The 576,716-nt window shown below is 47.6% G+C and overlaps 1 protein-coding gene across 2 annotated transcripts; it reads left to right on the plus strand.

The window, feature by feature from the left end:
• Positions 1–70,244: 70,244 nt before the first annotated feature.
• Positions 70,245–360,461, plus strand: RRP8 (ribosomal RNA processing 8). Of its 2 annotated transcripts, XM_069640471.1 has the most exons (9): positions 70,310–70,543; positions 117,093–117,191; positions 121,305–121,457; positions 169,173–169,482; positions 203,182–203,986; positions 244,351–244,480; positions 244,834–244,940; positions 310,855–310,951; positions 359,730–360,461. In XM_069640471.1, exons 3-9 carry the CDS (start codon positions 121,338–121,340, stop codon positions 359,841–359,843), a joined length of 1,683 nt encoding a protein of 560 aa, XP_069496572.1. In that variant the 5' UTR covers positions 70,310–70,543; positions 117,093–117,191; positions 121,305–121,337; the 3' UTR covers positions 359,844–360,461. The 2 variants fall into 2 exon arrangements, with proteins under 2 accessions (XP_069496573.1, XP_069496572.1); XM_069640472.1 differs by lacking the exon at positions 117,093–117,191 and having other exon boundaries at positions 70,245–70,543.
• The last annotated feature ends 216,255 nt before the right edge of the window (positions 360,462–576,716 follow it).

Raw genomic sequence — 576,716 nt, forward strand, 5'->3', positions numbered from 1 at the left:
CAAACTAAGACTCTCAAAGTTGTACATTCCTGTCATTTGGTTACAATAAATTATCACTGTTTCAATAAAATATATATTTGTTGCAATTCAACTCCCCCAAGTGTTTGGGTCCGCCTCCAGGAGTCTGGGTGGGTCAGTGATCACATGTCTCTCCTTGCTGGCAGAGGGCTGTTGACAGGAAACACTCAAAATTAACATACCCCATTCAACAGAAAGGGGCTATTGTCTCTCTCCTCCAGGCTGAAGGGGAAACCCCCTCCCTCTCACTCAGAAGGGCCATGTGATATCCTGCCTCCTGTGGTGAGTCTCTGGGGTGTTAAGAGTTCTCAGCCTCTTGGCCTCTGGGAAATGCAGGTGGCTAGATTTTCAATTAACCAACAAGCTTTGAAGTCCCTGCCCCTCTTGCAACTCCTAAATACAGTTTCCCTGTCAGAGTTTAGACAGCTAGCACCACCTTGGGGAATTTGTCGGTACTGCATCCATTTTTGAGTTGTCTTGATTTACAGCATTTCAATAGAGTGGTCTTTTGCTTGATAGTATAGGACCCTTGCTCAACATTGTTTTGATAGCATCCTTACAGTAGAGTGGTGATGTGGAACCCCCCACAAGAAGGTTGTATCTTTGGAGTGGTCTCGTGCCAACTGCGCAGTTCTCCTATTCTGACGTGAATGTGGGCGGCGATAGCTCATCCCCACATCCACCCAGTCTATTGATTTAGTTTGTTCTGGGATAGAATAATGGGCGGCGACAGCTCATCCCCACATCTACCCAGTCTATTGATTTAACATGGGTCAAAACCCTTGACACATCTCACCCTCTCTACCCCTCAGGCCAAGCCAACTCCAGCACTGCCACCTACCTTCTCGGTCATCCGACCCATGAAGCGTGTGTCAGTTGAGGCTTTCGCCGCCACTTTCTCATCCCCCTGTGGCTGACTCACACCCTGACACAGCCCTTTCCATTCTCCACTCTGCTATATCTGATACTCTTGATGTTCTTGCTTCTGTTATGAGGATTTGCTTGAAGCCCAAAGCTAAGTGCAACTCCTGGTACGACTCAGACCTCGTCACCCTTAAACACAAGTGCATGGAGGCTGAGACAAAATGGCTTGCTTCCGGTACATCCTCTGACAAACTGGCCTGCCGCCTGCTCCAAAGCCAATACAGGCTCTCTGTCCGCACCAAGAAGAGAGCCCACATTCAAGCCTGTGTCTCTGCGGCATCCAACAACTTGGCCGAACTCTTTAAAATCACAAGTGTTACCTTTACAGGTTTGTCTGGCTTGATTGGCCAGCTCATTGCGTGGGAGATATTGCCGTCTGAGACCGGGAAAGTTTGCAGTCCTGGGAGAGCCTGAATGTGAGTATGCTGTTAGAGAATGGACGGGTCTAGAATACGAAAACGGACATGGAGATACACCTACCCGGTGCGTCTGAAGTGAGTGCGGTATGTGTGATGGCTGGGGCTGTGTCCTGATGGAACCAACAGCAGCCCTCGGTTCCAGGGAAGCTCTGCGGGAGAACGTAGGCTCAGAAGGTACTGCAGTTTGTGCATGTGTGGCTATATGAGATGTGAATGCTGAGAGAAAAAAGGACATCAGGTTAGAAAATGACCTATAGAAGTTATAGTAAATCGGGCAGAGGGATACGGTGCTCGTACCAGAGTGGGCGTAACCACGGGATTCCGTAACCTTGATAACAGCAAGACACGGGCAGGGAGTGAGATCCAGGGCTATAAAGGGAACAAGGGAAGATGAGATACAGAGACTAAACAAGGGAATGGTGTGTAAGACAAGATTTGTTCTAAGCGTACTTACGAAGAGCTGGCCATAAGGAGTAGCAACGCAGCACTGCTCTGTTCGTGGTTCCTGAAATCCTTCACCTGCTCTAGGGGGCAGAGTCAGCCACAAGAGAGAGCTGACAATGGGTGGAGCGCTGCAACAGCTACGGGACGCCATCTTGGGGGAACACAAACATGCTGCACCAATCCGCTTCCTTCTGTGCCACGGAGACCAGCGTAACCTATTACCCATGACAATACCACATTGACACCCTGGCTCCTGCTCTGGCTGACTTCTGCAACCATTCCTTTGCCACTGGAGTCTTCCCTTCCCCGTTGAAGCACTCCCTTGTGCACCCTCTTCTTAGGAAACCCTCAGCCGACCCCTCCTGCCTGGCTAACAACCGCCCGATCTCCATCACTCCTTTCCTGGGCATACTCCTGGAAAAGCTGGCCATCTCCCAGCTTAATCTTCCCACAGTCTGACTTCAGAGCTGCCAAAAGCACGGAAACTCCTCTCCTGAACATCCGTGAAGACCTGCACTCAAACCTCGATTCCAATACCCCCTGTGTCCTCATCTTACTTGATCTCTCTTCTGCCTTTTACACAGCCAACCACGCCATCCTGCTCAATCGTCTTCATGATAACCTGGGTATCACTGATCAGTCCCTGGCTTGGCTGACCTCTTTCCTCTCCGATCGACCCACCCAGGTCCAACTTTGGCCCTTCCTCTCCTCCATCTCTCTCTCTCTACCTGTGGTGTTCGCCAGGGGTCTAACCTCTCTCCCTGGCTTTTCAACCAATATCTGGCACTTCTTGCCCACCGCATTGCTGCTCTCTGCCCCAACTTTCAGTTCTATGCGAATGACACTCAGCTCATTTTCAGGCTTTCTTCGGCCACCTCTTCTCCTTCTCTCATTTCTGACTGTCTGTCTGCTATCCAGGAGTGGTGTGCAGCCTGTTAGGCAGAATCACATGCAGTACCCTTTGGGAACACTACACACAATTAAGACTACAAGTGTCAGTACAATTTCACCTTTGGTACAAGCCTGTACTACTCAGTAATGTGGTAGCAGTGGCTGAGCAGCCAGGCTTATCTCAAGAGTAAAGTGAGCAGTACAAGAGGTTACACAAAGGACTAGCAATCACAGTGATTCAAGCAAACACTAACTCAAGGTTTCTTAAAAGAATATACATTTATTTACAAAGTCAGTTGGAAAACATTCCACTAGCAAGAGCAGCTCAATATCACAATCTAATATACTACAATACACAACCAATCAGTTTCTGAACAAATTCAGCTCCCCTGAAGTGGGAGCAAAATGGCACTTCAGTTACTTTAGAAAGCGGTAAAAAGACAAGGTTATAAGAATCAAAAGCACAGATACTTTCAGAGGTTGGGCAGAAAGTTTCAGTTCACTACAACCAGCAATTCAATTCAATAGGCCTGGACCAAAGTCAATGGTTCAGAGTCTTGGATAGGATAGCAAGTCTTTGCCACGGTTTTTAGAAGTAGTTGGTCAGACGAAAAGTTAAGTGTTGGTTTAGAGAAAGACAAGCCTTCAAAGTCGGGAAAGTTTCACTAACTTTCACCACGGCCGAACAGAATTCTGAACCGCTCTTGCACAGTACCTTAACAATGAAGAAGAGCTGTAGCTGAGGCAGTTGTTCCTGGCAGTTCCTGCAGATCTCGCTGTTCCTGAGCTTCAGTCATGGGGACAAGAAGGAGGATGTCGGGAGGTTCCTGCACTGCCCAGGGAAGAGGATACAAGCTTGGCAAAATGTAGGTTAACGTGTGAGTGCCTTAAAGACCACAAACTGGTATCCTTCCCACTGGCTATCCGGTTTTCAACAGCACTCTGAAAATAATTCGACCAGTATAGGGACGGTGTCCAGGTGACTTGCGAGTTGGTTGTTCCCACCAAACTCAAGGGAAGAAGTCGTCCTTGAAGGGCTTCTCTGTCGAGGGAGTTTCAGGCAATTCAGACCTGCAGCAGGGCTTCACTGGTGGACCAGGAGTTGCAGCAGTCGTCTTCCTTCAGCTCGCCTTCAGTTCTCTCGTTCCAGTGGTCGACTCTGCTTTCCAAGTCCCAGAGGCCTGCTTTTAAACAGTTTTCCCCCATTCATTCCAGCCTGGCTGTCCTTCACAGAGCAGGGTGGCAGTCCTTGCCAGATAGCCAGCTGGCCAATCACGCCAGAGTGCATTCAGGTCTCCTAGGAGACTAAGCACGGGGAGCTTCGGGGACCTCCCTCACATCCTGTCCACCCCACACACTCAGGCGCCAGAGGAGGGCTTCAGCACTGAAGCCCGCCAAAGGCCAACGAACAAAGGGACCAAACCTGGTTTGGCGCGCAGAGTTAAACATAAGAAGGACCTTTTCTAAAAGAAACAGCGAAAAAAGTTGACCACAATCTGTTTTTACAGATAGGTCTTGGGCACCATATTGGAAAACATGGCTGACCCGATTTTTAGCTATCAGTGTTCGCAGTGGGTAGAAATCATGGTAGTTTGTTAAATACCACTGCCACCAGCCATTTCAAGTAGAAAAGGGTAACATTTGACTGTTACATGAGTGTTTAGACTCAGGGGATGCTAGGAAACCCCTCCAGCACTCTATAGGAAGATAGTGTGTGGTGGATCGGTAAATTTAAAAAGACTAGTAAAGTCAATTTAACTTTACATGCTCTGGGAGACAGTAGTCAGTCCCAGAGAAGGTATTTAACCCTTGGGGAGTCTAAAAGACACCCCTAGAAATGCAGCAAAGTTGCCGGGGGTCTCAAAAGGTAAGGGAAATTAGCACATTCTTGAGAATTCTCCCTAACACCGCCAATGATCTCTACCTTGATGTCAGTAAGACTGAGATTCTCCTCATCGGCACACCTGCTCCCTCCTTTCCTGTCCCTCTCTGGCCGGCATATCTTTGCCCTCTCCCTGCTCCCACCTGTGAGGCTAAAAACCTGGGGGTCATCTTCAACTCCACACTCTCCTTCTCTCCTCGGTTCGGTATCCTTTCGTCGCGGGATGTTTTTTCGCAGGGTTTTTTAACGTGATTTCTTTTTCGAAAAAAACCATCACATTTTTTAGAAAATCGAGGGGTTTCGGGGGAGGGAACCCCCCTCCCAAAAAAAATAGATGGGTGTTTTCGAAAAACAAATCGCGGTAAAAAACCCAGTGAAAAAACATCCCGCGATGAAATGGCATGGAACCCTCTCCTCACATCTCTGATGTCTCTAAGAAGTCACACTACCAGCTGCACCTCCTCGGAAGTATTCTTCCTTTCCTCTCCTTCCCCCAGAAGCTCACTGTCTCCAGAGCTCTGGTTCTCTCGAGGCTAGACTACTGCAACAGCCTCTTTCTAAATCTGCCTGCCTTTTCTCTCCGCCCTCTGCAACTCATCCAAAACAAGCCTGCAAGACTTGTCCGTGGCCTCGAACCCAGGGATCGTATCTCTCCAGGACTGAAATCCCGGCACTGGCACCCAGGGGCTGCGAGGATTAAATTCAAAACCTTCTGCACTGTCCACAAGGTCTTCTGGGGCCTGGGGCCTCTATATCTTCAACTCTCTCTTCACAAATATCTTCCTTCTCGAGCTCTTTGCTCATCCGCCTCCAACTCCCTCATGGTCAGTCGCTGCTCAAATAAGCGTGTTATAAATGCCATATATCATATCATCGCACAGCTACAGGAAGATATAGATGTCTTCTGGGAATCCAACCTCACTCCGGGATATTCTGCTTATAAGTGCTGGGACGCTTTCAAAGCCTTGCTTAGAGGCCAATGCATATCTCGCTGGTCGTACAAACTTAAGGCTTGGGGAAAGAATGAAGCCCAACTGATGGAAAAACTACAAAAATTTGAAAGACGTCACAAACAGATCCGAGACAGACAACTCCAACCCCAGCTCAGGAGATTGAGAGCAGAGATCAAACAACTTCCTGCCGCAAGGGCACAGAAATTCTTCACGGGTTGGTCACAGGCATACTATCTGGAAAGTGATTGACCGATGCATATGATGGTGCTAGCATTAAAATAGAGACAGGCTACACAAATGATTGCCTCCATTAGGGATGCTGGTGGCCATCTAATGGTCGGAGACGACAATATCAATGCCCGAATCGCAGAATACAACAATATCAATGCCCGAATCATAGAATACTATCAAGAACTGTATAGGTCCTCCGACTCCTGCTCAACTCAGAACATGACGGCTTTCCTTGACTCTGTGACCATACCACAGATACCCATAGATCAGGTGGTCGACCTTGATGCCCGCATTACAGCCTTAGAAATTATGTGTGCGATCTCCTCGCTCTCCCCAGGGAAGGCGTCGGGACCGGACGGGATCCCCATTGATTTTTATAAAACTATGAGCAAAGTGAAAGTACCCAAACTAGAGGCGGTATTCGAGGAGGCAAAGGACCAAGGGCAATTACCAAGATCAATGTTGTCAGCAAATATAGTAGTCTTCCATAAAGGTGGCCGAGACCCAGAGGTTTGCAGCTCGTATCGACCAATATCGCTGATCAACTGATACGCCAAGATTCTAGCGATATGCTTGGCACAGCGGATAGAAATGGCCCACCCATATGTGATCCATAAAGACCAAACTGGTTTTATTTTCAATAGGCATTCAAGCCATAACATAGATAGACTGTTCCATGTATTGGCCGGGGATAGAGATCCGGAGGACTTAATTCTCGCTGTAGGCACAGAGAAAATTTTTGATAAAGTACAATGGGAATTCATGTTTCTCGCTCTATCCAGATATGTCTTTCACACACACCTCCTACGGCTGATCAAACGGCTGTATACCGGTCCCACGGCCTAAGTAGTCACCAACCGTATTGCCTCTCCCCCCGTTTAATCTTCAATCTTGAATGCGTTAGTGATGTCCATTGTTGCCCCTTTTATATGCGCTCTCCATAGAACCAATTGCTACCAAATTACGCACTGATCTCGGATAGATGGACATTTACCACAGTACGTAAGAACACTGCATCTCCGTTTATGAGGACTATCTGCCATTATATATAAGCAAAGGTCCTACATCCCTACGATACTACGGACCCTACTACAGGAATTTGGTCTAATGGTGGGCTATAAATTGGAGCAAATCCGAGGTCCTACACCTAAGGCAGGATATTCCCTCGGACCCTGGAGGGGTTGCCCCATTCACACTCCAAATGCATCATATCAAATACTTGGGGATTAACATCGGCACTTCCCTCAGCAAGTTCTGGGACTTGAACTACCCACAGGTTCTAGACAAGATCAGCTCAGATCTGGGAAGGTGGGATACCTTAGCTCTCTCCTTGACCGGTACGATCAATGCTCTGAAGATGAACTGAGTATAACTGGTATACATCGCTATGATGTTGACTATCAGTCCCTCACCCAAAATGTTCAAGGAACTGGACAAGGCTATCGTTAAGTTTATATGGAGGGGAAAAAAGGCACAGGTTCGCCTCCTTGTACTGCAGAAGGCTAAACCGGACGGCGGATTGGCAGCACCATCGTTAAAAGCCTACTACCAGGCAACTTAGGTCTACTAGGTAAAACGCTGGCTAGATACAAGTGATAACCCGAGTTGGAGGACCGTGGAATTGGCCCTGATGACCCCGCTGTCCGCTGTAGAAATTAAGGCCACCCCACCAACCAAACTCCCATCAGAACTCAAGCTACACCTGATCTTAGGTCCAACGATTAGACAATGGCACTGGCTACGATTCACACAAGGAGCACCAGTACAGAAGGAGCCATCGTGTTCAAGCATTCGAGCGGTGCTGTCACATGGACATAAGCAAAAAATACACCCTAAACAAGATGTGTAATGGGCAAATATGAGGATTATGGACATCAGTGAGGGGGAGACTCTAATACAGTTTCAAGCAGCACGCCACAATTTGGGCATGGAATGGGGTGACTGGCTTCGCTACCACACAATCTCCACACATTTTACAATATGTCGACTCCCAAAAATACGAATATGAACCACGTCTTAGCGACGGCATGGACAGAAGATTTAGGTATTTTGATTGACACTGCATATATACATAATTACTTTACTGCTATCCCGACAGTATCCCTGAACATCAAAAATAGGGAAATCCAATTCAAAATAATACAATGCATATACTACACCCCGACAAAGCTCTTTAGAATGGGCCTTTCCCCACAGCGTCATGCTGGAGAGGCTGTAACAGTATAGGCACCCTGGGTCATATGATGTGGTCGTGCCTTGCTCTTACCCCATTCTGGAACATGATACACGAGCAGATCTCGAACATAGACAGGGCTGATATTACGTGTACACCTGCCACTATGCTATTTGGTGTAGATGAAAATGAATGGCATTCAGTTGCACTTGCGCGTAAACTCATGAGACTGATGCTCTCTACAGCGCGCAAACTACTGATTATTCACTGGAAGACGAATTCCCCACCTACCACTGCAGAGTGGGCTGCACTTCTCTCAAAAACATGTCTACTAGAATGCACCGCCTACAAACGGCAACCAATGATATACGCTGCAAAGGGAGAGCGTTACTGGGAACTTTTAGAACCATACACATGAGCGACCTCTCCTATCCTCCCCCCCCCTCCTCTTTCTTTCCCTCGTCTTTCCTTCTCCTTTCCCTCTTTACAGGGATGAACTAGTATCAGCGGACTGGGGGGAACTAACTGCGGCTGGTGGGACTAATCAGTACTGATGGTGAAGAATATCACCATCCGGCTCCCATACTAAGTCAATGCGAATTGACATAACCTACTTACTACAAATACCATGAAGGGTTGGTGACAAAAAGGCTTATCGATATCAATGACACCTGAGCACATCAGGGGGAGTGGAGAGGGGAGGGAGGTGGCCAGTCTAACCACAATGTTTACTGGGGAGGGTTTGATGTTTAGAATTGTTAAAACTTGTAAAGTCTGGAAAACGGGGCTCGCCCCAATACTGTAAAATACTACAAGATTCATGTATGTCTGTGAGAAATTTCAAAATAAAAAACTGTTTTTACAAAAACAAAAGTTAACTGTAAACCACCTGCCTTTAATCTCAGATACTAAGAAAGATTTGTACCGAAAGGGGCCTGTCGGCAACTGTTACTAAATCCGAAATCTAAAGCCCTCCTATGATAGTGCCAGAGGTTCTGGGGCTGTCCCAAGTACCAGTAATGCAATGACTAGTGCTACTGTAGAGAGAAGCAATGATGATGATGTGCCCCTTGTTTCGCTGGATGGCTCTGGAGCCGAGGCCATGCTGGAATTCAAGCAGCAAGAGCTGCTGTTTCAGCAGAAGGAGCTGCTTGAATTTGGCATGGCTAAGCTGTATCTGGAGAGGTCAGAGAAGCAGAAGGACAGGGACCACCAATTGGAGCTGGCTAGATTGCAAAGCAACATTGGTCCCACTAGAGGGTCTAGTAATGGGGCTGGCCCCTCCTCTCATCCAAGATTTCCAAAAGATCCTCTTAGTGTATATGATGACAAGAATGACATTATGGACTGGTTGACTGCATTTGCGTGTGCATGTGAGGTACAAGTCAGTCGACTACCCTATTCTGGCTGCAGTGCTATTATGGATATGTCAAAGGCTGACAGAAAAGACCTAGCAAAATTAAAGCAAAATCTGGTCTTAAAATTTGGGAAGACTCCTTCGCAATACTTGAGAGGATTCAAAGAATACAAAATGAAAGAAGGTAATATTTGAGTTTCGTATGTTGCTGATTCTTTTAAAAACTTGACTGGCACAAGTGATCACAGTTCAAGGGTGTTTATTAAACTGTATAGGTAGGGCGGAAAAACGCCTAATCTAAACCTAAATCTAAGATGGGGCAAGCTGCGATCATCAAAACAAAATAAGGCAGTCCTGGTGGTGTCATGTCAAAATAAAAGGGCCTATACTAAAAGAAACTATTGCCAGTCATTACAACTAAATACCAAAAGGAGTGTGGGATGGGATTCACAAGAAAGAAAGAAGTGTGCACAAATAATGAGTCAGGATGTGATAGCTGGGGGAGGGGGGTCTCCCTTTCCCACGTTTTGAGCAAGGGACAAGGTGGGACTTCCGAGCACAGCACACACTCAAGCTTTCCCAGCACGAGATGACAGTTCTGCTTCATGTATCAGGGCCGTCAGTGGTTAAGTCTCTTTTCTACCAAAAGTCTCTTGCCCCCGAGGACCTGATGGGCTCCAAAATAACAAACAAAAAGTTCATTTGAAATGTATACTTGGATCCCAAAACAATTTCTATTGATATCACGACCTTTGGGGTGCTAGTTCCGTGCTACTGAGGGCCTATGTTATGACTTACTGCCTAAATGGTTCCAAGGAATCTGGTACACTCCAGGATACTTGGATATTGAGGGCTGGACTGTTCGTACTTCGCTAGTCGAGGATGAAATCTTTCTATCAACGTATCCCTATGATGAGCTTATAGAACAGGCAGAGGAATTAATTAACTGAAAGATACTGGAACCCGCAATAGGAAACACCACCAGCTGTAATACGGAAATGACAGCGATTAGCAACACATACTGATTTTCCTCTGATAAGAAGAGAGCAGATGGAGAAGCTAACCTCTATGGTGGTAGCTGCCTCGTCAAAGTGAAGCAGCAATGTGTGTGTTTGTGGTGCAGCGGGAGTCCCTTGTGTTCCCAAGTTGGCATAGATTATCTAAGGTAACTGGTAAGGTAGTTAAGACTAAGTACTATTGGAAACGGAAGAGAAAGTTGGACTGAGGTAGAAATCTTGCCAGGAGTATTTCAGCGGTGCAACAGGGAAAGATGCCGATCCAAATAATCCAAGAATTGTACGTGCGCAAGGGAGAGGAATGGTTAGTGGGACCTACCCCGACAGCACAAGGACATCTGAACCGCACGGGTTGGTGCAAGCACAGCAGAAAGTCTCTAGTCCATTTACAGTTTGTGGTGACGAGCAGAGTAGAATTTCAAAAAGACACAAGGGTAAGTCAGGGGTAATAAGCAGAGCGTCTCTTAAGGAATGCCTTGAGGAAAGCAGCAGTACATCAATCCGGGGACAGAAGCGGTTGGCAACAGGCTGGCAGTAGAACAAATCAGAAATGGTAAGTGATGCAAAATATAGGGGCATAGCAGTTGGTGCTGGCAGCGAGGAGCAGGAATCGTGAGAGAAAAGCAATCCGTAAGCAGTCCGGGTCAAAAGCCCAGATCAATCAATACCAGGGATGAAACAGGGGGCAGAGATCAGTTAACAGAAACAGGTCAGCAACGAAGAATCAACAAGGTAGCAAGGAGTGTGTAGAGTCAAGAAACACCTCTAATCAGAAGCGCCGGATTACTGGCGGAAGCAATAGTTATTCCGTGATGTACGCAACGTACAGCGTGTCACTTGATCGCGAGGGCCAATCCTTCCTTTGGTTGCCGTATACACAGCTGCGTGATGTCGTGAATGCAGAGGCTTCCAATGTCGCCATGGCAACCTCCATGGCAGAATTGTACGGGCTTGTAATACGCCAGTAGAATGCCTGGCAGAAAGAGAAACTGGCTGAGAAACCTTGTACAGAGGTCTGTTCCCTGGATAGGGAGAAACAGCAGGAGGTGTGCGTGAAATCCTGGGCCTACTTTTAGGGGGAATCCTGACAGGATCCTCTCCCAAAGGCCCACCACACCTTGGGAAGCATGGAATCTATGCAGGAGCAGAGGAGAGTTGATGTTAGCCAGGGGCTCACAGGTCCTGTCATCCAGATCATATTCCTTCCAATCAATGACATAGTGAGGAACCCCGCTACAGGTCTTGAAGTCAAGGATAGCATTAACCTCATAGACGTCTGAACCAGAGACAGGCTCGGGAGATGGACGGAAAAAGAGGCGAGTACCAGGAAGACAAGGCTCGACCAATGAAATGTGAAAAACAGGGTGTATTTTCAATGTGATGGCGGAGCCAGGCGTACGGCCAAGGGATTAATGACCTCATAGATCACATAAGGACCAACAAAACGAGGCAGCAGGGCCTTACGACCCAGTATCTGGAGGTTCTTAGTAGAGAGCCAGACCCACATCCCAACTTGGTATTCCGGGGCAGGCGCACGATGTTGGTCTGCGAAGCTCTTGGAGCGCTCTTGAGCATCCACCAGATGTTGTTTAATCTCCAGATGCAGCGCAGTCAAGTCTCTGACACAAGCACGAGCAGCCGGGCTGTCAACAGGAAGAAATGAATCCAGGGGAAAAGCACGAGCGTGCTGTCCATAAAGAGCAACAAAGGGTGAACCAGTGGAAGTATGCACAAAATTGTTATAAGTGAATTCTGCCGACCCCAACAGGGACAACCATGTCTCCTGATGTTGTAGGATGAGGCATCGAAGGTACTGCTTGAGTGTGGCATTCAGCTGCTCTGTCTGGCCGTCCGTCTGAGGGTGGTAAGCACTAGAATACCTCTCATCAATGCCAAAAGAGGACATGAGTGCTCTCCAGAAGTGGGACGTGAATTGCAAGCCCCTATCTGTGATAATGATGGCCAAGAGCCCAAAGAATCGAAACACATGTTTTAGAAATAAATCAGCGAGCACAGGTGCAGAGTGCAGGCCGGACATGGTATGAAGAGAGCCATCTTTGTAAAATAATCAACAATGACCCAGATGGTATTATATTCTTGAACAGTGGGGAGTTCCACTATAAAATCCATGGGCAACATATACCAAGGTTTTTGAGGAATCGGAAGTGGTCGTAGCAGGCCCATAGGTTTTGCCAAAGTGGTTTTGCATAGCGCACAGACAGCACAGGACGAGATGCATGCCACCACATCCCTGTGCATGGAAGGCCACCAGCACCATCTTTTTAACAGTTCTAGAGTTTTCCTCCTGCCTGGGTGATCAGCGAGTTTCGAGTCATGACACCACTGCAATGCAGTGTGCTGGGAGTCCCTGTCAGCAACATAAATCCAACCCTGTATGTATGGGAGTGAATGCACAATGTCCATGTTGTACTCGGATAGTTCAGGTGGTTGTACAGAGACCCATTCTTGAATGGAGGAACGGAAAGAGGATTGAGGCGTACAGCCACAGACCAACTGATTAGGGAGCAGGAGGGATCCCTGGGATGCATTTGACAACGAGGTGCAATGTAGGCGGGAAAGAGCTTCAACTTTAGAGTGTAGATGCCATGGATGGTAAGTGATGACGAAGTCGAACATAGAAAAGAGTTTGTGCGACCTGGCATGTCGGGCTGTTAAACATTTGATGGATTTAAGCGCTAAGAAATTGTGATGGTCAGTATACACTGTTTTTTTTTCAACAGGACTTTTTGTTGGCATTTATAAACAATACATGCTTCATACAGTATTCGTGTCAACATGTAGGCAGAAAACACTGAACTTAAATCGGAACAACCTCAACTGAGGTAAACTTGTCTGGGGCCTGGGGGGTGTATCTGAAGGTGAGCCAGGGGAGGGGCTGCTGAGGACTTGGGATAATGTTTCGGGGAACAGGCTATAGGGATGGCAGCGGGTCAGGCTGCTGCAGGGTCTAGTTGAATTGTTCCAGCCAACGGAGGGATGGTGGCTGCTGGCTATTCCGGGGACTTTCTGCACGTAGTGTAAGAAGGAGGACCAAATGCTGTAAAATGTGCTCCTGTTGCCAAAACAAAGGGCAGTGATCTTCTCAGCTGCAGCAATTTCCCAAAACTTTGCCCACCACATTGGGATCGCTGGGCACCTCTGGGAGTTTCCACAGCCTAGCTATTGAAATTTTGGCTGCTGTAAGTAGGTGCATGCAGAGGTCTGCCAGCCTACCCGACATCAGAAATTTTCCCTCGCCTGTGTTGCCCAGCAAGACAATGCCCGGTTCCCACGGAATTGTTAGGCCGGTGATAAGTCTGATCTGCTCCAAGACTTCCCTCCAGAATCGGACCGACTTCGGGCATGTCCACAGGAGGTGGTACAGCGTTCCAGTGTCAGCACAGCCTCTCCAGCAGTGTGGGGTCAGTATACACTTTTACGGAATGAGTTGCGCCCAACAGATGGTGCCTCCATTCCATGAAGGCATTGCGTACCGCCAATAGTTCCCATTCTGTGATGGTGTTGTTTCTTTTGTAGGGAGTACGTTATCTGGAATAGAAGGTAACAGGATGTTAAACACTGCTATCTGGACATTATTGGAACAAGATAGCACCCACTTCTACACCACAAGCATCCGTCTCCACTATAAAGGGCAAGTCAGGATTTGGGTGCTGCAGAATGGATGCAGTGGTAAAGGCTGCTTTACGTGCGTCTAACGCATTTTGGGTTTTCTGTGTTCCATTAAAACAATGTTTTGTTGCTGGTAAAGGCGTCAGGGGTGCTACCATTGAGGAGAAAGATTAAATGAACCTCCTATAGAAATTGGCGAAACCAACAAATGACTGTAACGCTTTCAGGGTGGTTGGAGTAGGCCATTTGAGTACGGCCTTAACCTTGAACCTGTTCATCCGAACTCCTGTATTGGCCAGCTCAAGGAATTCCACCTCCGTGGCATGGAAGATGCACTTCTCAGCCTTGGCGTACAGGCTAGTCTCCCTGCGATGTTGTAGGACCGCTGAGACGTGTAGGACGTGTTGTTCGTAGGAGGGAGAATAAATCAGTATCTCATCCAGGTATATTATTACAAACTGATCCAGCATGTCTCGAAACACATCATTCATGAAATACTGGAAAGTTGCTGTGGCATTGCATAGCCCAAAGGGCATTGCACAGTATTCAAATAGACCATAGCGGGTTTTGAAAGCGGTCTTCCACTCGTCCCCTTCACGGACTCGAACGAGATTATAGGCCCTCGGAGATCCAATTTCATTAATAGGATGGAAGATCCCAACTGATCAAGTAAAACAGATATCAGAGGCAATGGATACTGGTTGCGGGCTGTGTTTGCGTTAAGATCCCTATAGTTGATACAAGGACTTAAATCTCCCTCTTTCTTTGGGACAAAGAACAAAGTCGAGGCAGCGGGAGAATGTGAGGGACGGATAAAACCCATACACAATGCTTTGTCTATGTACACTTTCAAAATTGCATTTTCCTTCTGGGTAACAGAATACACCTGACCGGTGGGTATTTCTGCTCCAGGTCTATTGGACAGTCATAAGGCCTATGAGGCGGTAACTGTTCTGCCATCCCTTTATCAAAAACATTGTTAAAAGTCTTATACTCCTTAGGAAGGTTTGTGGTTGGTGTGACTGACACGGCCCCCACGACTGAGGCTGTATCAAGAAAAGGATGACAAGGACCTGTGTTTTGGGCTATGATGGAACCAAAACATTGAGTGTCGCAATAGTCTGAATGAAAATTGACTTCTTTGCTTTGCCAGTCTATGGAATGATTGTGCTGAAATAGCCAGTGAAGGCCCAGGATCACCTTGAATTATGGGGCAGCAATCAGATCAAAAGACAGGGATTCAGTATGCCCACATTCAGTAGACATATCGAACTCGGTAGTATGTTCTTTCACTAGGCCAGAAAGCAGAACAGTCCCATCCACTGCATTTACTACTTCGGGTGAGGGTTTGGTGACGACCGGAATCCCCATTTCATGGGCATATTGTAAGTCAAGGTAATTACCCATAGCGCCTGAGTCTATAACTGCCAAGGTCTTCCAGGGCTTGCTGGAGGAAAACGAGAAGAGAACCGGAACTGCGAATGGGGTCAGAATACTATCTGACAGGGAGTCCGTAGGCAAGGCACTCGACAATCGGACTCCCTCTATTGTTGAGCTTTGGAGCTTCCCGATTCCTTAGCTGGTCTTTTGGGACAAGACCGCAAAAAATGCTCTGAAGAACCACAATATAAACAGAGGTTGTTATTCCTGGTTCCATGTGTTAATATCCCAGCAAAAATATTGCCAGACAAAAATATCGCCATATTTCTGCTGCGATATTTAGGCTATGGAAGCTGCGGGGGACACTGCCTCAACCCCATATTTTTTAAAAGGGAGCGGGGGACACCCCTGCATCCCCCGGTCCCATTTAGCCCATAAATTAGCCCCAGCAGTAATATCGCCTATGGCCTTAGCCCACAACAATATATATGGCGATATGATTGGTGGGGGTAATATTACCTGATACCGTTCTTCCTTCTGTTTTCCTTTTCAGCTGGTGTTAGCGGACCACGCACAGCACCAGTTTGCATGGGGTCTGCGTCCGTGCTTGAGGAGAATTCAGCATGTGGGGGAACCTGTAAAACCAGTCTTTTTTCTCCTTTCCTTTCAGCCTTTCTGGCATCAATCTGAAGCACAAGGTCTAGCAACTCAGGGAAGGCCGTAGGAACCACAGGAACAGAAGCCAGAATGTCTTTTAATGAATCAGAAAGACCCTCATAGAATATAGCAGCCTTTTTATCCCCGGGCCATCCTGTTTCGGCTACCAGCTGGTTGGACCTAGCTAGATAAGCTAGTAGACGTGTGTCACCCTTTTGGAGATTCAATAGTTCTAGATCAGTGGCCTGAGATTTATATTGTGTGTCAAAGACATGAGTCATGACTGTGATCAGAGTGTCACAATCATACAGCATAGTATCAGGTTTGTCTAACACTTCCTGGTCGTCACTTAATCCAGTATCACACTCCTCCTCCTCGCCTGTGTCTTCAGGCGAAGTCTAATGCTGTTTTCCCTTCTTCTGCTTATCCTTTCGTTTTTTACAGAAGAGGTACGGCCTTCCTCGGGTGGAAGCCACCCTGTCGCCTTTCGAGTGAAGGCAGGCAAGGGACCCCCTCCCGAGAGTGCCAACGAGAGGAAAAAGTCCAGCGGCAGAAAAAACCTCTTGAGGATGGAGTTCTGATGAGGCAGTCTGGTTGATGGCGGAGTAATGGCAGCCTCCTCGATGCTGGCTCAGGTACAATAACAGGTGATGCAAAAGTAAGGTTCTTTGGTGTAGACTCCAACAGGGATTGCCAAGAGGAAGTTCAGGAATGGCAGTAAAAGTCTATAGGAGAGAGAGGGAGCCGTGAAGGCTAAGGAGCTGCAGAAAGATGACGGAGGCAATAGCAGTGCAGAGCAGACCACTCCGCTGAATAAGGCTAACAACGATGTAAGCCGCAAGGCGGTTCAGGAAAAGACAGGCAGGCCGATTCATGGAATAAATGTGCGCCGAAAATTCCGGCGCAGAGGGGCCTATACGTGCGCTGCGCCGAAAAATAGCGAAAAGCGCAGGGAAACCAGCGCACGTCGATTCATGGAAGTCCGTGCGTAAGAAAAGCATAGGACGTGCGCTGAAAAAGTGCGCGGCGCACGCCGGCGCACAGGTCAACCAACGGCGTGCGCCACGGCCACTGCGCTATCACTCCGAGCGCAGCGCACAGCTCTAAAGTAGGCGGAACACAGGGCGGGACACTCGGAATGGGGAATAAAATGGGGCACAACACTCGGAATGGGGAAGAATGTGGGCGGCACGGGGAAGTACAGGAGGCAAGTGCGCGGAACGCCCACACGCTCTCCGGCAACACGTATTCATGGATTCGAACAGGGCAAAACAGCGCTCGATCAAACCAGCGCACAGGCCCAAAAACGTACGCCACAAGTAAGCAGGCGGTAGCGTCCCGACGCACTTAACGAAAGTGCGCCAAAACCTGCGCCAACAAATACCACCCACATACAGCAATGGGCCATACCGTGACCCCAAAGGACAAATGAGGTGCAAAGGTGTACGCCATTAACACGGACACCCACTGTTCAACAATTTGCGCGTGTGTGTACAACGGGTTGCGCGAGAAGTCACTCGCGCGATTGCCCTGGGTACGTGTATCCCGGGGTGCGGGGAAGTCCCACACGCGATTGCCCTGGCCACGTCGATATCAGGGGTGCGTGTGAAGTTCCACACGCGAAAAGCCAGGGTACGTCAATTACAGGGGTGCGCGGGAAGTTTCACACGCGAAAAGCTAGGCTACGGGAATTCCAGGGGTGCGCGTGAAATCCTACACGCGAAAAACTAGGGTACGTCATTTACAGGGGTGCGCGGGAAGTTTCACACGCGAATAGGCTGGGCGCGTGTATTACAGGGGTGCGCGGGAAGTCCCACACGCGATTACAGCAGGGTACGTGTATTTCAGGGGTGCGCGGGAATTTCCACACGCGAATAGGCTGGGCGCGTGTATTTCAGGGGTGCGCGGGAAGTCCCACACGCGATTACAGCAGGGTACGTGTATTTCAGGGGTGCGCGGGAATTTCCACACGCGAATAGCCTGGGCGCGTGTATTTCAGGGGTGCGCGGGAAGTCCCACACGCGATTACAGCAGGTTACGTGTATTTCAGGGGTGCGCGGGAATTTCCACACGCGAATAGGCTGGGCGCGTGTATTTCAGGGGTGCGCGGGAATTATCACACGCGATTTGGCTTGGTACGTGTATTACAGGGGTGCGTGCAAAGTTACACACGCAATTAGGCTGGGTGGGTCCTGTCACCCTCGACGGCCCCTGCAGGCAGCCCACAAAACAGGGGACTACCCTGCACACCTGCTCATGTCTCCCACCACCCCCACCCCCCACCATCCAGGGGCACCCTCCACCAGGCCCCCACTCATGTCTCCCACCACCCCCACCCCCCACCATCCAGGGGCACCCTCCACCAGGCCCCCACTCATGTCACCCACCACCCCCACCCCCAGCAGTGCAGGGGCACCCTCCACCAGGCCCCCACTCATGTCTCCCACCACCCCCACCCCCCCGCCACCAGGGGCACCCTCCACCAGGCCCCCACTCATGTCTCCCACCACCCCCACCCCCCCGCCACCAGGGGCAGCCTCCACCAGGCCCCCACCCATGTCTCCCACCACCCCCACCCCCCAGCAGTGCAGGGGCACCCTCCACCAGGCCCCCACTCATGTCTCCCACCACCCCCACCCCCCCGCCACCAGGGGCAGCCTCCACCAGGCCCCCACCCATGTCTCCCACCACCCCCACCCCCCAGCAGTGCAGGGGCACCCTCCACCAGGCCCCCACTCATGTCTCCCACCACCCCCACCCCCCAGCAGTGCAGGGTCAACCTCCACCAGGCCCCCACTCATGTCCCCCTGCACCCCCACCCCCCAGCAGTGCAGGGGCACCTTCCACCAGGCCCCCACTCATGTCACCCACCACCCCCACCCCCCCAGTCACCATGTGCACCCTCCACCAGGCCCCCACTCATGTCTCCCACCACCCCCACCCCCCCGCCACCAGGGGCACCCTCCACCAGGCCCCCACCCATGTCCCCTATCACCCCCACCCCCCAGCAGTGCAGGGGCAGCCTCCACCAGGCCCCCACTCATGTCTCCCACCACCCCCACCCCCCCGCCACCAGCGGCACCCTCCACCAGGCCCCCACTCATGTCTCCCACCACCCCCACCCCCCCGCCACCAGGGGCAGCCTCCACCAGGCCCCCACCCATGTCTCCCACCACCCCCACCCCCCAGCAGTGCAGGGGCACCCTCCACCAGGCCCCCACTCATGTCTCCCACCACCCCCACCCCCCGCCACCAGGGGCAGCCTCCACCAGGCCCCCACCCATGTCTCCCACCACCCCCACCCCCCAGCAGTGCAGGGGCACCCTCCACCAGGCCCCCACTCATGTCTCCCACCACCCCCACCCCCCAGCAGTGCAGGGTCAACCTCCACCAGGCCCCCACTCATGTCCCCCTGCACCCCCACCCCCCAGCAGTGCAGGGGCACCCTCCACCAGGCCCCCACTCATGTCACCCACCACCCCTACCCCCCCAGTCACCATGTGCACCCTCCACCAGGCCCCCACTCATGTCTCCCACCACCCCCACCCCCCCGCCACCAGGGGCACCCTCCACCAGGCCCCCACCCATGTCCCCTATCACCCCCACCCCCCAGCAGTGCAGGGGCAGCCTCCACCAGGCCCCCACTCATGTCCCCTATCACCCCCACCCCCCCCGCCACCAGGGGCACCCTCCACCAGGCCCCCACTCATGTCTCCCACCAACCCCACCCCCCAGCAGTCATGGGGCACCCTCCACCAGGCCCCCACCCATGTCCCACTCATGCCTCCCACCACCCCCACCCCCCAGCACTGTGGGGCACCTGCCAGCAGGCCCCCACTTATGTCCCACTCATGCCTCCCACCACACCCACCCCCCAGCACAATGGGGCACCTGCCAGCAGGCCCCCACCCATGTCCCACTCATGCCTCCCACCACCCCCACCCCCCAGCACTGTGGGGCACCTGCCAGCAGGCCCCCACCCATGTCCCACTCATGCCTCCCACCACCCCCACCCCCCAGCACTGTGGGGCACCTGCCAGCAGGCCCCCACTTATGTCCCACTCATGTCTCCCACCACACCCACCCCCCAGCACTGTGGGGCACCTGCCAGCAGGCCCCTACTTATGTCCCACTCATGCCTCCCACCACCCCCACCCCCCAGCACTGTGGGGCACCTGCCAGCAGGCCCCCACTTATGTCCCACTCATGCCTCCCACCACACCCACCCCCCAGCAGTCATGGGGCACCCTCCACCAGGCCCCCACTTATGTCCCACTCATGCCTCCCACCACCCCCACCCCCCAGCACTGTGGGGCACCTGCCAGCAGGCCCCCACCCATGTCCCACTCATGCCTCCCACCACACCCACCCCCCAGCACTGTGGGGCACCTGCCAGCAGGCCCCCACTTATGTCCCACTCATGTCTCCCACCACACCCACCCCCCAGCACTGTGGGGCACCTGCCAGCAGGCCCCCACTTATGTCCCACTCATGTCTCCCACCACCCCCACCCCCCAGTCACCATGTGCACCCTCCACCAGGCCCCCACTCATGTCTCCCACCACCCCCACCCCCCCGCCACCAGGGGCACCCTCCACCAGGCCCCCACCCATGTCCCCTATCACCCCCACCCCCCAGCAGTGCAGGGGCAGCCTCCACCAGGCCCCCACTCATGTCCCCTATCACCCCCACCCCCCCGCCACCAGGGGCACCCTCCACCAGGCCCCCACTCATGTCTCCCACCAACCCCACCCCCCAGCAGTCATGGAGCACCCTCCACCAGGCCCCCACCCATGTCCCACTCATGCCTCCCACCACCCCCACCCCCCAGCACTGTGGGGCACCTGCCAGCAGGCCCCCACTTATGTCCCACTCATGCCTCCCACCACACCCACCCCCCAGCACTGTGGGGCACCTGCCAGCAGGCCCCCACCCATGTCCCACTCATGCCTCCCACCACCCCCACCCCCCAGCACTGTGGGGCACCTGCCAGCAGGCCCCCACCCATGTCCCACTCATGCCTCCCACCACCCCCACCCCCCAGCACTGTGGGGCACCTGCCAGCAGGCCCCCACTTATGTCCCACTCATGTCTCCCACCACACCCACCCCCCAGCACTGTGGGGCACCTGCCAGCAGGCCCCCACTTATGTCCCATTCATGCCTCCCACCACCCCCACCCCCCAGCACTGTGGGGCACCTGCCAGCAGGCCCCCACTTATGTCCCACTCATGCCTCCCACCACACCCACCCCCCAGCAGTCATGGGGCACCCTCCACCAGGCCCCCACTTATGTCCCACTCATGCCTCCCACCACCCCCACCCCCCAGCACTGTGGGGCACCTGCCAGCAGGCCCCCACCCATGTCCCACTCATGCCTCCCACCACACCCACCCCCCAGCACTGTGGGGCACCTGCCAGCAGGCCCCCACTTATGTCCCACTCATGTCTCCCACCACACCCACCCCCCAGCACTGTGGGGCACCTGCCAGGAGGCCCCCACTTATGTCCCACTCATGTCTCCCACCACCCCCACCCCCCCAGTCACCATGTGCACCCTCCACCAGGCCCCCACTCATGTCTCCCACCACCCCCACCCCCCCGCCACCAGGGGCACCCTCCACCAGGCCCCCACCCATGTCCCCTATCACCCCCACCCCCCAGCAGTGCAGGGGCAGCCTCCACCAGGCCCCCACTCATGTCCCCTATCACCCCCACCCCCCCGCCACCAGGGGCACCCTCCACCAGGCCCCCACTCATGTCTCCCACCAACCCCACCCCCCAGCAGTCATGGGGCACCCTCCACCAGGCCCCCACCCATGTCCCACTCATGCCTCCCACCACCCCCACCCCCCAGCACTGTGGGGCACCTGCCAGCAGGCCCCCACTTATGTCCCACTCATGCCTCCCACCACACCCACCCCCCAGCACTGTGGGGCACCTGCCAGCAGGCCCCCACCCATGTCCCACTCATGCCTCCCACCACCCCCACCCCCCAGCACTGTGGGGCACCTGCCAGCAGGCCCCCACCCATGTCCCACTCATGCCTCCCACCACCCCCACCCCCCAGCACTGTGGGGCACCTGCCAGCAGGCCCCCACTTATGTCCCACTCATGTCTCCCACCACACCCACCCCCCAGCACTGTGGGGCACCTGCCAGCAGGCCCCCACTTATGTCCCACTCATGCCTCCCACCACCCCCACCCCCCAGCACTGTGGGGCACCTGCCAGCAGGCCCCCACTTATGTCCCACTCATGCCTCCCACCACACCCACTCCCCAGCAGTCATGCGGCACCCTCCACCAGGCCCCCACTTATGTCCCACTCATGCCTCCCACCACCCCCACCCCCCAGCACTGTGGGGCACCTGCCAGCAGGCCCCCACCCATGTCCCACTCATGCCTCCCACCACACCCACCCCCCAGCACTGTGGGGCACCTGCCAGCAGGCCCCCACTTATGTCCCACTCATGTCTCCCACCACACCCACCCCCCAGCACTGTGGGGCACCTGCCAGCAGGCCCCCACTTATGTCCCACTCATGTCTCCCACCAACCCCACCCCCCAGCAGTCATGGGGCACCCTCCACCAGGCCCACACAGATGTTCCCCTGCCAATAGGAAATCACAATACAGATCCCAGGATCCCATGGGCAACCACATCCCACCCCATGTCACCCCAGTCCATACACACATCCAAGGTACACATCCATTCAAAAATCAAATACCCATTACATGATACATAACCAATGAGCAGTATGCGCATGAGTCCAAGTCCGTCAGACTCACACAATGGCAACACATGACTGTAAAAACCCAGATTGTGACAGTCAACAAACCAATGAGAGAAGTCCACACAATAGAATCAAAAGAACAATGTATTAAAATGTAAGAAGGAAAAAAAAGAAACACCTAAATGAATACACAAAGTAACAGGTAAAAAACAAAAAAAATCTAATGAAAGGTGAAATACAAAAGAACGGGTGCAAAGTCAATCAAAATGGAAATCAAAATCAAACACATTGCCCCATGGTCCAAATAATAAAATCGAAAATATCCACAAACTATGTACAAAGATGATTGTCCGGGTCCAATATCCCTAAAAACCATAAAATGAAACCTACCCAAAACCTAACTAATGCTAACTATATACAAAAAACGTGGGCCATTGTCCAATCAACCCAAATAATAAATAAAAATAAAGGAAACCTACTATCTACATAACTATATACAAAGGCGGCGGGCCAGTCCTGCGGCTCACTGAGAGATGTTATGGGCCAGGGCATCATCGAACTCCCTTTCTATCTCCCCGAGGCGTTCATCCTCAATGGCCCCGAGGGCCCGCAGGGCTGACGCAGTGTCCACCTCCAAGCCCCTGCGGATCTCCTCGAGGCACTCGGCACGCCTCAGGGCCCTCTGCATGAAGTCCACCGCCCTGACCATAGCGAGCCGCCCCTCTTCTGCCCGCCGCCTCTCCGCATCTATTGCGTGGCCTAACCGCTGCCACACGGAAGACACATTCTGTCCAGGGCCCTCCTGCCCTCCAGCCGATGGCTGCCCCTCCGATGTTGATGGCCCCGAGCCATGACGCCTCCCACGTCGCTGCCGCTGCCTCTGCAGCCACTGCCTCTGCCAGCACGACGGCATCCAGGCTGATGGTATCCACCGACGCCGTCGTGCACGTGCCCTGCCTGATGATGCCGGCACATCCTCCACCTGCAGGGGTCCAGTTGCCATGGTGTCCACACCAGCTGGACCACCGACTCCCGACTGTGGCAGGAATGGGATCCCCACTGAGCCGGCTGCATTGGTCGGGGCAGGTCCACAGGGGGCCCTGGTGTCAACTGGGCCGGAAGACGGCAAGGAGAACGACCGGCGCATACTTTCCACAGAGGAGGAGATGCCCGACACATTGGCCATCACCTGCAGAAAACCCGCGGCAATGGCAGATCCCAACTGGGCCACGTCGGCACGGTGCTCTTCGTGATGATGTGCGTGCTCCTCCCGGGAAGCACGCACGTCATCACGAATGACCCCCGTGCGCAACGCGACCCCAATCAGGACCTTTTCCATGCGCCCACGGGTCCCCTCGTCCGCAGGTGGAGGGGAGTCAGATGACATAGACACCCCCTCCACCTGCAGACGGGCCTGGGACGGGGCATCCATGCTGGTGCATGGTGGTGCACTCACAGGGTCAGGGACAGCGACATGAACAGGCACCTCCACGGCGACCTGTGCTGCCTCCTGCCCCTGGACTGCACCACTTGCACCAGCAGGGATGCCCCCACCAGGCCTCAGGTGTGCCTCAGTCTCGGCCGCCTCCTCCTCTGTAGAAACCACCAACCTGGATGGCTCCTTGCCCTCTTCCGCTGTAGCTGGCCCCTGTGGGGGCTCACCCACCCCTTCCGCCGCAGCCGTGGGGGCATCCCCGCCGTCTACCTCCACAGCGCCGTCTCCGCCCTCTCCATCACTAGCCGCTGCATAGAGGGAGACATAGAACACAAGCATCAGGGCACTGTACAATGGTCCCCTACACAGGAAGCAATATCAGATGACTGGCAATGGTAAAGTACACTTCTATCATGTCCCTCCACAACACATGGGTCAGGCAATACACACACGCAACACCCATGGTCCATGGCATGCACATCAACATACATGTCCACTGCACTCTTCTAAAGTACGATGTCATGGAACTCACATGCATCATTGGTCATGCAAATCACACGCACACACTTCACCTCTGTCACATCCATGTGGCCTCGTACATCACAAACACAGTGGATACAAGGATGATTAGGCAGCATCAGTGAATCTGTACAGTGTCACAGACATGTGTCATGCATCCATGCCATTCAAAAGTCACAGACATGCAGGTCAAGCACACCGACCTCGACACCATACATGTACCTGGCATCAGCATCCATCCCTCACCCACACCCATGTCCACGAACATACACTTGCATGCTCACATGTGTCCAATCTGCATAGGCCTCCTCAGGTTGCATAGCAACACATACAACAACCATGTGATCCACAAATTACTGGTCGCACATGCATCGCCATGACAACACTGCACACATACATGCCTACAAGGCCCATTCCACACATACAGCATCACACAACCAGCACACTGCAACATGCACTGTCTCACACAGCAATGCCTGCACACTTACCGCTCAACTCCAGACGGGTCTCCCTCTCAAGGACCTGGGAGTGGAGCGCTGGGTGTATGCGTGCCAGGACCCTCATTTGGATCGAACTCATGTGGCCCCGGCCCCCCTCCACGAGGCGCCGGGCCTTTGAGAGGGTCCTGGACCTGCAGTCCTCCCAACGCTTCCTGACATGTCGGTTGTCGCGGACTGCCACCCCCTCCGCGTTGATGGCAGTCACGATGTCGTCCCAGATCCGAGTCCGTCCTTCATAGTTGGCGCGGCTACTTCCGAAGAGGGCATCATACTGCCCCAGGACTCGCTCCACCAGGACCCCAACCTCGGTGACACTGAAGCTGGGGCCCCTCTGCCTCTCTGGCTGGGGGTTGCCAGTGGTGCCAGATGTTTCAGTGCCCGACATGGCAACCCCAGAGGCAGGAGTGGGTGGGCAACTTGGTCCTGGGGCTGGGCTGTGGAGTGGTGTTCTTCCAGTCGGGAGTCTTCAGTTCCAGCAGGGGTGGACACAGCAACTGTACGCCTGCAGATGGCTGATGTGCAGGCACCAAATGGCAGGGCACGGTGGCAGCAGGCAGGCAGGCAGCAGCAGATGGCACGTGGGAGGCTGCTCGGGGCACTGGGGGGCAGTAACTCGGCCTTCTGGGCAGGAGCGTGGTCTTCCGTGTGTGAACGCGTGGCCAGCTTGATACGGAGTGAATTGGCACGTGAAAATCATGCACGTCTGCGTGGAATCCGAGGAAAGGCCCTCAGCGCGTAAGCACGTCAGCACGCGTACGCGATTTCATTGGTCCAAAGGGCCAGGCGCATAAGCGCGCCTATGACGCACGGGTGTTTCCCAACCCACGTGAAAAAAATACACGTGCCGCGCGAGCGCGTCAGCACGCGTACCCGATTTCATTGGTCCAAAGGGCCAGGCGCGTAAGCGCGCCTATGACGCACGGGTGTTTCCCAACCCACGTGAAAAAAATACACGTGCCGCGCGAGCGCGTCAGCATGCGTACCCGATTTCATTGGTCCAAAGGGCCAGGCGCGTAAGCGCGCCTATGACGCACGGGTGTTTCCCAACCCACGTGAAAAAAATACACGTGCCGCTCGAGCGCGTCAGCACGCGTACCCGATTTCATTGGTCCAAAGGGCTAGGCGCGTAAGCGCGCCTATGACGCACGGGTGTTTCCCAACCCACGTGAAAAAAATACACGTGCCGCGCGAGCGCGTCAGCACGCGTACCCGATTTCATTGGTCCAAAGGGCCAGGCGTGTAAGCGCGCCTATGACGCACAGGTTTTTCCCAACCCACGTGAAAAAAATACACGTGCCGCGCGAGCGCGTCAGCACGCGTACCCGATTTCATTGGTCCAAAGGCACACAGCGAGTAATCGCATATTCAACAGCGCGCGTGAAAAACGCCCGGTTACCATTTACATCTGAATACAATTACAATATTAATAACGTACATTTAACCTGGTAAACCTCGAGCATGTAGTCACACACGCTCGGCCACGACACGTGCAAAATTACAACAGGCAAAACGGAAAGACGTACGCCTGCAGGAAGCAGGCGTACGTGACCCGGCACGTCTAAATATTCACGTGAAAACATCCTACAAGCTCAGTGCAAAGATGAACATACCGTTCCTAGCAGCAGTGGCTGTGGGTTACCAAAGGAGGAGGAGGAGGAGAGTCAGGGCCAGAATTTTCTCACCCAGAACCAGCCTATTCGGGATGCCTGATGACCAGGTGTATGGGAGGTACAGGTTTCCAGCACACATCATACTGGACCTGGTCAGTGAGTGGGAGGATGACCTCACATCACCCACCCTCTGCTCCCAAGCACTCAGCCCCCTGCAGAAGGTCCTGAATGTACTGCACTTCTTGGGCACTGGATCTTTTCAGCGGACAAGTGCCATAGTGGGTGGTGTGTCACAGGCCACGCAGTCACGCTGTCTACACCAGGTCTTGAACATCATCACTGCACGGCCATCAGTCCGCAGGCACATATATCTCCCCAGGACTCCTGCAGAAAGGCGGGCGTGCATCCAGGAATTCTATGGTGTGGCTCAATTCCCCAAAGTGCTTGGTGCAATTGACTGCACCCATGTGGCTCTACGTCCCCCCAGGGCAACAGAGCACATCTATAGAAACCGCAAGCACTGGCATTCCATCAACGTGCAAGTTGTATACAATGCCAAGGGAATCATCACATCAGTATATGCCAACTATCCCGGGTCCACCCACGACAGCTTCATCTACAGAATGTCTACCCTAAGCCGGGACCTAGAGGCTGGCCGGCATGGAGATACATGGCTGCTTGGTGAGCATGAATGCCACTGCACATGCATGCATGTCAGATACAGGGTCATGTCACAACACCACTAATGATACCCATCACCACCGCCGCAGGGGACAGTGCCTACCCTATCAGCCCCCACATGATGACCCCAATCCAGAACCCCACCACGCCACCCGAGGTAAGGTACAACACAGCCCACATTGCAACACGGGGCATAGTGGAGCGCACATTCGGAGTGCTGAAGTCACGCTTTCGCTCCCTTGACCGTTCTGGCGGGCAGCTGTTATATGCTCCCCCACTAGTGTGCAGGATCATAGTGGCAGCATGTGTCCTGCACAACGTTGCAACACGCCGGGGCCTGCCCGTGGACATGGTGGTGCCCCCACATCCACAACCACATGCACGCCCGCTGCGCATGGGAGGGGAAAGGGCACGGGGGAGGCAGCCCGTACGCAACTGGTGGCCAACCTCTTCACCTAGGAATCACAGTGCTGGCTAGTGCACATTGCTCTGGCACATACCATCTGACGATCAATGATGACACTACCTGACAATGTCACAAAATTTCTTGACAATAAACTGTCAGAAACACATCAGCCTGAGATTGTTAACATGGAAGTGTCACTATGTGTGCACCCCTACCTACACATACACCAGCAATGCTTAACTATGAAAAGACACAACTCCATTCATCAAATATGCATTGGCACAGGCGAATTGCTACATGACAACATTGCCATGTCACCCAATCCCTTCACAGTCCCGCCACAGAGGACACCATGTCATGGTATGTGAGAGCAAACAAACTGACCCTCACAACATGACACCGGTGTCACAAATTGCAGTGCCCCAAATGGAACATAGCCGCACTTGAACAGCTAACCGTGATGGAGGCACTACTACACACCTGTGTAAGAGTCATTTCAATCAAATTACACACCAACCCACCCTGAAGCCCACCAAAACAAGACACAATGCATGTAATCAATGGTAGTCTCAATACCTGATTGTGCTGGTATGTCCACACCGTCCAGATGTACAGTGATGGCGCCACGCAAAAGTGTCACTGCACATCTACCGACATGTAGTCTGACTCCAGAGAGTATGCCCGTGTGAAGAACTGTGTGAAATACCTGCAAAACATGAGTAACATATGTAAGTTGAGGCACATATCAAACCATCATGCATAGTTAGGTGCAACAACAATGTACACTATGAATGTCTACACAGTATTGACTATGGACTGCCCAACAGCTCATGGGAGTCCAATGTCACCGTGTAATTTGCTGTCACTTGGGCACACCCTTTGCAAGCCCATGGAAACGGAAGCAGGAGGGGTGTGGATGTCAGGTACCCAAGCATCGAAACCAAACTCAGGACAAGCCTGCATGTGCCCAGCCACAATACAGTGTATGCCCAGGTACCCACACAAGGCAACACACTTGAAAAAGAAAAATATGATAAGAAAAAATGGCCATGAAAGGGCCGGCGGGGAGGGGGGGGCCACCTAGGAGGTCCGAGGACAGGATGCACGCCACAATCCACCTGTGTGGATCATGGGAAATAAAAACACCCCATAGGCTCGTGGCCCACACGGCTACTCTGTTGTGGGAGATGAGTCGCTATCGCTCTGGCCAGACCCTGCAGCTGACTCAGGAGGTGGGGGAGCTGCCTCAGAAGATGGTGTGACAATGGGAGGCAGCCCACGCAAAGCCCGAGTTTTCTCCTCCATGGCTGCAAGCAGGCGGGTCTGGAAGGTCTGGTTCTGGATTATAATCATGCGGAGGTCCCCATGCAGTAACTTCCGGGATGACCTGACCTCCGCACGAGTTGCCTGCATCTCGGCCGAGAGCGTCCGTGTCAGACGCTCCAGCTGCTCCTCTGTCCTTCTATGGGATGAAGCCTCAAGCTCCAACAGGGTCGACCTGAGGTGATGGAATTCTTCCCTCAGGCCTTCCCTGTGGCGCTGGGACTCCATGGAAAGTGATTCCCGCAGAGTCGCCAGTCCCGCCCGCCTGTCCATGTTGGACGCCAACATGTCCTCCCTGTGTGCCTGGCAGATGGACTCTGTAGCCTGCTCCAGTCGCTCCATCAGCCTTTCTGGGGGGACAATGGAAGTGGCCACCCTATCCATGGCCTGTGCAATCATCTCGGATGATGCTGCCTGTTGGGTGGCCATACCGTAGATGGATTGCTCCCAAGCGGTATTGCCAGGTGGCATACGGCCACCACGTTGGCGGGCACCACACCTGCCTGGGGCAAGGCGGACTGCGCCTTGCTGTGCCGGCAAAGCCTCAGGCTGCAGGACTGCATTCCCTCTCTGATCTGCAGCCCCAGGAACAGGATCAGAGATTGTGTGGTGTGGCCCTGCATCCGTAACCACCGGAGGCTGAGCTGCCGACACTGACATCCCCATTGAGGGCAATAACCCGGCTGCAGGTGGGTCGGACAGAGGAGATTCTCTCCCAAGAACACTCACCTGCGACTGCACATAGGTGTCATCCTCCGAGTCTACACCTGAATACTGCTCGGGGGAGGAACCCCCAGAGACACCCCTCGACAGCACGACCTGCAGCACTTGTGGGTTTTCACCCACAAACACACCACGTCCCTCACTTGTGGAAGGTCGGCCCGGGTTGCCCTCCTGGGACGGCTCCACCACCACATCCCCAGCATCAACAAGTGCGTCGTCCCCTGCAAAGACATGAAAGAGAGAAATGGAAACAGGCATTAGCACCATGGCATACAACAAGGGCTGATGAACAACAGAGCCAGTAGTTCAATGACACATGTCCCACATGACTGGGAAACCTCCTATGCATTCACCATCACTGGGTCTGGAGGGGAGGCTCAGGGCACACAATGATGACACAGAGAATGGAGAGCAACGCCTGCTCCCCATGCTGCCTAGCACTGGCATCACACATTGGCCGGTGATTGCCATGTCAAATGCACATGCCATCACACACATGGCATGTGACATAGCCACCAAGTGAAGAGGGAGAGGAGGGCAACTAATTTGGATTTTGGCCACTCTGGTCCTGACATTGCTTCATCACATCAAGAAGTTAACATGTTGGACATGGATCTGCTAGTCCCAATTGGCCACGATGCACAGTGCCTTGTCAACATTAACAAAATGCAGTAAACAATGAGATTCCACCTCCCCATCACCTGTAATGGATTCATATAGCATTCGTGAAGCACCTGTACAGAAATGTATGAAGGTACAGCGGAGCACTGAGGGGTGGTGGGGCAGAAGGGGATGCCATTCAACAATCCTACTGGTGCTGGTGTCATTCATGTAACGCAAGTGCAGAGGTGGGTGGCACAATGAAGTGCAAGGGGAAGTTGCGGCTGGAAGTGCTGTACAAGGTAAGTAGGACTTAACGTCGAGGGCAGATGGTGGTAGGCGCAGACAAGTGCTGGGGGGGTGGCCTATAGGGGTACAGAGACAGTCATGCAGTGCTGTGGGCTCGGAGGGGACAGGGGAGGTACACACTGCATCTGGCTCGGCAAGGTCCTTGCAGATTTCAATGTGTCCTGCAGAGTTGTCAGATGCCGCAGATATGTGCCCTTGGATTGGGGCTCTCATCTTGGTGAGAAGGGTGAGACGCTATTGCCTTTGGAGCAGGCGGCAGGCCAGTTTGCCAGAGGATGAGCATGATGCAGGCCATTTCCTCTCTGCCACCCGGCACCTGTGTTTTGGGTTCACAAGATCCGAGTCATGCCAGGAGTCAGCATTGGCATGGGGCTTCAGGCGGATTGTCATGACCGTGGCAAAGACATCCAGTGTACCTGACATGGAGTGGGCCCTGTCAGGATGGGAGTGAGCCTAAGGGGGAGCTGGATGGGGGGGAGATTTTGGCAGCATAAGCCTCGACTGACACACACTTCATGGGTTGGAATACCAAGAAGGTGTGTGACAATGGTGAGGGTGAGGTGGGAGGAGAGGAGAAAGTGATCACTCCAGGAGAGAGGAGTGCAGAGAGGGATGGAGAGGGGAAGGTCAGATGAGATCAGAGCATCAAGAGTGTGCCCTGCAGAATGAGTAGGGACAGACGGGAGTTTAGAGGGTGATAGGGAGTTGCTGAGGTCACGGAAAAGTCACGTGGGGGGGACAACAAGCATGCAGGTGGATGCGTACATCACCAAGGAAGAGGATTTCAGTGTCTGGGGACATGAGTGAGGAGGAGAGGTGAGGCCACTCGGAAAGGAAGTAGTACATTTGACCAGTTTTCCGATACACAGTACGCACAGTTTGTGAATGTCGAGGTGAGATGCAGGAATACCCTCAGGGAAGGCAAGGGCACACCCCCCCCCCTGCACAGTAGTGCCGGGCCAAGGAGAGGATCTCCTGAACGTCAGGTAGGAGTGTGTCAAAGATGCAGACAGAGCTGGCCGTCAGACATGTTTCCATGAGACCAAGGATGTCAAGGTGCATTACCTCATGTAAGTGACATATATTGGAGGAATGCCTGATGCAGCGGCAGAGTAAGGAGTGTAAATGTGGAGGAGGTTGACAGCCTTGTAGGACTTACGGGGAGTGCTACAGATCAGAGGTGCAGCATGTGTAGGAGTTGGAGTGGGAGGCGGAGAAGGATCATGGGAGGGTGCAGGGAGGCAGTGCAGGATAGATGAGGAGAGAGGAGGGGGGACAGCAGGAGAGGAAAGGAAGTTGATGAGATGTGGGTAGCATTTGTCAAGGAGAATAAGGTTGGCCTGAGGGCCTTGGACTGAGATGCTCCCATTACCATACACATCAATTGTGGCCTCTGAGGATTGGAAGGAGGCCAAGAGTACACCCCAACGGGTCACACCATTGATGGTAGAAGAGGAGCAAGGAGAGAGGACTGGGACCATGTGAAGGGTCCATGGGACAGGCAAAGGCATGTATGAGCAGATGTCAGTGAGAGTTAACCTTGAGTAGGCTCAGATGTACTTGTCAGCAATAGGGTGGGTCGCATTGGAGGGCAGGGTGCCCTCATTTGACTGTTTGCAAGCAGGTGTCGTGAGTAGGGCACGATGGTCTGAACAGTAGAAGTCAGGGAAGATAGACCATGAAGAGCAGCATGGAGTGTGAGGGAATGGGGCTTGAAACCAGACGGAACAAGAGCACACAGGTAGGAGGTGGGTGTCAAGACAAATTCCAGAGTATGACAGCATGTTGAGTGCCATGTATATACAGAGGACGCATTAGCATGTGGTATCATTGCATGTCAGGCATGTGACGATGGAACTTGAATGGCTGGGGGAAAGTGTAGGAATGGTATGTAAGACATAAGATGAATAGACAGGGGAGAATGAGCAACAATGTCGTGACAAAATGACAATTCAAGGGGAACTTCCATGGTGTAGGGCCATATGTGCACTGTTGGCAGTAGGGATAGTGCTGTGGGCACATGGTGTTGCACTGAACATACTGGATGAGGCACATGGGTGACACTATCAACTCTGCCACACACCCCCTTGACAGGCACCCAACATGAAGGCTTCGGACACACACCATGCACATGGATATAACACACATGCATGTGCACTCACCGGATGATGCCTCGTAATCAGGGAGATCTCCCACACCTTGGAGTTGTCCCTCGGTGACGTAGGATCCAGCTACGGACTCGTGTGGTGTGAGTTCTATTTCCTGTGCTGCGGACCCACCTCCAGTCACCAAGGTTGCGGCATGACTTGAGGCCAGTTTATCCTTTGCCCTGCGCTTAAGGTCATTCCAGCGCTTCTGGCAATCACTAGCTGTGCGCCTCACTACTCCAAGGGCACTTATTTTGTCAGCAATGGTCTGCCAGTGTGCCTGGCGTCTGGCATGTGTGGTCTTGGACCCTGCAACGATGACCATTTCCCTATCATGGTCTGACACATACTGAACAAGTGCATTCAGTTCGGCGTCTGTGAAGCTGGGCTTCCTTGATGGGCCGGACTGTGCAGCCGTGCCTGGGGCATCAGCCTGTGCCGGACGTGCACTCTTCCTCTTCCGCTTGGAAGGGGGTGGGGATCCAGAGTGTCCTACGCCGCTGTGGACACTAGGGGCAGGAGCCGTGGTGGACTCAGTACTGGGTGTGTGGGATTGCACACTCAGCATGGGAGTAGGTGCAGGCATTGGGGGTAGAGGGATAGGGTCAGGCCTGATCTGAGGTGCATGAACTAGGACCGACACAGTCTTGGCAGGGTGTATGAGAGGTGGGGTGGATGGAGCCACACCCTGCCCACAGGGGGCAGCAGATGACCTATCTGGCATAGATGCGCGTGTCCTGATGACACCAATGTGCACCGGTGCACGTGCAGTGGACCTGCTGACCTGGATGTCAGCGATGGAGTCACCCTCGGACAGGTCTGGTGCCACAATGGGCTGGTCCAACAAGGGCTGATCAGGGTTGGTATCAGCCACATGACCCTCAACCTGGGGGGGAGGGGGGGGCATGGGTGTCCCTGACTGGTCCTCCAGACTGGGGGGGACAGGGGCACCCTGCAAGTCACAACCACGTCCCCTAGTGGATCCTCCACGGCCACCACGTGTGGCTCGGCCACCTTTGCCACCCTTACGGCTTGCACGCCTCCCAACCATGGCACTGATGTTATTGTGCGTATGGGAGTGGGTGTGCACAATTGTCCTGGGCAATTGGGTGTCAAAGGGGTTGGGTACCAGATGGTATTCGTACCCTAGTGCAGTGGCAAGGCTATATGACACCCCTGGGGAAAGATGACGGGTCACGCAACGCACAGGCACCCCAAAAAAGTTAAGGAACGTGCACGATACCCCTCCTAGACCACGTGTGCGTATAAAAAACCCTGCACTACGCTGTGGCATCCAGTAACACAAGAATGAACGTATGCGTGTCACACGCAGCCTAGATTGACCTCTGAAGAGGTACGTGACACACGGGGCAAGCACAGATGATAGATGCATGCGCAACTCACCGTCTGCCAGGGAGAAATGCGTCAAAAAGACGCGCGTGTGCGCGTTGGCAACACCCCCGCCAAAAGAAGAATGGGACGCTGTCTGAGGAGACAGGACAACAGTAGAAGGGAACGCTGTGTGAGGAAACAGGCCCAGGAAAAAGAGCAAAAGAGAAAAAGCTGTCAGAGGTAACAGGGAGTACGACCTTTGAACGCCGTGAAGTAAATCGCGTGTCAACTGACAAGAAGTACAGAATACACCAACTCGCTCTCCACGAAAAGCACGTACAAGGAAATGGCGTTCTACATGTACCTTTTATGCAGGCCCACAGGTCCTGCGTCACTTCCGCGTGTAGGCGCTGAAGGGCCAGCCTCCAATCACACGCATTGACACTGGCTTGTGTTTCTTTCACGCGGGATGGGAAACGGCCGTGCGTTATAGACGCGCTTACGCGCCTGGCCCTTTGGACCAATCACGCGGGTTGGGAAACAGCCGTGCGTTATAGACGCGCTTACGCGCCTGGCCCTTTGGACCAATGAGATCGCGTACGCGTGCTGACGCGCTTGCGCGGGAGGTTTATTTTTTCACGCGGGTTGGGAAACGGCCGTGCGTTGTAGACGCGCTTACGCGCCTGGCCCTTTGGACCAATCACGCGGGTTGGGAAACGGCCGTGCGTTATAGACGCGCTTACGCGCCTGGCCCTTTGGACCAATGAGATCGCGTACGCGTGCTGACGCGCTCGCGCGGGAGGTTTATTTCTTCACGCGGGTTGGGAAACGGCCGTGCGTTATAGACGCGCTTACGCGCCTGGCCCTTTGGACCAATCACGCGGGTTGGGAAACGGCCGTGCGTTATAGACGCGCTTACGCGCCTGGCCCTTTGGACCAATGAGATCGCGTACGCGTGCTGACGCGCTCGCGCGGGAGGTTTATTTCTTCACGCGGGTTGGGAAACGGCCGTGCGTTATAGACGCGCTTACGCGCCTGGCCCTTTGGACCAATCACGCGGGTTGGGAAACGGCCGTGCGTTATAGACGCGCTTACGCGCCTGGCCCTTTGGACCAATGAAATCGCGTACGCGTGCTGACGTGCTTACGCGGCCTTTCCTCGGATTCCACGCAGACGTGCATGATTTTCACGTGCCAATTCACTCCGTATCAAGCTGGCCATGCGTTCACACACGGAAGACCACGCTCCTGCCCTGAAGGCCGGAATCCTGCCCCCCAGAGCCCCGAGCACGCTCCCACCTGCCATCTGCTGCTGCCTGACTGCCTGCTGCCCACGTGCCCTGCTGTTTGCTGCCTGCACATCAGCCAGGGGTGCAGTTGCTGTGACCACCCCTGCTGGAACCAAAGACTCCCGACAGCCGTACCATCGCTCCACAGCCCAGCCCCAGGACCCAGTTGCCCACCCACTCCTGCCTCTGGGGTTGCCATGTCAGGGAGCACAACATCTGGCACGACTGGCAACCCCCGGCCAGGGAGGCAGAGGGGCACCAGCTTCAGTGCCACCGAAGTTGGTGTCCTGGTGGAGCGAGTCCTGGGGCAGTATGATGCCCTCTACGGACGGATGCGCCTCGACAAGGAAGAACGGACCAGGATCTGGACGGACATTGTGACTGCCATCAACGCAGAGGGGGTGGCAGTCCGAGAATTCCATCAAGTCAAGAAGCGCTGGGAGGACTACAGGTCCAGGACCCTGAACAAGGCCCGGCGCCTCGTGAAGGCAGTGGATGCCAAGGGGCGGCGGGGCCACTTGTCGCAAGATGAACTTCGGGTCCTGGAACGCATATCCCCAGCGCTCCATGTCCAGGTCCTTGGGAGGCAGACCCGTCTGGAGTCGAGCGGTGAGTGTACATGCATACTGATTGTAAGCTGTGTGTGTGGTGGTGTGCCAGGAGTGTGCATGTTGCACATGTCTTTGTGTGGCCATGTATAAATGTGTGTGTGCAGGGCTGTGAGACAAGCACATGTGTGCCTGTGATGTGTGAGACAAGGATGGTGCATGTGTGTGTGTGTGTGCTTGCAGTGCAAATGCTTGTGTGTGGGCACATGTGTTTGACTGTGCATGTGAGTTGGCATGCTTGTGGTGTGACACATGGATGTTGATTCCAGGTGCATTAGTCTGCAGCGTGTGCGTGTGTGTAGTTGTGAATGGTGCAACAGTGTTGCTACATGGATGCAGGTGACACTGTCATGTTGGAGAGTGAATTGCAAATGTGACATGGATGTTCATCTCATGACTGACAGTTTGCGGAGTGGTACACATGCTTGGATGTGTGCTTTGCATGTGTGCATGTGTATTTGAGTCCGTGTGTATCATGTGATGTGTGGCTCACCTTTGTCTGCTCATGCTGCTGTATGTGAATGTATGTAGCGGGCTGTAGCAATATGGCTGTTGAATGACTCATGTGTGTGCGTTGAGGAGACAAGTGTGTTGGGGATTGTGATGCCAGGTCTGGAGTATGACAATGCCACTCTTGTACAACTGTTATGTGTGTGAGTCAATTGTACAGTGTCCTGATGCCTGTCTCCTGTCTCTCCCTGCCTGCAGCGTCATCTGATGTGGAGGGCGGAGAAGGTGCTGTGGAGCACAGCGGCAGGGATGCCACCGCCAGCCGGAGACGCAAGGCCCGGCTCCCCTCCCCTGTTGTCATCTCGTCGGGGAGTGAGGAGTCCGGTGCTGTGTCCCAGGTCGCAGCTGCCGAGGGGAGGTCCAGGAGGCGCAGGAGGAAGTTGGACTCCTCGGCAGCAGAAGGGGCAGCTGAGACCCCACAGGGTTCCGCGGCGGAAGATGGCAGGGAGTCATCCAGGTTGGTGGTGGGTTTGGTGGAGGAGGAGGCCGTGCAAGGGACTGAGATGGGGTCTGGAGGTGGGCATTCCAATGGTGCTAGTGGTGCAGCACAGGGGCAGGGACAGGAGGCAGCACAGGCCGCCACGGAGGTGCCTGTGTGTAATCCTGTCCCCGGTCCTGTGTCTGCATCATCTTGCACCAGCAGGGTTGCCCACGTCCGGACCCATTCTCAGGGAGACCAGGCTGTGTTCCTCCATACACTGGGCCTTGTTCCGACCCCCTCCTCACCTGAACCCCCTATGCGCCAGTCGTCCTCCGTGCCATCTTCCTACCCACCTGTCACCTGGGTGCCCTGTGGAGCTGCCTCTGACGATGGGGCCAGGCTGGTGGAGGACACATCCCTGCCCCAGTCGGGAGTCGTGAGTCCAGCAGGGGTGGCCACCGCAACAACAGCACCCCAAACAATGGAGGATGTGCAGGCAGCAGGTGTCAGGGCACCGGCACCAGCACGTCAGCAGCAGGAGGAAGAAGGTGGGAGCCTTGATGGCTCGGGGCCATCACCATCAGAGGGGCAGGCATCAGCCGGAGGGCAGGAGGACCCTGGACGTCAAGTGGCTTCCGTGTGGCAGTGGTTGGGCCATGCCATAGATGCGGAGCGGCGGCGGGCGGAAGAGGCGCGGCTCGCTATGGTCAGGGCGGAGAACTCCATGCGGAGGGCCCTGAGGCGGGCCGAGTGCCTCGAGGCCATCCGCAGGGAGTTGGAGGTGGGTACATCGGCGTCCCTGCGGACCCTCGGGGCTGTGGAACGGGGCCGCCTCCGGGACATCGAGCGGGAGTTCGATGATGCCCTGGCCCGGAACAACAATCAGTGAGCCGCAGGACTTGCCCGCCGCCTTTGTATATAGTTCTGTAGTTTAGTTGTAGTTAGGTTTCCTTTGTTTTAATGTTATTATTTGGTTGCCAAAGGACAATGCACCACATTTTTGTATATAGACATTTTCTTACTTAGTGTAAATAGTTAGGTTTCATTTATTAGGGCTCATGGACCCGGATCATCATGTTGATAGTTTGAGGGATGTTAATATTTGTTTTAATTTTTCACATGAGGCAATGTGTTTCTTCTTTCATTTGTACTTGGATTTAATTTTGGACTTTGACTTTGGACCCCTATTTTACTTTATTTTTGTTAATTAGTGTTCCTGATTTTTTTGGTTGTACTTTTTTATTATTTAGTTTGCATTGCATGTTTATTGTTATTTTTTATTTTTACCATCCTTGTTTATTTTTAATACATTTTCATTTGATCCTTCAATGTGTTGTATCATCTCATTGCTTTCATGCATGACATGTGGGGTGTTTGGACATTCACTTGCAACATCTGTGTGTGACAGACATGTGTTCATTCATATGATTTACAATGGGTGTGTCACATGTCATTGTGTTTGATATGTGGGTGGATGGGATAGTTGTTTGGGAATTCTTGCAGGGCAGACTGTCCATTACGGTCATGATTGTGTGGGGTTGTGACCCAGGTGAAGGTGGACATGGATGGTACATGGGTGGGGGCCTTCTGGTAGGTGCCCCTGACTGCGGGGGGGGGGTGGGGGTGGTGGTAGACATGGGTGGGGGCCTTCTGGCAGGTGCCCCTGACTGCGGGGGGGTGGGGGTGGTGGTAGACATGGGTGGGGGCCTGCTGGAAGGTGCCCCTGACTGCTGGGGGGGTGGGAGGCATGGGTGGGGGCCTGGTGGAGGCTGCCCCTGCACTGCTGGGGGGTGGGGGTGGTGGGTGACATGAGTGGGGGCCTGGTGGAGGGTGCCCCTGGTGGCGGGGGGGTGGGGGTGATAGGGGACATGAGTGGGGGCCTGGTGGAGGCTGCCCCTGGTGGTGGGAGGGTGGGGGTGGTGGGAGACATGAGTGGGGGCCTGGTGGAGGCTGCCCCTGGTGGCGGGGGGGTGGGGGTGGTGGGGGGCATGGGTGGGGGCCTGGTGGAGGCTGCCCCTGGTGGCGGGGGGGTGGGGGTGGTGGGAGACATGAGTGGGGGCCTGGTGGAGGGTGCCCCTGGTGGTGGGGGGGTGGGGGTGATAGGGGACATGAGTGGGGGCCTGGTGGAGGCTGCCCCTGGTGGCGGGAGGGTGGGGGTGGTGGGAGACATGAGTGGGGGCCTGGTGGAGGCTGCCCCTGGTGGCGTGGGGTGGGGGTGGTGGGGGGCATGGGTGGGGGCCTGGTGGAGGCTGCCCTTGGTGGCGGGGGGGTGGGGGTGGTGGGAGACATGAGTGGGGGCCTGGTGGAGGGTGCCCCTGCACTGCTGGGGGGTGGGGGTGCAGGGGGACATGAGTGGGGGCCTGGTGGAGGGTGCCCCTGGTGGCGGGGGGGTGGGGGTGGTGGGTGACATGAGTGGGGGCCTGGTGGAGGGTGCCCCTGGTGGCGGGGGGGTGGGGGTGGTGGTAGACATGGGTGGGGGCCTTCTGGCAGGTGCCCCTGACTGCGGGGGGGGGGTGGGGGTGGTGGTAGACATGGGTGGGGGCCTGCTGGAAGGTGCCCCTGACTGCTGGGGGGGTGGGGGTGGTGGGAGACATGAGTGGGGGCCTGGTGGAGGGTGCCCCTGCACTGCTGGGGGGTGGGGGTGCAGGGGGACATGAGTGGGGGCCTGGTGGAGGGTGCCCCTGGTGGCGGGGGGGTGGGGGTGGTGGGTGACATGAGTGGGGGCCTGGTGGAGGGTGCCCCTGGTGGCGGGGGGGTGGGGGTGGTGGGAGACATGAGTGGGGGCATGGTGGAGGGTGCACATGGTGACTGGGGGGGTGGGGGTGGTGGGTGACATGAGTGGGGGCCTGGTGGAGGGTGCCCCTGCACTGCTGGGGGGTGGGGGTGCAGGGGGACATGAGTGGGGGCCTGGTGGAGGTTGACCCTGCACTGCTGGGGGGTGGGGGTGGTGGGAGACATGAGTGGGGGCCTGGTGGAGGGTGCCCCTGCACTGCTGGGGGGTGGGGGTGGTGGGAGACATGGGTAGGGGCCTGGTGGAGGGTGCCCCATGACTGCTGGGGGGTGGGGTTGGTGGGAGACATGAGTGGGACATAAGTGGGGGCCTGCTGGCAGGTGCCCCACAGTGCTGGGGGTTGGGGGTGGTGGGAGGCATGAGTGGGACATGGGTGGGGGCCTGCTGGCAGGTGCCCCACAGTGCTGGGGGGTGGGGGTGGTGGGAGGCATGAGTGGGACATAAGTGGGGGCCTGGTGGAGGGTGCCCCATGACTGCTGGGGGGTGGGTGTGGTGGGAGGCATGAGTGGGACATAAGTGGGGGCCTGCTGGCAGGTGCCCCACAGTGCTGGGGGGTGGGGGTGGTGGGAGGCATGAGTGGGACATGGGTGGGGGCCTGGTGGAGGGTGCCCCATGACTGCTGGGGGGTGGGAGTCATGAGCAGGTGTGCAGGGTAATCCCCTGTGGTGTGGACTGCATGCAGGGGACATGGAGGCTGTACAGGGAAGACCTGTGAAGACCCAACGATCGGAGTAGCGTGTTCAACTATCCACGCCCCCCTGAAATGGACGTAGCCTGGGATTTCGCGTGTGAAACGTTCCCGCGCACCCCTGAAATGGAAGTAGCCTGGGATTTCGCGTGTGAAACTTCCCCGCGCACCCCTGTAATGGATGTACCCTGGCTTTTCGCGTGTGGGACTTCCCGCGCACCCCTGGAATTCCCGTAGCCTAGCTTTTCGCGTGTGAAACTTCCCGCGCACCCCTGTAATGGACGTACCCTGGCTTTTCGCGTGTGGGACTTCCCGCGCACCCCTGGTATTCCCGTAGCCTAGCTTTTCGCGTGTGAAACTTCCCGCGAACCCCTGGCTTTTCGCGTGTGGGACTTCCCGCGCACCCCTGGTATTCCCGTAGCCTAGCTTTTCGCGTGTGAAACTTCCCGCGCACCCCTGTAATGGACGTACCCTGGCTTTTCGCGTGTGGGACTTCCCGCGCACCCCTGCAATTCCCGTAGCCTAGCTTTTCGCGTGTGAAACTTCACGCGCACCCCTGTAATGGACATACCCTCGCTTTTCGCGTGTGGGACTTCCCGCGCACCCCTGGAATTCCCGTAGCCTAGCTTTTCGCGTGTGAAACTTCCCGCGCACCCCTGTAATGGACGTACCCTGGCTTTTCGCGTGTGGGACTTCCCGCGCACCCCTGGTATTCCCGTAGCCTAGCTTTTCGCGTGTGAAACTTCCCGCGCACCCCTGTAATGGACGTACCCTGGCTTTTCGCGTGTGGGACTTCCCGCGCACCCCTGCAATTCCCATAGCCTAGCTTTTCGCGTGTGAAACTTCCCGCGCACCCCTGTAATGGACGTACCCTGGCTTTTCGCGTGTGGGACTTCCCGCGCACCCCTGGTATTCCCGTAGCCTAGCTTTTCGCGTGTGAAACTTCCCGCGAACCCCTGTAATGGACGTACCCTGGCTTTTCGCGTGTGGGACTTCCCGCGCACCCCTGGTATTCCCGTAGCCTAGCTTTTCGCGTGTGAAACTTCCCGCGCACCCCTGTAATGGACGTACCCTGGCTTTTCGCGTGTGGGACTTCCCGCGCACCCCTGGTATTCCCGTAGCCTAGCTTTTCGCGTGTGAAACTTCACGCGCACCCCTGTAATGGACGTACCCTGGCTTTTCGCGTGTGGGACGTCCCGCGCACCCCTGGAATTCCCGTAGCCTAGCTTTTCGCGTGTGAAACTTCCCGCGCACCCCTGTAATGGACGTACCCTGGCTTTTCGCGTGTGTGACTTCCCGCGCACCCCTGCAATTCCCGTAGCCTAGCTTTTCGCGTGTGAAACTTCCCGCGCACCCCTGAAATGGACGTAGCCTGGGATTTCACGTGTGAAACTTCCCGCGCACCCTTGAAAATCGCATGGGCCGCTTGCCGTGATGGTCCAGGGTTAGCGCAGCCCCTTGCGCTGGTTTGGGATTTTTATGAGATTTCCCAGCGCAAGGGGCGTTCCTGGGGGCGTAACTGGCGCTGCAGCGAGTCGCTGCGCCACTGTGCGCCACGGCTGCCTGGGGAAGCTAAAATCCATGAATACGCTGTGCGCCGGATTCGGTTTTGGCGCACGCGGCTGGCGCAGACTATCGCACGCGCACGCTGTGCGCCAGCCGCGTGCGCTACTTGTGCGCTGAATTCTATGAATTACCCTGAGGATTGGCAGCAATAGAGAGGAAGAAAGCCAGACCAAAGGACAGTAAGAGAGGAAAAAGTAATAGGAGTAGAGCGGAGGCAGGAAGGGTCCCAAAAACAGGCAGATCAGACACAGAAAGGCAGCGGATGATGGCGACAGTGCGAGACCCGTGTGAGGTGCTGCTTGACCGCGGCAGTCTGATAGAGCAGAGACACGTACCAAACTGCAACGGAAGGGCGGAGAGGGTAAAGGAGAGATAAGAGAGAGAAAGGAAAGCAAAAGAAGTGCAACAGATGAAACTCAGAGTAGCCGGAACGCAAGAGAGCAAAAACACAAGCGTGTAGACCCAGGAGCGAAAGCGAAAGGGTTGCAACGCACCATTGCCAAGGAAGGGTGTGGCTATAAGAGCAAAGCAAGGAAGCAGACAGAAAAGACTAGACCTGCACTAAAGGATACGGAGGAAGCGTAGTGAAACCCACTAATGGCGATGTAGTTTCCATGAGTTCCGTAAGCACCATGAGGGCAGGCGCGTGACACATATAGCTGTTGTTTTCCAGGAGTGGATTTGCCCAGGTGGGGGCTATTCCTCCCAGGTAGGACAAAACAAAGGCTGCCTTTGTGGTAGAGTCATGGAAAGAGGCAGGACGACAGATGAAATGGAGTTTACACTGGTTAAGTGAAACTCTCCGGAGGGGCCAAAGGAAATTGAGCAAACATAAGAACGGGACTGGATCGTGTCGAGGTAATGGACAAGCAGACCCAGAAGGCACAGCCGAGGTGGTGGCCTCAGCCCGGGGTGGGTGCATCTGCAACTCATCTATACGACGATGGGTGGCTTCATGAGCCGCCGTCATGTCTGCCGGAATTCAGAGACCATTTGATGAGACCATGGTGGCCAAATTATCAGAAGTGTCCATTTTATAGGCTTCTGATTCCGTTATGACTCACCGCCTAGATGGTTCCAAGGAATCTGGGACACTCCAGGATGTCGAAGGCTGGACTTTTCGTACTTCACTAGTTGATGACCTAATCTTTTTATGAATGTATCATGTATGTGTCAATATCCCCGCAAAAATATCGCCACACACAAATATCTGCATATTTTTGCAGCAATATTAAGGCATGGAACAAAAGGGTGACACCCCCACAACCCTTGCATTATTTTTAAAGGAGCGGGGGAGACCCCTGCAACCCCTACTACCAAAACCCCCCAAAATTGTCCCCCCCAAAAATTTCACCTATGGCCGTACCCAACGACCATATATATGGCAAGATTTTTGGTGGGGATAATATGTAGCGACACCGAACAGGCAGAGGAATTAATTAACTGAAAGATACTGGAACACGCACCACGAAACACCACCAGCTGTAATATGGAAAGGACCGCGATTAGCAACAAATACTGATTTTCCTCTGATAAGAAGAGAGCAGATGGAGAAGCTAACCTCTATGGTGGGAGCTGTCTAGTCAAAGGGAAGCAGCAATGTGTGTTTTTGTGGTGCAGTGGGAGTCCCTTGTATTCCCAAATCGGCAGAGATTATCTAAGGAAACAGGTAGTTAAGACTAAGTACTAGTGGAAATGGAAGAGAAAGTTGGACACAGGTAGAAATCTTACCAGGAGGATTTCAACGGTGCAACAGGGAAAGATGCAGATCCAAATAATCCAAGAATTGTACGTGCGCAAGGGAGAGGAATGGTTAGTGGGACCTGTCCCAACAGGACAAGGACATCTGAACCGCACGGATTGGTGGAGGCACAGCAGAAGGTCTCTAGTCCCGTGGTGACAAGCAGAGTAGAATTTCAAAAAAGTCAGGGGTAATCAGCAGAGTTTCTCTTAAGGAATGCCTTGAGGAAAGCAACAGTACATCAATCCAGGGGACAGAAGCGGTTGGCAACAGGCTGGCAGTAGAAGAAATCAGAAACGGTAAGCAATGCAAATCCAGGGGCGTAGCACTGGTCGGTGTGGTGCTGGCAGCGAGGAGGTTGTGTAGCCTGCAGGGCATCAATGAGACGGTGCGTGGTATCATGCGCGGCTGTCATGTCAGCACATACTTCAGATACTATTTGAACCAATTTGTCAAGGGCATCAGCTGTGTCCATTTTAGCAGGCTTCTGATTCTGTCAAGAATCATGGCCACTAGCACCTTATAGTGCAGAAGAGGCACTGACTGCGGACCCGGAACACAGTCGCTGAAGAATTCATCCTACAACTGCAACCCTCTGTTGTGCAAAAAGACAACCAGAAGGATCAAGTAGTTGGAAGATAGGACACAGACCCACGATACGCCGGCTGTGGAGGCAAGAACATGAAATGAGAGCTTGCTGATGAAATAGCAAGGAATCCCCAAACAGAAAACAATAGAAGTAGCCCCACCTCACTATTAAGAGGACTATCCATGTATGAGGCCTGGTAATGCAGTGGATAGATGACAGGTGTCCTTTAAATCCCCCCAACTGATGGTACCTGAAGGAAAATGCCAACCCACCATAAGCTAAGGAATGAATGGTAATGCTTGATAACAATACAATACCCTAAACCAGTCTTACCAGGGCAGGATCCACTTTGAGAGTGTCCAGAGGTTGGCAGAGTCAATATAGCGATGGAGAAATTCCAGGGGAAAAAAACACCTATCCCGACAGCACGAGGACGCCTAAGGATGCAGCACAATCAGGAAGCATCTCTAATTCGTGTGCTGTGGACGTGACTGTATACAATCCAGTCCACGATGTCCTGAAGGTATAGGTATGCCACGTGTGTCTTAGAGATGGTACTCCATGCGCAGACAGAACAGGCATCCAAAACAGAACGGGCTGAGCTGAACAGTCAATTGAACAATCCAATTTTGTTAACAGGCGGGCAAAAACACTGACAAGACTTAAAGCAAGGGATTAAGTTAGGCGGTCCGTAGTCGGTAACGTGCGAGCAGGATAACGTTCAAGACTTGAAGCAAAGCAGTCCGTGTGGAAAAGCAAGGTCGTATCTGGCGGGTAAGTAGCAGGACCAGGGATGAAGAGTAAATCCTAATCCAAGAAACGAAGCAGGGTCAAAAGTTTACATCAAAGAACAAGAACGAGTGAACAACAATACAAGTCCAAGAGCTCTAATCAGAAGCACTGCTGCGTTTCCAGAGGCAGACTTTATTTCCTTGAATGATGCGCAATGGAGCGCTGCGAGACCACGTGACTTGTTGACGTGTGCGTTGTTCGCATTTGGTTGCTTGCAATGAACGACTTCACTCGTTGCTGTGGCAATGGCGCCTTATATGTTGAGTGCTCAAATTTCTTGAGTGGCACTGTAATATCCCTCACTGTGTTCTTAGCAGAGGGTTTCCTGACAGACACTGGTTGCCTGAACAGAAGAATTGCTTTCTTGCTTGACCTTTTTCTAACAAAAAAACAACAGAGTTCCTTTTTACAGTAGAACTCTAGGGCCTCATTATAACCTTGGCGGAATGGGTTAACGGGTGCCGCAAATGGAGGCGGACCCGTTAAAACCATTCTGCCTGATTACAAGGTCCCCTCGCGGGATCCGGTAACGACGCCTGGTAGAACCAGGCGTCGTTACCGGATCCCGCGAGGGGACCAGGGAGCTAACAACGGGCCAGTCGTAATCGGCCCGTTGTTAGCTCCCTGCACCCATTCCCATTGAGCCCTATTGGGGCTGAAATGGGAATGGGGATGGTCCGGGCCCGGGTTCCCTGTAGGGGTAATTACCGGGCCCTCCAAACTCGGAATGGCCCAGTAATTCCCCATTCAGGGAACCCGGACCTGGTTTTGGTGGCAGCCATGCTGCCAATAGCGGCATGGCTACCACCAAAGCCGTAATAAGGCCCTAGGACTTGGCTGCAGTCTCTTGGGATACCCTGGTTCTCAGGGTTTGGTAATAAGGGTGGAGCTGAGGGAACCGCATATCAATCCTCATACGCCCAGGGATAGTTCCTTAAGACTTCTTCCTCGGAGGTCTGTCTCTCCTCTAAGATGAAGAGAAAAATGCTCTCAGTCCTTCTTCACTGTTTGCCTGATATAGGGGCTGGTGTAGTTGTGGCCAATCAGGGCCCTGATACTGGGCCTGGCAATATAATCCCTCCCAGGGCCGCCCCCTTTTCCCCGGGAAGTGGCTTGCCATGATGCCTCGCTGTCTGGGCCGGTCGGGCTAGATTGAGCCCTGGTATCCATTACAGGACATCACGTGCCGATTTCCATGAGGCGTTCCAGCTGGGTAAGCCGTGACTTTGTGTGATTCCGTGCGGCGGCAAGGGTAGGACCGGCAGTTCCATGGCCTCACTGCAATCCGCCTCACTGACATGGCGGGTTCCGTGTCAGGTGAGGTCCCATGGCCTCCGTGGGATATGCCGTGCCCGGCTTGGTGATCAAACGGAGCCGTAATGCTCTTCCCGGACTCCTTCTTCCCCACTGACCTGACCCCCACATTGCGGCCACTGACAGCGTATTTCGGGCTATGCCTGGTGGGGTTGCGACTGCCAGGGCCCTCATGCACCGTACAGTTCCGTGCATGCTCCCATGACCGCCCCACCCCCAAAGCATCGAGCCGTTCGAACCGATCCAAGCTACGCTACAAGTAGTCAGGGACCACCTGGAAAGAAGATGGCCTGTGAACGGTCTGGAATTGGTAGGGCTGGAGAGTGAGACACCAATGCAAGACGCGCGGGTTAGAGTCCTTCTGAATGGGCAATCACTGTAGGGGCACGTGGTCACTAAAAACCGTAAAGAGACGGCCCAAAACATAGTAAAGTAAAGACTCCACTGCCCACTTGATGGCAAGACATTCCTTCTCTATCGTCGAATAGGCCAGTTCGTGAGGTAGGAGTTTGCGGCTTATGAACGCCACTGGGTAAAGGTCGTCCCCAAGTCCTTGTGACAACACTGCTCCCAAACCCGAACCCGAGGCATCGGCCTGTAAGAAGAAGTGTTTCGTAAAGTCGTTACACCGTAGGATGGGTAAGGCTGAGATGACCGTTTTCATGTGATGAAAGGCCTGCCCTGCCGCTGGGTCCACTAATAAATCACCCCAATAGGAGGACTTCAGGGCAACTGTGAGCGGGGCAGCTATGGAGGAATACAACAGAATAAACTATCTGTAGTATCCTACAAAGCCCAGGAAAGCCTTCACCTGTTTCTTGTTCCCTGGAAGGGGTAACCGGAGGATGGCCTCTACTTTATCTAATTGTGGTCTGATGATCCCCCCCACCCGACCAGGTAACTTAAATATCGGGTCTTCTTAGGGTTTATACCTAATCCGTCCGAGTCAATGGCAGCAATCACTTTTCCTAGGTGTTCCAGATGCTCGTCCCAACTGTTGCTGAACACGGTGATATCATCGAGGTATGCTGAGCTATTGTCAGGTTTCGATCTGGTCCCGTGTTTATTCATTCTTTTCCTCAAGGAAATAAACATCAGAGCATGAAACAACGCTTTCGCCATACCCAAATCCACAGATACAGTGGATACGGGTTGCCATGGCGACTCTGGCGTCCATTAAGTCCTCTGCACAATATACAACGTTAAGGGCGTGATTTCCATGGCAACCTATATAAACTCTTCCGGGTTGCTCAGTCCTCGCTTCTGATTTTGTAATCAGCCGCGACTATGTCTTGTTTGTATCTTGCATCCTGTGTTCTATTGTCTGGCCCCTGTTCCCCTCTCCATTACCTTGTGATCCTTTGTGACCTGGGCCGATTACCAACCATACTTTGCCTGCTGAATTGGATATGTTTGTCTTCTCATGCACCAAACCCGGACCGTTATCAACTGCTCTCTTGCCTGCCGAATTGGATTTGTTTGTCTTCTCGTGCACCGAACCCGGACCATTATCAATTTCTCCTTGCCTGCTGAATTGATTCTGATTGCCTGCTCTTCCCTACATTGAACCAGCCTGTTTTAACACCACGCACTTGCCTGACGATTTGGATTATCCGACGTAAATAACAATTCTTCACTGGTTATTCTTCCAGAATGCTCTGTGACACACCTACTCACCGAACTGATCAGGAACGTGGTTTCTTCATTCATCTCAATAAGGAATACCTCCAACCATTCGTATTACATCAGTATGTGTCCTGAAAACTTACCACCTACACCCTAGTGTACACAGAAGAGAAGTGCTGAACTTGAGACTGCCAACCTCTGCGCTTAGTCGTTAGGCGTCCTCGTGCTGGCGGGATAGGGTTTGGACTAGAGACTGTCTCATTCCGATTAGGCATCCTTGTGCCGTCGGTTTAGGTACTAGTACACTGGGTGTTCACTTGGTACTACAATATCATCAGGACAAGTGGTAAGTCTCCCACTTCCCTGCATCCTACTGTTCTTGAATCCTTTTTTCTAGTCAAATATCATTTCTTCTGTTTTCATAGAACGCATCTTGACCCAGTCTTGCCTATACATTGACCAGAGCACTTTGGAATCCTTGTCTCGTCTGGTCAGTTTCTTGTTGACTATTTCTTCTTATCTAGCATATTATTGTTTGACTCCATATCTAAGCTGTTCATCTTGCTTCCCTGCAGAACCTGGTCGTTCGTGTGGTGTTCCTTATCTTTCAACTAATTGATCCCTCTGCATTTACCTTGTGTGTTCAGAGGGTTACATTTGTAGAAAGAATTCTCCGGCTACACTACGGGTTCAAGCTTGGCTCCAACATTACGGATTCTGAGAGTTTTGACAGCTATAAGCGCCATGAGATGACAGTATGAGATCCATGAGCGACTGAAAGGTAGCTGGCGCTTAATGCAGTCCAAATGGCAGAACCGTGAACTGATAGAGGCCGGATGGAGTAGAAAAGGCAGTCTTTTTCCGGTCCTCCTTATGAAGAGGGATCTGCCAGTACCCTTTTGTTAGGTCGATAGTACTCAAATATACTGCTGAACCTAATCTTTCCAGGAGCTCATCGATGCTAGGTATGGGGTAGGCCTTATAGCTTGAGATGGAGTTCAGTTGGTGGAAGTCCATGCAAAATCTGGTAGAGCCATCAGGTTTTGGTACAAGTACTATTGGTGAGGACCAGTGACTGGAGGACGGTTCTACATGCATTTACTCCACCTCATCCTGTATGGCAGCCCGTTTTGCTTCTGGAATACAATAGGGTCGGACCTTTATTGTACAATTGGGTACAGTGTCTATCAAGTGTTCTACCAATGTGGTTCGTCCTAGGTAGCATGAAAAGACGTGGGCCAGTGGTTTCAGGGTGGCCCGTAGTTCCCCCCTTCTTGTTCTCTGGTATGTTGGCACCCCACTGTTCAGACTGCAGGCCTGACAGATCTGCGCGTGGTTCTAGGACATCCATGATGTTATTACCCACCTCTTTAAAAGATTGACATGATAGTTCGCCCCTTTTCCTGTCGGTCTGGTTGTTGGATCAGGTAGTTCACTGGCCCTAAGACTGCTGACACTGTGTACGGGCCTCTCCACTGTGCCAGTATTTTGTTATGGCTAGTGGGTAGCAGTACAAGCAACTTTTCCCCTACTTGGAATGTACGAGTGCAACTATTCTGGTTGTAATATTTCTCTTGGGTTTGTTGGGTTCTCCCCAGGTTTTCCAACGCCATCTCCCTCAGTTCCGTTAGGTGTGCTCTCAAGTCCATGACATAGTCCGTGAGGTTTTTTCTTCTTCCTGACCCTGACCCATTCACTGTGTACTACATCGAGGACAGTGCAAGGTTTATGGCCAAACAATAGTTCGAATGGGGAGAATCGGTTGACGACTGTGGTGTATCCCTTAAAATCATGAGAACCCAAGGAACAACACAATCCCAATTTTGCGCCCGTGGGAGCGGTAACCCTTTTCAACAGCTGCTTCAGGGTTTTATTATAGCATTCAACTAAGCCATCTGTTTGTGGGTGGTACACAGAGGTTCTGATTTGTTTGATCTGTAGTTGTTGACAGACGGACTTCATGACAGAGGAGATAAAGTTTCAGCCCTGGTCCGTGACTATCTCACTTGGAATGCCCACTCTAGCAAAGTATGGTATCACCTGGTTGCTGTTGCACTGGTTCCCCATAGTGGAAAAGCCTCGGGATAGCGTGTTGCATAGTCAACCACAACAAGTAGATATTTGTAGCCATGACTGGTGGGCTCCAAAGGCCCCACAATGTCCATACCGATTCTACAGAAGGGTTCCTTGATGAGGGGCATGGGTTGCAATGGGGCTCGGAGAGGTAGTCTTGGGTTTGTCTTCTGACATATGGGGCACCCCTCACAGTATTTACTGACGTCTCTGTAAACCCCTGGCCAGTAAAACCGTTTCAGGACCTTTTCTTTTGTTTTCTCTCAGGCCATGTGTCCGCCAGCTGATTCATCTTGGGCCAGTCGGAGGACCACCTGGCGGAACACATGTGGTACTAACAGCTGTTCTGTTTCGTGCTTTGCTTGATCCAGGGTCATGCGGTACAGCAGTCCCCTTCTGAACTTAATCCAAGGATAGACGTACCCCCAGCTGGATCATCCACGGCCTGTTCTCTTGCCCCTTTTAACATTGGATCTGTGAAGGTTTCACTCCTAAAGGTCAGTTGTTTATCATCCGGTAACCAGTCGATAAGACAGCTGGTCTGCTGGCTCTCGCCCCATTTTCTTTTTTATTTTCTCACTTCCTCTCGGCTCTTTTTCTGGTGTCGTTGAGTGGCGGTTAGTTAGTTCAACTTGCGAGAAGTTGGGCCCTTCCTAGCCAATCGGGGTCCCCCACACATTCCTGGAGGCATGGATGGTCTGTCACTAACAATACCGGGAAAGGCAGTGTAGGCATTATGGCAGCCCTGAGGTTAGCGCTGGTCCCCTTTGCCTCCACGGTCATTCGTTTGGATGTATATTCCTTAATGTCACCATGTACATACTTGATGGGAATATAGGGTCCCCCCATGTCCCCTGCCCCACTTACTTCGGGTCTGACGGTGGTCTGTTGGCTCCCGCTGTCGTGAAGTCCTTGGCAGGTTTTCCGTCTACGAGGACATCAACCAGATAGCCATCCTAGTGTCTTTGGTACTCACAGCCTTGCAGATAGCCGATCTCCATGGGTTCTTGTTTGGGTTTACTATGGCAAAATCAGGCGATGTGCCCCCACTCTCCACATTCAAAGCACTGTGGTTGGCGGGTTGAACTAGGCCAGGTGGGTCCCCGAACTTCAGGTCGGGCAGGTTGGGGCTCAAGGACCACCGGACTGCGAGTGGCTCCGACCTTGGGTAAGTCATTACTCAGCATTCTTGCAGTGCCAGCCTTTTGGAAAGCGGAGGCGATGTCAATGGCCTCATCACAATGGCCTCTGTGATGCTGCCAGACCCAGCCTTGCATGGGTCCCAGGAGGGCTTCAATGAACTGCTCCAGCTTGACCTTCTCTTTTATGTCTACCACGCTGCTGCTGGTAGGCTTCAGCCACTTGTCTGTTAGCTCCTGAATTCGATAATAAAGTTGCCTTGGGGTTTCTCTGGCCCTCACTTTAGTGTCTCTTAGGCATTGTCTGTTGGCCTCATCATCCATTCCCAATTACTCTGAAATCACAGAAAAATATTGGTATTTGTGGGGTAAGGGGCAAAAATGGGGTCGGGAGGGGTTTGGGATAGGCGTACATGCCAACATTCCGACGCATCTGGGAGGAAGATTTCTTCAGAGAAATCTGGAGACAATTTCTCCATAGGAATGCATTGGGAAAAGAATTATTTTAGGCGGGACAACGAGAAAAATAGCAGTATATTTCACTGAAGAATCGTGAGTCTCCCGCCTAAATCGGGAGGACTGACATGTATGGGTAGATGCAGTAATGAAGGGGAAGGAAGGGTATGGGGAAAACACCCACATTTAAAAAAAAAAGAAAATTAAAAGAAAGATGTCGAAGTAATTACCTTGTGGTAAATTACCACAAAGTAATTCCTGTCTGCGAAATTACATGGAACCACTATTTGCCAGAACTGGTTGGTATGATATGATATGATATGATATGATATGATATGACATTTATAACACGCCTATACACAAGTGTTTCAAGGCGCGACAAGGCAGGGGGGGACAAGGGGAGACAGACAACGATCCTACTAGGCCAAGTGTCATTCAAATCGCGCAAGTGCAAGGGTAGAGGGGAGGGGAAAAAGTGCAAGGGGGAAAGGGAGAGGGGAAGTGCAGTATAAGGTTAGTAGAATAGCAAAAGATAAATAATAAGGGCCAGCTGGTGGAAAGTGCAAGGTAAGTGCAGACAAGTGCTGGGAAGGGGGGCTGTAGGGTTACAGAGACAGTCCCACAGTGCAGGGGTTGCCAGGGAGGCAGTGCAGGGGAGAGTGGCTGGGCCAAGGGCCAAGGATCAAGTTCGGTGGGTGGCCCAGTAGCAGATTCAGTGCAGTTTCAGTAGTTTTAGCACGGGTGAGGAGGAGAGAAAGCAGAGGCAAAGAGGAAGGTTTTGAGGTGCTTCCGGAACCGGAGATGGTTCTCCTCAAGTTTCAGGGAGACAGGAAGGCTGTTCCAGAGGGAGGCCCCTGCTGCGGAGAGAGATCTACCCCCAACTCGTTGCTTGGAGAGGCGGCACCAAGCAAAGCATGGTGGGATTGGACATGCATGGTGCTCTTAGTTTTTTGCCGTCCACAGCCACAGCACTTTCACGTTATGTCATATTTTCTGAGAAATATACGGCTCTCTGCAGCCTACACTTTTAGAAGACATTTATGTAGTGCTGGCTCTGGTTTCACTGCTGGCCCTTCCACGTTGTGCTCCCTCCTACAATATTTTACTGGCCCTATAGCTCTTTCCTCCCCTTTCTGCCTAATCACTGGCCCCATATCTGCACCACGTATTGCATACCTCTCAACCTTTTTAGTCTTCTGGGCGGGTGCTGTCAGAAACCTGAAGGTGTCTCACCTGCTAGTCCCCGGGAATCTGTCATCCAGGTGGACAGGACAAGGCCATGGCTTTTGGATCCAGTTCCTGGGGGTGGACCAGTGTTGGAAGATACTCCGGATGGGGGGGGGGGTCTTCTGGCAGTGGAAGGGGGACACTGGACAGCGAGACGCAGTATCCCCTTCCCTTTAACACCTTTACCCCATCCTACCCGGTAGGATACGTAGGGTCTCAATTCCCCCCTTTTTTGCCACAAACACTTTCTCACGGACAATTCACTGTGAGGGAAAACAGACTAACACTGAGTCGTATGCATGACATGTCCCACTAAAATGGTCAGGGAGGGTCAAGCAATTACTGTTCATTACACACACCTGACTTCCGTCTCCGGTGCATATGTGGTTGGTTCCCTTGCTGGCCACTTCTACTGGTGGGCTGTACTTGGACCCTGTCACTTGATCCTTGAGGGGGAGCTTTATCTTCACCAGATCCCCTTAATTGACCTCTGTTCTCATGGTCGCTCTGCGGGCATCACTAAGGACCTTCATCTGATCTTTGTTCTTTGTCCTCTACCCCAACTCTTTCATGTCGATCGTGTCATCTTGCCTCACGTTTTTTCTTTTTTTTCTTTTCTATTTCTTTATTTTTTATTAAACATAATGCAAGTACAACAAAACATTTCAACATGAATCGCTTATGCTACAACTATGGAGATTGTCATCGCTGGCCTCTTATGTCCTTCTCATATTCATGCGACTCGCACACGAGTCTGTGTCACAGAACCACCGAATAATATTGTCTCACCTTTGATAACCATGGAGCGACTAGGGTAGATGTAGCCCTCCTCCCCTTCAGCATTTGAAACAGTGACACATTTGTGATGGCGGTTGGGGTCATTCGATGCGCTGCAATGGCTTCTCTGGCTGTTCTGTAGGGGTCCATTCTTGAGGCTGCTGCCAATTGCAGAGCGCCGTTGATAAATCTATTTGTCCTTTCCACAAGCCTGTTGACTTGTGGATGGTAAAGGCATGCTTTGATCTGCTTGATGTTGTGCTTGTGCAGGAACAACTTCATCTCTCTGGACACAAGCTGAATGCCATTGTCCATGACCAACTCCTTGGGCAGGCTGTGAGAAACCTGAAGGTGTCCCACCCACTAGTCCCCGGGGATTTGTCATCCAGGTGGCCAAGACACAGCCATCACTTTTGGATCCAGTTCCTGTGGGTGGACCAGTGCGGGAGGATCACCTGGATGAAGGGTCTTCGGGGAGCGGAAGTGGGACAACAGAGGCCGAGATGCGGTATGCCCTTCCCTGTAACACCTTTTCCCAATCCTACCAGGTAGGATACCTAGGAACTCGACCCCCCTTTCCCAACACAAACACTTTCTCATGGACAGTTCACCATGAGCGACAATGGACTAACACCAGAGCTGTATACCTAACATGTCCCAACCCCATGGTCAGACAAGGTCAAGCAAGGTCAGGCAATTATGGATCATTACACACACCTGATTGCCATCACACTTCCCCATAAAGATAAAGGTGGAGTACAAAAGCACACTCTGAGCGAGGCACAACACACGGGGAAACAGCAGTTCCAAAATGGCCGCTTTACACAAGGAGAAAGACGGTGAGACCGGAGAGGGTTGCAAGGAGGGAAGCACCCTTGACCTATAAAGACCATTACTTTCGAGAACCTTGGAAAGTAAGAAACTGAAGACCAGGAACTAAGGCTGATTAAACTTGCACAGTGTGTCGGAGGTACCCGGAGCTCTCGAACATCGATATCCAATGCGTGTAGGAGCGATTGCACTGTGGTACTGTCCTTGGGTCTTACAACAAAGCGACGTCTGAAAAGACAACACAGCCGGTGAGTCGGAGAGACTGATAGCAAACCAGCTTGTGTATTGAACCATGGTTGCAAGCGGCAACATTGTATAAAGAGAACAGTGTGTGAAGCATTTGGAATGAGCTACGCAAATGCAATTGGAAGCGAAAAGGAATAGTTGAACTTTGTAACTGAACTTAAAAGATACAATACACAGAGTGGTCCGGCACCATGTGGGTGCTAATTCGAAAGGCTCTGTTAGGTATCCAAACTGATGCTGAGTGTTTGGCATCCCCTTTTTTCTGCATCAACATGAATGCTAAACCATACGCACTGGCATGTGCCGTTATGTAGCTGTCCCATTCGGGGTTGACAGGCCTTAGGTACGAAGCATTCACAGTTCTTCCGTTGATCTCATCAAACGCTGTTTTCTGCTCTGGGCCCCACTCGTACACACCATTCCTCCGCAATCCTCGCAGTGGAGCTGTGGTTTCTGAGAATCGAGGTACAAACTTTGCATAATTCTCCGCTAGTCCAAGGAACGAGCGTAGTTCATCTCTTGTCTCTGGTGCGGGGACTTGTACTATAGACTGGAGAAGGTCCTTTTTGGGGCTGAAGCCGTCTTTTGAAATTTTATACCAGAGGTGCTCCAATTCTTCAGCTCTTAATACACACTTCTCGTATCTGAGGCGTACGCCAGCTTCTTGAAGTTTCTTCAAGACCTCCTCAATGTTCTGTCATGCATCTCCGCATTACCGGTATAGATAAGGATGTCATCTTAGAAATATGACATGTTTCTCACCCCTCAGAGTAGGGAATCCACCATCCTCTGGCAGGCAGAGGCTGCCAACGACAATCCAAACGTCCTCCGTGTGTACCCAATGGTGTAATGAATGCCGTCAGGGGTAGTGTGGAGGCTGATTTTGTGGTATGCATCGTGCATGTCCAACTTGGAAAAATATTTGGCTTCCTTCATCATAAGGATTAATTTGTTTATTCTGGGCAGCGGGTAACTGTCTGTTATCACCTCTAGGTTTAAGCTGCACAGGTTGATGCACACCCTGATATCATTGGAGCGTTGTTTTTTGATCAACAGAGCTGGGCTGAGCAATTCAGAGGATTCCACACTCTCGATAGTCCCCTCTTTGATCATCTTCGTCAACTGATTATTTAAAGCTCCTTTTGCAGTCACTGGCGTGGGCCTCACTTTGTGCTGGACTGGGGCTACACTGGCTCTCAGCCTGATTTTGCGTACATAGTTTTTTATCTTCCCTGGAATCTCTGAGAAAAGTGAGGGGAACTCCTCATTCAGGTTGGCCATATAATTGATAGTTTCATTGTCTGCACTGGGGTCCAATCTTATGTTCCGTTAGGGCTGGTCATCCCAGCCCAATACTGCTGGGCCGTGTTTGTTGAAATAGACCCTGGTGCTGGTACGCCTTCCTTTGAATTCAACGCATGCGTTGATGTACTCCAGCAGGTCTACCGACGCTCCTTCAAACATCGCAGGGCTCTGTTTGATCCTTCTCACTTCAATTTCTTGACGTGCAACCATGTCTTTGTACGTTTGGAGGGGTACTATGGTGAGATCAGATCCTGACTCTGCCATCAGATATGATATGATATGACATGATATGGCATTTGTAACGCGCCTATAAACCAGTGTTTCAAGGCACGACGAAGCAGGGAGGGGGGAAAACAAGGGGAAGACAGACAACGATCCTACTAGGCCAGGTGTCATTCAGATCGCGCAAGTGCAGGGGTAGAGGGAAGGGAAAAGTGCAAGGGGAAGGGGAGGGGGGAAGTGCAGTACAAGTAAGTAGAATAAAATAAATAAATAAATAAATAGGGCCATCTGGTGGCAAGTGCAAAGTAAGTGCAGACAAGTGCTGGGAAGGGGGGGCTGTAGGGATACAGAGACAGTCCCGCAGTGCAGAGGTTGCCCGGGAGGCAGAGGTCGGGGAGAGTGGCCCAGTTGCAGATTCAGTGCAGTTTCAGTGAAGGATTTAGCAGGGGAGAGGGAGAGAGAAAGCAGAGGCAAAGAGGAAGGTTTTGAGGTGCTTCCAGAACCGGAGATGGTTCTCCTCAAGTTTCAGGGAGGCAGGAACGCTGTTCCAGAGGGAGGCCCCTGCCGCGGAGAGAGATCTACCCCCAGCTCGTTGCTTCGAGAAGCGGCTAACCCTGAGGGAGTTGGAGACGGATGAGGGAAGGGCTCGGGAAGGAAGATATTTAGGAAGAGAGAGTTGAAGGTATTTAGGCCCCAGGCCCCAGAAGGCCTTGTGGACAATGCAGAGGGTTTTGAACTTAATCCTCGCAGCCACTGGGAGCCAGTGTAGAGATTTCAGTCCTGGAGAGATACGGTCCCTGGGCTTGAGGCCAAGGACAAGTCTCGCAGTTCTGTTCTGGATGAGTTGCAGAGGGCGGAGAGTGGAAGCAGGCAGATTAAGATAGAGGCTGTTACAGTAGTCCAGCTTCGAGAGACCCAGGGCTCGGGAGACAGTGAGCTTCTGGGGGAAGGAGAGGAAGGGAAGAATACCTCTGAGGAGGTGCAGCTGGTAGTGTGACTTCTTAGAGACGTCAGATATATGAGGAGAGAAGGAGAGTGTGGAGTCGAAGATGACCCTGAGGATTTTTGCCTTGCAGGTAGGAGCAGGAAGAGGGCCAAGAGAGGCTGGCCAGAGAGCTGCAGGGAAGGAGGGAGTGGGTGTGCCGATGAGTAGAATCTCAGTCTTACTGGCATTAAGGCAGAGGGAGGTCATTGGCGGCACACCATTCCTGGATAGCAGACAGACAGTCAGAGATGAGGGAAGGAGAGGAGGAGGCCGAGGGTAGCCTGAAAATGAGCTGGGTATCGTCCGCATAGCACTGAAAGTTGGGACAGAGAGCGGCGATGCGGTGGGCAAGGAGTGCCAGATACTGGTTGAACAGCCAGGGAGAGAGATTAGATCCCTGGGGGACACCACAGGTGGAGAAAAAGATGTCAGAGAGGAAGGACCCCGGTTGGACCTGGGAGAGTCGATTGGAAAGGAAAGAGGTCAGCCACGCCAGAGCCTGACCAGTGATACCCAGGTTATCACGGAGACGGTTGAGCAGGATGGCATGGTTGACAGTGTCAAAGGCAGAAGAGAGATCGAGCAGAATGAGAACACACGGAGTGTTGGAGTCGAGGTTCAAGAGCAGGTCCTCACGGATGTTCAGGAGAGCAGTTTCCGTGCTTCTGGCAGCTCTGAAGCCAGATTGATGGTCATGAAGACTACCAACAGATTCAGCATAGAGGTTAAGCTGGGAGATGGCCAGTTTCTCCAGGGGCTTGCCCAGGAAGGGAGTGATGGAGATTGGGCGATAGTTAGCCGGGCAGAGGGTGCACAAGGGAGTGCTTGAGGGGGGAAGGGAAGACTCCAGAGGTGAAGGAGTGGTTGCAAAAGTCAGCCAGGGCAGGAGCCAGGGAGTCGATGGGGTCCTTGATAGTTTTGGAGGAACAGGGGTGAACCTGTTTAGACAAGACTCTCATAGATCGGACTTGTCTGGAAACCTCGTCAGCAGAAAAAAGGGGAAAGGCAGAGAAGGAGGGAGGAGGGGTGGCTGCAGAAGGGCCAGAGGAAGAGCCGGGAAGAGAGGGAGGGAGGTGATAGGAGGAGAGTGAGGACAGGATGTCCTGAGATTTAGAGATGAAGTGAGAGGCCAGTGCAGTGCAGAGGGCCTGGGAGGGGACAGGAGAGGTAGAGACTGCAGCAGGGTTGGCAAGCTCCTTGCAGATTTTAAAGAGTTCGGCCGAGTTGTTAGATGCTGCAGAGATGCGGGCTTGGATAAGGGCTCTCTTCTTGGTGAGAACGGAGAGACGGTATTGCCTTTGGAGCAGGCGGCAGGCCAGTTTGTCAGAGGATGAACACAAAGCACGACATTTCCTCTCAGCCACCCTGCACTTGCGTTTTAGGGTGACGTGATCCGAGTCATACCAGGAGTTACATTTGGCTTTGGGCTTCAGGCGGATTCTCATGACGGGGGCAAGGACATCAAGAGTGTCAGATATAGCAGAGTGGAGCATGGAGAGGGCTGTGTCAGGGTGGGAGTCAGCCGAAGGGGGAGGAGGGGCGAGAAGGTGGCAGCGAAAGCCTCAACTGACACGCGCTTCATGGGTCGGATGACCGAGAAGGTGGGTGGCAGTGATGAGGGTGGCTTTGCCTGTGGGGTAGGGAGGGTGAGGTGGGAGGATAGGAGAACGTGATCACTCCAGGAGAGAGGAGTGGAGAGAGGGACGGAGAGGGGAAGGTCAGAAGAGATCAGAGCATCAAGAGTGTGCCCTGCAGAATGAGTAGGCCCAGAAGGGAGAATAGAGAGTGAGAGAGAGTCGCATAGGTCACGAAAGAGTCCAGTGGGGGGACAGGAGGCATCCAGGTGGATGTTGAAGTCACCAAGAAAGAGGAGTTGAGTGGTTGAGAACAGGAGTGAGGAGGAGAGGTCAGCCCACTCAGAGAGGAAGGAGGAAATTTGACCAGGTGGCCGATAGATAGTAGCCACGGTAAGGGAATGGCTAGGAGAGAGAGAGAGTCGGCAGACAAGACATTCAAAAGAGGAGTAGGTCTGCGTAAGAGTGACAGTGGCAGGAATCCACTCAGGGAAGATAAGGGCAACGTCCCCCCTGCATGGTTGGGCCTGGGCACGGAGAGAATCTTGTAACTGTCAGGTAGGAGTGTGTCAAAGGTGGTGACAGAGCTGGCCGTGAACCATGTCTCAGTGAGACTGAGGACGTCAAGGTCCAGTTCCTCAAGAAGGCGACAGATATCAGAGGAATGCTTGATGGCAGAGCGAGAGTTAAGAGTGGCAATGTGGAGAAGGTTGCCATCCTTGAAGGACTTCCGGGGAGGGGTACAGATCAGAGGTATGCCCCGCGGAGGTGTAGAAGAAGGAGGTGAAGAAGGAGCACGAGAGGGGGCAGGGAGGAAGGGTAGAGGCAAGGTAGCCGAGGACAGAGGAGAGGGACAGCAGGAGAGGAAAGGAAGTTGATGAGGCGTGGGAAGCGTCTATCAAAGAGGTGGAGGTTGGCCTGAGGGCCTTGGACCAAGACGGTCCCATTAGCATAGACATTAATGATGGCTTTAGAGGAGTGAAAGGAGGCCAAGAGGACATCCCAACGGGTGCCACCATTAATGGGAGAAGAGGAGAAAGGAGAGAGCACAGAGACCATATGAAGGGTCCATAGGTCAGGCGAAGGCACGAAAAAGAGGATGTCAGTGAGAGTTTCCTTGGAGAAGGCACTAGTGTAGGTGTCAGCGATAAGAAGGAGGCCTGGGTTGGAGACCAGGATGTCCTTTTTAAACTTTTTCCTACCAGATTTAGTGAGGAGAGCAGGATAGTCAATAGAGAAGCAGTTAGAGAAGATAGGCGAGATAGAGAGCACCATGGAGTAGGAGGGAGTGAGGGGGGGAAGACAGACGATACGAGAGCACGCAGACAGGAAGTGAGCGGCAAGCCCAAGTTTGCCACATTTCAGAAAAACAACAGTAAATGCGTGTTAGGTACACAGTGGAGAGGCCACCTTAGTTTGAGAATCCTGCGAGGGGAGAAAAACCCTAGTTTACCACATTTCAGAAAAACAACAGTAAATGCGTGTTAGGTACACAGTGGAGAGGCCACCTAAGTTTGAGAATCTTGCGAGGGGAGAAAAACCCTAGTTTACCACAACTGTGGAACACAGTGAGGTGAAGACACCATGCGAAAGAAGTGACCAGGTGTAGGTGGGGTGGGCCGGGAGAAGGTGGAGAAAGCAAGTGAAACTGGCGCCAAGCATCCCCTGCGGACACCTGCAGACACAGTGGGAGCCGCAGCTGTAGGAGCCGCCCTTTGCCTGAGGGGCCCTTAGCCGTGGGGGCTGCCGGGCAGTGGGGCTGCCCAGGAGGGTCAGAAGATAAGGGGGGGTGGGCGGGCAAGGAGGCGGGCTGGAGGAGGGCACCAGGAAGAGGCTGCAAGGGGAGGGGGGAGGGAGAACACACCAACCACGCGCTCAGAGCGCAACAAAGTTAAAAAAAACAAAGAAACAAGATTTTCTCACTTTTGGGCCAGATGGACTGGCAGGAATTCAATCCTGCAGCTGGGCTGCCCGGCGAGCTGCTCACACCCCAGGAACTGGGCAAAGAGGCGAGCGGGGGAGAGCAGCCGTCAGGTAGTCCAGAGGGACTACAAGAAGGAGCCAATCAGAGGGGGGGCGGGCAGGGAGGCAGGCTGGAGGAGTGCACCAGGAAGAGGCTGCAAGGGGAGGTGGGAGGGAGAACACACCAACCACGCGCTCGGAGCGCAACAAAGTTAAAAAAAAAAACAAAGAAACAAGATTTTCTCACCATTTTCTCACCAAGATTTTCTCGAGTATGACCGCCACTGGACATGCAATTGAGAACTCACTGGCACAGCACACAGTCACCTGGGCCCATCCCGACCGGCACGGACCTGTGGAGAAAGACACTAACGTGCAGGTAGATCTATGGCCCCAGCTCCAATGGCCACAATGGTTCCTCCTCGATAATGACAATCATATTTAGACTACTGTTTTTATGACACAGTGCAGCTTCTCTCTTCTCCCTTTTGGGCTGATCACCATTATCATCAGTTTCTTTGTCCTTGTTCGTGTGTTCCTCACCTTCAATGTAAGTAATTTTCTTTCCTCTCCATCTTCAAGCTATTGCGGTATGGCTGAACTTAATGCAGTTTGAACACTCCTTATTCCTCGTCGGGTATGCTCAGTGGTTGGCTACGTGTCGTGTGCTGGTGCACCTGTGACACTTCAAAGGCTCTTTCTTCCTCCCTCCTTTCTCTTCAACAACATCCCGCCTGGGTTTGTCACGTTGACCTCTCCATTGTACTCTGTGCACATCAGTTACCGCCCGGGCCCACTCCATTTCTTTTCTCCTGTTAGCGGTTTCTTCCTCTGCCCTGGCAATCTGCAGAGCTCTGTCCAAGTTTTGTTACTTTTCTACAATTAATTTGTCTTGAACCTTCCTTCAATTTGTATGCACTAACAGCATGTCACAAATCATGTTTTCAGCATTCTCGCCAAAACTGCACAGCGCAGCCAGCTCGTGCATGCAAGTGATTTAGTCGTCTACTGGTTCTGTACTCTCCTACTTTCTTGTATAGAATTTCAGACGGTGCAACACAGTGTTTTCTCTGCTGGCAAACCGTTTCACTATTCTGCACACAGCCTCTTTAAATACGTCATTGTCCTCTCCATTTGCCTGCTCAGGCTTCAGGCCTGCGAAAATCCTATGCTCTTGTACTCCCATCGCATCACCTTATTCCCCCCTACAGCACAGCCCAAACCACCTACCGTCTCCAGATATGTACTAAACAAGGGTTCCCATTGCAGCACGGGATCGCTGGACTACCTGGATATTGTAGGAATGGAGGTGGCGGCTGCATTGCTCCTAGCATGATGAAATCGCCTTGTTGTGTCCTATATCCTTGTCGACAAATATGTACTGGCCTTGAAGGAAACTCTGCGCAGGAGGAGGTGTAAACGGTTTTATTTTTTTATGTAAAACAGATGCAACTGGACCAATAAATGAACATTTCCAATGGGAACATTGTAGTCTTGCAGTGGGATGCTGCTGTGGGCATTGTCATTGAGGATGGTAGGGGTGTCCCCAAGCATGTAGCTCTCAGCAGGAGAGCAGTGGCAAGCTCCCACTCTCTTCGGCGGTCTCTGTTGCAGTCCCCGCTTTGCGCGCCCTGTGCGTGCAACTACGTGTAGTCTCGCCAGATCTCGTGATGCCGAGAGCTTGCGAGGCTAGGGCTCTACAACAAACTTCTTTCCTCCTCACCCTCTCATGTTTGTCCCCTAGTAAGTTGTCCGTCTGAGACACACCTAAAATACCCTCATACAAACACTCACAAAACATCAAATGTCAATCAACTAAAACCATGCCAGCACATAGTGACCGTTTTTCCCAAACTGAAGCTAGTACCAACAGCACATCAAAACTGTCTTGCACTTTTCCCTCTGGACCCTACTAGCGAAACACCCTAAGCCCCTTCCTTTCAGATCTGGCTGAGTGCCTGGAGACCATGAAAAATGGCAGTGGTGCGCGGTACGGATCACAATAACATAAAACTCCCATGTTTACCTGGCCCCTATAGTCTGCTGCTACCGATCTCACTTGTGCGTCCGACTGACTCACGCACACCCATAGTCAATGAGAGGTCTGCCGTGGGTAAGCTACCTATCTTTTGTCAACTGTGAACAAGTTCTACTAGCTCTGGCACATCTACTTGCACAATTGACACTTGCGCTGAGCGCAAGACACTATCTCGGCCATGCTATGTGATTGCACGCCTGCACGAACATTGCAAAATGTTACTATGTTATTAGGCACACTCCGCAAGACAATATTGCCTGGCTAGATATTCAGTGGCCTCCACGGCTAACAAAGAAATAGACTGTACTATCGTACCTTTGCCAGTTGTGATGACCATGTGAAATTGTGCTGACTGCCTCACACATTGCCCACAGGCTTAACTAGCAAACTGTATTCACATGCTATAGCAGTGCCCATGCACACATTTGTAAATAACTTTTATTATTATAACTGTCTACTATTCTATACGTTCGAAATCAATCAGGAAATGCAAATACCTACAATTCCTAAACTAGCCAGTAGTGTTGTATGGTCCACTAGCTCCTAGGCTTGTTATCCCTAGCATAACGTCATAGCCACTTGATGTTATGTTAATGCTTATGATAACTTACATTAACCACTAACTAAATCCTACGTCTAGTCCACAAGTGAATGCTTCCGGTTACTTATAGTACCCAGCCTCATTTTATGCGAAGGTAACACCGTTATGGTCAAGCCACTGCACCTCATATTGCAAGCCTTACTAATACAATATGTACCGACAGCCTAATCTAGTCTACCTGGGTGCCATTCTCATGCTAATGGGACTCTACATAATGTCGACACCAACTAGGATAGCAGATATACTGGACAATAATACCTTGTCTCCCCAACTGTCCAGGCATAAGTCCAACGTACCTCTCCCAACGACCCCTTGCAACACTCTGCTTAGAAATTCTAGACTCCAAGCACGGTTACCTAGAATATTTGACCCGCTCATCAGACATGAGGTTATCTCTAACTTCCAGAGTAAAATACTGTTCAAACACCCATCTAAGCTCAGTCACACTACTAATGTACCACCAACAAGTCCCACACAATAAGAACTAGAACCTACATCAGATTAGCAGCTCTAGACAGCATTACCCCACCGCCCACAGATAAATCCACACCTAACCTTAAAGGAGCCCTAATTAATGCAAGATTGTTAATCGCTCATGCCACAGAAATAGCTGAAGCCATCCTTACAGAAGATTATGACTTTATCACAGTCACTGAATCCTGGCTCCACGAGGCAGCAGGCCCTGCACTGTCCCTAGCTGTACCAAATAATTACACCATCCTTAGAGTTGACAGAGGCGAAGGCAGAGGTGGGGGACTAGCTATTATTGCCAAAACCAATCTCTCTATGAGAATCTCACCCTAGCCTAACATTAACTCTTGTGAAGTTATGTCAATTAAAATAACCACAGCCAACTCGCAAATGCTGAACATTCACCTTATATAGAGACCCCCTGGCCCCATTAACACTCACCTTATATATAGACCCCCTGGTCCCCATTAACACTTTCATTGAAGACCTTTCCATGATTCTATCGGAAAATCTAAAGGATACCTCCCAAACGCTACTGTTAGGAGACCTTAACTTAGGCTTTAATGATAGCAATGATCAACATGCCACTGCAGCAGCCAACAGTAACCCCAAGACTGCTGTAAAGGAAACAGTGAATTAGCACAAGCAATCACAGTGGTATTAACCTGTCTAGCGGGAGGATGCTTCGTAACAAAGCTTACCTATGTGTAGTAGAGGAGTTGCTGCTAACCACACAGGGCCTGGGAATGTTGCGGGGGCCGCGTGAGTAGCACTGTCAGTTGCTGGAAGTACGGATCAGAATAATCCGGGATGAAACACCAGCCAATGAACACACCTGATTAGTTCTTGATGAGGAAATTGCCAAAGTCTTAGAGCAAGGTACGTAAATGCAGGTAAGTGCTTGAGCAAGGTAAACAAATCCTGAGCAGGTCAAAAGAAGTCTGTTGAGAAGTCCGGAGGTCGAGTAGCCAGGTAATCACAAGCAGAGGCGCCAAATCCAGAGGGAGTATCCAAAGCAGTCCATAGTGCAAGGTCTGAGTCGATATGAGCCAAGAATCCTGATCAAAAAACAAACGCCGAACAGTGTCGTGGTGAACAGCTGTGAAGCAATGAGAGTCTGCGAGGACGCTGTTTTTATCCTGACTGCTTCCTCATCACGTGACCGAGAACAGGGCCACGTGATCGGGATTTCCTCATCACGTTATCGGAAAACAGCCGGAACCGCCTGACTCTGCCTGACCTTATTCGCTACGGCAGTTGCCAGTGCAAAAATGGATACCAATGGGTCCGCACACGACCTCCGCTTCGATTCACGGACCCGTAACTTGATCGAGGACTTCGGGTCTCAGGCTGGTCACGCGACACCCAACCTGCATGTGCCCTGAAACTGGTAGTGTATGAATGGAAGGAGCTGCAGGGACCCTAGATGTGCGTGTATGAATGGAAGGAGCTGCAGGGACCCTAGATGTGTGTGTATGAATGGAAGGAGCTGCGGGGATCGTAACGGGAGCGGGGAGGTGCATGACAGAGCCCCCCCAAAGCCATGACCCCATGGGCAGGACGGGTGCTCAAGGTGAAAATGAGAAACAAGACGCCTGGGTCCCCAGCAGGGACCCAGGAACGCTCCTCCGTAGCAAAACCAAGCCAATCCACCAGGTATTGAAACCTCCCCCTAAAAAATGAGAACGCAGAATCTCAGAGACTTCATACACATCCGGGCCGTCCACGGAAACAGGAGCAGGAGAGGAACGGAGGCGCGTAGGGCCAGAACAAGGCTTGAGAAGAGAGGTGTGAAAAACGGGGTGAACCCGTCAGGAGGCAGGAACCGAGAGGCGGTAGCCAACCAGATTAATGACCTTAGATACCACATAGGGCCCAACAAACCGGGGCAAAAGCTTGCGACAGACCGGGAAACGGAGGTGTCGAGTGGCCAACCACACCCTACTCCCCACAGAATACGTAGGAGCGACAGCACGCCTCCGATCAGCCACATATTTCAGAGAAGCCTGTGCCTCACGCAGATGAGCAAGAGTGCGATAATGGACAGCGAACAGATCCCGGACACAGACGACAGCAGCCGGGTTACCAGAAAGGGAAAGATCCGGGACAGGCAACATGCGAGGATGCTGACCGTACAGGGCATAGAAAGGGGAAAAGCCAGTAGAGGAATGCACAGCGTTATTGTAAGCAAACTCAGCGAGGTGGGGGACGCGGAACCAGGATTGTTGATGCTGCAAGGTCAAGCAGCGCAGATATTGCTATATAGTCTGATTTACCCACTCAGTTTGACTGTCCGTTTCCGGATGATAGGCTGAGGAGTAGCGAGCGTCAACACCAAGCAGTTTCGTTAGAGCACGCCAGAAACAGGACGTGAATTGAGAGCCCCTATCAGAGACAATAATGGTGGGTAACCCGAAGGAACAAAATATGGATCTAAAGAAAAGCCCAGCCAACACAGGAGCAGAAGGGATGCCAGCACATGGTATGAAACGGGCCATTTTGGTGAACAAATCTACCACCACCCATATCGTGTCACATCCCTGAACACGAGGTAGATCAGTCACAAAGTCCATGGTAAGGGTGTGCCACGGTCTAGGGGGTACGGGTAATGGCTGTAGTAGACCTACAGGGCGCCCTCCACGGTGTTTGCACTGGGTGCACACTGAACACGTATTCACATAACAGTTGATGTCCCGTTTCACAGACGGCCACCAACACCAGGGTTTCAACAGTGCCAGTGTCCGTCTCTGACCGGGATGTCCATTGATGCCGATGTCATGGGACCACTCCAATGCGAGGTTTCGTGTGTCGGTCGTGGATAGAACCAACCTATTCTGCACAAAGGGTAATCTGTCATGATACACGGGCTCCCACTCGGACAATTGTCAGGGTGCAGAGCCACTCAAGTACGGATAGAGGACAATAGAGACAGAGGAGGGGTACAAAGGCAAATGACATTCTTCTGTTCCAGCAAGGTCTCAGGAAATATGGGTAATGAAACACCCCCAGGGGAATGTGACAATGCGTCTGCCTTCCCATGTGTCAGGCCGGACCGGTGTTTGATCTGGAAGTCATAGGTGGCAAAAAACAGATGCCAACGCACCTGTCGGCTATTTACACATTTGAGAGAAGCCAGATCCTGGAGATTGCAGTGATCCGTAAAAACAGTAACCTGATGTTTCGCCCCCAGAAGATGGTGTCGCCACACCTGGAACGCATCTTTGACTGCCATTAATTCCTTTTCTGTGACCGTATAATGGACTTCTGTAGGGGTAAATTTGCAGGAGTGGAATGCCACGGGATGCAGATGACCAGAAGTAGGGCAGGCTTGGGACAGGATAGCTCTGAGAGCAAAAGAAGAAGCATCCGCCTCCACCACGTAAGGCACTCCAGGATCTGGATGTTGCAGGACTGGAGCAGTGGTAAAGGCGGTTTTCAATGAGTCGAAGGCGTTCTGTTGTGCTTCTGACCAGAGAAACGGGACATGAGGGCTCGTTAGGGCTGTGAGAGGGGCTACAATAGATGAGAACCCATAGATGAACTGCCTGTAGAAGTTGGCAAAGCCTAAGAAAGACTGTAGGGCTTTGAGATTAGCAGGTGTTGGCCAATCCAACACTGCCCGTACTTTTTATTGGTTCATGGTTACCCCTCCTGGGGTGATATGGAAACCCAAGAAATCCAAAGCCCAAATAGACAAATTAAGAGAAAATGGAAAGCTTTCTTTACTCCTCCTCCTGGACCGGTCGGCGGCTTTTGCCCTGGTGGACCACAACATCGTATGTAGCCACCTGGACCCAGCTACCCACTTCTCCAGCGAGGCTATAGCGTGGATACAATCCTTCCTCAGTGAACGAACCATGAGAGTCTTCTCACTGTCTGCAGCCGCGGACTCCATCCCCATCACCTGCGGGGTGCCCCAGGGCTCATGTGTTTCTCCAACCCTGTATAATATATTCACCAAGCCCCTGTTTGACGAGTTGGACCATCTGGGTATCACCTACACTAATTATGCAGATGATACCCAGATCCTCCAACCACTTACCGGGGACTACTGCAAGGATTCAGCATTGATGAATAGAATTTACAGCATTGTTCAGGCATGGATGGCCACTCATGGCCTCTGTCTGAACGATGACAAAACAGAGCTTCTCATCCTGGGATCCGCATCCTTTCTTAATGGACTTGGCATGAACTACTCATCATTCATCATTAATGGGAACCTTATCAAGGTTGCCAAGGAAGTAAAAACATTAGGTTTTTACTTAGACTCCACTTCAACATTCAGTAAACAGGTAAACTCCCTAGCCTCCTCGACAGCATACACATGTAAACTAATTAGAGCTGGCAAACACTTCCTCTCACCTAACAGCTGCATGACCCTAGCTAGAGCTCTCATTATATCCAGACTAGACTACTGTAACGCTCTATACATTGGAGCGAATAAATATATTACCAATAAAATACAGATACTCCAAAACAATTGGCCTCATTACATGGATGGCGGTAAGGATTTACCGGTACCGGTAAAATACCAGTACCGGTAAATCCTTACCGCCTTACTACGAGGTCCCTTTGCGGGTTGGGGGATTTAACGCCTGCTTTTTGCAGGTGTTAAAAACCAACCCGCAAAGGGACCCAGGGAGCTAATTACGGTACCGCAATTTGCGGTACCGTTATTAGCGCCTTCCCCATTCCCATTGAGCCCTATGGGGTAAAAATGGGAATGGGGAAGGGCAATGGTGGAAGGGGGAATTACCGCCCCACCAACCTTGGAATGGGGCAGTAATTCCCCTTTCCGCCAAGGTGGTGCCGGTATTTTACCGGCATGAACCATGGCGCTAAGAGCGCCATGGTTCTCCGCCATCCGTGTAATGAGGCCCAATGTCCTTAGAGCTGCACTCCGATACTAGAAGAAAATACAAGCGGCTATCCACACTGGAGAAAATCAAACTAAAAACAGCCTCCCTCATCCACAAAAGCCTGAACAACAAAGCCCCATGATATCTAACAGAAAGATTTGCAAGAAAAACATCTACTAGACCACGAGGCTAGTCAACTCTAGCTGCCTTCAGGTGCCCTGCTTCAAATTATCCACGATTGGGGGTACCAGTTTCCCAGTTAAAGCAGCTCAACTATGGAACTCAGTACCCACCATACTCAGAATGGACCAAACCTTTTCCAAATTTAGACAAAAGCTGATCACATGGCTCTTAGAGAATGCTGATAAATGCACTTGCAGAATTCGTCCACACGTGTAAATAACTGTACATTTCTTCTGTATATTGACTGTTTATATTTTTCCTACCACTGCCTACTCCATGTACCATACACCAATAATTTACTAGACTAGATGTTTTGCCATTATTTGTAACCATTATAACCTATTTGCAACCGTGTACTAAGCTGTATGACTTCTTGCTGCTTGAGCCATGATACCTTTGGGTCTGGCGCGCATAATAAATATTAAACAAACAAACAAACAAACTAACAAACCGCCCGTTTCCTATAACCTCCTCTCCCCGACCCTTCTGCGTCCACATTCGCAGACCAAGGTCTGATGACACCCTGGTGGTGGGTCACAATATGACATTTTCTCAGACAAGGTTTAGACGCTCTAAATCCACTAAGTTGGTGGTGGACGCAGTATAAAATATCTAGTAGCATAAAATAAATAGCTGCCAAGTTGCAATGCGTCAGTCATGTGTAGCACCTCCATCCAGTCCTGAGTTTTCATTTCCTTTATTGCCATGACTAAACCTGCCAAAGCTCAATTATACATACTATACATATTTCTTACCATATATCCATATGGGTTTCCATATATGGTCTAGCCTACCTGCCAAGTTTCCCAGTTCCAGGTGTGACACATCGGGCTAGTCCTGGCTTTTGCTTCCAATTGCATTCTGGAACTTGTCGTTTTGTTTTTCTGCATTGGAAGGCTGCGCCTACAATTCCCAACATGCAGTTCAGAAAAAAAAAACAGGCCTCCCTAGAAGAGTCCCGCACGGAACTGTGAAACTTGGCAGCTGCGTGTGAAAGAAATAATAATGAAGCCATTTGCTGAATTTCTTGGTATTGGTTTTGTGGAGTCCTCCCGCCCGCAGGTGGCGCTGTGCAGGGACGCTTCTCTGCTTGTGGGGACACTCTGGCCAATGGCCGCGCTCGCTGGTCTCCATGCTTTCCGTGTTGCTGTGGCTCTGCCTGGGGATAGTGGGGGGTGGGCAGTGACATGGCAGGAGGGAGACCGCTCTTCGCACCTTAGGAATCCGGGATGAACACAGCGAGACCGAGAGCGCGTGTCCAGGCTTAGGGGAGGGGGCGCCATAGACCCGCAGGTGAAGCACACACGCTAGGGCACACTGACGTCCACACGGAGCCCCTGCCACCTGACGAGACCCACGCACATCAAGGTGAGCTGACTGCGAAGGAGCATCATCTGGGCACTCGCCTCCACCTGGCCCCTTTACTGCTGCCTGCCTTTTTTCGGCTATGTTGGGCGCAATTAACAGTAAATGTAGTACAGAAGCACTGACACTTGTAGGCAGCCATTAAAGCGTGCAGCACTTCGGCTAAACGGGCTGCCTGCTGGGTGTTTGGCTCTTTACTCAGAAGTGGGTTACCCCGGCCTTCCTTCTGTTTCTGAGTAAAGAGCCAACACTGAGCAGGCAGCCCTTTCACTGATGGCTACAGTGTGGTTAAAGGGTTGCCCGCAGGAGTCAGTGACACCTGTGCAGCCCTTTGACCTCGCTGCTCCTTGAATTTTAAAGGATATTTGTACCGCGCGCTATCACCACTGTAGTGGTCCCCTGGCGGCTCGGAAAAAGGGAGGGGTGAGATAGTGGGAGTAAGCTGGAAAAGTGCAAGAGAGCAGTGATGTGCTGTTGGTGGCCTCAACCTGGAATTCAGTTGGCTGGGCTTGGCTCTCCTGCAATTAAAAGGCTCCCACGCCCCTGTAGGCATTGGGGGTGGGAGTATAGTTAGGGATGTGCCTAACTGCACCCACCAGTATTTAGACCACCCCCCACTGACTAGAGCCCCCCATTTAGCCTCTCACTTAAAGCACTATATATTGCATGCAGATAATTTATTATAGAATGAGTCTTCCATACGCAAAGGTATCATGGGAATTTAAAAATACATTGCCATGAATAAGGCAGGAGACAGACTGTGCTGTTCAGTATGTGAATTGTCACTTTTAATAGTTAGCTATGTGGCCATATCAGGAGTGGGTCTTTTTTTTAAGGTAGCACACGGTGTGTGTTGAATACCTTTTTATATAGACTTTTAATTTTGGCATATAAGGCATAGAGAGATAAAAGAATTTTCCTTGGAGCATACACTTTGGGTAAGTGGAGAAGCCGAGATTTGAGACCAGCAAACATATCTCTTCCCAGATGTTATTGGTAGGAATATTGTTTACAAAGGTATTGTTTGAAAACACCATTGTAATGTGGATGGCATTGCCAATATATGGTGATTGGGTTTTGCTAATTAAAAAGAACTGCTTTTTTAGGCAGAAGTTTCCCAACTGTTTTTATTTTTATTGTGTATATATTTGCCCATATTGTCCATACTATACTAGCGATATGCTTTTGTTTCAAAAGCTACATATAAGGTTTATTTCGGCTGTCTAAAGAAAGAAACTAAGCAGTTTCCAAGGATGTCATGTCAGGGCACAGGCTGTCATTGGGGTATATAGGGCAGGTTGCATCTACTGCAGAATTTCCTTATAGTATTTCCCTGGGAGGTCTTGAGTCAGTGATGTAATCAATTCTGTGGGTCTTCAAATGTTAACAAAATGATACAGGACTCAAGCTCTAGAAAAAAGTAGAACTGGGAGGGCTCAATAATAAATGCATAGGAGCTGAGTACAAGGGAGCATAGTTGCATCCGTTCTTCTTGCTGTGCTCATCTAAATCGCTGGTTGTGGCAGCGTTTCTGTCTCCTCGTGCCGGATTTAGGCTTGGTGACGTGTTGGCATGCATCTTGCAAAATTAGCAAGTGGTGCTCGCTTCAAAATGGGAAGAGAAGCTTGTGAATGGACCACCTGGCCTTTGGATGTGGGTGGGAGGGCGGATTAGTACGCCAAATCTGTTGTCAGGATTAGCCATGGGAAGTAGAGTATCCTATAGCAGAATCCTGCAAAGACAACTTTGCAAGTTAGGTGACTGCTGCTGAGATGTTATATGCTTAGACCTGCCTTTAAATCATGTGTTTTGTTTCCTATTCCTGTTGTAAAATGTGTTGCTTCGACGTGGGGGTTATATAATAAATTGTTCTTTTAAAACGTGCTTAATACCAGAGATTGGTTTCTAAGCACGGGATCGGATTTGAACCTGTGTTGTGCTGCATTGTCTTGCTTCCAAGACACATAGGCTGCCCCTAAACTACCCCCCCACGCCAGTACCAGAGATGGGTACAGCTCCCTTGTGCCACTCAGTGTGGGAATCTCAGCCCCATAGTGAAAATCAAATGCTGTCACCAAGGAATATACCTACAATGAGGAATTCTTATAGTGAAATATACACATTTAGTTCAATTGACCTTCCCCTTAGAAGAATGTGCACAAGACAAATGAGCATTGGCCTTTCAATACCAGAAAAATAACCAGAGAGAGGAGACTTTAAAATAACTAGGCCTGTAAATTATAAAAGGTGCCCACCTTTTTAAACCAAACAATTTATGATAAAATAGTCCCTGGAAAACAGAATCCAAATGTGAGACTTATGCTTTGATGCTTTTATGTGGGCTCTTGGATAAGCACTGGAGAAATCACAACCTGGGGTTGAATCCTAGTAGCCGAACGCTTGAGCAGGCAAACATTTTTTGAATGCTGGCCTCAAAAAACACACGATTGGGGTTGTCCACAACAGTGCACAGGGCCAGAACCAGGGCTTGAAAAATACCCCCCCCCCGTCACCTGACCTCATCCACCCCATCCTGGGGAATATTCATAACTCACTTGCCCTCTTCTCCTTTCCCTTCTTACGCCCACGTTTTGGCTTTCAACAATCCTCTATTTTATAAAGAAGACTTTTTTTAAAAAAAGTACACACACCATAGAAAAGTACTCCTGCAAATATATAAATCCTTATAGAAATATGCTGGGCAAAAAGTGTACAATTGTGGCATTATTTCCCCATCACCACCTCCTTCAATGCAAGACTACAAATACCAGAATGCAACTTTGCAGCAGGCACATGTGGATTTTGAAAAATGTACTTTCAAGACTTAGTCCTAGCAAAAGGTAATGTGTGAAAAGTCACGCTGCATACATAATGTGAGGAAAATGTTACATTCTACCTAAAATAAACTCTTTTTGGTGTTAGTCTGAACATGCGAAACTAAGGCAGAAGTTTAAAACTGTTTTTTGCATGAAATGTAATGGTCCTGGAGGAGGGAATAGATTTAGGCAGTTAACTGGTGCTTTGTACGTGCTTTCAACACGAAAATGCCCCTTCGCAGTTCTGGACACGTAAATATTAAGCACGTCTTGTCGAAAAGAGTGGTCTCTTAAATGAGCCATCACTTGTAAATCGCTCCCACTTTAAATGCTCTGCTTGAAGAAAGTGATGAGCAGGGCCCACCGAGGCTGATTGGCCGCTGGGAGAGGTGTATTTGTCTCTTGGGCGTCACAGGAGTTTGGGAGGTGACATGTTGCCTCACTGGGACAAACAATAAAATGAGCATTGGCAAAGCCAAGAGTTTGGGCTTTTGTGTAGGCATGGGAAAGGCACTTGGTACTTACTCTCAATATCAAACTATAACCAGGTATGCTCACTATGTAGCGGTTCATTTCACCCCTTACCTCTAAAACATTTCGTAATAGAGACTAATGGTCTAAAACAACTTCATTTTTTACATTGCACCCGTTTCATTTGTCAATCCTGTTTTTACTCTTCTAACACAGCTGAATTTATGGCGATTGACCATTGTGGAAACCCATTCATATGTCTCACTATTTATTGTTTGGGGGATGCATGATAACCACTTATAACATGCATTGATTCTTTGGTTAGTCTTTTTCGGGTTATTGCCATTTCATAGACCTACTTCACTCGGGATCACATAACGTGCCCTGTAATATGGTTGAACAGACTGGCCATTCATTATTGCTTTAAATACTTACTTGGAGTAAGGGCTCTAATACAGGCACTATACCCATATAACTAGTGCACAATGAGTATATTGTTTATTTCAGCTTAAATTATGGAATTGTACCATGATTTAAGAATGAAATGTACTGATGGCTTATTTTTGTATACACGTGTAAGCGTCTACCCCCATCTTCCTGACCTGAACTGTGACACTGATTGTATGATTTTTTTTTTCTTTTCTTTTCTTTTTTAATCTTGTAACGGTCTACGGTTTTTATTCAATGTATGCTATTTTTGGCAGTGGTGGCATGGTTTCCTTCTTTGATTTACTTTTTGATCGTGTATGGCTCATGTTAAGTTCATACATTTTTGTATTTTCCTGTTCTCTTTTTTTCTTTATGTAACTAATATAATATATTTTTTCATTCAACACTCATGCCAACTGTTTTAACAGCCTTGATAACGACCACATGGTCGAACACGTGTCGGCTGTCCATCACCAATAATTTTTTTTGATGAATCTTGTATGGACAATAGTACCATTATTGTATCTGTAATTTTGGATTACATTACTCTTATCTGTGGGTTGGGCGCAAGTTACCTTTCCAGAACCCTGTATATACTGTATTCCCTTTCACAGACCCTGTGGGTGGTTTGTGGGACTGGTGAGCTTGCTGCCATCCAATACTGCCTTTTTTCTTTATCTTGTGAATTTAAAGGGCACAGAGAATGGTCATTAGCGCACGGTGGTTTGATCAAACCCACACATTTATCTTATCGCTTGCCAAACGCTGTTGTGGTATTAACTGGCTATTAATGGTAGCATGTGCAAACTGGTGTGAGTGACTTGGTCTCTAATAGCAGTGCATAGCAAATGCCTAATGTTAGGGAGAATTCTCTGTTTAGGCTGAATTTCCTAACCTAGTGAGTCCCCCAGCAGCTTTGCTGGATTTCTGGAGTTTTTTTTTCCATCCTGCCAAGAGTGAGACTCTTTTCCTCCCACTCTTGGACATGAATGTGGTTGATTTCTTTGAATGTCAATGTGTTCTATGGGCTATGGAGTCTTTTACTCCATAGGGCCTCATGTGTTTTGCTATGTGTGTTACACTGCACCCTCCGTGCCGTAACACTGGGGTGTCCTAGAGGATCCCCACCACAGACTCCATACCCTGGGACTGACTACTGTCTCCCAGGGCATGTAGAGTTACCATTGGCTTTACTAGACCTACATTTACTAACAGAACTAGTACAAACCATCCTATTGTGGACGTACTGGTAGGGATCATTCGATTACCCCTGGGTCTGTTGTTCGAGGGGGCACTGTCCCATCCCCCTCGTCGAGTTTTGGCTGGTGGCAGTGGATACTACTTTTTATATTCGACCGCAAATATATTCCTATGGGATTCTTCCCATTGTTGGAGGCTAATACTTTTTCACATTAGTCTCTAACATACCGCCGGTTTATTTGTCTTAAATAAATCCACCGGTTGGTATTTTCTGCCAGAGCTCGGTTTTTAAAAATGGCGTATGTGTTCGCCTCTGTAACTCCGAACCAAAGGTTGAGCCATTTGTTCCACTTTTGGCGGGCTTCTGCACAGAAGCCCTCCAGAGTGGTGCCATTCTGTCTGGGTACCACAGGGGGTGTGTGAGGGAGTTTAGGCACCCTGGACTGAGTTGCCTTGCCAACTCAGGTCGCACTCTTGTGTGATTGGCCCGAGTGGTGAGCCGCCCCGCTCACCACTTAGCATGTTTGATTGACAGCTAGGCTGAAGGAACGGGGGTTTTCTGCATAAAAGCAGGGCTTTTCGGACTGGAACTTCAGAAGTCGCCACAGGACCTAAGAATCCGATGAGGGTAAAGCTGAGCTGACCTGCAACGACGACAACTCCGGTTGAGCCCTGCCACTTCCCAACGACAGAGGAGATCTCCCTGCTGGAGAGTCTTCTTCCCCTGACTGGTGGGAACAACCAGTCCCTTGCTTTTTCTTCGCTTCCAGGACGTCTAGTGGTCGAATTGCCCGTGCTGAGCACCCCGGCAAACGGATAGCCACTAACCACTGTACCGCGACCAAAAGGTGGTGCCTTGTGACGGAGCACTCCGCTGCTGGTCTCTTCCCTGGTGGTGCAAAGATCTTCAACTTAAAGATCATCTCATCTTCTGGCAAAGCCCCGACTTGCTTCCACCACCAGGAACAACTGCCCCCGCCGGAGCTGGCTCTTCACTTTCATGGTACTGTGTCCGCCTGGCTTCCCTTGTGACGGTTAGCGTGAGGTGTCTTAAATCCTTACCTTTCCATTGGGTCGCCTCCAGACCTTAACTTTTTGTTCTAAAACTGGTCCAACCTTTCTGTGACATTTTGCTACAAAGACTTGAAGTGCATTTCCACTGTGATACTTTAGGGTCATACAGCCTTGCCTCTCTCCGAGTGGGCCTGGCCTCTGAACTTTGTGATTTACAGTAGACCCTGCCTTGCTCACCTTGCATTTGTTTCGTAAAAGTGTTGGTACTGAGTTGGTTTCCTACCCTGCCTTTTTCTCTCCCTTTCTAACGAATACTAGAGTGCCATCCAGGTTAAAGCATTCACCTCTGTCTGCAAATAAGTGGTCCCTTTGAACCTAGACTTGTCGAAATATTGTTATGGGATTGATATATACTTATAGTAACTGTGATTGAAGTTGTTTGCCATATTAGTGCCAGTGTGTTTTCCATAGATGTGTTTTTAAATAAATAATTATAAATCTTTACACCCAAGCTCTGATCCGTGTCTGCTTGTTCTACTGTGTGAATTGCCCTATCTTGTATACTCCAAATACGGCCTAACTCTTCTTGAGAGAAGTCTGACTGCTCAGCCACAGCTACCAGGTAAATCTGGGTGGTACAGAATGCTACCAATTGGGTTTACTGCTAACTCCTGTAGACTTAAACTTTTTGCAGTGGTCCCAGAGGGAACTTTTTTGCAGTGGTCCCAGAGGGAACTGCACAGGTTTCTGCCTAACACCTAATACTTGCACACAAGCAAAAACTGTTGGCTTTGCCAATGTTTGATTTTAACAGAAGTTCACTGAAGCACAAGCATAGTGCCTATAATTTGAGGGGCTCAAGGCAGACGTGGTAAGAGGTTTGTATTACACCAGTGGTGGGTTTACAACTCCAGAGTTCGTTGACCTCATTACACGTTTGGCGGTAGCCTTGCCGGTAAAACTGGTAAAATTTTTCTGGCAACCGCGAATGGGCAATTACTGGGTCATTACGGCCCCGCCGGACCCGGTAATTGCCCATTCGCGGGCGCCAGAAAATATTCTTCCCCATTCCCATGGGGAAGCCGGATGCACCGGCACTATTCGTGAATGGTGCCGGTGCATCCGACATGCTCTGCTTACGGGTGCCGGTACGCCCGCCAGGCCAGTCCTGGTGAGCGGGAAGGCACCCGCGAGTATAATTCGTAGTTTGCCGGTCTGGTAACTACGGTACCGGCAAGCTTACCAGTACTGTAGTTACCGGACTGGCAAACTTGTAATGAGGCCCATTAACTCTTAGAATACTCGAGTCATACATTTGTTTTCAACAATTAATTAGCAGAGTTTGCTTATTAAAATGTGCTTGATTAGCAAATAAACCCATTTGTTTAGCAATGTTGTACTCATATTTTTCATGTCACCAGAACATATTTGTACCCAAGACATAATATGATCAGAAATACAGCATTTGTGTGTACCACTGAAGAAAAACATCCGTGATAATGATTCAGGCGTTGAAAATTAAACATTCCGTTAGACCTGTAGGTCGAGTAACTTAATTTACCTACTCATTCTAAAAGAAATACACTCAACATATGGCAACGGATGACAAAAATGTAAATGCGCTTTCTGTAAAATGGTGCGTGCTGCCATAAACCCACTTTGTTTGGCACACTGCTGCTACCACAAGGCGAGCCATGCACAGTGAAACCTTTATTTGACATTTACTGCAAAGAAAGTAAATGCTAAATAAAAGTTTCAAACATCCCCTCCAAATGGTACTTGCCCTTCAGAAAAACTCGACTATGCGAGTGAGTGAATAAACTTTGCAAACCCTTCATGAGTGTCTGTAAAATGTAGCTGCATGAATGAACACACATAAATAGATATAACAGGCTCTGAAAACGGTTTGGCCTGCTCCCTCAAGCGGTGTCTAAGGGATCAAGAGTAATACTTGGACACAGTAACAAGTTTCAATATGAAATGGGACCTTTTTATTGTCACAATAATCAGAGGGGTTAGGGAAATCCTACCTGTCCCAATGCCTATGAGGGGTTTCCCTTCCTCAGCAGAACTTATAACGTCTGTTTCAGGATGTTAAACCAAAGAGCGTCCTCTGTCTTTTGTCCAAAAACTCTAAACTGACTCTTAGACGCTAAACTTAAAACAATGTGTACAATGGGATTTCTTTAAACTATGCACTTGTAGCTTTCTTTCAGAGTTCCAAACATAAAGTTCTAAGGTGCCGAAAGCAGAAGTAATTAAAGTTCCACAAGAGGAAGGGCTCCTCCCTTCCCCTATGTTTCATCTGGTCTTCCACTGTCTGGTCTTCCACTGTCTGTCTGGTAAAAAAGAAGGGATAGGGATTAACAATTTTTCAATTTTGTAGTGACTAACTCTTCCTCCATACTACTGTTCATTCCTGAAAAAATTGACCCAGTAGACACAAACTAAAATCTCATATTACATTTTATTTCATTAATTACCCGTATTCATCATAGTAAAAATCTAAAACATAACTGTAAAAAACAGTAAAAAAAATATCACCCACAGAACGAATTTTAAATGCAAAATGCAGAATACAAAATACATCTACACATAACTTACACTACACTCTTAAAAAGACATTGTACAAAGATGCAATAGGACAAACAGTTGCATATTGATCCAATTCACGTATCCGTATTTGAAGAACCCAACATGTTTCTGTCCCTAGTACCAAATTGATTGGACATTCATCAGAGGCTACCCTCTGTATATCCTTAATAAGTTTCCGATTCTTGTATCTTGGGTGAGGTTTACAAAGTAAACTTGTGATGGTCACATACAACCACTCCAAGGAGGTAAGAAGGGAAGAGAGAGAAAAAAAATAAACGGACGTGACCAGTCAATTAATTTATGCTATCAATTCATAAATGACAGCGCTCAAAACCATTAATGTTTTTATCATTTTGTAAGTTTGTGAAAACACAAACATAAAAGGCAAGGGTACGTGCTCTTTATGCACAGTAAACACCCATGTAGTAGAATAATTAACTCGACTATACGGCTTAATAGGAGCCACACTTCATTAAAGTCTCCAATCAGCCTCTGAGATACACTGCATTCTTTTATCTAATACCAGCGGTACCACCCGGCGTTGCACAGGTCTGTAGCTGACATGCACGTAGGCTCTGCTATAGCCTTGTGTATGTTTTATTGTCTCATAACTTCCTATTTTTGGACAATCGTCAATCTCCTGAAATCGCCTATACTGATAGCATGGGCCGGACCCCGGCCTGTGCAGGGCAAATGGGTGGGGTTGGTCAAATTTCACTATCGCCAGTACACCCCAGACTGTTATATCGACCTTGGGCCAAAATGTCAACCTTTCAACTGTTATGAGGCTGGAGCCAACCTCGAACATATAAACAACCTTTCACATGTTTATATAGATTTCACTTCACAGTTTCAAGGGGGACGACCTTTCCCTTGAGTTTCTCCACTTATGCTTCCACAGTTTAAGGAAAATAACTCTTCCCTTTGTTCCTTCTGTTTTCCACCATCCAATATATTCCAGGGGGAAAACGCCTTCCCTCGAGTCTCTTTTAAACACATAGTTTTCTTGAATCTTCAGTTTAACTCCATTAACCTTAAAGGGGTATGGTTCTTCCCTTTTCCTGTTCCTCTTCTGCCAGGGTATTGTGACTTTATTACTGATCCTTAAAAAGGGGCATCAGTCTTCCTTTTTGTATTAGTTCTCACTGTTCACAGTTTCTGGTTTATTCTCCTCTCCTGCCAGGATATCACAATTCTGTTTCTTGGGTGGAGGTTCCAGACTTGCACAGTGCCTGGTTTACTCTCCTAGCAAAACAAAAGAGTTGATGGCTGGTTTAGAATAAATCTTGACCTCTGGCATTGCTCTGGGCAACCCTCCAGACCATCGTTCTTCGCCTGCCAAGCCATTACAAAAGGGGGAAAAAACCATATGCAAATCAGGCTTGGTCCCACCCCCAAAGGGGTAGTCCAGCCCGAACTGCTAGGTCACATCCCTTTTGCACGAGACCACAAGCATCCCCAGACATGTTTCAGCCTTGTTGGGCGTCATCAGTGAGGAGTAGCTTGGGTCTCTAGGCCCAGCAGGCAAGGGACCCACGTCTGGGCATACCCTTCCCACTCGGGGTGACAATAGCAAAACAAAAGAGTTGATGGCCGGAAGGTTTAGAATAAATCTTGACCTCTGGCATTGCTCTGGGCAACCCTCCAGACCATCGTTCTTCGCCTGCCAAGCCATTACAAAAGGGGAAACACCCTCCTGTCAGGGCTTTATATCCTTTCATGGGTGTGAGTCCCAGACTCACTGTTTGCCTGGTTCACTATCCTACCAGGGCTTTTCCGTTCTCTGCTCACTCTTTCATCCAAGAAATAATGCTTTTCCAGTATTGGCTCACCAACCCTTTCTCAGCAAGGTTCTTATTGGTTTTAACTCCTCTTTTCAAATATTGGGTCACCAACCCTTTAACACTCTTCGTATTCGTTCCAACCTCTCTCTCCAAGTATTGGGTCAGCAACCCTTTCTTAACACTGTTTGTATTTGTATCAATCTTTCTTTCCAATATTTGGGCCTAGCATCCAGCCCTGTACTACACTGCCTACCCTGACTGTATGCTTTGCAGGATTTGTTTGTAATTATCTGGACTTCTGTATAGTGTCTACAGTGACTCCAACAGCATCCTAGTAGCCTGAAATTCCCCTTTGCATGACCCTAGCCATTACGGTACTCGACTACCTTTGTGCTCCCAGTTGGCTACTCATGTGCACACTCTGACAAGCTGATGCCGCCTATTTGTGAGCTTTAGTCAAAGCTGATTATGCATATTTTATAAGCCCCTAGCTAAAATCGTATCTGCTCTCTGTGAACTTCTAGCTAAAGCTGAATCTGCATATTGAATCTGCATACCTGTATATCAGTAGCTAAAATCAAACTTTTACATTTGTGAGCTTTTAGTTAATCTTTATCGGCATATTTGTGAGCTACTAGCTAAAATCGAATCTGCCTGCTGTGAACTTCTAGCTTAGTCGAGCTTATTTTGAACCTCTTACCTAAGTGGAAACTGCCTATTTGTTAACTTTTTGCCTAAACTATATTTACATCCAGCCTAAGTCTATTTTAGCCTCACAACCTAGTTGATTACCTCGCTGCCAGACCATGCTCACGTGGTTCACACTCCTCATGTTCCCCTTCTGTGTTGTGCAAGATAATGTACAGTGTAGTGGTAACAACTACATTGCATTGAACAATGGCCTAGCCAAACTTGGATGCCCAAGACACACTCCCATCCCCTGCCCCACACCATTCCTTCCCACTATCTCACCGTTCCCACCTAGTTACCACCTAAATATCACCACTAAAGTCAGCGACTCCCCAGCCAACACCTTAGCCAATACTTTCCCTGACAGAACCTTATGTCATCCTAGTCCAAGTGACCCTTGTTTGACAGGGATAGCCAATTTTAGCATTAAACCTAACCACACTAATCTCAATTCCAAGTACCCCATTATCAAGACTCCAGGTAACACACGCACAGTCACAACTGACATCCGAGCCCAGAATAGTAGATTATGCACTAGACTCCACCTTACCGTCAAAAAAACTCTCAGCCAAACCTCCCACCAAGACCAACAACAAGGACATTGTCTCCAACAAACCTAAGTCACCCCCTATAAAAGGAGCTCTACTAAACCTCAGGTCCCTCGCTGCCCACCCTACAGAAATTGCTGACATCTTCCTAACTAACGATCTTGACTTCCTAGCCTTAACCTAAACGTGTTTACATGAGGCATCAGGACCCTCCTTAACCTTAGCCATTCCTGACAACTACTCCATCCTCAGAGCTGACGGACCGAATGCTCGAGGAGAAGTAGTAGCTATCATTTTCAAATCTTAGACTTCACATCAGCCACTTCCTCCACACTAAAATCATGTGAGCATCTCACAACTAAGCTGCAAACCTCCCCTAAGAGTACGATCTCTATTCACTTAATATATAGACCCCCAGGTCAGTCTGGAGCCTTTGAGGAAGACATTACCGCATTAATAACTGAGAACTCCAAACCATCAGCACAAGTTGGAATACACCAATCTGGCTTTAGACCTCAACACGGAACAGAAACTGCCCTTGTTGACCTCGTCAAATTGATGAAATCAAAGATAAAGGTAACGCCGCCATCCTACTCCTTTCAGACCTCTTAGCGGCCTTCGACTTGGTCGATCATAAAATCCTCTGCAACCACCTCTCCTCTGCTGCCCACTTCTCCCCCCCCTTCTGTCACATGGATACAATCCTTCTTGCCCAATAGGACCATGATGGTCTTCTCACCACTAGCGGCGGCAGTCCCTATCACGTGCTGTGTCCCACAAGGTTTGTGCGTCTCACCCACTTTGTACAATATATTTACAAAGACTCTCTTTGACAAACTGGACCATCTGGGTGCCACCTACACTAATTATGCCGATGACCCAGATATTCCTTACCCTCTCTGGGAACTACAAAGATGACGTCACCCGGATTAACAAAATCTTCACCATCATTCAGGTATGGCCTCTGCCTGAATGATGAGAAAACTGAGCTTCTCCTTGTCGGTTCATCCAATAACCTGCTGAAACTCAGCCTTATTTACAACAGTATCATCATCGATGGTAACACTATTCCCATCGTTAAAAATGTAAAAACTCTCGGCTTTTACCTTGATGCTAATACTAGCCTCTCCAAACAAATTAGCATGACTGCCTCAGCCACTGCCTACACAGGCAAGCTGATCAGGGCCTGTAGACCTTTCTTGTCCCCTAATGGCTGCCTCACGTTGGCCAGGGCTCTTATACAGTCCAAACTGGACTACTGTAACAGTCTTTACATAGGCGCAAACAAATCTATATTCAATAAACTACACGTACTCCAAAATAACGCGCTTCATGCAGCATTAAATATCCCCAGGCGCGAGCACATCTCAACCATCAGAAAATCATGTAAAGGGCTCTCTATTCATCAATAAATTGAATTAAAAACCATCTGTCTCACTTACAAAGCCTTAACCGTCTAGCCCCACCCTATCCCACTAACAAATTTACATTGAAACCTATCACCAGAATGACTAGATCTTCCACTACCCTATGTTTTACAGTGCCCAGATTCACCCTAAAAAGAGCTGGTGGATCTATCTTTACAGTCCTTGCCTCCCAACTCGAACACCTTGCCATTAAACATCAAAAGCATCAAGTCATTTGAGCCCTTTAGGAAACGGGTCATTAGCTAGTTACTGGAAAAAAACTAACAATTACGGTCTCCTCTTTGCTAGGTCTGCTGAATTTGCCTATACTTCATTGTGCTACTGTACCAAGTAAACTGTATAATTGTAAACTGTATATAATGTAGTATGTAACCATTTCCTTTATGCGCCCTTTTACCTCCGGGTCTGGAGTGCTATATAAATAAAATAAACAAACCAACTCTTTCTTAAAACTGTTTGTGTCAGTTCCTCCAATTACTTTAATTGTGCTTTCTTGCACTGTTAATGATATGCAACATTCGCTCTCAACCGCTCTGGTAAACCCACTTGAAGTCTCAGGGCTTACTGGGCAGCTCTGATGTTCCTTGTGCCCTTCTGGCATGTTCCCCTTCGGTGCGCTGACTGGTGGTGCGTCCCATTAGCTGTTGTTTTCTCCCACTTTATCTTCCTTTGCTTCTGGCGGCTCCAGCTGTCTATAGCAATAAAGCAGTGAGCTTTTCTTGGCCTGGTCTCTCTGCGCACTGTTCTCATCAGCCTCTGTGAGCTCATAGTGTGCTCGGTTCTGGCGTTCCATTCGGCATCCGCACAATCTGCGTTCCGCTGCAGTATCTGACTCTTCCTCATGTTCTGTTCAGCTTTGTATGTGTTAAACTTCCTGGCATTGGTTAACACTTTCAAAGGCTAGAATGTGTTTCCTTTCCACTTTTGATAATCCTCATTGTTCCATCCCTCTTCTTCATCTCAGTACTTAGGGGGCGGTGGGAGGTAAATAAGGTTGTTGGTGGAAAAACATGGGAATTCTTTATCTAGGTCACAGTAAGCCATACGGGCATGTTGCAAAGGTACATGGGTGTCATTAAGAATAACATCTGAAGATTTATTTTAATTCAGTGTTTTCCTTCCTCTCTGGAGTTTTCCTCCCGCAGATAGCCACCTCCAGGGTCAGTCGGGTAGCTTCTGCCTTTCCCAGGCCACCTAAGAGCAGCTTCTCTCCAGAGACTCGGTGACAATTCATCACAGGTGCTAATATATAATGTAATCATAGAGGAAAGCGAGCTCTCTGTTAACTACAGTGTATGGCATTGCAGTAGACCTCTAGATGTGCATACGTCATGCAACAATTGATCACTATTTTGCGTAAGTGTCTAGTTTGCTTTGTGTATTCGTTATTTAAGAGGAAAGAAAGTAAGAGACTAAGCAGAGTGGATGGGGTAACAGGGAGGGGACAGTGCAAATTAGGTGCAATACTGTAGTTTTGCGGCCAGCTCACGTTCAGGGTAGCTGCTATAAAGCCACTGGTTTGATAAGATAGAATGTCAAGGAGTATGGGTTCAGCTTGTTGGTTGAGCACCAGTTGAACAGATGTATGCAACTAGCAGGCCACAGAACTAGGTTTGCCATCAAAAGCATTTGGCAGAGCGATCATGTACATTTTCAAAAGTGATCACTCGTCAATATGATGCATTTTCCCCAACGAAATGAAATATAGTTTACACTGTGAGATTAATGATACTCACCTAAACGTTATGGTAAAGTATGTTGACCATGCTGTGTATTGCAGGAGCAATACTGTAATTATGCATTATGTAACAACTTACATTTTTAGAAATGGAATTGCATGACTCTTTAGAAATAAATTACAATAAAGTTAACACATACTGATCTTTTCCAGACAGTATATTGTTGGCTTATTTCATTTATCCTGATTACCTCCGGTTTGCAATTATTTGAAAAAGAAATAATCTTGCCTAGCACTCCCACACAGACCTTTTGGCACTTAAGTGGAGAAGATGATTACGGCTGCACCCTTTCTCCATTAGTCCCTTTCAACTTGCAGAGAAAAGAGGGTGAAGGAAGGAGCCCGGGGGGCAAGCGAGGAATGCAGGATGAGCTGTGCGTTCATTGACCAAGGCAACTTAAATAGCTAGTTTGCTACACAAGTGTCCATTTAATTAGTAAACCTACAGAATTGCATAGCAAATTGCTATGCGACACTGCTTTATTAAGTGCTCAGTTGAGGATGATAGGGTGAGGTATAAGTGCCGTAGGGTTGTCGTAGGGGTAGAGGAGAACAGGGAGGTGTATGCTATGAAAGTTGTTCTTTAGAAAGGAGGAGAGCTATGAGGTTGGATTTAAATAGTGATAGTCGGTGAAGTGTGGAGAGGGAGAGGAAGATCATTCCATAAGGGAGCAAGCAGAGGGAGAGGGCAGAAATGAGACTGAGTGCAAGGGGCAGGGGAGGTGAGCCAAGTATGATCATAGGGAGGGGAATAGGGAGTGAGATGGGCGATGGGTAGTGTGGGACAAGTCTATGTATAGTTTTGAAGATTACTTTATACTTTGCCCTCTGCTAATAGGTAAACAGCGCTAGATGACGGGCTGGGGGATGTGCAGGTAAAGGAGGGACGGTTAAAGAGTATACAGACAACAACATTGATATTTTGTCAAGAGGTGAAAAAGCATTGTTAGGAGTTCATAGATGAGATTGGCACAGTAGTTGCCGGGTAGAGAGTACTAAAGAGGAGATTGGGGGGGCTTAGCAATGCTGAAGGGGAGATGTCTCATTTTTCTGATGTTGAAGAGATTAAGTCTGGATGCAGTGGCAGATCTGAAGATGAAGAGCAAGAAGTTGTGACATGAGTCGAAGACGCCAAGGTTGCAAGCAGAAACAGAGTTGGGGAGGTGGTCAGGAGAGAAGAATAGAAGAGGAGGATAGGAAGAGAAAACCTGTTGGGATGTGATGTACAGCCCGCCAGTCTTAGTGGAGTTCAGCGATTAAGAATGCCATCCAGGGTTCGAAATGGAGGGGAGCTATTTAGCTCCTGCTTGTATCCTAGAAGTGTCTAGTTAGCTTGACACCAGCAGGTACCAAGAGCTGTGTTTTGTTCCCAAAGCCAAACTGATGCTGAACAAACATGCCTATGTGGCATTAACTTTGTGCATTTGGGGAAATCTAAAAAACAAGCAATAGGACGCATCTATATGCTATTTAGAGCGTCCATAGTAAAGTTTGCATCTTATGTGGATGTTAGATTTGCTGAACAATTTGTATTGGTTCCCCGGTGATGGCTCCTGCTCATTGGTTAATGCTGAATACCCAGGAACTGCTTTTACCTCCTGCTTATCGAAACTTTATTTCGAACCCTGGCTATCCAGTATTTTATGGCTGAACGATGGTAATATTTGACCATAGATTGTCCGATCAGAGTGCCATCCGTGAAGTGTTGATGGGCGGTGGGGAAAGCCGTAGGAGGAGAAGCAGTAGGAGAAGACCAATGTGCCAAGAGGAGGGGTATAGAGTCAAGCGAAGTGGGCCCAGGACTGGCCCATGAGGAACACCAACAGCAGCGGGTGGGGGTTAGTAGGCAGGTAAGGCTGTTGTAGGACACCTGGAAGTGTCTGGGGGCGAGATATGAAGCACACCAAGTGTGTGCCTTGTCCCTGCTACCTAGGAGAGATGGTGTTGAGGGAAGGTCAGAATGATTGACAGTATCGAAGGCAGCAGATAGATTGAGAAGAATAAGAATTGATGAACGGTAAGCATGACGAGTGGAAGGGATGTAGTTGCTGACATTGAGGAGAGCTGAGTCGCTAGAGTGCAGAGGTCAGAAGCCAGATTGACGTGGATCCCAGAGGTTGTGTGTATGAAGGAACTTGGAGTCCGTTGACAACCACACACGGTAGAATTGTACAATAGTGAGGCAGAAGAGAGACAGGATGAAAGTTGGCAGGGCAGTTAGGATCTAGGCCAGGTTCTTAAGGATAGGGATGATGGTAGCCAAGTTGCAGAATGATGACAAAGTGGCAGGAGAGGAGTGAAGAGGCAAGTAAGATATGGAGCAACACTAGTAGCTATGAGTTTCACTATGCAGGCATTGAGGGTCGATGCAGGCACATGAAGGGTTGGCTCTGAGGAGAAGGGCAAGAATCTAATCCGCGTTAGTGGGAGAAAAGGAAGACCTCATCACAGGAGAGGGTCGGGTGGTGGAGAAAAGTGAGCATGTGGGGGATAGAAGAGGATATGCAAGGGTTATTTGAATGTTGGACATTTTAGCAATGTAGACGGCAAGATAATTCCCAGAAAGAGTAGAGGTGATAAATGCAGATTTAGGAGGGGATAGAACCGTGACTGTTTCGGAGGTGCCCAGTTAGTGACCAAATGAGTGAGAGCGAAAGAAACAGTCACGTTTTGGCAGATTAAGAGGAGAGGAGTAGTTGTGAAGAGCAGTCTGGTAGAGTTGGACATCCGTGGAGTATCTAGATCTTTGCCAAGTGCAAAGGTTTTCCTCATTGTTGTTTTAAGAATGTGAATGGAAGGTGTAATCCAAGGATGTGGAGGGGAGGGTTTAGGATTAAATGTAGTAAGAGGGAAGAGCATTGTTAAAGTTAGGGAAGGCTTCATCAGTGGATGGAAAAGTTTTGTATTGGAGGAGAGAGAGTGGTGTAGGTCGGAGAAGCAGATGGGGGAATTTGCAGGAATGAAACACGTGCTTGGTAATGAAAGTGGTAGATGTTGAGAGAGAGGTGGAAGTAGGAGTGGAGATTGAGGCAAAGACGATGGAATGATCAGAGGGAGAAGGAGAACTCGCGGTATTAGAGGCAGAGAGTTGGGATGAGATGAGTATAAGGTCATGGGAGTTACCATTTGAATGGGTGGGCAGAAGAGAGCGAGTGGTCAAGGAGAAGATGGCTAAAGTCAGTGGAGAGAGGGGGGAGGTTAAAGTCACCAGTGATGACGAGGTGATGATGGGGAGGAAGCAAGTCAATTAGTTGGGCAAGATGGTCAGTAAATTGACCAGAAGGACCATGTGGCCGATAAAGATAATATGAATGCAATAGAGGCAGTGATTATTGAGATGGTGTATTCAAAATAGGGAGGATTGCAAGAGATGGGGAAGTAGGAGATAGGAAGTTTGGAAGGACAGTCCTACACCACCCCTGCCGGTGGGGAGGGGAGAGTGAGTAAAGGTGTAGGCAGGGTCATTTCGGGCAGCAAGGGTTGCAGAGTGAGACAGAGCAATCCAGATTTCAGGAAGGGTAATGAGGTCAAGAGATGGAAAATGAGAAAGGAAGAAGTCTTGATGAAAAGTTAGTCTTGGTACAGACTGAATGTGCATTCTAAAGAGCACTATAAGAAGTGAGATATAGAAGCATAATGGTGTGGAGTCTGAAGTAGAGAGGGGCTGGGGGTAGATGCCAGGAAGAGTGATGAAAGTTGGGATTGTAGTTTTTGTGAAAAGAGAGTTGTTGAGCGCGAAGAGGAGAGAGGTGGAGGAAGAAAAGTGGGGATGGGAAGAGAGTTGAAATGGTTTTGAGCAGAGAAGAATGAAGAAGTGGTGGAAAGGAAGAGTAGTGCATGGTGAGAGGGGCTCCGAAATTATGTAGCTGGTACTTGGAAACAAGTAGCGGGACACAACAACGAAGTAGCTCATAGGTGAAGGAGCAAGGAGGCTGGAGGAAAGGTTGGAAGTTGGCTCTTGGCCCTTTGCTGGGTCGCCTCAAAGTAGGGAGTCAAGTGGTGGTTTTGTGGTTAGAGATCACCTGAGCAACCCGTACATCGACCCTGGATGCTTCTTTTAGGTCCCCTGAGTTCTGCAGGCTGATTGAATCGGTGCCTCTGGTGGCGGTGTGATGAGCTCTGTTTCTCGCAGCCCAGTTGAAGGGATGGAAAGACTTCTCAAACATGACGGTTTTTGCGAGTCTGAATTGAAAGTGTCTTTGTCTCTCAGAAGGCTGGAAACTACCCTGACCATGATAACATTTTGGATGATCTTTTATTAAATGAATCTCATACTTGGATTCCATTTTATCGTTTCCATATCAAGTTTTTATTCCTTTTTTATTAAACATCAATTACAAAGCTCACTTTGCAAGGGTTGTACCAAAGCACTACCAACAAGATTAATCCTGCCCTGTTTATCAATTAACCTCCTGTATAACAAAGATAACCATGAACAAAGGGCACTCACAACCCCCAAAAAGCACCCCAACTTTCTGTAATCCTCTCCCCACTCCCTTCCCACCACCCCACTTTGTGTCCCCAAAAACAAACAGAACTGCCCCTGCCTCTCCATACTTAATCTTAGATTTCAGTACCAGGATTCTCAGCCCTCTTTGGTATCCCATCATGCCTCTTTCTCACTGGTCCCATCGATTTTACCGCCACGCCCCCGTGCCTTATCACCTTCATCACTAATCTACTTGGTCACAAAAATGGAAACCATTCCAATTCAGTATTACACCCTGATTCTCTAAGAAGGTGAGTCATCTTTACCATAAAGAATAGCTCTCGAGCTGCCCTCAGCCAGTCATCCTTTGTGGGCACCCCCTCTCCCTTCCATTTATATATCACTGCCACTCTTGCCGCCAGCAAAAGATTATGCATCATATGACCCACCGACTCCAGTTTACCCTCCATCTCCTCCAGGCCAAACAAAACAAGCCATGGGTTTAGATCTTTTTCTACACGTTCCTGGTCTCGTATCCACCATAGGACCTCCTTCCGATAGGTCTGCACTTTCCGCATGCCCACCACACATGCCTTTACGTTCCCTCGTCTTATATCCCCACCAGCAAAATGGACTAGTGACCCGGTACATACGACACAACTGGACTGGGGTATGATGGCACCTATGTAGCAATTTAAACGCATGCACTTGGCACTTTGAAGACACTGATGCGTTGGCCAGCCCCTAGCACATAGCTTTCCAAAGCTTGTCCTTAATACTTTGTTATAGATCCACTACCTAGTGTTTGTGCACCCTAGGGGTTCACGAGGGACTGCCGACGTCCATATAGAATACAATCCCAAAATTCTCCCCCTCTCCTCATGCCCCGTCAACACCTCTTTTTTGAAGGGTATAGGCTCTTTTCGTCGATTGTCGCCCCACTAACTCTCCATTAAAACTTGCGTAAGGTGTAAATACTGTAAGACCGGCAAGGGACCTATATTCTGTAGCTTCCCCAGGCGAAAACTCGAGAGAAAACCCCACTCTGCCCAAATCTGTCCCTCTTTCTCCAGGCCGCCTTCATACCAGCTCTGCAATCTGACCGGGACAATGATATCGTCTTTTAATGGTGGTGCCCACATACAACTAAATGGGGATTGACAGATGGACAGCCACCTTGTTTCTGCCCTCTCCCTCCACAGGTCCCACAGCACTGCCAGCACTGCATGGGTTTGTATCCTTCTCGAGAGCCTACTCATAGGGACCCGCAGTCAATCCGCAACAGTAACCGGGTGTAGGACCATGTTCTCTAAATCCATCCGTTGATTCTCAGTAGTCTGTTTGTGGTGGTCTACTAGTACTCGTAGCTGCGCTGCTCCATAGTATGACTCAAAATCTGGAATGTTTTACCCCTTCTCCCCCTTGCTTGGGCCTGAGCAAGGCTGCATATCTAACCCTCTGCTTTGTATTCCCTAGAGGAAGCTCAGTACCTCCCTTTTGATATCCCCCAAGAAGGCCCTCGGCACTGCAACCGGCAGCATCTGAAATAGATGGAGGAACCTGGAGGAATCTCTGGTGGATATTGATCTTGATTGTGTTGAGGAAGGCCTGCCACAATAATGTTTCTGCCCCATCTTTCCATGTCCAATTGAATGCTCTCCCATAACTCCTCATAATTTAAGGCAAAAAGTTCCCCCAGGTTGCTAAATACTGTTATTCCAACGGACAGTCCCGCCTGCTTCCACCAAAGCAGTGGTGCCCAGGTAATCGTCCATGCCCTGTGGCATATATACCGACTTCTGCTTGTTCACCTTCAATCCTGAGTATTTCCCATACTACCTTATTACTTTAAAAGGCATGCAGCAATTAATGTACTGGCTTTCTCAAATATACCAGTACGTCGCCCGCAAAGAGCCAGCTTACACTCGCATCCATGCGCCCAGGAACCCTGAACCCCAATGTGCCGACTGCGCCTGATCGCCAATAGCTCCATAACCAGCCCATGTAGCGGGGGCAAGAGGGGGTAGCTCTACGGAGTGCCTCTCTCAAGAGATTTATCTGTAGAGCAGACCTTGTTCACCGCCACCTTTGATGTGGGAGCAGAATAGAGCTTGAATATCCATGTACTCCAGCTCTGCCAACCTCAAACCCCTGTAGCGTACCACTCAAACGCCCGGCTAACCCTGTCAAATGATTTTTTCAATGTCCAAGGCCACCATAATCAAATCCACCTGTTCACCTTACGGGAGTGCTAGGAGGTCGAGGGTCTTAAGTAAATTGTCAGCTCTCTGTCACCCGTGAACAAATGCCTGCTGATCTCCATGGAAAGGATCTGGGAGGAATTCCTCTGGCCTTGTGGCCAGATTCCTTGTAAGGATCTTGGCGTCAACATTCAGAAGGGAGATCGTTCTATAGGAGGAGCATAGTGTGTCATACTTTCCGTCCTTGGGTATCGCCGATATAGTTGCCTTTTAAGAATGAGAGTGGCAGGGTGTCCCCCCCCCTCTTACAATACTATTGTATATTTTAAGCAGTGCGAGAGCTAAGGTTTCACAGCATATTCTATAGAAACGTGCGGTGAACCCATCCTCTCTGGGTGCTTTTCCTGCTTTGAGACCTCTAATCTCCCCTCTGATCTCAACTGTAATGTCACACTCTTAACTCATTCATCTAGCCTTCCTTTTAGTTTGGGTAGGTCAATATTTCTCAGATATTCCCCCAGCTCCACGGAGTTAGGCCCCGAGTCCACACTATATGTTTGTTTATTTATTTTATTTATATAGCGCACAAAACCCTGAGGTATCTAGGCGATTATATTTAAGAGATTGGTTACAGTGCTTCGGGTTACAGAAAGGAAGCACAAGAGGTGATTACATCATAGAGGAACATACAGTAATACATTGCACACAAAGTGCAGAAGAGAGTTCAGCGTGCGCAGATACATGATGCCTAACCCCCTGTTGCAGGGCGGCAGCAGCATACAAATGCAGAAGTCGCTTAGGCAGCAGATACATGGTGCCTAACACCACGTTACAGGGCGGCAGCAGCGTGCAAATGCAAAAGGGGGCATACAACATCATCACAGGGTCCAGGGGGGTGGGGGGACACAACAGTGTCAAGGGGGACCAAGTGGGGGTGAGGGGGACACAACAGCATCACGGGGGGGGGACCCAGGGGCAGGGGGGTCACAACAGCATCGCGTTGGGCCGAAAGGGGGGGGTGCGTCCTTGCGTCCCTGTAGCAGACCGGGAGCAGACAGGGCCTTAGTTGTGGGCCTTTGTAATTCCGGCCGGCTCCCGCATCCCGGTTGCTCTCATTGGCCTATCAAGTCCAAGGCAACCAATGAGAGGGGGAGTCGGCCAGGCAGGAAAGAAGAACATCAGGTGCAATATGGAGAAGCCATCTTGGAATGGCAGATCAGTCAATGAGGCAGGGTAATCACTTGTGCCTATCCCCCTGCATTGGTAAATTGTGGCAATATTGTAATGAAAAGTAAGAAGTTTGCGCAACGAGTGCTGTGCGCACAACCAAATGAAGGGCCTTATTCTTTCACAGTACGCGCTCTCCGTGAAGTAGAATTCAGGCAGGGATGGTCACCTGCAGCACTCCCGGCGATGCTTCTTCCATGGAGATGTTGAAAAGCAGGAAAAAATGAGATATAGCACCCTATAGTATCTAGCAAGACATGCAGCCTCTTCTGGTCTGGGTGCTTACATTTATTGCAGAACAAAGAGGTGATGGCTGGAAGGTTTAGAATTAATCTTAAGCCTCTGGGAAATCTACAGACCATTGTTCTTCACCTGCCAAGTGTTAGGCAGAAACCTGTGCAGTTCCCTCTGGGACCACTGCAAAAGATTTAAGACTACAGGTGTTTGGCAGTAAACCCACTTGGTAGCAGTCTGTACCATACAGATTCACTTGGTAGCTGTGGCTGAGCAGTCAGACTTCCCTCAAGAAGAGTTAGGCAGTATACAGACTATTCACAATAGGTCAAAAGAACACAGTAGAACAAGCAAACACTGACCAGAACTTGGTGTAAAAAAGATATAATTATTTATTTATTTAAAACCACATCTAATAAAACACACTGGCACTAATATCAAGCAGATCAAAAACACGGTCACTAAGATATACACTCCCTTCAACGATTAGTTAGACAAGTCTTAAGTAAAGCAACACTTATTTTCAGACAGCGGTGAGCGCTCAACAAAGATGGCACTCTAATCAATCCGTTTAAAAGGGAGAGAAAGGCAGAGCAAAGATAGAAACAGATCCCAACACTTTTGGAAGAACGCAGGTTAAAACCGTAAAGTCACAGTTAACAAGGCCGGACCCACTTTAAGAGGCTCCGGTCGAAATGTGTCCAAGGTCACGCGGTTCAAAGTGCCCAAAAGTCTCGCAATCAGTTCTGAAAGAGTTGGACCAAAAGAAAGGGACCAGATAGATGGTCAAGGCGGCCAGCCCAGTCCAGAAGGTTAAGGGATTATTATTACCTTGTAGCAATCTTTAGAAAGGGAGGCCTGGCAGACACGGTACCTTAAAGTGGTGAGAATACTCCAGCGGGGGCAGTTGTTCCTGGCAGCAGATGCAAGTCGGTGCTTCGTCTGGGGGAAGAGAGAATCTCGTCGGGGAGGAAGACAGGAGTCCGTTGCACTGCCAGGGAAGAAACTAGCCGCAGAGTTCTCAGTTAAAAGGAATGGTCCTTTTATTCGCGGTCCAGTGGTAAGTGGCTATCCGGTTGCCGGGGTGCTTGGCACGGGCAATTCGACCACAAGACGTCCTGGGATGCGAGAAAAAGAGGGTAAACTGCTTGTGCCCACCAGTCAGGGGAAGAAGACTCTCCAGCCGGGAGATCTTCTCTGTCGTTGGGACGTGGTGAGTCGGTTCCGCAGGGCTCCACCGGTGGTGTCGTTGTAGCAGGTCGGCTCAGCTTCTCCCTCGTCGGATTTTCAGGTCCTGTGGCGACTTCTGAAGTTCCAGTCCCAAAAGCCCTGCTTTTATGCAGAACAACCCCATTCACTCAGCCTAGCTGTCAATCAAACATGCTAACACCACTTGGGCCAATCACACAAGAGTGCGACTTGAGTTACCAAGGTAACTCAGTCCAGTGTGCCTAAACCCCCTCCCACACCCCCTGTGGTACCCAGACAGAGTGGCACAACTTTTGGAGGCTTCTGTGGAGAAGCCCGCCAAAAAGTGGAACAAAGGGCTCGACTTGGGTTGGAGTCACAGGAGAGAACACAAACGCCATTTTAGAATCAAGTTCTGGCAAAAAATATACCAACCGGCGAATTAATATTAAATAAATAAACCGGCGGTATGTTAGAGGCTATGAGAATTAAATAATTAAGTTGGTAGCCTCGAACAGTGGGAAAATCCCATAGAGATATATTCGCGGTCGAATATAAAAAGTAGTATCCACTGCCACCAGCCAAAACTCGATCAGGGGGGACGGAGACGTGCCCCCTCGACTAACAGACCCCGGGGCAATCGAATTGCCCCGACCAGTACGTCCACAATATGATGGTTTGTACTGGTTTCTGTTCATAATTTGGGACTAGCAAAGCCAATGCCCTGGCAGACAGTCGGTCCCAGGGTATGGAGTCTATGGTGGGGTGTCACTATGACACCCCTGTGTCACTGCACACATGAGACCCTATGGAGTAAAATACCCCATAGCCCATAAAACACATTAACAGTCAAAGGAACCCCTCAAATCATGTCCAAGAGTGTGAGGAAAAGAGACTCACTCTTGGCAGGAGAAAAAAAAACAAACTCCAGTGTAAAGAACTCTCTGGTGGGGGGTGATCTGTACTTCCACTCTCTATATGGTAGAGGGGAGGCACAGAGGACCCCAGCCTAGATTCTCTATTCGGTAGCTATGGTCGAGCAATCAAGGCCTAGCTTCTCAGGAGGTGATGCAGGCTGGTTCTTAAGTACAGTGTAGTCCCCAAGCCCCCACAAAGGAATGTCCACACACTGTATTGGTTAGAACACAGTCTTTATATAATCAATATTCAAGGTTATGTACACTTATCATAATAACTCACTTTGTACTTAGGAAAATCAACAATGGCAAATATATACAATTCTTTTCTTTTTTTTTTTAAACTCTTTATTTCTCATTTTCAACAATATTCAACAAGCAGTATCATCATCATAAGTCATTGAACTGCAAAATATACAATAGCAGGAAGCAATACAGCAGAATTTCATACCATGACCCCATATCCCACCATATCAAAATGTAAAATTAACTTAAAACCAAACCAGATATATCAAACAAATATATACAATTCTAAAGTGGTACCACCCTTTGTATTAGATCTCATTAAAGTGCATCAACACTACTGTAACAACGTCACACAGATCAATAGAGTGAAACCAGCAATAGAGAGAGGAGAGAAAATAAGATGGTTGAGCAATAGGCAGAATCCTGGCCCCTATCACTAGGCACAGTTCTGTGTGGAGATCCCCCCCACCTGGGCAACCTGTAAAATAAAGATATAGCACAAGCCCAGTCCATATATTGTTCTGCAAGTCTTATTCCCTCCTATAATGTTTTTACCCCCCCATTGAACCTGGTGGAGTCGAGTTCTTCGAAGAGGCGTCGACGGATCCTTCTTTAGTGACCCCCCTTTCAAGCGGGAGTCACGGATCGTCGAGAGGCGTTGAGGAACTCTGCGTTCGGCGTCGTGGAATCGACGGCCCTTCTTGAATGCCTTCCCTTTCAAGCGGGAGACACGGGGCGTCGAACGTCCGTCGAGGAACTCGGCGTTCCGCGTCGGGGAATCGACGGCCCTTCTTGAATGTCTTCCCTTTCAAGCGGGAGACACGGGGCGTCGAACGTCCGACAACAAACAGGGTAGAACGGCGTCGATGAGGCGGCAGCTTCGATCCAAGCAGTGCTCGACGACGGAGCGTTGGCGTCCTGCAAGGCAGAGGCATGCGGGGCACCTCGATGACAATTGTTCTGGACCGCAAAGATTGTGAAGACGGGGGCCCAGCAAGGGCGTCGAGTCGTTCGAGTCTTTGTGGTCTTCGGGTGGCGGGGAAACCCACCGGCAGGTTTCTCCTCGGCGCGTTGGTCGTCCTCGACTTTCTCCGGCAGGATAAAGCGGTCGACGGTGCGGACGAGGGTGTCCTTCGATTCAAATGTTCTTAGGCAAGGAGCGGACAGCTCCGGTCGTCGGCGGCACGGCGTCCAGTGGTTCCCACGGCTGGGCAACACAACTTCGACGGGCCTCCAGCGGTTACACAGACCTGCGAACCCTGGTCGACGGCAATGGACTTCGACGGCGGCGATGTCCGGTGCTTCACTTCAATCTCCTCGGCGGTCCTGTCTCGGGTCGGCAGCCTTTCGAGGGTCTGACTTCCAGGGCGCTTCGGCGAAGATGTAGCGGTGCTCAATGGTCCCTCGGAGCACGGGAAGAGGGCGCCTTACCAGGTCCTCTCTCGGGTCAGTCCTCGACGAATTCCACAGCTTTCAGATCGGTCGAAGCAAGTGCAACAGCAAGTCTTCTTATTCCAGCTGGGCGTCGAGGGTCAGCAGTTCCAGTTACTCTTGAGTGGAGACTCAGCTTCTGAACGCTTCTGAACAATTACCAGTGGTGAGAGGTCCCCAGATATACTATTCTGCCTCTCATCCACACTGCTGGCACACACTCAGCAGCCAATCATGCAGAAGGGCATTCATGCAGTCAGTCAGCCAATCGGGCACACAGTGCATTCAGGCCACACTCCTCCCTTTCAGACACTCACAACAAGGAATGTGGATTGGGACAAGTACCCAGCCATTCAACACTACACACTGCATTCAGGCCAGTTTCGGGCAGGGCTGTCTCAGTCTTTGTCTCTCATGCCAGAAACCAGACAACCACAACAAGGAGTGTATATTGGTCACACACTCCATTCACCCAGGTCCCACCCACAGGAGGTACCCACAACATACAGTCATTGGGAAGGCTCCAGCCAGTCTAGCTGGGCCTTCACAACAACACCATATATGGAACTTCCACCCAACAGCCAGTCGGGGGGAAGGGACAGAGTCAGGGCTTCCCAGGACTTTGGGAAAACAAGGTAACAGGCAATAGAAAGCAAGAGGCCACAGGGGCCATCTTGTTTCCTATCAGGAATCAACTGATCCCAATGGCAGGGCCTGGGTATCCCAAAATGGAGGACACCCAGAGCACCTGTCAAATTCAGCATGGAGCTACCACCAGCCCATACCCTGCTCTGTGGGCCACCCACAGGTGCCCAAAAACATACACTAGGGGCACAGGGTTGTACCCCTACCCATGGGTGTCATAAGGGTATCCCATGGGTCTGTTCACCAAACCAAAAGAGAGAGCTGCACTGCCAGGAGTCCCACATGGACTCCTGGGCAGAAAACACGACAGAACACACGATAAAAAGCAGTAAAGGACAAGTATTCAGAGGCCCTGTCCCTCTGATGCATTTCCAGCATCACATCCAGAAATCCAGCAAAGCTGCTGGGGGACTCACTAGGTTAGGAAATTCAGCCTAAACAGAATTCTCCCTAACACCAAGCCATTACAAAATGGGCAAGACCATATGCAAATCAGTCTTGGTCCCAACCCAAAAGGGGCAGTCCAGCCAGAACTGCTATGTCACATTCCTTCTGCATGAGACCACAAGCATCCCAGGGCATGTTTCGGCCTCGTTGGGCATCATCATTGAGGAGTAGCTTGGGTCTTTAGGCCCAGCAGGCACGGGACCCACGTCTGGACATACTCGTCCGACTCGGTGTGACAAAGCTAAACAAAAAGGTGATGCCCGCAAGGTGTTGAATTAATCTTAAGCCTTTGGCAATTGCTCTGGGCAAACCTCCAAACCATCCTTCTTCACCTGCCAAGCCATTACAGAAAGGGGAAAGACCATATGCAAATCAGGCTTGGTCACACCCCCATTGGTGGCAATGCCAGACTAATTTGCATATGGCCGAACCCCTTTTCCAATGGTGCCAAAGGGCTAAAAAATTGGGGTGTGGAAGGTTGTCAAGAGCAGTGCCAGTGGTTCAGCTTTATTCAAAATCTTCGACCCATCCCTTTTCTGGTTAGTGTGTCTCCCTGAGTTAGAGAGGGTATAACCAGACATGGATCCCTTGCTCGCTGCGCCATAGAGAACCAAGCATCCCCCGCACTGATGAGGCCCAACAAGTCCAGAAACATGTCTGGGGCTGCTTGTGTTTCCGTGCACATGGGACCTGGTCTAGCAGTTCAGGCTGGGCTGCTCCCATTGGTGGCAGTACCGGACTGATTTGCATATGGCTGGACCCCTAAAGGCATAGCTAAAAAACTGTGGCGTGGAAGGTTGCCCAGAGCAGTTCCAGTGGTTCAGATTTATTCAAAATCTTCCACCCGTCACTTTTTTGGTTATTGCTTATATTCATTACACCCCTCATTGCGCACCTAAAGCACTCTTCTCTCCCTCCTTAGTGCCAAAAGCTCATTTGCCAACACTGATCCGGTGCAATTACCTATTTTCATAATATTGTTGCTTAGACTTCTGCATGTCCCTGTACACCTTGGCTAAGCTGTGTTCCTGCATCACACTTCTTGCCCAAGTATTGCCTCCATGACCTCCACTGTATCTCACTCCTTCCCTATATTCCACTTCTAGCAAGGTTATTTCCTGCAAGATATATGAAGTTGGTGCCCCCAACCCTCTTCTGTTTTGCCGCTTCTGCTATAAGAAACTCTCTCATTGTCCTCTTGACAAACTCTTTGTCTTCTTGACTGCCCCCCACACCACCCCTGATTTCACCTCGCCTGTGTTGTCGTCCTTCACAAAATGCTGCATCGTAGTCCTCAACTTTTCATAGAATACTGTTTCTTGAAAGAGTGTATAGTTACACCGCCAATTCGCTCTACCTTTCTTACCCACCTCAAGGTCTATCGATCCCCTCACCATGTCGTGGTCTGACCATGACACCGGGTCTAGGTCGGCTTTGCTCACGAGGTGCACCTTGCCCTCTTCCACAAAGGAGTAATCGATCCTTGTGTGTTTTCTGTGCACTGGGGAGTTAAAGGTAGCTCCTGCCATGCATCGCATCAGTAATGGTCACAAAGAAACTGAAAAACTGGAACCGCCGTTGTTATGCCCACCCATCTCTTCTTTTGCCAGAGAGAAGACCAGAACACTTGCAAGACTCCGCTTCCCCACCTGGCCGGCTCCTGTCTTTGCTTCAGATGCGTTTCCTTAAGGAACAGGACAGAGATCTTACACTTTAGGAATTCCCTCACCAACCGCAACCTTTTCGTGGGTAATTCAGACCTCACATTTAGGGCTGCAAATATCCACTCTTTACCCTCCGTCTCACACCATACCTGGTGACTGTGTGCCCCTTCCCAGCTGAAGGACACCATCCCTCATCATTCTCCAAAATACCCACTCTAAGCTGCTCATTCCCAACATTTTCTCTCCAACCAAACTCTCTTCCCCCCTCGGCCCTACCTCGCCCCTACCGAGACACCTGTCGCAATCCAGGCGACCAGGGAATTAGGTGGTAGACACCCACTACCCTCTTCTCCCCTGTAACAGCAAAACGATAACTCCTTCTCCGTTGTTACCCCTCCAGAAACCTTACCTCTACACCCTAAACCCATCCAAATCAGTGCACATCACATTGTTCACCTGTTGGGTGTCCTGACCCACGTTTGGACTATCAAGCTGCAACATTTGGTGCTGTGGGCTTAGAAAATCCAAGATGACGGAAAAGCCCACAGTTGCGCCAGAATCCGGGAAAACCGCGCAGTTTGTGCGCACACCAAAATGGTTGCCTAACCTGCCACCCACCAGTGCAAGCATCATGGGCCAGGAGTGCCATGAGTGAAATGTGTGCCAAAGGAAAAACAGCAGTGCCGGTTGGCTAAAAAAGCGCTTTAAAATCACCTTTGTTTCCCTGAATGCAAGCTCAAAATGCCTATTTCAAACATTGCAGGATATTCAAAAATCTCAATGAACACCAGCAGACATTTGGCAGAATGTAGTCTTGTGTGCATACAAAATCTGGAAAGAGAAAGAGCCCAAAACAATGTTTATAGCAAAACTGGCTGAGCTGTGGATGTCAGCAGCTGTAACGCTCACCTGATTCCCACGGAGGCACGGGTCTTGGCAGGAAGGTGTCTGTGACTCGAAAAGTGATGTGCAGGACTCGATTGGCTTCTGGGGTCGAACCTCTTCGCACTGTGTGTCGAACTTGAAGAGTGAGGTTTCTGCAGGTGAAAGAATATGGGGGTTAATGGTCTGGGTTGTTGAATCTCTCTCTCCTCTCTCCTCTCTCCTCTCTCCTCTCTCCTCTCTCCTCTCTCCCCCCCCCAGCTTTTTCGTAGAGCCCCCAGGTCAACATGCTCACCTTAGATAGGTGAATGCTGGGCTCTGCATCTGATGCAGGGTGCCGTGGCCAGTTCCTTCACTGGTGAAACATACGCCTCTTGACTTCAGAGGATGGTTACCGTCGTTATCTGCACGAGCGGTGAGTTTCTGGACACCTTTTGTCTTTATAGTCTTTAAATGCGTGGCACGTTAATATTGAAGACTCTGTATAATGCTTTTCCCTTATGTATTGCAGGACTCTTGAAATGGAAGATGGAGAGAAGCGCCTGGAAATTCGTAAGTATGGCAAGCGCTCTAACTGTCTCTTTCCTTGCAGCTTAGTTCGTGTTAAAGAGACGCCGGAGTATTCGCAGGCGTTTTATGGCGACGAGCGTGATGGGCGTAAGTAAATACCTGCTTAATGTCTTTTCTTTTGTCTTTCAGATGTTGGTTTGCAGCACCGGAGTCCGCGGAATGCCAGTAAGTTGTAACAATACTTTGTCTTCACAGGCGGCGATGCAGAATGAAGAAATCCGGAATTCACGGCGTGCCGGTAAGTATAACAATGCTTTTATCTTTGCAGGCGGAGGTGCAGCGTGAAGACCCGGCCGCTGCCGATGGATCAGGTGAGTAAGCACTGCGTGTAAAGGTTGCCTTGCTAACCTGTTGTTTCTTGTCTTTTGCAGGTGCTGATAATGACTGGATACAGGAATGGTAAGTATAATTCTTGCAGGTTCAGGATCGAAAGAAGAAAGGCTGGAACAGACTCGGTGAGCGTTCTGCTGCAGATGCAGAATAACGCGAAACACGTTTCATCTATCGGGTGTGGTTTAAATAACCTTGGAGTGATGAGGCGTCTTCTTCCACGGCCCCGCCTAGGTAAGAAAAGAGTTCCAGTTTCCAGAAGAGTTCCAGTGCTGTATCCAGGGAGTGGAGCTGCCCCACCCAGGTAAGAAAGTAGTTCCTGTTCACAGAGGGCTTCTAAGTGGCTGGTAAGTAAGCAGCATGGTCTGCTGCAGGTAGGTCCACCCAACACTTTCACACCAATTATGAGCCTGGCGCTTCCAGTGCCGGGACCGATGGTTTTGATGAGCCTGGTGCCACCGGCGCCAGGACAAGGTCCAAAAGGTCCCAGTAGGGACCGGCTGGTGCCTAGGATTAGGGGCCTGCTTCCAAGGACGTTGGGCTGGTCCTGGCTCCTTGGAAGCAGTGATCATGACAGCACCCACCCCCCCCCCCCCCTTCAAGGCCCCTCCTAAGCGTGTCTTCTCCGGGGGTTTTGGCTTGTTGGGGTGATTCAGATGGAATTTCTTGACCAGACGAGGTGCGTGGACATATTCTGAGGGTTCCCAAGACCTTTCCTGGGGGCCGTATCCTTTCCAATCAACCAGATAATATAACTTAGATTTTGGAGTCTAGGATGTTCTTTACTTCGAATTCAAGTTCTCCATCTACTAAAACCGGTTCTGGGAGTTCAGTCAATCGGGTTTCTGGTTGTACTGGTTTTAATAAGGAGACATGGAATACTGGATGTATTTTCATATGCGTAGGTAATTCCAATTTGACAGCCACCGGATTAATTATGGCAGATATGAGATAGGGTCCAAGGTATCTCGCGATGAAGGTGCGGGGTCCTTTTAGAGGCAGGTGCTTAGTGGAGAACCAGACCTGATCTCCTACAGCGTAGTGAGGGGCCTCTTTTCGGTGTCGATCTGCTCCCTTTTTGAATTGAGCTTTAGCTCTTTGCAGATGGGCAGTGGCTTCCTTAAAAGCCCGGGTGATCTCTGAGTGCAAGTGATCCACAGCAGGTGCTTCAAATTCTTGGGGAGGATCCAGGTTAGAGGTTCTAGGATGGTGTCCGTATAATAGGAAAAAAGGAGTCTTCCCGGTTCCAGAATGAGTCGAATTGTTGTAAGCGTATTCAGCGATCCAAAGAATATCCTTCCAGGGGTTTTCAGTTTGTTGGAGAATGCAACGTAGATATTGCTCTAGTGTCTGATTTGTCCTTTCGGTTTATCCGGCAGTTTGGGGATGGTGACTGGTCGAAAGTCTTACATCAATTTGGGCTAGACGACAGCAACTGCGCCAGAAGTGGGAGACGAATTGACTTCCCCTATCGGAGATTAAAACTGAGGGAAAACCGTGTAACCGAACGATGTTTTCTAGGAATTCTCGGGCCAATACTGAGGCTGAAGGTAGACCCTTCAGGGGAATGAAGTGAGCCATCTTGGAGAATAGATCCACGACTACTAAAATGGTAGTATACCCCGAGCATGGAGGTAAGTCCGTGATGAAATCCATGGACAGGGTATGCCATGGACAGGGAGGGATGTCTAGTGGCTGCAATAGGCCGGCTGGTTTCTGCTTCTGACTTTTATTCTGGGCACACACACCGCAGGAGAGTACAAAGTCTCTAATATCCTTTTTCCATGATGGCCACCAGAAATGTCTTTTAATCTTTTCCATTGTTTTGGTAATGCCAGGGTGACCCTCCATTAGAGAGTCGTGATAACAGGAGATTACTTGTTTTTGTATTTTCTCACAGGGCAAGTGCAATCGTCCTCGGAAATATGGTAGATCTTGATCCACTGAGAATTCTTTTCCCTTTAATTGCCAGTCCTGCAAATCGGCCTGAGTTAGGAGTGATTTAACCGTGGTCTTGATGTCTTCAAAAGATTGAGTGCTGACCAAACCCAAAATCCTTTGTTCTGGATTGGTCAAACGTTCATCTACTCCCATCCGGGAGAGGGCATCTGCTTTTCCGTTCTTACTGCCTGGTCGATAAGTAATTATAAAGTCAAATTCAGCCAGAAACAGAGCCCAGCGAAGCTGTCTGGAAGACTGAGCTTTGGCCGTCTTTAGATATTGTAAATTGCGGTGATCAGTCATTACGGTGACTGTGTGTCTGGCTCCTAAAAGATAATGCCGCCATGCTTTAAAGGCCGATCTGATAGCTAAAAGTTCCTTGTCTGTAATTGAATAGTTGATCTCGGGAGCCGAAAACTTGCGGGACCAAAAGGCTACAGGGTGTAACTGGTGTGTGACCGGATCTCTTTGTGATAAAACTGCCCCCATAGCAAGACTAGAAGCATCCGTTTCCACGATGTAGGGGAGTTCTGGGCGAGGATGTTTTAGAACAGGTGCAGAAATGAATTTAGCTTTTAAGTCCTGAAAAGCTTGTTCTGCTTCAGAAGACCACTTAAAACGTTTGTTCTTTTTTAACAGAGCGGTGATGGGCTGGACTATCCGAGAAAATTCAGGAATGAATCTGCGGTAAAAGTTAGCGAAGCCTAACATGCTTTGAACTCCTTTTACAGAGGTTGGTGATGGCCACTTGATGATTGCATCAACTTTCTTTGAATCCATATGGACTCCACTAGGTGACAATATGAATCCCAGGAACTCGACTTCAGTTACGTTGAAAACAAATTTTTCAAGCTTAGCAAATAGATTATGTTGACGCAATCTCTCGAGAACCTCTTTAACGTGTCTCTGGTGTTCCTCTTCGGATGATGAATAGACGAGGATGTCATCAATGTAGACAACACACACGCCTATGAGTTCTCTAAGGACATTGTTCATAAAATATTGGAAAGCGGCAGGAGCATTACAAAGTCCAAAGGGCATCACTTGATATTCGAATAGCCCGTACTTGGTGCGGAAGGCCGTTTTCCATTCATCGCCCTCTTTTATCCGTACCAAGTGGTAGGCTCCTCTGAGATCCAATTTTGTATATATACATGCGTCTTTGACTTGGTCCAGGAGTTCAGGGATCAAAGGTAACGGGTATCTGTTTTTAACGGTGATTTGATTCAGGGCGCGATAATCTATGCAAGTCCTAAGGTCTCCTTCCTTTTTCGGAACGAAGAACAAAGCCGATGAAGCTGGAGATTTTGAAGGACGGATAAACCCGTTAGCTAAGTATTGGTCCAGATATTGTCTGAGGTGAAGATTCTCTGGCTCGGTGAGGGCATAGATCCTGCTGCAAGGAGGAGTTGTTCCGGGTATCAAATCTATTTGACAGTCGTAAGACCTATGAGGAGGCAGGGTGTTAGCTTGATCCTTCCGGAAGACGTCTTGGAATTCCTGGTATTCGGGAGGTAACTTGGGAACCTCCTCAGAAGAGATTGCCGCCAATGAAACATCAGGCCTAGGATAACAAGTGGTAAAACATTCTGGAAACGGAACCGTCTTTGCTCGCCAATCGATCTGAGGATTGTGCTTCTCTAACCAAGGGATTCCCAGAATTATCTGGAACTGAGGAGCCTTGATAACATCAAACACGATTCTCTCCCGGCGTCCATCTTGACTCACTAGCGTCACTTCTTGGGTGGCATGCGTTACTGGTCCGGAGGCTATCTCCGTGCCATCCACAGTAGTAATGACGTCTTTTACAGCCTTAGGGACAAGGGGTAGATTCATCCTTGATACCATTTCACGGTCCACATAATTACCGATTGCTCCGCTGTCGATGTAAGCTTCAATTGCATGCAAACGATCCGGACGTTCAGGACTAATGAGGACCATGGGTACCACGAAATGCGAGGTCACGGGACAGATCTTAACGCTCGGCAAGAGGACCTCTACTCTTGTCGGGCTTGGTCGTTTCCCTGCTTAGACTTTGTGGTACAGGTATCCGCGGCTCCTACAGCCTTCTTAGCTGGTTTCACTGGACAGTCCTGAAGAAAATGTCCTGAGTTTCCGCAATAGAGGCATAATTGCAGCTGCCTTCTTCTTTCCCGCTCTTTCTGGGTTAAAGGTCCTTTCATGCCCCTATTTGCATGGGTTCCACGGTGTCAGCTCCCCTAGTAGAGGTCTGTGGTTTAGAAAACACGCGGGTATCAAATTTGGAACAATCTGCCTTCCTGTTCTGTAGTCTGTGGTCCAATTGGACAACTAAGTCAATATAGTCTGAGCATTCTTGTGGAGGATTCACGACTTGAGCTAACACATCCTTGAGCTCTCCACGCAGGCCTCTGTAGAAAAGCGTTATTCTCTTATCCTCGGGCCATTGAGTTTCCACTATAAGTCTGTTGAATGAGGCTATATAAGTCAAGAGGTCTTGATTACCCTGTCGTAATGAAAGAAGTTCATTGTCCAAGGCCTGCCCTTGTGTATGTCTTGCGAACAGTTTCTCCATGCTGGACTGGAAGGCCTGGAAATCATGTAAAACCGGATTATCCTGGGTGACTAAAGGGATCGACCAATCTGCGGCGCTGCCACTGAGATAAAGCACGTAAGCCACCTTGGTCTGGTCTGTTGGGAATGCAGCTGGTCGACATAAGAAGTGTAGGCGGCACTGTATGATGAACACCGCGAATTTCTTTGGATCACCAGAAAAGCGTTCGGGCGGAGCCAAGGGCACATTACCGGGCAGATTGATTTGCACTGGATTTAAAGATGATACAGAAGGATAACTTCCTCCTGGAGCGGGCAAAGGTGTCTGTCCTGCCTGCGTTTGTAGCAACTGTCTAGCGAGGTCTTCAGTTCGCTCCTTGGAAATTATCGTTCTCTTCTTAGAGAGTTTGTTTCCTGACGAGCTGCATGTACTTCTGCTCTTAATTCCCCGAGCAACTGGGCTAGTTGATCAGTGTCTGAGGTTTCCATTGCGCCTAGGTAGGAGTTTTGTGGTGGGCTTCGCGTTCTGTAACGCTCACCTGATTCCCACGGAGGCGCGGGTCTTGGCAGGAAGGTGTCTGTGACTCAAAGTGATGTGCAGGACTCGATTGGCTTCTGGGGTCGAACCTCTTCGCACTGTGTGTCGAACTCGAAGAGTGAGGTTTCTGCAGGTGAAAGAATATGGGGGTTAATGGTCTGGGTTGTTGAATGTCTCGCTCTCGCTCTCGCTCTCGCTCTCGCTCGCTCTCTCGCTCTCTCTCTCTCTCTCTCTCTCCCCAGCTTTTTCGTAGAGCCCCCCAGGTCAACGTGCTCACCTTAGATAGGTGAATACTGGGCTCTCCATCTGCGTCTGATGCAGGGTGCCGTGGCCAGTTCCTTCACTGGTGAAACATACGCCTCTTGACTTCAGAGGATGGTTACTGTCGTTATCTGCACGAGCAGTGAGTTTCTGGACACCTTTTGTCTTTATAGTCTTTAAATGCGTGGCACGTTAATATTGAAGACTCTGTATAATGCTTTTCCCTTATGTATTGCAGGACTCTTGAAATGGAAGATGGAGAGAAGCGCCTGGAAATTCGTAAGTATGGCAAGCGCTCTAACTGTCTCTTTCCTTGCAGCTTAGTTCGTGTTAAAGAGACGCCGGAGTATTCGCAGGCGTTTTATGGCGACGAGCGTGATGGGCGTAAGTAAATACCTGCTTAATGTCTTTTCTTTTGTCTTTCAGATGTTGGTTTGCAGCACCGGAGTCCGCGGAATGCCAGTAAGTTGTAACAATACTTTGTCTTCACAGGCGGCGATGCAGAATGAAGAAATCCGGAATTCACGGCGTGCCGGTAAGTATAACAATGCTTTTATCTTTGCAGGCGGAGGTGCAGCGTGAAGACACGGCCGCTGCCGATGGATCAGGTGAGTAAGCACTGCGTGTAAAGGTTGCCTTGCTAACCTGTTGTTTCTTGTCTTTTGCAGGTGCTGATAATGACTGGATACAGGAATGGTAAGTATAATTCTTGCAGGTTCAGGATCGAAAGAAGAAAGGCTGGAACAGACTCGGTGAGCGTTCTGCTGCAGATGCAGAATAACGCGAAGCACGTTTCATCTATCGGGTGTCGTTTAAATAGCCTTGGAGTGATGAGGCGTCTTCTTCCACGGCCCCGCCTAGGTAAGAAAAGAGTTCCAGTTTCCAGAAGAGTTCCAGTGCTGTATCTAGGGAGTGGAGCTGCCCCACCCAGGTAAGACAGTAGTTCCTGTTCACAGAGGGCTTCTAAGTGGCTGGTAAGTAAGCAGCATGGTCTGCTGCAGGTAAGTCCACCCAAGCACTTTCACACCAATTATGAGCCCGGCGCTTCCAGTGCCGGGACCGATGGTTTTGATGAGCCTGGTGCCACCGGCGCCAGGACAAGGTCCAAAAGGTCCCAGTAGGGACCGGCTGGTGCCTAGGATTAGGGGCCTGCTTCCAAGGACGTTGGGCTGGTCCTGGCTCCTTGGAAGCAGTGATCATGACAGCAGCTGAAGTGAAATTGGACTGAAAGACACTAAAATCTAAATGTTTAAAATAAATGAGTGACCTACTTTTGAGTGTCACATAGTTTGCAACCGTTAAATGTCATAGTTTTGAACTTAGAATCAGCATTCTAGCTGCATGTGCAAACATTGTGAGTTTGATTTGAATGAAGAAAAACTGGGGACAAAAGTGACATTTAGCTGAAGCCTGGCTTAATGAAACTGGATTCTGCCTGACAACTACCCCCGACAGGACTGGGAATTCAGCAGCTGTGTTCCCAGGCCTGGCTGCATCCTGCTGCCCCTGCCAAAAGGAGATGACACCTCTCTGATTGAATTAGGGGAGTGGTACCTGCGGACTGCAGGAAATTGAACAAAGCCCTGTCCTGGACTCAGGCAAATGTTATATTGGGGGGGGGGGGTCGTAAAATGGCTTCCTCTTGGGAGAAACTGGGAGGGGCACTGCATCTGTGAGCAAGCTGAGCTTGGGGGAAGTGGATAAACCAGAAATGCCAGAATGTGCTTTGGAAAACCACACCCCTTTGGGGCCAGAGCATAATTTTAAAAAGATGGATAATTCATAGTGCGGACTTGTAAAAATGATATAAATAACATCATCATTCTTGTGATTTTTCTGTGCACCTTTTAAGAGGTGTTAGGACCCTGTGGTATGTTCTTGGGGATAGTAGCGGAAAAAAGGTTGTTACTCCAAATGTATGCATGTTAAAAATCTGACAATTTATCATCTGAAACCCATATCCCTGGTGCACATTTGTGTAAAATCTGGAAAGGTTTAGAGGTCGTGATCTGGATGAAGAGGGCAGAAAGTGGACACACAATTTTACAAATACAGGGATTGGATGGTTTGGTGCTACAGAAAATATGTTAACTGGATGTATAATATTAGAAAAATGGTACATAGATAAATATGTATTTGGATCAGAAATAGATTTGTGTGCAATTTGCCAAGGGGAGGATCCTCTGACCATAAACCTACCTCATCACTCTGACTCACAACCCAGTTCCCCCAATCAAGGAAGAGAGGAGGAACTGGCCAATGATAAGTTGAGAGGGTTGGGCATGCAGAATTAGCCGACCCACCCACTTTCTAAACACACAAAAAGAGTCACTGGAAGCCAGATAGGACTTTTCTTTTTCACTTTCTGTGGAGCATTTTGACTTCAGACTTCACATCCAGAGATCCAGACTTCAAATCCATCAATCTCCAGAGACCAGCAATTAACTCCAGAATTTGTAGCAGGGAGGCCTGAATCCACAAGCTGAATCCTTTTCAGCAGGCCTCTAAATCATTTGCAAACTATTCAACAGCCGAGCAAGCTGTTTGAATTTTTGCCAAGAACTTTTGTCAGAACCAGAGACCAGACCGCCGTGCAGTGCCGAGAACTTTTGTCAGAACCAGAGATCCAGACCGCTAGCAGAGCTGACCCAGAAGGTAGAATTATCCAGTGAGCAGAACCAGGCAGAGACCGTCCGTGGCGAGGGAACCGCAGTCCAATCCTGACCCTATCCGTGGCGAAATTGCATTCCTGTCCAAAATCTAGTGAGTACCCAGCTAGCACTGTGCCAAAACCAACCTCTTAGTTTAAAATAATCAAATCCAAACTAATTTAACCTATTTAGAACTGCCTCCTAGAATCGTGTCATTCTGTCATCTTTAAACCTGAAAACTGTCATCTGTCATTCTGAGCTTTAAAATTTCAAATCCGAAAAACTACCTTTACTAAATCGGCCGTATCTCCGGAACCGGTTGTGATAGAAGTGAGATGTAACATATATTTTGAAGCTGCGATTCTAAGCTTTCCAACAAGCTCTACTTGCTGCTCCTCATACTCCCTCCGTAATTGCGCTCGACGCACGCGACTAAATTTGCCGCGATTTGACATTTTGCTTAATTTCAGCCACGTGTAAAAAGATTTGTCCTTGCTTTCCTTTGCTGAAATTTTGTTTGCAATCTGACAATCATTCATAGAGCATTGCTAAAGTGATCCTGAACTAATACAAAGTAGCTGTGACCTACCCTGAACCTCCTATAGGGAATTAACAGCAATTTGAGTATATTTTTCACTTCATTGCCACCACATTTAAAAGTATATTGCCTGTGTTTAAAAAACTCCTACCTGTTTTCCTCTAAGCTTGCTAGGGGGGAACTGAATTATATTTGATTGCATTCCTGAGAACTGTGTGCTTTCCTTCCATCTCTTTACCTTGCATAAAGGGGGGGGTGAATTGTCAAAGAAAAGTGATTACATTGTCTTTTGTTGAAGTCATATCAAGTTTATTTTCTGTACTGCATTTTCATTAATCATTGCATTCTCCTTGAAGCCATAAAAGCATTCTCAGCTACCTTATCCTCTCTATATCACTTTTAAGCCATCAAAAAGAGTGTACCACTGTAACATTATCCATTGTTGATCACTATCATCCTCACAAGTGTGCTATCAAATATTAATTTACTATAAAAGTGTGATAGAGATATATTGTTTAATTTTCAAATAAACCTTTTAAATTTGCAAAACAAACCTACTTCTTGGCTCAGCGGGGTCAGGGGGATTCTGAGAGAGGGGTGTTATATAAGGGTTGTCATCCAGAGTAAACGAACTGGACATAAAAATACATCAATAAGGGCTTCCATCAGCATCCCAGACTAGGCATTGACTTAGCAAAAAAATAACTCCTTCTCCGTTGTTCCCCCTCCAGAAACCTTACCTCTAAACCCTAAGCCCGTCCAAATCAGTGCACATCACATTGTTCACCGCACACTGCTCCCCATCCACTGCCCCCATGTCCTGAAAATCAAGTGGTCATAGCCATTGAAGAACAGTCTTCACGCCACGGTACACATTATCCATATTTTAATGCATTGTTGCATGCTAGGACTTAGTATTGTTAGTCCTAGTATATGATGGAATTTACAGCAATGTACATTCGCCACTTGTAATATTGAACAAGTAAACAGTGTGCATAACCAAGAATGTGAGGACATCAGGTACCATGTATCAGATTGTCCAGCAAATTAGATAAAGGGATGTAAATGCACATATTGTGATGTTTGGATACACTCGAACGATACAGAAGTGCCATACGCATAAGTAGCACCACGTGTAGAAAATGTTTGGTAAAATAACTTTGTTTTTCGACCGCTGCTGTTATCATCATATTGTTCAAACTTATGCTACTCTTAATAGAATTTTGATTATGTTGTCAGAAGATGACTTGCAGAATTTTACACACATAACCACCTTTACTAACAGGGTCCTTTTACATAGCTAAAGATGGCCGCCACATTTCTCGAACATCGGGTTAGTCCGTTGTTGATTTCTACCCCCAGAATCTAGCCCGCCAAATACTAGGCTGTTTGAACACGGTCCCTCGTTTCCATGGGCACCGTACAAACAACGAGCAGAGAGAAGCACAACTGGATGTACATAGAAGCTGAACAGGTACGAGCTATGTATAGACTACTGTACACGTTTTTGACCGAGTGATCAATGATCCATATGATCTTGAACACTCACTAGCACCACACTGTCCTCCACAGAAAGCATTCGCACTTACGAGTTCCCAGATCTATCTGCACCCGTTCTTCCTGCAACGTTAGATGCAACACAGAGGAATCCTGCACGTCCGCCGTACATTGAACCCTGCCGCAACATACCCGCGTGCTCTACCGCACGAATTATAGCAGGTATATGGTCATTTCCTCACTAACAAACGCATTATTGTACTTGTGAATAGATATTTAGTCTCTGGGTGTTACTCGGATGCAGTGACCCGTACATTACCATTGCTATCCACAGAGATTACCGGAAGTATTGAAGTACCTTTCTGTACCAAGAAAACACCTAAATCGAGGTCTTGGCACTGCAAGCATGTCCACTTGGACTTATTTTTCGCCATATATGGCTTTTCTGCTACAACATTAAACCTCAATAGGTTAGTACTTTTTTTATGTAAAATATCCTCTTTGTGAAAAAAACCCTTCTTTGGTGTGTAGTTTGTATTTACCATGCTTAACAGTAAACCTACACTGGTTGAATATGCCCTTAAAATCGAATGTTTCATTTGTTGAATTGAATTTTAGAAGCCTTCATTATAGCTTCCATTTTTAGATTACTATTGATATTCTATTTGGTTGGATTCCCATTAGAGGTGCACGGGATTATACTAGACAGTGTTTTGAATTTTTAAAAAACATGGCCAGATAGTTACTCTGGTCAAACTAAATTGAATGTTTGCACTGTTTAGCACACTACATGTAGATACTTAATTTGAATGAAGTAATGCTGCTTGTTGTTTATTTGGTTGACGAACTTACAAGTATACCGTCTGTTGATTTTTTTTCCCTAAATGCATTTTGACTAGACAGTAGATCCACAGAGGCTTCTGAAGAAGAGGTATCACCTCGAAACGCGTCAAGCCATTGAGAGTGGAATTTCCATCAACTTTTGATTATGTTGACATTATAATGTTGTTATGCAATTTCTCCTGTCTTCACTACATTTTTATGTATAAATAGGTACTCACTTCATCCCTGTAACCTAAAATACAAAAACCATTGTTCCTCTGTTTGATGTTCTAAATTTTGTCGAATCAATTCTCTAAAGAGTGCTTAAAAACGAATATTGCTAACTATATCCTTAAGAATCTACGCCCTTGTTGCGTAGTCCAAGAGTGTGCAGGGGACGGGAGGACTGGAACTTTGGGTCCTCTTCCCTTGCAGTGTAGAAGTCTTCCAGGTGGTGTTCCATGTCTTCTCTGCTTTCTGCCTGTCATCTGGACCGCCTTTTGAGTTTTCCGAAGCCTGGCTATATTCTCCCCCCTAACCCCCTCCACCCTCTGAAAATGCCTTTCTCTTCCCATTCCGCTTTAAGTTCTTTCAGGACTTGCTTGGCCTCTTCAACATCCTTTAACACCCAAGCAGCGCCTCCCATCTCGAAGGACAAAGAAAATGGATGCCCCCAGTGATATCTACAGTCCCTGTCCATAAGCCAAGAGGTCAAGGGCTTACACTGTCTCCTCTGCTCCAACGTTAAGTAGGTAAGGTCATGGAACACCCGGACCTCAGCTCCCTCCACTTTCACCACCGCTGCTGCCTTGGCCTTTAGAGATTCTGACATTCTGCCTGCGCAGTATTGGTATTTCCCAATAACTGAGCTGGGCCTCCGCCCTGTGCATTCTATGGATTCTCTGGGTGTTATTCGGAAGCATCGCCCAACAGCGCCTGCCATATCTGCTTGACTATGCGCTCAAGTTCCTTTGGTGATTGACCTGTTTGCGGAAGGCCCAGGAGAAGATCATTGTTGCGCCTCTGCCTATTCTCCAGGTCCTCCAGTTTGAGAGTCACCTTTGTCCCTCTTCTCAAGCTCTGTAAACCTCCCAATGAGACTAGTCTCCAGTATATATACTGATGCCAAGTTGTTCTCCAGCAACTCCACTCTTTACATTGAATCCATCCTCCCTTTCAACTCCTTCATTGAGGTCTGCAGGGCCTTTATTTCTTGCAAGATGTTGACAACATCCTCCTTAGTGGCCATAACTGTAAGCCCCCTTTCACCTCCTTAGCCCTTGAAGCTTCTAGGGTCTCCAGTAATCTGTACGCGCCTGGACGGGTGGGAATATCCCAAGTACTTTCCTTTTTAAGTGTACACTTTATTTAAGGGGATCACGTCTAGGGTTTGATTCGTAAGTGGAGTCTTTATGATATTGGTGTGACACGGTTGTGTTCCTATAATTTATTTTATTGTATATTGTTTTAGCTAAGTTATTCAGAATCTTGATTAAGATTGCCACAATATTGGGAGGTCCCAAAGTAGGTATACATTATATGCTGATTATGTGGTTACTTAAAAAATGCAATGTGGAAATAGGAGACAAATATAGGAGCCAAATGACTTAACAGAAGTACTGTATGGATTCGGCCCTGGAAGAAAAGACAATTAAAACTGTATCCATGGTTTGGCAGAGCAACTGCCCAAGCTATTGATGTATAAACAGTCTCTCACAGCTTCCTTGTATTGGGCTAGTCCTTAGGGAGCATACATAGATTATTTCTATTGAAATGGAGGGAACAAACATTTTCTGAAAATCGTGATGTCCCTTTTGAAAAGCACCCTCGAAATCCCCCATATTTTGGAAGTGGGACAGCTTCCAATTTTTTATGAGGCATGTTTGAAGTCCCTCTTGTTTTGGCTCAGAATAAATTAATCTGATGACCTAGCACCTTTGACCGGGTCAAGGGCTTGACCCTCTCAGGAGTGGAACTGGGACCCCTCCTGACCTGGGGTTGGAGGCTTTCCAGGCCAAGGATGGCGCAAGTCATTTTAAACTGGCCCCTGGGGAACCTAGATGTAGATTGGTCAGAGCAGACCTGTGACACAGAAGACAAACGCAAAGGGGGAGGAGGCAAACATTTGGTGAGGCCAGGCAGAGTAGTGGTGGACCGAGAGGCCAAGCGGAGGGTGGAAGGTGAGCAGAGTGCTGAGATGTCTATGGAGGTGTTGGATATGAGTGCTGGTAAGGTATTGTATTTAAGAGAGAATGGTATTAAGTGTGATCGACTGAAGTGGTGGTTGTGAGATTGTATGTTGGAGCATGTGATAGAGAAGGTTATGCGAAATAGAAGAGTGACTGTAGGGAGGTTGAAGGTAGTTAGTGGAAGGCGAGAGTGGGAAATGGAGGAGTGAAAGAGAGAGGCTTTATAAACCCACCGAGTTGTAGAATAAAAATTCTTCATGGCACCCAGTTAGCTGGATGAGCGCTGGTGTATGGAAGCAGCAAGGAACCTTGGGAATTTTTCATTTGGTAGCATATTCGCCCCCTTGCACAGAGCCCCCTACATGGGGCTCTTGCATTGGTAACTTTGAACTTCAATGAACTGGGTGACAGAATGTAATAACCTATTAATGAAATTAGAGGGTATAAATGAGGACTTGATAAAAACTCCTAAGGTGAAACGTAAACTGGACTGCTGTGAACATCGCGTCAAAATGTTGGATTACAATGTGTCTGACCATTTTTTTTTTTGAGGTTAGAGGTTTTTAATATGTTGTCTTAGCTTTCTCAACATCCTTCTCGTGTTTTTACAGCAGAGTTTTTTAGAATGAATTTGTTCTTAACTAAAAATGTGGTTGGGGCGAGGGCCAAGGAGCCCTGGCACGAAAGACTCGATTGTAATGCATTTATTCATCGAGTGTATCCTTAGCTTCATTGAAGCATGAGCTATTGTCTAAACAGATTGCTTATGAAAGGAGTGTGAATTCGGACTACTTCTGGCATTGTATTTTAAACTCTCAAATAACTTTGCATTGCAGCCTTGAATTTTTAAATACTTTTATTGTTTGTATGAATGTGGGAATTGAATTGTATGAATTTGAAATGTATGTGTTATGATCTGTGCAAAAGGTTTAAATGAAGCCAAAAATGCCCTGAATAAATTAACTTAGTAACTCTTGAGGGATTCAAAGCTACACTTGACTTTCTCATGTGGTCATGATATAGTGCTGTTTCATGAGAGCCCCGGAAGTCTCGGCCAAGACCAGATCTAGCGAGTTTCGAATATGACGTCCGGATTCAAGGCTGAATCCATAACTTGTTTGTTTACCCAGGAAGATGCGCAAAATGTTTGAATGTGGTGACTGACCCCCAAAGATTGGGTGACTGCCAAATGTTTGGAAGATGCATTTTTGTAATTGGAGACTAAGTGCAAACTGCAGAGATCAAAATGAAGACTGGAAAAGCAGGAGCTAAAAGAAGCTCTTGGGTATCCAGTACAACCAGTGATCAGGAGCCACCACTGGGGGACGAGGAGCTAGTACATAGCGTTGTGCAAATCTAACTTCCACACAAGATGCAAACATATAATTGTCGATTATCTATGCCCCCTTAAACTTTAAATGACATATAGATGTGTTCTAATGTTCATTTATAGTTTGTCCCAAACACACAGAGCTCAATTCATATAGGTGTGTTTGTTAAGCATTAATTGGCCTGGGGAGCTAAAACGTAGTTGTTGTTGTCAAGCTAACCAGGCTCTTCTAAGCTACAAGTAGGTGCTAAATAGCTCCCAGCTTCTCTCAATTTCGAACCCTGAAACTGTTTTCAATATTCCTACATAAAACATGCACCTGAACGTTGCCAATCATCTCTGGGATGAGTTGCACAGCTCTAAGATTCAATCTTAGACAACATTTTACAGGGTCTTCTGTGGCATCCTACCCATGATCACACTCTGAACTTGAAGTGCTTCTGGGATCCACATATACCAGCCTTCTCAACTGTCTGGAGAAATCAGTGAGCAGGGCTTCCATGTCCTTGACCATGGGGGCCAGCTGGGTTGACTACCTCCAAGAACATTTAGAGGAAGGCTAGCTAGACACAAAAGTGGGAAACCTAATGACTAACTGGTAGAACCATTGGCCTACGGTTACAAAAGAATATCTCCAAACTGTGTTTAAACATTTTGACCTCTTGAGGTTGCTTTCCTACACTGCGAGTGCTTGTCTGTATTTACAGCTCTGCGTTGACTTCTGTGGAGGAGGTTTATTCCCTTTAGAACAAAACAGACTCTGGTATGTCATCCTATCTTGGGCAACTCTGGTCTCTGGAGGTCCCCATTGACCGTGAACCCACCCCCCTTTATAGCTTTGCCCTTCCAAAAAGGGTAGAGGGTAGGCCTGTTATGCATTCCAGTTTTCCCCTCTTCCTCTCAACCCTCACTCACCTTCATGCTTACTCTATGCCTATCTGTAACCTTCAAGCTATCCCTTTACCCATTCCTAACCATGAATCCAAACCTTTTGAAATTAGTATATAAAACTGGTTCTCTATAGAATTATCCCTCAAGGAAAGTGATTCTCGAGGAAACAATTCTTCAGTCTATATGCTACTTGAGAAAAAATTCTCACAATTGAGTAGCACCCTTTTACTTTATTACAGTTATAATGCGCAACAATGGACCCGGAGGCATGATGGCACGGACAGAACATAAAACCGACATGGGAACATGTACGGAGGTCAGCCAGATGGAGTAAAAAGGTAAGAAGCAGCAGAATTAGTCAAACAACCAAGTTTTTAACTTTTTCTTAAAAGGCTCCAGTTTGGATTCCAGCCTTAAATCCAGCGGCAGGCTATTCCAGCAGGCGGGGCTGCTGCTGCAAAAGCTCAATTTTCCACCCTTTTGGATTTACTTCTAGGAATCACTAGCATTTTTGTTTCATTTGATCGGAGTGATCGAGAGGTAGTCTTGATCACATTAAGATTGTTCAGGAAGCGGGGCATGATACCCAATAGACTCAATAGAAGGTGATCAAAAGGAGGCGATAACGACTTCTCTCCTCCACATGGAGCCAATGCAGAGTTCTTCTGGCTGAGGTGACGTGGTCACGTCTTGCAAGGCCCACAACGACCCTCACAGCCCCATTTTGAATCGCCTGGAGCCGGTTTAGTTCAGATTTGCTAATGCCTGTCAAGAGGCTACAGCAATAATCCGACCTCTAGTTTTCGGTTGTGATGGGAAGCTTTTTTTGTTAAGCCTGGAGCGTTCTTTCTGTGATTGATAACTAGGGCTCCCTTTCTGCTCAGTTGTGAATTGTTACTGTCTTCAGGTTTCTGCACGCCCGACCGTTTCCTCTCCCTATTTCTCAGTCTGCTTTTGCCCATGTTATTGTTTTTGCTTGCAATCACCTCAGCCAGTCCAGAAAGATGTGGAATTAATGCATACCACTGAACCTGTCATATCTTAATAGGTAGTGTGACCAATCAGGAGTATTAGTCTCTTCTCCCCAAGGGGGTGCCACCCCGTTTGAGGCTAGGGAGGTGAGCCCGCTCTGCAAGACCTTCCCTAGGGGTCTTGGCAAGTTGGGACTTCACTGTGAGTGACTTCCCCCTTCACTTTATCTCCATCCATGGGATGGCCTTGCGTCACTGTGTCCTCCTTCGGTTTGACCGTAGGTAATTGGGAAGCCAACGCGTTATCTAAAAATAAAGGAGATGTCACTTCAAGAAGAAATTGCTACAAAAAGAGGACGAGGAGGCCCACACTGTAAGTGAGAGAGAAAGCGGTAAGCCGGGGAAGCTCCCTGATGTCAGAACGCCAAGAAGAGGCAGAACTGAGTGCAGTTGCATAGCCTGCACACTATGAGAAGCGGGGAAGGCAAATCGTAGATGCTAGAGGACCAGCGTAGCAGACATTGGGAGTACTGTTGTCAGGATGGAAACGAAGGAACCGTCCAAATAGGTGCCGTAACCAGAGGTGCCGTGGTGGGCTCCCTAACTATTCCGAAACCTGGATGATAGAAAGTGAGGAAAGCTGCCACCCGCCTTTATTTGAGGGATGCAACAGCAACCGGGAAGCAGAAGCAAAGAGAGGATATAGACCTACCCAAGCATGCGCTGACTCCCGCAGTCACCTGAGGCTGATGCAGGTACACGGGTGTGCTGGAGGAGAGGGTGGCTGCCGGGAGGGCGAATAATTAAGCCAAGAGACTATGATTGTGATAGATGTATTAATTTAATAATGAATGAGCAGAAACGGATATCTGAAGAGCTATTCAAAAGCCTCAAGCAGGAAAAAGACTTTGAATGTGTAAGTAAATGCAAGTCCATAGGTCTTGCTCTCTTTTTATTATGTGGTAAAGGCACTGTTCTGGTCTTGCTACCAGTCAGTTGGATTGTTTTCTCAAGGAATTGAGAATGAAGATTTGAAAGTAAATGGCAAGATGAGCCACATTCAGATGTGGTTGACAACGTAGGAATGAGTGACAATTATTGTTTGGTGTTAAAGGAAGCATAAAACCTTGCTTGGCTGTTAGGGCAACCTCCTCCTCCTGCTATGTTAACTCAAATTCTCCTTTAAGAGCAGGCCTTACAAAAAGCGCTACTGACGTATTTGTGTGGTAATGGACTGTAGTGCATTGTTAGGGAGAATTCTTATTTCATGGCTAATTTCCCCTACCTAGTGAGTCCCTCAGCAACTTTGCTGGATCTCTGGAGTTATTTCTTTCCACTTGGTTTACCGAGTGTGAGCTTTTCACCACTCTTGCTTGTGTTTTACTATGCGTTTTTACCTGTTTTTGTGATGGTGGACTCTGGAGTACACCACTTGAGTAGCCCCCATCTTTTGTGTGTCACACAGCACCTTCTGTGCAGTGACACAGGGTTGTCGTTCAAACTTCCCACCGACTCCATTTCTGAGGCGGACTACTGTCCCCCAGAAAAGGGTAAAGTTACCATGAACTTTACTTAGTCAAATTAACCACAGATCCATTACACCCCATCTTACATGGAGTACTGGAAGGGTTAACTCTTAGCCCTTTTTATCTGTACCTTGTAGAGGATTGTTTCGCTCTTTTTAACATTTAGACATGGCTGGTGGCAGTGGTATCTACCCTAATTTTCTACCTCGGTTCTCTTATATAACTGGTAATATTTTAGGCTATTGTGTTAGCCTCGAACTTAAACCCACTTGACCAAATACTTTTTCTTTTGGCTCTGGTGCTGTTTATTCGCCATTTCTTTTTGTTCAAATCCTTCTTGTGTTTTACTTTGCGCAGCAAACCAGGTCTGCCTTCTTTGTTCACTGTCTTTTGGCGGGCTTCTGCCAAGAAGTCCTCCTGAAGGCGCCAGGGTGTCTAGGTGGGCTGAAGTGAGGGAGGGGTGTAGTCACCCCCTGCACAGGGTATCCAAGGAAACCCAAGTCGCACTTGTTCATGATTGGCTGAGGTGGTTGTCCGGACTGGACAACCGCCCTGCTGTGTGATTGACTGCCAGGCTGTGTGAATGGGATTTTCGCATAAAAGGCAAGTCTCTTGGGCTGGAAGCCAGAGAGTCGCCACTGGAACTACAAGGAACCAGAGAGAAGCGGAGGAGAGGTTGACTGCTCCAACTATCCCGTACCGGTGAAGCCCTGCTGCAATCCTGAGCTATCTACCCTTCAACGACTAAGAGGAAATCCAGTCCGGAGTCTTCTTCCCTTGAGCATGGTGGGGATAACCAGCTCGTCGTCTTCAGCCAGAGGTCGCCTTTGTGGTCGAAATCGCTGCACACTGCTGTTGTGGTCTGGATAGCCACCTGAAGAGCCTCTCCTGTTTTTAAGGAGCGCCCCTTTTATTCATTGTCGCTGCTGCCGTCCTCATCCCTGTGTGGTGTAGATCCCCTTAATCATCCTTCTTCTTGCCAAATCCAGGAATCGTGGGTCTTCAGGAAACTACCAGGAACAACTGCCGTGGCGCTAGCTTCTTCTTTGAAAAGGTACTGGGTCCTGTTTGAGGAGTTTTGGGTGAAATCCCTATTTCTCGCTTATAAGGCTTGCCCTTATTTTTCCCTCCTTATAACTTTTGCTTCCGAACATTTGACAATATCTAAAGTACTTTTGGCAACTTTGAATCGCGAACTATCCGATGTGTGATCCTCGACACAGGAACCCAGTTCCACTTGACACTGGCTCCGGCCTCTTGACTCTTGTATTTCTGCCTATGAGTGTTCTTCGATTCTGTTTGCCTACCTAACATATTGCCTATGATTTTTGCCCCCAACTCTTTCTTGGTATCTCGGGTGCTAAATGTGTTTTTGCCCCGGTAGCATTTCTTGCTGCGGATACGCGTTTATTTAGTAGACTGAACTGTCAAAAAGTGTTTGCAATCGTATTCACGGTAACGTGTATTGTTTCGTAACACCGGTTCTCTCAGACACATGGTACTTACCTTGATTTATACCGTACAAAGTGAATTGGTCAGTTGTAGTGTATTTAACGTGTGGTTTTAAATTTAATAGTAGTGTTGTGTTAATAACAAATGGTTTAAAAATAAATATACTTATATTTTTTACCTGAAACCTTGAGTCAGTGTTTGCTTGAGCCACAGTAATTGTGTCCCTTTGTGTAATCTCTGCTACTGCTCACATACTCTGTGCTACCACTTTTACATAGTAGTACAGGCTTGTACCAAAGGTAAAACTTGTATTGCCACCTGTGGTCTTAATTGTGTGTAGTGGTCCCTAAGGGCACTGCACAGGATTCTGCCTAACAAGCATTGTGAAGGATTGTGGCGAGTTAGGAAGGCAGTTTGTCAATTTGGAGAGTTTCTTTTTGGTTTGATATTCTAGAGCAGTGTGGGATTCATCATTGCATTAATAGGTTTCTTTCTCTTGCAGGGATCGTGTAAGAGAGACTGACGCACAGAGTGGATGCACCTGCCTGCTATGATGTTTCAGGAGGGGGACTGGAATGACAGCCAAGATGCTCAAGCCCTTACTAACTCTCTGCGTGTCAGTAGCAGCTCCAGATCTGCGTCGCAGCAGGCAGGGGTGAGTGATCTCAGGTCTTTTAAAATTATTCCACAGGTTTCTCCAGAATGAAGACCTGTATAGCTCTACTGATTTAGCTCTTCCGCGTTGGGCCTTTTGACTTTCGTTTTCACAAGGTTACAGGGCAAACTTCAAATGCGCACACATCGTCCTACTTTTAAGATTCTTCTTTTCCTGTCGCTGCTGTTACAGATTGATTATAAACATGATTTACTTAAACTCTAAAAGTATTCTTTTGGGCCAAATTCATGACAACTTGTCTGATCATATTGTCAGATCATATTTTAATGAGTTTAAAATCACATCACCAAGAAACAATTTTTCATTTCTCTAGCAATTGTACCTGTTAATGAATCTTACACTTCGATTTAATGTAAATAATATTTACTGAACAAATGTATAAATGGATATAATGAATGCATTATGAAATTATTCAACAAATCAACTCGACTTTGTATAATGAGCTCAAGATTTACACTTTAATAGATCAATCTGGTGGTTAACATAGTAATGGCTTTACAAGTTGATAGTCTGTTACACTGAAGGTTTGCAAGGTAATAGTAGATGAACCCACTGGTTTACAAATGGTTAACTATATAAAGTGATATCCTATGATAAACCGGAAGGTTATTTGACAAATCTCTGCATGTGGTCAGTTTTCCCCTAGTGGAGCACCTTTCCATGAGGCCTGGGAGGGGAGGCTGCTGCCTGGTAGTCCCCCTTGGGGTGGTACTCAGCGGGTGGATCTCATGGGATGGGAAGCCCCATATGGGATAAGTGACAATCCAGGGAGAACTGCGAGGGGTCAGTAATCTGAGACTCACAACTAGGTTTTATTTTCTCACGTTTTGACATTTTATTTTACACAAAAATAGAAAATAGACCCTAACTAAACCTACTCTACCAGGGGATATTCCTTACCTAGTATAGGATCTAAGGGTAAACCTCCTAGCATTCACAAAACTAACCCCCCACACACAACACATATTCAGAGTAACATATAAACATAAATAAAAGATTACCAAATGACCAGTGTCTTGGATGACTTCTACTTGTCCTGGGCAGATCTTGCTCTCACAGGAATGTCCCAAAGTCTGTTTTCTCCAAAGAAAAGAAAATCCTAAATCAAGTCTTCAAAAGTTCCAAAGAAACAAAGTTCACACAAACAGAAATCCACTGGTAACCGTTCCTTCTTCAGCTTTGGGTCTTTTGATGAAAAGATTCCCTTTCCAAGTTCCACAAAGAAAACCGCACCAATGGTATTCCTGTATAACCTCCTTCCAGGAAAGAATGGGTAAAGTGTAATACAAAAGTATAACTTCTGCTTAGCAACAACTCTTCTTCTTGTATCTTCTGCAGCGTTTTTGGACACAGTTTGTCAGGATTCTTCTTGTTGGGGCTTGCTTTCTCTCTAGCAACTCCTTCTGCCTCTGATACTGTGAGAGCAGGCTCCCTTGACCCACAGACTGCTTCTGCTACTTCAAATAATAATGTTCTGACAAAGGTATCAACAACCACAGTTCTACTGCTGCTACTGCGACTTTGTAGTTTAGGCAACTTCAACAAGACTCTTCGACCTCTATAGGTTGGCAAGGCACTCTTCTCTCTTGTATTGCAAGAGAGGGTAGCCTCTTTGCCTTTCCTTTCCGTCTTGCGGCTACCATCACATCTGTCTTTAGCTCCCAGACTGCTTCTTCTCAGCTTGAACAGTCTCGGCTCTACACAGACCTCCAGATAGGGTGCGTACCTGGCCTTTTTACGCATTAAAATCTTGGCAATACGACAGCTTTATTATTTTCCTGTGTACATTTACACAAGATTAGAGCAGAGGGCAGTGCAAAGGTCAGGTTACTTGAGACAAACCAGAACGCTGCTTTTGATTTTGATCTACATGGATGTAATTGCAAGCCATGCCATGGATAAAAGCCTCAAACAGAATGTATTTCTCTGAAGCTTTTCAAAAAAAGAAACTGCATATTGTGATTAAAGGAATGGTGTATTTCCATTCAGATTATGCTATGTTAATACTCATGGAGCAAATAGAAGCACTGTGCATATTTATTTTCCTAGCATTTTAGGATTGTATAATTAATAAGATGGGAAACTAAGTTGCAATTGAGAATTAATTTTGTAACAAATGATGCTTCTTTTCCAATGAAAGCTAAACAGTATTTCACAATTGTATTATTCAGAGTTCCTGTGCTGTGTGCATAATCATGCGGAGACAGATCATTATTACACTTTTAATTTTCACTCTAATTATAAAAACAGTGGTAAAATAATGACTGCACCGTCTAGTTTACATCCATTCAACCTTGCAGTCAATGGGGTACATTACTATAAATGGTCAGTGGCAGCAGAGTCTTTGCTAAAGGGTGAGTGATTGTCATTACACCAATCAAAGGTGTTCTAGCCTCTCAAATCTTAAAGTCTACAATTAAAACATCCCAAACCTGACTCTCCAGGAAGCGTAAGTGCTATTAAAAAACAAACAAATGAAAGTTACTTGAAATAGAAACTCAGCAAAACCTGTCCCTGTGATAATACAGATAGGTATTTAACTTTATGTAGCGCTTTATACATGGTTCGTCCAACATCTAGGCATTGTCATCATTATACCTCAGTCGATACTCAGTTAACTGACCTCTGAAGGATGTTAGCCAATAAGATAGCTCAGCCAGTTGAGCACTCGCTGCTGAGATCTGTACCTGATCTGTAGGTTGCAGGTTCGAATTCTGGCAAGGCCAACTCAGCCTTTCATCCTTACGAGGTCAATACAGGAGTACCGACTTTGGTTCGGTGATAATTGTGATAAATATTTTCTATGTACAGCGCTTTGCCAAAAATGCTATATAAATAACCATTTGACCATGAGATTAGATATAGAATTTAGCATGGAGTCCTTGCCTCCCTGCACTGTTGTATAATAGCATTGCTATACCATTGGGTAGTAATGGCTCCAGGAAATGAGGGCTTTCATTAAACATCAAAAGACCATTCTGCTATCGAACCTCAAAACACACATTGCAATTCATGTTTGATTTACTATGTAATTGGCTAGGTTTTTGTGTTTTCAACATTTAAATATGTACAGATGAGATCAAATGGCCAGACCGTAGAGAAAGAATGAAAGGTGTATTCTGTCACAATGCAGAAAGCTGCCGCGTAGTAATGATTTCCATACACTTTTTGCACACGTCACATACATTTTACTCTTAAAATCACATTTACTCTCAAAGTTTAAAAATAGGGGGTAAAATACTCCCACCTCAAAATCTTATCTGGAGCACTGGCTCTACAGATTGAATTACTTATTTTTAACAAGTACCAGGCTTACTTCACCAGATTCATGTACACCTTGTCTCCAGTAAATGCCCCAAAATTGCCACTCTTCCAGACTTGGGTAACCTTGTCACCCTTGTATCGGAGGACTCTGAATTTATGACAACTTCAGCATCTTTAAAATATTGGTGTTCAGTTCTTAATTGAGCTGGCTGCGCTTTCACAGGGATTGATCTACTGGCTTGGGTTAATGTTTTTTAAAAAAATGTTTATTAACTTTTTACATAACATATACACATGTACATGCCATTGAATCATCACAATATACAGTCTCTGTCCCCAACTCACGCCCCTCCCTTCCCGCCCCTAACTGCCTATGCCTGTCTCGTTATTATCTTCTTGCAACAGTAATTACAAATTCCTCCTATATTTACCTTACCCCACTGCTGGTTTTTGTGAACTGAGTTCTTCCACTTGGGTTATAGTGTATTCCAAAGCAAACAGTTCTTGGAGCATCGTTCTCCAGGAGTCTAGACCCACCTTTTTGCTATGCCCCCTACGAGCCGCCTCAAGCCAAGGCGAAGTTTCTGCATTCGGCCATTTCTGGAGGTAATCCTACCACTCGCGCACTTCTGGGCCTTTCCGTGACTTCCAGTGCATTGCTATTCTGCGTTTCGCTAGAATATATACCAGGTCTTTCAACTTGTTAACATGTTCTGCATGCTGTGGCTGTGGAATATACCAAGCACGCATGCAGTAGGGGACTCTATATCTAGTGTTAAATCCGCTCTTGCCTGCCTTTGTACTATGTGCCCCAGTATTGTTGGATCACGCTGCATGCCCAGAACATGCGCACCATGTCTGCATCTACCAATCCACATCTCGGGCATCTTTGTTCTGTAGCGTTGTGAAACTTTGCAATTCCATGGGGTGTTAAATATGCTCTGAGTTATGTATAGTTGTATTAACTGGAATTGAGCATTTCTGGAAGCAGTTTTGTGGTATGTTAGTGCCCTATCCCACTCTGAATCTGACATTGGCTTGTGCAATTCCCCTTCCCAGCCTTGGCGGGTCGTTACCAACCTATCCCTGCCTTGCTCCATAATTAGCTCATATATTCTCGATACTGCATGTCCTCCCTCCAAAATGTCAAAGTGTTTCTATTGTATCATCTTGTTTTAAGTTCCCCTTGCCCCATTGGCCATTTGTGTTTCAGTTGTGCAAGGAAAGAGGCATGCAATAAGTGTTGCCCCCCGTGTAACCCTGTCTCTGCTGCAAGTGTTGCACTGGTTTGCCTTACTCTGTGTCTCCAATCGTCCGCAACCACCTGGGGCTCCCAGTACTTCCTCACCATTAACCTAGCATGCCTATCATCTGGCCGCAAAGCCACTAGTGGAATCTGGGGGGAGTAGGGTGACGTACTGCCTAACAAACTGCACGCTCTCCACCATATTCTTTTTGCCTATTGCCAGGAGGAGGGGCGGGGGTGTTACTGGATGTGTCTTATTTATCCATACTACCTCTTGGTGCACACAGGTCGTAACAGTGGGGTGTCTTGTGTGTGTTGATCTGACAGCCAACCCTCAACAAACTGTAACTGACTTGCCACGAAGTACACTTCAAAGTTGGGGACTTTGATCCCACCTTGGTTATAAGGCTTCTGTAGCTTAGTGAGTGCCAAGCTGTATTTTGTGTTTCGCCATAGAAACCTCCGACACACGGCATCAAGTTTCATAAAAAGCGGCCTTTGGGATCTTGTATGGGATATTAGTGAAATAATGGAGAAGCCTGGGAAGAAAAACCATCTTGAGCAGTGCTGCTCTCCCCATCAGCGAGAGTGGCAACCTAGCCCAGAAGTCCTTGGACTTTGCTACATTGTCCACTGCTTTTTGCGTGTTGTGTGTGCGTGTTCAACAGTGGGGTCATGACAAATGTCCACTCCTAGATACCTGAACATGTCTCTCTCTCCCACCGTATTGGGAGCACCGGTAGCGCCTGCACTGGCCTCCCGCTGTACGCGGCAATGGGGAACACAAGATTTTTGCTTGCTCACTGTGATCCCTGACAAATATGCATAGCGCTCCAGTATATAGTGCAAGTTCGTCTCCCGGTGCTGTAAATATAACAGCATGTCATCCGCATATAGGGAGATCAGGTTCCACCCACAAGTATCCCTATGCCCGCCTCCAGGTACTCCTTCCTCAGATAAGCCGCTAGGGGTTCTAGAGCTAGTATGAACAGCATAGGTGACCACATGCAACCCTGTCTCGTGCCCTTCTCTAGCTCCCACTGCTCTGATATTTGCTTACCGTTTTTTTTAAACTTTATTAATTTTTCTTCACATTACAACCTTAAAACCTTCATTGATTCTAACCCTGACCCACCCCCCTCTTTACCCTCTACCTCGACTCAACCATTTTTGCAAAGACCCTGATCTCTTTTTGCCATGTGTGGGCGTCACTCAAGATTCTTGTTAGTTAGCTTTGTGGAAAATCTAGTCAGTTGCTTCACTCGTGTCCCCATCCCCCACCCATCTTGACTTCATCAAGCTTTATTTGTTCGCTTCGGTTGACAATGCTGACTGGGCATCTTCTGACATATAATGCCGAAATGGAGGCCAGTAGTCCAATGGACGGCTTATGGGGTGAGGGGGTAAGGGAGGAGGTAGCATCATTGTGTACCTGGTTTCTCTAAATTCACACACTCATATTATCTAGCCAGGCTGCAAATGTAGGCGGTGTAGTTTTGCCCCAGGTTCTGGCTACTATGTACCTGGCTATCCCCACGGCCAGTCACCGATTAACGCTAGTAGCCACAGTGTCGGTGAGTAGGTTCTTTCCGTAGGGAGCATTTCTTTCGTAGTGCCTTCAATTTCCTCCCAGAACTTCCTGATGCAGGGACATGCCAATGTCATAGAAATCTGCTAGTTCTTTGCCGCATATCTTGCATACTATTGTCTCCCAGGTAAAATTTGCTGAGTTTATGTGGGGTGTAGTAGGCTTGGTGCAGAAAGTTGTAGTGTACCAGTCTGTACCTAGCGTTCAATGAGATTTTCCTTGTTTGCCTACATATTATTTTCCATTGGTCTTCACTCGGGGCTGCTTCCAAGGAGGTTTCCCAAGTATCTTTAAACCCCTGTCTCTGTATCGCCTTCTCACTCCTGATCATCTGTGGCAACTAGTTTCCTGGCCGTTAAAGGTCGGATTACATACTGTTGAGCCACGTGGGACTCTGGAGAGTCGAGCCATTTTGTTCTCAATATCCCTCTCAGCCTGTAGTAAAGGAGCAATGTCACTGCTTTATGGTCCCCTTGTGCCCGTAGCTCATCCCATAATTTAAATCGTCCATCCACCACTACATCCCCCAATCTCTGTATCCCCAGTCTTTGGAAGTGTTCTTTAAATGATTTCTCATGGGAGAGTGGGATACCTATCACATCATATATCGGTAGGTCTGGGTGGTATACGGGAGTGAGCTTTAACTTTAGGGCAAGGCCCTAAATGTCACAGCAATCGGGTGGACTTCACCTCTTGGGCTCGCTTACCAGTTTTCAACCTCGCTACTGGCATACGATACAGTAGCCGTGCCCATTTAATGTATGCAGGTCCCATCCCAAATTTACACAAAGTAGCCAAAAGCCAGGTCCATCGAACAGAGTTTAAAGCCTTCACTACGTCCAGTGAGGCTACTGTGTACGGGCTACTACTGGCCTTGGTTTGGTCAGTAACATAATGTAGCCTATGTAGGTTCCACGTAATGGGGTATCCAGTCATTATTTCGAAAACCAATCCATTGAGTACTTGACATCGAAAAGCCATTCCCTTGAATGGCCATTCCCTTGAAACCTTGAAAAAAATGTGATGGTTCCATCTACATGTTATGGGTAAGTATTGGGTTGGGGCTAGGGTGAGTTTAAGGGTTAAATTAGGGTTAGCGTTGGGGTTTGGGTTGTGGGTTTGGGTTGGGGCCAAATGTAAAAAAAAACAGTACAAAGGGCTGGCCAGTGCTGAAATTTCAGCACTGGACAGCACCATGTAGCGTTTTAAAGTTAGGAAAAATGCATGAAAATGCTACTTTTTACATATAAAAGTGCATTTCCATTGAAACCAGTCCATGAATATTGTTGATGGACTGGTTTAGATGGAATTGCACTTTTACATGTAAAATACAGGTTTTCGATGCTTTGGCATTCGACTGTTTGTAGTCGATGCTTTTGTAAGTCGTCCCTTTATTTTCGAGGGAATCCCTATAAACTACGTAATGTTTTTATTTGGCACATATCCCGTTTGATCCGGGTGTATCAGTTTGTCTATAACCTTTTTGAGTCTGTTGGCCAGTAGGGCCCACCTAACCAGCCTTCCTCTCTAACCCCCTACAACACCATCCCTAGTATTATCTGTTTCCTTAAAACCAGTAAGGCTGGGAGTACTAGAACGAGTAAAAATCCAACTAACTAGAAAGCCTCAACATCAGTACTGAGACTAGGAGGAGGTGTGGATGCATAGAGAGCACATCTGTGACTCGTACTGAGCAGTCCAGTCTTTGTGGACTTGGTATTGGCCAAGACACAAGGGAAAATAAAAATCAGTGATTGATCTCTTTGGAGGAGACCAGAGCTGCGGGAGCCAATGGTCAGGAGCCGGGCGAAGCAACCAAGGACGGGACGCTTACCCTTCAGCAGGGATGCTCCAGAGAGCTCCACTGTGGTTGGGCCGTGTCTGGAAGCAGGAAGACAAAGCTGATCGAGATAGCTGGAAGCTGCTGAAGAACTCGAAAGCAGGAGGAGGTCTCCGAACAGGGGTGAGAGACCCAGAAGCAGCCGACTGAGACCGGTGAGCAACCAGAGGCGGGTTGAGAAACCGGAAGGCTTGCCGGGAACACAGACTATTCTGCAGTGGGACACGGGTCGGGGACCTGCATCCAATAAGGAGTGTCCTCCAGAGCCATCTTCTTCGTGGCAGTCCTTGGGAGCGTAGAAGACCAGGGCTGCCCAGATAGAGATCAAGTAGCCAAAGGGTTCTAGATCCCAAGGGCAAGAAACCCAAAGGGGTCTGGGACCTGAGAGAAAGAAGCTAAAGGGGTTTGGGACCTGACAAGAATACCTGGTTTGATAGTGAACCAGGTACAAACTGTTAAGATTCTGGTAGAGCCAAGATGTGAGATCCACACCCAATAACAAACTACACACTAAACTTTTGTTATAGTCGGTGCCTTGCAGGATAGTGAACCAGGTAGGCTGTGAACATAGTGAGCATTGTGGAAATTACATGGGGGACGGGGGTCCTTCTCTTGACATTGTGACGATACAAGACTTTGTTCTGTGTGCCTTATTGGAACCTCAATCCCAGTAACCTTTTTTGAGAGTTGCGATTTGTATCCCTTAAGAACATTTCATTTTGAATCACCCAGATGTGAAATTTCGGCTATCATCCTGAAGAAAGAAGCCATTCAACTGGGCCAAGAAGACCACCCCTCTTTCTTAGTTAGAGCTTATAGTGTAAGGGTTGGAAATAGGTTTTGGACGGTTATATGTGATTTTTGTTTTTTTAATTTCTTTATTTTTACCGACCATAATTACAGAGTGGTACATTTCATCGAGGGCAAAACACAGAAAAACCCTGAATTCTATTTGTTTTTAAATTTGGGTGGACCCTTTCCAAGCCCTCCAATCTTCCACCCTTAGAACACCACCCCATCCCTACCCATTTTAACCCCTTATCCCCACTTCCCTCTATATATTTATTTAATCTTTTCAGTGTCTTTCTGTGTTCTTGTCCGCTCTGTTATGTACCACTCTAATGTTTGCGATAAAATGACTGGATGCTGTTTTGGACACAGGACGGTGGACTCTTTCCATTAGGTGACAACCGGACGCACTCCTATTATTTGAGCTAGGGAAGCCCCTCTTAGAACTAGGATCAGACAGGGTTTTTTCTTTTACTACCATTAAAAGTCTTTATCCAGAAACCTACCTCCTGTGTGCCGGTCTCCTCCTTCCACACCCTTGCATTTAGCACAGTTTTCAGATGACTCTGGTGGTTTGAAAAAAGTTTCACAAGCTAACAGCTGACGCGTGGTCGGTGTTTCACGCATATAAAAGGTGTGAGGAGTCAGTAATGTGAGACTCACGACTGTGTTTAGTTTTCTCAGAAATTGAATTTTTTTTATATACTAAATCATAAAATAAACCCTAACTAAACCTACTCTACCAGGGGATTCCCTACCTATCATCTATTGGACCACCTCCTAGCGTTCACAAAACTAACCCTCAGACTAGACAACATAAACATTCAAGGTAACATTAGAAAAAAACAAAATAAAAGGTTCCCAAACACTGTGTATTTGACTTCTAGTGTTCCTGGGCAGATCCTGCTCCCCAGAAATGTCTCAAAGTCAATTTCCGCCAAGGAACCAGAAGTCTAACCAATGTCTTGACTAGTTCCAAAGACATAAAGGTTCATACAAATAAGATTCACTGGCAAATGAATCTTATTCACTTTGTTGGAAGAAAAGATTCTCCTTTTACACTATCACAAAGAAATAATAACAACAATGGGGTTTCCTGGATGACTTCCTTCCAGGAAAGAATAGGTAAAGTTGAAGACAAAAGTACCACTTCTGCCTGCATCAACTTCCCTGCTTTCAACTTCTGCACTGTTTTTGATACACAATTTGTCAGGATGCTTCTACTTAGTAAGCTGAGAGCAAGCTCCCTTACCCACACTTGGCTTCAGCTTCTGCTTCTTCCAATTCTGACAAGCATATGAGCGACCACAGTTCTATTGCTGCTACTACAACTTCTGATTTAAGAAGGGTTGCTGCTACAACTGCCGCTTCAATGTTCAATAACTTCCACAAGACTTCTTGGACCTCTACAGGTTGGCAAGGCACTCTTCTCTCTTGTATGACGAGAAAGGGCAGCTTCTTTGACTGTCTTGCGGCTACCACAAAGTCTGCTTCTAGCTTTCAGACCACTTCTTCGCCTTTCATATAGTCTCAGCCATGCATACTATAAAACCGCTTCTTTTAACAAGTACACCGTTCCCTTCCCCAGCTTCATATACAACTTTCCTCCAATAATTGCCCAAAGCTTTTGTGACACTCTCTCAGCTTTGGATGATCTTTAATTTAGAGGAATCTTGAGTAACAATAACTTGAACAACTTCAGAACACTGTATAATTCTTAATTCAACGATATTCACTTTTATAGAGTTCAATCTATGGGATTGGGTAATACTTGTTCTTGTTTTAGCTTCAACAACTGCTACGATTTCTGCTTCAGCCTTTAATATGTTGCAAGATGTGGACTTCTTACTGAACACGAAATTAGGCACATGCAATTTCATTTTGCTTATAAACTACCACTTCAAAGAGAGGTGTTCCCACCTTTTGGTGAGCATGCAGCTTCCAATCTATTGGGAAACTTTGTATCTCGCGCAGTCTCTTTAAACCGTGCTTTCATCTGTTCTGGAAAGTCAGTTCTATGTCAATTAAGCTACCAGCGATGTTCTCTGTGTTAACAGGAGCCACACGACCGCTCGCTAACAAGGTATTTCGAATATTAGGGAAAAGAGAGGCTTTCGTTACACGCAAGCTTTTTACATAAATGTGTTACCTTCCTGTACATTTCTCTTCTCCGAAAGACTTACCACTTCTGCGGTTAACGCTTACTCTCTTAGATGTATACACATAATTAAAGCTGGTTACAGTTACCGGCAAGGTATTTCTGTTGTTCAGGAGTACAGAGCTTCCTTTGCCGGGTCCCAATTACAGCGACTTTGGGCTGCTGATGCTTCCTGTTTTTGTTTGTTCTCCTGCTTCTGCTACGGACACTCTTGGGATCCACACCCCTCTGCTGCACTAGTCTCTGATGCGGCCTCATCTAGGTAGATTCTCCTGCTCTCCAGTTTCCCTTGGCTTGCTTCTGCACATAGGCCTTGGTAACAACTGCAATTTCAGCTCTGCATTCACGGCAATGAGGCACGCCTGGAAAGACTGCCTGTTGCTTCCAGTCCCTTCCAATGCTGTCCAAGCCAAGCGGGGTTTGTAAGCACAGGACCAACTCTCAGAGCCTGCAGATGAAATCTGCCCTTCCTCTGCTCCGGTGTCCTTTCTGTGGTTGCAATTCCTTGTGATCTACTAGCTTCGTGCTCTGCTACTTCTGCTGACCTTCCGGCTCCTGTTCCAGCTTCTTTCTCCTGCTCCTCCCTGCTGCAGCCTTTTATGCCCCTCAGATGGGCTAATTGGGTTCAGGCCCAGGCCCTTAGGCTTAATTGCCTGACCTAGCAATAAGCCATTAGGATTACTTGCCTGATTTGGACTTCTGTATGCCTCCTCAGCCCTCTTCTTCACAGTCCCTGAGGGATTCTGGGGCTTGCAGTTTATTTTGGGAATTTTAGATTTCTCTAATTCTTTTAAATGGTTTTAAGATGGTTTTTCTTCCCATTGTATTAAGAGAGGAATTATAAGATGTAGCCCTTTGAGAGACAAAAGGTTTAGGAAATGTCACATGTTCACTCTGTTGGCATACCTTTGATATTGTGGAGGATATGAGGATTTATGGGTATAAAAGAATGGTTCTGGAAAGTTAACATCTTAAGCCATTTTTCCCCAAATTTTACTGGCTTGCTTTTAACCTTAGAATGACTAGATGTTGTAACCTTTCCGGGAGGAATCTTACTATCATTCAAGGACCGATACCATGTCTCACCCTGCAAAATCTCACAGCCTCCCAATGCCAGGTCTTCACCCAGATGATCTTCCTGGAGTGCACCACCCCCAGGATTGGGGCTCAGGAAGCATCTGCCCTCTCCTCGCCACCTAGGAGGAGACTCTAGGCATGGTTTTAGTGGGGGATCTGCAGGATTCTCCACACAAGGGGGTAAGCTCTCCTTAAAACACCAGCAGATTGGTGGTGGTAAAATTGTATCGGACGCTGGCAATCCGGTTCTGCACAACCAGAGAACACACTTTGGAGCAGCAGGGGTTGGGTTTAATGGCCTTTTCAGTAACTTCATAGTGGACTTAAGAGGAGACTATTGATCCAAGGAATGGCACAAGGCGAAGACTAGGAAGGGCACGATAAGGCAAAGCTAGGTAGGGGAGAAGGATAACAATACAGGGTAACACAGCATCAGACCTAAAGGGGAACAACACGGTGAACTGCAAGCTCTCTCTCTGTCGGAACAAACCTGTAAACCCGGGCGCGTGACCTCAGAGGTCATGCCAAAGATGAGACTAATGCTCTGAATGCAAGTCCTTGGAGACCGCGTCGCTATCCTCCTTTGTTCCAGGATGTGACAGTGGTGCCAAACGCAGCGAGGCTTGACAAGAATTTCGGTTGCTTGTTGCAGTTAGTCCCAGTAGATTAATAATTCCCAAAATACAATACACGGACATACTGAAAAATGTACACTTTAATGCATAGTTGCGTAGACACCAGAAGTTCAGTTTATGACACTGAACATTGTAAAGTAAATACAGTGTAGATAGTAAAACACACTTACTGTTTTTTTTATATAGACATTTCCCGTTCCTAGCCCTAAATATAAGGCCTGGTTGAGAACTCTTTACATTTATAATTTCAAGGGATGGGGAGAAAAACACACAGGCAACACAATTACTTTAATCTGGACACATAAAAGCAAAAAGATAAGCAGCCGCATTGATCCCCACAACCATGAATATTCAGTAAAGCAGATAGCTTGCAGATAAACTGTATACTTGTTTAGTACCTAGAGGGAAACCATGCCGAGAGGGCCCCCAAAAGTCTGATAAAATTCAGTGCAACAGTACTGGAACAACTAAATGCGTACTGTGTCGAATCCTGAGATGTCATCACTTGTCCCTGAGGGGGAGCCCCTTCCCATGAGTCCAGGGTAGTGAGGCTGCCACCTAATAGTCCCCCTGGTGGTGATACTCGGCGGGAGGTCCTCATGGGACGAGACACCCCCTCTGGGCTTAAGAGAGAACATTTCTGGATAATGCGGTATACACCCACTCCACTCATTCCCTACACACACCCTCAATCCCTACACCCCTCTGCTAGCACAATCTCCCATGGTTAGGCTAAACCCATGTACTTCTGTAACATCTGTGAAATTATAGATACTGGGACGAAGAAGATGCTTAAGAGCCCAAGGGATTTGCCTGACCAAGTACTGGGAAGTGGGGAGCCGTAGGAGGAGTAAAGATTGACGTGATGGCTTGCACTGCAGGTGTGGACATTACGCCATGGTGGAGCTGTCATTGTCTTCTTCAGTTCTCGACAAACCATGGAGTTTCAAATCATGTGCAAGAAAGAACCACCAGGCGGAGTGGTGGTCGGAGGCAAGGAGCAGTGGTGGTCCCGAGGAGATCACACAGGAAACAACCTCCCTGCCAGCCTTGAAGAACTGTGCGGTGGCACGGGCATAAGAAGCAGCAGGCAGAGAGGCAAACGGCAGACCCTAACGGCCTACGGAAAAGGAACGCTAGTGCTGCCATGCAGACTCTGGATCCCAGGAAGGACTGGAGAGCTACCCGACCCCAGTAACGGGTACAGGAACGATTGGGAGGCCCGGTAGGGATAAAGGGGCAGGCGGCAAGAATGCTCTGCATCAGAGGAGCGCTTCCTTGACCCAGTGGCATCACAAAAACCACTGACAACTAGAGAAGGGTCTGGGACTCGTACCGAGAAGCGAGGAGTCTACTTTGCATCAGTACTTGGCGGGAGATTGAGCCAACAGTGCGGAGCCAGGGAGTGAGAGCAGCTGTGGCCTGGGACCCAAACCAGCAAGTGAGGTATCTTCTTCATGGCCCCACCTCACAGGAGAATGATCCAAGTGGGCCAAACCGAACAGAAGGAGAAGCCATGGGCGGGGACCTGAAATCTCCATACAGTAAAAGTCATCTTAATCGTCGCAGTACTTGGTAAAGGTAGATACCAAGTGCGCCCAAAGAAGAGAGGTGAAGAACTGTGTAATTCTGAGACGAGAGACCAGGGGAAGGGAGTAATTCCCCCTGGTGATTGGGACGCTGATAACAAGTGAAAAGATACTATGAGAAGGGAGGCATTCTCTTGGTAACCAAAAGCAAGGGAAGGGAATCATTCCCCCATGTTGTGCTGAACTTTGTCTTTTCTGTTGTGACCTGGGGGAAGGAGCTATTCCCCTTAACTGCCAAGGAGAGCTGTTTTGGACTTGTGTGTTTTGACCGGGGGGGGGGGGAGACATCCCCAAGGTACTGTGAAGACTGTGAAGACTTAAAAGCAAGATACCTGGAGATGGGAGAAATTCTCCAGGAACCCAATAGTGAAGACACAACTTTGGGCAATTAGGAATGTTGATGTTTGAGTTGGAACTTTAACTTGGAACTTTGGTGCCTTGGAAAATGATTGAGACCTGGGGACGGGAATCATTCCCCCAGGTAAAGATTGCACCTTGCAGTTGGAACTGTGGACTGTTCGCCAGAAGAAGGGTGCCATCCCTCTGTCCCAAGTCGTTCCAATACGTTTTTAGTTCAGTATTTCGTGCAAGGGACAGAAGTGGGTTTTTGACACAAGACGGTGAACTGTTGATTTGCACGGAAGTTCTGACAGAGCCATTCATTTTAGAGTTCAGGCAGGACAACACCTCTTGGAGTTAGGGAAAGCTAGGTGTTCTCTTTATTTTGTGGTATAATCGTTTATTGCGACAATCATGCTACATGTGTGTCAGTCTCCTCATTCTGCAACCTTAGAGATGCAAACTAGCTACACAAAACCAACTCCTAAAGGAAGGTCTAAGGATTCGGGGATGCTTCAAACATTGCCAGTTGGTGCTGAGGCGTTTTGTGTTCTATTGTATCTGGCTACTTTCAGGTCTGGTCTCTGATGATATCATGGTACCGGATGATGGCTGGCCCATGACCTGAGGATTCTCGACAAAGGCTGAAATCTTGGAAGCAACCTAAGAGAATGGAGGGTACAGCAGAAGCTGCAACAGTTGGAGCAGTCTTGCAGGCCACAGGTGATGAAGGGCAGGCGGGTTCTGAAGTACAGTGTAGTCCCCAAGCACCCACAAAGGAATGTCCACACACTGTATTAGTGAAAACACAATCTTTATACAATTAAGATTCAAGGTTTTATTCACAATCACTCACTTTGTGCTTAGTAAATCTACAATGGCAAAAATATGCACAGTTCTACGGGTACCACAATTAATATCAGATTTCATTAAAGTGCATCAACTGTACTTTGGTCAAATGTCACACAAATCAATTAATAAAGGGAACCAACAATGGACATATGAGGAAACCAGTTGGTTAGATCAATTGGCAGAAGACTGAGACCCTACTACGATACACAATTCAGTATGAAGGTCCCCCCCACCTGGGCAAACTGTAAATAAAGATATAAAACAAGCCCAGTCCATATATTGTTCAATATGTCTTATTTCCCTTCAAAATAGTTCTACCACCCCAAAGGTACCTGGAATAGAGTTCCTCGATGAGGCGTCGGTGGAGCCTTCTTGAGTGGCCCCCTGTAAGGCAGGAGCCATGGATCATAGATAGGCCTCGAAGAAGGTGAACCTTGGCGTCAAGAGCCGTCGATTAAAAGGTTCAATGCCTTTGAGGCAGCAGCTTCAGTCCTGACAGTGCTCGTCGATGATCGGTCGTGGACGTCCTGCAAAGACGAGGCATGCAGTGCACCTAGACGACAAGGGTTTGTAGTCGCAGAGAGTCTATGAAGAACTTTGGCCCAGTAAGGGCGTCGAGTCGTCCGGCGTCTCTGCGGTCTTCGGGTGGCAGGAAACCCACCAGCAGATTCTCCTTGGCACGTCGGTGGCCTCGACTTTCTCCGGTGGGACAAAGCGGTCAGTGGTGCTGGCAAGAGAATCCTTGGATTCGAATGTCTTAATCCGTGTAGCATTGCGGGTCCGGTCGTCGGCGGCACGGCGTCTAGCGGTCCCCGCTTCTGGGCAACACGGCTTCGACGGGCCTTCAGCAGGTTATAGCAAACCTGCGAACCCTGGTCGACGACGGTGGACGGAATGTCCAGTGCCTCTTAGTTCTCGGCGGTCACTGTCTCCGGTCGGCAGCCTGTCAAGGGTCTGACTTTCAGGGAGCTTCGGCGAAGGTTAGTGGTGCTCGATGGTCCCTTGTAGCTCGGGAGCAGGTCTCCTAACCAGGTCCTCTCTTGGATCAGTCCTCGACAGCTTTCGGGTCGAAGCAAATGCAGCAGCAAGTCAACAATATCAGTATCAAGGATAAGCATCAAGTATCCACTTCAGCTTCTGAACAAACTCTAGCAGTGAGAGGCCCCCAGATATACATCTTAGGTGTATTCCATCCAGCTTTGCTGTTCTTAGGAAATTTTTTCGGCAGAGGGCGCCGTGCGTCGATGTCAAGTCGATGGTCCCTCGAAGGCCTCCGTCGAGGGTGACGTCATCGGGTGTGTAAGTAGCACGCGCGGTGCCCGTTGGCCTCGGTTCTGTTTTTCCCCCTTTTTTTGCCTGTGATCTTGTACTGTGTAGATTGTGCCGGCAGACAGGTATCAGCCTTGCGAGATTTGAGATGGCAATAACCCGGAAAAATCTACAGAGCCGTAGGTTGGGAGGGCAATGAGGAATACGTTGGAGGAACATCCAATCGAAAGAACGTTACCAGTTGGTAAGTAACTTGTTCTTCGAGTGGATTGTGTCCTCCAACGTATTCCTCATCTTAGATAGACCTCCAAAGCAGTATTTTGTTACTTTCTCTGGAGGAGGGGTCAGATTTTTTCCCCATCCATGCCTTTGGATGGCGGAATAAAGCACTGCTTTTCAAAGTCAGCTCCCTAGACTGGGAAGCATCCAGGCTATAGAATTTTAATAAGGTGTGAAGTGAAGACCAAGTTGCTGCTTCGCAAATGGACCTTATTGGGACACCTCTTTGAAGGGCCGTGCAAGAGGCGATGCCTCTGGTGGAATGAGCCCTTCACCCTTCTGGTGGGTCTTTTTGTGCCAGTCTGTAGCATTCCGAAATGCAAAGTACGATCCAGCGTGAAATTGTCTGTTTTGTTACCGATTGACCCAGTTTCCTTCCTGTGTAGCCTATAAACAACTGGTTGTCCACTCTAAGCCTAGAAAGTCTAGAGATGTAAAAGCTTAAAGCTCTTTTTGGATCCAGTCTGTGTAACCTTTCCTCCTCCTTACAAGGATGAGGTGGAGGATAGAATGTGGGTAAAACAATTTTCTGACTTAAATGAAAATCAGATATTACGTTTGGTAAAAATGATGGTTTAACCCTCAATACAACCCTGTCCTTATGGAACACAGTATAGCGTGGCCCAGAAGACCGTGCCTGCAATTCGCTCACTCTTCTTGCTGATGTTAGAGCAACTAAAAAGGCTGTTTTCCATGTTAGTAATCTTAATGGACACGTGTGCATAGGCTCAAAAGGGGCACACATTAAGAATTTTAGGACTAAATTTAGATCCCAAATCGGTACTTGAAATGGGTGAGGAGGAAACAGTTAGGATGTGCATCTAATGTTTATATGTTTATATGCCATTGTCTCTGCCAGCTTTCAAGTGGTTAACAATCACTGCATCTTGTATACTGTCACCTCAGTTACCATAGAACATACATCTGCAAAATATGTATAAGGTTCTAGAGTGCTGGAGTCAAGAGGCAGGGCTTAAGTGAGACGGTTGTGAACCTCCTGCTGGGGGCCGTCCTATGTGATCTGCTTAACCTTTCAATAAAGGTTTTCATCATAAAATATTGGGAGTTTGCAGTATTCCTTTCAACATAACAGAAACACATTAGTGAGACCTTTTAAGAATTGTGCTATCAAAGGAATTTTGAAGTAGGAGCATTCTTCCGATGAGCGCTTGAAAATGGAAAGCGCTGCAAGGTAACCTTTTATTGTTCCGATATTCAGACCTCCTATGTGCTAAGGTCAGAAGGAAAGATAGTACTTCCGGAATAGAACATAGAAAAGGATAGACATTCTTTTCTCTGCACCAGTTGCAAAACTTTTTTTCCGACTTTGTTGCTGGCCTTCTCGCCGAAAGCAACACCTCTATAACATCATCTGGAAGGTTCCAATCCCTGTATCTCAGCCTTTCAGATACCAAGCATGAAGGTTGAGTGTTCTGACCTCTGGGTGGAGAACCAGACCTTCCATTTGAGAGAGAAGGTTCTCTCTCTGAGGAAGACGTACTGGAGGACAGATGGACATATCTAGAAGGTCCGGATACCACGTTCTCCTGGCCCAATCCGGGGCAATTAGGATTATGCGGTTCCCGAAGCATCTCAGCCTCCTGATGCCCTGAGGAATGACGGTAATCAGAGGGAACGCGTACAATAGTGGGAAATTCCAATCCACCACGAACGCGTCCCCCAGGGCTCTTCTCGGGGGAAATTCCCTTGAGCAATACCTTTCGCATTTTCGGTTGGTACTGGTTGCGAATAGGTCTACCTGAGGGGTTCTCCAAAGGGCAAAGATCTCTTGAATGACTTCCTTGGCCAGTTCCCATTCGTGGGACACCGTGCTCTGCCTGCTCGGAGCATCTGCCGAGGACTACAGCGGACAGATATATATAATCTATCTAGCATAGTACAGGTGGTCCGTTAATGATAATCGACAGGCAATCAATAGGCAATATGGTGTGTGCTGTAGTAGGTAAGGTTCACGGCACCTTCCATGGCTAAATATGATTTCCGCTCAGTAGTTTGATGTTGGAGTTGATTGTGATGAGGTGGAAGTTCAGAGTTCAAGGATCATCACGTACAAGTGTCAAGGCGGGATGGGGGAAGGAGTGTGTTGCTCCGAGCAACAGGCGCAGAACAGGCTTCTTCCTTCGTGGCCTTCTCCCCTGAGGGCCGGCTTAATAGTTCAACCAAAAATGGGAGGAGGGGCGACAGGAAGGTCTTGTAGAAGCCTACCATATAACCGTCATTTCCGGGGGCCTTTCCTAGTGGTAGCCCCTTCACTGCTTTCTCCACCTCTTCAGCTGTAATAGGGGCATCCATCGCGTCTGCCTCTGCACGTGTGAGTTTCAACATCTCCACACCCTCCCCCCCAGTGTCCCTCTATCTCACCACTATCTTTGGTTGTTTCGGATTCATGTAAGTGTTCATAAAACCACGCAAACGCTTCTTGGATGCCCTTACCCTGTGTATCCTGAATAGTCTGTTCCCCCTCATCTATGTCTGTGACCCACCTGTCCTCCCTTTGGCCTCGTAGTCTAGCTGCCAGGAGAGCATCTGCTTTATCCCCCTTCTCATAATGCTTTTGTTTAAGGAGTTGGAGTTTACGAACAACTCCCGCCTCCTCGAGGAGATGCAGTTCTTCTCGTTTTTGCCTAGCTATAGCAATCATCTCTATCCTGCCCTCAGTAGCAGTTTGTGCGGCCCAATCTAGGTATGTTATCTCCCCCCTTAATTTGTTTTTTATCCAAGCCCTTTCTCTTTTCTTCTTGGCGCCTTCCCCGATCAATATCCCCCGCCATGTTGCTTTCCCTGCGTCCCACACAGTTCTCTTCGATATCTCCAATGTGTTATTGACCTTAAGGTACTCGTTATCTCGGTTTCCATTTCCGTTTGGAAGACAGGGTCTATCCAGAGTCTCATTACATCGCCGCTTCGACCGACCATATCGTGGTCTGACCAAGAAATGGGTACGATCTCAGAACGGGCCGTGACTTCTACCAATTCTTCTGAGATATATATATATATATATATATATATATATATATATATATATATATATATATATATACTCAATTGTACTGTAAGTGCCGTGGGGTGCAGAGTAGAATGTGTTTCACTCGGATGTAATTCCCGCCATATATCTCATAACCTGTATGTCACCATCATCTCCACTGCTGCTGTTCGGCCAGCATCTGTCCGTTCGGGCAGGTCGGGGTTAGCTGCCTGTCTGTCCATTCTAGTGCTTGCCCAAAGATTGAAGTCCCCTCCAAGAATCACATGTCCAGCGGTTTATAACATTATTTTTTATATTGTTTGCTGCAAAAACCTGGCTTATCCCACATTGGGTGTGCACAGTGTCGTGAGCGTGACAGTTGGGTCCCCCATGTTGCCCACCACCATGAGTGCCCTCCCTTCCACATCCGCCCACACCTTGGAGACCTTCAGGTTCATCCCCTTTCTGACAAGTATTCCAACTCCCGCTTTAAGCGGGCCAGACCCCCAGTATTCCATCCCCACCTTAGTTTGCAGAATTCTACGTTCCTCTCCCCGACCGTACTTGGTCTCCTGAAGAAAAAGCACATCTATCCCGGAACTCTGGAATTCTCTACATACCTGGGACCGTTTTGTGGGGGAGTTTAGCCCTTTGATATTGAGACTCTAGAGAGGTTACCCTTCGCTGTAGTTAGTGTTACTGCCATTACCTACCCATTGTGTGTCGTGACCATGCAATGGACCATAACAGACCTAGCTTTCGTATGTAACATTCCTGACCACATAGCTTGTACTTGGAGCGTTCCGTTCCCACCCACCCCCCTGCTCTTTCTCCCCTTTCCCCCCTGATCCCTTGGCGGTGTCCGGTCCAGCTCGGTTGATTTCACCCAGCTGGGATCGGACCACCAGTGAGAACTGGAACTGCCACAGTCTTTTCACAAAACATTCAACTAACCAATGAGCCCCCGTTACTGCCCGCCCCCTACCTCCCTACCCTCTCAGAACCCCTAAAGCATTACATTTCCTCATCAACTCAGCTCCAACTTGGCCTACTCGCGAGTACCTCTTGACAGAGCGTCATTCGTTCCTTCGGCCCTGCTGTTAACCAACTAACGGGGTAGGTACAGTTCGCTTCATGGGACACCCTTGAAGCTCTGCCGTTCAGATGCAGTATCAATCGAACGTCCAGTGCCTGTGTTTATGATCCCTGTTCTCTTATGTGACCACTAGCGGTCTCCTTCATAGGTTCACTTCACAGGTGACCGCATGTTCTATCGGTCACATGGTCCATCCAGGCAGGAGTAATACGCACTAGTAGATCCCTCAGTGGTCCGTACCTGGCGAGGCATTCATTCTCCTGTATTTCCTGGAGCCTGGTATTCGCCTCCGGCCTTGGATACGCCATTGTCTCTCGTTGTCTCGTCTCCCTTCTTGATTCGCCTCATTCTCCTGGTTTCCCAATAAATCAGTTGTACAGCTCTGCATATCCTTCTCCGTTTTCAATCGTATCGTGCTCCCTTCCCACTCAAACGTAAGCGAGAATGGGTAGCCCCAAGGATACCAGACACCTTTTTCTTTGAGCCATTTGGTGATTGGCATGCACATCCTTCTCATGGGCAACGTCAGTGACAAGTCCTGAAAAACAGACACTCACGCTGTGTCCAGAAGGATTTGTGGGGTGCGCTTGGCTTTCTCGAGGACCCTAGCTTTATCGGCATAGTTGTGAAACCGTGCTAGGACTGTCTGTGGACCACCTGCTGCCTCTCCAGTTCTGTGTATACGATCGATTTTGGGTTCATCAATGGATTAGTCTTCAAGCAGGATTTTCATGATTGTGTGGAGAGTCTTTTTCAAATCCTGTTCAGTTTCTCCCTCTCTGTCTGAAACGCCAAAGATACTTTGGGGGTTCCGACGTTCCCAGTTCTCCAAATCGTCCATTTTCAGACACAACTCCTCCTCCCTAGCGTCTATCTCCGAAATTCTTTGGTCTATTTGGGACTCCAGTGTACTTGGGCATGTTTGATTATGTTCAACCTCCTCTAATCTTAATTCCAGTTTGTCAATTATCTGCGTTATTTTATCAACTTTCCCACCAATGTTCACCCTCGTGCCTCGTGTCGCCAGGTCTGGAGTGGGACTTGGGTCGGTGCTGTGTGGATCAAACCGATATGATGCAAGCTTCTGCCTTATGTCCATATGGCTCTTACTCAGTACTGTGTCAGTGAGACGTATTGGGTTTCTCCCAATTCGCTACCGCACCGGCTTCTTCACTTTGCAGTTGCAATCTCTGAGCTGGGTCTGTTGAGGTATAACTGTCCGTTCCATTCGCCTGGTGGAGCGTAAGCTTGCTCTAGTTCCGGAGTAAGCTGGCTATGGAGGAGGGCACATGCCCCTATGGAGGGGTCCCAACCCTCTCAATAACTATGGTGGGTCTGGATTACAAAGGTCATTTACATGTTTTTCTGAGGGCCTGCCGTGGATGGGGGGGGGGGTTAGCTGAACCTCCACTCCTCAGGTCTCATTCGCGGCTATTGTTGTGACCCCAAAGACGATGGTCCGCAAACGACTCGTGAGTTTGGGGGATGCTTTCACTGCGTAACAGCTCTGTTTGACACACCAAGAGGACGACACACGTCCCCGTGTCAGGGGCCCAACCCTCTTATAGTCTATTGTGCTGTGCGCCAAGCTGTGCCCGCTGTGATGTATAGAGACTGTATTCCCCTTCCGGGTGTTCGGGGCACTGTATATAACTGAGGCTGTCCAGCCTTTGTTTGCCTTATCTGTGCGAAGAGGGGAGTGGATCCGCACCGTCAGGGGCGGACACAGTTCCTCTGTTTCTCCGGGTCAGGACTGTCCGCCAATGTGGTCACCATTATTCCTCGGGGTAACCCATGAACACCATGTGTCATCCCCTCAATTCCCAAGTTATACCCGGTCACCCATTAGACGTTGGCCTTGTCAGTGTCCGGTTGAATGATTCCAGAAGCGCAGTTTAGTTCAAACACACTCACGCCCCCAGGGTCACTTTTCAATGCTCTGGCATTCCCTTGGACCTTGGAATCCAAGTCTTTTATCAGGGCCAGGGATTGGCTTCTCTCATCTTTTGATGTGCCCGTCTCCCACTTAACATATCATGTGAAGGGAGAGCGTGTGTCCTTGTTGTATGTCGTGTAGATCTGCGACTCGGCTAAGTGTTGCCCATTGCCCTGTGTCTAGTTGATCTGGGGCTCATGAGGGGGGCGATTCCGGTGCTCAGCGCCCAGGCGTGTTTGGGGTCCGGAGGTTGGCGTGGGGCGACCTGAATATGGAGTCCTGGAGATGATCGTCAAAGAATACGTGCACCGGGTCGAGGCAATTGTTGTCACCAAAATGCACACAATCGTTTTTACGTGATCGGAAGGGGTCGTCTCACATCCGTTGCTCGGGTGATCACCACCCGGTTATTTAATGAAGCGGGACGTGGCAGGGACTAGATGATGCCTCCTGGGGAAGGTTTCACCCTGATCCGGGACTCACAAGGCCGGGGGCACCGGGAGACGCACGTATCATGAGGTATGTGTGGCTCTTGCAGTAATAGGGAATCAGCTCAGAGTTTGCTGCGTTCGTCCGTGCTACGTCGAAGTGGCTTACATCGCGTACACTCGCAAGTGTGTGCCATAGTGCGCGGATGTCCGTGTTCAAATTCAGGCTCAAATTCAGGTTGGGCGGGATAGTCGTGCCTTGTAAGGTTATATTTTCGGGACGGGCACACAGTACGCCCTCCGATAGGCTGTGATAGCGGGGGGTCAGGCCACAGCGCTGGCCGGAGGGAAGCGCAATGTTGGTGGGCTCCCCTTCGGTTTTTGCATGATGTGCTGCTTTGCGACCGCGCTCGCCACAGTGCGCTCTCCTCGTGTGTGGGGGCCCACTCACACCGCCGGCCGCAGGTAGAGCACCTTCAGCAAGATAAGAAGCCTCCTTCTTTGGCAATGTTCTGTTGCTGGATTCGCCTTGAAATAGTTGCACTCAGCATTGTTATTTTCGCTTTTGGGAGCACGGGCCGGGCCGTGCCATGCCATGGTCCCTGCATGCGTCTTCAAAGCAGCTGGTTTCTTGAGAAGTCCTGGACCGATTTTCCTCAAATTCTCGCCCAGGTCCAGGAGGGCTTAGTCGCACTGAAGTCTAACTGCAATTCTGGAGGGTGGGGGGCCATTTAGTGGGTGCTCAGGCCCCTTTTTAGACCGTGGGGCTCAGAGCTCACACAGAGGTTGAACTCATCCGTGCGCCCCCTGGTGGCAAGTGGTTATATATTTTTTTAAGCCAGCGCTAGTTTCTGAAGCAGTTTTCTGGCATCCCTCTGTCAGCGTGGTCTTCTGGTCTTCTTGGCTCCAGTGGTCGACTTGGTTTCTGGGTCCGGCTCATCTCCTTATATCCAGAATTTGGGCTGGGGCGACCACATACCTCCAGTAGACTATTGCAGCATTCAAACTTGGAGGGGGCCATCCAATAGTGTCTGCTTCCCAGAATATGCCCAGCAACAACCAAGCCCTCGGAAAAATGTCAATTGGGGGCAGACAACCCCCATCTCCGGTCTCTGCCAGCTCACAAACGAGAGTATCATTGAAGGCTTTCGGAAAATTGCAGGATTAAAGGGGACCCTCCCCCACCTGGCAAGGTAGTACCACCAACAAAGGACAGGCCATCTTGAACCGAAAAACCGCTGAAAAGGCCATTTTGAGTACATAGTTGTCTTATGCGCATTATTGCGGCTAAAATGGCAGTGCATGATGGTGCACCCACAAAAAGGGTCAAAATTAACTACTTCCATCAGCATGTTCAGAGAATGCCTAGAAAGTAACCGAAATGTTACTCAGGATAAATTAAAGGGGACACAAAATGTTCCCACAGCACTCCATGTAAGCTGGTATGTGCTGCAAAAATAAAAATATAAAAGCACATGTCATAAAAAGAAGTTGACTGTTTCTGCACTGGTATGCGCAAGGGGTATCCAGTGCACCCAAAGCGAAATTGCATAAGGGGCCCTAGGGAATCTGGCAGTTCACCACATAGGGTGACAAGTGTGTGGCGATGTCAAACATAGGGGTTAAGCGCGTTCACTGCACCCTTTAAAGAGGGTCTGGTGTCCACAAAAGAAAGTGAATTCAAGAGGGTAGTGTGATAGGTTTTGCTTACCTTCAAAGTCAAAGTACCAGTGAGTCCAGTAGTAATGCTGGCTCACCCTTGACAGAGAGGATAAGATTTGCAGTAAGAAAATCTTCCTAAAACTAGGCATATTAAATTGGAGTAGACAACCAGGGGGCGCAGGCCGAAAGGGGAGAATTGGCAGAGTTGAGGGTTCAGGACCCAATTCTCGCAGGTCCTTGAGCTGGCGAAGCTGCGTGGCACTGTTGGCCCGACCTGGGAGGCCCTTTCGCCACCCCCCTGCTTCAACGATGGGAGAGGTGGTGAAGAGCCTGAGCCTGTGTGTTAGGGAGAATTCTCAAAAATGTGCTAATTCCCTTCACCTTAGAGACCCCCAGCAACTTTGCTGGATTTTGAGGACTTGATTTTATTTACCTGGAGAGTGTGACCCTTTTATCCCACACTCGCATGTATTTTGATGTGTGTTTTACTCTTGCGTTCTTTGATTATGGAGTTTTAGACAACTCCATAGGCATCATCTTTTCATTTGTGTCACACAGCACCCTCAGTGCAGCGGCATAGGGAAGCCTTTCAGGCTTTCCCAAGGTTTAAATACCTTCTCTGGGATAAACTACTGTTTGCAAGAGAAAGTAAAGTGAAATTGACTTTACTAGTCTTTTCAAATTCCTAGACCCAGCACACCCTATATTACAATAGAGTGCTGGAGGAGTTACTTAGTATCCCTTATTTCTAGATACTCATGTAGCAGTCAAATGCTACCCTTTCATCTCAGAATGGCTGGTGGCAGTGGTTTTACAACTACCATTATTTTTCGTGACCGCGAACACCGGTAGCGTTAAATCGCGGGAGCCATGTTTTTCAAGATGGCGTCTGAGCCCCCTTTGTTTAAGCAGGTCCTGGTCTCCTTTTTTGCCATTTCTTTTTGGAAAGGTCCTTCTAGAGTTTGTCTCTGCGCGCCAAACCTTGGTCCTTTTGTTCCATCGCCTTTGGCGGGCTTCAGGACTGAATGCCGCCTCTGGCGCCCGAGTGTCTGGGTTGGGCAGGAAGTGAGGGAGGTGCCCGAAACTCCCTGTGCGTAGTCTCCTAGGAGACCCAAATGCACTCTGGCGTGATTGGCTGGCTGACTGTCCAGCAAGGACAGCCACCCTGCTGGGTGAGTGGCAGCTAGGCTGGAATGAATGGGAGGAAACTGGATAAAAGGCAAGTCTCTTGGCTTGGAAGGCAGAGTCGACCACTGGATCGAAAGAAGTGAAGTAGAGCTTGAAGAGGATGGCTGCTGCAACTCCCAGACCATTGGTTTACCCGGTGAAGCCCTGCTGCAGGTCCAAATCGCCAAGTTCATCTCGACAGAGAAGCCCCCACAAGGATGACTTCTCCCTTTGAGTTGGTGGGACCAATCAACTTGAACTGTAAGCCACCTGGATACTCCCCTCGGAGCTGGTTGACTTTCCTCAGAGTGCTGCAGGAAACCGTACAACCAGGGAGGGAGACACCAGTTTGTGTGCTTGACTACAGCTACCGGAATCGAAGATTTGCCAGTTGCCAGCTTTTTGACCAGTCCCAGTGCAGTGCAGGAGTCCCCCGACATCCTCCCTCTTGTCCCCACGACTGAGGCCCTGGATCGAAGAGATCTGCAAGCAACCGCCAGGAACAAAAGTCTTCAGCTGCATCTTTTTCTTCATTTGTAAAGGTATTGTAAATCCAGACTGAGAGTACTTGCCTCTTGCGGTGAAAGTGCTTGAAACTTTCCCAACACAGGCCTAATCAGCTTGTGACCCAGCATATAATTCTTATTGCAACAAACTACTCCTAAGAACTTGTGCCGAGAATTTTCCATTTCACTATCATAACTGCTTTATCCTAGCCAAGACTTTAGCCCATTGACCTTGGCCTAACTTATTGAATTGACTCTTCTGGTGAACTTTAAATATTTGTACTGTCTAAGAATAACTTGTAACCTTTCATGTTCTAAATAACCTATGCCTTTTTGCTCCTACTTCAAAGTATTCTGAATGCCATTTTGCTCCTCCTTCAAAGTAGTCTGAATGCCTCAGAAACTTAGTGTATAGTACTGAAGTATATTTGTGTATATTTAACTGCCTCCTTCTACTGAATATTTTATAATTGACTGTTGAATAAATTAATAATTGTTTAACCAAGAAACCTGGAGTGTAAGAGTTTATTTGAACACTTGTGATTGTAGACCTCTGTGCAACATAATTATAGCTCGCATTCCCTCTTGAGATGAGCCTGACTGCTCAGCTCCGTTATCAAAAACTAAAGTAGTGAAGACTTATACCAAAGGTTGGTTTTGCTTACACCTGTAGTCTTAGTTGTGTGTAGTGATCCCCTCGGGTACTGCATACAAACTCTGCCTAACACCGTGTCTGTGCCTCGTGGCCTCCGAGCGGGCCCTGCAATGGGAAGCCCAGCATGGCTGAGTCCAGGGAGCGGTGGTGTTCCACCCCAATATTGCTGTGGCGACCAGCACAAGCTGGGGGCTGCTGTGGTGGAGGCACCATTGGGAGCTTTTATTCTTGGAGGGCCCAAGGTGAGGAAGGGGCCAGGTGCCCATGACACAGACCAGCGAAAGGCTGGTGATGCATAGCGGTGCTGCTCTGAGGGATGCTGGGGGACCTGAGACTTGGGCCGGAGCGGTGGTAAATAAGCTCAGGCAGCGAGAGCCCCACCAGCAGAGCGCAACGATGTGGAGGTCACTGGGATGCAAGTGCTGGGCAGGATGCAGGAAGAGGTAGTGGAGGACCTTCCCCATTGACTCCCCAGCCCACAAGCAGATAAAGGGAAGCCATGAGTGTAACAGCACCCCGTGGGCTGGCCTTCCCCTCAAGGCCAGAGTGAAAGAGACTAGGTTGAGTAGGATCCAGGCCGGTGTTGCGTTCACTGCCCCATGCTTGGTAAAAAGGGCAGCTGTAACCGCATTGGGGGATCCCGGTGGCACTGGCCAGGTGGAGGTGCATTAGAAGGGACAGGTGGTTAGGCAACAATAGTGACATTGGGTTGGCTGGTGGCTGTGCTACGTAATGGGTGCAGAAACATATTGGGGATACGTGCATGGAGCTGTTGCCACATAAGCTGGCTAAGCTACCGCGCCACAGATGTGGTTGTATCAGACCCTGGTGCAGCGCTGGAGTGGGGGGGGGGGAATTCCTGCCACGCGCCAGAAAGGAGTGTGGTGAGGGTGCAGAGGAGAACTCTTCGAGTGGGCACGGGAAGAAGGCAGCTACATTGGAAGCCGTGGGTGGCGAAAGCAGAAAAAGTACTGGCCTTCCTCGAGGGTGGTGGTGGTGGCGGCAGTGGCAAAGGGTAGCCTCCACGAGTGATTTGTTGGCGGAAGGAGTCGACCAGTGAAGCGCCTGAGGGCCTGAACAGTCGGGCTGGGCAGTGCAGCCCCGTAGTTGGTCAGCTATTGGCTCTTCCCCAGCGAGAAGGCATAGGGACAACAAGAGTAACAAGGCCGGAGAAGACGGCGAGTGGGGAGTCGCCGCAGGGATAGATGCTGCCTGGAGGCACACTGGTGGATGAGTTGGAGGGAGACGCTTTCGCACTTCCCCTATACAGTTGGGGAAGACCTGGCAAAGGCCGAAGGTGACCCGAGCCCCAATCAAGAGTGACATTAAAATCATCCTGAAAGAAATATGGGGGATGAGGACTGATATACGGGTGAAGGTGGCAGACCTCACGACCAAGGAGAGGAGAGAGTGGAAGGCCTGGAGGCTAGTCATACATTGGTGGAGGACTTGCAGTTGCAAATAGATGTGTGGCTCTTGGAGGTGGAGGGACGGGAGTAAGATTTGCATCTCTCATTCCACCAGAGCTGCAGGTGAGCGTTTATATTGGGGGAACAAAGACCCTCCTGGGCTTTTCAGTCCTGTTTGACCCATTTTCAGTCCCCTCCCCTGCCCAGGCCCCACACCGTGCCTGTTCCCCGGACTAGCTTGGTTCCTTTTTCCAGCCCTAACTCCCGCCTCCCTTCATGCCCCGATGCCTGATTGGCGCTTACAACTTGTAGCAGCTGGGCTTACAATCCCGCACTGCACACGCTTTTTGCCACTTATCATCCAGCAGATCCCGGTGAGTCTTGTGCCCTAGACCCTTCTGGTCTTCTATTTCACACACTTGTCCCCTGCTCTGAGACCCCCCAGGCCTGTGAGCGCTCCGAGTCGCCTCCCTCCCCAGACTGCTTTGCTTCCGTGTTTTCATCTCCTCCTCTCGCCTACCAGCCCGCCCCCGAACCCTGATTAGCGATCCATCTAGGTCATAAGTGACCCTTCCAAGGCAGCCCCTGCAGCTAAGGGCCCCAAGGCAAAGGGCGGCTCCGAAAGAGGTGGCTCCACATCGTGTCTGCAGGGGAAGCCAGTGGCTAGTCGTCAACCAGCAGTGACTAGTACAGTAGGAGTGGCCTGGGTGGGGAGTAGAACAACTAGTCGACTCTGGACACACGGATATTTAGCTAACTTAACTACACCTGTACAATACTATGACTACCTTCCTGTGCCTCCCTCTCTCCACCTACACAGGACTCTCAAATCTAGCTGTAATTAGCCTTGTACACGCATTGCATTGTTGGGTGTAGGCCTTCTCCCACATTACAGGACTCTCAAATCTGGCTGTTTTCAGTCTTGCACTCAAATTGCATTGTTGGGTGTAGGCCTTCCTCCCACTACACAGGACGCTCAAATCTAGATGTGTTTAGCCTTGTACTCAAATTGCATTGTTAGGTGTAGGCCTTTCTCCCACTATACAGGACTCTCAGATCTGGCTGTGGAATACCACACTGTGATAATGTAGTCATCACTGGCTCGCTCCACATTGTGATAGCTTTGACTATTAGCCTAGCACCCCATCGATGCACACCCTACTGAGTCCTATACAACCGTACAACCAAATGCCCAAAAACCCTGGACAGTGGCAGGTTAGCGAAACGCCTACCCCACCGACGAAAGGACAAACCGCACCTGATAGCACCTTAATATAATCATTAGAGGAAATGCCAAAACTCTCCTAGCACAAGACACTACTGACAACCACCTGCCCTGTTAATTCTGCATCGAGAACCAAAATGCCTCGACGCAGAAATGGGATGCCGATAAAGAGCTGGAACAGGTAACAATAAACATGGACAAACAAACCCAACTGCCCCCAGTAGAAGCGACATTGAATACAGGAAACACCCCGCCAAACAACGCTACCATCAGAACAAACCAACATTACCATCAGAACAAACACTACCATTAGAACAAACACTGTAAGAGAAAAATAATTCTATCTTGCAACTTACCTTGCGACAATCACAGAATCTCGATGCATCAATGACACTGATAACTCAAGACAATCACTCCAACCAACCAGAGAAAAGGGCGGGAAGACTCCAACCCCCTCACTCCATTCATCACAAGAACAGAAGAGCACTATCGATATCCACAACAGACAACACAAGACGACAAAGCTCTATTAAACAACAATCCAACCACCAACATAATGGACCGATTCAATGGAGAAGCAGCTTTCGCTGATCTTCAACCAATCGGCACCACTAGAGAAGCACCAGCCAAGCTACCAATCTAGTAGACCGCTTCAATGAAGAAGCAGTCTTCGCTGATCTTCATCTTCATCCAATCAACGTCAAAACAGGAACACCTTGACTGAACAATTACAAACCAAAACAAGGAACAACTAATGAACCAAACCACACGCCAAAGATCCACTGCAATTTAATCAACGCGAGGTCGATGTCCAAACATGCCACCGAAATCTACGACTTACTATGTGATGGGGGTATGGACATCCTTTTTATAACTGAAACATGGCTAGACAAAAATTACAAGATCGCCCTCAACAACTGCCTGCCTGATGACTTCAAATGCGTCCAAGCAATCGGAAAAACCAAAAGAGGTGGACTGGCAATTATCCACAAGGAACACCTGGCTATCAAATGGGAAGACACGTTAAACATAGATAAATGCAAATCCCTATTCCTACGCCTGCCCGTAAATCCCAAAACGAACCTGAAATTCATAATGATATACAGACCACCAACATACGATGCAACTTTTGTGGACGCCTTCACGGAAGCAATCCAAACCCTAGTCATCAAGCACAGTCATCTTATCGTCCTTGGAGACTTCAATATCTGGTTTGATGAAGAAATCACAACCACACAAAAATCTCTAACCAGCCAACTAGCAGCAATGAATCTACAGCAACTAATCAAAGGAGCAACCCACTCGGCTGGTCACACACTTTACGCCATTTTCGACTATAAATAACTCATTACCAAAGCACCCCCAATCCAGATACTCTGGAGCGACCACCTCATCATTCCCTTCGTAATCACACTAACCACCCCTACAAACAAGCGACAAGACAAACTACCAATCACCATGAAAAGGAATTGGAGAACCATAAAAAAAACTCGAACCTAATTGAACTTCTGGAACTCGGCAAACCACAAGAAACAATTGTGGAAGAAGCCGACCTAGACAAAAAAGTAGCTCTACTCCACAACTGGATCACATCAGCGATCGACAAAATCGCTAAAGAAAAACCCTTCCACCCGTTCAAGTAAAAGAGCAACAGCAAAATGATTCACCCCACTATTGAGCGCCATGAAAAAAAAGAACCGAAAACTAGAATGGAGGACCACAAATGACGCGGGAAATAAACTTCTATTCCAAAAACATATACGCGCCTGCAAAAAGGAAATATTACGACAAGCAATCCTCGCAACACCAAACACCCAAAAAGAACTCTTCAAAATCATAAATGAAATAAAAAAATCCACCAGACTGCAACAACATGCCAATCCATCGATGACAACTGATGTCAGCAGACCACTTAAAAAAACAAAATCATTACCATCCAACAAACCATACAAAACAGAACATGTGATCGGACTACGGATCCCGCAGACCCTTACGAGGAACGCCTGAACAAACTACGAAACATCCCAGAAATATCCGTGGAGACTTTCGTCAAACTGGTAAATCAAAGTAACAAAACAGGTTCTCCTGAGGATCCCTGCCCACCGCACATATACAAATCAATCTACACACACCATGAACCCCCATGGAATACCACAGTAATGTCCTCAACCTTTCAATCTCAACAGGAAAAGTGCCACAATGCTCAAATCAGCATACATCAGACCACTACTCAAAGACACAGCTGGAAATATAGAGGGCCTTTCCAATTAGACCCATCTCCAACATCTGTATGCAGCTAAATTGCTCGAAACGTACATATACAAAACAACCAAGAATTCATAGAAAAACACTGACTACTAGACCAGGCACAAGTTGGTTTCAGACCAATAAGAGGAACAGAATCGGCTCTCCTCTCAATATGGGATGACCTAAAAGCAAGCGCAGACTCGGACAAAAGTACGGCCTTGATACTTCTAGACCTCTCTGCGGCATTCGACACAGTTAAAGACGACATCCTCATCATGAGACTAAATGGATTGGGAATAACAGACACCGCCCTACTGTGGATCAAATCCTTCCTAACAAACAGAATAAACTATATGGATGAAACCTTTCAAATCCAACACAAGAGAAGCCACATGCGGCGTACCACAAGGATCATCCTTCTCCCTGCTTTTATTCGACATCTACGTTTCTCTGCTGATCAAAATCATCAAAAGACCCGGCCTCGCCTGCTAAAAGTACGCTGATGATACACAAATAGTATTCAAAATACAAGACCCTCAAGAAGAAAACACAACACTTGAGAACTGCCTTTGTGATGTATTCAACTAGATGAACTCAAACTACTTCAATCTCAACCCAGGCCAAACAGAAATAATGATCAGCACAAAAAACAGAGGAGACAACCACTACATCTCCTGGCCAAGGGAACTCTGTACATCCCCAGCCCCATCGTCGACAGTAAAAAAACCTGGGAGTACTGATGGACAACAAACTTAGCCTAGAGCCACAAGTAAACGCTATACTCAAGAAATGCTTCTTTCTGCCGCAAGCGGCAAAAAGGACCCTACCGTTCCTATCATTTGCCAATAAAACCCTACCTATCATCGCTCTCGTCATGTCCAGAGTAGATTACACCAACAGCCTATACCTGGGTATGCCTGAACCACTGCTAAAAAAAACTACAACGCATACAAAATGCCAGACTGCTCCTCAAACTGCCCCAAAGAGAACACAACACTTCGGCGCTAAAAACACTACATTGGCTACCAATAAAACAACAAATCAAATTCAAATCAATGTGCATCGCGCACAGAGCAATCCAGAACAAAGGCGCAGAATTCCTGAGAGAGAAATTACACCTAGATCACCCAACAAGAACGCTCAGATCAAGTGACATTCGCCTGGAGCCAAAACCCTACAACAAGAGAAAACTGGGGATCCTCCTTCTCTCACCTCGCACCAAAAATGTGGAACAACTTAATGAAGAATATACACAACACAAGAAACCACCTACTATTCAGGAAACTGCTGAAATCATGGCTCTTCACTGCATAACTAGAAGAACCCCCACAGAGGCGCACACACACACACACACATCTGGTCACAATGATGAGTGAAGACACCGATCCCGGACCCCTACAATCTATCTATTACATACAGAATATAGGGAAGGCATTCTAAGACGGTTCAAACTACAAATCGAGAGCTAGCCATAACAGGACGACACTAATGACCGAATGCATAGCTAGACCAAGACCGAAGATCAAAGACGATTATAGTACCCTGGTCCAAATCGGCTCCAAGCCCAACAGACCACCATCAATATAGACAGTGAGGGAATATGGGGGGCGGGCAATCCACAGTGTGGTATTCTAGTGTTATCTAATGTTGCCTTGGCTCCCCGCCTGCGCGTGAGATAGAATGTTGAGAGAGTGGAGTATTCAAATTGACAGTTGGAAGGAGTTTTGGAGTGGATGGTTTTGGAGTGGTTTTGGAGTGGTTTTGGAGTGGATGGGTGTAGTCACAGTGCGGGGCGCCAGGTCATATTTATATGTAAATAAAGATTGTTTATTTACCTACTGCATCAAGAATACTTCACACAGCACCAACACCAGAAGGGGAAAACTAGACATAACCAGCCCCACTAACCCAAGATCCATACAACACAACCAGGAACGCACTGTGACACTAATCTAACGGTTAGATGGTCAAGAAAGGTAACCAGCTACTAAGCGTACCCAGAGGAATGCCACTTAAATAGAACAAGATCGGCTAGAACCAGGACATACAACCCACTAACCCACCTTCAAATCTCGGCTTACCTTATTCACCTGAAAACCCACACAACCGTCTCTCGCATAGCAAACCGCACACACTTCACTGCAACAACAACAAACACATAAACTGCATCAACAGCACACGTTGTCTCGCTCCGATACGAAAACCAAAGCTCAGCTCACAGTGAAAACTGAACTGAAGCTGCCAACAGCACACCACTCTTCTCACTCTCCTACTCCATGTTCACCTGACTAACCTAACCCCCCCCCCCTCTGGTTACAGATCCGCGTGAGCGACTGGAGACCAACTCGTTGGTGACGGTGCGCATTATAAATACCTTTTAACATTAACATCTGAAGGTGGATGACATCGAGAACCGAGAGCGGCGCAAAAACCCTTATTTTTTTTATTTTTTTCTTTACCTCAAGGAAAAATGGGGGGAGATGCCGGCCTTGGAGGAAGCGATACAATAAATTGTTGGCATAACCGTTGGGCTCGAATGAAGGCACAAGGGTGATTTTGGAAAGAGTTCGAGGTGGGGGCAGTGGCAAATTGTCGCGTTCGGTCCTGGCACGCCTCCACTACTATGGAGATAAGTGGATCTTTGAAAAGGCGAATGGCACCATTGACTACGAGGAATCAAAGGTTGCGATCTTTCAGGACCTGTCAGCCCACACGCTTGCTCATGCGACGGATGAAATGTGCACCAGGTAGCTGCAGGAAAACTGAGTTAAATACTGATGGGGGGGTACCTGTTTGCACTCCTTTTCGAATGTGAGGGAGAACTCTTCCAGTTAGTGACAGAAGGTGAAATAACGAGAGCCATGGAAGCACTGAATGGACATCGATGTGTGGGCCTTCGGATGGTGGAGGGGAGGGGAATACGAACGTTTGAGCGGCGTAAAATTTAGGGATCAAGGAAGTTTCAGTGGCTCAACACTCCCTCTCCAGGGAAGGGCATAATGTGAGAGGTTTGGGTTGGGGGGGGGGGTTGCGGTCGATGGTCTGGGCCCTTCCTTTTTCTAGTCCACCCTCGGGCTCTCTTGAGGGAGGCGGTGCGTGGGGTGGTGATGGAACAAATTGGCTGGGGGGAATAGAGTCCTGATGGAGTGCTAATTTAGGCAACGATGGGAGTGGAACCGGATTCTGAGGGAAGTACTTAAGGTGTGTTGATTGGTGGGAGAGGGGCGAGGAGGGGTCAGAGACGAAGCTACCAGTCGGGGGAGAGAGGGCAAGACAGATGTCTTGTGAAGCGTTGAATAAGTTATTATTGTGGTTGGGGCAGGGGACAAATGTTTGGTGGTTTGACTGGTGGAACCGTCACGTATGGTCCGCACAGGCAGAAGCCTCAGTTGGGGGATGGAGGGGGTTCATTTGTTTGAGGGAAGGGGTTAAGGAAGGGGTTTCAAGGGAAGCGGAGGGGGGGCAAAACTCATGCAGCAACTCAGGCGGCGACAGGATGTGGCGCTCGAACAGGGTGAGGGGGAATAAGGGCAAAACCCATGAAAAAAGGGTATGGATAAAATAAAGGTGGTCACCCAAATTGTAAAAGGACTTGAATCGCAGAACAAGATGTCCCTGGCAAGTAATCTGTTCCACAAGCAACACTTGGCGTCCCTCTTTCTACAGGAAAGCCACTACAAGGAGGGCAAGGAATTCACATTCATGGGTAGAGCTATAGGGCGGATCTTTGCGGCCTCACGTCAGGATCGCAAGCAGATGAGGGGGGGGGGCTGATCATGTTCCTGAGGAAATCCCTCCAATTGGCAGACATTCAGGTTAAGAGGATATGGCGAAAGATTCCTGGCAGTCGAGGGAATCTATGAAGGGGTGAGGATTACCCTGGCAACATTTTATGCACCTAATGCTGGTTAGATGCGCTTCTTGGGGCGAGTGTTTGCACTGCTGGAGGGATGGGCTGAGCAGGCCACTCTCTTGGGAGGTGTCTTCAACATCATAGCGAACCCAGACCTTGATTGGTGGTCGAAGAAGGGAGATGGGCTAAAGAAGGTTAGTAAGGATAATGCAGACTTTGGGAACCTGCTAGCGGATCATTTTTGGGTTGATGTCCGGCACCATCACTTCTCCGGTCATGGGGGTTACACCTTTTACTCGCCCCCGCACCAGACGGATAGAGCTCCATACTGGCTCCACAGGAACAAGTATCGGGTGTAAGGGCTCCTAAGGTCGAGACTGTCACGTGGTCAAACCAAGTGGTAGTAATAGTGGAGTGGAGGCTGGAGCTACCTCGGAAGCGAGCTTACCGGTGGCCATGCAACTATAGCCTCCTGGGGGATCGATTGTTTAAGGAATCCCTGGGGAAGGAGATGGCCTATTTTGAGTGACAGTCGGGAAGTGACTATGGCCACGATATGTGAAGCAGCCAAGGCCACGATTAGCGGTCTGCTTGGAGCGGAAGGGGCAAGAAAGAAAAGACAGGGGTCTGATGGAGGGTAGATGGCAAGAGGAATTGAGGGTACTGTGATCGAAGCTGCAAAGGCGAGGCACAAACAGGGAAGGACTACTAGCAGAGATGAGGGATAAAAGGCAGGAGCTGCACTCGGTCCTAATTGGGGAGGTGGTTAAAAAAAAGGAGACATAACGAGCAGAAGTACTACGAAAAAGGGGATGGTTTGGGGGGGTCTCTGTTGGCGAACACGGTAAGGGAGTGCTGGGTCGAGAGGAGGGTTGACCAGATCAGGAGGGAGGACGGGATCCTAATAGGAAAAGGGGGTGATAGCCCAGAGCAATTTGCGGCTTTCTATGAACAGATATACTCCCAGTCACACGACCCGTGAGAAGACCTACATGATTACCTGTGTGAACTGTCTATCCCACGATTTACGGTGCAGGAGGTTGCTGCCTTGGAGGTGGATGTCACGAGGGAGCTGGTAGCGGCTGATGGCTAAAGCTACGGGAGAAGATGGCTTCACCGCAGACTATAAGCCATTCCAGACCCTACTGGCGGGACCCTTGGCTAGGTTTTTCAGCTCGATCACAGGAGAGGGAACACTTCTGCCGTCATTTCTTTAAGAATTAATTGGTCATCCTGATTCCGGGGAAAGACCATACATATTTCTCCCTGTACAGGCCCATCTGCCTGGTAACCGTTGATGCAAGCGATTTTGCTAGGATATTGGCTGCCTGACTCGATCTCCAACTGTTTAGGTTGATCCACCCGGATCAGTCTGGCGGCGTGTTGCAGAGACAGGGGTCTGACAATCTGCGTAAGACGCTACATATCCTAAATGCCCCAATGGTGAAAAGGGATGGGCCGTGCTCTTGGCCTTGGGCGCAGAAAAGGCCTTTGACCGGGTTTGCTGGGCATTTCTCAAGGGGGTTCTCTTGGCGGTAGGTATGGGCAAAGGTGGATGGGCTGAATCTCAGGCCTTTACTCAAGGCAGCAGGCTAAAGTAGCAGACAATGGGGGCGAGTTTAAAAGGTTCCCGCCAAAGAGGGGCACTCAGCAGGTTTGTCCGCTCTCTCCTCGCCTCTCCTATACATGCTGGCCATGGAATCCGGGGCCATTGGATTTAGAAAGGATGCAGGAATCTCACAATAGTAGGGGTGGAACACAAGTCTCTTTGCGGATGATGGATGATGCCCTACTTTATTACAAACCCAAACAGTCGTTCCCGCGGCTGATGGAGAGTCTAGGTCGTTGCAGGGAACTCTCCGACTTCAAGACTGGACAAGTCGATTGCTTTTGTGTGGGGAAGGCTTTCAAATGCAGATAGGAAACTTGTGAGGGGGCTCTCTGTCAGGGAACAGGTAGAGCGATTTCGGTATATGGGGGTAGATGTCTCTCAGAAATATGGGAATCTGTTTGCAGACAATTGATTGCTGCTTTGGCAAGCTGTGCAAGCGGACATGTGTAGGTGGTCCCAGTTACAGTGTTCTTGGATGGCGCTCTTGAATTGTATCAAGATGGTGGTGATGCTGAAGTTTCTGTTCCTTTTCCAGATGTACCCAGTGGTGGTCCTGCTGGCCTTCCTAGAGGTCAAAGTGACTTTAACATTGCTATGAGCAGGGACGAAACACTGCATCGCAAATAGGGCTCTGAAGATGGCCAAGGGCAGAAGCAGGGGGGGTGACTTCCCGGATTTGAAAATGTATTATAAAGCGGCCCAACTCCGAATCTTGGTTGTCCAACTCGATCCTCAGTCCGGAAAGCAATGGGTCAGCATGGGCAATGCAAATATGGCCCTGGTCTTACTGGGAGAGTGGTTGTGGGTCCCCGGTCCAGCATTCCAAAGAGTGCTCAGAACATTTGCTTTTGGCGGTCCTGTGATCCATCTGGAGAGAAGGGAGTGACACACAGGTTGTCCACGTGACCATCTCGCCTCAGTTGTGTATGGTCTTCCCCGTTGAGAGATGGACTGGCGGAGCTGCTCCAGTTTCAATTGTGGTACGAGGCGGGATTGAGCAGGTCGGGCCAGGTGTCGTCTGATGGGACCATTCTTACTTTGGAAGGTTGTCCGTGTTCTGCTACCTCCAGTTGAACTGCAGATTGACAGATGGCAAATGGGAGAACAATCTGCATAGAGGTTTGACAGAGGTTGAGCCAACTGCTGATCACCAAGGGGGAATCAAAGGGATTGATCACGCAATTGTATAAGGCTATACAGTTAGCGGAATCTATCGACCCACTGTCAGCCAGGGTGAAATGGGGGGAAAGATTTGTGGAGGGAAATCGACAATGGACTGTGATCGCAGATGTGTAGAAGGGTATCCCAATCCATGGTTTTACTGCCATACAGGATGCAGGCCATTAAGCTGCCCTACAGGTGGCAGGACCCGGCAGCCACGTTGTCCAAAATGTATAAGGGCTACGACTGTCTGTGCTGGAAGTGCCGACTGGTGTGGGGGTGATTATAACCACATGTGGTGGTGGTGACCCGGGTGGAACAATATTGCAAGGACGTCCTTACCTGGATCAAGGGAGTAGCTTGTGTCTCCAGGCTCTTGTTTGGGTTACAGGACGAGGAGACCACCGAGGGGCGTACAACGACGACACCGCGAGTTCTGCCGGTGGCAGCCAGAAGTTGTCTGGCCCAATTCTGGCAGGGTACTGGGTGGCTAAGGTCTGTGCCATATATGACATGGAGTTCCTATCTCACCTCTTGGAGGAGTCCAGGTCTAATATTGAGAGTTTGTGGCTGCTCTTCTTTGAAAAATGGCAGCTGAGCCACTTTGTAGGGAGGGTCCAAAGGCTATGGTGAGGTGTAAGGTTTTCTGCAGTAGGAGACACCCAGTGTCTGTGCGAATTAACTGAACGGAGTGGCGGCGCGGGGAGCGGGAGGAGGGATGAGTTGTGGCAGGGTCGTTAACCCTGGTGGATTTCCAATGGCAGTGAGTGTTTGGGTCTGTTGTGCCTTGTCCTAAGAAGCACACATTTTAAATTTGATAGGCTTCATGGGGGTGGTGTTGGGGGTATTTGCAGTCGGATTGTCTTTGTGAGTTGAATATGTTGAGGGATTTGGTGAGGTGTCAGGGTGATGGTGACTTTAGTCTGTTAGGAAACATTTTCTTTTTGCTGTTTTCCTCCCATAGAATTCTATGGGACACCCTTTCTTTTGCTTTTTTTGAACCCGGTCCTGATTTTGTGGAGCCATGTAAAGCCTTCTTACTTCCCTTGCCAGTTTTGCTCATTCTTTGTGGAAACTGACTAGTCCCTAAGACTGTCAGTACTGAGAGACTGTCTCTCTCTTTGTGAATTCTAGTATTGTTACAATTGTGCACAACCCATTACAGTGAAGTGTTGTTCGGATACGTTGTATCCTTAATATTTTTTTATATAATGGCTTGTTGGTTACTTTGAAAATATACCCAAGTCAAGCTGATGGCCGCTGTGATATTCTTACTGGGATATTCTTACTGGTTTTGATACATTTTCCTTGCACACTTATTTGGACATATAGTTCTTTTTTCCTTCTTACCGCCTTTTCAAATCAGGAAACTCGTTACAAGGAAATTGCATTCCTGGAGAAAGCTGTGATCGTGCGGTTACTGTGTGTAGCCAGAGGAAGGGGCTGGGACTTTCTAGTTCCAATTTAAATCCCTGGTGTCTGAATGTCTGTTGCTGGGCAGATGATGTGGTCATCCATGATTGGATATCCATTGACTTTGAACGGTGCAAATCCTTACCATTGGTGGGCTTGGGCATTCTCCCAGCCCAATTGTGGATAGGGCTACTGCAGCAGTTTGAAAGATCGTCGTTGCGGCCAAGTCCCCCGCAAAGAACAGCAGTCTGCTGACGACCCAAAAATAACCTCTTTCGTTGACCAGCATTGACTCAGTGCTGTCCAAGAGAAACCCTTCTCCTCTGCCTCATCTCAAGTAGACCCTTGTTGGTGCTCCCTCCCCCCACCCCCTGGACGTGTGAGAACAACCAGTGTGGACTCCGGCTTGAGGATCTCTGCTTTCTGAACCTTCGAAAGTGTCACTGCACCGACCAGTGGCTTGACCAGTTCTCTCCTGGGTACCGTGTTGCAGCAGTCTCCACTCCGAGTACCTCCTTGGAACTTGGAGGATCTTCAGTTTATGCTCCTGCATTTTCAGCCTTCTTGCCTGAGCGAAAGCCATTCTGGGTCTGCTCCTTATGTTGCATGGCTATGGTGACTCCTGTTGCACCACTCCTTCAATCCCACTAGGTGTCCTGAGGTGGTCTGTCACTCGGAAGTATTAATCTTTCCTTGTTTGGGTGTTCCATTGCAGACTACATGCAGTAGAGTGTGTGGCCAATGGATTCCAGATTACCAGCAGTGGTCTCTGGTGAAATCCGAGCCATGGGCCAAGTTTACATGCTTGTTTATTCCTCCATGGTCTCCATAGGGTTACATGGGCGGGAAGTCCTGTCCCTTAATTACTCTTCCCTGACTTTGGTTGGTGGAGGTTTGGTCAAGGATACCTTCCTAGTACTATCGTAAGGACTGGGTTTCTGTAATTCTACTTTACTGAACTTTAACCTTTTGACTCTTATTAATCATAACCACTTGCATTACCAATCTCTTTATAAACCTACCTGAAATGTATCTACTTTGCAACAGTTGACTTTTGGTCACAAAGCCCAAAGTCAACTTAGGGTTGGACTTTATAAGAGGATAGGCAAGCTGTTCTATGATTATTCTGTAGTGTTCGTTCTATTTCTAAAGCAAAGCATATAAGTACTTATCTGTGTTTCACTGGTCATTGAATCAAACGTTCTATTTCTCGTAATGGTGAACGTATCTGTTTTTATGAGGGCATACGAGACAGTATCGGACTATAGTTTTTACTTGATGGTGTGTATTTTAAAGGCCTAATAACCTATTGTATTTGTATACTTGCCTGTTTAACTGGAATTGCTGTGTGGGCTCATTGTAGCCCTAGACCACTTTCACAAACTTCCTGAGACTAAGACTTTCCGCTCTGTTACATTTCCTTCATTTGGTTGGGCTAACCGCACCATCATAGGGTGGCCTGCCTTAATGCTCCCCCCAGGGCTGATTTTGGAAATCCATTTAAATAGTTCAACATTATTGTATCTTCAGCAGTCATCTCCAGAGTGGTTTGAGACGACAGGTACCAGAGTGTTTGCACTTACGACCCCTCTGCGGGGGTATGAGAGGTGGGATATTCTCCAGTGGGGAATATTGGGATTAAGGATTGGGATATGGGACCCTGGGATTTTAAGAGGTGCCTGAGATTGGTTTCATTCAGAGTTTAGATCCTATCCCTTAACTAGTGGACATGAGGGGTGTGGGTGAGTGTGAGTAATTCTGGATTTGCACAAGTGCTTCTAGAGCAGGCACCTCTGGAGGATTGCCGACATGGCCGAGATGTTGTAGAAATCTATGGAAGAGGAATAAAGTGTGATTAGCCAGAGTTCAGAAATGTTTTCTTTTATAAGATTGGCACGTGGTATAAGAGTGCACCAGAATTTCATGAATACAGTTATTGTTTTGGAAGAGAACAGGACTGGAGTATGCTAGTACATGCTACTCTTTACTCTGCCTGTTGGGTGTCTCTGGGAAGAATTAAGTCATTTGAAGTAGGGCACAAAGGTTGCTTTTGCCACTAGCCATTAGCTATTGATAATTGGTTCTTGGTGAGTAAGAAATGGTGTGCTGTGTGTAGGTGTAGAATTGAGGTGGCAAGTGACTTTTGAATGCTGGCTATATTAACTACACCCTTATACTGTGTTCCACTGTTTGCACTATTTAGGGCTGTGAGCAACCTGAGGTATCCTGTTCTCAGGTGGCCAAGGTAAAGCCCAATGCTTTTGGATCCCAACCCCGGGGGTGGATATGTGAGGGAGGATCACCTGGGTGGAGGAGACTTGGGGAGAGGACGTCCTTGTCCCCCATTTACCTTTTGATCATGAACCCTCCATCCCTCAAGCCTTTGTAGGCTTTTGTCAGCCCTTTCCCAGTGATTCCCCTAAAGCAGGGGTCTCCAACCTTTAGGTTAGCTAGAACTACTTGTAGTGGAGGCCAACATCGGAGAGCTACCAGCGGGCGATATCGGGGTGGGTATGTTTATAAACCTCGGAATTTTTACCAATATTTTTTTGGCCCGATTTGCCCTCTATAAATAGATACATATGCCTTCACAATTATATTAAGAACTTCAAAAGCCTCTTTGTTGCATTATTATTTATTAGTAGCTGTCTCATAAAAAGACAGATATTTGTTGGACTACCACACAACTATCCTGTCATTTATCTGCCCTTCCTTTGCATCTTATGCAGGCTCTCTACATGCTGGGCACACTAGTGTTTTCCCAATGTGCATTTCACAGTTCCATAAAAAAACAAAAGTAATTTTCAAACTGAAAAATGCTGCTTGTGGTCACTAGTTTTGTTTGAATATTTTTTGTCAGACACCACACATACTCTGTTATTTGTGTGCCCCTCTCTGTTTCAGCACAGGTTATATTTATAAAGATGTTATATGCTTGTCAAACTGGTTAATCACAAATAAATTATCTGTTGTGCTGACAGCAGTTTTTAGGAAATTAAACTGTGGGTTCATGAGTGCCAACTTTAGATTTTTACTACAGGGGCAGAAATATCTCCACCTCCGCCCTGAATATAAACAAGCACCCAGCCCAACCCATCCCCTGGCCAACCACCACTGGCCATTTGCCCATAATGTTTCCAAAAAAAGTGAATGGTGGGGGGAGATGGGTGATAATAAACACATGGAAACTCAGCGCACCTCGTACAGCTTTTGATGCGCCTCCACATCTAAAGTGTCCTATGGCCTTTCTTTCCTCCGGGAGAAGGTAGGACAGCAGCCATGACTGTTTGTGCGGGAGGAACAGGGTGGCAGGTTTGGCTTAGCTGGGATGATGAAAATGAGCCTAAAGTGGGTGACGACCCCTAGAGGACGGTGGGTTAAGATGTGCGTGTTTTTGGAGAGTGAAGGGGTGGATGGTGTTAAGGGTTGGGGAGAAGCCAGACACCCGCTGCTAGTTTTTTTTTTTTTTTTACATGCCACGAGCAGTGGCGTACCCAGGAATCAAATTAAGGAGGGGCACAGAGGGGGCCAAAGACAAAAGTAGGGGGGGCACAGACAAATGTAGGGGGAGAACATGGTCACTGCTCGTCTTTGGTGAGGGGGCACAAAGGGGGGGCACAGGGTTTAACAGGGGGGCCCCAGCCCCCCCATCCCCCCTCTAGCAATGCCACTGGCCACAAATTGACGAGTCTGTCTTTTTGATGTGCTGCTAGAATGCAGTCAACCATAAAAACAGATTTGGCAAATTAGAGCCTAGACACAATAAAGTGCGATGCCAAGGAGCACACTAAATGGTACAGTTGGATGGATTTATTATGCACCTACACTAAAGTGTTTGCAAGTTGGACCGGGAGTCCTGTAAGACTTGGGGCAATCAGGCAGCCAGTCCGCAGACAGAGCAAGGTCAGGTTAACAGGGTAGAGGGGAGGAGAAAAGATTGGTCGAGGAGTTTCCGGAACCTGTGGTCCTGCTCAAGGCAGCAGGAGACAGGGAGGCCATTCCAGAGGTGAGAAAAGGGAAAATACCTGTGAGGTACAGCTCGAAGTGGGCCTTCTTGGCAAGGTCTGATGTGTGGAGTGGAACATCACTCCGGGTTTTTTTTGTTTTGTTGCATCACAAGAGGGTGAAGGCCCAAAGAGGTCAGCCAGAGTGAGGGGAAAGCAGGGTTCCCAACGAGAAGGACCTCAGTCTTGCAGACTTTGAGGCAGAGATGGAGATGCACCATGACTGAATAGCAGATACAGTCAGGAATCAGTGTGGGGTGTTGGGGGGCAGTAAGGGTAGTATACAATGTATGAAGGGGACACCCCTGCAGCCCAGAATCCTGAACTAGGGTAGTGGGGATACACCGCCTCCCCCCAGGATACAACCTTTTGTACCAGGCCGAACGCACACTAACTGCATTCAGTCTCCCCCCGCAATAAATATTTAGGGGGTAAACCCATCAAGACCACATCCTTGGCACACCAGAAACCAGGCTCACGTGTGCTATTGAGGGGCATAGCTAGAGGGGAGGATTTCCTGGATGGCCAGGTGCAATGTGGAAGGCCAGGTGCAATGGGGTCTGGTGTTAGTATGTGCCAGGGCAGCTATTGTGCATTTTACATGCAAGAGACTGGTGGGACAGGAAGGTATACACTGCCTTTGGTAAGAACCACACAAAACTGTGCCATGCCATGACCCTTGAAGTATGGACTTGCGTCAGGATCAGCATGTTTGCCAAATCTAGGACTAACCATTGCTAAGACCTTTGACTGCACTGACAGTTTGAGATCAGTGTCCTTTGAGCAGGTTTTGCAACAGTACTTTTCTCAAAGCCCTTATCCACTGGAGGCTGAAGGTAGAATTTTACAACAGCATGTGCAGGAATGCCCATTCCAAACAGTAAGCCCCATTTCCCTGGAAAAAGCTTTATAAACCAGTCTTTCAGAAGCCGTGAACTTTTATTCTCCTGTATAAAAAGTGTAGCGTGAAGCAGCAGCTTCAGCTGCACCACACCATGTTTCATTGTTTAAAGCTCTGCAAGAAAGCGGATTGGGAGGCAACCCCAACGGAAGGGAACAACTTTGAAACCCAGGAGTCAATCATTGCTGGTGTAATTAACTTTATAAAATATACTACATGCAGACCAGAGACAGTTTGACAAGATCAGGCTAAGACAGCAAAGAGTACAACATCCACTGTATCGTGTGCTTGTCTGCACGAGGCAAGTTCCCAAATAAAAAAAAAAGCCCACCATTCACATGAAAGGTCTTACCTGCCATTCCCATCTGTCCCATCCGCATCTCCTGCTCCCTCTCCCATCCTGAACTGAAATGGTGTTCACGGTAGCCCTAAAGGCATTAAGTGTCATCTGCACAACTACCAAGCTTTCTGATTCCTGGCTGTGTCATGGGGGCGCGCAAGGCTATCTGTGGTACTACAGGTGGCCACAGAAGCAGAACGTGATACTGACATCTGTCAGCATATTTACAAGCAGCTCCATGTGGCACAGCAGCCAAGCTCCCCGCCTGCAAGCGGGAAGACCATCGTTGGAATCCTGAACATGGAGTAGCAGCAAAACTCACCAGAAAACAATTTCACCTCAAAGTGTTTATTTTTCAGTAATTCCAGCGCGGGTGACTGAAGAGGCTCAGGCGAGTTACTGATAGCTCGCGATCGACTGTTTGGAAACCTCTGCCCTAAAGTATTCCCCAAATTGCATCAATATGGTACTGGGACAAAAAAGGAAAACTAGGCCAACACATACTCCTTTTCTGAAAGCCAACAATTATCGGCTCCAACCAAGTGCTGGGACGAGGAGGAGGACAATGAGCAAAGCAGGACTGCCGCTTTGCTGTTGAGTGGTTTAGTCCTTTTTGTAATGAAAATGGAGACAGGAGCTTTAAAAGTTGGAACTCCCAAATGTCAGCTGCGGGAAACCTCTCCGAAGTGGCAGCGTGGCAGGAAGAGCACTGGAGACCCGTGAAGAGTGTATGCAGCGGAAAGCGGTGGCACAAGAAGCTGGAGGCCGGTGGCAAGCAATGGGAAGGAGGCACGACAAGACCGAGGGAAGCTGTTGTATGTATTCCGCTTTGCAGTGGAAGCATTGCTGGGTGTGCATGACCCACACGAAGACCACCGGGAGTAGACACGAGCGACCGCACAGAGAAACAGGATCCCATGACGGCAAAAGACCTCGCAATGAGCCGTAAGTCGACCAGTGAGTAAAACTAGAAAGGGGGGAGCAGGCGGTGATCAAAATGAAATGAAAGCAAGACATTTTGAAAACCAAACGCAAGTTAAAGCAGATGACAAGTATTTTGAATACTGATCTAAATGAAAGCAAGGCTTTTTTGCAATATTGCAAGAATTGAAAGCAAGTTGGAAGCACTCTGGCATCTGGAAAGAAGTGAAAGAAAAATTGTGAACTTTACTGAAGGGAATGTTTTGAACTGCATTGAAATAATGAACTGCATTTACTGAAACAAGTGCTAGCAAAGCCAAGAGAGCACAAAGAGTTGAAGGCAGGATATGAGAAATGCAACACTGGTCACAACCAAGAAAGTGCACAAAACTGTATATTATAAGTAAACCAGCATTGGCAAGAGTCAAGGAAACATAAGAAGGTGTAACATGTGCAAGGTGGTTACATCAGTCACAATACAGTGTCGGGAAAGTGCGACACATGTGGCTGAGGCAAAGCTTACTGCTTAGGAGAAGCAGTGGACTAGTGTCAAAGGAAAAGCAGTATATGAAGGGTACCGGTTGTGTGTACTGTAATGGGTGGACCGTGTCATCCGACAACTGCGCCAAGACTGTGTTCCGCTGAATGGGAAAAGCCGCTGAAACCACCTATAAAGAAACTTGTGTTGTGCAAAGACCTTGTAGTGATATTTAAGTTTAGTGTTTGGAAAGCTAGAGGATTTGAACTTTTGGAGAAAGAAAACTTGTAAAAACCTGTGTTTTTGTTTTGAAACTGGAAGATTTGAACTCTTGGCGAAGGGAACCTCTGTATTTGATGATTTACTTTGAACTTGAGGAAGGGGAGCTGACTGCAAGCCTATGAACTAGAAGGAACTTTGAACACTTCCTTTTTGATGCTGACCTCCCTACACATTGTAAAGTCAGTTGTGAGGGCAAGTATTGGTTTTGGACACAGACAGAGGTTTTACTTTGGACTTTCTGACAAAGACTATCCTTAGTTGTCATTAGGTAGGGAAATCCCACCTGAGCATAGGGCAAGTTAGGCATTTGTCCACCCTGCCTTTTAAGTAAAATAAAACTCTGTTGAGAACTTGAACCTGCTGTCTGACTCATGATGCCTTCAGAGGGCACAGATATTCTCGAAACAATGTTAGGTTGCATAGGTTTTGTCTTTGTTTATATACTGCCCTTTCCAGCAGACTGTACTGACTACCATGTTCTTAACAGGTCTCTCCTGGTGCAGGGCGTAAAAAGACCACCAAGCATCTACTGGAGACACTGCGTGTCCTGGAGGGCACCTCCAAGACTAGGCAGGATTTCCATGAGGCCCAGCCAGTAAAGCACTCCTCGGAGTCTGAGGACAGCACAGCAGAGACGGCTCCTGTGAAAACCAGACGCAAAAAGAAGAGGAGCAAGAGAAGGAAGCAGGGTCTGAACTCTGATCGCTCTGGATCCGAACCACAGAGACTCGCAGAAAAGAGAAACGGTAATGGGCCAGATTCATCCGAAGTGACCTTGAAACGGAAGCCTGCAGGGGGTAAGTGCGGAAGACCTGATTTCTATTTGAGGCATGCATTATAGCCCTGAGTTCACTGGCATCTATCGGATGAGAATAAAGACCAGCAGAGTTTTAAATAGTGTATCTTGGAAGCGCCCTTCTTTCATGTTTCTGGGAAGGGTGATCTCATTCTTCTAGACTACATTTAACCCCTCAGTTCCTAAGGGGGAAAGGGCCAAAGTGCTGATACACTTTTGCATGTATATCACAGTGAAGAATTGCCAGGAAAGGCCTGATTGTATTCAAGACATGGTGGCATGCATCCTGTTTCTCTTGCTATATTAGAAAGCATGAGCGGAGTGAATTAGACCTCAAGATATCTTGGCTAGAAACAACTTATCCAAAAAGTAGAAGCTTCTTTCTGTGATTTCTGTGTGGTTTCTTGGGGCATTTTACTGGCAGGAAACCCATTTCCACATTCTCCCTCCTGCAACAGCATTTGTGCCACTCCTTAAAAAGAAAACACATCTGCTTCAACAGACTGAATATCACCAGTTCACCACATTTACTTTCATCTGTCAGTTTTTCAAGCGGCATGTCGAAAGTCTTAGACAGTGACTATTATTGGAGTTGTGTTTTTTTTTTTTTTTTTTAACTTGCCTTAATGATTCACTGACCATGTTCTCCCCCCCACCCCCTGCCCCCCGCCCCCCACTCACTTTCTGGCTAGTAAGTTGCCTACTAACGCTCGAGTGTTATGACTGTGCGGGTAGGGTGTGCCAGGTGGTGACCTCTAGTCTCCCCCCGCCCCCCTGTTCTGTTCATTGTGAAAGCACCTAGTTCATTTTTAAAAGATTGCATGCTTTTGCAACAATTTTGACCTTTTCAGGACTAAAGTCGTCTTCTCTGCGGTTTCCCATTGAAATGGCGACCTAGCCTTAGGAGTCCTGTGAGACTACACAAAGAGGCTGCCTTTACTTGTAAGCTTGGAAACCAGTATGTGCCAAATGTGGTCATAGCCTTCCAGAGACTCTGGGTTTGTAGCTTAAGGCTGCTGTTACTAGATCTAGCCGTATATTTAAATGGGTGTCTGGTATCCACTACTTAATCCATCTCCCGATAGTTTGTCTGGGAAGATTTGAATGTGGCAACCATCCTTGATTGGTATTAGGAAAGATTTGCTTTTTGCAACAACCCCTCCATAGTTTCCTATGGAACTCCATTCTTTTTTTGGTATAATATTTTTTATTGTTTTTTGGACATAAACAAACACGGCACCAAGAGGTAGCCGACATTTAGTCATTACACAATTCTTTAAACATTTAAACATTTAAACATATAAACATACAGGTATTCATCTCATCCCGGCATTTGGATTAGATTTACATATAGTACAGCAGTGCTACATCTAGAGTTACTTGATAGCGTTTCAGTAGCTCAAAATAGTTCGTTGTACGGCACTCGGTGTCTCTTGTCTATTCTTTGCTTGCCCTCAATTGTCCTCCCATTTACTCCATACCTTGGCCACTTTCTCTGGACATCCTCTTGTGGTGTACACCCTCGATTCCATCGGGATGCACATGTCCACGTCGGCCACCCATTTGGCGTATTGTGGTGGCGTGGGCGAGCCCCACAGTTGAGCTATGTTTCTCTTCGCAAGACTCGTGGTTGTTGCAAACATGAGCTTTTCGTATCTGGATAGTTCTATATCCGAGTCTATTCCCAGTATCAGGAGTTTGGGGTCCATCGGTATATCACGGTTAAGTACTGTTGTGAGCCTATCACAGCATTGTTGCCAGAAGTCCTGTATCTTCGGGCATTCCCACAGGATGTGGAAGAAGGTTCCTTTCAGACGGTGACATCTTAAGCAGTTCGGATCCATCGCTCTTCCCCATTGATGCAAGGCCTCTCTAGGATAGTAAATCCTATGTAGGATTTTTAGTTGCACCAGTCTGATTCTAGCTGAGATTGCTGATTCTCGGGGGTGCATCAGTGCCAATGTCCAGTCCTCTGCCTGTATTTGCCCCACATCCCTTTCCCATTTTTCTTTAAGGCCTGTGAGTTCTTTCGTGGCAAACTAGTTGATGGCATTGTACATTGTGGTTGTTACTTTGTGCCCAATTCGTTCCATCACCACGTTTCTCTCAATCGGGGTGCATTCTGGCACGTTTGTGAGATCTATTTCGCTTGAATTGAGTGCATGCCTTATTTGCAAGTAGTGGAAGTGTTCCGTGTTGGGAAGTTTGAATTCATCTTTCAGGTCTTGGAATGTCTTGATTTCACCATCTTGTATCAGATCTTCTAGTGTTTTTATCCCCGCCTCCTCCCAGGATGTCCATTTGGGAATGCCTGTAAGTTCCGGGAGGTGCTTATTCCACCATAAGGGTTGCTTCAGTGTGAGCTTTCCCTCCCATCCCAGGTGTTTATGTGCATCTGTCCAAACCTGCGTTTTCTGAGCCATCATTGTGGGTGTGACTTGTCGGGTTTTCTTTTGGTATAGACTTTCTAGTGGGGTGACTCCATGGTTCTTTCGGGCGTCTGCTCTGTTGTGTGGCATCATTGGGTCAGCGTGCAGGCTATCATCCACCACCGACATTTGGGCAGCCCAGTAATACGTCTGCAGGTGTGGCAGTCCAATTCCTCCCTCCCACACTGAGCGCTGAAGGGTTCCGAGAGCAATTCGTGGGTGGCCCCCTCCCCAGAGGAGTTTCCTAAGTGTTCCATTTATTTTGTGAAATTCTATTTGGGGAATGTGTATTGGTGTATTCTGCAAGGCGTATAGAAACCGGGGTAGGGCCAGCATCTTGAATAAAGCAGCTCTTCCCAGTAGGGTGAGCGGGAGGGCCATCCAGTGCCTGACATCATTTACAAATCTATCTCTTACTGGGTGTAGGTTTCGTCCTATATACTGTTTTAGGTCAGTTGAGATTTGTATCCCCAGATATCGCAACTGCTCGTTCTCTATCTTGTACGGGCTAGCAGTTAAGGCCACTGTATCAATACCCTTTATTGGAAAGATCAGAGATTTATCATAGTTTACTTTTAACCCACTAAAGGTTCCATATGTGCTTAGTGTATTGGTTACAATGGGCCAGGAGACCACTGGGTCACTGAGATAAATTAGGAGATCGTCTGCATATAGGGACACCTTGTCTTCCCAGTCCTGTGCCCAGTGGAACCCTTTCCAATTTATGGACTCTCTTAACATTATCGCCAATGGTTCAATCGCAAGTGCAAACAGCATTGCTGAGAGGGGACATCCCTGCCTGGTGCCCTTCCCAAGTTTTATGGGTCGTGAGGTCCAGCCGTTGACCCTGATTTCTGCAATTGGGGCATTGTATAGGAGTTTGACCCAGTTTATGAATTGCTCTCCGAACCCCATTCTGCCCATGATAAACCACAGGGCCTCCCAGTGGACCGAGTCGAAGGCCTTCTCAAAGTCAATGGCAAGTACTGCTAATGGGTCCTGCAGAGCGGTCGATCTTTCAATGGCAGAGTGGAGTCTACGTATATTCATTCGTGTGGATCTTTGTGGCATAAAGCCGCATTGGTCCGGATGGACCAGGGAGGTTATCACCGTTTGCAATCTGCCCGCTAGTATTTTGGCCAATATTTTAGCTTCTGTGTTGATGAGAGATATTGGGCGATACGAGCCGCATGCGTCTGGAGTTTTGCCTTCTTTGTGTATTACTACTATGCTGGCTTTTCTTAGATCTGGCGGAAGGATACATTTCTCCTTTGCCTGCAGGAACATTTTGAGCATGTGTGGCGCTATGTTTCCGGTGCCAATTTTCTTCCAGATTTCCACTGGAAGGCCATTTGGCCCCGGAGTTTTCCCATTCTGTAGCTGTGAAATGGCTGTCGTCAGCTCCTCCTCTGTTATTGCAGCTTCCAGATCCAGCCTCTGGGTTTCATTTAGAGCTGGGATGGTCACTGAGTCTAGAATGGTGGCGTCCGGCAAAGTCGTCGGTGGGGTATATAATGTTTCGTAGTAGGTTGCAAAGGCCTCTGCTATGTCTGAGTCCGTTGAGGCCCAATCATTGTTTGTGGTGTGTATCCGGCGCACTTGTAGGTGTTTCTCCTCTCTCCTCTCCAGCCATGCTAGCATCCTGCCGGCTTTATCCCCTGTTTCATATATTTTGGCTCGCACCGTTCTGTGGGCTTGTTGTGCACATGTCAGTGCAACATTATGTAGTTTCTTCTGTGCCGCCTGTAAGGTCGTGTTGTCTCTTATCGCTCCTGTGAGCGTGAAGTTTGCCTCCGCTCGTGTCACCTCTGCCTCTGCAGCTTTCACATCCTGCTGATGCGCTTTTTTGTGTGCCGTTGTCCAGCTTAGGATTTCACCCCTCAGAGTTGCCTTGTATGCTTCCCACACTATCCCTGCATCGTTCACTGTGTCTTGGTTCAATTCGAAGTATGTTGCAGTTGCTTCCTGGATTTTTTTTATCAGTTCCGGGAAGCCCAGGTAGTATGCATTCATTCGCCACGTCGGTGGAGGCCGTGGTCTCTCTGTCTCAATCAGTATTGTGAGTGGGGAGTGATCTGAGATTCCTCGGGGATGGAGGGTCGCTTCTACTACTTTATGTATGTTATTACTGGGGAGGAAGAAGTAGTCCAGCCTGGACATTGACGCATGCGCACCCGAGTGGAAAGAGAACTGTTTCTCTGTTGGGTGAAGGTCTCTCCACGCATCCCTCGGGCCCAGTGCTGACGTGAAGGTAGCAAGCTTAGTTGGCAATGCCGGATTTCTGCCTCTTGTATGCGTGCGGTCTTCACTAATGTTCATGACCTCATTGAAGTCTCCGCCGATTACTAGTGTATCTGCCGGATTATTTGCTATTATTGGTATAATTTCCTCAGTTAAGGCTGTCATGAGTGTCGGAGGTGAATAGACCGCCAGTATGGCTATTGTTTGGTTCCACAATGTGCCTTGCACGAAGACATATCGTCCTCCCGGATCTTGAGTTACTTTGGTTATGTCTATCGGTGTTCTTTTGTTTATCAATATGAGCACTCCTCTCGAGCCCATAGAGAACCCCGCATGAACTGCCTTCTTATATTTTGTTCTCTTGAAGAATTGGCAGTTTGTGCCCGCTAGATGGGTTTCGGTGAGCAATTTTATGTCTGGGTCTTGCCGATTCACATATTGCATTATTAGTCTTCTCTTTATACTGTTTCCCATGCCATTCACATTCCACGTCATGAATGTTAGTTTTCTTGCATTATTTCTTGTTGCCGCCATCATTCCCTGGATTCAGTGTTATTTGCAGATGTGCTCTTTTTTCTTTTTTTAGTCTTCGTGTCTGCTACGGTTGCTGTAACCCTATCGTGCCAGATGTCTGATGAATACCTGTGTAACATCCAACTCCCCCTCCCTATACTCCATCCCCAACTGAAGCATCTGTCGCCCTTTGAATAAAACATCTAACCAAACTAACAAATTTTTAGTGCGTTGCGTTCTTCGGTATTGTGATACCTTGACGTGCACTAACAGTTGTGGGGGGGGGGTTGTGTCGTGCTGGTTTGTGGGCCGCCAGCATTCATTTATCGGTTACATTATACAGCAGGCTAAGTTTACTTAGTTTCATGCTATGTGTGTTTTCGTTATTCATTCAGCTTTCTATTCAGTCGTTTACTGCTTGTGGTATAGCGTCCATTTCTGGATGCTGTGGTCTTTCTGGTGGTTCATTTAGTCGTGGTCTATTTCTTTTTGGTTCACGGCGTTTGCGTGGATTCCAGTCCCCCTCCAGATTCCTTTCTGCCCAGGTCCATGCTTCTTTGGGGTCAGTGAAGTGTATGGTCGTGCCATTGTGATATATCTTCAGCTGAGCTGGGAACAGTAGACCATATTTCACGTTCAGTGTTAGGAGTCGTTTTTTGAGAGGGTCGAAGGATTGCCTCATTTTCCGTACCTCTCTTGTGAAGTCTGGAAAGAAGCCAATCCTGGAGCCGTTGTATGTTATTTCACCCTTTGCCCTTGCCATCTGTAATATTGCATCTCGGTCCCTGTAGTTAAGGATCTTTGCTATTACTGTTCGGGGTTGTCCCCCAGGTGTCGGTTTGCTCGTCGGTACTCGGTGTGCTCTTTCTATCGAGAATAATTTTGACAGGGCTCCGGGTTCAAATAGGTCGGCAAGCCATTGTTCCAAGAAGATTTCCATGCTTCCCCCCTCAGTCTTTTCGGGCAGGCCAAGAATACGAATATTGTTTCTCCTTGATCTGCCTTCTCCCTCCTCTACTCTGGTCTCCAGTACCTTAATTCGTTCCAGTGCCCTGTTCATTTGCTGGCCCATTCCTCTCAATTCATCCTCCGCAACTGATATTCGGGTCTCAGCCTCTCCAGTGCGGGATGAGAGCTTTTGTAGATCGTGGCGCAGTAGGGAGACCTCTGCGCTGATGCCATCCATTTTGACTTCCATGGACGCTCGCGAGTTGGAGATGGCATTCATCACATCCCTTAGGGATATATTCTCATCCGGGTTTTGAGTTTCTTCAGGCATGTTTGGCTCCGTTGTTTGAGCTGGGGTGGAGGTAGTGTATTGCTCCATTGTACTTTGATTGGGTGCTTTCTTGGTCTTTTCTTTGCCCATTACAGCGATTGTGTCGACTCGTTACCACCTTGCAGGGTACAGGATTTAGTGTCGCAGTTCAGAGTGTGAGATTAGTTCACTCTGTGCTGCCTGTGGTTTGTGGAGAGGTTAGTGTCCCAGCCGTGTTGTTCGTCAGTGTGGCTGTGCTTCTGTTTATTTAATATCTCACTTCAATGCATTCGACTTATCGTGGCTGGCTCGGCTCATGCAGCTATGCGTACCTCTGTCTGTTGGGGTGATGACAGGTTCGTACTGTACTCTCCTCTAGCCCCCTTGTAGTCAGACCTATTGCATTGGATTGCTTGTGGGGATTGATTCAGCTCCTAGGCTTTGGGGGCTAGTTAGGGGTATCTTGTCCAATTGTCAGGATTGCGAGGGAGTTCTATCTTTGCTTGATTCCTTATCGCTCACTGGACCTGTCTATCCAGCCCTTAAGCGTGCTTCTCCCCCTTTGCATTCCGTGTGTTTCTGCTTGGGTTTGCCAACTCCGTTAGGCGCCTTCTCACCTGGTGGTTTTGGGGCGTTTATGGAGGCTCTCTGTTGTAGGTGTGGGCTCACCTTCCCCTCTTCCCCCCCCATGCGACAGTTCTTATTTACTTGTTTTTGTGGTTAGGCGAGCGGTGGGGGGGGGGTTTCTTTGCCGCTGGTCTGTCGTCCGCACCGATAACTGATGCGTACTCCCCGCCTCCCTCTCTCCTTACCGCCTCGGTTGTGTTCACGTCGGCTGTTGTTCAGCAGGCGCTCAACGTTATACGGAGCGCCCGCGGGTACTTGTTTCCTTCGTGGAGCGGAGGTCGGGGGACTGCGTCACAGCCCGCCGTCAGGGGCAGCCTTTCCCTCTCGGAGTCGTCCTCGATCTCCGTCCTCACCCTCCGGTTGTGATGCGTGGCGGGGAGATCAGCGCGCACCCGTCCGATGCGATCAGCCCTGTGCCTGGTCACCCGTGCCTTTCATCCGCTCTGTCTGCTCCCAAGGTTATTAGTTCCTTCTTCGGACGCCCGGTGGCCGCCTTTCCGAAAGTGGCGTGCAGCGGAGGAGTCAGTTCACATTTACCACTGCCGAACTCAGAGGCGTTCACCTCAACGCCAGAGTTCCGTTGTGTCGCCTCCACTCTGCCGGCCTCGGTAAGTTTCAGGATGTGCGGTGTTTCTTCCCTCTCGGCGCCCAGTGGCCATCTTGAATCTGTTTCAATGCCGGTCGCTGTATTTTACCCAGACAGATTTCCCTGGATCTCTCCGCCGATTCCCTTTCCAATTTCAGCGATCTGTAGCCGCGGATTCGCGCTTCTGGTAGGTGTCGTTTTATGCTTCCCTACTCATGGTTTTCATCAGGATTTTGCAGGATTCTGCTGGCGGCCCGTGAGCAGTGAGAAATCACGTCTCCATGCCGTGCCCGCTGGCCACGCCCCCTCATGGAACTCCATTCTTGTTGCTTTGTTTTTGATCCCGTCCTGATTTTTTTTAAGGGAAGTGTAGCCAGCCTTCCACTTGACTTACCCTGCCTTTTGTTCACATATTATTGGTTAAACGGATCAGTCCTTCAGACTATTAGTACTGCAAAAGCATTGTTTCTCTTTTAAATTCTTGTATTTTTAACATTGCACCCAGCATGTTACAATGCAGTGCAAGGGGATCATTTGATAGCACCCTAGTTTTTTACACAAAAGAGTTTTGGTTATATGTGCCTAAAGAAAAGCTAGTGGCAGCAGTTACATTTTTTTGCATTATTTTTTGGTATGCACATTCACGTTTACCACGTATTACTACTAAACATGGCTAGTGCCCGAAAAGGGCCTTACAACGGTAATTTCACTTGTTCTTTGGCCGTATTGTTGTTTGGCCTTCGTCCAGCTCTCTGTAAGAGGTTGTCAGTAGTAGGAGTCGGACACAGAGGTGGCATTGTCAGGAATTGTATTCATGATATTCAAAGAACTTAACTGACCCTATTCTAAATGGGTAACCCTGCCTAATAACTAAAACGCGGGTGCTCGTTCTCAGGATAGCTCAAATCTGTCTGTCCCAAACTCCTACTCTGTCCCTATCACTTTAAACATAACCTAAACTAAAGATGATCAGGCGGATGACTCCCTCCTCCTGATGAAAGGAAAAAAAAACGAACAATAGTCTTTCTTCAAAGCAGTTTCTCCAAACCAAACATCCCAAGAGGATGACTCCCTCCCGATAATAAGAACCCAGTATCTTCTTAGAACAGTTCCAATAAGCTAAGTTTAACCAGGAGGATGACTCCCTCTGTGAGGAACCTGAGGGCATCCTCCCATCTACTCCCCTTTGGATCTTCCTCTCAGGTGGCCATGGAAAGCCCATCGCTCTTGGATCCTGACCCTGGGGGTGGAGATGCGAGGGATGATCACTTGGGTGGAGGGACCTTCGGGAGTGGGCAGAGGAAGTCTGCAGGTGAGACATGGTATCCCCTTTTCCCAGTTGAGAATGAGTCCTACCCTCCCCAGACCTTCGTAGGGTATTGTAAGTCCTTTTGCCTTCACTTCCCCTCTACTGTACCACATCCACATACCTTTACAACTGGGAAGAGGCAACTAGATCGAAGAAGACTCTGAAGCTGACCGTCGGACGAAGACTTCCACAACGCCACCCGGCCTTGGAAGGCCCGGCCTTGGAAGGCCCTTTCGGCCTCGTCTTTACAGTAGGGAGAGTGGGGGGGTGGACATAAACATGTATATTCCCACTTTTTACCATAGTCGCCCAGCTGCCTACATACCTTATGGAGTGTACTCCTTTTAAGTTCTGCCCCTCTTGTAATAGGAAGTTCACGTGGGTCGACAAGCATAGGGTCTGTAACCTCTCCTTAAACAGAGACCACGACGAGGTGCATTGTCAGACGTGTAAACTACTCCGACCGAAAACCCTCAAGGACAGGCGAACACAATGTTGGGCTCATCACGCAATGTAGCCGAGGCCTCCATAGACCTCGAAGAGGCATCCAACAATGACAGCGGTGCCGTCCATTCAGACGGCGAGGGTGACGGGGTACCCCATCGTACCCCAGTGCTAGCCCCCAACCCTAGGCCAGCGATCCTCTTATGGGGAAGACACCCCGCGGCAAGGGCACCACACTCCCCCACAAACACCCACAGCGATGCAATTAAGGTCGCACACAGAGTGAAGGGCAGATCTGATCCTTTGTCCTCTGGGCTCTCCGAGCGACCGCCGCATGACAAGCCCGTCAAAACCAAAGTCACCCGACTCGATACTCCCCATCTGGCCATACGATGGCGAAAGACGCTGCGCAAGCCATCCCTGCGGTTGAAGTTCGGCCTACATCTGGGGACAACTCCAGGGAGGAGTCCTTAACCACCTCTTCGACCCCGAGCTCCAAAAAAATCATCTTCTAAGAGCAGGGACCATAAGGAGATGGACAGATCCAGTTCCTCTAGAGAAAGGGACTCATTTGACAAGGGGAAAATTAAAAAACCTTCTGGCCAACATAAAAGTATGCCCTTTCAGGATAATACAGGACAGTCTGAAGAGAGACATCAGCCTGACGCTATACATCTTGAGGAAGAAGAGGAACATACCCCCTTTATCCCCACAATGGTAATACCCAGTTCGGCCAAATGGTCTGCAGACGACATTGACTGAGTCATGACTCGCCTAGCAAATTTCTTTGATAAACATCCTCAGATTCTGCAGAACTTGAACACCACGCCTCTCACTACACAGGTGTCTAGTTCCAACATAACACCTACAACCTCTGTCACAGGCATCGGGTGTACCCTATAAAAAGAGATCTCTCCCCACCATAGAATTGGCGGTTGAACCACCACACAAGACTCCTCGTGTCTCCTATGATCTTTATGATCAGGATGTAGGGGATGAGGAATACTTAGAGGAGAGTGAACCCCCTTAGAGGGACATCAGTGGTTACGACGACAGGGAAAAGGACGACCAAGACCAGGAAGACTGAGTCTGTAGTTTTTGCAATGGACTCTCCAGTCCCGCAAGAGCCTGTCCTACTAGACTCCCCGGTTGATAACCAGCCATAAGGGCGGCAGAGCATTTCGACGTCCAACAGGACAAAGACTTTGCTGAAAATATGTTAGCCGATAAACAACCGGCAAAGTTCATCCCTCTGCTCAAATCGGTCCAAAGAAGGATCCAACCTTCCCTAGAACAATCTAACGATACCAGGACAGTAAACCCTAGGATCGAAAAGTTCTTCAGACCTGCAACTTCCGTCCCCCCATACATAAGGGGACATCTTTGACCCTACTCTCTGGTCGTTACCACCACCCGCAAACGAGCTGGTACCCCCTTGTCCTCCTCCGAGGCCCCTCCGTACAAGGAGAGCAAAAAATTATATGCCATGGGGAGGAAGATGGCATCCACTGCAGCATGCCAGGCACATATAGCAAACAACTCCACCTTGCTATCCAGCTATGACTGCACAAATTGGGATGAGGTAAAGGCACTAGCAGAGTCCGTGCCAGATCCACTGAAAGCAAAACTCTCCCTTCTGGCTGCAGAAGGCAGAGCTACAGCAGGCGTCCTCTTAAAGAATAACTTTGACGCAGCTGACAACGCGGGACGTGTTATTGCTGAAGCCACCATTTTAAAACAATATGCCTGGCTTAGACAATCAGGGTTTAAACTTGACTCAAGCAACCCTACTAAATACGCCAGTGAAGCAAAACATATTATTTGGGAAGGCAGTTGAAGTTGAAGACTCCCTCAAGTCTGCCAAGGATGAATATGAGACCCTCAAATCACTTGGTCAACTGACTAATAGACAACCACAAAGAGGTGGTAGTAATTTTCGTCGCTTTATGGGACCAAGAGCGCAAACAGGAACAGGATACAACCAAAACCAAGGTTCCTCTTGGAATACAAATCGATAAGCCACCCAGGGTTACCCCAGGGGTCAGTGCAGGGCTCGCGGAAGAGGGAGGGGTTCCCCCACCAGAGGTGGAGGGACACCCTCTAAGCAAAGACGCCCCACTACGGGTCCCCTCCCATGCCTTCCCAGTCGGGGGACGAATATACCCACGCAGGGGAGGCTATAACATCGGACAAATGGGTGTTATCAACGGTGAATGGGGGTTATTGTATAGAGCTTCAAGGAAGACCGTCAAACCTCCCCCCACGCCAAAAGAAACCATTGTAGGAAGAACAACCTATCCTGCTAGAAGAGGTGAAAGCTCTACTCCTCAAGGACGCCATCGAGCTTGTGCCACACAAAGGGGGTAAACAAGGGTATTTATTCAATGTACTTCCTTGTTCCAAAGAAAGATCTGACCATGCGCCCGGTACTAGACCTGCGCCTTGCAAACAAATTTGTAAAACCACAAGAATTTTGCATGACAACGCTACAAGAAGTAATTCCTCTATTAAAAAGGTGGGATTACATGGCAACATTGGTCATGAAAGATGCATATTTTCATATCTCAATGTTCCCAGCGCACAGAAGATTCTTGCGATTCAAAATAGCAGACCAACACCATCAGTTCAAGGTACTGCCCTTCGTTATAGCCTCAGCTCCAAGGGTGTTCACCAAAGTACTGGCGGTGGTGGCACGCACCTACTCAGGGAGTCAATCCCAGTGTACCCTTACCTAGACGACTGGCTGATCACGGGAGAAAAATACCAGCTTTGCAAGACAAACACGTAAAGGACAATAGACCTTCCCTTCCAATTGGGTTTCTCAATAAACAAGAAAAAGTGAAGTCTAATACCAAACACAACAAAACAGTTCCTAGGAGCTGTATTAGATACAAAGACAGGCTTAGCCTACCCAACCACGGAAGGAGTGCAAAATATGCTTTGGCAAATACCCCAGTATCAAGCCGGTCTCCGGATAAGCGTACGGAAAGCAATGCGCCTGCTGGGTATGATGGCATCATGCATTTACCTAGTCCCCCATGCGCGCCTGTGCATGCGACCAATGCAGGAATGGTTGGCGAAACAATGGTCTCAGGAAAGTGGTCAGTGGGACGATCTAGTGGTTCACCAACACTGGTTCAGAACTTACGCTGGTGGTTCCACGAACCGGAAGCACAAGCGGTCGTCACTACAGACGCATCCCTTTCCGGGTGGGGGGCCCACTACCTTCACCACACAGCACACGGCCTGTGGTCACAAATGACTGCACAGAAACACATAAATGTTCCGGAGTTATTAGTCCTCAAAGCCCTACAAGCATTCGAGGAACATCTAACGAACATGTCGGTACAAGTCCTAACAGACGGCACAACCGTGATGTTCTATGTCAACATAAAAGGAGGTACACACTCTCCAAATCTGTCCAAACTGGCACAGAAATTATGGAAGTGAACACTCAGACGAAGGATGGCCCTGTCCACCTAACATGTTCCAGGGATACTAAACACACTAGCGGACTCTGTGTCAGAGAGACAGAGCTCTGAGAACTGTGAGCAGGACCACTCTTGTTATTTACATATTTTAAGTAACTTTGGGTCTCACCCTAAGTTACTAGGGGAATCCAGACGTGGACCCCTTGCTCACTATTCTTAGAGAGGCACAGCTCCACACTACTGATGAGGTCCAACCAAACACTCCGTCACATGATTCGGCCGAAAGCCGGATTGCTGGGCAGCTAAGATCTTGTTATTTTCCACGAATGCCTGGTACTGCATATAAGCTATTTTGCCCAACATTTTTAGCATAAAAGGGCCATTTGTTATGGGCCGGTAGTTTCCAGCTTCTGGGTCCAGGTTGTCTTTTTTTTCAACAGGCATGAACCACGCCTCTTTGATATTTTCCGGTACATTAGACTCTTAGAAGGAGCGATTTATAAATTTGGTTACCCACAGGGCCAATGTAGAGATAAACTCTCTGAACAGCGATGCAGGGAAAATATCGATTTTCCTACCTAAAACCAAAACTAAGGGTCTGTCAATGCCGGAATGTCCAAAGCAAAACGTCCTGTGTCCAAAGTACTTTTCTGGCCCTCACATTCTAAAAATCAAATCTAAGGTGAAAATGGAAAATGCCTTTAGCTTTTAGTAGTGTACAAATGTTAAAAAAGGAAATGTGCAACTCCAACACAAAGTTCCAGAAGGATAGAGTTCCTTGTTCCACTGGTTCCCTTCCCCTGAATTACTCTTCACTCTGTTTTATATTCGAAAGTTTTGGTTCCTTAAGTTTCTCTTGATCAACAACACAGCTGGTATACAACGTGGATGTTAGTCTGTATCTTGTTAGGATACCAGGTATACTCTCCTTCCAGGTTTTCTCCTCTTTAATATATTTACACAGCCTTTTGCTAGTCCCGATGTATTCTTATCAGGACCTCCTTGGGTACTCTGTATATTACACTGTTCGCAGTGTAATATACAGATATGCGGGGGCCGGTCAGCCTCTGGACGCGCACTTTTGGCTGCGAATGACTTCAACGATTGTGGCTACTATCACTTTACCGCATCCAGTTTTGTCGCTTCTCGACGAGCGATGCTCGTTATCGGTTGTTCTAATTCCACCCGCTCTGCCTACCGTTCATTCTGCCGCCTCAGCAGTCCAGTCTGAAAATCCCTGTTCCTCGAGTGCCTCTGCCACCAATCTCTGTATTCGAGCCGCCAATGGCGAACAGCCCTCGAGCATGCTCGACTGCGAAACAGACTTGTTAGTATACAGAGCGGCTAAGGTGGACTCATTGAGCATGTCTACCGCTCCGATCCTCATTCCGGCATGAATCCAATCCACCTCCTATTCATCGCGACCGGAGTGCGATTGCTCGAGCCAGTCGCCTGCAAAGAGTCGCCGAGCTCAAGGCAAAACGTACCTCCACCATACCTCCTTTGTGTGACAATTCCATGGCGAATGCTAGTACCCCGCATCCCACGCTGCTGCAGTTCAGTGAAGAAATTCAATCGACAAATTATGCTAAAAATTTCTCTACTTTCAATCCGCACTACAATTTGGATAACTCAGTTTGCTCTTCGTCAGTCCATGATTTAGCGCCTCAACCGCTTGGCATTTCAACTGAAGCGCTCTCACAGATACATAACAATGTCCTAGCTGCTTCTGCTGTTGCCCTAGCCCCGGTCACAAAAATCTTTGAATCTCTAATAGGGACTATAAGCGATCAAGGCGCGGCAATCTCTAACTTAATGACAAAAATCGACAAACTTGAACATTTCTCAAGTTTCCTGCAAGTTCAAATGGAGTCCAATGCTGAAAATGCGGCGAGATGGCAAGATAGGCTGAGCGATCTAGCTGCACGTCATCACTGCCAAAATGACTCCTTAATGGAGGGCTTGCTGGACTCAGTGAAATGGATGCGAAAAAATGCAACTATCTCCCCGCGGGGATCCTCTAATACACGAGATAATTCACTTGGAACCAAACATCCTCAATCTTTGGTTGATCCTGCCACAACTGCCAAAGAGCTGGTCCAGCCTGACCCAATAGTGAGCTCCACGGCTTCCTCTCATGAGGATTTGGATCCTAACTTGAACGCTCGTGGTCTAGCGCCGCATGCGAGTCGTCTCACATCAAATGAGATCCCGACTCAAGAAAGTGTACCTGCTCCAATCTCCAAGTCAGTGAACTCTTTCAATATATTTAAAGGCCCGGCAAAAACTATCTCTACAAGTCTTGAAATTAATTTGAAAAAAACATCTGGAAAACAAGCACAGCAATCCAGAAAAAAAAGTATCCCCACGAAACCAACACAACAAAAGGTAAAAAAATTCATAAGAAATATAACGACTCCAAAGAAGACAAGTTTGTTTATTCGACCAGTTCACACAACTTCTGCGAAAATCATTGCCACCAACGCATCATTGAGGACAACAGGTGCTCCACTGAGACCTTCAAGGATTCCAGCAAAACGTCGGCACATAGCATCGAACGACACCTCCACTGGAAATGTCACCTCAGATTCTTCCATTGATTTATGCAATCTATCGACCTACTCGGTTGACCTTGACAGCTCCACCAATGCTCTCTTTGAAGCACAAGCTGTTAAATCAAGCAGGTCACCGATGATGAGGAGCTTGGAGGCAAGCAAAAGCCTAAAGATACCGTAATCGGGTCCCAATGCACGACAACTTTCTCCTCCAATCAAGAAGGATCCTCAGCAACCTCTATTCTCAAAGCTAAATCCTTGAATCAGTTAAAATAGCCTTTGCCTCCAGCTCAGCGAGTTTCCGGACCTGTCAACCTCGAGAATCCATCCTGTAAGTGGAAACTTTGTCTTCAAAACATTCATTCGGATGGCAATGAAGTTTATTTAAATCGAGCAAATATTCTAAATTTATTTGCTTGTATTCCACCATTGCGAGCTATTTCATCAGACAACATCAAAATTGTGTAATACTTAACTGAAATGTCTTCCGATCAAGTTCTTCTTCACATTTCATCGGCTGCAGTGAAAAATATGCTACTCCATGCAAACGAGGATCTCTTGCTTTACGGTTTTGATCTCACTCTCGAACCGTCTGCCACGCGATCCGTTCCATCCTTCAAGGCAAATCTCGATCAAGATGATAGACACAGAGCCGCTCAGCGTTCAGCCCTGCGCCAATCTCTAGCTTCATCACCTGACATTCTGGATGCTGCCACACATCAGTTACTTGAAAGAAGGGCTAACAACGTGAGAAGATTCCCAAATGGACCACGAAAATAACAATGAGTCAACGCTGTACAACAAGACTTAATCCTACTGTCATGGAACACGAGAGGATTGCCCGATTGCCTTCTCAATACCATCGGAAACATTTTTGGATCCTTCTTGCGCCAACAGCTGGTGAATTGGGCACTCTCAGCTGGTAAATTTGATTGCCGTCAAACAGGCTTTACGAAACCTGTAGGGCCTGATGTGAATCTCACAATCTTGTCAATTCTAAAGTTGTCAGCAATGGATGCGAAAAAAAGAATCTTCTTTGCATTTGTTGATCTTCGACAAGCATTCGATGCCATGAACCGCAGCAAACTATGGGCAAAACTACGCTCTTGGCAATGTCCAGATCACCTGTTAGATCCCATCATCGCCCTGCACTCTAACACTTCCATTCAAATAAGAGTAAACTCACAAGGCGACCTCACGGACTCAATAAGAACATTGAAAGGCGTCAAACAAGGCTGTCCCCTTGCAGCAGATGTTTTTAAACTTTTTATAGCTGGTTTACCGGAGTGGCTAAAGTCTGTCCATTGCTTTCCTCCCAAGCTAAATGGATCTTTTGTTAACCACCTGGTCTATGCAGACGACATAGTGTTGGTTGACCAAACACAAATTGCCCTCCAACATCTTCTTTCTCGCCTGCATGAGTTTCTAACTGCTAACGGATTGTGCCTAAATGCAGAGAAAACAAAAATCATGTACATCGGACGAATCCTGTCAGAGGACAGGTCCTTCCGATGGTGCATAGAAAAAAAGGCCCTAAATGTCGTCAAGTCAATCCGTTACCTAGGTGTAATGGTTAACGACTCGATCAGCAAAGCTGCCTGGACTAGCGATTTGGTGGACAAAATAAAAATTCTGAGTCTCCAAGCTGCCAAAATTAACAAGGACTATGGGAAATTTTCCATCGTTCCCGTAGTAATGTTTTACCTTCAAAAAGTAATTCCAACACTTACTTTTGGCGGCGAAGCAGCCTTGAATGTCAATCACAACCTATGGCATAAATTGGAAGGAAAATTCTGGAGGCGTGTTCTGGGCCTTCCTAACTACATCTCTGTCAGCTTTGAGATATGAGCTAGCCTTGAACTCAATCTACATGACAATTGTCTGGAAATCTCTGTCTACCTTACGTAAAATGCAACTCGGTTCCTCCATCCCGGCATACAACATCTTCGAGACGGGAAAAGAATCAGTCGACAATTCCCTTATCCATGTATGGAAACTCCAATTAAAAGAAATTATGGATGAAGCAAGTATATCGGAAGAAGAGCTAATCCTTCGCCCACAACACGCTAAAAAGAAGCTAGCAATATAGGATTGGATTACAATTTATAGCAGCCGTTTAGCTCTTAAATCTACCTTGGCTACTTCCAGAAGTTTGCTTAAACTACATTGTCAACCAAAATATATCACGAACTGTCCATCTCGTCATTATAGGGCACAGTTTCTAAGATTCAGATTGAACGCTCTAAACACAAATGAAATGCTTTGGCTGCGTAAGAATAAAGAAACAGTCGACAACACTTGCCGATTTTGAAAATCAACAGAACTCGAGACCCTAAAGCACCTAGCGACTGCATGCCCAATGTTGACTGATCTTCGTGAAGTGCATCTAAGTGAATTTAAACCACAAATCTGTGTCCGACGATTGGTGGGAACACGTTGTAGCAGGTCACAACATCGAGCTCTCCTGTAATTTAATCAACTTCTTTGATGAAGTCTTAAAGTCAGTCCCTAAATGAACTTCATGAGTAACCGAAGGACATGTCAAAACAGCTTGTGTTTTCTCTCTGTGTCCTTGTATCATCATAGTCCAACTTTGTCTGTCAAAACTGATTTTGGCTCTTTTTAGGAAAGAGAAGAATTTATTTTCGAAATGTAACAAAAGCTTGATATAAGATATCAAGTTGAAGTTTTACAATAAAGTCAGGTTGTAGTCCGCTTTGGTGCCTGACCTCGCTCCACTGGGAGACAACCAATCTTGCGGGCGCCTCGCCAGCAATCACTGAGCTGCCGCACAGTGTTTCGCTCTGGTCAGAAAGTCAGTGCTCTCTGTATGCCTGAAGGTCACAGGGTGCCTCCCAGTAAATGCCTTTTCACCCACTGCAATTATGGCAACTGGCGTCCGCTGGTCAGCACCACAGGAACGTTCCGAGGCTGCTCGCTTCCGGTAGGGGAGTTTTCCTAAAGCCCTACTAATAGTAAGACTTTAGTAAACTATCCAGTGGTTTGTAGATCCTCAACTCTTAGTATCAGGACCTTGGTAGAGAGGCAGAGCAGTCAGACTTATCTTAAGAGGAAGATGTGAGCTGTAGGTAAGTACACTGGACCCAGTAAATCAAGTGCATCAAGGAAAAACTTACACTTAAATGTATATTCAAATATATATATATTATATTTACACAGGAGTTCCTGTTAAATACTTAGCACATTAAATCATCACACATAGGTAAACGTTTCAATATTTTCAAATAGGCACTTCTTAGTTGGTAGTTGCTGATCGCAAGGAGTTTGACAGTTATATCGGTAATACCGCGCATCCAGAAAAGAATACAGTAATTGTATTTAGTGTGCATGCAAATATAGGATGGTGATTTTTGGGGAGGTAAACAGTTGGTTAGTGCTATCCTAGTAGAGCTTCAGGCTCTCTAGAGGCAGTTTTGCAGCACAGTAAGTCATTTAAAGTCAAAAACACAAACCTAGTAGAAACAGTAGTTTGTATTGGGTTTAAAGTCTTGCAAAGCAGAAGAAATCAAACGTTACTGTGGATACCTTCTAGTCTCTAAGGAAGAAGATACGAGAAGGCTTATCCAATGTTGGAGACCCTGAGAAAGGACTCTAAACGGATACAAGCAGCGGCTTGAGTCGGAGGATGTTGCCCTGGATACCTCTGCGTTGCACTCCAACATTCTGGACCGACTTTCTGGAATCGGGTAAGTAATACCTTTTTCCCCACAGTACCTTAGGTTAAAAGAAAATGTTCATGCTGGATGTTCCAGGATGTTGCAGCTCTGGACCCGACCTCCAGATTGCTTGGTCTAATGACTGAAGGTAGGACAATGGATGGGATCTCTCAGCAGCAGTCTCGAAGGAAGACCTGGGGCACGACGTTCAACAACTTCTTGGTTCATTCTGCGGTTTTGGCGCTTTTTCTGCAGCACCAACAAAGGACGCGAGTCGCCCATTCAATCTTCTTTGCTTCCTGCAGTCGTGCACTCTGAGGTGGTCTGGGCGAGTTGGTTCAAATCTCTGAAGTGTCCTTGAGGACTTGGCAAAGATTTGGACGGACGGATTCGGATTTTCCACAACGATGCACTAGGAATCGGCATCGGGTCTCCTGGTATTGGGGTTCTGCAGCTCTGGAAACTCCTAGGACTTTGGGCGATGGCTCATTTCAAAGTTCGTCTTGGGACTGGTTGTTCCTGTTAGGCAAAGTTTGTATGCAGTACCCTTTGGGAACACTACAAACAACTCTGACTACAGGTATAGGAAACCCAACTTTTGGTAAAAGCTTGTACTACACAGTTTTGGTAGCTTGTTGAGCAGCCAGGCTTATCTCGAGAGGGGTTACTTGTGAGCTGTAGTGGAGTTACACAGAGATTTACAGTTACAAGTATTCAAATACACTCTTACACTCAAGGTTTGTTGAATAAACAATTATTAATTTATCAGTCAGTTAGAATAAGCCGCCTTCAGAAGAGAGCAATATAATAGTAACACTCAAATACACTTAATGATATGCACACTCTTAATATCGCTAACTCAGTAGATAGATGACTTCTGTTCCTGTGCAGCTCTGCAGATCTCACTGTTCCTGGGCCTCAGTTGTGGGGACAAGAGGGAGGACTTCTGAGGACTCCTGCACTGCAATGGGACATTCATCGCTCGCAACCGGCAATCTTCAATTCAGTGGCTGTTCAGTGTTTCGGCTCCTCTCGTCTACCGCAAATAGCAACACTGCGGTTCCTGGCTGTCGAGATGGACTTTACTTGCTTCTGGGGTCCCGCACTCTGAGAGAGCTCAGGCTCGGTCAGTCCCGCTTCCTGGGAGTCCAGAGGATCTTCCTGGAGCTCTAGGCCAGCTTAAAAGTAACGCACACAATCTGATGTTCCTCTCCCTGGCTATACGGTTTCCAGCAGCAACTCTGTGGAAATTCAACCAGCACCGAGATTGATGTCCAGGTGGCTTACTTTGGAGTTGACTGGCCCCACCAACTCAATGAGAGAAGTCGTCCTTGCAGGAGCTTCTCTGTCGATACGAATGTGGAGTTTCCGGACAGCAGCACGGCTTCACAGGGCAAACCAACGGTCCAGGAGTTGCAGCAGGTGTCCTCTTCAAGTTCTTCTTCATTTCCTTCGTCCAGTGGTCGATCTGCCTTCCAAGCCAAAAGCCTTGCCTTTTATTCAGTTCTCTCACATTCATTCCAGTTTAGCGGTCAGTCACCCAGCAGGGTTGCTTTCCTTGCCGGACAGTCAGCTGGGCAATCACCACAGAGTGCATTTGGGTCTCCTAGGAGACTAAGCACAGGGAGTTTCGGACACCTCCCTCACTTCCTGCCTACCCCAGACACCCTGGAGCCAGAGGCAGGCTTCACTCGTGAATCCCGCCAAAGGCAAAGCGAACAATGGGACCAAAGCTTTCAAGAAGGACATTTCCACAAAGAAATGTCAAAAAAAGACCGGGGCCATTTTGACAAAAATGGCACCCTTGGGTGCTTTACTGCAGCTGCGAACGCAGTCTGCGGTAAATGCACACCACAGTAGTTTAAAGTAAACCACTGCCACCAGCCATTCAGTGAGGAAAAGGTAGCATACAAATGTTACATGAGCAGCAAGACAGAGGTGATACTAGATAACCCCTCCAGCACTGTATTGTAAGATAGTGTGTGCTGGGTCCAGAAAGTTACAAATGTAAGTAAAGTCAATTTCATTTTACTGCTCTTGGAAAAAGTAATTTAACCAAGAGAAGGTATTCAAACCTTTGGGAAATCTGAAGGACTTCCCTGTGCCACTGCACTGAAGGTGCTGTGTGACACAATGTAAAGATGATGCCTATGGAGTTTGTCAGACTCCACAACCAAAAGAAACAGTTAAAAATCACATTAAAATACATGCTAGAGTGGGGGAAAAGGGTCTCGCTCTCTCCAGGGTGAAAAAAATCAAGTCCTCAAAATCCAGTAAAGTTGCTGGGGGGTCTATAAGGTGAAGGGAATTGGCACATTTCTGAGAATTCTCCCTAACAGTTCTCGCCAGCCAAAGGGAAGGAGTCATCTTCAGATCTCCTCTGTCGCACAAAACACAGGGTCGGGACAGCAGTGGCCACTTCACTGTGTTGCAAAGGGTCTGCAGGCGTCTCTGGTCATATTCCTTGGTTACTTCAGCTTCCTGTGGTCGACCTGCTTTTCACTCCAGAAACCTCACCTTCTGTACAGTCCAGCACACACTCCTCTGCAATCTCTCTCAGCATTTTACAGAAAGGGGTGTTTGGCTGTCCAATCAGGACAGCCAAAACACCATGTGGGAGCTGGTCCTATTCAGGCCCTCTGGCAGACAAATGACAGGGGGTGGAAAACTCCTCCCTCACTTTCTGCCTGCCCAGACACACTGGAGCCTAGCCGTGTTCACCCAAGGGTTCCCGCCAAAGGCAAAACGCACACACTGACCTCCCACTCCCAGAATGAACCATGCTAGTAATGGCGAAAAAAGAAGGGAGTATTATATTACTATTGTGCAATACTGTGGCTATGGACATAGTCTGCGGTAATGAAATTACACAATAGTTGGTAGAAATCGTCCACTGCCACCAGCCATAACTAGGAGACTGTGACTCAAAAGTCACAATAGCAGAGATGAGGGGGATCCACATAAGGTGGTGTGTGCCAATCTCTCAGGCTCTAACGTATATGAAGTATCCTTAAGAACAGTAGTTACTTGAGGATATAGAAAATGAATCTCAAAGGAGGACCATAAGGGTCCCCGGCAACACTGCCCATGAAATGCTGCAGTATGAAAATATAATGACTTTGAGCTATGAAGCAGACAGACTCCATCCATAGTATAGGTAGGATACAAAGAATAGAGTTCCAAAAGACAGAGCCCACAAGAATGAATGAGTCGAAAAAGGCCCAATGTATTCAGGATTTAAAGATAAAGGTCCAGAAGTCCAGCAAAAAGTGCTTATAAATCTCCTTAACAACTTCATTGCGTCCCCCTCCAAGTAGCGGTAGTATACTCAGCAATTACATTAGTCTCCTCACCCTCAGCTGGTGGTATTGCACGTGTCCACAAACGGCCCTCAGTTCGATCAAATAGCAGAGCCGCACATCTTGCTTTGCCAGGGGGAGTGCCCCTGCCTCGCTCTTTCTCTTTATCCGACTCAGGCCTTGCCCGGTGTGCTGTAGTCCACGTCTCAAGTCACTGCACCTCAATTGTCACTGCCTCTATCTGCCGAAATCGCACACAGGGGCACCAAAGTTGCACAGACCATGCCCAATGTAAGACAACTGATGAGGTAAAGGTTATGACCTTGGTAGGCTGGGATTCATCCGGATATTTTCCAGATTGTCTGGGGTGCTTGGGAGCTAACAGGCCTGCAACCATTGTGACTGGTCTCTCTAGCCTCCCCCTAAAACCCCCACACCCAATTTTTGTTCGGTCTTGTCTTGAATCCACCTTGTATACTGACCTGCCTGGGCTTCTCTTAAAGGTGTACTGCATACACCCAAAAACTTGACAGTTTCTTAAACTTATTCTGTTCCCAAACTTATACCTTTCTTTAAGAAAGGTACACTTGCTTGTTGTTTCATATACTTTACAGTTAATCCGTTTTGGCAGGGTTCCCAGTACGCCCCGGTGTCCCCTCCCCCCTTGGGTGGACTCACCGGCTCTTGCTGGCATAGGTTGGTTCTCCCGCAGCATGTCTGTGGCAGTCTTTCAGCATTCCGCTCCCTCGCGCTGCGTCTGCTTCTCCGGGTCTTGTGGCTTCCACTTCTCTGTTCCACGTTTTTCTGGGCTTTGGTGGCATGGAGGATTCCTTCCAATACCTGTGAATGCCCAAAAGCCTTTTGTTTGTTTCTGGTGTTCTCGCAGCATACTCCCGCTTGCAGTCCACTCTCATCTTCCTTGTTGGTGAGCCGGTTGGCTCCATGGACACCGCACCAGCACCACGGTCCCTCGGTCAGAACCGAGAGAAGTAGCATTCTACAGCCAGCATCTGCCTGTCAGCTGATCTGCGGTTTAAATCTCTCGGCATTAGACTTGTCCCTGCAACAAATAGAGTTCAGTGTGTGCGAATGGCTCCTAGTGATCTTCATTACTCTGCTCACCACCTTAGTCGCAGTGTTTTTGTATTTAGGGAAATGGTAGTCTGTTTCTGATAACTTGTATTCAAAGTATGAAAGAGTTCTTAGTGGTCTTGAATGGCAAGTCAGTTTTTTAGGGTTTGTATGCAGATTCTGGAAAGGTGCTTCTTTCAGGAGTCTTGAAATGCAAGTCAGATTTTAAGGAATTACATACAGATCCTGTGAAAGTGTTGTCGGTACCTTTTTCTAGGTGGGTGTGGGGAGGTATGTCCATATGCCATTAAGGCATGGGGAGTGGCAGGGGTATCCTCAAAAATAAAAGGGACATTCCATGTCTCGTCTGGCAACTAACCCCTATTTCCAGGTCTCCCCCTTCAGTGATCCTCTCTCTCAAATAGCCACCACCAGGGTTCGGATCACAGTGTGTCTGCGTCACCCTGGTCACATTAGGGGAGGTGCCCCACATGGAAGTAGTGATGACATTGCCAGATTCATCAGAAGTCTGTATTGTTAATACCTACTCACCTAACCATGCAGCATTCATTTTCCTTACTTCATTACATAAAAGGATGACGTATGCAGGGGGAGGCGCTCTGTATGTGGGGCGGGGGGCAGATTTTAATTGCACCCTAAATCCCAGAATGGACAGGTCAGATAGCACGCACACCACACTGTCGGCGACAGCGAAGACGCTGCATAAAATATTGACAAATGTGTGGCTTGTAGATTTTTGGAGAGCTATACATATAGATGCACGTGGCTATTGCTGGTGTCTGGTCAAAGGATCGACACCAAAGGATCGAATTATTTGTTTTTAATTATATATATTTTTTTGGGGTTTTCGTTTAGTGAAAAAAAGTGTTTTTTAAAACAAAAATGGGGGTTGGGGGACCCCCGCTCAAAGAAAATTCGACCCTTTGGTTGTCGATCCTTTGACCTACAACCGCTATTGCTCAAGCCTCCATAAAATATACACACGCATTGATTTATTCTCCGGGAAGAAGCACTTCGAGTTCACGGAGGGAGAATATTTAGATTAACATCAGATCACTCACTATTGATGGCTAAGGGCTCGCAAAATCTACCAGCCCATAAAAGGAACTCATGGTGGCAACAGTAAAGACACCAGTGATCACAGTTCAGTGGTGTTTATTGAACAATAAATGCAGGGTGGGAAAAAGCCCAAGCTAAAACTAAAACTAAATCTAAGATGAGAGCAAGCGTTGACCAGCAAATGAAAAATAAGTCCGTCCTAGTGGCAGCGTGTCAAAATAAAAGAGAAAACACCCATTACCAATTCCTTACAACTAATTATAGAAAGAGTGTCTTATAGGTTTTCAATAAAGAAATAATAAGTCAGGATGTGTTTGTCAGGGGTCTCCCTTCCCCTACGTTTTGAGTACGGGACAAGATGGGACCTTGGAGCACAGCGCTCACTCAAGCTTTCTCAGCACAAGCCGACAGTTCTGCTCCAGTTATCAGATTCTTCAACAATAAAGTCTCTTTGCATTAAAAAGACTCTTGCTTTCAAAGCTTGAGGTTTCCAACAAACACAAAGTTATTTTCCACAGTTCACGTTGGGTGATGGCTTCACCGCTGGGTCCCCATCTTCCGGGCGCTGACCCCTCGTGTATCGTATTCAACCAATCAATTGAAAAGTTCCTTTCTCAATGAACTTTGGGTGATTACTTTTCACCCCTGGATCTCCCTCGACCGGACTCGGACCCACTTGACAAAGGGGACAATTCACTTCCCCTAGTACTTTCACGAGTCTTAATGGCTTTTTAAACAGTCTGTCGGCTTCCCTCTTCCGGGTTCACTCTCCAATTTTTACCACATACTGATCATGCGCTTATTTCACCAAACAGGATTAATTTCCCTTAGCTTCGCAATCCTCTGTCGGTCAAAGACTTTTGACGATACAGAGGATTTTACAAGACCCCTGTATGACCACGTTGACCTCTTCCCAAGGGCATCTGTTTCTGGTAGTTTCTACCATCGGGTAATCGCCCAGAGTTTCCTGCCTGAGCCTCCTCTGTGGCTGTCTTTCCCCCTCTTTCTTCAATCTTATCTTTACAATTTGAAAGTTCAAATTAGCCAATGGCTACTTTTCGTTCAAGACAGTTCCGTTTTGTCTATTCTCCTCTCGACTCACCTGCTGTGATGAACTGCTTGCCCATCCTTGGAGTCAAGGTCTGTCTCCGAGACCAGCGTCCTTCCCCGACTTGGTTATCAGTGGAGGAGGGTCTTGCGTACCGTAGACATCTGCTGACACACACGCTGGCTATTGTTCGAGATCTTCTATTTTCTGCAGCGGGTTTCACGGTCCTTGGTCAGAAAGGGCATGGTAGCTTCTCTCCTTGTCAACCTCTCAGTATTCGCCGCGTTTTGCCTCTTTAATGCTGTGCTGAGTTACCTCTCAGGTTGTGCGGTCTGCCTTGCTCGTCTTGTGCTCCACCTTTTATCCTGTGGGGAAGGGAAAGGGCCGTCAGGTGTGTGATATTCTGGTCAATTGCCTGACCCTTGTATTGGGACATGTCAAGTAAACGGCTCTGGTGTTAGTCTGTTGTCTTTGGTGTTGTGCGAAAGCGTTTGTGTGGGAAGGGGGTGGTGCTGTGTTTTAGAATATCATACGTGGTAGGATTGGGGAAAAGGTGTTGAAAGAAGGCAGATACCGCGCCTCACCCGTCGGTGACCCACTCCCCAAGGACACCCCATACAGGTCATCCTCCCTCACTAGTCCACCCCCAGGAACTGGCTATGGCCATGTCGTGGCCAACTGGATGAAGGATCCCCCGGGGACAAGCTATGGAGACACCGTCGGGTTTCTCACATCCACTAGCATTGGCAAGTAGTTTTTTTATGAAGGGCGGGTACCATTTGCATGATACTCGACCTTGCTGGCGAATTTGGGGGATATTAGAAACATATTTTTCATTTATTTTAAACGTACGTTGTTTGCAGTAAATAGCAAATACAAGTTTCACTGTGCATGCTTGACAGCATTGCACCAAATTTGAAGTGTGCTTATGGCGACAAGCACCATTTCACAAAAAGCACTGATAAATATTTTGTCACCAGTCGCCTTGGGGCAAGTGCAATTCTCCTAGGTAGAGTATGTAAACTAAGGAACTTGCCCTGCCGGTCTAGAAGGATTTTTAAGAATTTGCAAGGCCTGTGGCTACATTGGAAGTGAAGGGAACAATACCTCCCATGCTGCCCTTGCGCATGAATGTGGAAGCACTGACAGATGGGGTCTTACGGGATTACCTGGAGCATAGAATAGTAGAGTTCTTTGAGATCAAAGACGGGAGTGTTGCTAGATGGGGGACCCTATGGGAAGCCTTTAAAGTGGTAGTGAGAGGCGATATACTGTTTAAAGCAGGTGGAATCAGGAGGTCCTTAGTGGACGAATTGGGTAAGATTGAAATGGATATACGGAACAGGAAAGATCCCTGGAAACAATCTGACTTTACAGAGTGTGGCCTTGGGAAGTTTGATTTTTATGTATACATCAAAACCATCCATGGGGAAGGTGACCAGGCTGTCGGGCTACTGGCATGGCTTTGCTGCAAGGGGAACTCTAGACATATCATTTCTTCTTGTGTGGATAAATGCTGTGAAATGTGAAGGGTGCAAGGGGAAATTAATGTAATTCTTTGTAGATATTATGGCCTGTTATATTGGAAGACTAGTGAGGCACGGAAATTAAGTGTATGAAGAGGCCTATGAACAGGTTTGTTTGCCTGTGTGTATGAGGGAATCTGTCATTGTTTAAATTCTTAGACCTGGAAAACAGCAGCATATGTTTGAATCATATAGGCTGCTGTAAGGAAGACATGTTATCAATAGGGAACACTGACACAATGATGCAAAATTCAAGGGTGTTTATTGAACAGTATGGGTTAGGAAAACCTTTATCTGCCCTATATCTACAGATGGGAGCACACGCAACCATAAACTAATAAATAAAACTGTCCTTGTAATGTCTGTAAAAAAAAATGACCTATACTAACAAAACCTATTGCCTGCCCTTACACTACTAAAATAAATATGTGCTGGGAAAACAATGTCCAAAAATAATGCATCAGAATGACTGAGTACTAAGGTTCCCTTCCCCTCGTTTTTAACACAGGACAATGTGGCACACTCAGGCACACTCAGGCTCTAGAATACACTCTGGCTTCTTGGGCACGAGGATGCAGTTCAGGTCACAGTTCAGGGCCTTCCACAGCAAATTCTCTTAAGCACATAAGAAGTCTCTGGGTCATGTATGCAAAACAAGGATCCTTTTCTCCAGGGTAAAAAGTTCGCCTACTTAAAGATTCCCAGACTTCGTAGTTTCACAGTTCAAAATAGGACTCCCTATGTCAGAAGTAGGCCTTTTAATTCACAGATTCTCCTAAGTTCACAGGTCTCCCTCAGCCTGGCTCGGACAGGTTATTCACACTCCTTTCCAGCTTCAAGCATTCGAATGTGCGAGTTGTTTGACAAATACCCCACATGACCACTCAGAGTACTTCTTCATTTTCCCCTTTCGGTGTGTCTTGTCAACAAACCAAAACGCAGTTCAATCTTTCTCTACGGCTCGCGTTGAACAGAGACCTTTGACTGGGCACTTTCACTATGCCATACCCCTCCATCAGCACTTTATCACTCGCAGTCTATTCAGTTCATTACTTCTCCACTTTCCATTAGTCAAATTTCATTTGCTCTGGATACCGTTTTGCCGCTTGCAACCTTTGCTTCAACACAGACCAACCTGGCACAGTTTTCTATAACTCGCCGGCTGTGTTGACTTCTGGGTTGTGCCTCTTTATTTGGGAGCCAAGGACGATACCACGGCGGTTGCTTCACCGCCCCAACTCTTTCACTCATGCAAATAAATGTCTTGGGACTTCCAGTCCCAGAATGCAGTTTTTATTTTGCTTCCACTTCACTAGCTCCCCAAACGTTTTAGGAGCAGCAAGAGCACAGGTGATGTTTGTTGAGGTCAGGGTCTTACCACCTGCCCCTCAAAGGGCTGGGCTCTCCTATTTGCCCAGGGAAGGAATTCTGGTGTTGGCACTGCCAGGTGACCCCAGCTGCCCCTGGCTTGGCTCACTGGAGTTTGCACTCCTCCTGCCACACTGCAGCCTCCCCTGTACTCACAGGCCCGGCAATTAGGCAGTCCTTGGTCCTCCATGCCTTCCAGGGTCTCCTCAGCTCGAATTCTCCGCCTGGCTTCTCTGCTCCATCCAGCAACCCCAGCACACTCAAAAATTGTCTCTGTGTTCCACCTTTAATACTCCCTGGGAGAGTCAACTAGCATCAGGTGTGAGTGGTTGAAAAGGGAGGCCTGACCTCGCCTGGCCTCGTTAGCGGGACAAAATGTAGATTGCAAAAATGCATTAATAGTACATTGGTTCCTATGGGTAATCTTTGTGGCTCTGCATTTCCTATTCCTCGTCCCAGTGGATTTTGGAAAAGATAGTGTGGAGGGATTGTGGGAGTTGTAGTTTTTCAAAGTGATTATGAAAAAACTGGGGTTTTGTCAGGGTGAAGGGGTTAAGTGTAGTATGGTGATAAATGTTTTTTTGTGTTTTTTACATAAAGGTATCGGGGCATAATGGGACTTTGTCGAAAGTATCTTATTTCAGATGAAGGAATGACTGGTGGGATTATGTTGCAAAAAAGGGGATACTGCGTCTCCCCCAAGGGCGCTTCTCCTGCCATCCCCATCCCGCGATCCCCCTTGTGACTGTCTTTTTTTAATATAATGGTTTTGTAGCTTGGTTTTGTAGCAGGCCCCTTGGCACCTGTGTCAGGGATCCCTGGGAATAGCCTGGGAGAAACGCCTCAGGTTTCTCACACTGCTATCTACGCTGATCAAAGATGTCCAAATTCTGACAGCTCTTTTAGCAGGGAGACTGCGACAAGTGATGGGTTCAGTTATTCAGAGATCAGGCGGGGTTTGCACCAGAAAGGAATACTCAGATGAATCTAAGGAGGCTGTACCATGTCATTGATGGAACCCACCACACTGATGCTGAATATTCTGTAGTTTCTTTTGATGCCATTAAGGCTTTCGATTAGGTGTACTAGCCGTGGATGTATGCTGCACTGAGATGGTACCTGAGATGCATCAGATTAATATACAAAGTGCTGTTGGGCAGGGTTAAAATGGGCAGACACATTTCTGAGGCATGGGAGTTACGCAGCGGGACTACACAGGGCTGTCAGCAGTTTCTGATGCTGTTTATTTTAGCATTGGAACCACTGGCAGTGTATCATAGGGCTGAATTTAGCACGGATGGGATTGTGGTGGACTGGAGGAGTCATCTGATATCACTATATGCATAAAATACGCCGCTATACCTTCAAGAACCCGCATGTAACCTGCTGCTAGTGATGGAGGTTTTGGATAACTTTGTGGCACTCTGGCATTACAGTGAGTCGGGGCAAGTCCTGTATTTTCCCACTAGCCTTGCGAACCAGTCTGGGTGCCCTGCCAAATCTGGGAATTAGATGGGCTGTGGATTCCTTTAGCTATCTGAGGGTTACCATATGTTGCCACTTTGAAGATAAATGAAATGCGGATCGGGCACTGGACGGGATAGTAAGATCATGTGGGTTTTTGGAGCAAATTGCCATTTTCTGTAATGTGGCGAGTGGCACTGGTTAAGATGGTTGTTTTGCTATGGCTGCTGTATCATTTGGTATTGTACATTTTAATGTCCCCAAGGCCGCCTTCAAGCAACTGGAATCGCGGACCAGGGGATTCTTATGGGCAACTGAGTGGTATAAGATGGCGCTGACGACTTTGTAGGAGCTGGCAAAATGGAGGTGTGCAGCTCCACTGGTTTGAATTGTATTATTTAGCAGCCCAACTGCGGTATTGGACGTGATGACTTTGGATGTAAATTTGATGGGGTGCTGTGGATCCCTAAGAAATGTCTGTCGGCCACCCCGGCTCTGTTGCAACTAGGTAGAGAGACTTGGATCAGAATGCTGAAGATGTTTGTGATTCGTAACCCTTATTCCCCACATGTCCCACTGACTGCGATCATAAAAAAGAACCGGGGATGTCCGCAGCATAAGGGCGTGGCAGGCTATGGGATTGGCCATACATTTGTTTTATTTATTTATAATGTACTTCTCACCCATAGGTATCTAGGCGCAGTACAAGATAATGCAAATTCTTCATTACAGGCAGAGATGCATTTCAAACAATAAAAGTAACTTGGTTACGAAGGCAGAGTAGTCTATACAGTACAATATATAACAAGAATGTAAAAAGTGTTCACAGTACAGAGGCATTAAGGTAATTTACAACCGGGGCATGAGAGAAAGAATATTACATATATACATGGTAAGGCTGGTGCATTAGTGAGGGTCATTGTTGGTGATGAGCCAGTTCTTCGTTATATCTGAAACTGGAGAGGGATTGGCTGGTTCTGAAGTTGGAGGGGAGAGAATTCCAAAGTTTGGCAGCCAGGACCGGGAAGCTATTGCCTCCTGCCTTTTGGAGTTTGTATCTGGGCACTTGTAGGAGTCCCAAGCTGGATGATCTAGTGAGTCTGGCGTATTGTTTTGGAGTGAACTTGTCAAAGATATTGGGGGGGCTGCGTTATTGAGGCATTTGTTGGTAAGAGATGCAGTTTTAAGTTGGATTCTTTCTTTAATAGAGAGCCAGTTCAAGGCATACATTAGTTTAAAAAAAATTGATTAGCAGAGTTTGCTAATTAAATTTTATGATTAGCAAACAGGCTCATTTGATTGCTTCCCTCTCTCTTACATACTCCCACATCTACTCTCAACCCTATTCATACTCTCCATCCAAACTACCTTCAATCAGACTCTCACTCACAACCAATTTGCCAAACGGGTACCACTGGCTCAGTGCCAACACCTTACCTTCACTCTCTACAAATACTACAAAGGTCTCCCCTAAGTTCCCCCCCAAAACCCTCCTTTCTGGCTTCTTGGTCTCCTTCTAGCTCCACTGACATCACCAAAACACCTCACTGACATGGATCATCCTTCATGCCTAGAAGCTTCTCTCCCTATTACTGGTTAATTCATGTTTATGACCAAAACTGTCACCTTTGTGTCTGAGCCTTACTTCTGTACCCTTACACTTTCATTTCAGTATTGTGGGGTTGGGGTAATGTGGTTTTATTGCACTGGTTACGGGGACTCTATATATGTATTTTATTATTAGTTTGTGATATTACTAACTGCTTATAGTCCTTTTTTATAGTGTTTACTTGGCCATTAATAAATATTGTGTTTTTATAACTACTTGTCTAATTGTAAACCTTGATTACTTACCTTGTGGGCCTTGGACCAGGTTCATCCCTTCCTGAGACTTCGCCTTGACCACTCTCCATGCTACCGCGATTGGTTTGGCTACAGCTCCCAGAGTTCTCCCTGTTCACTAACTAAGTTGCCCTCGTATACATCTGTCCACCAGGCCAGAGTATAGAAATCCTTTACTAGCACACAACACAAGACCTTTTACAGAGGTACTTCTGGGGCCCCACCATGGGTACTTCCTGTTCCGGCAATGTGCTTTTAAACCATGTTCCATTAGGCCCTGCATTGCTTTATAACGAATACCAAGCCTGAAGCTAGTGAGTGTACGCCGCGTGTTTTTCTGAACTATCTTCTCTTCTCCATGAATCTATCTGGCCTGATCCTCTGACCCCTGGGAATCCTTGTTCACCTTAGTCTTTGAATTCTGCCATCAGAGTGCATCTTGGAATAAGGCTTGGTCAAGCAGAACCTGTTCATGATTTCTCTTCCATTGGATGTCTCCTACGCTTCAGACATTCAACAAAATTGGGGTTGTTTTACCGTGGCAGAAATAACTGCGACAGAAATGACTGACTAAAAAATTTACATAATGCGAAATTGCTCGTACATTTCCCATTCAGTGATTCAAGGTAAAACAGCCCCAAATCTATGCCCCTTTACCCCCCCCCCACCCACACCCCCACCTTACCTATCCTTCAGTCTCGCTGTTCCCTGCGACGCTTGTTCCCTTTCACTTCCGTGATTGGGAACCAGCGCTGTAGGGTCCTTATTTTTTTTTCTTCTCTGGTCAGCTGCAGAGGTGTACCCCTGCTCACTATACTATATAGTATAGTGAGCGGGGTGTTGCGGGGACACCCCCGCAGCCATTTTTTCTTTTTTTACCTACCCCACCAAAAGACCTAATATACACACCACAAAAGGTTCGAACTTTTGGTAATTATAACTTTTTGTGGTATGTATATTAGGTCTTTTGGTGGGGTAGGTAAATTGGGATTTGGTCATTTTGGCCGAATCCCATTCAACAAGATAGAGATGCAGGCCCTCATGTCAAATGGGAACTTTCGAGTGCAACTGGTCTCTGTGCTCCCATTCAGTGTTGCCTCCATTCAATTATTTGCTGGCCACCCAGTGAAATTTGGTGGACTTCTTCCCAGATGTTCTCCTTACGTGTGGAATTAGGTTTGAATCCAGACTATTCACAAACAGATTATATATCCTCCTTCCAACTGTGTTCATTGATACAATTGGGATTACAGCTAAACCTAAAATCGCAGGCAGTGTGAGATTTGAAAATGTTTTATGAATTTATTTCCTAAATCATGTATGAAGTGTTTCTTTAAGCTCCTTGGTAGTCCTTTTAAATAGTTGAAAATACACATTAATTGTTTTTGTAATTAATCAAAAACACTTATTTAAAGCATTTGATTCCAGGAATGTTATGACATTTGGAAAGAAAAGTAAATTGTATGCATATTCCTAACCCAGGATTCAAACCAGGTCCTTGATTTATATTAATTAAGAAGTATTTGTTTAAGTCATGGTTGGTGTTTGTGGGTGGGCTGTTACATTTAATAGTTGGTTCTTAAATGAAGTTTGATCTTCCATCACAGCTGCATGGGCTTGAAACCCTCAACACGTTGGCTACTGTTCAAACATGTACTCTCTTACAGAGATGCATACAGGAGCTTTAAAAGACAACAAGGTAAACCAGCAAGCAATATCCATGCCCTGATGTAGCGCACCAATGTAAAAATTAATAACTTTACAAATAGGCAATTGTGAACTTCATTTATTTTGAAGAAGAGTAATTTTGCTGGTTGATGATCTGCGTCAAAGAGGGAAATGCTATCATTTGCCTGAGTTCAAACTCTCATTCCTTAATGCTCCAAATCTTCTCTGCACTGTATTCTCATCTCTACTTTTGCTCTTTTCCAGAGCCTGACAAGACCTTCAAGAAGAAGAAAACTTGCGATGGTGCTAAGCAGTGTTCAGAAATTGTAGAGGGCAATGACCTGACTGCAGCTGAGTTCAGCAGAAAACAGTGGAAAAATAAACAGAAGAATAAGAGGAGAAATAAGAACAAGTTCAAAGCGCGTGCAACTACTGTAGAGGCGGCCCAAATGCCAGAGGAAGAGCAGGCCGACATCCCAGCAGCCCAACCAGGAAAAAAGCAGGTGCCTACTGTAGCACCCAACAAGGAGACCATGGAAAGCGTGAACAGCAATTCCTCTAGGCTAAAGGAAAACTGCCACTCATCCCAAGGGTCCCAATTACAGAAGAGCAGCAATACTGCAGTGAGCAAGACATCCGCAATGAAGGAACAGGCGTCGGCAAGTGGTGGAGAAGCGGGCATCGCTAAGCTGAAGCCTCAGAAGCTAGCAAAGTTAAAGAAGATCCTACAAGAACAAAGCAAGCAGGTCCATGAGGTGGGCACAGAAGGAGTAGGTGGGTCCCAGAGTGTAGTGGGAGAAGAGAACACAAAAGAGGCTGAATTAGAAGCAAGTCTACCGCCTTCCATTGATCGTTCAGCAACACTTCGGATGAAGATGGAGGAGCGCCTGAAGTCAGCTCGTTTCCGTTACATCAACCAGCAGCTGTACACGTCCAGCAGCAATGATGCACAAGTCTTGTTTCAGAAGGATCCTGAGGCCTTTGACATTTATCACCATGGGTACCGCTCCCAGGTGGAGCGCTGGCCCGAAAATCCTGTGGATGTTATCATAAAATACCTGCGTAACAGGTAGGTGCCACGCAACCTAGTTGCAGGGTTTGATCTTCAAAGTTACTGGTTAGCTAAATATTTGCCGTTCTTCTGTGTATATGCATGTGTTTGATCCTAACACAAATCTGGGAATGACAGTGAAGGAAAATAGTATTAAAGAATACTGTATTTTCTGAACACTTGTGTTTTCTACCTCTTTAAGAGAAACTTGTTTACACACCCTCCTTTATGATAATAATCCTGGCTCCTACTTTACCAGAGTTCATTTTGAAACCACTTTCTACCAAACCAGACTAGGCAGTGAAGAGTAGATTTCTGTCCTGGTGTGCTAATCGTCCAGTACCTAGCTTAGTGTTGTTGGTATACTGACAATATTTTCACTCTTACTGTAATGGGCGCGGCTATGCAAACAAAGACTGGTAAGTAGGAAGGCTCTTTAACCTCCTCACTGCGTGTGGTGCCAGTGGGGTATACATGCCAATTTCTTTGTCATTAGCCATTTGGGTGATAATGTAGGCACATATTCCAGGCTTGCCAGGGTGTCATCTTTCATTTGGGCTTTGAGACAGTCTATTGAAATACTTGTACATGTCTTAAAGCAAGACTGCAGCTTCTTCCTGTTCCCTGTCTTCTTTCATGTTCAGTAGTACAGGCTTAGTGCAGTTAGCAAGTCCCAAACCTGACTGAAAAAATGAGCTGTAATGAAAAGTACCTACAGTGAATAGTAAAGGCAGTCCTATGAAAGACGCCAAGGTGTTTATTATGCTTTACTTTCGTTAGTCGTGACTTTCAGCTGTAAAATCAAAAAATACAAACATTCCCGAACAAACTCTTCTTGTAGTTCTAACTTTTTACTTTTCTGAAAACATGATATTGACTGTCTAATCGCTGCATGTGTCAACGAAAGGCCCCCATCTTATACTCTCCTTCATGTTTATTTGATATGAATGAATGCAAACTAAAATTCCACTTACCTATTTCATCATCCGTAGAACAATGTCAACAAACGTCTCACCATCTCATGGTCGACACTCTTCAACCAGTGATTCAGAAATCCTGGCAGCTCCTTATGGATAATGTCCCAGTAATGACAACAGTTTACCCTCTCGATATAAACATAAATATGACATAGTATCCGGGTGGGGCATAAATACATACCAGACAGTGCATTAGCAGAATGTAATGCTTAAATTACCTACCATGCACATAATCCAATCATGTAACGCAATACATTCAATGGGAGGGATAACGCTCATCTCTGTCAAGGCTACATTTATTATTCAGTTTGTGGAATCTGCATTCTATGACTGGACCAGAAACAAATGATTGTTAAAATCGTACTTGCCACTAACAAAGCCACCTCCTCTGCTGCCTTAGAGTTGGAATCACTGGCCCAATACGCTGGCCTTGTTCTTATGTCTTCCAGCCTGATCATAAGTGCCCATTGCAGAACGAGCTCCTAAGTAAAACATCAAACCCTATCTGCTCCAAATGCCCACATTGGGCCAGTGTGGCAGAAGAAAAAGCTGAACATCCCTGCTCGGCCTGTAGGCAGCCTTAATCTTGTCCTACACCTTCAGACATCACACTACAAACAACCAAGGTTGTCTATAATAGCCAGGCGAGCAACTGATTTTCAACCAGAGCTTGGCCTCTAGAGATCATAAAAATCGTACCTTCTGACAAATAAAAAGGATGGTAAATAGCCAAAGCTTAGACTGCTGATTAATACAGGGAATGAGACATTGCAACCCAGGAGTCACCACTGTTAGGCGCAGGGCTCCAAGATTAATATCAAGAAAATGTAGATTGCATGAGACATTTTCTGTAAGGAATTTACCCTACTGGGAAACTGTCCCATAATCCTGGCCCGCTGGAAAAGTAGAGCAATAAAACTCCTGTGTTTTTTTAATTCTTAATAGCATCTTTCTCTGAGACCTGTGGCGGGGTCAGAAGAACAGACTCCATCTCACGTTAGTTGTTTATCAAATGAAAGGTGAAAGCTCCTAACTTTCCCTAAACTAGGGTATTCCCTACCTAATAAAACTAACTAGGGGGCTAGTCCGTAGTCTGTGATAGTCCAAATCAAAATTAAAGTCTGCTGTCCAAAACTAAGCTATGCTGACCCTACCACTAATTTAACAACTAAGGCACAGGAGAACAACCCCTTTCTCCTATGTGACGGCTTTCTCAGCCAGTTCTGTTCAATGACATATCCATAGTTCTTGGCGACTGTAGCTATTAAATCATGTAGTTCAGATATTGGGTTCTTCAAGCTTTCAGCTGTCTTTCCTTCCAGAAGATATCTCTATTCCATTCTTGTCATTTAAACAAAAAGATCCTCTGTTCAATGCCCACTTCTTTACTTGATTAGGATAAGTCTGAGGACTCAAACATTGATTATTTTGCCTTTCATTCACTCTGTGAGGTATTTTGACCAAGACTAATATGAGCCCTCCAGCAATTGTCAAGATGGATTTCTAAACTCTGACATGGCAGACAGAGGTTTGAGGCCACCCTCGGTTTAGTGAAACAGGGGAACCTTCTGGACAAGTCAGACCAATCTAGGTAGCTTCGTAGGCGGTCAAGTCTAAGTCTCAGGAGGGGTGAGAGTGGTCTGAAGCCCGCAATGAACACACACAGCAACTCACCACAAATCACTCTTAGACAAGTTTATATGAAAAATATCTACACATTTGTTGGCACGACCAATCGGCATAAGTAAACTTTAGTTATGCAAAAACAGTTATCACACGCAATCCTCTACTATACAGCATATATACAATACGTTTCCTAATGCGACAAATGAGGAAAACACAACCACCTGTAAAGAGAAGGGTGGGTTAACACACTAGGAGAATTAGACAATTCTTCAGAGTAGTTTCCTAACTTTAGATTCCAGCCCTAAGAAGTGGGCAGCCTTGTGCTCAACAGTACAGTTGTGCGTGAAAGCTCATGACCGCGCAAGTGAACCAAAAAGTGGGTCTTCTGGGAGGGATGTAGCAAGTCGGGAAGGGGCTTGAGGAGATGAAGAATTGGTTCCCACTAATAGAGTAGGACCTGTCCTTGGCGGCAGAGCAGTTTTCAAAAGGTGAGAGTAGCTAGGGAGCGCAGGCTAACCCAGCCAAGAACGAATACCTTTAGGGGATATTGGTTGTGCCAGGGGGCCACCGTTAAGTGAAGCAAGCACTCCTCGACCCCCAGCACAGTCCGCACCAAACTTTGCCAGTTTAGTTGAGGTCGCTAGTAAGTTCGAGTCCTGCAGTTTCGCATCGCTTCAGCGGCTGCGTGCGAGAACGTCTGTGACGGGACAGTTGCCTTTTCTCAGCCTCCGAAGGAGGTATGAAGAAAATTCAGGAGCAGCAGGCATCGGGGCACAGGAGAGCAGAACGGCAAGGCACCTATAGCGACCGTCACCAACAGGTAGTGACACGGGAATCGCAGATGCAGGCAGCATTACACACTCTCCTAATTGGGGACCCAGAGGAGCTAGGCCTGCGAAATTTGGCAGGAGAGGGAGCGGAACCACAAGCAAGCGATGTCCCAAGTCTCTGGTTTCAACTCGAGATGGCGGAGGTTCTGCGAGATACCCTGAGGTAGAGCTGGACAGTTTACTGGATGGCCCAGGAACACTTCCGAAGGGGATTGTTCGGGGGGGGTAAGCAGGGGACGCCGAGAGTAGTAGTTCCCACTACTCCAAAGGGGCAAAGCGCATTGGCAGGTCTTCTTGATCGATAAAGCAAACCGGGGTCCGACAGGACAGCGAAGGGTGCCAAAACCGCCTAGTGTCTGGGGCTTTCACAAGTCAGTTTCTTCGTACAGGATACTTGGCTCCTTCTGTGGTTCGGGAGAACTCGGGTGATCGACCTGCAATGGATGCAGAGCCCCTTCTCTTATCCAAGAATAGGTTTGTGCCAAAGTCGATGACTTCCAATCAAAGATCTGCTTTCATACAGGCATCCCAGTCGTGGGCCAATCACGGTCCATGGTGGTCGCAGTCATTCCGGCACTCCAGACATCCTGGTACCAGTAGTGTGGATTGGGACCAGACAGCCCCAACCCGCTTCCTGGGCACACACACACACGTGACAGGCAGAAACTAGCGAAAGAGATTGTTTTTCACGGGAGGCTGCATGCCCAAATAAGGAAAATCCGGATCGCTCGACCTGGGTGAAGGTAATGGACAGAATGTCCATGGGACAGAGCAAAAGACTTTGTGGCTCTTGCCATTTTCGGACCTAGCCACAGTCTTGAACCAAACACGCTAAACGCAGTGAGATTCAGTAGAAAGAAGTAAAAGACTTCTAAAAAGTAACTGCTGCCACCAGTTCATCCCAGGCACACTCGTACAATCACCCAAAAATATTTCAAGGGTGTTTAGGGCCATAAAACAAAAAGTACCCCAGCTCACTGTACTGAAAGGTACATCGTGCACTGTTAAAAAGTTACCAAGAAATGGCAACATAGTCAAAGGCTAAGGGAAACCTAATTTCCCAGTACTGACAGTCTGAAGGACGGGTCAGGTTCCCCATAACAAGTGAGCAAAAGCCCAGGGGAGTTCAGCTGAAGGCTGGGCTCCACCGGTAAAAGTTCAGGATAGGATGGCCAAACAAAAGCAAAAAGTTTGGGGGGGTCCACAAATGGAGGGGAAATTACACATAATTGAAATCTTTCATAACTGCAATGATTTGTAGTCTCCTCCTGTACTCTTGACACTTTGAAATGAATGGTATAAGTGTGAGCGTTCCAGTAACGATTCTCTCTTTATATACCCATGATCCTTTGCTGCTACTGGGCCCAATCTGAGGGTTCCATGAATGATTCTCACACGCTATATACTTCTGAAAGTTGGTCTTTACTGGGACGAGCATGAGCCTTCTTGTAATGATTCTCACTTTCTTCATCTTTTATTGACACTTTGTCTTTAATAGGATGATTGTCCAGTAATTCTCGCTCTCTTTGTATATTTGTCTGATTTTATCTTTACTGGCACGAGTATCCCCATCATCTTCGGTCCCCCTCCATGGTCTCCCGTTATCTGGCTGACACGTAGATTATGTTACTGATCTCTATGATATGCTGGGACTCTCTTCTTTACTTGTCAGGATGGTTACTGGTTTCTTCATCTTCCCGTTGTTATGCACACGCCAGAATACCTTGGGGGAAATGGTATCGCTGCACTTCAGGGACCTCCCAGTTCACTGCAATGAAATCACGTCACTACTTGGTCATCTCTCGTATTCGGGATGCCCTTCGACCAATTCAGTCTTCTGCGTTCTCTCTCCCCTCCAGCGCCACACGTTGGAGGCTGCACTCTGGCGTCCAAGTTCTTCTGAGTTTGCTCCTTCCAGCTGATGAGAACTTCCCGGTCTCTTTCTCCTCTTAGCTCTCCACCTTCTAGATTTATGGCGCTGCCGTGGTACTTCCCCGGCATAGTGTCAAAATCCTTCCTTTGTGTTCGAGTTAGAGACTGTACTCCTCCAATAATCGCCTTTGTCTCAGTACCTGATGGATGTTTATCTGTAGGTAGAACCAAGGCGCTTGGTTGGCAATAACAGATGCTATTTCTTCATATGTTCTTCCATTAGATGATGGCATGTTGGGTAGGGCGTTCTTTGCTAGAATGGGAGTCCTTGCGCCCAGAGGGGGAGTCTCCTGGTGAGGTTCTGCTTGCCTCTACCCCTAGGGAGGGAATTGCGTAGCAGGCTCACAGCCCTAGTCTGACCGGGAAAGGGCTCTCGCCCCCCACGATTCATCAAAGACCCCAGAATATCCACTGGCTCTTTTGGTTTTACCTGACCCTTTTTGGCAAGAGAAGATTTTCCATCCTACCTGCCACTGCAATTCACTTGTTACAAATTGTATTGTATTGTCGAAGGACATAGTGTAAACTACGTCCAAAAGGGACTGACATTTACTGGTCAGTACCTAAGTGTGCCTGTACAGTAGGACTCTGTCCCCCATTGTAACTTTTTTTGATACCAGTTTTATAGTAGGGTGGCTCTGTCCCCAGTTTCCTTTTTTGTAAAGTGTGGTTGTCACTCTTGTTTGCCACAGACAGACTGGTGACAGTGTAGCTTTATCTTTGATATATTTTACTGGTGCACTAATCTGCACTTTTATTTTTATTTATTTTTTACAGCAAATATGCCTTTTTTTTTAGCACTACAGTAGTTAACATAGCTACACATGTTTAAATGTTTCTGTGGACCATTGCATTGGTTGACTGCCTTCCTCCTGTTCATGGTAGGAAAAGGCCATATATGTTCATGCCTCTGCTCAGAACCCAGGAAGGCACAGCTCTGCGCTTGAAACCTCTGGGAACTGGTGTAGGGTAGGGTTCAAAGTAATAGATGGACTCACCATGCCTATGTCAGGAGCACCTCGGAGTTCATTATCCAGGATTAGATAACTGTTCAGAATTTTAGTGGTCCAGGTTTCCTGGAACATGGGCTGGATTCACCCTCAGGCCAACATTTCTGAGGAAGCTTTGTAGCCAATTTTTAGTCCAGCTACTGAAACACCAAGACGATCCTGAAATAAACTGGGATAGCTGATGAAACAGATATTGTCCAAGCCAACACCCATAAAGCGCTCTGCCCATTTTGATGAGGGGAAGCCTACCACAGGTGTCTTCCTCCTTTGAGCCAGTGAGGAAAACTGCTTCTTTCTTCTGCTCTTCGTTTTGCCCATGCCTCTCTCCAGTTGGACCTGCAGGGCCACTCCAGTTTGCACGTTTTGCATAACCTAAGAGGGGACACCTCCTTACGCTGCTGTACCTGTGGCTCATTGTGCTGTAGTACATCGAGGGACATTATCTTTGTGGCTCTTCTGCTGCTCGTGGCCTCCAGGCTGAGTTTGCCCTCTGAAGCTGCAGTCCTTTATTCCCTTCTTGTTGCCAGCAGGCCCTTGCAGTGTCACCAGACTAGTCACTGGTGGTTGAATCATCTGCCCCCTTTTGGAGGTCTTTATCAGGATTCTGAAGTCCAACTACATCCATCATCCGTTACCGTGAGCCCAAAATGCACCTCTACATCCACGGCCTTTGGGACCTCTTCACTGCAATCAATGGGATAAATAGTCTTCTGACTTACCTGTAGTATCCGATTGTCCTTGTGGTCGTCTTTTGGGTGTGCTTGGATACGCTTTCCAACCCCCAGAACCATGTACAAGTCCTTACCTGAAGCCATCCCAGGTGATGTCGTTTGTGGTGGAACCTGCATGTAGTTATCTGCTGTGGTATCACTCTGACTTTGCATATTCGTGGCTGCTTCCCTTATCTGGAACCCTGTAAGTGCATATTTACTACTACCAGTGGGCGAAAGTACTGTCAACGAAGAGAAGTAGGTGAAATTTCCCCCCTTTTTTACTTTGCTGGCAACCATTTTTTTCTGATCTGCTACTTTTGGGCAAATTGTTTTCCAGCTCGAAATTTCTTTTGTTTGCCGGTTTTGCCCCCTAATTGCCTGAATTTATAGGCCAAAGAACCCCTGCAAAACAGAAATGTGGAAAAACACCCAAAAAGGCAAACCTTGCACTGCAGGCAAAATTAGCAAAGCACGCTGGTTTTGCGCAGAATTCTCCAATTTCTCAGGAGAGTGAATTTAGTCGGTTACTGTGAGGGGGCCAGACATGTGAGGCGAACAGCTTGGTAGAGGTTTTTCATAAAATGCCATTTTATTAACTCAAAAGGGTTTGATAAACAACACCCTCCCTACCCTGAAGAGAATTTCCCTGCCTATCAAAATAAACTAAAGGAAACACTCTAACAAAAGGAATCTGTCCCTCACACTTATACATACAACCAACTTAACAAGGGAATATATGGCAGTTCAAATATAACAGAAATAAAATAAGTTATGTTCAACATAAACCTGTTCACTGTTTCTCCTTGTAACCTGGTTGAGTTCCCTTTTTCCCAGATTCAAAGCAGTACTTTCAATCAACAGTTCAAAATAAAAAAGTTCTGTTTGCAACCAAGTACTGCTTTAGAAATTCTTGCTCCCAACGTCTTTCACTTGGCCTTTGACCAACAGTTCAAACAGACAACAAGTCTTTATCTCTCCACTTGTAGCAGAAAATTCAACACTTTTTCTTAGGAAACAAGAACACTTCCACAATATGCCTGTATTAACAGTAATTATTTGTGAGGATGACTCCACAACAGTTCACAAAATACTTGCATCAGCCTTAATGATATGTCCGGTAGATTCAACCACAGTTCACAAGATACTTCCCACTTCTGCTTCGTAGCCTTTAACCACAAAACAGTACTTCAATGGCTTCTTCCTGGTCCACGCACCTACCAGGACTACCACTACAAAGTCCCTGTCCTGGTATGCTTGCCTGCAAGGACTAAAAAGAAAAATCCTAACCTCACTACAGTACTTATGTGGTAAAGTTTACTTCAAACAACCAGGCAAAGCCTTTTGACGATCAACATCAGTATTGAGTACTTCTGGGAAGACATGAGACACATTGGTGCTGTTTGTTCCACACTTTTCATTGCCATATGAAATACACATTATGCTCCTCTCCTCCTGAATACTTTCTATCAGGAGGGAAGTTCTCCTGCCTCTCATTTTCCCAGTCACACATCAACCAACTTCTGATAATGGCTGTCTCTCACACTTGTTCTTCTTTGATTTAGACACTGTTTAGGTAGTTTCCAACTATTGCCTCTTGCACACTCTGGCAATTGGGGTTACAATCCACTTGCTTCTTTACCCTCTCTTGCCTTTGGCCATTTTGGTTCTTATTAACTAGCTTTGGTATTACCCTTTCCTGGCTTTGGCAATATTAGTTCTTGTTAGCTTCTTTTTATTTTGCCCTCTCTTGGCTTTGACAATTACTTTAACCTTTAGAAGTATAATTATAACCTTCTTGTCTGTTCCCAAAGTTCTTATCCTGCCACTTTAGCTTCTTTGTATCGGTTCGGTATTCAAAAGGATCATTCTGCCACTTTAACTTCTGTACATCAGTTCGGTATTCAAAACTATATCTGGCCAGCGGGCGATCATGGGTGCGTTCGGCGGTTACACAATGCTAGTGAACTCACCAGTTGCTGCATACGTGTCTGCTTGCCCCGCTGCCACTGTGCCTTCTGCTTCCTCCACCTTGCTCGGTACAGCAAACTGCTATACACTTCCTGCGGCCCATGCCGGATGAGGGAGGAGTGTTCCTTGCTCCAGAGACATTCCGGTGCTCACCTGCCACTGGCGCACAAGTTAACATGGGGGGAAAAGCTTTTCAAATTAACGCTTCCTGCTGTGCGACCTCTGCATGCACGGCCATCGCAGGAGGTGGGGGAGCTTTCCAAAACCGCACTTACTACTGCGCAGGGCTGTTGGGAGTTGTAGTCACAAGCATCTGAAGAGACACATGTTTCAGGCACCGGCCTTTGACTGATCTGCCACACTTACCCCTGAAGGCTCAGGCATCCAAGGAAAAAGTCATGTAACCTAGATGTGGGTTGGGCTACCTTAGCCCTAAGCATAGGGTTTAGGAAAAAACTCATAAAATGTGCATCTCATTTAAAGGCCCATAGTCCACGGTTTCAATGTTCTTGCTTCTTTTTCAGAAGTTGTCAAGATAAGTTTATTACTTGTATTGCGCACCAAACCCACAGGTAGTCGGGCGCATCATATAAGATTACTCACAGCTTAGTTGTACGTAATATACAATACAATACAATATATACAAAATGCACTTTTACAATTTTTACAATTTACATACTTTCAGAGAATATTTATACATTATATACAAAATGAGTATATGCAAAATCTTTGCAAGCGCCATACCAAGTGGGGTCCGGAGTAGAGGAGGGTAGGTTCTAGGTGAAGAGGGCGAACGCCAAAATCACGCTTAGCCATCAGTCTTTGAGCATTTTTTATAAGGATGTGGCGAAATTTTGTGAAGGATGGTTCTAGTCTGAGTAGGGTAGGGAGTGAATTCCATAGTTGGGTAGCCTTGACCTGGAAGCTGTTGCCTCCCACTTTGGCCAGTTTGAATCTAGGGGTCAGGAGGTAATTAGTATTTGACTGTCTGGTTAGTCTTGTCTCAGATTTAGTGATGATTCTGTCCATAAGATATCGAGGGGCCGCTTTGTTTACGCATTTATGTGTAAGGGAGGCGACTTTAAGTTTTATTTTGTCCATTGTCGACAGCCAGTTGTAAGCTCTTCTGGTGTCCGAGATATGGTCTCTCCTGGCAATTCCGAGCGCAGCTCTAAGGGCGTTGTTTTGCAGGAGTTGGATTTTATTAGTGATTTGCTTGCTCGCCCCAATGTACATGGCATTGCAGTAATCAAGTCTTGATAATAAAAGAGCTCTAGCAAGGGTGATACAGCTGTCATTGGAGAGGAAGGCTCTGCCCGCTCTGATTAATTTACAGGTATAGGCAGTAGCCGAGGACAAAGTGTTTACCTGTTTGTTAAACGTTAAGGCAGAATCCAAGTAAAAACCTAATGTTTTTACTTCCTTAGCATTTGAAATAATGTTATTGTCGACGCTAAAGGAAGAATAATTTGGGCTTAGTTTCTTTAACGATAGTTGTGTACCCAGGATGATGATGATCTATGTCTTGTCATCATTCAGGCATAGTCCATGAGAGGCCATCCATGCCTGAATGATGAGGTAAACCTGATTTACCAAGGCCAAATCCTTTTCATAATCACCGGTAATTGGTAGGAGGATCTGCGTATCATCTGCATAGTTAGTGTAGGTGATACCCAGATGATCCAAATCATCGAAAAGGGGCTTGGTGAAAATATTATATAAGGTAGGCGAGACACATGAACCCTGGGGAACACAAAACGTGATAGGGATGGGGTCAGCTGAAGCAATGGGAGAGAATACTCTCATGGTACGATCACTGAGGAAGGATTGTATCCAAGCTATAGCTTCTGGGGAGAAGTGTGCTGCCGATTCCAAGTGGCTGCACAAGACCTGGTGATCGACCAAGTCGAACGCGGCCGATAAGTCCAGAAGCAAGAGGAGAGCTAGGTCGCCTCTGTCCCTGAGGTCATCGATCTGTGCCTTCAAGTCAATTAACGCAGTTTCAGTCCCGTGTTGGGGCCGGAAGCCTGATTGTCTAGATCCCAGCAGGTGATTAGATTCTAAGTGTTTTTGGATTTGTAGATATGCTATTTTATCTATGATTTTCAGGAGGAATGGTACCGTGGTAATGGGTCGGTAGTTTGTGGGAATTAGAGGGTCTAAGGTTTGTTTCTTTAGTAAAGGGAGCACCCAGGATTCCTTAAGGTTAGTGGGGATGCTGTTGGTCCTAAATGATGCGTTGATCAGTTTAGTGATAAAGGGTGACAGTTCTCTGGCTGCATCTTTTTTTTTTTTTTAACTTTGGTTTTATTAGTAGTTTTTAGAAGGAAAAAACAAACGGCAACGCTGGGAGCGTTGTTATCATCACTTTTAACATTGTCATAAAACCCCCAGGTTCCCTCCCCCACCCCCTCCCCCCCCACCCCAACTCCTCCCCTCCCCCCAGATCAGAGTCACTTCGCAAGTCGGACAGCTGGGGCTGTCATCGTAGTTCATTGTACGTTGCCACAGAGGTATGCTATGCTCTCACGTCCAAATTGGCTGGATGAGATCCGCTGTCTCCCGGGTCCTGGGCTACTCCTACATCCTTGGTTGAAGCATTCCAAACCTACCCCCCGCCAACTCGCCAGAGTGTTCTCATGTTGTCAGTGGGGGTCCCAACCCCATGCCCCGTAGACCCCATACCAGTTAACCTGAAAGGAGCCCAGTTCATTATTTACCATGGCCGTCAGTTTATCCATTAAGAACATGTTTTTGAGTTTCTTAAGCCAGTCTTCTTTGGATGGGGTCTCTGGGCTCTTCCACCTTTGTGCAAGGGCCACTCTACCCGCCCGTAACATCGTCTCCCACATTCTTGGGTACCTATACAGTTCAGTGTCCTCCGGGGGGAGGCCCAGCAACATCGTTAGGGGGTTGAGTGGGATTTGTTCCTCGGTGACCTCGGCCATCCACCCCCGTACTTTCTCCCAGAACTCCTGCGCCTTGGGGCAGGACCACCACATGTGCCCCCTCGACCCCACTTGGCCACAGCCCCTTGGACACCTGGGGGACACTCCCGAAAACATCCTGGACAGTTTCAACGGGTCCCTGTGCCAGCCCTGTAAGATTTTGAAGTTGTGTTCCATGTCCGATGTAAATAGGTTCCCATGGAATGCTATCTTAAAGACTTTGGACCACGCCTCCTCTGTAAGTGGTTCTCCCGCCAGGTCATCCCAAAACCCTCGGAACCCTCTTCTCCCCTCCAAGTTAACGGTGTTCAGTATTCGGTACATTTTGGAGACCGCCCCCTTCCTTGATGTGGCCGTGTCCAGAAATTTTTCGAAGGGGGTCAGCTGTCTCCGTAGGTTCTGGCCCCATGATTGGTCGCAAAGGATGCCTTTCAGGCGTAGATATTCAAAGATTGAAAGGGACTCCCGCCCCAGTGCGTCTCGCAGGGCCTCGTATTCGAGGAACTCGCCCTCTTTGAACAGTTGTCCCGCCCATTCCAGACCCCCGTCCAACCAGGACTGGGCGCTCCTGAAACCTCTGCTGCCTAGTTTGAGAGGGTGGCCCCAAAGCGATGACATTGGAGAGGGCCATGTCGTGAGGTATGAGGTTGTGGGTCCCTCTTTCCAGAGTGTCCAAAGTATTCCCAGGGTTGGGTGGGCTTTCAGTTTGCTAGGGATGAGTCTGCGCGGCAGCCACAGGAGGTCGCGCACTTTCAGAGGGTGGGCATCCATATCCTCAAGGTATGACCAGTAGGTGCCCATCCCCTCCTTCATGTGCTCCAGCAAGACCCGCAGCTGGGCTGCCCGGTAGTAAAGGAGGAAATCCGGTAGCCCGAACCCGCCCTCCTCTCTGGGTAGTGTTAGAGTGGCCTTTCCTATCCTCGGGGCCCGCCCTTGCCATATAAACTCGCGGATTGCTTTTTGTAGATCGCGGAGCAGCTGGGTGGGGACCTCCGTTGGGAGTGCGGTGAATAAGTATAGTATTCTCGGCAGAACGTTCATCTTTATCGCTGTCATGCGCCCATACCAGGACAGAATCATACCACCCCATCTCCTCAGATCTGACGTAACCCCCGCCAAGGTAGGCCCATAGTTCACCGGGGCCAGTCTCGAGAGATCTCTGGTCAGGGTTACCCCCAGGTACCTGATGGAATCCTTCCCCACCGCAATCCCCGCACACCTGTCCCGGGGGTCCAACCTCGGGTCCTGGACCCTCATGGGTAGGAGCTTTGATTTTGCTGCATTTATTTTTAGTCCCGAGAACTGCCCGAAGGCTGTCATCAGCCGCAGTAGGGGGGGGAGCGAGGAGCTGGGCTCCACCAAGTATGCTAGGATGTCGTCAGCGAACAGGGAGAGCTTGAACTCTACTTCTCCCCTTTTGATCCCTTTGATGTCGGGGTGGGCCCGGACCGCTATGGCCAGAGGTTCCATCGTCAAGACGTATATTAACGGAGAGAGTGGGCACCCCTGTCGTGTTCCCCTCGTGAGGGGGAATGAGTCAGAGAGTTCCCCGTTCACCTGCACTCTCGCTGTTGGGGCTTCATAGAGGGCAGAGACCCAGGTCCTGACGTGAGGCCCGAAGCCCATTCGACGGAGGAGGAGTTGCATGTACCTCCACTCGACCCTGTCGAATGCCTTCTCGGAGTCCAAGGAAAGCAAACTAGCCTCTAGGTCTGATTCCTGGGCATAGTGGATTAGGTCAATAGTCTTCCTGATATTATCTGAGCCCTGCCTGCCCTTCACGAACCCCACTTGATCCCCGTGTACTAATTTGGGCATTATCCCCTCTAACCGTGTACCCATCACCTTGGCTAGGATCTTTACATCTATATTTAAGAGGGAGATCGGGCGGTAGGAGGAGCAGTCAGTGGGGTCCTTTCCTTCCTTGGGCAGTACCACTATGATGGCTCTCATCATCGTTTCCGGCAGGGTGCCCCCCTCCAGTACTGCATTGAACACCCTCGCCAGGTGTGTGGCCAAAATCGACCGGAACCTCTTATAGAAGAGTACTGAGAACCCATCTTCCCCCGGGGACGTTCCCGCCTTCATCCCACCGATTGCATTCTCCACCTCCTCCTCTGTGACCCCTCCCTCTAGACCTTCTGCCATTTCGCCTGTCAAGGACGGGATCTGAATGGAGTCCAGGAACTCCTCAATCTGAGTGTCCTCCCCGGCATATTCTGAAGAATATAGTTGTTCATAGTAGCGTCGGAAAGCCGCTCCTATGACTGGGGTGCTATGGTCTAGTGAGCCCTGTTCGTTTCTGATCGCCCTCACCATTCTGCTTCGCTGGACCTCTGAGTTTCCAGGCCAGGATTTTATCGGCTCTATCCCCCTTCTCATAGTATTTTTGTTTCACTAGCTGGAGGTTGCGCTCAGTTTTATGCAACAAGAGATCTTTCAATTGGAGTTTGTAATTTTCTAGGGCCGTGATCTGTTCCATAGCCAAGGGTGCCTCCGGGGGGCCTCCCGGCTGGATCTGTGCGATCTTTTCCCTAAGGGATTTTTCTTGGGCCTCCCTTTCCCTTTTTTTCTGAGCCCCCATTCTTATGAGAACCCCGCGTAAGGTCGCCTTGAAGGCGTCCCACAGCACGTGCGCACCCACCTCGCCATTGTCGTTCAGCTTAAAGTATTCCGCAATGGCGTCCTGCACTTCCTGCACCAGGACGTCGTCCTTCAGCAGGGAGTCGTTGCATTTCCATCGCCCTTTTCTGCCACCTCGCCATTCCCCTATAATGGTGGTACGGACCAGGTCATGGTCGGACCAGGGGACCGGGTCAACCTCATAGCCAGAGACATATGGGCGCAGGGACTCGTCTACCAGGATGTAGTCTATACGGGAGTATGATGTGTGGATTGCAGAATAGTATGTGAAGGAGGGGTGTTCTGCCCTAGGGGTCGGGATGGTGTCCACTAGGCCCAGCTCTGTGTTCGCCCTTTGGAAGGAGCGGGCCATCATTTCGTCTGCAGCCCTGGTGGGTTGGGATTCCAAGCGTTTCCTATCAATTTTCGGGTCCAGGACCATGTTAAAGTCCCCCCCCACCACCATTAGCCCGCGTACGAATAGTTTCAGTCTGTCCTTCACTCCCTCCCAAAATTGCGCCTGGCCTTCATTGGGGCTGTACACAACTGCAAGTGTTAAAGGGGAGCCCCGCAGGGAGCCCCTCGTCAGCAGGAATCGTCCCTCTGGGTCTTTCAGTGAGGCTTCTACTTCAAAGCCAATGTCCCTCGCTAGCACTATGGCCACCCCCCTTTTCTTGGTCTTGTGGGAGGCGCTGAGGACTTCTCCAATCCCCCCCCCTCGTAGCTTTGGTTCTTTCCCCTTTGCCCAGTGCGTCTCCTGAAGGAAAAGCACGTCTAGTTTAGCCCTCCTGAATTCCCTGCAGACCAGGGATCTTTTGGTGGGGGTGTTCAGTCCCCTCACATTGAGGGAGCCCACGCCCAGGGTAGGCAGATCCTCAGCCATTTTCTAAGAATAACCAGCTACCGGATAGCTGACTCGTGGCACTTTCCTTGTCCGGCTCATTTCGTGTTATCCTCTGATCTCCCATTTCCCTTCCCCCTCCTCCCCCCCAGGTGGTCCTGTAACCTTTCCCCAACTGACCCCTGGTCCCCCCTGTGAACGTAACAATATCAACAAACCCCCTACCCCCCTCCCCCCACCCCGGCGTCCAGCCAAATAGTTCTACCATTGTTGGTAACTGGCCGGACCACCAGCCTACCGCCTCCTGCTGGGTGAATATCCAAATTAGAGCCTCCATGAGCCCCCCCTACCCCCTCTCCCTCCCCTCAATGTAACTCTCATACTTGCTGTTCCGGGAGGATCCACAAACGTTCGGACCCCATGGTCCTGGAGCCCGGCCTGTCTGCAGGCCGGAACAGATGGTGAGTCCCCGTGGTGAATTCTTTACACAGTTCCCCCGAGGCTGATGACGCCTGCCGTGAGATGCCTCAGCTCCCTTCCTCGCCCGGGTCCGACAGTCCCGCTCCACCCTGGCCGGGATCCGTGTCATTCCTGTCCGTCGATGGGGATGGAGGGTTCAATTTTTTGAATTTCCGTGGGCCAGTCTTTTTTCTCCTCTCTCCTCGTGACCGGCGCGCTCTGGCTTCATCCGCGTCGAACCCGGAGGGTTCCCTTCGCGGGGTTGGGTCCGTTGTATATTCCTGTATTGCTCCCCTTATATCTTCCTCTGTGATCAGGTTCACTCGTTGGCCTTCGTATTCGAACATGAGGGAGAAGGGGAACCCCCATCTGTAGCGTACCCCCTTTGTTTTCAGCATCTGGGTCAGTGGGCGGCACATCCTCCGTTTGGCCAGCGTGTATGATGAGAGGTCCTGGAAGATGGCCACCTGAGCGTTGTTATAGGTTATCTCCCTGGATTTCCTGGCCTCCTCCAGGACCTTCGCTTTTTCAGTGTAGTAGTGGAAGCGGACCAGAATTGACCGGGGGCCCCCAGCTCTTCCCCCCGCTCTATGGATCCGATCAAACGTCGGTTCGGTTGTCATCTCATCCGAGAAGAGGAGGGTAATGATGTCCTTCACCACCCTGGTTAAGTCTCTTTCCGTCTCCCCCTCCGACTCCGGCACCCTGAAAATTCTGAGGTTGTTCCTCCGCTCTCTATTTTCAAAGTCGTCCATTTGTCTTGCCCTCTCCTCATCTCTCTTTTCCAGGGCCGTTAGTCTCAGGGCCGTGTCCAGCTCCTGGGTCGCTGCTGAGGACTGGTTGGACTCTAGTTGTGACAGTCTATCCTCGACTTTGTCCACTCTGCGGTCCATGTTTTCCATTTTTTGGGCGATGTCTGCCCGCATGTCCCTGATCTCCTGCAAGACCGAGGCAAAGCCCTTTTCCATGGTGAGGGTGGGCAGGGGTGGGGTCTCGGAATGAGACATGCCGGCCCGTTGGTCTGGGTCGCTGTTCTCCCTGCTGGTGCCTTGGTAGCGGTACTCCTGGAGGGTATGGCGCCAACTCATTCGGTCCTCCTGCTTCTCCCCTCCGCTGATGCGTCCCTAGGGGCAAGGGACAGAGCCCGGTCGGGGAACGCGCTCTCTCGCCTTCTGGTGTGGCCCTCTGTGGGGGGCCTCTCGTGGGCGGGCACTCGCCCCACCGACCTCCGGTGGGGGCCTCACACCCCCTCCCCCCCTTGTGGCCTCTGTCTTTGGTGGCAGTTCTTAGGGTGGGGGGGAGCGGCTATGGTCGTCCAATCGCGGTTTGTTGGGGGGCTCTCAGGCGCGACTCCTTCAGCGAGAGCCCCCAGGCGGGCACTCGCCCTGGGGTTGAGCCCAGGGGCCTCCACCTAAGAGAGTGATGGGCTCGAGGGTACTCTCCTCCAAAAGATTTGTGTCCCCCCGCGTCTTCCTGACTTTTTTTTTTTTTTTTTTTTTTCCGGGGGGGCTCGCGAGGGGGGGGCGGGGCCGACTCGCCCCTCCGAGCCCACCGATGCGTCCCGCAGCTGGTCCCCCGGGGTCCTTGAGGGTTGCGTGGGGGCTGGGATGGGCTTCCCCCACCTACCTCGGCGCCGAGTTCGGGAGCGCGGGCAGGCCGCCTCTCCCTACGCGGGTCGCGGCCCGCGTTTCTCCCAACTCCTCAGCGGGGGACTCCCCCTCCGCGACGGCTCCTCGGCAGGGTGCTGCGGGGGTGTCGCCGGCGGGTCTTCTGCCGGGGCGCCGGCGCGCTCCGTGTTCGGGGGAGTGAGGGGATCGCGCGCGCCTCCGAATGCAGGCCGCCGCTTCCCCTCTCGATGGGTGTGATGCTGCCTGGAGCTCCCCGGGGCTCCTCCCCTCGGGCCGCGGAGCTCGTTCTCGGGCCCCCGGGGGTCCCCGGATGCCGCTCCTTCGCCTCGGGGGGCACTCGAGGTTCACGGGCCCCGTGAGCCGTAGATCTCTCGTGGGGGGGTCACCGGGGGGGGGCTCAATCCCTCTTCGTGTCCCAGTTACGGCGGGAGCGGCGTGTTCAGGCTGCCATTGCCTGTGCGCCCCCTGGTGGCCTCCCTCTGGCTGCATCTTTTATGGGTTGGGCAGGGCACTGGTCACCATGGCAGTTAGAGGGTTTGAGTGAGAGTATTGTCTTTTCTGTTTCGAGAATAGTAACTTTTGAGAATTTGAATCGTGTTAGTGTGTCGGAAATAGTGGGCAGGGTTATAAAGGTAATGTTGGGCGAGTTGGTTGATAGTGAAGCTTTTTTATTCTTAATTTTTGTTTGAAGAGTAGCAACTTTACCTGTCAATGCTTGTTGGATATTCGAACACCAATGTTTGTCCTTAATGCAGTTGTCAGGTACGGGGATGGGTGCTTCAAGTTCTTTGAGGATAGCAAAGAGTTCCTTAGTACTGGAATTAGCTTGGGCTATTCTTGAATTGTAAGATTCACGTTTGGCTAAGAGAATTTCTTTTTTGTAGAGGGCAGAGATAGCGCGCAGATTAGTTTTTTTCTTCAGAAGGGTGAGCTTTCCATAGTAATTGGCATGATCTTTTTTTGGTACATAATGTTTTTAGGTGGGGTGTGTACCAGGAGTTGAGGTGCGCCTTAGGTTTGCTTTTTCTGAGTTTAAGTGGTGCAATTGTATCCAGGGAGGTGGTCATGGTATTGTTGAAGATTTTGATCAGGGCATCTGGTCCCAAGTTTTCTGGGAGGGCATTGAGGGTGGGTAAAATGAGGGGGAGTAGTTTATCGCAAGTGATGTTTTTTTTGTTGCGAGTAGGGACTGAGGGAGCTAGTATGCAGGCGGGGCAATAGTTTTCTCAGTGTTGATGGTGAAGGTTATCAGATTGTGGTCTGACCATAGCACAGGTGAGTTGGAAGAGATAGTCGCATTACAATTATGGTCCGCTATCCAATCCAGAGTTCTTCCTTTAGAATGTGTAGGGTCCAGTACTTTTTGGGTGAGACCTTGTTCTGTAAGGATATTTGCCACAGTAGAGGCATGTGCGTCTTTTGGGTCGTTATATCCTAAGTTAAAGTCTCCTAATAAAATTACTTGGGAAGAGTTTTTTAAATTGTTTGATATGATATTCGATAAGTCATCTTGGAAGGTACCAATGGAATTTGGAGGCCTGTATATTAGGTGGATTGTAAGAGTTTGGGTACAATTTAAGTTAAGTTTGGCTGATAGGTTCTCGCATGAATTGGTATCCAGGTGTGGTATAAGTCTGATAGGTAGGTTATCTTTTCCAATGAGTGCAATTCCACCACCTCGTGCCTCAGTTCTGTCTGATCTAAGGATAGTGTAGCCTTTAGGGATAGCTAGTGATAGTGCCGGGCCTGCCGCGGCGTGCAACCAGGATTCAGTGACTGCTAATAGGTCTAGTTGTTCTAGCTGTATGATCTCCGATATCTCAATGGCATGTGCTACCAGGGATCCAGCATTTATTAAAGCTCCTTTAAGAGTATGGCAAGGTAGGCCGGCTGGTGCTGTGGTCTGTGCTATTTGTGGTGCTATTTGTGTTTGGTTACCTTTGGGTTTACTAATATTGGTGACAGGTGAAATGCAGGATCTGTTGTTACTAGGTGCTAGTGTTCTGGCAAGAGGTTCATACAGTTTAGGCAGTCTTGCCCGGAGTTCGCTATTTCTGATAGGGGTCGTGCACGGTAGAGATAACAGTGATTCTTGCATGGTTAATTTGGAAAGCCTTTCTACATTGATCCCAAGTGGGTGTAGTGCTATTATGTTGGTGGGAGGGTAATAGTTTACCAATGTGTTTATTAACAGCGTGGTGGCTAGGACAAGGGTCATGCAGGTCAATGGGCTCCTAGTAGTGTACATTGTAGGAGTGCTAGATGCAATGGCCATACAGAGCCCTGTGGCAATATCTCGGTTGGAATCAGTACTTCTAGACCAAAATACAATGAGCTAGGGAGGCACTTAGCTGTACAGTGCCCTGTGGTGATATCTAAGTTTGGGTCATCACTTCTCGACCAAAATATAGTAAGCTAGGGATACACTTAGCAGTGCAGTGCCCTGTGGCCGTATCTAGGTTTGTGTCAGCATGTCTAGATCAGAGTACAATGAGCTGGGGAGACACTTAGCCGTACAGTGTCCTGTGGTAGCGCCTAGAATTCAGGTAGGTGCAACAGTATGGCTGGAGGCATTAGGTGACATCTAGATTCAACATCAGGCAGCAGGGCAAAAATGCATTAGTAACACCTAGATTTGAAGTACAGCAGTATGACTAAAGGCAACACCTAGGTTTAACGTCAGACAGAATGACTATGGTACATTGGTAACATCTAGGTTTGAGATAAGACAGTTGTCTACAAAGCATTAGGTCTGAGTTCAGTCTTAGCGTGTACTGTGAAGTTGCACATGGGTTACAGACTTAACAGATGCTGGCAAGGCAACAGGCTGAGATCAGGAATTTGATTAATGGCAGTTCAATGGCAAACTTAGAATGTAAGGATAGCAATTCAAGTGAGGTAGCATGGCATGATAAACATATCAATGTAGAAAGAAGTGCAGTATAAGCAAGCATTACTTTATGACCAGTCGGGAAGTTGTCTACCCACATGTGGCAGTAGTGATGCCCAAGTAGTACTGTGACATATAAATCAAACATAGTAAGTGTCATGGCAGCTAATGTCAAGTTTGTAGGGCGAGGGACGACGTGCCAGCGGCTGACTTCGTCGTGATGTACTGTAGGTCGTGTGCCGACAGGATGGGCAGGAACACAATGTGCACTATAACAGAGGGCTCACGTGCAGTTAGTGGGGCAGGGATAGTTAGCTTCTCTGTTGTAGTCCCCAATGTTAACAATGCTGGCGCCTAAATGTGGGATGTAGCAAAGTTGGATATTGGGTTACCATGGAATTCCTTGCTTAGAAAAGGGCAGAGTTACCTTGTGCAGGAGCCAGGGGGGCTGTCGATCGGCAACCTCGGCAAAACAGGCTCAAAACAAGCACTAGCCTTGCATCCGTGGGCCTTCCAGGAGGTGGGCCGGCTCTCGCCTCCGGTGGTCGATTGGTGGAGATGTAGAGCGCTTCTCCCAATTGGATCCGCAGATGGGACGAGGCTATGCTCTAGGGACGACATCTGTAGGTCGGATCGGCCATCTTGGAGTGGTCGGATCCTCGCGGTGCCCGATGGTGGTAAGATGCACACGGGCCAATTGTTGGATAAAGTGGCACGGGGAAAGAAATAAAGCCCACTGGCTTGAGGTGCACTGGAAAGCTAAGATTACCGCGCGGATCGCGCCAAGAGTAATCTTCCACTGCTGCTTCCTACCGAAATATGGTACAGCCCACTGGCTTACCTCCATATGCTAGGGGAAAGCTGCTGGCTGGAGGGCGCTGCTCCTGCAGCGAGGGAGCTCCTGCTCCTCCGATGGCCCCACGAACAAGATCAAAGTCAAGGCTTTCAGGACAATTGGGTGCATGGATTGTTTTTTCTAAACCAACACTGCTGTGGGATTTGGACTGAGAAACCCTTAGCTGATCTGAAGGGTTTCCACAAAAGTCAGACCAAACTCTCACTGGGAACAGTGCAGAAATGTAATGCATATTCTTGGGAGGGGTGAACACTGGTATAAGATACAAATCGATTCACAAAGGAGACAAAGAAAATGACTGTCCACACAATTTGTGCTCAACAAAAATATATACAAGTGTTTATTTTGTTTGGCCTTCTTCCTGCCTTGCCAGGTGAGGCAGTCCCATTAAGGTCATGCACTTGTCGTCCCTGATGATTGGCTACTACTGACTGTTCGTTTGGTCCAGATCCTTACCATTTGTGGGCTTGGACTTGCTTCCAGGCTGGATTTTGGATAGGAATAGGACTCCTGCAGCCATTGTGTAGACAAGAATCCCTTGCAGCCGAACAGCCGACTGAAGATGAGAAGATTATTTCTGAAGAGGGCTGGCATTCCTTCCTGCGTCTGGCTTGCTGAAGCCCTGTTGGATTACCTGATCTGTGAAGACCCTGGGACCGGTGGGACCAACTGATCTTGACGTCTTATCAAGGATCCAGCCATCCTGAGTCTTCGGAGGTGTCCCTGGACCACCCTATCGGCTGACCAGCTCTCTCGTGGGCTAACTCGCCAGAAGCGTTGCCGTTTCGTGTTTGCATCCGAAACCTTGGTGGTCGCCAGCTTGTGGTCCAAGTCGCTGTGGAAGATTAGAAAGAGGGCACGAATGCTGTAAAGGCATGTTCTTAATGTGAAGTTTATTTAAAGTAAAATAAGGCCTTTCCCTATAACTGTGGGGTGTTCTCTGCCCATCTTACTAACTAAGGTGCTCATCTGTCAGGATGAATATTCAAAAACAAATCTACCCCCTGCCCTAAGCTAAGCTATCTGACTTTACCGCTATTAAAACTAACTAAGGGCAGGAGAAAGACTCCCTTGTCCTGTTGCTTGTATTTTGTAACCTGTTTCTTCCTGCTTCTGTTACTCCTTTCATTAGATCATATGCAAATAGTGTCTTGTCATCCACTGTATCAAGTTTTGCAGTTCTTTTATAGGACTGATAGTTCCTGGCTCTTTAGTCTTCCCTTTTCTCTTTATTGTAGGGTTCCTGAATCTGTTACTCATTTCCTCTATCACCACTGCCAGGGTTCAGTTTCATGTATGATTTTGGGTTTCCGGATTTCACATGTTTGTCCTCCCTAAATGTCTCTTTTCTGTGATCTTTATCTTCAAGATGTGGTCCTCCCCTTTTCCCCAAAGTGATAAGCCTTCAATTTTATTTTTTTCCCACTGTATGGGTTTCGTATTTCTTCTTATCTCACTCAAACAGTTCTGTTTCACTGGATTGTTCGCAATAGTTTTCTCAGTACTGGGACAGGTTTTGCTTCGCCTACAAGTCCCGCTTGGCTTGCATGTATCCACGTTCTCAGTAATCCCTGTTTTACTTTGAGTTCCAGGGCAACGTCGGCGATACCTGCAGGCCCTTGGGTTCTCTTTCACTCTCGTTCTGCTCCGCAGCGCCTCTCTCTCTCCTTGATATGCCATTCTTGTCTTTGGGATTTCACTGGAATCCTGACTCGGAGTGGGAGTTGCTTACTCCCCTGGATGGTCTCTGCACTGTTGTAAGGGCAGACCACCCATCACTCTGACTCTGTGGTCACGCCATTACTGCTCTTTCTCCTATATCTTGCTTGGCTGTCTTCTGCTCTCGTTTGCCGGTTGATCGGCGTCCCTGGTTCCGTACTGGAGCAACTTTGTCAAACATCTGCATGGAAATTCTGCCAGAGCCTGGCTTCCTTTCGCTCTGTTACGCATAGGGAGCACCCCCCCCTAGTGCCAAGCACTTTTTTGGGTGGTTTCGATATGTCGCCCCTTTTCTTCTGACATGTAGGTGGTCTTAATGCCACCAACGAATCCTAGTTTGCTGTATGGGGGTGAGAGAAAATAACCAAAAAGGGAGCAAATTGTGTGTGTTTTCAGAAAATGCCAATAAAGTTTAGGAAGCGGAGGTTTGCGCAAGTCAGGCAAAAACTATGTAGGGGAAATTGCCATAGTTTGTGGAAAAATTTGAAAAATGACAGGAAAGGTATGTGCTGGGCAATCGTTGGACCTGTAATGCAATGGCTTCTGTGAATATTGAGAAAACCAATGCCCCACTACATTCCCCTGACTATTCCAGTTAGGAAATCGCACATTTTTCGTAATGTTAAAACAAGCAATGCCACAAGTCAAAAATTGAGCCATGGTACACAGGACTTTTATGCTGATGACCTGAACAGACGTACTTGGCATGTTTAAATAAGGAAAACAAATGTGGGGAGGAATGGCAAGCATTCATTTTTTGAAAGGCGACAGGCAGACCTTTTGAAGGGTAGGTGACTTATGCAGGTTAAAGCGTACAATGACTGAAGCAGCGACTAAAGGTAGGTCAAATTTTGGAAATGAAAGGGTTGTGTAATAAAGTGCAGTAGCAAATTATGAAAAGGTATGAAAGCCAAGAGAACAAATGTCCTACCTTCCCACATTCCCACGGGTGTCTTGACAAAAACAGTACCTCAAATGTGTGGGTGCACCTACCTGGACACAAAGGCAAAAGGCTAAAGCACTCATAACCCCAAGTGTTTTGGCAGGGCAGATTCTGCAGGAATTTGCTCTTGTGGGCAACCTACAGATTTTGGCCTGGGGTGTCGCACCCACCAAGGAAAACCGGGAACCCCATGCATTTCTGAAAGGAAGACACCTGTGGGAATCTAGAGGTCTGACTTGCGTGAATCGCCCCAGAATTTATTACCCGCAAAGTCCGAAATGTAGGAAAAAACCCACTATAATTTTCCAAATCCAAACCACCGAAACACGCCGCCAACAACACATGTCCTACCTTCCCGTGTTCCCACAGGTGTCCCGACGAAAACGCTACCTCACATGTTTGGGTGCACCTACCTGGGGGTAAAGGGAAAAGGCTAAACCACTGCTATCCCTTAAGGGTTTGGGGAGACAACCTACAGATTTGGGCCTGCGGTGTCGCAGCCACCAAGAAAAAACGGGAACCCCATGCATTTCTGAAAAGAAGACACCTGTGGGAACCGAGAGTCTTCCCCTTTCCAACGACACCTCCCTCGACGGCAGAGAAATGCTGGATATCGAGGGAGGAACTGCGGCAGTGAAATTTACATTGTGTCACGTCGGCGCGCATTGCGTACTCTGACACATGCACTGAATGGAAATCCAACCCCCGGGCTGTGAGGAGGAACAACCTCCTCACGTAGTCTGGGGGTTGGATTGTAGATTTGTGCGAAGGACGAGATAGCACACATTATCTTCATGAGTTTTATAACATTTTGGTATGTTGTATAAGTCAATATAAGCCATCGCCTGACACCCACCAGGGAGTTCCTCACAGAGGGGCTCCCCTTTGGGGAGAAGGGATGAATTCCTTCAATTCGGCACATCTCCTTCCCTCTGAATTTCAGCGTCCCAGCATTAAGGGACTCTGTTATAGAGCAGCTTTTTCAACCACGGCTGGAAGGACGTCTGTCGTTGGTGTGCTTTGGCTGTTGCTGGAACTCGCCTTCTCCTATCCTGTGAAGTGTCCCGAAGAGGCCTGCATCAATGAATCTTGCATTTCTCCATCGCCAGTGGTTGCATCTTGCATCTGGACCTGACCTGAAGAATCCTTGCACCTGCAGCTCCTGGGCACCGCTCACTGGAACGAACGTCGAGAAATCCAGCCTCTAGCGACCCCCACCGCCAGTTCACCCAACAAATCATCTTGGAAAATCAGAGCCGTGTAGGTAAGTAAATGCAAAGTCTTTTGTATCCCCCTGTCCTCCATAAGAGAACAATTGAGAACCACTTCCTTTGTATCCTAACATTCTATTCCACTGCCTTTTGGTGGTCAAACCTGGGTAGTATCACCTGAAAGATAAGAACACAATTTACTTACCTAGTGACCTTGTTGAATATCTTCTACTTACCAGTCATCAACAGTAGTACAATTAGAACTTACCTACAGAGAATTCTGGAAAGAAACATCGTGGCTCCTGTGACTTTTGGGCACAAGGCCCCATTCTTCTTAGGGATTGGACTGCTTAAGTTGGGGAAATGTATTGCATTCATTTACTTACCTTTTGTGTTGATTCAGTCATTTAATACATTTTGAGAACCCAAGGTTAATTTATATATGTTTATTAAGTATTGTGCGAGAACATCACCTGCTAGTTTCATTTTTTTAGTGTGTAAAGGCCTAGAATAAATATTAGTATTTGTATACATACCTGTTAATCTCGATCTAAGTTACTAAAGTAAGTAAATAAAAGAACACCAGTCACGATTCCAACATTAACAAGAGTTTATTTTGCTTCAAGTGGTCTTGGGTTCAACTGCCTGTGGACAGTCATAGAGAAATTGAGCAATTTACCAGTCAGCCTTAAGTACACTTCAGGATTGCCTCGGTTGTTGCATTATACATAGTTTATGACCTGTGTAACATATGCATTTTTCGTGAAAATACACCTCACTCGGTCGTGTCTATACAATTTACGGTCTTCGGGGCAACGCGGTTCCCCCTGTTTCCAATGCAAGGAGACATTCTTCACATATCTTATCTGTGGTTGTCTTTTGACCAAAAGGTCGTCTTGAATTTCGTCTTGGTAGTTCGCTTAACTCTTCTTTTCCGAGAATGGGCATGACACATTGTTTTCTAAACATTAGTCGCGGAATTGGCTTCGGAAGTTAGGAGACAGGGAGACATAAACTATCAGTTATCTGTGTTCGTGGATGCCTGTTCAAGGCTCAAAGCTGGCAAAAACATTTAGCTAAGCATTCCTCGCAGAAACACTTTTTCAGCCCTTCAGGCTGTGAGCATTTTATACATGGAAATGAAAACCCATCAGAATGAGTGAAGTAACAAAATGGAGTCTGAAAGTGAGTTTCAAATGAATCTGCATAGGCTAACACAGACTGGATGCCTTTTCACATACCGGTCTGCATTGAATTAATATGCATTATATTGTGTGGACTCATATTGGACTGTCTCCACTCTTTCCTCAGTACGATTGGGTTTTGGCTAACCCTCTGAGTTTCCTGTTCACAATAACTAGGATGGCCTCCTAAAATCTGTCCACCAGGCCAGATTCTAGAAATCAACCTCAACACTGGGCACAGTTCCTTTCTCAATAAATAACACAGTGAGCTTTGAAAAAGCATAACAAGCCTCTGGAAACACTTGTGTACTGTTTGTCTGGAGAGCCGCGAAGGTGAGGTAGATGTCCTTCTCAGCCTATCATACGTTACCCTGTCCTGATCTCTCAGATCCTGCAAAGACTTTCCCATCTTTCACTCGGGTCCTCCTCAGGAACAAGTCTTCTACATTTACCCTTTCTTTCCTAGAACAAAGTTGAGTAGTCATCCAAAGAATCCAGACCATCCTGGTGTTAGGGTTGAAAGGCCTGAACTGTGGCTCTGACATGACCCCCCCTGACGTTTCTGCTTGTCCAGAACTTTTCCCATAGTGAGTCTGCATCCAAGGAAAATGTGGAATGCACTCCCTGAAGAGAACTCCATAAAACTCTCGGATGTTCAAAATATACTCGATTTGATCTGTGCCGGTGTGTTGGCTAGTTTGCTGCGTGCACACCCAGACTTGTCAAACATTTCTATGCAAGGGCTATATAGGCACCAAAAGGGATTGGGCAACAACCCTGGTCCGACTTATTGCTCACAGTATTTTTCGAATGGATTGTGTCCTCCAACGTATTCCTCATCTTTGACATGTAATGTCCACAGCTCGGCTGCTTTGGAAATTTTTTGGCAGAAGGCGCCCTGCATCGCTGGTGTCGGGTTGATGCCTCTCGAAGGCCTCTGTCTAGGGTGACGTCATCGGATGTTAAAAGTAGCTCGCATGGCACCCGTAGCCTCAGTTCCATTTTTCCTGCAAACGTGTTTGCTTCATTGAAAACTTGCGCGCCTCGTGCTTATTGTAAAACCTGATTATGTCTTCGTCTTCTACTCCTACGACATCGAAGACTGGATTTAAGAAGTGTCGGGGACTGTGGCTCCAAAATATCATTCACGGATCCACATTGCATTTGTCTGTGGTGTCTCGGCGAGAGCCACGATACGGATGACTGCTCGAAGTGTCAGTCATTGACTGCCAAGGCCTTGCGGGAATGTAAGGGGAAACCAAAGGTAGGGAAGGTATCCAAGCCCTGTAAATCACAGCCTGCTGGACCTTTGACTGACTAGTCGAGGGGTGACTCTCCTCGTCGGAAGAAGTCCAAGCGGTCTCGATCTAGGAGTTGTTCCCGCCACTCGTCCTCGTCAAGGCATTCCAGGAACACGGCACCATCAGTCGTCTTACTCGTCCTCTTCATCTGACTCCTCCCCAAGAAGGGTAGTATCCCTGTCCAAGTCATCGACCCCGGCGGAGTGGGATGCTTTCCGGGTGGCGATGATGAAAGTGTTTGAGAAACATGGCACAGTCCCATCTGCGCCTTCTGACTAAGCCGGCAAGGAACGTTCTCGGCCAGATACTCCATGCCTTTGTGCCCTGGTAGACGGCGTGATAAACACCGGAAGCCTTTCACGGCCCCGTTCGGACAAGGCATCGGAGGGTCACCCGAGTCGTGCCAAGTCAAGGTCTTCGTCTCCTCTTATTCTTCCCACCCGCAGCTCTCCACCAGACGGCACCGATCCAGGATTGCTTGTTGATGAGTATAATAAAATCATGACAACTACGCTGGACGCCGTTGCCCCGCTCAAATTGAGACAATGTAAGCCAAGAGCTCACTTGAACAAATGGTTTACCCCACATTTAAAAGACCTTCGGCAAAAAAAAGAAGTTGCGCAGCCTCCTGGAAACTACTCCCCTCGGAAGCAAAAAGAAATCCTCTCTCTACAAAAGAGAAATATGCCTGGCCAAACGAGAATCTTATAATGATCGTATTTCAGAAGCTAATTCCAGTATGAAGGAATTATTTACGATCTTAAAAGAATTGGAGACCCTTGCCCCCACACCAGACACCTGTACTAAAGACAAAATCTGGTGCTCGGACATCCAGCAAGCGCTAACTAACAAAGTGACCACCCTCCAAAACAAAATAGCCCAAAAAAGCATCCTCAACTAACTCAACCACATTAAATCCTCCCCACAATACTCCTTTGAATTTGACAGCCCACCCATTCGCTTCAATTTTTCTAAAACTTCTATTCTCGAGGTGGAAAGTCATATCACTCAAACCCTCCAACTGTCATGGTGACCTTTGTCCTGCTTAGCTTATCAAGGGTGCAGCTAGGGATCTAGCTCCTTTCATATCTAAGCTTATTAATGCCTCATTCACGGCTGGCACCATTCCCAGTAACCTCAAAGAATTGTGGGTGCTCCCATTGCTAAAAAAAAACAAATCCTAGACCTATTGATACCAACCAACTACCGGCCTATTACAACAGTACCTTTTCTCTTAAAAATTATAGATAAGGTTGCATATCTACAAATTCATAAATACTTGGGACTACACCACCTTTTAGGAGCTCGCCAATCAGGTTTCCGTCCTCAACACGGAACAGAAACCACCCTCATTGACCTGAAGGCTCAAATCGACGAGCTTAAGGGACAAGGGGAAATCAGCCATCCTCCTCCTCCTCCTCCTCCTCCTCCTGGCTACTCACGGTCTATACCTGAATGATGACAAAACAGAGCTCCTCATCCTGGGTACCCCTATTTACCTTAAACGAGGCCTTGAATACAACTCATTCATAATTGATGGCAACCTCATCAAAGTCGCTAATGAGGTAAAAACCCTAGGCTTTTACCTCGACTCCACTCTCACCTTTGCTAAACATGCCATGGCCTCTGCCACCGCTTACACTTGTAAACTTATCAGAACCTGCAAACAAATTTCTTTCCAATAACAGTTGCATCATCCTGGCCATAGGCCTCATCCTGTCCAGGCTGGACTATTGCAATGCACTGTGCATTGGCCCAACAAATATATCATTAGGAGAATCCAACTCGCCAAAATAATTGGCTTTCTACTAATGACAAAATCCAGCTGAAAACTACTTTGCTTACTTATAAATCACTGAACAATGCTGCTCCCAGCTATCTATCCGAGAGATTCCACAGAAGGACCTCTACTAGACCTTCTAGACTAACATTAACTGGCTCTCCATTCCTAGGTTTAAACTATCTAAGGTTGGCGGGTAGCAGCTTTCCTGTCAAAGCGGCCCAGCTTTGGAATTCCCTGCCACCTTTTCTCCGAGCGGACCAATCATACCAGAACTTTAGATATAACTGCAATAACTGGCTTAAAACAACAGATTACTAAGGCCCATCACCCTCAACACACTGTACATAGATCTCTAAAAAGCTGCTCCTCTTAGGTTTGAGACTTAGTGTTCATGCTTGTATTCCTCTCTCTATTTGTGATGACTTGTAATTGCTACCTTTTGCCTGACTTTGTTCCATATTTGCCATGTGTATTTATTGCTGTAACCTAAGCTGTGAACTTCCTTGTAACTTCTGCGCCCTGATACCTCAGGGTCTGGTGCGCAATACAAATAAACAAATAAAACCAGCAAACCCTTCGACACCCTTGAAGGCATCCACGCCATCAGCGCCATGCCTGTCGGATGCGCCTGTCGGTTCTTCAAACCCGGTCGGGCCCTCGATGCCATTGTGGGCGTCGTCTGAGCAGTCAACGCCATTGGTGCCGGATGGGCCAATTTTGCCAGTGAATGTCCCTGTGCTTGTGGACCCTCCAGGGAAGGCCACTGCTAAATCTTTAAGGCCTGCACCTGATAAGAGGTTTACACCTCTCCCAAGGAAGGACTTTATTAGGTCCCTCAATGACATTTATGAGGAGGAACAGTCGGATGAGGATGTTGTCCCGTTTGGCCTCCAGTATGAGACCCCTAATGCGCCTGAATGCATTTCAGAATAGAGTCTGATGGAGGATCTTTGTCAAACCTTGCACAATGCCAGTTGTATTGACACTTCCTCTGGGCTTGAGTTTGGGAAGCCGGACCAAGAGGAGCATGCAGATTCCTCATATTGCAGGCTCATGTCTAGGGTTGTGGAGTATCTGGGCTGGTCCAGGCCTCCTGTGCTCTTTGAGCAAGATGACCTTACGGATATCTTGATTCAGGGTCAGTCTACTGACCCGGTGTTGCTGTTTCATATAGCTCTGCAGAAATGGGTAGCTACAAATTGGTGCACCCTGGAAGCTACTCCGGCGGTGAACAAGTCTCCTCCGAAAAAATACCGGCCATCCAGCAGCGACCCCGACTACTTGTCCACTCACCCCACTCCAGAGAGTTTGATGGTCCAGGCAGCTACGGCTACCTCGAAGCAGGCAGCGTACCCTACAATCCCTCCTGATGGGGACGATAAGCGTATGTATGGATGGGCACGCAAGGTGAACTCAACTTGTGCCTTAGCAAAATTTTCTCGCACTCTATGGAATTGCATTTAGTTAGCGGCTGAGCATATTCCCGACGGGGAAGAAAGGGATGGTTTTCTGGCTATTATTCGGGATGGCAAGTATGCCATGTGTGAACCCCTTCAGTCTGGCTTGGACACTGCGGATAGTTTGAGCAGGTCCATGGCTACAAGCACAGTGATGCTTGTTAGGCAAAGTTTGTATGCAGTACCTTCTGTGAACACTAAAAACAACTATGACTACAGATCTAGGCAACCCAACCATTGGTATAAACTTTAACGACAGTGTTTTGGTAGCACGATGAGCAGCCAGGCTCATCTCAAGAGGGGAAATGTGAGCTGTAGTGGAGTTACACAAAGATTCACAGTTGCAGGTATTCAAGTAAACTCTTACACTCAAGGTTTCTTGCATAAACAATTTTTAATGTATTTATCAGTCAGTTATAAAGCCTTCGACAGAAGGGAGCACTCCTCCCCCTCACTGGTGACTATGACCACGATTTAGAAGCTCTCCTTCAAATATTTGCTACCATCCAAACATGGATGGCAATCAATGGTCTCTGCCTTAACTGGGATAAAACTGAGATCATTATTCTAGGCCCCAAGGAAATCCTCTCTAAACTCAACTCCAAGTACACCCACTTCACCATCGACCATACCACTATACCAGTCTCCACGTCCGTAAAGACCCTTTGAGTCTACCTAGACTCCACACTCTCAATGACAAGAGAGGTCAGTGCCATCTCCTCTGCCTCTGCCCTCACAACTAAACTCAACTGCCATCAAACCCTTCCTAACCACTCAAAACTGCCTTTCCATAGCCAGAGCTATTATAGGAGCCAAACTTTATTACTGCAATGCCATTCTGGCAGGCACTTCCTCCAAAAACATCAATAAACTACAAATAACATAAAACAACACGCTCTGCGCAGCACTTCAGATCCCTAGATATGACCACATCTCACAGGCCAGACGCGAAGCCCACTGGCTCCCAGTCAAGGAAAGAATCAATTTCAAAATCCTCACCCTCACACACAAGTGCATCAACCTCTCCGCACCATCCTACTTATCAGAAACTATATCCAAAAACACCTCTACCCGTCCCACAAGAAGTCACCTTGCCCCGACACTCTATAATGTATTCACAAAGCCCCTCTTTGATATCCTTGACTATCTGGGTGTCACGTATACCAATTACGCGGACGACACCCAGATACTCATTCCTATCTCGGGGTACTATGAAACAGACAGCAAAACCCTGAATGAAATCTACTCAGTAATTCAAGCATGGATGGCACATCATGGACTTTGTCTCAATGACGAAAAAACCGAGTTGATCATCCTTGGCACTCACGCCAAACTCAAAAATCTCAATCCCGCATTTAAATCCTTCACCATCGATGGCAATCTCATCCCCGTGTCAAATAACACCAAAACCCTTGGTGTCTACATTGATGCCACATTATCCCTTTCCAAACAAACTAACGCAGTAGCATCATCAGCCGCTTACACCTGTAAGCTGATCACTGCATGTAGACCATTCATCTCCTCACCCAATTGCATTACTCTTGCTAGAGCATTAGTCCTATCCAAGATAGACTATTGTAATGCCCTTTACTTAGGCACTAGCTATAAAAATATCAATAAACTGCAAGTAATTCAAAATAATGCCATCAGGGCTGCCCTCAACATCCTCAAAAAGATGCACATCTCGGAGACCAGACGCAAACTACGTTGGCTCCCAGTCGAGCACAGACTATCCCTTAAAACTCTGGCCCTTACACATAAAGCCAGGGCCAACCTTGCACCAGCCTACCTCACCAACCAACTTACACCTCACACTTCTTCAAGACCACTTAGAGCAGCACAAGCTAACACTATGTCCATACCGAGATTTAAACTTCATAACTCGGGTGGTGCTAGCTTCCCCGTACAAGCCTCTAAATTATGGAACACAATCCCTGCGCCTTTGCAAGCAGAACCTTCATTTAACCTATTTAAACACAACACAAAGTGTTGGCTTCTCAACATTGACGCTATGACATCCTAACCGCCTGATCCTAGCATGATTGACTGTCACTGGCACATTTTGTAATTAATGTACTTATACGAGACTATGTATATATGCATTTGCTTGACTAAGTTTGTACCCACCTGTTTCTGCAATGTAACGTAAACCATATTGACTGCTTTCAATTGTAACTATAACCAGATCTAACTTATGCACCCGTATGCCCCTGGGCCTGGCTGCGCTTTATAAATAAAATAAATAAAAAATACAAATACAATCAACTACGCGTACCCATCATAAAAAGGGTGAACGCCGGTGGCATTGGCTTCCCACACATAGCGCCAAAACTCTGGAATGCCCTCCCAAACGCACTAAGAGCAGAACCTTCCCTACTTGCCTTTCGCAAATCCCTCAAAACCACACTTTTCACATAACTGGCTCTACACCATAACGCATTGACCACCCTCTATCTGCAACCCTCCATGCTCTCAATGAACCATAATGCAATCCTATGTGCCTGCTTGTCTGTAACTTTAAGATGAACTCTAACTGCAAATACCAATGTAACCACTAAAACCTTTTTGTAACCAGCTCTGCATATCTGTAACAGCGCCACGATGCCCTCGGGCTGATGTGCGCTTTAAAAAAATGTGAATAAATAAATTTGGATTCCGTTCCGGGTCTTACAGGATCTTCTGTGGTGGGCCTGCAAAGGAAATCTCATGAAAGGAGAACCTTTTTGGCAACCGTGGCCTGAGGTAACCATAGTGACGGACACTTCCCTCACAGGGTTGAGGTTTCATGCCAGCGATCTGACCATCAGCGATCATTGGTCTCCATCAGATTCCAAACTACACATCAATCTTTTGGAGCTGAGAGCAATCAGTCTAGCACTGAATGTTTTCCTGCCGTCTGTATGGGGGAAGGTGGTCCTGATAATGACGGACGAGACGGTGGCCATGCATTACCTCAACAAAAGAGTTGGTGTAGGGTCACTACCACTGTGCAGAGAGGCGATGCAGCTCTGGTTCTGGGCAATTTAAGAGGGAATCTCCCTAGCGGCGGTGCATCTAGACGGAGAGGAGAACACAGCGGTGGCGCTCTGAGCAGGCAGAGCGGGGTCTCCCACGAGTGGGAGATTGCTCAGAAAGTCCTTCAGGAGAACTTCGCCCTTTGGGGAACCTCGCAGGTGGACCTGTTCACGACCAGTGCCAACCGGAAGTGCGAGAGGTACTGCTCAAGGAAATTTCCTCCGAGAGGAGCACTAGGGGACGCGTTCATCGTGGATTGGTCATTCCCGCTTCTGTATGCTTTTCCTCCGATCCCCGTCATTCCCCAAGTTCTAAGAAGGTTACGCAGGTTCGGGTCCCACATGATCCTCATTGCTCCGGATTGAGCCAGGAGAGCGTGGTACCAGGACCTTCTAGGCATGTCCATCTGTCCTCCCATAGGTCTTCCCCAAAGAGTGGATCTTCTCTTTTGTGAGAGGAGGTTGTATTCTCCATCCAGAGTCTCAACCATCAGGCATGGTTTCTGAAAGGTTGAGATATAGGGATTGGGACCTTCCAGATGACGTAATGGAGGTGTTGCTTCCAGCCAGGCCTCCAGCAACAAAATCCCTGTACCATTGCCGTTGGCGTAAGTTTTACAACTGGTGCAGGAGGCAGAATGTTGCTCCTTTTTAGTGTTCATTTCCAGAGGTTCTCTCCTTCTTGCTTTCTTTAGCACACAGGGGTCTTCACGTGGGGGCCATTAAGGGTTACCTGGCAGCGCTGTCCATATTTAGGCGCTCATCCGAAGAATGCTCTTGTTTTAAGATTCCACTGATCACTCAGTTTCTGAAGGACTCACGACTGTGTTCCTGCCGTCGCCTTTTCAGGTGCCGGTCTGGAACCTTAATCTGGCCTTAAAGATTTTGATGGGTGCTCCGTTTGAACCTTTGCACTCCTGTCCATTGAGGTTGTTGACCTTGAAGACTATTTACTTGGTTGCAGTAACATCTGCTAGAAGAGTGAGCGAGTTGCAAGGACAGAGTTATATTGAGAGTACGTCCTTCCTTCCTCCCTGAGGTAGTCTCTGACTTTTACTTAAGTCAGAAGGTTGTGCAACCCGCCTTCTATCCTCCTCCACATCCTAATAAGGAAGAGGAATGGCTTACGTAGGTTAGATCCGGGGAGAGCGTTAAGCTTCTATCTTTCCAGATTGTCCAAGGTCAGAGTGGACAAGCAGCTCTTTGTGGGCTACACTGGTCACAGGCTGGGCCAAGCTGTTTCTAAACAGACCTGGTCTCGGTGGATCATCCTCACTATGTCTGCGTGCTATAGACTTGCGGGAAAAGACCCGCCTGAGGGCTTGGGGGCTCATTCCACTAGGGGCATTGCTGCATCGACAGCCCTACAGAGGGGTGTTCCTGTTAAGAACATCTGTGATACTTCGACATGGTCTGCCAGCCACACGTTTGTTAAGCATTATTCCCTGGATACTGCACATATTCAGGATGTGGCCTTTGGGAAGGCAGTGCTTTACTCTGCCATTTAATTGGGTATATCTAAATTCTTCTCCCTCCTCCACCTTTGGTTACAGCTTTGGGAGTCTGTCAAAGATGAGGAATACGTTGGAGGACACAATCCATTCGAAGAACAAGCTACTTACCAACTGGTAACATTTTTTTCGACTGGCTGTTCTTCCAACGTATTCCTCATCGCCCTCCCAGCCTACCCCTCTGAAGAATTTCCTGTGCTTTTGCAGCTTACGTTCCGACAAGGCTGAAGGCAGTCTACACTGGTTGGGCCCACATGGCCTTCAGGATGAGAGGTGGGAAAAAACATGAACTGAGGCTATGGGCGCTGTGTGTGCTACTTAGAACATCCGATGACATCACCCATGCAGGGCGCCCTCTGCCGAAAAATTTCCGAAGCAGACGAGCTGTGGACATTACATGTCAAAGATGACGGTGGCGTAACATCCAGTCGAAAGAATGTTACCAGTTGGTAAGTAACTTGTTCATTTTATCTTTTTTTTAAAAAGCCAGTGCATTTCGGAGTGGTCTCCGTCTTCAGGGCTAACAACTGCAGTCATTGACTATCATCATGTGATACGGAGTCTTGTCATCTCACCTATTGGGATTTTGTAAAGGAATCTGTTGAACTTAGTAATGGACCAAAGCATCTCAATTATGATCCCTGATCCCTTTTCGTATTGTTTCATCCGTGTGCTAGGCATTTTTTCCTGTTTTGTGCAAGAAAGTTTGATTGATTTTAACATTAAGGATCCTTTTACATACTGAATACAATTATCTTATAAATTGGTGGTGCCCACCTTTACTCCTTTTTCACTTTAGCATAAGTGCCCTTTGAGATGCTATTGCATTGAATAGGTGAACATCTAAATTTGGTTTCCTCATGTGGAAGAAATGTATGTGCTAAAATATGGCGTTGGCTACTTTTGGATTTAGGATGACCAAGCCAAGGCAGTCAAGACCAGATCTGTGGAGTATTTGTGAAGGATGTCTGCGATTCAAGGCTTAATACACATCCTGTGCGTTTGCCTGGCGAAGTTGGAATGTAGCGACCTTGCATGATTATGGCAACCACCCTGTGTCGAGCGGGGTTGGGAGGGCATGTCCAGTAGCAGCCAGTCAGCCCCCCCCCCCTCTCCCCGACAAGTGGGGGATAGACACTAAGCATCTTTTTGAAAAGTTTAAAATGTTTCTCAGCGCAGCAGGTTTTGATGGGAAATGTAATAGCTGATTTTTCTTTTCCTGATGACAGTTGTAAGTAAAGAAAGTGTAGCATAATGCTCGCTTTGGAATTTGCCTACATTGTTGGACTGTGTGAAAATCCAGAGGGTGTTTCACAACCTCTAGTCCCCGGGAATCCCGTACTCAGGTGGCCAGGGAAAGGCCATTGTTTTTGGATTCCGAATCTGGGGAGGACAAGTGAGGGAGCATCACCTGGGTAGGGGGTCCTTGGGGAGTGGGGGAAAGGCACCGATGGTGAGACCTAGTATCCCCCTTTTTCCACTACCCATCTAACCCCTATCCCTGCTTATTTTATGGGAAACAGTTGTTTTTCTAAAAAAATGAGCTGGGGGGAGATCTGTCTTCGGCTGGGGCCTCCCTTTGGAACAGCCTCCTGACCACCTTGAAACTTGAGGGGAACCATCTCCTGTTCCTGTTCCGGAAGCACCTCAAGACCTTTCTCTTTGCTTCTGCCTTTGCCCCTCTTCTCCCCTGCTGATCTGCTATCTCTAGGCACTGTGCACCTGGCCACCCTCTGTCCTTCGGGCTCAGATACCTGCTCACCCTGCCTGCCTGCTGCACTGCCTCCGGGCCTCCCCTTCCACTGGGCTCTGTATCTGTACCCACACAGGCCCCCTTTTTTCCCTCTGTACTTATCAGATATACCCCATCTGACTAACCATGCACTTGCCACTGGCTGACCGCACTCCACTTTCATTGTCTTTATTTTTGTATTTAGTGCACTTATTTATTCTGTTCTCTCCTCTGCACTTTCCACTTCTCCCCCCTCCTCACACTTTCCCCTTTTCCCCTTTCCATGCACTTGCATGTTCTTAATGTTCCTGGGCCTAGTAAGATCGTTTGTTTTTTGTTCCCCTTGTTCCCCTCCCTTTGCTTAGTCGCACTCTGAAACACTTGTGTATGAGCACGATATAAATAAAATATATCAAACTACAGCTCCCATAATTCCTCCCCACTTTACATTCACCAAACTACTGAGCTAAGGAAGATGAGGAATGAGGCCAGAAAGATTAATGGCTCTGTCCCTATAATGAGACCAGGCAGAGTCGGGCATGTCATCCTAACCATACACACCTGCCACTTATTAGCACTCCCTGTCAGGATACAAGAGGGCGCATACAGGCACACTCTGAGCGAGGCTGGGTATAAAAAGGAACAACTCTTTCGGGATTGATGCAAACCAGGCTATGGAAGTTGGAAGGCCTAGGGGCTGATCGGCAGTTGCGAAGAACGAGAGAGAGCCATGTGAGAATTCCACATTTTCAGGAAGCCGTAAGCGTTCCAAGACAAACTGAGTGAGCGGAAGAGAGAAACCTTCAAGGTGTTTGGATGCAGCCTGCGACCCTCCCGGATGAACAGCAGAGTTGGGAATGAGCAGAGGAGGCGTTGGTAACGGCATCGACTGCTGCATGAAAGGCGTTGATGAAAGAAGACCAGTTAGCACAACCAGGGAATTATTGAAGGAACAAAAGCCCAGTTTGTGTTAAAGTAAAAGTAACGGTAACCCAAAAGTTGAACGCTGCTTGTGTGCCAGTAAAACGCGTAATGGTAAGAACAATTGATGAATTGTAAAAAGAAAGGATACAAAGTAACAGAGTGGTCCTGCGAGGCGAAATTGTACATTCCAAAGTCTCTGTGAAATGTTCTGAGTTGAAGTATATTACAACGTGAACCAATAGCAAGGAAGTAACTGCGATCCTGAAAGAAAGTTGAATAAGTGAGAAGCAAAGTATGTGAACTCTGAATATACCAAGAGGGCAAAGTATGTGAACTTTGAGGGCAATCTACAAGTACCAAGAGGCCTTGGTGTTACAAGATAAGTAAGATTGTTGATTGTAGAATTGTTTAAAGAGAGGTCCAAGTGGTCATGCAGAGGGCTGCGTAAAATCCTCGCAGTTTCGGAAGTCTTCGACAGTGAAAAGACATCTAAGGGAAGATGGGGTCGAGCCCGGCAGAGGGAAGCCTGTGCAGAACTGTGATAAGGTGAGAAAGTGAATGTGAAAAGAGAGGGAGGCTCGAGCCCGGCGGAGGGAAGTCTGTGTTGAATTGTGGGAATTTAAAGGCCAAAAGTAGAACTGTGTATTTGACAAGGCGGAGGAAGCCTAAGGAAGTGATTGAACTACAAGAAGCTTGAAGCCCAAGACTGAACTGTTGAATTGTACCAGGAAGCCAAAGTGTGCAAGACTGATAGAACTGTGCCATCCACCTTCCTTTTTAAGAAACACTCAAGATCCTGTGGTGCTGAACATGGGGAAGGGAGTTGTTGCTTAAGCCATCCTGACATTTCTTTTGAGACACTATTGTCCTTTTGTCTTCCCTTAACACTTTTGTCATTTTGAGAAGGTGGTTAGATTAGGTTTATTTTAGTATAGGCCTTTTTATTTTGAATAGACTTACTTGGACTTGTTTTGTTACTTGTTTAATGCTCGGGGATTACTCCCATTCTAGAGTTGGGGCCAGTTAGGAATTCTACCAACCCAACCAAAATACCAATTAAAGGTTTTCGAAACTTGTATCTATTGTCTCTGTCTACTTTTTGATACCATTCCATCTTTACAACTGCATCTTGTTGTTGAAGCATGGCCGTAAAAATGAATGTTGCATATTGACATCAGGATAAAGAGCAGCCATTGTTAAGAAGTAGCATGATGCTGTTTATCATTATATACAAATTGCACTCTACACAGAGATTCCCTGTGACATGCTTCACTGGCGAAGAAACGCGGCTAGTAAAGGTTCGAGGCTCTATGTCCTAAACTCTTAGGCACAGCATCAAGAAATGCGAAAGTGCAGAGGTTTTAAAAAAAAAGTCAAAACATTCTTGTAAAAATAGAATACAATAATGTTAGCAGACACCAAAAGCTTTCACTTCCAACAATGAATTTATTTTGTTGGAGGCCTCAGTGACCACAGACTGTAACAAGCAAGGGCACTTGGGTGACTTCTGTTGGCTGGAAGTTTTATACAGCTCTATGAAGCTCTGAAATGATTACCCTTTTTATTGAGCTCCATGCCATTACCCTGATGGCCAGGGATATTAAGACTGCTAAGGACTCTGCATGCATAGTGCTGCCGATGATTGCTTGCTTCATAGCTGCCTTGGCCCCTCCCTGGTTATGATGCATGAGGAACACTTGATGGGATGGGGATTGCCCAGTTTTGCTCTGCCTTCTTGCTCATATCCAAGCATGCTATGCGTCCCTTTTAAGTGCAGAGGATGTTGGTGGTGGGTTGGGCAAGGGTCCAGTATTCCTGTGTTAATCAAACCTTTAGTCATAACTTTGCTCAACCTGACTCACTGATTAAAGTCCTTGGTTTGTGGGAATAGTTGAGAAGAGCAGTAAAAACGAGGTTCAGTTTTGCCCAGTGCGAGGAGGGATGGTTGCACAACGAATTTTGTTTGGTGCTGTATGGTGTTTGTATACAGGACAATGGGTAATAAAAACTGGGACTGCATCACACATTTCCCACAGCAATTGGAGCCTATTTTGCTGATGTGTCATGGATGCCCTGCTTATTGATCGAGCATCGGGCACCATTGTATAGTTGTGAGTTAACCGTGTCACTATATACATTGCCATTGTCCATATCGTCCATGTTATATGGTAAACTTTCATTTCAGATACTTTTGAAAATGCTATATATTTACCTTACTTTAAAATGTGATGTTATCGGTGATGTTGAAAGCATGTGGGTTTTCTTGTAGGCTACATCTATACTTTCACTTTCTCTCCTCTCAGGCCTGCATCACTGGTGGTAGCAGATTTTGGGTGTGGAGACTGTAAAATTGCACGCAGTGTTAGAAACACTGTGCACTCCTTTGACCTGGTGGCACTCAACGAGCATGTGACTGTGTGTGACATGGCTAAGGTACGTAGACCATTTCACTGCGATTCTAAGAAGCAAGTCCGTCTGTCCATTGCTTTACTTGCTGTGGGTAAAGCGCCTATTGGAGACTGTGATCATTCCTTCTCACTTACTGCCCACTCTCTTCTGTCATACGTTCAGAATGTCACTCAGGCAACACTCTTGTATTCGTGTAGTTGTCTCAGATCCTTCCTCCACAGCCTGTTACTCGCCCCTCCTACCTTGTCTCTACTCTACTTGTAATCTAGCTGGCTGTATTATTACTGTTCTATTAGTGCCATTTAGTTTCTTCCAATGTTGGCCCTTCTGTTCCAGAGTTTTCTCCTCAACTTGCTTCCATTTCTTTTCTCTTTTAGGTCCCTCTACCGGATGGCTCTGTGGATATTGCGGTGTTCTGCCTTGCACTTATGGGTACCAACTTGAGAGATTTTTTTGCAGAAGCAAACCGAATTCTGAAACAAGGGTGAGGCTTGCATGCCTGTATTTTGCTTTAAGACAGCAAGTAACAAAACCGTAGAACTTAAACATGTTTCTGTGTGCTATGTTTTCTCGTTTTTTTATAGTCTAGCACAGTGATCATATCATATTTTCCTTATGTTATGTACACCAATGGCCGAGTGATCAACAGATGACTCTATACCAATTCTTGACATAAAAGAAGGGCTTAGCTTTGAATAACCCAATAAAGGTGGGGGTTGGAAATGCAATGAAAAGAAATCCGGTTTCCGACCAAATCCACTGCAGTCCTCAGTCCTTTCGTCTCGCTTGATATTTCAAGACCGCCCAGGCGGGTCAGTCACCCACAGTCTCTAGAATGTTTTGTTCCCAATTGACTCTTTCTTGGGTGGTGTAGGGCAGGGGTCTGCAACCTTTGGCTCCCCCGATGGTTTGGACTGCAACCTCTGAGCCTTACCTAGTATAGTCAAATGGTAAGGGATCATGAGGTTGTAGTCCAAAACATCTGTAGAGCCGAATGTTGCAGACCCCTGGTGTAGAGTCACATGGATTTCGCATTGGTGGTCCTGGACTCTACTACCAGGTACCCCAAACCTGTGCCCTTAGTCTGTCTGACACATGTCGGTTCACAGACGCTGCATAGATTGATGGACCGCAGGTGGCTTCAGTTCCTCCCTTGTGTTCTCACAACACCACTTTCTATACTTGATGTATCCAAGGGTTCTCTCCTACCCTTGCCTGATTTCTTACTTCTCTTTGGTCTTTGTCCACTAATGTAGGAATCTCTGCCTAGACCAGGTCTTGAATGGCTCCTGCTTGGTCCCTCTCCACTAATAGGTTGTTCACCTTCTTCTCTTTGGCTTTCCCTAAGACCACTTCCTGTCTCCACCGGTGTTCTTTTTCACCCCTTTCTGCCTCTGTTCCTCAGTCTTTGATCCTCTCTCTCCACAAGTTCTTCATCCTCTCCTCCACTCTATACGTTGCTTTCTCCCTCTGTGCTTCTCACCTCTCCCATCGCTCACTCGCCAACAGTCTCTTACCTTTCCAACATGCTGCCAGACTAGCTCTTTTATACCCAAGCAGGATTTGGAATTGCCTTAAGTTTACAGCAGCTGTGCACAGATTACGAGTGGGCTTCCCAATGGTTTGTGCAAACTCTGCAGACTACAGCTTTAAGAAATGGCCTTCAAATATTAAAGAAGCGTCCCACTCCCCCAGTCTAGCTAAGCATAATGCCTAAACATGGTTTGGCTGGTACACCTCTCCCATATCAAGACTTCTACATGAATACCATCTACCCTGAGATGTACTTCCTCTTTTGGTTCAATAGATAGGCCTAGGAAGAGGTTGGCATATGTGAAGCACTGAGGCTCCCCTTTCTTCATTTCATCTACTCATTTCTGTTTAGGAGAGTAATGAGTTTACAATTTGTTATGTAACCAAAGGGATGGCGCCAGATGTGACGGCCATGTCTGGCTGGCAATTATGACACTCAGTGAGCCTCGATCATCCAACAGGCCACAGTCAAAAAGGTCAAGGTAAAGTGTATTTATTAAGCACTCTGTAAAATGGTGAACTTAACATTGATATATTTGTTGTCAGACTAGTTTCTTGCTTTCAGGCAAAGGGCACCTAAACTGACCAAACATACCTGCAATGGTTCCCTTCCCTGGGTTACTGCCCTAAGTCATGTATGGGCCAAGCATCACTCTAGGGTCTCCTTTCCAGTTTGCATGACAAGGGGTTATTAGCAGTTCTCCGTCCAGTTTCCTAAATGTCTTATGCGTTAACAAAAAGGGCATAATCCCATGGTTGAAAGAAACTCCACCTTTCCTCCTTAATCTTTCTGCTTGTTTGTCTCTTGCCCAAGCACTTGCTTTGGTGAGGCCCTCTTGCATGTTCACAAGAGCTGCTCCTTCTGTAATCTGTTTTCTCCCATGAGGTTACGCTTGGGCTTGGGCAAAGGCAAGGCTCTGGTGTGGCATCTACTCGGTCAGAAGCTTAAAAGGCTAACTTAGCTAGTGGCTTCTCCTCTAGGCTACCACCCTGTCTCAGGGTCATGATCCTAGTCACCCCAAGTATGGCCTCTTCTCCTTGATGCTTAGCAATGCTCTTGTGCTTATGGTGACCTCTCTTTGGCTTCTCCCATTTCCTTCTTGTGGCTCTCCCTCTTTCTGTAGCTTCTCAACATTCCACAATGTGCTTATTCCTCAATTCTTCCCATGCTTGCCTGCCCTACAGACAACCTGTCTGGGCTTCCAATCTCCCTATGATAGTCTGTCTCCCCAACCCCTAATTAATAACTAGAACCTCTTTCATAACGCTCAACACTTTCTCCTGCCCAGCCTCATGTTCCTGCTCCTCATTGATCTATTCCTCCTTTTCCCACACAAATCTCCAACCTCCGTACCTCATTCCAGCACAAAACCACCTCCTCTCCAATACCTCCTAGCTCAGAAACCTCCATGTCTTCCTAATACTGATATACACTTCTTTCCAATGTGTCTACTCCCACTACACCACCACTCTTCCCACTCTCCCTTTTTCCTCACTTTCTCTTGCTTGTATTCCCCCTTTAACATTTCATCTACTAACTTGCTATTCCTTTTCTCCATCTCCTCCCTTCACAACATTTCTCCCTCACAGGCTTTGATTTTCTCATTGCTCTTTGTTGCTAGTGTTGGCCAAGAAAACTGACAGATTCTCATTCCTTCCACCTCCTGCGGTCTTACCGCCAACTCTGTTCCTCTTGCTTACTTTCCTATTTGTCCTTTTTTTTAATTAACCTTTGGTCTAGTCCTTGGTACTCTTGTTCGCGCCTCTCTCCTAATCCCCACTAACCCCCTCTTCAAAACTCTACAAAGGCTTTGCTACTTTCTCTAACAGTCACCTAATGTTCTCCCTTTGCCCTCCTGAGCATTCTTCAAACAATAACTCCCTGTCTCAAACTCTTACTTCTTTCTCCAGTCTGCCTGTTCATCTCGCCTCCGCTTCTTTCGGACAGGTCTGTCTCCAGCTCCCACCAGCCCCTGATTCACATCCCCCTATTCTTGTACAAATCAGGATTCTTTAATGGGCAGTACCAAGAGTAGTGACGTTATCTGTGTTTTCCTACCGTAATAGCTGTTGGATTAAGGTGGATTACTTTTTCCCTCCTCAAGGTGTATGCAGTTCCATGCATTACTGCCTTATGGGTGTGGCAGCCGAGCACTTAAAAAAAGATGTCCGTCATCTTGTATAGAATTTGTTTGATGGCCACGGCTCAGACGGCTGCTTGCACAAGCTTTCTCTGTGCCCGAGTTGTCTCTACTCTGTATCCCAGTGTAGAGTTACTCCTCATATTGCTGGTCTGTGATGAAACCGTAGTGTGAATGTGCATTTTCCTCATGCTCATGGGTTGTTTCTGCTGTGCTGTCAAGCTAGTTAGTGTCACAGAGCTTTCAAATTTCTTGCAGGGATAAAGCCTAGATTACTTTAGGCCATATTATTTCTCTGGAAGGGAAAATGTTTCTACTGAACTTTTATGTTCATTAAAGGGACAGTATCTGATGTTTCTCTAATAACCATCTAGGTTAAGATAATTGTTGGATATTTGTCTATGGACCACACTGGAGAGGACCCTGCCACCTTTTAATCTACGGATTTGAAGGTTCATTGACTCAGCGGAGCAAAAAATTGCAGCACAGACCCCTTCAGCGCCCCAAATGAAGAAGATTGGGTACAATGGCCACAGAGGAGTCAGCAGTAAGATGGCTTCCACTTCTGGGTTAGGCGATGAAGGCACAGCCATAAGCTTTTGGGAGACTGGGCTTGTGGGCAGGTGAGGTGCAATTCAGCTATCCCCAGCGGAACAGAGAAAAGTAGTACCGCAGTTGCTTCCTTCTTGGCCCTTGGAGAGGCAGCGCTAAATATGAAACGTGCAATTATAAGTTAAAGAGGATGGTGCTTAGATGAATGTATCCAATAAAATTTGGGAACTAAAGGGAATATGGTTACATTGTATGTTTAACCAATCCTGTGTACGTACTGTTTAAGGGTGGGCCTGCTTTTGGTTACAGTGATTAAAAGGCCCATTACTACACCGGCATCCGCCGTTAAACACACCATGCCCCTGGAACGCTGCTTCCCTGTCACTCACCGGTGTGTGTGTGCGCTCCTCCAGGTACTCTGTTTTCGCTCTTGTGTTCTTGCTCTCTCTACCATGGAGCTTTGGCGAGCAGCGCTCGCTTCCTCCAGACCTTCCAGCAGCGTTTGTCCGCTTCTCTGTGTTCCCCACTCCCAATGGGGAACCCACCATACTGGGCTCCACTCCAGACCCTCTCGCGGCCGATCCAGAGTCTTTCTGGCTTCTCTGAAGTTAGCGTCCTTTTCACCGTCCCATACGCTGCCTGCTCCAACTCAGATTGCCACGCTCTCCTGCCCAGCTGGTTCTCTTCTCTGCTGCTGTGTTCCTCTTTTATATACCTGCAACCATTCATCAGGTTGCGGTGTGAGCTCTTAATTCTCATTGCCCGACCATAGTTTTTGTGACATGCCTGACCGTCACAACAGTCCTCAGGCCTCCTTCTTGTCTCAGTACTGGAGTGGAGAAATAGCATTTTAATGTGTACTACTCCTAGTCGTCTCTTCCTCGTTCCAGTACTAGAATGGTCTGAATGGGGGAAAAATGAGGGAAGATGGTTTGTAACAGTCTATAAAGGTAGGGGGAGGGTAACATTGGTTCACACAGAAAAGTGGGGATACACTGTCGTCTGTGGACCTCTTCTTCTTCATCCTCTTCCTAGTATTCCTGTATTGATGATGTATTCTGGTATTATCTCTGGAAGAGTGAAAAGGGTAGCAATATCCCATAAATGCGGCTGGGTCTTGGAGATCATCATGCAATGGAAATGGGGGCTACTGAGTTTCACCAAGGGATGTCCCCCTACCATTCCCCAAACCTCCCCTACCCACATGATCCTCCCTCGCATCTCCACCCCAAGGGTTGGGATCCAAGAGCGATGGCCCTTCCCAGGCCACCTGAGCAGAGGTTGATTGGGATAAAGAAGTGAGGACACGCTCAGGTTTCTCACACGTTCCTGTTCAGACATAACTTTTCACCCACGCATGGGCGGGGATGGCATCAGATCAGTGGGTGCTAACCACTGTGGCCAAGGGATATGCAATAGAATTACCGGAACGACCTTGCTACCGTCCTCCTCGATCAAGAAGAATATATCCAGAAGATAACTTGATTTTAGAAGAAGAGATTCTTCTGCTACAGAATGGAGCGATGGAGCCAATTCGCTTCTAGAGGAAAACAAAGGTATTTATTCAGTGTACCTCCTTGTTCCCAAAAAAGATATGCGTCCTGCAAACACTTATGTCAAGCCACAAAAATCCATGATGACAACGCTGCAGGAAGTAATCCCTCTGCTAAAACAAGGGCATTACATGGCGATATTGGACATGAAAGCTGCATACTTTCATATTTCTATGTTGCCAGTGCGCACAGCAAATACCTAAGATTCAAGGTGGGAAACACTACCAATTCAAAGTGCTGTCGTTCTGCAGAACCTCAGTGCCAAGAATGTTTGCAAAAGTCCTTGCAGAGGTAGCCGCACACCTGTGGCGGCAATCCATTCCAGTGTACCCTGACCTAGACGATTGGCTAATAACAGGGGACACACTGCAGTTGTCAGCAGAATACTCAGTCAACCTGCTTTATGAATTGGGCTTCTCAATCAACGAGAAAAAAAATCCAGTTTAGTGCCCAGTCAGGTAAAACAATTTCTTGGGGCACTAATTCAAACAAAAGATGGCCTAGTCTTCCCCTCCAATGAGATGGGGCAAACATGCTTTTCCAAATCCCGCAATATATGGTCAGTCATCAGGTAACCGTGCAAAAGGCCATGCACCTACTGGGAATGATGGCCCCCTGCATTTACCTTGTACAACATGCCCGGTTGTGCATGCGTCCAATGCAAGAGTGGTTAACAAAACAATGGTCACAAGCTAGCAGTCTATGCAATGATCTACGGATGGTTTCGCATCCTCTTGTTCTCTCTTCAGTGGTGGACAAAAGAAAACCTTTTAAAGGGCAAGCCATTCAACACCCCCGCAATCAAGGCCACTCATACTACAGACTCATCATTGTCAGGGTGGGGAGCTCATTTTCTTCAACAAATGTGTGGACACGAGTGTTAACCACAAAGCAAATCAACCTTCTAGAACTGCTAGCAGTTTTCAAAGCTCTGCAAGCTTTCAGACTACAGATGGTAGGAATGTGTGAAAAGGTAGAAGCCAGGAAAGGGGGTCAAAGCCAGGGGGGTCAATCCAGTTTCACCAGGCATCACGGCAAGCAGAGAGCAATAGGATGAATGCATGGGGGTGGGCCTTAATGAGGTTGATGGACAATTCAGCGAATAGAAAGTGCATATACAGATTTGAAGGTACCTTTCTCTAAGATACTGGTCGTTTGGTTGTTGTTGACAGGGACCAGCTGTGCAAGAGGAGGAGCCCTGTTACGAGTAGGCGTATTAGCATATTTCATGCCAAAATGAAGTTATAAAGAGTTACAAAAATCAGACGTTGTGTAAAGGTTAGCCCGTTGGCTGAGTTGACAAGTGAAAGTGAGGAAACGAAGGCTGTGATATATACACAGACACCGATGTGAATGAACAGAGATCAGACGGCTGCAGGGGCAGAGATTGTCAGAGAGCCATGTACTACGAATCCACTCTTGACCCCCACCAACCCGAAGGAGGAGCTTCTCATACAACCCTCGACAAATCCCATTGCTGCTGAGAAGAGGGCGTGCTGTCCGTCTTCTGAGAGCCGCGACCGACGGCTGATGGAGGCAGGCCACTTTGACAGCCGACTGCTGCGAGGAGGGTGCGGAGCTGAGATCGGGCTCTCGCAGCGAACAAAACAGACGGCCACAGCACGTCCATGTAAGAGAGGAAGCCGGAGGGTAACATGTTTGATCAGGAGCGTTAGTCACCGTGCGAACCATCGAAAGAAGTCAGCCGAAGTCCCTTCTAACGATAAAAGTATCGCAGAAGTCATTCATTAACCCCTGTGTAAAGCGGAATAGGCAAGATGACACGTTAATTCACACTGAATGTGTTATGAACCATAATACGAGTTAAGACTCTGAAACCTCATTTAATGAGAGGAGGAAAGGGAAAGTCGGAACGAAGTACATGCAACAAGAAAGACTTTTACCAGAATTATATATATATTATTCAAATTGTGGCCAAGGAAATATCAAATCCTCAAAGAGGAAGATTAACAGAAGTCAAGAAAACCCTTTTTCTGTGGGAGGAAAACAAACTGATCAGTCTGATCTTAGAGAGGAGAATTCAATAGGCTTTGCCAGTCCCCGTCACTTTAGAGAAGGAGAGAGAGGAAAAAGAAAACAGCGAGGAAAAGTTCCTTCTAGCCTATTTAATATTTTTTTTTGCCTTTGAACTTAAAGTTCAATAAAACCAAGTTTTCTTTAATACAAGTCTGCACTGTCATTTGTCCCACCACGAATGTTGTGACAGAATGTCAGTGCTCATACTAACAGACAGTACCACAGCCATGTTCTAAACAAACAAGGAGGGACACCCACTCCACCGCTGTCCAAACTAGCCCAGAACCTTTGGCTGTGGGTACTGAAACACATGTTTCTCCTAGCACATGTTCCAGAGGAACTCAATTCTCTGGCAGATGGACTAAGCAGAAGGGCAGAACTGCCGTCAGAACAGGAGTGGCAGTTAAATGCAGACGTCATGCATGACGTCTTCACAAACTGGCCATTTCCTTTTGTAGACCTCTTTGCTACACAAGAGAATGCACAGTGCCATGGCTATTCACCCAGGTATCCCCAGACAAGATCCAAAGGAAACGCAAAGTAAATGAGCTGGTCAGGGAAATTTGTGTACGCTTTTCCCCTTAACTCCTCTTCTCAAAAGGATAAGCCCACAAGCTACACCAGGAACATGTAACCATGATCCTGATAGCTATGCGACAAACATGGTTTTCACATTGCCTGTAGATGTCTGTCCTCCAATGAAACTACTATGCCTGTTGGGCAAGATTGTATGCAGTACCCTGTGGGAGACTGTACCAGCCCTGTCCTCTTGGCAATAGTTAACCCAACCTTTGTTATAAGCATGCACTACACAAGTTGGTAGAGTGACTGAGCAGCCAGGCTTATCTCAAGAGGCTTCAATGTGATCTGTTGGGTTGCAACATAGAGTTTCACAGTGACAAGTGTCCAAATAAACACCTAAACTCAAGGTTTCTTGATTAAACAATTATTTATTTAACAGTCAGTTGAATACGCCTTCCTTAGAAGGGAGCAATTATATAACACTTAAAATAGTTTCAATAAATTACTAGATAGCCATTTGGGATGGCATTCAGACACTTCCTACACCTGATATATCACTGGTACATATAGAGCAATACTGAGTTTGGTGTCAAAAGGAAAAGATTAGGGAATAAAACAATGGTTAACAAATATTCTTAAGCAGGGGAGTACTTTTGAACCCCCCAATGCAATGTAGATTAACCCTTTCCCAGCTACACAGGTTATAGAATGTGTAACTTTTTGGAGGGATAGTTAAAACACAGTCATAGGCTAGAATAGTCTTTCAGGGAGTCAGGACAGATGTCTATTGAGAAAAGTCTAGGGGAGATGAAGCACTTCTTGAAGGTAAGTAAAAAGTCTTCCACAATGTTTTAGAAGTCTTTATAGACAATTAAATCACTGTTGGGCCACAAGCTTGGAGGCTTGTGAAGGGTAAAGCTGCAAGCAACTCTGCAAAAGGCAAATAAGACAAGTCTCAACTGAGAGTTAGCAAGGCTACACAACAAGAGGTAAGTACCCCTTAGTTCACAGTACCGTAGGTCTGAATAAATTGGTTCCAGCTGGCTTCTGTTCCTGTTGTAGGTCCTGCAGATCCTGTTGTTCCTGGGCCTCAGTTGTGGGGACAAGAGGGGAGGATGTCCGGGGACGTTTGCACTACGGTTTGAAGGTCAGCGGCAGCAATGGGCAAACATCAGATCAGCAGCACTTTGCGGTTTCAGCTTCTCACAAATAGCATCACTGCGGTTCTGGGAAACCTTATGGGCTTTCTTAGCATCTGGGGTCCAGCACTCTGTTGAGGTGGCTAAGCCTTGGTCAGTCCTGCTTCATGGGAGTCCAGAGGATCTGTTCCTGCCTGGCAATCGGTTTGGCAGAAGCAATGGAAGTACAGCCAGCTCTGAGAGGATTTCCAGACGAGTTTGTCGTGGGGTCGATTTGGTCCCACCAACCCAAGGGGAGAAGTCGACCTTTGCAGGGCTTCTCTAGTCTAGGTGAATTCAGAGCTTCAGCATTGCAGCTGTGCTTCACTTGGCAAACCAATGGGCCAGGAGTTGCAGCAAGCATCTCTTCCAAGTTCTTCTTTGTATTCCTTCGTCCAGTGGTCGACTCTGCCTTCTGTCCAAAGGACCTTGCCTCTTATGCAGGTTTCTCCCATTCATTTGCAGCCTTGCTGTCAATCACACAGCAGGGTGCAGCCTCCAAGGACAGCCGGCCAATCACCTTTGGGTGCATTCCTGTAACCAAGGAGACTAAGCACAGGGAGTTTCGGGCACCTCCCTCGCTTCCAGACACGGAGCCAGAGGCGGGCTTCACCAGTGAATCCCGCCAAAGACAAAACAAACATAGGGACAAAACCTGGTTTGGTGCGCAGAGTAAATCTCAAGAAGGACCTTTCCAACAAGAAATGGCGAAAAAAGAAGACCGGGCCCATCTTCACAAAATGGGCACCCATGGGTGCTTTACTGTGGCTGCTTTTGCAGCCCGCGGTACAAACACTCAATGGTAGTAAAAAGTAAACCACTGTCACCAGCCATTAATTGTCGAAAGGGTAACATCAAAATGTTACATGAGAAACTAGACAAAGGGGGTACTAAGTAACCCCTCCATCCCCCTTTTGTAAAATAGTGTGTGCTGGGTCTAGAAAGTTAGAAATTGAAGTAAAGTCAATTTCACTTCACTGATCTTGGAAACAGTAGTTTAACCATGAGAAGGTATTTAAACCTTTCAGAAATCTGGAAGACTTCCTGATGCCACTGCACTGAAGGTGCTGTGTGTCACAATGTAAAAAGATGATGCCCGTGTAGTTTGTCAGACTCCAAAACCAAAAAAAACAGAGTTGAAATCACAGAGTGGGAAAGTCTCTCTCTCCAGGCTAAAAGTCCTAAAGTCCAGCAAAAAGAGCTGGGGGGGGGGGGTCTCTAAGGTAGAAGGGAATTAGCACATTTCTGAGAATGCTTCCTAACAATGCCTATGCAACATGTCACAGAACCAAGGGACAACACCCCACCCATGCCCTCAGACACTGAGCTTGGCAGCTTGGCTCCTGAGGTTATAGACCTTGGTCATTTAAACCTAGTCCAAATCTGTATGGACATTCTAAAGGAAGCATGCGAGCCAAGACACTGCATGTCAACAAATGGAAACACTTTGTCTTGTAGTATAAAGCCTGTAACATCTATCCTATTGACTGTTCACCTTCACACACAGTACACTATTTACTATAACATTTATTCGAGGGGATTGGGTCCTCCGACGTATTCCATATCTATGACATGTAATCACCACAGCTGTGCTGTTTCGGAAACTTTTTTCGGCGTCTGCGTCCTGCGTCTATGCGCCGTCGTCGAGGACCTCCGCCGACGTCATCCGATGTGATAAGTAGGACGCACGACGCCCTTAGCCTCAGTTCCGTTTTTTCCGCGAACATGTTGCTTCGTGAATCTCGGTTAACGCCTCGACTCTTTGGAGTTCTGTTCTTCTCGGTTCTTCGAACCTGTTCGTTTTTGTGAAAATCCTTTGTGTGAAGATGTCTTCGATCCCGCGTCTGGGCTTCAAGAAGTGCGGGGAGTGTGGGTCCAAGATGTCGGTGACGGACTCGCACGCCGCCTGCCTCTGGTGCCACGACACGGATGACTGTATCGACTGCCAGTCGCTCACGTCCAAAGCCTTACGCGAACGTAAGAAGTTGTTGTCGGTAGGTCGGCTGTCCAAGCCCCGGAAGTCGAGGTCTCTGGGGCTTTCGACGGATGATTCGAGAGGTGACTCTCCGCGTCATCCTCGGAAGTCTCGTGGGTCTTCTTCTAGGAGTCGGTCTCGCCACTCCTCAGCCTCTTCGAGGCATTCTCGGAAGCGCCGACACCGGTCGTCTTCCAGGTCCTCTTCGGAGGACTCTGCCCGGCACGTCGGTTACCCCACCAGCCGTGCGACGCCGGAGGAATGGGCTTCCTTTGGGAAGAAAATGCTGGGGATTCTCGAGTCGCACGGTACTAAGCCGTCCGCGCCCCCGAGTGGGGTCGGTCGTGAGAGGTCGAGAGACACCGCTCATAAGAGTGGTCGGCACGAGTCACGGGAGAGGTCCCGTTCAGACAAGGAGGCTCGTTCTAGACGTACCCGTTCCAGGTCCCGGTCCTCGACGCGTTCGAGACCGTGTACACCTGTGAGGTCTTCGAGGAAGACGTCGAGGGCGTCGACAGGCTTTCTCGAGGCTCCGGCTTCGAGGAAGTCGTCGAAGGACACGCTCGGGGCTCTGGCTTCGAGGGCTGTGTCGATGCTGCCGATGCTGGCAGCGCTACATCTGACGTAGACGCCGATCCTCTCTGCGCCGATGCCTGTTCTCTCAACGCCGGCGCCGATTCGCTCGACGCCATTGACGCCTTTCGTGTCGGAGGTACCCCGTGGCAAGGGGGAACCCCCTAGGAAGGCTCTGGTTAAGAGCAAGCACTCTCGGGTGCCTTCTTTTCGCCACCTGGAATATATTTCAGAGGCGGATGAGGATTCTGATGGCCTGGTTCCTAGTCAGGATCCAGATGAAATTGTCTCGGGCCATAGTCAGTTTGACGATTTGAGGCAGTGACTGCATGTTGCCAGTGGACTGGACACCTCTCCGGAGGTGGAGTTTTGTAGGCCTGAGGCTGGCTCTCATGCCGATTCCTCGTACCGGCGCCTTATGGCTAGAGTTTCTGAGTACTTTGGATGGTCTGCTTCCCCCAGGGGAGTTTGTGCAGGATGATCTCACGGACATCCTTGATGTTGGTCCCCCAACTGACCCGGTACTGCCGTTCTATATGGCTTTACAGAGAAGGGTGGCGGCGGCTTGGACTGCTCCGGAGAGTCTCCCGGCGGTGGGCAGATCCTTGTCGCGAAAATACCGTCCAGCCAGTAGCGACCCCTGCTACTTGACCAGGCACCCCACTCCGGAGAATTTGGTGGTGCAGGCGGCCACGGCCCCGGCAAAGCAGGCGTCGTACCCTACCATCCCTCCTGATAGGGACGACAAACGTTTTGATGGCTGGGCGAAGAAAGTGTTTTCTTCTGGTGGTATGGCGCTTCAGGCGGCCAACTCCATTTGTGCCTTGTCTCGTTTCACACACACTCTGTGGAACATATTCCCGAAGGGGACGAACGGGATGGTTTCCTTGCTATGGTCCAGGATGGTAAGGATGCTATGTGTGAATCCGTTCAGTCGGGTTTGGACTTGGCTGAATGCGTCAGTAGGTCCATGGCGGCGAGCACCGTGATACGCAGGTTTGCGTGGTTGCGATAGTCGGGGTTTGCTCCTGATGTGCAGTCCCGGCTCCTCAACATGCCCTTTGACGGTGAACACCTTTTTGGCAGCAAGGCTGACGAGAGCCTTGAGAGGTTGCAGACCTCAAAAGCTGCAGCGAAGTTGTTGGGCGCTGCAGTTCGCCAACCTCTGCCTTTTCTTCCTAGGGGACAGCAGTGGAGGGGTGGTTCCTTTCGCTATTACTCGTCCTCCAGTAAAGCGAGAGGAGCTGGCAGTCAAGGAGGCCAACGCAGGGGTACCAGAGGTGGACGACAGGGTACCCGTGGTGCCACTGCCGCTCGGGCAGTTGCCTCTTTGCCCTCAGGTAACGCCGCAGTCGCTCCCACTCAGTCATGAGGCCATGTCCCATGGTTCGCCGGTTGGGGGAAGGCTGGCGCAGCATCTTGTAGAGTGGCGAGCCATTACTTCAGATGTGTGGGTTCTGGAGATCATAACCCACGGCTACTGTCTTCCTTTTCGGCACATGCCTCGCGACAATCCACCGGGGAACCTCTTTGCAGTGTCCGGAACCGCTCCTTGCGCAGGAAATTCAAGCCCTGCTGGAGAAAGGCGCCATAGAACTGGTGCCTGTAGCGGAGAGGAACAAGGGATGGTATTCCCCTTATTTTTTGATTTCGAAGAAAGACGGGGGATTGAGACCCATCATGGACTTGCGCGGTTTGAACAAACTCCTCAGGAAGGACAAGTTCAAGATGGTTACTCTCTCTCAAGTCCTCCAGGCCCTTCAGCTTCAGGACTGGTTGGTGTCTCTCGACCTCAAGGGTGCTTACTTCCATGTGCCGATCCATCCCAAGCACAGGAAGTACCTGAGGTTCGCGGTTGGCGACTCGCACTTTCAGTTTCGGGTCCTGCCGTTCGGATTGACCTCCACCCCGAGGGTTTTCACCAAGCTCATGGTGGTGGTGGCAGCGCATCTCAGGCAAGGGGGGATTCACGTCTACCCCTACCTGGACGATTGGTGGTTCAGGGGGAGCTCTCCCGAGCAAGTCCTGGATCATCTGTCCGTCACCTGCCACTCCCTTCAAAGGCTGGGCTTCTCCCTCAATTTAAAGAAGTCCCATTTGACGCCAACACAGCGGCTCCAGTACATCAGAGCAGTGCTCGACACTTCCCTGGGGCAGTGTTTCCCTCCCCAGGTGAGGGCTCTTCACATTCAGCAGATGGTGCACAAGTTTCAGCATGCCCAGACGCTCCCAGCGTTCGAGTTCTTGAGGTTGCTTGGCCTCATGGCATCCTGCATTCTTCTGGTGCCAGAGGCTCGCCTGCGGATGAGATCTTTGCAGTTGGCACTCAAGATGCAATGGTAGCAGTCCTCCGGCAGGATGTCGGGCCTGGTTCAGGTGCCGCCCTCGGTCGCCCGGGACCATCTGTGGTGGGCCGTCGAAGGCAACTTGATGAAGGGGGCTCCATTTTGGCTTCCCTGGCCAGAGGTGACGATCGTGACGGATGCATCCCTCACGGGATGGGGAGCTCATGCCAACGGGCTGACAGTCAGCGGTCGTTGGTCTCCGTCGGAGTCCAGACTCCATATCAATCTGTTGGAGCTGAGGGCCGTCAGGCTAGCCCTGAAGGCTTTTCTGCCGACTGTGCGAGGAAAGAGTGTCCTGATCCTGACAGACAACACAGTGGACATGCACTACCTCAACAAAAATTGGGGGGCAGGGTCACTTCCTCTGTGCAGGGAGGCGATGCAGCTCGAGTTCTGGGCCATACAGCAGGAAGCTTCGATCTCGGCAGTTCATCTGGCCGGAGACGAAAACGTGACGGCGGACGCTCTGAGCAGGCAGAGCACGATCTCTCACGAGTAGGAGTTGGCTCAGGAGATTCTCCTGGAGATCTTCGCCCTTTGGGGGACCCCTCAAGTGGATCTCTTCGCCTCCAGTGTCAACCGGAAGTGCGAAAGGTTTTGCTCGCAGGAATTTCCTCCAAAAGGAGCTTTAGGAGACGCGTTCGTGGTGGAGTGGTCATTCCCGCTGCTCTACGCGTTCCCTCCAGTCCCCGTCATCCCGCAAGTGCTGCGGAGGTTACGGAAGTTCGGTTCCCGGATGATCCTCATTGCTCCAGCGTGGGCTCAGAGGACGTGGTACCCGGACCTTCTCGACTTGTCCATCTACCCTCCACGTCGTCTTCCCTACCGAGACGATCTGCTCTCACGGGAGGGGGGTCAGGTTCTCCATCCAGAGGTCAGATCCCTCAACCTTCCTGCTTGGCTTCTGAAAGGTTGAGGTATAAGGATTGGGACCTCCCTGAAGACGTGATGGAGGTGTTGCTTTCGGCCCGAAGGCCAGCAACAAAGTCTCTGTACCGTTGCCGTAAGTTCTGCGACTGGTGCAGAGTTCAGAATGTGGATCCTTTTGCATGTGACATCCCCATGGTTCTATCCTTTTTACTTTCTTTGGCCCACAGGGGCTTGCAAGTGGGTACCATTAAAGGTTACCTGGCGGCGCTGTCCATCTTTAAGCGCTCGTCTGAAGAGTGTTCTTACTTTAAAATCCCTTTAATTTCACAGTTTCTGAAAGGGCTCACTGTGTTCCCTCCGTCACCTTTCCTGGTGCCCGGCTGGGATTTAAACCTTGTTCTTAAGTTTCTTATGGGTGCTCCGTTTGAGCCTTTACATTCTTGCCCTTTGAGGCTGTTATCTCTGAAAACTGTGTTTTTAGTTGCGGTTACTTCCGCTCGCAGAGTGAGTGAGTTAAAGGCACTTTCAGTTAAGCCACCCTTCACTGTATTTCACAAGGACAGGGTTGTCCTTGGAGTTCGTCCTTCTTTTCTTCCGAAGGTAGTGACGGAATTTCATTTGGCCCAGAAGGTTGTTCTTCCGGCATTCTATCCTTCTCCGCATCCTGGTAAGGAAGAGGAGAGGCTCCATAGGCTTGATCCTAGGAGAGCTTTAAGCTTTTGTGTTTCACACATGTCCCGGGTCAGAGTGGACGATCAACTCTTTATTGGTTACGCTGGAAAGCGTTTGGGGCAAGCTGTGACGAAACAGACTTTGTCTCGCTGGATTATTTTGGCCATCTCGGAGTGTTACCGCTTGGCAGGTAAGGACCCACCGGCTGGCTTGCGGGCCCATTCTACCAGGGGTATGGCTGCATCTACTGCCCTGCAGAGGTGTGTTCCTATTCGCAACATCTGTGATGCAGCCACCTGGGCTTCGGTACATACATTTGTACGTCACTATTCACTCGATTCCATCCGAGGACAGGATCTGGCCTTTGGAAAGGCGGTCCTTTGCTCTACTATTTGATTGTCAATTCTAAATTTTGATTCTAAATTCTTTCCCTCCTCCTTGCTCTGGTACTGCTTTTGGAGTCTGTCATAGATATGGAATACGTCGGAGGACCCAATCCCCTCGAAGAACAAGTTACTTTCTTACTTGGTAACGTTCTTTCGATGGGATGGTCCGACGACGTATTCCATATCGCTCCCTCCCTGCCTTCCCCGCTGCAGAATTTCTTTTGCGATTGCAGCTTACATTCCGCAAGGCTTTGTGTCTGACTGGCAGTTGACTAATGTCACACGTTCTGGGGGAAAAAACTACAACTGAGGCTACGGGCGTCGTGCGTCCTACTTATCACATCGGATGACGTCGGAGGAGGTCCTCGACGACGGCGCACCGACGTCATCGACGCAGGACGCAGACGCCGAAAAAAGTTTCCGAAGCAGCACAGCTGTGGTGATTACATGTCATAGATATGGAATACGTCGTCGGAGCATCCCATCGAAAGAACGTTACCAGGTAAGAAAGTAACTTGTTTGACTCCAGCTTGGTCATTAATTTCTTACGAGTACAATTAGCTGCACTCTCAGCTGACACCACATCTCAGAGTAAAGTTTTGTGGTGGAAAGTGCCTGTAGTGAAAGCATTCAAGCCCAGAGCGCACTCAACTCGTGGCACTGGGGCTATTCCAGCTTTTATTGTGAATGTCCCGGTTAGGGAGATTTGTAAAAGAAATCGTTCAACCTTTTTGCGGCTAATGGCGCTTCCCTTTCGTTACTTGATAGTTTCAAAAGAATAAATGCGAAGTAAAATGGCTGCAGTGTCGGAATCAAATTGTCCTGAGACTGACCAGGACTTTGGACTAGGAGAGAAAAATTAATTTTGATATCGGAAGCAAATGCGCCTTTTTTCAGTTTTTATTGGCAGGATTGCTGTTTTAAAACTTAGAACACATTTTCTTCATTCAGTTACTTTCTTCGCATCCAGTTCATAATTGTTACATTATCGTATATATTGTTTATCGGTTTGGCTTATCAAATTGTATTCATTCAATAGTACACAGATTGCTGTTTTTGCCTCTTTACTTTGCTGCTGAATTGAATTCATTCAGTTGTATTTAGATACCTCATTAAAGTTGTTGGTACCACTTGCTATAGAACTATCAAATTGTGTTAATTCAATAGTGCACAAATACTAGGTTTGTATTTGGATGCCTCATTCAGATTATTTGTATGAGCCCTTCAACACATGTTTCCCCGTCTTAGTTTTGGCGGTTCATCTGGAGGTGCTTTGAAGCATTTCTATGATGTGCTCATTTCCTACAGAAACAAACCAGAAATTATACATTTAGCCTTTTTGTTTTACTGAAAAAGCCAATTTGAAATGTGTCAATTAGGCCTTTGTTGTACTTACTATCAAATCTGATTGTGTTTTCAACTTTATAATTTCTTGATTCCTTTTTGTTTTGCAACAATTTAATGACTTTGTTTTTAATTGTTCCCCCTGTAAAATAGATGATTTGATGTTTAACATATAACATAGGTAATAACTTAGATTCTTAAAGGAGCCTTCACAATAGATAATATATACAATTTTACCTGTTTTGTTTCAGATGTTCATTAGTTGAACTTTGTTTCCTTTGGTTACTTCTATTTCACTTGTGGATATCAGCATAGTATACGGTTGTGAATGATATGTTCCCTCCTATGGAGAGAGGATATTTTAGACCTTTTATAACCCATATTGGTTCGATACTATTCTGACATTATATTCATAACTTGTGTATTGCACTACAGAGTAAAAGGAAATCACCATTGACCTGTTTTTGATGAAAGGACCCTGTTAGCTTTCATCGCTGTGTGGTTGCCGTCCATTTTAACATAAGCGTGATCTTTTTATTTTGCGCAATGATGCAAAAAACATGCGTCTGCGCGATGACGTCATGCGTCAATTTGACGCGGACGCCATCTTCCCTTGGGAAGGCTAATATTGTTTTTAGCTGGCATGTTCGTTGCTGCAAAATTCAATTATTTACTTTTTGGAATTAAGTTAATTTTTTTTGTCTGATTTGTTAAATATTGTCATTTCGAATGGAGCCAGTTCCCACTGGGGTGCTGGCTGTCCTGATTGGACAGCCACCCGCCCACTTCTGTCAAATGCTGAGAGAGTTTGCAGAGGAGTGAGTTGGAAATCCAAATATAAGGTGAGGTTCCAGATGTAGAATGCAAGTTGACCACTAGAACAGATGAATCGAAGCTGAAGAGGACCAGCGACTCCTGCAGACCCTTCCAGTAACCGTGAAGCAACCACTGCTGTCCTGACCCCGTTTTCTTATCGACCGAGAAGCTCCGAAGAGGACTCATTCCCTTTGGCTGGTGGGACCAACCAGCCCCAAGACAAACTACAAATCAAGCCATTTCTGTGACCTTTCAAGGGTGCAAAACGCGAATACCAGGAGAGCTCCGACCCATTTGCACTGCAACATCTTGGCATGGACAAATCTGCCCAGAACTTCGGTGAGCTGCAGTCGGACCTTCAGAGGCACAATCCCACTCATCCAGGCACCAAAACCTCAGACCAGCAAGAGAGACAGAAGAAATCCAAGCTGAGGGTCTTTTCTCGCGACTGCTGCTGTGACATCCCATTCAGTCATTCCTTTCGTCACCAGAACGGGGAATCGAGAGACCGGGTCTGTCATTGCTGCACAGGAAAGAATCAAGCTGCATTTACTTCTCCTAACCTAAGGTTCTGTAGGGCTAAAGGTAGAACTTACCTTAAGCCGAAGAGTCGCTCCAGTGTGACTGGTGTGCATTACAAGGTGTTTGGGAGTCCACCCTTATCTGTTGTCCAGGCTTGACAGCTTGTGTCCTATTAGGGAGTCCTTCGCATGGTTCCTTTAACTGCTGTTATCTCGCTAGGCAATTTTATTCTAGTGACTAAAGTATCCTGGGGAACGTTGCCTTTCTTGCAGCTACTCCTACACTGACTTTTGGCTAGTTAGGGATTGGTCTTGTAAAGCGTTGGACTCCTTTGAAAGTGTTGCTAGAAAGTATAATATTGCTAAAGTGTGAATATCCACCCCTTTCCTCCCCACAGACTTTCTGATGTGACTTTACTATATGAATGCAATTACCGTTTATCTGTAATCTTTGTGAGTGCGCAGAAGTAACAATGATACGATAGAATGGTCATTAGTGTATTTCTCTGTAAAAATTGTAACCAATAGCAACAACTGAAGTCGCCTTTAAAAAGTATTATGAATAATTCCTATGTTTATTTTTTAGTATAAAAGTTTATTTATTTACCTTGTGTGTGTGTCTGTCAGTGTGACATTAGTGTCTGCGGTACCGGCCCTGTAAGTTGCTCAACCCATAGGAAGAGCACTTTCTGGACAGCTTATAACTTTGCCCCCCTGGACGAATCCTCACAAAACTATGCAAAATAAGTATATGTCCCCAGGTTTGGTTACGGGAGTGAGGGGGCAAATATGTAGGGTGGGGGGGTCCCAAAATGAGTGCATTTTCCCATTGACGCAATGGAAAAACAAATTTGCTCATGCCCGTAGCCCAAACCGCTGGGCGGATTTTCACCAAATTTGCGGTAGGTCCCACAAGCATGGTTTTGTAAATTTGGTGTAAATACGTTCAGTTGTTTTTTTTTTAATACGGCCAAAAAGTAGGTAAAAAAAGAATTGGTATTATCTGGGTACAGTCCGCGGACTCTCTTCCCTGTTCGGTCCGCGGACAGGCCTCTGATTAGTCCAGAGAGCGGTGTGATGTCTGCGGACATCAGACGCGCCCGATGATTGGATGATGAAAAGCGTGAGGTGCGCCAGATTTCTGGAAACGCCCGCCATGTTGGATCCACGGACCACGTCACTTTTCCGCGAACACTGCTGTGAAAACATATTAAATACACAACATTGCCCTTGTCAAACTTATCAAACAATCTCTGGAGAGGTGGGGGGTGATGAGGATGGCATGGGATATGGCCTTAAAAAGCCCGAAAAATTGCATTTTTCTTCCCTGATGTCCGCCAACAGTCTGCAGCAGTCCTGTGATGTTCACGAACATCTTAGATGTACGGGAGCATCTATGCTAATTTCTGCATTACAGGGTTGGTGAAAAGCAGTTTTTGGATGACTTATAACTTTGGCACCACTCAATTGTAGAACCTGATAAAATGAGGAGCCTGGATTTGTTATCATTAGAGAATCATTAGTCTTTGTTACAGAACCATTTTTAGTATTACCCCTTTAGGAATTATTTGATCATGTTTATTTATCATCATATATTCTGTTTAGTTCTGATTAGTGCTGACTAGTAACAACCATGTATTTAAAGGGAGAAATAGGCCCTGTTATATGAAGGGTTTGCTTAGTTATGTTAATGCCATATATGTTGAAAGAGATGCTTTTAGAATTATGTATTATGCATTAGATAGCGGTTGCCATTGAGAGAGAAACGTACTAGGCACTATAAAGAATGAATGAGGCCTGAAATGCCATGTCGAACCATTTAGAATGACACATTGGTATGTTTTGTAGTTACATGTACACATGTATGCATTGTAGAGACACCATGCACGTACAGTGTTCCCTTAGAATATGTTTGCATTATGTAGCTAGCACTTAGGCATTGCGAGAAGAAAGCGTAAATGCTAGAAAGCATGAGGCCTATGGCTCCTGAAGCCATTTCTGGAAGGAGACGCACAGAAGCACCACTGGGCTCTGTGCGAAGATGTTATGGTACACTGTGGGAAAGGAATGTAAACAGTTTCTTGGCAGGCACAATGTCATGCCTGTGCCACTGGCGCACACATTGGCAACCATCATGGACTATTTGGAATTCATTTATCTTCATAACACTCTTTGAACAATCCCTATTCACACTTTGGTCCTTAATTTCCATTTGCACGACTTTGGTACTTTCGTAATTCAGCTAACTACATGTACCATAATGCAACTTGCTACAGTTATCATTTCCTGGCTATTCCCATTCATCAGTATTGGGAACACAATCTCCAGAAACTCTAGTGATCTGTGCTGCTTCCACCTTCTCAGGACCAGAAAGGGAGGAGGCAGATTACCTTCAGGTGTGTTGCTCCAGGTGCTGCCAATTAGCCTGCCTCAATACAGGGCAGGACTGTATTTAAGCAGCTGCCTGCAGGAGCACAGGCTCTTACATTAAGAGTTCTCCTGGCACCTTTTTTGCCTTGAGCCACGAATTGTATGCGGTTCCTGTTGCTGTATTATTCCTGCTTCTGATCCAGTGCCCTTTGCCGGCTCCTCTGGGCTTCCTGCCTCGCTGCCCTGCTCCTCTGCCTTGCAGCCTGCTACACTCCACTGCTTGCAGCCCCGGTCCTCTGGGCTCACTGCCCTGCAGCCTGCTACACTCCTCTGCCTGCAGCCCTGTTCCTCTGGACTCCCTGCCTTGCTGCCCTGCTCCTCTGGGCTCGCTCCTTGCTGCCCTGCTCCTCTGGGCTCTCTGTCTGCAGCCTACTACAGCTCTCTGTCATGCTCCTCTGGACTCCCTGCCTCGCTGCCCTGCTCCTCTGGGCTCTCTGTCTGCAGCCTACTACAGCTCTCTGTCCGGCTCCTCTGGACTCCCTGCCTTGCAGCGTACTACAGTCCTCTGCAGTCCACAACAGTCTGCCTTCACCTTGTGCCATCCGTTACTGCAGCCCTGCTTCCTTGTTTGCAGCCCCCCTGTTTCCTGGCTACTGCTCCCGTACTCTCTTCCTTGTTTGTAAGCCCCTGTTCTTGATCCCTGCCCTTCTCTTCCTTGAGTCTTTGGTCCTCCGTTAAGTTATCCATTTTAGTTATACTGTTTCTCTACAGACACCCACAGCTGTTGTTCCCAGCCATGAGCATACAGGGTGGGCTCATGTAATAGCAATCTGTGCAGAAGGCTGGAGTTTCCAAAGGTCCGTGGAACACACTTTCCCATTTCTGCATACACCCCAAGAGGGAATCCAGTTTTTGTCATGATGCCTACCTCTAAGGAGCCAGGCCGGGCCCAGCAACCCCAGAGGCAGACATCATTTTCCCCAGGGAAGTCTCAGCGGGCCCAAGTCGGGGCCCTTTGGACTCAGTCCTGGCGCCTTAGGCGCCAGGCTCATAGCGGACCCCAGTCCTGGCGCCTCAGGCGCCAGGCTCATAGAAGAGGATATGTGTTTAAGTGCTTGGGTGCACACTTACCTGATGCAGACCTTGCTGCTTCATCCAGGCCCTCTTGAGGCCTGAATGGGACTACTTAACCTGTAGGACTACTTCACCACCCGGGTGTGGTCGGAGAAGGATACATACCTGATTGGTGGAAGGATACATACCTGATTGGTGGAAGGATACATACCAGGAACTTCTTCCAAGGCTATTTAAACCCCACCCGAACAGCCACACATGCTTCGCGTTGTTCTGCACCTAGCAGCTGGACGCTCACCGTGTCAGCTCCTGCATCCTGACTTCAGCCACGCCTGCCAGCACCCTGGAACACCTGCAAGGGGAGAAAGGAAGAGAATAGGAGAAGAAAAGCCCTTACCTGCTAAATCTGCATCCCGGAGTCATTTCTCCAACGGCCCTGAAAAGGAAGACATCATTTTAAAGGCATTTCGTTTCGATCGCTGCAGCGCTGCATTTTACTCACCTTTGCAAGGCGCTTCCATCTTCAGCAGCGATCTTCCGGATTCAGCTACGTCCCGGCGCCTAGAGGAAAAAAGACAAGAACAAAGGTGAGAGGGAGAAAAGGAATAAGGAAAGCTCAGTTTCCTTTTAAGTCTTACCTGTTGGATTATTCCCACTGCATTTCGGGTCCTGCCGCTTCCTGGCATCTCCGGACCCCGGCCCCTATTTGGAAAAAAGACAAAGACATTGAATGAGCGAATGCAAAGACATTACCTGAGCGCTCATCCAGAACTGTTTCACTTCGGGTCGGCGCCATATCTCCGGCACTCCGAAACCCGGCCCCTAAGGGGAAAAAGACATAAGCATTAGCGCTTGGTGCAATTAGACAACGAACATTATTATTAAGCTTGAACTTTTGAACAGAACTTTTACAGCGCCTTACCTGAACAGTCAAGCTTACCTGAACTCTCCTCAATCCAGTGAAGTAACTGGGTTTCAACGCGCCCCTGCATCAGAAGCAGGATGGAGAGCTCATCCTTCCAAACCCTAAGGTGAGGCTTCACGGGGAATCGTGGAGGAGGTATCGTGGAGGTTTGGAAGGGAGTGGGAGGCTTGAGCATTGTTCCACAGTTGGTAATACACCCTTTTCACGCACAGGAGGGTATCCAACGAGCCAGGGAAGCCAGAATAGAGGGGCCCTTCCTGTCCATCTTCAAAGTTCTGCGCCTTCGACGCCGCGCCTCCGTGGGAACCAGGTGAGCGTTACAGTTTTTGTACCTTTGTGTTCTCTGCCCCTTTTTGTTCACAGCTACTGTTACCTATTCTTCTTTCTTGTTGAGCTTCCTGCTCTGTATGCTTATCTGTCTCCTTACATCAGCGCAGCCACCCAAAACCTACCTGGGTGCCCAGTGCCACTCTTGACAGAGTGCCATCCTTGACACACAGAGGTCCCATTTGCCTTAGTAGAAGGAAGCCAATCAGCATGGCATGGCTTGGTGTTCGCAGAGAGAGAAAAAGGGGGCAGCGCCACATGGGGAGATGGGAGAGGAGCCTTTTCAGGCAAGGAGAGTCTTGCACACAGGCACGGAGAGAGGATTTTGTGAAGCCAACAGTGGAGTGAATGGCTATATAGGAGAAGATGGTGATTTGCAGGCATCCCACACAGAAGGCCATGAGCTAGTAGATATGCTTTGAAATGTCACATTAACACAGAACACGACAAGAACAGACTTTCAGGCACGTTCATATTTAGAATATGCTGACAGAGAAAGAGACATTCTTAGTAGAGAATGAAAGTAACCATGGGGAATGAGTGTGTCATGGAATAGTATAACCAGAAGTGACAGAGAGGGGAGTTGCTAGAGTTAGTTGCAGTTGCTGTTGGAGATGGTGCTAGATGGTGATATGAAGTTTTGGATGGAGCTGCTCTCTGAGAGATAGATCGAGAGACGTTTGGATGCAGTTCTGAGATTGAGGGAGGGGTGTCTTGGTGCAGCAGAATCTGATGGCTTTGGGAGAGATCGGAGAGCTTGGCAGAGCTTGACAGAGGCAGTTGGAGTGACCAGATCTTGAGGGGCCTGCCACTGACTGACTGATTGCAGAGTAGCGGGAGAGGAGAGACTTGACAAAGACAGAGCTGGAGACCAAGGGAAGCATGGTTTATGGCCTAAACTGATTGATTAGAACATACACTCACACAAAGAGCTTTGGGTTTGGGAAAGGGGAAATCGGATAAGGATTGTCTTAGATAGTGTGAAGTGTGGATTGGTGAGGATTTATCCTGCATGATGGAGAGGATTGTTAGATGCAGATGCTTGCATTAGGCTGCATTAGAATTACAGCTTGCATCACAGGCTTGCATTAGAAACCTGTAAGGCTTATAGGTAATGCATGGTAGATTTGCACCAGAAGCATAAAAGGTGCAAAGTTGAGAGGTGCATAGTTTTGGTAATGCTTGCATCATGTCTTGTTATGCATATATACATGCATTCTATTGTTATAATTGAATCAATTCATGTGTTTTCTTTGTGTCTTGTGTTTTGTGTCCATAGGAGTAAGATATGTGTATGTTAGAAGTGAGATAGGAGTAACACAGTGCACATAGGCCCTGAGATACAAAAGCAGGGGGGGTATAGTGATCCACACCCCCCTAGGAGATTGTCTAAGACCGGTGCACGGTTGCCCAGGGGGGGCAAGACCGTGGTAGGGAATTGTTTTACGGACTAACACAATAAAACTGGAAGAAATTATGAATTCGAGGGGATTGGGTCCTCCGACGTATTCCATATCTATGACAGTAATCACCATGTTAGGCAGAATCCAGTGCAGTTCCCTTAGGGAGCACTACACCAGATTAGGACTTCAGGACTAACCCTTTGGTTTCAGTATGTACCACGAAGATTTAGTTGGTAGCTATGGCTGAGCAGTCAGACATATCTCAAGAGGGAGATGAGCAGTATTCAGGGTTGACACAATTGGCAGTACAGTACTATGGAGCAAGGAAACACTGACCAAAGCTTTGTATCAAAAAGAGCATATATTTATTCTATACACATCTAGTTCCAACACATAGATCACAGTTGAAAAAGTAAGTTGGGTTTAGTCAAGGAAAAGCATATACAACTCCCTATTCAATTGTAGACAAGTTTGCGGTAAAGTGAAAAATGAGCAAAACGGCACAGTGAAAACCAACTACAAATGGCACTCTAGCAATTCAACAAACGGGAGGGAAAGCACAAGTTAAACTGAAATATCTTCAGACACCCCCTAGCAACACTTCCCTGAAGTTTTGTGAACAAGTAATGCACAGTCACACTTTGGCCAAAAGATAAGTGAATGAAAACTGAGCAAAATGGCACTCCACAACTTAAAACAGTAGGAAGGAAGAGGGGTTTAGAAGATTTAGGTGCATCAACACATTTCTCATTGAAAACTAATCTAGTGAGAGCAGATCAAACAAATCAGCCAGAGTCAATAGGCCTGAGCCAGAGTCAGTGGTACAGGACAAAGAGCTTAGGAGCAAAAATGTTCTTGTAGCTGCAATCAAGTCTTTAGTAGAAAAATATTGAAGAGGTAGATGTGAGGCGAAAGACAATGTTGAGAGAGGGCGGCCGACCCCACAAGTAGTTAAAGGATTTAAAACACCTTTAGAGCTACTACGGAGAAAGGGCGGCCTGGCGGAACAATGTACCTTAAATGTGTAGAAGTGGCTCCTGCGGTGGCGGTTGTTCCTGGTAGTTCCTGCAGGTCAAGGGGTCCAACAGAGGAAGTGAGGCTCTCGTCGTGGAGGAAGGTTCGGGTCGCTGCACTACCCAGGGATGAAACCAGGGGTGCTGCCAAACAAAGTTTAAAAGATACGCTCCTTTTAATCGCGGTCTGGGTCGATGCCTGGCTATCCGGTCTCCAATTGCTGGGCACTGTCGATTCGACAAAGGCAGGTCCGAGGAAGCGATAGGTGAACTGGTTGACCCCACCAGCTCAAGGGAAGGAGGCTCCTTCACTGAAGATCTCCTCTCGTCGTGTGGAAGAAAAGTGGTGAGACGATCCGGCAGGGCTTCACCGGTGATGTAGATGCTGAATATGTCTGTGGCTTCTCTCCTTCGGTTCCGTAGTTCCAGTGGTGACGTCTTGCTCTTCCAGTCCTCAGCACCCTGCTTTTATGCAGAAAGAGACCATTCATACAGCCTAGCTGTCACTCCCACAGTGGAGTGATTTTCTTGGCGGGATACCCTCCAGTTTATCAGGTAAGAGTGCGACCTGAGTTGCTGTGGCAACTCTGTCCAGGGGTTCTACTCCCCCTCCCAAACAGACCCACCCCAGACTCAGAGGTGCCGAAAGGAGGGCTTCTTGGCAGAAACCCGCCAAAAGAGCGAACAAAGGATCCCCGACCTGGGTTAAGAGTAAGACACGAGGAAGAAATGATATCAAGGTTCTGGCCAATAAAACCTACCGGAGTAAAGTTCATCATAAAATAAAACGGTGGTATGTTAGAGGCTGTCAGTAAAAGTGTTAGCCTCGAACAATGGGAAAATCCCATAGGGAAATATTTGCGGTGGAATATAAAAGGTAGTACCTGTCACGACCCTCGCCCAAAACACCTTCTGGCAAACCGATTGACCAGGTGGAGTCCTGACTCTGGCCTCTAGAGCCTGGCATCCTCTTCAAAAACCCTCATGGGGCCAGTCCTGGCGCCTGTGGCGCCAGGCTCATACACCATGAAAAACAATGTTCTTGGAACTACTTTATTGTATTGTCAGCCAACATGGAGGCATCCACATAGCTTGGTTCTTAAGAACCAAGCTATGCGGTCTAGTGTTTTGGGTGTGGTAGCCTAGGGACTACTTTACCTGGACTATTTTGTTGGGGCTATTTAAACCACACCTGAGCAAGACCACACGCTTTGCGTTACTTTGCAGCTTGCAACGTGACGCTCACCGTGTCCAGCTATTCCCTCGAACCTCGGAGAAGCAGAACCTGCAAGGAGACAAAAGGAACATCATTAGCAGCAGCATCTTACCTGCAGTCTTCATCTTTAAACACTTGCAGCTACTGAGAACAGCTTCCTCGAATCTGCACGCCTCTCGGACAGAACGACCTGAAAGAGGAAGATGGAGGCAACATTAAAGAAACTAGAAGAGACATTTACAAATTACGAACTGCTCAAAAGGCTTACCTGGCTGGTCGCCTCTCGGCTAGCACCACTCCGGACATTCCACTCGTGCTGAAGAACACCGCGATCTACAAGGAAGGAAAACACAGGTTAGCAAAGGCAAGACTTTGCAGCGCTGCACATAGCGCTTACTTACCGCATCATATCACTCTTAATGTGCCATCATTTACCAGCAGGGCTCAACCAAGCCAGTTCGCCGCGCTGAAGCTCTGCATACCTAAGGGAGAAAAAAGACATTTTAAACAAAGAAAGGCATGCAGGATAGCAACAAAAAAGAACAGCAATAAGACCTACCTGAACAATATCAAACAGGCCGGCGTCAGTGAAGTAACTGGACCGCACTCGCCCATGAAAGACAACGCGCCCCTGCAAAGAAGGCAGGACGGAGAGCACGCCTAATTTTCTACCACAAGGTGAGGAGAGAGCGCCAGAGGGACTGAAATCATACGGGGGTGGAAAGAGGATACTTACCCCAGTCGGTCAGTCTTGAGCACAGTCCTCCTGTATTTTCAGGCAGAGCCTTCCCCGCAGACCACATCAGGGCAAAGCTGAGAAGCATACCAGCGAGTAACCCGGCTGGGTGGCTTCACTGTGGATACCAGGTGAGCGTAACATAACCACTGCCACCAGCCAGAAACTTTGTAGAGGGGGACTTTAAGATACCCTCTCGAAAATGAACATAAGGGAAAAACTATTAACCCCTTCCAGTACTTCCATTTTAAGATGGGTTGTACTGGTTTAGTTCATAGAGATTGACTAGTAAAGTCAATGGGGACTTTACATGCCCTGGGAGACAGTTCCTCCCTGGGTATGGAGTCTGTTTGGGGGTTGCTACGACACCCCTGTGTCACTGCACGGAGGGTGCTGTGTAACACATGTGCATAAAGATGGCTCCTATGGGTGAGAGAAAAGATCCCATAGGCATTAAACACAAAAATAGCCTAGAACACACATAGCAAAGATGCCTAAGAGTGGGCAAAAAGAGTCTCACTCTTAGCAGGTAAAAAGAAATAAACCCTTCAAATCCAGCAAAGCTGCTGGGGGTCTCTATAGGTAAGGGAAATTAGCCATGAAATGTGAATTGTCCCTAACACACCACAGCTCTGCTGCTTCGGAAAATCGTCCTGCGTTGATGACGTCGATACGCCGTCCTCGAGGGCCTCTGTCGAGCCGACGTCACTGAATGTTATAAGTAGGACGCACGACGCCCGTAGCCGCAGTTCCGTTTTTTTTTCGCGAACGTGTTCGCTTGGGAGATCTCGGCGCGCCTCGATTCTACTGAATCCTGTTCTTTCGGTTCTTTGAACCGGTTTCTTCGTTGCCACTTGTAAGCATGATGTCTTCGGCTTCTTCCACTCCGCGGCCCGGGTTTAAGAAGTGTCGGGTGTGCGGGTCCAAGATGTCGCTAACGGATACGCACAACGCTTGCCTCTGGTGCCTCGGGGAGGACCATGATACGGTCGACTGCCAGTCGCTCACATCGAAGGCCTTGCGGGAGCGTAAGAAGACGCTGTCGGTCGGTAAGGTGTCCAAGCCCCCGAAGTCGCGTCCCACTTGTCTTTCGACGGACGATTCGAGGGGCGACTCTCCGCATCGTCGTCGTCGTGAGTCTGGGGGTTCTCGGTCTGGGAGTCGGTCCCGCCATTCCTCTGCCTCGTCGAGGCACTCCAGGAAGTGCTGTCACAGGTCGCCTTCCCCGTCCTCTTCTGAAGACTCTGCCCGCCGGCGGGTTGCTTGTCCCAACAAACATTCCACTCCTGAGGAATGGGATTCCTTCCGAAAGGAGATTTTGGTGATTTTTCAATCGCAGGGCTCCGGTCCATCCGCACTGTCTGAGGATGCCAGTCGTGGGCGTGCTAGAGACACTGCTCGTCCGCCTTCGGGCTCGAGCAGTCGTCGCGACCACCAGGCGCCTTCGAGGTCCGGGTCGGACAAGGATGGTCGCTCTAAGCATGCCCGTTCCCGGTCCTCGACGCCCTCGAGACCACGAGAACCTGTCCATTCTTCGAGGAAGACTTCGACGTTGGCGGCGCCAAGGTCGTCGACGGACTCTCTCGAGTCCCTGCTCGACATCGAGGCCGATTCCATAGACGCCTTTTGTGGCGGCTTTGTCGGGGATGCCTTGTGGTACGGGGGAACCCCCCAGAAAGTCTCTGGCTAAGGCAAAGCATGTCTTTGTTCCTTTTTCAGTTCCCTCTTTCCAGCCTCTGGATTATATTTCTGAGCTGGATGAGGGGTCTGAGGAAGGTGAGGTTCCTGCAGGGGTTCCTGATGACATTGTTTCTGGTCATAGTCAACTTGAGGACCTGCGTCAGTCGCTGCACAACGCCAGTGGTCTAGACACCTCTCCGGAGGTGGAGTTTGGTAGGCCGGAGCCTGGCACGCATGCCGATTCCTAATACCGGGGCCTCATGTCGAGGGTCACGGATTACCTGGGGTGGTCTACCCCCCACCCCTGGGGATTTTCAGCAGGATTACCTGACTGATATCCTGGACCAAGGTCCTCCAACTGACACAGTGCTGCCATTCCATATGGCCTTGCAGAGAAGGGTGGCTGCGGCTTGGACTTCTACAGAGAGTCACCCGGCAGTGAGCAAGTCCTTGCTGAAGAAACTTCGCCCAGCCAGTGACGACCCCTGCTACTTGACCACGCACCCTACTCCGGAGCAGGCGTCGTACCCTACCATACCTCCTGATAGGCACGACAAATGTTTTGACGGCTGGGCGAAGAAGGTATTTTCTTCTGGGGGTATGGCGCTTCAGGGGGCCAACTCCGTTTGTGCACATTCTGTGGAACTGTATTTCCTTAGCGGCTGATCATATTCCCGAAGGGGAGGAACGGGATGGTTTCCTTGCTATTATGCAAGATGACAAGGATGCCATGGGTGAATCCGTTCAGTCGGGTCTGGACATGGTTGATTGCGTCAGCCGGTCCATGGCGGCGAGCAACGTAATACGCAGGTTTGCGTGGTTGCGGAAGTCGGGTTTTCCTCCTGATGTGCAAGCCAGGCTCCTCAACATGCCCTTTGATGGTGAACATCTTTTTGGCAGCAAGGCTGATGAGAGTCTTGAGAGGTTGCAGACCTCCAAAGCTGCAGCGAAGTCGTTGGGTGCTGCAGTTTGCCAACCTCCGCCTTTTCGTCCTAGGGGACAGCAATGGAGGGGAGGTTCCTTTCGATATTACTCGTCCTTTAGTAAATCGAGAGGAGCTGCAAGTCAAAGGGGCAACCGTAGGAGTGCCAGAGGTGGAAAACCGGGTACTCGAGGTGCCAAGGCCGCGCGAGCAGTTGCCTCTTTGCCCTTAGGCACTGCCGCAGCGGCTTCAGGTCAGTCATGAGGCCTATGATTCTCCGGTTGGGGGAAGGCTGGCGCAGCATCTTGTAGAATGGCGTGCCATTACTTCAGATGTGTGGGTTCTGGAGATCATTGCCCAGGGCTACTGTCTTCCTTTCCGGCAGAAGCCTCACGACAATCCACCAGGGAATCTCTCTTTGAAGAGTCCGGATCCGTTCCTTGCGCAGGAAATTCAATCCCTGCTAGAGAAAGGCGGCCTAGAACTAGTGCCTGTAGTGGAGAGGAACCAGGGATGGTATTCCCCTTATTTTTTGATTTCGAAGAAAGACAGGGGATTGAGACCCATCATGGACTTGTGCGGGTTGAACAAGCTCCTCAGGAAGGACAAGTTCAAGATGGTTACTCTTCCTCAAGTCCTCCAGGCCCTTCAACTTCAGGACTGGTTGGTGTCTCTCGACCTCAAGGACGCTTATTTTCATGTGCCGATACATCCCAAGCACAAGAAGTACCTGAGGTTCGCTGTTGGCGACTCGCACGTTCAGTTTCAGGTCTTGCCGTTCGGATTGACCTCCACCCCGAGGGTTTTCACCAAGCTCACGGTGGTGGTGGCAGCGTATCTCAGGAAAGGGGGGGGATTCACGTCTACCCCTACCTGGTCGATTGGTTGATCAGGGTGCGCTCTCTATCCATCACCTGTCACTCCTTTCATAAGCTGGGCTTCTCCCTCAACTTAAAGAAGTCCCACTTGACGCCAACACAGCGGCTCCAGTGCATTGGAGCAGTGCTCGACACATCCCTGGGGAAGTGTTTTCTTCCCGAGGTGAGGGCTCAACACATTCAGCAGATGGTGCACAAGTTTCAGCATGTCCTGAGTCTCCCAGCATTCGAGTTCTTGAGGTTGCTCTGCCTCATGGCATCCTGTATTCTTCTGGTGCCAGAGGCCAGGTTGCGGATGAGATCTTTGCAATGGGCACTCAGGCTCCAGTGGTCACAATCCTCCGGAAGGATGTTGGATCCCGTTCAGGTGCCGCCCTCAGTCGCCCGGACCTTCTGTGGTGGGCCGTCAAAGGCAATCTGATGAGGGGGGCTCTGTTTTGACTACCCTGGCCGGAGGTGACGATCGCGTCCCTCACGGGATGGGGAGCTCATGCCAACGAGCTGACAATCAGCGGCCATTGGTCTCCGTCGGAGTCTAGACTCCATATCAATCTGTTGGAGCTGAGGGCCGTCAGGCTTGCCCTGAAGGCTTTTCTGCCAACTGTGCGAGGAAAGAATGTCCTGATTCTGATGGACAACACAGTGGCCATGCACTACCTCAACAAAAAGGGGTGGGCAGGGTCACTTCCTCTGTACAGGGAGGTGATGCAGCTCTGGTTCTGGGCCATCCAGAAGGAAATGTCAATATCGGCAGTTTATCTGGCTGGAGACAAAAACGAGGCGGTGGACACTCTGAGCAGGCAGAGCGCGATCTCTCACGAGTGGGAGTTGGCTCAGGAGATTCTCCTTGAGATCTCTGCCCTTTGGGGGACCCCTCAAGTGGATCTCTTCACCTCCAGTGCCAACTGGAAGTGCAAAAGGTTCTGCTCGCGGAAATTTCCTCCAAGAGGAGCCTTAGGAGACGCGTTGGTAGTGGATTGGTCCTTCCCACTGCTGTACGAGTTTCCTCCAGTCCCCGTCATCCCGCAAGTGCTACGGAGGTTCGGTTCCTGGATGATCTTCTTTGTTCCGGCATGGGCCCGGAGGATGTGGTACCCGGATCTTCTCGACTTGTCCATCTGCCCTCCAAGTCGTTTTCCTGTCATGATGCCTACCCCCGGGCATCCGGACCAGGCCCATCAGTCCCGGGAACAGGTATCCAGATGCTTAGAAAAAGTCCAGCAGCCCCCGCTAGGGGCTATCTGGGTACAGTCCTGGCGCCGTAGGCACCAGGCTCATATGCTTACACTTACTTCATGCAGACCATGCTGCTAAGAATCCAAGCCAACGTGAAACCTGAAGGGGACTACTTTGCTTCAGGGACTATTTTCTTACTCGGGTGTGGTCTTGGGGGAACTTCTTACCTGGGACTACTTTGAAGGCTATTTAAACCACGCCCGAAGAGCAGCACACGCTTCGCGTTATTCTGCATTCAGCAGCGTAACGCTCACCGTGCCTGCAAGTCAGCATCCAGCCTTCTGCCACGCCCGCCTCGAGTCTGGAGCTCCTAGAGAAAAGGGGAAGGAGGAAAGGTTAGAACAAGAACATTACTTCTATTCCTCACCTTATTCCGGATCCATCGCGCCTTCAAACAAGGAAAGAGACGTTAATTTGATACGCGTCGCATCGCCCGCTGTAGCGCTGCGCTATTCTCACCAGCCTTCGCAGCACCTCCATGATCCGCCGCAATCTCCATCACGTCTTCGCCGAACTCCGGCACCTAAGGGGGACAAAAGAACAGCAAGGTGAGCCGAGAGAATAAACGAAGGCAATCTCTGTTACCACCATAGACTTACCTGATTTTACCGCCGGAGGCATTATTCATCAAGACGTCATAATTTCTCACGCCGCACCTGTAAAAGGAGGGAAAGCAACAGATTAAACACAGGTATCATTTACCGGACAGTGTTGGTTAATACAGACTCTTACCTGAACGCTACAAGCTGCCACAAGGCAATGTTCTCTTGGGTCAAGCTGCAAGACAAAAGGAATCAGCCAAAAGTGAATATCAGACATTTTGAACTCTAACGAACTATATACTGACGGTTCCTCGCCAGGGACCTCCGAGTCAACATTGGTCTGGAACTCTCCCAATTCCTTCGTACCAGTGAAGTAACTGGTTATCTACGCGCCCCTGCATTCCACGCAGGATGGAGAGCTCATCTTTTATAAACATACGGTGATACTATAAAAGGAGATATCGGAGGTAATTAGGGGGAAGAACCGTGGGGTGTTATCACTCAAATCCACGGGAGGCTAATTCTCTTTCTCCACTTTCAGGAGAATACTTCTACGGGTCAAGCAGACGAAATTAGGCGGGCCAGTCCAGTCTGTCATCTCTGCACTACGCGTTGGTGGAGACCGCAGCTGTCCAGTTCCGATCAACACCCCTGTGGGAGCCAGGTGAGCGTAACACTTCCCTACTGAGACAATCTGCTCTCACAGGAGGGGGCGGGGGGGGGGGAAGAGTCTGGTTCTCCATCCAGAGGTCAGATCCCTCAACCTTCACGCTTGGCTTCTGAAAGGTTGAGGTATAAGGATTGGGATCTCCCTGAAGATGTGATGGAGGTGTTGCTTTCGGCCAGACGACCGGCAACAAAGTCCTTGTGCCGTTGGAGCAAGTTCTGCAACTGGTGCAGGGTTCAGAATGTGGATCCTTTTTCATGTGACATTCCTGTGGCTCTGTCTTTTTTGCTTTCTTTAGCCCACAGGGGCTTGCAAGTGGGTACCGTTAAAGGTTACCTAGCAGCGCTGTCCCTATTTAAGCGCTCGTCTGAGGAGTGTTCTTATTTTAAAATTCCTTTAATTTCTCAGTTTCTGAAAGGGCTCACTAATGTGTTCCCTCCGTCACCTTTCCAGGTGCCTGGTTGGGATTTGAACCTTCTTCTCAAGTTTCCAATGGGTGCTCCATTTGAGCCTTTACATTCTTGTCCTTTGAGACTGTTAACCCTTAAAATGGTATTTTTAGTTGCGGTCACTTCCGCTCGCAGAGTGAGTGCGTTACAGGCACTTTTAGTGAAGCCACCCTTCACTGTGTTTCATAAGGACAGGGTTGTCCTTAGACTTCGTCCTTCCTTTCTTCCGAAGGTGGTGTCGGAATTTCATTTAAGCCAGAAGGTTATTCTTCCGGCATTTTATCCTCCTCCACATCCAGGTAAGGAAGAGGAGAGGCTCCATAGGCTGGATCCTAGGAGAGCGTCAAGTTTCTACATTTCACGCATGTCCCGTGTCGGAGTGGACGATCAGCTCTTTATTGGTTACGCTGGAAGGTGTTTGGGACTAGCTGTGGCTAAACAGACTTTGTCTAGATGGATTATCTTGGCAATTTCGGAGTGTTACCGCCTGGCGGGTAAGGACCCTCTGGTAGGCTTACGAGCCCATTCGACTAGCGGTATGGCTGCCTCTACTGCTCTGCAGAGGGGTGTTCCTGTTCGTAACATCTGTAAAGGAGCTACTTGGGCTTCGGTTCATACTTTTGTACGTCACCACTCCCTAGATTCTTCCCATGGGCAGGATCTGGTCTTTGGCAAGGCGGTCGTTTACTCTGCAATTTGATGGGACATTCTAAATTTGTAGATTCTAAATTCTCTTCCCACCTCCTTACCTTGGCACTGCTTTGGGAGTCTGTAATAGATATGGAATACGTCGGAGGACTCAATCACCTCGAAGAACAAGTTACTCTCTTACCTGGTAACTTTCTTTCGATGGGCTGATCCGACGACGTATTCCATATCGCTTGCTCCCTCCCTGTCTACCCCGCTACAGAATTTCTTATGGGATTGCAGCTTACGTTTCCGCAAGGCTTTCTGTGGTCATACTGGCAGTAGATTGGTGCCACACGTTCGGGGTGAAAAAACTACAACTGAGGCTACAGGTGTCATGCGTCCTACTTATAACATCCAGTGACGTCGGCTCGACGGAGGCCCTCAAGGACAGCTTATCAACGTCATCAACGCAAGACGCAGAAAGATTTTCCGAAGCAGCACAGCTGTGGTGATTACTGTCATAGATATGGAATACGTCGTCCGACCATCCCGTCGAAAGAACGTTACCAGGTAAGAGAGTAACTTGTTCATCTCATTCTAGACCTGATTCTGAATGGTTTTGCAAAGTGGGTGCTATGTTTTCAAGAGGGAGCAAAATTGGAGGGGAGGTCCCAAAATATTGTAAAGGCTTATAAATGTGATGCCATTTGACGAATCTGCACAAAAACTTTCAAAAAGATTTTAGATACAAATGTTTCGGCAAAGTTTGGTGGGTTTTTGTCAAGAGGGGTTAATATTAGAGGGGGGTGTTAGGAAAGATATCAATTTATGGGTAATTTTCCCTCCAGTTGTGAACCCCTCAACGTTTTGCTGTTGTCAGGCCATTCTAGACTGACTTTTATCAGTGGAGCCCAGCCTTCTGCTGTACTCTGCTGGGCATTTGCTCATTTTGTTATGGGGAAACTGACATGCCCTTCAGACTGCCAGTACTGGGAGACATTATTTCCCTTAGTCTTTCATTTTGTTGCTATTTCTTAGTAACATTTTATCAGTGCACAATGTACCTTACAGTACAGTGCGCTGGGGGTCCCTTTTTCATTTTTAAGGTCCTAGACACACTCAAATGACTTTTTGTGATGTACAGGTGTGCCCAGGACAGAGCTGGTGGCAGGAGTATTTTTTTTTTCTTTTCAACAAATCTTATGTTGTATTGACATGCTTTTGAAAACCCTAATAAAAAAAGACAAGATTGGAATCCTAGGAAAACAATAATAACCTTGGGTCTGGGGTTTCGGGGGGGGGGGGACAAGGAGGAGCAAGATATACACTTAAGCATAGTTGCTCAATATTGGGGCACATAGGATTCAATGGTTGCAGTCATAATGTTTATAGGGCTGAGGCTGAAGTGGGCGCTGCAGGTCAGATGGCTTCTCTGTTCTGGGGTCTCAAGTTCATTGAGCGGCTTATGAGCCCTTCAGGTCCGTGGCTACCGCTTAGTCGTGCTTCGCCAGCCAGCAGAGGGCTAGAGGTTGCAGGGTTGCCCCTGGGAATTGCTCTGCATAATCTAAGAAGGGCATTGTAGACTTTGCTTCTGTTTCCGTCGCGGAAGGCTGTCATTTTTTCCACGACTGCTATGTCCCAGCATTTTATCCACCACATGGGAATTGCCAGGCCTTCAGGGTGTTTCCACAGTCTGGCTATCAAGATTTCTGCTGCTGTGAGCAGGTGAGAGCATAGTTCAGCTAGGCGGCCAGTCACTGGAAATTGCCCTTTGCCTGTAGCTCCCAGCAGGACTATTCCCGGGTCCCATGGGATTGTCAATCCTGTGATTAGTCGGACTCGTTCTAGTATTTCTTTCCACAATTGTGTTGTTTTCGGACATGTCCATAAAAGGTGAAACAATGTGCCTGTGACTGGGCAGCCTCTCCAGCATTGTGATGGGATTTCTGGGTTGCTTTTAATTCAAATCTATGGTGTCAAGTACCAGCTGTAGTACACTTTGATCGCTCCCTCTTAATTTGTGACCCTTTTTGAGCTCTTGTGCATTCATGTACAGATTTTGTATCGGTTGGATATCTTGCCTTTGGGGGCGTTCGCTTTAGGGTGCGTTCTAGCGCTGTTAGTTCCCTGCCCCTGTGTGCTTTTATGTTGCTGTGGGATTGCCAGTGCCTTAGCTGCGCATAGTGGAATCGTTCAGTTTCTGGCACGTGGAATTTTGTTTTACATGCTTCAAATGTTAGTGGGGTGCCGTTAGAGAGAAAATCTATATCTGCTTCAGGCTCCGATCCCTCCACTTATGAAAACCGTTCAGCAGTATTCCTGGGGTGAAGTCGGGGTTATCCCAGATTGGGGACATGGGGGGTCCTGCGGTGCTTTTACATTCCTATCGTCGAGCTGCCATTTTCCAGCTTTGCACCGTGTTTCTGGTGGCTGTTAGTGGGCCAGAGTTGGGGGGGGGATATTGAAATGTGTGGAAGCAATTCTAGTGGGACCCGTCTCCAGTCTTCCTCTAGCTTCTTCCAGCGAGGTTGTTTGGTGACTGATGGCCACGTGAATGCTTGAGAGCTGCTTAGCGAGGCAGTATCTGGCGATGTCTGGCACCCCTAGGCCACCCGTACCCATTCCCCGGAGCATTATCCTTTTTAGCTATTCAGTTTTTTACCACTCCAAACGTATTTCAGAATGTTAGTTTGCAGCTTCTGCAGGTCCTTTTTAGGAATGGGAATTGGGAAGGCCAGGCAGTGATGAATCAATCCCAGGTTCATTTTCAGAGCCGTGATTCTCCCCATCCATGACACTTCTTGTTTCTGCCAGCGTTCCAGGTCGTTGCGCATTTCTTTGAATAGTGGTTGGAAGTTTACTCAGCATGTCCTCTCTATTTTGTTTGGGATCTGGAATCTCAGGTAGCTGATATGGGATTTTTCCCACGGGATAGGATGTCTAGCTACCAGTGTCCCTCTAAGGTTCCTTAATGCCTAGCGCTATTGATTTTCCGAAATTAACCTTAAACCCTGATGCTTTGCCTAATGCTTCGATCTCTTGCCATAGGGCTATCATGGATTTCTCAGCCTGGGTCACGGTCAGGAGGACTTTGCATACATGGCCGCTTTGTAAGCTACACCTTTTACTTCTATCGCATGTATTAGTGGGTTATGCCGGATTCACTGGCAAATGGTTCAATAGAGAGTGCGAATATTAGTGGTGACAGGGAAGCCCTGCTGTATGCCTCTGGTTATGGTGATTTTGGGCGATCTAGTGCTGTGTATTCCAAGCGACGTGTTAGTGTGTTGATAGTAGGCTAGGGTCCACTTCAGGAACTTCGGCCAAACCCGAAATGGGTTATTGTTTTTTTTTTTTTTACATATCACCAGTCCACCATGTCAAACGCTTTGCGTGCATCAAGTGAAAGGACTGCCATTTCCACCCAAGTCCTATTTGCAGTTTCGATTATGAATCCCATTTGGTCTGGATGGAACAACTGTGGGAGGATCTTTGCTAATCTGCGTGCTTGGATTTTTTAGACTAGTTTAGCATTGTGAATCATTAGTATGATGCACATTGTTCTGGGTTTTTCCCTGGTTTTTGGCATAACCACTGTTAGGGATTTCTCCATTGATGGGGTGATGCTGCCTGTGGAGAGAAATGTGTTTAGGAATTCAAGGTGGGGGGAGGGTGGCTAATATGTGAGCACATAACGGGGCCGTGAGCCCGTTTGGGTCTGGGGCTGTGTTTTTTAGCGTACATATTATTTCAGCTACCTCCTCTGTGGTTATTTGGCGCTTCAGGGACTCTAGTTGAGGGTGAGGCTTTTCCTTTGGGGTAGCTTGCAGGTACCGGATCTGTGCTGCCTTGGCTGTTGGTGTTCCCGACATAATTCCCCTGTGGTGCTCTATCATGATCTCCAGTTTCTCCCTCTCTGTGAAGCAGGGCCTACCGTTTGAGTCTTGGAGGATGTGGATGTTATTCTCTGTGTGCAGCTTTTTTAGTTTATGTACCAACAGACGGTTTGCCTTGTTGCTGTTTAAGTAGGAATATTGTCTGGTGTATGCTAGCGCTCTCAGACTGGTCCGCAGGTGCATTACCAGAGATGCTTTTGCCCTTTTAAGCTCCCTGCCTACTTTTGTGGTTTGTCTTTTGAAGCTTTCCTCCAGCTCTGCCACCCTCTTCTCTAGCTTGGATTGCTGCATTTGCTTCTTTCTTCTTGTGCGGCGTGCAGTTAATTGCTAACCCTCTCACCACTGGCTTCATTGCATCCCAGACAGTCAGTGCCTCGGAGGTGCCCTTTGCTGGGTTTACTGTGAAATAAGAGATTTCGGGCAGCTCGCTACTGATTGCTATATCTGTTCTGATATGGTCTTGTAATTTCCAGGACCTTTGTGGGGGGGTCTGGCAGGCCCTGCACTCGCAGGTGGACAATCACTGGGGCATGATCTGATATTATTCTGTGGCCGATTTATATATCTTCGATGCATGGGAAGCGAATACTGGATGTTAACAATAGGTCAATTCTGGAGAAGCCCTTGTGCACATGTTAATGTTGGCAATCCTCCAGATGTCTACGGTTCCCGTTTACCTTAGGAACTCGGCCCGCCCTATTGCCCGGGTTAAGTCCTTCCTGGTGGGTGGCGGTGTTTTATCATTGTATGGGTCGGGGATTAGGTTGAAGTCGCCCCTGATTAACAAGCATCCCTCTGCAAATGTGGTTATAGTTGGGAGGATGTTGCAGAGGAAACTATCTTGTGCATTGTTTGGGCATTAAACAGCTGCCACAGTTATCGGTAGCTCGACCAGAAGCCCCTTGACCAGGAGGTACCTCCTTGCTGGATCTCGATTTACTGTAATTTGTGCGAGGGTGTGTCACGGCTCCAAAGTCCAGGTGCAGGAGTGGCGCGAACCAACTACCCCCACTACGGTCTGGGCACCTGCAAGTCAATGCTTACACAGGCCTCCGAGACCCCAGCAGGGAAAGGAGGTTAGGATCTCGTTGGCTGGATAGGTCTCAGACAGCGGGTAACCGGATAGAGGGTTAGGAAAGGGTAAGTGGACAGGCAAGGGAACATATAGGAAAAAATAACAATATTATTCACACAATTCCCCCCACACATTCACACAGTGCTTTACAAATAGCTTTTGATACAAAAGAGGCACTTAGCTCTGTGGGTGAGTGCTGGCCTCCTGCCTGCGCACTCTCAGGTCTGGAACTCGGAGCAGTTCAAATGCTGCAAGAGAGTTTTAGTATTAGCGACCTGTGTTACTTCACATAGGCACAATACAAACCATAAAACACACAACAGTGAGGCATGCCACCTCTGGGTTTAGTTAGTGCAAGCACATGCACGTTCAGGGTTAATCCGCTCACAGAGCGTAACAGTGTCCAAGAACTGTCAAGAGCTAGCGCCCGATTACGTTAAGGGATTCAGAACGTGTGGCCCAAGTTCGCCGCACGTGGCTTAAAAAGAATATGATCCATCATGCTGCCAAAGTTTTGCCACACATGGCTTGAAATCAAAAGCACTCCATGCTGCCCCAGTTTTGCCGCACGTGGCTGTGCTCAATAAGCTCTCCGTGCAGCCAAAGTTTGCAGCACGTGGCTGAAAGTAAGTTGGGTAAATAAACGCTGCGCACGTTAGTCTTAATGCTGCATGCGAACCAAAACCGCGTTGCTTAAATACAACAGAACGCGGTTAGAGACTTAGCTTTGCCTTCAGCAGGGGACGTGATGTGGCTGGGCGATGCCCCCCTGCGCATGCCCCGTAGAGGGTTGGGACCCCCAACGCTTTCCTTTCGCCGTCTACCCTGTATCTGCCCGACTAATTCCCCTGTGCGCTTGTTCGCCAGGAGTTTGCTGCACTTATCTGCTATGAGCGAGGGGCCGGAATGCTGGTTCCTTGGGGCGTGGCCCCTCGCGTTATCCCCGTCGGCAGGAGCTCCGGTGGATGCGTCCGTTCCGGCCGGGAGCTTAAGTACAAGCCCTGTGCCTTTGTTTTTCGCGCATGCGCGAGCCCCTCCCAGCCTGGGAGTGAAAAAGTAGTTTCCGCCCTCGAGGCTGCTGGGAATTGTGGCCCGTAGGCTTTTCTGCCTGCAAAAAGGACAGAGAAGCCTCCTATAAGGCTGGGGGCTGTTCATTTGGGTTTGTCTTGTTTTGGGTTCCTTTCTCCTGCACCTGGGGCTTCTCACTGAGCCCTGATTCCCCCTTATAACACCCTGTACCCTGACAGGGTGACCTCTCAGCTGATTAGTAGGGCCACTCCCCTTTATTTCTGGCCTGCTGTAGCGAAGTATCGCCTGAACTTGACTCGCCTCTCATCCACCCCAGGAGGTTTCTTGTAAGCAGACAATGTCCATTGATAGCTGGGACAATCTGCATTCAACCGACTTTCGCTTCCCCGGAGAATTCAGCCCCTGTACATTCCGTGTCATCACAGTGAGCTCTTTGCTAGTCAGTCATCTAGAAAGTACCTTATGGTTCTGCTTACTTGACCCCAATGAATTCTGCGGCCGACTTGGCCGTGTGTGCGGATAACTTTCACAGTTGTTTTCAAGTCTCTCATGATGAGCAGTTTTTGGTTCTTGCCGTTCTTCTCCAATCCCCCTTCCTCCCCCCCCTGAAACCTCCCCTTCCCAAATAATCCAAGTTGTTAAAACTAGCCCTCGACCAATGGGGTAACCGGCTAGGCCATTGCAACCAACCTAGCTTACGTATCGTACAGCATGACCCTTTTCCCTTTTAGGTCTGGCTTCCTGTTTCTGCAGGAATGATTTTGGTATGCTATATTGTTCTGATTAGGAGTTATATTGGAGGGTCCATGGGGCTTTGCTTGGCCATTGGTTACCAAGTTTGTGGCTGAAGGCGCCAGGTTTGTTGTAGCTCTAAGCTTGCAGAGTCTTGTATCTGGGGTAGTGTGTGTTCTCCAGAGATCCTGCCCCTTCAGTCTTTGTTGTTTCGCTTGTTTTTGGACAGGGTCCCTTGATCCTGCGTCGTCGATCCACTCTGGTCCAGGATTTCGCAGGGTCTCTCCGTGTGCCTTCGAGAGAGAGCATTTCCTTTTTGGGATTGTTCTAGTCTGCCTCTGGGTTCAAGAACACCTCCGCCTCCTTTGGGGTGCAGATTAGCCAGGAGTTGCCTTCTCAGGAGAAATTCAGGGCAGTAGGAAGCCCCCAGCAGTATGGGACTTTTTTCTCTTGTAGCCATTCTGTGATGGGCTTCAGGGATTTCCTTTTCACAAGTGGGGTTGCTGCTAGGTCCTCGTATTGGGAGATGGAGGCGTCCCTGAATTGGATGCGCGCTGAGATCTTGGCTTCCCGAATTATTTCCTCCTTGACTTTGTAGAAGTGTACTCACTAGTACATCCGGCGGGGTGGTCGGGCGTTCTTTTGTCCTAGTTCTGTGTACCCTGTCGAATTGAGGGGCTTCGTCTAGTAGGGTTAGGATGAAGCGGAATAAGTCTCTTGTGAAGAGCTCCAGTTCCGCGTCTGTTACTGGTGATGGGATGCCCCGTAGGTGGATGTTGTTGCTCCAGGATCAGTTCACTGCGTCTTCCTGTTTGAGTTCCAAAGCCTCGCATCTGGCCTTCAGCGCTGAGATTCTACCTGCTCCCTCCCCTAATTCAAAATTGTGCTTGTATATTGCGGTTTCAATCTCTGTTCTGTTTTCAATTTCGCCTACGCGCTTGTCCAGGGTTTTGATTTTGCTTATCACTTCTTCTGTGCCCTTCTGGTACTCCTTGGTTATGGCCACCAGTAGTTCTTGAAGATCCGTTTTGGTCACAGCTTGCGCAGTGGGGCCTCTTGAAGACTCTGGGAACATCATTGGGGCCATGGTTTCGCTCCGCTCACCCCTCTTTACTTTATATGTGGTGGAGGCTGTCAGCAGCGTGGAAATGTCTGCTTGTTTAGCTGATTTTGGGTTTTTAGCCATTGTTCCCCTACTTTCTTTGCTTCTGCAGGGTGATTTCTCTACTTCCGGTGCACTACTCTCCACTATGGTGTGTCAAGTGTAAGCAGGGGGTGTTTTCTAGATTGCCTTTCCTCTTGGGAGCTGATGCTGAGGCTGTTGTGGGTGCCTTTGCTTATGTGCTTGGCCTTCTATCCCTTCATGGGCTTTGGGAGCACACCGCAGAAGTTTTGATGGTGTTGGCCCCCCCTTTCGGATCTCTGTTTCGGGCCTGATGGGTGTTGATGGAGCTCAGGCTTTCACTCTTGGTGCTGTCCTGCCTGTCCTTGCTTAGATTGCCTTGTAAGTAGGCGCGTTCTATTCCTCTCCCGGTGGGCTGTGGGAAATCACTGCTGTTCTGTCACCTGAGCTTTGGGTTGATGCTGGTGGGGGATAGCTGTTAGGCAGGTGGCCGTGGAGCCCAACCGATCACTCCCGCTGATGGTGTGGGCGGCTGAGAGGCCGTTTAGATTGCGCTTGTCCCAGGCACTGCAGTCTGCATGGGAGCCGAGTGATGGCGTTAGTGCTGCCTGTGCCTTGAGCTGCTGCTGTGCGTGGGTCTGTGGCTTCCCAACAGGTTCAGGCCCCCGTGTGATGTCGACCTCTTCTATGTGAGGGAGCAGAAGGGTTGGCCGGGATGCGCAGAGGGGATAGCCGGGTTGCGCGGCATTTGCCGCCCTACCTCAAGCCACTTGCCACGAGTGGGAGGCTGATTGCTGCAGGCGCCGCCAGCCATCGAGGAGGGATGCGGGTCACTGCAGGCTTTAGATGGGAGTCTGTAGGCACTCTTACTGGGCGTGGAAGCCGCGGGATTGATTAGAGGGGATCTATCCTACTTTGTGTGCAGCATGTCAGGACTCACTTTCGTTTCCTCCCCTTTGGGGAGGCTTGCAGGTCTCTGCAGACTTCAGTTGGGGGATTGCTGGTCCCCGACCGGCATCCCTGCCGTCGCGGGCCCGCTGCTTGGTGCAATTCACCCTCCCTGGGCACGGAGGCAGTGGCACCCGAGGGGATTTGTTGTACTTTAGTTGTGTTGCGAGTACGTTTGAGTCCCTTTTTGTTTTCTTGTCGGTGGCCCCGCAGGAGTGAGTTGGCTTCTCTGGTGCCTGCCAGCTAGCCCTGAAGACTTTTCTGCCATTTGGGCTTGGGAAGAGTGTCCTGATCATGATCGACAACATAGTGGCCATGCATTACCTCAACAAAAAGGGGGTTATAGGGTCGTTCCCACTGTGCATGGAGGCGATGCAGCTCTGGTTCTGGGCAACAGCAGGGAATCTCACTCTCGGCAGTTCATCTGGCCGGAGAGGGGAATGCAGCGACGGACGCTGTGAGCAGGCAGAGCGTGGTCTCCCACGAGTGGGAGTTGGCTCAGGAAGTACTTCTGGAGGTCTTCGCCCTTTGGGGAACCCCTCAAGTGGATCTGTTCGAGACCGGTGCCAACCGGAAGTGCGATAAATATTGCTCAAGGGAATTTCCTCCAAGAGGAGCTTAAGGGGACTTGTTCGTCGTGGATTGGTCATTCCCACTTCTGTACGCGTTTCCTCTGGTCCCTGTCATTCCTGAAGTTCTAAGGAGGCTGAGGAGGTTCGGGTCCCACATGATCCTAATTGCTCCGGATTGGGCCAGGAGATCGTGGTACCCGGACCTTCTAGAAATGTCAATCTGTCCTCCACACCGTCTTCCCCACAGAGAGGACTTTCTCACACGCGAAGGCGGTCGGGTTCTCCATCCAGAGGTCAAGACTCTCAACCTTCACGCCTGGTTTCTGAATGGTTGAGATATAAGGATTGGGACCTCCCGGATGACGTGAATGAGGTGTTGCTTTCAGCCAGGCGTCCGGCAACCAAATCCCTGTACCGTTGCCATACATTTTGCGACTGGTGCAGAGGACACAATGTCGATCGTTTTCAGTGTTTCTTTCTTGCTTTCTTTGGCCCACAAGGGTCTTCAAGTGGGTACCATTAAAGGTTACCTGGCAACACTGCCTATTTTCAAGCGCTCGTCTGAAGAGTGTTTATATGTTAAGATTCCTTTGATTACCCAGTTTCTAAAAGGGCTCGCAAATGTGTTCCCGCCGTCCCCTTTTCAGGTGCAGGGTTGGGATCTGAATCTGTTTGAACCTTTGCACTCTTGTCCTTTCAGACTGATGACCTTCAAGACAGTTTTCTTGATTGCAGTTACATCTGCTCGCAGAGTGAGCAAGTTGCAGGCACTTTCGTCTAAGCCACCCTTTACTGTGTTCCACAGGGATATGGTTGTACTGAGGGTACGTCCTTCCTTTCAACCTAAGGTAGTGTCTGAGTTTCATTTGAGCCAGAAGATGGTACTTCCTGCTTTCTATCCTCCTCATGGTAAGGAAGAGGAGATACTCCATAGATTGGACCCTAGGAGAACTTGGAGCTTTTATATTTCTAGGATGTCCAGGGTCAGAGTGGACGACCAACTTATTGTGACACTGGACACTGATTGGGCCAGGCTGTTACCAAACAGACCTTGTCCAGGTGGATTATCCTCACCATTGCTGAATGTTACAGATTGGCTCGCAAGGACCCTCCTGAGCCCTACAATGGGGAGTTCCTGTTAAAAATATTTGTGATGCTGCAACATGGTCTTCCGTCCACACCTTTGTCAAGCATTACTCCCTGGATGCTTTCCATGGTCAAGATCTGGCCTTTGGTAAAGCAGTGCTCTATTCTGCCATCTGATTGGATATATCCAAATTCTTCTCCTCCCTCTGTTCACAGATACTGCTTTGGGAGTCTGTCAAAGATGTGGAATACGTTGGAGAACACAATCCATTCGAAGAACAAGTTACTTACCAACTGGTAACGTTCATTCGACTGGATGTTCCTCCAACGTATTCCACATCGCCCTCCCAGCCTGCCCCTCTGAAGAATTTCCCATGCTATTCCAGCTTACGTTCCCACAAGGCTATGTGCAGTCATAGAGGGGGCGTGGCCTGAGCTCATGGCGTGAGGCTGCATACGCTCTGAGCTCCTGCCGAGATCCTGAAATCCTGTACAATTGAGAAATAAAGCTGATATAAGGCGAAACAAGATTATTGAAACATATGGGTGGCGTCCTACCAGAACAACATTTTATAAACCTCTGAATTCATTATTTTTAAAGCAAAGATTGTACCATTTAACAAGCCAAGTATCAATGGAGCTGTATATTCATGCTTAATAGAAATGTGAGCAGGAAAACACATATAGTTACTGTTAACATATTTATTTAGTTAATGTTCAACCAGCTTGGGTATAATTTCCCTTTGTATTTTGTAGTTTTTTGAGAAACACCTGCGTAAAAAATGGCAGACCTTATTATAGAAACAAGGAAACAGAAAAAACAAACATAACGGTAGGTTCAAATTCCTTATAAATGAACATTGATGTACCCATATACAGACATGTATGCAAGGCACTTATTCAGCAGTGAATCCTGCAAAACACCCAACGTGATTGACATAATCGAATGCCCCTGCGGGCTGAGATATGTAGGGCAGACCAAGAGACAAGTGAACAAACGAATAGGTGAACACAAGTCACGCATTCGCTGTAGAGTCCGTACAGCGCCCCTGGTAACACACTACTTAGAACACCAGCATGGGGTGGATGACATGAAGTGGTGGGTTGCAGATACTATCCTTAATAACACCAATGCTAGCAATGCTTTAAACCACACGGAATCTTGGTGGATCTTTAAATTGAACTCTACTATTCAGGGACTTAACAAAGTCACACCCACCGGGTTCACACAAGCCGAGTGACCTCATCTCTCCTCCCTGTTTTTCGGCCATAGAAATGCGCCTCCAGCATTATTAACTACGTATGTACCATTCTCTGTAGGCCCCAGCCATGTCTCTACTATTCTGATCCCCTTTGTGTAGTACGCCTACAGACTTGGTTGCTTTGGTTCCCTGAAGGCCCCAGCCCTCTCTCGTCTAATCCCCTGTGTGGAGTGCGCCTACAGACTTTATTGGTTTGGTTTACTGTTCATGTGTTCTTGACTTATTACCCAGCCACGTCTTTTTACAAATACACAGTACACATACATTATGTGGAAAATAGCAACAATACCAAACAAATTGTGTTCTTCTCCGATGTTGACCCTGTCTAAAATAGGGCCAGTCTGCTATCTAGCGTAACAGACAAATTGGATATTTGTTTACATAACCACTTTTGCAAATTGTGCTCAGTAATTGGCCGCCCTTCCCTACTGCTCACATGTTGGTCCATCTGTTAGACCATACAGCAAACGCTGCCCACAGCAATAGGCATTTTTACCATTTAGGCAGCCTATATCTACAACTCTCATACTACACTATGCAGTGCACATTAACTGTGTTAAAAATAGCAACAATATCTGTTACATTGTACTGTGTTCTGATTTTTATCTTCCTTTAACATGGGGCTAGTATGTGATATATTATTAAAGACAATAGGGACATCTGTTTGTGGTTTTTGTGCACATTAATTGGTTGCTTTACCACACAGCTCTCATGAGGTCTATCTTGTTACACCACACAGCAAACATTGCCCGGAGCAATAGCCACATGATTTTCCAGGCAGCCTACATCTACATTCCATAAGAACTCACGCACAAGACCATTAATCTGCCCTCTGTACTTCTCGAGCTCAATCGCAATAGATGTCCCTTTGATCTATCGCCCAACGCTGCTGCACGTCTCCATGGCAGCCGGGTGCCCCGCACGTCGAACACTAATCCCAGTGCGCATGCACTCGCTCAAATACTACCACAGCTTAATTTTTAAAGGCTGTGCCGGCCGCATTCAGATAGCAGCCGTCACTCCAGAGGACTGCTTCGTTCACCTCTCGTGTGCACCTATGGTAAGCTCATAGCCCTCTTCAGATCCACCCTGCCAAAGCACTGGCCCCTCAGCACGATATCCTATTTAGTGGCTCTTTCGAGTCGACTACTTACAGCTGTCTTTTCTTTTCTTTCCTCGTGCAGCCTGGTGGACAGACGCCACCCTTCCTGCTGCACCAACTTTCCTGTATTTTTCCAGCGAAAGCACATACGGGGGCCTTCCACCATCCGGTCTCCAATTCATTTTGGGTCTCAAGCTCTCTGCCCAACCCAGCCCTGCAATCTGCGCTGCAATTTCATAGCAGATCAGCCAGTGCACCATTTTAAGCTCTGCCTCTCAATTAACTGTTGCCAGATCCCCACATTTCTGCGACATTGGAAGATGATCCTTCCATCATTTTGTCCAGGTCAGTCTCTTGCTAACACAAACCTTTTAGAAAGTGTATACTTCATACACCTTTCACCCTTTGGGGGGTATTTTAATTTTAACTTTAGCTAATGATTTAATTACATGCCAGTATCAGTTTCTTGTTTTTAACACCAAGGTGAACAACTATACTAACTACGTCCTCACTTAATCCCTCCACCTAGGGAGACCCGGTCCAGGCCCATGAAGAAGGCCCTTTTGCCGAAACGTCACGGGACCACTCATTGTTTGGGCACTCTATCCCTGTCCCGCTACACCATCTGATCCACATCTAGACGTAGACCAAAGACTTGGTTACCTCCCAATATTCAGTACACCTCGGAAATAACCACCAGGATGCACCTGTGAAGACTAAAATTAGTGCATTGTTGACCAATTCACCTTTTCAATGTTTTTGTGACTACATGAGGGTTACTTGATAAGTAACATGATTTAAATGTGACATCTATAGAGGGCAACTCTGGCAGGATTCACTGCTGAATAAGTGCCTTGCATTCATGTCTGTATATGGGCAAATCAATGTTCATTTATAAGGATTTTGAACCTACCGTTATGTTTGTTTTTTCTGTTGCCTTGTTTCCATAAGGTCTGCCATTTTTTAGGCAGGTGTTTCTCAAAAAACTACAAAATTGGTACGCTCACCTGACTCCCACAGAGGCGCAGGTCTGGTTTGGAGTGTTGTTGCTTCTTCTATGGTGAAGCGCAGGACCCGGAAGATGGACTGGACCGGACCTTCGAATCTGGCTTGTCTGGCTCGCAGGAATATCTTTCTGTATGTGAAAAGGGAGTATTAACAATCTGCGGGAGAAAGTATAAGCCTCCCGCTCCCTTCTCACCCCTCTACGAAACCCTCCTGCGACCCCCATGTGAAGTCTCACCTTAGGGTTTGAAAGGTTGAGCTCTCCATCCTGCTTCTCATGCAGGGGCGCGTTGTATCCAGTTACTTCACTGGGATTTTGATTGTAGAGGGTTCAAGTTTTGTTTTCCCGGTATAGTACCGTAAGGATTCTGTTAATGAGTATGATTCCGCAATAATAATTGTTCGTTGTCTCTTTTTCAGGTGCGGAAACTATTCCGAGAAGAGCTATGGAACCGAAGAATGAGACTCTGGTGAGCTTGATGAGAGTTCTCTGTGTCCTTGTATCAATGCGCTCACTAACGCTGATGTCTTTTTTCCCCATAGGGGCCGGGGTCCGGAAATGCCTGGATGCGGCACCGACCCGAAACGAAGCTCAATCCAGAAGAAATCAGGTAAGTCTTTAATGGGCGTTTGGGTAATGTCTTTTCATGCGCCCACTAACGCTGATGTCTTTTTTCCCCATAGGGGCCGGGGTCCGGAAATGCCAGGATGCGGCACCGACCCGAAATGAAGTTGGAATAACCCAACAGGTAAGCTTTGTAATGGAAATTAAGGTTTCCTTGTTTTCTTTCCCCCTCTCACCTTTATTCTTGTCTTTTTCTCCCAAGGCGCGGTGATGTGGCTTCGAGTCCAGATGTCGCCGTAAAACGTGCTGCTACCTTGTACAGGTGAGATGCGGCGCTGCAGCGATCGATGTGATGTGCTTTTAAATGGATGTCTTCCTTTTCAGGACCGTCGGCGAGATGTCTCCGGAATGCGGATTTAGCAGGTAAGGGACATCTTTACGCTTTTCTCTTCTCTTCTCTCTTTGCAGGTGTTCCAGGATGCTGGCAGGAGTGGCAGAAGACAGAATGCAGGAGCAAACACGGTGAGCCTCCAGCTGCTAGATGCAGAACAACACGAAGCGTGAGTTGCTGCTTGGGCGTGGCTTAAATAGCCTTCAAAGTAGTTCCAGGTATGTATCCTTCCTCTCAGGTATGTATTCCTCCCCTGACCACACCCATGTGGTTAAGTAGTTCCAAAGATAAAGTAGTCCCATTCAGGCCTCAGAAGGCCTGGATGTTGCAGCATGGTCTGCATCAGGTAAGTTAACACTAAGCACCTTTAACACAAAGTCCCCTTTTATGAGCCTGGCGCCTATGGCGCCAGGACTGTGGCCCGATATGAGCCTGGCGCCAAAGGCGCCAGGACTGAGTCCAAAGAGCCCCTACTTGAGGCTGTTGTGACTTCCCTTGAAGACATGTCTGCCTCTGGGGTAGCTGGGTCTTGTCTGGCACCTTGGAGGTAGGCATCATGACAAAAATACTAAGGGAAATTATACCCAAGTTGGCTGAACATTAACTAAATAAATATGTTAACAGTCACTATATGTGTTTTCCTGCTCACATTTCTATTAAGCATGAATATACAGCTCCATTGATACTTGGCTTGTTAGATGGTCCAATCTTTGCTTTAAAAATAATGAATGTAGAGGTTTATAAAATGTTGTGGTAGGACGCCACCCATATGTTTCAATAATTCCAGCTCACAAGTCCTCCCACACCTTTTGAGCAGTCCCTTTCGTTACTCATAAGTCGAACAAGAACACAGCTAGACGCGGAAATTGTTTCCCAGACCCCGGAGCGAGGAAGTTTTGAAAACCGGTAAAGGACAACTGAAGGAGGAGACGTCGAAGAGGTCCCCCCCTGCGACTCCAAGATGGCACCCCGGCAGTGAGAGAAGAGCTACTGCGGGCAGGCGGAGGCACGGAACAGAGCAGGGAACCCAGCCGCAGAGAGACTGTAGCGGCTGGAGGTGAGGTCACACATCTGACCCAGTGAAGTGACTATCGGGTCACCTCACGCCAAAAGAACGAAAAGAAGAAACGAAGGAGGGCGTGGAACCTGGCTCGTGCGCAAAGACATCAAGAAGACTAGCCAGCGTATGACGGGCCCGACAGAGAAGTAAGGAGACTGGAGGAAGCAGGATGCGGGAACCACTTACCCGACTGCATGAACACCTCAGCGGGCAGTCTGGAGCTTGCAGGAGGCACAGCGGGACGTGAGGAAGGAGCGCGGTCAGCCGTTGGACGGTGCGCACGGGCTGCTGCGAACCGGGCCAGTGACACCAAGGTAACGCGAGTCGGCACGAGACGGAGAAGGCTGCCCGCAGAATACGCTGGGCCAGGAGAAACGAGGAAGGACTGCGACGACTAAAGCAGAGCGGCCCACCCTGGACCAGTGGAGCAACGGAGGGCAAGTCCAGGCACGGGTGGGGCCTGAAATGTAGAACGCTGCAGCGGATTGCGAGACAAGAACATCACACTGGGGCCCCCCCTTACAAAGTCACGGCCCAGACTGGTGGGAAGTTAGGCACCCCCAGCGACACTAATTGGCCCAGGGAAGAGCACCAAGGCCAGCAGCACTGAGGCACCCACGAGCTAATAGCGGCGAGGCACTGGGCAAGACACAAACCGCACCGGCAAACACGGTGCAACCCTGCACAGAAGGGCTGAGGCCCCCGGATATCCGGCCAGAAGCAAGAAAGCACGGGCCCAAAAACACCCAAGCGAGTTACCCAGCAGCAAGGCGAAATTAGAACTGTGATACCCACACACGGGGGAAGCAGCAACGCTATCTAGCTGTGCAACCATAGCCTGGAAGGGTGGAGTGCTGGGCGCTCGCGGTAATGCTGACCAGGGCAGAGAAAAGGTGAAACAAGGCACACAACGCGCTACTACTCTCGATACACAACAAGGCACAGGATATAACCAGTGCTGGCAAAACGTGCCACGACACCAAACGAAGAATAGTAACCCCCTCAATTTGCGACCAAGCAAGGCGAGAACATAAATACAAAGACGCACAAATTGCAGCCTGTCAGAGGGGGTGCTTAACAGATCTGAGGGACCTCCACACGGGGGGGACAGCAACGCAAACCAGGGGCAAGCCACAGACTGGACAGGCGAGGAGTAGGGTGCTCACAGGGACGCAGATTGGGGGCGAAGGAGAGGATACTGGGCCCATAATACTACGGCACCTGCAACGCAACAACCTAGAGCGATAAGGGGCGCATGCAACGCAGATAAGGGGAGCAGTGACACTGCGCAGCCGGACGGAGACCCTGAAGCTTGAGATTAGAATCCAAAGAACAAAGCACAAGAACACACAATCAACATATTTCATAAACAGGCGCTGGACAGACCTAAGAGAACCCGCAAGGGAGTGACAGCAGCGCGAACTGGAAGCGCGCACACCACCCACACTGTACTCTAAATCCAACCAGGTGATAGCGAAATTATGCCTACAATAAAGAATAAGAGACTCCACGATCATGAACTCCTTTAATTCCGCCAAGCAGAAAGTGCAGCCGCACAGCAATCAAGCACCAACAACGCAGAAAGGCAAGGGGACCGCCACTAATGACGGGCAAGTGACACTTTGTGGAGAACATGATCCTACAGGAAATTGGGGCAGAATCATTGTCACAGGGGTTCGTGGTAGGAAGGGCACACAGATTCCTGCAAAAGAGACCGCCACCGGGCTAACATCCTCTCCCCATGATCGCAAAGATACTGAACTTTCGCGATGGACTATTTTGAAATTCTCCAGAGAAGAAGGGGAGATCCGTCGAGACAATGCCAGCGTAGCTACACACCCGCAGTGCAAAGGGCAAGCAACTCATTTGTGACAATCAAGTTTAAACTCAGGAAACTGAATCTCAAGTACATGCTAATGTATCCCGCCAGGCTCAAGGTGCTCTACAAAGGACGGGCCGTTTTCCTGGAAACGCCGGTGGCGGCCACAGTGTGGCTGGAACCTAACATCCTGGACGATGGTCAAGAGGCGAACACATGAAAAACAGTTGGCCCAAGAGAAGAATGGGGTGTGGGTGGGACTCGCCAGCAGCAAATATGAGGGTGAGCGACACAGAACAATGAGACATTTTGTATCACCAAATGGCGGGAGCAAGACCGGACTCTTGACTCTCGAACGGAGCAGACAGACACACCCCACAAACTGGTAGGCGTCGGCCAGTTGCTGGTGCACCACAGGCCGCACGCTGAAGCCCGGAGTGCAGTTTGTTAGTTTTAGTTTGGTTTGGAAGTTGTGACGGTTGGAACCCTACACAGAAGGAGGTATGTGTCAAGAAACATGTGAATGTGGTTTTACACAGTGGGGCGGGGGCCGGGGCCACCCGGGGAATGAAACAATTGGTGAAGTTGGGGAGAGCAACTAGAGACCAAGGGACTGGAGGGGGGGTAAAACCCACATACTGAAATGGGCAATGAAATCAGAGTGATAACATGGAATGTTCGAGGTATGGGAACATACATGCGTAGCAATCGGGTGAAATCCTTCATTAACAGGAAGACGGTGGCCATTGCATTGTTGCAGGAGACTCACCTGGCTAAGAAAACTATGACCGCATTAACAGAACAATGGGACGGGAAGTGCTATGGTGCCCCCTACTCCAAATACTTTAGAGGGGTGCTCATTTGGATAAGTCAGGCAATTCCATTTCAACTACTGATTTGGGAGGCAGACCCGGAAGGCAGTTACCTAATAGTAAGAGAATGCATTGAGCTGGTGGAGGTCTGTATAATAAACTTATACTTCCTCAACCACGGGATTCCAAAACACCTAGACACACTGGGGGCCAAATTAGCCCAATGCCGAGAGTGTTTCTTCATATGGGAAGGGGACCTCAATTGTCAGGGATTGGGAGCTGGACGGGTCGAAACCAACGGCAACTAAAAATGACGCTGCAACAGGGGTGCTAAACACATTAGTAGAAGCCCTAGATCTGGTAGATGTGTGGAGGGAGCTGCATCCCACAGACAAAGGTTACTCTTACTACTCATCACCACACTCCCTGCACATGAGAATTGACTACTTGTTTGTGGCCAAGGGGCACCAAACACAAATAGAATCGACACAGTACTTAGGTAGGTCAATATCAGACCACTCGCCACTGCTGATTAATTGGAAAACACGGGGGCCTAAACCGCCCATACCACAATGACGCATGGCACCAGACGCTCTAACAGATCTGGCCTTCACGGAAGAGCTGCGATGAAATAGAACAATATGTGGAAAAGAACAAGGTAGCGTTGAAAGATGGGGCACAGTCTGGAAAGCAATCAAGGTGGTGGTGAGGGGCGAGGCCATCGCGGGAGCATACGGAGAACACTGAGCCGAACTGGAGGAGGAGATAAAACACAATGAGTCAAACACAAAGGGGACAAAGGAGGAGTAGGTGGAACTGGCAAAGATACGAGGGGATTGCCAAGACACATGGGGAAGGCTCGCCAAATTCGATTACTCAGTGAAAACCGCGAAAGCACACGCTGAGGGTGACAAACCAGGCAGGCTGTTGGCATGGCTGTGTTGGAGAGAGCACCCACGATCTGAGACCACAGAGGTCAAAGATACAACGGGTACAACACGTAAAATGCAGCAGGAAATCAATGACATTTTCTGAGAATTCTACTCCCGCCTATACAGTCACAACCCCCAGGTGCCGCAAATTGACATACTAAACACACTGGACGAAATAGGCCTTCCCAAAATAGATCCGGCACAACAGGCATCCTTGGAGGCCGAAATAACAGGGGAAGATATTGTGGAGGCAATACAATCACTCGCCTCCAGTAAAACACCGGGAAGCGACGGACTCCCCCCAGAGTTCTATAAAACATATGAGGCAGCCCTCACACCGGTGCTGCTTGAAGTTTTCCAGGAGGCATACACCAGCAGGGAATTGCCGGAATCCATGAGGGAAACCTTAGTTATACCAATACCTAAACCCGGGAAACCAATGGATGAATGTGATTCGTATCGCCCAATAGTGATGCTGAACTGACGTCAAAATCTTAACCACCATATTGGCCAAGCACCTGAACAGGATAATGGGGGGCTTGATACATGGTGACCAAAACGGCTTTATACCAGGGCGCAGCACAGCGCTGAACTTACGCAGACTACAACACAGCGCTTTGAGATCATACCAATGAAACATAAGGCGCTACATAAATGCCAAGTAACATAACATACTTGAACAAACAGCGGCATCCCAAGAACAGTATGCCATCCTCTCCCTAAACGCCACAAAGGCGTTCGACTCGATATTTTGGGAATGGCTGGTGGCAACACTGAGGGAATTTGGATTTGGGGAAGGATTCATCCGATGGGTGCTAATATTATACACAAACCCAAAGGCCAGGTTTAAAACAGGGAGGTTGGTGTCAGCAATCTGGTATATCAAGAGAGGGACGAGACAGGGGTGCCCACTATCCCCAATGTTGTACCTGCTGGCACTCGAGCCCCTGGCAATATACCTTAGGAAGCAACACCTGGATGCTGGCATCTGGGTTGGGGGAAGGAGACACCTGCTGTCGCTCTACGCGGACGACGTGCTGCTGTACGTGAGAGATCCGCACCTGAATGTACTGGTGATCCTCGACATACTCGATAACTACGCGAAAGTGTCAGGGATCCACTCCAGCAAAACCAAATCCTGCATATTTCCGTTGGCGGGGCTGAAGGGAAAGAAAGTTGAACTACCTGTGGTGGGACTCAATTGGGAGATGGACACGTTTAAGTAGCTGAGGTGAACATTGGACATACACTGGAGCAAATGCACGAACACAACACAGTAAAGGTGGCGCAGGGTTTGAGGAAGTCCATGGAGTTCTGGTTGAAGCTGCCACTATCACTGTTAGGTAGGGTAGCCATCACCAAAATGATTATTCTCCCAAGGTTCCTGTACTTCTTCAATAACGTGCACTGCTATGTAGAGGCATCCTTTTTCCGCTCCTTGAAAGGGCTGCTCTGAGACTTCTTGTGGGGCACCAATTGCCACAGACTTCCATTAGCAATTTTGTATTTCTCCAGCATGGGGTCTGGCATGGATTCACATGCTCATGAATATTCCCCGTCATCAGGCTGGGAATCCTCGGTAAAGAAAAAATCAGTATCAGTTTCGTTTCTGATCTGTCTTTCTTAGTAGTAACCAATCACTGATCTCTGGGTCATACTGCCCCCAGCCAATGACTGCCCTCTCGCTAAGCCCCGCCTCTGGCAGCCATCCTCAGATTTTTACTGCACGGTCAAGTGATTTAGCTCTTGAGTTTTTGCTGCGTTTTTGCACTTTTTCAGGAGATATTTCATTTTTTCGGTTTAATCGAGCCTCAAGCTCCACCGTTTCTACTTCCGATAACGGGGACCTGTTTCAGAATTCTTCTACGCCCCTCAAGGGTGAAGTTTTCGTCAAGTTTACGCTTCTTGGAGGATTCCGGAAGATCTGTGGCAGACCTCAACGGACATGGCCCAGGACAAGGGAAGCTCGACGCCCGGACCAAGCTGTTCAGTTGCTGCCCTGGATGCGGATTACAAAATGTTTTCAAGGAGGACAAGCATTCGCGATGTCTCTACTGCCTTCATGAGGACAAGACGCACGTGGAGAAGGACTGTGCGTTCTGCAAGAACCTTTCGGAACGGACCAAGCAAGATCGTCATTCCCGCCTCGCCGCCTGGCTAGAGAAGGGCACAGCAGGTGAGAAGGTGAAGAAAAAGTCTGAGCAGGCTTCTAAGTCCTGTGAGGGCGCCCCAGCGACGGGGGCCCAACAGAAGGCCAAGCTCCGCAAGTCCGCAGGCACCGGGAGCGCCGAAAGGTCGGGCTCTTCGGCTGCCAGGCAGAGCGCGACTTCCCCGGCACGTTCAACCACGAGCCAGCGCTCTGGTTCGGGGAAGAGGAAGTCCCAGAACCCGGGTAAGCTGCTGGAGCGGTCCCGGTCAATCTCGAAGGGACCCGAGGGGGAGCGAGGCGCTGACCCTTCCCCCAAGGCGAAGGCCCAGGATGCACCTAAGGTGGACAGGGCTTTGATCCATCCGGCAAAGGCCTCTATTGAAGTGGTCGCTGCGGCCCTGGCGAAGCCGAATGAGACTACGCCAGTGGAGACGGCCTCTGGGCCCAGAGTATCCCTGCCACCGCGGAGGGAATCCTCTTTCCAGCCCATCGTTAAGACCCCCGTGAAGACCCCGGCCGAAAAAGAGTGGGGGGGGGGCCATTACAGACTCGGAATCAGCCTCTGAGGAGGATCTGGTGGAAACCGTGAAGGGCCTCAACGAGAGGTTCGAGAAAGTTCGATCCCAGGGGATGGATCCTGCTGAGGAGATCGAAGATGACGACGAAGGCCCAGTGGAGCAACCGTCCCTCCCGTCGCAGCCATTACCAGAGCCTCAGGATAGCTTGGCGGCCATTTTGTTGGCAATCCAATTCTTATGTACTGAGATAAGGACGAGGTTACCACGGACCCCGACGGAGGATCCTGAGCCAGGACCGTCGGGAAGCCCACCGAACAAGCAGAGGAGAGTCCATCCCGCTCCGCCCTTCGTGCCCACAAGGCCTGTGGACCCCTCATCCCCCTCGCCTGACCCTCGGGATGATACAGCGACGGATACGGGCACGGACGACGATGGTGGCGATGATGCGACGGGCATTCCTTCATCGCCTCCCCCTCGGGCCTCACCACCCGACGAAATTGGCTCCTTTCACGCCATGATAGCCAGGGCGTCCAAGCTCTTCCAACTCTGCCCGGAGGAACAGAAGAAGGAAGGCTTTCTTTATCAACTACGGGAGCCAAGAGAAAGACGGTCCTGGCAGTGCTGTTGCTCGACGACCTCTGGGAAGAAGGGCTGGCTGTCCTCGAGAGCCCTTCTACGACGCCCGCCAAGAGGGACAGGTACGAGGAGAAGTACCGGGTCCCCGACGCCGCCCCCTTGTGCCTCAGGGCCCAGCCTACGCCAGACTCGGTCGCCTCGGCAGCGGGTGCGGCTGCATTTCCCTGCCGGACAGCGAGGGCAAGAAGTTGGACTCCATGGGACGACGGGTCATTTCGTCTGCGGCGTTGACGATTAAGGCGGCCAATGCCTTGGCGATCGTGGCCTGTTACGACAGGGATCTTTGGTTCAAGTTAGCTCCCCTTCTGGACTTCCTGTTGGATGACAAGAGAGCAAAGGCCCTACAGATTCTTCAGGAAGGTGAGGTGGCGTCGGATCATGCCATAACGGTGGCAACGGACATTGCCGATACCGGATTTCGCCAGATGGGCAACAGGGTTTGACTACGACATCGAGGGTGGCTCAAGGCGACGGACTTCCGCCAGGACGTTCAGACCAGAGTGTTGGATATGCCGTTCGACAGCAGCAACCGTTTTGGGAAGACTGTGGATGAGTCGCTCGAGGCCAACAAGACCGACTCGGAGATGGCCCGGGCCCTAGGGGTACTTCAACAACGACGGTCCTTTTGGAGCTCCGGAGGCAGACAGGGTGCCTCCAAGGTATCCAGCGGTGGCTCTTCTACTTACCTCCAGGCGGCCCGCTCCTCGTCCCAGGAGGCCTACAGAGGTCGCGGCAAGCAAGGAGGATCCCGCCGTCGTCGTCAAGGAGGCCAAGGCGGCAAGGCCTCCTCCAAGCAGGACTGAACCGGCCGTAGCGTCGGGCCCCCACCGAAGCACCCCGGTGGGAGGCCGGCTGACGAAGTTCGTCAGCGTGTGGGAGTCCATCTCCACCAACCGTTGGGTGCTGGACACCCTGGCCAACGGTCACTCGCTGGAATTCCAAAAGAAGTGTCCTCGCATTCCTCCCATGGCCAGGAAGGAGAATCCCATCCCTCAACTGCTGTTGGAGGGAAGGGCGATGCTCAAGAAAGGTGCCATCAAGGTCGTCCCCAGGAGGCTCCGGGGCTCCGGAGTGTACTCAAGGTACTTTCTCATCAAAAAGAAGACAGGCGGTTGGCGCCCCATCCTGGGCCTGCGTCGGTTAAACAAGTACATCAAGGCACAGAAATTCAGGATGGTCACCCTCCAGCACGTGCTGGGACAGCTGGAGGAGGGCGACTTCCTATCGTCGTTGGACCTGGAGGATGCTTACTTCCACATACCCATTCTAAAAGGACACGGGAAGTTTCTCAGGTTCGTGGTTCAGGGACGCCACTACCAATTCAGAACCCTACCGTTCGGATTCAAATCGGCACCCAGGGTATTCATCAAGTGCCTGGCACCAGTGGCTGCGCCTGCAGGGGATCCACGTCTACCCCTATCTGGACGACTGGCTAATCCGTGCAAGGACAAGACTACTCGCCGTCGAACACACAGCAAGGACCGTCAGGCTGCTCATGGAACTGGGATTCGCCATCAACTACTCCAAATCCCACCTGGTTCCGTAGCAAGTAGCACTGTTTCTGGGAGCGAAGCTCGATACAATGGGGCAATTGGCCTCCCCGTCGGAGGAGAGGACGAAGGCCATTTTGGGCAAGGTGCAACGCCTGCTAGCCTCGGACGTGGCCAGGGTGAGGTCCATCAAGTCCTTCCTCGGGATGATGTCCTCATGTATCTACCTTGTACCCCTTTGCAGACTTCGGATGCGTCCGTTACAGGAGTTCCTCGACGCCTGCTGGTTTCAGGCGACGGGCTGCTTTGAGGACAGGCTCCCTCTCGATGAGTTCTGTTGGGCGATCCTATGGTGGGGTACCCGTGCGCACCTCACGGCAGGCACAGACTTTCAGACCCCGGCGTTTCAGGAGACGGTGACGACGGACGCCTCCCTGGAGGGTTGGGGGGCCCACACCAGAGATCTCCATGCAAGAGGCCTTTGGCTCCCGAGAGAGATGTCTCTCCACATCAACATTCTGGAGCTTCAAGCAGTGTTCTGGGCGCTCAAGTCGTTCCTTCCGTCTCTCAAGGACAAAGTGGTGAGGATCTTCACCGACAACACCACCACGATGTTCTACATACGGAAGCAGGGAGGCACCAGATCCCCAGCCCTATCCAAGGAGGCCCAGGATCTGTGGCACTGGGCCGTCGCCCAGGGGATGTTTCTGGTTCCTTTCCACTTGGCAGGAATAAAAAACACCATCACCGACTCACTCAGCAGGGAGATGCGCTCGTGCCACGAGTGGGAACTACGCCAGGACCAGGTGGATCGGCTCTTTCAACGATGGGGCAAACCCCGGATCGAGCTCTTCGCGACTGCGACGAACTCCAAGTGCCAGAGGTTCGCCAGCAGGTTCCCGCAGCCCAGGAGCATGTGCGATGCTTTCTCGTTCCCTTGGGACGGCCTGTTTCTATACACGTTCCCTCCGTTGCCGTTGCTGCTCCGTCTCATCAACCAGCTCAAGAAGTCCAGGTGCAGAATGATCCTCGTCGCACCGGCGTGGCCGAGGCAGATCTGGTTCGTGGACCTTCTGGACTTGTCAACGTCCCCACCAGTCAAGCTGCCGGCGGATGCGGATCTTCTTTCCAGAGAAGGAGGCGCCATTCTTCATCACGACCCGGAGTCGCTGAACTTGCAGGCCTGGCTCCTGCAGCACTAGAGTTTGGAGGGTACGATATCCCGGCTGACTGCAGAGAGGTTCTTGCAACAGCCAGGGCGTCCTCAACTCTCAAGTGCTACAGACCTAAATGGAAGGGGTGCCGTGCACAGAAGATTAACCCTCTGTGGATTACAGCCCCTCAAGTACTGTCGTACCTACTGTCGCTGGCGAAAGCTAGACTGGCTCACGCCTCCATCAAAATACATCTGGCTGCCATCTCCCGATATTTCAGGACTACGGGACGGGCGTCCTTGTGGTCTCATCGCCTGGTGAAGGAATTTATGAAGGGACTATTCCGATAGTTCCCGCCGGTGAAGGCTCCAGCCCCGGCGTGGGAGCTTAATGTGGTGCTGACCAGGCTCATGGGGGGGGGCCCCATTCGAGCCTATGCATTCAGCGCCTTTGAAGTTCCTGTCGTAGAAGACACCGTTCCTCGTGGCCATCACCTCCGCACGACGAGTGGGAGAGATCCAGGCCCTATCTTGAAAGCCTCCATACTTTACTTTTCACGACACGAGTGTGGTGCTGAGGACACACCCCTCCTTCATGCCTAAGGTGCCGTCGGACTTCCACCTCAACGAGCCCTTGGTGTTACCAGTTTTCTTCCCGATGCCTTTGGCGCCGGCCGAGAGGACTTTGCACTCGCTGGATGTAGCTAGAGCGCTGAAGTTCTACGTGGTCCGCACGAAAGTTTTCGGAAGACGTCATAGCTGTTTGTGAACTTTGGGACTGTGAATCATGGGAAGGCTCTCTCGAAGACTTCCATTTCCAGGTGGCTCTCCGGCTGCATCATGCACTGTCACCGGTTGGCAAACCAACCGCTGCCCGGCCGTCCAAGAGCCCATTCAACCAGAGCGATCGCTGCTACCACAGCGTTCCTGTCTGGTGTGCCCCTGCTGGACATCTGCAGGGCTGCTACGTGGAGGTCGACGCACACCTTCACAAGATTCTACTGCGTCGATCGGGAGTCCAGGGTCAGCCAAGCAGTGCTGCGCAACCTGTTCGCTTAAGGTGAGCCTGGTGAGGAGGTAAGAGATGCTTAATGTTGAGTTGTTGTATTGCTTAATGTTGAGCCTGTTGCCACCTCCCGTGGTTGTGCATGTGTGTACTGCTATGTATTCTTTTATTCATGAGCATGCCAGACCCCATGCTGGAGAAGGAACAAGTTACTTACCTGTAACTGTTGTTCTCCAGCATGGGTCTGGCATGGATTCATATGCGAACCCTCCCGCCTACCCCTCTGCCGCTCTTCACTTGGTCATACTGCCACTTAACATGCTACCAAATCTGAGGATGGCTTCCAGAGGCGGGGCTTAGGGAGAGGGCAGTCATTGGCTGGGGGCAGTATGACCCAGAGATCAGTGATTGGTTATTTCTAAGAGAGACAGATCAGAAACGAAACTGATATTGATTTTTTCTTTACCGAGGATTCCCAGCCTGACGACGGAATATTCATGAGCATGTGAATCTATGCCAGACCCATGCTGGAGAAAAACAGTTACAGGTAAGTAACTTGTTCCTTACCATACGACAAGGGCGGGGTGAAACTGCCTGATCTCGAAAGATACTACCTGGCAGCACAGTTTAGCCACATAGTTAAATGGCTAGCAGACAAGTCCACCTCTGAAACAGACCTACTACAACACCTAGTGGCTCCCATCAAACTGAAAGAAATACTGTGGGTAAAATAGGAGGGCCCGAAACACATTCCACTAATGATAACACTGGGCAGGAAGGTCTGGAGGAGAGCACACAACCTACTGAAACTGGCAAACCCCTACTCACCGGAGGTGCCGATAGGGGCTGACACATGCAAAGACAGCACAGCCATGGCAGTAGTAAGAAAATGGGAAGGGATGGGGATATACACATGGGGTGATGTATACGAAGGTGGGGTCTTTCGGGAATTCGATTCATTGCAAGAAAGAGAGGGGCTGCCAAGCGGGCAATTCCTCTGGTACCGCAGAGTCTGGGAAATAGCCAAAGAAATATGGGAGGGCTGGCCAGAGGAACCACAGGCAAGCCCATTACTGACCCTGATGTATAATTTGAATGACTGCTGGAGGCCGCTTCTAGGCTGTACTGTATGCTAATACACACCCAACCCCAAGGGCACAATGCTGAAACAACAATGGGAGAGAGACATAGGTGCAAACATAACAGAGAAAGAATGGGAGAGAATACTGGGCTTCTCTAAGGTTGTATAAAGGAACCAACGCTTCAAATTAATACAGTTGAATGTGCTGTATCACACATACATGACCCCGCACAGAATAGCTATGTTTAAAAAGGAAGCAAGTACTGACATGCTACACATGTTCTGGGGGTGTGTGTGAAGCTTATGTGCACGCATAGAGCGAGCACGCAGGGAGGCTGGAATACGGAGGTATGAGTGGTCACTGAAATAATGTCTGCGTGGTGCCTATCCCCAGATCAGCAAATACAAACATGTGGTTAGGTTCATGGACCTGGCATGCATACTAGCCAAAAGAACCATCGCCATGTCCTGGAAAGTGGCTGCTGGGCCGCAATACGAAAAGTGGTGCAAGGAATTTGAAAGGTGGGCAGAGGCGGAGACCAAGGTGTGGGTGGAGGGAGGGAACAGGTCGGAAGCAGGTGGCATGGACAAATGTGTGGCATGGAAAGCGCTGCTCTGGGACATGTTCCATCCGTCCGACGATAAGCCCCCATGAATGCACCAATCAGGACAAGGAAACACCTGCGATGTGCCCAGTTAATCACTCCCAGACAACGAGAGAGGCAGGGAGGCAGTTCCAGAGGGAGGCACCTGTAGAGGATAAAGATCTACCCCCAAATCTCTGTTTTGGAAAACGGCTCATCCGCAGATAGTTGGAAGAGGACGAGCAGAGGGAGAATATTTAGGGAGAGAGCGTTGAAGATTGTGCAGGCCCCGGACCCAGAAAGCCTTGTGGACTATACAGACGGTCTTGAACCTTGCAGCCACGGGGAGTCAGTGGTGGGATTTCAGCGCCAGAGATGAGTTGTAGGGGTCGGAGAGTGGAAGTAGGTAGATTGAAAAAGAGACTGTTGCAATAGTCCAGTCTGGAGGGGACCAGGGCTCTGGAAATGGTAAGCCTCTGGGGTGGAAGGTGAGAAAGGGTACAATACCTCTGAAGAGGTCCAGCTGGTAGTGGGACTTTTTAGAGATGTCTGAGATGTGGGGGGAGAAGGAGAGCGTGGAGTCGAAGATGACCCCTAGATTTTTTGCCTCAGTTGGTGAGGGCGCAGGGCCAAGGGATGCCGGCTAGAGTGGGAGTGGGAAAGCGAGAGCAGAGGTCCCAATGAGGACGATCTCTCTTGCTGGCATTGAGGCACATATTTCTTGCAGCACACCAAGACTGAATTGCGGATAGACCGGAATGAACATGGAGGAGGAGAAAGAAGCAGAGGGTACCCTGAAAGAGAGCTGGGTCATCCAAAGTTGGCATTGAAGGCTGCGATCCTGCGGGCCAGAGGGGCCATGTAGGCATTGAAAAACCAATGGGGTAGGTTAGATCCCTGTGGGACACAACAAGTGGAGAGAGTTATTGAGGAGAGAAAAGACCCAAGTTCCACCTGGGAAGGACGTTCAGAGGGAAAGGAGACAAGCCACGCTAGGGCCTGGTCTGTAATGCCCAGGGTGTCACAGAGATGGGAGGTCAAGATGTTGTTTACCAAATCGAAAGCAGAGGAGAGGTCAAGGAGAATGAGAACAGAGGGAGAGTTGGAGTCAAGATATGAGAGCAGGTCTTCATCAGTGTTGAGAAGAGCAGTTTCCATGCCTCTGGATGCTCTGAAGCCAGAGTGATGGTCATGGAGAAAACCAACACATTCAGTGTGGTGGGTTAGCTGAGAGATAGCCATCTTCTCCAGGAGTTTTACCTGGTAAGGAGTGATAGAATAGAGGGGTCGGCGAAAGGTTTTTTGATCAGATGGTGCACAAGAGAGAGTGCTTGAGAGAAGCGGGGAAAACACCAGTGTTAAAGGAGAGGTTACAGAGGTCTGTCAAGGCTGGGGCAAGAGTGTCAATGTTGTCCTTGATGGTTTCATAGACCAGACTTGTCTACAGACCTCATCAGGTGAGACGGGGGAGAGGGAGGAAAGATGAGGGGAGGGGTTGCCTGAGGGGGCCCAAGAGATTTTGGTGCTTGAGTGGGTGCAGAGGGGAAGGATGTCGGGATGTCCTGTGTTTTGGCGGTGAATTGTGCAGTCCGGGCCGAGCAAAGTAGGGTGGGTGCAGTAGAGGATGATGCTGCAGTAGGATTGGCCAGTTCCTTTCAGACTTTGAACAGTTCAGCCTTGTTGTTGGATGATGTGGAGATGCAAGATTGAATATGGACTCTCTTCTTGGACCAGATGGAGAATCTGTATTGCATTTGAAGACGGCAGCAGGCCAGCTTGTCAGAGGTGCTCCTGTGGATCATCTTTTCCGTTATGCTGCTCTGCACTTGCGTTTAAAGGCAGCCAGATCAGAGTCCTACCAAGATTTGGCCTTTTTTGCAGGCTTCAGTCGGACCCTCATGACAGGGGCAAGAATGTTGAGGGTTGGTGATGGAGAGGTGAAAGTTCGAGAGGGCTGTGTCAGGATGGGAGTCTGCCGCAGGAGTCGTAGGAGAGTAGGTGGAGGCAAAGGCAGCCACTGACACACTTCATGGGTCGGAAGACCTTGAAGGTGGTCAGCGGTGCAGTGTGCCAATGCAAAAGGAGAAGTGGGCTTCAAGTGTGAGGAGAGAAGAAAGTGATCAGTCCAGGAGAGTGAGGTAGTGAGGGGGATGTCTGTGGAGATGAGAGCATCCAGGGTATGGCGTGTGGTGTGCGTCGGGCCTGAGGGTAGAATGGAGAAAGAGTCACATAGGTTGCACTACATTGGTGCATAGAAGCCTGTACGGTATTAGCCCCACATACCTGAAAAATATGATCTGACCCTATGAGCCTCAAGAGAACTTCGTTATACCTTATCTCTAGTCAGTCCACCATGCTACAAATGGTCATATGGCCTTGGCAGATCTTTTCCAGTGACCTCTACGAAACTCTAACACCCTTCCATTGGAACTCTGACAACAAAAAGATCCTAAAATCTTTCGCACAAAACTAAAAACACTGCAGTTTTCAGAAAAAGTTCTTCTATCTCAGGTTCAATCTTGACCATATCTAGTCTTCAAGATTCCCCCTGCTCCCACTAATATACTGTCTTTTAGTTCTTTCTGTGACCTCTGGTTTGTCCCGCTGTTGTCACCTGTATAGGTGTTACGGCTCGCTAATGCCTGTGGGCTTCGGTGCCTTATAAATACATTAAAAACAAAACGCTTAGTTGTAGGGATTTCCTTACCGGAATGGGTGTCCCTGTCCCTTGTTAAGGAGTCACTCCCAGTGAGGTTCCACTTTCCCAAACCCTGAGCGAGGAGTTTGTTATGTGGGCTCCTTTCTAGCCTCAAAGGGAGTTGCTCCCCTTTAGGATGAAGGGCCGAAACTTCAGTTTTTCCTCACTTGCCTCAGTGACTGCTGTTCTCTTAATCTATTTTCCTTCCTTCCTGAAGTTGTTGACCAATGGTGGCCTCTGCTTGAGTAGGTTTGGTTGGTAGACTAAGGGAAATGAACCAAGGAAGGGGAATTGTGATTAGGCAAACGTGAGACCTGGTCACAGATAGAGCCATATATCCTCTTTTTCTCCCTCTTTTTCTTGATAGTTTTGGCTGACCCCATTCCCTTTCTATTGTGTGGAAGGAGGTTCTGTACTTAAAAGCTATGAGTGCTGGTTGTCTGGGAGTACAGAAATCATTACTTGAATAATGTTTGCTTACACTTCCAATGTATTCCTCCAATAACGTACTCTTTGAATATTGCCCTCCAATGCGGTACAGGTGGAATCTGCCATCAAATTCACATCCTCTGTCTTTTATTCTATTAGGGGAGTTCTGAAGCTTGCAGAGGTGGCCAGTCGTTTTGAGGATGTTCGGTTGTTTCTAAGTGCCTTGGCTAACATGGGATTTAAGAACACATCAAAGGTAGGATGAAACTCCAGTCACCAATTTGGATTCAGAGTTGCAAAAACCTAAACTCAATAAGTGTTTGTTTGGGACATCACAAATCCTCTGTGATTTAAGACGTTTTCTCCTGTAAGAAACAGCGCAATGTGACGAATCACAGGTAATCACCCCTGCTCCCCAAAGGGGAGCCTCCCACCCCTAGTGAGGCTAGGAGGTGAGCCTGCTCTGCAAAACCCTCCGTAGGGGTCGAAGCAATTAAACCTCAGTGGGAGAGACTGCCTCTTTGGGGACAAAGACTCACATTCCTGTGAGGAACTCCCTACACCAACACAGTTAATGGCATAACTGGGACTTCCTGATAAGCCTTAGAATGTGGCATCCTTATCTTTCGCTGAAGGCAAAAATAAACCCAAAAGCTCGAGAAAATAAGGTTGTCCACAAGCATACTTCGGCACTGTCCCTCCATAATTCCCACATCCTGTCAGGCTCGACGACCAATAAAGGTAATCTAACCAACCTTCCACTCTATGGTGGCCTCAAATCCGAGCGTACTTCCAACTTGTCCCAAACCTCATGCCAAACTCTGTACCGCGATTCAGCTCCTCCCACTGGGGACACCTGAGCACTCAAATCCAGTTCAGCCCTCACCCACTTGCACATTGCTTCTCGCCAATCTCCTATTATAGGTCCAACCTGCACCTTCCATGGCAATCGCTCACTTAGCAAGCAGTAGCCCCAGTGCCAACTGTTCCCCTATATCAGTCTCCCATTTGAGTCTCAATTCCCCTGCCCAGGTCACATTTGACTCTGTCCGCTGCGTACAGTTCAGGCACAGTCTTCCCCCATGCGAAAGGCATATTTAACTTCAGAAGAGGAAGAGAAAAGAGGAACCTGATGCGCAGGGAAAAGCCCTCTGACATCACGCCAGCAGGAGGCGGAGTGCAAGCTAGTTGTGGAGTCGGCTGTTAAGGAGATTTATCATTGCAATGCTTCACCCCCTCTCCTAGTGAGACCCCCAGCACTTTTTGCTGGATTTCTGGACCTTTTTCTGAAATCCTGAGAATGGAGCCTTTTTCCACTCATTCATTCTTATGGGCTCTGTCTTTTGGAACTCTTCTTTGTATTTTACCTGTCCTGTGGATTCTATTTCCCTCCATGTCTCTTAAAGGCATCTGTATTTTACTATTGCAGCACATAGCTCCTTATGGGCAGTGTTACTGGGGACCCTTGCGGTCTTGGTTTGAGATTCTTTTCTTTATCCTAGAGTAACTACGGTTCTTAAGATACTTAGTATCTCTCCTGGCACACCCACCTTATGTGAAGTTCCAAAGGGGTACCTAGTATCCCCCTTCTCTCTGCTCATGTGACTTTTTAGTCACATAGATAATCTTCTAGTTATGGCTGGTGGCAGTGGATGTGTTCTACCACCTACTGTTGATTTTTCTACCGCAGGCTATGTCCATAGCCTTGGTGGTGCACAATAGGGGCACTCGAGTACCAACTTGGGGCCTCCCTTCTTTCTTCACCATTACTAGCATGGTTGTTCTTTGTCCGCCCTTTTTTCTACCATTCTGGGAGTGGGGAGGTCTTTGTGTCTGTTTTGCCTTTGGGAGGAACCCTTGGGTGTCCCTGCCTATGCTCCAGAGTGTCTGGAAAGGCAGGAAGTGGGGGCAGAGTTTTCCACCCCCTTCTCCATTTTCTGCCAGAGTGCCTGAATGGGACCAGCTCCCACTGGGGGGTCAGGTTGTCCTGATTGGACAGTCAAATGACCCTTTCGAGGGGATTGGGTCCTCCGACGTATTCCATATCTATGACATGTAATCACCACAGCTGTGCTGCTTCGGAAACTTTTTCGGCGTCTGCGTCCTGCGTCGATGACGTCGATGCGCCGCCGTCGAGGACCTCGTCCGACGTCATCCGATGTGATAAGTAGGACGCACGACGCCAGTAGCCTCAGTTCCGTTTTTTCCGCGAACGTGTTGCTTCGTGTTTCTCGGTTCTAGCCTCGACTCATTAGAGTTCTGTTCTTTCCGGTTCTTCGAACCTGTTCGTTTGTGAATTGTTCCTTCGACGATGTCTTCCACTTCGTCTTCAACCCCGCGTCCGGGCTTCAAGAAGTGCGGGGAGTGTGGGTCCAAGATGTCGGTGACTGACTCGCACGATGCCTGCCTCTGGTGCCTCGGGGAGGCCCACGACACGGATGACTGTGTCGACTGCCTGTCGCTCACGTCCAAGGCCTTACGCGAACGTAAGAAGAAATTGTCGGTAGGTCGGGTGTCCAAGCCCCGGAAGTCGAAGTCGGCGGGGCTTTCGACGGATGATTCGAGGGGTGACTCTCCGCGTCATCGTCGGAAGTCTCGTCGGTCTTCTTCTAGGAGTCGGTCTCGCCACTCCTCGGCCTCTTCGAGGCATTCTCGGAAGCGCCGACACCGGTCGCCTTCCAGGTCCTCTTCAGAGGACTCTGCCCGGCACGTCGGTTACCCCACCAGCCGTGCGACGCCGGAGGAATGGGCTTCCTTCGGGAAGAAGATGTTGGCGATTCTTGAGTCGCAGGGTACTCAACCGTCCGCGCCCCCGAGTGGGGTCGGCCGTGAGAGGTCGAGAGCCACCGCTCGCAAGAGTGGTCGGCGCGAGTCACGGGAGAGGTCCCGTTCGGACAAGGGGGCTCGTTCTCGCCGTACCCGTTCCAGGTCCCGGTCCTCGACGCGATCGAGACCGTGTGCACCTGTGATGTCTTCGAGGAAGACATCGACGTCTGGGGCGTCGAGGGCGTCGACAGGCTTTCTCGAGGCTCCGGCTCCGAGGAAGTCGTCGAAGCCGTCGACGGTCAGGTCGTCGAGGGACACGCTCGGAGCGCCGGCTTCGAGGGCTGTGTCGACGCCGCCGATACTGGAGGCGCTGCATCTGACGTCGACGCCGATTTCCTCGACGTCGACGCCGATTTCCTCGACGCCGATCCTCTCGACGTCGGCGCCGATTCGCTCGACGCCATCGACGCCTTTCGTGTCGGAGGTGCCCCGTGTCTCGGGTGTTCCCCCTAGGAAGGCTCTGGTTAAGAGCAGGCACTCTCGGGTGCCTTTCCACCACTTGGATTATATTTCGGAGGCGGATGAGGATTCGGATGGCCTGGTTCCTAGTCAGGTGCCGGATGACATTGTCTCGGGCCATAGTCAATTTGACGATTTGAGGCAGTCGCTGCATGATGCCAGTGGACTGGACACCTCTCCGGAGGTGGAATTTGGTCGGCCTGAGCCTGGCTCCCATGCCGATTCCTCATACCGGCGCCTTATGGCTAGGGTGTCTGAGTATCTGGGATGGTCTGCTCCCCCAGGTGAGTTTGTGCAGGATGATCTGACGGACATCCTTGATGTTGGTCCCCCAACTGACCCGGTACTGCCGTTCCATATGGCTTTACAGCGTAGGGTGGCGGCGGCTTGGACTGCTCCGGAGAGTCTCCCGGCAGTGGGCAGATCCTTGTCGCGAAAATACCGTCCAGCCAGTGGCGACCCCTGCTACTTGACCAGGCACCCCACTCCGGAAAGTTTGGTGGTGCAGGCGGCCACGGCCCCGGCAAAGCAGGCGTCGTACCCTACCATCCCTCCTGATAGGGACGACAAACGTTTTGATGGCTGGGCGAAGAAGGTGTTTTCTTCTGGTGGTATGGCGCTTCAGGCGGCCAACTCCGTTTGTGCCTTGTCGCGTTTCACGCACACTCTGTGGAACTGTGTTGCGTTAGCGGCTGAACATATTCCCGAAGGGGTCGAACGGGATGGTTTCCTTGCTATGGTCCAGGATGGTAAGGATGCCATGTGTGAGTCCGTTCAGTCGGGTTTGGACTTGGCTGAATGCGTCAGTAGGTCCATGGCGGCGAGCACCGTGATACGCAGGTTTGCGTGGTTGCGGAAGTCGGGGTTTGCTCCTGATGTGCAGTCCCGGCTCCTCAACATGCCCTTTGATGGTGAACATCTTTTTGGCAGCAAGGCTGACGAGAGCCTTGAGAGGTTGCAGACCTCAAAAGCTGCAGCGAAGTCGTTGGGCGCTGCAGTTCGCCAACCTCCGCTTTTTCGTCCTAGGGGACAGCAGTGGAGGGGTGGCTCCTTTCGCTATTACTCGTCCTTTGGTAGAGCGAGAGGAGCTGGCAGTCAAAGGGGCCAACGCAGGGGTACCAGAGGTGGACGACAAGGTACCCGTGGTGCCAAGGCCGCTCGGGCAGTTGCCTCTTTGCCCTCAGGTAACGCCGCAGCCGCTCCTACTCCGTCATGAGGCCATGTACCATGGTTCGCCGGTTGGGGGAAGGCTGGCGCAGCATCTTGTAGAGTGGCGTGCCATTACTTCAGATGTGTGGGTTCTGGAGATCATTTCCCACGGCTACTGTCTTCCCTTTCGGCACAGGCCTCGCGACAATCCACCGGGGAACCTCTCTTTGAAGAGTCCGGATCCGCTCCTTGCGCAGGAAATTCAAGCCCTGCTGGAGAAAGGCGCCATAGAACTGGTGCCTGTAGCGGAGAGGAACAAGGGATGGTATTCCCCTTATTTTTTGATTTCGAAGAAAGACGGGGGTTTGAGACCCATCATGGACTTGCGCGGTTTGAACAAACTCCTCAGGAAGGACAAGTTCAAGATGGTTACTCTCTCTCAAGTCCTCCAGGCCCTTCAGCTTCAGGACTGGTTGGTGTCACTCGACCTCAAGGATGCTTACTTCCATGTGCCGATCCATCCCAAGCACAAGAAGTACCTGAGGTTCGCGGTTGGCGACTCGCACTTTCAGTTTCGGGTCCTGCCGTTCGGTTTGACCTCCGCCCCGAGGGTTTTCACCAAGCTCATGGTGGTGGTGGCAGCGCATCTCAGGCAAGGGGGGATTCACGTCTACCCCTACCTGGACGATTGGTTGATCAGGGGGAGCTCTCCCGAGCAAGTCCTGGATCATCTGTCCGTCGCCTGCCACTCCCTTCACAGGCTGGGCTTCTCCCTCAATTTAAAGAAGTCCCATTTGACGCCAACACAGAGGCTCCAGTACATCGGAGCAGTGCTCGACACTTCCCTGGGGCAGTGTTTTCCTCCCCAGGTGAGGGCTCTTCACATTCAGCAGATGGTGCACAAGTTTCAGCATGCCCAGACGCTCCCGGCGTTCGAGTTCTTGAGGTTGCTCGGCCTCATGGCATCCTGCATTCTTCTGGTGCCAGAGGCTCGCCTGCGGATGAGATCTTTGCAGTGGGCACTCAAGACGCAATGGTCGCAGTCCTCCGGCAGGATGTCGGACCCGGTTCAGGTGCCGCCCTCGGTCGCCCGGGACCTTCTGTGGTGGGCTGTCGAAGGCAACTTGATGAAGGGGGCTCCGTTTTGGCTACCCTGGCCGGAGGTGACGATCGTGACGGATGCATCCCTCACGGGATGGGGAGCTCATGCCAACGGGCTGACAGTCAGCGGTCGTTGGTCTCCGTCGGAGTCCAGACTCCATATCAATCTGTTGGAGCTGAGGGCCGTCAGGCTAGCCCTGAAGGCTTTTCTGCCGACTGTGCGAGGAAAGGCTGTCCTGATCATGACGGACAACACTGTGGCCATGCACTACCTCAACAAAAAGGGGGGGGCAGGGTCACTTCCTCTGTGCAGGGAGGCGATGCAGCTCGAGTTCTGGGCCATCCGGCAGGAAGTTTCGATCTCGGCAGTTCATCTGGCCGGAGACGAAAACGTGACGGCGGACGCTCTGAGCAGGCAGAGCGCGATCTCTCACGAGTGGGAGTTGGCTCAGGAGATTCTCCTGGAGATCTTCGCCCTTTGGGGGACCCCTCAAGTGGATCTCTTCGCCTCCAGTGTCAACCGGAAGTGCGAGAGGTTTTGCTCGCGGGAATTTCCTCCGAAAGGAGCCTTAGGCGACGCGTTTGTGGTGGAGTGGTCATTCCCGCTGCTGTACGCGTTTCCTCCAGTCCCCGTCATCCCGCAAGTGCTGCGGAGGTTGCGGAAGTTCGGTTCCCGGATGATCCTCATTGCTCCGGCGTGGGCTCGGAGGACGTGGTACCCGGACCTTCTCGTCTTGTCCATCTGCCCTCCACGTCGTCTTCCCTACCGAGACGATCTGCTCTCACGGGAGGGGGGTCAGGTTCTCCATCCAGAGGTCGGATCCCTCAACCTTCACGCTTGGCTTCTGAAAGGTTGAGGTATAAGGATTGGGACCTCCCTGAAGACGTGATGGAGGTGTTGCTTTCGGCCCGAAGGCCCGCAACTAAGTCTCTGTACCGTTGCCGTTGGCGTAAGTTCTGCGACTGGTGCAGAGTTCAGAATGTGGATCCTTTTGCATGTGACATCCCCATGGTTCTGTCCTTTTTGCTTTCTTTGGCCCACAGGGGCTTGCAAGTGGGTACCATTAAAGGTTACCTGGCGGCGCTGTCCATCTTTATGCGCTCATCTGAAGAATGTTCTTACTTTAAAATCCCTTTAATTTCACAGTTTCTGAAAGGGCTCACTAATGTGTTCCCTCCGTCGCCTTTCCTGGTGCCCGGTTGGGATTTAAACCTTGTTCTTAGGTTTCTTATGGGTGCTCCGTTTGAGCCTTTACATTCTTGCCCTTTGAGACTGTTGACTTTGAAAACTGCGTTTCTAGTTGCGGTTACTTCCGCTCGCAGAGTGAGTGAGTTACAGGCACTTTCTGTTAAGCCACCCTTCACTGTATTTCACAAGGACAGGGTTGTCCTTCGAGTTCGTCCTTCTTTTCTTCCAAAGGTAGTGACGGAATTTCATTTGGCCCAGAAGATTGTTCTTCCGGCTTTCTATCCTCCTCCGCATCCTGGTAAGGAAGAGGAGAGGCTCCATAGGCTTGATCCTAGGAGAGCTTTGAGCTTTTATGTTTCTCGCATGTCCCGGGTCAGAGTGGACGATCAACTCTTTATTGGTTACGCTGGTAAGCGCTTGGGGCAAGCTGTGACGAAACAGACTTTGTCACGCTGGATTATTTTGGCCATCTCGGAGTGTTACCGCTTGGCGGGTAAGGACCCACCGGCTGGCTTGCGGGCCCATTCTACCAGGGGCGTGGCTGCATCTACTGCCCTGCAGAAGGGTGTTCCTATTCGCAACATCTGTGATGCTGCCACCTGGGCTTCAGTACATACATTTGTACGGCATTATTCCCTCGATTCCATCAGAGGGCAGGATCTGGCCTTTGGCAAGGCGGTCCTTTGCTCTGCTATTTGATTGGCTATTCTAAATTTTGTTTCTAAATTCTTTCCCTCCTCCTTGATTTGGTACTGCTTTGGGAGCCTGTCATAGATATGGAATACGTCGGAGGACCCAATCCCCTCGAAGAACAAGTTACTTTCTTACCTGGTAACGTTCTTTCGATGGGATGGTCCGACGACGTATTCCATATCGCTCCCACCCTGCCTTCCCCGCTGCAGAATTTCTGTTGCGATTGCAGCTTACGTTCCGCAAGGCTTTGTGTCGGACTGGCAGTTGACTAATGTCACACGTTCTGGGGGAAAAAAACTACAACTGAGGCTACTGGCGTCGTGCGTCCTACTTATCACATCGGATGACGTCGGACGTCGGAGGAGGTCCTCGACGGCGGCGCATCGACGTCATCGACGCAGGACGCAGACGCCGAAAAAGTTTCCGAAGCAGCACAGCTGTGGTGATTACATGTCATAGATATGGAATACGTCGTCGGACCATCCCATCGAAAGAACGTTACCAGGTAAGAAAGTAACTTGTTCTTCTGTTAACTGCTGAGGAAGATTGCAGAGGAGTTAGTGCTGGAACTGTATGAAAGGTGAGGCTCCTGGAGTGAAAAGCAAGTCAACCATGCGAAGCTGAAGTAACTAAAGAAGACGACCACCAGAGACGCCTGGAGACCCTTTTCAACACTGTGACGCGAATACTGCTGTCCTGACCCAGTTTACTATGCGACAGAGGAATTCCGAAGAGGACTCCTTCCCTTTTGACTGATGGGAACAACCAGTTCCAAGACGAACTTTGATCTGAGCCATCTCCCGAGATCCTGTGTGTTTCCAGAGCTTTCGAACCTCAATACCAGGAGACCTGCTTCCCATGTCGAGTGCATAGTTGTATATGTCATTTATAACACACCTGTACACAAGGGCGCGACAAGACAAGGGAGGGAAGACCGAGGGAGGACAAGACAAACGATCTTACTAGGCCTTGTGTCATTCAGATTGGGTAAGTGCGACAACAAGTGCAGGAGGAAGAAAGAGGGGGGAGGTGCCAGGGAGAGGGACGTGCAATCAGGGCAGCGCGGCTCTGGGTAACTGCAAGGAGGCAGAGGATTGTAGAGGTTACAACCCTTTGGTGCTTGATGGGCCCGGAGGCAGGGCAGGGGAGACTGATCAAGAAGACTGGTGCCCAGTGAGATTCTGAGGGTAGCTAAGCAACCAGTCAGCGCAGCAGAGAGGGAGAGAGAAAGCAGAGGAGAAAAGGAAGGTCTTCAGCTGCTTCCGGAACTTCAGGTGGTCCGGCTCAAGTTTGAGAGTGGCAGTGAGGTAATTCCTTAAGGAGGCACCTGCAGAGGAGGGAGATATACCCCCCACTCTTCGAAGCGAAGCGTTTGACCCTCAGAGTTTGAGGTAGCTGAGCTAAGGGCTTGTGAAGGAAGGTATTTTGGAGGAGAGTTGTATGTAGTATGATCCCCAGCCCCAGAAGGCATTGTGGACGATGCAGAGGGACTTGAACTTTATTTTTGCAGCCACTGAGAGCCAGTGATGAGGTTTTGGGGCTGGAGAGATGTGGTCACTGGGCTTGAGGCCAAGGACTAGTCTCACAGTCCTGTTCTGGATAAGTTGCAGAGGCTGAAGACTAGAGGAAGGCAGATTGAGAAAGAGGCTGTTGCAGTAGTCCAGCCTAGAGAGAACCAGGCCTCTGGAGACAGTGAACTTCTGGGTAAAAGTGAGAAAAAGAACACCTCTGAGGAGGTGCAGCTGGTAATGGGCCTTCTTGGCAAAGTCTGTGATGTGAGGAGAGAGTGGAGTCGAAGATGACACAAAGGTTCTTTTCCTCACAGGAAGGTGAAAGAGGGGGGCCCAAGGAGGGCAGCCAGAGTGAGAGGTAAGGCGGGAACAGGAGTCCCAAGAAGATGGATCTCCGTTTTACTGGCATTTAGGCAGAGATCGTTGGAGGCGCACCAATCCTGAATTAGGGATACAGTCACGAATGAGGGAGGGTGGGAAGGAGGGGGGAGAGGAGGCTGAGGGGAGCCTGAAGTAAAGCGGAGTGTCAACAGCATAACACAGAGAAAGAGGAGAAAGTAGAGATCAGGTGGGCCAAAGGGGCCAAGTAGACATTGAAGAGCCAGGGTGAGGAGCTATGGGGGACACAACATGTGGTGGAAAGGACCAAAAGTTGGACGTAGTAGGAAGGATGTCAACCGCTTCAGGGCCAGATCCATGATGCCAAGGTACTCAGTCGATTGATCATGATGGCGTGATTGGCTGTGTCAAAAGCAGAGGCAAGGTCAAGGGGGATCTGGACAGTAGGAAGGCTGGAATCAAGATTAGAGAGCAGATCTTCATTAGTGTTCAGTTTCCATGCCTCTGGCTGCTCTGAAGCCAGACTGATGGTCATGGAGACAACCAACAGATTCCATGTGGAGAGTAAGCTGGGAGATGGCCCATAAAAAGAAGGCGTGCTAGAAGTAGGGCGATAGTTTTCCAGACAGGTAGGATTGGCAGAAGGCTTTTTAAGAAGGTGGTTTAAGAGTGATTGCAGAAATCGGCCAAGGCTGCAGCAAGGGTGTCAATGTGGTCATTGATGGTTCTGGAAGAGCAAGGGAGCACCTGTTTGGACGGCCCTTTCATAATAGATCGGACTTGTCTAGAAGCATCATCCGGTGTTGTCGGAGAGAAAAAGGAGAAATGAGGAGAGGGAGAGGTGGCCAGAGGGGGCCCTAGCGAGGTAGAGGATGAGAGAGGACCGAATATCCTGAGTTTTAGTGGTGAAGTTAGAAGCCAGAGCCATTCACAGGAGAGGTGGAGACTGCAGAAGGATTGACCAGCTCCTTGCAGATTTGAAAGAGTTTGGCCATTTTGTTAGAGGCCGCAGACATGCAGGCTTCAATGTGGACACTCTTCTTGGACAGGACCTAGAGTCTGTATTGCCTTTGGAGCAGGCCAGTTTGTCAGAGGATGCTTCCGAAGCCCTCCACTTCCTCTCAGCCACCCTGCACTTGCGTTTCAGGGCGACAAGGTCAGAGTCATCCCAAGAGTTGCACTTGGAGGTAGGCTTCAGGTGGATGCTCATGACCGGGGCAAGGATGTCCAGAGTGTTGGAGATAGAAAGATGCAGGTTTGAAAGGGCTGTGTCAGCCGCAGACATAAGAGGAACAGAGAAGGTAGCGGCAAAGGCATCCACTGACACACGATTCATGGACCGAATGACTGAGAAGGTAGGCGGCAGTGCTGGAGTGTGCTTTACCTGAGGGACTGAGTTTCAAGTGAGAGGAAAGCAGAAAGTGGCGAGTCTGAGAGGCGAGTGGTGAGAGGGTTAGAGAGGGGGATGTCTGCGGAGATGAGAACTTCCAAGGTGTGACTGGCAGAGTGTCGGGCGAGAGGGTAGAATGGAAAGAGAGAGTGTCGTAGAGGTTGCGGAAGAGTCCAGAGAAGGGATTAGAAGCATCCTGGTGGATGTTGAGGTCCCCGAGGAGAAGTTGAGTGGTAGAGGCAAGGAGAGAAGAGTTCAGCACCCTCTAAGAGGCAGAGGGCAACCTGGCTAGGTGGCCTGTAGATGCTGGCCCCAGTCGGAGAGAGGCCAGGAGAGATGGAGAACCTGCAGACTAGGCATTCGTAGGAGTAGGTGTTAGGGAGAATTCTCATTCTATGGCTAATTTCCCTTACCTAGTGTGTCCCTCAGCAGCTTTGCTGGATCTCTGGAGTTATTTCTTTCCACTTGGTAAGAGTGTGAGTTTTCCCCCCCACTCTTACACCTATTTTGCTATGTGTCTTTTACCTGTTTTTAAGATTGTGAGCTCTGGAATACACCACTTCAGTAGCCCCCTTCTTTATGGTGTCACCCAGCACCTTCAGTGCAGTGACACAGGGTTGTCGTTCAGACTCCCACCGACTCCATTTCCGAGGCGACTACTGTCCCCCAGAAAAGGGTAAAGTTACCATTAACTTTACTTAGTCAAATTTAACCACAGATCCAGTACACACCATCTTACATGGAGTGCTGGAAGGGTTAACTCCTAACTCTTTTTATCTGTACCTCCTAGAGCATTGTTTTGCTCTTTTAACATTTAGACATGGCTGATGGCAGTGGTATCTACCCTAAATGTCTACCGCGGTTATCTTAAATAAACGTGGTAATATTGTAGGCTATTGTGTTAGCCTCAAACTTAAACCCGCTTGATCAAATCCTTTTTCGTTTGGCTCCGGTGGGCTTTATTCGCCATTTCTTTTTGTTAAACTCCTTCTTGTGTTTCACTTTGCGCGGCAAACTAGGTTTGCCTTCTTTGTTCACTGTCTTTTGACGGGCTTCTACCTAGAAGCCCTCCTCAAGGCGCTTGGGTGTCTAGGTGGGCTGAATGTGAGGGAGGGGTGTAGTCACCCCCTGCACAGGGTATCCTAGGAAATCCAAGTCGCACTTTGTCATGATTGGCCAGGGTGGTTGTCCGGGCTGGACAACCCTCCCTGCGGGGTGATTGACAGCCAGGCTGTGTGAATGGGGGTTTTTCGCATAAAAGGCAGGTCTCTTGGGCTGGAAGTCAGAGTCGCCACTGGAACTACAAGGAACCGACGAGAAGGGGCAGAAAGGTCGACTTCTGCAACTACCCCGTACCGTCGAAGCCCTGCTGCAGTCCTGAGCTATCTACCCTTCAACGACTAAGAGGAGATCCAGACCGGAGTCGTCTTCCCTTGAGCATGGTGGCGATAACCAGCTCATCTTCTTCAGCCAGAGCTCGCCTTCGTGGTCGAAATCACTGCACACTGCTGTAGTGGTCCGGATAGCCACCTGAAGACCCTCTCCTGTTTTTAAGGAGTGCACCTTTTATTCATTGTCCCTCTGTCGGCCTCATCCATGTGTGGTGTGGACCCCCTCATCGTCCTTCATGCTGAAGCTGCATGAAGGCGTGGGTCTGCGGGAAACCAACAGGAACAACTGCTGTGGCACCAGCTTCGTTCTTTGAGAAAGGTACTGTGTCCTGTTTGAGGAATTTTGGTTGAAATCCCTATTTCTCTACTTTAAGGCTTGTCCTTACTTTTCCCTCCTTCTTATAACTTTTGCTTCCGAACATTGACAATATCAAAGTATTCATGGCAATGCTGAATCTCGAACTGTCCGACTGTGTGATCCTCGACAACAGGCACCCGGTGTCACTTGACTTTGGCTCCGGCCCCTTGACTCTTGAATTCCTGTCTATGTGTGTTCTTCGATTCTGTCTGCCTAACCAACATATTGCCTGTGATTTTTGCCCCCAACTCTCTCTGGGTATCTCGGGTGCTAAGTGTGTTTTTGCCCCGGTAGCATTTCTTGCCGCGGATGCGCGTTTATCTAGTGGGCCGAACGATCAAAAAGTGATCACAATTGTATTCACGGTAACGTGTTCTGTTTCGTAACACCGGTCCATTCAAACACAGGGTACTGTACAAAGTGAATTGGTTAGTTGTAGTATATTTTACATGTTTTTTTTTAATTAATAGAAGTGTCGTGTTAATAACTAATGGTTAAAAAATAAATGTACTTATATTTTTTTTTTACCTAAAACCTTGAGTCAGTGTTTGCTTGAGTCACAGTAATTGTGGTCCTTTTGTGTAATCTCTGTTACTGCTCATATACTCTTGAGATAAGCCTGGCTGCTTCGCTACTGCTACCACTTTAACATAGTAGTACAGGCTTGTACCAAAGGTAAAACTTGTATTGCCACCTGTAGTCTTAATTGTGTGTGGTGGTCCCTAAGGGCACTGTACAGGATTCTGCCTAACAGTAGGCCTGCGTAGGAATGACAGAAACGGGGACCCTCTCCGCAGAGATCAGCGCTACTCCGCCTCCGGGTCAGTTGGTTCTGGGTTTGGAGAGGATCTTGTAGCCATCAGGGAGGAGTGTGTCAAAACTCATCACAGAGCTGGCCGTGAACCAAGTCTCGGTTAGGGCGAGGACATTCAGGTCCTGTTCTTCGAGGAGGTGGCAGGTGTGTCTGACAGCAGAGCGAGAGTTGAGTGACGACGTGGAGCAGGTTGCCACATTTGAAAGTCTTCCGGGGAGGTGAACAGGCTAGAGCTACAGTGGTAGAGGCGCCCGGGAGTGGGGAGAGGTTGTAGCAGAAAGTGGCTTAGTAGCCACAGAGGAGGAGGAGCAGGAGCAGGAGCAGGAGGAGGAGGAGGAGGAGGAGGAGGAGGAGGAGGAGGAGGAGGAGGAGGAGGAGGAGGGAGGTGGTGGAGAAGCCAGAGAGGTGCTAGGAGTAGCAGGAGCGTGGCGTAAGTTTATAAGATGCAGGAGGCACCTAAGAGCTTGGGATGAGGGCCTTGGACCAAGACAGTGCCCTTCAGATAGACATTGATGGTCTTGGAAGACTGGAAGGGGGCCAAGACGACCTCCCACCAGTGCCACCATTAATGGGAGACGAATAAATAGGAGGGAGAGCGGAGACCATGTTAGGTTTCCATAGGACTGGTGAGGAGACGACAAAGAGGATGTCGGTGAGGGTCTGTCTGAAAGAGGCACTGACGTGGGTTTCGACGATGGGCAGGCCTGGGTTGGAGACCAGGATGTCATTCTTGAACTTCTTTCTTCCAGACTTAGTGAGCGGGATAGCGTAGGAAATAGAGTAGCAGTTAGAGAAGATGGGAGAGACGGAAAGGACCACAGAGGGTGCGAGGAGGAAGGTAGTGGGAGGAGGGAACGAAAGAGAGGGAGAGAGACTGCCCAGCGCCGCACACTCAGGAAGTGCAGAGGGGAGCGTGGGTCACAAAGTAAGGAACACACAGGAGGAGCGGACAGGAGACACACAAACAGTACAACTGTATCCTCCAGCGTGGTGGGAAGGACCCTAATGGGACACAGTTAACAGTAACCACAATGCAAAACCAGATTCGACTTTCTTAAGAGGGAAAAGGCCTACTTATAAACAGAGTAGCAAAGCAAAAAACCACTCGGATTCGACTTTCCGAAAGGAGGTGAAAAGGCCTAGTTATAAACACAGCAGTAATGCAATACGACTTTCCTAGCGAAAGAAGGGTGGCTAAACTCCTACAATTAACTGAGGTGCTGAACAGGTAAGCAAATTAGGAATAGTTTGAGGGGTGGGTCAGATTAATGGAGTTCAGTGATTCCTGCCCCCTGACCTAACTACACTTACCTTGTTGGTAGCAGCAGGTTGACGGGTTGCAGGCTTCTTGTTTCCCCGGCGGACTCCAGCAGACACCATCTAGAGCTGCTTCCAAAGAAAGGCCGAATCCGTCCAAGTCTTTGCTGAGCCCTCAAGGACACTCCAGAGACAGACCCAATTGAACATGTCCAGACCCCCTCATCAGAGTGTGGGACTGCAGGAACCGAAGAAGATTGACCGGGCGAATCGCGTCCTTTGTTGGTGCTGCAGAAAAGGCACCAAAACCGCAGCGTAACCAGAGCAGTTGGGGAAAGAGGACCAGAGGTCCGCACACGAGAATCCTGTCCATTGTACTGCCTTTTGTTATCAGGCCAAGGAATCCGGAGGTCTTGTCCAGAGCTGCAACATCGCTGAGCATCCACCACAAACCTTTTCTTCAAACCTAAGGTACTGTTGCGAAAAGGGCATTGCTTATCTTATTCCAGAAAGTCGTTCCAGCGCTTTGGAGTGCACATAGAGGTGTCCAGGGCAACCCCCTCTTACCTCGGACCCAAGCCGCTGCTTGTGTCCCTTTAGCAAGTCCTTTAACAGGGTCTCGAATGTTGGTTAAGCCTTTTTGTATCTTCCTTCTTAGAGATTCGAAAGTATCCACAGGATCCTTTGACTTCTGCTGCTTTTTAAGACTTTAAGCCTCTCCAAACTGCTTTTTAGATAGGGTTGCGTTTTGGCCTTCAAAAGACTTGCTGTGCACGGAAACTGCCTCTAGAACCTTAAGCTCTACTAGAATAACACTACCCAACTGTTTTCTTTCCCAAAAATCACTATCTTACATGTGTATGCTGACTAAATAAAATTACAGTATTACTTTTTGGGTGCACGTTATTAACGATGGCATGATAGACCTGTTAAACTCCTTTAACAATTGTGTGCGTTCAGCAACTACCAACTAAGTGGCCTTTTGAAAGTATTGTAAAGTTTACCTATGTGTGTTGGTGTTGTACTAAGTATTCAACAGTGACCCTTGTGTAAATAAATCTATATTTCTATATACTTTTGTGCATTTCATTGATGTGCATTACTAACTAGGTTCAGTGTACTTACCTACAGCTCACCTACAGCTCACATCTTCCTCTTAAGATGCGCCTGACTGCTCTGACACTCTACCAAGGTCTCTAAGTAATACAGACTGATACTAAGAGTTGGGGAACTTCAAACCACTGGTATAGCTTACTAAAGCCTTACCTTCAAGTGGAAGAAGAAAGGGAAGTAGAAAGGGAGGTCAGAGCGGGGGAAGAATAGAGATAACAGGAGGAGGGAAGGAGGTAGGAGAAAGAAAGGGAAGAAGAGGGGGAAGTAGGGAGGAGGGTAGAGATAAAGGAGGGAGATGATAGGAGAAAGAGGGGAGTTAGGGCGTGGGGTGAAGAAGGAAGGATTTCAAGGAGGCACGGAAAGAGGGGTAAGAGGAAATGGAACGGATGGAGAGAGGTAAAGAGTTCCAGTGATGGTGGGGGGGTGGCTAGAAGCTGAAAGGAACAGAAACGAGAGGAAGCACAAGGGGAAGGAGGTACTGTGAGTAGGAAGAGATCAGCAGATCTGAGGGAGCGAGAAGGGGAGTAGAAAGAAAGGAGAGAGGAAAGGTAGGGGGGAGCTAGCCTATGAAGAGATTTAAAAACTAGGCAGAGGAAGTTAAATTTAAGTTGGGAGTGAAAGGGAAGCCAGCCAAGAAAAGAAAGGGAGGAGGAAATGGAATCAAGAGATGTAAGAAGACCGAGGGCACGGATAGCAGAGTGGTCTCCAAAAAGGAGGCGTTGAGTGGTTGAGGCCAGGAGGTAGGAGGAGAGGTCCACCCACTCAGGGAGGAAGGAGAGCTGACCAGGTGGCTGACAGATGGTAGCCATAGTAAGGGAATGGCCAGGAGAGAGGGAGAGAGAGCCTGCAGACGAGGCATTCGAAAGATGAGTGGGCCTGCATAAGAATGACAAGGGCAGAAATCCACTCCGGGAAGATCAGGGCTATACCCCCTCTGGAACAGTTGGATCTGGGCACAGAGTCCTGCGTAGTCGACGGGACACCCCAAAAACAATGCTGATACCAGCCATAAAGGAAACGTGATGTGCTTTTGATCAGCACCGGTGCAAAGCAGTAGTCCGACGCGGACCCGAGAACTTGAAGGCGAGAAGCTGAGAGAGGGCAAGAACCGAGCCCGGCCACTGGCCCCTCGCAAGTAAGGGGGGGACGGGAGAAGCGAGAGGCCTGCCGGATATCACTATCACTCAGAGAAAACTTGTCCCAGTCACACAAACCAAAAAGCAGGGCTAAGCCTTTGTGATGGAGTTGAAGACCAATAACAAATGACAGAGAGAGGGAAGAGCGTTCTTACATGAGGATGTCACCTCATCCCAGTACAAAGGACGAGTTATCAAATGCGCAACAAAGCCAAGTAAGAAGTCAAAAGCCTAGAAGAGAAGGGCCGAGTCTGCACAAGGGTTGTATAACCAATAAGAAAAGCAATCCAATCCAGAGGTGAAAAGCCTAGAAGAGAGGCGCCGAATCAATGCGGCTTGGGTATGCCCAGTCAGATCAGAAACATGAGTATTACTGATGATAATAGAAGCTTAAAAAGGGGCAGAGGAAAACCTCTGACCAAGTACTCCCAGATGGAAGGGCTGGGAAAAAACTCAAGTAACAATCGGAGTATTAAGAAAGATTACTTTGGAGGACAAGACTTAATGAATGAACTGAAGGACAGACCGGGCAAAGACTAATCATTCCCTTGTTCTATTTAAATGTTTTAACATTAGTGGCAAGGCCAGATGGGGAAGTTTGGATGGAGGATAGTGTTAGGTCGATTTGTTTAATATTTATGCCAAATCTCGTTCACCTGTGAGACCCCTAGCACTTTTTATTGCCTGTTCTCCTGAGTGAGTGGGTGCCTTTTTCCCACTCCCTTTTGCTCTGACCATGGGAACCCTTATTCACTATGTTTACTTTATTTTATGGAGTTATGTCTTCCATCTTTTCTAAGGCATCTGTAATTTACTTTTGCAGCACTCTGCAGCTTTTGTGCAGTGTTACTGGGAGCCCTTTGGGCTTCCATTTTTATTTTATTACATTTCCTTGAGAGAACACATGTTGCCATGGATAGGGGGATATTTTTTATCCTTCTTAGATTTTCTTTTGTGAGATCAGCACACACCACCTTATGTTTAGTGCTGAGGTGTTACAATGTATAATTCTTCTCACTGTTCCTGTAACATTTCCAAGACCTGAATGGCTGGTGTCTGTGGACCTGTTCTACCAGTTTTTGTGTAATTGTTACTTGTATGCTGTGCTCACAGCCAATAGTAATGCTCAGAAGTCACCATTGACCCAAAATGGTGACAGTTGACTTTTCTTCCACCATTTCTAGGTTTTGTTCTTTCTTGGTCCTCTTCCTTCCGTGCTGGTTGGGTATGTCTGGCTTTGACTTTTGTCTTTGGCGGGAATCCTTTGAGAAACCTGCCAATGCTCCAGTGTGACTGTGAGGACAGGAAGCAGGGGAGGATCCCGGAACTCTGTTCGTCTTTGTCTTCTAGCATGCATACCTGGAACCAGTTCCAACTGTGAGACTGGCTGTCCTAAAAGGACAGCCACCCCCAAAGGCTTTTGTAGCATGTGTTGATTGTCGGGGTTCCTGGATGGTTCCTGGATAAAAGGCTGGATTCCTGGTGCACAGACAGTTGACCACTAGAACTGAAGATCTGAAGATGGAGCAGAGACAGTAAGAAGAGAAGAGTCATAGGCTACCCCTAATCTAACCGTATGTAAAAGGTAGGCTGAGAGAAAGCAGGAAGCCAGTGTATAAATGCTGGCAAAAAGAGGGACCAGCAGAGGAAACTTCAGCAAAATTATCAATTTATTCAAAACATTGTTACACACTATTAAAACAGTAGGTCTAAACACAAAACCTATTTAAGAGTTTACTTGAGCCAAACCTCAACACAAAATTGGAAATGTTTTTAAACATCACAGTTTGAAGTAGGTGGAGGTTAGTAACATATTGTGTAAAAAAGGGTTTACATTACTACTTTGAACATATAGTAGTATTGGTTGCCGACACAAAAATATGTTTCCAGTCCGGGGTGGAAATGAGCCTTCACTTGAGCGTAGTGATGTAGTTTAGTGAAGGGTCCGGACTTTCATCAGGACATGGTTCAAGGGGTTGGATTTCTAGAAGAAGATAGGAAGATTTAGAATAGTGTTTTGAAAAACGGGGGACCACAAAACCTGCGGGGTCAGAGCCTACCTTATCAAATATCAGTGGTTAGACTGGAAAGTATTTCAAGAAGGGCTGCGCAGGTTGCTAGGCGAAGTACTGTAGCCGGAGTCTACAGGGGTAAAATGGATAACAGTTGGTTATCTTTGTGCAAATAAATTCACAAAATGGTGATAATTTAAAAGAAAGGGGTACCTTAGTCAGAAAATGTTTTCCAGGTATGAGGCTGAGAACGGAGGCAATTGTATGCAGTACCCGATAAGTTGAAGGCACTCAAAAAATGATGACAAACCTTATTTAGGTGAGGTTAGGAAACGAAATGACTAAATGTTGTGGGTGGTGCCTGCATTGAGTTATATAAAGCGGAAAAACGTCCATTAGTGCTCAGCCAAGACATTTTTTGAGCTAGGGTGGTGAAGTGGATGGTACGCGGTTTAATGCCACAGTGAGATATTAAAGTGACTAGCGCAATGGTTGGATCAGAGTGGATGGTGTTGTAAGCGGCCATCAGTGAAGGACGATTGTGGCGCATATAAACTTATCAGACAACAGACTGATTTGTACAAAAAATCGTAAAGCGGAGGGGATTTTTGTTATCCAGTGTCCTAACAATAAGTCGAAAAACAACAGTTCCGCATAGGGTTTTATGAGACTTACCTAGTGGCTGTGCTACAAAAATTGCATCAGTGCTGTTCGTGAGCAGTGCACGAACGTGAGCTGTAGCAATGGCTGTCTCCGACTGAGATAGCCAGAAACTGCTGTATAATGCGCATGCACGCAGTAGAGCCGTAGGAGAGCTACTAGCGCGCATGTGTGGTGGGGGATACTGATTATCGGAGCATGCGCGGTGAAATTGGTTTCAGCTCACAAAGGAAAGTGAATTTCAGAACGTTATTTAATGGGCAAGGCATTGCGCACAGGATACAAGACAAAGGGGTGATGATATGCCAAGTATTGTAGTGAATTCTAAACCCATAAATGTCAGTAAAAGGATGCAAAACATCACAAGATGTCGGCTACAGCATTAACTCATACAGGTGTAGTTAGGAACATTAAAAAGAAAGATTAAAAAGAAAGGCAGCGGTTTCGAAAACCATTTCAAGAGTGACACTTAGTATTTGGCAAAAAATTAGTCATATAAAGGCACATGTTATGGCATTGTTCAAAAAAGCAAAAACGCAAAATGATGGAGCAGAGACGCCTGCAGCACATTCCAGCAACGGGAGAAGCCTGCTGAAGTGACCGCTGCTGTCCTGACAACATTTTCAAATCGACCAGAAAGCTCTGAAGAGGACGACTTCCTCCTTTCGACTGGTGCGCATAATTAGTATTAAGATGACCTGCAAATTGAGCCATCCCTCGACGTGCCGTGCCCTTCCGGGGCTGCAAACCACCAATACCCTGGGACTTGCAACCACTTTGTGGTGCATCATCTTGCCACAGACATTCTCCCGAAACTATGGTGGACGCCTTGCGGACGTCTAGAGGCATGAGTTCACTCATCAAAGTCCTCTCACCAGAGTGCATGACCGAGCAAGCAAGGCGAATCGACCAGACAGAAACCGTTCTTCATTGGAGTCTGTAAAAAGGCACCAAAACTACAGATCTGTGTTGGAGCACAAAGCGAATCCTTTGCCGAGGGTCCCCTCTCTTGAATGCTGCTGCGAAATCCCTTTAAAAGTTCCTCCTTTCATCACCGCGACCAAGGAACAGGCGACCAGGTCTGCAGCTGCTGTATCATGAAGGCATCCAGCTTCTTCATCACTCGTAAGGTAGTGTGGGACTCTTGGTAATACTTACCTTGAGTCATCGTGTCGCTCCTTTGCTGCTGGAGTGCTAATTCCAGTGTGTGGGTGTTCGCCCACACACTTTTGGCCAGGCCTAACGCGTGTGTGCATTCAGTGAGCCTTCTCCGAGGTCCCTCAACCCTTTGTACCAACAAAAGCTTACTTATTTGTTACTTAAGAATCCTCTGGAACATTGCCTTTTCTGCAGCTGTGCTTCATCTGCTTTGCCCCCCAATCTGACTTTGAAGAACGCGTACCTAGGTAGGGATGGACTGCTCAAGCCTTAAGGCCTCTGAAAAGTATTTACAAGTCTTAGAAAGTGCTTACCTGCTATTGTTGCTGTTGTTCATTCATTTTATTCCTACAACAAAATATTATGCGTTTCTAGAACAGTGGTTTTACTTACCTGTGAATTTCATTCATCAACCTTATAGGTTTCTACACTGTGGTTTACTCACCTGAATTATTGTATTAGTTTTCTCTTGTGTTTTCGCGTTGAAATAGTGCTGATCTATCTGAAGATGTATTTTTGCCTTTTTTCTATATGTAAAATAAATAACTATTTTGATATAACTTGAAGTGTGTAAGTGTTTCTTTGGGCCTATGTATATTCTAAGTTCTCTGTACAGACCTACAGCTGGTTATATGTTCATTCACTGGCAATCCTTTTTTCGATGGGTTATTTACCAAATTGAAATGTTTCTTTTTGGGGGGTCTCCCCAACCTCCCTTCCCCTATTTATTTTACACTAACCCCTACCCCTCCAACCCCTTATATACCCTTACAACCCCCACCCCCATACATTTCTTGATGATTTGTAGGGAGAAAATAATCTGTAAAAAACCATTGAAAAAGGTGCTGGCGATAAATGAACGTGAATAAAAATATAGAGGAAATTGAAGATGTGGCCATTTTGCCAACCGCACACAGTATTGTCCAAACTAGAACACTCAACATACACAATCATCAGGTAACCAAACAGGAGTGGCTCCTTCAGGCAATGCTTGTGCTTTAATTGACCATGTGTGTCACTTTAAGGATGCTCCCAGCCCCTGCTGACTGTGTGACTCCTTTCTGTGGTGTAAACCAAACACAAGTGGGCCACTAGAGCAACAATACTCAGACCTGTAGTCTCTATGGTTTGGAGTACCCATGTGTGATTCGGATGCTCCAAACATTTCTGTGTTGGAAATGTTGACTTCTCCTCAATCCTTGAACCTCATCGAAGCACTCCTGGGGGACAGCCAAGCAAACGCCCAGCCTTACAAATAAGGGGGTGTATCAGCCATATTTACTCCCCAGAAATATGCAAATACTCCCCCACAAAAGAAAAATAGGGAATAAGAATACTCCAGACCTCAACTGCAATATTGCTATCACCGACATTGTCCCACAACCTTGGACGGACCATTATCGAATAAACTTTACTGCCACACTTGACCTCTTGAGCCCCAAAACGATCAACATGGCACCCCCTCTCCCCACCAGAATTAAAAAAGACATTACTGCAGAAAAACTCATCCCTCTCCTCCTCCGGGCCATCAATATCCTTGACAAAAACACTGACCCAAACACTCTAGTGGACACCTTCAACAAAGCAATGACCTCCGCATTAGACACCATTGCACCAATCAAATTGCGCAACGGTAAGCAGGATGCACACTTGAATGCCTGGTTCACACCCCAACTTAAGGACCTAAGAAAACAAAAAAGAAAGTAATGGAAAGAAAAAGGTAAATGAAAGGAAAACAATTTTAATTAATGGCTGGGAGAGACATTTTATTGTATGTGTTTAATGAAATCTTTAGCTCCTTTTGTATGGTATTTTATCATTCTTCATTCTATATTCATATGTGTTTTATAAAATGAATTGTATATTTGATTTATGTGTGAAATGTTGTATAAGGTTTTATGTAAACTAACAATACAACCAATAAAAAAAATTTTAAAAAAAGAAAGTTACAAGCTATCTGGCGCAATTCCCCCACTGAAAACAACAAAGCTAAACTAACTGAACTATCCAAGCTCTATAAAAAAGAAATCATTAATACTAAAAAAAATCTCTTTAACGACAGAATCACAAAAGCCAAATCAAATACTAAAGAACCCTTTTCCATCCTCCGGGAAATGGAATCCCCCTTACAACCTATAGACACCACTCCAAGGACAAGATATGGTGTACTAACATACAAAACGCCCTATCTAATAAAATTACCACCCTTCAACATAAAATAATACAAAAAAGGACTCTCTGCCCCTATCTGATCAAAAACCACCACTGCCCATCGAATTCAATACTATCCCTTCTTTAAGCTTCAAAACCATATCCATTGTTGACACTGAAAGTGATTCTCTCCCTGAAACCATCCAACTGCAAGGGCGACAGCTGCCCAGCGCAAATAATAAAGGACGCAGCCAAGGACCTAGCCCCTTTCATCTCGAAGCTTATAAATTCCTTATAAATCGAACACAGTACCAACTAACCTGAAAGAATCTTGGGTACTCCCCTACTTAAAAAAACAAACCCTCGATCTATCCATCCCCACCAACTACAGACCCATCACGACAGTGCCTTTCCTTCACAAAATTGACAGAGTGGCATACTTACAAATTCAGGACTACCTGGAAGCCAACCACCTGCTAGGCACCCGGCAATCAGGTTTCCGTCCCCTCCACTGTACCGAAACAGCCTTGCTAGACCGCAAGACAAAAATTGAGGAGCTGAAGGATAACAGAAACATGGCTCTGCTTCTCCTACTGGACCTGTTGTCATGATGCCTACCTCTAAGGAGCCAGGCCGGGCCCAGCAACCCCAGAGGCAGACATCATTTTCCCCAGGGAAGTCTCAGCGGGCCCAAGTCGGGGCCCTTTGGACTCAGTCCTGGCGCCTTAGGTGCCAGGCTCATAGCGGACCCCAGTCCTGGCGTCTCAGGCGCCAGGCTCATAGAAGAGGATATGTGTTTAAGTGCTTGGGTGCACACTTACCTGATGCAGACCTTGCTGCTTCATCCAGGCCCACTTGAGGCCTGAATGGGACTACTTAACCTGTAGGACTACTTCACCACCCGGGTGTGGTCGGGGAAGGATACATACCTGATTGGTGGAAGGATACATACCAGGAACTTCTTTCAAGGCTATTTAAACCCCACCCGAACAGCCACACATACTTCGCGTTGTTCTGCACCTAGCAGCTGGACGCTCACCATGTCAGCTCCTGCATCCTGACTTCAGCCACGCCTGCCAGCACCCTGGAACACCTGCAAGGGGAGAAAGGAAGAGAATAGGAGAAGAAAAGCCCTTACCTGCTAAATCTGCATCCCGGAGTCATTTCTCCAACGGCCCTGAAAAGGAAGACATCATTTTAAAGGCATTTCGTTTCGATCGCTGCAGCGCTGCATTTTACTCACCTTTGCAAGGCGCTTCCATCTTCAGCAGCGATCTTCCGGATTCAGCTACGCCCCGGCGCCTAGAGGAAAAAAGACAAGAACAAAGGTGAGAGGGAGAAAAGGAATAAGGAAAGCTCAGTTTCCTTTTAAGTCTTACCTGTTGGATTATTCCCACTGCAGTTCGGGTCCTGCCGCTTCCTGGCATCGCCGGACCCCGGCCCCTATGGGGAAAAAAGACAAAGACATTGAATGAGCGAATGCAAAGACATTACCTGAGCGCTCATCCAGAACTGTTTCACTTCGGGTCGGCGCCATATCTCCGGCACTCCGAACCCCGGCCCCTAAGGGGAAAAAGACATAAGCATTAGCGCTTGCTGCAATTAGACAACGAACATTATTATTAAGCTTGAACTTTTGAACAGAACTTTTACAGCGCCTTACCTGAACAGTCAAGCTTACCTGAACTCTCCTCAATCCAGTGAAGTAACTGGGTTTCAACGCGCCCCTGCATCAGAAGCAGGATGGAGAGCTCATCCTTCCAAACCCTAAGGTGAGGCTTCACGGGGAATCGTGGAGGAGGTATCGTGGAGGGTTGGAAGGGAGTGGGAGGCTTGAGCATTGTTCCACAGTTGGTAATACTCCCTTTTCACGCACAGGAAGGTATCCAACGAGCCAGGGAAGCCAGAATAGAGGGGCCCTTCCTGTCCATCTTCAGAGTTCTGCGCCTTCGACGCCGCGCCTCCGTGGGAACCAGGTGAGCGTTACACCTGTCTGCTGCCTTCGACTTTGTGGATCATACAGTCTTATGCAACCACCTCAAGCTCGATGCCAACTTCACAGGGGAAGCTATAGCATGGGTCCAATCCTTTATAGCCAACCGGACTATGCGAGTCTTCTCAACTTCAACCTGTGCATGGGTTTAATCCTTTCTAGCCAACCGGACTATGAGAGTCTTCTCAACTTCAACCTGTGCCGATCCTATCCAAATAACATGCGGAGTCCCACAGGGCTCCTGTGTCTCACCCACCATGTATAACATCTTCACCAAGCCATTGTTTGACATGTTGGACAGACTGGGCGTCACCTACACATTATGCGGATGATACCCAGATCCTCATACCCCTTTCGGGCAACTATGAAGCAGACCTGGCCTTGGTGAACAAGATATACATCCTCATTCAGGCATGGATGGCGACCCATGGCCTCTGCTTGAGCGACAATAAAACTGAGATACTGCTCCTCGGATCTGTCACTAATCTAAAAAAACGACCCTCAAACCATACATCCTTCAATATTGATAAGAATACCATAACAGTTATGCCTGTAGTAATAACTCTAGGTTTCTATCTAGACTCCGTCCTCACCCTCAAAAAGCAAGTTAGCTCCCTCGCTTCCTCAACAGTTTACACCTGCAAGCTAATCCGTGCTGCCAGTCTATTCCTCTAAGGTGCCCACCTTGGCCAATGCACTAATCATATCCAGACTAGATTACTGTAACGCGTTGTACTCTGGAGCTAACAAATTCGTCATGGACAAGTTACAACTACTGCAAAATAATGCCTTAAGAGCAGCATTGAATGTCCCAACTAGAGACCACCTCACTAAATTCAGGAAAGAGACACATTGTCTAAAAATAAGACTGAATTCTCCTCAAAACCATCTCTATAACATCTAAATGCCTAAACAGTTTAGCTCCCTCGTACCTAGCGGAAATCTTTTTTAGGAGAACCACAACCCGACCCACCAGGTCCACTAATTCATTCATGCTTGAAACCCCACGATTTAAGTTGTCTATGGCTGGAGGAACCAGCTTCGCAGTCAAAGCTGCGCAATCCTGGAATACACTTCAAATTAACCTTAGACGTCCACTACCTTACACCAGATTTGGACACAATGCTATCAACTGGCTCCGCACCAACAACCTATAACCCCTTGCCACCTTACCCTCCCTATTTTGACTCCCTAGCCCGGACTCGAACTTGCACCTTGATCAGCGAGATCCGGTACTTCACACTGTATTATATGTTTGCACCCACATGTATATATTGTATAAACTTATTCTAAATAGAAGTAATGCCTAATTTGGTCCTGTGCTGTACCTAATCAGCTACACCCTTTGTATTATACACTGTACTCTATTGCATTTATTATAGTATATATTTGCCTACAACTGGCACTGTTACCAAGCCTTGAATTCTTTTACTTCTGCGCCCGTCTACCTGAGGGTTTAGTGCGCATTATAAAATCAATAAACAAACAGACTCTGAACCAAAAGTAAAAAAGACATCTAGAAGCCGGTCTATCTGCTCAGACCCAGACAGCACAGTGGATGCTCCCTCCTGTACATCCTCACGCTCCGACCGTAGTCCAGAGCTTGGTTCCTGAAACAGGTCATCCTGAAGCATCTACCCTTGTCACAGGACACCCTGACTATCACACGAGGGGCAAGAAGCAACTCCACCAGGAGTCCATACAGGGGCAAGTGGACGAGGTTCTGTCACTTGGCCAAGACCAACCAGATTGATCCACTGACTTGCACACTGGACGATGTGTTATCCTTCTCTGTTCATCTGGTTCACTCAGGTCTGCAGGCAGACACCTGCTGTATGTATCTGGTGGCCATAGGAGCCTACAATAATTCTAGATACATCTTCTCCTCCAATCCGGTGGTTAAAAGGCACTTGGCGGGTCTGACCAGATTATATCCTCCTGTCAAACATCCAGATCCGGTCTGGGGCTTTAACATGCTGCTGGGCGCCCTAGCACACAAACCCTTCGAACCCATGGAGTCAGTAGACATCAGGTTGGTTACTATTAAGACTGCCCTACAGGTTGGCCTTATAGCAGCACGCCGGATTAGTGAAATTCAGGCCCTGGTGGCTTCAGAGCCCTATACAATATTTCAGTGGAACAATTGTGCTTGGGACGCATCCTGCCTTTCGAATGGATTGTGACCTCCCACGTATTCCTCATCTTTGATATTCAATATCCAGCTTCAGCTGCTTCAGAATTTTCTTTCCACAGAGGACGCTCGTGCATCGATGTAGTTGACTCGATGTCCCTCGAGGGCCTCAGACTCAAGGATGTCATCGAAGGTATATATAGCACGCGCAGCTCACGTTGGCTTCAGTTCCATTTTTCCGAGTAAGCTTTGTATTTATTTATTGATCACTTATTAGGTGCTCATACAATTAGCAAAACTGTTTCAAAGCGCCCACTGGGAAAACAGGGTGGGGACGGGGGAAGACAATGAATTACAGAAGGATAAATAATTGCATTAATAGTACAAACCAATAATGAGAATAAAGGGAAGGGGGAGACAAACCTACTATGCCTTGTGAGTGTTCGGAACGCGCAAGTGCAGAGGGGAAGGGAGAGGGATAAGGTGCTTTGATGCTCATGGGGAAGTGCTCAGGGTAAGTGCTAAGAGGAGAAGAACGTAAGTGTAACCACGATGAGTGGGTGAGCCAAGTAAGTGCATTAGAAAGACAGCGGCTGAAATGAGAGATGGGGTGGCGGGGGGGGGGGGGTCAAGGCCCTGAGGACACATCAGTCACGCTGCTGTAGGATTAGTAGGGAAGAGAGGAGGAGGAGGTGGTATAGGGAAAGAACCTGTGGCTTTTTCAGAATTTAAGGAGGTCTTGCCCCAGACACAGAGGGAGGCGTTCCACAGGAGGGAGCCAGCCAAGGAAAGTGATCGCCCACCAGCTTTCTGCTTAGCAAAGCACTTAACACGCAGGGAGTTGGTCCTGGAGGAACGGAGGGGTATAGAAGGAGAGTATTTGGTCAGGAAGCGTTGAAGATGGAGTGGTCCCTGACCCCAGATAGCCTTGTGAATGATACAGAGGGACTTGAACCTTACTGTTGGAGAACTATGGCGCGCTTCAGTAGGTTAGTTCGCGAAAATAACTAAAATGTTGGCTGGGTTTAAAAAGTGTCAGGACTGTGGTTCCAAGATGTATGTTGGGGAGAATTCTCAAGAATGTGCTAATTCCCTCTACCTTAGAGACCCCAAGCAACTTTTCTGGATTTTGAGGACTTGATTTTTTTACCTGGAGATAGTGTGAGCCTTTTTCCCACTCGCTCATGTATTTTGATGTGAGTTTATACACTTTCTTTTTTGGCCATGGAGTCTAGCCAACTCCATAGTCATCTTTTACAATTGTGTCACAAAGCACCCTCAGTGCACTGACACAGGGAAGTCTTTCATATTTCCCAACGTTTAAATACCTTCTCTGGGATCATCTACTGTTTCCCAGAACAGTGGAGTGAAATTGACTTCACTTAGTCCTGTAAAATTCTAGACCCAGCACATCCTATCTTATAATAGAGTGCTGGAGGGGTTACTTAGTATCCTCTGTATCTAGTTACTCGTGTAGCATTCACATGTTACCCTTTCCTCTGAGAATGTCTGGTGGCAGTGGTTATACAACGAACTACCATGATTTAGCCCGACCGCAAACTGTTCGCTGCTCAGGTAACGTTAAATCGCGGGAGCCATGTCTTTGTGGAAAGGTCCTTCTAGAGTTTTTCTCTGCCTGCCAAACCAGGTTTGGTCTTTGTTCATTCGCCTTTGGCGGGCTTCAGGAGTGAAACCCGCCTCTGACTCCAGAGTGTCTGGGGTAAGCAGGAAGTGAGGGAGGTGCCCGAAACTCCCTGTGCTTAGTCTCCTAGGACACCCAAATGCACTCTGTAGTGATTGGCTGGTTGATTGTCCGGCAAGGACAGCCACCCTGCTGGGTGAGTGGCTGCTAGGCTGGAATGAATGGGAGAGAACTGAATAAAAGGCGAGTCTCTTGGCTTGGAAGGCAGAGTCGACCACTGGACGAAGGGACCGAAGAAGAGCTTCAAGAGGACGGCTGCTGCAACTCCTGGACCGTTGGTTTGCCTGGTGAAGCCCTGCTGCAGGTCCGAATCGCCAAGTTTGTATCGACAGAGAAGCCCTTCAAGGACGACTTCTACCTTTTTGAGTTGGTGGGACCAATCAACTCCTAAGTAAGCCACCTGGACACCCATCTCTGAGCTGGTTGCATTTCCTCAGAGTGCTGCAGGACACCGTAGAGCCAGGGAGAGGGACACCAGATTGTGTACGTTGCTTGTAAGCTGGCCAAAAGCTTTTGGAAGATCCTCCGGACTCCCACGAAGCAGGACTGACCAAGCCTGTCCCCCCACCCGCCTCAGTTGAGGGCAGGACCTCAGATGTGAGGAAAGTCCACCTTGACAGCCAGGAACAGCGCTTATTGCTATTTGCTGTACCGCAAGGAGCTGAAACGCGAAACAGCCACTGAAAGTAAAGTTTGCCGGTTTCCAGCTTTGACGGTGCCAGTACAGTGCAGGAGTCCCCCCGGCGTCCTACCTTTTGTCCCCACGACAGAGGCCCAGGGACCGCGAGATCTGCAGAGCGGTACAGGAACAGAAGTCTTCAGTTGCATCTTTTTCTTCTTTACTAAGGTACTGTAAAACTAGCCTAAGAGAACATACCTCTTACATTGGAAGTGCTTGTAACTTCTGCAACTCGCAAGTCTAATCAGCTTGTGGCCTTACATTTGATTCTTCTTTTTTATCAAAGACTCCTAAGAACTTGTGCAAATACTTTTCCATTTACTTTATTGACTTTGGCTTAGCCTTTTGAATTGAATGGCTCTTCTAAGAGCTATCTGAAAGTATTTGCCCTGCTTATGACTATTTTTATTTCTTGTGTTCTAATAACCTTTGCCATTTACTTACTTTTTAAAAAGTATTCTGTATGCCAACAGTATGGTATTAATGCCCCCAGCACCCTTGTTACTGAAGTCACCTGTGGGTGTAGGTTGTGTCTGGGGGACATCCCAAAAGGGCCTTGTCTGATCCAGAAACTCCAAGTGTACAGTATTGAAGTATATTTGTGTGTTAGTAGTCTATTGCTCCCTTCTGAAGAAGGCTTTATAACTGACTGATAAATTGTTTATGCAATGTTTAGAGCTCAATACACAAACCAACTACCAATACCTCGCACCAACAGAACCAAAGCAGGAGGCATAGGCTTCCCCTTCCTGGCACCTAAGCTCTGGAATTCCCGACCTACGGACCTCAGAGCTGATGCTTCTCTCTTCTCCTTCCGAAAAAAGCTCAAAACTACCCTTTTCAACTAACCCCATTCTCACGTGTCTTTATGCTGATCTTGCATGTCTGTAAAAAAAAAAGTATATCTCGTCCAATGTAACCGCACGGACATGAACTGTATGTAACCAAGTATAAGCAACACTGTAACTAGCGCCACAATGCCTTGGGTCTGATGTGCGCTTAACAAATGCAAATAAATAAATAAGAACCCTTGAGTGTAAGAGTTTATTTGAATATCTGTAACTGTGAATCTTTGTAACTCCACTACAGCCCACATTTCCCCTCTTGAGAAGCCTGGCTGCTCAACACGCTATCAAAACTGTCTAGTACAAGCTTATACCAAAGATTGGGTTGCCTATACCTGTAGTCCTAGTTTTTTGTAGTGTTCCCAAAGGGTACTGCATTCAACCTTTGCCTAACAATGTCGATAACTGATCCGCATCGGGTATGTTTGTGGTTTTGCGGTGTGGAACATAAGACCTCGGACTGATCGAGATGGCAACCGATGAACGGAAAGGCTCTAAAGAAGCGAAAAGGGAAGAAACCACCTTCGGATGATGGGAGAGGCAACTCTCCCAGAAGAAAGAAGGTGAAAAGGTCCACGTTGATGAGTGTCCCTCAGCCTACTCTTCATTTGGGCAGGAGCCCCTCCACACCAGCAGCTGAGCCTGCTCTCAGCACCACAGCTGGAGGCTGCAATGCGCGAGCAGCACAATTCTATCAAGCTGCCCAGCTGCCGCTTGATCGCCGGATGTCTGCCGCTGTAAGCCGCTTCCTTTATTTTCATTGTGGCAGTACCCTAAGTACCACTGCTCCATGGCACCAACTACACCTCCAGATGCTCGGCAGACCCACGAGGGACCGCCGCCGAAGCCGCAACGTATTTCGAAATTAAAATGGCCACCGCTGCTCAAACGCTCAATTTGTTTACTCTGGTTGCCTAGCAACTAGGCCACACGCTTGCCTATAGGCCCGGAGGCGGAAGCTGGCCCACCTCTAAGGCACACCATGTCCAAGGCACCTTTCTGTCTGCCCCTGTCCGCACCTGCGCTACGGCACGGGATACTGCTCCGCAGCATCCCCACACCACGTGCCACCTTACTGCGGAAGCTATCCAGTATACAGTCTATTATGGGCTCCACTACGCCACAAATCTGATGAGACTCTTCGCTGCTTTCATCACACTGAACCCAGCACGGTCGCAGGCACATCGCATTCTGCCTGCACTACCTGCTCATAAGACTCCCTTTCAACCCCCTCTCGGAGCTAACCACCTTATCCGCCATTAACTACGTATTAGCTATAGCAAAAGCTCCTCCTGCGGGGCAACATCCACACCCTCCTCCTAACCGCGTGTGTACCACACAGCTCTCACATACGCTATGTTTGTACCTCGGTCATTTCTAACTTATCTGCTAACTAATTAGTGGCAAGTCCAGCATGTTAGTAATCCGCCCCCTCCTCTAAAACTGAACTGTCAGTCTGATTGTCGAAGCTGCGCCTGGCACAATCTGCACATTACCTTGCACATATTCTTATCAACATTATGTGCACAGTACCTTGAAGCAACTCGTTTGTCAACATGCATTTGCATTTACCTAGTCGGCCATATTTGAGCAACTGCCTGAGTAATTGATTGCCATTTGCACATGTACCTACCTAGTCGGCCATATTTGAGCAACTGCCTGAGTAATTGTTTGCCATTTGCACATGTACCTACCTAGTTGGCCACATTAGAGCTGCTGCCTCTTGGCTAATTGATTGCCAACTTGTATAAAACCTCACTGTTCACTTGTCAGTGAACACTACACCTTACAGACTATTAGGACACTCCGATCACGACATGCGGCTGCAGCCACTTATCAGCCCCCACTTTATTTACATTATCATCATAGGGTACTTAACTGTTACCCACTGTACCCTCTCTATTAGCACTGCCAAGACCAACCACTACTACTCTACTTCACATCCCTCCATCATGCTCCACAGCACGACATCTCAGGCAACCCACACCTCAATGACCCAGCCTTGTGGCTCCAACACTAGGCCACAAAACCCACACCCAATCAACCTTTCACTCTCCACTCTCGGAATTTCAGACTTAGCTTTAGACTGCCCCCTGCACTCAGCGCATCCGCACTGCCATCACACAGTCCACTACACAGAAGACACCACCTCACCCCCCTGATATCTCCCCCTCCATCAAAGAACTCGAGGGTGCCCTCATCAATGCCAGATCCCTCAAGGCCCACACTCTCGATATCACTGACCTCATCACCGTCCAAAACCTCGACTTCATTGCCATTACTGAAACGTGGCTACATGCAGCCTCCGGCACACTTCTTGCCCTCGCCATCCCGAATGGATACTCTATCAACAGAATCTACCGGCAGTCCACCTCCTCTAAAGGAGGCGAAGTCGCGATTATACACAGAGACCATATCATTTTGAGAACTATCCCTAACATCCAATTTAGTTTTGTAGAATCTCTCTCCGTGAAACTCGCTCTCTCTCCGACCAACACTGCAACAATACCTCATCTATAGACCTCCAGGACCACTTGGCTCCTTCACAGACGATATCACGTCCATCCTGACTGACAATACTAAGCCCAACTCTCAGGTGCTGCTAATAGGTGACCTTAACCTTGGCCTATCCGACCCTAAGGACCACATGGCCACCGAGGTCGCTACCACCCTGGCTAACTTAGGCTTCCAGCAACGCATTTGCGAACCTACCCACAAAAAGGGCAGAACGCTTGACTAGATCACTGATCTTAACTGTAACACCACAATAAGATCCAACCACGCCTGTGCTTGATCAGACCTTCACATCATTATCTTCCACTTACCAGCCACCAACCCTCACACCAAACCTACCATAGCCCCGGCTATTCCCACCAGGAACAAAAAAGACATTACCATGGACAAACTACTCCCTCTCATCCTTCCCATCCTGAACAACTGTGCATCTCAACACAATGACCCCACCCTCTTAGTAGATACCTTCTATCAAACATTGCTTAAAGCCATTGACACTATAGCACCGTTCAAATTACGGAAAGCCAAACAACAAGCCCACTTGAACTCTTGGTTCACCCCGCAGCTAAGAGTTCTGCACAAAGAAAAGCGCAATGCTGAAGCTCTCTGGAAAAGCCGTCCTTTTGAATCCAACAAAGACCGCCTCCTCATCACTTCCCTCAACTATAAGAAACGATCTTACAAGCCAAAAAAGAGACTTGCAACCAGCGGATATCCCAAGCGGAATCCAACACGAAGGAGTTATTTAAAATTCTTAAAGAATTAGAATCCCCTTCCTCTGTACCCGATACCTGCAGTAAAGACAGCACGTGGTGCAACAATATCCAAAACGCACTCCTCAACAAAATAACCACCTTGCAATTGAAAATTAATGCCAAACAAACCACCCTTCTCACATCCCCCTTAACTAAACCCTTGACGCCCACAACAGCCTCCTTTTCTCACACCCCTTTCGCTCCACTCACCATCTCTGAGGTTGAAAACATTATTCGCAACTTAAAACCATCTAACTGTCAAGGTGACTCCTGTCCGGCACCTATCATCAAGGAATCGGCACATAACCTTGCTCCTTTTATAACCACCTTCATCAACTCCTTGTTCATATCTGGAACGGTACCCAACAACTTGAAGGACGCCTGGGTCATCCCTCTTCTAAATAAACGACTTTAGACCCTGAGATACCAACTAACTACAGACCTATCACCACCGTCCCATTCCTTCTAAAAAATATTAGACAGAGCAGCATATCTACAGACACAGAACTATCTGGAAATAAATAACCTCCTCGGCACAAGACAATCTGGTTTTAGACCAAAGCACGGGACAGAAACGGCTCTTTTAGACTTTAAAACTCAAATTGAGGACCTAAAAGATAACAGCAAATTGGCCATTATACTTTTACTGGACTTATGTGCTGCCTTTGATTTGGTCAATCACCAAATTCTTTGTCGGCACCTGAAATCTGCTGCCCACTTCTCCGACAAGGCAACTAATTGGATTAGGTCATTCCTTGACAATAGGCGCATGAGTATTTTCACCTACCTCCTCTGCAGCTCCTACACCAGTCCCCTGCGGAGTCCCACAAGGGTCCTGTGTTTCCCCCGCACTCTACAATGTATTCACCAAACCATTGTTTGCTGTGCTTGACTATCTGGGCGTCACCTACACTAATTATGCGGATGACACCCATATACTCATTCCCATCACTGGTGACTACATGTGCCTCAACGATGACAAGACAGAGCTTTTCAGCCTGGGTACGCAACAGAGACTTCACAAACTGAACCCATCGTTCAGCACCTTCAATATTGATGGCAATTCCATTAAAGTATCCAAAGATACCAAAACCCTAGGAATCTACCTAGACTCCACACACACTCCCTTACTCGACAAACCAATGCAGTTGTTGCCGCCTCGGCTTACACCTGCAAGCTGATCATAGCCTGTCGTCCATTCCTTACTACTCAGAATTGCATCACCTTGGCTAGGACTTTGGTTATGTCCAAATTGGACTATTATAATGCACGTACCACGGCACCAACCAGCGTAACCTCAACAAACTTCAGATCTCCCAAAACAGCGCCATTAGACCGGCCCTCAACATCCCCAGATCAGCTCATATCTCAGAAAGCAGAAAGAACTTTCACTGGCTTTCAGTCGCCCAAAGGATTTCTTTGAAGGCATTGGCCCTTACTTACAAATGTGTAAACAATCAGGCCCCCATATATCTAGCCTCGCGCTTCACTCATTATATTCCATCGCGGGCACTTAGATCCACACAAACACAAGGTCTTGCAATCCCCAGATACAAGCTCCAAACAGCTGGAGGCGTTTGCTTCCCAGTCCTGGCTGCCAAGCTTTGGAACACCTTGCCACTTACCATTAGAAATCTACCCTCATTTAACTTATTCAAACACAAAGCCAAGCTTTGGCTAGCTACCTCACACGAACAACTATCCTCTTGATTATGTGTACAACATGACTCTCTGCTTGCCTGCTGGGATTCTGTATTGCTCCTGTACGCTACTGTTCTTGTCAATGCATATGATGGTGCAACGTTAATTGTAACTCTGCCACGATTGTAATTACTATAAATAAAAATACAAATGCACTCGTCGAAAAAGAGGTACCATAAGTCATCTACTTTTACTTCTTCGTGTGACTCCTCTCCTGAGAGAGCTATATCTTGTCCCACAAAGGCCTCCACCCCTGCCGAACGGGAAGCATTCAGGTTGGAAATATTGAACATTTTTGAAAACCAAAAACCATCGACAAGCCATACTCCTACCACACCTGATAATGAAAGGGCTTGAGCCAAATCCCACGCGCCCTCGAGCCCGGGACGAAGGCCACATCCACATAGGGAGCCGTCGAGGCCTTGATGCAATGAGAAGTAATCGAAGGGTTCTTTGAGCTGCAAGTCGAAGAATAAGTAGACGCCCTCGATGCCAACTGCACCATCGACACCAATAGAGCCTTTGACATCATCAATGCCATTGAAACCTTTGACTTCATTGAAAATATCGACTCCTCTAGCATCAGGTTCAACATTTCTGAAACCTTCGACGCCTGTACCAGATAAGACTTATATTCCTTTACCTAGAAAGGATTATTTTAAGTCCCTAACCTCTGTTTATGAGGACAATGAACCATTGGATAACAATGCGCCATTTGGGCTACTGTATGATAGTCCAGGCTAAAAGACGAGTGGACACTTCACCAGAGTTAGAATTTGGTAAACCTGAATCTGATGAACATGCAGATCAACATATATACAGTTGATGTCTAAAGTTGTAGATTACTTGGGATGGAGTAGACCTACTCTCCCCTTCGAGCAGGATGCTCTAACAGACATCCTTGGTAAGGGCCCGCAAAAGATCCCATTTTACCATTCCATGTTGCTCTTAAAAAAAGGGTGACTGCCAACTGGGAGATGCCAGAGTCAAGCCCGGAAGTAAGCAAGAATTTAACACGAAAATACCGCCCATCGAGTAGTGACCCCAACTACTTATCAAAACACCCCACCTCAAAACAGGCTGCCTAGCCAACCATCTCACCGGATAGGGATGACAAAGGAGTAGATGCATGGGCTAGGAAAGTATATTCTGCAGGGAACATGCGCTTAAGTCAGCCAACTCCACATGTGCCCTAGCAACATTTTCATTCACTCTATGGTACTGCAGATCTATGGCGGCTGAGCACATTCCCGAAGGGAAGGAACAAGACGGTTTCTTGCCTATTGTTAGAGAAGGCAAAGAAGCCATGTGCAAGTCTCTTCAGTCGGTCTGGATTCTGCTGACGGCATCAGCAGAGCCATGGCGGCAAGCGCCGTTATTCGCAGATTTGCATGGATAAGGAAGTCTGGATTTGCACCTGACGTGCAATCCAGACTCCTTAGCATGCCTTTTCACGGGTCTCACCTTTTTGGCAGCAAGGCTGACGAAAGCCCTGAGAAGCTGCAGACCATGAAGGCCGCAGCCAAATCTTTTGGTGCCTCTATTAGGCAGCCTCAGCCCTTTCGCCCCAGTGCCCCTTCTTGGAGGGGTAGATCCTTTCACTACTGCTCCTCAGTTGGAAGAGCGAGAGGAATGGCTGGTCAAAGAAGATTACCTCGTGGTGGACGAGGAAGAGGTGCAAAGCCCGCTCAAGGAAGGCGCATCTTTACCAAAAGCCGCTTCTTCAGCTGCCACAAAAACTTTGCGGTTTGAGTCATGAAACCCCAGTGGGAGGTGGCAGACTCATCTGAAAGAATGGTGAGACATTGGATGCTTAGGCATTAGAAACCATAGCCCAAGGTTTAGAGACCTCTGAACCATCCAATGGGGAACCATTATTTAAAGATTCCAGATCCGTTCCTTGGCCAGCAAATTTTGACCCTGGTAGAGAAAGTTGCTATAGAGCCAGTACCTATAGCGCCAGTACCTATAGCCGAGAGGAACAAAGGATGGTATTCTCCATATTTCCTAATACCCAAAAAAGACAGAGGACTAAGACCTATCTTGGACTTGAGATACTTAAAGTTCCTCAGGAAGGACAAGTTCAAGATGGTCACTCTTTCTCAGATCCTTCAGGCCCTCCAACTCCAGGATTGGATGGGGTCATTGGACTGTCAGGATGCTTATTTTCATGTGGCATTCCATCTCAAGCACAGAAAGTACCAGAGGTTCGCTGTTGCCGGTTCTCATCAGTTTCGAGTTCTGACATTCAGGCTCAACCTGAGGGTTTTCACCAAACTGATGGTGGTGGCAGCAAGTCTCAGGAGAGGGGGGGAATTCACGTCTACCCCCTACCTGGATGATTGGCTGATCAGGGCATGTTCTCCCAAACAAGTCCCGTTTCACCTCAACGTCCTCTGCCACTATCTTCACAGACTGAGATTCTCCCTTAATTGCAAGTAGTCCCATCTCAAAAGCTCCAGTTCATCGTGGCTGTACTGGATACATTCTTGGGGAAAGAGCTTGCAACTCGAGGTGAGGGCTCAAGACATTCTGCAGATGGTCTCCAAGATTCAGAGTGCTCAGCGTCTCCCAACCTTCGACTTTTTGAGGTTGCTCTGCCTCATGGCATCCTGCATTTTTCTGGTGCCAGAGGCTCGCTTGACAATGAGTTGACGTCAATGGGCTTTCAGGACTCCGTTCACGGGCAACATGTCAGACCTACTAAAGGGTTCCATGCAGGGTCACAAACGATATTCTATGGAGGGCCTGTGAGGACAACATTCTGAAGGGAGAACCTTTTTGACAACCATGGCCTAAGATAACCGTAGTGAAGGACGCCTCACTCACGGGTGGGGAGCCCACGCCAACGATATGACAATCACCGGTCGTTGGTCTCTATCACAGTCCACACTGCACATCAATCTTTTGGAGCTGAGAGCAATCAGACTTGCGCTGAAGGCTTTTCTGCCCTCTGTACGGGGAATGAATGTCCTGATAATGACGGACAACACTGTGGCCGTGTACTACCTCAACAAAAGAGGTGGTGTATGGTCACTACCACTGTGCAGAGAGTCAATGCAGGTCTGGTACTGGGCGATTCAAGAAGGAATCTCCATGTCGCAAGTTCACCTAGCCAGGTAGGAAAACGCAGCGGCGGGCGCTCTGAACAGGCAGAGCACAGTCTCCCACGAGTGGGAACAGCTCAGGAAGTCCTTGAAGAGATCTTCACCCTTTGGGGAACCCCTCAAGTGGATTTGTTCAAGACCAGTGTCTTAGGCAAAGTTTGTATGCAGTACCCTCTGGGAACACTACAAACCACTCTGACTACAAGTATAGGAAAGCCAACCTTTGGTATAAGCTTGTACTACACAGTTTTGGTAGCGTGTTCAGCAGCCAGGCTTATCTCAAGACGGGTCAATGTGAGCTGTATTGGAGTTCAAATAAACTCTTGCACTCAAGGTTTGTTGAATAAACAATTATTAATTTATCAGTCAGTTAGAATATGCCTTCTTCAGAAGGGAGCAACGTAATAGTAACACTCAAATACACTTCATGAAATACACACTCTTAATATCTCTAAATCAGTAGATACCCTTTTGGGATGGCCCACACACACACTACCTACACCCTCAGGTGACTTCAATTGCTAGGGTGATGGGGACATTAATATATCACTGTTGCATTTAGAATCCTATGGTAATCTGTCAAAGGAAAAGGTTATTTAGAACATACAAATGACCACACATATTCTTAAGCAGGCAATTACTTTTAGATCCCCCCAGAAAGAGTGATTCAGTATATTAGGCTAGGCCAAAGCCAATGGGCAAAAGTCTTATATAGGATGCAGCACTTCTTGTAGGCAAGTAGAAAAAGTATTTGCACAATGTCTTGGGAGTCTTTGAAGAAAAGAAGAATCAAATGTAGGGCCACAAGCTGATTAGACTTGCGAGTAGTAGAAGATGCAAGCAACTCTACAGAAAGAGGTAAGTTCTCTTACACTTTGTACAGTACCTTTTTAAAATGAAGAAAAGATGCAGCAGATGACTCCTGTTCCTGTGCAGCTCTGCAGAACCCACTGTTCCTGGACCTCAGTCGTGAGAACAAGTGGGAGGACGTCGGGGGACTCCTGCACTGTACTGGGACAGTCAAAACTCACAACCGGCTAATGTCACTTTCAGTGGCTGTTCAATGTTTCAACTCTTTGTGTCTAGAGCAAATCGCAACACTGCGGTTCCTGGCTGTCGAGAGGGACTTTCCTTTCTTCTGGGGTCCCGCACTCTGTTGAGGGGGCTCAGGCTCGGGCAGTCCTGCTTCCTGGGATTTCAGAGGAGCTTCCTGGAGCTCTAGGCCAGCTTAAAAGCAACGCACACAATCTGGTGTTCCTCTCCTGGCTATACGGTTTCCAGCAGAAACTCTGTGGAAATTCAACAAGCTCCGAGATGGATGTCCAGGTGGCATACTTTGGAATTGATTGGTCACACCAACTCAAGGGGAGAAGTCGTCCTTGCAGGGGCTTCTCTGTCGATGCGAACTTGGTGTTTCGGCACCGCAGCAGGGCTTCACCGGGCAAACCAACGGCCCAGGAGTTACAACAGGCGTCCTCTTCAAGTTCTTCTTTGGTTCCTTTGTCCAGTGGTCGACTCTGCCTTCCAAGCCAAAAGCCTTGCCTTTTATTCAGTTCTCTCCCATTCATTCCAGCCCAGCTGTCACCCACCCAGCTGGGTGGCTGTCCTTGCCGGACAGTCAGCTGGCCAATCACCACAGAGTGCATTTGGGTCTCCTAGGAGACTACGCACAGGGAGTTTCGGCACCTCCCTCACTTCTGCCTATCTCAGACACCTTGGAGCCAGAGGCGGGCTTCACCTGTGAATCCCGCCAAAGGCAAAGCGAACAATGGGACCAAACCTGGTTTGGTGCGCAGAGTAAATCTCACGAAGGACCTTTCCACAAAGAAATGGTGAAAAAAGACGAACGGGCCATTTTGACAAAAATGGCACCCTTGGGTGCTTTACTGCAGCTGCGAACACAGCCCGCGGTAAATGCACACCACGATAGTTAAAACGAAACCACTGCCACCAGCCATTTATTGAGGAAAGGGTAACATACATTTATTTTTACTTGAGAAGGTAGACAAAGGGGATACTAGGTAACCCCTCCAGCACCCTATTGTAAGATAGTGTGTACTGGGTCTAGAAAGTTAGAATGTAAGTAAAGTCAATTTCACTTTACTGCTCTTGGAAACAGTAGTTTATCCAAGAGAAGGTATTCAAGCTTTTGGGAAATCTGAAAGACGATGCCTATGGAGTTTGTCAGACTCCAAAACCAAAAGAAACCGTGTTACAAAAATCACATAAAAATACATGAGTAGAAAAAAGGGTCTCACTCTCTCCAGGTTGAAAAAAATCAAGTCCTCAAAATCCAGCAAAGTTGCTGGGTGTCTCTAAGTTGTAGGCAATTAACACATTTCTGAGAATTCTCCCTAACATAGTGTCAACCGGAAGTGCGAACTGTACTGCTCCATGGAGTTTTCTCCAAGAGGAGCGCTAGGAGATGTGTTCATGGTGGACTGGGAGCTTACACTCCTGTATGCATTTCCTCCAGTTATTCCTCACATGATCAGGAGGTTGATAAAGTTAGGGTAACCCATGATCCTAATTGCCCCGGATTGGGCTACGAGGATGTGGTACCATCTGCCCTCCAATACGTCTTACACAAAGAGAGGAGTGTTGGGTTTTCCATCCAGAGGTCAAGATTCAGGCTTCGCGCATGGTTTCTGAGAGATTGAGATACAAGTGTTGGGACCTCCTGGATGACGTAATGGAGATTTTGCTTTCGGCCAGAAGACCAGCAACACAATCCTTGAACCGCTGCAGTTGGAACAAATTCTGCAGCTGGTATGGGACAAGTATGTAGATCCTTTACTATGCAAAACCCCAGAGGTATTCTCTTTTCTACTGTATCAAGCCAATCTGGGGCTCCAGGTTGGAACACTTAAAGGCTGTTTGTCGGCACTATACATCTTTAAGCGCTCGTCTGAGGAAACTTCTTACTTTAAAATACCACTGGTGAAAAAAATCGACCATAGTAGCACTAACAACTTCAACCCATAGAGTGAGCGAGTTGCAGGCACTATCCTCTAAAACACCTTTTACAGTATTCCACAAGGACAAGGTGGTCCTGAGGGTTAAACCTTCATTTTTTACCAAATTAATTTTGGATTTTTATGTAGGACAAAAGATTGTGCTACCAACCTTCTACCGTCCACCTCATCCTAGAAAGGAGGAAGATAGGTTGCACAGATTAGATACACATTCTACATTTCTAGATTGTCCAAACTACGTCTGTATGATCAACTTTTTATAGGTTATTCATATCAGACTTGGTTAGGCTCTAACAAAACGGCCATTATCAAGATCGATCATTCTAGCAATTTCAGAATGCTATAGGCCGGTGCACAGCGACCCTCCAGAAGGCTTGAGGGCCCATTCCACCAGGGGCATGCCTACCTCTTTGGCTCTTCAAAGAGGTGTTCCCATTAAAAACATTTGTGAGGTAGTCACATGGTCTTCATTACATATTCACGAAACATTACTGCCTTGACTCTTCCCTCCGTCAGGATAGATGTTCTTCATCCAGTTCATGGAAACCATTGATAAAATTCTTACTCCCTCCACCAATACAAACACTGCTTTGGGAGTCTATCAAAGATGTGTAATACGTCGGAGGACACAATCCATTCGAAGAACTATTTACTTAACCTTGGTAGCGTTCTTTCGACTGGATGTTTTCCTCATCACCCTCCCAGCCTACCCCACAGTAGAATTTCCCATGCTATTACAGCTTCAAAGCTTAGTACGGTCAAACCTGTGCTTTTGCGGGTAGTTCTACTGAAAGAAAATACAGTACTGAAGACAATGGGCGCTGCGCAAACAATATACCTTCAATGACATCATCCTCGAGACGGAGGCCCTCGAGGGACATCAAGTCGACTCCATTGACGCACAGTGCACTCTGCCGAGAATAAGAATTCCGGAGCAGCTGAAGCTGGATATTGAATATCAAAGATGAGGAATACGTGTGAGGAACATCCAGTTGAAAGAACGTTACCAGGGGTAAGTAACTTGTTCTTCTACCTGATCCCTAGAATCCATATTGTAGGTGGATCTGTGCATTCACCCTCCTGCCGACTTTATAAGCTAACAGACATGTTGTGCAGCAATTCCTAATAGCCTACTGCTTAACTCTATCCTTATCTACCTGTTAGAGAAAGTCGCGTTGAGCCAAATATACTCTCCTCCTACTAAGTTAACTACTCTAAAACAGAGTGCTTCCCCCTGACCTAGCCCAGATATTGCCTATTGTTTAATATTGAATCAGCTTAATCTTTGCTCACTACTGATTTAGCCTTTGCCACTGCCTGTTGCTTTTCACTGAACCAGCCTTTGCCACTGCCTGTTTATTATTGAAGTAGCCTAGCTACAGCCTATGGCATATTCGGCCCACATGCATTGTATACTGCCCACTGCATAGCCCACTCACTAATGCATAGGATTAGCACATCTTCATCTCCCTATTGACTATTGCCTTAAATTTGCAGTAATCGCATGCATGCACCTGCTCACTGCATGACCTCCAGTCTAGCTCTCACACCTACTCTGCCTACTAATTGCAATGCACACCAGCCCACTGCTTCATCTTGGCCTAGCCACACGCATGCACCAAACTATTACCATCTCTCCCAAGAAGTAGACAGATATCGCCTACTCACACGACACGACTAGCGCACCCTCCTAATACCACCTGTGCCCCTCCCTTACACCTGCCCTAATGAAAACTCATGCCTCACCACACTCTGGCAAATACCACCCCCAGATCCTCGAAGCACTGCATAACAGCTCTGGCCACATTCCAACGAGAGCCCCCTCCCTAAGCTACACCACCCTCGCTATCCTCAGCTCTCATCTTTCTCTTACATAGAACCACACCTCAGCAAATCATGCCCAACTGTACCACGACCGCTATCAAATTGACCACCAACCTCAGCCTCCAAACCGACACCCCCATCGATAACAAAGCCTGCTCTAAAGGCGCATTCATACGTCACAAGACAGGACTGGCACGGCTCTACTGCCCCAGACACCACCCCCTGCCCTGCCCCACCCCACGCCCTCCTCCCCAATCAACCAGCTTTCCCGATCACTCAGCATGCCCATGCCAAAACATGCCCTATACTGGGCAATACCCGTCGCACACGCCTCTCATCAAGAACTACATATACTACTACCAAAACAAAATCCACCACTGTCGCTAAAAGAAATTCCAGACTCTCAGGACGCACCCATCTCCAGCACCTCCCCCTCAACAACCATCACCCTACCCGCTGCCTCAAAAGCACTATGATACCTAATATCCTTGAGACTCAGAATAACTCTGACACCAGCCACCAGCAGACAACCACCCCTAAAGAAACTTCTACCAACCCTCCTAACACCAAAGTAACCAGCACCTAGGCCCATCCGATCCAACCTCCTATCTCTCCCAACACGAGACACAACCCCTCCTAGGAACCTTACTAAATGTCAAATCGCTTGGAGCACACGACTGCATACTAGAGTTTAAACTTTTCCTAGTGCTCACCGAAACCTTGCTACACCCTGCTCAGGTCCACAGATCACACTAACCGTCCGGACCGACTACACCCTCCTCAGAGGAGACCGCTCTGAATCCGTAGGCAGAGGAGAGGCCATCGTCCACAAAACTTCATTACCTTTTAGGGAATGTAAAAGGGAAGTACTTACTGGATACGTAACTCTCTCTCTCTCTCAAACTAGCTGTCAGCCATCAAGAAACCAGCAACTTCCTAATAGTGTACAAAACACTGAGGTCACCAAGTAAACCAGACATTGACCTACCCCTACTAATCACACCTCTACTTAAACCTAAAACTAAATGCATCCTCCTAGGAGACCTCAACTTAGGCTATGATGACCTTACGGACACCAAAGCTGCAGCCTGCCAAAACACTTTCCAGGAGATGCAATTTTCCCATATAGTGAACACCCCTACGCATTGCAAAGGGAGAATCCTCGACTGGATACTCGCCCTGAATACCACAGTAACCATAATAGATATCCTTAATTTGCAATGGTCTGACCACTGCCTAATTAAATTCAAAATAAACCTAGACACTGACCATTCACCTAAAGCTTGCAATCCGCTACCCATTCAGGTTAGAAATGCACGTAAACTTACTCCTGAGACCTGAACCCCTGTTCTCAACAACCTACTCGACTCAAAACCACTGGACAGTACCAGCACAGAGTATCGTCAATCATTACCACCAATGCCTGACGTAAGCAGTTTATGAAGTAGCCCCCCCTCAAAACTAAAGTGCCCAAATCTAAACGAAGTGCCCCCTGGTTCAATAATTAACTTGTACAACTCAGAAGAGAAAAAAGAGCGCTAGAACACCTAACCAGGAAAAATAACTCCCTAGAACTTCAAACCAAATTACTAACATCTCTCTAAAACCTACAAACTCAGTGTACTCTCTCATAATGCGGAATCTCTCAATGAGAGTATAGACGCCGCAGCCTCCAACCCCAAAGAGCTATTTACTATTAGAGAACTAGAATCGCCCATCCACCCCACCAGCCCTGTAATCCCTAGCAAAGGCTGGTGCGCTACCATTCAGGACGCTCTATCCTCCAAAGTGACCACACTCCAAAATAAAATAGCCTCGCAAAAAAAAAACTACTAGATCCCCCCAACTACTACCACTTGAACAGAGACACCTGAATTCCAATTTACACAAGTCACCACTGCTCAGGTCCTTAAAACAATACCATCACTCAAGCCATCTAATTGCAAAGGCGGCAGCACTCCAGCGAGGTAGTTAAAGACTGCGCCACCATGCTAGCACCCTCCATCACTAGCTTTGTGAATGAGTCCTTTAATTCCAGTGAAATACCAGCATCCATCAAAGTAACTTGGGTCACACCACTACTTAAAAAGCCTTTGTTAGACCCAACAATTCCCACCAACTACAGATCAATAACAACTATGCCTTTCCTCCTCAATATCATGGACAAAATGGCATATACCCAAGTACAATCCCATCTTGAACAAAATCACCTACTAGGGGAAGACAATCAGGCTTCCACCCCAATCACAGTACGGAGACTGCCCTCTTGGACCTAAAAAAACCAGACGGACGCTATCGGGGACTCCGGCAAACTGTGTATCTCATTACTCCTAGACCTATCAGCTGCGTTTGATTTGGTCGACCACGACAAACTATGCCACAAACTTCCACTTCTCCCAGAAGGCCAACGACTGGATAAAATCCTTCTTTTCTGATCGAACCTCAAGAGTCATCCTAGGGGAAGTTGCAGCGGACCCCATCCCGAATACTGCAAGGATCCTGTCTCTATCCTACCCTATATAACGCCTACACTAAATTACTTTCCGCAGCACTAGATGCTATGGGAGTAATTAACACAAACTTTGCTGATGATACTCGGAAACCTATTCCCATCACAGGTAATTTGGAACAGGACACGGCCATCATCAACACAGTATACTCCCACATTCAAATCTGGATGGCCAATAACAGCCTCTGCCTTAATGGAGAAAAAACTGAGATCCTAATAGTTGGGTCCCCTACCAGACTCAGTAAACTCCACCCAGACTACACCTCCATAGTGATGGACGGCACACCCATCACCATATCCCACAAAGTCAAAACACTAGGAGTACACCTCGACTCCAATCTCACAATGAACAACCACATTAGCGCCCTCGCCTCTTCAAAGGCTTACACACCAAACTTATCACACTAAGAAGGCCTCTCCTATCCTCAGATAACTGCTTGACACTTGCTAGAGCCTATTGCAATATCCTATTGCTAGGCACTTAAAAAAAAAAAAAAACTTCAACTCCTACAAAATAAAGCCCTCAGGACAGCACTGAGCATCAATAGAAGAGAACATATTATGCAATATAGAAGAGATGCACACTGGCTCCCAGTTCATGCAAGAATCCTCCACAAAACACTAAACATGATATATGATGAGGCATTTATAACGGCCTATACACAAGTGTTTCATCACCCACAAATGCCTATAGAGATCGGGTCTCCGAGGTTTTGTCCCTTAGCACCCGCAGAAGACAGATTGCAGAGTAATCTGCCTATGCTTAAAGCTGAGGAGTCTGCCTCTCTCTCTAAAAATCCAGCCCTAGAACCTTCACATCAAGAGCCCTACAAACTTGCAGTAATTCCTAACTGCACAGCCCTCATACTCCCACAGTGTACCCTTACAGCTGACATCTATATCCAGAACTGCATGAAGCATGACCTCATCCCCGTGGCCCTAGGGGCCCTGGAAGGATCCAAGATCATCCAGGTGACAACTCTGATCATTGTACACTCCTCAACACCCCCGCGCAAGTGGGAGTCGGATCTACCTCTCCGCAAACAGAATCACCTGACCATGCTCATTGTCCTGATCTAATGGCCAGCATAGCTAAGGAACTGCTTTTATGCTCAAGCCCTTTTGATATGAATCTACTGGCAGATTGTCTTAAGAACTGGGCAGTGGACTTACTCTCTTCAAGAGCGAATGTTGACCCCCTAATAAATGAATCCTGTAATCATATCAATGTGATTGAGGTAACCGAATCGGATAAGGCTGTTCAAACTAGCTCGTATAAGGAGCAATTTAATCAGGCCACACAAACGAACCCCCGGAGTGATGAAACCCTGAATCCTACACAAGTTATTATGACCAGCTCTAAAAACACCCAAACCCCTAATATTGTCACTATTGTCCCGGTAGTGGAATTATGCGCTTCCACTCCGGAATTGGCCCAGAAACCAGTCCAAGGGAAGATCAATTATTATACAGCGATGAGTAGCATTCTTAAACCAGGATCCTCACTGAACATGTGCTCAACAAAACGTCGAAAGCCCAAAATTGAGGACATGAGTATTCATGACTTTGTGTGGGACCAGAGAAAGTTTGTCATCACAAACATTTCTAAAGTCAACGGTAAAGAACCCAAAGAAGCCTTGCGGTTCAAGGTCCTAGTCTGGCTTAGACAAAGAACTGGGCCGGGGGTGATCAGACTCTCAGATCTGAAGATCGTCCGCAGGATTGACCTTAAAGACTGGTGTACGCTTCCTAATAATGACTGTGTCCTAGTGGGATGCGGCACTAGCACATTACCTGCCTTTTTAAGACAATGTCGATACCTGCCTAGAGGGTCCTCTAGTTGTAATTTAATTCTGAGGATTCTTAGTTATGTATAAATTACCGTTATGCCTTTGTATTTTAGCTTAAGCATGGCTTATTTTTTATTTTGTTTCATTTTTGCACTTGTATTTTCTCGTCTGTGCCAAGTCCTATTTTGTTTGTTATAATTGTTCTGTGAGCGCCCCTAAACCTTCTGGTACCGCGGTGCACTATACAAATGATTAAACATAAACAAACATATGACACCGCCCCCACCTACCTCTACGGCTGCATTGCACACAAAGCCTTGCATAGAGCTCTCAGATCCAATGCCAACCCTCAGCTGCATATTCCACGCTTCACCACCACAAGAGCAGGTAACACTAGTTTCCCCATTGCAGCCCCCCGCATCTGGAACTCCCTTCCGCCCATCTGTCCAATGAAACCTCATTACCAAAGTTTAAAAAACTAAAAACTTGGTTGTTCAATAAATACTGAAACTCTAGCACAAGTACTCCCTCTGAGCTGTAACCTTCCAAGCTTCACCAGATAATTGCTTTGTCATGATAGCCAAATTGAATATATGCTTGTACCATTCCTGCAAATCATAATGCATGTAACCTTGACATAACGTAGATTTATGTAACCTGCAACTGTACCTTTCTTGCAAAATCGAATCAATGAAAACGAAGATGCATGTAGCCTACGCCGTGATACCCAAGGGTTTGGGCGTGTAATCAAATGCAATAAATAAATAAGGTAGTTTCCTCCTTTCACCTTAATGAGGAGCTAATACTCCCAACATTCTTTGCGGATTCAAAGGATGGGGCTCTGGAGGTATTGCACTGTCTGGATGTCAGCCGTGCTCTAAGATTTGATCTGGACAGGACAAAGAACTTCTTTAAGTCGGAATCCGTGTTAATCACTTTTGGCGGGTCAAAACCAGGCGGTCAAGCCTCCAAGGCTTACATAGCAAGGTGGATGGTGATGGCCATCAAGGAGGCATATGAGGGGCAGCACAAGGCTCTGCCAGCAAACATGCACGCCCACGCCATTAGTGCCAGGACCACAGCTGTGGCTTTCCTCGACGCGTCTCATGGCAGACTATCAGCAAGGCACCTACTTAGGCTTCCCCATCAGCCTTTTGCAAACACTACTGCTTGGATGCCAGGTCGACCGCAGCATTTGGCTAGGCAGTTTTGAAGAATGTGTTTTCTTAGAGGGCCAACTCTCCTCCCCAGGGCTGCATTCAGTTGTAATCGACAATACAGTATGGAGGAAAGGGGATGGGACGTAGGAGTAATTATAAGTTACTCTGTGACTAACCTACTCCTAGTCCATAGTTCCCTTTCCTCCATATGTCCCACCATCCACCCCCATAACCTCTTGGTGTCATTAGGTAATCGTAATATTGTCAACGCATCAAAGGGGACTTGGGAGTAGCGCCAGTGGGCGAAGTCAGGGGAGCGCATGCTCACAGGGCCACGCCCATCTAAATTGAGAGGGGAGGACAATTTTTTTCTGGTGAAAGGTTGTTTCCAATCCCTAGTGAGGGACACCCATACAATATAGAGGAATGGGGACTATGGACTAGGAGTAAGTTAGTCACTACGGTGAGTAACTTATAATTCATCTTACACATTGCTTTGTGTTTTCTGTGTCCAGGGGATCCGCCCCTGTCAGTGATGTAAAAGGCCTTGGATTATTTTGCTCACATCCACAGTGTAGATTGTGTTACATGCATGTATTAAGGATCTGATCGCTTTACAACACTGTGTATTATTCCTTACAGGACACTGAGAATAGCTTCTTCTACACGTTTGAGTTTACGAAGACGGGTCCACCTAAATCCAAGGGGAAGCTTCCTGGCCTGGAGCTCAAACCCTGTCTCTACAAGAAGCGCTGACACAATAATGCCTCCACAGCACAGAGACAATAATACCTCCTGAGTATGGACACAATATTGCCTCTATGAGAAATGTGCAGTCCAGATTGCCTTGAAAGGAAGTTACAGGGCATCACCAAGCAGCATGAGCTGATAAAGCAAAGTGGCCCTTCCTGAGAGTGTTGAATGCTGGTCTGTACTGGATGAAAGAAATGACCGCAACCTGCAACATTTAAATAGATTGTCGAGCGAAAACTATGACATTTTATTCCGGTTATACATTTCCTCCGTATTTCTAGGCAAGCAACTGTGGCCTGTTTTGGGTGCAAGTTTCCAATGCAAGGCATCTGAGTCCAGGCTCTGCCCAATACTGGGCTGGTGAGGATAACCAACTCCTTGAAAGTGCAACTTGTATCTTTTGTACTGGTTCTAAAGACAAATAACTTTGTTCGTTGAGCAGCCTGCAGTGTTTTACTGGAGGTGTTGTAGCCTTCTTCCATGTTTTTGATGGCATTCCTTTCCGATCTGTACAACATCACAAGATGCCGCTTTGACTGTGCATCGTTTTCTCCCACACAGGAAGGAGGATGGTTTTAATGTAAACTGCAAAAATATCAGTAAAATATTGATCCATTTTTACATTTTTGTGTTGTGCAGTTCGTTTTTGACAGTGGACTGAAAGCATTGCATCTCCCACACCGATATTAGAGTAGCTGGCCTGGTAAGTACAGTATGGGGTGCAGTACCAGGCTAATAGATAAGATAACCATATCTGCAGTCGGCACTGTGGACATATTTACAAAAGCAAAATGCCATTTGTCAAACTCAACCACTACAAATATGATGATACACACACAGCATGTTATTATTATTAGGGGATCTATTGCATCCGGACCGAGCTTTGGGAAGCAATGGAGCAATTTACAAATTACAGAAAGTACAGGCTAGAGATTGCACAGCCTCAATAAAAAGGAGCTAACTGAGCGGGGCTGCAGGCAAGTTGGCAGCAATAGATCTACACGCCATCTGTGGAGGATACTGGGGAGAGATCAACCAGTTTCAGGTTAGGTGGGGGGTGGAGGCTGTGTGGAGCTAAGGAGGGGTCATTCTATAAACTGATTTTAAATAGTCATTCCTTTGAGTATTTTGAGCGATTTCCTGAAATGTAGAAGCGAAGGGGAGAGTCTGGTGTTGACGGTGAGAGAGGGTCCAGAGTCGGGGAGTTGTAGACCGAGATGTTCTTCTGGTTCATTGCATCCTGCACCATTAGAGTTAATGTCTGCACCGGTGACTCTATAAAATATTCACTCTTCAGGAGCACCTCCAGTGAGTGGATTCTACTTCTGACTTACGCACATTATATGCAGTGAGCCTGACGATTGGAGAAGAGAATATAGGCAGTGAGATGATGCGGTTTGTAAGGGTCCCGAGGTATGAGAAATGGTGGCATGGTGGTTGGCAAACACTTTTATTGGATGCAAATAAAGGAGGAAAACCTGAACTGTCCCGAATCCTAAGAGGGGTTTCCCTGCCTCAACTAAAAATACTCTGGAATCTCAGGATGTCCAAAGTAAAGAGTCCACCATCCTGTGTCAAAATCCTATTTCCTTACTCTTTGAACTAAACAACTGAGGGGTTTCCAGTGGCTCCCCGTTGACTGTGGTCTGAGGGGTTATAGTGCCATTTGTAAACAGTTACAGGTTCACCAGGTTTCTCCAAAACACTGTTCACAAGAAATGTTCCTTTTTTATCATTGTTGTCTTCCCTGTGATTGCTTTGCCATATGAGCTTCTTCTGCTCTTTTGCCATGGGGATGACTCCCTTCCCTCATCCCAGTTCGTGGTATTGGAGGGATGGCTCCTTCCCCCTAACCCTTCTCAGGTTTCTGGTTGCTCAAGTCTCTGTAGGGAGAATCTCTTCCTTCCCCGGTCTTACTCAGGCTTTTGAAATAATATAATACTTGCTGGGGAATATCTTCCCTTCCCCAGGCTTTCCGCTTGTTTTTCATATTACACAATGTTTGATGGGGGTGTCTCCCTTCCCCTGGGCTTTCTCAGGCTCCTTGGTGGTTCATGTTGTCAGGGGGAATGGCTTCTTCCCCTGGTTTCCTTTACCTTCTGTCATGCACAGACCAACTGGCTGATCACTCTGCTAGGTACTTTGAGTATGGAGAGGTAGGTACTGCAGATCTTTCTTCCTTCGTTCTTATGGGTGCAGGTCCCATACTTGCTGCTTTTGTGTGGCCCTTTTCTGGATAGACTTGGTTCACTCTCCTGCCAAGTTCTATTGTGCGGCACAAGGTATGCAAATGTGTCTTTTCCTTGGTTAAGGTCCCAGACCCTATATCTTCGTCTTTCTTGTGGGTACTTTGAGAATCCAGGTGTATCACCTGCTAGTTCCCAGGGATATCTCTCTCAGGTGGCCAGGGAGCGGCCATCGCCTTTGGATACAGACGCTAGGGATGGACCAGTGCAGGAGGATCACCTGGGTGAGGGGTCGTGTGTGAGTGGGACACCAATGGCGAGATGTGGTATCCCGCCCCCTGTAACACCTTTACCCCCATTTTACCAGGTAGGATACATGGGAACTTCACCCCTCTCCCTTTCCCTTCTTCAACACTTTCACATGGACAGCCCGCTCTGGGAGAAAGCAGGCTCACACCCGAGCAGTGTACATGACATGTCCCGCTACTATGGCCGGGTGAAGTCGGACAATTACTGACAATCACTCGCACCTGACTTCCATTAAACTTCCCTACACGGATAAAAGGTAGAGAACGAGAGCACACTCTGAGCCAGGAAAAGCAGACAAAGTAACAGCAGTTTCGAGTCAGCAGCTGAATGAGGGGAGAAAGATGGGAAACCAAGGAGGGAAATGCCCTTGACCTTTTCTGCAAGAAACTGTTACTTTACAGAAACCTTCAAAGCAGAAAGCATAAGGCCAGAAACCAGATTGAAGACTAGTGCATTGTGTGTCAGAGATACCAAAGGCCCTCCTGCGTAACCACCCAGGGTGGGGAGGAGCGGCAGTCGCCGGGTTATTATCTTTGGCTCCAAGAACAAAGAAGCATTAGAGAGATCAACACAGCGGGTGAGTTGGGGAGACCGATGCAAGACCGGTCTGTGTTGAAGACAAGGTTGCAAGCAGCAACGTTTTTTTTTTTTTAATTTGTTTATGGTTACACAGTAACCTTTACAAAAAACACCAATCAATTAATATATAATCTAAGCAGACAATACATAAAAATGCAAAATTCATTCATAGTTACAATATTGTGCGTCACTAAAAAGAATTTTCTTCTGAATTTACAGTGCATAAAATCATTCAGTTTCTCATGTAATGGGATTTCAGCATTGCAAAAGTCAAAATGCAGTAGCTCATCAACAAGCTCAAGAAATCCACAATGGTTCTTCAAGAATCTTAATATGGCCAGCTGAAATTTAATTCTTTTGCCATGTAATATATACAGCCATAAGAGATTGTTAGACATATTTAGTGTTAGGTACATAGTGACTGAAGCTTCTAATTCGTTCTGTTCTTAGTCCATCACATTCTTTTAAAATGTGTAATAGCGTTTCAGAAATCCCCTTTTGTTTACAGAATCTGCATACATGATAAATGTCTGTGCATCCAAATCTTTCACCTGTCCCAAGCACGTTGAAGCGGAACCGCATAAAGTCTTGCCTCCACAACCTATCAGGAAATTTGAGCAAGTAGGGTTCAGATTTACCTATCTTTTTACAATTGGATACAAGATGCCTGTATAATTTTGTCTTTAAAACTTCTTTAACAGTTGCATTCCAATCATAATGAAGAAGTAGTTTCTTTACTTTCATAGGGTTGGAAGTGAGAAGCTCACGAGAGACTCGCAACTTATCAAGTGCTCCGTGGGCTTCCGCCTGCATGTTTTTAAGGTACGTTGAGGAGGCAGAGTCACTCCGAATACCATTGCCCATAATTTCATATAAGGTGGTTTCTTTACATGTATGATGTACTCAATTTCCTATACAGCGATAGCCTCCGCAATTCTACTATACTTCTAATAGATGAGCCCCAGTTCGTAACAAATGGCTGGAAGAGGCACACATTTAGGCAAACATCTGACATTAGATTTTAGGAGTCGAGACTCATATTTATCAACTTCCCCCCTGCACCAGGAAGGGATCAGTTCCAAACCATAACATAACTGGGCCACTATTTTATTTCTGTATAGACGAAGACAGCAGAGCATTGAGAATTTCCCATACTAAGAGTACATTTTGCATAGCTCAGATATCAATGGATTTACTTTCCTATCAAGGTAATACCGATAATTTGCCTTTTTCTTATCCCCAAATATGGGGTAACACAAATATATTATGGCAGTACTCAGTTTTTCATGGCTTAAAAACTCGAATATTTTAGTTTTTTTTTCCTGTGAGTCAAACAAAGAATCACAGCTTGCTATAATTGATTTTTTTTTAAGGATTGTGCACAAATATAATCTTTAAAAGCAGTAAGGAGACATTGTAAACCTATGGGTGTATGGTCGTACAATGTCACGTCGTCAGCATAAGCTGTCCAATAGGCCTTAACACCCTCTACCTTTGGAGAAACCAAAGCAGTATTTTTCAAGTGAGGGCCAACATCTGAAAAATAGAAATTAAAGATAGTAGTTGCAAAGATACATCATTGCCTTAAGCCGTTCTGTACCATGATTTCTGGTGATAGTGACCCTTCGGAGCTAAGACGCACTTTAATTTGAGAGTCCTTGTGCATGTTATATAAGATAGACAGTAATGGGGCTGGCATTCCTAGAGTAAGCAATTTTGTCCACAGGATGGTTCTGTCCATCAAGTCGAAAGCTGACGTAAGATCAATAGAAGCCACATAAATAGGGGGATTCCCGGAAGTCCAGGCGTATTGTTGCATTATGTTAATCAATAAACCCCCTGCATCCATTCCCACTTTCTTCCTGAATCCAAACTGGAATATTGACAAGATGTAGAATTTGTCCATCCAGTTCTGGATATGCTCTAAAATAAGACCAGCAAAGAATTTAGATTCGGCGTCCAGAAGGGCTATCGGTCTGTAACTGGTAGGGAAACACTTGTCACCCTTCTTATAGATTGGAACAACATAGGACAAACGCTAGCTCTTTGGAATAGATCTTGTGATCAGAGTTTCCTTAAAAGGGAAAAATTACATTTTAGCCCATAAATTTGGATTGATTGCCCTTCAGAACCATATTGGAAAGCATATTAGGGCCAGGAGCACGGGAGGCAGAGCTGCGCACAATCAGTCTTTTAATATCCAGTAGGGTAATGGGAATATTTCATAGGGAGCTGCGTATATTCCTCGGGGCGGGGGGGAGGGTGGTTGAGGAGGGTTGGGGGGGGGGGGGTAATAATTCCAGTCCAGAACTATATAGTTTGCCGAAGTGGCCTTCCCAAACCTCCGATCCAATGCATACCGTTTGCGCCTTCAATTGTACAGCCTCTCCATTATTAACCAGGGCCCAAAATGTTCTTGTACTAAAATCGGAAAGCGATCGAAGCATATCTTCCGCATCCTTCTGATAGTTGTGCACGAAGGTATCTTGCTCTAGATTTCCATTTATTTTTAAAGATGCTGATTTTATGAATATAAGAGTAATTAAAATGTACTTTGTGAAGTGCTCGAATTTCTCTGTTCTCCAGCATGGAGTCTGGCATGGATTCACATGCTCATGAATATTCCCCTTTGTCAGGCTGGGAATCCTCGGTAAAGAAAAAATCAGTATCAGTTTCGTTTCTGATCTGTCTTTCTTAGTAGTAACCAATCACTGGTCTCTGGGTCATACTGCCCCCAGCCCATGACTGCCCTCTCCCTAAGCCCCTCCCCTGGCAGCCATCCTCAGATTTTTACTGCTCGTACAAGTGTTGGGAGTCCTTGTGCTATAACACTCAAGCTTTTACTGCGTTTTGCGTTTTTTCTAGGAGTTTAATCTAATTTTTTCAGTCAATCGTGCCTCAAACTCCACCGTTTCTACTTCCTATGAACTGGGACCCGTTTCAGAGTTTTCTACGCCCCTCAAGGGAGAGATTTCGTCGAGTTACACTTCTTGGAGAATTCCAGAAGATCTGAGGCCTACCTCGTGGACATGGCCCAGGACAAGGGAAGCTCGACACCCGGATCCAAGCTGTTCAGGAACTGCCCTGGATGCGGATTACAGAATGTTTTCAAGGAGGATGAGCATTCGAGATGTCTCTACTGCCTTCACGAAGACAAAACGCACGTGGAAAAGGACTATGCGTTTTGCAAGAACTTGTCGGAACGGACTATGAGGGATCGTCTGATCCGCCTTGCCAGCTGGCTGGAGAAGGGTCCAGCAGGTGAGAAGAAGTCAGAGCGTCCTCCTAAATCCTGTGAGGGCGCCCCGGCGACGGGGGCCCAACAAAAGGCAAAGCACTGTGAGTCCGCGGGCACCGGGAGCGCCGAAGGGTCGGGCTCCTCGGCTGCCAGGCAGGGCGCACACTCACCGACGCCATCAACCACGAGCCAACGCTCTGGCTCGGGGAAGAGTACATCTGAGAACCCGGCTAAGTTTCTGTAGAGGCCCCGGTTGATCTCGAAGGGATCAGCCGAGGGGGAAGCGAAGCAGTGACCCCTTCCCCAAGGTGAAGGCCTCAAGCGCGCCCAAGGTGGTGAAGGCCTTGATTCAACCGGTTAAGGCCTCTATCGAGGGAGTCGCGGCGGCCCTGGCGAAGACTATGGAGGCTAACCCAGTGGAGGCGACCTCGGGGCCCAGAGTTTCCCTGCCGCCACCGAGGGAATCCTCTTTTCAGCCCATCGATAAAACCCCTGTGAAGACCCTGGTGGAAAAAGAGGGGGGGGGGGCTGGTGGCCGTTACGGACACAGATACAGCCTCTGAGGAGGAGCTGGTGGAAGTTGTGAAGGGCCTCAACAAGAGGTTCGAAGAGGTCTGGTCCCACGCAGGGAACCCTGAGGAGGCGGACGAAGAGAGCGACCGTGCCGCCAATGAGGCTCCCGTGGAGGAGAAGCAACCATCGTGCCCGTCACAGCCAGTGCCCAACCCTCAGGACAACTCGATGGCCATTTTGATGGCAATCCAAACCTTATGCACGGAGATAAGGACGAGGTTGCCCCTAACCCCAGCGGGGACGACCCAGCAGAACCAGGCCCGTCGGGAAGCCCTCCAAACAAGCAAAAGAGTTGACCCCCTCCCCCCCCGCTTTTACAGCCCTGCGGCCCACTCAGCCCTCATCTCCTTCCCCTGATCCTAGGGATGACACGGGAACAGATATGGCCACGACGGGAATGGATGACGACGGTGGTGACAACTGGATGGGCCTTCCATCACCACTCCCTCGGGCCTCCCCGCCCGACGAAATTGGCTCCTTCCACACCATGATTGCCAGGGCATCCAAGCTTTTCCAGCTCTGCCCCGAAGAACAGAAGAAGGAAGGCTTCCTCTATCAGCGGTGCGAGGCCAAGAAGAAGACGGTCCTCGCGGTGCCGTTGATTGACGATATCTGGGAGGAGGGACTTGCTCTCCTGAAGAACCCGGCCAAGAGGGATCGGCACGAGAAGAAGTACCGGGTCCCCGATTCCGCCCCTTTTGTGCCTTAGGGCAAAACCGACCCCGGATTCGGTCGTCTCAGCGGCGGCCAAGAAGAAAGCGGCGGGGGCGACGGCCTCAAATTCGACCTCCCCGCCGGACGGCGAAGGAAAGAAGCTGGACGCCATGGGACGACGAGTTATCTCGTCTGCGGCAACGACAATTAAGGCGACCAACGCCCTAGTGATTGTGGCCTGCTACGACAGGGAGCTGTGGTACAAGATTGCTCCCCTGCTGGACTTCCTACCGGACGACAAGAGGTCTGAGGCCCTGGAGCTCCTGCAAGAAGGTGAGGTGGCGTCGGACCACGACATAACAGTGGCCACGGACATCGCTGACACCGGGTTCCACCAGTTCGGCAAAAGTGTTTGCCTTCAACGGCGTGGATGGCTCAAGGCAACAGATTTCCGCCAGGACGTGCAAACCAGAGTTTTGGACATGCCCTTCGATGGGAACAACCTGTTAGGAAAAACAGTGGATGAGTCACTTCAGGCCATCAAGACCGACCGAGACGGCTCGGGCCTTGGGAGTTTTGCAGTTACGACGGCCGCCCTTTCGGAACGCTGGAGGCACACCGGGTGCCTCCAAGGGATCCGGCGGCGGCGCCTCCTCCACATACCGCCAAGCGGCCCGCTTCTCGTTTCAGGAGGCCTACAGAGGATGCCGCAAGTCGGGAGGATCTCGTCGTCGCCAAGGCGGCAAGGCCACCGCCAAGCAGGACTAAACCGGCCGTAGCGTTGGGCCCCACCTGAGCACCCCGGTGGGAGGCCGGCTGGCGAAGTTTGTCAGCGTGTGGGAGTCCATCTCCACCGACCGTTGGGTGCTGGATGCCCTGGCCCAGGGGCACACTCGAATTTCGAAAGAAGTGCCCCTGCATTCCTCCCGTGGCCAGGAAGGAAAATCACATCCCTCAACTGCTGTTAGAGGTAAGGGCGATGCTCAAGAAAGGGGCCATCGAGCTCGTCCTGAAGAGGCTCCGGGGCTCCAGAGTATACTCAAGGTACTTTCTTGTCAGAAAGAAGACAGGCGCTTGGCGCCCCATCCTGGCCCTGCATTGGTTAAACAAATACATCAAGGCCCAAAAGTTCAGGATGGTCACCTTCCAGCATGTGCTGGGACAGCTGGAGGAAGGCGACTTCCTATCGTCGCTAGACTTGGAGGATGCTTACTTCCACATCCCATTCTAAAAGGACAACGAAAGTTTCTCAGATTGGTAGTCCAAGGGCAGCACTACCAATTCAAGGCCCTGCCATTCGGATTGAAGTCGGCACCCAGGGTATTTACCAAGTGCCTAGCACCAGTGGCGGTGCGGCTGCGCCTGCCGGGGATCCACGTTTACCCCTAGTTGGACTATGGGCTCATCCGTGCAAGGACAAGAGAACTCGCCATTGAACACACAGCGAAGACCGTCCAACTGCTCACGGATCTGGGATTCTCCATCAACTACTCGAAATCCCGCCTGGTTCTGTCGCAGGTCGCACTGTTTCTGGGAGCCAATCTCGATACAGTGGCGCGATTGGCTGCTCGTTGGAGGAGAGGACAAAGGCCATCTTGGGCAAGGCGCAGCGCCTGCTGGCCACGGATGTGGCCAGGGTGAGATCCATCAAGTCCCTGCTCAGAATGATGTCCTCGTGCATCTACCTGGTGCGCTTGTGCAGGCTGCGGATGCGTCCTCTACAGGAGTTCCTCGACGCCCGTTGGATACAAGTGACGGACAGCTTTGAAGACAGGATTCCGCTCAACGAGGCTTTCCACCAAGCTATTCGATGGTGGGGCATCCGCGCGCATCTCGCGGCGGGCAAAGACTTTCAGACCCCGGCACATCAGGATACAGTGACGACGGACACCTCCCTCGTAGGATGGGGAGAGCACACCGGAGATCTGCATGCGAGAGGCCTGTGGCTCCCGGAGGAGAGGTCACTCCACATCAACATCGTGGAGCTCCGAGCAGTGTTCTGGGCCCTCAGGTAGTTTCTCCCGTCCCTAAAGGGCAAGGTGGTGAGGATCTTCACCGACAACACCACCACGATGTTCTACATCCGGAAGCAGGGGGGCACCAGATCTCCAGCCCTGTCCAAGGAGGCCCAGGATCTGTGGCACTGGGTGGTCGCCCAGGGGATGTTTCTGGTGCCCTACCATCTGGCACAAATAAAGAACACCATCGCCAACTCACTCAGCAGGGAGCTGCGCTTGTGCCACGAGTGGGAACTGTGTCAGGATCAAGTGGATCGACTTTTCCAACGATGGGGCAAACCACAGATCAACCTGTTTGCGACGGCGATGAACTCTGAGTGCCAGAGGTTCGCCAGCAGGTTTCCCCAGCCGAGGAGCATGGGCGATGCTTTCTCGTTGCCCTGGGACGGCCTGTTCCTGTATGCGTTCCCTCCGTTGCCGTTTCTGCTCCGGCTCATCAACCAACTCAAGAGTTCTCTGTGCAGGATGATCCTCGTCGCACTGGTGTGGCCGAGACAGATCTGGTTCCCGGACCTTCTGGACTTGTCAGCGTCCCCCCCCCAAGCTACCGACAGACGCAGATCTTCTCTCCAAAGAAGGAGGCGCCATCCTCCATCATAATGCGTAGTCAATGATCTTGCAGGCCTGGCTCCTGCGGCACTAGAGTTTGGCGGACTGCAAGGAGGTGCTTGCAAAGGCCAGGGCATCCCCAACTCTCAAGTGCTATGGACACAAGTGGAAGAGGTTCTCTGTCTGGTGCCATGCACAGAAGATTAGCCATCTGCGAATTACGGCCCCTCAATTGCTGCCGTACCTGCTATCGCTGGCCAAGGCGGGGCTGGCTCATGCCTCCATCAAGATACATCTAGCGGCGATCTCCCGCTACCCCAGAACTACGTTACGATCATCTCTGTGGTCTCATCGTCTGGTGATGGAGTTTATGAAGGGACTGTTCCGTTCATTCCCGCCGGTGAAGGCTCCGGCCCCGGCGTGGGAGCTCAACGTGGTGCTGACCAGGCTCATGGGGCCGCCATTCGAGCCTCTGCATTCGGCACCGTTGAAGTTCCTGTCGTGGAAAACAGCATTTCTTGTGGCCATCACCTCCGCACGACGAGTGGGAGAGATCCAGGCCCTATCCTGCAAGCCTCCATACTTGACTTTTCACGAGATGAGGGTGGTGCTGAGGACGCACCCCTCCTTCATGCCCAAGGTGCCGTCGGACTTCCATCTCAACGAGCCCTTGGTGTTACCAGTTTTCTTCCTGTCGCCTTTGTCGCCGGCCGAGAGGACTCTGCACTCGCTGGATGTAGCTAGAGCGCTGAAGTTCTACGTGGACCACACAGAGTTTTCGGAAGACATCGCAGCTGTTTGTGAACTTTGGACCTGTGAACCAAGGGAAGGCCCTCTCGAAGGCTTCCATTTCCAGATCGCTCTCCGGCTGCATCATGCATTGTCACAGGTTGGCAAACCGACTGTTGCCCGGCTGTCCGAGAGCCCATTCGACCAGAGCGATCGCTGCTACCATGGCGTTCTTGTCTGGTGTACCCCTGCTGGACATCTGCAGGGCTGCTACGTGGAGGTCGACGCACACCTTCACGTAATTCTACTGCGTCGACCGGGATTCCAGGGAGGAGTCCAGGGTCGGCCAAGCAGTGCTGCGCAACCTGTTCACTTGACGGTGGGCCTGGTGAGGAGGTAAGAGTTGCTTAATGTTGAGTTGTTGTAATGCTTAATGTTGAGTCTTGCCACCTCCTGTGGTTGTGCGTGTGTGTACTTCTATTATGTATTCTTATATTCATGAGCATGTGAATCCATTCCAGACCCCATGCTGGAGAAGGAACAAGTTACTTATCTGTAACTGTTGTTCTCCAGCATGGGTCTGGCATGGATTCACATGCGGACCCTGCCTCCTTCCCCTCTGCCGCTCTTCACTTGGTCATACTGCCACATTTTACGTGCTACCAAATCTGAGGATGGTTGCCACGGGCGGGGCTTGGGGAGAGGGCAGTCATTGGCTGGGGGCAGTATGACCCAGAGTCCAGTGATTGGTTACTACTAAGAAAGGCAAATCGGAAACGAAACTAATACTGATTTTTTTCTTTACCGAGGATTCCCAGCCTGACGACAGGGAATAATCATGAGCATGTAAATCCATGCCAGACCCATGCTGGAGAACAGCAGTTACAGGTAAGTAACTTGTTCCTTCCTTCCTTTCTTTCTTGATGGTTCGCATTGCTGCGCAGAAAGAGTGTCTGTGAGTCCCATTATCCATATGAGATTTCCTTATACCTGATGGACTATATCACTAATTCGACATAGTTCCCAAAAGCATCATGTGCATATATCCTTAATTTCCTCTCAAAATCATGATCTTCAAAGTCCTGTAGGAACAGTATATTTTCTTTTTCAATATTAGCACAGTGCCAAGCGATTCTATTTCGAGTTTTATTAATTACCAACGCTGGAGCAAAGTGCCCACCATCAAAAGTAGTATAAGCTACTAGTAGGGACATTTTTAGAATTTTGTGATCGCTATCCTGCGTAGGAATTGGAGAAAAATGTTGTACTCAATTGAATAACGTACCATTAGCAAAGACGTAAACTATAATAAGTACGAACTTCCTTTTGACCATGTCGAGTGGTCCTGCGAAGCTTCCAATAAATCATTGACACGATACATCCCCCAACCTGCAAGAAATTGAGACCAAATATCACCCTGAATACATTTCCGGGTGCTACCCTTGCACCAAACAGATGGAAACCCCTTTTTCCAATTAGGTTACCCACAGAACAGATATCAGAATTAAAATCACTGGCATTAATAATATTCAGTTCATTATGCAAATCTTGGCATTCCTGAATAACAATTCTATATTCTTCAAGTCCAGGTCAGGACACCAGTATATATTTACAATTAGTAAGTGCGTAGAGGTCTTCTCCTGTCCAAGTTTCAGGAAAACAACAATGCACCCTTTGCTAACTTTGAAATTCTTTAGAAGTTTGAACTGAATATTATTTTTGACTTCGTTTAGAAGACCCCCTGAGGGTCTTCCTTTTGGTTTCTTTATTGCCAATTTCTGAAACACTGTAAAACCGTACAATGATAATAAGGATACGGCCCATGTTTCTTGAATGCATAAGAAGAGGACTCGGATAGCATTACACAAGTTATTGATGAGTGCTTGAAAGATCGAGATCCCCTTGAGTTCCACAATAAAAATGTGGTAGTTCGGGAAATCTAGGGGTTGTCTTTAATTCCCTGAATCTTAGAAATGGATTCTCTAAGTGTCAGTGCCAACCATCTGAAGTCAGAATCATTGGAGGATATCTGTATATTTGAACTTCCCTTACTGTGGCCATAATTACTTGCATGCATTTCTCTTGGGTTCGGAACCTGCAACCTGGTCCCCTCCCTGTGACTTTAAAAAACCCTGGCTGGCTGGGGCGCTGTTGCGCTCGGCGAAGATGGCCGCTTGGAGGAGAGCTCCGTGCTGCGAGGCGACAAACGTTGGACCGTCCCTATCCGACAAAGGGATACTGGAATCCTGCACCTGGGCACCCGCTCCACCGCTCATCTGAAACCGACGCGGGGAGCTTGCCCCGTTCCAGAGCTTCAGTCGTCGGCAGACCGGTGATCTGAGACGACCCGGCCGCCACTTTCATGAGAGCACCAGTTGAGGCTCGCGGCCCGTGTTTTGGGAGGGGCCATCTGCCTGCCTTGGGACTTCTGCCTTGAGTCCCCCCGCGGCTGTGGGAGGAGGGGCACCTCCCTCTGGCTTGCTGCAGCCGTGACTCACTGAACTCCTCTTCTCGGTCCCCGCAGCCCGCTGGGACACCCGCATAGCTGGAATTGAGTGGGACGGCTCTGCCGCACCGCGGAACAGAGCAGTTGCTGGGCTCCTCCCGACACCTTCCCACCCGGCGGGGTACCTCCTCTGAGACCTTGGCAAGCGGAGTGAGAGAAGCTGACGATGAGTCCCCGGGGCTGGGGAGGCCTCTGACCTTAGTCATCGACTCTGCGTTCCCCACCGGCCAGCCCTCACTCCCCCGTGGGGACGCTGTGTGCCTGGTGGCAGCCTGCCCTACCCCGCAGCTAGTCCCATCATGCGGTGGGAGCTGTGGCCCTCCCTGGCCCCCTACAATCAATACATTTGCCACAGTTGGGTGGGGGGCCCGGGCTCCATGGGCCTTGCACAGCAGGGACTCACCCCAGGAGGCACTACAGCACTGCACTCGGTTCCTGAACACAGCCAACAGTGTCCGTTTTAACGCCTATGTTCCGTGAGGAACCACAACCCATTTGAACAGCCACACGGTTCACACAACTTCTCTCTAACTCCTATCCAGGGGCAGAGCCTGTTTTTCAACATTAACCCTATAATAATTGGCCCTATTGGTAACTGGGCTGGGGAGTCCTTGACTCCTGGAGCGTTGCTCGCCCTCACTCTGCTGCAATACTCCTGTTTTACGTTGTATGACAGAGACCTCCTGGGAGCAGTGTGCACGGTGGGTGTGGACAGTAGACAGGCGTCTTAAATTACATAGAATCCAATCGCGCTGCACCCCAGGGGACGCTCGCTGGGGTACCATTCCTGGACACAATGTGAGCATCTGCCTTTCAACTACCTGGGCCGCACGGACTATACTCTGCCTAGCCTCTGTGGCATCAACCATCAACGGTTCCACCCCACTTTGACTATCTAACGCCCTACTGGTTCTCCGCGGCGCGTTCATCGACATGCCAGAGTCCATAAAGCCCTAGGACCACAGCTTATCCATGACTGGCCTCAGCCCTTCTGCCCCCCGCACTCTGGCCCTGACCATAGAAGGACCGGTCGAATCTACTCACCCACGCTTCAGGGCCCCAGTTCAACAGCATGTACATTCCAAGACCTGGTGACCCGGACTGTTGACTGGGTCCGCCGCTACTTAATTAGGGCTCCCAACCGTTGCTGAGGGACCAAGACCCTACAGGCCAATCCGAGCCTGGTGCAGCCTTTTGTGTGCACCCCCGCTCACCCTCCTGCCCTCTGGCTGAGGTCTCCCCTCCTTTCTACACGTTCTCCTCACAAACTATTCCCCTGGGCCTGCAGGCCTGCGCCCAACGCTCACCATGACTAAAGGCTCAGGGGGGAAAAAACAGAGCTCCATCAATATGTTCACCAAGACGCCGTCTAGACAAGCGGAGGAGCAGCCGGACCCCACACCCACTACCTCGACTCCTTCACACTCAATAGACACACAGAATATAATGAAATATATCTGTGAAGGGTTCTCCACTCCAAGTTGGATGATATGAACGGCTCCGTATCCTCAGAAAACCGATAGCTGAGTAGCTGAAATTGAGACGAGGGTTGGCGTCACAGAGGATGACTTGGGTTAATTCCGGGCTGAGGTTTCTTCGCTGTCCAGATGGGTGCTGGAGGTAGCCAAAAAGAATGAGGACCTCGAATCGCGCTCTAGGCGTAATAACCTCTGCATAATTGGGGTCCCCGAGGATAGCATCAAAGAGCCTATGGAAGACTACCTGGAGCATACTTTACTCTCACTGCTTGAGTCACCCAGGCTCTCGCCACAGTTCGCAATAGAAAGAGCCCATCGAGATTTATCAGCGAAACCCAGACCCGTCGCACCACCGTGTCCCATCATCGCCAGGATTCTGAACTTTTGAGATGCACTTCTCAGGGCTGCGTGAGCCAAAGGAGAGCTTTTACTGGGATCCTCCAGGATCCATCTATATCCTGATTTCTCAGTTGCGGTTCAGCAGGAACGCAAAACCTTCCTGGCAGTTAAGAAAAGATTAAGTGATCTGCAGATCAAATACTCCCTGCTATATCCTGCCAAGCTGCGAATTGAACACTGCAACCAGTTTTTCTTTTTCACGATTCTGAAGGAAGCCTCCAAATTCATAGATGAGCACTTCCCTGGTTAACTTCACGTGGCTGCATCACTCTGTTTCCTTTTGCTACAAGTTTGGACACCGACATGAGAGGTTTACCCTGACCTATGGGTGTACGAGAGCCATCCGTCATCTATATGCGTACAGTTTACTCAGACCTGATGTTTTGATCGCCCTATCATAAGACTTAATGTAATCTTCATGTTAATGTTTCCAATGCATCTTGTCAATCCTCATCGTGCCTCTAGCCCGGAGCATTGTCGCCAGGCCAGCACACAGGCCCCCAAGCGTTGATGCCACTGGTGTGGATCTGGTTATTTGGTTATGGGGTTGTCATCCCACTGATTCGGGGTAGGATGTGGGTGGGGGTGGTTGGGACGGGTGTTATGTTAAAAAAGGCTTGATGCTCACAAAGAGGGCAGAGCGCACATCAACGTCCGGTCGGTCACACACTGAGAGGGGACCTGCACCCTCGCCGTGGGCCTCCGGCCCTTCTTTGTTATCCCGCCGAAACACAAAATTCATGAGCTGGAATGTGCGGGGGCTGGGTAATTATAAGAAAATGCAGCAGCTACAACTACACAGTGAGCGCCATGTGGTAAAAATCCTATTTCTTCAAGAAACGCATGCATGTGCTGAACACTGCCAGAAATTTGCCAAGGGGTGGGGTCCCCATAGATGATATACCAACTATTCTACCCAGAGCCGAGGGGTTATGACCCTGATCCATAGACGTCTCAAATTCACCTGTAAATCTATACAGACAGACCCATTGGGTAGATATGTACTTCTCAATGGTGTTCTACAAAATAAAGAACTGATGTTATTGAACGTCTATGGTCCCAATGTAGATGACCCTGATTTTTACCTTCACTTAGCCTCTCTATTAGCCAGCTTCCCGATGGTTCCGATACTGTTGGACTTCAACACAATATTAGACATAGTCCTGGACAAGTCGGGCTCCAGACCCCGTCAACTCTCTAGAACCGCTTACACCATTTTGTCATCCCTTCCCCGGCTGGCCATCGTGGAGCGTGGCGACTGCTATACCCCGACTCTCGGACATACTCTTTTTACTCCTCAGTCCACGACTCGCACTATAGAATCAAAAGGTGGCTGATATCGGACATACTGATGAGAAACGTTTCACAGCTCTCGAGCCTTCCTAGAACCCTTTCCGACCATTCTCCTGTAACTATCTCTCTCTCCTGGGACCAGACTATAAAAGAACTCGGGGGTGGAAAATGAAACCACATTCCTTACTAGACACTGCCTTTGCCTCAGAACTAGAAACGGCTATTGAAGACTTCTTTGAAATCAACACGAATTCGGTTCCTACACATTCAACCCTGTGGGAGACATATAAAGCTTATATTAGGGGTATCGCCATCTCTAAGGAATGCGGTATCCTTAAAGTGATCTGGAGCAATATCCGAAAGAGCGAGTCAACCCTTGCTGCCCTTGAGTCCCAATATGCTCTTCTTCAGTCCCCCGAGATCCTGGCGTCCTTGGGCCTCGCAAGAAAATATGGGGAGGGTGAGCGACCGGGCCGAATCTTAGCCAGACTCATCTGTTGTGAGTTTGGTCCTCCCAACATCCCCGTTATAGAGAGAGCCGACGGCACACTAGCCACACTCTGACAGGATATTAACCCTGAGTTCCTGGTTTTCTATGAGGCCCTCTACTCTGAAGAAGAGAGTACTTATACAGCTGAGATTGGCACCTTCCTGGATAGTTTTCCCCTCTCGGTCCTCTCCCATGGGACTAATGGCTCCCTAGAGAGGCCGTTCACTACTGAGGAACTCTGAGGCCATCGACTCCCTGTCATCTGGCAAGTCCCTGGGCTCGGACAACCTCCCAGTAGAATTCTATAAGCACTTTAAGCAGCTCCAAATTCCACACCTGATGAATCTGTGGGACGAGGCCTGCGAAGTAGACTTCCTCCCTCCCTTTGGGAAGCTATAATAACGGTCCTTCTCAAACCTGGCAAGCCCCCTACCCAATGCGGCTCATACAGTCCCCTATCACTAATTAATTGTGACGTAAAGATCTTTGCCAGGTTGCTAGCCTCACGCTTAGCTCCCTTCATGCCACATATCATTCACCCCGATCAAGCAGGGTTTATTCCGGGACGTTCTACCTCCCTGAACCTGAGGCGACTATTTAATATTATCAGTAGAATTAGCCCAAACGTGCAGGCAGTGGCAGCAACACTGGATATGCAAAAAGCTTTTGAATCCGTGTCTTGGAGGTACCTGTGTCGGGTCTTTGAAAAGTGTAAATTCGGACCCAGGTTTCACTCTTGGGCTCGATTATTTTACTCCGATCCGGTGGCCAGAGTCCGTACCAAGGACAGATGCTCATCCCTGTTCCGAGTTGCCAGAGGCACAAGGCAGGGCTGCCCCTTCTCTCCCTTAATCTTTGCCATAGCCATGGAGCTGTTTGCTGACAGGATGCATCAATGCCACGCACACACAGGGCTACGTACAGCGGGCCAAGCGGATATCATCTCATTGTATGCCGATGACGCCCTGCTCTATATACGATCCCCCTCTACTAATCTCGCCCCGACACTGGAGAATGTTGTCCACTTTGGGCGCATCTCTGGACTCAAGGTGAACTGTTGTAAATCTACCCTGTTCCCGCTTACAGAATGCACGCTTCCCCCTCCAGCCCTTATGGGGTTCACTTGGTCCCAGTCAAACCTTACCTACCTTTGTATAGAAGTGACTCGTCGCCCTGAGACATTGTTTGAGGAGAACTACCAGAAGTACCTTACGAAACTTACTGAAAAAGCCTCCAGCTGGACTAGACTTCCGATTTCCTTGGCTGGTCGAATCGGGATCCTAAAGATGGACGTACTCCCCCAATTATTGTATAAGTTTATCAACCTACCATTATGGCCAGGGGACGGCTTCTTTCAAGCGTTAACTCGAACAATTAATACCTTTCTGTGGCACTCTGGGGAAGTCTGACTAAAACTTAGGACTTTGGCCACCCCTATGGAGCGCGGGGGATTCAATGCCCCGGATTTCCTTAAATTCTGGCTGGTGGCGCAGGCTCAGTTTGCCTCCCACTGGTTTAACGCACAGGATCCCCCTCCCCATAAGGTGACCAGGACGTCCGTTCATTGATCCTTTTCCCCTGCCAACCTTGTTAGTCACTGGACCCTGTAGTTAGCACCTCTTTTGCCCTCGCTAAAATATGGAAACTATTAAATGTGCCCCACCCATTTCACAGCAAATTACCTTTATGGAACTTCCTCCCAGGGGTTCATCCATCCATCGTACACCGTTGGGCCGCAACGGGCTACGAAACTATCCAAGACTGCTTAGAAAATGGTAACTTCGAGTGGCCTGATCTCCCGCTCGCCCTTAGACAGAAACCATCCGCTTGGCTCCAATACTCTTCCCTCTGAATAGTTCTCAGTCTGTTACCCTGACTTTGTTGTCGCGTTGCGATATAACTTTGACTCCTTCAGGGGAAGAGTGTCCAGATTATATGCCCTATTGCAAACCAGAACGATACCCTCCTTTGACAAATTGAAATACAAATGGGCAGAGGACTTGGGGGTGGAAATGACCGACGAGCGCTGGGACCATATGGGCGCACACACTCTCAATGTGTACTTTAACTCCAGATTTAAATTAATCCAATTCAAAGACCTGCACAGATACCATCTCACCCCAATCCGATTACACCACATGTCGAAGGACCACTCTCCCAGATGTCCCAGGTGCGGAACCAACAACGCCACATATATGCACATGCTCTGGTCTTGTCCTAAACTGGTGCAGTACTGGGAGGAGGTTTGTGCCACTAGGGCTGCTATTCTGGACTTTGTGATCACCCCGTCCCCACTGTTGTGTCTCTTCCATGACTTCCCGGACTTGGGTCGAGATTCCAAAAAACTGGCTGGCCTCTGTATGCTTCTTGCCGTCCACTGCATCTTACAATGCTGGCTCCGCTGTGGTCCACCTTCACACGCAATGGCTCAGGGCAGTAACCTGGGCCTCAGACACGGAAGAGGCGTGGTCTAACCAACAACCAACACACTCTCGGCCCAGGAGCATCTGGCTGAAGTTTCGGACCTATATGGCACCCGCTGACACAGACTCTGAAGCTGCATCTCTGGCATCTCACTCTCCCACATCTACCAGGGTTTGAACTCTTGATGGCTCAAGTTTCTTCTGACCTGCGGCACCTTCCACGCTTACAAATGAAGAACAGAAAGTATAATGTTGTGACCTACTGATATGTACTGCAATTGTCAATGCTTGCCCTGGTTGGGCCTCTGCATGTTCTCTTCTGTGTTATCAAGCTAATAAAGGTTTAAAAGAAAAGAAAACCCTGGTTAAATTTTCTTTATCATAGCCGTATCTTTGCATAGATTCTACTTCAGAGAGGACAAGCTCATATATAGTTCTTGAATAAAAGACTATCCTTGCATAGTCATATACCTAGTGGGGTGTATAAAGTCAACAAGTTTAATATCGCCAGAGGATATTAATGATAGTCGAGGGATTTCATTAAACAAAGATAGAATCCTCCATCGATTTAAAGACGGCGGACCTCCGAATGTCAACATAAAGTTCACAAATTGAGGCTGCCTCTACTCTACTCTTCCCAATTTCCCTTTCGAGGGGATTGGTTCCTCTGACGTATTCCACATCTATGACAGGTAATCGCCACAGCTGTGCTGTTTAGGAAAATGTTTTGCGTCCTGCGTCGATGACGTCGATACGCTGCCCTCGAGGGCCTCCGTCGAGCCGACGTCACCGGATGTTATAAGTAGGACGCACAACGCCCATAGCCTCAGTTCAGTTTTTTCCGTGAACGTGTTCGCTTGGGAGATCTCGGCGCGCCCGGTTCTTCTGATTCTTTCGGTTCTTCGAACTTGGTGTTTTGTGAAGATATCATGTCTTCGTCTTCTACCCTGCGGTCGGGATTCAAGAAGTGGCGGGACTGCAGTTCCAAGATGTCACTTACGGACCCGCACAACGTCTGCTTCCGGTGCCTCGCCGAGGACAATGCCACCGATGACTGTGACGATTGCCAGTCGTTAATATCTAAGGCCTTGCGGGAGCAGAAGAAGCTTTCTGTAGGCAGGGTTTCCAAACCCCGAAAGTCGAAATCTACTGGGCTTTCGACCGACGATTCGAGGGGCGACTCTGAGACGTCGGCGTAAGTCCAGGGGGTCTCGGCCCCAGAGTGGTTCCCACCATTCCTCTGCTTCTTCGAGGCACTTGTGGAAGCGCCGTCACTGGTCGCCTTCCCCGTCCGAGGACTCCGCCAGACAGCGGGTTGCTTGTCCCAACAAGCATTCCTCTCCTGCAGAATGGGATGCATTACGTACAGAGATGATGGCGATTTTCCAATCGCAGGGCTCTGTTCCGTCCGTGCCTTCGAAGGAAGCCGGCAGGGAACGTACTAGGGCTACCGCTCGCACACCTTCGGGCTCGGGCAGTCGGCGTGATCGGGAGCTTTAGAGGTCCCGATCGGACAAGGTGGATCGCTCTAGCCATGCCCGCTCTAGCTCCCGGTCCTCGACGCCCTCGAGCCCGGCGGAACCTGTGAGGTCTTCTAAGAAGACATCAACGCCATCAGCACCATGTCCGTCGAGGGACTCTCTTGAGGCTCCGCCTCCGAGGAAGTAATCGGCGCGGAGGCCGTATAAGGACACGCTCGGGGCACCGCCCTTGAGGCCTGTGTCGAAGCCCTCGGCGCCTTTTGTGGAGGCTTTGCCGGAGGTACCCCGTGCATCAGTGGAAACTGAGGAAGGCCCTGAAGAAGTCAGCGAGGCCTGTATTTGAACCTTTTTCTGTGCCCTCTTCCATGGATTTGTTCCAGCCTCTGGATTATATTTCTGAGGTGGAGGAAGGGTCTGAGGAAGGTTTGGTTCCTGATGAGGTCCCTGACAACCTGTTGTCTGGTCATAGCCAGATGGAAGACCTGCCTCGGTCTTTGCACAACGCCAATGGTATGGACACCTCTCCGGAGGTTGAGTTTGGCGGGCCTGAGCCAGGCACGCACGCTGAGTCTTCATACCGGCAGCTCATGTCGAGGGTGAATGAGTACTTGGGGTGGTCTGCGCCACCAGTGGATTTTCTGCAGGATGACCTGACGGATATCTTGGACCAAGGTCCACCAACTGACCAGGTACTGCCATTCCATATGGCCTTGCAAAGAAGAGTGGCTGCGGCTTGGACTGCTCAGGAGAGTCTCCCGGCAGTGGGTAAGTCGTTGCCGAAAAGGTACTGCCCAGCCAGTGGCGACTCCGCCTACTTGTCCATGCACCCTACTCTAGAGAGTTTGGTGGTGCAGGCGGCTACGGCCCCAGCAAAACGGGCGTCGTACCCTACCATCATTCCTGATAGGGACGACAAACGTTTTGACGGATGGGCGAAAAAAGTATTTTCTTCAGGGGGTATGGCTTTGAAAGCAGCCAACTCCGTGTGTGCCTTAGCACATTTCACTCACACTCTGTGGAATTGTTTCGTTAGCGGCTGAATATATTCCCGAAGGGGAGGAACGGGATGGCTTTTTTGCACCTGTACAGGATGGCAAGGATGCCATGTGTGAATCCGTTCAATCGGGTCTGGATGTGGCAGACTGTGTCAGCCGGTCCATGGCGGCGGGCACCGTGATGCGCAGATTTGCATGGTTGCGATAGTCGGGGTTTGCTCCTGATGTACAAGCCTGGCTTCTCAACATGCCCTTAGATGTTAAAAATCTTTTTGGCAGCAAGACTGACAAGAGCCTTCAGAGGTTGCAGACCTCAAAGGCTGCAGCGAAGTCGTTGAGCGCTGCAGTCCGCCAACCTCTGCCTTTTCGTCCTAGGGGACAGCAATGGAGGGGAGGCTCCTTTCGATACTACTCTACCTTTGGTAGATCGAGGGGAGCTGCAAGTCAAAGGGGACAACGTAGGAGTACCAGAGGTGGAAAACGGGGTACTCGAGGTGCCAAGGCTGCTCGAGCAGCTTCCTCTTTGCCCCCAGGCACTGCCTCAGCCGCTTCAGCTCAGTCATGATGCCATGTCCCATGGTTCGCCGGTTGGGGGGGAAGGCTGGCGCAGCATCTTGTAGAATGGCGTACCATTAATTCAGATGTGTGGGTTCTGGAGATCATAGCCCACGGCTACTGTCTTCCTTTCTGGCAGAGGCCTCACGACAGTCCACCAGGGAATCCCTCTTCGAAGAGTCCGGATCCGCTCCTTGCGCAGGAAATCAACTCCCTGCTGGAGAAAGGCGCCATAGAACTGGTGCCTGTAGCAGAGAGGAACAAGGGATTGTATTACCCATGTTTTTTGATCCTGAAAAAAGACGGGGGATTGAGACCCATCATGGACTTGCGTGGTTTGAACAAACTCTTCAGGAAGGACAAGTTCAAGATGGTTACTCTCTCTCTCAAGTCCTCCAGGCCCTTCAACTTCAGGACTGGTTGGTGTCTCTCGACCTCAAGGACGCTTACTTTCATGTGCCGATTGATCCCAAGCACAAGAAGTACCTGAGGTTCCCGGTTGGCGACTCGCATTTTCAGTTTCGGGTCCTGCCATTTCGGATTGACCTCCGCCCAGAGGGTCTTCACCAAGCTCATGATGGTGGTGGCAGCGTATCTCAGGAAAGGGGGGATTCACATCTACTCCTACCTGGACGATTGGTTGATCAGGGCGTGCTCTCCCAACCAAGTCCTGGATCATCTGTCAGTCACCTGCCACTCCCCAGGTGAGGGCTCATCACATTCTGCAGATGGTGAACAAGTTTCAACATGCCCAGAGTCTCTTGGCGTTCGAGTTCTTGAGGTTGCTCGGCCTCATGGCATCCTGCATTCTCCTGGTGCCAGAGGCCAGGCTGCGGATGAGATCTCTGCAGTGGGCTCTTAAGATGCAGTTGTCATAGTCCTCCGGCAGGATGTCGGATCCTGTTCAGTTGCCGCCCTCGGTCGCCCAGGATCTTCTGTGGTGGGCCGTCGAAGGAAATCTGATGAAGGGGGCTCCATTTTGGCTTCCCTGGCCGGAGGTGACGATCATGACGGACGCATCTCTCACGGGATGGGGAGCTCATGCCAACGAGTTGACAGTCAACGGTCGTTGGTCTCCGTCGGAGTCCAGACTCCATATCAATCTGTTGGAGCTGAGGGCCGTCAGGCTAGCCCTGAAGGCTTTTCTGCTGTCTGTGCGGGGGAAGAATGGCCTGATTCTGACGGACAATACAGTCGCCTTGCACTACCTCAGCAAAAAGGGGAGGGGGCAGGGTCTCTCCCTCTGTGCAGAGTGGCGATGCAGCTCTAGTTCTGGGCCATCCAGCAGGAAATTTCGATCTCGGCAGTTTTTCTGTCCGGAGACGAAAACGAGGTGGTGGACGCTCTGAGAAGGCAGAGCACAGTCTCTCACGAGTGGGAGCTGGCTCAGGAGATTCTCCTGGAGATCTTCGCTCTTTGGGGGACCCCACAAGTGAACTCTTTGCCACCAGTGTCAACCGGAAGTGCGAAAGATTCTGCTTGCTGGAATTTCCTCCAAGAGGAGCCTTAGGGGACGCGTTCGTAGTGGAGTGGTCCTTCCCACTGCTGTACACATTTCCTCCAGTCCCCGCCATTCCACAAGTGCTGCAGAGGTTACGGAGGTTCGGTTCCTGGATGATCCTCATTGCTCCGGCATGGGCCAGGAGAACGGAGGTTTGGTTCCTGGATGATCCTCATTGCTCCGGCATGGGCCAGGATAACGTGTTACCCGGAACTTCTCGACATGTCCATCTGCCCTCAACGCCGTCTTCCCTACCGAGACGATCTGCTCTCACGGGAGGGGGGTCAGGTTCTCCATCCAGAGGTCAAGTCTCTCAACCTTCATGCTTCGCTTCTGAAAGGTTGAGGTATAAGGATTGGGACTTCCCTGAAGACGTGATGGATGTGTTGCTTTCGGCTAGAAGGCCTGCAACAAAGTCCCTGTACCGTTGCCGTTGGAGAAAGTTCTGCGACTGGTGCAGGGTTAAGAATGTGGATCCTTTTTCATGTGCCATTCCTGTGGTTCTGTCTTTTTTGCTTTCGTTAGCCCACAAGGGCCTGCAAGTGGGTACCATTTAAAGGTTGCCTGGCGGCGCTGTCCATATTTAAGCGCTCGTCTGAGGAGTGTTCTTATTTTAAAATTCCTTTGATATCTCAGTTTCTGAAAGGGCTCACTAATGTGTTCCCACAGTCACCTTTCCAGGTGCCCAGTTGGGATTTGAACCTGGTTCTAAAATTCCCAATGGGAGCTCCGTTTGAGCCTTTACATTCTTGTCCTTTGAGACTGTTGACCTTTAAAACTGTATTTTTAGTTGCGTTTACTTCCGCCCGCAGAGTGAGTGAGTTGCAGGCACTATCCGCTAAGCCACCTTTCACGGTGTTCAATAAGGACAGGGTTGTCCTTGGGGTTCGTCCCTCTATTCTTCCGAAAGTGGTGTCGGAATTTCATTTAAGCCAGAAGGTCATTCTTCCGGCATTCTATCCTCCTCTGCATCCTGGTAAGGAAGAGGAGAGGCTCCATAGGTTGGATCCTAGGAGAGCTTCAAGTTTCTACATCTCACGCATGTCCCAGGTCAGAGTGGACGATCAGCTCTTTGTAGGATATGCTGGAAGGCGTTTGGGACAGACTTTGTCTATATGGATTACCTTGACAATTTCTGAATGTTACCGCCTGGTGGGTAAGGACCCTCCGGTAGGCTTGCGGGCCCATTCTACCAGGGGTGTGGCTGCCTCTACTGCTCTGCAGAGGGGTGTTCCCATTCGCAACATTTGTGAGGCAGCCACATGGGCCTCTGTCCATACTTTTGTAAAGCACTACTCCCAGGATTCTATCCATGGGCAAGATTTAGCCTTTAGCAAGGCGGTCCTCTAGTCTGCAATTTTAATTGGGCATTCTAAAATTCTACATTTTATTCCCACCTCCATACGTTGGTACTGCTTTGGGAGTCTGTCATAGATGTCGAATAGGTCGGAGGAACCAATCCCCTTGAAGAACAAGTTACTTTCTTACCTGGTAACGTTCTTTCGTTGGAATATTCAGACAACGTATTCCACATCGTACCCTCCCAGCATGCCCCTCTACAGAATTTCTTATGCGATTGCAGCTTACGTTTCCGCAAGGCTTTCTGTAGTCATACTGGCAGAAGATTGGTGCCACATGTTCTGGGGAAAAACGAAAACGGAGGCTACCGGCGTCGTGCGTCCTACTTATAACATCCAGAGACGTCGGCTCGACTGATGCCCTCGACGACAGCGTATCGACGCAGACGCCGAAAATGTTCCGAAGCAGCACAGCTGTAGTGATTACCTGTCATAGATGTGGAATACGTCGTCGGAACATCCCATCGAAAGAACGATACCAGGTAAGAAAGTAACTTGTTCTTTTGTAGAGTCATTTTTTCTTGTTCTTCTGTAGGGGGTAACCCCCTACTACCGCCATCAGTTGTGCGTCCTCTAAGTGTGCCTTCCTCCCAATCTTTGTATTGTGCGTAAGGCCCATCCTGTATTCCGCGATACAGACCTCCCTCGTCACCTCACCAGAGACAATGGCCTGGTCAAGTGAGTGATTGGTTCCACACAGGACCAGTTCCAGTGCTCTCCTTATGGTTATCAGTGGAATTGGCCTGTAAAGAACCCACCATGCTGCCATGCCTTAGCGTTTTGACCGATTCGGAGGCTATAAGTTCTGGGTTATTTTGTCCTTTCGATATCTGGGAGCTTTGGTCTACGGGTCGGCACTGTATATCAGTGGAGGTGCCTATGTTCAATCCTTCATCACATACCTTATTGTTCTGTAAGGGTAGTTGAAAAACAGACTTGGATGAGTGTTAAAGATTCAATAGCGTTTGTTGCACGAGTTCTTTAATGTCCTTACTAGGAATCAAATTTAAATCACTGGTTTCTATTGCCTCCTCACACTCCACCCTTGCCAGTACATCTGCACCTTTAGCTGTAATTATGGCGTGTTCAATAGTAGAATCAGAAGATAGGGGTAGAGCCTTAAAGTTATTTGTTGTGTCAATAGGACCGATATCCATATGTGTATTATTTATCATAGTCTTTATTTTACGACTAAAAAACTGTTGGATCCCAATTCCCTCATTGGGTCCCTCCATTGTTATAGAATTCAGTTTAGTAGCCTCCTTTCTTTCATTTATCTTGTTTAAAAAAAAAAAAATTGTAATGTAGTGCATTTCACACCCTTGTGGCTCATGGCTTCTGATAATGAGTTTGCCACTTCTCTATAGTCTTTCAGGGAGCCGTCAGTTACTTTCTCAGTTATTATTTCAGTAATACCATCCCTACGTTGTTTACATGCGGCGGAGAGGTCCTTTAAATCTAGTGCCTTTTTGCTTTCATCATCTAATTGGGTGAAGTCAAAAACCCCTTCTTCAACAAACTGCAGATATCTCATGTTTGAATTAGTGTTCTTTAATTTAAAAGAAGATACATTTTTATTTATTTTTATTGGTAGCCTTATATGGGACATTAGAGTTCATAGCTCTTCTTTTAAGAGCCCTGGCTCGCATTTTCTTTTCTCGACGAGATATGTGATGTTCAAAAGGTGCACCTTGGTCTATAGTGGGCTCCTCTACCTGTCTATCGTCGGATGCCTGTGCCAAATTGACTTCTTCTATCGCTGTCAGGCTGAGAGGTCCTGTATCCGCGGAAGCTGCTGAACCCCCGACAATCCCCCTGAGATGTATTTCCCAGAACTAGTTTTCAATACAGCTCTGTAAACTACACCCCAAAGGGAAAGGGGGAATGGGACAACAAAACAACACCAGGCAGACTGCGTCAAGGCTAATCAGTGCTGAACCTGCAGAGGATAAAGAATAACATATACACTTTCTTAATTCACTTAACCTTATGAATGGGAAGTAATTAATCCTTAACTAATAATTGAGAATCCTACCTGGTTCTTCTCTTGAAATTTCTTAGAGAAGCGGATAAGAAGCTGAAAATCTCTCTTACTTGCGATACTAGAAATTCCCAGCAACTTCTTACATTAGGCAAAACTGGAAGTTTTAGTTCTTTGTTTGTCTTTTTCCAACTTGCACTGGTAGTTCAATTAGATTGTCTTTAAAATGTTCTTTCTTGTAATATCAAAACTTTTCAAACTATTTATAATTATCTTGAGTCTTTGAATCCTTGAAGAAAAAGGAAAAAACGTGCTAACTGCACACGCAGGTTATTTCCATTAATCGTTGAACTTCACATAGAAATCTTCCTGGTTGAAGAACACGCGCAAACGGATGAAGACGCGCGATCCAAGTAATCCACACGCGCAAAAATCCACACGCGCAACAATTCACACGCGCAATGGTCCACACGCGCAATAATATTCTCCTGCGAGACACGCGAAATAAGAACACCCGCGCTATTGAGTTCAAAAGCAACGAAGTGATTGGCACACGCAAAATTACTCGCGATGGAAAAAACACACGCGCACTCACAAGGCACGCGACGAACAGATTCTCGCGCTTAAAATCACAAGCGCTTTGTATTTCACACGCGCTTTGTACACACGCGATAAAAATCACACGCGCTTTATATTTCACACGCGAATTGTATTTCACACGCGCTTTGTATACTCGCGCTAAAAATCACACGCGCATTGTATTTCACACGCGCTTTATACTTCACACGCGCTTTGTACACACGCGATAAAAATCACACGCGCTTTATATTTCACACGCGAATTGTATATTTCACACGCGCTTTGTATTTCACGCTGCGTATAGCTTTTGGCGAAAAGGATCTCTCGTGCAATAAAACACACGCGCTTTTAAAATGGCACGAGACCAACCTCTGCTCGCGCTCGGAATACAAACGCTAGAAAGCACGCGCTCACTGGAATACGCACGTTACAGTCAAAATCTCGCGCTAAGGAACACCGCACTGGAAACACAAGCGTACACCGATAGTTCAATAGTTTTAGTTGAAACACTACTTTTAACGAATTTTCAAGGAGACTGTATTTAAGATGAACAGATTTACAGTAGAAATAAAGTCACTTATCTCCTTAGCGAATTCACAAAGATTTCCTGCTTTTCCTATCTTCCAAAACGAATTCCTGCCAGCTGAAGACTTCTCCTGAACCCCCAAGAAAGTAGCCGCTCAACTGCTGAGATCTGAAGGATAAAATCCACCAGGCCTAATACTAAAGCAGGAGCAGCCACTGAACACGTCCTCTCAGATGGGGTTTTGATGATGAAAGGCACAGAGTGACAGTTTAGAATGTTCATTGTTGTTCAGCATTGTCTTCTAGCCAATCAGAGCTGTCACTGTGAGGCTCCATCTTGCCTTGGGTCAGAACCAGGATTCTGAATCATTAAGTTAAGGCCTAACCAACTATAATGGAAAACTTCCCACCCACACAAAGCTAATCTGAAAAGGATAAATAATGAAAAGGAAACTTGAATAAGAGAAGGAAACCTGACAGTACCCCCCTCCTAATGCCCAGTCTCTGGGCCTATCTTGTGTGGGTATTTAGCGTGAAACTTAGCAACTAAACGGGGGGCATGTACATCAACTGAATCTTCCCAAGATCGTTCCTCCGGTCCATATCCCTCCCAATCAATCAAATACTGCAATCTTCCCCTCACTTTCCTAGAATCCAAAATTTGTTTAACCACAAATTCCTCAGATGAATCCTCCAAAATCACAGGGGAAGGTGGTGTTCTGAATCTAGCTCCTGAACAAACTGGTTTTAAAAGACTAACATGAAAGGTAGGATGTACCTTCAACTGCTTGGGTAATTTCAATCGTACTGCCACAGGGTTGATGATTTTCTCTACCTCAAAAGGGCCTACAAATCTTGGACTGAACTTATTCTTCCCCTTAATTTTCAGGTATCGGGTAGAAAGCCAAACTAAGTCTCCCACCTTATATTCAGGACCAGTTTTTCTTCTCAAATCGGCATATCTCTTATATTTCAACTTATTTTCTCCCAGAACCTTTTTTGCTCTATCCAAGTTATTTTTCATTATCAACAAGCGATCTTCCACTCTAGGATTCCCTGAATCCTCCTCCAACACCTCAAAATTCAGAAAGCGAGGATGAAACCCACGACCCAACAAGAAAGGGGACATAGAAGTAGCATCTTTTCCACAATTATTGTAAGAGAATTCTGCCAACCACACCAAATCCACCCATTCCTCTCTAGCTTGTAAATAACACCTTAAAAACTTCTCCAATTCTTGATTTACTCTCTCCACTTGTCCATTACTTTCCGGATGATACCCAGAAGTCAAACTAACTTCCACTCCAAGTTTCTTACAGAAGGCCCTCCAGAATTTTGAAATAAATTGAGATCCCCTGTCAGAGATAACTTGACTTGGGAGTCCATGTAGTCGAACTACACCTTGCAAAAAACTATGAGCCAGTTTTTCCGCGGTAACCTCTCCCTCTATTGGTAAAAAATGTGCTTCTTTAGTAAGAAGATCGACCACAACAAGAATGGTAGTACAACCCTTATCTTGAGGGAGATCTACTATGAAATCCATAGAAATTGTGTGCCAAGGACGAGGAGGAACAGGTAACGGCTCCAATAAACCATGCGGCTTCCCAACTTGACTTTTCGCTTGTGCACAGACTACACAAGTTTTAACAAAATTCAATGTGTCTTGGCGAATTTTTTTCCACCAAAAATTTCTTCGAACCAGTTCCAGAGTTTTTCTGAACCCAGGATGTCCTGCTAAAATGGATTCATGACAATTTCTCAAAACCTTTTCTCTCAACTCATCAGTAGGTACATAAAGCTTATTATCAAAAAAAGGAAGATTGTCTTTCAACTTTCTAGCTGGATCCAGTCTCACCCACTCCTCCATCTTCTGCAAGGACATATTTTGACGCACTTCATTCAAAAAACCCATTTCTTTAATGGCTCCAGCTAACAAAAAACGTTCTGGGGCAATTATAGGTTCTGGTTCTATAATCTCTTTGTCTTCACTTCCAGGAAATTGGCGAGATAACGCATCCGCTTTTTTGTTCTGACTTCCAGGTTTAAAAGTCACAATGAAATCATAATCTGCAAAGAACAAAGACCAACGAAGTTGTCGTGGAGACAAAGTTCTTGCAGATTTTAAAAACAATAAATTTCTGTGATCAGTAAGGACCGTTACTGTATGTCTTGCTCCTTTAAGAAAATGTCTCCATTCTTCAAAAGCGGACTTTATTGCTAACAGTTCCCGATCAGCAATTGTGTAGTTCACTTCAGCAGCAGAAAACTTTCTAGAAAAGAATGCAACTGGATGTATTTGACCAGTAGTTTCATTCCTTTGAGAAAGCACCGCCCCCAACGCTAAATTTGAAGCATCCGCCTCCACAAAAAAAGGTTTAGAAAGATCTGGATGAATTAGAATTGGACTAGAAGTAAATCTTTGTTTTAACTCTTGAAAAGCCTTTTCTGCTTCAAGGTCCCAGTCAAATTTCACTCCTTTTTTCAAAAGTCTCGTTATAGGAGCAACCAGTCGAGAAAAACCTTCTATAAATCTCCTATAAAAATTGGCAAACCCTAAGAAACTTTGTATTTCCTTAACCTTAGTAGGAGGGGGCCATTCAAGAACGGCTTGCACCTTTTTAGGATTCATTTCTAAACCCTTAGGTGAAATTATAAAACCTAAAAACTCCACAGAATCGGTATGGAATTGACTTTTTTCCAATTTGGCAAACAAATGATTTTCTCGCAATTTTTGTAACACCAAGCGCACATGTTTCTGATGTTGATCTAGGTCAGAAGAGAAAATCAAGATATCATCGATATAAACGACAACAAAAATATCCAAGAATTCTCTAAAAACCTCATCAATGAAAAATTGGAAAGCCGCTGGAGCATTACATAGACCGAATGGCATAACTTGATATTCAAACAGCCCAAATCTGGTCTTAAACGCTGTCTTCCATTCGTCCCCTTCCTGCACACGTACCAGATGGTAAGCTCCTCTCAGATCTAATTTAGAGAAAATATTTGCTCCTTGTATTTGATTAAGCATTTCTGAGATGAGAGGAAGAGGATACCGGTTCTTAATAGTGACTTTATTAACTGCTCGATAATCTATGCAAGTTCTAAGCGAGCCATCCGGTTTTGGTACAAAAAATAAAGGAGAGGCCGCAGGTGACTTAGAATGACGAATAAATCCTTTGGCCAAATTTTCCGACAAATATTCTTTTAAATAATCATTCTCTTTCTCAGTAAGAGCATATACCCTACTACTAGGCAAAATTGTTCCTGGCTCCAGTTCAATTTTACAATCAAAGGATCTATGGGGTGGTAATTCTCCTGCCACTTTCTCATCAAATACGTCCCAGAAATCTTTGTAACACTGGGGAAGTTGACCCACTACAGCTCCCACATCATGACCTCCAATTCCAGTCTCAGCCAGAAAACTAGATACGGAATTACTTTGTTTTACCTCTTCCTCTAAGAGACTTCCTGAAAAGCAATTCTCTTTACAAAAATCGGATTGCATGTCAATTGTTCTAGCACTCCAATCAATTAGGGGATTATGAAGAGTAAGCCAAGGCATGCCTAAGATAATCTTCAACAAAGGGGCATCAATTAACTCAAATGAAATTATCTCTCTGTGACCTCCTGATAACTCCAAAGTTAAAGAACCAGTTCTATGAGTAATAGGACCAGAAGATAAACATGTACCATCAACAGCCCTAGCCTGCTCTACAACCTCCTTCAGAATAATTGGAATTCCCAACGATTTGGCCAGACCCCAATCCATGAAATTCCCAGTCGCACCAGAGTCAATCATTACAGGACCATTTCCCTTACACTCCAAATCAAAAAATAAGGATACATTTATGGTTATATGAGGAACCGCTGTCTGCACCGTATTGGCGATCTGTTGTACCTTGACTGCTGAGGAAGAAGTCTTCTTGGGAGTGTAAGGACAGTTTCCTAAAAAATGCCCACCTCTTCCACAGTATAAACACAAATTATTATCTCTCCTCCTAGTCTTTTCCTCCACTGTTAACGGGCCTCTGATTCTTGGAGATGAATTATTCCCTTTGGGTCTACTCTCTATTTTGGGTCTATCTACTCTAAGTATAGACTTTACATCACTCTGACCATGACGTCTCTCTGCCTTCCTTTCACTCAAACGGAAATCCAATTGAATAACCAAATCAATCAGACCTTCACAAGTAGGAGGGCGTTCAACTACTCCAGACAAGGCATCCTTTAACTCATCTCTAAGGCCCCGATAAAACAACGAGGCTTGTTTAGCCTCGGGCCACTTGCTTTCTAACACAAGGGACTTAAATTGTGTTATATAAGCAATCAAGTCTCTATTACCTTGTTTTAATTCTAAAAGTTCACCATCCACTTCCAGAGATAGCTGTCTTCTATCAAACATTTTTCGGAATATCTCTAAAAAGTTGGTATAATTTTCTAAAACCGCACTCTTTTGACTCACCAACAACCCAGCCCAAGCAGATGCTTCCCCAGAAAGATATGACAACATAAATGTTATCTTAGAAGCATCCGATGGAAATAATTCTGGTCTACTCATAAAATGTAATTCACATTGTGTTAAAAACACCCTAAATCTCTTGGAATCCCCATGATAACGTTCTGGGGACGCCAAAGGCACTGGCATAATTATACTCCTTACCCCTTCTGCCACTGTAGGCGCCCGTTGTATGTGTGGTAACTGATCTTCTCTTTCTAACTCTGGTGGAGAACCTGCGCCCCCTGAAACCTCATCCTCTCTCCTTTCTCCCCTCTGTTGAATTTGTGTAACTTTAACACTTAAGTCATCCACCTTTTGACTAAGTAAAGCATTCTCATCCCGAGAAATTTTCAACTCCTCCCGTAACTCCCTAATCAAAGATCCTAACATCTCCATGGATTCGTCGGGGTTCATGACAGCTCGGGCGGACTAAATTATAGGCCTTTCATTCTGTCAGGCTGAGAGGTCCTGTATCCGCGGAAGCTGCTGAACCCCCGACAATCCCCCTGAGATGTATTTCCCAGAACTAGTTTTCAATACAGCTCTGTAAACTACACCCCAAAGGGAAAGGGGGAATGGGACAACAAAACAACACCAGGCAGACTGCGTCAAGGCTAATCAGTGCTGAACCTGCAGAGGATAAAGAATAACATATACACTTTCTTAATTCACTTACTTAACCTTATGAATGGGAAGTAATTAATCCTTAACTAATAATTGAGAATCCTACCTGGTTCTTCTCTTGAAATTTCTTAGAGAAGCGGATAAGAAGCTGAAAATCTCTCTTACTTGCGATACTAGAAATTCCCAGCAACTTCTTACATTAGGCAAAACTGGAAGTTTTAGTTCTTTGTTTGTCTTTTTCCAACTTGCACTGGTAGTTCAATTAGATTGTCTTTAAAATGTTCTTTCTTGTAATATCAAAACTTTTCAAACTATTTATAATTATCTTGAGTCTTTGAATCCTTGAAGAAAAAGGAAAAAACGTGCTAACTGCACACGCAGGTTATTTCCATTAATCGTTGAACTTCACATAGAAATCTTCCTGGTTGAAGAACACGCGCAAACGGATGAAGACGCGCGATCCAAGTAATCCACACGCGCAAAAATCCACACGCGCAACAATTCACACGCGCAATGGTCCACACGCGCAATAATATTCTCCTGCGAGACACGCGAAATAAGAACACCCGCGCTATTGAGTTCAAAAGCAACGAAGTGATTGGCACGCGCAAAATTACTCGCGATGGAAAAAACACACGCGCACTCACAAGGCACGCGACGAACAGATTCTCGCGCTTAAAATCACAAGCGCTTTGTATTTCACACGCGCTTTGTACACACGCGATAAAAATCACACGCGCATTGTATTTCACACGCGCTTTGTATACTCGCGCTAAAAATCACACGCGCATTGTATTTCACACGCGCTTTATACTTCACACGCGCTTTGTACACACGCGATAAAAATCACACGCGCTTTATATTTCACACGCGAATTGTATATTTCACACGCGCTTTGTATTTCACGCTGCGTATAGCTTTTGGCGAAAAGGATCTCTCGCGCAATAAAACACACGCGCTTTTAAAATGGCACGAGACCAACCTCTGCTCGCGCTCGGAATACAAACGCTAGAAAGCACGCGCTCACTGGAATACGCACGTTACAGTCAAAATCTCGCGCTAAGGAACACCGCACTGGAAACACAAGCGTACACCGATAGTTCAATAGTTTTAGTTGAAACACTACTTTTAACGAATTTTCAAGGAGACTGTATTTAAGATGAACAGATTTACAGTAGAAATAAAGTCACTTATCTCCTTAGCGAATTCACAAAGATTTCCTGCTTTTCCTATCTTCCAAAACGAATTCCTGCCAGCTGAAGACTTCTCCTGAACCCCCAAGAAAGTAGCCGCTCAACTGCTGAGATCTGAAGGATAAAATCCACCAGGCCTAATACTAAAGCAGGAGCAGCCACTGAACACGTCCTCTCAGATGGGGTTTTGATGATGAAAGGCACAGAGTGACAGTTTAGAATGTTCATTGTTGTTCAGCATTGTCTTCTAGCCAATCAGAGCTGTCACTGTGAGGCTCCATCTTGCCTTGGGTCAGAACCAGGATTCTGAATCATTAAGTTAAGGCCTAACCAACTATAATGGAAAACTTCCCACCCACACAAAGCTAATCTGAAAAGGATAAATAATGAAAAGGAAACTTGAATAAGAGAAGGAAACCTGACAATCGCATCCAGAAGAGCGATGGGCTATTTAAATTAGTCCTAGAAATCTTAGTAGTAGGGCTACAATCAAAATTGTTTGTCGACTCTGTATCTATAGTTGATGATACTGTACCCAATAACGTCTCCACATGTTTGGTTTCGTCCAATTCAGACAAAATTAATCTCTCTAGTTCCTCCAATTCATCCAAATTTACTGATTGCTCAGTTTCTTTCCCAAATACTAATGCATCTGCATAGGACTTGCCTCTCAACTGTAAAACGTTGGAGCAAGTATTCTTTTCAGCAGTGTTTTTACACATATAATCAGACAGAGTTTGATAACTCATTGTTTCCTTTTTGCATATTAGTGGTTGCGATACCCTTCCAATCTACTTAGTTTTTCCGTGCTTTCAAGTAACAAGAATCTTAATTCTTGTATCTCAACATGCGTTCTTTCATGGCCCCTATCCAAAAGATTCAATATCCGAGTAAGGGACGGGAAAGATGCATAAGTGGACGAGATATCTTCAATATTAAGTCCCTCAGTGGGATGGATAATGTGTGATGCTTCATGTTCGTGGCCAGGTAATTGATCCGGGGTAGCGGGACTTGAACATTTGAGAGTCCACATTTATAGTACACTTTCCTTCCACCCCAAGCAGCCCTGGCCCTTGACCAGCAATATTCATTGGACCTGAAGATTGGTTGGGAATACAAGAGTCACCTTGGCATCGAGATGAGGCATCAGAGCGAGCAGCTTTGTGCAAGTATAGATTATTTCCCCCCACCTCCTCTCTGGCATTAGCGGGAGTTGAGGGGCCCCTAGAGAGCCGCACCCTTTTGTCCAGCTCGGCCGAAACGACTGGAGCCAGCAATGAAGTATCAAACTGGGGTCTGATGGAAATGACATCCTCCATATTGAAGACAGAAGGGCGCACCTGGGATTCATGCATACTTAAAAAGCTTTTCTGTAGATACTCGTTTGGATATTCTTGCTTGTTAAATTAATCTGAGTCGCCCTTTGTCAAATTATCTGCATATTTCGAAAGGGGGCGAAAATCTATCCCAGTCAGTTCCCATTTATCAGTACCATGCAGAAGAGGTGGGGCCATCATCCAGACCTGCATTCATTTCAATAGAGTGTAGGGGGAGATGCTTCGGAGTGTTTCCAAGTATGGCTGCCTATTCTGCCTATTCTTTCAAAATAGACAGTTTAGATAACTTTTTCGGAACAGCAGTGGTTATGACTAATTTGCCACTCTGTAAAGATCCCACCATAATCTGAGTACAAATCTATTAAGCGAGGCACCAATTGTCATTCAATACGGCCGCTGGCAAACAGTACTTAACCCAATCTCATGGGTGAAGGCAGAAATATTACAAACCAAACTGTACAGATGGTCGGTCAACAATAATAGACTAATTAATGCACAATAATCGTTATGAACAGGAAAACATACAGTAATTGAACCGCCACACGCCCTACCGCCGAACAGACAAACAGCCATTGTACTTGTGGGCGTACTTCTGGTATACAGCAAAATAGAGTTCTGGGAAATGGTGGGACGGGCCAGGCGGGTCCTGGCTGCGGCAAAAGAAAAGCCTCTCTGAATAAAACAAAATGCAACAAAAAACGTTAGCCCAAGAATAGTCCAAAACGCGCTCACAGGAGTCCAGAGAGCTCACAAGAATCAAGAGATAATTAGTATAATTACTTCAACAAAAGGTCCTTTGGGGTGTAAGTTTCTCCGCAGTGTGCGTGTAGCTTCCTCTTGAGCATACGTTGTTGGCACAGTGTAGTCAGTCCAAAACGTAGGAGCCAGGGTCCACAACCAAACGGCCCCTGTACCTGTGGGCGTACTTCTGGTATGGCAACGTTGTATAACGAGCCCTGGAACAAACATTGTTAAACGCCTGTGATGAAAGACTCGAGTAAAGCTGAACTGCTGATGAATGTTTGAACTTGAGAAGGAAAGATACAATACCATTAAGAGTGGTTCGGCAACTGTTACCTTCCAGACAACTTCACAGCAGACCGCATAAGGCCAGGTAATTGGACTGAAGACTCCTGCATTGTGTGTCGGAGAAACCGAAGGCCCTCCCGTGTAACCAACCATGGTGGGGAGGAGCGGCAGCCACCGGGGTATCGTCCTTGCCTCCAAGAACAAAGAAGCATTAGAGAGATTAGCGCAGCCGGTGAGTTGGGGAGACCGATACAAGACAGATCTGTGTTGAAGTAAAGGTTGCAAGCAGCAACATTTTATAAGTGCTGGAACAAACATTGTTAAACGCGTTTGATGAAAGACGCAAGTAAAGCTAAACTGTAGAAGAATGTTTGAACTTGAGAATTAAAGATACAATACCCTTAACGGAGTGGTCTGGCACCGTGGGTGTTCTCAATCGAAGGTCTCTGTAAGGTATCCCGCCAAGAGAAATGAAAGCCAAACGACTGATGAGAATGAAGTGAATTGCAGTGGTCCTGCAATAGTTTAAGAAAAACCCATCGCACATTTGAAAGTGTTGAATTTGATATCAAAAGGATCCAAGCGCAGACGAGGGAGATCTGTGGTCCAAGCCCGAACAAGAGAGACCAAGAGTAAACGTGTTACAAAGATGTCCAAGATCCCCATGATAAATACTGGAAGCGAGAACTTGTGCATGTGAAGAGCCTAATAGAAATCGAACTTAGTTGTTTCTTATGATATATTTTTTGTACTGCCCTTGTACACAAGTGATTCAGTGCTTGAAAAAAAGGGGGCGTCTGTATGGTTACAGATACAGACCCAAGTGGAGGGATTGCCTGAGGCAGTGTGGGTGGGTGGCAAGATGAGCAGGTACCTGGGCACGAAGACGGAGGGTAGGCCAGGTGCAGGGTGCCGAGAGAGGAAGATCAGCAGGGGAGAGGAGGGGCCAAGGCGGAAGCCAAGAGGAAGGTCTTGAGGTGTTTACGGAACCAGAGATGGTTCCCCTCAAGTTTCAGAGTGGCAGGGAGGCTCTTCCAGAGGGAGGCCCCAGCCGAAGACGAGATCTAGTGCCAGCTCGTTTCTTTGAAAAACGGACCCTGAGGGAGTTGGAGATGGAGGAGCGAAGAGCTCAAGAGGGGAGGTATTTTCAGAGGGATAGCTGAAGGTATTTTGAACCCAGGCCCCAGAAAGCATCGTGGGCAATGCAGAGGGTTTTGAATTTAATCCTTGCGTCCACTGGGAGCCAGTGGAGGGATTTCAGGGCTGGAGAGATACGATCCCAGGGCTTGCGACCAAGGACATGCAGTCCTGTTCTGGATGAGTTGTAAAGGGCGGAGAGTAGAGGCAGGTAGATTTAGAAAGAGGCTGTTACAATAGTCCAACCTAGAGAGAACCAGGGTTCTGGAGACAGTGGGCTTCTGGGGGAGGGAGAGGAAAAGCAGAGTACCCCAGAGGAGGTGCAGTAGGAAGTGACTTTTTATAAACATCAGAGATGTGGGCACAGAAGGAAAGCGTGGAATCAAAGATGACCCCTTGGTCCTTAGCCTCACAGATGGGGGTAGGAGGCAGGCCACGGGAGGCCTACCAAAGACTGAGGGGAAAGGAGGGTGGAGGTCTGCCAATGAGGAGGATCTCTGTCTTGCTGGCATTCAGGTAGAGATCATTGGTGGTACACAAACCCTGAATGGCAGTTAGGCAATCAGAGATGAGAGAAGGAGAGGAGGTGGCCGAGGGAAGCCTGAAGATGGGTTGTCGTCAGCATAGCACTGGAAATTGGAGCATAAAATGGCAATGCAGTGGGCGAGAGTTGCAAGGTATTGGTTGAAAAGCCAGGGCGAGAGGTAGAAGGGGAGATAGATGAAAGGAAGGACCCAAGTTGGACCTGGGAGGGTCGATCAGAGAGGAAAGAGGTCAGCCAGGCCAAAGCCTGATCCGTGTTAACCAGGTTGTCAGAGACGGGTGAGCAGGATGGTATGGTTGACCGTATCGAAAGCAGAAGAGAGAGTGAGTAGGATGAGGACAGAGGGAATGTTGGAATCAAGGTTGGAGAGCAGATCTTCAGATGTTTAGGAGAGCATTTTTCCTGCTTCCGGCAGCTCTAAAGCCTGACTGATGGCCGTGGAGACAGCCAGCAGAATCAGAATGAAGGTTAAGCTGAGAGATGGCTAGCTTTTCCACGAGTTTGCCCAGAAAAGGAGAAATGGAGATTGGGCAGTAAGCCGGACCAGAAGGATCAGCTGTGGGTTTCTTGAGAAGATGATGACTCAGAGGGGAGGGGAAGGCTCCTGAGGCAAAGGTGTGGTTGCAGAAATCGGCATGGTGCGGAACAAGGATATCAATGTGGTCCTTGTCATGATCTCTGCTTCCAAAAGGTCAGGGTTTTCCCAACTCCCTTGGAAGCAGATCCATAACCCAGGTTCCGAGTGCCAACCAGTCCCAATTGGGACCTTTTGGACCCAGTCCTGGCGCCAGTGGCACCAGGCTCATAAATATGCCCAGTCCCAGCGCTGGAAGCGCCGGGCTCATAATGCTTGGGTGGACTTACCTGCAGCAGACCATGCTGCTTACTTGCCTGCCAGTTGAGTCTCTGATCCTCTTCTGTTTGGAACTACTTTTCCTGTTGGGTGGGGCAGGAGCCACTCCCTAGATTCAGAACACTGGAACTCTTCTGGAAAGCAGGAACTCTTTTCTTACCTAGGCGTGGCTGTGGAAGGAGACACCTAAGCACTACAGGAGGCTATTTAAACCACACCCGATGGATGAATCTTGCTTTGCGTTATTCTGCATCCTCAGCAGCAGAACGCTCATCGTGTCTTCTGCATCTGATCCTGGGCCTAAGGAAAAAGGCTTACCATTCTGAATCCAGTCTTCAGCAACACCTATAAAGACAAGAAAGAACAGGTTAGCATTACTGTCTTCAGTGACAGCTCTTCACTTACCTGGTCCATCGGCTATCACCAACGCCTCGCGCTGCATTCCGGCATCTGAAAGACAAAGGCTTACCTACTCTTCGTGCGCTCCGGAAGTCTTCACACTGCATTCCGGCATCTGAAAGACAAAAGCTTACCAACTCTTTGCACGCTCCGGAGGCCTTCGGCGCTGCATCCCGCATCTGAAAGACAAAACAAGGTGCGTTTAAAGACATTGGGGAACTTTAATACTCACGTGCCATTACTCCTTTCCACTAACCCAGTGGGTATTCCGGCACCCTACAGCCGCCCCGAACTTGTACCTGCAAAATAAAAAAACAGTTAGAGCGCATCGTGAAGCAGGCAACAAGCGCTTACTTACGTGCTTCCAGGCGCTTCTATTCATCACACGGGCTCCATCTTCAACTCACTTCAGCCCACCATCCGCCATCGCCGGAACCCTGCAAAACAAGAGACATCATTACTAAAGACTTTAAAGACATTAGAATTATTCGAAACCTATCGTTCGTGCAGTAAACGACGGACAGCAGTCCTCTGAAGTCAAGAGGCCTGCTCCCCTTATCCAGTGAAGAAACTGGTTACAGCACCCTGCCTCGAGGCAGATGGAGAGCACGGCGTTCACTTACCTAAGGTGAGAGCGTTAACCTTTGGGGTTCTACAGGAGAAGAGAAAGGGAAGAAGAGAGAGACATTCAATAACCCAGTTCATTAATCCCACATTTTCTATCTGCAGACATCTTACCCTTCGAGCCAGACATACAGTGCACAGAGGTCCAGCCCAAAGAGCCAGCCGTGTGTTACACATCACCTTTGAAGATACGGTATACGCCCAGTCAAGACCGGCGCCTCTACGGGAATCAGGTGAGCGTTACAGAACGCAAAGCCTACCACAAAACTCCCGTCCAGGCGCTATGGAAACCTCGGATACCGACCAGCTAGCCCAGTTACTTGGGGAACTAAGGGCAGAAGTGCATGCAGCCCGTCAGGAAACGAACGCTCTAAGAAGGGAACTGATTATTTCCAAGGAGCAAACAGATGATCTCGCTAGACAATTGCTACAGTCACAAGCCGGACAGACCCCGTTACCCGCATCTGGGGGAAATCTTCCTTCTACATCCTCTATGAATCCAGTGCAGATCAACCTACCTGGGAATGTACCTCTGGCTCCGCCCGAACGATTTTCTGGTGACCCAAAGAGGTTTGCAGTATTTATCAATCAGTGCCGGTTGCATTTCTTATGCCGGCCAGCAGCCTTTCCAACTGATCAAGCTAAAGTAGCTTTCGTGCTTTCGTACCTTGGTGGCAATGCGGCAGACTGGTCGATCCCTCTAGTAAATCAAGATGATCCGGTCCTCCATGATTTTCAAGCTTTTCAGCTCAGTATGGAAAAACTGTTCGCAAGACATTCACAGGGGCAGGCCTTGGACAATGAGCTTCTTTCGTTGCGACAAGGTAATCAAGACCTTTTGGCTTATATTGCGTCTTTCAACAGACTGATAGTGGAAACTCACTGGCCTGAGGACAAAAGGATTACGCTGTTTTATAGAGGTCTACGCGGAGAGCTCAAAGATGTGTTAGCCCAAGTAGTGAATCCCCCACAAGATTGTTCGGACTATATAGACTTAGTCGTTCAAATAGATCACAGACTGCAGAACAGGAAGGCCGATCGTTCCAAGTTTGATGCTCGAGTATTTTCCAAACCGCCAACTCCTTCCAAAGGAGTAGACTCCGGGGAACCCATGCAAATAGGGGGTCTGAAAGGTCCTCTAACACAAAAGGAGCGGGAAAGGAGAAAACAGTTGCAATTATGCCTCTATTGCGGAAACTCAGGGCACTTTCTTCGAGACTGTCCGGTGAAACCTGCCAAGAAGGCAGTAGGAGCTGCAGTTACCAAAGTTACAAACTCTGAGCAGGGAAACGACCTCGCCCGGCAAGAATAGAGGTCCTCTTGCCGAGCGTGAAAACCAGTTCCGTGACCTCGCATTTCGTGATACCTATGGTCCTCATTAGCCCTGATAATCCGGATCGATTACATGCAATTGAAGCTTACGTCGATAGCGGTGCCATCGGCAATTATGTGGATCATGAAATGGTTTTGAGGATGAATCTAACTTTGTCCCAAGGCTGTAAAGGACGTCATTACTACGGTGGATGGTACGGAGATAGCCTCCGGGCCAGTAACGCATACCACTCAAGAAGTGACGCTAGTAAGTCAAGATGGACACCATGAGAAGATCGTGTTCGATGTGATCACGGCCCCTCAGTTTCAGATTATTCTAGGAATACCTTGGTTAGAGAAACACAATCCTCTGATCGATTGGCGAGCAAGAACGATCCAGTTTCCAGAATGTGTCTCTACTTGTCACCCTCCACCTGGTGTTGCACTGGCAGCAATTTCTTCAGAGACTCCCCAGTTACCTCCCGAATACCTAGAATACCAAGATGTTTTCCGGAAGGATCAGGCTAACTCTCTACCTCCTCATAGGTCTTATGACTGCCAGATCGACCTGATACCTGGATCTACTCCTCCTTGTAGTAGAATTTATGCCCTCACCGAGCCTGAGAACCTTCACCTTCGACAATACCTGGATCAATACCTGGAGCAAATGGGTTTATTCGTCCTTCCAAGTCCCCTGCTTCTTCAGCTTTGTTCTTCGTTACAAAAAAGGAAGGAGACCTTAGAACTTGTATAGATTATCGCTCCCTGAACCAGATCACCGTTAAGAATAGATATCCGTTACCTTTGATCCCTGAACTCCTGGACCAATTCAGAAAAGCATGCATATATACAAAGCTGGATCTTAGAGGAGCTTACCACTTGGTACGAGTAAAAGAGGGCGATGAATGGAAGACGGCCTTCCGCACCAAGTATGGGCTATTTGAATATCAGGTCATGCCCTTCGGACTTTGTAATGCCCCGGCCGCCTTTCAATATTTTATGAACGATGTCCTCAGAGAGCTCATAGATGTGTGTGTTGTTGTTTACATTGACGACATCCTCGTTTATTCTTCATCGGAATCTGAACATCGGAAACACGTGAAAATGGTCCTCGAAAGATTGCGTCAACACAAACTTTTCGCTAAGTTGGAAAAATGTGTTTTCAACGTGACTGAAGTTGAATTCTTGGGATTCATATTATCACCTGGCGGAGTGCGTATGGATTCAAAGAAGGTCGATGCAGTTCTCAAATGGCCATCACCATCCTCCGTAAAAGGTGTGCAAAGCATGTTAGGCTTTGCTAACTTTTACCGCAGGTTTATCCCCGAATTCGCTCGAATAGTCCAGCCCATCACTGCCTTGTTAAAGAAAAACAAACGTTTTGAATGGTCTACCGAGGCGGAACAAGCTTTCCAGGATTTGAAGACTAAATTTATCTCTGCACCAATCTTAAAACACCCTCGCCCCGAACTCCCCTACATCGTGGAAACTGATGCTTCAAGCCTTGCCATGGGGGCAGTTCTATCACAAAAGGACCCGGTAACCAATCAGTTGCATCCCGTGGCATTTTGGTCCCGCCAATTCTCGCCTCCTGAAATCAATTACACGATTACTGACAAGGAACTTCTGGCTATCAAGTCTGCCTTTAAGGCTTGGCGGCATTATCTGCTGGGGGCCCGACACACCGTTACTGTGATTACGGATCACCGAAACCTGCAATATTTGAAAACCGCAAAAGCCCAATCCTCTAGACAACTCCGTTGGGCATTATTCTTTGCCGAGTTTGACTTCATAATTACCTATCGACCTGGTACAAAAAACGGTAAAGCTGATGCCCTTTCTCGGATGGGAGTGGAAGAACACTTGATCAACCCTAAACCTGTACCAATCATTCCCGAACAAAGAATTCTGGGTGTAATCGCCACAGAATCCATAGAGGAAGTTAAGGATAAAGCCAGGCAACTTGTAACTCCAGCAGACATACAGAATTGGCATCTGCAGGGAAAGGACTTTGCAGTAAAGGACAACTTATTGTATTTCCAAGAACGATTATACCTACCCAGCACAGATTTACAGAAAAAAGTAATCTCTTGTTATCACGATTCTTTAATGGAAGGACATCCCGGTATGGCCAAGACCTCAGAAAAGATCAAACGCTACTTCTGGTGGCCGTCTTGGAAAAAAGATATCAGAGACTTTATAATGTCCTGTGGAGTATGCGCCCAAAACAAGAGTCAAAAGGAAAGACCAGCAGGCCTCTTACGCCCTATTGACATCCCACCTCGCCCTTGGCATACGCTTTCTATGGACTTCATCACCGATCTACCTCCATGCTCCGGATACAATACGATTCTAGTAATCGTGGACTTATTCTCCAAGATGGCGCATTTCATTCCGCTCAAAGGCTTGCCAACAGCAGCAACTCTGGCCCGAGAATTTCTCGAAAACATCGTCCGACTGCACGGTTTTCCTTCGGTTCTAATTTCGGATCGAGGTAGTCAATTTATTTCTCATTTTTGGCGAAGTTGCTGTCGGTCGGCTCAAATTGATGTGAGACTATCGACCAGTCACCACCCTCAGACCGACGGACAAACCGAGAGGACCAATCAAACTCTGGAACAGTATTTACGCTGCATGCTGCAACAAACTGAAAAAACTTGGAAAGACATCCTTTGGATAGCCGAATATGCCTACAATAACTCTGTCCATTCGGGAACTGGGAAAACCCCGTTTTTTCTTTTGTACGGCAGTCACCCTCGAACCTCGGAGTTGGATCCCCTCCAAGATCTTGAAACACCAGCAGTAGACTACCTGCATTCTACAATCACCCAAGCCTTTAAGGAAGCTGTTTCTCACCTTCAAAGGGCTAAAAACAATACAAGAAAGGAGCAGATCAACATCAGAAGGAAGCCCCTCAATATCAAGTAGGGGATCAAGTCTGGTTATCCACCAAATATCTACCTCTAAAAGGGCCACGCACATTCAACCCAAGATACCTTGGTCCCTATTCCATCACTACCATAGTAAACCCAGTAGCGGCCAAGTTGGACTTACCCCCGCACATGAAGATACATCCGGTCTTCCACGTCTCTATATTAAAACCCGTGCAACCTCAAACCCGACTAACCAAATCTCCAAAACCTATCCTAGTTCATGGAGAACTCGAGTTTGAAGTCAAAAGCATTCTGGACTCCAAGATCTCCAAATCTAAACTATTCTACCTAATTGACTGGAAAGGCTACGGCCCCCAAGAGAGATCCTGGGAACCTGCTGAATATGTCCACGCTCCTCGTCTAATCAAAAGATTTCACCGAACATTTCCTGACCAGCCAAAACCCCCGGAGAAGCCCGGTTTGGGAGGGGCCTTGAGGGGGAGTACTGTCATGATCTCTGCTTCCAAAAGGTCAGGGTTTTCCCCAACTCCCTTGGAAGCAGATCCATAACCCAGGTTCTGAGTGCCAACCAGTCCCAATTGGGACCTTTTGGACCCAGTCCTGGCGCCAGTGGCACCAGGCTCATAAATATGCCCAGTCCCAGCGCTGGAAGCGCCGGGCTCATAATGCTTGGGTGGACTTACCTGCAGCAGACCATGCTGCTTACTTGCCTGCCAGTTGAGTCTCTGATCCTCTTCTGTTTGGAACTACTTTTCCTGTTGGGTGGGGCAGGAGCCACTCCCTAGATTCAGAACACTGGAACTCTTCTGGAAAGCAGGAACTCTTTTCTTACCTAGGCGTGGCTGTGGAAGGAGACACCTAAGCACTACAGGAGGCTATTTAAACCACACCCGATGGATGAATCTTGCTTTGCGTTATTCTGCATCCTCAGCAGCAGAACGCTCATCGTGTCTTCTGCATCTGATCCTGGGCCTAAGGAAAAAGGCTTACCATTCTGAATCCAGTCTTCAGCAACACCTATAAAGACAAGAAAGAGCAGGTTAGCATTACGGTCTTCAGTGACAGCTCTTCACTTACCTGGTCCATTGGCTGTCACCAACGCCTCGCGCTGCATTCCGGCATCTGAAAGACAAAGGCTTACCTACTCTTCGTCCGCTCCGGAAGTCTTCACACTGCATTCCGGCATCTGAAAGACAAAAGCTTACCAACTCTTCGCACGCTCCGGAGGCCTTCGGCGCTGCATCCCGCATCTGAAAGACAAAACAAGGTGCGTTTAAAGACATTGGGGAACTTTAATACTCACGTGCCATTACTCCTTTCCACTAACCCAGTGGGTATTCCGGCACCCTGCAGCCGCCCCGAACTTGTACCTGCAAAATAAAAAGACAGTTAGAGCGCATCGTGAAGCAGGCAACAAGCGCTTACTTACGTGCTTCCAGGCGCTTCTATTCATCACACGGGCTCCATCTTCAACTTACTTCAGCCCGCCATCCGCCATCGCCGGAACCCTGCAAAACAAGAGACATCATTACTAAAGACTTTATAGACATTAGAATTACTCGAAACTTATCGTTCGTGCAGTAAACGACGGACAGCAGTCCTCTGAAGTCAAGAGGCCTGCTCCCCTTATCCAGTGAAGAAACTGGTTACAGCACCCTGCCTCGAGGCAGATGGAGAGCACGGCGTTCACTTACCTAAGGTGAGAGCGTTAACCTTTGGGGTTCTACAGGAGAAGAGAAAGGGAAGAAGAGAGAGACATTCAATAACCCAGTTCATTAATCCCACATTTTCTATCTGCAGACATCTTACCCTTCGAGCCAGACATACAGTGCACAGAGGTCGAGCCCAAAGAGCCAGCCGTGTGTTACACATCACCTTTGAAGATACGGTATACGCCCAGTCAAGACCGGCGCCTCTACGGGAATCAGGTGAGCGTTACAGTCCTTGATGGTTTTAGAGGAACAGGGATTGACCTGTTTTGACAAGGCTTTTATAGATCGGACCTGTCTAGCGGCATTAGTCAGGGAGAAAAGACGAAAGGATGAGAAAGAGGGAGGGGGTGGCTGAAGGAGGGTCACTGTTCACAGAGGTAGAAGGGAGAGGAGGGTAGGAGAGGGGAGGGTGGACAGTATGACCTGGGTTTTTGAGATGAAGTGAGAGGCAAGGTCATTGCAAAGTGCCTGTGAGGTGACAGGTGGGGTAGAGACTGCAGCAGGGTTGGCCAGCTTCTTGCAGATTTTAGAGAGTTCGCCTGAGTTATTAGATGCCGCAGACACACAGGCTTGGATGTGGCTCTCTTCTTGATGTGGACAGAGAGTTGGTATTGCCTTTGGAGCAGGCGACAGGTTAGTTTGTCAGAGGATGAACAAGAAGCCCTCCATTTCCTCTCAGCCGCCTTTCACCTACGTTTAAGTGTAGCTAGGTCAGAGTCATACCAAGAATTGCATTTGGCTTTGGACTTCAAGCGAATCCTCATGACAGGGGCAAGAGCATCAAGATTATCATAAAAAGAAGTGTAGAGCAGAGACCGGGCTGTGTCAGGATGTGAGTCAGCCAGAGGTGGAGGGGGGGGAGAGAAGGTGGTGGCAAAAAGCCTCCAATGACCCACGCTTCATAGGCCGGATGTCCAAAAAGGTAGGTGGCATTGTTGGGGTGGGCCTGGCCTGTGGGGAAGAGAGGGAGAGATGAGAGGAGGGAGTGATCGCTCCAGGAGAGGGGAGTGGTCAGAGCGGTGGAGAGGGGGAGGTCAGAGGAGATCAAGACATCCAGTGTGTGCCCTGCAGAGCGAGTTGGGCCAGGAGGGGGAGGATAGAAAGTGAGAGGGAGTCGCTGAGGCCACATAAGAGTAAGAGGATGAACAAGGAGTGTCGAGATGGATATTGACGTCACCAAGGAGGAGGAGTTCAGGCCAGGCGGGAGGATGAGAGGTCAGCCCACTCAGAAATTAGGTGATTTGACCAGGAGGCCGGTCGATGGCCACAGTAAGAGAATGGCAAGGAGAGGGAGAGAGCGCCTGCAGAGAAGGCATTCAACAGGGGAGTTAGTCTAAGTGGGAATGATAGAGGCATGAATCCATGTCTCGGTAAGACCAAGGACATCGAGGTCAAGTTCTTCAAGGAGGTGGCAGATGTCAGAGGAGTGTTTGACTGCAGAGCGAGAGTTGAGAGTTCTTAGGCAAGGTTTGTATGCAGTACCCTCTGGGAACACTACAAACAACTATGGCTACAGGTATAGCCAAACCAACCTTTGGTATAAGCTTGTACTACACAGTTTTGGTAGTTTGTTGAACAGCGAGGCTTATCTCACGAGGAAAAATGTGAGCTGTATTGGAGTTACACAAAGATTCACAGTTACAGGTCTTCAAGTAAACTCTTACACTCAAGGTTTCTTGCATAAACAATTATTTATCAGTCAGTTATAAAGCCTTATTCAGAAGGGAGCAATAAATTAGTAATACACAAATACACTTCAAAACTGTACACTTTGAGTTTCTGAATCAGACAAGACCTTTTTGGGGATGGCCCACGGACACAACCTACACCCACAAGTGACTTCAGTAACAAGGGTTCTGGGGACATTAATATCTTACTGTTGGCATTCAGAATACTCTTAGAAAGTTGGTAAAAGGCAAAGGTTATTAGAACACAAGACACCACAAATATTCTTAAGCAGTGCAGATACTTTTTGAATTCACTAGAAGAGTCATTCAATTCAATAGGCTAAGCCAAAGTCAATGGGCAAAAGTCTTTGGTAGGAAAAAGCACTTCTGATGAGTGAATGGAAAAGTCTTTGCACAAGTTCTTAGGAGTCTTTGATGAAAAGAAGAATCAAATATAGGGCCACAAGCTGAATAGACTTGTGAGTTGTGAAAATTACAAGCACTTCTACAGTAAGAGGTAAGTTCTCTTAGACTTATTTTACAGTACCTTGGTAAAGAAGAAAAGATGCATCTGATGACTTCTGTTCCTGGGCAGCTCTGCAGATCGCACTGTTCCTGGACCTCAGTCATGTGGACAAGAGGGTGTCATGATGCCTACCCCCGGGGACCCAGAACAAGTCCAGCAACCCCGGAAGCAGGCATCAAGTTACCCTAAGCAAGCCCAACAACCCCCGCTATGGGCTATTTGGTGCAGTCCTGGCGCCTATGGCACCAGGCTCCTATGGAGTCAGTCCTGGCGCCATAGGTGCCAGGCTCATAGATTAAAACCTACCTGATGCAGACCATGCTGCAAGAGCTCCAAGCCAAACGAGGCTGGGAAGGGACTATTTTACCTAGGGACTATTTTTTTACTCGGGTGGGGCTGGGGAGGAATACTTACCTGGGACTACTTTGGAGGCTATTTAAACCACGCTCGAAGAGCAGCACACGCTTCGCGTTTAACACTTACCGCGCCTGAAAGTCTGCATCCAGTCTTCTGCCATGCCCGCCTCGAGTTTGGAGCTCCTAGAAAAAAGGAGAAAGAAGGAGAAAAGGTTAGAACAAGAGCAATACCTTTGATCCTTACCTGAATTCCCAATCCATCGCGCCTTCGAGCTGGAAGAAAAGTTATTTAATGCGCTTCGCCTCGCCTGCTGCAGCGCCACGCTGAACTCACCGGCCTTCGCAGCATCTTCACATTTCACCGCATCCTCCTGCATGTTCCCGCCACACTCCGGCACCTAAGGAGAAGACGAGAACAGCAAGGTGAGCCAAGGGAATACACAGAGGAATACCCCCCATAGACTTACCTGATTTTACCACCTGGGGTACTATTCTTCTTCACGGGTCGGCGCAGCTTCCACTGCATCCTAGCCGAACCCCGGTCCCTACGGGGAAACAAAGGGACAGCAAGGTGAAACAAGGGACTAACGAGGGGAACCCTCCTCACCACAAAAGACTTACCTGATTTTACCGCCGGAGGCATTATTCCCCGAGACTTCATACTTTCAGCGCCTGAATAAGGGAGAAAGCAACAGGTTACTTATGGACATTATTTTATCGAACTGTGTTGGATAATACAAATCCTTACCAGAACATTACCGGTTGCCACGAGGAACTCTTCAGTAAGGTCCAGCTGCAACCTGCAAGGAATCGGACAAGAGTGAAAGTCAGGCATTTGAACTCTTACGAACTACATACTTACAGCGTCTTGCCGGGAATATCGGAGTCAATATTGTCCTGGAACTCACCAATTCCTTCGAGCCAGTGAAGCTACTGGTTATCTACGCGCCCAATGCAGGATGGAGAGCTCATCTTTTCAAATCATCAGGTGAGACTATAAGAGGGGACATCCAAGGTGATCAGTGGGGAGAACAGCGGGGTGGGGGGATTTATGCTCAACTCCACGGGTGGTTAATTCCCTTTCTCCATTTGCAGAAGAATATTCCAAGCAAACAAAGCTAGGTGGGCCAGTCCAGTCCGTCATCTCGGCCCTACGCATCACATTGGTGGAGACCGCAGCAGTCCAGTCCAGATTGACGCCTCTGTGGGAGCCAGGTGAGCGTAACAGAGGGAGGACGTTGGGGGACTCCTGCACTGGAACTGTCAAAACTGACAACTGGCAAACTTCACTTTCACCGTTTCAGCTTCTTGCGGTTACAGCAAATGACAACAAGTGCGGTTCCTGGCTGTCAAGGTGGACTGTCTTTGCTTCTGGGGTCCCGCACTCTGCTGAGAGGGTTCAGGCTTGGTCAGTCCTGCTTCGTGGGAGTCCGGAGGATCTTCCTAAAGCTTTAGGCCAGCTTTAAAGTAACGCACACAATCTGGTGTCCCTCTCCCGGGCTATACGGTTTCCTGCAGCAACTCTGAGGAAATTCAACCAGCTCCGAGATGGGTGTCCAGGTGGCTTACTTTAGAGTTGATTTGGTCCCACCAACTCAAAGGGAGAAGTCCTTGCAGGGGCTTCTCTGTCGATGTGAACTTGGCAAGTTGGCACTGCAGCAGGGCTTCACCGGGCAAACCAATGGTCCAAGAGTTGCAGCAGGCGTCCTCTTCAAGCTCTTCTTCAGTTCCTTCGTCCAGTGGTCGACTCTGCCTTCCAAGCCAAGAGACTCTCCTTTTATTCAGTTCTCTCCCTTTCACTCCACCGTAGCTGTCACTCACCCAGCAGGGTGGCTGTCCTTGCCAGACAGTCAGCCAGCCAATCACCACAGAGTGCATTTGGGTCTCCCTGGAGACTAAGCATAGGGAGTTTCAGGCACCTCCCTCACTTCCTGCCTACCCCAGACACTCAGGAGCCAGAGTCAGGTTTCTCTCCTGAAGCCCGCCAAAGGCGAATGAACAAAGAGACCAAATCTGGTTTGGCACAGAGAGAAAATCTCTAGAAAGACCTTTCCACAAAGACATGGTGAAAAAAGAAGACCGGGGACCATTTTATCAAAGATGGCTCAGCGCCATTTTGAAAAAGATGGATCCCGCGGTTAACGTTACTGGGACCGCGAACGGTTGCGGTAAATGCAAACCGTGGTAGTCCAAAACAAAATCAGTGCCACCAGCCAGTCAATTGAGGAAAGGGTAACATAAAAATGTTACATGAGCATTTAGGCACAGGGGGATACTAAGTAACCCCTCCGGCACTCTATTGTAAGATAGGGTGTGCTGGGTCTAGCAAGTACAATGCTAACTAAAGTCAATTTCACTTTACTGTTCTGGGAAACAGTAGTTTATCCCAGAGAAGGTATTTAAACCTTGGGCAATCTAAAAGACTTCCCTGTGCCACTTCACTGGGGGTACTGTGTGACACAATTGTAAAAGCTGATGCCTATGCAGTTTGTTAGACTCCATAACCAAAAGAAACAAAGGTAAAATTCACACACAAATACATGAGAGAGTGGGAAAAAGGATCACACACTCTCCAGGTAAAAAAAATCAAGTGCTCAAAATCCAGCATAGTTGCTAGGGGTCTCTAAGGTGGAGGGAATTAGCCCATTTTTGGGAATTCTCCCTAACAAGAGTGGTAAAATGAATAAGGTTGCCAGCATTAAAAGCCTTCTGGGGAGGGGTACAAATCCGAGGTAGGCCCTGCGGAGAAGGAGCCTGAGATAGGATAGGGGAGCAGGAAAGAGAGGGCAGGGTAGCCAAGGGGGTTAAGGGGACAACAGGGGATGAAAGTAAATTAATGAGGCGAGGGAAGCGCATGTCAAAGTGGAGGAGATTGGCTTGAGGGCCTTGGACCATGACGGTGCAATTAAGGTAGACTTTAGTGATGACTTTAGAGGAGTTGAAGGAAGCCATGAGCACTTTCCAGCGGGTGCCACCATTAATGGGAGGGGAGGAGACAGGGCAGAAGCCCATAGATCTGACAAAGGAACGTCAAAGAGGATGTCGGTGAGGGTCAGTCTGGAGGAAGCGCTGGAATAAGTATCAGGGATGGGGAGACCTGGGTTGGAGGCCAGGATATCCTTTTTGAACTTCTTCCTACCTGATTTAGTGAGAAGGGAAGGATAGTTGATGGAGAAGCAGTTTGAAAAGATAGGAGAAACAGAAAGCACCATGGAAGTGATAGCGAGGAAAGGAGGGAGAAGGGGGGGGGTGGCAGGTAGGAGTGGAAACAGAGAGAGAAATGAAGTCACTGGGCCGGCAAGTTACAGAGAAGCAACAGTTACAAGCAAAATGCAGAGCAAGTTAGCAAAAATAGCAAGATTCTACTTTTTAAAACAAAAGCAAAAATAGCAGGGTCCGACTTTTAAAGCAAAAACAGCAAGTGGCGGAGTCGGCGACAAATCTTGTTCAGTCTGTGGACTGTGCAGAGACTCTGATTTGCATCATTCATTTTGTTCCCTGCTGTGGCCGAGTTGCAGGAGTCGTTCTCCCGGTACGACGTAATTTCATCGCTGGTTGTTTTTTTTGTAGGGTTTTTTGGCACAGTTTTTTTTCGAAAAAAATCTCATTTTTGGGGGGGGGGTTAAAAAATTATATAAGTTAGGCGTGGGTGTACGGGGATATAAAAATAATGACAGTGGATGGTGGGTTGGGGGTAAGCCCCGCCCCAAAAAAACATTTGATTTTTTGCTAAAAGAAATCTGCGGTAAAAAACCCTGCGATTAAACAGCAGGCGATTAAATCACATGGAACCCTTTCTCCCAGCCCTATCGGAGGAGGTGGAGCTAAAACAACATAGACATTGCCCATACTGCGGAGCGGTGCAGAGTCGGCGACTAGTCTTGTTGATTCTTAGTGAGGAACTGGACAAACGACTTCAAGTAAGGTTCATTGTCCACAGAGCACTAGGCTTTGCATACTTTTTTGTTTCTGATTTCCTGATCACCCAATAGCAAAACAAACTTTGAATGCTAGTCCATATAATCCCGCTCAGGTTTTTTTTTTACTTGGTGTGTTAAATTTCTGAAATGACTACTCAATGCAGTTTGAGGAGTAGCCTTTTCGTTGACAACCCGAGGTCCCCAGAGTGGGAGGGCTCATACGTTTCAAAAACACAGGCAGAGCACACAGTTGCAACAGAGTATCCCCGCGGGCCAAGAAGTACTCGCATGCGCACAGGTCAATAATGCGGCGAGTGCTGAAGGGCTTTTGGAAATGGGCCATTGTCCCTGGACTCGATGCTGAAAACTGCATAAGATAGTACGTTAACAGCAACAAACATTAAGGGTACAATAAACCAGTTTTTTTTGTAAGCGGAGAAACAGGAGTATCAGTGGCCTCTACACTGGCCCGCACGCCCACTGTGACATCCATTTAGGAAACGTAGAGGAAATCAGATTAACAGGTTCTTTAAATTTCTGGTACCGACTTTTCACAGGGCCTCAACCTCTCCCCTATACCACCAAACAGTGCAATGAATCCCCTGACTATGCTGAATTCAGTGAAAGATACCAGGCGGTCAATTGTACAGATTGCATAAAGACAAGGACCAATTGAGGGCATAGCTCATACCCCACCTCAAAGCTCTAATCAAGATCTAGACTCAAATGATATTATCCTGGCAGCATTGAACTTTGCTCTTAGTTCGCTGGTCGGGGCGTTTGAAATACTGTAAGGCGATGTACAAATCCAAACTATTGGAGATGTCTAAGAATATTGAGCAGGGTGAGTTCTCTATTGTGGGCCTCAGCAATGCTACCAACTTTTGGTTTGTCCACCCTTAAAAACACTGGCTGAAACACTTGCCATACAAAATGCGGACATATCCGGAATCAAGGACTTACTCAGAGACTTGTGCTCAGACAGGAAAGAAATAAGAGCGTCACTAACAAATGTCACACAACTTCTAGAAAGAGCTCAAAATTGGAATCCCAAGGACAAAACATCATCTGAAGAGGATCATTTTCTACCTATCCTTTAAGATACTCCCCTCTCTGAATCTGTTCTCAAAGAATTCTGTCGTTTGGCACATGTTGCAGAAACTGAGTGTGTTGATAAAACGTCTTGCCCAGAAGCTTCTTCACTAGGACATGAGGAGAAAGAAGGGGAAGGCACATGGAAAGAAAGCTCGCAACAGTCCTACCGGGGGAGAAGGGCAAAGAGGAAGAAACAAAAAAAAGCTGCCATAACACTCCCTAAATCTGCCATACAGGAAAAGAAACCTAAGAATATGAAGCCAAAAAAGCTAAAAAAAAAGCTTTGCCACTGGCAGGTTCATAAACGGTCTGAGCGATCCTCTAAATAAAACTGATTTGAACGCAGGGACAGACCCTTCGGAACCACTCAATGGAGGCTGCAAAACGTGCCCGTCAGACTTTTCTTACCTTGAAAAAACTATAGGACAGTTAACTGAACCGATGGTCTCAGAAGACATAAAATTCACAATTGGTTTACAGACAGATACCGTGCAAGGCCCTAATCGAGAGGCCTTGTCTGTGCAATGAAATAGCCAAAAGGTCAGTTACTGGGAAGTCGATGAAACAGGCTCCGATTTCTTTTACCAAGGGTACAATCGAACAGGATCCAGCCAGAGGTCAGGGTTAAAATGGCACCAATATTTAGCATGGGGAAAAAGAAAGGGGATATGAATTCAGAAGAGTTCTCCTGCAGCCCTCCCTTTCCTGAGTTGGAGCAGGATAAAGGGCACAAAGAGATGTTATCACAAGAAGAGGAGGGAAACCAGCCGTCGGATGCTCAAAAAAACTGCAGAAGAAAACACCACCAAAGAAGACACTACTAGTTCCAACAGTAAAAACTCTGCCAACAGTCAAGTTTATCAGGCTCCCTTTGCGGTGCCGGGATTCTGGCTAACATGCCAAAAGCAGAAACTAAATACTAGATTTCTGAACAGAGGGGCCATTTTGACTTTTTTCAAAAAGATACCAGACCTGAATCTCTTTACATCTCTTGACCTTGAATATGTTATGTTCCCCGATCCACAAGCAACCAATTTTGTGGAAGTAGGATTTGCAACCAAAGTGGGGGCAAATGCAGTTCTGCCTGCAGCCGCCTCTCTAAAAGCCCAGGGTTTAGACGTTCACGAATCCCAGCCACAATGTTAGGGGGTGGGAGCAAATAAGGGTAAGCTGATACAAACCAAGGTGATGGAAGAGAATTAGCAGGAAATTCAAGATGGTGGTGAAACTGCGCTAAGGTCAATGTTGCCAGAGATCATAGTTCAGGTCTGTCAGAAACTAGGAGTGGCACAAATTCTGCTTTAGTTGGGTACGAATCAGGCTTGTAGGTTGGAACACGCGGGGCTCCAGTTCATTTAGAAACTCAAAAATGAGCAGAGGTTTTTGGCGGTAATGATTTGATCCTCCTCCAGAAGACCTGGTTACTTAATTCCCCCGATCTGGAGGGTTTTATAATAACAGAGCCAGCAACCACCATGGGCAGGGGGAAGACCCAAGGGTGGGTTGCTGTCGGCCTGCAGGTCTTCTTTCTTTAAGGAGTTGGTACCGATTCCTTGTAAACGAGATGGAATCTTAGTGGTAAATCTGACAGTACTGTCGGCAAATGGTGTTAAGAAATTAATAGCTGTAAACATATACTGGAACCCTGCATGTGCCAAACTTGTAGACTTCTTGGATTCCCTGTCTTTTCTTGACTCAGGTTAAATTGTTCCATCCAGAGGCTTATATCCTGGTTGCAGGAGATTTGAACTCAGTGTGTATCAAGTTATTCTGGAGGATCTTTATCTAGGTCTTAAACAGTAACTACTAATGGCAGAAAGTGGCTGTCCTTTTTTATGGAATGGGACTCGAGGATTGCAAACGGCTCCATTGAGGGGGATGTTCCCCCTGTAAGTACATGGTGCTGCGGGTCAACCGAGTCCACTTTAGACTATATTTTTCTATCAACAAGTCTATTTGAAAGGTGTGCTTATTTCTCACTAAGGGAGCGTAGAACAAGTGACCATAAGTGCATGGAAGCGGAAATATCTTGGAATTTCAAGAGACGTATAGATGTATGGACAGAAAAGATTGAGATTTATAGTAAAAAAAAAGACTAGTAAAGTACAGGAGAAATGGAGTTCACCTAAATGTTATGTTATGTTATGTTATTTTGCATTTATATAGCGCCTTATATACCATTGGTATGGTCTGAAGGCGCTGGTAGGTTGAACGCCCTTGGGAACCGAAGTTCAGGTCAGTAGAGAGAGTAGGGGGGAGTCAAAAAGTGCGTGTGCGCACCATGTATGTGTGCAGCTAGTGCGAAAACAAGTGGTAGCTGCTTCTTAGCTGTAGGTGTGGTGGTTGAGAGATCAGGAGTATGTGTTCGTTCTGGTCGGCTTTATCCGGAACGAGTTTGGCTGCGTTAGGCCTGAGAAGAACGCCTGGCTGGGTGGTGAGAAACCAGCAATGTTTACTTAGAGTGATGTGGAGTAAGCGGGAGATGTAGATATGGGAACAGTTATACCGAATGGTGTCATAGTATCTCTGCGTTCTAGATGAGTGGTGGTGTAAGGGAGAGGGTAAGCGTGGGGTGTGGCGTGATGTATGTTTTCAAGAGTTTCCTTCATTCCAAGGCATGTTAAGTATCGTCCGTTGCACATAATCGTCCGTTCCTCATACTTGACCGCTCCACACATTCGTCTAGTCCGCACCCTACGTTTGGTTCGCACCCTCGTCCAGACCGCACCCTCGTCCAGGCCGCACACTTCGTCGGGTCTAGACATTTGTCCAGACTATATGCTCGTGTAGTTTATCCACTCGTCCAGTCTACATACTGGACGAGGTAGGACATTCGTTCAGTCCATAATCAGTCGTGCGCTCCCCACACTCATGCGCTGCCCAGACTCATGTGTTCCCCACGCTTATCCGCTCTTAAAATCATCCGCTCTCAAAGTCATCCGCTCACAAAGTCACCCGCTCTCCACTCTCGTCCGCTCTCCATTCTCTCTCTCTTTGCTCTCCAAGTGCATGCAAGGATTTAAATATAATAATAAAAGCCCATTGGATTATTGACTAATACAATTCAGGAAAAATAAACAGGCTCATTACATTCAAAGGCACCCCAATGTTGCACAATAGTGTGACAGTTTTATGCATTTCCAGTAGAGACAACAAGCTTAACATTACCTGTGTGATGACTGCTGGGGACGATGCCTGGTGTACAGAATCTAGCTTCTTTATATCAGGACAGTGGAAATCTGAATGTCCCTAGTTTTGAACGAAATCTCAATCCACAAGATTTTCATGACTTTTTATGGGCAGTCAAACGCCCTCAACCCATGTTATCTCGTATAACTATAGTTCATAAACATACATTTGACGATTACATGGATTAAAAAACGCGAAATTCGTACTGTCATGAATACTATGAAGAGGGAAATACAAGATAAGGCACACCTTTTCGAAAGGCTAAAACCCATTAGTAACAACTATAAAAATTTGTCTAAACAGCGTAAGATGTCCCGTCTCCAGAACGATGGAGAATCCATGCTCAGAGCCTTGGGTAATAGCACATCCCGCAATTTTTGGGCAATAATGAATACATCAAATAACGTCCAAAAATCTGTCCAAATAAACAGCGATACAGAATCTGATTGGATAGCCACTTGGCAAGAAAATATCAAAGACCAAAGGGGCATCCTGCTTTCAAAATCTCCGACACACCATGGCTTTTGGAATTTGACGAACATGACGTTCTCGAGTTGATAAATCTTCATCCTCGAACAGCAGGTCTGAGTGGCTTAACCTATCAGGTTCTGAAGGGAAATTCCAAAATGTGGGCCCGTATTCTGTCCATACTTTTCAGGGAATATTGGGAAAAAAGAACGATCCCCTGCTCTTGGAAATCGGCTTTTGTTATCCCTGTTTTCAAGAAGGGGGACCACAAGAAACCACTAAATTACAGATCTATTACGCTGTTGGACGTGGAAAGTAAGCTATTTGCTAGCCTCTTGTTAAGAGATCTGGAGGGATGGGCTAAATCTAACCACATTATACCAAAACAGATGGGCTTTCAGAAGGGCCTTTCAACATCCCTTAACGGAATAGTCTTGGCCTCCCTTAGTGCGAGTAAGGAGGGTAAGAACACCTCAAGAGACTATGGCGCATTTATTGATCTATCCAGCGCTTTTGACTTGGTAAACAGAGACTGTTTATGGGCAAAGTTGAATAATAGGGGTGCCCCAAAATCACTTATATGCTCGCTTCTCTTCACAAGAGTAAAACAGTGAGAATAAGAATGAACTACGAAAGGCCATCTGTCTGAACATGTAGAAGTAGATAGAGGAGTTCGACAGAGTTGCATGGTTGTCCCCTTCCTTTTTAACTTCTATCTGTCTGACTTCGGAGGTGAAGTGGACTCAGAAGCGCTGGCAAGTCCCAACCTGGGCCCTAATTCAACCAAATGGCTATTTTATGCGCCAATCTTGTCCTGCTGGATATGACACCAGCGGGCCTCCAAAGCGCTTTGAACGCTCTGGATTCCTATATGAAGGCAAATGATTTGCTTGTTAATCCGGAGAAGTAAAAAACGTGATTTATTTGGCAAAGGGGGCCGCAAGTCGGTAGGTTCCCAAGGACGCTGGGAGGTCAGTCAATTCCAGTGGTAGAAAACATCTACTTGGGGTATAACTTGTATGCCTTTCCTAGATTGGGCCAAACCGTGTGTGATATTCTGTTCAAAGGTATGCAGTTGACATCTTAGCTGCAAAAGATTGTTGATCAATATTGTAAATATTCCTTGTTGCCTGCAATATAGTTTTATATGGCAAAAATCATTTCCATCCTCCTATTTGGACTGGAGGCTAAACCTTTGACTTGGACAATGGATTGGCAGAAAATCGAGGGCACGATCTGAAAGAAAGCCCTAGGTTTGCCAAATAGCCTGCAGATAGTGTGCCTGAGATATAAACTAGGTCTGAGATCACTCCATTCGCAAGTGGATTGGAATCTCCTGTCTTTATATAGGCTAATAATAGATCCCATAGGAAACACATTGTATGAGGACCTCCTCCGTTGTCTTAATCTGAATCAGTCCTCAGATTTGCAAGATCTAAAGAGGAGGGCCCTAGAAATCCTCATATACTGTGGTAGTTATGAGGAAGCATTAGTGCTTAATCCTATGAAGACTAAACAAGCCCATCTCACAATAGATTGGATTGGGACAATAGATGAGGGCATTGTCGGTTGCAGTCTCATTTTCTCCATGTGATAAGAGGCAGGGTTACCTTCCGAAATACTTGTTAGAATTCCCTGATGCCAAGAGGAGGCAGAACTTTTTGAGACTTTGACTACATTTTATTCAAACAGGTTCAGTTCTTGCCTGTGGGGGGTCTAAGGACAACATAAAATCCTTATGTCCTGAATGTGTGGACCTGAAAATACAGACAATCGAGGACTTGTTAAGATTCTGTAGAGGGAAGTGGGAGGCCAGACAAAAATATCTTGAACGTTTCACTGACTCAATTGATCGTTTGCCTTCTTTGATGTTTCGGGAAAGAATGATTGCCTGTCATGAAACGGCATTGACGATTAATGTGTTAAGAGTTCTCCAGGAGTAAGGGTTCTTTCCATTTGGATCCTGTTTAAGTTGTATTTTTGAAATTTGTTTAAGTGTAAACATGATCTAATTAATTTGAATAATTCTGTAAGAAAAATTGAATGTTTAAATTGAATGTTAATGGATTCTTTTTGTGAAAAACCAATATTTGGTTGGACCATATAAACAAAACAGCAAGGTTTGACTTTTAAACCAAAAGCAAAAATAGCAGAGTCTGACCTTTAAACCGAAAGCAAAAACAGCAAGATTCAACCTTACAATTTGGTTCAGATGCAAGATTATTCATCACAGATGGTTCAGAAACAAACGAAGCGTCAAAATAACAATGCAATTCATTGTGTGAACATGGTAGAAACAAGTAGAAAAGGGGGAAAGAAAGTCCAAAGGTGGTAGGAGTGTGTCCAGAAAGGAGAGTAATAACCGAAGGTTAAGGTGGTGTGGAAGTCAAAGCTGTTTAGAGATTCTTAAGAGATTGGTGGCTTCATAGTTGAAAGGTTGGTGCCCGGGTGCAGGAAGGACCCCTGTGGCATTCTGGTAGTGGACAGGGAGCAGACAGGGACCTTAGGAATTGGCCTTGGTTGCTGGTGCCAGCTCCCGCCTCCTGGGGACCCTGATTGGGCTGAAAAGGAGGTCTGTGCCCAATCTCAAGGACCCAGGCCTCAGGCAAACAAAGAAGCCACCAGGTGTAGAAATGGGGTAGCCATCTTAGAGGAAAGCATATTGCAGGCAAACAGTGCAAGAAAAATCATCAAAGGCAATGTGCAGCTCGTAAACCTTCAATTCGCGGGTGCAGTATGATGAAATAAATACAGCAGTGGGCAGCACAAAGAATATTGCAATTAAACGGCCCGTGTCGTATTTCCAAAATAAAATTCACAAATGTGCTCAAATTGAAATCCACGGGTCCTGTGCAGTAAGAGACTGTTATTGGAAAAGAGACTTTGGCAGAAGGCCATGATGTCTATGCTTTGAACTGTGTCCTTGTGGCACTGAAGCCAGAGTGTATGCGAAGCTTGAACCTGCTGCCTTGCCCCATTCTGAAAACTTGGGGAAGAGACGCCAACTGCTCAACAGAACGGACATATTATTTCTTGAACACTTTTCTTTGTTGCATACATTGTCACACAGCCTTTTGTATTTAGAAGTAAGGGTTGGCAATAGGTTTATTAGTATAGGCCCTTTTGATTTAACAGAGACTTGACTAGGACTGTTATTTGCTGGTCGTAGCTTGCTCCCATCCTTAGATTTAGGTTAGATCGTCGTTTAACCCATTGAAGTTCAATAAACACCCTTGAACTGAAGTCACTTGTTTCTGTCTTCACTGTTTGATACCATGCCTTCCTTACAGTACCTATTCTCGACTTGCTTTACTTGTGTGGCTTTCCTTTCTGATAGGCTTGGTTCACTCTGCTGCCAAGTACTATCGTGCAAATCAAGGTAAACTAACGCCTCTTCCCCTTGGTTAGGGTCCCAGACAGTATATACCGGACTTTATCTCCCCTTTTGGACTCTCCACCACCTTCTCGGGTCCCCAGCGCCTTCCCAGCGACATGTGTACCTTCTTGCCTGGTCCGTGGCTGTCCTGGGTCTTCCCTGTTGTCTGTGATCAGCTGTGGGTCTTCAGCGACCCTCATGGCTTCTCTCTGGGCTGCAGTGGCTCCGCAGCAGTACACTTCCCTCTGGTGGCACAGGTCTGCTTTCTCGTGCTGTCCCACTGTAAGAAACGCCTGGAGCTTCTCTTGGTGGGACTGCCGAGTGGTACTCCCACTCCTGACCAATCTTGTAGCTTCCTGCTCCCTTCTCGCCGTCCCGGTCTGCTTTCTTCTCTGCTGGGCTGTGCTGACTCTCGCAGCTCCTTCAGGGAGGATCCAACGTCTTTTGCAGTCCCCTTTTCCTTTTTATATGTTTAAAGTGTCCACATTGAATGGAGCACATACCTTGTGTTAAGGTGGCCCAAAAATCCAAGATAAGACCAGAGGAATCTGAGTCGATCCAAACCAGACTAAATGACGGAAGAGACAAAGGGCACATAAAAACCCAACTGTATTGACATCAAAACAAAGCCGGGACAGCATACAGCCATTCAAGTCTTGCTGCGCTCAACATATTTATACAAAAACAGTTGCCTAAGTATGTGAACTCATCATCAATGACATAACATAATCTCAGTTCACAAAACGGGGGATAGGTTAATAGGTTTGACTACATATAGATTCCATACAGGCTAAACAGTTAATTGGGTACAAATATCTGATGGCTCCACCTGGAACTACCTCGATATTGATACAGGTTAAACTACATCTTCTACACAGCAAGGGGTTGATAGGTTGGCACATTACTTACCAACCTTGGACCCTTGGCAGGTCATCAGACATAGAGTAGGGGGGAGAGAGGCCCATGGAACATTCTTCCTTCAATTAAAAGCTACCATCCCTCATTCTCCGGCCATGAGACTGGGCAATCCCTTTGTACTTAGCCTTGTGGAGCATCTTGCGTCTACATGAGCATTTAGGGAGTACAGCAGGTGTCATTTCTGTGTTTGTTTCTAATGAATGGCCAGTGTTCACCAGTTATGGGTCACGTGCGCTAGGACCGTGTTTGGAATAGATGTACCTCCTATTTGAGTTTTTAGCTAATATTAATGTGTGTTGTGTTTTCTGTTACCACTGTGTAATATCTTGGTACCTGAAGAACACCTGGACCAGCAGGTAAAATATAATGTAGCTTTATTTTAAGATAGTTTCCAGGAACAACATTGGCATGTCCCCTCAAGCCAGCATATCTCTAACTGTCACGCATAGAACCCAGCTTCAGAGAATAACACCCCCATACTCCACTCATACTGACCTCACCACATTCCATGCACAGTGATGTCATCACCTCACCCAAGATACAGATTACAACACTTCTCCCTCCTTTCCTTTGTTGAAATAAGAGAAATTCCACACAAAACCACCACTGGACAAACCCCTACATACACGTGTGGCCAGCACGTAATGCACCAACTTACCAACTCCACTGGCAACAAGAAACTGCCACCCAGAGAACACCTATAACCCTGAACACTCCAAGGACACTCCAGATCTATGAAACTAGGGAAGTGCTCAACCATAAAACCATGGAACGCAACAATACCTACATGGCATCCCCAGATTACTGTCTAACTGTGCCATAACTAATTGGACAACATAACAACCCGTGTCAACCAAAACACCCAACTCCAATTCCACTCCCCCTTCTATAAACAAACAGTGAGGAACCCAACGCAGTCTAATAAGGGGTAACGCCTCCCATAAACAGAACTGGACAACCCTCGAGAAACAAAAACAAAAAACTAAGCACTTGCACCTGTTCCAAGCTGCCCCTTGGAACCTAGGTCCTGCCACGAGCCAGCGTCCACACAGATAAACTACCTAACCCTCTGTGCACAAACATCCTTCCGCCCTAGTCTGCCCCCTAGGACATCAGGGCTGCCAACCCTGGGAATGAACCCAGCTCAACCAGAGCAACAACAAGCACAACAACGTAGCACAGTTCACCACAGCACTCCTACAGGGCACCCCAACACCACAAGAACACCTGAGAACCCAACCCAAAGGATTGCAGAAACATGACCACCCTAAACCAACACAAAAACTGTATCTCAACCTAGGACCCCAGGTCCAGCCCACTGCAACAACGCAGCACACACACCACTCACCTTGGACCCCAGGTCCAGCCAACTGCTCAACCGCAGCGCACCCAACACCACCATGGGCCCCTGGCCCAGCCTACTGCAAAAACACAGCACACACACACCACTCCTACACCTACACACCGCAATGTTCACCTTACACACCATATGCACACCAGCACACACGGCAGGCTGGCATACACGCAAGGCATTGCACAAATGCACAAAACAGTGACATAACGTGCAAAATCGCACCATTTCGTCAAAAATAACTGCAGAAATCAAATGAAAGATAACTGTGTGCAGCAATACATCACATCGAAATCCTATTGGCACAGAAGAATGCCGTCCATCATAACCATTTAACCCGCAAGCATCCCACCCACAAGTCCGTCCAACCCGTATGTGGGAAACCCGACCTGCAAAGAAACATCGTTGGAAATTAACAAATCACTTTAGACTCAAAGTCCAGACCAAAATCCACAGGTCTGTGCAGGCAAATACCCCCTCCCAAGAGTCCAGAAATACCAAAATGTCAGTCTCATCTGCAAGAGATAGGTTACACGAGAAAACGCATGCAATTTTGGCAATAAATGTAACAAAATCTCACTTGCACAAATTTGCACTTAGAACCACGACACAAACACACATCATCCAATTACACACATACACAACTTTCAGCGCGTGCACCCACTCTCACTAACACGGGCCCATGCAAAACACAAACACGTAACACAACCGGTAATATGACAAAATCTCATTAGTACAGCCAACTCCCATTACAGTAACGTCCTCTTCATGGCATCAAACTGCTGCGGTATAGGGCCTAACTCCTCCAAGGTCCACGCAGCACAACAACTCGGGCTGCAGGCAACTCCTCCCTAGCGCCCAGTCTGATGGAGATGCAGCACCTAGAATCCTCCTCGCTTCATCCTCCCGACCGAAGATCATAGTTCCTTGTGTAACCCGCATGGGAGACACCATATAGTTCCACATCACAACCTTGCAACCTCACCACTCTGCCTCAACTGTAGCGAAGACAACATCTCTGCAGCGCATTAATGGTCACTGTTTCTGCACAGTCCACTGCACCGGGGCACTTCTTTCCGGACGCCTTCTTCCTCAACACAGAGGGTGGGCCACCACACCATCCCGGGCGAGCAATCAGCTGGATTGTGGCAGTCATGTGCATCATCAGCACTACTCTCCTTACGCCGCACACCAAATCCTCACCCAGCCTCAGCCCAAAGGCGCTTTACTAGCACCTCCGCTCCCACATGCGGAACGTAAACAAAGGGTACAGCACACGAAACGGAGCCTGATGACATCGCCTACCAGCGAACTAGGCCCATGAAGCTGAAGGATGACACCAACTACTCCCCGGACGCTACGCACACTGACTTGTGTGCCGATGACTACCCCCAGCACCAACCGGTCAATGGGGTCAGGCGATCCTCGAGGTTGGTGTGCTCAAGTCAGCACTGCGCACTGTCTGTGTGCCGAAAAACTGCCCACAACACCACCCGGCCACCGGGTCCGGCGGCCCCCAGAGCAGCTGTGCCAACCAGCACTGACACCGAGCTGTGTGCCGACAGAGCTCCTCAACTCAGCACCGCCCGGCCTGCTGAAGAGGATGACAGGCCAGTCCAATCAACTCTGGCCTTAAACTTGCTGGCAACTAGTTCCTGAGACAATAATTCAATGGAGGGCAATGTTTCCTGGTTCTGGGCTGTCCCCTCCACGACAGGATCCCATCCTCGTCGCCAGTGTAATATCTTGGTACCTGAAGAACACCCGGACTAGCAGGTAAGATATAATGTAGGTTTATTGTAAGATAGTTTCCAGTAACAACATTGGCATGTCCCCTCAAGCCAGCATATCTCTGTCAAGCATAGAACCCAGCTTCAGAGAATAACACCCCAACACTCCACTCATACTGACCTCACCACATTCCATGCACAGTGATGTCATCACCTCACCCAAGATACAGATTACAACACACTGCGTTAGCTCGAGTTATTCCTCATGGAGTCTTTTGGCTTACTGTTGTATTTCACCTGACCAGCAAAGGTTGTTTGTGCTCTTCTTAAACTTTAATCAGGAAATATACTGCTTGTGTCTTGGGAACTGCCATCTCGTGCCTTCGTTTCGCATTCCAATCCCCCCTTATTTCACTTTAAACTTGGCACTAATTGCCAGCTACTGTCTGAGCTCTGCACATATATATATTTAGGTGGATTCAGCCTTTTGAGGCCTGTGCTCATTCAGAGACATGCTGTGGCTTCCTTTCTTAATAAAATGGCTGCTTTACTACACTCTTGTTTCTAAGTTAGCGAGCTATATCCGCATATCAATCATGTTGCATTCACCTTATAAATTGGTCCTGTTAGTGTTCTTTATGTCTGTGGATGCTACGTTAATTTTCTTCATGTCTAAACGAATATATTACCTATTGTATGTGTTCATGTGGAATGCATATTTTCTTTGCGTTTAGTGCATGCTCTGTTACAACGTTAATTTGAATGCGTTTGCCATCTTCAGCTAACATTGTCCCCAAACATTGCTGTACCTGCGGGGATAAGAGCAGAACGGCTGTCTCAATGAGTAACGTCTTTTACATTTGCAGTATGCGTGCGGGAGAGGGGCAGAAGCTATGGATGACATATTCATCTGCCTCCCCCAACAATTGGTTCCACAATAAGGTCCTTCTTTCTCTGCAGATGTTCTTCGTTCCATTGTTATCAGGATTACTCTCCACTGGGTTAGGGGAATTCTTTTTCTTCTCAGCTTCTTGATGTACTCCATCTGGGTAATCTCTAATTTTCCTCGTCTCAGTATGTCTTACGAGGATGGGATCCTCTACTTTACAGCAATACATAGAGGTATTGGTAAGTGCAGAGGTGGGTGTAGAGTAGGAGTATAAGGGAGGTAGGGGTGGAAAGTGAAAATACTGCGTTCTCCCATAATAGTTGTCACTGGTCCCATAGGGCGGTTTCCCTCCCCATCAGATCCTCACATAGAATACCACCCCCAGAAGGGCTATCACGTAGCGGACTCACCTCCCAGGCTTCATGGGAAGGGCTCCCCCGCACCCCCGGGGAGCAGTGACGAAACCCTGGGATTCGTCACAGGTTTCAGTGATGAATCTGATGTCATCACTCCTTTTTCTGAGTTAGCCTCTCCCTATGTTGCCAGGGGACCGCAGCCACTACCTGACTATGGGGGCGGCTATATGAGGGAGGACCACCTGGGAGGAGGTGACCCTCGGGGAGATAAGATGACATCATTGAGGAAAGTCTCATGTCCCCATTGCCTTCCAGGTATGTTTCCTCCATTCCCCACACCTTAATGGCATATTGTCACACTCTTGCCCAACCTCTTGGTACATCTACTTTGGTTACTCCCCAAACTCCCATTAGGGATAATATATTATCAACTAGGACGAGGAAGCGGCAAGGAGTAGTGAGGATCACGCCCAATGAAGTTTAGTGTCCACTTCCTCAACATTCAATAAATGGCCCCCTAACCACTGAGGGAGAACAGAGTAATGAAGATCACAAGAACCGGATGACCAACACAGGGGTCTAGTTGTTGGAAAAGGTACAATCAAGCCGGCAAGTTTAAATATGACCCGGCTCCAGCTATTGGAGAAGGAGAGGAGAGAACTGCAAATGCTGGTCTGCTTCGTGACCCGTAACGAAGCCGAACACCACATTGGAGGGAAACACACCGCGGAAGGCTATTTTATGGCAAACCAGAATCGGGGAAGAAACCGGCGAAATGCAGATGGTTCACCGCTCGAGGGGAGGGAGCAGTACTGAGAAAGAAGGCACAGTGAAAGGGCAACGCTTAACGGGGCACACGTGGAGCCAATACGCGGAAGCAGAGGGAAGCAAAGGAACTCTGGAGGTAACCGGTAAACCAAGAGAACACAAGTGGGTTACTTGGTTTCCGATGAGCATATGCTGCTTTGTAGAAATAGCCAGTGGTCGAAGTGCATGAAAATAAGTAGTGGAACTATGTTCCCTGCTGGCCTGCCCCGCCCCGCTCCCCACAAACCCCATCGCCAAGTCCCCTCCAACGGACAACACAAACCCCCAAACAAATGCAACCACTGCTTCCTACACTTTTATTTTAAAACAAAACCATTCCGGAACAGTTTCTGTTTCAAATAAAAGTATAGGAACAGTAAAACCTAATTATAAAAAGTAGAGGAGCACCACTCCCACCCACTTTTGACCACTGGGAATAACACAAAGTGAGAAAAAAAACAAAGCAAGTGGAAGCCAGAAACTATTGGTAAACTCAAAGAACGCAAATGGGTTACCGGCTTGTATGTTGTAAAAACGCAGCGAGAGACCAGAAATAAAGCCATTAAATAAGTGAAAGTATTTGTAGAACCATTTAGGAATGGGTTATTAAACCCCTACCTTAAAGAGGAGGTGTTTTGTACAATAAAGTCCTTCCCAGGAAGTATACCAGGTTAAGTGTTTCTGTAATAAAGTCCTGTCCGGGGAGTATACCGGGTGAAGACAAATATTGGTGCAAATTGTAATGTCGCTCAATGAAGGATCATGCCCTTGAGAGTATGAACGATTATGTGAACTGTTGAAATAAGGATCTTGAGGAAAGCCCTGCCCTTGAGTTTGTGAACGGTTATAAAAGTGTACAAAGGAAAGAGTCCTTAGGAAGAAAGATGCCCTTGGGATTTTGAAGTGAACAGAACGCTTGGGAAAGGGAGTGATTTCCCTGAAAGTGAATACACCAAGGGGAGAGAGTTATCCTGTTGGAAACCTGATTCTTCTTGAATTTGTTGCTTTGGTACAAAGAGTCTGGGGACGGCAGCTATTCCCTGGAACTGTGAACATTGTCTATTTGGAAACGTTTTTGTTGGATTTTGACTTTTGTGTTAAACTTGATCTGAGCACTGTGAGAAATCGAGAGACAATACCCTTTACACTTTAGTTATTTTAGAGTGAGGGCCAGAATAGTATTATGGGCACAGGACGTACTTTTGTTCGGATATCTTGACACAGGACAGAACCATTCATTTTGGTTGAGGTAGGGACCTTCCTCCTAGATTAGGGATAGTGGGGACTTTTGCAACCCCCATTTGCTTTAATGAAAGTTTGTAGCCACAAACATGTCTCGTCTCTCTCATTCCTGGCTCCTCACATTTCAAAGGGAAATACTGTATGTCCAGTCAAGTCATAAGCCTCGTGAGTTGAGTATTATACCTTTACTGAGCTAAAAAGGGTCATGAAGTAATTAGAATATCTGCAGTGTGTTAAGGACACTTGGCGTGTGTATAATAGCTGTGTTGGGATCCATAGCAGGATAAAGCTAGTTACCAAAATTATGTGATTGAAGCTACTATGCATATATTAAATCTGTTACATAACCGGCTTAATTTGAAGCTGGCAGAGGGGATCACTGTTTGGGTAGAGAAGCGGAATGGTAGGTGCGATAGGTCAGACTCAGGAGATGGACACAGCGTAATTTTATCTAAACGGTTTCTTTAACAAAAATAAGTTCTGAGCTATCCCTAAGCCTAAGATTCTGTGCCCTACTTTACAAAGAAAAGACGGACAAAGGGTGTTTATCAGCATGTCTTACATACATGAAGTCCACTGTTCATAATCGTATTCTATCCTGATTTCTGTCCCTACCACTACAAAGGAATAAAACAAATCCAACAAAGACCTACTTTGGGCCATTGCCCACATAAAGGGAAGTTGACTGGTTTCTGTCCCCCATCCTGGTGTCTTTGCTATAGGCTCCTCGCTTAGCTGCACAGTCCCAACCATGGACTGAGTGTCTTTTCAGTCTTTACTTCTCAACTTTGTTTTTCCAAAGGTTTTTCTTTCTTCTGGCCTGGGATTCTTTCAATTTCTCTTGGCCTGCTCTTTTGCTAGACCACGGTTATGTTTCTCTCCCACAATGTGGTTTGTCTTAGTGTCTTGTTCCCCACTCTAGGATTTGTTCTTTTCCTCTTTTCCCACTCTCGGATCTCTTGCTCATATACCTAATCTGGGCGGTGCTTTGCTCTCGTCCCACACTCTGGGGTTTTCTGTCTCTTGCCCCACTCTGGGGGTTTTCCTTGCACTCCCCACCTTATGGTCTCTTGGTATTCTCGCCGCCTTGGGGCTTCTTGGTTCTCACCCCACCTTCTGGGTCTCTTTGCACTCACCACACCTTAGGGTCCCGTTGAACTGATCCCACCTTGGGGCTTCTTGATATTCACCCTACTCTAGGACTGTCCTATGCTCACACCATCTTGGGGTTTCTCTGGGCTCATTCTGCCTCTGGGCCTCTCTGTATTCTCCTTGCTTTGTGTGATGGATCAGAAATGTGAGGTGAACAACTTTGTGAAGATTTTTCAAAAGATAACATTTTATTAACTCACAAGGTTGGATAAAGGCCTCACTATCTCTAACCTCACTAGGAGTTCCCGGCCTAAAATAAACTAAAGGAAACACTAACAAAAGGATTCTGTCCCTCACACTTGTACAAATAATAACTCAACAAGAAAATATATGGCAGTTCAAAAAACGTGTGTATATATATATCACTAAAAAAAAAAAACGTTAAGGGGACGTTATGGTTAAGTTGCCTTACCAAAAACCTGTACACTTCACTAAAAAAACTTTTCAAACGTCCCATTATGGTTCAAAGTAAAACCAATAAATCCCTGAAATTTGCCAGTTATGGTACGCTAAGCAACCACACCTGCCATCACCACTGTGCACTGCCAACACTACCACCCATAACATGAAAGATGGCATCACAAATGTAATTGATGACATCACTGACGACATCACATGTTTAGCCCCTTTGTTTCTGTTCACTGCTATATATATATATATATATATATATATATATATATATATATTCAGTAAAAAACGTTCTTAAAGGGACTTTATACTTCACAGTAAAACCGAAAAACACTTGACATTCCCTAATTATGGTAAGCTAAGCAACGATAACTCGCGCCACCTACATGCATTGCTAAGTCTAACACCCAGGATATCAAAAATGCCATCACAATGTCATTAATGACATCACTGATGACATCACCTGTCTATCTCCCTCTTTTTTTGTTCTAAGGCAGGTGCCTTTCTTCACTGTCAGTCAGGAATTAAAAAAGTAAAAAGTGCTATATTTGTAGTCCTAACCCTTCTCATATGGTCTTAGGGTACATTTATATCATATCATACATAGACATAGTAGAAGGAATCCTGAAACACAAGAATGTTTTCTGTGCATGAAGTTAATTAGGTCGATTATGAACACTTTCTGGTAATACTGCAGGTTTTTTTTTGCTTACTTTACGTTCCCTGTGTATGCTTTTATTTGTATGCATTGTGGTGTCTTTGTGTTTTGTGTGCAATAGTACAATTATGCAGTAAGGGAAGCATTCGTAGATGCTTATGTTTCACAGTATGCAAGATTATGTAATGGAAGCATATATAAATTTACTATCTAACATGGGGAGATGTAGAATATTGCAGCTCTATAGCGCATGCTGCAGACAAATTCCTACGTTTCTTCTTGAGGTCATTCATGTACAGAAAGAAATCATCATTTCAATGGCATTTTTTACCAATGCATTGCTTAATGAACTATTTGGCATATTATAGTTCTGCAATGATCTGACATTTTTCTGCCAATATTATAATGACAATCCCTTGTGGAGGCTCTGCATGAAAAATAAATGCACATGTGATGTCATCCGTGATGTCATCAATGACATTTGTGATGCCATCTTTGATATCCTGGGTTCCTGGGTGTTAGACTTAGCAATGCACGTAGGTGGCGCGAGTTATGGTTGCTTAGCTTACCATAATTAGGGAATGTTAAGTGTTTTTCGGTTTTACTGTGAAGTATAACGTCCCTTTAAGAAATTCTTTTTACTGAATATACATATATATATATATGGCAGTGAACAGAAATAAAGGGGCTAAATATATGATGTCATCAGTGATGTCATCAATGACATTTGTGATGCCATCTTTCTTGTTCTGGGTGGTAGTGTTAGCAGTGCACAGTGGTGATGGCAGGTATGGTTGCTTAGCGCACCATAACTGGCGAATTTCAGGGATTTTTCAGTTTTACTTTGAACCATAATGGGACGTTTGAAAAGTTTTTTTTTTAGTGAAGTGCACAGGTTTTTGGTAGGGCAGCTTAACCATAACGTCCCCTTAACAAAGATTTTTTTACTGAATTTCACAGGTTTTTTGAAGGGGAACTTAATCATAACATTGTTTTAATAACTTTTTTTGCTCACTATACACTATCGTCATGTGATCTTGGGACATATGTAGTATAATTTATTTACTTTATATACATGTAACATAGAACATACAGAACCCCCTCACTATTGGTATTTGAAAGGCACGGACTGAGCGCCTGTTTGCGGACGGGCGCGGACGAAGTCAACAGTATCCAAACAGTCAGGGGGGTATCTGAAATTGTACTATTGTCTTACACAAAAAATGCTCAACTTGGAAAAAGGAGACATAAGGACATTAGAAGTACTAATAAATAAATAGGTAAATCTAAGCGTGTGAAATAAAAACCCTGCATTTAATGACCATGTAGAATAAAATGGATTATACCATAACAAGGTATGGCTCCAACGTAATTACCTCGCAGAAACTCAGCATCCAGGACCAACAGTAAATGCACACGGTACAACGAAGGCAAATTTGAACAAAATAGTAAGTCAACTTCATTTTTATGTATGTGTGTGTGTGTAGTTTTTTTGGTATGTGGGGCAGAAAAAATAAATTCTTTCTGTTGTTTTGACACAGAAATTTGCAGTACTTTGGAGTGGCTGGAGGAGAATTTTCCGCATGGGGAAATGCCCGAAGATAGCAATAAGAATGGTACACACTGCTCTGCATAAGCGAAATAATGGTCAGTATTGTATGGGCATTTAACATATACATCTTTTTTTTTTAACAGACGAGGAAAAAAAAGATGAAAGGCCAACAAAAGACACAGAGGAAGACAGGCTGAAAAGGCTAGAACTGAAAATGGGCACATTAATGATAATTTTAAAAGTTTAAGGGAATTTGTGGAGGAGTTTGAGAGAAAAAATACGTTATCACTGTCCCACCTGTATCTGCCCCCCTTCTCCATTCTCTAGTGAACCGTCCCCAAATCTTCAAGAGGAAAATAGACATTTTGATGAAACATCCATCCCTTGTTCCCTGCACAAATCTTCCCCTCACAACTAGCCCGTATTGAACCCTAATTCTCCTGTATTCGTGTCAGTATCTGCTCTCACCCCCCGTGTTTCTGTTGATTGAAGTGTGTGTGTGTGTGCATTTGGAACGTTTTTTTATATTAGTTGTTCAAGAGTTTGAGGGATTTTTTTTTTTTAAAGATGTAAAATGTCCGCGAACAGCGCGCCTGTTCGAGCTATCCGCAAGCAATAGAGTATGGATGTTCTAAGGGCAATACACCTACCCGTAGCAATGGCAACCAAGATGGAAAAGATCTTAGAACGCACCATCTGTGCAAGTTGTGCGTAAATAAACAGAATGGGGCGTCCTAGGGACCTTATAGCTCTCCATACCGCTCATAAACGAGATAAAACATGTTCTTAGAACACACCAGTTGTCCGGGATGTCTGTAAATGAGGAAAATGGGAGTGTTTTAAGGACACTATACCTGTTTGTATCATCCGCATCCAAGATGGAAACGTCTGTAGAACAGGGGCGGTGGCCGGCGTGTTCGTAGTCAAGGAAAATGGAGGTGTCCTAAGGACACTGGACCTGTCTGTACAGTCATGAGATGATGCTTGCACATGCGCAGTACACCCATAAGTACAGCAAACATTGCGCCTGTCCCTAACTGTCCGTCTCACTTGTGTCGCACTTTTAATTAGTTGCAGGACCCGAACACTGTCCGTAGGACATTTGCGCACATGCGCACGTTTGTAACTCTGTATTTGCTGTCCAGCGGGCACTCATTTCCCTCGCGGATGTGTTCAGGATGTCATCATGTGACCGCACCCACGCTGAGCGTGTGGACTAATTTGCGCAGTTTGTGTGCTTCTGCAACATTACAAAAGAAGTTATATACAGAAAGGGAAATGATTTCACAGTATAAAATCATCATTTCACATTTGCCATACAATAGCTGTACCTGTGCACGTATTGGTCAAAGTTTTTGGAACGCTTTTGGGTGTTGAAGATGGTTGTGAGCCGCACCCCTACAAATGGCCACACCCCCGAGTGCATCTTCATTGTGCCTCTGGCTATAGCACATTGAGTTGTGTTGCCTTTACTGCTGTAGTGACCAATAGGAAAGTAATAGTTATGGCATCCATGGGTACTTTAGCTTCATTAGCCTCAGCACCACCCCCAAACCCTCCACCACAACCACCTCCCCAAGGGCCTGCAGAGGTATATACGGCTGAGGATGTAGAGATCGAGGAGGAAGAGGAAGAAGAGAATAGGTGGAGGAACTCCGCACTACAAGCACTCGCCGGGAGTCGTGGGTGTGGCGGTTGTTTTCCGTTTATGGGAACATACCAAAAGCATGCGCGAACCTGGTGAGGTGTAACCAGTGCCAGATGGTGCTGAGTCGCGGGAGACCTGGTGCGTACAGCTTTGGTACGACAACCATGAAGCGACATCTAACTTCGTTCCACAGTGCGGACATTCGCAAGGTGGTGCCATGTGAAGAACGTAGTAGGTTGAGTTCCTCCACAGCATCCTCCGAGTCCGATCCTCTCACCACAAGAGACACTCCTGTGGGGGAGCGCATCCCTCTAGCTGCCTCACAAGCCATTCGCGATGCTGTTGACCCATACCTTTCGAAGGTGACAATATTGTGTGTATTGCGATGCAGTACTCTGCAGCGGGGAGAGTTTTCAAAGTGCTTTTGAGGTTACGGTCACGGAGCACCAGAAGAAGTGCCTCCTACCCAAGTAAAGCTCACCCTATATCTTTCTCCACCTGCCCCTTCTTATCCCTGTGGTTGGTGTCCCTTCCTTACCCTCCTTTGCCCTCTCCTAGTGTGTCGTGTGCCCAAAAGCAGTGAAGTGGGAAAACTACCAACATTTTTAAAAAAGGACGCTTTTCAGAGTTGCCTTTCTTAGTTAAACAATAGAACTATCTAGTGACCGTTGTAAGCCCCCGCGCATTTTTGAAAAAGTCAGCGGACAGTCGTAGGACACACACAAATGGAGGGTGCAAGCGGAGCAAAACCAATGGACTGTACGATGGGAGTAAGTGGTGGCTCTGAAAAGGGCCTTTTGGTGGTGTTTTGTGTGCGCCGAAAATTGAACATTTGAAAAAACGGATTGTCAAATAGGTTACAGTGAATCCAAAAAAGGTTGCAATGCAGATTGCATTGTGAAGAAAAATCAGATTGCCAGCATATGTGAGATGGACTCCATCTCTGCGAAAAATGAAAGAGCTGCGCAACAAAATGTTTTCATTGTGGACTGAGGACATGCCAACATCTTAGAAAGGCACAAACAGCCTTATTAACATTGCGCCTCACTTTCTCGATTTGTGGACCAAATGCAGAAGAACGCAGCCATATTTGTCTTTGTGCAATACAGGAAAAAAGTATTTGGCAATTTGGAAACATTTCCATGACCTTCGCAAGTCCTTCCTTCATTGCAAATTGCAAAGAAATTCCTGACACATGGCCTAATTCCTCCACAATGAATGATAATTATATCAGGATGACGCTCTTTCTGTAAAGTAGCACAAAGAGGTACCAAGTCGAGCCACCTCATTCCACGCACGCCATGCCAGTGCACTTCCACATGAGGAAATCCAAGATCTGCAGATAGACCGCAACTTTCTGCATGCACCTTCAACCAATGTATCCAGGAGTCTACCAAAATCCAGATAATCTGTTTGCGCGCACACAGAGCCATGGCTGTCTGGTCTCCTATCAGGGAGAAGACGATGTCATTAAATCTTTCTGTTCTGAACACACCCACTGAACTTTACTAACCAATCCCTAGCACCGCTCATTCTCATTTGCATACGACTCCACCCCAGAATTTCCCATGTTAACATGCGCCGCCTGCAAACCACCACCATGTCCGCGGACACGTACAGGATCAGAGCGCGATGACTGTACATTTAAGTATTAATCCCCTTTTCCCCTTTAAGGTGGGCTATGAAGAGAGCCGTTTTTTGTTTTTGGACAGATGCCTTACAAACACCTGTTATTTTGTGTTTTTTTTTTCCAAAAAATGTTTCTTGCTTTGCTCCTACAACCATTCTAGAACCTTCTCTAAAGCAAGCCTTGCATTCCAAAAAACATGGCATTTCCCAAAGAAGATAACGCAACACCATCTGCTTCAAAATAATCTGCATTACTGGGATCAATGTTGTCGTGGCTGCAGAAAAACATACCAGCTCGTAACATGAATGCACGCATGCCCGATTGATGATACACCTCCCAGAACAGAACAGAAAACAGAACTGTTGTCCCATTTTCCTCTAGGGAGTAAACCAGAAAAAATTACTTTCGTAGTTGGAAAGATGTTCATGACAGCTTGAACCAACTGTTCCAAATCTTTCAACAAAGTACGAGAAGTCATGTAGCCCAAATGGCAAGCACTGTAGTGCAAAAGTACCACATGCGGAGTGGTTATCGTACGCATGTGTCGGCAAACTTCCCCAATTGCCTCAACTTTGCGATCACTCTCAGCACTCCACACCACCTCCACTCCTCTCACATCGAAATGGTGTGCCACATGCCTACTCTCGGCATAATGCTGTAAACCATGGACAAAAATATCTCCAAGCACCAAAACCCTGACCCTCTGCACCTCTGCCATCTTCAGTATACACACCGTCTTTCGGCACAAGAGCAATGTGAACATCTGATTGGCTGATGCCCACAGTCCCCTTTCCATGGTGGATTTGCTGTAGAAACCTCTATGTGACACACCCTACCCGCGGACAAGCGTTGTCTACGTGCGGCACGTAATTCTTACCCAGTCCTCCTACCCTTTCCACATCAGTCGTGAATCCATTCCCTCATTGGACAGAACTAAGCAGTTACACAGCCATCCACCGATCACAATCAACATCGCTAAATCTAACTCCGTCATCAACATTTCGCACTTCAAATGTACTATCGATGACTCTGAAGGGAAGTCCCATATCATTGCAAAGCACCTACTTCAAAAACTACTGTGCAAGTGTCGCGGATTTCTACGTACATCTCCATGCATGCGCACATGCATGAGTACAAAGTACAGGTATGCATATTTTAATCGGAGACCATGTGCAACCCTTATGATTTCATTTAAACAAATTAATGCCAATAAATCTGCAAAGGCAATACATGCCAACGCTCCACCTTTATGTGCAAGATATCCGATTTTTATTGACAAACCGCACTACTTTTTACTGTCTCCCGCATAACCTGTACAAACGTCACAACTATCCCTATTGACCGCAAAACTCTATTGTCCATTAGAAAATGTCTGAATTTTGTAATGTGTACCACCTACATTAATGCTACTTGCAATGCAATCGTATCAGGAAAAATAAACGCTCCCGATTGCTGTGGTGACATCTCCTGCTGAGGGTCTCCCGATTTTCCGGAATCTTACTTATAATATGAAAGTAGAACAATTTTTCCCATCTACTATAATGACCTATCGCTTATAAACCTCTCTGCTATAGATAATACAGCTTTAAAAAAACAAGGCATTTTCATAACCTAAAAATTGTACTAATTTCTGGAGCACGTGCAACTAAGATACTGCAAATAACATACAGAGGTAGCATATAGTGAAGTGAAATGTGCACATGCACTGTGTTGAAATATGAAAGGAGAATACTCTGATAAAAGATGCAAAAGTAACGTGTATAGTAACATCACTGCTTTAAGCACACAGTTAATATTTTTTTGTTTTTACAATCGCAGGGTAAACTACTCTCCTGAAAATCAACAGTATCTACACTGCAAACGACATATCCGAAGAAACCTGGTCATTCCGCAAATAAAAGTAAGTACAGAACTACCTTTATATTCTAATTATTACTCAAAGACACTGCGTGGGATATTTATTTAATTTGTGCACCAAAGCACACATTGATTTCTGAACCATTCTACCCACAAATCCCCATTTATTAAATTAAGAAGAACAGGCAGAATGGCTCATAAAGCCCTGTGTGTTTGGAACGCAAATAACATACCAAATCCTTAGAATGTTAGTACTAGAAAACAAATAGCTGTTTTAATTTTATGCCATTACTTTTACTGTTAGTGCTTGTCACCACTAGGCCACTTTGTACTCTCATCTGAAGCACATTGTAGTAGTATACAAACGGAGAAATAGCCTTCCCAAATCATTGTAAGAGGCCAATGCACATTGACACACAACCACAAAGGGTTTCCCCATCAAACGCATGCACACATACATTGTACAACAGACCAAACCATGCCTTCTTTTTTTGAACAGACACCAAAGCATGCCTACCAAAAAGCAAGTCCGTAGAAAGAAACGCAGAAGTAGAGCAAATAAAAATAAGTGTCCAACCTAAGCATCCATCTGTAGCAGAGTTTGTAGAGAACGTTGGAACAAAACAGCTAATAGTCGTTTTGGAAAACAAAGGTAGCTTCAACTACCGAAACCTTACCTCCTCCATCAAAATGTAGCATGAAACACAAAACTCTTCACAAAAAATCGGCTACCAGTACTGCTAACAATGCTCCTATTAATCCTCATATAGTAACAATAACCCATAGTAAAAAAAGTATTTTAGCAAATATGTTTCGCCACAGAGTCCTTCAGAATCTAATAAGAACAGGACCGAAATCATCCTCAACCCTTAAAACCTACCGTAGAAAATGTATCCTACAAGCTCTCGTGGACAGTGCAATCCTTCTCAAAAGGAAGCTGTTCATATTAGTGTTAAATAGGATGAAATCACTAACAAAACTAAGTACCAAACTACAAAAGAAACTTATCAATAAACGGAATGTGAACAAAAATAACTTCTTACATATTTGTGGAGGTGAATGGAGTCACACGACAACCACAGAACCATATTTTAATGAAGAAGCATACAAACAAAATCAAACAAACACAATTGCCATCCATAGCAGTGGACAAGGGTATGAAAAAATCAATAATACCATCATGGAACAAGAAACAGTGGTTAGAAAAGTATCCCCTGAAAACTCAGAATTACCTCTCGATTTGACTGAACCAGACCGTCCAGTATACAAATGGCTGTGCACATCAATGTGTGCCATTCCTAACACATCTTTCAAATCTTTACGTCAGTTCCTCAATCAGTATGTAAAAGGTAAAGACAAAATGAAAATGAAAGTGCTGCAAAATATGGATATCTGTCCAGTGCGCAAATACACAGGATTGCAAGGACATTCATTAGCCTGCATTTCTGGAGCTATTTGCAAAAGCACCTTCCATGATATCAAAAGGATACCAATACATCATTCAAATGTAAGCAATCGAGCATATAAAATATACTATGCTAAAAGTCCAGCTTCAGAATTAGCCAAATTAAATAACACTCTTCTGCATGGTACACCCAAATACCTACAAGAAGAAATTGACCGTATCCAGAGAAAATATTTTGGAAGTGAAAGCCACTTAAAAAATGCAATGGTTTTAGAACAGACTACCAACAATGCTGCACATAGTAACCTTCTATTACACACATACAAAAAAGAAATACTAACATTTAACAGTGCACCGGCTGAAGTACCAAACCATGTGTGTGTGTGTTGTTGCAGAACATTTATAAAAGGAACACAAAAAATGTAGACACAGCATACAAAATAGAAAACAATGAAGATTCTAAATGGTTTCAATTAGCTCTCTACCTTTTAGCAAAAAACAAATATGAAATAAGAGAACCCCTAATATGTTGCAGTTACTGCACAACAAAACTAGACAACAACCAAACTCCTTCACATACTATCACAAATAATTTGGAATTGTTCCCACTACCACAAACCCTACAACAACTCAATTTGTATGAGAGCATCATAATTCAAACAGTTCACCCATTCAAGCAATTATATGCCTTCACCCAAAAACAGCAAAATTACCACCCTCTGAATTGCTGAAAGGCATTCGTGGCAAAGTAGTTTATTTGCCATTAGATCTAATCGAAAATGTACACACTCTAGGAGTGCAACGATCAATAGAGCATTCTTTAATTGTCTTGGTAAATGGTGTACCAACAAAGAATAAAATAATTTGGCAACAACTGGTGGACTTACATAAAGTTAGACAAGCCTTGCAATATCTGAAAGATAATAACGAGTACTACAAGGAAATAAATATTGAAGAAAACTTAAGGGAAGCAACTGAAATAATTCAAGAGCCATCAGAAACTGGACAATTCGAACTTCTGGATCCTGCTGCAGTATGCACTCTTTTGGACCAGTGCACAATTAATCCATTGCATTCCAATGAAAGCATAGATGATGCACTAGAAACTTACCAAATGCGCAAACCAAAGGTTCACCAATGAGTATATTAGAAAAAAGTATAGAAGCATGTGCTTTTCCACTGCTATTTCCTACTGGCAAAGGTGGAAGATACGATGATAGACCCACTCAGATTACGGCATCTGAATACCGTTCATTACGAATGTATTCGCAAGATCCCAGATTTAGACAAAATGTGGAGTACGTATTCCACCTACTCTTTGAAAGTGAACTAGCAACGCTATGTTACGGAGTTGCACACATTTTGAAATCTGGAATCCACTTTCAAAATATGTCCGCTACGCAATTAATACAAAATGTACAGGAAAAAGATGAGGTTTTACAATCAAGTATAACAAATTTGTTTGCAAACATGCGTGGTACAAAAGAGTACTGGTTCCGACGGCACAGCGACGTACATTGTATGATCAGAAAACTTGGACCACCGACTTGGTTTGTGACACTAAGTTGTGCAGAATATGCATGGGAAGATTTACATGAGTTCTTACGCATAGATATGTTAACACCTGGAGAACATTGCTCTCTAGATCCAGTTAATGTATCAAGATATTTCCATCATAGTTTCATTGCTATGCTACACTTTATTTGCAATAAAACTGTTCCTCCCCTAGGAGAAGTGCAACACTTCTTTTGGAGAAAAGAATATCAAGCGAGAGGAGCACCACATATTCACATGCTTTTATGGCTCAAAGGTGCACTTAAATTAGGTTACGACAGTGATGCCACTGTTTTGCAGTTCATCCAAAAATATGGCACTTGGAAATCCCGTCACAGCGGACACATAGTGACCTGCATGGGCAGATTTTACAATTTCAAAGACACGAATGTGGCAAATATTGTCGTCGCAAATACAAAAACAAAGGTAAATACTTCACCAAATGCCGCTTTGGTTTCCCTAGGCCAGTTACAGAAACAGGTAAAGTGAATAACTTCATGTCTTCAGTTCGACATAGTGTTAAAGGTAAATCACCTAAGAACACGTATTACATAAAAAGAACAGAAGAATCAAAATATATCAATGATTACAATGCAATCATTGCCCTCTTATGGAATGCAAACATAGATGTGCAGTACATTGCAGACAATTCTACTGCTGTTGCACGATATGTTACAGCCTACTTAACAAAAGCAGAAAAAAACAGAGCTTCAAGACCTCTGGGATGACCTAGCATCAGACAAAACACTATCGCAGAAATTGTACAGCCTAGGCATAAAAATGCTCTCTCATAGAGAATGTGGCGCCTATGAAGCAGCAGGTCGTTTAACCGGTACTGCTTTGCATGGAAAATCAGACAACATAGTATGGCTAAGTCTTGGTCCTGCTAAAGCTAGAAAAATGGTTCTGAAATCGTATGAGGACATAGAAACAATTGCCAGAAATGATCCCAATAGCCAAGACATTTTAAAAAACAATTTACTGGACACATACTATCCGAACAGGAGTAGCACTTTGGAAAGCATGCGTCTATACCACATAGCTCAAAACTTTGCATACAAAAATAGTGTAAAACCCGATGAAAGCAAAGGTAGATATGGAGTAACCGATTGTGAAGGCAGCTTAGTGAAACTTACCAAACGAAGCTTGATTAATCATGTTAAATTGTCATTAAAAACTCCTCAACAAAAAGAACTATATTACATGTCTCTGTTCGAACTTTTTAAACCATTGAGAAAAGAGGAAGAGATACTAGATAACAATGACTGCTATGAAGATGCTTTCAAAGCAAATGAAAGCGCTATCACCAATGTGAACTTTACGCAGTACAAAACAGTGTTACACAATGAGCCGCAACACGAAGAACTACTTCAGGCCCAACTAGATAAGGACTCTTCCGACAGTAGTCCACCTTCTGTGACAGGAAGCCAAGAACTACTTGGACAGCCATTAATAGCAAATGAGGCAGAATTATCTATGACAGAAGTGGAAAACACCATGTGTCACTATCAAGAAAATATAGAAGACTTAACTGTACAACAAGCAAAACTTAATAAAGATCAGTGCACCATTTTTGAAGACGTAACAAAACAATTGTACTTTGTGTGCAGCACGAAAATAAAGAATGTACCTGCCAAAATTACAAACCTATACTGCTGTACGTCAGTGGTGAAGCTGGGTCAGGCAAAATATTCTTAATCAAAATCAGCAAGTTCCTTCAACAATTGACAAACAACAAACTGCCAGCTGTTGTAACTGCCCCCACAGGTTTAGCTGCCTACAACATAGGCGGTGCCACTTTACACCGATTACTACTCCTTCCAGTAGAGCACCAAAACAAATTAGACTATTACAAACTTTCTGCAGCAGCTGCAATGGAACTACGCAGAGTATTAAAACAAATTAAAATGCTACTAATAGATGAAGTGAGTATGGTCTCCAACCTAATGTTGGCCTTGATTCACCTCAGATTGCAAGAAGTCCTTAAAACAAACTACGAAGAACTCTTTGCAGGAAAACGCATTATCGTTTTCAGAGATCTTCTACAATTGACACCAGTGAAAGGTGAACCTATTTTTAAAACCTTAGGACACAAACTTTGCCGTAAAACTGTGGGCAGCATAGGAAATGTCAACCTTTGGCAACATTTCCAATACAGAGAATTAACAGAAAACATGCGGCAATCTGCAGATCTCACTTATGCCAATATCTTAAAGTGTTAGAGTTGGTGTACTATCGCAAGAAGCACAGGCAATATTGAAAAACCGACACATTCATGCACTTTATGGCGATAATGCATGTGTTACTGATGTTATAGGACAATTAGCACAAAAAAATGTCAATTGTATGGCCTTAATGTCAACTCTTGCAAGCTGTTTCAAATTCAATGAAACCATGTTAAATAAAGAAATGCGACCAATTATAGAAATTAGCACCACAGACAAACTAGACGTACATGGTATGACGCTACCCATGTGTGAGCAAGCTACAACAAGACTAAATAGCTTAGAAAAATCAATCTCCAACACAGCTGGGTTGGAAATAATATTAAAATTATCCTTAAATTGTAGAGTAATGCTTAAACGTACCTTGATGTGGAGAAAGGGCTAGTTAATGGGGCACTGGGTACAGTTGTTGGCTTTCAATCATACCCACGTGACAACAACATTCAGTTAGTCAATATTCGCTTTGACAAACTTTCAGAAGTGAAAAGGATAGGGCACTCAACTGCTCGATTCCTTCTCTTCAAAGACATGTATGTACGTAGAGAACAATTTTCTCTAACTCTTGCATATGCAGTCACCATTCATTAATCCCAAGGTCTTACCCTAGACAAAGCATTGATAGATATAGGAAACAGTCTTTAAAGAAGGCATGAGCTACGTAGCACTATCACGCTTACGTACACTTGACGGTCTATTTCTAATGAACTTTGATGCAAGTAAAGTGAACGCTGATATTCCTTGCATTTTAGAATACAATAGACTGCGTTCAATGTACACCCCACGTCTGAAACAATATCCTGTTCCAGAAAAAGTAAAACATGGTAAAAGAAAACTAAATCAAACAGAAATGCAACAGAATCTGACAGCAAATCCTTCAAAGAAAACAAAAGAAGCTAAAGCTTTATCAATTACCACAGGCAAAGAAGAACCTATTAGGGAAAGTTGATCTTCAAACAAGGAACAGAAAGGCAGAAAGTGCACTCAGATACAGAACTAGCTGGTCCATTCAAATTTTCAAATGAAACTGGTGTAAGTTGCTACGCAAATGTAGCAATGAATATTCTATTTCAATTGCCACCAATTGTTAACAATATTTACTTGCACAGTACAGACCAATTGTGTTTGCAAATGTTAGTTCTGCATAGAAATGCAACAAACAACCCTGACAACACATACAGTGTTCACGGAATAAGACAAGAATTGGACTACTGTGCTGGAATGGTGAGATTTACTATAAACGCACAAGATCCACAAGAATTTCTAATGTACTTACAACAAGTACTGGAAAACAAGAGCATACCTATAAATGAAATCTTCCAGATTTCATACATGTGGAAACATACATGCACTCTCTTTAGCAATGTGATACAGGAACAAATCCCAAATGAGCGATTTGTGTACGTATCCATACCTAATTGTGAATCCATTCCATTTTAGCAACTTGTACAGAATGCAAACCATGGCAGATTATGTACTAGGTGCAATTCAGACAATCGCTCCACCTTACTGATACAAACACATAGTAACTACTTAATACTTATGCTTCTAAGTTATAATGCAGATGGTACCAAAAACTGCAAGCTGAGTGGATTCACACACGGTCAAGTGTCACTTGGAAAGAAAACCTTTACAACAATAGGTATAATCTACCATGCAGGAGCTACAACCAATGCAGGTCACTACACTGCATATATAAAAAAGAAATGTGGATGGTTGGAATGTAATGATGGCACCATTACTGTAAAGCAGAGACAATAACTAATGTGTACTTCAACATTACCAAAAAAATAAGTGAAAGACTAAAAACAGTTAGAATACGCCAACAGGTATCTAACTGCCCAAGAGTGTATTACAATGACACAGATAAATGAATATCACAGATCCGTAACCACAAATGCACAGCTGGAATACACTAACAGGTATCTTAACTGTTGTTAAAAATCGGCAGCAAGGCAACAAAGATAACATTAATCAGAAAGAAGAAGGAACAGTCAAAGAAAAGAAAGAAATAGTGTGTAGCATAGCAAATAGTTTTTTTTTTTAATCCGACAAGGATTTTTTTCCCCCAGATCCAAGGATTTGAAAAACAAACACAAACTGAGCAAAATGCACAGTACACTGGTTTGTAAACTAAATATGAGGGTAAAAAAAAAGCTAAACTGTCTATTATACAGTGTAATAAGTCTTCTTAAAATGCAAAAACTAACATGCTTTTTTCTTTTGTCACAGAAATTGGAAAAGTATCGTTCCGCCAAGTGCCAAAGTCATGTAAGACATATATGGATTCTGAACAAAGTAAACAGTAAGTATAATTACAGTCATCTCATACATATGCGAATCTACACGTCTAATCTATGGCAATTCCTGGTCCTCCTTCCCCTCTCCCTTCCCGCCTCCCTTCCCGCCCACACCCCCCTCCCCTTCCTCTCCCCCTGCTTTTATATCCCACTCCCTCTGGGCAGCCCCCCTGCCCGGCAGCCCCCTAGGCCAAGGGCCCCTTAGGCAAAGGGCGGCTCCTACAGACTGCGGCTCCCTGTGTGTCTGCAGGTGTCCGCAGGGGACGCCAGGCGCCAGCTCCTCTGCTCTCCGGCCCACCCCTCCTCACCTTGCCCACCTCTTCCGCATGATGCCTCGCCCCCCCTTTTCCAATTTATTGGTAAACTAGGGTGTTTTTCTCCCCTCGCAGGGTTCTCAAACTTAGGTGGCCCTGACCTACTACGCATTACTGTTTGCTCTATATTGTGTTAAACTAGTGCCCTCCACTCAATTCCTGTCTGCATACTCGTGTCGTCCGCCTCCCTTCCTACTCCATGGTGCTCTCTATCTCACCTATCTACTCTAACTGCTTCTCTATTGACTATCCTGCTCTCCTCACTAAATCCGGTAGGAAAAAGTTTAAAAAGGACATCCTGGTCTCCAACCCAGGCCTCCCTATCGCTGACACCTACACGAGCGCCTGCTCCAAGGAAACTCTCACTGACATTCTCTTTTTCGTGCCTTCACCTGACCTATGGACCCTTCACATGGTCGCTGTGCTCTCTCCTTTCTCCTCCTCTCCCATTAATGGTGGCACCCGTTGGGATGTCCTCTTGGCCCCTTTCCACTCCTCTAAGGCCATCATTAATGTCTATGCTAACGGGACCGTCTTGGTCCAAGGCCCTCAGGCCAACCTTCACCTCTTTGATAGGCGCCTCCCACGCCTCATCAACTTCCTCTCCGCTCCCGCTGTCCCCCTTCCTCTGTCCTCGGCTACCTTGCCTCTCCCCTCCCTCCCTGCCCCTTCTCTTGCTCCCTCTTCAACTCCTTCTCTAACACCTCCGCAGGGCATACCTCTGATCTGTACCCCTCCCCGGAAGTATTTCAAAGGTGGCAACCTTCTCCACATTGCCACTCTAAATGCTCGCTCTGCCATCAAGCACTCCTCTGATATCTGTTGCCTTCTTGAGGAACTGGACCTCGACGTCCTCGGTCTCACTGAGACATGGTTCACAGCCAACTCTGCCACCAGCTTCGACACACTCCTACCAGACGGCTACAAGATCCTCTCCGTGCCCAGGCCTAACCGTTCAGGGGGTGGTGTTGCCCTTATCTTCCCTGAGTGGATTCCTGCCTCTGTCACTCCTACGCAGACCTACTCCTCTTTTGAATGCCTTGTCTGCCGACTCTCTCTCTCTCCTAGCCATTCCCTTACCGTGGCTACTATCTATCGGCCACCTGGTCAAATTTCCTCCTTCCTCTCTGAATGGGCTGACCTCTCCTCCTCACTCCTGTCCTCAACCACCCAACTCCTCTTTCTCTGTGACTTCAACATCCACCTCGATGCCTCCTGTCCCCCCACTGGTCTCTTTCGCGAACTCTGCAACTCTCTCTCACTCTCTATTCTCCCGTCTGGGCCTACTCACTCTGCAGGGCACACTCTTGATGCTCTGATCTCTTCTGACCTTCCCCTCTCCCTCCCTCTCTCCACTCCTCTCTCCTGGAGCGATCACTTTCTCCTATCCTCCCACCTCTCCCTCCCTACCCCACAGGCAAAGCCACCCTCTTCACTGCCACCCACCTTCTCGGTCATCCGACCCATGAAGCGCGTGTCAGTTGAGGCTTTCGCTGCTACCTTCTCGCCCCCTCCTCCCCCCTCGGCTGACTCCCACCCTGACACAGCCCTCTCCATGCTCTATTCCTCTATATCTGATACTCTCGATATCCTTGCCCCCGTCATGAGAATCCGCCTGAAGCCCAAAGCCAAATGTAACTCCTGGTATGACTCGGATCTCGTCACCCTAAAACGCAAGTGCAGGGTGGCAGAGAGGAAATGGCGTGCTTCATGTTCATCCTCTGACAAACTGGCCTGTCGCCTGCTCCAAAGGCAATACCGGCTCTCTGTTCTCACCAAGAAGAGAGCCCTTATCCAAGCCCGCATCTCTGAGGCATCTAACAACTCGGCCGAACTCTTTAAAATCTGCAAGGAGCTGGCCAACCCTGCTGCAGTCTCTACCTCTCCTGTCCCCTCCCAGGCCCTCTGCACTGCACTGGCCTCGCACTTCATCTCAAAAACTCAGGACATCCTGTCCTCGCTCTCCTCCTCTCTCCCCCCTCCCTCTCTTCCCGGCTCTTCCTCTTGCTCTCTTGCAGCCGCCCCTCCGCCCTCCTTCTCTGCTTTTCCACCTTTTTCTGCTGATGAGGTTTCCAGACAAGTCCGATCTATGAAAGCCTCGTCTAAACAGGTTCACCCCTGTTCCTCCAAAACCTTCAAGGACCACATCGACTCCCTGGCTCCTGCCCTGGCTGACTTTTGCAACCACTCATTCGCCTCTGGAGTCTTCCCATCCCCCCTCAAGCACTCCCTTGTGCACCCCCTCCTCAAGAAACCCTCTTCCGACCCCTCCTGCCCGGCCAATTATCGCCCAATCTCCATTACTCCCTTCCTGGGTAAGCTCCTGGAGAAACTGGCCATTTCCCAGCTTAACCTCCATGCTGAATTTGTTGGTAATCTTCATGACCATCAATCCGGCTTCAGAGCGGCCAGGAGCACGGAAACTGCTCTCCTGAACATCCGTGAGGACCTGCTCCTGAACCTCGATTCCAACACTCCCTGTGTTCTCATTCTGCTCGATCTCTCCTCTGCCTTTGACACTGTCAACCATGCCATCCTGCTCAACTGTCTCCGTGATAACCTGGGTATCACTGGTCAGGCTCTGGCATGGCTGACTTCTTTCCTTTCCGGTCGACCCTCCCAGGTCCAAATGGGCTCCTTCCTCTCTGACATCTTTTTCTCCACCTGTGGTGTCCCCCAGGGTTCCAACCTCTCTCCCTGGCTTTTCAACCAGTATCTGGCACTCCTTGCCCACCGCTCTCTGCCCCTACTTCCAGTGCTATGCAGACGATACCCAGCTCATTTTCAGGCTACCCTCGGCCTCCTCCTCTCCTTCCCTCATCTCCGACTGTCTGTCTGCTATCCAGGAATGGTGTGCCGCCAATGACCTCTGCCTCAACGCCAGTAAGACTGAGATTCTACTCATAGGCACACCCACTCCCTCCTTCCCTGCAGCTCTCTGGCCGGCCTCCCTTGGCCCCCTTCCTGCCCCTACCTGCAAGGCTAAAAACCTCGGGGTCATCTTCGACTCCACACTCTCCTTCTCTCCTCATATATCTGACGTCTCTAAGAAGTCACACTACCAGCTGCACCTCCTCAGAGGTATTATTCCCTTCCTCTCCTTCCCCCAGAAGCTCACTGTCTCCCGAGCCCTGGTTCTCTCAAGGCTGGACTACTGTAACAGCCTCTATCTTAATCTGCCTGCCTCCACTCTCCGCCCTCTGCAACTTATCCAGAACAGAACTGCGAGACTTGTCCTTGGCCTCAAGCCCAGGGACCGTATCTCTCCAGGACTGAAATCCCTTCACTGGCTCCCAGTGGCTGCGAGGATTAAGTTCAAAACCCTCTGCATTGTCCACAAGGCCTTCTGGGGCCTGGGACCTAAATACCTTCAACTCTCTCTTCCTAAATATCTTCCTTCACGAGCCCTTCGCTCATCCGTCTCCAACTCCCTCATGGTCAGGCGCTTCTCGAAGCAACGAGCTGGGGGTAGATCTCTCTCCGCAGCAGGGGCCTCCCTCTGGAACAGCCTTCCTGCCTCCCTGAAACTTGAGGAGAACCATCTCCGGTTCCGGAAGCACCTCAAAACCTTCCTCTTCGCTTCTGCCTTCTCTCTCCCTCTCCCCTGCTAAACCTGCTTAACTCCCCACTGAATTCAGCACTAAACCTGCATCTGGGCCACTCTCAGCAACCTCGGTCCAGGGCCCAGCCACTCTCCACTTGCACTGCCTCCCTGGCTCCCCCTGCACTGTGGGACTGTCACCGTACCCTACAGCCCCCTTCCCAGCACTTGCTCTGCACTTACCTCGCACTTGCCACCAGCTGGCCCTTTTTATTTATTATTTATTAATTATTATTTTTTACGCTACTTACCTTGTACTGCACTTTCCCCCCACCTCCTCCCCCTGCACTTCCTCCTTTTCCCCTTACCTCTGCACTTTCGCGATCTGAATGACACCTGGCCTAGTAGGATCGTTTGTCTGTCTTCCCCTTGTTTCCCTCCCTCCCTGCCTCGTCGCGCCTTGAAACACTTGTGTATAGGCGCGTTACAAATACCATATCATATCATATCACTAATATGCTGCAGTGGCTGTAGGCTGGACCTAGCATCTTCGTTGTATAACCTAACACCTACACCCTACGGCCAAGCAACCAAGATGATAGGTCCTACCCACAACCATCGCTGCATATCAAAACCATGGGGCTTGTAATTTGACTACTTATTAGTTTACTCTTGGGTGCATAGTCTGCAGCCATGCACCCAAGACGCTATGACATGCACACAATTACCACACCACACCCATGTTCACTTATAACCTCACTGCTTATGACTTCAGTCTTGGGTGCATAGCCTTTGGCCATGCACCCAAGACTCTGGGTCCTGGGAAGAACCACCACAGCATATCGCACCCATTGTGGCTTCTAACTTCACTACATATAAAGTTGGGTTTGGGAGCATGGCCTTTGGCCATGCACCCAAAACGCTAGGCCCTCCCCACAACCACCTGAATAATGTTTCATAGTACGAGTGTACCTATACCTGTGATATGCTGCAGTAGTTGTGGCCACAGGCTACAAACTTGGGTGTGAGGCCATAGATTTTTCAATGTATGGGTATGCAGTATATAAAATCCATAGTGGTGTACAACTGCAGTGCTTACAACTTTGTTCTCCGGTGCATGGACTTCAGCCATGCACCAAAAACTGTAAGACCTGGCCACGACTACACACCATATGACACCCATTGGGGCCTGTAATTACACTACGTACAAATGTGCTGTTGGGTGCATGGCCTTCGGTCATGCACCCATGACTGCTGCCCCTTCCCATAGCCACTTGAGTAATGTACCACCACATCATATCACACCCATTGTAGCTTGTAAGTACAGTATGTGCTGTTGGGTGCATGGCCTTCGGTCATGCACCCATGACTGCTGCCCCTCCCCACAACCAGTAGAGTGATGTAGTACCACACCATATCACACCCATTGAGGCGTGTAACTACACTACGTACAAATGTGCTGTTTGGTGCATGGCCTTCGGCCATGCACCCATAACTGCACACCCTCCCCACAGCCACCTGAGTGATGGGCTATACTACGGGTGTATCTATAGTTGTGGTATGCTACAGTGGATGAGGCCTTAGTATAGAGTCTTATTTGTTTGTCCATACATATTGCTATGTATGGGTGTGCAGTAGCTACGGCCATGCACCCAAGACTCTAGGCCCTGGCCATAACCAGCACAGCATATTACAACCATGGTCGCTTATACATCATTAACACACCCATACAATGAAACATTGTAAGTGGACCATGTACTCAATTCGTACTCAGGACTCTAGGCCCTGGTCACACCTACTAGATACATAATCGAATGTATGGCTGTGATGTATGAAAGTGATGTCCTCCAGTGCTTGTGGGCAGGGTCTACACTCTTCGGTGTGTGGCCTACAGCCTTCAGCCATGCACCCAAAAGGGTACGTCCTGCCCACAACCACTGCACTATATAAAATCCATGTTGGCTTATAAAGTTATAGCTTATAACTTTGTTCTCGGGTGCATGGCCTTTGGCCATGCGCCGAAGACTGCAGGTCCTCCCCACAACCACCTCAGTGATGGGACGGAGATACGGGTGTATCTATAGGTGTGGTATGCTTCAGTGCTTCTGGCCAGAGGCTGGACTCCTAGCTGTATGTGCATAGATAATGGAAGTTATGGCTGTGCAGTGGCTTAGACCTCCAGTGCTTATAACTGTGTTCTCCATGCACCCAAGACTGTACACACTCCCCACAATTAGCTAATCCATAATCAATACTACAGGTGTAGTCATGGGAGTGACATGCTGCGGTGGTTGTGGCCAGGGCCTAGAGTCTTGGAAGTATGGCCGTCGCCCTACGGCCATGCATCCAAGACTCTAGGCCCTGGCCACAACCACCGCAGCATGTCACACCCATGCCCTGGCCACAACCAGCATAGCATATTACATCCATGGTCGCTTATACATTATTAACACCCCCATACAATGAAACATTGTAAGTGGACCATGTACTCAATTCGTACTCAGGACTGTAGGCCCTGGTCACACCTACCAGATACATAAGCCAATGTGTGGCTGTGATGTATGAAGGTGATGTCCTGCAGTGCTTGTGGGCAGGGTCTACACTCATCGGTGTGTGGCCTACAGCCTTCAGCCATGCACCCAAAAGGGTACGTCCTGCCCACAACCACTGCACTATATAAAATCCATGTTGGCTTATAAAGTTATAGTTTATTACTTAGTTCTTGGGTGCATGGCCTTTGGCCAAGCACCCAAGACTGCAGGTCCTCCCCACAACCACCTCAGTGATGTGACGGAGATACGGGTGTGTCTATAGGTGTGGTATGCTTCAGTGCTTCTGGCCAGAGGCTGGACTCCTAGCTGTATGTGCATAGATATTGGAAGTTATGGCTGTGCAGTGGCTTAGACCTCCAGTGCTTATAACTGTGTTCTTGGGTGCATGGCCATACACCCAAGACTGAACACACTTCCCACAACAAGCTAATCCATAATCAATACTACAGGTGTAGCCATGGGTGTGACATGCTGCAGTGGTTGTGGCCAGGGCCTACAGTCTTGGAAGTATGGCTGTCAGCCGACGGTGTTCGAATGAATGGCGTACGCATAGGAAAAAGTAATGTAAATACGGCATGTACTCAATTTCAATGTTCACTAACAGCACGCGTGTCCTTAGAACAGTTTCAAGTTCCCTGTACACAGCATTGACTGAAATACTACCCTTATTAGACCCCTCATTCTCTGTACGTACAAACATCCCGAACAAGGCGGCCATAGAAAGTACATCAGGAACACCCACTGCCAGAACATAAGCAGTTTTTCACCCATCTCTTACTGTCTAAAACTCCCCAAGCACTTTGACACAGCAAAATAGGTTTCGAAATAGCTTGTTGCCGCTGGTACCCGCTCCGGGGTCGGCGGATCCATGATGTCGGGCGTATCCAAACAATTTGATGCTGAACACGTCTCGCTGAAGCCAATCGGCAGAGACGTCACGTGTCCGCGGTCATGACGCCAGCCCCTTAGCCAATCGGTGTCTTGTCCGTGGAGCGAACAGGGAAGTGTGACCGCGGAGCGGACATAGTTATCACTCATTTTTTAATACCTACTGTTTGGTCATTTTAAAAAAAGTACTACACGGAAAGTCACCAAATTTACAAAAGCACGCTTTCGGGACCAAGCCGCTCCTCGTGCTGCAAATTTTGTGAAAATCCGTTCAGCGGTTTGGCCTGTACCCGTGCGTAAAGGTTTTCCTCCATTCAGTCTATGGGAAAAACAGAAGTTTTGGGACCCCCTATAACTTTGCCCCCCCTGGACGAATCCTCACGAAACTTTGCATAATTCAGAGTGGCCTATTTACTTTTTTTGCAAACTTTGGCAAGGATTCGTCCAGGGGGAGCGAAGTTATAAGCGCCCAAAAAGTGCTCTTCCTATGGAAACCGCAACTTAACCATAACTACACGGCCACTAACGTGGCCGTGTAATATCAGTAAGGTTCACAACTTGATAAATCTCTTCTTACAATCTGGGTAAATTCCCCTTCCCCAGATTTCAGCAGAATCAATAGTTTCAAAAGATAAGAAAATCCTGTCTTGTAACGAAGTTCCATTTCAGTTCTTTTAGTTTCATTTTACACAACAAAAGTTCCAACTTGAATTCATCCAACAGTTGAAGATGATCCAACAAGGGTATCTTCCCTCCACTTGTAACCAAGGACTCAAAATAACTTCTTCACATCAACAAAGAACAAATGTCGGTCAGGATAATTCTGCAATAGTTCACAAAACCTTTGGTTCCATAATGTTAGCTGAATCTAACGGTTTTGAAAACGGAGGCGTAAAAACTGCACTGCCCTCTACCTGGTATTTGCCAAAAAGGAGACAACACAGAATGTATTGTGCCATGCAAAATGCAAGGTAACCCAGTTTATTCAAAGCATGCACAGCTCGGGGGGAGGGGGTGAACAGCAAAGCTCTCTTGTGAAACCAAATTCTGGTACTGCAAATAAAATAAGAACCATCAGTCACGAGTTATATATTAACAGTTTATTCACTTCAAGCGGACCCAGGAACATCAATGTCTGAGAACAGCCATAGAGAAATTGAGCAATTTACACTGTGGTTTGCTCGCCTTCATATACAGTTTTGGTTTGCTGAGGTTTTCAATTTCCACTCAATCTTTGGATAACCATGGATACGCTTGTTTCCCACAGACAAAGTAAACGGATCCCCCAATGTGCAAGGGCCTTGTCTAATTCACCAAAAGTTCAGTGTGCATACAGTTGTGATATGTACCCATATTCCAAGAGCCTTCCTTTCTTAAACTAAATGTTACTGTCAGGATTATTGTTTATGGTGTATGCTGAAGGAGTTGCTTCCTTACTTGTGACATTCGAAATGATATCATTGATTGCTATGGCCTAGAATTTCTTTTTTATTTTATTTTTTTATTTAATTGTATTACAATTTTTACAAAAAAGTTTTTAACCAATTCCATATGTTCCTTATGTTCTTTCCATCTTTGAGCTCATTTATTCACATTTGTTCATTGTTCATCGTGTTGATCTAACATCAGGGAACAGAAAAAAAGAGCTACCTCTATTGCCCATTTTGTGTTCGACCCACTTGCCAATGTATTCCACCATGTCTCTGCGTTGTAAGAGTCTCTGCTTGCCAAAAGTTTTGACAGGTGTTCTCTTTGTAAGTTGGTGCCTGGGCAAGCCAATAGCAAATGGCGAAGTTTCAATTATGTAGTTTCCTGCACAAAACCGGCAGTTATTTGTAACTGCTTGGTTCCTTCTTGCTTTTACTTAATTTGTCAGAATTTGATTTAGTCTGAACCTCAGAAATAATCTGGGTTAGTTTTTTATCTGGGAATTTAGCCAAAAAGTTTCTTACTGTGTTCACTTTTGCAGGGATGGTTGGAATGTCTCTTATAGTCTTGTTCTGCTCTGCCAGATCCAAGGTCGCAATCCAGTCAGTTTCCAGCAATTTCTTAGTGGCTTTGTTTGGGTTTGTAGATAATTCTTCGATTGAAATATCTATCAGCATTTGCTTGTTTTTTGTTGCCCATTTACTCATAACGACGTTCTTTCCACTCTCCATTTCTGCCTTGATAATTTGCATTATCTTTGTTTTTGGTTCAGTGAGCGTTTTCTTGAAAAGCATCAACCTATTTCGCGCCGCCATTGCCATTAATGATGATAAACACAGATCTCTCCAGATTAGTGTTATAGATGTGGTTTTTGATAGGCCAAGAATCTTCCTCCAAAAATAGCTCTCTATTCTAACCTAAATATGTTTTGGGAGTTGTGGCAGTGCATCGGTTCCATATAGTAAGCTTGTTGTTACTTTCGATTTGTAAAAATCAATCACTGGAATTAGAGAGAATCGGCCATATTTGTTATCAATGGCTTTTGCCTGCGATGTTAACGTTTGTACTTTTGAAAAAAGGACTTCATGCATTGGTTGTTCCAGAGCTCTGGTGCTTAGCGTCACGCCTAGGTATTTAAACACCAACTTTTTCTAGAGCTGTACCATTCAGAGTCCATCTCTGCTTATTTCCTTGTTTTTTGTTTTCCCCAAAGTCACAAATTTTGTTTTTTGTTTTGTTTATTTCTAGTTTGTTTCTCTCCAAGTAGTTTGTCAAGTTGTTTATTTGCCTTTGAAGGCCCACCGGTGTCATGTCAAGCAAAATAATATCATCAGCATAGATGATTCTAGAGACCTTTACACCGCCTACTGTTGGGGGAAAGATTCTCTTTCTCAGTATCTGCAAAGTCTGCAATATAAGCGTTATATAAAGCAGGGGCCAACGGGCAACCCTGCTTCACGCCCCTGACCGTTTTTATCTCTTCGGATTGTTCTCCTGCTTTGTTCAGTCTTACTTGCATTGTGATGTTATGATACAATGCTTGTATTGGTCCTGCAATTGCTTCTGGGCAGTTATTTTCCTGTTTTTTTCATAGCCTTTCTCGGCATACTCGGTTAAATGCTTGCACCAGATCTATTAGTGCTAAATAAACAATAACAACCGGACCTTTCTGGTGTGTTTTTGCTTTTATGGCACTCACCAGCAAAATATTTGTCCCTGTGTTTTTTGTGAAGCCAGATTGAAAAGGGTCGGCCAAATTGGCTGCTTTTAGCCAAGTCTGAAAAGCGTCAAGAGCCAGAGACCCAAGCACCTTGCCAAATACATCCAATAGTGCGATCGGCCGATATTGGGCTGGGTCGTCCCTTCACCTCTTTTGAAGAAAGGAATTACCGTGGCTTCTCTCCAAGAGGCTGAATTTCTCTTGTGGTGTTGCATTTTTTAAAGATTTTGCTCATTAAATTTGCCCAATCTTCCAGATTTTTCTTCAGTTCTAAATTAGATAGCCCGTCAGGGCCAGGTGCTCTCTAGTTCGACAGTTTCTTGATTTTTGATAGAATTGTTTCGAAATCCTCAGAGATCCCCCACTTTGCCTTACTACGTGTCGAAGTTTCCTCTGTTCTAGGCGCTGGAGTTTTGTATAGACTGGTGAAGTGTGCGACCCATTTTGATTGGTGTTTCTAATAAGCGACCAGAAAGCTTTTGCATTTTTTCCATGTATTGCCATGAGCATTTCCTCAGCATCTTTTTGATAGCATGTTTTTGTTGCATCAGCCAGTGTCTATACTGTATCTTGGCCTGCTTAAGCCTTACATGATTTTCCAGCGTCAGAGATTTTTTATTAATTCTGGTTAATCGCAGCAGAAGTTTTCTTTTCTCTACCAGCTGTATATCGTAGCTATGATGATGATGCTTCCTTCTTTCAGGATGATTTCCTCTTTTTATCGTGTGGATTTGAAGGAGGGCAGTGTAGTCAATGACTTTATTTACTTCATTATTTTTGATTGTGCTTACTGAATTTTCAAGATACTTGCTTGTTATGGACTGAATTGCTCTCTCGGAGAGCTTGACTCTATTGCCTTGGTTTGCCGGTTCTATTTCATGTTGCATTTTTACTTTCCTGTCTCTTAAGGTTCTCCAGCTTGTTTTTAGGATATTGTGATCACTATTGGAATTTCTAATAACTATGAAATTTTCTAAAAGCCCCAAGATTTCTGTAGACATGCAAGTATGGTCTATTGTGCTGATTTGCGTATTACGTTCCCAAGTAGGTGTATTCATGTTCGATCTGTGACGAGTCCAATGAAGATTATGAAGATCTTTTCCAGCCATCCATTGTTCTAACAATTTACCTCTTTCCAGGATTGGAGCGGTTCTTACAAGGTGCTTTTTTTGGTCTCCTATATCTGCACAAATTGCATTGAAATCCCCAGTGACAGTAATATGATCCAAATGGAAATTTGCAGAGGCTTCATCTAGGGTATCAGTTAATGTGGTTAGGTATTCTTTCTTTGATGGCCTCCGGGTTCCAATATGTGTTTGTTAGGACAATAATTTCCTTGGCCATAGGTTCTTCCATATTCTTTCTTCTATTCCATGACAGTACTGTGGCTTGGATAAATGGCGAAAGTGATATCTTCGCGCAAATTTCAAGGCCTGATCATGAACGAACTGCAATTAAAAGACCTGCCATTGGCCGGCCCGTCAAGCCTTTTTTTGCTGGAATAAAAATTGTGATATAGCCATCCATAAAGGGGCCTTGTCATGAGCCACGTTTCCTGTAGACAGATAATATCATTTAAGCCCAAATCTACATCTTTCTTGGTTGTCAGATGGCTAAATCCTCTTGTATTCCAAGATGTAATTTGGATGACTGCGGGGATTCCCTGTTCAGCTGTGCTTACTGCGCCCTCCTCCAAGATTTCTCTGTCATTTTCTGATGGCTAATTGCCAGAGTTGGTTCTTATTGGGGGTGCGGTCCATGTCCATTTTTTTGGGTCAATCTCTTTTGAAAGGGGTCTGTTTTCCCTTTCCCCTTCTACCTCGCGTTCCTTGTGTTTCCTGAATTGTAAGCCGCCTTTTTCTTGTCTTGAAGGCCCTAGTATTTCCGAGCGGTTTCTACTGAGCCTTCTTAAGTTGTTTCTATTTTGTTTTCCTATAGGCTCTTGTTTTTCTTCCGTCAACTCATATCCCAAGATGTGCAGCCTCTGTTCTTCCTCTTTTAATTGATTTTGTATAATTTTTGATTTAATGTGAAGATAGGAGTAGTCTCTTCTACCTGTCTGGCATGGTTCGACTATCCAAATAGCCTTGTTTTTCAGTTGCTGAAGATTTGGTACTTGTTGGAATAAGCCCAGAATTGTCTTTCTATTCAGTCAACTTGTCGTCCGATTTTATTTATTTATTTATTTTTTTTTGTTCGCTGCATCTTAAAGATGCAGTTGCTCTGTATTTTCTTCAACGTTTCGGCTTTTGGATTATGACCCCTTTCTTGCCAGTCTCTTTGTTTTTAAGGTGAAATGCTTCTCTCTTTAGTAGTTGGCCATTTACTTCTTGCTCTCTCATCACGAGTGGAGTCGCCTGGGGATCTTCTTAATAATTTGGTTGTCTCCCATATCTGTCTTTTTCTAGCCGTTGTGAATTAACTATCACTGGTTATGTCTTTACTTCTGGCTGTTTTTTGGATTTCTTTTGGCGGTCTTGGAAATGGGGCCGCCACCTTTCACGGGCTCCTTCTAATCTCTTAAGCACTTTTTGCTTTATTTGGCTGCTTCGCTTCTTTTTCTGATGGGACCGGTTCAATTATAAAAACTTTCTTTTTTGGTTCTTCATATACATGAGTTTTTCCATTGGGGTTTGCTTTTGTTTTCAGTTCCGAGATTTGATTTTGTTTGGATTCGACCTTTGAGACTGTATACGTACTTAAATTCAACAAGTCTGTTATGGATGATGAGGAATCATCCACCAGGACTGCTGAGTGATTTTCTTGTGATTGTGATTTTCTTGTATCTTGTGATTTTTTGCAATTGTGCCCAATCCTTTGGCCATTTAGTTCGACTGAAGATACCGTAGGAAAATGGATTCTGCATGTTTGGTGCTTTATTTTTTGTCTGGTCTTCTGAAGTTTCTTTTGTTATTTTGAAGACCGAGTCTTCTCCCCTCGAGATACATCCATTTCCTTTTCCTATTTTTGTGATAGTTTGATTTTTGGTCCCCACCTTAGAGGGGCATTTTTGCTGGTTTATTAGTCCGGCCGTGCTCGCTATTATGGAGGCTAAGTTATTCTCATTTCTTCCCGAGCTTTCCGGTATCGCACTCAAATTAGGTAGCGTATCTTGTGTGCTCATCAGATTTGTTTGCGTTGCAACTTCGTTATAATCCTTAGTTGCCTTTCCTGATGCATTCCGAGGGATATTCTGTGGCACTTTTTCATTGCCAAATTGTATATGATTTTGGTTTAGTATTTCAGTAGTGCCCCACCCTTTTGCCATAATGTAACCCTAAAGGAAATGCATTTTGGTATGCATCAAAGCAATCATCGTTGTTTGGTCTTTTAATGTATCGTTGCTTTCATACAATTTACTGAATGGCGCCAATGCGATTGTAACTGTGGCCATTATGTTAAGGAGATCTGTTTTTTTTTTTCCTGGGGTATCTTTTAGTTGAGAGGACTCACTTTGTCCACATTGTTTCCTTTGAGGCGAGAAGAGATCTTCTTGTCTATGCAAGACTTGTTGCATGTTTCCCCCTGGTGGTTTTTGACTTAAAGGTGCAATTTGAGGGGCATCCAATATTTTCTCTTTGGACCCAGGCCCTTTTGCCCTTACCTCCGCTTGGTGTCCTCTTTCCCGTTATTATTGCCGTGCCTCTGGCACCAACATGACCGTTCGTTCCCACAGTGTCCAGCGGTTCTTGCCCTGTCATTTGATTACAAGGTGTTTCTAATTGATCTTTTTGCAGAACATAGTCATCTGCCGCTGTTCCCTGTTTTTCATTCGAAGGTGTTAATAATTCAGTTTGATTTGTAGTATTTGGATGGACCGAATGCTTTGGATTTTGTCCAAAGTGCCATCTTATCGGTGTTGATGTTGGGTGCAGTTGGTAATCCTTTCTGGATTCTGCTGCTGATTTTATAGCCGAAATGTCCTGCTGGCTCCGATTATTTTCGTCTGACAGGATTCGCTGATATGGTGTATTAACGCTCTCCAGCATATCACTATCCGAAATATCATTGAGCATTTTGTTTGACTCCGAGATTTTCTTCTTAAAGAATTTCTCCAACATATCATGATTTGATGGTTTTGATATGATATTTTTCCTTGTGCTGCTTTGTTTTCTAGGGTTCCTATTGTTTGGCAAAAATGTCCGGCCCATCTCCACCTTCTTTTTCTGTCAATGTGTTTTCCCAGATCTTTCCTTGCCTTGGTATTAGACTGGGTTTCATTCCATTTCCTTTTTAACGGCGAAGTCCGCAAATTTGGAGTCAACTGGTCACAATCAACCAATGATAGGTATTCCATGTCGGACCGTTTCTTAGATCTGGGTGCATTCCACACTATCTTGTAAGGAGAAAAGCCTGTTTTTACTTGAGCTGTGGTTCTCCTGGACAATAGGGGTAGGGCATCGGGCCATTTTGGTTTACTGTGGGCGCACACCTTTGCTAGCTTGTTAAGTATTCCATTGTGACGTTCCACCAGAGGGTGTCTGGACGGGTGAAATTTCTTTTTGATCTGTAACCCATCACACACCTGTTGTATTATTGTGGCAATGAAATGAGGCCCGTTGTCAGACCATATTACTCTAGGTAACCCAAATCTAGGGAAGTACTCTTTGATCATGGCTTTTGCTGTTGACATAGCAGTATTATCCTTCAGAGGGAAGGCCTCGACCCATTTGCTAAATGCACATATTACTTTGTAATTTTGGCATCGTTCAATTTCAATAAAACCGAAATGCATTACTTCAAATGGCATGGAAGGTGGTCCAAAACTACCCTTAGGTGCTGGCGTTCCCTTACCAATGTTATGCTGCAGACAGATCATACCATTCTGAACTAGTAGTTCTGCAATTTTGGGGATGTTGTCATTCCTCCGTACTGGGTCTAAATGTTTACAAATGCCTTTCGCCCTAATGTGAGCTGGCCCATGTGCCATAGCAACTACAGCTGGTACATATGCGTTGGGCAGCAACCATCTTTATTTGTCATGATCAACACAACATCCTTCATCCAAACTTGCTGGTCCAGAACCCCATTGTTCAATTTCCTCTGCTGTGGCCTCAGTCTGAATTTCTTTCACACTTCTAATGGCCTCTTGCATTATCTTACTCTCAGCGACCCACCTGGCAGGTCCTAATACGTACATTCCTTATTGTGGATCTGTGGCAATTTGTTTAGCTATTTTATCTGCAAATGCATTCCCTTTCCCAATATCGTCAGTAGTTTTCTGGTGTGCTGCGCATTTCATTATGGCCAGTTGTTTAGGAAGAGCCAATGCTGACAATAGTTGCACTATCAAGGGACCGTGTTGAATCTTAGTGCCATGGGATGTTAAAAATCCCCCCTCAGCCCACAGTCTCCCAAAGTTGTGAGCTACTCCAAAGGCGTACTGACTGTCAGTATAAATATTTACTTTATGCCCTTGGGATATCTCACACGCTCTAGTCAAAGCGATTATTTCTGCAGCCTTGGCAGAATTATGAGGAATTATCCTGCTTTCAACAATGATGTCTAAGGTGGTGATTGCATAGGCAGTGGTAGAAGTGCTGTCTGGAAGTTTAAAACAAGAACCGTCACAAAATACTTCCCCATCCGGGGACAGCAAGGGTGTGTCACTCAAATCAATCCTCCCTTTTGTGTCTTGTTCAGTGACATAGAGACAATCATGACTGGTGTCATTAGTACTGTCCTCGTCTAGAGGAGGTAAAGTTTGGCCGGATTCAAAGAATTGCATCTCTTAATTTTTATGTGGGGTGCAAATAGACTGAGCTCTTATCTTGTGAGCCGGGCAGATGTGAGATGCTGAGTTTGCGTTCTATTCAGTAGTACATCTACTGAGTGAGGCAACATGACGGTTAAGAAGTGACCCAAAATCATGCCTTCACTTTGTTTTACTGAGGCAGCAGCAGCAGCAGTCGCCGCCTTGAGACATTTTGGCAAAGCGCATGCAACAGGGTCTAACATGGACGAACAATGGCTGCATGGAATGTTCTTTCCTCCATTTTCCTGTGTCACAACAGCCAAGGCACAACCATCCTTTTCATGCACAAATAACATTTCTTTAGCATAATTTGGTGTTCCCAATACTGGGGTGGAACATAGAGCAGTTTTGAGCAGGTCAAAAGCATCCTGACAAACTGCATCCCGAGGTAGAGCTACATCGCTCTTTGTTAGTGCTAAGAAAGGTTTAATTAAAAGGGAAAATTCTGGAATCCATTGCCTGCAATAGGAAGCCATCCCGATAAAAGCCCCAACCTCTTTGGTACCGCCATGTCAGAGATAGTTTGTATCTTTTCAGGAGCAAGGCACCTACCGTCCTTCGACAGGCGGTAACCTAAATAGGCAACCTCCTGTTGACAATACTAGAATTTCTTTAAAGATGCCATATGTCCGTTGTCAGCTAGATGTTTCAGTAACAAAATGGTACCCTCCTTACAAGCGCTCTCCAAACCTGCACCGACAAGTAGGTCATCTATGTATTGTATTAGCGTACAAGAGGAACGTAATTCAAGCGTATCTAGTTGTTCCTTGAGGGCCCTACTGTAAATGCTAGGACTTTCTGTGTACCCCTGTGGTATTCGAGTGAAAGTAAAGGAACATCCGCCAAGAGTAAAGGCAAACAAATATCTGCTATCCAGGTGTATCGGTATACTAAAAATGCATTTTTCAAGTCAATCACTGAGAAATGCATAGCACTGAGACTTGTGCAGGTTACAAAAGTGTATAGTGCCTAAAGCAGTGACTAAATGTAGGTCACATTTTGGAAATTAAAGTGTTGTGCGACAAAGTGCAGCAGCAAATGTTTGAAACGGTTATGAAAACCAAGCAAACACAACAACTGTCCTACCTTCCCGGGTTCCAACAGGTGTCCCGACGAAAACTGTACCTCACATGTGTGGGTGCACCTACCTGGGGGCAAAGGGAAAAGGTGAAACCACTGGGTAACCAAGTCTTTCTGCAGAGCAGATTCTGCAGGATTTTGCTCTTGTGGACAACCTATAGATTTGGGCCTTGGGTGTCGAAGCCACCAAGCAAAACCGGGAACCCCATGCGTTTCTGAAAAAAAGACACCTGTGGGAATCCACAGAGGTCTGAATTATGTGAATCGCCCCAGTGCACCCACATGGTAAACGGGTGCCCAAGGCCGGGGACATCACCTTCAACCGTCCTGGAGTTCTGGCTGGGCTGCGTTACAGCTTCCCTTTGGGGAGATATTGGCACACTGCCGGGGTGCCCTGGTGGGGAAAAGCTGTAACACGGGCCAGCAAGAACTCCAGGACTGTTGGAGGTGATGTCCCCGGCCGTGGGCATCATTTTCCCGTGTGGGTGTACTGTCGCCATGCACGGCGGCAGCTCCAGGGAGCCCCAGCAGGGTCCCCTTCCCTCCCCCCGAGGGAAATTCTGAAACGTAGCCCAGCCAACGCTCCAGGATGGTCAGGGGTGATGTCCCTGGCCTTGGGCGGTGGTCTCCCATGTTGTTTGACCACCCCCAAGCCGAGCAGCGGTTCCAGGGAGCCCCAGAAGGGTCCCCGACCTTTCCCGGAGGGTGAAGCTGTAACGCAGGCCAGCCGGAGCTCCAGGATAGTCAGGGGGTACAGTGCGTGGCCTTGGGCAGCTGACTCCCATGTGGGTTGAATGTCCCCAAGCCCAGCAGTGGTTCCAGAGAGGCCCGGGACATTCCCCATCTTTTCCCGGAGGGAGAAGCTGTAACACAGCCCAGCCAGAACCAAGGACAGTTAGGGGTGATGTCCCTGTCCTTAGGCATGTGTTTCCCATGTGGGTCTACCGTCCCCAAGTCCAGCAGCAGTCCCAGGAACCCCCGGCAGGTTCTGCCTACGATCCCAAAGGGAGAAGCCAGAACACAGGGCAGCCACAGCTCCAGGATGGTGGGGGGTGATGTCCCTGGCCTTGGGCGGCTGTCTCCCATGTGGGTCGACCATCCCAAAGTCCAGCGGCAGTTCCGGGGTAGCCCCAACAGGATCCCCATTCCTCCCCGCCGGTGACATCTGTAACACAGCACAGCTAGAGGTGCACCCTGGACTTGCCGACAGTCAACCCACATGGGAGACAGCCGCTGGCATGGGGGCCTATTTGTGGGCTGACCCTACAATTGTGTCAGAGTCCACCAAAATACCACTGCAGATGGCCCACTCCCGCCCACACCACCAACAATCCAGCCCCAGTCCCACCCACCCAACTGGCAATGGGCCCTAACTGTACAATAATAAAAAACAGTACTCCCATAACGTTGCAGCTGCTCGTGTACAAAAAGCTGTAAAGGAAACAAAAAACATTTTTTACCTATGGTCAGCCCAGCAAAAACAAATCATAACTACTACTCTCCGATCACGGCCCCCCTTTCAAGCCATCCCTCGTGGTCTACTGACCCTCACCCCCCAGTAAAAACACATGTGCCCCTTCCTAGGGGCAGATTTCCAGATTGCACTACCAATCTTCCCCAGGGAGGGATACATGAGATGCCCCCAACCGTTTGGGGTGGGAGAGGGCCACCCCCCTTTTGACTAAAAGCATCTGTGGTGGTTTAGTGTCCCCCAACTAACTCATGAATATTTTTATACATTTTTTTCAGTTTTGCCTTTTCCGTTGGGGCAGATGGGAACATTAGTGTGCCCATCTGCCCCCAGGGTGGGCAAAACTTACTGCCCCATGCTTTGGTGGGGCCATTCCAATGTTTTCTGGTGCCCCCCCGCCCCAAATGGATGGGCGAGCATCTCATGTACACCTTCCTAGGGGCAGATTGCGCTAGCAAGCTTCCCCCAGGGAGGGATACATGAGATGCCCCCCATCCATTTGGTGTGGGGGGGATGGGCCACCCCCCTTCATTATAAAAAAAAGTCTGCTAGTCTAGTGGCCCCCCACCCAAATCTAAATGTATTTTTTTTAATTTTTTTGGCCCCTTCCCTAGGGGCACATGGGCACCCATCTGCCCCCAAGGGGGGGGGGGGGATACGTGTTGCCCCATGCTTTGTGGGCTGGGCGGGGGAGGGCCGCTTGCATAGTAAGCAGCCCCTTCACAAACAGATCCCTGGTGGTCTAGTGGCATTGGTGGGCGCAGATCGAGCGCTCTGCACCCAGCAAATGAGTCTCCCATTTCCAACGATGCCTCCCTCGATCTGAACAGCACAATAGTGCCACAGATCGAGGGAGAGGAAGGTGGACACGCACCTATTTTCACTGCAGCTGCCGCAGTGAAAATTACTTTCAATTTCATATCTTTTCTAGGGCTGGAGCCCTGCAACTTCGAGCAGCCGCCGCGCTGATGCACCGTCTGCTAACGAAGTCTGCATGCTGCAAGGGCAGCTAGACTTCCAGCCGTGCTCCGCAGGCCCGATCGATACTGCCTGCCACCATCCAGCCAACTGATACCTGCCTTCCTGCCCACTGGGGCATTCTAAGAAGGCCCTCTATGCTGTGGCTAAGGCACAAAGTGCCCATTCACCCCCACGAGGAGCTGTTCTGCTTGTTGTATACTCTGGTTGCCTAGCAACCATCCACACAACGAGCCCTTAGGCCACAAGGCGAACCGTAGGCGGAAGCCGGCCCACCTTGCCTAAGGCCCACCAAATCCAGGTCCGCACCAGCAGCACGGCGCGTGACTGCTCTCACAGCCCCACCTGACTCGACTGAACTGCATCATTGGGCCCCGCCTGATTACCCCACATCACTGCCGAGATACTGATGAATTAACATTCCTCGAAGCAAACCATCGATTGGACACCTATATTGCTGCTCTCTGTCACGTATAAACAGGTATCAATACACCAGATTGTGATGACTTATTATACCTTTGGTAGTAACCGCATAGTACCCGACTCAAATCTTAGTAAGGCCCCAGCCATTGTATAGTGCTCTCCTCTACATAGTTGAGCTACCTAAACATCATACTGCACACCCTAATTGCAGCAACCACTCACTGCGAACATCCGACCACCCCGGCACCTCCTCATTGCCGGTCTCAACGGAACATATGCCTTCCTATCCCACTCCCATAACCACCACTATTAACTGCATTGAAATGCCTTGGCATACTAGCCACTTGTTAGCACTAAATGCATAGTTTATGCCTCCACGGCTATTGAACACCTGCTCTAAACCTGCCAACTGCGTGTTTTTTCATATGCCATTTCGTATGTTCCACCATATGTATGCCTAAATGTATATATACCTAGCCATTTCTAAGGGTTCCTTAACAGTCAGTACTGATCAACTGCCCCCTCCAACCTCGGGCTCACCCCATCCACTCATTTTGGGATTGCCTGGGATAAAATGAATTCCTGATACTCCTCTCCTAGTGAATAAGACCTGTGTTCCCTAGTCTCTATAACACAACCAACCTAGATGCACAAGATATTTCTTTTACCTGCTCCCCCGACAGCCTCAACTACCTATCTATGGTCCTGCAGCCTACCAACACTGTCTGGTTACTACTCTGCCTAATGACCTACGCTCTATCACCTAAGTGCATGTAAATGTTCCCAAAATATTAGGGACGACCATGCTTACAACAGCCCCCTAAGGGAATATGTCAAAGACAACTGCCCATCGAAGGAAACAGAAGGCAACCTTAACTTAACTATGGCCACTACTTTGCCTTACCCAACCTACGTTAAACCCATTGTCTTCCTACCAGCCATCGAACAAACTATTACAAAACCCAGAACTAACACCTTCTGCCAAGGACAAAACCTCAAACCTGAACAATGGATAAACATATTCACGCGGAAACCCACACCTAATATGCCATGCCCTACCTCCACCATAAACGCCAGACTAGGTTACAGATTTAATAAAAAACATCTCAAATCTACGCCCAATCTCTCGGCAACAAATCTCCACAAAACAGACCTGAATAAGCCCATTACTGCAAATAACCTTCACCCCTTCCCTAGCACTCCAGCCAAAAATACCAACCTACAGTCATTACAGACTAATACTGCTTCCACACTGAAAGGATGTCTCATCAACGCTAGGTCACTGCCCACGCGCTCGATATCAATGACCTCATAATATCCAATGACCTAGACCTCCTAGCCATCACTGAGACGTGGCTCCACCCCACCTCAGGTCCCCTCCTATCACTGGCCATCCCAGACCAATACACAATTATTAGGCAAGATAGAACCTCCTCCAAAGGTGGCGGTGTCGCTATCATCGCTAAATCCGCCATCGGCATCGGGCCGATCCCAAGCCAAACATTCCTATCCGCCGAACACCTGTCATTCAAACTGCCCCTATCACCCTCACAAACCATCACAGCCCACGTGATCTACAGACCCCCTGGCCCACTCTCCTCCTCCTTCGAAGAAGATTTCACTTCTGCTTTCCAATGAGACCAAACCTAGCACACAAACCCTCCTCCTCAGAGACTTTAACCTTGGGCTTCATGACATCAAAGACGAGAACGCAATTGAGATCAGCAACAGCATATCCAATCTAGGCTTCACCCAACGACTTGCACAATCCGCGCACTCCAAAGGGCGACAACTAGACTGGATAGCTGATTGCAACTGCAATACCTCTATCACGTCTAACTAATCTCTCGCCTGGACCGACCATCATGCCATTCGCTTCTCCATTCCTAGAATCAACCTCAACCAGGAGAAAATCATAGCCCCCCCAAGATTAGCAAGAAATACACGAAACATAACAGCCCTCAACCTACTCCCACTTCTACAACTGCTCCTGCAGGCGGACATTGCCCACGAGCCTAATGAGGACCCTACTCATCTGGTTAACCTCTATAATACCACCCTGCTTAATGCCATTAACAAATAGCACCTCAAAAGCTTTGTAAAGCCAAACACATCGCCCACCTAAATGCCTGGTTCACCCCACAACTGAAAACACTGCGCAAAAACAAAAAAGCAGCTGAAACCAGCTGGAAAATATCCCATCAGCTCCTAATAAAGAAAACCTAGCAGCCTCTGCGACCTATAAATCTGCAATTTTCCTAGCCCAATCCAACTCCTATAACGACCATATTCAAAATGTCAAATCAAATACCAAATTATTGTTCAATATTCTCAGAGAATTAGAATCACCCACACCGCCCCAACTACCTGTTCTAAGGATGCTACCTGGTGTCAGAACATCCAAAAGGCGTTGTCAGACAAAATTGCGCTCCTACAAAGGAAAATTTAAACCAAAAAAGCAAATCTATCAAACAACCCTCCTGCACCTACAAGAAGCACACCACTCCCTGGTGAACACAACTTATTCAAATTCACCCCACTCAGTGTCAAAGAAGTCGAAGAAATACTAAGCCTAAAACCCTCCAGATGCATGGGAGACATCTGCCCTGCACCTATCATAAAAGAAACAGCAAAGGAGATCGCCCCGTTTATCACTTCCATAATCAATGCCTCCAAGTCCAATACCAACCCTACGAACCTCAAGGATGCATGGGTTAAACCATCCCTTGATCCCAATAACCCTTCCAACTACAGACCCATCACCAACGTACCTTTCCTCCTGAAGATCATCGATAGAGCAGCCTACCTGCAGATCCAGCACCACCTAGAAAGCAAGAACCTCCTAGGGCTATGCCAATCCAGTTGCCACCCAGACACGGCACCGAAACAGCCCTGAAAGATCCAGTAACCCAAATTGAGAATATCGAGGACTCCGGCAACCTTGCCATCCTTCTATTAGATTTATCAGCAGCATTTGACTTGGTCGACCACAAAACCCTCTGTAACCACCTCATGTCAGCAGCCCACTTTTCAAATGACGCCACCTCCTGGATCCAGTCATTTCAGAACAACAGAACAACCAGAGTGTTTTCAACCTCAGTATCTGCACCACCAGAGACACACCTGTGGGGTCCCTCAAGGCTCCTGTATCCCCCCCCACACTATACAACTGTAGAGAAGGTCCCAAGCACAACCCGTACTCCAACTGTCCATTTTGAATTACCGGGAACGTTCACACCGAAATATGTGACATATGATGAGCAAATAAACCAGCAGAGAGTCGCATTTGGGCTCTCTCCAGTACCTATCAGAAGAACCACACCTACTGAAGTACCGACACCCAAGAAAACCTAGACAGTAAGGTATCCATTGAGAAAGCCATATCAACAAATGAAACAGAATGAAGATTCTCAGAGCACACTCTGTGAAGAAGCTAAAAAAAGATACTGAAGGAAGACGAATGGTGACGTCACAAGAGCCCGGACTGACTCACATATAGAAGATATGACGACCTGGGAATGACGAAAAGAGATGAAACATCATGGATAAGGGACATCATGAACCTAAAGTGAAATAACAATGTCCAATGTAAGAAGCATATGCCATGAACACGAAGATATTCGACCAGTTTACATGTGTACATATGCTTGGAACCGCAAGAAAGCTAAGAAAATCGTACAGCTTGCTATGCTTAGTAGTAAGATAGATTGACATATCTACCTCAAAAAGGAGCATTTTATATAAGTATACTTCCTCTATGCACAAGAGCAGAATCTACCAAAGATTACTAAAGGTCTCAGGAGAGGAGTCCCTCAGCACGTAAATCAAAAACTAAAGACCGAGAGAAACTCAGACGCATGCAAAATCGTGCCAAAAAAGCCAAGGTCGTATCGGCTGAAATAGACCAACAGTAGCTACAATTAATGAAGCAAAGAACAGAATATTGTTACGCTCACCTGGTATCCACGGGGGCGCCACACAATACTAGATGGAGGTCTAAGCGCTATCCCGGACCCCTCTCGGCTTGGTTATGTGCCTGACATTGGGTAGCGCCTTAGGTTTTTGTGCATTGAACTCTCCGTCCTTCGTCTCTGTGCAGGGGTGCGTGGTTGGTGCGGGCGTTCCGTGGACCTAGTTGCTTCACTGGTCCATGTGCCCTTTTGTCGGGTCCAGACCGGCTGTGACTCCGACTCTGCTTGCTGTCTTCCAGGTGAGTTATAATGTCTTTTCTGTCTTTATTCTGTCTCTTTCTTTCCCTCTGTTTTCTGTCTTCTCGGTGTCTTGCCCCACTACGCTGTTCCCTAACAATGTCTCTTTTTGTTTTCACCGGAATGGTTGCAATCTCGGAGTTGCAGCGCCGATGGCGAAGACCACAGTGGATTATTGATGCGCGGAGCGCTGCGCTCTTTATTGGTGTTAATTGCTATCCTGTGTTCTCTTCTCTTTGTACAGGTTGCAGTGATGTTCAGGAGTGATGAGCGATCGAAACGCTGCTTGCCTAGGTAAGCGCTTTGTGAATGCTGACCTTGTTCCTTCTCCCTTGCAGGTTGCAGTGAAACACAGAGATGGACGAGGTAAGAGAAGCGCAGGGTGCTGCCAGGACTCGCTGCTTGCCCAGGTAAGAATGGTTATTAATGCTGTCCTTGTTTCTTTACCTTTGCAGGTTGCAGCAAACTCCAGAGATGGGCGAGGTAAGAGAAGCGCAGGATAGATTCAAGAACGGTTACTTCACAGGTAAGTGTTCTTGCTCGCTAATGCTGTTCTTGTTCTTCCAAGTTATTAATGGAATCCGGATCTAGGGCTTCAGGGTCGGGCCGCCGTAGAAGCAGATGAGCAGAAGCTGGACACGGTGAGCGTTACCCTGCAGGAGTGCAGAATAACACGAACCGTGTTCTGCTGTTTGGGTGTGGTTAAAATAGCCCAGGCCAAGTAGTTCCAGGCCCAGCCACACTCAAAACACTAGACCGCATGGCTTGGTTCTAAAAACTGAACTGTGTAAAAGGCCTCCATGTTAGATTAAGGTCAAAAACTGGTATTACTTTATTCCTGATAATGAGCCTGGCGCCTTTGACTCCAAAGGCGCCAGGACTGACTCTGTGTATGTTTCTGATGGAGGTTTAAGGCCCTTGGGGCCAGTGTGAAGGGCTTTAGCCTGACTGCTGCCAGGGGCCTATTATACTTGAGGGGGTCAGGGGCATGGATCGTGACCGCATCCTTTTCAGAGAGGTCAAGATAAGCCACAGAAGGCAGGTATTGGGCAGAAAACAAATCAAATACATAAATTGCATGGAGAAGGAGACGATTTCACGGTGTCTGAATCACGTGACCAGCCAAGCGAGAAGAGTTGAAGCTTTCACACCTACGCGTGGCCTTGTGCCATGCACAGATATCTGAACTTTTCCAGACAGAGATGCAGTCTTGAGGCCAACCACAAAGAAATAATTGACACATGACCACTGAGGTGATGATTGATTGTAGCAATAATTGGAGAAAGGCTGGGGGAGCAGACGAGCACCCTGCACCTGGCCAGTTATTCTGCACGCTGCTAAGCTAGTGGAAAAGTATAAGTGGGGTTGGTGCCAACCCAATCATAGTGGACCAAGTAATCTAGGGTCCTATAGTTAGTAGAACCAATGAGACGTCATACTTTTGATGACGTCCACAGTAGCCATTTTGAAGGAAGGGCTTAGATGCTCCACCTGACACTATTTATCCAATCCCCTCACTCCGTTACCATATACAGATATAGTACCTATATTAAAGTTGCCTTCCTAGAACCAATAGAAATGCATGCAACATTTTAAGCGTTACACATCAGTGATTTGTATTTTTGTATAAATTATGTGTTTTTTATGAAGTTCGTCAGTTGTTGAAGCGAGAAGGAAGGTCAAGCAATAGCTGATGTTCATGAACTCCCTGTTTTTTGGACTTGTCATTAAATGGACTCCCTTTGCCAAACCATTGAGTTGTCATTGATTTGATGCTAGAGTATTAATCTGCATCCCCATCCATCTCACGGGTGCTGCTACTCATCTTAAAGTGCTATTGGGCAACCCCCAGCTTTATGGGCTGGTTGGGGTCCTAGTGCACACTTGGTAGCAGATATATGATGGTTTATCGATTAGATAAGACACCCATTGCCCGTCGACATAAAGTAACTCTAGGTCCTCACCAATGTCACTAGTCCTTTGCCATCTGGCTACGTAGACCGAGAAGCTCCCTGTAGATAGTGGCTAGATTATATTGCAAAACCTACAGGTTGAGGTCTGAAGGAACCTGTGTTTCACCCAAGAACCCCTTCCCACTTCTACGAGCAGCCGATCGTGTGAAAGGCAGGAGAGGCAGTGATGAAGGCTGTGATCCCGAGCATCCACAGAGGAAAACATGCGAACGGTGAGTGAAAAAGACTTAGAACAAGTAAGAGAAGGTAACGGGGGAGACAGGACAAAAATAAAGTTATAGATGGAGTAGAATGTACATATATATAAGGGGAAGGAAATAGTGACTCGAGGGTGACCAAGCAATCCATAGAGGATACCTGGAGGATACCCGAGCATAGAGGAGGATACCCAAGCAGAGAGAGGATACGCCCAAATACCTACGCTTTAATATAGCGGTTAGAAAAAACCTGCATTAAAAGTCCTGAATAAAATAGCACAAAATAGGAGACCAAAACGGTTAAGGACGTTTTTGAAAGGAATGGGCTTACACTCCATGTCGGGGTAAATCATAGGGGCAGGAGATCTGTGTAGCCGGCTGGAGTCTGTCACGTCTGTCTTGTGTTTTTCTCTTCTTTTTTCTCTCTGATGTCATAAAGAATAAGAAAATTTGGGAGGAATTAGCATGAAAATTACGTGATTGTTTAGCTAAGACACTGTATAATATGAATCGATGATTATTGTTTGAAAAAGGAAAAATAATTTGTAGTGGAAAAACGGGATTGGAGCTTGCGACGATTGGTGCTCGCTCATATTGTTGGAGTTGGTTAAGATACGTAAAAGCATAACAAAGTGTTATTTAAAGAGAAGGTGAACAGATTTAAGCATGGAAGACGTTACACCATTAATACACTTGTGCAAGCAGTTGCCAAAACATGCACCTAAGCTGAAAAAAGTACATTCCAGAATGGGTTAAATGAATCGCCAACAAAATGTTTATGCCATGGCCCCAGGGTGGATCGCTGTCTAAAACGGTCCTGCAACATATGATGCCACGTACACTGGCAAAAAGTTAGACAAGCGCCTAGCTAGTTTAGAACTTTGGAAGATGTACCAAGAGGATAAGGAGGAGGAGCCATCCTTAGATTGGATACTTAACGTATGCACAGAGGGGTGTGAGACGCCGTCCACGCCACCCGACCCGTCTAAAACGAAAAGTGAAGTCAGTAAAGACCAAGGATTATACCCGCTAAGGGAACTTGAAGACGCCACGGGATATAGCAACCCGGCTTATGAGTCACCTACGCAAAGTAATAACGAAAACCCAGACAAAGACAGAGAGAGAGATATCACCGCCAAAGTCCTGAGGGACAAGGAGAGGCGCGAGAAAGAAAAAGGAGATCAAGCGCCAGCAAGTACATCTCCAGATACGAATAGAGAGGGCAAAAGATGGAAAGGAGATGAGGATAGAACTGATGAGATAGCATTCACACAGAACGAATGGATGGGAGATCAGATTCTATTAAAACTCAATGGTAAAGGCATTGAGGACGTCAGAAAAAAGGGAGAGCCAGACGATTTACAAAGAAAAGAGAAGGAAAAGGAAAAAGATCGAGAGACGAAAGGATCAGGAAAAAAGATAGGCAGAGATGAGAGCAGTGTATCGCGAGGAGCAAGAAAGGAAACTCGGTCATAAGCAGAGAGCAGCTAACGATCCGAGCAGGCAGGAACAGCGGAGAATAGAAGAACAAAAAAAGACAAGGGAGAAGAGAATAGAGACGAAGGGGTGAGGAAATAAGAAGGCCAAATGAACGTAGAGATGCAAAGAAACGGGAAGAAGATAAGGTCAGGGAGGAAGCGCAGAGAATTTGATGACGACATAGAACGTGAACGAAGACAAAGAGTGTGCGATCTTGAATACCTGGAAAGAGAGGTTAAAAAAAACAGATCCAGTAGTAGATTGGGAAGACATAGAAGAATTATTTCCTGAGTACGATTCAGTACCAGGCACGTCTAGGGCAAATATCAAGGATGACTTTGACACCAGAAGCATCAGAGAAATGATCGATAGAATATATGATGAAATGGGGCTAGAACAAGCACCCCAAGGGAGATGAGAGGATGAGCGTCTTGATAGCACTCAGCTGTATGATACTGAGGACGCCTCTCGAAGTAGTAGAAATAGAGAGCTGTCCCTAGATAAATAGGAATGAGGAAGAAGACAGGAGTTGCACGAGTTGGGCACAGACAATATCAGATGCCGAAAGAGAGGAATATGAGGAAAAGGAAGAAGAGAGAAGATGCAAAAAACACTTCTCCGGAGGAAAAGTGATAAGATGGTCAGATTCTAGCAAGTCTGCACCTAAGACATCAGAGTCAGCCACACAGTCAGACCGACACAAAGGAGTATCTTACGGTCAGAGGGGGGTGTCTCCACCACTGTATGTAAGCTAACATTGCCAGGTAGACAGCGATGAGGGATTATCATCCCTGCAGTGGACAGAAAAATGATGAGAGAGGAAAAGGAGTGCCACATATTACAATTCCCGCTACTCGAGAAAGGAGGAACGAGGCCACAGTATATTCCATGGCCACACATGGATCGAGAAAACCTGAAAAAAAAGCTTCCAATGTTAACATCAGGAGCCGGAAAATGGATACATGAGCTAGAAAAAATGACGGGAAGTAACACGTTGGCTATTGGGGATATTAAGGGTGTTTTACTCACCATACTTGGTGATCGAGCTGACGATGTGTGGACACGTGCGGGTTACCCTGGCGTGACTACAATTAATACTGCACATGATGGAGCTCCATTTAACAATTGCAGAGCCGCGGTATGGAAAGCATTACGATTGCTATTCCCGGATACATCTGACATGGGAGCCATAATGACACGAAAAAAGGAGGAGTCAGAGGATCCTTTGCTGTACATTCAGAATTTCCAAGATGCTTGGGTATTGGAAACATGTGAATCTTGGGGGAAATCCATACCCGTGTTTTACCATATATTATGCCAAGGGCTGCCAGATCAGGTACAGAAGCAGCTCAAGAAATTGGTAGGAATTGAAGCCAAACCGTGGTCTGAAATACAGTTGACCATAGCTCACTATTGCAGATTGCTGCAGGAAAAGAATTGCAAAAAAAGAGGCTGCACGAAAAGCCGATGAGGCAAAATTAGTGCAGAAAAAATTGTCAAAGTATGCCATAGAAGGGGCAATGATAACTAGCACAGATGGATCAAAAATACAGCAGGTCAATGATCAACAGCAGGTTAATCAGGGCAGTAATGGGTTTTACCCCAGAGGAAATGGCAATCAGGATATTTCAAATGGGCAAATAATCAGACCACCGCCAATATGTTGGACATGTGGGATGACAGGGCATCTAGCACGCACATGCAGAAGTCAAGGCATAGTGCAAAACGACCAAGGAACAAGAGCAGGTATGGTGAATCCACCTGTGTTTTTACAGCAGGGAGGAAATGGAGTTGCATCGAATCACACGGTGAACAGCAAGCGCCAGGAGCACAGCAAAGCTTGCAACCTCAGAACTTGATAAGTTTTCCACAAGGACAGTCCCAACAGTCACTGATGCAACTGTCACAGACAACAAGTGCAGGACAGGCATTGAACTCTGGAATAAGAGCTAACACTGGGGATGGAGGAAGTCCAGTCACGCAAAACAGAACAAAATTATATATGTATTAGGACAGCTCACTGGGAAACCTGATGTGTTCTATCCTATCAGTGACACCTAACCCTCATGAGGAACCAAGGGTGGATGTCATTATAGGGGATAGGGAATATTTCTTCCTATTAGACATGGGGGCAACACGCTCGTGTATACGTGAAGGCAAGTTTTCCTTGTCCGGCAATTCTATAAATACTCAGGGCTTCACAGGAGCAACAAGTTGTGTTCCTTTTACAAATGAACTTCCAGTCTCTATAGGAGAATGTGATATGAATGTGCCACTGCTATATTCAAGACAAACCCCAGTAAATATCTTGGGACGAGACCTAATGATGAAGTTAAACATGACAATCTCGTTCACGGAGAAGGGCACAGTATGTTCGACTCCAGGAATGCATTATTTGAACGTATGCAATATGATTAGAGCATACGTGGGACACACGGCAATGAGAGCTATCCCATTGGGGCCAGAAATATTCACGTATGGAATACGTGTGCTCATGGCAGGACTACCAGGCCTTGCAGACAAAACCATGAGGACCCCAGATGAATTTCTATTTAGGCCAAGAATACCAATGCACGAGGAAAAGACAAGTATTTCCCTTGGCAATGCACACAACCGTAGTGCGAGGGGAAAATGGCACTGATCGATGGTTGCGATGATGGAGGCCGACAATGGGGCACAGTAATCGCCATTGAGGAGGGGTACAGATTGACTGATGACGATCTTTTTGATGAAAAAACAAATGGAGAGGAAACAGTTGAGGTAAATCTCATTTTTTTGGGTGAGGATGATCAAGAGAAGTGCCCCAGAGAATGATGCTGGCACAAAAACGTCCTGAATATTTTGATGACGACATGGCAGAGGTGCCTGTCTCAGTATGGACCACAGGCCCCTATGACGTAGGCTTGCTGAAAGGAGTCGGATAAGTAAAGATTAAATTGAAGCCAGGAGCAATTTTACAGAAAGCACAACAGTAACCCATGTCTAGGGAAGCAGATGAAGGAATTTTCAAGACAATTTCTGCTATGATGGAACAGGGCATATTAGTGACGTCAGAGTCGTCATGCAACACCGCGGTTTATCCGATAAAAAAAAATCAAAGGGAGGATCGTGGAGACTAATTCAAGATTTATACCCGATAAATGATATTGTAGAGGCTGAGTTCCCTCTAGTCCATAACCCAGCCACAATCCTATGTAATATACCTGTTGAGGCACAATATTTCACGGTGATTGACTTGAAAAATGCATTTTCTCAATCCCATTGCACCAAGACTCAAAAGATTTGACATTTACATTCAAATCGATGCGTCTAAAAAGCACGAGGTTACCCCAGGGGTACTGTGAGTCTCCTTCAATTTTCAACAGCTTTCTGCAGATGGACTTGAGCAATGTTGCATTAGAGAGTGTTGTCTTGCAATATGTAGATGACATCTTAATTTGCAGCATGACAGGGGAAAGATGCAGACATGATTCTATTCAGCTATTGACTATATTGGCTGTGAAAGGATATAAAGTTGACAGAGAAGTTACAATATTGTCAGCAAGAAGTGCTGTACGTAGTCCAGCTGATCTCGCATGAGGGAAAAAGGGTTACCCCTGAAAGGGCTGAAGCCATATTGACACAGACAAGCCACACATGATAAAACAGATGCAGAGTTTCCTAGGTCTTTGAAATTATGTCAGGGCATGGGCCTTTGACTACAGCTCGTATACCAAGCCCTTGTTACAGGCCCTAAAGAAGGCACAGGTGACGAAAGAAAAAATTGAATGGTCTGAGACCATGGAAGAGGGGTTTACTGAACTCAAGAGAACCATTTGCACCACACCAGTTTTAGGGATTCCCAATTATGCAGAGGAATTCTACTTGTTTTCACACACGAATGGCAGCGTTATGACGGCAGTACTCCCACAGCGAACCACATTGGGGTACAAGCCCCTGGCATACTGCAGTGGGAATTTGGACCCAGTGATGAGGCCGCTGTCATGATTCCTGCCCCTCATGTCCCCAGCCCTCCAAGATGTCAGGCTGGAGCCAGGCCACAATCACCTACATTGCCCTCAAGGGCCTCTCCATCCCTCCAAAGACCCACTTGGAGTCAGACTTGGTGCTTGTGGCACTAGACTCACTCACTCCCATAGGATAACATTGGGGATTGGACTTGTAGTGCATTGATGGGGACAAGATGGATGCCCCCACATATTTCGGTTCCCAGAACTGCATGTGCAGTCTAGTCTTTTGGGTGTGGTTCAGCCCAGAGACACCTGAGATACCCAGAGACTATTTAAGCCACGCCCAGGCTGAGAAACATGCTTTGCGTTTTCTGCACCTGCAGCGTGACACTCACCGTGTTCGGATCGGTCTCCAGTAGCCCTGCATCTTTCTTCTGCGCACAGCTCCTGCAAGAACAAGAACACCGTTAGGAACAGCCTTACCTTGCAGCGCTTCTGCCCATCATTCATCGCTCCTTCTGTTCTGCAGGCATCTTTGCGGTGTCATTCCCATCCCGGCACGCCACTTCCTAAGGAAAAGGGAAACAGAAAAAAGGCATTAGTAAGCATTCTGTAAATCTTCGCTTATTTTTAAATACTGTACAAGCTTCAAACGCTTACCTGAATCCCAGCCGCTCTGGGGGAACTCTGTCTCTGGAACTTCTCATCCATCTGCAAGAGGGAAAAGACACTCCAGGTTAGCGTGGAAACATCTAGATGCGCCGCATACCGCGCTTACTCACTGCATTTGTTCTTCATAACCGGCATCCACGCTGAAAACGTTGCAGCACCTAAAAGACACAGAAAAAGAACTCGGTTCAATACAAATACGAAAGGGGTGCATCACGCATCGCACTCTCACTCACCTTCAGCGCTACTTATCTCAGCAGCACGCCGCCATCCCCGGATGCCGGCCATCATCTAAGGAAGGAAAGGAACGAAGTTAGAAAACTGTTCAAAAGACTCATTATACTTACCTGTCGGACTCTTGCCAGTGAAGTAACTAGGCAGCAACGAGCCTGCATCAATCAACGCGCTGCTGCGCTGAAAGCAGGATGAAGAGCACACTATCCAAGAAAACAAGGTGAGCTGTGGATCATAGGGAAGGGTTGGACCCCGGGGAAGAAGGGGTTCAAGCACACAGAGATGATAGGGAGTTAAACTCTACCAATCCTGTGTTTCAGGCCCAGTCTCCAGTCGAATAGCCTCCAGGGAAGGGTTCAAGGTTGTAAGAGGTCAGAAACAGGCTCAGTGACGTCCCCGTGGATACCAGGTGAGCGTTACAGCCACTTCCTGTGTGAACAAAGTTTAGCTGCCTCAGCGTCCGCCATAGAGAAAGCTACAACCATTGTGATGGGATGCTCCATGACATTGTACGTCGAGCACTCGCTATTTGCCATTCTAGAGAAACCAAAGATCACATTGACATCTCAGAGAGCTTCTGCTTATGAAGTGATCATATCGAATCCATCGATTAAGATAGCTGGGCTTACTATCTTACATCAAACTATGTTCATAGCAGAGCCAGTCACTGAAGGAGAGCCAATAGATGACTGTGCGGATTATGAAGAATTTTATGAGATTCCCAGAGTGAAAGAAAATGCATTTGCAGAAGGATAAATCATCTTTGTTGACGGTTCTTCGAGAATCGATCAAAATGATGGGCAGAGATATACAGGAACTGCTGTGGTAAAGCACATGGCAAATAGAGAATTTCGAGTACTCGTTAGTGCACGATTACCATCTCACTATTCAGCACAGGCTGCAGAATTATTGGTGTTGATACTCGCTATTGAGAATCACGCAGACCAGGAAGTGACGGTGTACAGTGACTCCGCCTATGTGACTTCTACAGTGCACGCAGGCCTAGCGCACTGGAAAAGGAGGGGCTACCTCCGAGCGGATGGCACACCAGTGCAGCATGCATCCCTATTGGATAGGCTCATTAAGGCACTACAGCTCCCAGTGGGCATAGCGGTCGTGAAATGCGCCGCCCATGCGAAGGGGACAGATTTTATCTCATGAGGAAATCAAGCAGCAGACACAGAGGCCAAGCGGATGGCATCCAAGGACGAAACCATAATGAATGAGGAAATAACTGATGTAAATGAAAAAATGATTTTTGCACAAAGTGAACCTGATGGCTATAGTAACATGGGGCAAACCCAGTTAATGGAACTCCAAGGGGAAGCACCACAGGAGAACAACCGCTGGAAGGGGCAAGGGTGTTCTTTAAACCCCTCAGAAAGCTTGTGGCGACAAGACAGCACTGGTAAATCAGTAAAGCCTTTAGCCCTATTAAAATTAACATTGGATCAATTGCATTATCCAGCGCACATGACAAAAGAGAATCTAGCAGCAACAATCGCTGTAGACTGGTTTATACTGAACTTAGCAGAGCACGTCGCATTTTTTATGGTGAACTGTATAATCTGCCAACAGTTCACGGCTGGGCATATACTAAGAGTAATTCGAGGAGTCATCCCAAGGCCCAATGGACCTTTTCAGCACTTTCATGTCGATATGATTCAAGTATGTAACGGGAACAGGTATCTAATTGTTGTGGTGTGTCCATTCTCTAGATGGATAGAAGCAGCTCCGTGCACACACCCAGACTCTACCTGTGCGGCCACATTTCTGGTGAGAGAGGTATTTTCCAGGTGGGAGTATGTGAGGTCATGAGGTCAGATAATGGGGCTCACTTTGTTAACAAAGTCTTTGAACGGATTAGCTTGCTATAAAACGCAAGTTCTCGTTGGCGTATCAACCGCAAGGTAATGGGATATGTGAGCAGCCCAATGGCTTGTTAAAGGAAAGGATAGTCAAGTTGAAGCTTACTCTAAAGAAGGGATGGCTACACTGCCTTCCATTGGCACTGTACACACTCAGAAACCAGCCTGGTTCTCGCCATCATCTTACACCGCACGAAATAGCAACAGGCAGAAGGATGCATACTCCACGGACACCCCGAGATCCAGATGTGTTGCCCTGCCAACAGGAGAAATCTTAGGGTCTGAAATGCAAAATTACTTGAATTGCATGACATCCTGTCTTACTGTAATTTCAGGACAGCTGCAGCAACGACAAAAAGGGTGCAAGGCAGCACAGAACACAGGAGATACTACTGCAAACTCAGCTGAGAGTTTGTGTACATGAATCTTCCCTGGAGACACGGTCCTGGTGAAAAATCACACGAGAAAGAAGTGGGACGAGCCAAGGTTCAACTGACCCTTCAAATTGGAAGACGTCGCTCCCTCTGCAGTCAAGCTACAAGGAAGAAGAGCTTGGATCTTCCTGGGTGACCTCAGGCCATACATCGGAGAAGGCCCCCTGCCCGCACCCCAACACATAGAGACTACAGACAACGGGGAAGAACTGCAGCACGTGCAGATGAGATCCATGGCTAGGATGGACACATTACCAGCAAAACAAAGACAGAAAGTTTGCAAGGTTGTAGCTTAATTTTGGACATTTCCTCTATGCAAAAAAGGGGCTAAGGACATAAAAACGCACACTCTGTGCATCCTCGTTGCAGGGTGAAGAAGAGAACTGCATGCATAAGCCACAACATAGGTTATTAACTTTGAACTTTGGACTGATGTACACTGAAGCCTTGATAAGAAAGGGATATGCCAAATTTTGATCGCAGACACACGAATTGGAAGAAAAAGTATCCAGGCTCATTTCAAACGGGAGCATTGTTTGGACCTACTTATGGTGTCCCACAGCAGCGACATCACTAAAGACGTTCTGAACTATTTTGACCTAGTCTTGAGGTCATACCCGTCACTAGTGGGAAGGCTCACTAACATCACTGAATTTCTTCAAGACCCTGAAAACAAAAAGACAATAAGGAGGCTTCTCACTGTGATCGCCGAGCAGTTCCTCCTGTTTCTGGAATACAGAGAGGAAAACAACAAATGTCCCGAGCAGAAGAAGTGAAATAGGCTGATCAACATGCTTTTCTTTCGCTTAATTGAAAACTGTCCAGATCTTGTCGGGAGACACACTGACGTCTTGATATTTCTTTGAGATCCAGCAAACACAGAACGTTATAGTTCTATAAAGTATAATCATGAATGGAATCATCATACAAGTTGCTCTCCACACACATCGAGATTACAGAAGCTGCTCACAGTGAGTGAGGGCCAAACAGTTCCAAACTTCAGCAAGGGCAGGACAAATGTCCCTGTCACCAGAAGATAGCAGATTGGCGAGCAACGTTTTCTTTCGCTGACTTTTCAGAACATGTGGGGGAGGACTGCCGGTGCTGACGTCCCCACATTCATCAGAGATCCAGCTAATTCTACACAGATGAGCATGCTCTTGGATGGTATTGTGATGCAAGTTGAACTTTTTTAACCATCAACAGAATTATCTGAGAAGATTTTAAACTTTCCGCCAAGGGACAGATCGAGAAGGTATTGCCAGAGACTTCACCCTTGTTTATACAATCAAGAACACATGTCTTCCGGAGTGCAACAGATAAGAGGGAAAGACTGGGATCTTGTCTATTTTGAACACCTGCAGTGAAAAAGGACTTGCTGAAATTAATGCCTTAATTGGCATTTTTCGAATACAGAAAAGAGAACTGTATCCAGAGACAATAAGACAATCAATTTTCCAAGCAAAGGAGGACAATGGTTCCAGTACCTGCAACCGACAAGCGGAGACATCAGAATCCAGATATATTGTTGCATAGAATATATATTAACATTAGTCTTTTTCCTTGGATGATAGAGATGGGAAATCAAAACAGCAGCATCATCATCCCTCAGGAGGAGAGGCGTACTTATTGTTCCAGAACTAAGTGCTGCCGCCTAACCGACAGGGGCAAAATGTATTTATGCATTGTATTCATCGTTGTTTTATTATCTCTGACGATTCGAATTGCATTTTTCATAGGTGTACAAAGAGTTCCGATTCCAGTGCACCCACCTATTAATGTACGCATGACACCCACAAAAGCACCCAGACCCTTTATAGTGATCCCAGTTCCTAGAAGGTCTGATAAAGGAGTGGGTGAACTTGAAATGGATGTGATTAGCAATGACATACATGCAGTGACAAGCAAGTTGAGAAGCCGGAGACAGGGTCGGCAGAGTAAGAATGAAAGAAGGTTACTGACAACCACACGCATGCAAACGATGAGTGCGCACACACACCATGTCTAGTGTCAATAATTGCAGAACCACAGGCCAAAGAAGGGGAGAAGGTTGGACAACCAACGATGACAAGCTATCCTACAAGTGAAATGAAAAGACAAATGGAGAAAGTTGAACTATTAAAGAGACAAAAGGAGTTGGAGAAGAAGCCAACTGAGACAGCATTGATAAGCACCCCTGATCCAACACTGAAAAGGGCAAGTGCAAGCTCAGCCAAAATCTCACGAGGACAGATGATAGCAGAATCAATATGGCCGTCCAGAGCCAGGAAAAGGCAAGAGGAAAAAGAAAGATTTGCCATACTTTTGCCTACTCAATTGGTGCAGATGAAGAGGCCCGCACCATGGATTGAGGTACCTGAGAATCCTCCAGCAAGAAGAAGCCATACGGATGTGTTTAATGACATAGTTATAGCAAACTATATGAAAACCTTGAAAATCAGGAGAAGCATACAAGGAGATGACAGTGAGCTAAACGACTACTTGGACAGCATAGCACACTTGGGAAATAACATATGGTGCCAGCATATGAAAGAAGTTGGAAGACGGAATTCAGGGGAGGAATGCTTTGTTTGTGCACTTCTACCTTACAGCATGGGAAAGTCAAAAATCTTTGTAGCTGTGGAATTGATGTCCAGACAGCACACTGTCTATTACACGTAGCAATGTGCAAGGCCAGAAGCCAGTTAATGGGAAGTGATGCCTCACTGAAATGGGCAACTGAAGCACCCGATCCAAATGAAGACAATTATGTCCAGGACATAAAAACAAGGAACAATGGAAAGACAAAGCCTGGAGTTAAAGGAGCAGAGATCAGAAGAGAGGCAAATCAAAAACTAAACATTCAAGGACAAACTCCAGAAAAAGCTTAGAAATGGAAGAACAGAGGCCAAATGCAAATTTGGGGAACAGTACTCACCAGACGGATGGGGAAAAGGAGTAGTGATTTGCAGAGCATGGATGGTCATTGGAGCCTGCAAAGAAGCAATTGAAAATACACAAAAGATATGCAAGCCATTATGGCCGAAGCTTGCGCACCTATTGACATGGGTCGAAGATAGAGGAGGACCCTTACAGATAGTGCCATTGGAGAGTTCCAAATTGTGCTTGAGGAATAATGGCACAAGGAAAATGGGGGAGAATCAAAACTGTGGACAAGTTTTTGACGCTCCAGGAATGGTACATGGTACAGAAGTGATCATAGATCATTATTGGGCGTGTGGATCCAATGCATATATCAGACTGCCAAGAAACTTTGGAGGTATATGCACAATAGTGAATATCCATGTTCCAGCATTGGTGATTCCAAAAAGTGATCTGAATATTGACAGTTTCCTGAAAGCAGATGCTCACCTGAGGAAAAAGAGATCTGTGGAACCGATTAATAGAATAAAGAGAGAGAATTACTTTTCAACTAAATCAGAAGAGGCTTTTCATGCAATCCCGTATCAACATACTGTTCAGCCTGACCTCATCAGTGTTCATGACAATTTTTATGCCACAAGTTCAAGTTGGAGCAAATACTAAATGGTTGCAGATAACCAGATGGGAGTTACTGCAAACCATCAACACAACCATAAAAGGATTCAACGCAATCAAAGAAGAGTTAAGGGCAATCCGACTAATGACTCTCCAGAACAGATATGTCCTTAACATGATCACAGCTATGGATGGAGGTGTTTGTGCAAAAATTGGAGAATCATGTTGCACATTTATACCTTCTCACGACGAAGCAAATGGAACTCTAACAGAGGTCATATGTATGCTGACAAAACTACAGAATCAAATGATTAACGACGACAGTTGGTTTGGATCACTATTCCCATGGGACCCGCAATGGATGACAGATGCATTCAAATTCCTAGGAGCCCTGCTAGTGATGATACTGCTCAGATTCTGTGTTATCAAGATAATAATCTCTCAGTGCCAGAAAACTGTGAAAAAGGCCATAGGGATGAAGATCATGATTGATGTCGAACCAGGATGGAAGCCCAAAGACCTGACTGATGAAGAATTGAGAGACTTTGTGAAAGCTAGCATTCATGCGCCAGAAGGAACAAAGTTTCGGTATCCAGGGAAACACAGAAACTATGTAGGAAGATGGATCTTTTGCAGCCCAAATAGACAATGTCAACTAATGACTTGGAACAAGGATGAACACGTGAGAACAGCAGTAAGCTTGAAGGGTGTCATAAAAATATGGACACCAAAGAGACATTTCTTCGAGGAAGTAAAGGTGGATACCAAGGAAAAAGTGAAAGTGGTCGATAAATCACCCAGAGTGGGGAGTGTAGAGGAGGTCCCAAGCACAACCCGCACTCCAACCATCCATTTTGAAGTACCAGGAGCGTTCATGCCAAAATATGTGACGTATGATGAGCAAATAAACCACCAGCAGAGAGCCGCAGTTGAGCTCTGTCCAGTACCTATCAGAAGAACCGCTCCTATTGAAGTACCGACACCTAAGAAAACCTGGACAGTAAGGTATCCATTGAGAAAGCCATATCAAAAAATGAAACAGAATGAAGATTGCCGGAGCACAGTCCCTGAAGAAGCTAAAAAGATGCTGAAGGAAGATGAATAGTGACGTCACAAGAGCCCGGATCGACTCATATATAGAAGATATGATGACCTGCGAATGACGAAAAGAGACGAAACATCATGGATAAGGGACATTGTGAACCTAAAGTGAAATAACGATGTTAAATGTAAGAAGCTTAAGCCAACACGACGAAGATATTCGACCAGTTTACACGTGTACATATGCTTGGAACCGCAAGAAAACTAAGAAAATCGTGCAGCTTGCTATGCTTAGTAGTAAGATAGATTGCGGCAAGTGCCACCTATACATATGTACCTTTTTATATAAGTATGAACTTGAAAAAAGAACAGGGCTTATCAGTACAGCTGGTCTATTTGGCAACTCGTTATTCACAGTAAAAACTCAGATAGTTCAGTTAATTGTGGTATGTCAGACTAATGTGGAATGGGAACAGAAAACCTCTAATTCCACATGCCTAAAAATTAAATGCCATCGCAGGTCACTGGATTGACAGTAAGCCAAGAGAAACCTGTCATAAACTGTAGTACGGATATGCAAAAGCATACAAAGACATCCAGTACATTGCGCCCATTTAGGTTAGAAGTATTTTATTCTTATCAGTCTTCAGGTTCGCCCTTTACTGATAACACGTGCTTCGGCCCTTGCTGGCCTTTCTTAAATCAGGGCTTGACATAGTATTTGTAAATTCATACTACTCCACGTAGGGGGTCATTACTTCCTCTTATGTAGGTTGTATTGTATTGGGTGAAATCCCATTTATATATGATAGAAACTCCAGTCATACGCGTTGGCCTCCTCCGAGTACCGACACCCAAGAAAACCTAGACAGTAAGGTATCCATTGAGAAAGCCATATCAACAAATGAAACAGAATGAAGATTCTCAGAGCACACTCTGTGAAGAAGCTAAAAAAAGATACTGAAGGAAGACGAATGGTGACGTCACAAGAGCCCGGACTGACTCACATATAGAAGATATGACGACCTGGGAATGACGAAAAGAGATGAAACATCATGGATAAGGGACATCATGAACCTAAAGTGAAATAACAATGTCCAATGTAAGAAGCATATGCCATGAACACGAAGATATTCGACCAGTTTACATGTGTACATATGCTTGGAACCGCAAGAAAGCTAAGAAAATCGTACAGCTTGCTATGCTTTGTAGTAAGATAGATTGACATATCTACCTCAAAAAGGAGCATTTTATATAAGTATACTTCAACTATGCACAAGAGCAGAATCTACCAAAGGTTACTAAAGATCTCAGGAGAGGAGCCCTTCAGCACGTAAATCGAAAACTAAAGACAGAGAGAAACTCAGACGAATGCATCGTGCCAAAAAAGCCAAGGTCGTATCGGCTAAAATAGACCAACAGTAGCTACAATTAATGAAGCAAAGAACAGAGTATCCTGTTCAGAGAGGTCAAGATAAGCCACAGAAGGCAGGTGGTGGGCAAAAACCTAATCAAATACACAAATTGCATGGAGAAGGAGACAATTTCACAGTGTCTGAATTACGTGACCAGCCAAGCGGGAAGAGTTGAAGCTTTCACACCTATGCATGGACTTGTGCCATGCACAGATATTTGAACTTTTCCAGACAGAGATGCAGTCTCGAGGCCAACCACAAAGTAATAATTGACACATGACCCCTGAGGTGATGATTGATTGTAGCAATAATTGGAAAAAGGCTGGGCGAGCTGACGGACACCCTGCACCTGGCCGGCTATTCTGCACGCTGCTAAGCTAGTGGAAAAGTATGAGTGGGGTTGGTGCCAAACCAATCATAGTGGACCAAGTAATCTAGGGTCATATAGTTAGTAGAACCAATGAGACGTCGCACTTTTGGTGAAGTCCACAGTAGCCATTTTGAAGGAAGGGCTTAGATGCCCCACCTGACACTGTTTATCCAATCCCCTTACTCCGTTACCATATACAGATATAGTACCTATATTAAAGTTACCTTCCCAGAACCAATAGAATTGCATTCAACATTTTAAGCGTTAAACATCAGTGATGAGTTTTTTAGTATAAATGATGTGTTTTTTATGAAGTTCGTCAGAGTTGTTGAAGCGAGAAGGAAGATCAAGCAATAGCTGATGTTCATGAACTCCCAGTTTTTTGTACTTGTCATTAAACGGACTCCCTTTGCCAAACCATTGAGTTGTCATTATTGATTTGATGCTAGAGTATTAATCTGCACCCCCATCCATCTGACGGGTGCTGCTACTCATCTTAAAGTGCTATTGGGCAACCCCCAGCTTTATGGGCAAGTTGGGGTCCTAGTGTGCACAACATATTCACAAAACCTCTTTTTGACAAACTTGACCAATTGGGCATCTCTTACACTAACTACGCCGATGACACACAAATTCTCATACACCTTACAGGCAACCACAACACAGACTCACAACGACTCAACAACATTTACCTTCTCATCCAAGCGTGGATGGCACAACACAGACTCTGCCTCAATGACGACAAGACTGAGCTTCTTCTACTTTGAACCCAAGCCAGACTTAATAAATTGGACAATAAATTCAACACTTTCAACATTGACGGTAACAACATCAAAATCTCAAAAGACATCAAAACACTAGGTATGTACATTGACTCCACCATCTCGCTAGACAAACAGATAAATGCTATAGCTTCCACCACTGCTTACACATGTAAGCTCATCAATGCATGCAGACCTTTCCTGACCAATGAAAATTGCATCACCCTGGCCAGGGCGCTTGTACTATCCAAGCTAGACTACAGCAACAGGCACAATACGACCCACTGGAGGGGGCCAGCGGCCCGGTGAGTGCAGTGAACTAATGAACAAATGGAATCCGCTCACATGGCTGGGTAGAACAAGAGACGACCAGTGAAGAGCTTGGCATCGATGCTCACCTGGGCAGTATAACAGCCAGAATGGTGCAGCCTCCAACTTAACCCTGTGGACCCCAGAAAATACGAGCGCATGAGGAACACCTCCACATATCCGCACAAACCAAGATACCGGAAGACCCAACAGGACGTCAGGACGAAAGCAGAGCGAGGAGTCACACAGTAGCGACAGGAATGGAAGTGCTCCAACAAAGGTGAGGGGGACCATAGCCAGAGTGCAAACAACAGGGGAGATGGCATCTAAAACTGGCAAGCCCAAGGCGAAAACAACCTTCGATTGACATTTTCACTAAACCAACCCAAACGCCAGAAGCTGCCACACATGCAGGCGGAGATACACTTGAGACAGCGAATCCAGCACACACTGATCAACAGATTCTGGAAGCCATTGCAGAATTGAAATCCTCATGGGAGAGTAAGATTGCCGCCATGGCAGAACTAAAGTCCTCGGTGGAATTCAAGATAGACGCTGTCAGCGTGGATGTTAACCTTCTAAGGCAAGATGTTAGGGCGCTGGCAGAGCGTACGAGCGGACTCAAAAGTAAAGTGAAGGCCAACACACATACAGGCATGGCTAATACCAAGGAGGTTACTATATTGCAGCAACAGGTGCATAATCTGGAGAACCGGGTGGAGGAATCGGAAGGGCGAGCTTGACGGAATAACATACGCGTGGTGGGACTTCCAGATGGAGAAGAAGGCACGGACCCAACAAACTACATAGAGAACATGTTGATGCACGAGATAGGCGCAGGCGCGCTTACCCAGGGGTTCACAGAGGAAAGAGCGCATCGTGCCCTAGCCAGGAGGCCTCCACCGGGGGCCCCTCCCCGGCCGATTATCGGCAAGATATTGAACTATAAGGACAGGGAAAAGATTTTGAAACACTTCTGCAAAGGTGGGATGATCAGCAAAGCGTCAGCGACCATCACAGCGTATCAGGATTACACCTTTCTGGTACAGAAACAGCGGCTGCACTACGTAACAGTCAAGAGGCGGCTGCGTGAAGCAGGCTTCAAATACATGCTGCTGTACCCGGCGAAATTGAAGGTCATACACAAGAAGAAGGTGTTTTTCTTCGAGACCCCCGAGGATGCGACGGCCTGGTTGGACACAGTGGGCTGCCCAGCAGAGTCAGAAAGCCAGTCGCTAAGAGCAGAGGATAAGTGAACCTGCATTCCTCCTGTAAAGTACTGTTGACTAGAATAGCTGATGACAGATAGCGGTTGTGACATTGACATTGGGGAGGCAACAACCCAGTGGGAATCATGATGCATACAAGTTGCTGAGGCAGTGAGTGGGGATACTGAACTATGGTGCAGAATATTGGTGGCTAAAGGCAGGAGACGTAGGTGTGGTATCAGCCCATTGGGTAGTTTTGTTGCGATACTGGTAGTGCAGTATCCTCTTGCAGCACTTCGAGTACCAGGTGACCGGGAAAGAGGCGAGATGCGGGGAAGCCGGAGCTGGGCAACAGTTGGGGGCAGTTGGGGTAACGAGGGAGGGGGGATTTGGGGTAATGCAAAGAGGGGGAGGGTGCTTGGGGTGCTAAGGGGGGTGAGCCTACAATCACATGCCACAAAGTATGAAAAGGAGAGGGGGGCGGAAACGGATAGGATGGGAGACCTTAGGATAGTGACCTGGAATGTGAGGGGGCTAAACAATTACATTAAACGGAATACAGTCATGATGTACCTGAAGAGACAGAAAATAGACATTGCACTGTAACAGGAAACTCACCTGAACAAAGCGGTAGTAGCAAGGAAATGGAAAGGCACAACCCTAGGGGCAACGTTCTCTGCGTATGCCAGAGTAGTTTTTACATGGATATCGCCAGATGTCCGGTTCAAGTTATTACAGTCCACCATAGATAAAGATGGGAGGATGGTACTAATAAGAGGGATGGTAGAAAATGAAGAAGTGAACATCATCAATGTTTATGCCCTGAATCAAGATACCACTGTTTATTTTAGGAACCTATATACCATGATAAGCCCATATATGGACGGGCAGTTATATGGGGCGGGGGCTTTAACTGCCGAGGCTAGACTGGTCCGATGAGAAGGTCGGGAGGCTGGCCCCGGGGGAAAATGCCTTGAGCACCCTGCTAAAAGATTTTCGGTTAGCGGAAGTGTGGAGAATGCACCACCCACAGGGTAGGGGATACTCGCACTATTCTCCCCCACAAAACCTGTATACCAGATTAGATAATATATTTATTGGACCGGAGTTAATGGAAGAAATTACACAGGCAGAATACAAGGCTATAGTCCTCACGGACCACGCGCCGCTGATAGTAACATGGCAGAACTTACCACCCAGGGCGAAAATCCCAACATGGAGACTCAGGGCCGAGGCGCTGAAAGATAGTGTTCCGGGAAGACCTGAGAAAAGACATAAAGGCGTATTTTGAACATAATTCCGGCAGTCTAGAATGGGCTAGGATGCTGTGGGAGGCATTTAAGGTGGTGGCGAGGAGAGCGGCAATATCAAAATCACAAGGATTGCAAGGCGGCATAATACAGGAATTGCATAACGCAGAGAGAAAGTTGGAAACAAAAATGTGAGAGGGCACGAGATCCCCAGAGGAGACTAAGACTATATATCAATTACAGCAAGAATGCAGGTACCACTGGGAGAGACTATGCAACTTAAACTATAAAAAATATGTAGAGAGACAGTATGCAGAAGGGGACAAGCCAGGCAGGTTGCTAGCCTGGTTATATAAAAGTGAGACCGCTCGATAAGCAATTGGAGCAATCAAGGGGTAGACGGGCATACACGGGATACCCAAGAAAGAGTAAACTAATGTTTTTTTTTAATACTATAAGAAATTGTATTCAGACATTACCGAGGGGGAAGAAATAGATGTGCATGAAGCATTAACGGAGATCGCTTTACCCAAACTTGAGACGCCAGAAAGAGAGAACCTAGAGGCCCCAATAACGTTAGAAGAGCTAGAACAAGTGATTAAGATGTTACCTACTAACAAGGCCCAAGGGGCAGATGGACTCCCAAGTGAGTTTTACAAGGTGTACAGGACGGAATTGCTCCCTCCGATGCGGGCAATGTTCCACGAAGCATTTAACACAAGCACACAGCCAGGGTTCCTTTTGGGAAACGATCATCTTTCCGCTCCTCAAAACTAACAAACCAGACATGGACTGCGGGTCCTACAGGTCGCTCTCAATGCTCAATCAAGACAGCAGAATACTCACGGCAGTGATGGCGAATAGGCTGTGACCAGTCATAAACAAAGTCGTACATCCTGACCAAATGGGGTATGTCCCGCGCATGAACATATCCGACAACCTTGGAAGACTCCATCACGTCATAGAGCAGACAGAGGGTAGCTCCCAAGAGGTGGCTATAATCTTTCTGGATGCGGTGAAAGCCTTCGACACAGTCAAGTGTCCCTGGCTATTGGCTGTTTTAGAAGAATATGGTATTGGGCCTGTGTATTTGAAGTGGGTCCAGTTGTTATACAACAAACCATTGGCTTGAGTCAGTCGGGAGCGACCATATCAGAACAGTGGCATTTGAGCAGAGGCACTAGACACGGATGTCCGTGGTCCCTGATGCTTTTTATTTTAGCACTAGAACCCCCTAGCGGTGTACTTGAGGCAGCAATATGGCAAAGTAGGAATCAGTACTAGGGGAGGGCAACACCTGATATCGATGTGCACGGATGACATGTTGCTGTACCTGAGGTACCCACGTGGAGAACCTACAGTGTATTCTGGAGGTTATGGAGAAATACGTGATGCTGTCTGGCATAACAGTCAACCCTAAAATGTCTAGCATATTCCCCCTGGGTAGATATGTGGGAACACCAAGACACACATTGCTGGTATTACAGATAATGTGGGAAACCGAGACGTTCAGATATCTGGGAATAGATGTATATAACAATGTTGAAGTTGAACACAAGCAGAACACTGAGAAAGCAGTGTCTAAAATTGAAAGCAGTATGGCATATTGGGCCAAGCTACCCATTGACCATGATGGGGACAGTGGCACTGCTAAAGATGGTGGTGCTGGCCAGGTTATTACACTACTTTGCGAACACTCCCAAGCGATTTCTGCCTTTCATTGCTAAATCGAATCTATGTGACCCTATTTATGCATTTGATTGCTGTGCCTCTCTGCCTTTCATTGCTAAATCGAATCTAGGTGACCCTATTTATGCATTTGATTGCTGTGCCTTTCTGCCTTTCATTGCTAAATTGAATCTAGGTGACCCCTATTTATGCATGTGATTGCAGTGCCCTCCTGGCTTTCTCCCTCCTACGCAGGCAACTAGGACTACCATCATGTACATCAGTGCTCTCCTTTCACTTTATTACACTCTAGCCCTACGACTTGCCCAAGTCACCCAGCTACATACGGTAACCATCCTACCACTCCGCCCTAAACCTCATCAGACTCCTCTCAGTCTTGCCTCCCCACGACTTATGTTGTCTCCCAGAATTAGCCCGGCAGTCTTTGCTGGAGGACAGTTCAACTAATACCTTAATGACCCTGCACTATGGCTGGAACACTTCGCTAGGAAACCCACACCTAACCAACCTTGCCCCTTCCTTCTCAGAAATAAGAGACTAGGCACCAGATTCCACCTACGTCACTCCCGTAACAACGCCTCGAAGCAAACCCTACTACCTCCACTTGGTTCACCGCCAATCACTACCACTCGCAAATCTACAACCACAGAGGTTAAACTGCCCATGTTTAAGGGCGCCCTTATTAATGGCAGATCCCTCACCGCACATGCACTAGACATAGCTGACCTCATCACCACGTCTGACCTTGACTTCCTAGCTATATCGGAATCCTGGCGTCATGCTGCTTCAGGCCCCTTACTAGCGTTGGCTCTACTGCCTGACTACGGCATCACATGATGTGACCGCCCCACTGCCCACTCTAGAGGTGGGGGTGTAGCCTTCATCCACAAAAATGCGCTTGACCTAAGAGTGATACCTGATGCCAAACTCGCTTCAGCTGAGCTGCAGTCAGTCAAATTAGCACTCACCCCCAATCAAACGGCCACCTTGCACCTTATCTACAGGCCTCCGGGACGGGCACCGTCCTTTGCCAGTGAAATCTCCACCCTCCTCCTGGACAATACTAAAAATAAATCGCAAACAATCATCCTAGGCGACCTGAACTTAGGTCTTGGTGACCTAAAGGATCCTGTGGCAACCGACCTGGAGAACATACTAACTGATTTCGGCCTCACCTTGTACATTCAAGAACCTACCCATATCAAAGGTAGAACACTTGATTGGTTAGCTGGCTCCAATTGCAACATCAAGGTTCTCAGCAACACCCCCTGTTTATGGTCTGACCATCACGTCATAACCTTTAACATTGAAGCTACCCCACGCATCCCGACTCCAATAGCCCCAGCATTCCCGACTAGAAGCAAAAAAGACATAACGAAGGAGAAACTCCTCCCACTGTTACTCCCAACCCTTGATGCAGCCACCAACACCTGCTCTGACCCTACGTTCTTAGCAGACACGTACAACCAAACAATGCTAACGGCTATTGACTCTATAGCACCCATCAAACTTAGGAAGGCCAAATTACAAGCTCATCTTAACTCATGGTTCACCCCACAGTTAAGAACGCTCCGCAAAGCGAAACGTTGTGCCGAAAAGCCATCCCTCTGACGAGCACAAAGATGGTTTCCTTCTTGCCTCACTCTTATAAAGATGCCATCATCACTGCAAAAAAGGAATCTTTTAACAACCGCATTATGCAAGCTGACTCGAACACTAAGGAACTCTTCAAAATCCTAAAAGAGCTTGAAACTCCAGTCGCCCCCCCTAGCACTTGCTTGAAAGATAGTAAATGGTGTGCTAACATCCAAGCAGCCTTACTAAATAAAATCTCCACACTACAAGCGAAAATTAAAGATAAGCAGGACAGCCTGAAGCGCGACAACCACGCTCTTTCCCCTGCCAAGGCCCCCACTCCAGACGCTGCTAACACCACACCATTTACATTCTCACCGCTCACCGTCGTTGAGGTAGAAAACATAATTCTCAGAATTAAACCCTCCAACTGCCAAGGTGATCCTTGCCCAGCCCCTATTATTAAGGACTCGGCGCATGAGCTGGCCCCATACATCACGGCCTTCATTAACTCGTCCTTCAAAACCGGTATTGTCCCGGATAACCTGAAGGACGCTTGGGTGATCCCTCTGCTTAAAAAGCCATCCCTCGACCCAAGTATTCCTACCAATTTCCGACCTATCACAATAGTACCATTTCTGCTTAAGATTTTAGACCGTGCTGTATACCTTCAGATTCAAAATTATATGGAATCCAGTATCATGCTAGGTCTTCGACAATCTGGATTCCGCCCCAGACACGGGACGGAGACTGCGTTAATAGACCTCAAAACCCAAATCGAGGTCCTAAAGGATCAGGGCAAGCTAGCTATGCTATTACTGCTCGACCTTTCGGCCGCTTTTGATTTGGTCAATCACCAAATCCTTTGCAAGCACCTCCACTCCGCTGCTAACTTCCCATCCTAGGCTGCAGCCTGGATCAAATCCTTTTTGAGCAACAGATCCATGAGAGTCTTTGCCCCATCCGCAGCCGCCGACCCCTCTCCAATTCACTGTGGCGTACCTCAGGGTTCTTGTGTGTCACCTACACTCTATAACATCTTCACAAAACCACTCTTTGATGTGCTTGACTATCTGGGTGTCTCCTACACTAATTATGCGGATGACACCCAGATACTCATTCCCATCACTGGTGACTATCTAGCTGACACCAAGGCCCTCAATGATGTCTACTTGGTCATCCAAGCTTGGATGGCCCAACACCAGCTTTGCCTAAACGACGACAAAATGGAGCTTCTGATCTTGGGCACTGCACAACGCCTGAGCAGACTAGAACCGGCATATCAGTCATTCTCCATAGACGGCAATAACATTCGAGTCTCAAAAGACACTAAAACATTAGGGTTCTACCTAGACGCTACTTTATCATTAACCCGACAAACGAATGCTGTCAGATCTGCATCTGCCTACACATGCAAACTCATTGCAGCCTGCAGACCTTTCCTTACTACCTCCAACAGTGTCACACTAGCGAGAACCCTCATCATGGCTAAAATCGACTACTGCAGTGCCCTCTACCTAGGCACCAGCCAAGAGAACCTAAATAAACTCCAAACTACCCAAAACAATGCCATTTGTGCCGCCTTAAACATCCCTTGTAACCACCATATTACAGAAACTAGAACAAAGTTAAAGTGTTTACCTGTCAAGCAAAGAATCTCACTCAAAGCACTCGCCATTACGCACAAATGCCTGGTTAATAAGGCCCCCATCTACCTCGGCAGTCGACTGTCGCGACACTCGACCTCCCGTCCACTAAGAACTGCCCAGTCCCACTGTCTAGCCATCCCTAGATTTAAACTGAAAAAAGCAGGGGGTTCAAGCTTCCCGGTCCTAGCGTCCAAGCTCTGGAACTCCCTCCCTGCTACAATCCGAGCTGAAGAGTCTTTTTACACTTTCAAAGCCAATACTAGATCCTGGCTTTTCGACCAGCTTTAAGTGCCGCACAGCGCCTCTGTCTTACTTACTCTGACCTGCCGACCCCGGTTATTACCTAGCTATTACCTAGCGGCTCCGGTACCACTGTATTATTTGTACCTAATGTCCTGTTCATATCATGTAATGTTATTCCTTTTGTAAATTCTTGCATTGCTATTCCTGTATATATGCATTTTTGTAACCTTGTATAAATTTGCGCCCTGATGCCTTCGGGCCTGCGGGTTGCGCGTTATAAATAAAATAAATACAAAATACAAATACAAGAGTTTAAACTAGCAAATAATGGATGCTGTTTCACACACACACTCAAATTCTCCAACGTTTGAATAGAAAACCCAGCTGATATAATACAAATGAGTCATTCCGATGTCATTATCACTGAGTTATGGAAACATATCTATACTGCTAATTGGTTCTTATTTCTAAGCTACAAATAGTATCTATATGTCCCACCCTACTGATTGGGTAACTCTCTATCTAATGTCCCACCCATAAAACATCCCATTTCATGTGCTACATCACCAGTCTTGAACATTATTAGTTAGCCAAAAAACTGCTGCTGGAGTGAAAAAGGTACATGTTTATCGGTTAGCATGCGGTCACACTATCCTTGAACTGGCGGCATGATGACATGTATATGTAGATGGGAGGAGAGGACAAGCATATCGACATATTAATTAAATAAAATAGCCCATGTTGTCCTAGCCATGTCATCTTCGAGTTTCTAAGAGTTTTGTCCTGGCCCAAATCTCAGTTTTCCGGCCCTCCCTGTCTTGCAACAGTAAACGAGCCATCCTGTTCTTGACACATTATGAATAACTATTGTTGACAGTCATGCTGCTTCCACTGTATTAATTTTTCATTGCACCAATTATTTTGTCTTTTTCGCCGCACTTGCTACTCTATAACTCCTAGCCGATTGCTGAGACATTAATCTGTCAACTACTAGGACATTTCCTGAGTTGCTTAGTTCGTCCCATGGACTTCAAATAGTCTGCTGTGTTGTCGTAACTGATTTACCTTAATGGTTGAACGCTCGCTGCCCAGGCACTGGTATCTTGTTCCGTTATGTAAATGTTCCCTCCGGTGTCCTCAGCTTTTGACATTCCTTTGAGGCAGATGTGTCTAGTCATTGCAGCATTTTTCCTGAATTAAATGTATTTGTTTCAAATAGCGTGCTTAGCTGCAAAGCCTTCTTAAAGCTACAGACTTATTCTCGGCTGTGCTTATGCAGTTTGAAATGGCAACTGCTTGTTACGTTTTTATCCTCTGCAGGACACATTTGATTTGCTATCTACCGATGTCCTGTCACATTATTTCCCTCCCTATGTGTATCCAGCAACCTTATCTACCTACAAGTTTCTGCCCTACTTATGTGGTGAGTCCCTATCTTGTGTACACGCCTTCCTGTCACCTAATCTATTCTATTTAAAATGCACTAATTGTGCAAGCTAATGCCTTATCTTGTCTCTACTTGTGTAGCGCAAAATAACTATTGTTTGTGACAGCTGCATTTCCAGGAGAATTCAAAGTGCAGTTTCAAATGTGTCCTTTCTTATCTTATAATTAAATTTCTTCTGAGGAAGGCAGGGCGGCACTTGAACATGCTCTCTAGTCAATAACTACCCCACTACATTCCCCCCTCTGGTTGAGTCATCAACCACTCTTTCATTTTGTGTCATATTACAGCCTTCCTTGGGCAGCCACACTCTGGTGACCCCCCCCTCAAGTTACCTCATTGTGCTACGCAATCTGCTGGACTGCATGTCATAAGCCAGCACTCCCCATTCTTGTCACATTTCATCCAGTGCTCATTGTAGTTATGGGTATCTTTTGGGCATGTAAATGCCGCAGGTTGTCTAACTGGCTGACCCGATGGGTACATGGGACCGTGCACTTTGTCATCAGTTTGACGGTATTGATGTACAGTGTAGCCCACATTAACCATTACTGTAATTTGGAGTGCCTTCTTGCCAGTCATTTTACATTGGCTTATTGCTATTCTCAAGATGCAAAAATCCATTAGTGACCACTGCCAAAATTGCCAACAGAAATTTGAATGCATCTGTCAGCAAGGTAGGCATCTAGGAGAATAGATAACTGAACCAGCTATCATTCTCAATGTCATCCACATCCTCCTCCATTTTATTGTGCAGCTCTTTCAAGGAGTATATGGCCTCTGCCAAGGTCCCATTCTCCTTGTCGTGTGTGGGTACAAATGTACAGCACCTTGGCCCTATCCTTGCACACACTCCTCCCCCCATGGCTGTGAGGAGGTCCAGAACATATCTGTTTTGTAGAGTCATCAATCTGACCGCACCTAACTCCTCCTTTCTGGCATTGAAGCCTTTTATTGTGGCATTAATAGTTTGTAACAGTTCCCACCAAGTTATCTGGATCCAGTGTGCATTTGCTGGTACTTGCAGGCCAGGCATTAGAAGGGATGTGAAGAACGTTGTTGTTTTACCAAATAACTTTTGACTCTCTGGGATTTCATTGAATGCAGCATTGGCCTCCTTGGAAAAATAGTTGGTTCTTTTTTTATGTTTTAGGCCTAGGGATCTTTTCTTCCTGGTGTATGCCATTGAAGGAAAAGTCCCAATGCCAAAGTCACTTTGTGGTATTACCAATGCTGGTATATTTAGTTGCACTATTGTACATATCCCACCCCAGTTGGGTGGAAGCTGCATATAAGTTCTTGTGCCGCAGGTCAATTAGTACAGCTCTGCCAACTTTCATGCCTGGTAAATCCATAATGCCTTTGCCCTTTGCACCCTTCATTGTTGCCAAGCTTTACTGTACCATTATTTCTTAAGCATCCTGCTTCATCTTCCACCCATGTTAGAAATTTGGCAGTTTCTTTACATTCCTCATGGCACACTCTGAGTTTTTTTTATCACTTCTATTGGCGCAGTTCATACTGCCTCTGCATTGCATCCCATTATTCCATCAACGAATCCTCCTGAGGAATATACTTTCCCTTTTATTTGCAATTGTGGTCTGTCGGCACAATAAGGTATCAAATTAAACTGGGCATCTGTTCATCTTAATATTTGGTGATCCACTACTTTGACATCTCCTGTATTTGGACCTGATAGTATGTACTTGAGCACTTTATTTTTCATTATTCTACTCTCCATCATGTGTGCCTCTTTTACATAGTTGTCTACGTATGGTAATTCTGAATCTGTGAGATACTTCATCATGGCCAATTGTCCCTGAAATTGTTCTCTTGTCTGGCATACTGCGAGATGTACCAAGCAGTGTGTTCTGCACTCAGGTACTTCTTGAGGTATAAGTACTCGAGAGGCTGGCATGGCATAGGGGATAGTGAGCAAACAAAGCAGCTTTCCCTTGATTTCTCTCTTCCCACCTTCTCCATTGACCTATGCCATGAGTTTCGTTCAATATATATGGAATTGTCAAAATACCTCTCATGTAATATTCATCATCTGCAATACTTGTCCTTGCCCTTAATGTCTCCACAACTGGGGGGGAATACCATTTCCTTCTCTAACTGGAAATCTACTTGTTTTTTTAACTTCTTCACTAACATTATGCAATAGGGACACATTTATCTCATCATAATCAGTCAAATGCAGTGTGAGATAAAATAAGAAATAAAAAAAAGAGAAAGGAAAACGGAAGGACCACAATAGCCATAACGTCAGTCGTTTGTAAATGTGTCCTGCAGCGTATTGATTTGGGGTATTATGAAGAGTTTGGGAACATAAGGATATGAAAACATTTGTACAGTTTACTTAGTACTGGGCAATAGTAGGTTACTATTTTTCAATGGTGAGTGAGGTGAGCTGTATAAACCTTTTTAAAAGCATTTGCAACCAATGATAGTAATAAAAGATTTGATTTTGTTTTTTTTTCTTTTTCAAGTCAATCCCACTATTATGTGGTTCATTGATAAAGAACTTAAACATATGAAAATAATCCTGCTAAAAAACGTAAAAATATAAAAATGTGGAAGATAAAAAATAGTCCAAATAAAAATGTAAAGATAGACAAATAGAAAATATGGTCCGTTTATAGATGTATTCTCTTGTGAAAAAAAGTCCTTAATACTGTGCTGGTGATATATTCAAAAAGTCCTCAGCATCAACTCCTTTCTTACTGTTCCAGTGATAGTTCAGTGTCTATGTTCGTCAAGTGGTGCAACCTAATTTATATTTCTTGCATTCTCGAGTTCCTTTTTCTCTTCAATTTCTTGTTCAGCACGCACTTGGGCTCTGGTCCTGGGTCTGTTTTCGTTCTCTTCTCCCTCGGGATCCTGGTAGCTGGACAGAGAGGCGGCACTCTTGTATCGTCTTATGTTGGCTATGTTGACCCACGTAAAAAAGTTGACAACTGCAGTAGTATTCAATTCTATGTCGTTCTTTTCTGTGCCTTTAGCGATACCTCCCTGCCTTTCTTTTACCTGTCGAGAAATGAAAGAGAGGTATTTAGCCATGGACATCAAATAGTCATGCAACTCATTCCCTAACACAGTCGCAGTGCTTTGGGCATCTGTGTGCGTGGGTGGGGTAATGGGCACATGCATCCTGTGACCTGACACCAATTCATGAGGAGTCAGGTGAGGGTCTGAGCCTGGCTGATTGCGTAGGGCAAAAAGAGCCAGCGGAAGGCAATACAGCCAGTCCTTATGCAACGTGTCGCACAATCTTGCTAACCCGTGATGCCGGAGAGTTTTGTGCGCTTTATAAATGTAAAATAAATAAATAAATCTCCACGACCCTCCCTGAGATATTTTCACTATGTATACATCAGTGTTGTAAGGAGATTCTGATGGCACTATCACTCCCTGCTTCATGAGCGCTTTTATTGTTTCATAAATACCCTCATCTGCTTCTTTGGACATTGCCCCTTTAATGTTATTTTTACTGCTACAATCCCTTTTAACAACTCCACATCACATGGACTGGTCGTCCATAGTGTGCTGGCTACCCATGCCAAACCTTCTTCCATAAATGATAGTACTTTTTTAGCTAGCATTATTTGTTGTCGAATCTCTCTATACTCTAGTCTCAATTGACATGATATACCTATCTAAAACAATACCTCATCATTATAGTCAAACAACTCCTATGTCAACTGGGTCAGTCTGTGCGATGCTTCTAGTGCTATTACTGTGCGCCAACACACCCCTTCCTCATCAGTGCCTTGTAAAATCACTCCATACTCCTTCTCTACAGCCATCTCTAGGTCAATTGTAACCCATTCCCCTTCACTTACATCTGTAGATATCTGTGTTCTGAATAAAAGGTCTTTGGGTAGTCTCAATAGCTGTCCCATAATGCGGGAAGCCATGCTAACATCACTTGTACTCCATAGAAAAATATTTCAGGATCCACTGGTACTCCCCTCTGTACTTTATTCCCATGAAAGACTTGTATGTATTTCTTTGCTGTCTGGAAATGTATGCCTCGCGTAGAGCATATTATGCCATCCTCTAGCAATGAGATTAACATATTGAGTTTGGTCGTAAGATCTCTTCCCAATATGTTAACAGGTGTCTTTCTGGAATACAGGGATGGGATAGCTACTGTCTGCTCTCCTACTGTCACAGGCAAGCTACCAGTGAAAGGAACCGTATTTGTAGCCACAGAAAATCCTTGAGTGCCCATGAATAGAATATTCCTGACATTTGAAATCTGCCCTCTGAGACATAGGATTTTGTCGCTCCAGTGTCAACTAAGAAGGAAAGAGCCTGGTCGCCTATAGATACCTCCACCCTCGGTTCTTGTTCAGGGTCTGTGGCTACTGATAGGATAGGGCACATCAAGCTATCTATTCTGTGGGCTATCCTATTGGGGATACATGTTCAGTCCTGTCCATGTAAAAGTGTCCCCCCTCCCCAACTGCTGTTATTCCTCCTATCCAGGGTGTATGTGGCAAAATGTTTGTATCCCACTGTGTCACTGCTTGTTGTGATTGCGCTGCATTCTGTGGTGGTTGTGTCAATGTCTGCTGTGGTTGTTATGGCGCTATCTGTGGATGTATCTGTGGCCCTTTTGGTTTCTGCACCTGCTGATCTTGTGTCTGATCTGGTGAATATTGTGTGTAGTCATAATAACCATAGTCTTGCTCTGGTGTACCTTTGTGGTGCTGGATATGCCATCCCCCCTCTTGGCCCATACTGCATTGCACCTTGCTGCATTGCTCCCCTACTTCTACAAACTAGTGAAATGTGTCCTACTTTCCCACATGTCTAACATAGCACCTTGGTGGCACCAGGTCCTCTGAAGCGGGTCTGTCCCCCACCAAACCCTCGTTGTGACGCTCCAAACCCAAATCCACTCCCTCTGTGAAGAAATCCTCTTCCTCCTCTGGGGTAAAAACTACTCTTCCTACAAAATAACCACCCCATGCTCTGCTGTGGCATGACAGCTCCCTGTCCATTATTCCCGTCTCCTGTATTTATCAATACCGCTCCTTCTACCACCATTTTGGATAATTTCTTCTGCTCCAATATTGCTTCTTCCTTTTGCCTTTCCTCTATTTTCTTTTGCTCCTTCTCCAACCTACAGTGATGGACAATAGTCAATTGTATCTTTAGTCAAGGTCTCATTTCAATCCCCAAATTTTCTTTATTTTTTTATTTAAGTTTTTGACACTTGCGTAACACATTTTAACTTGTAGCCACATCGCTACTAAACCTTTAGTGATGCATAAAAGAATTTCCATTTATAAATCTTCTCCCACCCTCACACACTTCATCCTTCAAGTCCATTGTTCAGCTTGTCTCCGTCATTAAACAGTTCATCTTTGTGGCTCTCTCGAATCGAGTCCGTGTCCATACTTTTCAAAAAACAAAAGCCATGTCCCCTCAATGTTTGTTTTGGTCTCATCCAACATGTGTCAAATACTCCATATCGTAAATGGCACAGGCTTTCACAACCCATTCCCTTTCCGTGGGGACTGCCATTCACTTCCTGCCCTGGGCTATGCAGCTTCTTGCGGCCACCAACAGGGTACGTATCATGTGCCCCTCCCCTTCCTTTCCTTCATCCTCCACTCCAAACAGTAGTTTCAGGCCCTGCCCAGGTAAGGCCTGCCTCATACCAGGATTGAAACTGCCCGGGGTCAGTAATTTGGTCTCTCGGGGGGAGCCCAGATTCAACTAAGTGGAGAGGGCCACGATGTGAGCCAGTGCGTGGCGTTGCCTTCCTTCCATACTGCCCAGAACCCCTCCAACATGGGGTGTTTCAGCCCTCGCTCTGGTATCTCTCTTTGCAGGACCCACATCCATTCCCCCAGTGTCACTGGCGGCAGTATCGAGTTATCCATTTGTACCCACTGCTTTCGCGTTCCTGGGTCAAGGTGGTCACCATTATTCGCAACTGTGCTGCCTTGTATGTTTGGCGATCTGGGAATCACCCCCCTCCCTACCCTCCCGTTCTCCTGTGCTAGGAGTAGGGTGCTATAAGCCACCCTTGAAGTGCAACAGAGCGCTACGCACCATCCTAAAATATGAGATCGGGACTATGGTTGGGAGCATTTGAAAAAGATACATAAACTTGTGGAGTATTGTCATTTTGATGCAATTGAGGTGTGCCATCCAGGAAATTGTACCCCAATGTCGCAAATCAGCCTGCACTCTTCTTCACAGTGAGAGATAATGTTCTGCAAAAAGGTCCTTGGCATCCCTTGGGCCATTGATCTGCAAGTACCGGAACCCCTTTTGTTGCATCTGCAGGCCTATGCCTTTAATATTCCCCTTTATGTGTTGGTCCCACTCCCCCATCGGGAACACCACAGATTTTTCTATATTAATTTTAAAACCTGACACTGCTCTGTACTCCTTCAATGTCTGTAGGAGGTGGGGGAGCGACTCCTAGGGATTCGTGATATAGAGCAGGGTGTCGTCCATGAATAGTAATTTTGTAGCTCCTAGTCCCAATCTGAACTCTTCTAATACCATCGTCCCCCCCGCACCACCAGTGCCCATGGTTCCATGAGCAGGGCGTACAGTAGGGGTGATATGGGTCATCCCTGTCTGGTACACCTTTGTAGTTCCAAGCCCCTTGACAGTCCCCCATTAGCCGCTATTCTTGCCCTGGGCGCAGAGTATAGGGCTGCGATCTGTAAGTGACTTCAATGCGGTACTCCAACTAAGTCAATGCCTAGTTTCGGATGCCCAATGGAAGCCCTTATTTATATATTTTTATGTCAAAGTTCTTAAATCTGGACGATGAACCCTTATATCACGCCCCTCTCTTTGAATCCCCCTGACCTCACTGAGCCAAGAAGTAGGTTTGTTTTGCAATTTAAAAGATTTATTTGAAGAATTAAACAATATATATATCACACTTTCATGAATAAAATAATATTTGAAAGCACACTTATGAGTATAGTAGTGATCAACAATGAGTAATATTACAATAGCACACTCTCTTTAATCACTGAGCAGTTGGAATAGGAAGGATAAGGTAGCAGAGAATACTTTTATGGTTCAAGGAAATGCAATAGTGGGAAAGAATGCAAGACAGAAATAAACTTGATATGGTTTCAACAAGAGATAATATGATCACTTTTTCCCTTGTGACAACTCACTCCCCCCCTATGCAATATGAAGAGATGGAAAGGAGAGCACACAGGTTTCAGGAATACAATCACAAATGCAGTTCAATTCCAGTTCCCCTTAGCAAGCTTAGAGAAAACCGGTATGATTTTAAACAAGCAAAAATACTTTTGAAGGTGGTTGCAGGGAATGTGAAAAATATGCTAAAATGATTTTAATTCACTAAAGAAGATTCAGGATGAGTAATAGTTACTTTAGATTGGTTCAGGTCAACACTAGCAATGATTCATGAATGATTATCAGATTGAAAACGAATTTCAGCAGCGGAAAGCAAGAAGCAGCGAATTTTAACATGTGGTGAGATTGAGCTAAATTGCAATTCGCAGCACATTTTCTGCGTGCGTGAATCGCGATTATGGAAGAACTATAATGTTTGTTGGAAAGCTGAGTATCCTAGCTTGAAAATGACAGTTAAATCTCGCTTCTAGGACATACGGTTCAAAAGATACGGACGTTTTTGGTAGATTTACAGAAATAAAGTCAAGATTTCAAATGACAAATGCGCGTTACAGATTTGAAATCACCAGGATGGACACAAAATTGAAGGGATAAGATTACTTTAGACTAAGAGATGACTATGCACCGTTCTAGACTAAATACTCACTCCTAGTTTTGTAATGGAATGGAAATGGGCCTCGTCACCGATCTGGTCAGGTTTGGACTTCACTCGCCACCGGACGGTCTCAGGCACTGGTTCTGCTCATAGCACGGCACGGCGGTCTGGTCTGGCCTCTTGGACTGGATCAAGCGGGTTCTGGATACAGCGCTGCTTTCTGGGTCTGGATCTGGTTCTGGCACAGGGTTCTTAGCTAGAAGCAAACAGCACGGCAAGGCTGTTGAATAGTTTGGGTAGGTTGCTAGATTCTGAAGCCTGCTGAGAAGAGTTCAGCTTGTGGATTAGGCTTCTGCTTCTCCAAGGTTCTAGAGTTTGGGTTCTAGAGTTTGGTTCTGGAGTCTATCTGGAGTCTGGAGTTTTCCGGCAGAGCGCTTCGCAAGAAATCGGTGAGTAGTGGATAGAAGTGTGTCCCTGCCTGTCCAAAGCAGTCTCTTTTTATGTGTTTTCAAAGTGGGTGTGGAGGCTGACTCTTCATGCCCAACCCACTAAGGATTTGATAGGTTAGAGGATTCCCTGTGACCTGACTGGAGAAAGGATTAGTGTGTCAGAGTGATGCTGTGTTTATGGCTTAGCTGTAATCCCTCCCCTCTGTTTTCTCATGGAAAATCAATTTTTCATAACAACACATTTCCCAGATACACAAGTTGTTGAGAATACATGTACACATCATAGATTACTTAAGGTACATTATGTTCCAACTCTGATTTTCCTAAGAGCTTTAGTTCAGAAATGACAACTTATTCGCGATTTCGGTGTGTTTCGCAATATTGGTTCTGCACCAAATCTTACACAGACATACACACCCTCTCTGAGCATATTACTGTAAATTGTTATGTTTCTAGCATAAACACTGCAGCTACAATATTAATAATTACGGGGTTTGGTCTCAGAACATCCCCAGGCGTCCAGTTTAGTCTTGAACTGTGAGTGAATGTGTCATTTTAAGAATCTCAAAGTTGTACATTTTTGTCCGCTTGGTAGAATTAGTTATCAGTATTCTTATAAAACATATAAATTTGCCTTCAATTCCGTTCACCCAATGGTTTGTCTTCGCCCCTAGAATCTGGCTTGACTCAGAGGTCACATGTCTTGTTTCTCCCAGAGCAGTTGTGACCAGGAACACCCAAAATCAGCATATTCTATTCAGTTGAAAGAATCTATTGTCTCTTTCCTCCAGCCAGCAGAGGGATCTCCTCCCTTTTGATTAACATGACCAAGCGATATCCTGCCTTCTGGTGTGGAGTTCTGAGGTGTGAAGGATTCCCAGGGACAGCAAGCCCTTTGAAGTTTTGACTGCATCAAGTTACTTCCTGATCAATTGTACATACTTCCTTGTGAACAAAAATATAACATTATAAACTGAAAATAAGCAACATATCTTTAAATCAAGTCATCTGTTTCAGAATATAGCTTTAAATTGTATCCACCTCTTAACATGTTTTCTTTGGCATAGTTTGAGTTCATTTGTTTAACCTTACAAAGAATCTGGTTTAAAACGCTAGCTTCTGGTAGTGGTGAGTACCAGTATTTCACCCATTTTTGACAGCTGTTTTTTCGATTAAATGTCTTTAACATGGGATTTTGTCCTAATAACATATGATTCTTGCTGACATTGTATTGAGGTGGATTCTTGCAGTAGAGTAATGTGGAACACCCAACAAGAAGGTTGGATCTTTATGGTGAATTTGTGAGCCATGATTCTAGCAATTTTTGACACCAAATAAAACAGATTTTTGAACAGCTCTGTATTCCTTTGCACTGATTTTGCTCTGTGTGCAGCCAAAGGATGGGGTCTGGCAATGGTCTCCTGTATTAATACTGACAGAGGCAAAAGTGGAATGGTGGCCTATCTGTCAGGTTTTCACTGCGCTTTTTCTGGTGATTTCTGGCGAGCAGCATGCTTTCCAGTGGCCATTCTGATGTTTCTGCTACCAGTAATTCACAGTACTGTTGTAGGGCTTGGATGCGTGGGTGAAAACATCCCACAGATCCAATCCAGCCATTTGGTTCCCATACCCATTTTCCAGGACCCTCGTCATGAAGAGCCAGCTTACTTGATCGAAGGCCTTCTCTGCGTCGAGTGCCAACATCAGGGCCCATTTACGTCGCACCTTGGTTCCGCCATGACATGTAAAGTTTTCCTCCTGTTGTCTGATCCTTGCCTGTTACGGACAAAGCCTGCTTGATCCGGGTGAACCAATTTGGGGAGGTATGCTTCCAGTCTGGATGCCAAGATTCTCGCGGGGATCTTGGCGCCTGTGTTTAGTAGTAAGATGGGGCGATAAGAGGAACATTGCTCCCTGTCCTTTCCTGGTTTGGGGATGACTGCAATCAATGCCTCCAGGAATGTGGGTGGCAAGCTTCCGGGACCCTCGATAGAGTTAAATACCTGGGCCAGAGGCTCGGCCAGGAGTTACTGAATCTGCTTGTAAAGGTCAGAGATGTACCCGTCTTCATCTGGGGCCCAGCCCGACTTGAGGCAGGCTATTGCCTGCCTCACTTATTTAGGTGAGATATCCCTCTATAGCACCAACCTCTCCTCACCAGAGAGCCGGGTTATGGGGAGACATCCCAGATATTGCCACATCTTCGTGTCATCCTCTGTACAGGGTTGTATGTAAAGGTTGCCATAATATTCTACAAAGCACTCATGTATGGCCCTCGCTGTATGGATCTGACCTCCCCAGTCTCTGATACTTTCTAGCTTCCTCTCCACCTTCGCCTCCCATATCCTATTTGCTAGGAGTGTCCCGACCCGGTCACCTCTCTCATAGTACCTCTGCTTTGCGTAGCGTAACCTCTTGAGTACCTCCCCTATCAAAAGCAAGGGCAACTCCTGTCTTTTATCCCTCATATCCCTTAGGAGCCCCTCCCTGTCTGCTCCTGGGCTTGTAAGGCAGGCCTGCATACTCCGCAGTTCCCCCGTAGCCGCTGCTCTATCAACGCCCTCTTCCTTTTCTTCCACACACCTTCCGCTATCAAGAATCCCCTAAAAGTGGCTTTTGCTGCCTCCCACACATACTTTGTGTGTTTCACCGTTGTTATTCATGTCAAAAAAGCAGCAAATTTCCCCCTCCATAAATTCCGTAAAGGTCGGATCTCGCAGGAGATTGTCATTGCAGCGCCATCTGGGTGTCCTCTTATCCCTCCCTATATTCCATTCCACCACAACTATTTAATGATCGGACCATATTACGGTCTCAACCCTAGGATGTGTGGTTGGGTCTCTCTGCTCCTGTGGTGCCAGCAAGAGATCGATTCTGCTGTTGTTTGGTGTGGCGGGGAGAAGGTATACCCTCCCACTGCAGATGGTGTGTTCTCCCTATATATGCCCAAAAATAGTCTTGCAACAACTGTGCGAAATCTCTGTGGGCCCTATCCCTCATCTTTTCCATGTCCCATTGGGCAGACCACCAGTCACGACTTGGGTCCAGGATCATATTAAAATCTCCCCCAACCATTATAGTTCCTGCCCCCCAATCCTCCAACACTGCACGTACCTTTCGCACAAATTTCACTTGATTTGCATTTGGTGCATAGGTTGAGGCTAGGGTGACCATTTCCCCCTCCAATTTTCCCTTAACTGCAACGAATCTGGCCCCAAAGCTCCTCTTAACTTGCACCTCCTTTACGTGTTTGCCCTTTGCCAGCATTCTCCCTACTCCCTCCTTCTTTGACACTGCATGCAAGGCCCAGTACATTTTCCCTACTTCTGACCCCCTCAGGGCCCTCTCCTCCCCTTTACGATAGTTAGTCTCTTGGAGAAATAGCACTGCTCGATTGGTTTTACGGATTGCATTTGCTGTAAGGGACCTCTTGTTCCGGGAGTTAAGCCCTTTTACATTTAGTGCCGCTACCTTCATGCTAGCCATGGCCTTGCCTGGCAAATTCCGTACCTGTCACTGCCCCTTCAAGTGAGCCATGGTTCAAACCCCTGAACATATGGTGTGTGTGATTCTCCCTCCCACCGCTCCCCCTTCCCAACCTTCCCCAAATATGAAATGTCCTCACAAATGGCCTGTGAAAGACCAGCCTGGCTTGGGCTAGAAACCCAGCCTCCCTGAGACCCCGAGCATTTCCGGGCTACCAGGACGATGTGGGATTCCCCACCCCACCTGAACAAAACTTTTTATCATAACATTGCCCCATCTTTTCTTCCCTTGCTCTGAAAAACATACCAACCGGAGGGCAGAGCCTTATTTCATCCGTGTCCCTTGGGCATTGATGATGGTGGTTTTCTGGACTTTCTTGCACTGCCATCTCGTATGCGACCTCTCGGTTGAGCAAAGGCCCTGTTGAAACGCTCCTGCAGCCTACGCTGGCCCTTGTGGTCTTGCTGCGCACCCCCCTTTTGCAATTCTTGTAGAAGCGGGCCTACAGCGTCTCCCTGTAGTAGTTCATAATGCTCCCCATCATAATCAAAGGACAGCGCGAAGGAGAATCGCCACCGATACCAAACTCCCACAAAGTTATCGAGTGAGGTACCTGCATTTCCTCCTGTAGCTCAGGGCTCAAGGCCTTTCTGCTGGCCCGATCTCCCCTATCAGGCCACACTGCACGGGTGAGCCCTCTTCCTCCAGGAGGGGCCAGCGGGGTCTCCGCGAACCTTCCATTTCATTGCTGCCTTGCTGCACTGTTTGGCCCGGCGCCTCCACTGCCTCCGGCCAATGGCCACCTGGTGTTGACTCCCTTCAGGCAAGTGCACAGCCTCCGGTACGCTCCTCCTATGTCCAGGGAACCGTTTCTGCGTGCCTCCCTTTTCCAGCGCGACAGGTCCCTCAGTTGCGGCCTCCCGATCCACCTGTCGGGAGCGCAGCTCGTCGCTCCTAAATTCTTTTGCCGTTTCTCTGCGCCTTTATTGTCACAGCACTGCCCTCCAGAAGGTTCTACAGTTTGGTTTCTTCCTCACATACGGTGTTCATGTCTGATAAGGTGACAAGCTCCTGGCTCACACGGCCATCTTGGTCTCCTCCCCCCACCCCCTCCTAGCGGTTTCTCCCCACAATCTTTTTTTAACGGTCTCTGTACTTCAAGTAGGCCCTGACATAAAATATGATAGAACACTGGTGTATTTGTATCCCAATGGTCCTTAGTTTCCAAACGCCAATGTTCTTTAATGTCTTGAAAATAGGCAGCGCGGTCTTCAGAAGGCCCCATCTTCCTAGTCATTGTGGCGCTCATGTCGGATTGGTCTGGAAATAGCACCCTTAGTGCCTCCCATACATTAGTTCTACAATTATTGAATGGTGACCCGTCATATTTAGTAGTGTTAGGTACTGTCACTGCAAAATAACCTGCTCGCTTCCACACGTCCTCTGCCTGGTCACCCAATATGGATGCAAATAGGCTTTGCATGTCACCTATAGTTAATGCTATCCCAGATGTCTCTAACTTGTAGATCCAGCCTTCCCACCCCTGCTGTGAGTGATGGCAGCGTATCCATTAAGCTATTTGTCTGTCTGATTCCATGGAGTATAGTGGGGCTGCCCTAATCCCTTGTGGATCAGTGGGAATTGTTATCTCTTTCTTGCGCAAAAGTGATGCTGCGCAAGTTCTCTTTTTCAATGTCTCTGCTACACTGTGTCGCTGGCATTCTGGCAAGTTTTGTAAGAAATATGGTGATCTATGGTCTTCATTTAATGGGATTAATTATGTGAGGGGTGGATATAGGCTAAGGTTTGCCCCCAGCAAATCTGCTCTCTCTCCTATTTTTGGTCCTGTGGTATCCATTTGTGGGGTTTGCGCCACCTCCTCTCCGCCCTCTTCATCATCAATGTCTACCCAATCTGTCTCTGTCACTTTCTCCACTCTCGTCATCCTCAAGTATGAGATCAAAACTCACTCCCTTAACGGGCTCCCTTACATATGTTCCACTAATTATCTCTGGCAACACAACTCTGACCCTGGTTTCTAGGGTTATTGTACCACTCCCTTCTCCCCACATCTCTGGTATCATATTTCTGCTCACCTTTTGGCTCCTCTCCTTCCTCATTTTTTCAATGTCTTCCTTTTCTCTTGCTATTCTCCTGATCTTCTCATCTAGCCTCTTTACATACTCATCTCTTTCACCTACTATCATGATGCCTACCTCCAAGGAGCCAGGTCCGACCCAGCAACCCCAGAGGCAGGCATCATTCCCCCCAGGGAAGTGCCAGCGGGCCCAAGCTGGGGCCCTTTGGACACAGTCCTGGCGCCTTAGGCGCCAGGCTCATGTTGGACCCCTGTCCTGGCGCCTTAGGCTCATAAAGCTAGACATGTGTTCAAGTGTTTTAATGTGCACTTACCTGATGCAGACCATGCTGCTACTTCCAGGCCCTCTTGAGGCCTGAATGGAACTACTTTACCTGTGGGACTACTTTCCACCTGGGTGTGGTCGGGGAAGGATACATACCTGATCGGTGGAAGGATACATGCCTGGAACTTCTTCCAAAGCTATTTAAACCACGCCCGATCAGCAACTCACGCTTCGCGTTGTTCTGCTCCTCGCAGCTGGACGCTCACCGTGTCAGCTCCTGCATCTGGACTTCAGCCACGCCTGTCAGCATCCTGAGTCGCCTGCAAAGGGAGATAAGAGAGAATTGGAGAGAAAGAAGACCTTACCTGCTAAAGCTGCATCATGGAGACATCACACCAACGATCCTGAAAGGGAAGACATCATTTTAAAAGCATTTCGCTTCGATCGCTGCAGCGCTGCATTTCACTCACCTTTCCTGGGTGCCTCCATCTTCAGCAGCGATCATCCGGATCCGCACCCACTTCCCAGAGCCTAGAGAGAAAAAGACAAGAAAACAAGGTGAGAGAAGGAAGGGAAAAAGGAAAAGCTCAGTTTCCTTCTAAGACTTACCTGTTGGGTCATTCCCATTTCATTTCGGGTCCTGCCGCTTCCGGGCATTCCGGACCCCGGCCCCTATGGGGAAAAAAGACAAAGGCATTGAATGAGCGAATGCAAAGACATTACCTGAACGCTCATCCCGAACTTGCACTTCGGGTCGGCGCCATATCTCTGGCATTCCGAACCCCGGCCCCTAAGGGGAAAAAGACATAAGCATTAGCGCTTGCTGCAATAAGACAATGAATATTATTATTAAGCTTGAACTTTTGAACTTGCAACAGAACTCTTACAGCGCCTCACCTGAATAGTCAAGCTTATTTTGAACTCCCATCAAACCTCAATCCAGTGAAGTAACTGGGTTTCAACGCGCCCCTGCATCAGAAGCAGGATGGAGAACTCATCCTTCCAGACCCTAAGGTGAGACTTCACAGGGAATCGTGGAAGGGAATTGTGCAGGGTTGGAAGGGAGTGGGAGGCTTGAGCATTATTCCGTCAGTAGGTAATACTCCCTTTTCACGCACAGGGGAATATTCCTGCGAGCCAGAAAAGCCAGAGTAGAGGGGCCCTTCCTGTCCATCATCAGAGTCCTGCGCTTCACCATTGAAGAAGCCTCAGCACTCGAAGCCAGACCAGCGCCTCCGTGGGAATCAGGTGAGCGTGACAGAACGCGAAGCCTACCCACAATTTCCCACCCGGGCGCTATGGAGACTTCCGAGACAGATCAGTTGGCCCAGCTTTTAGGGGAATTACAGGCAGAAGTGCACTCAACCCGCCAGGAGACTAACGCTCTCAAAAGAGAACTGATCCTATCCAAGGAAAGAACTGATAACCTGGCCAAAGGGTTATTGCAGGCCCAGGCAGGGCACACTCCTTTACCTAATACCGGAGGTACTTTCACATCAATGGGTTTGAATAACCCGGTACAAATCAATCTACCTGGACACATGCCTTTGGCCCCGCCTGAACGTTTTGCGGGGGATCCCAAGAAATATGCCGTCTTTATGAACCAATGTCGTTTACACTTTCTATGCAGACTCGGGGCCTTCCCTAACAACCAGACCAAGGTTGCCTTTATACTATCTTACCTCAGTGGCAGTGCTGCCGATTGGTCTATTCCATTGGTAAATCAGGATGATCCCATTCTCCAGGATTTTCAGGGCTTCCAGGCTAGCATGGAAAGATTGTTTGCTCGACATCTCAAGGACAGGCCCTTGATAACGAACTGCTGTCCTTATGACAAGGTAATCAGGATCTCGTGTCCTACGTTGCCACCTTTAATAGACTGGTTGTGGAAACTGGATGGCCAGAAAACAAAAGGATCGCATTGTTTCATCGAGGCCTGTGCGGAGAGCTTAAGGATGTTCTAGCTCAGATAGTAGATCCACCCCAGGTCTGCGCAGACTACATAGACTTGGTGGTTCAACTTGATCACAGACTTCAAAATAGAAAAGCAGATCGGTTCAAGTACGAAACCCGAGTACCGATCAAAACCCACACTAACTCCAAGAGTACCGACGTATCCGAACCTATGCAAATCGGCGGTGTTAAAGGACCATTAACGCAGAAGGAACGAGAGAGAAGGCGGCAAATGCAACATTGTCTGTATTGCGGGACTTCCGGTCACTTTCTTCGAAATTGTCCGGTAAAACCACCTAAAAAGGTGGTTGGAGCCACTGATAACGATTTATTGACACCTGATTCGGGAAACGACCTAGCCTGACAAGCGTAGGGGTCCGCTTGCCGAGCTTGATAACAAACTCTTTGACCTCGCATTTTGTCATGCCAATGGTGCTCGTGGACCCAAAACAGCCTCAGCAGTTGCATGCTGTAAAAGCATACATCGACAGTGGAGCTATTGGAAACTACACAGACCGTGAATTGGCTTCCAGGATTAAGCTCCCTCTCCGCCCGAAAGTAACCCAAGATGTCATTACTACAGTAGATGGAACCGAAATAGCCTCAGGGCCTGTAAAGCATTCCACTGTTGAAATGACACTGGTGGGTCAGGATGGACATTGGGAAGCAATCGTGTTTGATGTGATCAAGGCCCCACAATTTCAAGTAATTCTTGGAATTCCTTGGTTAGAAACACATAATCCCAGAATTGACTGGCGAGCAAAGAAGATAAGTTTTCCTGATTGTGAACCAACTTGTTATCCAAGAAATCCAGTCATGGGTCTAGCCTCAGCAACTTCCACCCCTGTACAGCTACCGTCAGAATACCAAGAATTCCAAGACGTTTTTCAGAAGGCACAGGCTAACACGTTACCTCCCCATCGGTCTTATGATTGCCAAATCGATCTGGTACCCAATGCTCAACTACCTTGTAGTAGGATTTATGCTCTTACGGAACCTGAGAACCTGCATTTGCGTCAGTATTTAGATCAATACCTAGCCAATGGTTTTATTTGCCCATCCAAGTCTCCTGTCTCCTCAGCTCTGTTCTTCGTACCGAAAAAAGAGGGCGACCTTAGAACATGTATAGACTATCGCGCCCTAAATCAAATAACGATTAAGAATCGTTATCCTCTGCCCCTAATCCCTGAGCTTATCGACCAGGTGAAAGACGCTTGTGTGTACACCAAGTTAGATCTCCGAGGAGCTTATCACCTGGTGCGTATAAAAGAAGGCGACGAATGGAAGACTGCATTCCGCACCAAATTTGGGCTCTTCGAATATCAGGTGATGCCCTTCGGTTTGTGCAATGCACCTGCCGCCTTTCAGTACTTTATGAATGATGTTCTTCGAGAACTTATCGATGTCTGTGTCATTGTTTATATTGACGACATCCTGGTGTACTCTTCTTCAGAATCCGATCACAGAAAACATGTTAGGGCAGTTCTTGAGAAATTGCGCCAGCACAGACTATTTGCAAAGCTCGAAAAATGCGTTTTTCATACCACAGAAGTTGAGTTTCTCGGATTCATCCTGACACCTCAAGGAGTCCGAATGGACTCGCGAAAGGTGGACGCCATCCTCAAATGGCCATCTCCTAGCTCGGTGAAGGGAGTTCAGAGCATGCTCAGCTTCGCCAATTTCTATCGAAGATTCATTCCGGAATTTTCCCGAACAGTCCAACCCATCACAGCTCTCCTAAAGAAAATCAAACGCTGTGAATGGACTCTTGAGGCCGAACAAGCCTTTCAGGACCTGAAAACCAATTTCACCTCTGCACCTGTATTGAAGCACCCGCACCCAGATCTCCCTTACATTGTGGAAACCGACGCATCCAGTTCGGCCATGGGAGCTGTCCTGTCGCAAAGAGACCCAGAAAACAACCAACTACACCCTGTGGCCTTTTGGTCCAGGAAATTTTCTCCTCCTGAAATCAACTACGCAATTACCGACAAGGAGTTACTGGCTATTAAATCTGCTTTCAAGGCTTGGCGTCACTACCTTATCAGGGCAAGACACACCATCACCGTAATTACGGACCACAGAAATTTACAATATTTAAAGACGGCCAAAGCTCAATCTTCACGACAACTCCGATGGGCTCTGTTCTTTGCGGAATTTGATTTCGTAATTACCTATCGCCCTGGCTGCAAGAATGGTAAAGCGGACGCCTTATCCCGGATTGGCATGGAAGAACACAATTCGAGTTTAGAACCTGTGCCAATCATACCTGAACAAAGAATCTTAGGCCTAACTTCATTGCAAACTATTGAGGACATCCAAACGCAAGTAAAACAACTTCTAGACTCTTCAGCCTTACTGGAATGGAGTCAAAAGGGTCCTCATTACAACATTAAGGATGATTTACCCTACTTCCAGGAGCGGTTGTTTCTGCCAAGTAAAGAATTGCAAGAACTTGTTATTGCCCATCATCATGAATCATTAATGGAAGGACACCCTGGTATCGCTAAAACGGAGGAAAAAATCAAACGCCACTTCTGGTGGCCTTCTTGGAGAAAAGACATAAAGTCTTTTGTATTGTCTTGCGGAATTTGCGCCCAAAACAAGGGTCAAAAGAAAAGGCCAGCCAGCCTACTTCAACCCTTGGATATTCCACCGGCACCATGGCACACCTTGTCAATGGACATTATAACAGACCTGCCTCCTTGTGCTGGTTACAACACTATCCTTGTAATTGTGGATCTATTCTCCAAAATGTCCCACTTTATCCCTTTAAAAGGTTTGCCTTCAGCTTCCACCTTGGCCAAGGAATTTCTGGAGAATATAGTTTGCATACATGGTTTTCCTTCCATATTAGTCTCGGATCGTGGAAGTCAATTTATCTCCCATTTTTGGAAGAAGTGTTGCCAACTAGCACAAATAGATGTGCGGTTATCCACCAGCCACCACCCCCAGACCGACGGACAAACCGAGAGAACCAATCAGACTCTCGAGCAATATCTTCGGTGCATGTTACACCAATCCGAGTTAAATTGGAAAGACATCCTTTGGATCGCAGAATATGCATACAACAATTCAGTGCATTCTGGAACCGGACAAACTCCTTTTTATACTTTGTATGGTCACCATCCTCGGACCTCTGACCTAGATCCACCTCTGACCCTGGAAATGCCCGCAGTAAATCATCTGCATTCCACAATAACCCGAGCCTTCAAAGAAGCTGCAACTCATTTACAGCAAGCCAAGAAAAAGTATAACGAAAACGCTGATTTGCACCGAAGTAAAACTCCTCCTTACCAAGTAGGAGACCAGGTATGGCTAGCAACGAAACATTTACCCCTCAAGGGCCCGCGAACCTTCAATCCCAGATTCATAGGACCTTATCCCATCAAGGCTATAATCAATCCCGTGGCCTTTAAACTGGATTTACCGTCTAACATGCGTATTCATCCAGTTTTTCATGCATCACTTTTGAAGCCAGTACAACCAGGGACCCGACTGTCCAAGCCTCCGGACCCAGTTCAAATTGAAGGGGAATTAGAATTCGAAGTTAAAGACATTTTAGACTCCAAGGTGTTAAAGTCAAAACTCTTCTATCTTGTTGACTGGAAGGGATATGGACCTCAGGAGAGATCGTGGGAGCCTACTAACCATCTTCACGCACCTCGATTAATACAAAGGTTCCACCGGAGATTTCCGAACAAGCCAAAACCCCCGGAGGGAACAACATTGTGAGGGGCCTTGAGGGGGGGTACTGTCATGATGCCTACCTCCAAGGAGCCAGGTCCGACCCAGCAACCCCAGAGGCAGGCAGGCATTCCCCCCAGGGAAGTGTCAGCGGGCCCAAGCTGGGGCCCTTTGGACACAGTCCTGGCACCTTAGGCGCCAGGCTCATGTTGGACCCCTGTCCTGGCACCTTAGGCGCCAGGCTCATAAAGCTAGACATGTGTTCAAGTGTTTTAATGTGCACTTACCTGATGCAGACCATGCTGCTACATCCAGGCCCTCTTGAGGCCTGAATGGAACTACTTTACCTGTGGGACTACTTTCCACCTGGGTGTGGTCGGGGAAGGATACATACCTGATCGGTGGAAGGATACATGCCTGGAACTTTTTCTTTTTCCAAAGCTATTTAAACCACGCCCGATCAGCAACTCGCGCTTCGCGTTGTTCTGCTCCTCGCAGCTGGATGCTCACCGTGTCAGCTCCTGCATCTGGACTTCAGCCACGCCTGTCAGCATCCTGGGTCGCCTGCAAAGGGAGATAAGAGAGAATTGGTGAGAAAGAAGACCTTACCTGCTAAAGCTGCATCATGGAGACATCACACCGACGATCCTGAAAGGGAAGACATCATTTTAAAAGCATTTCGCTTCGATCGCTGCAGCGCTGCATTTCACTCACCTTTCCTGGGCGCCTCCATCTTCAGCAGCGATCATCCGGACCCGCACCCACTTCCCAGAGCCTAGAGAGAAAAGACAAGAAAACAAGGTGAGAGAAGGAAGGGAAATAGGAAAAGCTCAGTTTCCTTCTAAGACTTACCTGTTGGGTCATTCCCATTTCATTTCGGGTCCTGCCGCTTCCTGGCATTCCGGACCCCGGCCCCTATGGGGAAAAAAGACAAAGACATTGAATGAGCGACTGCAAAGACATTACCTGAACGCTCATCCTAACTTACACTTCGGGTCGGTGCCATATCTCTGGCATTCCGAACCCCGGCCCCTAAGGGGAAAAAGACATAAGCATTAGCGCTTGCTGCAATAAGACAATGAACATTAATATTAAGCTTGAACTTTTGAACTTGCAACAGAACTCTTACAGCGCCTCCTGAATAGTCAAGCTTATTTTGAACTCCCATCAAACCTCAATCCAGTGAAGTAACTGGGTTTCAACGCGCCCCTGCATCAAAAGCAGGATGGAGAACTCATCCTTCCAGACCCTAAGGTGAGACTTCACGGGGAATCGTGGAAGGGAATTGTGCAGGGTTGGAAGGGAGTGGGAGGCTTGAGCATTATTCCGTCAGTAGGTAATACTCCCTTTTCACGCACAGGGGAATATTCCTGCGAGCCAGAAAAGCCAGAGTAGAGGGGCCCTTCCTGTCCATCATCAGAGTCCTGCGCTTCACCATTGAAGAAGCATCAGCACTCGAAGCCAGACCTGCGCCTCTGTGGGAATCAGGTGAGCGTGACACCTACCTCCCTTTCCTCTCTCTGCATCTTCTCTGCTGCTTCTCTCTGTTCTCTCTTTCTCCCTCTGTGCACTTAGCTCTATCTCTTTCTGTTTCCCTCCTTAAATCCTCCCTGGCTGCTTCCTTCATTTCTTCATACTCCACTACCTCCACATAATTATTTTCTGTGCCTTTCCCATTGATTTTCAACAATATCTTTCCTCCTACCCATTTCTCTGGTTCCATCATGGTGTCTCCAGTATCTCCATTACCTATGGGTACGCTTCTCACCCTGTGACCATCTATCTGCATGCCTCTCACTCTCCAGAGCTCTTTCTTTGCTGCTCTTAACTGCTTTTCTAAGCTATGTAGCCCTCTATACTCTTCCTCATCCCTTAACTGTCGCTGAACTGCACCATGCTTCATTCTCCATTGGCACTAATGGCTCCTTCCCTTTTACCAATTTTGCTGTCCTCCTAATATCATCAAGGAATTCATATCTTGGATTGTTATACTCTACAGCTACTGCTTGTAGCGGGTATATCCCTGGGATGGTCGGGCTGTTGTGCTCTCCTCATATGGAGGAGGTACTGTAGATTATGTGTAGACGCGTGTCTCGGCTGGTGATGGTGGGGCTGTTGGTTTTGTGTGAGCGCTCTCCTCAGTGGGAGGAGGCGGCAGTGCTGTGGGCTGCTTGCGGTCTCCCTCACACATATTAAGCATCCATTCCTTCTTAGGCCCCTCTGTCTCTTCCTCAAAGGCCTTCCAGAGCTCTAATATAACTAGCCTGTTCTTAAGCTTCCTGCCCTTAGTGTGTAAGTATGTGCACATATGTTGGAGTACATCTTTCAAGGGAGTGCCTTCTTGTGGCCATGACACACACTTCTTCCCAGCAGTCCCTTTCACCCACTCAGCATGATACTTAATGATTTTAGTACTATTTCTAGGGAACGCTTTGCATAGGGGGATTATTGGGGTATCTGACATGGTGACAACTATTAAGCAGTGCGCAGCTTGGCACTTACACAGAATAAACAATACAAATTCTTCACAATTCTCTCACACTTTTCCCTTACTCACACCTCCTCCCCTGTTAAAATATACACCACCATTAAATCAATGTTCATTGTCTGGGCCCACGCCCGAATGTCCAAAACAAAAAAAATCTGCTCATAATCTAAATGTTCATACTTACCCCATCAACCTCTATCACACAATACTATCTGATACGCTCTCAACACACAAGGAAAACACCTCTACAGGACCTACCTTACAACACAATGCCGGCAATCAACAATTTAATCAATTAAAACACAGTATGACACAATAAAATACAGCTGTCTTCTGTTTTTTTCCCCAGGATATCCTTATCTCTCTATCTCTTTTACTGTACCTCAGAAGACGTTCGGGCCCTCAGGGGCCCTACTGCGCAGCCTTCCAAGACCTTGCCAAGGGATGTCCTTTATCAACTTCACTGTTTCATAAATATCATACAATAAATGTCCCAACCCCCCAAACGTTACTATGCACATAGCATACTCGCTTACATCTGTGGATCTTTGAGGATTCTGGGCATTGGGGTCCCCTCAATCTGCCAGCTCCTCCTTTGCTTCCAGCGGGCGGTGGAAGACCAGGCAGGATTCCACTCCAAAGCCGGCTCCTGCTGACCTCCTGTTAATTTGTGCACAAAAAATACTGCTCTCCTGACTGATCCGCTGTCCAAAAAGGAGGGATCGCGGGGCCCCCCAAAGTCCACAAAAATCCAAACCGTACTCTGCTACCAGATGAAAACAGAGCCCAAAAAACAGCACAACCCTCTACCTGGTATTTGCCAAAAAAGAGACAACACATAGTGGATTGTGGTATGCAAAATGCAAGGTAACCCAGCTTTATTGAAAGCATGCACAGCTGGGGGAAAAACACAAAAATAACAGCCAAGCTCTCTCTCAAATTCTCCAATGTTTGAACAGAAAACACAGTTTATATAATACAATGAGTCATTCTGATGTCATCATTATCACTGAGACCTAGCTCTACTGCTCATTGGTTCTCATTGCTAAGCTACATATAGTATCTATATGTCGCACCCTAATGATTGGGTAACTCTCGATCTAAGATCCCACCCATAAAACATCACCATTCTTGAACATTATTGCTTAGCTGCTGCAGTGAAAAGGGTACATGTTTATCGGTTAGCATGTGGTCACGCTATCCTTGAACTGTCGGCATTATGACATGTATATATAGATTGAGGAGAGGACAATCATATTGCACCTTGTTATTAATGAAATAAAATGGCCCATGTTGTCCCAGCCATGTCGTCTCCAATTTTCTAAGAGTTTTGTCCTTGCCCAAATTTCAGTTTTCCGGCCCTACCTGTCTTGCAACAGTGAACACACCATCCTGTTCTTGACACTATTGTTATGAGCCATGCTGCTTCCACCATATTAATATTATGTTGCAGCACATATTTTGTCTTTTTAGCCGCACTTGCTTCTCCATCACGCCTTGCCGATTGTTGAGACAGTAATCTGTCAACTACTAGGACATTTAGTGAGATGCTCCGTTCGTTCCATGGACTTCAAATATTCTGCTATGTTGTCGAAACTGATTTACTTTAATGGTTGAATGCTTGCTGCCCAGACATTAGTATCTTGTTGTGTTATGTAAACTTTCCCTCTGGTGTCCTCGGCTTTTGACCTTCCTTTGAGGCAGCTATGTCCAGCCACTGCAGCATTTTTGCTGAATTAAATGTATTTGTTTCAGATAGCGTGCTTCGCTGCGGGGCCTTCCTAAAGTTACAGACTTTATTCTCTGCTGTGCTTGTGCAGTTTAAAATGGCAACTGCTTGTTACGTTTTTATCCTCTGCAGGACACATTTGCTTTGCTATCTACTGGTTTCCTGGTGCAAGCCTGTCACATTTCCCTCCCTATGTGTACGAAGCAACCTGATCTACCTAAAGGTTTCTGCCCTACTTATGTAATGAGTCCCTTTCATGCCCTATCTTGTGTACACGCCTTCCTGTCACCTGATATATTCTATTTGAAAACCCACTAATTGTGCAAGCTAATGCCTTATCGTGTCTCTACTTGTGGAGCTCAACTATTCTTTGAGACAGCTGCATTTCCAGGAAAATTCAAAGTGTAGTTTCAAATGTGTCCCTACAATTTTGTTTCTTCTGAAGAAGGCAGGGCGCAGAGCTTGAACATGCTCTCTAGTCAATAACTGCCCCACTACTGTTCATATAACACTTGCTTTACAATTAACACAAATGTCTTAGTTAGGATTATTCTGCAGCTGCTCACAACTCGTTGGTTCCACAATGTTAGGTGAATCTGCAACAGTTTATACAACACTTGCTTCAGTGATATACATTTTGTCAGGCTGCTTCAATAACAACAGTTGAACAAAATATTCCATTGGTTCTGCAGTACTTATTCTGCCTGGTCTACTCACCTGCCAGGCCTATACTACAGGGTCCTTTGTCCTGGTGTACTCTCTTGCCAGGACTAGTAAAACTACTACTGCTACAAGTACTCTTGTGGTTAGTTTAATCTTCATCCAATTTAAGACTTTGATTTGTTCAACAACTTCTACAAACTTCTTTGGGGAAAACATGTAACACGTTGGTGCTGTTTGTTTCACACTCTTGTTTACCACATGCAATGCAGGTTATGCTACTCTCCTCTACACCTTTTGTAAGAAGGGCAGGCTTCCTGCCACTCTGGTGTTCCCCCTCTTGCATTCACCAAGTTCTCATAATGGCCCCTTCTCACTTCTGCTCTTTGTTGGCTTAAGCAATGTTTATTTAGGTCAGCTCCCTCTATTGCCTGTTTCCTCTAACAATGGAGTTTACAAAAGAGCAGGGTCTTCAATGTTCCCTTGTGGCTTGGGCAATGGTGGTTTATGTCCTTTCCTAGCAAGGTTACACCTTTGCGGTGTTGGTAGTCATTATCTTCTTTTACTCACAATTACAGGTGGCTGGTTGGTTTGCCAAACTCTTATTCTGCCTGCTTTTGCCACTTCACCTTCTCTTTGTATGCAAAAGAGTTTGCTTTACATTTTTCATCATTTCGATATGCTTCCTATTGAAGTTTGTGCCACTCTTCTGCTTCCGTCGTCTGGTAAAACAGCCTTGCTTGGTTTTCCGCAGCCTGGGTTGAGCAGTGCAGGAGCATTCTCTGCTCCATGGGCGCTCCAATGCTCACCTGCAGACTCTGTCTCGCTGGGGGCTTCGGGGGAAGGCTTCTTCGCTTCACACTTCCTGCTGCACTACCTCTGCAACCATGGTCTTTAGGGGGAAATCTTGTATTGGCAACATTTCCTGCTGCATGTGCTCTGCACTGCAGGTCTCCAAAGGAAAATACCCTCTCAGAGCCGGGATCCGTACACCGCGGGAGTTCCGATGTGTCTGTGTTCATTCAGCTGCAACCCCTGCACTGTGGAGTTTCTGTTCACTCCACCTGCTACTTCTCATGGACTGCACCTGAGGGAGGCCTTTTATGTCTTTCAGTCACCCTCCGTTCTGGGTTATTACTATTAATAGGCTGAAACTTGCAGTTTCTTACCTCTGCAGCTTTGTCCCAGTACTTTTTGGAATTATGGGACTTGGAGTCCATTATATGAACATTAGACTTTCTAATGGAAACTGCAATGCCATGTTCATTTCTGTCCTTAATTATATTCCCCAAAAGAATATTAGAAAGGTTCCAAGAAGAATTTGACTTTACCAGGGAATAAGGGTCTTCAAGATCTGAATTGGTAATATTTACAGACTCATCTTTATTATTCCCCTGGAAGTTATAGGAGTCTTCGTCTTTAAAAATGTCAGTGGCTTGAAAAGGGATTTTCTTACCCCCGAGGTAATGATGGTTTTTACCCACAATCAGTTGGCTTGGGAACATCAAAGCTCTCTCTGACAAACCGTTACATATACTGGTATGAATAATCGTTTCTTCCTTGAGGAAGCCAAATACTGCGTCTCATCCCACAAAGTCCTCCTGTTCCCCTGTGGTCCTTCTCCTCCCAGGTGATCCTCCCAGCTAATACCGCCCCCAGGGTCAGGAACCGGAAGCGTCTGCCTTTCACGGGCCACCTGGGAGGAGACTAAGGTTTCTGTGAGGGAGGACTCCACAGGATTCATCACACTTGGCTTTGCTGTCCGGATCCGCAGAGCCACTGCCGACTTTCTTCTTTTCGGTGGTCCCCTCACCCCACCCCCGTAAGGGTCGTTATCTCTGAAGCGGAGCTGCTTACCAGACTGATTAATTGGCATCTGAATAGGCTTCCGTGGAACTCTGGCAGTGGCTTCCCTGCACACCTGTCTCACTCTCCTTCGGGCGGGGCCCTTCCTGCTCGTTAGGCACCGCAACTTCTCTGTGCTGTGGCCCCTGACCACGTCTGATTGGCTCTCTCAGGCCCTCCTCCAGAGGGCTGGCTCATTCACTGTTTTCCTCTTTCAGGTGAAGACTGTGCATACTTGAAGTCATAAAACAAACCAGTTGTTATAAAAGGAAGTTGTATATTACTACATGTTTCAGCTTCCACATAGCCAACAGAGGTATTAGAGTTTATGGGGTGACCACCAGTGGAATACCACTTAACCTGCCTCTGTGGGGTGTTAAGCGTAGAAGGCTCACTTCCCTGGTCCCAAAGGGGGTGGCTCCCCCTTGAGGAGCAGGGACAGACTCCTTGCATTGGTTAAACAGGATTGCCTAGTTCCAGATGGTACTAGAGAACAGCAGTGTTGTGCAGAAGTCCATTATTTTTTGGGGCAGTAGACCGATTGCTATTATCACTGTACACCCACCAGCTCCATAGCAAGGACGATTTATGGTGAATGGCGCTGATAATGTCTGGAGGTTAAAGCTGTAAACGAAATTGGGTTGTCGCAGTATTGAGCTGTACTCTAGAATCGCAAGACCAAACCTTGATATGCGACTACAGATTAGTGGGCAGAGTCCAGGCACTTATCAGACTCTTAATATGATCTAGTCTAAAAACATAGGAATCCTCACGACAGCAGTGAGATGAGTCAAAAACTGCCCTCTTTTGCTTTTCTCCCGCCGATTTACCAAGTTTTCCCGATCGGTCCTAATCCAAGGACTCTGAGGAGCAAATACCTATGTGCGGTGGCAGGGCTGTCTATGGTCTTGTCACCTGAGGAGATAAGTTTCAATGTATCTATTTATAGATATACATAAAATGTCAGATGTGAGGAACTTGAGGCAATGATGCAACATACACGTTCAAAATGTGTTTTAAACAGTATCATTGTCGGATATTTTAAAGCAGAATGGGCTGGGATAACGCCTATTTCGGAATAAGGGAAAAACAAAAATGAAGGAGTGATTTTTATCTAGAACAGTGTCATGATGGGCTAAATTAGATGGTGATCCCATTGTGCCCCCTGTGTTTTCTGCTCGTGATGAAGCATGAGATCTGAAGCCCATTCTAACAAGTCCATGCCCTAATCTACAAAGAAATGTCCAAATGATGTAGACAAAAGAAAAGTCCTAATCTGAAGCTTAATGGGTATTTAGCCTGCCAGCTGCCCTGAGCTAGTAACACAAAGGTTCCAAGGGGTTGGCCAAAGTAAAGGTTGATAAACCTACACTTTCAAGTGCATTCCTGGTCTTTTTTTTAATTTATTGTATATGGTTTACAAAAGAAACCTTTACAAATACATTGAATAAGAAAAAGGAGCATTAACATAGAAAAAAAGGAAAAAAAAGAGCATGGAGAAAACATGCATTACAAATAGATTTCATTACAGATACATTAAAAGATACATAAAGACCCAAATATCCTTTTTCTAACAATGAGAAACATAAAGCAAATCAATTTAAAATTCAGTGGAGAGTTAAAATTCGATACAATGTTTAGTGATTAAAAAGCGGCTTCCATTTACGTATAAACAAATTTTAACAAAAATGTCAGTAAAATTTCAGATTTGTATATACATGCTTAGTGTAGTCGATGATATAGGAAGTTAAAATTCATCATACAAATTGATCAAAGGGAAGGGGCATACAAATCTAATGATTTGATAAAACCCGCCACAGCAAGTCCATCTATGGTTTTAGAGATGGAAAGACACTGAGACCAAATAAAATGTTCTGCCCCCAATAGTCCCAGAGTGTTGAATCTGCCTAAATAGATGTCCCTAGGACCTTTCAGAGCAACATAATCTAAAAAGAAATGACGTGCAGATTCAATTACCCCAGCAGTGTGACAGAAACGGCATGAAAGGTCCAAATCGCTAATCTCCTTCCTTCTATAGAGGACTTCCTTAGTAGGAAGAAGATTCCATCTAAGTTTCAGGAGAAGTGAACGATAGTGGCGGTTAGGGAATTGAGTCAAAATAAAAGACAAGCAGCCTCTCTTCTTATGGTCAAATTGTAGGTCACAGAGAGATGACTAAGCATGCAATTTTTCCAGCGTATTACTCCAATCACAACTGAAAAGACACTCTTTAACATTATTAAGGTTAGTCAACAGGGTATCCCTATCAGTGGAAAGATCTAATAGTGTCTTATCGCAGAGGTCCCTAAATCTTGAAAGATATAGATTTTGATCTGGGGATCCCTGCGAGAAGAGCGTCTTACCCACATCAACATAGAGGGTGTCCTGTTTTGGAGAGAGCAGGGCAGAAAAAAGTGTGAGAGCTCTCCAAAGAATTCTGGCTCGCAAAGAAACTAAACCCAGTTCATACCTTATGGCCGCTATTGGGACACAATTAGGCATTTTCATGACTTTTCTCCAATAGATACCCTCAAGGGTATCCCAAAAGGTCAAGAGAACTATATAATGCAGTTCCATTCCATATATTAGTTTTGGAATCACGTTTCCCTTGAAGAAATCTACAATGGCTTTAAAGGAAAACATGCCATATTTGTTAACTAACTTAATAGATTGAGAAATAAGTTGGAGTATTTTATGTCTAAGGGAACGTCTTAATTCGACGGCCGATGGTTGGGCCAGAATAAGGAATCCCAAATAGACAATTTTATGTGCTCTGATAATGTTTTCACCACCAATTTTCCACATTTTTTTGTTCCCTTTTCTCCCCCTAGAGAAGACCATTGTACGGGTTTTGCTCGGGTTGATTTATAACCCGTTAAGAATGGCGTTTTCTTCAAATTTGCAAATAAGCCTCTGCAAGCCAACTTTGGTCTGATCAAAGAGAAGAAAATCGTCAGCATATGCCAACCAAGAGAGCCTGAGATCCCCCAATTTTGCATTCACCATGCCTGTGTTTAAATGAAATTCCCCTACATCTGCCAAATGGAGGATAAAAAGGCATGGGGCTAAGGAACAGGCCTGGCTGACCCCAATAGTCCTTATCATTTCAGAGAGCGTTCCTTCAAGATTGATCCTAATATGGACCCCCGAGTTCTCATACATTGCCATAATTAGATTGAGAAGACTTGCCGGGATCCCCCACTTAGATAATTTTCCCCAAAGTCTCAACCTAATTACCAAATCAAATGCATTTGACAGATCGATTATAACAACATAGAGAGAACCACCATATTTTCCCCATGTTGTACTTTGTAGGGCAGTTAAAATAATGCCGTTGAGATTGGTTGAATGGCCGACCCTGAAGCCTGTTTGTTGCTTCGGGAGGATATGATTTTCCTTAATCTAGACATTAAGGTGAGAGAGAAGCATGGGGGCAAAAAGCTCACAGCCTGCATCGATGAGAGAGATTGGTCTATAATTCTTGACCAGAGTTCGTTGGCCTCTCTTAAAGATGGGAACAATGTGGGCAGTCTGCCAACTGGTTGGGACATTACCAGAATTAACTACGTCTTGGAATAGCAGACACAAGAGTCTAGCCCAAATTTCTGGTTCCGCTTTCAATGTATTATTTGTTAAGCCATTAGGGCCGGGGGGCCTTGATTTCTTAGCTTTGGCAATAAGGCCAAGTATTGTCTCATAGTCAATGACGGGCTCCCAAGTATCATTTAGAGCATTCTCCCCCATTGTACAGAGTTCTAGCCCCTCTCCTTCTGTACCGAAAAGTTTGGTGTAGTGCTCTACCCATTGAACCTCTGGGATAGCACTCAACTGGTCGACCACCGCAGCGTCCTCTTGGCTAGAAAAAATAGCCCAAAATGCCCTAAGATCTCTTTTGACCAGGACTATAAGCATAAGCTCCGCGTCATTTTGTAGCAAACTAGATTTTCTTGATTTGCAGTAATCTTTATATTTTTGACAGATGGCTTTGATTTTTGTTCTTTTGTTATCCCAGTCAGTATCGAGAACTTGAACCTCTCTGATAAGTTTCCGAGTATAGGCCTTTTCTTTGGCCAACTCCTGATCAAACCTATGAGCATGGGATTCTTTAGGGATACCCTTCCTAAGTAAGCCAGAGATACTGCTGTGGAGAGCATTAAGAAAGCTATCAAAGTATAAGGTGTTGAAAACGGCTTGTTTCCACGAGAAGGAAGTATGGTTAAATGAAGAAATAAGTTTACAGGAGATTAATATTGGCCGGCGACCAACGTACCCCTGACCCTTGTCCCACAGTTTTAAGATGGCGTGGTCCTCCAGCGGGCAAAAGCATCATGGGAAAAGGAGAAAGAAATGTAACCCCACAGTGAACCATGGTCACTCCATGGGTTGAAGGAGACCTCAACCTCAGACGAAAGAGAATACAAAGAGTGATCTACAAATACATAGTCTATGGTAGACATTGATAGACCTCTATGACATGTAGGGTAGAGAGGGAGAGTTGCATCATAAGAACCGTTGAGACATGTTAGGCCAACCGAGTCCAAAGCAAGATTCCAAAGTCTACCCCAAACATATTTCTGGCCTCGCCGATTGTCATCCTCCAAAGCCAAACCCAGGTCGTCATAGTTGGCCTCGGATGAAATAGAACAGTCGGAGTTAAGGTCACCAGCCAAGATCAATTCCCCCCTGGGATGTAAAGATCTCCATGCAAGTACCATATCCGTTAAACTTTCCAAGAAAGGCTCAAGGGCAGCAATGCCGTTGTGCCAATATACATTAATCAAACGAAGGTTAACCAGTCGATCGAGGGAAGTGACCGCCAGAGCCAAAATACCAAATGGCGTGTCCGCAAGGACCTTATTCCTAAAGCCAAAAGAAGCTCTAATTCCAATGAGAAGGCCCCCAGAGGCCCTCCCTCCCAAACTAGATTTAGCATTTTGAGAATGGATATCAAATCCATTAACAGCGGGAGGTTAGAGCAACCAGGTTTACTGTAGAAAAAAACAGTTTGAAGCACTGATCCTAAGTACTGTGTGAGTATTCGTGAAGAGATGTGAATTTCCCCTGGAATTCCAGGAAAGAAAAATGAATTTATTCGGGACCATGACATTAATGGGTGTAGCAGAGCACTTAGGAGAGTGCTCATTTCCACAGACCTGAGGTAACCTGGGCCCAGTTTCTGGCGTTACCATTGAATCTAGGTGTAAATTGCCTCCGTTGGTGCTGTGGAGCTCTTTCCGGGTGATACACCATTGTAAGGTTTCCCCTATACTCTTCACACCCTCCATAGTTACCGGGAGGCTGATTGGATTGTAGCAGATTTGCTTCAGAACCAAGCTGCATTAGACCTTCCTTTTGGCCCATTATTAGTTTTAATACCACTCTTGATTTCAGAACAATATTGCTCATGTCTACGCGTCCTCGAATAGGAAAGAAAATCCTTTCCATATCGTAACTAGAAATGAGTGAAAGAGAAGGAAGTTGATGAAAGATTTTTAGTATATTTCCGCGATTGAGACAAATTGGCGTGTCTTGACCCCAAAGGCTAGTAAGCTACAGGATTTCCAAAGAGTCTTTAGCCTCAAATGATTGAGGTAATGAATCAGTTATATGTTTTGTAAATTGACTTATAGAGTCAACTTCCAGATCAGTAACCCTTGCACCCCTTAGTATAGTCCTATTTTGGGATACATGGGGTCCCACAGGAAATCTTTCATACAGATAGGGAGAGTTCCTATTTTGGGAAGTGTCAGGCACGGTGGAAAAACCTTCATGACCATTTGCCGGCTTTGAGTGAACAGAGTTAAGAGAGTTGGGAACATAGAGACCCCCCACTGGTCTAAATCCCGTAACACGTTCCCCCGTTATAGACTCTGTGTTGGTCAAATGACCATCAAGGTGGCAAGGTGGGTGACCATCTATAGAGGAAGAAGTAGTTATGGGGGCCCTATCCTGAGATAAGCCTGAAATCGGATTGACATCCACCCCAGAAAGTACATTTGTGCTAAGGAGCTCCTGAAATAGTTGTTTCACCCTGTCGAGGTTAAACAGATTCGCCGATATTAGAGTGGTAGTATACTCAGGGGTGGTAGGATTTAAACCAGATGAGGAATTGCACAGGATAGTTGAAGGTTCTGCGTCCAAAGAGGATGCCATCGAATTACATACGATTTGGGTGTTCGATATAACTGGAACAATGTTATTAATAGGCTCCAGTTGAGTTGAGATTATTTTTGGATGGCAGGTGACATGAGTTTCCTCAGCCTGCACAATATTGCCCACCACCACAGGGGGAATATTATCCTTTGGCATAGGACTAACTGCCAAAGGTTCGAACTGACTGGGTACAGTTGGAATAGTAGGTGATGAGGTTAAGCCGACAGAAGCAGGACCCGCGTTGGGGATAGCGGTCACAGGTACCGCTGATTCCATCGGAATCTTAACCCCCTTAGGAGGGGCAAGGGTTGTTACACACACAGGAGCACTTGCCCAAAACTAGTTTTTAAAGAATTGATTAGTAAAAGATTTTTCTTTTCATATTTTTCTGGTTTTTAGTTTTCTTTATTTGTTGATCTGCTTTTTTTTAACCTATATGAACAAAGCCTTTTAAGTGTACCGTTTCTTTTGTAAGGTCAATGAAGTCAAGCAGCTTCTCCAAAATAAGATCAGATTTAAAATCAAGAGAGGGGGCAACATTGTCTCCCGTATGTGATTTAGCTATTTCTAATGTAATAGGTTCACAGGATGGTCCCTGGGAAGTGGAGCCAAGAGAATTGATGGGCAACCCCTCTTGGACTTTTCCCACTAGGGGGTTAATAATTGCTTTTATGGAAGTAATAGGGAGTTTTACATCCGGGACATGGTCCACATGGACGCCCTCATCGTTCATGGGGGGAATCAGAGAGGGTTGATCACAAGTACCCCTGTCCGGACAATGAGGGACAATAATAACTGGGACCATATTAAAAACGTCCCCCGGGATATTGTCCCTTTCCACATTAGGGGCTTTTTTAACAGGAGGCCCTTCCATAATAGGTTGGCTTGGGAAAATAGAGTCTGGACACTGTTTTGTTATTGAGGGATTATCTTCCTTAATAATTTTAACCAACTCTTCAAATCTGTCTAGTCCTTCCAGCCTAGTATAGATTTCAGAGAGTAAAAGAGAGTGTGATCTAACCTTGGACCATATATTGTCATACAGACTCACAAAGGAACTTAGAACCATATTCAATGCAGAGAGTGTAGGTTGAGTTCGTTTTATTCTATCATCCGCCTCTTTAAGGGTATGATGCAGAATAGACTCACTTGCATGTTCCTTTTTTATATCTGGGAGTAAACCCCTTTCTCTTAGCCAATTTTGCATCTCTGTATACTCATCAATGAAATTAGTGAATTCAGAGGGAGAACCCACGTAAGAGGCATCACAAGTTTGCTGGGTTACATTGTTTGTATTAGTAGAATTAGGATCCAACTGACTCTCAGCTATTGCCTTATCTGCACATTCTATAATACTAATATTGTCAATATCATTATCTGCAGGATCTTCAGTCTCTAATTTCTTTGCTACAACTGCCACATGCGTATGGTCCAAGGTAGCCACTGTTATAGCTGAATGCGGAGGTTTGATAAGGGTACTGGTGGCAGTCGTTTTTCCAAAATAGTTGGTATTTTTTCCCTTGGATAGGTTTACCCTGGGTACCCATGTTAGATTTTATTTTAGGGGTATAGATTGGGGGTTTTGTGAGTGGAGTTTTAAAAACTATGGATTTCACTATAGGAGTGATGGCAGTACCAACAGAAGTAGCAGAGAGGTTGACATGAATAGAGGAAGTATGGTTAACCCCCCTACCAGAGGAAGATACCTCCGGTGATAGATTGATGGGGGAAATACCATAGTTCCTGTTGCCCTCTGATGGGGGAAGTTGTAAGACAATAACCTCCTTAGACACAACAGGAGGTTCTATAGAAATCGCATCAGAGTCATCCAGCATAGAGACAGGTAGAAGCAGCCTAGGTTGTGGCAGGATGGGGGTTGGGTGAGTAAAGTTCACTGTACTATTATTCAGGTGATCAATGCCCGCCCTTGCCCTTAGTAAACTACCACTTTCCTCCAAATTCAAAGCTATAGTAGCTGCTAGGCGTTCTTCCTGTGCATCTATGGAAATATCTTGTTTTCCAATGAAGATGCAGCTATTATTAGCTGGAGTGTGTGGGATAATGCCCATCATATTAAGTACCTCAGTCCTATCTTGGCAGTGGATTTGGGCATGGGCCATACTTTTTTGAAGAGAGGAATCCAAGGAGCTATCTACTAGTGTATTTCGTGGCTTACCCACAGAAATAGGGATGGGGTTCACTGATGGGGTACGGTGTTTCAGAGCAGGAGAAAGAGCCACCACAGCAGGAAAAATAGAATCAAAAGAAGCCTCCATAGCTGCCTGGCTCCTGAGTCCCCTACGTGTTATCCAAATGGGGACAGAGCCCGCAGGAGCGAGTGCCAGGGAACAGGAGGGTTAAGAGTAGGGTAGCTCAATGGGTGATAAAGTACGAAAACTCCTAGGCTTAAAATTAAAATAGATATCACAAGCAGGAACAATCACAGATATTAAGACCTTTGGAGCAACAAACAATATTTTAAAAATGCACTGAATAAAAGGAGTAGCTAAAACACATCGAACACTACCCCAAATACACTTCAAAATAGAATACAAATAGATATGGATCCCTTCCTAAAATCGGGGGAATAAGGAACAAATTTATCATAAAGTATGTCCTTTAATTATTGCGATGAAGCGCTCATAAAGTGAGTAAATCCCATAAGTCAGCATAAGACTGAAGGAGCACCCAGTCTCAGGGTAAGGAACGCACGACTATTTAAGGAGCTGCCACAGTCCAACTCTCCCCACTTACCCTAAAGACTGGTTAAGATTGAGGCAAGTGAAGAAGCAGTGTAGAACCTCGGTCTGAGGTACTCACAGAGCCGTTGCACAGAGACAGGTCACAGCCAAACAGCAAAAACAGCGGCTCCAGCCCTTACTGCCTCCAGGGCTTAACGCTGCAAGGGTGGTTGGGCCAGCAATTAGTAGCGGCGAGCAGTCACGTGATGCGTCATGTGTCCTTATAGGCCCCGCCTCCTCCAGGAAGCAGGTGAAGCAGCAAGAGCTTGGCTCGCAGTGCTGCTCAGTTCCGAGTAATTGCAGGCAGATTAGAACATTAGGGCGTCAGGACGTTCAAAACACACAGCGCTCTCACACAAGGAGCATCCCTGTTCTAATTCAAAAGGAGCAAACATGTTCCTTATGTCTTTCACGATTTTAACCAGGCCCTTGGCTTCAGGATTCTTTATAGGTCCCGCCTGCATCTTCAGTCCTGACACCCCTCAAATCAGGGTTCTTTCTTCCCCTATCTGCTTTTGTACTATTCAGAGTAGGCCTTTGGGTGCAGGATTTGCGGTAGCCCTAGCGCATAACCTCTCACCTAGGCAAGTCTCCCATTGTATCAGGGTTCTTATCCCCTGTGCTCTGTAGCAAGACCCCAGGATTGTGTATCTGCCTCGCATAGACGATTGGGTGCAGAGTTTTCAGCAGGCCTCTTCTAGGCCTGGGGGTTACACGATAGCATTCACAGCAGGCCCTACTTAGTCCTTGGATTACAGAACTCACAATAGGCCTCTCTCCTATGCCTGGGTCCCTCCTTCCAGGACATGGAACCTCCTAGTATCTTTCGCAGGGGGTCACAGATGAGTCCCCAGGCTTTGACTTTGCAGTTTCCCCAAGAAGTGGAGAGGGGCTGGGAGGCCTTTCAGCTCAGCCTTCCTCTTCCACTGCTTCCAGGACTTATTACCTCTTGCCCTCTCTGTCCAGCCTTTCCTGGCTGGCACTGCCTTCTTCCTGGCAGCTGTCACACCTTCTTGGAGTCCTTCCTCCAGCAGCCGTCCCTTGCATCAAGAGAGCTTCCACAGGGCATATATGCTTCTGCCAGGTCCAAGATATTGACTGGCTTAAACCAGACACCTGTATACCTATTGGGCTCTGTTGCAATGGGCTCTGATTGGTTACCTCCCAGCCGCCTTGGACTATCTCCCTGGGATTGGTTAGACACAGTGATGACCTTGTTTTCTCTTACCGTCTCGTTTATGACTGGTTCTTGGTGCTGGACAATAGTTTTGATTTCCTACCCACTAACCTGCAACTTATTGGTTTTTATGGAGTCTGTTGCATGCAGTGTCGTCTACAAAGTCCCTGCATTGTGTTTGGTGATTCAACGGCATTCTGGTGCCTTCCTGACTTGGGATGTTTGTTGTTCTAGTTGGTGACACATTTTGTTTCTGTATGAGATGTTCTGGGAACTAAAGTCCTACAGTTCAGTGCAGGCTGGGCTACCTGTAAAGAATGTTACTGCCTCTCTCTAGGACTGCTGCTGCTGCATGTACGCTATCCTGTGATCCAGGTGTTAAGCAACCACACCTACTGTCCACAGTCGGTGAGCTGCTGGGCAGTGTAGTACACCGTAACAGCAGTTGCCAAATACAGCAACAGAGGCTTGGGAAACTAATTGAGCACACTGTATCTCAGAAGAGGGACAGCTAGGGCCCATGATGCCCCCTCCAATCTTTCTGTGGGTCCACATTCAGCAGTGGCTAGGTCAACCCTGCCAACTGTGTTTGTCTTGCTCCTCTCATAGCGGATTGTAAGGCGTTCTTACAGCACACCATACCACACAGGAGGGGATACTGTTAAGTTATAGCTAAAAATGTCAGCACGATTCCAAGATGGCACCCGGGCTAACAAGGTCATGAGGGTTAAAGCACGCTCGTAGAGCCACAGATTAAATAAAAAAGATAAATCCTCTTAAACTGACCAGAAAGCCTAGATTTGTATAGGCATTGCTGCCCTGAACATAAGGGATCCCATTCTCGCCCCACTGGCTCCCCCAGCAATGTAGAAACCAAAGGGATTAAGGGCTCAGAATCGGCAGGGGCTATGCCCAAACGAGCACCAAGGAGACGCGGCGCTGAGCAGAGGCGGAGAGCTGTCTGCTCCAAGCCGTGGTGCGGAGGCTGCCCCTCGGCCGAAGGGCATACAAGATCGAAGGAGACAGCCCGGAGAGGGCGGCAGTGCAGCTTTGGAGCGGTATGGGAGCCCGGTGATGTGATTGCAGAGGTGTGCGACAGCGGAGCAGCCCCCGATGAGAAGGTCATCCTTGGACAAAACATACACAGTGGGGCACCAGGCCAAGCGGGAGCCAGCTGTCTGTCTTCTTCTTACTGATAGATTTTATCCATCAGCTGTGATTTTTGGATACCGAGTCTTAAGCCTCATTACTCCATCTTCTCGGGTTGAGTATGTCGTCGTGGGTTAGTATTCCTCTTGGTCTGTGTATACTTGTCACAGTAAGGCTTGTTTCACAGGGTCTTCGCCGTGATGGGCCGCTGGTAGCAGTCTAAAGGGTATGCAGTGGTGGCAGTGAGTCTTCTGATCCAGTCCTTGGCAGAAGTTCTTACTCAGCTTCGCTAGATGTTCATCCAACAACTCAATATCCAGTTCTTTGTGAAGGTCAGCTATCCTTGTGTAGACTGGAGCTCAAGACGATATCCGCAGGGCCTTGTTCTGGACTATCTGAAGACTCTTCCGGTGTCTCTCATGGCAGGTCATCCATGCTTGGGAGGCATATGTCAAGGTAGGTCTGATGATTGCCTTGTAGATGTTGATCTTTGTCTGGAGTGGCATGGACTTGGTCTTCAGGAGTGGGTCCAGTGCTGGCATCTTTCCTGTTGACTTCTGCTGAGTATTCGCAATATTGCGTCCCCAGTCATGGAGAAACTGGCTGTCTCTCAGCTGACCCTACACACTGAATCTATTGATTGCTTCCATGACCACCAATCTGGCTTTAGAGCATCCAAATGCTCTTCTGAACACCCATGAAGACCTGCCCTCAAATCTTGACACTAATACCCCATCTATCCTCATTCTCCTTTACCTCTCCTCTGCCTTCGACACAGTTAACCACAACATCCTGATCGCACGTCTCCGTGACACCCTGGGAATCACAGGTCAGGCTCTGGCATGGTTAACCTCCTTTCTCTCTGACCGCCCATCCCATGTGGAATTCCGAGCCTTTCACTCGACTATCACTTTCTCAACCTGTGGCGTTCCCCAGGGATCTAACCTATCCCCCTGGTTCTTCAACATCTATATGGCTGCCCTGCCACGGGTGATTGCCACCTTCACCTCTAATTTACAGTGCTATGCGGATGACATGCAACTATCTGACTGTCTATCCGCTGTTCAGTTATGGTGTGCTGCAAACAACCTCTGCCTCAACGTCACTAAGACTGAAATCATTTGTATTGGGACCCCTACTCCTGCTTTCCCACTTTCACTCTGGTCGGCCTCCCTTGGGCCTGCACCACAGCTGCGAAGCAAGAAAGCTTGGGGTCATCTTTGATTCCACTCTCTCCTTCTCCTCTCACATTTCAGACATCTCTAAACAGTCTAGCTATCAGCTACACCTCCTCAGAGGTCCTCTACCATTTCTCACTTTCCCCAGATGCTCGCTGTCTACAGAGCCCTGGTCCTCTCCAGGCTGGACTATTGCAACAGCCTCTTCCTCAACCTCCCTTCATCTGCCCTGCGCCCTCTGCAACTCATCCAGAAAAGAACTGCAAGATTTATTCTTGGCCTCAAGCCCAGGGACCACATCTCTCCAGTGCTGACATCCTGGCACTGCCTCCCCATGGCTGCAAGGATCAAATTCAAGACCCTTTGCATTTTTCACAAGGCTTTCTGGGGCCTGGCACCCACCTACCTTCACCGCTGCCTACCTAAATCCTGTCTCTCACGAGCCCTCCGCTCATCTACCTCCAACCTTCTGCGAGTGGGCCAGTTCTCCAAGAAGAGATTTGGTGGGAGATCCTTGTCCTCAGCAGATGCCTCCCTCTGGAATAGACTCCCTGCTGCTCTACGTCCTGAGCTGGATCTCCTGAAATTCCGGAAACTCAAGACCTTCCTCTTCTCTTCCTTCTCTCCTTCCACCCTGCTAACCTAGTTCTGTCCTTTCCCTCTCTCCTTCCTATTCCTTAGAGCATTCTGACTGGCCGACTGGTGTACCTCAGAGTCTCACTGGCGCCTGGAACCCCCGCCAGTCCTCTCTCGCACTTGCATCAGGGCCCTACACCTTACCCACACTCAATGCACTGAGAAATTAACCAAAGAGAGTGGCTCTCTCTGCGCTTACCCCAGTCTCAACCGACAGGGTGCACTTGATCCTCCCCTCCCTGTGACCACGATGCACTTTCACAATCCGTACGCATCATTCCTGAAGATCATCGGTCTGTTTTTCCCTTGCCTTTACCCCTAATTGTACTGTTAAAATTGCAGAATCGCTGTCAGTCCTCTTTGCTATATCCCATCCAGTTAAATGTATTTTATGCACTTACTCTGCCTGTGCAGACCATTATCGTGTCAGATCTTCAAGGGCTCTGAGTGGCTGTTGTTTTTTCCCCGTGTTCCCACCCACCTTGAGCGCTATATAAATAAACAATACCATACCAGTTGAGTTTGCTGTCCATGGTGACACTGAGGTAGCGGCTGCTGCTCTCCCACTTGATGGTCTCTTTTATTTTTTTTGTAACTTCTTTTTATTGATTTTACAACACAGAAAATATGCATTCCCTAACTCCTCAAAACCCTCCCTCCCCCCAAAGGCAGCTGTTTTATGTCCATAGCCCATTGGCGCCATGGACCAGGCACTCCAAGTTGTCAATGACATAACAAACAAATAGTACCTCCCAATGACCCCCCCCCTCTCTCCTTCCCCTGAAGCGGCCCCTCCTTGTCCATGATCCATTAACTTCATGGGTCATTTGACATTGCTCAGCACAAGTCCAGTAATTGCAGGCGCTGAAGGCGCCACCCAATCCAAAAGTCATCTTTAAGAAAGACCAAAGTTTCCTCCCAATCCCTTGCAAAGGACTGTACATTATTGTCCTTCGCATATGTTGCCCATTCAAGTGCCACGATTTCCGCGAGTTTTCGCAGCAAGTCCTGGAGAAGAGGAACCTCCTTGCTCTTCCATCTTTGTGCTATTACTGTCATAGATGCAATTGTAAGGATCACCCTTGCTTTACCCCGAGACTTAGGCTCCCCCGTGCTGCTAGCCCAGTCAACTCCCAAGAGGACCTCCTCAGGGGGTCTGCTACTGTCTGATCCATATGCTTGCTCCTGAACCTTCCGAACCTCTAACCAAAAAGGCCTAATTTTTGGACTTGTCCACCAGATGTGCTGAGTCGTGCCCTCCATACCACATCCCCGCCAACAGTTCCCAGAGGTAGTAGGATATATCTCCCGAAGACGGGCTGGTGTATAATGCCACCCGAATAAGATTTTATACCACATTTCCTGCAGCTGAGATGCTTTGACCAGCTTGGAGATTTTCCTCCATAATCTCTCCCACTCTTTTCGCTCGATTGCCCTTCCCAAGAGCTGTTCCCACCGCCGCATATACGACCACTGACTTCTGGCAGTTGCGTCATCCAAAAACTTATATAAATTAGATATTAGACCCTTGGACCCATCATTAGACAGAAGCAATCTCTCAAACTGTGTTGTTTCCCTTGTTGCGGCCTGTTTGTTCACAGGATTCAGGACCCAGTGGCGTAGCTGTGCGTATCTGAGTCTTTTTCCCTCCTTCACCCCGTACTCCCTCTTACACTCCTCGAAGGAGAGGATCCTCCCACCCCCGAAACATATTGCCCAACCGCTTACAGCCCCCCTTTTGCCATTGCTTAAATGCCCCTCCCTCCATCCCTGGGGTGAAGTGTCCATTGCGAAACAGGGGTGTGAAGGGGGAGGGAAAGGTCGTGATTCCTTTGTTCCTCACCAATTTATCCCAGTTCTCTGCCATCAATTTCGTAATAGTGCTTTCATATACATGCTTGGGCCTATGCTGTTTTGGGAGCCATAACATTTTCGCCAGACTTCGATGTGCCACTGCTCTATCCATTGCCACCAATTTCTTATCCTGTGTGGCCTCTCCCTCCCAGAGCCAATCTCTAATTACCCGTAACTGCGTTGCCTCATAATACTGTTGGAAATTCGGTAATGCCAGACCCCCCTCCCGCCTGGGCGCCATCAACAGACGCTTACTGACCTGCGCTTTTTTCCCCTCCCCACAAAAAGTCTCTAGTCAAAGATCCCAGTTCCTTAAAGAAGCTCGTAGGAATTGTCTGAGGTATTGCCTGGAAGAGATACAACAACCGCGGGAGGGTTGCCATTTTAACCGCAGCCACCCTGCCTAGCCACGAGATCCGAAGCCCCCTCCACTTGTGGAAGTACCGTGTGATATTTTTCAATAACGGTGGGTAATTAGCTCGGTACCAGCCTGCCAAGGTCTGTAATTTTTACCCCTAGGTATCTAAGTTCCCCCGGGCTCCATATGAATGGGGTAGCCTCCCTCAGGGATTCCCGATCCTCCACCCTTAGAGTTAAATTCAGGAGCTCCGATTTGCCAAAGTTGATCTTAAGGCCAGAGGCCTCCCTGAATTCTGCCAATAATTTCCTGCTTAGGCGAATGGATTCCATTGGCGCTGTTCGGGTTAACAACATATCATCGGCAAAGGCAGCTACTTTTTGTTCTACTCCCCCAAATGGGATACCTTTTATCCCTTCCGCCTCCCTAATCGCCTGCAATAAAGGCTCAAGATAGATTGCGTAAAGCATGGGAGACAGGGGGAACCCCTGCTTAGTCCCCCTACTCACACTGAAGGATCTAGACATGGCCCCGTTCACTGCTATCCTCATAGTGGGTGTTTGGTAGTTGGCCTGTACCATACGTAAAAAGTCCAAACCAATGCCCATCTTCCGCATTACCTTAAACAGAAATGACCACTCCACGCGGTCAAACGCTTTTTCTGCGTCCAAAGATAGGACCGCGGGAGTGTTCTTTCTGTGAATCTTCTCCACCAAGTGGGCCACCCTCCTTATGTTGTCCGCTGTCTGTCGGCATTTTATGAACCCCGCCTGATTCGGGTGGATCAGTTCCGGAAGAAGACCCTCCAGCCTGTTTACCAATATTTTTGTGAAAATCTTGGCATCGATGTTAATCAGCGCTATTGGTCTATAAGATGATCTTTCCTCAGGGTTCTTATTGGGCTTCAGGACAAGGGTCAATCTAGCCTCTTCCATAGACTGGGATATTTTCCCTGTCATCCTAAATACATTATAAAGGTAAGTTAGGTGTGGAACCAGCACTGTCGCAAAAGTTTTATAGAAGGCCGCTGTATAACCATTGGGGCCTGGCGCCTTATTCAAAGGTAGCCCTCTAATCACCGTCATTACTTCCTCCTCTTTGATCTCCCCATTTAGGGATTCTGATGCCTCCTTCCCAATCCTTTCCAGCTCCACCTTGTTTAGAAACTCTACCTGCGAGCAGTCCCGGGGGTCCTGTGACATGTATAGAGATTCATAGAAAGCCACCAACAACTCCTGTATTTCACCTGTCTCTGTTACCCTTTCCCCCGAACCTATTTTTAGAGTCGTGATCGCATTTCTGGATTTCGCTCCCCTTAATAGGCATGCAAGGAGAGTATCTGCCTTGTTCGCTTTAGCGTAAAATTGCTGTTGAACCCTCAACAGGGCCCCCTCGGCTCTTTTAGTACAAAGGTCTTCCAACTGTCCTAGTGCTCCGCGATACTCCCTCATAGAGGCCCTTGTCGGGGTCACCCCCGCCTTTCGCCTTGCTATTTCAACTTCCTCTTCCAACCGCACTTCCAGCCCTTTCAATTGCTTCTTCCTATGAGTTGCTGCCGCTATCAGTTCACCCCTCAACGTAGCCTTGAAGGCATCCCATCTTATCTCTTCCCTCGTGTCTCCCTTTTGGTTAATTACAAAGAAGTTCCTAATCTTATCTTCTATTTCCTGCCTAATGATCGGATCTCTGAGGAGGTGTCCTGGATACCTCCACGCCCACACCCCTCTTTCCCTATGACCTAGGTCCATTGTCATAGACACCCCTTTGTGATCCGCTATACCAATGGAGCCCGTTACTACCTCGCGAACCCGGCCCACTAGACTCGAGGTTACCCAGATATAATCGATTCTGGATTGGGATCCATGGACCCCAGATAAGAAAGTGTACCTTTCTTCCTCCCCCTTGACCTCCCGCCACACATCTCTCAGCCCTGCACCGCGAATTCTGTCTTTTAACTCTGTCGACATCACTGCTCCCCCTCCTCCTACTGGGTGCCCTGACCTATCGCATTCCCTTTCCCAGGCTATGTTAAGATCACCCAATGATTTGCCCCCGGGCTCTGTCCTCCAATTTTTCCAGGATACGTATCAGAAATTGCTCCTGACCTGCGTTTGGTGCATACACTACTGCCAAAGTGTACGGACTGTTCTGGTGCATCCCGATGACTATTATGTACCTACCCTCATTGTCTTTTATAATTTCAGAAGTCCTAAAATCCACTGAGTTTTTAATAGCTAGGGCCACCTGCTCCCCCCCGATGCGTGTAAAATCTGATCAAACCCCCGTAACTTGAGGTGCCCCTGGTCTTTGGGTCTAAGATGCGTTTCTTGCAATCCCAGAATGTCCGGGTTCTTTTTTCTTGTGAATTGCTCTAATTTTTTCCTCTTGAGGGGGGTGTTCAAGCCTCTCACAATATGCGTTAGCCACTTAAGAGTGGGTTAATATACCTCCACTTCCATGGCGCCTTGCATCCCCCCAGGGCTTCCTCTTCTGTGGGTGCCCAAACGGCGGAGCGTTCTGGTTGTTCCCCCCGATCCCTCCCCACCTCTACTGGCGCTGGATAAAGTCTCTGCTCTCTGTACTTTGACCCTTGCGTGAAGCCTCTGCTGCCTTCCCCACCCCCCCATTGTCCTCGCTCCCCCTCCCCTAACGCCAGAAGGGCGACCCTTCCCGCCTCCCAATCCCCCCACTCCTCGGATATACCCATCCTTTCCGATTCATAGATGGATGCTCTCCCCCTGCCAATTGCTTCCTTTAGTTGCCAACCACCCTTATTGCATTACTTGATTTAGGTCTCCTCTTGTGCATCCCCTCCCACCTCCCCAGAGCATTTCTTGTTGGTTTCCTTGATGGTCTTTTCGCTCGACTTCACCCGCCTTCTCTTTTCTCCCACTGTTGTCCAGGCCCATGGCCTCGATTCTGACGTGGGATGTGTGTGTTTTGGTCAGACGCAATTTTTACGTGCTATGTCTAATCATTTTTAGCATTGCTATTGGGTGACACTGCCATACAGAGCATATCTGTGACTTGTTAGCCAGAGAGGGACAGCAAGTTAGAATATGTGCCTATCTAGCTCTGTGACATAAAATCCTGGTGGTGTCATCTGTGTTTTTATGACTATACATGAAATTGCTAATAGATGCATTGTATATATTTTCTACATTGATACATGTCTTTGTGTGGTGTTTTTTATGATTGGTGCACGTAGGACCTATGGCCTACGTAATAAAACTATGAAAACATTTTCTATTAAATGGAAAAAAATTTTTGGTACTCCGTGTAATTTTCGTTCTGTGGGGTGATGTATACAACTCATGGAATACGACCCAGTTTAAATTGGAGCTAGGTCTTTAAATTTGGTTCAAAATGGTTCATCTGGGGGACTCCCCGTTGTGTGCTCGATTCTGACCCTGCGGTTGTGGTCTGCTTTCTAGATCCCATGGGGGTATTGTCCAGGTGCAGACGCAGAATGCTCGCCCCTTCCTGTACTGTAGTTATTCGCCTCTGAGACCCCTCCCATTCAACCAATAATCCAAATGGGAAGGTCCACTTGTATTTAATCCCCCTCTTGTTTAGCACCTTAAGAACCAGTCCCATTTGGCACCTCTTCATGAGGGTACTGCTTGCTAAGTCCTGAAACAGCACAATGCGGTATTCATGAAACATAATTGGCTCTTGCTTTCTTGCCTCCCGCAGGACTGCTTCCTTTTGGGCGTACCTGGTGAACGCTACCAGGACATCTCTGGGCCTTGACTGTGTTCCTGTGCCCCTTCGGCCCACTCTGTGGACCCAATCAAGCTCAATCTTTTCCAGAGGCGAGACTCCCAGGATCTCTGCGAAGATAGATTGGGTCACCCCTTTTAGGTCTTTGTCTTGGACGGTTTCCGGTAGCATTTTAACTCTTATGTTGATTCGACGGGTCCTGTTTTCCATGTCCTCCAAATGAATCTCCAGGTTGTGTGTGGCCGCGTCAAGCCTTTCTATTGCCTTGCTGTTGGCCGTCAGCTCCTTGTCCATTTCTTGCAAACCTCTCTCCAGCAAGTCCGTCCGCTCGCCCTGCTGCCGCAGCTCCTGTTTTATTTCCCCTAGGGCTGAGTTGAGGTCGGCACGAAGGAGCCGGAATTGATCCTGAAAAGTCTTTGTTAAGCTGGTCTGAAGGGTGTGCATCTCCCCCCTTACGTCCTGCCGTGACATCGTGGCTGTACTCTCCCCTTCGGATAATGAGACACTTCTCATTGAGTCCTCCTTTGTGGCCTTAGTTGTCTCCCTCGCCTCCTGCATCGGCCAATTGTTAGGGAGGGTGCCCGGGACCTCCCCCGAGGCTGGCAATGCCCTCACACTCTTCCCCTTAGCTTTCGCAGCCATGTCCGTGCCGGGTCCGACCATGTGGTCACTCCTCGTCCCACCCGGGCCCCACCTCTGGTAGGGAAGCCCTGCTCACTCTCCAGGGGGTTACCAAAGCACTTTTCCTTTCTGACCCTCCTTCAGTGTTTCGTTCCTCTGGCCGCCCAATTCAATGTTCAGTAGCTCCTCGGGCTGCGCGGGGGCATGCTCAACCGCGGCGACTGTCCGATAGGCACCCCTCCGTGAAGGGCGGACCACCCTCACTTGACTTTCCTCCTAGTGTGGTCCGAGGAGGCTAACAGTGTCCGGGGGAGCCCGGGGCAATGCTTCACCTTTGCGCCGCTTGGGTGCCTCTCTTCTTGAACCTGGACCCTTTGCAGCCTCCCGGGCCGACGCTTCCCCAGTCACCCGATACCAATATTCCCCTTCTCCAGGGGGCGACCACTCCAACGCCGCCAATGGGAGCTTCTGCAAGCCCCCCCAACTGGGTCGCGCTCTGCCGCTCTGCGTTGTTGGGCTGACGCTGCTCCTCTGTCCTACTATGCTGGCCTGTCAAGTTTGGGCCCCCACGATGCTAGCCCCGCCGGGCCAGGCGACAACGCTGCCCAGTAACTTGTGCGGCCCTCAATGGGGCCGCCTTGCTGCCTTCCACACCTCGTTGGTGCCGGCTTCTCCACTCCCCACTGCGCTCACGGCATCCAGCGCGGGGGACACACCGCCGGGCCCCTTCTCAGCTCCGCCGGGAAGGGCACCCCACCTCCTTCGAGGGCACCCCGCCTCCTTCATGTCGCGGCCAGCCGACACCTTCCTAAGGTCTCCCCGGGCACCAGCACTGCCGCGCAACGCCACGCCTCCTCTTGGGCTCGATTGATCCGGGTCCGGCCCCCTCACCGCAGGCTCCACAATTCGGCAGCTGGCCACAACTCGCTCCTCCGCTTCACAGCCAGGCTCTCCCCGGCCTCCCCGGCGGCTCCTCCTCCCTCGGCACCGGCGCTCAGCAAGACGCCGCGTACCAGGGTCACAGCAGCCTCCTCGAATCGCGAATTCTCCGGCCCGCCTCAACTGCTCCTGCGCCGCGTCAGCCGCCAGAGACAAACCGCTGCACTGCTCCTCGCTCACCCCGTGCTACTAGGTGAACGCACAATGTTTGCCCCTCTACTCCACTGCTACAATTTTCGGTCTCAGTGACTGGGTGGTGGGCATTCCCCAGTGTCGGGACCCGGGAGCTCCGCCGGCACGTCTATCCCCTGCAGGCGTCCATCTTGGAATCAATGGTCTCTCTTTTGATCTTAATGTGTATAAATCCCATTTAAAAACTTCAAACATCATCAGAAATGAAACCTCTTCTGAGATGTATAAAGTTCGAAATCAACCCAACTTCCCAAGGTACGGTGAAAGGAAATCTGGGAATACTTACTTAAATTAACTGTCTTCCCCTTTTCAAGTATATTCTTGTGATGTTCTTTTAATTACACCTAGAAAGAATGACCTTGAGTTTAAAATCAGAAATCAAACTTCAAAACATTACTTTGCTGTTGGGGACTTCAAGTCCCATAATTCCTTAAGTACTGGGACTAAGAAGAGGGCTCAAGAGCAAGGTTGCAGGAGTGGTCAGCTTCTTAAGGCAAATGACCCACACCTCAGGGAAGCAGAGACGCTTAAAAGGCCCCCTCTGGTGTAGCTCATAAGGAGTAGGAAAAAGCAGCAGCAGGAGAAGTAGTTGTGGCAGAAGCAGGCACATTGTTTCAGTAGGCAGTCCAGACAGAAGTTGGAGGAAAGAGAGGATGCAGAGCCCACTGCAGGGCAGATTCCAGCTGCCGATCCTGAGAGGGTCCTTTTCCCCAGAAATCTGGGGTGCAGAAGTGTGCAGCGGGAAGCACGAAGAAGAAAGGCTTTTCCCACTGTGAACCGATCTGCAGAGGCTGTGCCACAGGAAGCGTGCCAAAGGCTGTGTTGGGTGACTGGCTGCACCTGTGAGCCTTGAGACCCTTGATGGTAGCTGGCGTGCACCAGTAGGTCTCTGGAGCGAGGGACGCTCCATATAGAAGTGGCGTGAATGAGGAGAAACTCTTAGAGGAGGTTTGCCTGTTCGTGAAGAGCCAGAACCATTGAAGTCCTGCGAAACGCGAAGGGATCAGAGGCAGAGCTCAAGCCTGTGAGCAGTCCGGAGTGCTCTATCCCCGTTTGCACGTGGAAGGCAGTCAACAGAACAGAGAAAATATGAGTGAAACTGCTTTACAATCTACTTTTGAATGCTGAACTAATGATATCAGCAACTGCAACATTTGCGTATTAATGAAAATGGTTAAAAGGGAAATTTAAAAGCCAAACCATTTATAAAGCAGCAGAAAACGTTCTTATAAGCAAACCAATTGACTCTAATTGTGTGCATTTGAAGAATACATTGTTGCAAAGTAAGATACACAATTATTGCCAAAGCCAAGAGATGGAGATAGACAAGCATGGCCTAAGCCAAAAGTGACTAACATCAAGGCCAATAAAATTCAATGGAGATTGCCATCAGAAATACAAGGGCAAATTAAATGTTCCTACGGATGAAACTTGTAAATGAATGATGGTTCTATAAAACTAAAGCTGGTAAAAACTCACATTGCCAAAGTGAAGAGGGGATAGTCTTTTCTTATTTATATTTTGTTGTTGGCGCAGCAGATGGACAAGAGTGGCAGGGGCTGCCCTTCTGGAGGGGAATGTTCAGAAGGAAATAAGCATTGCTTGCAGGAAAGTGTTAAAAAGCACTCATTTGAATCTTGTTATTTCTGAAAAACTGAATTATAAAGCTGCAAACTGCTGAAGCTGGTGTGAACGTCTGATTGTCAGTCGATCAGAACTTCAGAAGAACTATTAATTGAGGAAAAGTTGTCGGACAGGCGAGTAAACCGGTACAGCGAATCTTGGTAGAAGTAGACCTGCCATGAGAACAAATCAGGTGGAGGTTGTAGTTTTATTTATTTATTTGAACATTTGTATAGTGCTCTGCCGGACCCTACGTTTGCTGTGGAAGTCTGTCTGCAGTGTTTACTGCTACAAGGGCTTAAAAACCCATTTTGGCCGCGGAGCGGCCGCGGAGAGCTGCGAGGAGGTGCAGTCTAGCAGTCTGGCCGCTGGCCACTGGAGCACTAAATAAAGTCAACGTACAGCAACTTTGAAAAGGATTAAAACAAAGTGTTGGTACCCTTATTTAGGAATGGACCAAAAAACGGACCAAAAAAAAACCGACCAAAAAACGGGTACCCACCCTACCGCGCCTCCCCCACTACAACACATCTCAATCGACTCACTGTTGAAGAAACAAACAAAAAAATCATCTAGGGGAGAGTTTTGCGGCAGCATGGAGGACACCACTGGGGGTAACAACCCACTGCCAAAAGAATATAAAGAAACGGGCCGCGTGTTAAGGAGCAGCGCACAAAATACAAAAGAAACAGTGTTGAGTGAAACACGAAAAAAACCGTTAAATATAACAACTGAAACCGCAACCTCGAAAACCAGCACAGCCTCTCCTCCAATCCCCCCCCTCAGATCCCCCCACCAACACGACTCACCTTGGAGAGAGGAGATGAATTTGGAGTCTGGCTGCGAGGGACGTGAGCGGCCGCGGAGTTGGGAGAGACATGTACCCCAGTCTCGGTCTCTGCGAGGCGAAGCCGGCGATGATGAAGGGGAGGTTTTCGCAGAGGGACCGGGGCGGGTTCCGCCGTCTCCCGCACAGGAAGAACGGGAAAATGGTGAGGCGGGCAGCGGTAGTGATGTGAGAGACCGTTGTGGGGAAAGGGAGAGGGAGAGAGGAATCGAGACAAACCCGAAACGAGCGGCTCCAGGGCCCAGTGCGGAGCCCGCGGGGAGCGGAGACAGCGAGTCCACCACTGTGCGGGGAGAGATGGTGCCTGCCGAGGGCGGGGCGAAGGAGTGCAAAGTCACAGATAGGAGCAAGGTGGCTGCACGAGTGGTTTTAGGGCTGAGCGCGGAACTCTTGGGGAACGGAGCCCGCGGGCCCGCCACTGTGCAGAAGAAGGTAGAGACACCACCAGAGGACTTGCTGAGAGGGCACAGAGAAACTGTTAGGGGATAAGAGCCCGCACGAGCGGTTTTAGGGCTGAGCGTGGAGCTCTTGGGGAGCGGAGCCCACGGGCCTACCGCCGTGTGGATTGAGGAGACGCTACCTGATGGTACACCAAAGAAGTGCAAAGCTACAAATGTAATGAGTACAAATGAAAACATACAAAAGAATATAAAGGGCTCGGCAGAGCCCACAGAGATCGAGGTGATAAAGATAAATAAGAGACCAGATCCACAAGATCTTCAAACATGCGAAAGCAACCTTCATCCAGTGACAGTGAGATCTGACCTGCCCAGCCCGGAATGGAATCAATCAGAGCTTAGAGATGCTAGCTGTCAGAACATTACCCTATCATACTCAGATGAATTGGAAGGAGATGACATGGACGAAGTAAACATCCTGAGAGAACATAACTGGGCAAAAACACATACTTATCTACAACTAGAGAAGCAAGAAGAAGAGTCTCATCAATCAGCAACAAAACAGTTACTTGAGGACAATCTAAGAAGAAAAGAAACACAAATACTTTCTAGTCATAAAGAAAATGAGCTTTTAATGGAACAACAAACAAAAAGCTTAGGAGGGGAAAAATACAATCCCACTGAGGCATCGACTCCGAAAAATAGATTCCCACCAAAGCCGCAAACGAAAAAAATGGGAAAACCGCTAACACCGTCTAACAACCCGATTGGAAGATTCTTTGAAAAACTGGGGAAGCCTCCGATTGTAAATCGTTTTGAGCTTTCCGATTTAGAAATCTTGGCAGGAATTCCACCATCCCCCCAAAAAAATAAAATAAACCCACTGAAGACAGAAAAATCGACAGAGGGAGGAGTCTTACTATCACACATACGTTGGCACCCAAGCCAACCTCCTGTATGCCAAAGGACAGAAACAACTAAAACGGGCATAGACAAGACAACTACAGAGAACAGACCTCAGGAGCACGAGGAAGATAAAAACAAATCAACACTGAAACTAATAACGTCAGAAAAGGACATTGAAAAAAAACAGGAAGTCATATCAAACTCTATTCAGACAGAAGGAAACAATAAAGCCAGGGAATCACCAGAGGTAACAAATAACAAAAACCAAAAATTGGGATACATACAGCCAGACAAACCAGTGGAAAAAACCATTGAGATTATACACAACGAAAACAAAAACAAGAAAGAGGACAAGAAAGTGGATGACTTGGTCAAACCAAAATCAAGCCATATGTGGAATCCAGAAGAAATAAAATTGGCAGAGGCAATATTGAACTATAAAAAAATGCTAAAACAAAGAGAGAATACTATAGGTGAGAAGTGCTCGCCGCAACATAAAAAATTAGACATCTCGACAGATGCCTTACGAGTTCTATTATCCACACCACATAAAGCGAAAAACGAAACTGGAACTCCATTGAAAAAAAAAGAAGAAAAAAAATCACCAGTCAAAAACTTGGACATTTTACCTGTAATGTCAGCTATGACCATTGCTCTGGCACCCTTTGGGAAACTGTACGAAACAATAAATGAAACACTTAAAGAGCACACTTCAGTACTAGCAGCATGCAACATGAAGCTAATTCATTTGGAAGGATACATAACAACGTTAGAGACCTGGAAGGCCTCCACAAAGGAACAAGGCACCATGACGGATAAAATTGAGGTGTTCCAGTTCAAAAAACAAGCAGTATCCTCTTACTCTCAAACTAACCAGAGGGAGACCAGACAAAACAGCTACGAAGAGGAACTAATAGAAACCACAGCAGATACCAATTATGAACTGACACCAACCAAAGAAAACGACATGAAATTAAAGAAAACGGAAAAAAAACTAAAAGAGGGACACAAAGAAATTCAGCAAATGAGGGACCAAAATGAAATTACCCCGCAACCCCAGAGACAGAAGATCTCAAAAACCAGTTCAAGTCATAAAGATAAACTAAGCTCTATAGGGTCAACAGTACAAGAGAAACAAACTACAGAAAAAAACGCAAATTTGAGCATTTCCAAATGGATAGCTGGCATAGCCCAAAAAACCAAAAATATAGAAAGCGAACTACAAGAGACAAACATGAAAGCTAATCGCAAACGGGTGGAGGAGAGCTCGCCAAACTTGTTGGACCTGAGTACATATTCGATTGAAAACTCAAAACCAGAAATCCCTCGTCCAATTAATAAAAAAAGAAAGGTGTCATTTGCGGAAGACAGCATGCCAATAGTAGAACAAAGGGTCAAACACAAGCAGCTACAAGCAAAAGTATCTGGAAAAGAAATAAATAAAACGGACGACTTAAGCTATAGAAGAAGTCGGATAACCCCAGAAAGGAAAACGTTGTTCCGAGTGGCCAACACAAAGATAAACAAAATTGAACACGAAAAAGTCAGGGATTGCCCTGCACAGAACACAAAGGAAAAGCATGTGAGAGAATGGGCCGGAAACACGTCCAATAGCGGAACACGTCACAAACAACACTCTCAATACTACAAAAATGCACGACAACACAAACCAGAAACCTCTCCTTATGGAAAAAGGATAAAAACACCAGAGAATCGAAATAAAAGAAGAGAAAAAACGGGCTCAAGTGAGAGACACTCAGAAAGAAATAAGAGATCAAACAGAAGGCCTGCGGCTTACCAGACACAATCCAATCCCACCCGGACATCAACAATTTTTACTCATAAGAGTAACTCATCACGTACCTTGAAATTAGAAAAAAGTGACAAAAAGGGAGAAAAGCTTTTATTAAACAGGAGAGAAACCATGAGATTAATACAAAAAGTACCAAATGGAGACCAAATCAAAAGTGTCGACCTAAATATAGTGGAGTTCGCACATAAAGCTCGAACGGATAGTATCTTCCTCCACATCACATCTCATACAGTGAAGAAACTGCTGTTATCCGTGGCAGGAGATTTAGCCAAAAGAGGGTACACCCTAAGAGAAACAACTGCAGAAGAAAGAGGGCACAGAAGAGAGGATGACCACGACACAAAAGAAAAACGTAAACATACGACAAACGCTAAAGAACCAGGGAAGACAACGCCTGTAACTGAAAGACGAACTAGAACAAAGAGAAAACACAACTACACACCGGAAAGAGAAGAGCAAAAGGAAGAAGATGAACGTCGAAAATCACGAGAAACATTAGATCAAAGTGGTTCAAGAAAGAAAAAGGATAAAGAAAGAGACAAGAGCAAAGAAAATTCTTCCTCTCAAGACAACTGGACACAAAACGATAAGAAACCACAAAGACTATCCCCAAGATACCCGAAAGGGCCGTTTCTGACACAGTCCCGCAGAGAAAAAGATAAACGTATCACATGTAGAAACATATCAACACAGATCCAGACGCAAGAAACAGAAAAAAACACCAATAAATGGGCATGGATTTCTACAGCACTAACAAAATATGTGAGGAAATAGCAATCAAATCGTCAATCTGACAATTGCGTTGGAGAGACGTTAAAGGAGTTACACGTGGCCCAAGAACCGGATCAAAACATTATTCTTGGCTCCTGGAATACAAGAGGCCACATTCACCTGACTCATCCAGGAGATGTCAACCTTGGTCTTTTCGACCTCATAACTTTGCAGGAGACCTGGTTGTTATCTCAACCGAGCCTGGATGGTTTTGAAGTATCACTCTCGCCGGCACAAAAAGGAACACGAGGACGTCCTACCTCAGGCTTGCTGACAGCTGTAAAAACTGGCAGAGTTCTTAGAATAGTTCATAACCTGATATCATCTCTGACAATTCAGGCGACATTGCTGGAATGGAATAAAGAGGACCCCCGGCAAAAAAAAAAACTAAAGCGAGATCTTATCCTGGTGCTAAACATCTACTGGAACCCGTCGATAACGAAGACAAAAAACTTTCTAAATAAGGTGGAGAAAATCCTTACAGATACAACAGAGATGTATGATATGGACCACATCTTGATATGTGGCGATTTAAACGCCTCTTGCCCGGTATCGGAGAAGGAAAGATCAACGTACAATATGAGCAACACTCAATCAACAACGAGAGGTGCGGCATGGGCCAAACTGATGGATTCCAGGGACTTGTACAATCTAAACTCCCTAGACTTAGCCAAATCCAGAATTCCAACATGGGAAAGCGCGGGTAAAAGAAGTACAATTGACCACATCTTTGCCTCTAAAGAGTTGTATCGCCTAATCACAAGCTTCAAGGTAGTGAAGACTACGGCCAGTGACCATAATTTACTAACCGTAATATGGCCAGCAAAAAAAAAGATGTTGGTGACAATGTCGAAAAATCTGGAACTAAACCATCAAGGAAATCGATTAAAAATCACAACAGAAGGCATAACTTCGATCACGGAAGCCTATAATGGACAAGCGACCTTAAATACAGAGAAAGCAAGCTTGGATTATACGCCTCTCTTGATCCCTTATCTCCATCCACGACGTAAAAGAGTAGATGACAAAATTCATTTACATACTCACAATGAGGAATTGAGAACAAAGAAATCAAATCTAAGAAAGGCTATTCGGCTTGCACGAACAAATCCAACGCAAACAAATGTAGACCTGGCATGTAAAACTAAAAAGTTGTATAAATCCTGGCTACAAGCGACACGATGGAAACTATATCAGATGGACGCAGAGAATATGCTGAGAGCAGTTTGTAAAAAGAACTCAAGAGATTTTTGGACTATTATAAAACACAAAATCTCGCCCACGGACACAAGAATTACAAACAGTGTCGCAGAAGAAAAATGGAGTGACCACTTCACCGAGTTATACAATGACCCCACTCCAGGGGAAGTAACAACGATTATCCAAGAAGAGGCTAACTGGACAGAATGCTCAGAGAAGGACATTTTGTCTAAGATCAAGAAACTAAATAACTCCAGGGCCCCCGGACCTGACGGCATTTCCAACGCCATTCTGAAGCAGGATGCTGAAAATTGGGCCCCACTAATAGCAGAAATCTTTAGAAGATCTAGGATTTCGAGAACCATTCCGGAGACATGGAAGACTGCAAACATCGTCCCAATTTATAAGAAGGGCCCAAGGGACGATCCGAGAAACTATAGGCCAATTGCACTACTAGATGTGCTTGGCAAACTTTACGGATCAATGTTGTTGGATGAACTGCAGACATGGCAAAAAGAGGCAAAAACAACTGACCCCTTTCAATCAGGATTCGAGAAGAACCTCGGTACGTCAGTAAACATTATGCTGATTAGCATACTAAAATCAAAGGTCTTCGAGGGGCAACCATCAACATTCATAGCGTCAATTGACCTGGTGCAAGCCTTTGATCGCGTGAACAGAAAAAAACTATGGAAAAAACTGGAGAAACAAAAATGTCCATCAGCCATTCTCGCGCAAGTGAAAGCGCTATATAGCGGAACATCGATTAAAATTCGACTCAATGAAGCTGGCTTATTGTCGGAAAACATAAAAACAGACAGAGGCGTGAAACAAGGCTGCCCCCTGGCACCGGCACTATATAAGGCCTACATGGCCGACATCGCAGATCCCGAAAACGACACCAGATCATTTCCTCCTCAAATAGGCGACTCAAAAGTGACAGGATTGCTGTATGCAGACGACATCTTATTGCTAGATCAAACAGCAATCGGTCTACAGAGACAAATAGACAGCCTCACAGCCTATCTGACGAAAAATGACTTGGAACTTAATATATCTAAAACAAAAATCCTGATCTTAGAAAAACCAGCGAGAACAAAAAAAAGAAAGAAATGGTTCGCGAACTCGGAGCCATTAGAAATAGTGAAAAGCTGCACCTACCTAGGGGTAAAACTATCGTCGAGCAAAATTGAAATAACGATGCAAGAGCATCTTATCTCCAAAACAAAAACGCTAGCAGACCAGGCAAGATCTCTGGACAGAAAATTTGGGAAATTTTCAATCCTCCCATTAATAAACTTTTACAGAGCAAAGGTCTGTCCAACTTTGACTTATGGAGCCGAGGCCATGCTATACCTGCCAAAGTCACTGTGGGCTAAATTAGAAGGTATATTTTGGCGGAGAGTACTACAACTTCCAAATTCCACTTCTGCGACAATCATTCGATGTGAATTGAGTCTCCAATCTTTAGAATCGTTGGTAATAAGAAACAGTCTCTTATTCCTGGGTAAAATCATAAGGCAGCCGCGGCCTAAAATACTGGAGATAATATATCAAGAGATGAAGAGTGGATCAAACCCAATGCTATCAAGTTGGTACAGCAGATTATTGGAACAAGCAGAAAAAATTGGATGTTCTGAATGGGAAATAGAAAGGATCCCGGGAAAAGTAAAGAAAAAACTGAAAACACAAGACTGGATTGAGACTTTAGATAAAACAGAAGAGCTCACAACCAATACACATCATACTATGAACACCCAAAAAGTAGACGAAGTCAGAAATTACCTAAAAAAGTTTCCAGACAAGCGACTGAGAACAACTTTCTTGAGAGCAAGGTTAAACTTATTGAAAACCAATGAGATCCTCTTTCGAAGAAAACAGTCGACAACTAAAAACTGTAGATATTGTGAGCAGAGGGAAAGTGAAACACTACGCCATCTTCTTATCCACTGCGCAGGAACGGCATCCATGCGAACTATTTATCTTAAACCACACAAAGTTCGGTACCAAACGGCAAGTGAAGAAACTTGGTGGAATATGCTAATGTGTGGCAATTCCACATCTTTGACGGTGGCCACAGCGACCTTCTTGGAAAAATTGAAACTGGACGAAAAAGAAATAACAACAGAAAGCTCTCAAACATCCCATTGACCAGAAAATCCCAGGATAGTCACAAAGGAAAACAGGAAGCAAGGACACAAAAATTTGGACAGAATTTGTAAAAATTGTAATACAATTATATACAAAAAAAAAAAAAAAAAAAAAAAAAAAAAAAAATAGTGCACAAAATCAAACCCATAGGTATCTAGGAGTTGAAGACTTAAGAGATTGGTTACAGGCAACAACAACAAAAATGAACATCAATCAAAAAGTTTACAGATCAAGGTCCAGTGCGGACATGTGGGAATCCACTGGCTTGCAGCCATGACATACAGTATACATTATTGGTAGGGTTTGCACTTATTTACACAGAGTATACAGGCAGTGATGTATTTTTGCTAGATTAGCAGGCATCTTCTTTGAACGAAGTTTTTAGATCTTGATGGAAGTACCATAGGGACGTGTCCATTTTTAGTGGTGGAGGCAGGGAATTCCAAAGTTGGGCAGCAACTACCAGGGAGCTAGCTGCACTGGCTTTCTGTCTCCTAAAACTCAGTGTGGAGATTAGGCTAGTGTGGGAAGAGCGAGTAGGTCTGTTGGATTGGGATTTTGCAATTTGATTGCAGTGGTATGCTGGGGCATAGTTCAAGAGGCATTTATGGCTCAGTGAGAGTACTTTGAATTTAATTCTGTCTCTTACTGGGGGCCAGTGAATGTTGCATCTTGTAGATGAGATGTGTTCGTGCTTGAGTATGTCTAGCGCAGCTCTGATAGCATTGTTTAGCACAACTTGAAGTTTACTAATGTTTCTGGCATTGGATCCTGCAAAGAGTGCGTTGCAGTAGTCTATCCTCGAGAGGATGAGTGTTCTTGCCAGAGTAATGCAATTGTCAGATGAGCAGAAAGGTCTGGTAGCTCTAATTAATTTGGACGTATATGCTGAAGAGGAAACAATGGCATTGACCTGTCTAGTTAAGGACAGAATTGAATCAATATAGACCCCTAATGTTTTTTATTTCTTTGGCAATGCTAATGGTATTGCCATCAATGGCGAAGGATTTATATTGTTGTGGTAGGTTGTTTAGTTTTGACTTGCTACCTCTGACGAGTAATTCAGTCTTCTCATCATTCAGACATAGTTCTTTGTGCTGTGAAGTTATCCTGATGACTATAAATATGCTGTTTATGATGTTGAAAGAAGAGCAGAGAAAAGCTGAATTTCTTTGAACTTTTAAATTTGTGACAAATCATCCTGACTAAAATCATCATTGATGCTAATGAGGAACTGAGGATATTGTTTCAGGGAATAAGACTACGTTTCTTTATTGCATATTGTATTGGAACTTTCTGTTGACAAATTGAAGTTGTAAACAGCTGTGTTGGAACTTTGCTATAAACAAGGATTTCCTTGTTTCTTTTTGTTGAACATTGAAATTGAAGTCCACTTAAAAACCTGAGGAAGGGATTCCAAAATGGCAGCTGTCAGAGGAGGACATGCTTTGGAGTCTCTCCCTGCCGGGCCGCATCAAGTAGCACACCAAGCAAGCTTTCCAGGCGATGTAAGGCCCCAACAGCATGGGAATCAAGAGCTCTGCAAGCAGCGGAGAAGAAGGACCTAACCGTCAGAATTCCCGTGCAGACACGTCGCCATGCAGCCAGGTACCCAAGGGTCCCCAGAGAGGCGCCACGAGCCTGAGCAAACAGTGAATCAGCGGAAAACTGCCGGAGCATGAAACACCCAGGGTAACGCTGCACTGGGACGAGCAAGGGGGCTAGGACCAGTTCAGGCAAACAACCAGAGCTGCAAAATCGTATAAGGGCAAGAAAGGAGGAACGACGGGAGGGCCAGAGAAGGCATCCGTACATTTCCCCCCACGCACCCCCACTGCTTCCCTCAAGCTGCACAAATAACATGTGCATTGTGTGAGCACAGCAAAAGACAACTGCCAACCTGCGGCGGGGAAGATCAGAGGGCAGGCTGGAGGCCCCTCTACCTCCCAGACAGCAACTGGAGGGAAGAGTACTGTATCGTGGTACCCATGGAGAGGACACAGTGAACTGCTCCGACCATCGTGGACCCGACGTGAATCAACCCACCACTAGAGACTGATCATAGCCCCGGAGGGCTGGCAAATGAGGGATGGATCAGACAGGGAAAGAAAAGAACGCAAGCAGACACAGTGGCCATTAAAGATCATCGGTACAACGCAGTGAGTACACCGTGCACTAAGGATGTCCCCCCGCGCCAACCCCAGATAAACGTGCCAGCTAGTAGCAATCCCCAACGACGAACAAACGAAAACAAATGGAAAGTTAAAGGGGAAATATCCCATATAAACACAGGGGCAAGATAAATATGACATGCAGGCCCACACATCCGCTATACACTCTGAGGCAAAGAACCTCTACGCAAAAGGGGATAGAGCATAGGCCCACCCACGGGGCCACAGCCATCGGCACCAGCGACCGCTCCCAACTAAAGGGGACCCAACAAGAGCACGCAAAGCAGAGCACCGGGGCAGAAAGCGGCAAAGCCAGGACAACATCAATGTGATAACGCATAGAGTCCCAGGGCAAAGGAGACTACACAAGGAGGGGACTAGTGCATGGGGCTACAAGGATGCCCAGCACGCCCGCAACCAGGCCTCAGAAGCCAAGAGGTAATCTAAAACCCTGCAATGGCCAAAGGAAAATACCCACTAGTGGGGCAAATAACCCACATGGTGGTCTCCAAGGGAAGAAGACACAATCCAGAAGAGGCCTACCAGGCGGGACATAACATACCAGCGTCAGGACCCTACGGTACAGAATCCAGAAGGGAACCCACCCCACACAGTCAGAAAGGGGCAGATACTAATCCTGCCCAAAGAGATATATAAAACCCACGACAACAAAGAGACAATACACTGACCCAACGGGGTCTCGCCACACACCGGGGGAACAAAGGAAGGGAGACCCACCGGGCGCATCACAGTAGCAACCATTTATGTAAACAAGGACCCGAGTGTAATAGAAGAACAGTGAGAGGACCATCACACCAGCATTCATGTCAAAATCTAGAGCAGAAACCATGACCCCAGCGCAGTCCCCTCACCAAAGAAAACAGAAAAGAAGCTTGAAACAACTCTGGGGTGTCGCCAATACAACCACGTTGAGGAAAGGGGAATCAGCAGGAGAAACGCACGAGGTGGAACAGAAAGACATGGGGGATAACTCAATGACCAAGGCAGACATGCAAAACTGCTTTAAGGAACTGCAGAGCCAATTTTTACTCTCCATCCAGGAACAATTTCAGATGCTAAAGGAAGACATGAAACAGTCCCTTCACGAAGTAAAGACAGATATTGCAAAGCTCGAAGAGAGGACTGACACACTTGAAGAAGTAGTACAACAGGTGGAAGAGGACACACAGAAATAAGATGAGATGCTCGAACAGCTGGCTCGCATCACCAATAATCTTGAACTCCAATGTGAGGACTTGGAGAATAGATCGAGAAGAGCAAAGATCAGGATGAAAAACTTACCAGAATCAATTGAGGATAAGGACCTGCAGGGAACAGTAATCTAACACTTTGTGGAAATACTAGCGGATGACATGGAACCGCAGATAAAAGTAGACAGATTGCATTTTGTGGGACCAAAAAGAGCAACTGAACCAGGAACTAGACCATGCGATGTGCTGGCAGCCATATCCTCTTACACTCAGAAAGAGAAAATACTGCGAAAAAGCAATATATGCAGGTCCGATGCGAATAAATGGTCAGGAAGTACAGTTACCAGGATCTAGTGCAGTCTACATTACTAGAGAGATGGAAAATGGGTCCCGTGGTCCAACACTTGATGCCTAATCAAGTAAAATATAAATGGACCTTCCTGATTACTATTCACTTGGGAAGGTAAGCACTGCATAACAACACGTGAAGAAGGGAACAGATTCTGGGATTACAACAGGACAACAGAGACGGCCAGGATCGACCACAGGGATGAATAAAAGGCCCCAACAACCTGGAAGGTTGGAAAACAGTAACGAGGAAAAGCAGAGGAGGGAGGAAAAGATATGACCCATCGAATCTCCAACACAGTATTAGGGTAACCGGACATAAATAGAGCATTAGGACAAGCTAAGGGGCGATAACTCGCTCGGAAATCCAAAACGCAGGCCTAAGGAGGCAGAGGGAAGGGTGTGTATGGAATCTGAAGTGGGTTTAGGATCCCCCACAACCTAAGCCTGAGGTGGATAGGGGGCCAGGCGCATGAGGCACCTTGCCCACACGCTCATAGGAACCTAACCCCACCCCCCACCCCTCGGGGGGGAAGGGAAGTTTGGATAGAGAGAGGGGAGGGAAATTGGGACGGGGAGAGGGAGCAAGGGTGGAAAAGATAGCGGGGAAGGTAAGGGGCAGAAAAACACAACAGTCAGGAGAGGCACCAGAGGAGCAAAGGACAGGAAATAGAGGACTATGGATAGCGGGACATCGAGACCGATAAAGATCCTGACACACAATGTCAGGGGGATGAACATCCCGATCAAAAGGAAAAAACTAGAACGACGGGCCTGGAGGATGAGGGCAGACCTTATTATGTACCAGGAAACCCATATGATATGGCATTTATTACGCGCCTATACACAAGTGTTTCAAGGCGTGACATGGCAAAGGGGGGGAGCAGAGGGAGGACCGAGACAACAATCCTACTAGGCCAGGTGACATTGAGATCGTGCAAGTGCAGTGGAGGGGGGGAAGGGGAAAAGTGCAGGGGGGAAGGGAAGTGGTCAGTGCAGTACATAGGATAAAGTAAGTAAATATAGACAGTAAATATAGACCATAAATAAATACAAATGTGGCCTGCTGGTGGCAAGTGCAAGGATAAGTGCAGACATCAGGTGTCAAGTGCTGGTAGGGGCTGTAGGGATACAGAGACAGTCCCCGAGTGAAAGGATTGCTAGGGCGGCAGTGCAAGTGTGCAACTAGCGGGGAGGGGACCTGGGCCCGAGATCAGACGGCAGCCAGGTAACCAGTGCAATTTCAGGTTCAGCCAGGAGATCAGCAGGGGAGAGGAGAGGAGAAAGCAGAAGCAAAGAGGAAGGTCTTGTGGTGCTTCTGGAACTGTGGATGGATGACCTCAAATTTCAGAGAGGCAGAGAGGCTGTTCCAGAGGGGGCCACAGCAGAAGAACGAGATCTACCATCAACTCGTTGCTTGGAGAAGCGAATAACCCTGAGGGAGTTGGAGGCGGATGAGCGAAGAGATCGAGAAGGAAGATATTTAGAAAGAGAGAGTTGAAGGTATTGGGGGTCCTAGGCCCCAGAAGGCCTCGTGGACAATGCAGAGGGAGACACTATAAAGAAGGGAGATGAAAAACAGGTCAAGATAAGGTGTAGCCTCTCAAACAGATCAGGCCAACGTGGACTGAAAGAGGGCGGGAGTTCTAATAGCTATACAAGACAGACTTAAGGCATACGTCCTGAACTCGTTGGCGGACAAGGAGGGACGCTACCTATTTCTAAATGTACAAATAAAAGGCAGACACATCACCCTAGCATCAATATAGGCACCCAACACAGGGCAAGATGGATTCCTGAGAGGGACCCTCATGACCCCATTCGAAACTGTACATGACAACGGACACGGCTCCCACAAACTGATCTCTAACCTATACAAACTTCTAAATGAACAAGGAGAAGAAATCTGATGGAAATACATGAAGCCTATCGCAGCCGGCGTAGCTTAGATAATCAGGAGAGGGGATAAAGTACCTGCAGTCCAACTCTTGAGCTTCGTCCGAGCCACCGAAGACCGCCTAAGAGGAAGCGCCGACTTTGCGACGCTCTGGCTTATAGCTCATGCTATTTGAAGATTGCTCGATTTAGAGGATGGACTAGCATCTTGCGAGCATCCTGGTGTTTTGACTTTACTATGACTTGGTAACTCCAAAAGGCTGTGATGTGCCCATTGTAGGCGTTTGTGAGAGAGCAGCAAATTGTGTGTTAATATGAAAGTACTCCCTTTATTTTCAAGCACCTGCTTTGAAAGTGACAAGGTTATATGCTCTACAATTGTGGTTAATATGCTGTGAAATGTTCCAATTGAATTAGAAAGGATTCTTTATCTTGTGGCAATGTTCTTAGAGTAGGCTGAGAAGTGGCTTTTATTTTCATAATACTGTATATTAAATACAGTGTTAATAGTCAGCACAATTAATGAGTCCATACTCATTTCTTGTTCTGCTAAATGACAAATTGTAATGCCATTTTAGCTGTAATTTGCTGATTTGTCTTACTCAATGCACTGCGCAGTAATCAAGGTACCACATCCAGAGGCCTGTCATAAACTGACAGTGCTCATTTAGGGTTGGATATGATTAAGGTGGGATGAGGGATGAAAGATCATCTTTACTAGGAGTCATATGAGATAAAATGCTGACTGGGCTCACATATTCACAATATAAATAATCTGTTGTAAGCATAGAAAGGGTTCTGGTCACAGGCCGGTATATTTCCCAGGGAAGGAAACCAAGACAGCTTATCTCCTTATTAAAATATGAGCCGAAACAATCCATCTGTATCAATAGAATTCAGAGTGGGACCACGACGAGTGGAAACGAAGTCCATGCCAAGAGATGTTTTAACAGCAGGAACATCTTATAACCAGAAGGTAGATATATTAAAAGCAGCACAGACAACCGCCCCCACAAGAATTAATGGAGCGGAATCTCAGCTATACCAGGATTTGGCCCAACCTACCCTATTGAAATGGTCAATTATGAGCCCAATGGTGAGTCTTTATTCAAAAACAAATTAGATACAAATGGACTTTCCCCTTCGAGCTGCTCTTTATGTGGAGGACAAGCGGCGGAAGATCACTACGCCCAGCGAAGGACTGAGCATCCTACACATCTGTGAAGAACCTGCTGAAACCGATGCCTCTAGGAATTAATCTCACAGAAGAACAGTTTGTGGGAATGGGGGAAGAGGGGAAGACACCCAGTGGGAGTCCAACGAGCTCTAGGGAAAGAGACAAAGTGATGAAGAGTGCCGGATGTACATACGACTGCTTAATTATGTCGTCTCACTGTACATTAGAGGATAAGGTAGCTCCCGGCCATGGAAGGTTGCAGCAGTGCAAAGGTTAATTGTGATTGGATAAGGCCAGGTTTCATTTGAAGGGGAATATGAGGGAGGCCCAAGAGGTGGCATGTTAGCCTGTGGTGCTTATGGGGAGTCATGGAGTACTCCAGACAGTTTTATGCTCAGGTAATGTTCTCGGCCAGCACCATTTGGTTGTTTGGAAACAACCAATTTGGGTAATCACTACCAAACATGGGGAACGGGGGTGTCCCCCGCTCCCCATGTTTTGAAAGTGATGGCCTTTGGGGGTAGCAGGGGTGTCCCCTGCTGCTTTCGGAGATCTGGAGGTGGGAGACGGAAAACAAAATGAAAAGCAGACCCTGCAGCGTCAGATCCGACCCACGTAGAAGGGACGGATCCGACGCAGCAGGGTCAGAAACTAAGCGGACGGTGAAAAGGTAAGTAGGGGGCGTGTGGGGATTTTAGTTTGGGTGGAATTGGCCGCTGCAAAATTGGCTTCGCGGCCGAACAGTCAATTCGGCCGTGAACAATTGTGCCACAGCCAAACCGTCTACATCCGGAATCACTAGGCACTTTGATTCGACCGTGCTTCATATTAAGCGATTTTGGGTTAGGGAGGGACAAAGGGGGAAGAGGGGCATGGGAAGAGGGGTTTGGTGAATTCTGGATCAAAGTCATTAGACGGGGGAATTAGCGACTGTCATTTGCTGTCATAAGCTCGCACCTACAGGGGGAGTATAGCAAACCGTGAGGCAAATCACAAAGGTTTTAAATCAAGGGTATGTGAGACAGGCATGATATCAAGAGAGACACAGACTCAAAGATGTTGGTTTCAAACCTTTATTTACTAAGCTTCCTGGGTTGGTGTTAATGCCCTAACTCTAAAGGCATGGGTCTCTTAACTGATGTTTCCAAGGGCCATCGATATACAATAATCCGTCTGTGTCTAAACCTATGCTTGCCCTCACTCTTTACAAAAATGTGTTAGGAAGTCTTTAAAAAGGAAAAATAGTGGTTCAACAGAAAATTGGAAACCAAGGTTGGTTTCAGGTGGTCTTCTCACCAGGAGTTCACTCAAAAAGGGCTGTTCGTAAGACCACCCCATCAGGGCCCTTGCAATATTCTCAAATACTTTCAATGTCTTTGGTTCCTTGGGATTTCCTTCCCTGAGCTTCAACTTGTCCAAGTTAAACAGAACAAAAGAAATATATAACATTTCCTCTTTCAACCTCTCAGGGTTCTCTTCCCAAAGCTTCAATGTCTTCAATATCAAAATTGTTAGGCCTCTCAGGGTTCCCTTCCCCAAGCTCAGAGCCGTTCAGTTTCAAACACAAGTTCAGTTTAACAACACATTGGGCCTCATTACGACCCTGGCGGTAGCCGTGCTGGTAAAAAGGGCACAGCTGCCGCCAGGGTCATTTTTTTTCTGCCGCCTGGCAATGGGGAATTACCGGGGCATCACAGCCCCGGTGGTCCCGGTAATTCTCCATTGCCAGGCACCGGTAAAAATTACTCCCCAGTGTCCTATGGGACTCAATGGGAATGGGGAGGACTGTAGCACCGGCACCATTCCAAGGGAACGAGCATTCCTCTGAACGCTGCCAGCAGGATGAAGGCAGCCTCACTCCGGCTCCTTGGAAACGCGGCTCCCTTGCCACGCTGCAGTCCCTCAGACTCTTAGCCAGCGTATCGGCACACGTTCTCCTCCAGCCTTTAGCTCCTGCCACTCTCTGCTCATTGGCTTCTCTGGTCCAGTCAACATCCCCAGCTCGCTCTCTGCTTCTGACAAAAATTGGACTGAGAAGGCATCCCTTGCTGGACTCCCTTCTGTTCTCCCAACTGCTGCTCTCTCAGTGGTCTCCTTTTATACACCTGTGTTCTATCAATTGGCTGCAGGTGTGTTGTCAGCGCTGGGTCTGCCTGACCTACAATACTCCAATTAACAGAACATGCCTGCCCTTCACTCCGGAGTAAGTGAGTTCTTAAAGCTGCAGTGTACCTTTTACTTCCCTGCTCTTTCTTTCTGATAATCTGTAGGGAGAGTCAATTAGTTGGGCGTCCACGGTTGTAGTCAAGGCCTGAACTTGCCTGACTCTTTTAATGGGACAGCCTAATGGTGGTATGTAATAGGCCTCTTTTTGCATCTCCATGTTGTTCCTATGGGTAATCTGCATTTCTCCTGATAGCCTCTTCCTCGTCCCAGTACATGTTGGAAATGGGGAGGGGAGAACGGGATGAGATTGAAAGTACCCCCTAAAGGCTGAGGGAGAGTGTGATGATGTATGGTATTGAATGAGAGGTGTTTCTAATTTCTTCTGATTGGGACTATTGGGGTAGTTGTAATGAATGGGTGTTTGTTCCAGTTTCCCTAGTCTTAGAGTCTTATTAGAGAAATAAGACAGGGAAGGAGGAAGTTGAGTTACAGAATACCCTTTAGTTTTTGATGGAAGAGAAAAAAGGTTAGTGTCATGTTTTGGAAAAAGGTTTAGTTTACCTTTTAGATCTGGGTTTCTCTATCTTCCTTCCGAGGGAAAGTCATGGGGTAAATTGGGGTCTAGATGACAATATCCCATGAAAGTAGAGGGAGGGAGGGTAGGATGGATTGGGGCAAGGTATGTGGGAATACCATGTCTGGCCTTCAGGCACTCTCCCCTCAGTCCCCAAGAACTTCCTGCCCAGGTGATCCTGCCTCGCTAGTCCACCCCCAGGGTTGGGATCCAAGAGTGATGACCCTTCCCTGGCCACCTGAACAAAGGATCCTCTGGTATTATTTGTGAGAACACCCTTCAGGTTTCTCACAGGGGACATTGGAGGCCACTTTCATGGAGGTCCATTCAAGGTTTTAACCTATAACATCAGGAGTTTGAATTCCCCTACTAAACTACACAAAGTCAAACACTTCCTAAATAGGGAGAACCTGGAAATTGTCACAATGCAAGCTTGACAAAATTAGGGTCCGCTTCCGCTCCTGCACTCACTTGTTTCAGGTCAACATCGATGACAAAGTGGGGGTGGAGGGACTGGGGAAGTACTACTAGCTATCAAGAATATTCCAAACTTAGCAATTCTGGGTTCACAAGGAGACAAACGGGGGCGATATTTGCTAGTAAAGTTTCAGCTTGGCAGACATAAGTATATGTTCGCTATGGTCTATGCGCCGAACACTGGACAGGACGGGTTCTTGAGGTCTGTCTTGGCACAGCTGGAAATGGTAGCATTCTAACGAGGGACTTTAATGTAGAATGATCACCAGACGTGGATTGTAGCAGGAAACCGTTTCAGGGCCCATTGGCACCATCCAAAGGCCTTAAATTAAGTTTTGATCACATCACCCTAAAAGATACTTGGCGAGGGGGGTTTTATGTTTTATTCCCATGTTCACCAATCATTTTCACGTATCTGGGTTTCGGCCCAATTAGGCTTATAGATTGTAATTCTACTGCCTCGAGTTTCCCCACTATCGGATCATGCCCCTATCACTGCATCTTTAAAAATCACGAATAGCAGTAACTGGCTGTGGTAATGGTCCTTTCTGAACGATATACTCAAAGATGTGGTCTTAACAAAATGGTTACAGATAAAATGAATGCATATTTTGAAGATAAACAAGTACCGGAGACATCACCAGGGATCTGGTATGATGCATTTAAAGCGGTGATCAGGGGAGAACTAATAGCGGTTGAAGCTCGCAAAGATAATCAGATGTATAGTCTAGAACAGGAATTGGAATATTAATTGAAGGATATAATGCATAAATGGCGGTACAATCTAGCAGAGCCAATATGATAGACTACAGAAATATAAGAGGACCGCTTGATCTTTTGCGAACTAAATGGGCAGAAAAGAGCCTGCTGAATGTGAGACAGCTTTATATATAAAAGGCTAATAAGGCCGACCATTTATTGGCTAGACAACTTAGGAAAAAGACCTCTAAACAGACCATCCTTAAACTCAAAAAAGAAAGGGGTGGGGGCATTATTACTGAGAATGGGCAAATGGCGGAGCTGTTTGTAGACTTTTACGCGACTCTGTACTCCAACCATCCGATGGAAGGACCCCAAAAAGCATATGTAGAAACTGTTTCATTGCAAGTATTGTCAAATGAGGAGGGAGCTTCTATGGATAGGGACATTACAGAGGACGAACTAAACCAATCGATTAAGAAGCTTCCACTGAACAAAGCATCTGGACCGGGTGTGCAGTCATAATGTCGACATCAATAATGTCGACAGTCAAAATGTCGACAAATTAATGTCGAAAAACAATAATGTCGACAAACAAAAATGTCGACATTTTTCTATATTTTTTCTAAATTTAATTTATTGTATGAATAAATAAATAAATATATATATATATATATATGATGTGTTGAGTATGAGGGGTGGTTGGGGGGGTGTGGGGGGGGTGGCAGGGGGGTGTTGGGTGAGGGGGTGGCAGGGGGGTGTTGGGTGAGGGGGGGTTGGGGGGGACCCCCCATAGTAAATACTATTTTTATTTATTTAATTATTGACTAAATAAATAAATATATAATTGTTATGTGTTGAGTATGAGGGGTGAAAGGGTGGTTGGGGGGGTGTGGCGGGGTGGCAGGGGGGTGTTGGGTGAGGGGGGGTTGGGGGGGGACCCCCCCATAGTAAATGATCCTTTTTTAGGTTATTTATTTATTGAATAAATAAATAAATAAATAATTGGTATGTGTTGAGTATGAGGGGTGAAAGGGTGGTTGGGGGGTGTGGGGGGGGGGGTGGCAGGGGGGTGTTGGGTGAGGTGTTGATAGTTTTAAGGGTTTATAGTCATAATGTCAAAAAAAAAAAATGTCGACATTTTTTTTTCGAAAAAATGACTTTTTACATTATAAGTATAGGATGTCGACATTATTATTTTCGACATTTCTTTTCGAAATTTTTGTCTGTCGACATTTTTTTTTCGACATTATGACTATAAACCTCTGGACCGTAGGGCTTCCCGGACGTTTTCTATAAAACATTTTGGTCGTTGCTTGCCCCGGAGCTAACATTATTGTATAATACCTTTGGGACACCCGACCAGTCAGGTTTCATTAAACACAGCCAGACATTTGATGACACCTGTAAAGACTGGAGGGGGTATCTCTATATGGTAGGGTAAAGGCACAGTACACCACAGCAAGGCTCTCAATTTTGTAGCACTGGACGAGCAGCCAGGCTTAAGCTTTCAGGTGTGATGCAGGTTCTCAAGTACATTGTTTCCCCAAAGCCCCTACAAAGGAATGTCCACACACTGTTAGGTGATAACACAGCTCTTTTATATAAAATAAGGGTTCAGCAATATACACACATATAAATAATAACACTTTGTACATGGATTACTTATTCAAAGAATGGCATATATATACACTCTATGTGGTACCAAACTTTACTTAAATTCAGTAATAACTGCACTAACTACAGACAGTTTTAAATGATCGTTGAATTCTTAATGATAATGATGTTTTATTTATATAGCGCCTTAATCCAAAGCGCTTCAGTGAGGTGTACCAGCATAGAATAGGGAAGAAAGGCAGGTTGAGTATGGCAATTTGGAAGATCAATAGACATGTTCATAAATTAAACATGACCATAGTCTAGAATAAATGACTATACCATAACAGGATTAATATGAAATAATATCCTGATCTATGCTCTTAATAGTAGGAATTGTTCCACTATGCTAATCAGATAGTTTTGTTAGAGGAATGTTATGATTACTCCATTTGTTTTATTTTTGTTTTTTAAGAATCTTGTTTTTTTCACAAATTCTGCTTTTGAATGGGTTTACTGATTCTATTTATCTTTCATTTTATTTAGGATCAGTTCTGTATACATGTATGTTTCAATTATACATGTACTTTTAACAAACCTTGATGTATGATTTTGTTCCTTTGTTAACTAATTGTATTTATAATAAACTTTGATTCAACTGTGGAGTGCTCCCGCTGTGTTGTTCCCTTAGTGACTCATTGAGCACAAAAAAGCCCTTTTCCTGAAATGTATTTAAAAGTAACAATGAAATGAAAATTGTTCCCAAAAGTGGACTTCCTTTGTTGTAAGTTAATCAGTATTTTCTACCCCCAAACCACATTAGCTCCAAGGGGTACCCCTACTGTTTGTACTTTGGGTATGAACAGTTGCAGAATGCTTTCTTTAGACAAGTAATTCTGAGTGATGATCCCCCCACCTATGCAACCTATAAGAGAAAGGTTAGGGAGTAACGTATATTGCCTTTTACAGCCCAGTCCAATAATGTTCAATAAACTTGTACTTTTTCTTTTAAAAGTTTCTAACACCCCCAATGTACCTGAGAGGCCACAGGAGAACAGGATGCAAGACGAATCTCGGACTCCTTAGGCTAGAAGATGCTCTTCCTCATCACAGTACCTTTGGTGCCTTGGCAAGCGAAGTGGCAGAGTTTCTCGTTTTCACTTGACTATTCCCTCCGAGGATGGACCCCTCTTGGAAGAAGGAGCCACTGGGATGTTGAGTCTGCAAGAAGAATGGAACCAAAGTCTTTGTGAAGTGCAGTAGTTTGGCTCTTCGTTGTGCTCTCCCTTGGTCGACGATTTCTCCGACTGTAGAAGTCCTGGGAAGATGAAACTTGTTGTGAGCTCCTTAAAGATGAGTAAGACCACTGGGACCTTTCGATGACTTCTGGCGGCGACGGATGCATAGGTCAATTTTGGTGTCAGTTTCAGAATATTGCGGTTTTCCTCCTTTCAGTTCTTCTGTGCTGCAGCCACAGCACAGACCTCTGGTTGGCTTCTAGTGACCTGGACTCGACCACTGGAGTGGACTTCGGACCCTCACCAAGTCCAGACCCTTGGAATGTCTTTCTTTGCTTCTGGTGGTGGGAAACCCACCAGCGGACCTTCCTCTGCTTCCAGCGGCTCTGGACTCTCTTCGGTGGGAAAATGTGGTCAGGGATGATGGCAAGGATTTCCTTTGAAATGTTCTTAGGCAGTTTGGAACTTTCACAGCTCAGGGTGTCCTGCAGCACTATGCCAAGGTGCCCACTCTTCTGGGTGGTAGAAATGCAACTCCAGAACCTGGGCAACACCAAGGGACTTCTCTGACTCAAGATGTCTGTTCACTTCTCTGCAGGAAGACCCCTTCTCCAGACATCAGGCACAAATGACTGGTTTCCAGAGCACTTCGGATGAAGAACAGCAGTTTGCACGATGGTCCCTCATAGCTCGGGGAGAGGTCTTCTTTGAAGGTCCTCTCTGGATCAGTCCTTGGGAGACATGACAACTTTTGGATTACAGTGAAGAAATGCAGCAGCAGACTTCTCCAGCTGGGCTTGAAAGAACAGCTTCTTCTTGCTTCAGCTTTGACTTCAGCTTCTGAACCAATTGTTTAGTGAGAGGTCCCCAGATATACACATCTGTTCCCCATTAGGCTGTCAGACAATCACGTAGAAGGGCTTTCATGCAGGCAGGAAGCCAATCGGGCTCTCATGCATTCAGGCCATTTACTCCATGTGGACACCCATATCAAAGAATGTGGATTGGGGCTAGTGCCCAGCCTTTCAGCACACTACACTGCATTCATGTCAGTTTCAGTCAGAGCTGTCTCATTCATTGTGCCACACACACAGAAACCAGACACCCACAACCAAGAATTTGTCATGACCCTCGCCCAAAACCCCCTCTGGCAAACCCATTGGCCAGGTGGAGTCAGGACTCGGGCCTCTAGAGCCAGGCATCCGTTTCCAAAGCCCTCTTGGGGCCACTCCTGGTGCCTATGGCGCCAGGCTCATGCACCACGAGAAACATGTGCTTAGGAACTACTTATTGTGTTGCCAGCCAACATGGAGGCATCCACATAGCTTGGTTCCCAGGAACCAAGCTATGCGGTCTAGTGTTTTGGGTGTGGTAGCCTAGGGACTACTTTACCTGGACTATTTTGTTGGGGCTATTTAAACCACACCCGAGCAAGACAACACGCTTTGCGTTACTTTGCAGCTTGCAGCGTGATGCTCACCGTGTCCAGCTATTCCCTCAAACGTTGGAGAAGCAGAACCTGCAAGGAGACACAAGGAATATCATTAGCAGCAGCATCTTACTTGCAGTCTTCATCTTTAACCACTCGCAGCTTCTGAGAACAGCTTCCTTGAATTGGCACGCCTCCTGGACAGTACGACCTGAAAGAGGAAGACAGAGGCAACATTAAGGAAAGCAATAGAGACATTGGTAAATTACGAACTGCTCAACAGGCTTACCTGGCTGGTCGCCTCACGGCTTGCACCATTCCGGACATTCTACTCGCGCTGAAGAACACTGCAATCCTATAAGGAAGGAAAACACAGGTTAGCAAATGCAAGACTTCGCAGCACTGCGCATAGAGCTTATTTACCGCATCATAGCGCTCTTAATGCGTCATCATTTACCAAATACCTAAGGGAGGAAAAAGAGACATTCTAAACAAAGAAAGGCATTCAGGATAGCAACAAAAGAACAGCAATAAGACCTACCTGAACAATATCAAACGGGCCGGCGTCAGTGAAGTAACTGGACCGCACACGCCCATAAAAGCCCACGCACCCCTGCAAAGAAGGCAGGACAGAGAGCACGCCTAATTCTACCACCAGGTGAGGAGAGGGCCCAGAGGGGCTGAAATCATACGGGGGTGGAGGGAGGATACTTACTCCGGTCAGTCAGTCTTGAACACAGTCCTACTGTATTTTCAGGCAGAACCTTCCCCGCAGACCACATCTGGGCAAAGCTGAGAAGCATACCAGCGAGTAACCCGGCTGGGTGGCGTCCCTGTGGATACCAGGAGAGCGTAACGGAACGCAAAGCCTACCATAACAAATCCACCTGGGCGCAATGGAGACATCAGAAATGGACCAATTGGCCCAATTACTAGGAGAGCTTTGTGCTGAGGTTCATTCTGCCCGACAAGAGACTTATGCCCTCCGGAGAGACCTAATAGTGACCAAAGAACACACTGAATAGATTAGCAGGCAATACTTGCAATCACAGGCAGGACAGACGCCTCTACCTGGAAACAATCCAATGATGCAAAACCCCGCCATATCATCCACTCCGGTACAGATCACGTTACCTGGAACAGTTCCCTTGGCACCACCAGAAAGGTTCTCAGGCGACCCACGGAAGTATGCGGCATTCATCAATCAGTGTCGCCTTCATTTTCTTTGTAGGCCTGGAGCACTTCCAAACGACCAAGCTCGGGTAGCTTTTGTCTTATCATACCTGAGTGGTAGTGCAGCAGATTGGTCGGGGCCGTTGGTAACCCTTGACGATCCTCTATTACATGACTTTGGGAGCTTCCAGAGAGAAATGGAAAAACTTTTTGCTCGCCATACCCAGGAACAAGCAGTAGACAATGAACTCTTGTCCCTCCGACAGGGGAATCAGGACTTGTTAACGTACATTGCTACCTTCAACAGAATGGTTGCCGAAGCTAGGTGGCCAGAAAACGAAAGAACCATGTTATTCCATCGAGGCTTACGAGGCGAATTAAAGGACGTCTTAGCCCAGGTGGGTGATCCACCCAGAGACTGTTCCGAATTCATAAATCTGGTCGTGCAGTTAGACCACCAGTTGCAGGACTGAAAAGCAGACCGGTCTAAGACGGACCCTCGGACCGTGTATGTTCGACCAAGGGAAAACACACCCCGTGTACCTGAAAATGCTGTAGAACCCATGCAGATTGGAGGGATACGGCCTCCATTAACAAAACAAGAGCGGGACAAAAGAAGACAACAACAACTTTGTTTGTATTGTGGGAAACCAGGACATTTCCTGAAGGACTGTCCAGTAAAACCCCCAGGAAGAATAGTCGGGGCCACAGAGAAGGATGAAGCTAAGGAATCGGAAAACTACCAAGCTCGACAAATGTAGAGGTCAGTTTGTCGACTGAGAAGAAAGAGTTGCTGACCTCGCACTTTGCAATACCAGTGATCTTAATTAACCACCAACAGTCGTCAAGAATGCATCCCGTTGAAGCATACATGGATAGCGGAGCAGTTGGAAATTATATTGATCAAAAACTGGCAGCAGAGATGGGGCTTCCTTTGTGTTCTAAGCCAACTATGGACAAGGTAACCACCGTGGATGGGACAGAAATCGCTTCCGGACCAGTAACCCAGTGCACAGCCAGGGTAACCTTGCTGTGCCAGGATGGACATCGGGAGTCTATTTCATTTGATCTCATCAGGGAACCTCAGTTCAGGCTAATACTAGGGATGCCATGGTTGGTTGCTCACAACCCTTTGATAGACTGGCGGGCACGAAAATGAACCATCCCAAGTGACTGCTCCCCTGCCTGCTATTACCAAGAAGAGAAACCCAACGTCTGTATCCCCATGACTCCTGGAGCGACAGTATCAACCCTGGGAGCAACTAATACCTTGCCAAGTGAATACCATGATTTTCCAGGATGTTTTCCGAAAGCATCAAGCCAATACATTGCCGCTGCACAGGCCCTATGACTGTCAGATCGACCTTGTTCCTGGTGCACAAATCCCTTGCGGCAGGATCTACGCTCTCACAGAACCGGAAAACCTTCATTTCAAATCCTATTTGGCCCAGTACCTTGCAAACAGATTTATCCGTCCTTCGAAGTCCCCCGCAACCAGTCCTTTGTTCTTCGTACCGAAAAAGGAAGGAGACTTGAGAACCTGTATTGACTACCGCGCATTGAACCAGATCACCGTGAAGAAACGCTACCCCTTGCCACTTATCCCTGAGATGCTAGACCAAGTTAAAGAGGCTCAGATTTATACCAAATTGGACCTTCGAGGAGCGTACCACCTGGTCCGAGTCAGAAAAGGAGATGAATGGAAAACCGCCGTCCGTACTAAGTACGGCTTGTTTGAATATCAAGTCATGCCCTTCAGGTTATGCAACGCTCCTGCGGCATTCCAATATTTCATGAATTACGTCTTAAGGGAGTTCATTGATGTGTGCGCCTTAGTGTACATAGATGACATCCTAGTATACTCAGCCTCGAAACAAGATCATGTCAGGCACGTTCGTTCAGTCCTCACCAAGCTCCGTCAACATCGCTTGTTTGCAAAGCTTGAAAAATGCTTTTTCAAGTCACCGAAGTAGAGTTTCTTTGTTTTATCTTTACTCCAGGAGGCATCAGAATGGACGTGCACAAGGTAGATGCCATTCTGAAATGGCCTTCACTGACGTCTCTAAAAGGGGTACAAAGCATGCTGGGCTTTGCGAACATCTACCGCCGTTTCATCCCAGACTTCTCTCAGGTTGTGCACCCAATCACAGTACTAATTACGAAAACACAATAAAAAGTTTGCTTGGACCGAAGAAGCAGAAGAAGCCTTTCAGGAACTTAAACAAAGGTTTACCTCTGCTCCAATCCTGCGACATCCTCGTCCAGACCTCCCTTATGTCGTTGAAACTGATGCGTCCAGTCTCGCAATGGGGGCTGTTCTTTCACAGAGGGACCCGGAAACCGGCCAGCTACATCCTGTGGCCTTTTGGCCGAAAAAGTTCTCGCCTCCAGAGATTAATTATGCCATCACGGACAAGGAACTCCTGGCTATCAAATCCACCTTTAATGCCTGGAGGCAGTACCTTCTGGGGGCCAGGCACACCATTACAGTCATCACAGACCACCGAAACCTGCAATATCTCAAAACAGCCAAGGCCCATTCCTCGCGCCAATTACGGTGGGCCCTTTTCTTTACTGAATATGATTATGTAATCACATTTCGACCAGGAGTCGGGAACGGAAAGGCAGATGCCTTATCTCACATGGGCATAGATGAAATGGTATATAGAACTCCAGACCCAGTACCAATTATACCTGAAGACAAACTCTTGGGTATCACAACAGCCTTAACACAAGCAGAACTACGAAAAGAAATCCAACAGACAATGAATCCTGATGCCTTCCTCTCATGGCAAACTCAAGGAGAACAATATACCATCAAGGACCATCTACCCTTTTTTAGGGATCGCCTATATGTACCCAAGAAGGAATTAAAACAGCATATTATTTTGAACTATCACAAATCACTGATCGAAGGGCATCCTGGGATCGCCAAAACCCTAGCTAAAGTGAAAGAGAACTTTTGGTGGCCTACCCGGCGTAAGGACATCATTCAGTATATTCAGTCCTGCGGTGTCTGCGCACAAAATAAATCACAGAAACAAAAACCATCTGGTCTCCTACAACCATTGGACGTTCCTCCAGTTCCATGGCACACTCTTTCCCTTGACTTCATCACTGATCTACCTCCAAGCCAAGGGTTCAACACCATCCTTGTAGTTGTGGACTTATTCTCGAACATGGTCCATTTTATTCCTCTCAAAGGCCTCCCAGAAACAGCCACTTTAGCGAAAGTGTTCCTGGAGGGCGTGGTTAAGGTACATGGCTTCCCTTCGGTTCTGGTCTCTGATCGAGGCAGCCAGTTTGTTTCAAACTTCTGGAAAAAATGTCGTGCAATGGCGCAGATTGACATTCGGCTATCTGCCAGTCACCATCCTCAAACGGACGGCCAAACCGAGAGAACCAAGAAGACACTCGAGCAATATTTACGGTGCATGCTGCACCACAAACAAAGGAATTGGAAAGACCTACTATGGATAGCTGAATATGTATATAACAATTCTTTGCATTCAAGCACGGGACAAACGCCCTTCCATACCCTTTATGGCAGACATCCACGTACCTCTGAACTAGACCTTCCAGCCAGCTTGGAAATGCCAGCGGTAAAGACTCTACACACAACCATTACCCAAGCTTTCAAAAGGGCAAAGGAACACCTTATTCATGCCAAAGAAAAACAAAAGAGATTTGCTGACCGACACTGGAAAAAGGCCCCTGATTATCAAGTAGGAGACAAAGTTTGGTTAGCCGCTAAATTCATACCCATCAAGGGAACCCGGACCTTTCATCCAGATTCTTAGGGCCCTATACCATTAAGGCAATTATCAACCCAGTAGCCCTGAAACTGGATTTACCACCTAATCTACTTATCCACCGGGTATTTCATGTGTCCCTCCTGAAACCAATGCAACCCGGCACACGAATTGGGACACCACCTAAACCCATACTTGTTGACGGAGAACCAGAATTCGAAGTCAAAGATATCTTGGACTCTAAATATTCTAGGACCAAACTATATTATCTCATCGATTGGAAAGGATTTGGACCACAAGATAGATCCTGGGAGCCCAGTGAGAATATCCACGCACCACGTCTAATCAGGAAATCCCATCGGAACTTCCCAACCAAACCTGGGCCAGACGGAAGGAACACCATGGGAGGGGCCTTAGTGGGGAGTGCTGTCATGACCCTCGCCCAAAACCCCCTCTGGCAAACCCATTGGCCAGGTGGAGTCAGGACTCGGGCCTCTAGAGCCAGGCATCCTTTTCCAAAGCCCTCTTGGGGCCACTCCTCGCGCCTATGGCGCCAGGCTCATGCACCATGAGAAACATGTGCTTGGGAACTACTTATTGTGTTGCCAGCCAACATGGAGGCATCCACATAGCTTGGTTCCCAATATTGTTTGTTATTTACGTGGAACCCTTTCTTACAAGATTGAGGGGATCAGCACAGATCAAGGTATTTTGTTTGGAGTGTAGGAGCATAAAATAATGGCATTTGCTGGGGAAATGGGGAGCAGGTGAAAGTGGATCTAGGTCACCTGGACTAAGCCCCGCCCACCTGGCACCTTCCAGGTTGTTGATCTTTTGCCCCACTTAGCAAGCCCCGCCCACCTGGTGCCTTCCTCGTTGCTGCTCTTTTCCCCTACTTAAGGAGCCCTCCAGCCCCTTTTCCTTTGCAGATGGGGAACAGGCGCAAGTGGAACTAGGTCACCTGGACTAAGCCCCACCCACCTTACGCCTTCCAGGTTGCCACTCTTTTTCCCCACTTAGCAAGCCCTGCACACATGGCGCCTTCCTGGTTGCCGCTCTTTTTCTCTACTCAAGGAGCCCTGCAGCCTCTTTTCCTTTGCAGATAAGGAGAGGGTGCAAGTAAATCTAGATCACCCGGCCTAAGCCCCGCCCACCTTCTTAGCCCTGCCTCCTCCTTCCTGCTCTTAACTCTTAGATGAAGGCCATCTCTCGCATGGGGCGTTCCGAAGCAAAGGGCTGATGAAGAAAAGGGCAATTCCTGTTAGGACCAGGAGGACCCAGGGCCCGACCCTCTGCTCAGACAGCAGGTAAGCATGCACCAACATGTGTTTACTCCCTCTGTCCCCACAGGCCCTTCCCCTCCCTCTCTGGTCCCCCGTGATGTTCCCTTGTGCCCCCCTTCTCACACACAGGTGTTGCCTGTTTTGCTTGATTCTTTTAAACTTCTGCCCATCTCCTCCTACCCCCCTCCAGCCTAGTTCTGCAGGAGTCTGTCCTGATACATTCTGGTTTCACCATCACCGTCTTGTGGCTAATGCTGGATTTGACTTTTATGGACTTCATTGATTCACAGTACGTCACCCTTTCTAAACTCTCATGCTGGACTTCCTTTGCATCCTGTACTCATGGTGACCCTGAATCATGCTGTTCCCATCTTCATCTTGTATCCTGGCTTGCAATTGTGTTCGCTCTCACCTCCTACTTCCCACTCCTTTTGACTGCTTACTCTATATATATATATATATATATATATATATATATATATATTGTCACTGGACCTAGCATGATAGCAACCTTGTCTGTCTACTCCCCACTCCCCTTACTTGTCCCCCCTCCCCCCAGCACTATCTGAAACGTCATCAGGCCTAGTACGATAGTCACTTGTTTTGTTCCTCCCCTCCCTATCTGCACCCCTCTCCCTCGCCTTTTGTTTTTCTCTGGCTCTTCCAGAAATGTCATCAGGCCTAGTACGGTAGTCGTCTGTCTGTTTACATTTCCTTCCCACTGTCCCCCTCCCTTCCTTATCTATGTCTTAACTCTTGCACTATCTGAAATATAGTTAATTTCACATCCTTACTGTTCATGGCCTGTAAGAATGTCTTTGTATTTTCCCATGTTCCCTCCCTTGCCTTGAAGCGCTTTGAAACACATTGGCCCTCATTGTGGCGGAAAGGGGTTTACGCCGGCGTAAACCATGGCGTACCTTACCGCCTGAGTTTTAACGCCTGCTTTTAGCAGGCGTTAAAATCCATGGCGCTAAGGGACCTTGTTGTTAATTACGCCACCGTAATTTACGGTGGCGTAATTAACGCCTTCCCCACTCCCATTATGCCCTATGGGGCCAGGAATGGGAATGGGGAAGGGTAAATGGGGATTGGGGACTTACCGCCCCGCCAACCTCGGAATGGGGCGGTAAGTCCGCCAACCCCCATGGCGGAGTTGGCAGCTTAGCGCCATGGACCATGGTGCAAATTGCACCATGGTCCTCCGCCAAGGTCGTAATGAGGGCCATTGTGTATAGGCGCTATATATATAAACATATCATATCTATCACATCAGATGCTACTGAATCTGAAAGACCCGACTTGCTTGCTGGAAGAGGTAGCTCACTAAATTGAGGTGTTTGGCGCCGTGGCCAGACTCGAGATGAACCTAATAAATCTGAAATTCTCAATTTATCAATAGAAGGAGATAGGCTAGAGAATTCTCAAATGTGCTCACATTTTAAATGGACTCAAGAGGGAATTACTTACCTGTGGGTAACTATTACAAAGATGCTGGATTCACTATGCAAGACTTTATTAAAAAAACACAACAGCAGATCACTGTAACAGAGGCCCCTCAATATCTTCTGGTTGGGCAGGTTGGCCACTATGAAAATGGTAATCCTGCCTACGTTTCTTTACTTTTACAGGCGCAGCCCATACCTCTCCCCAAGACCTTTTTATAACTTAAAATAAAATGTTAACAGCCTTTATATGGAATAACAAAAAACATGAGTAGCCCTACCATAATTGATTGCTCCCAGGTCCAAGGGGGTTCCTGCCCCTTAAATATTGCAAAGCTGCGCAAATGAGGGTCATCAAGGATTGGTTCTCAGGGGATACAAAGAAAATCAGGGCTAGAATGGACAGGGCAGTGGTAGGAGCCCAGCTGGCAGAGGTTCTCTTGCTTAATAAGGCAGATAGACCTAGAAGTATGCATGCTAGCCAGATTACAGGGCTGCTTGAGAACACGTGGGACAACTTGATAGATCAGAGTGGAATCGCTTCGATTCCAGCCCCGTTCATGCCATTATTTCAGAATCTGCAGAGGTGGGGTGTCTAAGCATGAGAGACATGATAGACTCTGTTAGGCAGAATTGCATGTAGTACCCTCTGGGAACACCACATGCAACTAGGACTACAGGTGTAAGCAAAACCAACCTTTGGTATAAGTCTGTACTACACAGTTTGTGGTAGCGAGCTGAGCATCCAGGCTTATCTCAAGAGGGAATGTGAGCAGTGAAAGGAGGTTACACAGAGGTCTACAATCACAGTGGTTCAAGTAGACACTCTCAAGGTTTCTTGGTAAAACACACACTTATTAATTTATTACACAGTCATTTAGAAAACATTCACTAGAAGGAGGCAACTTAATATCATACACAAATATACTTCAATAAATTAAATTAAATTAGAGTAAATTAGGCTCCCCTGAAATAGGA

The sequence above is a fragment of the Ambystoma mexicanum genome, chromosome 7q (assembly GCF_040938575.1).
Source record: "Ambystoma mexicanum isolate Mex_15411 chromosome 7q, UKY_AmexF1_1, whole genome shotgun sequence".
Taxonomy (NCBI): Eukaryota; Metazoa; Chordata; class Amphibia; order Caudata; family Ambystomatidae; genus Ambystoma; species Ambystoma mexicanum.

Coding starts and splice junctions, on each gene's coding strand:
- RRP8 (XM_069640472.1), top strand. CDS start 121,338: ATGCACCTGCCTGCTATGATGTTTCAGGAGGGGGACTGGAATGACAGC. Junction 169,483..203,181: donor GAAACGGAAGCCTGCAGGGG/GTAAGTGCGGAA, acceptor GCTCTTTTCCAG/AGCCTGACAAGACCTTCAAG. Junction 203,987..244,350: donor ATAAAATACCTGCGTAACAG/GTAGGTGCCACG, acceptor CTCTCCTCTCAG/GCCTGCATCACTGGTGGTAG.